This window comes from Drosophila yakuba, chromosome 2L, assembly GCF_016746365.2.
Source record: "Drosophila yakuba strain Tai18E2 chromosome 2L, Prin_Dyak_Tai18E2_2.1, whole genome shotgun sequence".
In the NCBI taxonomy this organism is placed as follows: Eukaryota; Metazoa; Arthropoda; class Insecta; order Diptera; family Drosophilidae; genus Drosophila; species Drosophila yakuba.
The window spans coordinates 25,584,294-26,161,009 of NC_052527.2; the positions used below are offsets into that span (position 1 = coordinate 25,584,294).

The window sequence follows — 576,716 nt, forward strand, 5'->3', positions numbered from 1 at the left end:
CGCGTCACAAGCCAAGGGATAGACACGGTCTCAGAGAAGGTAGCAGCCATAGCAGAACCACCGTCATCGGTCCGCGAGCTGAGACAATACTTTGGAGTCGTATCTTGGTACCAAGCCCTTCGAGATGAATTGCCAGATGGGCGTTAGAACCAGCAATATGTCTTTGAGGTCGCATTTAGGAAAGCCCAGTTGAACGTTGTAGCAGATGCGTCATCGAGGCAGCCACTCCCAGAATCGATATCACCAGAACTAGAGATGATGCGAAGAACGCAGGATACTGAGGCCAAAGCAAAATGCAGCTGGATCACGGAAATGCGAGAGAAGATAAAAGCACATCCTCAAAAGTTCCCAGACTAGGTATGGGAGGGTAGCACCCTTATAGGCAGATTCCGCATAGAGCAGGGAACGAAGATGTAGTGACCTGGAAGTTATACGTTCCGCGGCAGCTGAGGGAAACGGACCAGCGCGAAAACCACAACTTCCCAGCAGCCGGCCATGTCGGCAGTCATGAGAAAATTTTCGGCTTGCAGCCCGATACTACTGGCCAGGAATGCAGAGAGAAGCAAGGCGGCAAAGCGGCGGGAAAGTTGTTGACACAGATTCCGGAAGAGCCCTGGGTGACAGTGGGTGCCGATTTCGTCGGACCATTGCCAAGGTCAAAGCATGGAAACAGTATGTTGTTGGTGGAATTGGTGCCTTTGCAAACAGCCACGGCGGAAACGTTGCAGAAAGCGCTCAAGGAACCCATAGTCGCACGATTTGGAGAACCGAAAGTGGTGATTACGGACAATGCCGTGCAGTTTACCAGCAGGGCTTTCAAGAAGTTTCTTAACGACCTCGGGAAAAAGCAGCATTTTATCGCACCGTACACCCCACAGGAGAATCCGACGGAGGGAGCCAACCGCACAGTAAAGACAATGATAGCGCAGTTTGCCGGACAGAACCAGAGGAATTGGGATGAAAGATGGCCCGAGATCATGCTGGTGAATTCCAGTATTTCAGATTCCACAGGCTACTTACCGGCATTTCTGACACAACGCCGCGAGCCGAGGCTACCGAACGCACTCTATGACAGAGAAACGCTAGGTACAGGAAGGCAACCAGAGTCACCAGAAGGAAACGCTGAAAAGATGAGAGAGGTCTTCGAGATTGTGCTTTTCGTACATCGTATCGGCCGTTTCTTTTGACCTTAGTTACTTCATATGGCCCGAGAAAACTGCTAGCTAGTTTTTTGCCAGTTACGAACTGAGTTCGTTTAATAGCCAACAGATCCTTCTTTATATGTATTCTCGCCCTTGCGTTTGCGATCATAGCCGTCTTTATACTTTTGCTGCACCTGCTGAATATGTGTTTTTACCTCCTTGCGTAATTCAGCTCTCTCGGCGTCGAAGTCTGTCACCAGCTCTTGTTCAAGAGTAGTTAGTATATTGTCAGTAACCTTATACTTCATGTTTACTCCAAACATTACTTGAAATGGCGTGTTCTTTATGGAGCAATGAATATGGGCATTGATCGCTTTCTGCACCTGGCATACATGCTTGTATCACTTTGAAGTGTTATCAATTAATAACTTGCTGATTATTGATAAAATGCATATCTTGACTCGCTCTATCTGACCGTTGCCGCGAGCAACTCCATTTGACTTGGTATATTCTGCAAAGCTGTTTGAGGTAAATGCCACGCCCCTGTCACTGATAATGCGTAGCGGCTGACCAAAAATATTAGACCATTCCTCCAATTTTTTTTACAACTTCATCGGTGCCGGTGCTCTTAGTGGTGAAAAGCCATACGAATTTGGAAAATCCATCTAAGATTGCAAATATATATTTGTAGCCCTTTGACGTTGAACCCATGGGCCCTAAGTGATCGATGTGGAGGGTATGAAGTGGCTCATCTCCCTTTTCAATGCAGTTCAAAAATCCTTCTGGCTTTCCCAACTTCTTGTTAACAATAATGCACTTGACGTTTTTTGCAATGCAAAATGGCCAACACTGTGTGCATCCGCTATAGCTTCATGCTCCATTGTTTTGGGTACGACCAACAAGTCACTGCCGTTCATGGTTTTGTATACAATTCCACCTTTCAGCTTAAAATTTTCATACGGCTGCAATTTTAATGTTTCTGCTATAGCTTTAATGTAGTTATCCTTCCTGGGCAACTTTTAATCTATCTGCAACTTCTGAAGTTATGGCAAAAACATCTTGTGGATATCGGCTGAGACTGTCAACGTGCTTCATCCTTCTGCCGGAGCGATGCTCGACTTCGAAATTAAAGTCCTGCAGAGCAAGTATCCACTGTGCAACTTCTCGTGGCACCTCTCTTTTTTCTTATTGTTTGCGAAAAAGCAGCGCAATCTGTCACCAACTTGAAATGTATGCCTAGCAGGTAGTAGCGTAATTTTAGCATGGAAAGATATGCTGCTTTAACCTCCAGAATGTAGCTGTGGCTCTTTGAATCGCTCTGCGACGTCCTTTTGGTCCAATAAAATACTGGATGCTGCTGCATGTTAAACTCCTGTGTCAATACTGCACCAAATCTATCCTTGGACGCGTCAGTATGTAGCTCAGTTGGCGCCTCTCGACAGTATATGCTTAGAACAGGTTCTGATGTCAATGAATTTTTAAGACTGCTTATAGCGTTTAATTCTTCTGCCTCCATCTTGAAAACCACGTTTTTTTCAACAAGTTAGTTAACGGGCGAGCGACCTGAGCGTAATCTCGAATGAATTTGCAGAAAGATCCGGTCAACCCCAAAAAGGATTGGACGCCTTTTATGTTCTTTGGACATTTGAACCTCTGCACAGCTTGCGTCTTCTCTTGTCCTGGTCGAATTTTGCCCATTTCCACGGTGTGGCCCAGAAAGTCAATTCTGTTCTTAAGAAAGTGGCACTTACTCCATTTGATTTTTAGATTAAACTTGGCTGCTTGATTTAGAACTGCTCTTAACTTTGACATGCATTCCTCGTTTGTGTTTGCGTATATGATAATGTCGTCAATGTACAACTGGAGTACGTCCTGCATAATCAAGCCTTCAAATACGCTACTAACAAAACGATTGAAAACGGCCGGCGAGTTGCAAAAACCATACAGCGCTCGATTGAATTCAAAAAGTCCTTCCTTGGTAATGAACGCTGTAAACTTGCGGCTGGACTCCTCAATTGGTACGTGGAGGAAGCTATTCTCCAGATCCATAACTACGAATACATTTGCGGACTGAAGCTGTTCCAGCACATCATCCATGCGTGGCATTGGGAAGCAGTCCATAAGTACCATACTATTTAATTGACGAAAGTCAACGCAGATTCTGTCCGTGCCATCCTTCTTCTTGACCACGACGACTCGACTGGCAAAGTTCGTTGAAGATTTGCGCACAATGCCATCCTGCAACCAGGCGTCAACTTTTTTTCTGATCTTGGTTGATGACGAAATGGTTTTGTACGCTCCTCTAGCACGACTCGATTACCAGTCTCAACAATATTGTACAAAATTACCTTTTTTGATTCAGCGCATTCCGCCCGCGCTGACGCCTTTGAAAAGATGAATTCTCCGTCACTTAAAGTCACACAGAACTGCAATGCAAAGTCAAAGCCAAGTATTACGTCGTTCTCGATGAGATTCTTTGGTATCATAACAAAGTTTTGTATGGCTTCGATCCCGACAATGTGTACTTTGCCCATAAATGAACCTAGCGGCTGCGTCCTAGCGTTTCCAAGGCCTCGTAGAACGGAATAACACTTCTGACATACGATTGACACATCGGATCCTGTGTCCACAAGGCAGACGACCTCTGTAGCGTTCAGCAAAACTACTTTCAAGCGCTTTGTATCTTTTACGACTTGAACACTTTTTACAGCTTGTGGACAATTTAAAGATATACAACCGCTGCCTGCACATTTAAAACATTTTGTTTCTGCCTTGCAGTCTTTTCTCATGTATTCATTTGAGCGAATAGAGAGAATATTTTTTCCATCGGTTATATTTATTCTGCGACCACTGTATTGCTTTTGCGGTTTTTCGATAACACACTTGCTCTCGTACAACTCATATTTTTCCAACAGTTCGCTGTATGTTTTGCTGCCGTACAATGCAAATTTGAACTCGCTTTTAATATCCAGCCCGTCAACTATATAAGCGATAATAGACTCAATATTGATTTGTCCAAGCGCTGCAATTTTGTTCATTGCTAGCATGTATTCGTGCATGCTTTTGTCGCTCTTATTCTTCCTGTGCGTCAGCTTTGCATGTACATCGGCACTTTTCGACGCGCGCTTAAATTCGCCAATTAGGGCATTTTTAAGTTGCTCATATACAATTTTTGCAAAATTGTGTGCAGTAACTTTCGGCTCTTTCTGGGTAATTTCATCAGCTCGAATCTTAAGAGTAAGCAGCTGAATTATTTGTTGTATACTTTTATTACTCTCTGCTTGAATCTCTTATATTTGGTCTGCACACACTTCTGATAGACGCTGCTCTTCTGCATTTCCATTTTCGTCTTCTCGCTTTGCCGGCGACCGTGTGACAGCACCATATCGCTGTCCCTTTCTCTCCTTCTCACTCATGCTTTCGTATTCGCTGATTGATGCTTCTAGAAATTTCCAACCGACGCCAACCAACTAGCGAAACTCGCCACGCTTCTAGAAATTTCCGACCGACGCCAACCAACTTGCGAAATTTCACAACTTTTTAATTTCAACTTTATATTTGGCACTTTTGACGTAATTCCACAACTGTTCAACTTTCTGCACTTTACAAATGGGTCAACTGTTTATTGTTTTATTGGTTGAGCCCCCAAATGTAGGATATTTATTGTTTAGCACAATTGTTTATCTTAGTAATATTTTGATAATATAATAGTTTGCTTATTATATTTGGTATTTAATAAAAAGATGACTCATGCCAACACTTCTTGATCTCCGGACATACGACGACTACACAACTTTGCCTTACTCCGGACACGACAACTTTCGGCTTGACCATCTTTTTCCTGCACATCTTTCAACTCGCTTTGTTCTTCTTCGACTCACTCTAAGCTTGTCCTTTTTCTTATAACTCCTTTGCGATGATTATCGATCATCGCATATCGATAACTATCGTAACATATATATACATATATATATATTTATTTTTTTTAATATATATATTGAAATTGAATTTTTAATGTTTAATATTGGCAAAAAAAAAAACATTTAAGCGGCGATACTCTCCGCTAAAACAATTGTTGTCAACATTTTTTAACTCCTCACAAGGGGTTGGGGCAGTACTGTGGTACCGCAAGGTACGAAAAATAAGGCTCCAGGGAAGAAAAAGTCAAGAATAAAAAATGATGAAACGTTTTCGTTTATAATCCAACATACCGGCAAAATTGTTGTTTATAGTAAAAGCTTAGGAAATGGGGCGCCCTCTTGCTACAGGGACTGCGGCGTAAACGGGGCGATTGCGCGAAGCGTAGGTAGGAACTGAACAAGCGTTTGGCGGGACAGAGCAAGGGACAGGAAGTTGCGGCTCGCGAGGTGGACACCTTGAGAGCCCAGCACTTGTTCACCCTAAATTAAGAACGGTGACGCTTTCCCAAGCCCACAGTCTTTCTTCTCGCCACCAACCACGTGTGGCCGCGGCAGTACCAGGCGATGGTTCAGTTCCACGACAAGAGAGCGGACACGTCACCGGGTAATCAAATCGCAGTATAAATCTACGCAAAAATAAAGATAAAAAATCGGGAACTGCAAAGTGTTTGAATGTAAATTTAGTGGGACAAACACACGAAATCTTCTGAGCTAACCGCACGTATCTCGTAGCAGGTAGACCAATAAAATCAGTTCGTTACAATATATACATATTTTCTCGTGCCAATTTGGTTTTCTTACAATCAGTATATATATATATATATTTGTAATGTAAACATCCCATTTTGAACCGCGCGCCTTAGTGTAACCAAATTGTATAATGTTACGATATCGATATAAAGTGTTATCGATCTAAATATAATTAAGGTAGATTATAAGAATAAAGAAAGGGGGTCACTTTTGATTTTGGAGAAAAACGACCGACGCGCAAATAAAATAGCGAAAAGAAAAATCAAATAAAATAAAAGCAATCCGACGTTAAATTATTATAAAACAAAACCTGGAGTACTACAAATCAGGTGTGGGGTTCGCCCAAAGTAATATTTCGGCTTGAGAATGAAGTATTCAGTCATTCTTAATCTGACAATGGAGGAGCTTGCAAAATGGCTTTCCGAGAAGCGAGTGCCGTTGACCGGCGAGGAGACCATTCACCAGCTGCGGGGAATGGTAAAGGCTATGGTGGTAGACCATGATAATGCCATAAAAGAAGGCGGAGAGCCGATCGGAGCGGATGGCGTGGCTGATGACGTGGCGGAGAGCGTCGCTGAAAGCGTCGCTATGAGCGTGGCAGAGAGCGTCGCGGGAAGAGAGAGTGAGCAGGAGGAGCGGGTGTCGGACGAGTTGACCGAAATTACGAAGCAGATGACGTTGTATACAGCACGAAAGGATCTCGCGGAGTTGAAAGCGAAGGTTGCCGCCTTGGAAGGCAATTCGCTGGACCGCAAGCCCGTGGTTGAGATCAGAGACCTTGAGGCTAATTTACGAAAATTTTCGGGAGACGACAACATGTCTGTGCACGCATGGATTCGTGACTTCGAGCTGGCTGCAGTTATGTACGGACTGGACAGCTCTCAACGTTGGACACTGGGAAGTCGAATGCTGGAGGCATTATGCTCGAAAAACCGGCTACTTGGAATAAGCTAAGTGAGAGTCTGCGAAAAACTTTTGGATTCCAAATGACGAATCACCAGGTGGCAAAGCAGTTGCAGAGCCGCTCTATTCGTGTGAATGAATCGCTGCTGCAATATTTCATTGCGATGCGTCATATTGCCGAGCAAGGGACCTTTGAGGACGTGGACATCGTAAAATACATCGTAGATGGTCTGCAGGACCATACCGGATGTGCAGCTCCATTATATTACTGTGCTTCCCTCGAAGAGCTGCGTGAGAAGATGATGAGATACCAGATGGTACAGACGGAGAACAGGCGAAGGACACCAGTTACACCATTGAGGCAGGTGACTGTAGCGAAACCTGCACATGCTGGAGGAGATGTCGGGAGCATAAGGTGCTTCAATTGCCGAGCGATGGGGCACTTCAGCAGCCAGTGTAAGAAACCGAAGCGCCCGGAAGGCGCTTGCTTCCGCTGTTTCGAGACTGGGCATCATTATCGACGGTGCCCGAAGCGTTTGCAAGCGGCTGCCCCTTGTAATGACGACATGCTAGACGAGAAGGAAGACGACGACGATTCAACTGGCGGAAATCCTTATATTCAATTAGTATGCATACGATTACTTAGTAAAGAGGGGTGCATTGATATTGATAACATTTTTGCGTTACTAGATACCGGAAGCCCAGTGAGCTTTATCAACAAGGAACTTATTCCGCAAGAATTGAAGGATGATCAGTTGAAAAAAAGTAGTTTTTGCGGCCTGAGCGGTCAAAACGTTTTGACATTTGGAAAAATTAAGATTGTTCTTTTGTTTCAAGAAGAGTATTACACCATTGAAGCCTATGTAATTCCTAATAATATATTACCAACGCCTATATTACTGGGCAGAGATGTACTTAGAAAGTTATCACTTAAGTTAGTCAAACGCAAAAATGTTATTAAAAAGAATCTCAATCAATTATCATTAAACAAAACCAATGCATAATCCTCAAACCCAATCTGTGCATCCCTATTTACTAGTACATATTACCCAAACAATAATATAACCGAAAGTAAAGATAGGAATCCATATGTAAACGCAGTTGCAACTCCGGTGAAGCCTCAGATCTTTCAAGAATGGATGCAACAGTTCGAGAATTGTAGAATATCAAGTGGGGATGACGTAGTTCAAGTAGGCAGTGAGTTTGGTCGCGCCTCATTGCAAGAGTGTCGTGAAATAATACAAAACCAATATATTAATATGTTTTCCAAAAGTTTTAGTGAGCCAAAGTATAGAATGGGCATTCGTCTTACTGATTCTACACCATTTTATTGTGCCCCTAGAAGGTTGTCATATCGTGAGAGAGAAATAGCTTCCGAGACCGTTAATGATCTGTTAGCCAACAGAATTATCCGACCTAGTAATTCGCCGTATGCCTCAGCTGTGGTTTTAGTTAAGAAAAAAGATGGAAACGTAAGGATGTGTATTGATTACCGTGGGTTAAATAAGAAGACCGCTAGAGATAATTTCCCGTTACCCCTTATCGAAGATTGCTTGGAATACCTTGAGGGTAAATCCGTGTTTTCAGTCATAGATCTTAAAAGTGGCTTTCATCACATAGGTGTTGAAGCTGAATCCGTGAAATATACCGCATTCGTAACTCCGGATGGTCAGTTCGAATACTTGAGAATGCCTTTTGGGCTTAAGAATGGTCCTGCCGTTTTCCAAAGATTTATATCCGATGCCCTGAGAGACTTTGTAAAAAACCGTCAGATCGTTGTTTATATGGACGATATTATTTTAGCATCATATTCCGTAGAAGAGCATAAAAGCATATTAGCCAGATTGTTAGACAGGCTCGTTGAGTTTAACCTTGAAATAAATTTGAAAAAAAGTAGTTTTCTGCAGAAACGAATAGATTACCTAGGTTATGATGTTAGTGTTCAAGGAATTTTGCCTAACGATACACATTTAACTGCTATAAAACAATACCCGGAACCGATTAATAGCAAGACCTTGCATTCCTGTTTAGGTTTATTCTCTTATTTTAGAAAGTTTGTTCCAAATTTTTCGCGTGTAGCAAGGCCTTTAACTGACCTACTTAGAAAAGGGGGGCCATTCCCCATGTCGTGTTCCGAAAAGGATGCATTCCTGCAGTTAAGGACAGCGTTATCGAGTCCTCCCGTCCTGTCAATCTTTAATCCTCATTATGAAACCGAATTGCATACGGATGCGAGTTCCCATGGATTTGGGGCTGTTTTATTGCAGCGACAGCCGGATAATAAACTTCACCCTGTTTTCTTTTATTCAAGAAAGGCCACTGCAGCCGAATCTCGTTATCATAGTTTTGAACTTGAGACCTTGGCAATCATATAGGCCCTGCGCCGTTTTCGAATATATCTGGAACATAAACCCTTTTTGATAGTAACCGACTGTAGTTCCTTAGTTCAAACCTTGAGTAAAAAGGCTATAAATCCCCGTATCGACCGTTGGTCCCTTGAGTTGGAAAGTTTTAATTATTCTATAGCCCATAGGCCGGGGTCAAACATGGCCCATGTAGATGCGCTTAGTAGGCAAACAGAGTTGCTAAGAGAGGTGGAGGGAATTTCCGATCCGTGTCCGATTCCGTCAAGAGATATTGAACCTTGTAAACCGTATGGATCTTCTGAACCTAGTGAACCTTGTAAACCTAGTGAACCTTGTAAACCGTGTGAACTTTCTGAACCCCGTGGAACTAAGAGATCTTTTCAACCTACGACATGTGATGTACCTTGTAATCGTAAGAAACGTGTTAAATCCGTTAGATTTGCCCCGTGAAATGGAGTGGGCGGATTTTCTGTCCAAGATAAGTTGACTTCTGACGTCGTTGTTGTTGCTGTGGTGGCTGCTGCTGATAAGTTCCTCCAGAAAAAAGTCACGGGATCGACTTCAATTCGCACTTTATTACAACACTTGTAAATTAAGACTAACTTAAAACTAACATTGGGAGTACCGCGGGACCGCAGAGTGGTGAATGGAGCGAGAGGAGAGAAGGAGAGCGCGAGGAGAGAGGAGAGCGCGAGCAGCGGTGCTTGCGAGCCGTGGAGGAGCTTTACACTGCTTACACTGCCGCTCAATTGTTTGCGCCCTTCTGGCGTGAACATTCTCCCCCCCCTTGCGTATGCAAAGGTATCCCTGGCCGGCTAGACAGCAGGATCGGCCTCTTCATTCCGTGCACGCTCCAGAAACGGTCCATCCGAACACCGTGTTCTGCGCGACGGGCAACCCATCCTCAATCTTTAGGAACCCCGGTTGGATCAGATTGGCATATACATCTGATCCCAACACGAGGGAGATGGTGGCCGGCCGGTGGAAGCGCTCGTCCGCGAGACGAACACCGTCAAACTTGGCCCTTGCGGCGTCGCTCAGAGCTCGGATGGGTGTCCGGATCCTTAGGCTGGGTTCGATCTTCAGGACGACGTTGAGTCGGAAGGTGCTTGTCGGGACCGGAGTGTCACCGAGCAGACCTCGTCGTCTCCCAGCCATGTGATGGGCAGCCGGAACGCAGCCGCCAACGACCGGTCGATGCTGCTCACTGGCATGCATGGGTCGATCATGGCCCCGGTCTTGAAAGTCTTCGAGCCCGTGTCCAGCACGACGACGGCTGTAGGCAGGATGGGGACAGCCTTCTGCTGCCCCGTTGCTACCGACGGAGACGCGACGGAGACCTTCGGACGCGGGCGATTGTTGGCGACTGGGGCTGGTGGCGGAGTGCGGGAAATCCGGACCGGACGAGGTGCAGCGGGATGGCGCTCTCTGCGCGTCGGAGCTGGTAGCGCTGCCGGGGTCGGACCGGGGAGGACCTCGTGCATGTGGAGTAGTGTGTGGTGGTCTCCTCCACACTTCTTGCATCCGTCTTGGCTGCAGCAGTCTCCTCCTGAGTGCTGATGGGCGAGGCAGTTCGAGCAGTACTTATTAATAAGTACTGCCCGAAGGCGCTTTTCAGCGCTCAGTTTGTGGAACCTCTTGCACTTCCGAAGAGGATGGATTCCAGAGCAGACTCGGCAGCGGTAGGATTTAATACCTCGAGTACGTCTGCTCTCCAACGACTGGGTGGCACGAGGACGAGGAACTATTATTGTAGGAAGTGAATAGTAAGTCTGCCAATAAAAGAAATAAAAAGCTTAGTATGAGCCGACTACTATTTGGGCCCCGGAATGGGGGAAGTGCCCTAATCCCTAGGAACGGAGGACTCTTTGTCCTCCATCGGTAGAAGAATAACCTTGTGGATAGGGCGTTTTATGGTGCCGCGAGACGTACGGATCTCAACGACTTGAATGCGGTCGTCGGCTCCTGGAAAGGCAGAAACGATTCTGCCGAGCCGCCATTCGTTCGGTGGTAGATTGTCCTCCTTGACAACTACCATATCGTCGGCTTGGAGGTTCCTGGTCGGAAATTGCCATTTGTTTCGTTTATGGAGTTCTTTAAGATACTCCTCTTTCCACCGTGCACTAAACTGCTGATGTTGTGCCTTGAGGTGTTGCCATCGATTTATTATCGACTTGGCTTCGCCCTTTATCTCGGGTTCCGCCGTGGAAAGCAACGGCCCTCCAATAAGGAAATGGCCTGGTGTGAGGGCCAGCAAATCTGAGGGATCTTCGGACATAGGGGAGAGGGGTCTAGAGTTGAGGCAAGCCTCAATCTTAGCGAGAAGCGTCGCCAGCTCCTCAAATGTGTATTTGCGGGCTGACGTCGATTTAAGGAACAGGGTTTTGAAGCTTTTCACCCCTGCTTCCCACAAACCCCCCATATGTGGAGCCCCTGGTGGGATGAACTTGGTAGCTTGGAGAAAGTCCCTGGAAATCAAAGTTGCCGCCCCCACAAAGGTCTTACCATTATCCGAATGGACCCGCTGAGGACAACCGCGCCTTGCTACGAAACGAGCAAAGGCCGCTAGAAATTTCTCGGTTGTTAGATCGGAAGTGGGTTCCAAATGGATAGCCTTCGTGGAAAAGCACACAAACACACAAACATATCCCTTCGTTATGAGACACGCTCTCCCTGTATAATTTTTTATTTCGAAAGGGCCGGCATAGTCGACCCCCGTGTAGGTGAACGCCCTCGAGAAGGAGACTCTATTTGTCGGGAAATCGCCCATCAGCTGTGTTTGGAGCCTCTTCTTGTAAATCGTGCAAATCTTACACGGATTGACCACAGCCTTCACCAGATTCTTGATTTTAGGAATCCAATACTTCGATCGGATCAGGCGTACGATCAATTGACTACCGCCATGAAGAGTAATCTGGTGGGTAAATTGGACGATGAGGCGCGACAGTCTACAGTCATAGGGGAGAATAATCGGATGACGTTCATCATATTGCAGGGTTTTGGAGGCAGTGAGACGGCCGCACGCCCTTAAAAGGCCGTGTTGGTCAATGAACGGGAACAAATTCACCAAAGGACTTGACACTGGAAGAGGCCTTTTCTCGGTCAAATGCTGAAGCTCTTGGCCATATGCTCTGCGCTGCGCAATGGAGGTCAGAGTTCGTTCTGCCTCCCGGATCTCTTCACTTGTAGGGCGTGAATTGGGCAAGAACGAACCTTTGCGGCAGCGTTTAAGGAAGCGTTGAACATAGACCAGAACTCGCAGGGCCTTGTCCAATTTGGAGAAACGTTCGAGAAAGTCGATGGACGGGGCCTTGACAAAATGCACTTTGACCGCGCGCTGTTCTAGCTCTGTCACTGGAAGAGTGTCGCTTTGTGCTGGCCATAGCTCTCGTGGCCCTTGCAGCCACTCTGGTCCGTTCCACCAGAGATGGTTTTCTGCCAATTAATGTAGGGATACGCCTCGACTGGCTAGATCGGCGGAGTTTTGTTCTAAGCGAACGTGTGCCCAACAGTCGACTGGCGTCGCCTGCGTGATCTTGGCAACTCTGTTGGCCACAAATGTGGTCCAGTTGCTTTCGTTGCTTTCGTAGCCAGGCTAAGACGATTGTGGAATCTGTCCAGCAGCGGATATCTGAACTGGCGGAGGGCATGTGCGGAAGGATTGCTGTCACCATCTCGGTTAACAGCACGGGACCACAGAGCTCTAGCCGAGGAAGGGAGACGGTTTTTACCGGGGCCACTCGTGTTTTGGCTGTAAGCAGGCGAGTCAGGATCTTTTGCCCCATCTCGACGCGGATGTATATAGCCGCTCCATAGGCTCTCTGAGACGCGTCACAGAAACCGTGGTGCTCTATGATTACCTCAGGCTGGTACCAGATCCGTCTCGGAACGCGGATCTGGTTGAGGTCGGAATACTCGTTTAAAAATGATTGCCACCGCTGACTCATTTCAGTGGGAAGCTTATCGTCCCAGCCTAAGTTCTGCAACCAAATCTCCTGCATGAACATTTTTGACCGGATTATGAACGGCGCGAGCCACCCGGCAGGATCGAACAACCTAGCGATTTGGGACAAAACTTCTCGCTTTGTATAGGAGGGTTCCGCAACTATTTCGGGGGTAACGAAATAGAATTCGTCGGACTTTGCCCTCCACCGAATACCGAGCGTCTTGGCCGTGCTTTCGGCATCGATGTCGAGGAACTCGCTATGAAGGAGGTGTTCGGCCGGGACGTCTTTAAGGACGCTTTTGTGGTTCGAGGTCCACTTTCTTAGCGGAAACCCGGAGGCACTTAGGTTCTCGAATCGAACTTTGAGCTTCGTTTACGGAATTCGCCCCTGCCAGAACGTCGTCGACGTACATGTGCTGCTGGATGATGCGGCTGGCATTTGGAAATGGCACTTGGATATCCTCTGCCAGCTGTTGCAAGACTCGAATGGCGAGGAAGGGGGCGCAGTTGACCCCGAAGGTAACTGTTTTTAGTTCAAAGTCTCGGATGTCTCCTTCCTTGTTTCGGAACAGAATTCTTTGAAACGGGGTATGTTTTGGATCGACCCAGATCTGACGATACATTTTCGTAATGTCTGCACTGAAGACGTATTGAAAATAACGCCATTTCAGGACCTGGATCGTTAGATCGGATTGTAGGACTGGACCAGCATGAAGGATATCATTTAAGCTGGTCCCATTTGCCGACGGACTTGAAGCGTTGAATACAACGCGAAGCTTTGTAGTGGTGCTTTCGGGCTTAACTACCGCGTGATGAGGAAGATGATACGAGGGAGAATTGTGAGTCGGCGGAACTTCTTTCATATGACCCAGATCCAGGTACTCCTGGATCACGCTGTCATATTGCTCTTTTAAGGGAAAGTCTCTTTTTAAACGATTTTCGTTTCTAAGAAACTGAGCTAACGCAATGGACCTTGAATATCCTAAATCGGATCCGGTATTCTCGGGGTCCCGGAACCGGAGCGTCACCACGTACCTCCCGCTTGCGTCTTTTGTTGTTGTTTGGAGGAAGTTCCTTTCACAATAGGAGTCCGACTCTTTTACCATCTTTACTGGTAGATCCTCCACCTCCCAGAACTTGCTGAGAAGCGTGTCGAGCGAATCAGGGTCGCCTATTTGGTGCACCTGGGTCGTGAAGGATGCGACCCGTTTCGGCTTACCCTTGGAAATCGGCCCCGTTAGCACCCATAAAAATAAAATAGTTTCTTGGCCCAGGAGCGAGCCGCAAATATTTTGTCGGGTGCCATCCATCATTATGGATGGTAGAATGTCAGCCCCGATCAGTACATCAATTTGAGAGCTCTTAAAAAAGGTAGGATCTGCCCAGCGGAGTGCGGGCAGGTCCTTCAAAGAATTCCGAGGGATCGGATAGGAGGGCAGTTTGCCTGAGAGCTCCGGAAGGACGTACGCTTCAGTGTCTAACTGTAGACCTGGCCTAGTAGGAGAGCGAATCCCGAAGTGACACAGCTTCGAGGATTTCGCGGAGACCGAATGATTTAACCCGGAGACTTGGGTCTGGGTGTTGCGGAATGGCAACTTGATGAGGTTGAACAGGCGTTCTGAAATGAACGTCGCCTCGGATCCCGAGTCGATTAAGGCTCGGTAGTTCGTTTCCAAATGGCACACGTCAATGATCGCTGTGCTCAGTAGGACGGCTGAAGTGCCGGACGCGAAAAAAGTTTGCACCGCTGAGGTGCTTGCCGATGCATTTCTGCTGGAGGGTTTCGGAGGTTGCTTTGTAGGGGGCGAGGTTGAGGAACTCGCATTTTCGGAATTTGGGGGGCTGCGATGCAGCAGCGTATGATGCTTGCCCTTACATGTAAAGCAGCTGTGTGTGCTTGTGCAGTCGCGTAGCTGGTGACCTCTGGCAAAACAATTCAGACATAGCTGCTTCTTTTTTATATAGCCGGAGCGCGAGTCAACAGACATTTGAAGAAAACGCGGGCACAATCTGACCGGATGGTTCTCCTTAGAACATAAGTCACACCCTTTCTGTTTGGTGCTGACCTTTGTCTCGAAGGATTGAAGCCTTTTTGGAACTGCCTGAGTCGTTTTCATATCTTCGATGGCTTCCAATGTCCCATACCTTTCGCTCAGGAAGGCATTCATTTCTTCCCAAGCTGGGATCTCGGATTTGGCAGTTAGCGACTGTTCCCATAAGGACAGGGTCTGCTTGGGCAGTTTGCTCGCGCAAAGGAAAACCAAGTGACAATCCCAGTTTTCTGTGGATACCTGGGAATGCGCTTGTGCACCCCTGAATCGTGGATTGTAGCTCTTTCAGAGCATGACCAGATTCTTGCGAAATTGAACTCAAGTTAAAAAGGAGCTTGAGCTGGCTGTTGACTAAAAGTCGCTTGTTTTGGAACCGATCTCGAAGCGCCTCCCACGCTGAAGCAAAACCATCATTCGTGAGAGGAGATTTCGCCACGATGGCTTTTGCTTCGCCACTTGTTTCCGTTAGGAGATGGAATAGCTTCTCGACCGGAGTCAGCCTGGGGTTGTTTACGTAAATTGCCGTGAATAGGTCCCGGAAAGTGGGCCATCGGAGGTAGTCGCCATCGAAGACTTCCGTGTCGCATGGAGGTAAGCGGCAGCCGGACGAAATTAGCGGCTGAGAGGGTGCTTGCGCGACTTGAGGCGTTGCTCTGTCGATTGTTTCGCCAATCTGTGCTGCACATGACTCGTATACTGAGTAGCAGTAGTCATATTTGGCCTGGAGAATAGACACTGTGTCGAGGGATCCTTCTTGGGCCATTAGGTCAGAGCATGTTTCGTACTCTCTTTCCACTTTGTCCCATAAGGCTCGCACCTGTTGCAGACGGACTTGTAACGTGTGTAGGGACGGAGAGGCTTGATCAGGAGTGTTGATCTTCGCTTCGAAAAGGCTTACGCGATCGCTGACGGCGATGAATTTCTGCAACGCTGCGGTTGCGGGCGTTGGCTGCTCAGAGGATGCCATTTTCTTTGTGGTAGAGCGTGTGACGCGGAGGAAATCAGTCCCGACAGCGAAGGGACTCTCGGATTTTCTCGATAGAGAAGACTCACTAGACGCTCGCGTCACTGGTCGGGAAATGACAATCCTAGGAGTTGTCTTCGAACTGGTCGATGGCAAAACCTTTGCTTTCGGAGTGGGAGTCGCGGTTTTGACCCTGGGACTAACGGACTTGGGTGCTGGCTTACCGCGAGTGGATAGCGGAGATTGCGGGTTGAACTTTTGTTCTTTTCCAGGTGCGGGTGTCTTTTTCTTGTCTCCCTCTAGGGACATGCTCTGCTATGCCCTAGGAGAAGGAAGTCAAGAAGGCCTGCACGCCGCAAAAAATGTGGAACCGAAAAAGAACCAGACACAGAGAGCACCCAAATCTGGATGGACAAAGAATCCCGTCGGAATTCGGGAGAAAGTTGCAATTGGGATCTGGAAACAATAGCTCAAATGTATATAAAAAAAACTATGAATTGCAATTTCTAGAAAGATAGCTAAAAAAAGCTACCAGCTGGAGTCTGGATAATAGCCAATGATTTATAAAAAATCGCTACCGATTGGAAATCCCGAAAAAAATAGCTAATATATAGAAAATAGCTATAAATTGGAATTTATGGAAAAATAGCTAAATAATAGCTACCAGATGCAGTCTGGGTAATAGCCAATAATTTATAAAAAATCGCTACCGACTTGAGATCCCGAAAAAAAGCTAATATATAGAAAATAGCTATAAATTTGAATTTATGGAAAAAAAATAGCTAACAGATGGAGTCTGGGTAATAGCCAATAATTTATAAAAAATCGCTACCGACTTGAAATCCCGAAAAAAATTGCTAATATATAGAAAATAGCTATAAATTCGAAAATTATGGAAAAATAGCTAAATAATAGCTACCGAATAGAGTTCGGATAATAGCTAATAATTTATAAAAATAGCTACCGGATTTAGGACCACAACGAAAAATCGCGACAAACGGATGCGAAACATAAACACCAAAAAAAACCAACAAACACGCCAAAAAGCCAAGTTGGGAGGCTGATAAATTTGGGTGGAACTGATAAATAATTATTTTAATTTAGGAACCAGAAATAGGAGCCAGAAATAGCTTGTAAAAAATTAATTTTTGGCTTAAATAATTATTAAATAATCGGGTCAGTTTTTTCTTAAATTTTGTCGTCGGACTTATTTATTTTATTTTATGTTTCGATTATAGGGTATTCTCTCGTCGCTATGCGCCGGTTTTTGTCAGGGCAATAAAGAACAAAGAGGAGACGAAAGAACTTGCACTTGGCAAGCCTATGTAAGTCGCGACTGTGTGTATGTATGTATGTATTATTTGAAGTTTAAACATATATATGTAATGTAATAACGGAAGAAAAAGTCAGATTTTATTTTATTTTGTATGTCGAGATTTGTGTTTTATTTTGAGCCAAGAGATAAAATTTGTTCTCAGTTCGGATTCGATATTATTTATTATTTTATGGAAATATGTTTTATTTGTGTATTAAACTGGTTAAATATATGGAGTGATTTTTATATATGTATGTAGATGTAAATTTTATTGGAATATGTATATGTATATATTTATATGGATATGTATATTTATATGTGTATGGATATATATGTATGGATATGTATTTATGGGTATGTATAATTTTATGTGTATGTAAAATTTAGCTAAATACGTATATGTATATTTGATTTAATTTATTTGAATTTGTGGTTTGTATTTTATATTGAGGCAAAAAACAGCAGCTTAGCAGCGGACGATAATAGTGAATTTTGGACAGTGTTTTTAAAAAATGTATATATACATATGTATAATATATGCGCTTGGATACCAGCGGATCACCGTGAGACGAAGTAGGGGGCCGGTATTTGCAAAGTGCTTTTTATGCACTTAAAAAAGAAGTAATCACGGTGGCTGGGCGCATGTACTTATATATTTTCACTTGATACGGATGAACGGAAAGAATAACGCCGTTGGAAAAAACGAAAATGGCGACCACGGACGGAATAGGATATAAAGCCGTACTTATCTTGATTTTTTCCGCAAGGAGCGCTGGCAGGATCACGATGTGTCGCGGACTCGAAGGACCATGAAATGGAGTGGGCGGATTTTCTGTCCAAGATAAGTTGACTTCTGACGTCGTTGTTGTTGCTGTGGTGGCTGCTGCTGATAAGTTCCTCCAGAAAAAAGTCACGGGATCGACTTCAATTCGCACTTTATTACAACACTTGTAAATTAAGACTAACTTAAAACTAACATTGGGAGTACCGCGGGACCGCAGAGTGGTGAATATAGCGAGAGGAGAGAAGGAGAGCGCGAGGAGAGAGGAGAGCGCGAGCAGCGGTGCTTGCGAGCCGTGGAGGAGCTTTACACTGCTTACACTGCCGCTCAATTGTTTGCGCCCTTCTGGCGTGAACACCCCGGAAGTTGGAATTATTGGAATTGTAGGTGCGTCCCCTTCTGATATTGATTTACTGTTGCAGACCGAACAGATAGGGGATTCCGAAATACGTCGAGTGCGAGAGAAGTTAGAGATTGGTGAAGTTGAAAATTTTGTGTTGATAGATGGAATAGTGTATAGATCGAAGGATAATGAGAAATTGTGTATGTATGTTCCGAGCCGAATGCAGGAAGATTTAATTAGGAAATTTCATGAAAAATTGGGACATTTTGCGACAGATAAGTGTGTTAATAAAATGAGAGAAAAATATTGGTTTCCCGGTATGAGAAGTAAGGTTGATTTGTTTATAAAGAATTGTCTACCGTGTATTCTACATTCAGTCCCGAAGAGCATTCATAAGAGAACGCTTCATAGTATACCTAAAGTTCCGGTCCCGTTTGATACGATACATATTGACCACCTAGGTCCCCTTCCGTCTATTAACTCGAAGAGAAAGCATTTGTTGGTGATTATCGATGCGTTCACGAAGTTTGTTAAATTATATCCTGTCAACTCCACCAATACTAAGGAGGTAAATTGTTCATTAGAAAAATATTTCGAATACTATAGTCGGCCTCGTAGAATCATTTTCGATAGAGGCACGTGTTTCACTTCCTTTGAGTTTCAAGAGTTCCTCGAGTCCAGAAATATTGACCATATTAAGGTAGCTACGGCGGCCCCTCAGGCAAATGGGCAAGTTGAGCGTGTGAACCGTGTTCTAACACCAATGTTGGGAAAACTATCAGAGCCCCTAAATCAAGCCGATTGGTATAAGCTGCATAACCGTGTTGAATTCGCTATAAACAATCCAGTAGTAGATGAGCTTACCGATTATTTGGAAGAGAAATTTAGTCAAGAGAAACCGCAATGTCTAGATACCGTAAGGGCCGAAGCAAATGAGAATATTCGTCAATCACAGATCCGAAATGAAACCGCATACGGCTTAAAGCATAGGGCACCGGCGTTGTACAAGGTAGATGATTTTGTTGCTATTCGTAATGTTGATGCGAGTGCAGGACATTGTAAGAAGTTAGCACCCAAGTATCGTGGCTCATATAGAGTAAACCGCGTTTTTCCTAATGACCGTTATGAAATAACTGATATAAACAATTGTCAGCTGACGCAACTCTCATATAAGGGGATCCTTGAGGCTGCCAGGCTTAAACATTGGTTGCAAGTGTGTAATAAAACTATAGGATTATGTTTATGATCGAGATCGATCAAATGTCAGGTTGCCCGAATGTAAACATCCCATTTTGAACCGCGCGCCTTAGTGTAACCAAATTGTATAATGTTACGATATCGATATAAAGTGTTATCGATCTAAATAGAATTAAGGTAGATTATAAGAATAAAGAAAGGGGGGTCACTTTTGATTTTGGAGAAAAACGACCGACGCGCAAATGAAATAGCGAAAAGAAAAATCAAATAAAATAAATGCAATCCGACGTTAAATTATTATAAAATAAAACCTGGAGTACTACAGTAATAATGGTAAGGGAACGCTGTGAGGTATAAAAAAAAATATTATTGTTAGCCTCTTCCGGGCAATGGATTAAAACCAAATCGAAAATAGCTTGGTTCTTTATCACAACCGAGCAATTTGCCTACACTTATGATTTAGATTTTTATTTATAAGAGTAAATATATAATTTTGTCGATGCGCTCAATGCACTATCACAAAATGACGATAAATTCATTGTGAGCGGTTTCAATGCTAAAAACTAAAGCACCGCCCACGTGATTGAAAAGTTCTGATTAGACAAAAATATTCTTTAAAAAAATAACAAAACGTTTTTATGAATTATAAAGGTTAAAGAAGCTGGCATGCGGGAAGATATGTCGTCTTTAGATAGACGGAGATATGTCGCGCGGACCTATGTCGTTTTAAAACTGGAATAGTTTGCCCATCTATTACTTTATTTTTGCCCACGTCCAGTTTTTTTTTAAATTTTTTGTTGAACACATGAACGCTAAGATCTCCGGACCTGAGGACAAAAAGAAAGTTGAGACTACGCATACAGACTCCAGGGACATAGACGCAGCTCAAGTTTGTCAATTCATGTTGCCACGCCCACTCTAACGCCCATAAACCGCCCGAAGCTGCCACCCCCACACTTTCGAAAAATGTTTTGATATTTTTTCATTTTTGTATTGGTCTTGTAAATTTCTATCGATTTGCTAAAAAACTTTTTGCCACGCCCACTCAAACGCCCACAAACCGCCTAAAACTGCCACGCCCACACCTTTGAAAAATGTTTTGATAGATTTTCATTTTTGTATTAGTCTTGTAAATTTCTATCGATTCGCCTAAAAACTTTCTGCCACACTCACTCTAACGCCCACAAACCGCCAAAAACTGTCAGTGTCTAAGACTCTCCTTCTCCCTTCCACTAGCTGCGTAACGGGTATCAGATAGTCGGGAAACTCGACTATAGCGTTCTCTCTAGTTTTTAATATATATATTGAAATTTAATTTTTAATGTCTAATATTGGCATAAATAAAAATAACTTTTAAGCGGCGAGTATATTCCTTGCTAATGATATGCAAAGACAAGAGCCCTCAGAGCGATGTTTGTAGTTGTGAATAGCCAACAGTTTTTGTTGACGTGTGCACCGTTGTCCGGTGGTGAATTCGATACTCTCCGCTAAAACAATTGTTGTCAACTTCTTAGAGCTTTTGTATACTAGCCATTAATTTTTGTATTACACAAAGGACTACCCAGCAATATATTAATCAATTAAGATATGGTATTAATTTACGAGGGTCGTTTGATAAGTCCGTGACTTTTTGTATTTGCCGCGCACCTGCTCTAAATACAACACTGCTCCTGTCAGCAGTTATCGATTAACAGCTGACTGTAAAATTTTGAGAAAGCTGCGTTTTTTGGTTTGCGTTTTATAGGCATTGAAAGCAGACGATCTCGTGAATTTTAACGAAAATGGAAAAAAGTGAATTTCGTGTGCTAATTAAGCATTATTTTTTGCGTAAAAAATCCATCACCGAAACCAAGGAAAGACTTGATAAATATTTTGGGGACTCTGCACCATCAATTTCAATGGTTAAGAAATTGTTTACTGAGTTCCGTTGTGGTCGTACCAGTACAAGTGATGCCGAACGTTCAGGTCGCCCAAAAGAGGTCGTCATGCCAGAAATCGTCGACAAAATCCATGGAATGATATTGGATGATCGGAGAATGAAAGTGCGTGAGGTAGCTGAGGCTGTAGGCATCTCAACTGAACGGGTACATCACATTTTACATGAATATTTGGACATGAAAAAGCTTTCCGCGCGATGGGTGCCGCGATTGCTCACACACGACCATAAGCGCAACCGTGTGACCATTTCAAAGGAGTGTTTGGCGATGTTCAACCGCAATCCAAACGAATTTTTGCGCCGTTTCGTTACCGTAGACGAAACATGGATCCACCACACCACACCAGAGACCAAAGAACAATCAAGACAGTGGGTTTCTCCGGGTGAACGTGCACCAAAGAAGGCCAAGGTGGGTCTGTCGGCCAACAAGGTCATGGCCACAGTTTTTTGGGATGCACAAGGTATCATTCACATCGATTACCTTGAAAAGGGTAAAACGATCACCGGCGATTATTATTCAGAGCTTTTGGACAGATTCGATATTGATTTGAAGCAGAAACGACCGCATTTGGCGAAAAAAAAAGTGCTGTTCCATCAGGACAATGCACGGGTGCACACGTGTGTAGTCAGCATGGCAAAATTGCATAAATTGGGCTACGAACTGCTACCCCATCCAGCATATTCTCCAGATTTAGCCCGCTGTGACTATTTTTTGTTTCCAAACATGAAGAAATGGCTCGGCGGTAAGAGATTCGGGTCAAATGAAGAGGTCATCACAGAAACAAACGACTATTTTGAGGGCCTTGAGAAAACCTATTATTTGGAAGGAATAAAAAAATTGGAAAAACGCTGGACTAAATGTATAGAGCTAAAAGGAGATTATGTTGAGAAATAAAACGCTTCTTTGACGAAAAAAATATATTTTATTCAAAAAGTCACGGACTTTCAAACGACCCTCGTAATTATAACAAAATAAGTAGGTAAACACTTTCAAAAGGGGGTCTGACGCGGGAAGTGGAATAGGTCAGAAATTATGACATAACATTTGACGGACAGCCTTGACAAAATGGGATAGTATTGCGCGGCCCGCGATGATCCATCCAAATACGATGAGCTTACGCTGGCAGCCTGGTGCCTGAACATCGAAAGCCTCTCCCTCGGCCCCAGTTCTGATCTAGGACACGGGCACTAATACGCCGACGTAACATCGCCTAGGCACATTAGAGCCATTTCACTCTGCGCAGAAGAGAATGCCCTCCTGTCTCTCTAAACGGAGTCACCGTCTCTAATGTACCCACACCGAAGTACTTAGGGCTGACCCTGGATCGCAAGCTCACTTGGCGACCCACCTCATCGCTAAGCGATGAAGCAATAAGGCTCTTTTTAGACCTTGTACTGGCCCCCTGCACAGGCAGAAATAGCGGGATCCGCGCAGCCTAGAAAGGGACGGCTCAAGCGCAGCTCGGGACAGTCAATTAAACACGCGTAGGTCATTCGTGCAAGCGCATTGTACGGTCGCGAGTTGTGCAGTCAGGACGCGGGCTTGCGGCCGGACAGTCGGAGCAGATATAGAAGGCGTGGTCACAGTTATAAAGCAAAGGGAACGCCGCGAATTGTCAATCCAAGAGGGATAAACGCGCACCCGTCGATACACAGTACGTCAGTAAGAATGCGCCAGGATCTATATCCGGCAGTCAGTAAGAATACGAGAAAGCTACACCCGTGATAAGTGAACGACAAGTGAACAATCAGCGAGAACACGCAGGAGGAAAGCAGACAGTGAGTGTCGATGCGGACACCCAAGGAGGATCACTCCAAGTGAAGGACAAGCGATCACAAAACCTGCCGTTGTCAGAAGGGACAGTAGAGTTATTGGTCGGCAAAAGTGGTTCGGCGAAGAGCGCAAGCTTGGCTCACGGATGATACATCCTGCTCCCATAACATCTTAAGCCCCATTCAAGCCAGAACCGTTGGACCGTTGGCAGAGGCGACGAGTGCCTGGTATACTCAGAAGGGACGGTGGAGTCATTGGTCGGCACAGGTAGTTCGGGGAAGTCCGTTGGCTTGACTCACGGACGATACAACCTGCCCCCATAACATCCAAAGCCCTATTCGAGCCGGCACGGGTACGCTGTCGAGAACGACGCGGGACAACGGAAGAACGGAACTCCGACGGCGAGGACCGTAGGAGTTCATTGTCGAACCGTTAGTGAATAAAGCTCCCTGAGCTAGCCGTTCCAATTCGTAGCGAGCAGAAACTAGAAAAGCAGTTCGATACAACAATGACCCCCGAAAACTTCAGGAATATAAACATTCCTATAATACACTCCCTAGACATTGAAATAGTTTTGCCAGCTAGATCAAAAGTAATTCGGAAGATTCAACTAATGTCTACTGACAATAATGTTCTTATCCCCAACCAAGAATTGCAACCTGGTATTATAAAAGCATGTGCACTTGTAAACACTCAAAACGTGTTGATTTGCATTATAAATACAACTGATAAAGACGCTGTTGTTAACAGCGCAAACATAAAAAGCGAACCATTAGACGATTATGATGTTTACAATGCAAATACAATAACAAGTGGTCAAAGAACTTAAGAAGTATTAAAAGTTCTTAAATTTCTGTCTTTTTTTAAAAAATTATTTAACCTAATTATGCATCTAATACAGCGATATGATTGGTTTCGAATCAGAAACCATATAAGCTAATAATTTTATAAGCAAGAATTGAGATTAAATGACAAAATTCCAGTCTACATAAAAAACTATTAAAATCCAGAAAGTCAAAAAAAAAAAATTCAACGGCAATTTGAAAAGCTTTTAGAAGACGCTATTGTAGAGCAGTCTATATCAGAATATAATAAGACACTTCTCTTGGTACCCAAGAAACCACTTCCTAATTCGGCGGAATAGAGATGGCAATTAGTAGTTGACTATCGTCAAATCAACAAGAAACTATTAGCCTATTCTTGCTCAGTTAGTACGAGCAAAATATTTCTTGTGCGTAGAATGGAATGTACACGAAATATCAAATTATTATCAACTTCGACAGAGGCGTGCTGCTACACGCGATTACCATTTTGATTAAAAATAGGCCTCAACTGATTCCAGAGGCTTAGAGCCTTCGCAAACGTTTCTGTATATGGATATTTTGGTTGAAGTCGGCTGTTCTGAAAAGCATATGCTTAAGAATTTAACCGATGTCTTAAAATGATGTAGACAACGTAGTTTAAAACAAGAGAGAACGCTATAGTCGAGTTCCCCAACTATCTGATACCCGTTACTCAGCTAGTGGGAGTGCGAAGGAGACTCTTTAACACTGACAGTTTTGGCGGTTTGTAGGCGTTAGAGTGGGCGTGGCAAAAAGTTGTTTGGCAAATCGATAGAAATTTACAAGACTACTACTACTAAATGAAAAAATATCTAAATATTTTTCAAAAGTGTGGGCGTTGCAGTTTTGAGCGATTTGTGGGCGTTAGAGTGGGCGCGCCAACATGAATCGACAAACTTGCGCTGCGTCTATGCCCCTGGAGTCTGTATGCTTAATCTCAACTCAGATTTTGTATTTCCTGAGATGTCAGCGTTTATACGGACGGACAGACGGACATGACGAGTAACGGGTATAACTACACCCAGAAAATTGTGCTTTTTTATGAAGGAAGTTTATTATTTAGGTCATAAATGTACTGATAAAGGTGTATTACCAGATGATTCTAAATATGAGGTAATCAAAAATTACCCTCAGGCAGCAAATGCTGGCTAGACAAAGCTAGACGATTTGTTGCATTATGCAACTATTAGAGAAGATTTATAAGAAATTTCTCACCTCACGACACTTATCGTGGCTTCGTAAAAAAATGGTCCATTTGAATGGACAAGAGAATGCAATGACGCATTCGAATATCTAAAAAGGGAATTAATGAAACCAACACTTTTTCAGTACCCGTATTTCAGCAAACAATTTTGCATAGCTACAGATGCTAGTAAATAGACATGTGGAGCGGTACTATCTCACAACCATAACAGCCAACAGTTACCAGCGGCATAGATCCTTTACAAAAAGCGAAAATAATACGTTCACAACAGAAAAAGAGGTAGGAGCTATACATTGGGTAATAAATGATTTCTGACCTTACATATATGGTAGGCATTTCTTAGTACACAGTGACCATAGGCCATTATAATCCGAGTTCCAAATTAACCAGAATGCGTCTAGATCTTGAAGAATATGATTTTACTGTAGAGTACCTCAAGGGAAAAATAACTATATAGCAGATGCTCTTTGCGAATAACCATAGGACAGCTAAATGATATTAATAGACAAGTACTAAAGGTCGAAGCGACAGCTTTATGCTCAAAACTATGTTCTTATCAAAATATACAAATATAAGTGTTTGTTGAAAAGAGGCTAAAGTATTATAGCACTATTTTTAAATGTGTTGGCCAGCATGACATGTACTCCGGCTGTATATTACACCGGCTGTACAACCGCGCCCGTTAATACTATGTCAATGACAGCACTGACATCACTGCCCAATAAGTCACCTAAAGCGAAATAAATATTTCAAGAACATAATTACCTTGTCCATTGAAAACTAAAGGAGTGTCACTCCCCTATTACCGATCCTCACCCATTCTTTCCTTAAAACCAAAAGGTAGGACACTATAACACTCAGTGAGGCGGCCTCTGGTGCTCCACTTCTGCAGCCTTAAATAACACTCGGTTTGCACTTTGGTCTACTGGAACGGATAATATGGAGCAGGACATGTTGAGTACTGACTCTGATATTGAAGATTATGCTACTTAAAATGGTGATAGACAATTCAAAAAATTCAGCAAGCCACGAGAAATATACTTACCTAGTGTAAGCGATCCGAATACCTACTACATTCGCATTTCTAAGTTTGGTGTGTCTAGAATATATATTGTCAATTCTGGCATCATCAACTAAAAGAAAAATAACCATTCATGGTAGTAAGTAGGAATTCATGCTAATGTTCTTAGTATACAGATGAAACAAGCATTTAATGATCATGACTATGAGGTCCTTAACATTTATTGCCCCAAAGAGGCAGACTGGAAAAACATTCAGGTTAACGACGATAATATCGAAACAACTATAAATTTAAAAAACTAGACAAAATGTATTCTTTATTAATTAAAAGCAACGTTACAGAATAAACGAATAAATGTTACGTTTATTCCAGCTGAAGCATAAAGAACAAACATCTCATACGCTGATAAAGCTCTACGTAACAAGAGTCAATCTAGGGCTCAAGCAGGCTGTAGATATACTGATGTCTGACAATAGCCTTGACAATAATTTCATGGCGATAGAAATCTCCAATCGGGCCATCAATTCGAGAATGGACGAACTTTTTAGCTTATACATGAAACTGTAGAGGCCAATAAAGCTTTCAGATAACTAGTTCAGGTTCTTATTACACGTATTCCGAAATGTCCCAACCAACCTTAAAAATCGGATTATGGAACGCTCATGGATTACCTAGGGGCTCTGAAGAGCTTCGATTATTCCCCAGCGATCACGATATAGACGTTATGATTGTCACTGAAACACATATGCGAGCTGGCTAGGGAATCTACCTTCCAGGATATCTCATCCGGCACATAATTCCAGAGATAAGAGTAGAGGTCGTTCTGCAGTCAACATGAAATCTACACTGTGTCACGGTCATCTGCCACCTACATCTAGTAATAACAGGCAGATAGCGAGACTGGACATGCAAACATCGACTGGGGCTTTCACTATAGCTGCTATATATATACTTGCGTTAGGCAACAAATTCATTGCAGGTGGTGACTACAATACCAAGCATGCATTGTAAGGGAAATCAATTCCGCACTAGAGGTAAAATGATACAAGAAGTCATTGCACATGGGCAATATCAAATACTAGCTACGGGTGAGCCTAGTTTTTTTACCCGTTACTCGTAGAGTAATTATACCCGTTACTCGTAGAGTAAAAGGATATACTAGATCGTTGGAAAGTATGTGACAGGCAGAAGGAAGCGTTTCCGACCATATAAAGTATATATGATGCGATATGATATGATCAGGATCAATAGCCGAATCGATATGGCCATGTCCGTCTGTCCGTCCGTCTGTCCGTCCGTCTGTCTTTCTGTACGTCTGTCTGTCCGTCTGTATGAACGCTGAGATCTCAGGAACTACAAAAGCTAGAAAGTTGAGACTAAGCATACAGACTCCAGACCCATAGACGCAGCGCGAGTTTGTTGAGTCATGCTGCCACGCCCACTCTAACGCCCACACACCGCCAAAAGCTGCCACGCCCACACTTTTGAAAAATGTTTTGATATTGATATTGTGATGTTTTGACAAACCACCAAAAACAGTCAGTGTGGAAATTGCTCCTTGCAGTTCCACCAGCTGAGTAACGGGTATCAGATAGTCGGGGAAATTGTAGGACGCTTCTTGCTTGTCTATTTCAGCTTTTACTGCGAGAACGCCGAGGTCCTTGCGGATGTTTTGGTGTTGAATATACCATGGTGAACGGTCTACCTCAAATTACACTTGGTTTGCACTTTGGTCTACTGAAGCGAATAATATGGTGCAAGACTTGTTGAGTACTGACTCTGATATTGAAGATTATGCTACTTAAAATGGTGATAGGCAATCCAAAAAATTCACCAAGTCACGAGCAATATGCTTACCTAGTGTAAGCGATCCGAATACCTACTACACTCGTACTTCTAAGTTTGGTGTGTTTAGAATATATATCGCCAGCTCTGATGCTTTCCTTTTTTGCTGGTCTTTTTCATCTTTTACTGCGAGAATGCCGAGGTCCTTGTGGATGTTTTGGTTTCGAATTTACCATGGTGCCCCAGTGATAGTACGTAGGATCCTGGATTGAGCGCGCTGTATGTGTAGAGTAGGACCTTTTAGTCTAGAAACAAGATCGATCGGGCGTTTATGATCCAGTGGAGGCTGTTGGCTTTCAGTTTTAGGTGTAAATTCTTGCATTCGATATGCCTACGCCATGTTAGGCGTCTGTCGAGGTGGATGCCGAGACACGTTACTTCTTTGACTTGAGGGATATGCTTGCTATTCAGCAGAGCGTAGGGCAAGTTTGCCTGTTAAGAGTAAACGTTATGTGCTTAAACTTTTCTTCGTTTTTTTTAATACGCCAGTCAGATAGCCACTGTTTGACTACCATGAGGCGGTTGGCGAGTTGGGTTTTTGCACCAACTGGACATCTGGAGCGACTAAGGATCGCAGTGTCGTCAGCAAAAATGAATGTTGTTAGTCGGTCACTTTGCGGGACTCCGGAGACAATCCTGTCCAGGGTATAGTGATGGTCCCTCCTCCGCTGTACGGATCTCTTGTACATTTTCACGATTTTTAACAGAGCCAGGAAGATCAGTATAGCAGCGATGAATTCCAGGGTATGCTGCACTCCTTCTATTTCCTGCTTGTGGTCGACAACCTCCACGGTGTTTTTCACATTTGCTGTGTTGTCGGAGGCCTTAGACTCCTTGCCGCCCATCCTGAGAGTTTCGTGGAACTATGGTCTTCCTTCAAAGTGTGTTCCTTGTTAGTCCTGTTATTTCTTTTAAAGGATACTAGTTTCCTTGCTCCTTGACATTTTTTCTTCGTGACTGGAGTTATCCTTGAGTCTTCCCGGCGATTGACTGAAGGATAATTGCCCGGGTATTTGATGTACGGATGATTACCTCTGGGTATTGACTACGGATGTTTTCCCGGGTTCCGACGGACTACGGGTGCTTACCCGGGTACTGACTGTCTTTTCATGGTCTTTTTATACCGGCATAGAGCTTTTTCTGATCTATTGGTCTTCTATGCCAAGTGTTCCCACCTAGGAATCATATTTCTCGCTTTTCCCGATTTTGGGAACTGGTGTTGATTTTCTTTACTTTCTGCAATCTATTGCGGCCGCTGACCGGGTCATCGGAGACTTGTTTATTGTCGACTTGCATTTTCTTTGTCGCAATCCAACTGTGTCAACGGGGTGATGGTACCCCTTCCCCTGCTTTTAGATTCTGGTTTTGAATCTTCAAAGTCTTACGATCTCCCAAAAAGGGTGTACGCAACAGCTTTCAGCTGTTCAGCCAAAAGCCTTGGAAAACCCCAATATATAACAATTAAATGCACAGAAAATAATTTCAAATGTCCTATTGATACCGGTTTCGCAGGTAACATGAAAACATTTTTGACATACCAGTCCAGAATTGCAATATTCTCATTCATACCAGCAATGACCACTCATTATTAATAAAAGTATATGCATACCCCAGCGAAATTTTTATTGCACCCATTCTCTGAAAACTTCGACCTCTTATTAAGAAAAAAAGTTTGGGCAGAGGCAAGAGCAACAATAAGTCACCTTTAAAATGTTAGCATGGCACCTGACACCATGCTCAGACAACCAAGAAATAATTCAGTCATTAGAATCAGATCTTTAAGATTGGACCAGTATCAGGCAAACAGAAATTCAGAATTGTAAAAGACTACCGACAATTAAATTATTACAGTAGGAGAAAGATACCCAATCCCAAGCAAGGACGAAATTTTTGGAAAACTAGGCCGATGCAACTACTTCACAACTATAAACCTAGCAAAGGGTTTCCACCGGATCGAAATGGACCCAGATTCAGTTTCAAAGCAGTCTTTTCCACCGAGCACGGTCATTATGAATACTTACGCATGGCATTCGGATTAAAAAACGCACCTGCCACTTTTTAGCGGTACATGAATAATATTTTGCGACCACTCTTAAATAAGTATCGACATAATTATATTCTCGACATCCCAGGCAGAATACTACCGTAAGTTAATTCAAACTTTGCAAACATCGGTAAACCCATGAGAAAAACCCAAGTGTTAAAAAGAGCACGAGAATTGACATTACCAGCCCAGAATATGACTGGCATTCAAAAAATTAAAATATTTAATATCAGACGACCTAATTCTTATAGTACCCGACTTTTCAAAGAAATTTACATTAACCAAGTAATGTCGGTTTGGGTGCAGTACTCTCAGAAGAGCGACATCCACATAGTTATATTAGCTGAACGCTTAATAAACACGAAAGGAACTACAGCACAATTGAAAAGGAACTTTTAGCAATTGTGTGGGCGACAATGACTTGGAAGATACTTTCAAATATCTAGTGACCATCAGCCACCAAGCTAGTTACCACCGTAAACTATAAATGAATGCAATATTTGTAATCTAGCAAAAACATAACACCGTAACACAGACATGCTCAAAAAAACAACACCCCAACCTGAACATTGCCGCAAAAAATTGATGATCGACATTTACTCATCCGAAGGCAAACATTACATTATGGACATTTATTCGAAATTCGGTTTATATTATTATTTATACGTTGCAGGACTTTCTACTTTTTTCTACTGAGCAACTCCTTTCACGTGCAGTTTCTAACCACATTTTGAATCTACAAATCCCTTTTTAAATGTACATATTGGGAACGTGAATCTAAGGAGTTTCTTTGACGGTTTCAAGGATCTCCCTATTACATTTGTCAGCTGTGTGTTCATTTGTTTGTCAGTTATAGCATTTTGAATAAAGCTATATTTGTTATTGTGAAGAAAATGAATAGAAAAAATTTCGAGTGTTGATAAAATACTAATTTATAAGGGGGGAAAAAATTCCAGTTAATGAAATAATTGATTTTACATACACTGCCCCAGAAAAATCATCATTTAAAAATTGGTATGCTATGTTTAGTCGTATTGAAATGAGCACCGAGGACGGTGAGAGCAGTGGAAAGAGGTTGTTATTAACGAAAAGATATTAACTGAACGTGTACTTCATATGAATTATGAATTTGTGGATTTGAGAAAGCTCTCAAATCGCGGTACCGCGCGACCTTAAACACTTTTGACCATAAACAACGACGACTTGATGATTCGGAGCAGTGTTTAAAGATGTTCAAGCGTAAGATAGATATGTGACAATGGATGAAAGAGCCATGTTTCATTTCACTCCGAAGTCCACTCGACAGTCATCCGAGTGGACTGCACACGATGAACCTGCTCCACAGTGAGCATAAACCCAACAGAAGGCTGGCAATGCTATGGTGTCTGTATTTTGGGATGCGTGTGGAATAATTTTCATTGATCATATTGAAAAAAAAGGTCAAGCGCAAATTTGTTGACCGTAACTCCCACAAACCGACCCAAACTGCCACACCCACACTTTTGAAAGTCAGTGGGTCACGCTCAGTGTTGGTCTAACACCAACAAGCCGCCCAATACTGCCACGCATATACTTTTAAAAAATGTTTTGATATTTGTTTGTTTTTGTATTAGTTTTGTAAATTTCAATCGATTTGGAGAAAAAGGTTTATCCACGCCCACTCTAACGCCCATAAACCGGCCAAAACTGCCCCGCCCACACTTTTGAAAAGTGGTTTGATATTTTTTTACATTTTTCTTAGTCTTGTAAATTTCTTTCGAGTTGCCAAAAATCTTTTTGCCACGCCCACCCTAACGGCCACAAGCCGCCCAAAAAAAAGTTTTGATATTTTTTAATATTTTTGTTATTCTTGAAAATTTTGCTCGATCTGCCTATAATCTTTTTGCCACTGTCAGTGCTGATTTCTCCTTCCCACTTCCACTACCTGAGTAATAGGTATCAGATAATCGACTATAGGGTTCTCATTTGTTAAAATTGTTTTCACTCTTCATTTGCTTCTCTTTCTTGTACTTTCAGATTCACCTCCAGCATTACACAACGAAATAACCATGGTCCGCTCCTTTTTACCTAATTTCTTAATGAGCTTCCCTTAGTAATAAGACATTCACGTGTCCCTATGTACGTAGACAATGAAAAGTTATGTCTGCTGTATAAGGACACTTCTTCCCATCCAGACTTACAATCCGATCTAGACACCTTTCAAATATGGTGCCGTGCTAACGTACTAAACTTAAATGGTTCCAAGTGTAAAGTAATGAACTTTTATGGTGTCAACCCAATAAACGCAACTTACACCAAAAGTTAGTACTCTTAAGTCTTAATGTTCTTCTGGACTAAAAACTTTGAAGGTTTAATGATGGAAGTGGAAACAAGTTTTTTTTTTATCAAATCGATAGGAAAATTACAAGACTAATAAAAATATGAATTAATAGATTGGGCGTGACAACATGGCTCAACAATCTTGCGCTGCGTTTAACATGTCAATCGAAATGTTCCCGGCCTACCATAGTAAAAAATATTTTTTTTGGCAAAATAGTTTTTTTTTATTCAACATAGTTATGCAGGGTAATACACCGAGTATGTAGTACGATTTCTCTTTTGCTTCAAAGTAGACCTTAGTTTCGGTGATCACCTCTTTATTCGATTAAAATTTCTTCCCAGCGAGTATTCTTTTGAGTTCTGAGAAGAGGAAGAATACGCTGACGCGGAAGCAAATCGAAGCCCAATTTTGGCATCGTTCTCACAGACTTTTTATTTGTTATATTATTTTTTTGCATTGTGTTGGTGGAACACCACTATCTTCTTATCTTTTTATTCAAATGCGGCCTTTTCTTGGCGGCTTCGTCCTTCAAACGGTACTAGTACTAGTACTAGTACTAACAGTGTCTTGTCCTTCTTTTTTCAATGTAATCAATGAAAATATTCCACGCGTATCCCGCTCGCTTTGGATGACAGGCGATTGGACTTCGGAGTGAAATGATGGAACCATGTTTCATCCATTTTCACATATCTACAAAAAAACTCGTGCTTATCACTCTTAAACATCTTCAAACACTGCTCCGAGTCATCAACTCGTCATATAATATAATTTTGGTGTTTTCGTCAATAACAACCTCTTTTGAGCGTTCACTGCGTTTCCTTTCCCGGTGCTCATTTCACCACGTCTAAACAAGGATTGGTATCCTTGATGGTTGATTTTCCTAGGGCAGTGTCTGCAAGCTCATTATCAAGCCAAGTTTTTGCATAAACTGTATTTTTCCATTTGAAAAAGCAGTTTTTTATCAACACGCGAAATTTAAGTTTATCCATTTTCTTTACAATAGCAAAAGTAGACTCACTCAAAATGCTATGCCTCACAAACTAATGAACCCACAGCTGACAAATTTCTACACATGCTTTTTAAAGGTTTGGGCGTATCATGAATCTGTATCATCATATCAATCATCATATACCTAAAATCAATTTTCTAGCTTTTATAGTTCCTGAGATCTCGACGTACATATGGACGAATGGACAAACGGACATGGTCAGATCGACTCGGCTAATTTTTTTTTTACGCGCGAGTCCCAGCGGCGCTGCCGTGTATCGTACGGCTCGAATTGCGGGAAGATAGACGCGATATAGAAGACAGAAAAGGACGAGGAAATATATGTATACTAGTAAGATCTAAAAATTTGTTAAATACGTTAATACTGATCGCTTTAAGAACGGCAGAGAGTCAGAATTAGAGATAATAGGATAGAATCTATTATAGTCAGAACATAATACTCTGTAGGGATCATGCAACTCAAAATTAGATCTACATTGATTTAAAATTAAAAGTACGTAATTTCTAGTAAATAATTTTAACGACATACAGAGAAAATGTGATAACCTCGTCAGAATAGCCAGCAGCGTCGGACTCGAGATAAACGTAGCAAAAACTATGCGATTTAACCACTCCAACCAAGGAAACATCATCATACATGGGAACCCAATCGAGTTCGTCAACAGCTTCCCATTCCTTGGCACCATCATATGCAGCAGTGGAGGAGTGGATGATGATGTCTCGAGTCGTCATTGCAAGGCCCGCTCAATATTTGGGAGACTATACCGCATATGGAGAAACAGACAATTAAGCCGACGAACCAAGCTCCGGATCTACAATGCGTGTGTGAAATCCATACTGCAATACGGAAGTGAGACATGGCTCGCAACGAAGAAAATAACACAGAAACTGCAGGCTTTCAGCAACAAATGCCTGAGAATCATATGTGGGGTATTCTGAGAGCTGTGGCACGTTACGAGCGAGCCCCCGATACACACCCAAATAAGGAAAAAGAAATGGATGTGGATTGGGCACGCTCTCAGGAGAAACCCTACTAGCATAGTGAGGATGGCACTGGACTGGAACCCCCAAGGAAGCAGGAGGGTAGGAAGGCCAAGAGCAACATGAAGAGAAACTGCTCAACAAAAACTTGCCCAAATAAACATCACATGGGAAAATGCTAAACAGATAGCACAAAACAGAGAGATAGATGGAAGGCTCTCGTATTAGCCCTAAGTTCCCGTAAGGAATAGCAAGGAATTAAAAAAAAAAAAATCTAGTAAATCTGCTTGGAACAGTGAAGTTCTACGGTTAGCTAAGGAGGGTAAGTAAATTAACATTAGTCTACTTAAATAAGGAGGTAATCTAAGGTTTGCATCTCAATTAAGGCGCCGTAAGGCAAAAAGTAAGAAGTTCTTTTAAGCCGATTCAATGCGGTCTAAGTAAACTTCGTATTGTGGACTTCACACAGGTGATCCATACTCAAGAATCGGACGGACTAGAGAAATAAATAAGGTTTTGGTCATGTAAGGATCATCAAATTCCTTTGACCACCGTTTTATAAAACCAAGCACACCTCTGGCCTTATTGACAATAGACGAAGTATGGTCTGAAAATTTAAGTTTGGGGTACAGAAGAACACCAAGATCATCAACATGTGTTAATTTGTCCAAAGAGCACCCACTTAAAGTGTAAGTCGCGTGCATGAGTTGGCACGACAAAAGGTCATAACATTACACTTAGAGCCATTTAAGTTTAATTATTTATCACGGCACCAGGTTTGAAAGCTATCTAGATCGGATTGTAAGTCCACATGGCGAGAAATGTCCTTATACTGGAGACATAATTTTACATACGCGTACATAAGTACACGCGAATGCTTTATTATTAAGGGAAGGTCGTTAATAAATAAGGTAAAACGGAGCGGACCTAGGTGGCTCCCTTGTAGGACACCGGATGTGACTCGGAGAATACAAGAAAGAGAATTTTTAAAGAGGACCCGTTGCGTCCTGCCATTTAGATTTTTAGAATCCAATTTAGAAGATCAACAGGGAAACCTAAAAAATCAATTTTTTTTTTAATAAAGGTGAATGATTAACAGAGTCGAATGCTTTACTAAAATCCGTATAGAGGACATGTGTTTGAAGATTATTTTTGAAGCCCTTTACTATGAAGGAGGTTAGCTCCAGAAGGTTAGTAGGTGTTGATCTGCGTTTCATGAACCCATGCTGACATGGTGACCTACAAAGGTGCTGCACATGAAAGTCATGCTGTGCTGTAAGCAGAAGAATATTCGACTGTTCTTCTGTGGACCACTTAGTGCCTGGTATATTAAAGTCGCCTAGAACAACTAGTTGGTCCCTATCGGACAGTCTATTCGAAACGGATTGGATAGCGGACAAATGGTTTATATATTCAGGAAATTCAGAAGACGGCGGAATGTAAGAGCTCGTAATATAAACTAATACAAATTAGTTAGCTTACTACACAAGCCTCTTACATTTTGATAACAGATAGGGAGACTAGATTTTAGTTTTTTGAAGATAAAGAAGTAGAAGTAGTAGAGGGGGATGGGGCAGTGATCTGGCCACGTGAGCAGAGAGCTGCAACGAGTCAAACATATTTGTTCATACTCGAGTACTGATTTGGACTCTCAACGATTCTTTCCGTTTGATTCATGTATATGAATCGAACCATTTGCTTTCGATCAGGAACAATCAACACACTTAAAGTATTTACCAATCACCTCATACTTGATTAGCTTTTGCACATTCATTATTGTAGGATACAACCGAAAATGATTCGCACTAATACTTGTATGATTGAAGCGTTTGAAAGAGTTCGGGTAGAACATCATACTAACTGAAATCATTTACTCAAGTCATTGCACAGTCATTGCGTCATTGCATACTTTGGCTAAAATTTTGTAAAAATGGAAAACAATTCACCTGTATCCGATAAAATTAAGTGCGGAACATATACCTTAAGTGCTTAAGGCCTACCCAGTTTGGATCGCCGACGTGTGAAGACGTGTTTTTATCGAGTTCCGCACAAAATCGGTTGTTTTGATTGAAGTGAACGACTAATAAAATAAACTAAATAAGAAAGAGCGCGCCCTTGCTCTCCCGCTCTTTTAGCTCCGACACAAGCCCCGCTACCTCCAACAACAACAGCTGGAGCTATACCGACAGCCCACTCTATTTCGTCGTCCGCTCCATCCGCTCACGCTCTGACTGAGTCAGCGATAGTAAAACCGCAAGCAACAAACGGTACTGCTGCACTACCAGCAAAGCAAAACGAAAACGTAAATAAAAAAGCTGGGACGACCCGGCAGACTGGAATGGACCGCTACATTACAATAAAGCGAAAGCTCAGCCCAGAAAATTCAGATTTGGAAAACAAGCCGAAAAATACAAGCGAAAACTCTACCCAGATCAACAATGTAGCCCCCGCAAATACCAACAGATTTGCTTTGCTGGCAGATACCGCTGAGGACGTGCCGCTGGGATCCGATGATATCGAACCGAAAAAACAAAGCCTCCGCCAATATATATCTGCGAGAAGAGCACATGTGGTTTGGTAAATTCTTTGATTGGCCTTATCGGAAAAGATAGCTTTCATATAATTCCCCTCGTAAGAGGCACTATCAATGAAATCAAACTTCAAACGAAAACCGAGGACAACTACAGAAAAGTCGCAAACTACCTTACCGCACAAAAAATATGCTTCTACACCTACCAGCTTAAAAGCAGCCAGGGCCTGCAAGTAGTACTGAAGGGCATTAAGTCTGATGTTAGAGAAGTGAGCATTTTTCGCCAAAAGCGTGTTCAATATCAAAAACAGAAACAGGCAGGGTGTGGGGGTAATCACACAGCAAACTACAGAGGCTGTCCAATCTACAAAGATCTGAAAAGCCGTCTTCAAAAAAGAATGAACACGGCGCGGGCACACCAAGAAACATATACGCTGACACCATCATATACAAATCCTGAAGTACTTTCTTCGAAAGCAACAAGTTTCGCTCCCTGGTCTACACCCAGCACTAACATGATAACGTTTGCAAACGTTTTAAAATCAGGTATGAGGCCTCCAAACCAAAATACCCAAACCCCACATGAAGTGCATACAAAATTAGACACACAACAAAACTATAACCCAGCTACGTAGCAAGAAACAAAAACTGAAGCTATGATGCAAGACTTACAACAGAGCATGATGGAATTTATGACATTTATGAGGACCACCATACAAGACATGTTGCGTAATCAAAACCTTTTGATATAGATGCTTGTAGCCCAACAATCAAATAAATAATGGCTACCTTACGCATAGCTACGTGGAACGCCAATGGCGTTTAACAGCGCAAAGTTGAGCTACCTCAATTCCTACATGAGAAGCATATCGACGTAATGCTTCTTTCGGAAACTAATCTCACAAGCAAATACAATTTTCAAATAAAAGACTACCATTTCTATGGTACAGATCATCCCGACGGAAAAGCACACGCCATACTCATAAGGAACCGTATGAAGCACCACTTTTACAAAGAAATTGCGGAAAATCATCTTAAGGCCACATCAATCAACATACAGCTGGAGGACAGCTCACCTCACACTAGCGGCCGATTTGTCATCTGATCACTCGCCTGTACTAATCCACCTCCGCCGATACGCAGAAAACGTGAAACCACCATACAGATTGACTTCTCACAAAACAAACTGGCTCAGGTAAAAAAAAATATATAAGTTCACACATTGAGCTAAGCCCAAAACTCAATACTGAATCTGATATAGAAAGCTGCACGTGTGCATTGCAATCCATTCTTACTACAGCCGCTCTTACTGTAAAATCCAAAATCACAAATACTACAATTAATTCAAAAAAGACCAACGCACAAATCGAGCAACTCTTCCACGTAAAACGACGCTTAAGCAGAGAATGCCAATCTTCTAGATCCCCAACTGCAAAACAAAAGCTAAAAGTAGGCACACGAAAACTGGCTTGTGGCCTTTCCACAACGATGGAAAAGGACCACACAGTCCCTCCATCTTACAGACCAATAAGTCTACTCTCATGTATTTCGAAACTATTCGAAAAATGCCTGCTGGTCCGACTTAATCTACATCTGAGAACCCACAACATAATCCCAGCCCATCAATTTGGATTTCGCGAATGCCACGGAACCATTGAACAGGTGAATAACAACGGAAATAAGAACTGCATTCGAAAATCGCGAATACTGTACAGCAGTATTTTTAGACGTATGCCAAGCATTCGACAGAGTCTGGCTCAACGGCCTAAAGTTTAAAATTAAAACAGCCCTACCCGAAAGCACACACAAACTTCTAAAGTCTTACCTCCATGACAGAAAGTTTGCAGCGCGGTGCAACACTGCCACGTCCACTGATCATGTAATTGAGCCTGGAGTCCCCCAAGGCAGCGTTTTTGGGCCAACCTTATACCTCATCTACACAGCCGACATCCCTACAAATAGTTGCTTAACGGTATCCTCATTTGCCGACGATACAGCTATCCTTAGCCGTTCAAGGTCCCCTACCCAAGCTACAGCACAGCTGGGATTGCACCTCACCGACATTGCGAAGTGGCTCTCTGACTGGCGAATAAATATACATATAGACATCATACAGCAAGCACAATCAAAGATTCTGAGAATCGTCACTGGGGCACCGTGGTACGTTCGGAATGAAAACATCCAAAGAGACTTAAATATCCCATCAGTTATCAATGCAATTACGGAACTTAAGGAAAAATACCATAGCAAGCTTTACTCGCACCCCAACCACCTAGCGAGAGGTTTAATCCAGCTCAGCAGCCGTTCCCGTCTCCGGCGAAAAGACCTACCAACCCAGCAAAGAAATTTTTAGGGCCGTTTAATCGTAGAACAGTTGGAAAAATAATACACCTGTTCAAAAAATAATTCTTGTTATAGTTAAGATTTTTTAAACTTATTGTTAGTTCTTAAACAAGAAGATTCAATAAATAAAAGCAAGGTAATAAAAAACAAAAAATAAAAAAAAACAAGAGGGAACGCTACAGTCGAGTTCCCCGACTATCTGATACCCGTTACTCAGCTAGTGTAAGTGCGAAGGACAGTTTTTGGCGGTTTGTGGGCGTTAGAGTGGGCGTGGCAACCAGAATCGACAAACTTGCGCTGCGTCTATGTCCCTGGAGTCTGTATACTTAATCTCAACTTTCTAGCTTTTGTAGTTCCTGAGATCTCGACGTTCATACGGACAGACGGACAGACAGACGGACGGACAGACGGACATGGCCAGATCGACTCGGCTACAGATCCTGATCAAGAATATATATACTTTATATGGTCGGAAACGCTTCCTTCTGCCTGTTACATACTATTCAACGAATCTAGTATACCCTTTTACTCTACGAGTAACGGGTATAAATATACCTTAAGTGGTGTACGCAAAGGTCGAAGTTCCTTATGGAATATATGGAATAAATTGTGCCGGGGCTCATTTATTGTCGCACGTGCTCAATTGTGCTAACTTATACAAAACGGCCAAACCTCAAACTTGCATAGGCATTAGTGTTGCAAGGCCATGAATAAACCGGTTTCGTTGAAACAAATGTCTGTAGATAAAAAACAAGGCAACCAAAATTTGTGCGAATTGGCTCACCGAAGATTGCCGACCGTATTCAGATGTACAAGGTGCTGGCTTTAAAAAAATGCTCAAATTTTGTATAAAACGGGGGTGCAGATTACGGAGAGAATATTGACTTCCAAGACCTTATACTCCATCCAACAACTATATCGAGGAACGTGCAAAAGGACGCAGCGGAGAAAAAAAGAGAGCTTTATGGGGAGATTGAAGAAATTGTACGCAGCGGAGGAGCATCAGCCACAACTGATATGTGGACGGATAATTATGTTCATCGAAACTTTATGGGCGTAACATTTCACTACATGGTCGACAACAAGTTACAAGACATTGTGCTCGGGATGAAATCAATGGTCCAAAAGACCACCAGTCAAAACATCTCTAAAAACTGTACGGTGTTTTTGAGAAATTTGAAGTTGACAATATAGAGCCCATTAAATTTGTGACCGATAGGGGCTCAAATGTAATTAAAGCTCTGCAAAATAACATCAGAATTAACTGCAGTAGCCACTTGTTATCAAATGTCCTCGAAAAATCCTTTTCGGCAACTGAGAGGCTGTCAAACACAATCGAAGCTTACAAAAAAATTATAAAATATTTCAGAAAGGCAAATTGGCAACATCTTCTTGTCACGTTTTTAAAAAACCAGTGCCCAACTCGATGGGCGAAAGTCAACGACTTCTTAGTATAAATATCATTCTTGTTAAATCATTGGTAGACGTTTGCGAGAACGTTGAAATTGTTTTTAAAAAAACTGCAGGTATCCAAGGCACCATCGCTATGTTATGTATTGCCTTCCATAAATACACTAAAATAAAATTTATGCCCAAGTCCGGAGGATATTCCCGCAATAACTATTTTAAAGCGTTTTAGAAATCGTTGAAATCATTTGAGTGGCTTAGTTAAATATTTGGCATAAAGTAGCCTTCTTTTTATACCCTCCAGCGATTAATATGCAAGCAGCTGAGCTGTATGAGATAAAAGAATTTTGTGCATCACTTGTTTTTTCAAAAAAGGCCAAAAATGAGCCAATAAGACCCTTAACTCCAACTACAAGCTCAATTTTAACTTTGACTTAAATAGTCAAAGTTAAAAAAAAAAAAAATCTGATAATTTAGTTTCATCTACCTCAAACGACGCTTTTTCCTTTGCACAATTAATACAAAATTCGGGTTTACCAAAAATAGAAACTCCAGACGAAGAGGTAAACAGATACGCGAAAGAAATTGTGGAAATGTCGAACAGTTTCAATTTGCTGGATTGGTGGACTTTAAATAAACCAAAATTTCCAAATTTGTTTGAGGTGGCCATGAACATTCACTCAGTGCCAGCAAGTAGTGCCGAGGCTGAGAGATGAACCGACTTGCACCTGGTTCAGTCGATAGCCTTATATTTTTTAATTCAATTTATAAAAATTTCCTGCATTAAAATAAATATATGTAAATAAATATATAAATACATTCCTGAAGTTTCTTTCTTATTATGAGAATCGTTTAGTTTGCGCTTCATACCTACAGTTCATACATTTTTACTCGAGTATACCTCAAATGATTTGAATCAAACCAAATCAAAACAAATCAATCAAGACGTTCAATGCAATGGAACGTCGTACGACTTTAGCGAACCACTTTGATTACAACCGAAGTAGCCCATACCGTATAGCCGAGTCTGATTCCCTACTTCGTGCTCAGTTCGCTCTAATTCAAATCAGTTTGACGCTGGGCATACTTATATTGAATGGACAAGTTGGCCGTGCTGATTGGTACCGATTTTATTGGTATACCGATTAAATAACATCATTGATAGTGTTAAATCAACGGGAAGCTTCCATCGGCAAGTGTTATCATCCACGCCAACCACCCTATGGTAGTCGAAAAGTGGCTATCTGACTGGCGTATTAAAAAAAACGAAGAAAAGTGCAATCACATAACGTTTACTCTTAACAAGCAAACTTGGCCTCCGCTTTGCCTAAATAGCAAGCAGATCCCTCAAGTCAAAGAAGTAACGTATCTCGGCAACAACCTCGATAGACGCCTAACATGGCGTAGGCATATCGAATGCAAGAAACTACACCTAAAACTGAAAGCCAACAGCCTCCACTTGATCATAAACGCACATAGTCGATATGTGTCTAGACTACAAGGTCCTCCTCTACACATACAGCGCGCTCAATCCAAGATCCTACGAACTGTTAATGGGGTACCATGGTATATTCGAAACCAAAACATTCACAGGGACCTCGGCATTCTTGCAGTAAAAGATGAAATATATGTACAAGCAAAAAGCGTCCTATAAAAAAACTCTATTCCCATCCTCTATTCCCAAGCCTCTTGATTCGGGTTTCCAACCGAACCCGCCTGCACCCATCCATAATTTGTCAGGGCCATTTCTACTGTTTCAGTCTATATGACTGCAACATGACAACATATGACAACACAGACAATTTTTGGTTGCAAAACCTGTCTTACCCTGAAATACCACAGACACTCACAAAAACCACCTTACGAACTCCCAGAATTACCAACCATCATTAGACATCCTTAGACAACCTCCATATTCGCGCAGGAATTTCTGTTAGTCCTCGGATGGCTCAAGGATGGCCAGGAGTAGTCTCAGATATTTTATTTGATTCAGGTGGGGTTGCTGGAAGAGAATCCGACCCGGGTCCCATAGGAGAAGACGGGAGAATGATACAGTAATTGGGTCTTTAATCGTAAGTAAGCAATGTGTTCACAGTCGCTTTAGAATTTTTCATTCTTTTGTGGGCGTTAGAGTGGGCGAGACAAAAAGTTTTTCTGCTAATCGATAGAAATTACAAAGACTAATAAAAAAATGAAAAAATATCACAAAATGTTTCAAAAGTGTGGGCGTAGCAATTTTGGGCGTTAGAGTGGGCGTGTCTCTGGAAGGAAGCTTAATCTCAATATTTTAGTTTTTATAGTTTCAGAGATCGATGCGTTCATACGGGCAGGGAATGATCCACTTGGCTATTGATCCGGATCAAGAATATATATATTTAAATGGTCAAAAAATTTTCTAAAGCGTAGGCGTGGCAGTTTGGGGCGCTTTGTGAGCGTTAGGGTGGCCCATAATGGGTCAACAAACTTGCGCCTGTGTCTCTGGAGTCTGTATGCTTAATCTCAACTTTCTAGCATTTATAGTTCCTGAGATCCAAACGTTCATACAGACGGACAGATTTTGATCCTGATCAAGAATATATATACATTATATGGTCGGAAACGCTTCCTTCTGCCTGTTACACACTAACGAATCTAGTACCTTTTTACTCTACATGTAACGGGTATAGTAAATCAAAACATGACAAGATTTTATGAAATACGAAAGACAATTCAAAATATCATATCTAGAGTAATTGAAGATGAAGAAGAAGAAGTTTTAAACATTTTTGAATATTCAAAAACATCTTTCTTGAATATAACGAGGATTTAAAAACGAGTTTGTAAACTCATTTGTAACATGAATAGGAATTATTTATCTTAAAATATTAAAGTATGAAGAGTTCGTGTACATAAACGAAGAAAAAAAATTATCAATCAAAACTTAAGCTTGATAAACTAAGACTAAATATATATTTATTTTAGCGCATACCCTCTTCATATAAATAAATATATATGATTAAAAAATAAATTAGCCATCAAATCTTCCTATCTTCAAATCCATTTTTTTTTGTATATTATATAACATTATGGTGGTAAAGGAATTTAAAGCTAATTTAAAGGAATGCCATAGTCGAGTTTCCCGACTATTTGATACCCGTTACTCAGCTAGTGGAAAAAAGTTTTACAGTGACAGTTTTTGGCGGTTTGTAGGCGTGGCAAACAGATTTTTTTGCAAATCAGGCAAAATTTAAAAGACTACAAAAATTGTGAAAAAACACATTTTTCAAAACAAAAATGAACAAATGAAATGTTGCCGTCGTGCTGTAGGTCCGAAGATATTAATTCGGCCCTGCGGCCAGATTTACCTACGCCCTAGATAATGCGCCCGAAACCTACGTAACGCAGATGCACCACTGAATTTATATGTATATTTTCGATATTGTTCATTAAATGTGGAAAATAAAAACGAGAGAGAACGCTATAATCGAGTTTCCCGAGTTACCCGTTACTCAGCTAGTGGAAGTGCGAAGGAGTGTCTTCAACTCTGACAGTTTTTGGCGGTTTTTGGCAGTTTTTGGCAAATTGATAGAAATTTACAAGACTAATACAAAAATGAAAAAATATCAAAACATTTTTCAAAAGTGTGGGCGTGGCAGCTTTGGGCGGTTTGTGGACGTCAGAGGGGGCGTGGCAACATGAATCGATAAACTTGCTCTGTTTCTATGTCTCTGGAGTCTGTATGCTTAATCTCAACTTTCTAGCTTTTGTAGTTCCTGAGATCTCGACGTTCATACGGACGGACAGACGGACGGACATGGCCAGATCGACTCGGTTATTGATCCTGATCAAGAATATATATACTTAAATGGTCGGAAACGCTTCCTTCTGCCTGTTACATACTTTTCAACGAATCTAGTATAGCCTTTTGCTCTACGAGTAACGGGTATAATAATGAATATCGGTTATGGCATTAGAGATTAGGTCACATAAGTAAATTAAAAAAAAAAAATTTGTTTAGTGACAACAATCTTCTTAATAACGTTAATGCAGTTGATGAGATTTGTGAAGCATGTATAAATGGTAAACTAGCCAGATTGCGTCTTGAAAAATATAATAATAAAAAATACATAAATAGAACCCAGTTTGTAGTACATTCTGATGTATGTGGCCCGATAACACCGATTTCGATTGACGACAAAAACTACTACATTGTTTCCGTTGATCAATACACACATTATTGTGTGACATATTAATGAAACATTTTTTTTATTTTTAGTATTTATTTATTAAGTGAAGAATCCGTACATCATAATATTGTATCTTAACATCACAGGGGAGAAATATCCTAGGGGTTACCAAACACTATATACAAATTAGTGAAGTAGGATTAAGGAAACACAAATCGGATGTTTTTACAATGATTAAGGATTTTGTTGCATAAAGTGAGGCGCATTTCAACCTTAAAATTGTTATTTTCTATATAGATAATGGTAGGGAATACCTTTCTAGCGACAAGCGTCAATATTGTATAGAGAAAGGGATAAGTTATCAATTGTAAGATTGTAAGATCATCGCGTTAAGTCAGACGGATCGCGACAAAGAAAATACAAGTTGAAAGTAAACGAGAGAACGCTCAAAGTGAATACGCGAAAGTGAATATCCGGGAAGACTCGAACTGACTACCTGAAAGCCTCGAGAAGCAGTAGTCGGGACTCAATTCCCGAAAATACTTTTTTTTCCCGAGACTATATCTTCGTGATTCAATTGAAGACTGCCTTAAAACGTTTAAGCACTCTATCGACCCCCAGGATAACAGGACGTAGTCTGGAATGATCCAGGACCAATACAAGAAACACTCTTGAAGAAAAACTACAATCCTACAGAATTATCAAAATGGGCTGCTCCACAAATATAAACAGTGTATCGGGCAAAACATTTCGTCAATGAAAACTCACTCGTCTACTACCAAGCATAACATGAAAGCCGGCCAAACAAATAAACAATGAATAAGTGAACCCCTGCATTTCAGCAAAGACAAAAATAAATTGCAGTGACTTTTCCAAACAAAAGCACAATTCAAGTAATCTGAGAATCGGGTAGCAGCCGAAGCGTGCCACCGAAAAACATTCATACATATAAGTTAACACCAAACATTATCAAGAGAATTAAGAGCATATCAGTCGCCAGTGCAAATGCGCTCAAAGTTCATTGCCAGCCTATCACAACTCCAGCGCATGCAAGACATCCGCCACGTGCGCTGGGTCAGCACTTTCAAGCCATGGGACCATTGGCCACGCAATAACAAAGCACAACCGTGAGACCCAGCTTTAGACACCTAACACCTAAAACGACAAGACAAGGCAAACAACAGCGGCAGCGGTGTCCCCACCAACGGCAGCAGAGGTCCCCTAAGCTAATTCATATTTCTCTTAAGTTAGTTCTAGATCGGACTTCAATCAATAAAGTTTGTTTTTTTATATACAAAATTAAAGTATATATATTCTTAATCAGGATAAATAGCCAAGTCGATCTGGCCATGTCCGTCTGTCTGTCCGTCTGTCCGTCCTTCCGTATGATTGTTGAGATTAAGCATACAGACCCCAGAGACATAGACGCAGCGCAAGTTTGTCGATTCATGTTGCCACGCCCACTCCAACGCCCACAAACCGCCCAAACTGCCACACCCACAACTTTTAAAAATGTTTTGAATTTTTTTTATTTTTGTATTAGTGTTATAAATTTCTATCGATTAGCCAAAAACTTTGTGGCACGCCCACTCTAACGCCCACAAACCACCAAAAACTGTCAGTGTGGAAATATCTCCTTTGTACTTCCACTAGCTGAGTAACGGGAATCACATGGTCGGAGAACTCGACTATAGTGCCCTCTCTCTTGTTTTATACGTGACAACCTTAGGTCATCATTATATCAAAAATATACATATATTTACTAATCGTATGAAATTAATATGGGCACGAGAAATATAGAAAAAGCACGAAAAACTTACCCTTCTTTAATACTAAGCGATCAGATCTTGACGCCTTGGATCATAAACTGAACAGTAACGTAATATACACAAAAAAAAAAAAAGAATATACACTAAGTAAAGATCGTGTATCTGCTGCTATTTTGTCTTTGTTGATATCAGCATTGACTTAGTCAACTGCACACTTTCGTAGATGCAAGCTTAAGCGCGTACGCAGCAGTGGTGTTTTTGCGAAATGAGTTTTATGGCAAAACACAGTGTTCCTTAATCGCCTCCAAAACACGCGTAGCCGCCCTTAAGCCTGTTCCCAACCGGAATATATAACAATAACGGAACAATCTTTAGAGAAGCCAACGGCGTTTTAAGAGCGGATGTCGTCCTCTCAGATAGAGAAGAAATATTCAACGTTGAAGTTCCGCTTCAACCCTCCCGGTGTCCCTCACATGTGCGGGGCTTGAAAAAGACTCGTGCGGTCGACTAAATCTATCCTCAGCGAAATTCTTCCCCAAGAGAGACTGCGTGAGGACGTGGAGTACACCTTGAATAGCCGTCCGCTAACTTACGTGCCTCTAGATGACGCAGACGGCAAAGCGCTAACTCCCAACCACTTTCTGATAGGAAGTTCAAGTGGACTCCTAAAACGAGACTCCCACGCTAACCACGTTTTCGCCTGTTCGCTTGCTGTTGGCGATGTGGTCATCATTGTGAATGAGAACTCCAAAAGGAATATGTAGTCCAGGGGCCGCGTCGTCGACGTGCACCGCGGAGCAGATGGCCAGGTTGTGTGCACAGGGGATGGATTAGTGACACGACTGTCGGTAAAGCTGGCAAAGATGGACATATTAGTTAGTAATACACAGATGGAGCATTTATATGTATATTTTCGATATTGTACCGCAAGCTTAAGACCGTAGTAGTGTGGTCCCGCTCTCTCTCACATGTTCACCTTTTTAATACCAAACGCTGAGAAGCAGTAGTTGCAATAGGCAAACGGCGTGGACTTGCGAGCTGACAACAAAAACACAAATGTAAGAATTATATTGTGAACCAATTTAATTAACTAACTAAAAACCAATTAAGATTTCAGTTGACCGTTTGATTGATTTCATAGTTTGATTGATCATTGGAAGATCCATGCGAATACTCGAAATCCGTGTTTATTTTTGGAAGGAAGTCACTCGTATTAGCAGCAAGCCAACACGTCCGTTTCCACAAAAGTGTAAACTCGCCCGCCACAGATTATTGGTGGATATTGCATACTCCCCGCTTAAAATAATTATAGTCAACTCCTTATAATCTTTGTATACTTGCCTTAAATTTTTTTATGACACATGACACTTGCCAGCACTAATACGCCGACGTAACAAAACTCAAGCTTTTTGCATGTATACCTCACGGTAACCTCTTCCCAAGATTCCTGAGTACTTCGCATAGAATCCATTAGCCACGTAGGAAAGAATGCCTTATACGTTATTTGTAAACTTGACCTTTAGACGACGACGACTCTTCTGCTGCCTCTGCTTTTCCTCTTACACCTTGCCAAAGGATAGCTGGCTTCTCGATTGGTGAAGTGTTTATTGTTGGCTAAGAGGGTGTGAGGAGTTAAAACAAGTGTACGAGTCAACAACGTGAGAACGAAGTCAGCAGAGGAGCTACAGCCGTGGTAGTCAACAAGGAGCAAGATCGCTACGTCAAGACGTTCGGGACGAGAAGGTCTCCGAATTGAGACACAGGTAGCTGGGGTCCAGTACGACGAAGCACGCGTAGCCCAGAAGCGCCCAACAGGCGAAGCCAAACCAAGGAGGGCACAGGATAAGCGGCAGGGTGGTGTAGACCCGGAGAACTCTGTAGGAGACCGCGAACTTGAACCAGGCGATCGCCTAGGTGTGTCCGTGCGATCCGAACAGGTGTGATACCGGCGCCACCAGTCCGAACCAGACGTGGGGTTGACGTGTTGCTGTTCCACAGGCGTTTGCCTTGGGGATCACAGCCGTTAGCTGCCGTGAGTCTGCGTAAGACAACAACTCTCAGCCCAAGCGACGAGCGCCCAACAACGAAGGTCCGCCACATTCAGGACGACAGGAGCGGCGAGACAGCGGAACGAGGCCGGTGGACAAACCATCCAGCACCAAGGCCGGATAATCAGAGTCCTTTGTTAGCCCAAGCACAAATAAAGATCCAAGAACAAAACTGCGAGTGTTATTACTGGTAACCGGGTGATCACGTTATTCTATAAATTTGGTGGGACGAACGCACAAACTCTACTGAGCTAGCCGCACGTATTCCGTAGCGAGCAGACAAACAAAGTCAGTTCGTTACATCTGGCGCCCAAATAACGTGTTTATCCCGGCAGTAAACACAAATTAAGCAGTATGGGTAGAAGTTGGATCTACCGTCTTAAGAAGGAAGACTTTGCATATGTCGCGCAGAGGTTGCGCATATCGCTGTCAGGAAGGATAGTAGACATGCGAAAGGCCCTAGCGGAGTACTACGCGGAGACGGAGAACGACCCACAGCTTAAGCAGTCTGGACAGAATTGGAGGCGGCATATCCAGACAGACCAGGTCCAAGCGTAAAGGTGACAAACCCCGAAGGCGAAGACCTCATCGCAAGTCTGAGCATGGAGGAGATGCAGCGGGAAGGTCAGCGGAGGGAGACGAGAAGGGAAAGAAGGCCAAGTACAGAAAGACCCAGGCCCAGCCAGCCGGACTACGCAAAGGTGGCGAAGCAAGTTAGAGAATGGTCGTTTCGTTTTGACGGAGAAGAAAAGCCTCTAGAGTTCCTGGAGCAGGTGGAGTGGTCTGCAAACACGTACGGTTTGGACCTGAACATGATTCCCCGAGCCATGTCGGAATTAATGCAGGGAAAGGCTCTGAAAAGGTACATAGCCAACAACGAGCACTGGAGGACATGGGCGGACTTGGGAGGTGGCACAACACCACCTTATGGAGGCCGCCAGTCACCACCCAGAGACACTCTGGAACGACTCTTGCGGGCAACTCGTGTCAACACCCAACCCATGTGGCCAATCCACAAGAAGCTTGTCGCAAGTGCGGTGGACACGACCATTGGGCAAGAGGCTGCCGACAACAGAGGCTGCTGTTCTGCTGGATATGCGGAAAAATAGGAGTCCGAAGTACAGAATGCTGCCAAAGAGCGGGAAATTGGCAGCGATCTCAGCCGCAGAGAGGTGAGCAGGGGTCGCAGAGTGCCGCCTCTCCAAACTAACTGGAAAATTAATCGAGGAGGAGCAGCAGTTGTCCGCAGCGGTAACGATTGGTGGGGACACTTACAAGGCCACGATCGACACCGGGGCAATAGCAAGCTTCATAAGTGAAGAGCTGGCGGACAAGCTGGCTGCTCGTGGAGCGATTACAAGGATACGACGGCAGGTTAGGTTGGCAGATGGAAGGTGCGGCGAAATCAACGCAGAGCTCGAAATAGAAGTGGAGTTCAGCAACAGGCGACTCGTCATAAGCCTGCTCATATTACCAGGGATAGTGGATGCGTTGGTGCTGGGGTGGAATTTCCTCACGCAAGTCGGGGCCGCGATCAAGTGCGCCGGGCATGAGATCCGAATACCGGCCAGAGGCAGTCGCAACGGGTGGCTCGAGGAAAAGTTGTCGGTCGCAGTAGTCCAAAAGGACGGCGAAGAGGACGACATGAACGAATTCCTGGAAACAGAGCTCGCGGAGTTTCACGCCATGACCGGAACATCGAGTATAGCCGAGCACACGATAACCATGAAGGACGATAAACCAATTAAGCAGAGATACTATCCCAAGAATCCAAAGATTCAAGGGGAGATCAACGCCAAGGTGGACGAACTGCTGGAGAGGGGGATGATAGTGCATTCAAGAAGCCCGTACAGCTCATAGTCATGGTAAAGAAGAAAACGGGAAAATGGAGACTATGCGTGGACTTCAGGCAGATAAACGCGAGATCCATAAAGGATGCCTACCTGATGCCACGGATTAACTACATCCTCGACCAACTAAGGGAGGCGCGCTTCATAAGCAGTCTGGACCTAAAGGATGGGTATTGGCAAATACCGCTGGAAGAGTCAAGCCGGGGCTTCACGGCCTTCAAGGTCTCAGGGAAAGGACATCATCGTGATTGGCCGCACCCTAGAGGAACATTCCGCCGCTTGAAGAAAGCGAACCGGAAGATAAACCCGGAGAAATGCCAGTTCTTCAACCAAGAACTTCTGTACCTAGGGCACCGCGTCACAAGCAAAGCATCGGTCCGAGAGCTGAGGCAATACCTTGGAGTCGCATCGTGGTACCGACGTTTCGTGCCTGACTTCGCGCGCATTGTAAGGCCACTCAACGACCTTCTCCGCATGGGTACCAAGTGGACATGGTCACAGGACCACCAGCAAGCCTTCGAGGAGGTAAAAGCCAGATTGGTTACCGACCCAGTCTTGGCGTGCCTCGACTTCGGAAAAACGTTCATCTTGCAAACGGACGCCAGTGACTGCGGGATTGGAGCAATCCTCACACAGGACACAGAAGAGAGCGAAAGGGTCATTTCATACTCCAGCCGGACCCCTAACGGAGCCGAGAAGAACTACTCGACAACAGAAAAGGAGTGCTTGGCAATTGTGTGGGCCATTCGGAAGCTAAAGCCGTACCTTGAGGGCTACCACGTTAAGGTAGTGACGGATCACATGGCGTTGAAGTGGCTGAACAGCATAGAAAGCCCTTCGGAAATAATTGCCAGATGGGCGTTGGAGCTGCAGTAGTACGACTTCGAGGTAGCATACAGGAAAGGCCAATTGAACGTGTTAGCAGACGCGTTGTCGAGGCAGCCACTGCCAGAGTCGGTCTCAGCAGAGCCCGATATGCTGAGAAGAACGCAGGACAAGGGGGCCGAATCAGAGTGCAGCTGGATCAAGGCAAAGCGAGAGAAGATCAAAGCACAGCCTCAAAAGTTCCCAGACTATGTGTGGGAGGGTAGCACCCCTTACAGGCAGATTCCGCATAGAGCAGAGAACGAAGATGTAGTGACCTGGAAGCTATGTGTTTCGCGGCAGCTGAGAGAAACTGTCTTGCGCGAAAACCACGACTCCCCAGGAGCCGGTCATGTAGGCGGTCGGAAGACGTTTGCGCAGCTTGCAGCCCGGTACTACTGGCCAGGAATGCAGAGAGACGCAAGGGCCTACGTTCGGAAATGCGAGGACTTCGCGAGGTTCAAACCGAATCAGCGGCAGGCGGCGGGAAAAATGTTGACACAAATCCCGGAGGAACCCTGGGCGTCAGTGTGCGCCGATTTCGTTGGACCACTACCAAGATCGAAGCACGGAAACAGTATGTTGTTGGTACTGATCGACAGGTTTTCGAAGTGGACGGAGTTGCAGAAAGCGTTCAGGGAACGCATAGTCTCACGATTTGGAGTACCGAAGGTGGTGATCACGGACAACGGTGTGCAGTTCACGAGCCGGGCTTTTAAGAAGTTCCTCAACGACATGGGGATAAAGTAGCAATTTACGGCACCGTAAACCCCACAGGAGAATCCGACGGAGAGAGCCAACCACACTGTAAAGACAATGATAGCGCAGTTTGCCTGACAGAACCAGAGGAATTGGGATGAAAGATGGCCCGAGATCATGCTGGCGGTGAATTCCAGTATTTCAGATTCCACAGGCTACTCACCGGCATTTCGGAACGCACTCTATGACAGAGAAACGCTAGGTACAGGAAGGCAACCAGAGTCACCAGAAGGAAACGCTGAAAAGATGAGAGAGGTCTTCGAGATTGTGCGGAGGAACCTAGAGAGGGTGTCCCAAGACCAAGCAGGGCATTACAACCTGCGGAGAAGGCAGTGGAAACCGAGGATTGGTGAAATGGTGTGGTCCAAGGAGCACCATCTGTCAAAGGCGGCTGAAGGGTTCGCGGCCAAACTAGCCCCGAAGTTCGATGGGCCGTACCAAATTGTGGATTTCATATCGCCAGTGATATGTAAGATTCGCCACCTGAGGAGTAAAAAGGAACGCTCGGTACACGTCAGCGACCTGAAACAGCAGGGTCAAGAGGAGAAGGAGGACGAGAACGTGGATGCAGATCCCTCGGAAGAAAGCAGGGAAGGCATGCAGGAAGGAAAAGGAAACGACAGCACCTGAGAGCGGACGGGGTTCGGCTGCCGTTCTAGCGTCAGGCCAAGGCGAGAGTCAACGGATGCAGACAGCAAGTCCGGCAACCATCACAGCGTCAGGCTAAGGCGAGAGTCAACGGATGCGGACCAGAGCGTTGCCTCGGGAGCCACCACCAGGGAGGAATAAGGTCACGAACGGCGGAAAGGTTGAGGATGGCAGCACCTGAGAACGGACTAGGCTCGACAACCGTTCTAGCGTCAGGCCAGGGCGAGAGTCAACGGGTGCAGATTGCGAATCTAACAACCGTTCTAGCGTCAGGCCTAGGCGAGAGTCAACGGAAGCGGAACCCGAGCGAACCAGAATCCTGCCACAGCAATCACCGCCAAGGGTAGGGAAGGTCGCCAGTAGTGGGATGTACAATGACGGCAATACCTGAGAGCGGACGAGACCCGGCAACCGTTCCAGCGTCAGGCCAAGGCGAGAGTCAACGGAGGCAGACCACGAGCGAACCGGAATATTGCGCCCATGGACAAACCGAGCGAAGCAGGACATAGGGTAAGGAAGGCGAAAGAACGACCGTTATCCGCGTAAAAATGGAGCTGACTTTCGCAAGAGTAACAGAAACACCACCAAGGAGCGAGGATCCGATCCGGCTCAGAGCAGAGGAGACAATAAAGCGTTCGGTAAGGAGCACGCTTAAAATGTTCCTGAGGAAAGAGGAGAGACGGTAAAACCCAATGGAACGGTACCGTAAAGTCAGGCGGCGAGAGTGGGAAGACACAAGAACGCCGAGGGACATAACGGTGACTGCCAAAGAGAAGGCGCGTAACCGAGGTATAGTGGAGGCGTTTGCAGAGGGGTCGAAACACAAAAAGTTCGACAACCACCATGAACACATGTACAAAGGAGCAGTACTCAATGCTGGCCACTCTGGGTCAGAGTCCCGTTGGGCCCGCTGAGGGGCAAGGGCGGTCGGGGGTAGGCGATTGCCCAACCCGCGGCCCACCCGAACTCCAAGGCGAGGTGCCGAGGACGATAGAGGCGAAGACCCAGAACCAGTGGTCACATCCGACGAGAGTGAGCTGGAGTGGGAGGAGGACCCCGCAGAAGAAAGGAGGACCTGGAGACTCAGAAGAGCCAGGAGCGCGGTAGACGACCGGATCCTTCCGGGGGTCGTGCCGGTCTTTGAGGAGGCGAAGCGGAAGCCCAGAGGCAGCGGGGAGACGTCGGCAGCGATGGCGGTCGCAGTCGTGAAGATGTGGAAGCTGGAGGCTGACCGGCTGGTGGTCAAAGCTCCGCGAGCGGCACGTGTGACGGCCCGCGAGGAGTACGAAGCCGCCAAGGCGGCACGCATCCGCATGCAGCAGCGGGCGGCGATGGCGGCCATGCACGAGCTGCATAATCAAGCCAGAAGAAAAAAGGAGGAGGCCGAGAACAGGTGGCGGCAGGAGCTCCAGAGGGCAGAGGCGGAAGAGCGAGCGGCTTGGAATGTGTTCGCCTCGCAGGAGGTGGAAGCAGGCGAACAAGAAGCGAGTGAGGTGCCCACTACCCCGCGGTACGTCCATTCGGCGAAGGTAATCCGGATGGGGTCCCCAGAGCCACCCCCATAACCCACTCCGACCACAGGGATCCCACGCACGCCCCGGCCACGGCACTGGCCGCATAGCCCCCCGGCTATGGAGCCCGGCTGGGCTCCACCAACACCCAACACCGCGGCATCGGCGGAGCTGGAGAAGGGGCCATGGGTATGGCCATCACCCGTGGGCAACCAGAAGCCCATGCTCCGGAGGCAGGCATCCGCTCCAGCGGTGGGTGTCTCGCCTCCCCGGCCGTCATGGATGCGGATGGCGTCCACGTCAGTATGCGCAGAAGGAGATTAGGAGAGTCGACTTACAGGCGGTTGGAGGTGCCGGAATGGGACCGGTAACAGAGTCTCCGTCCGCAGGGCTGTTTTTCACCTCCATGAAAGGTCCCAGGCCGGGTCAAGCTGCTGCGTTGCCGGGGCCGGTGCGTCGCTGGAAAGGAAATCCCGTAGCGGGGGAAGCCTCCTTTTTGCCTATCCTAGGGTGGTGCAACCTGAAAGGAAAACAAAAAGGTCGGCACGAGCAAACCAGGAAAAGCGAAGGTGGTGGTACTCACGTGTGGGATGAAGAGTGCCAAAGAGAGAATGTCCATCCACATCATCGCGGCTCGCCCGGGGTGGTGAGGGGCTGTAAGAAAGAGAGCAACGCTCCCGGTGAAAGTAAGAGAAATGGGAAAAAAAAGAGAAAACTTACCGCAAAATAATTCCTTGTTGACGAAGCTTGCTTTGTCACAATGTGCTTAGGGAAGGGGGCGCCTCAATCACAAGGCGGTCGATCGGCACTCGATAGTGTTATTCGATAGGCAGAAACAGCGGAAAAAGCAGCACATGACGGGTCACACTATGGAAACACTATGGTCATCGAGTGGCAACGCCGCGCCAACAAAAGTTATCGGAAAAAATCGACCGACGGCTAGTAGTGTGACCAGATGGCTGGAAGACGAAAACGCGGAATGCGGGAAGAAGAGTGGTGGACGAAGCAGCGTCACGGAAATTCGAATGGGCGGCAAATTTGAAAAAAAAAAGGAACGAGGAACGTACTGGAAGGAGATCGGCGCGGTGGAACTCGAGATGGAGCTGGAAACTCCGCACAAATGCGGATGGTGATCGCATGAGGAGGGCCTGCCGCTGCCAGTTACGCAACAAGGCAAAGCGTAGTAACGGCAGTGCGAAGCCCGGAGAAAACGAGTTTGGAGACTCTGGGCTGGACAAAGAGAGTTTGGAGACTCTAGAGGAAGACAGTTTGGAGATTTGGGAAATGGAGAGGGAGAGGGTGGAGACTCCGGACTTACTGAGAAGAGAGTTTGGAGAGTCAGCAGGCTCAAAGGCAAATAACGGGACACATCGAACTGTGGACTTTGGATCCGGAGACTGGAGACCAAAGGGGTGAACCGTTAGAGGAGGCCTATATAAAAGGGCCGAACGCTGGAAGCGGGACAGTCAGTCGAGGAGAACAAGTCTACGAGCTAACAACGGGAGAAATCAGCAGAGGAGCTACAGCCGTGATAGTCGAAAATGAGCAAGATCGCTACGTCAAGACGTTCGGGACGAGAAGGTCTCCGAAGGTCTCCCCGCAAGTAGCTGAGGTCCAGTACAACGAAGCACTAGTAGCCCAAAAGCGCCCAACAGGCGAAGCCAAACCAAGGAGGGCATAGGATAAGCGGCAGGGATTGTGGTGTAGATCCGGAGAACTCTGTAGGAGACCGCGAACTTGAACCAGGCGATCGCCTAAGAGTGTCCGTGCGATCCGAACAGGCGTGATACCGGCGCCACCAGTCCGAACCAGACTTGGGGTTGACGTGCTGCTGTTCCACAGGCGTTTGCCTTGGGGATCACAGCCGTTAGCTGCCGTGAGTCTGCGTAAGACAACAACTCTCAGCCCAAGCGACGAGCGCCCCACAACGAAGGTCCGCAACATTCAGGACGACAGGAGCGGCGAGACAGCGGAACGAGGCCGGTGGACAATCCATCCAGCACCAAGGCCGGATAATCAGATTCTTTTGTAAGTCCAAGCACAAATAAAGATCAAATAAAGACAAATTCAGTTCGTTACAAGGGTAAAATTATAAAACTAAACCAAATTAACAATCGCTTTCACAAAACTTCGCGTTTTTAATGATTAAATTAATTATTATTATCTGACTATAGTAACTCAACATCTAGCCAAGCGCCAACTACACCAGTAGGCTAGAGCTTCTGGCAGAGAACACTGACGACTTGTCATCAGAGGCATCAGAAATTGCAAAATAGAAGCCAAAGTCTCCACAAATTTTTATCCGTGAGAAGAGCGAAATTAAAGTCCACACTAATTCGGAAGACAACTACAGAGAGCCCACGAAGTATCTGAACGACAAAAATCAAAAATTATTACATATACCAGCTTAAAAGCAGCAAAGGTCTACAAGTTGCTTCCGCTTTTTGTGAACAAAGGCCAAACATCGATACATAGAGAAACTATCAACAACAAGCACAAAGCATTCACTGTGAAGAGTTTACCAAACTCTTTGTCCACCGACCGTTACTGTGTCGCCAATTAGAAATTCCAGAGGCGGCTGAGGCGGCTGAGGTGGCTGAGGCGGCAGTGATGCAGACAGGGCCAGTATATTTGCCGCTCATCTACCAACCAACCAAAACCGCGCTACTATCGCATTTACATGAGCAGCATCAATAAACGCCTCCAATCCCCAGCATGAGCCAAATGTGTTTCACCCTAGTGAAATTTTAAAACTTATGATTGAGCACATTAATTCAAAGAAATCCCCCGGCTTTGACCTCATAACTCAAAAAAGAACATTGAACTGCCTTACTGCGCCATTTGCCATATAACCCAGCTATTCAACGCAATAACTAGAGTTAGTTACTTCGCAAATAGATGAATAATATCAATCATCATAATGATTCCTAATCCCGGAAAGGATCCGTCATCTACTTTGTCATACAGACCCATACGCTTACTCTCATGTCTCTTAAAGCTTTTCGAAAAATTCCTGCTGACCCGACACAACCCGTACCTTAGAGCTCACAACATAATACCAGCACATCAATTTGGTTTTCGCGAAAACCATGGAACTATAGAACGGGTTAACCGAATAACAACAGAAATAAGAACCGCATTTGCGAACCGACAATTCTGCACAGCAGTTTTTGTGGATGTATTCAAAACATTCGACAGAGTTTGGCTAGACGGAATTATGCACAACATCAAGCTAAAACTACCTAAATACACGCACAATCAACTCAAGTCATACCTCTACGAAAGGAAATTTGCAGTGAGATGCAATTCTGCTACATCCAATGACCATCAAATTAGAGCAGGGGTCCCCCAACGCAGCGTTCTTGGGTCAACTCTATACCTATTATATAAGGTTGTCAAATATCTCCCTTCCGCCTTTTTGTCTTTTGAATTTCGCGGCTATGTACAAAGCGCTACAGAGCTCGTATCTGGCAATACTATACATAATTTGAAAGGTCTTGACATAACCTACAAAACGACGCTATGCATGATTAGCTGACCTTCCAAAATGCCGCCATTCTTAGCCGTTGCAGATGCCCGATCCAAGCATCAGCGCAACTAGCTCTTAACCTGGTGGACGTTCGTAGAGAGCCACCCTCGAATTGAAAAATAATAGTAAATAAACAAAAAGTAAGCTATAATAACTTTAACAAGAATTTGTTGAGTTCAGAACGTCTGCTCTGCTCGAGTAATTTTATTTGAATGCTCGTAGCATGCTATCATGGGGTGCAGCTAATCCGCACATGGTATACTTAAGACTATGTACTCTTTATTGCGCATACATATACATGTGTATGCAGAAGGCGTACATATGTATGTTACGTATAGCTTGACCACTTGAGCTGCTAGGTGCATGCTCAGCATTCTCACGCCCCGCGATCGGCTTATGTATAAGCGTTAGATCGTATTTCAAGAGCTGGAGTGCTTGTGTAATGGTTGGTGGTCTTTTTGTGTAGTTTATATTTATTATGTATTATGACAATGTGTCACAATGTATTTACTCTACATAATCGAAAAGTAGATACACTACACCTTCCTTTTTAAAGAAATGACGTAATATATGTAGTCATTTTAATTTAATTATACCCGTTACTCGTAGAGTAAAAGGGTATACTAGATTCGTTGAAAAGTATGTAACAGGCAGAAGGAAGCTTTTTCGACCATATAAAGAATATATATTCTTGATAAGGATCGATAGCCAAGTCGATCTGGCCATGTCCGTCTGTCCGTCCGTATGAACGTCGAGATCTCAGGAACTACAAAAGCTAGAAAGTTGAGATTAAGTATACAGACTCCAGGGACATAGACGCAGCGCAAGTTTGTCGATTCATGTTGCCACGCCCACTCTAACGTCCACAAGCCACCCAAAACTGCCACGCCCACACTTTTTTCATTTTTGTATTGGTCTTGTAAATTTCTATCGATATGCCAAAACACGTTCTGCCACGCCCACTATAACGCCTACAAACCGCCAAAAACTGTGTTTAAGACTCTCCTTCTCCCTTCCACTAGCTGAGTAACGGGTATCAGATAGTCGGGGAACTCGACTATAGCGTTCTCTCTTGTTGATCATATATTTGGGTCACCGGCTTGAGTAGCGCTACTCTTAATAGTTTCTTGAAATTGTTTCAACGATTTTTTCGCTCGGTGCCACTTTGAGTTGGCTGATCTCGTGTATACCGGCTTGGGTTTCAAGTCTTTAGAAGAACTGACCTAAGTCTAGAGTTCCATTGTTGTACAGATCGCTAACATCAATTCTTGCTATAACTTTATTTCCACGTTTAAATAAACATTTTGATTTAGTTATTCACAGTCACTACTTTCCGTATTTCGCCAATATTAATGACTTCATATACGTTGGGCTTACAAGCGTTAACACGATCTTCTTCTTGTTGATTTATATTTGTTTTTGCCCAGAAATTTTTCTGTTTACTTTGTTGTCTTGTGACTTTTAGTACGTTTGCTGACATTTCTTTCAGCTCATTTATAGTAATACGTGACAGTGCATCTGTCACAAAATTGTCTTTTCCCTTTAGATACTCTACAGTGAAATCATATTCTTCTAATTCTAACCTCATGCGTGTCAATTTTGAACTTGTATTAACCATCGAAAAAAGGTATGTCAGTGGTCTATGATCTGTTTTTAACGGAAGTGTTTGCCAAAGATACATATATGGTCGAAAATATACTATTATCCAGTGTATCGCTGCTAACTCTTGTTCTGTTGTTGGAGTCCACTATGGTTTTGAGTTGAAACTGCTCCGCATGCTTGCTTATTTGCATCTGTTATTATGCCAAATTCTTTGCTAAATATCGGATATTGTAGCAAGGTTGGATTCATTAACGCTTGCTTTAAATAATCGAATGCGTTCTGGCATTCTTCTGTCCATTCAAACACATTCTTTTTACGTAATCTCGTTATGTGCCGTGAATAGTCGGCGAAGTTTTTTATAAAACGTCGATAGTAATTGCAGAATGCAACAAATCTTCTAGCGCTATCTGCATCTGTGGGAATTGGATACTTTTGAATGACGTTATATTTCTTGTCATCAGGCAAGATTCCTGTGTCAGTGCATTTATGGCCTAAAAAGGTTACTTGATGCATGGAGAACGAACATTTTTCTGGGTGTAATTTCAGGTTATGCTTCCTACATATGTCAAAAACGTTTGTTATGTTTTTAACCATATGTTTTTCGGAGCGACCTATTATGACTAGATCGTCCATGTATAGGAAAGCTTGCGAAGGTTCTAGACCAGAGAATGCTATAGTCATCGTTCTTTGGAATGAATTGGGCGCTATTTTTAGCCGTATGGCAGTCGCGTGAAGCGATATGAGCCATTGCTCGTTGAAAATGACGTTATATTTCTAGAATTTTCATCAAGTTCCATTTTCATGAAAGCCAGACATCAAGTCCAGACATGAGAAATATTTTGCTCTTCCTAATTGATCGAGTATATCGTCTTTCCTAGGGAGCGGGAATTTATCCGACAGTAGTTTTTTATTTATTTGACGATAGTCAATTACTAATCGCCATCTTTATACGCGTTACTTGTAGAGTAAAAGGGTATACTAGATCTGTTGAAAAATATGTAACAGGCAGAAGGAAGCTTTTTCGACCATATAAAGAATATATATTCTTGATAAGGATCGATAGCCAAGTCGATCTGGCCATGTCCGTCTGTCCGTCCGTATGAACGTCGAGATCTCAGGAACTACAAAAGCTAGAAAGTTGAGATTAAGTATACAGACTCTAGGGACATAGACACAGCGCAAGTTTGTCGATTTAGGTTGCCACACCCACTCTAACGCCCACAAACCGCCCAAAACTGCCACATTTTTGAAAAAGGTTTTAATATTTTTTCATTTTTGTATTGGTCTTGTAAATTTCTAACGATTTGCAGAAAAACTTTTTGCCAAGCCCACTCTAACGCCCACAAACCGCCCAAAGCTGCCACGCCCACACTTTTGAAAAATGTTTTGATAGTTTTTTATTTTTGTATTAGTCTTGTAAATTTCTATCTAATTGCCAAAAAACTTTTGGCCACGCCCACTCTAACGCCCACAAACCGCCCAATGCTGCCACGCCCCCACTTTTGAAAAATGGTTTGATATTTTTTATACCCGTTACTCGTAGAGTAAAAGGGTATACTAGATTCGTTGAAAAGTATGTAACAGGCAGAAGGAAGCGTTTCCGACCATATAAAGTATATATATTCTTGATCAGGATTAGTAGCCGAGTCGATCTGGCCATGTCCGTCTGTCCGTCCGTCTGTCTGTCCGTATTAAAGTCGAGATCTCAGGATCTACAAAAGCTAGAAAGTTGAGATTAAGTATACAGACTCCAGGGACATAGACGCAGCGCAAGTTTGTCGATTTAGGTTGCCACACCCACTCTAACGCCCACAAACCGCCCAAAACTGCCACATTTTTGAAAAAGGTTTTAATATTTTTTCATTATTGTATTGGTCTTGTAAATTTCTAACGATTTGCAGAAAAACTTTTTGCCACGCCCACTCTAACGCCCACAAACCGCCCAAAGCTGATACGCCCACACTTTTGAAAAATGTTTTGATATTTTTTCATTTTTATATTGGTCTTGTAAATTTCTATAGATTTGCCAAAAAACGTTTTGCCCCTCCCACTCTAACGCCAACAAACCGCCCAATGCTGCCACGCCCCCACTTTTGAAAAATGGTTTGATATTTTTTATACCCGTTACTCGTAGAGTAAAAGTGTATACTAGATTCGTTAAAAAGTATGTAACAGGCAGAAGGAAGCTTTTTCGACCATATAAAGAATATATATTCTTGATAAGGATCTTTAGAAGAACTGACCTAAGTCTAGAGTTCCATTGTTGTACAGATCGCTAACATCAATTCTTGCTATAACTTTATTTCCACGTTTAAATAAACATTTTGATTTAGTTATTCACAGTCACTACTTTCCGTATTTCGCCAATATTAATGACTTCATATACGTTGGGCTTACAAGCGTTAACACGATCTTCTTCTTGTTGATTTATATTTGTTTTTGCCCAGAAATTTTTCTGTTTACTTTGTTGTCTTGTGACTTTTAGTACGTTTGCTGACATTTCTTTCAGCTCATTTATAGTAATACGTGACAGTGCATCTGTCACAAAATTGTCTTTTCCCTTTAGATACTCTACAGTGAAATCATATTCTTCTAATTCTAACCTCATGCGTGTCAATTTTGAACTTGTATTAACCATCGAAAAAAGGTATGTCAGTGGTCTATGATCTGTTTTTAACGGAAGTGTTTGCCAAAGATACATATATGGTCGAAAATATACTATTATCCAGTGTATCGCTGCTAACTCTTGTTCTGTTGTTGGAGTCCACTATGGTTTTGAGTTGAAACTGCTCCGCATGCTTGCTTATTTGCATCTGTTATTATGCCAAATTCTTTGCTAAATATCGGATATTGTAGCAAGGTTGGATTCATTAACGCTTGCTTTAAATAATCGAATGCGTTCTGGCATTCTTCTGTCCATTCAAACACATTCTTTTTACGTAATCTCGTTATGTGCCGTGAATAGTCGGCGAAGTTTTTTATAAAACGTCGATAGTAATTGCAGAATGCAACAAATCTTCTAGCGCTATCTGCATCTGTGGGAATTGGATACTTTTGAATGACGTTATATTTCTTGTCATCAGGCAAGATTCCTGTGTCAGTGCATTTATGGCCTAAAAAGGTTACTTGATGCATGGAGAACGAACATTTTTCTGGGTGTAATTTCAGGTTATGCTTCCTACATATGTCAAAAACGTTTGTTATGTTTTTAACCATATGTTTTTCGGAGCGACCTATTATGACTAGATCGTCCATGTATAGGAAAGCTTGCGAAGGTTCTAGACCAGAGAATGCTATAGTCATCGTTCTTTGGAATGAATTGGGCGCTATTTTTAGCCGTATGGCAGTCGCGTGAAGCGATATGAGCCATTGCTCGTTGAAAATGACGTTATATTTCTAGAATTTTCATCAAGTTCCATTTTCATGAAAGCCAGACATCAAGTCCAGACATGAGAAATATTTTGCTCTTCCTAATTGATCGAGTATATCGTCTTTCCTAGGGAGCGGGAATTTATCCGACAGTAGTTTTTTATTTATTTGACGATAGTCAATTACTAATCGCCATCTTTATACGCGTTACTTGTAGAGTAAAAGGGTATACTAGATCTGTTGAAAAATATGTAACAGGCAGAAGGAAGCTTTTTCGACCATATAAAGAATATATATTCTTGATAAGGATCGATAGCCAAGTCGATCTGGCCATGTCCGTCTGTCCGTCCGTATGAACGTCGAGATCTCAGGAACTACAAAAGCTAGAAAGTTGAGATTAAGTATACAGACTCTAGGGACATAGACACAGCGCAAGTTTGTCGATTTAGGTTGCCACACCCACTCTAACGCCCACAAACCGCCCAAAACTGCCACATTTTTGAAAAAGGTTTTAATATTTTTTCATTTTTGTATTGGTCTTGTAAATTTCTAACGATTTGCAGAAAAACTTTTTGCCACGCCCACTCTAACGCCCACAAACCGCCCAAAGCTGCCACGCCCACACTTTTGAAAAATGTTTTGATAGTTTTTTATTTTTGTATTAGTCTTGTAAATTTCTATCTAATTGCCAAAAAACTTTTGGCCACGCCCACTCTAACGCCCACAAACCGCCCAATGCTGCCACGCCCCCACTTTTGAAAAATGGTTTGATATTTTTTATACCCGTTACTCGTAGAGTAAAAGGGTATACTAGATTCGTTGAAAAGTATGTAACAGGCAGAAGGAAGCGTTTCCGACCATATAAAGTATATATATTCTTGATCAGGATTAGTAGCCGAGTCGATCTGGCCATGTCCTTCTGTCCGTCCGTCTGTCTGTCCGTATTAAAGTCGAGATCTCAGGATCTACAAAAGCTAGAAAGTTGAGATTAAGTATACAGACTCCAGGGACATAGACGCAGCGCAAGTTTGTCGATTTAGGTTGCCACACCCACTCTAACGCCCACAAACCGCCCAAAACTGCCACATTTTTGAAAAAGGTTTTAATATTTTTTCATTATTGTATTGGTCTTGTAAATTTCTAACGATTTGCAGAAAAACTTTTTGCCACGCCCACTCTAACGCCCACAAACCGCCCAAAGCTGATACGCCCACACTTTTGAAAAATGTTTTGATATTTTTTCATTTTTATATTGGTCTTGTAAATTTCTATAGATTTGCCAAAAAACGTTTTGCCCCTCCCACTCTAACGCCAACAAACCGCCCAATGCTGCCACGCCCCCACTTTTGAAAAATGGTTTGATATTTTTTATACCCGTTACTCGTAGAGTAAAAGTGTATACTAGATTCGTTAAAAAGTATGTAACAGGCAGAAGGAAGCTTTTTCGACCATATAAAGAATATATATTCTTGATAAGGATCTTTAGAAGAACTGACCTAAGTCTAGATTTCCATTGTTGTACAGATCGCTAACATCAATTCTTGCTATAACTTTATTTCCACGTTTAAATAAACATTTTGATTTAGTTATTCACAGTCACTACTTTCCGTATTTCGCCAATATTAATGACTTCATATACGTTGGGCTTACAAGCGTTAACACGATCTTCTTCTTGTTGATTTATATTTGTTTTTGCCCAGAAATTTTTCTGTTTACTTTGTTGTCTTGTGACTTTTAGTACGTTTGCTGACATTTCTTTCAGCTCATTTATAGTAATACGTGACAGTGCATCTGTCACAAAATTGTCTTTTCCCTTTAGATACTCTACAGTGAAATCATATTCTTCTAATTCTAACCTCATGCGTGTCAATTTTGAACTTGTATTAACCATCGAAAAAAGGTATGTCAGTGGTCTATGATCTGTTTTTAACGGAAGTGTTTGCCAAAGATACATATATGGTCGAAAATATACTATTATCCAGTGTATCGCTGCTAACTCTTGTTCTGTTGTTGGAGTCCACTATGGTTTTGAGTTGAAACTGCTCCGCATGCTTGCTTATTTGCATCTGTTATTATGCCAAATTCTTTGCTAAATATCGGATATTGTAGCAAGGTTGGATTCATTAACGCTTGCTTTAAATAATCGAATGCGTTCTGGCATTCTTCTGTCCATTCAAACACATTCTTTTTACGTAATCTCGTTATGTGCCGTGAATAGTCGGCGAAGTTTTTTATAAAACGTCGATAGTAATTGCAGAATGCAACAAATCTTCTAGCGCTATCTGCATCTGTGGGAATTGGATACTTTTGAATGACGTTATATTTCTTGTCATCAGGCAAGATTCCTGTGTCAGTGCATTTATGGCCTAAAAAGGTTACTTGATGCATGGAGAACGAACATTTTTCTGGGTGTAATTTCAGGTTATGCTTCCTACATATGTCAAAAACGTTTGTTATGTTTTTAACCATATGTTTTTCGGAGCGACCTATTATGACTAGATCGTCCATGTATAGGAAAGCTTGCGAAGGTTCTAGACCAGAGAATGCTATAGTCATCGTTCTTTGGAATGAATTGGGCGCTATTTTTAGCCGTATGGCAGTCGCGTGAAGCGATATGAGCCATTGCTCGTTGAAAATGACGTTATATTTCTAGAATTTTCATCAAGTTCCATTTTCATGAAAGCCAGACATCAAGTCCAGACATGAGAAATATTTTGCTCTTCCTAATTGATCGAGTATATCGTCTTTCCTAGGGAGCGGGAATTTATCCGACAGTAGTTTTTTATTTATTTGACGATAGTCAATTACTAATCGCCATCTTTATACGCGTTACTTGTAGAGTAAAAGGGTATACTAGATCTGTTGAAAAATATGTAACAGGCAGAAGGAAGCTTTTTCGACCATATAAAGAATATATATTCTTGATAAGGATCGATAGCCAAGTCGATCTGGCCATGTCCGTCTGTCCGTCCGTATGAACGTCGAGATCTCAGGAACTACAAAAGCTAGAAAGTTGAGATTAAGTATACAGACTCTAGGGACATAGACACAGCGCAAGTTTGTCGATTTAGGTTGCCACACCCACTCTAACGCCCACAAACCGCCCAAAACTGCCACATTTTTGAAAAAGGTTTTAATATTTTTTCATTTTTGTATTGGTCTTGTAAATTTCTAACGATTTGCAGAAAAACTTTTTGCCAAGCCCACTCTAACGCCCACAAACCGCCCAAAGCTGCCACGCCCACACTTTTGAAAAATGTTTTGATAGTTTTTTATTTTTGTATTAGTCTTGTAAATTTCTATCTAATTGCCAAAAAACTTTTGGCCACGCCCACTCTAACGCCCACAAACCGCCCAATGCTGCCACGCCCCCACTTTTGAAAAATGGTTTGATATTTTTTATACCCGTTACTCGTAGAGTAAAAGGGTATACTAGATTCGTTGAAAAGTATGTAACAGGCAGAAGGAAGCGTTTCCGACCATATAAAGTATATATATTCTTGATCAGGATTAGTAGCCGAGTCGATCTGGCCATGTCCGTCTGTCCGTCCGTCTGTCTGTCCGTATTAAAGTCGAGATCTCAGGATCTACAAAAGCTAGAAAGTTGAGATTAAGTATACAGACTCCAGGGACATAGACGCAGCGCAAGTTTGTCGATTTAGGTTGCCACACCCACTCTAACGCCCACAAACCGCCCAAAACTGCCACATTTTTGAAAAAGGTTTTAATATTTTTTCATTATTGTATTGGTCTTGTAAATTTCTAACGATTTGCAGAAAAACTTTTTGCCACGCCCACTCTAACGCCCACAAACCGCCCAAAGCTGATACGCCCACACTTTTGAAAAATGTTTTGATATTTTTTCATTTTTATATTGGTCTTGTAAATTTCTATAGATTTGCCAAAAAACGTTTTGCCCCTCCCACTCTAACGCCAACAAACCGCCCAATGCTGCCACGCCCCCACTTTTGAAAAATGGTTTGATATTTTTTATACCCGTTACTCGTAGAGTAAAAGTGTATACTAGATTCGTTAAAAAGTATGTAACAGGCAGAAGGAAGCTTTTTCGACCATATAAAGAATATATATTCTTGATAAGGATCTTTAGAAGAACTGACCTAAGTCTAGAGTTCCATTGTTGTACAGATCGCTAACATCAATTCTTGCTATAACTTTATTTCCACGTTTAAATAAACATTTTGATTTAGTTATTCACAGTCACTACTTTCCGTATTTCGCCAATATTAATGACTTCATATACGTTGGGCTTACAAGCGTTAACACGATCTTCTTCTTGTTGATTTATATTTGTTTTTGCCCAGAAATTTTTCTGTTTACTTTGTTGTCTTGTGACTTTTAGTACGTTTGCTGACATTTCTTTCAGCTCATTTATAGTAATACGTGACAGTGCATCTGTCACAAAATTGTCTTTTCCCTTTAGATACTCTACAGTGAAATCATATTCTTCTAATTCTAACCTCATGCGTGTCAATTTTGAACTTGTATTAACCATCGAAAAAAGGTATGTCAGTGGTCTATGATCTGTTTTTAACGGAAGTGTTTGCCAAAGATACATATATGGTCGAAAATATACTATTATCCAGTGTATCGCTGCTAACTCTTGTTCTGTTGTTGGAGTCCACTATGGTTTTGAGTTGAAACTGCTCCGCATGCTTGCTTATTTGCATCTGTTATTATGCCAAATTCTTTGCTAAATATCGGATATTGTAGCAAGGTTGGATTCATTAACGCTTGCTTTAAATAATCGAATGCGTTCTGGCATTCTTCTGTCCATTCAAACACATTCTTTTTACGTAATCTCGTTATGTGCCGTGAATAGTCGGCGAAGTTTTTTATAAAACGTCGATAGTAATTGCAGAATGCAACAAATCTTCTAGCGCTATCTGCATCTGTGGGAATTGGATACTTTTGAATGACGTTATATTTCTTGTCATCAGGCAAGATTCCTGTGTCAGTGCATTTATGGCCTAAAAAGGTTACTTGATGCATGGAGAACGAACATTTTTCTGGGTGTAATTTCAGGTTATGCTTCCTACATATGTCAAAAACGTTTGTTATGTTTTTAACCATATGTTTTTCGGAGCGACCTATTATGACTAGATCGTCCATGTATAGGAAAGCTTGCGAAGGTTCTAGACCAGAGAATGCTATAGTCATCGTTCTTTGGAATGAATTGGGCGCTATTTTTAGCCGTATGGCAGTCGCGTGAAGCGATATGAGCCATTGCTCGTTGAAAATGACGTTATATTTCTAGAATTTTCATCAAGTTCCATTTTCATGAAAGCCAGACATCAAGTCCAGACATGAGAAATATTTTGCTCTTCCTAATTGATCGAGTATATCGTCTTTCCTAGGGAGCGGGAATTTATCCGACAGTAGTTTTTTATTTATTTGACGATAGTCAATTACTAATCGCCATCTTTATACGCGTTACTTGTAGAGTAAAAGGGTATACTAGATCTGTTGAAAAATATGTAACAGGCAGAAGGAAGCTTTTTCGACCATATAAAGAATATATATTCTTGATAAGGATCGATAGCCAAGTCGATCTGGCCATGTCCGTCTGTCCGTCCGTATGAACGTCGAGATCTCAGGAACTACAAAAGCTAGAAAGTTGAGATTAAGTATACAGACTCTAGGGACATAGACACAGCGCAAGTTTGTCGATTTAGGTTGCCACACCCACTCTAACGCCCACAAACCGCCCAAAACTGCCACATTTTTGAAAAAGGTTTTAATATTTTTTCATTTTTGTATTGGTCTTGTAAATTTCTAACGATTTGCAGAAAAACTTTTTGCCACGCCCACTCTAACGCCCACAAACCGCCCAAAGCTGCCACGCCCACACTTTTGAAAAATGTTTTGATAGTTTTTTATTTTTGTATTAGTCTTGTAAATTTCTATCTAATTGCCAAAAAACTTTTGGCCACGCCCACTCTAACGCCCACAAACCGCCCAATGCTGCCACGCCCCCACTTTTGAAAAATGGTTTGATATTTTTTATACCCGTTACTCGTAGAGTAAAAGGGTATACTAGATTCGTTGAAAAGTATGTAACAGGCAGAAGGAAGCGTTTCCGACCATATAAAGTATATATATTCTTGATCAGGATTAGTAGCCGAGTCGATCTGGCCATGTCCTTCTGTCCGTCCGTCTGTCTGTCCGTATTAAAGTCGAGATCTCAGGATCTACAAAAGCTAGAAAGTTGAGATTAAGTATACAGACTCCAGGGACATAGACGCAGCGCAAGTTTGTCGATTTAGGTTGCCACACCCACTCTAACGCCCACAAACCGCCCAAAACTGCCACATTTTTGAAAAAGGTTTTAATATTTTTTCATTATTGTATTGGTCTTGTAAATTTCTAACGATTTGCAGAAAAACTTTTTGCCACGCCCACTCTAACGCCCACAAACCGCCCAAAGCTGCCACGCCCACACTTTTGAAAAATGTTTTGATAGTTTTTTATTTTTGTATTAGTCTTGTAAATTTCTATCTAATTGCCAAAAAACTTTTGGCCACGCCCACTCTAACGCCCACAAACCGCCCAATGCTGCCACGCCCCCACTTTTGAAAAATGGTTTGATATTTTTTATACCCGTTACTCGTAGAGTAAAAGGGTATACTAGATTCGTTGAAAAGTATGTAACAGGCAGAAGGAAGCGTTTCCGACCATATAAAGTATATATATTCTTGATCAGGATTAGTAGCCGAGTCGATCTGGCCATGTCCTTCTGTCCGTCCGTCTGTCTGTCCGTATTAAAGTCGAGATCTCAGGATCTACAAAAGCTAGAAAGTTGAGATTAAGTATACAGACTCCAGGGACATAGACGCAGCGCAAGTTTGTCGATTTAGGTTGCCACACCCACTCTAACGCCCACAAACCGCCCAAAACTGCCACATTTTTGAAAAAGGTTTTAATATTTTTTCATTATTGTATTGGTCTTGTAAATTTCTAACGATTTGCAGAAAAACTTTTTGCCACGCCCACTCTAACGCCCACAAACCGCCCAAAGCTGATACGCCCACACTTTTGAAAAATGTTTTGATATTTTTTCATTTTTATATTGGTCTTGTAAATTTCTATAGATTTGCCAAAAAACGTTTTGCCCCTCCCACTCTAACGCCAACAAACCGCCCAATGCTGCCACGCCCCCACTTTTGAAAAATGGTTTGATATTTTTTATACCCGTTACTCGTAGAGTAAAAGTGTATACTAGATTCGTTAAAAAGTATGTAACAGGCAGAAGGAAGCTTTTTCGACCATATAAAGAATATATATTCTTGATAAGGATCTTTAGAAGAACTGACCTAAGTCTAGAGTTCCATTGTTGTACAGATCGCTAACATCAATTCTTGCTATAACTTTATTTCCACGTTTAAATAAACATTTTGATTTAGTTATTCACAGTCACTACTTTCCGTATTTCGCCAATATTAATGACTTCATATACGTTGGGCTTACAAGCGTTAACACGATCTTCTTCTTGTTGATTTATATTTGTTTTTGCCCAGAAATTTTTCTGTTTACTTTGTTGTCTTGTGACTTTTAGTACGTTTGCTGACATTTCTTTCAGCTCATTTATAGTAATACGTGACAGTGCATCTGTCACAAAATTGTCTTTTCCCTTTAGATACTCTACAGTGAAATCATATTCTTCTAATTCTAACCTCATGCGTGTCAATTTTGAACTTGTATTAACCATCGAAAAAAGGTATGTCAGTGGTCTATGATCTGTTTTTAACGGAAGTGTTTGCCAAAGATACATATATGGTCGAAAATATACTATTATCCAGTGTATCGCTGCTAACTCTTGTTCTGTTGTTGGAGTCCACTATGGTTTTGAGTTGAAACTGCTCCGCATGCTTGCTTATTTGCATCTGTTATTATGCCAAATTCTTTGCTAAATATCGGATATTGTAGCAAGGTTGGATTCATTAACGCTTGCTTTAAATAATCGAATGCGTTCTGGCATTCTTCTGTCCATTCAAACACATTCTTTTTACGTAATCTCGTTATGTGCCGTGAATAGTCGGCGAAGTTTTTTATAAAACGTCGATAGTAATTGCAGAATGCAACAAATCTTCTAGCGCTATCTGCATCTGTGGGAATTGGATACTTTTGAATGACGTTATATTTCTTGTCATCAGGCAAGATTCCTGTGTCAGTGCATTTATGGCCTAAAAAGGTTACTTGATGCATGGAGAACGAACATTTTTCTGGGTGTAATTTCAGGTTATGCTTCCTACATATGTCAAAAACGTTTGTTATGTTTTTAACCATATGTTTTTCGGAGCGACCTATTATGACTAGATCGTCCATGTATAGGAAAGCTTGCGAAGGTTCTAGACCAGAGAATGCTATAGTCATCGTTCTTTGGAATGAATTGGGCGCTATTTTTAGCCGTATGGCAGTCGCGTGAAGCGATATGAGCCATTGCTCGTTGAAAATGACGTTATATTTCTAGAATTTTCATCAAGTTCCATTTTCATGAAAGCCAGACATCAAGTCCAGACATGAGAAATATTTTGCTCTTCCTAATTGATCGAGTATATCGTCTTTCCTAGGGAGCGGGAATTTATCCGACAGTAGTTTTTTATTTATTTGACGATAGTCAATTACTAATCGCCATCTTTATACGCGTTACTTGTAGAGTAAAAGGGTATACTAGATCTGTTGAAAAATATGTAACAGGCAGAAGGAAGCTTTTTCGACCATATAAAGAATATATATTCTTGATAAGGATCGATAGCCAAGTCGATCTGGCCATGTCCGTCTGTCCGTCCGTATGAACGTCGAGATCTCAGGAACTACAAAAGCTAGAAAGTTGAGATTAAGTATACAGACTCTAGGGACATAGACACAGCGCAAGTTTGTCGATTTAGGTTGCCACACCCACTCTAACGCCCACAAACCGCCCAAAACTGCCACATTTTTGAAAAAGGTTTTAATATTTTTTCATTTTTGTATTGGTCTTGTAAATTTCTAACGATTTGCAGAAAAACTTTTTGCCACGCCCACTCTAACGCCCACAAACCGCCCAAAGCTGCCACGCCCACACTTTTGAAAAATGTTTTGATAGTTTTTTATTTTTGTATTAGTCTTGTAAATTTCTATCTAATTGCCAAAAAACTTTTGGCCACGCCCACTCTAACGCCCACAAACCGCCCAATGCTGCCACGCCCCCACTTTTGAAAAATGGTTTGATATTTTTTATACCCGTTACTCGTAGAGTAAAAGGGTATACTAGATTCGTTGAAAAGTATGTAACAGGCAGAAGGAAGCGTTTCCGACCATATAAAGTATATATATTCTTGATCAGGATTAGTAGCCGAGTCGATCTGGCCATGTCCTTCTGTCCGTCCGTCTGTCTGTCCGTATTAAAGTCGAGATCTCAGGATCTACAAAAGCTAGAAAGTTGAGATTAAGTATACAGACTCCAGGGACATAGACGCAGCGCAAGTTTGTCGATTTAGGTTGCCACACCCACTCTAACGCCCACAAACCGCCCAAAACTGCCACATTTTTGAAAAAGGTTTTAATATTTTTTCATTATTGTATTGGTCTTGTAAATTTCTAACGATTTGCAGAAAAACTTTTTGCCACGCCCACTCTAACGCCCACAAACCGCCCAAAGCTGATACGCCCACACTTTTGAAAAATGTTTTGATATTTTTTCATTTTTATATTGGTCTTGTAAATTTCTATAGATTTGCCAAAAAACGTTTTGCCCCTCCCACTCTAACGCCAACAAACCGCCCAATGCTGCCACGCCCCCACTTTTGAAAAATGGTTTGATATTTTTTATACCCGTTACTCGTAGAGTAAAAGTGTATACTAGATTCGTTAAAAAGTATGTAACAGGCAGAAGGAAGCTTTTTCGACCATATAAAGAATATATATTCTTGATAAGGATCGATAGCCAAGTCGATCTGGCCATGTCCGTCTGTCCGTCCGTATGAACGTCGAGATCTCAGGAACTACAAAAGCTAGAAAGTTGAGATTAAGTATACAGACTCCAGGGACATAGACGCAGCGCAAGTTTGTCGATTCATGTTGCCACGCCCACTCTAACGTCCACAAGCCACCCAAAACTGCCACGCCCACACTTTTTTCATTTTTGTATTGGTCTTGTAAATTTCTATAGATTTGCCAAAAAACGTTTTGCCCCTCCCTCTCTAACGCCAACAAACCGCCCAATGCTGCCACGCCCCCACTTTTGAAAAATGGTTTGATATTTTTTATACCCGTTACTCGTAGAGTAAAAGGGTATACTGGATTCGTTGAAAAGTATGTAACAGGCAGAAGGAAGCGTTTCCGACCATATAAAGTATATATATTCTTGATCAGGATTAGTAGCCGAGTTGATCTGGCCATGTCCGTCTGTCCGTCCGTCTGTCTGTCCGTATGAACGTCGAGATCTCAGGATCTACAAAAGCTAGAAAGTTGAGATTAAGTATACAGATTCCAGGGACATAGACGCAGCGCAAGTTTGTCGATTTAGGTTGCCACACCCACTCTAACGCCCACAAACCGCCCAAAACTGCCACATTTTTGAAAAAGGTTTTAATATTTTTTCATTTTTGTATTGGTCTTGTAAATTTCTAACGATTTGCAGAAAAACTTTTTGCCACGCCCACTCTAACGCCCACAAACCGCCCAAAGCTGCCACGCCCACACTTTGGAAAAATGTTTTGATATTTTTTTATTTTTGTATTAGTCTTGTAAATTTCTATCTAATTGCCAACTGCTTACTGCCACGCCCACACTTTTAAAAAATTTTCTGAAATTTTTTCATTTTTGTATTAGTCTTGTAATTTTCTATCGATTTACCAAAAAACTTTTTGCCACGCCCCCTCTAACGCCTTCAAACCGCCCAAAGCTGATACGCCCACACTTTTGAAAAATGTTTTGATATTTTTTCATTTTTATATTGGTCTTGTAAATTTCTATCGATATGCCAAAAAACGTTCTGCCACGCCCACTATAACGCCTACAAACCGCCAAAAACTGTGTTTAAGACTCTCCTTCTCCCTTCCACTAGCTGAGTAACGGGTATCAGATAGTCGGGGAACTCGACTATAGCGTTCTCTCTTGTTGATCATATATTTGGGTCACCGGCTTGAGTAGCGCTACTCTTAATAGTTTTAATAATTTATTGCCCTTTCTTTTAAAAGAGTCTATTGAAATTGTTTCAACGATTTTTTCGCTCGGTCCCACTTTGAGTTGGCTGATCTCGTGTATACTGGCTTGGGTTTCAAGTCTTTAGAAGAACTGACCTAAGATTAGAGTTCCATTGTTGTACAGATCGCTAACATCAATTCTTGCTATAACTTTATTTCCACGTTTAAATAAACATTTTGATTTAGTTATTCACAGTCACTACTTTCCGTATTTCGCCAATATTAATGACTTCATATACGTTGGGCTTACAAGCGTTAACACGATCTTCTTCTTGTTGATTTATATTTGTTTTTGCCCAGAAATTTTTCTGTTTACTTTGTTGTCTTGTGATTTTTAGTACGTTTGCTGACATGTCTTTCAGCTCATTTATAGTAATACGTGACAGTGCATCTGTCACAAAATTGTCTTTTCCCTTTAGATACTCTACAGTGAAATCATATTCTTCTAATTCTAACCTCATGCGTGTCAATTTTGAACTTGTATTAACCATCGAAAAAAGGTATGTCAGTGGTCTATGATCTGTTTTTACTAGGAAGTGTTTGCCAAAGATACATATATGGTCGAAAATATACTATTATCCAGTGTATCGCTGCTAACTCTTGTTTTGTTGTTGGAGTCCACTATGTTTTTGAGTTAAAACTGCTCCGCATGCTTGCTTATTTGCATCTGTTATTATGCCAAATTCTTTGCTAAATATCGGATATTGTAGCAAGGTTGGATTCATTAACGCTTGCTTTAAATAATCGAATGCGTTCTGGCATTCTTCTGTGCATTCAAACACATTCTTTTTACATAATCTCGTTATGTGCCGTGAATAGTCGGCGAAGTTTTTTATAAAATGTCGATAGTAATTGCAGAATGCAACAAATCTTCTAGCGCTATCTGCATCTGTGGGAAATGGATACTTTTGAATGACGTTATATTTCTTGTCATCAGGCAAGATTCCTGTGTCAGTGCATTTATGGCCTAAAAAGGTTACTTGATGCATGGAGAACGAAAATTTTTCTGGGTGTAATTTCAGGTTATGCTTCCTACATATGTCAAATACGTTTGTTATGTTTTTAACCATATGTTTTTCGGAGCAACCTCTTATAACTAGATCGTCCATGTATAGGAAAGCTTGCGAATGTTATAGACCAGAGAATGCTATAGTCATCATTTTTTGGAATGAATTGGGCGCTATTTTTAGCCGTATGGCAGTCGCGTGAAGCGATATGAGCCATTGCTCGTTGAAAATGACGTTATATTTCTAGAATTTTCATCAAGTTCCATTTTCATGAAAGCCAGACATCAAGTCCAGACATGAGAAATATTTTGCTCTTCCTAATTGATCGAGTATATCGTCTTTCCTAGGGAGCGGGAATTTATCCGACAGTAGTTTTTTATTTATTTGACGATAGTCAATTACTAATCGCCATCTTTATACGCGTTACTTGTAGAGTAAAAGGGTATACTAGATCTGTTGAAAAATATGTAACAGGCAGAAGGAAGCTTTTTCGACCATATAAAGAATATATATTCTTGATAAGGATCGATAGCCAAGTCGATCTGGCCATGTCCGTCTGTCCGTCCGTATGAACGTCGAGATCTCAGGAACTACAAAAGCTAGAAAGTTGAGATTAAGTATACAGACTCTAGGGACATAGACACAGCGCAAGTTTGTCGATTTAGGTTGCCACACCCACTCTAACGCCCACAAACCGCCCAAAACTGCCACATTTTTGAAAAAAATTTTAATATTTTTTCATTTTTGTATTGGTCTTGTAAATTTCTAACGATTTGCAGAAAAACTTTTTGCCACGCCCACTCTAACGCCCACAAACCGCCCAAAGCTGCCACGCCCACACTTTTGAAAAATGTTTTGATAGTTTTTTATTTTTGTATTAGTCTTGTAAATTTCTATCTAATTGCCAAAAAACTTTTGGCCACGCCCACTCTAACGCCCACAAACCGCCAAAAACTGTCCTTCGCACTAACACTAGCTGAGTAACGGGTATCAGATAGTCGGGGAACTCGACTATAGCGTTCTCTCTTGTTTATTATACCCGTTACTCGTAGAGTAAAAGGGTATACTAGATTCGTTGAAAAGTATGTAACAGGCAGAAGGAAGGGTTTCCGACCATATAAAGTATATATATTCTTGATCAGGACCAATAGCCGAGTCGATATGACCATGTCCGTCTGTCCGTCTGTCTGTCCGTCCGTATGAACGCTGTGATCTCAGGAACTACAAAAGCTACAAAGTTGAGATTAAGCATACAGACTCCAGAGACATAGACGCAGCGCAAGTTTGTCGATTCATGTTGCCACGCCCACAAACCGCCCAAAACTGCCACGCCCACACTTTTGAAAAATGATTTGATATTTTTTCATTTTTGTATTGGTCTTATAAATTTCTATCGATTTGCCAAAAAACTTTTTGCCACGCCCACTCTAACGCCCACAAACCGCCCAAAGCTGCTACGCCCACACTTTTGAAAAATGTTTTGAAATTTTTTCATTTTTGTATTGGTCTTGTAAATTTCTATCGATTTGCTAAAAAACTTTTTGCCACGCCCACTCTAACGCCCACAAACCGCCAAAAACTGTGTTTAAGACTCTCCTTCTCCCTTCCACTAACTGAGTAACGGGTATCAGATAGTCGGGGAACTCGACTAAAGCGTTCTCTCTTGTTTTTGTATTAGTCTTGTAAATTTCTATCCATTTCCAAAAAAAATGTTTGCCACGCCTACTCTAACGCCCACAAACCGCCAAAAACTGTCAGTGTTGAAGACTCTCCTTTGCACTTCCACTAGCTGAGTAACGGGTATCAGATAGTCGGGGAACTCGACTTTAGCGTTCTCTCTTGTTTTTTATTAGAGTCCGGTAGAGCTCTTTTCGGAACAAGTTGCAGCGACTGTTGTATTTTGATACAGATGGTTCTACTATTTTGTCTACAATTAGTTTTTGTACTTGGGACTTTATTGCTTCTATGTGACTGTGGGGGTTTCTGTAGTTTTTTATATAAACCGGTTCATTGTCTTTCAATCTCACTTTTTTTTTATAAAAAATATTTGTTATAATTGATTCGGGGTTAAGTCCGAATATATCACTATATTGTATGCATTATTTTTCAAGTGTGCTTTTGAAAAGTGTCGGAAAATTTTTTTTAGCTTTTGCAATACATTTTCCGTTCTTTTTATGTTATCGGACTTAATGACGTTGTAATTTTCTAATGATTCGTATTCTATTTTGTCTAGTGCAGCATATCTACCCTATAAATATACTAAGTTAATGGGTACAACTTAGCTTCAAAACATTGTGACACTTTGTCATAATAAACATAACGTTCAAGTACCCAAAAGACCACCAACAATTACACAAGTGTTCCAGCGCTCAAGTAATATGATCTAACGCTTATACATAAGCCGATCGCGGAGAATGCTGAACATGCACTTCGCAGCTCAAGTGGTCAGGCCATACATGACATATGCATGCCTTCTGCATAAATATGTATATGTATATGGAACTATATGTATATAGAATAAGTTGAGCGCACAAGAAACATTTGAATAAAGTAACTCTAACTGAGCAGACGCTCTGACTCTAAAACACCGAACCTTCTTTGGAATCCTTTCGAACATTATATGGCGACCGTGACAGGACGTCAGGACTTCAGGACATGAGACTAAGTATCGCCTCCGCCTGACAACAAATGCCTTGACACCTTGCCAACCAAACCACCGATAAAATTTGTGCAAAAATAATAACAACAACACACAACAATTGATGGCAGAGGAGGCACAATTTTTAAACGCGTAACCCACAATACAAAGGGACTCTGCAGCAAAACCCTGGACCACGCCCACTCACAATAGCTGATTACCGGTCAAGGCAGTTTTGGGCGGTTTGTGAGCGTTACAGTGGGCGTGGCAACATGAATCGATAAACTTGCGCTGCGTCTATGTCCATAAAGTCTGTACGCTTAATCTCAACTTTCTAGCTTTTGTAGTTCCTGAGATCTCAGCGTTCATACGGACGGACAGACGGACATGGCCAGATCGACTCGACTATTGATCCTGATCAAGAATATATATACTTTATATGGTCGGAAACGCTTCCTTCTGCCTGTTACATACTTTTCAACGAATCTAGTATACCCTTTTACTCTACGAGTAACGGGTATAAAAACTTAACTGACGTTTTTAATGTATGTAGGAAATATAACCTAAAGGTGCATCCAGAAAAATCTTCATTTTTCATGCACGAAGTGACATTCCTAGGTCCCAAATGCACAGACAAAGGAGTATTGCTAGATGACAAGAAGTATGACGCCATCAAATATTTTCCTGTCCCTCATGATGCGGACAGCGCAAGACGATTTGTAGCATTCTGCAACTATTATCGTCGATTTGTATGGAACTTCGCCGACTATTCACGGCACATAATTAGATTATGTAAAAAGAATGTCCCTTTTGAATGGTCAACCGAATGCCAGAACGCATTCGAATATTTTAAAGAAAATCGTATGCACCCCACATTATTACAATATCCTGATTTTTCATTATAATGGATGCTAGAAATAAAGCTTGTGGAGCAGTTCTAACTCAGAACCGTAACAGGATTCAGCTCCCAATAGCTTATGCATCACGTTCATTTACAAAAGGAGAAAGCAATAAGAGTACAACGGAACAAGAACTAGCGGCAATTCATTGAGCAATTACCCATTTTAGACCATACATTTATAGCAAACATTTCACCATTAAAACGGACGACAGACCTTTACGAACCTATTTTCTATGACTAATCCCAGTTCTAAATTAACTCGCATGCGGTTAGAGCTTGAAGAATACCTAAATGGGAAAGATAATTTTGTAGCAGACGCACTCTCGCGAATAAATATAACAGAACTCAAAGACATGCAACATAAAGTCCTGAAAGTCACTACCAGGAAACAAAGTATACAAGATAAAAACTGTAGAGTAACAAATAAATAAGTATCCAAAATGTATCTAAGCCCAACGTACACGAAGTATTGACCTTGCGAATAACTGAATCTATTTGTTTACTAAAACGAGGAAATAAAGTTATTGCAAGAATTGATGTTGACGATTTATATACCAATGGAATTTTTGATTTAGGTCAGTTCTTCCAAAGGCTTGAAATGCAAGCCGGTATACTAAAAATCAGCCAACTCAAATTGGCACCGAGTGACAAAATCTTTGAAACCATTTCAAATGATAATTTCAAAAATACGGGGTGTTGGGTCATGCAGCCGCCAAAACTGTGCAGTAGACTAATCTCATACTCTTTAATATTGTAAGCCGAAGTAGTCAGTGGTAGCAGTTGCGATGCCCATAGTGCAAACCGCTGTTCTCGCACGCATTTATCTGTACGGCGCTCATTTCTTGTTCTCTTTGTTATCTACCTACGTTAAGCTTGGGCGCTGCATTTTGGCTGTCTGTCCCGCCAATTGTTACTTCTTCGTTTTTCGGCAAAGACTCAACTTGTGCATTCGATATAGCTCTTTGTCGGCCCTAGCTGATTTGCAAAATAAGCAGTACCGGAAAATAAACAAATTTCTTCGGTTTATTATTATTAGCAACAGCTATTGAAAAAGCTCAATAGCTAAACATTGGTGACCCCGACGTGATAGTGTTAATTTGCATGCATTAATTAATGCACTTATCCCGTTTATAAATAAATATAAATACATTAAATCGCAATCGGTTGAACAAGTGAGTGGTGATTTCGGTGATAGTGGCTGTGTTTAAGCGAGCTAGCATTACATATATACATACATACTTTGCTATATATATCGTTACGTGCATTGACTCCGCTTGCATTTTCGGCATTTATTTTGTGCTCATCTTCCCGCTGAACCGAATTAAAAGCGATTTGTTGCTATGCCCGCTGAAAGTGACAAAAACAGGCTGACCTTTTTAAAGCGCAAAGCCAATGCGCTGTTTAACAGGTTGCAGAGGCTACAAACGTCGCTTTCTAATGAGACGCTAAGCGGATACGACGAACCCACTCTTACGGTGAGGCTGGTGCAGATTGATGAACTGCAGAGTGCCTTCAATGTTCTGCATACAGAACTGGAGGAATTAGATTTCGACGAAATTGGCAGTGAAATGAGTGAGAGAGATGAATTCATCGTAGAATTCAAGGCTAGTGTGCGCGCGGAAATAGCCAAACGCATTGTGCATTTTGCGCCGCACTCAACGCTTGCGGAAGGTGTTGTGCCCCACCAGCGTAGTGGTCCTCAAACACAGCCGCGGCCGATGCCGTTGCCGCCTGTGCAGCTGCCAACCTTTGGCGGAGGCTACGCAAACTGGGCGGATTTTTACTCCGTGTTCACGAGCATAATCGACAGCCATCCGGACCTCTCCAACATTGAGAAATTTCAACATCTGCGGTCATGTTTGAGGGATTCAGCGCTGGAAACTATCCGATCATTGGAGATCTCAAACAGCAATTACGAAGCGGCTTTAGAGTTGCTTCAAAAAAGGTTTGATAATCGGCGTCTCGTTTTTCAGGCGCATATCACCGAGATTCTGGCTTTAAAGGTAGTACGGAATGGTTCAGTGGCATCGCTTCGGGAATTGTCGGACAAGTTTAACGCTCACATTCGTGCGTTGAAGGGTTTGGGAACCACTGAGAAAATCGCTGGCTGCATCATAGTGCAAGTGCTGCTGCAAAAATTGGATGCGGCGAGCCAAGCTAATTGGGAGAAGCGCTTGGAGGATCCGGTCTTTGCCAACCTTATTCCGTCGTGGGAATCGATGGCCGCATTCCTGGAGCAGCGATGTAGGACTTTGGAGGCCGTGGATTGCGCCATGGCAACCTATGCGCCAGGCGTTCAGGTGGGCAGAAATCGTTCGACGCTAGTTGCTACCACCCAAAATTCTCTTGGTTGCATGCTTTGCCATAGTGCAGAGCATGCCATATATTATTGCCCGCAATTTAGAGACTTAGCGCCAGTAGATCGTCTGCGCGAGGCAAAGAGACTAGCACTTTGCCTAAATTGCCTAAAGGCAGGTCATCAGCCGCAGCTCGAGCCGCTGCCGCACCTGTGGAATCAGGAATCATACTCTGCTCCATCTAGATGGTCTGCCTTCCTCGCAGCCACATGTTCCGGTGTCTTCGAGCTCCCACACTGAGCTCCCGCTTTCGACTTCTTCTACTCTAATTGCCAAGGATCTCGGTAGTGACCTTGTGCTGCTAGCCACTGTAACCGTTCTAGTGCATAATCGGTCGGGACTGTTCGTTCCCTGCAGGGCCTTGTTAGATTCTAACTCTCAACTGCACTTGGTCACCTCTCGGTTTGCAAATCAACTGCAACTTAAGAGGTCGAGGTCGTCCGGCTCCGTCACTGGAATCGGGGATTCCAATTTCGCGACTGTTGGATTCTCGGTAGGAATTGCGATGCGGTCTGTCACTTCGGATTTCTCAACGAGCATAACAGCAGTTATCGCTCCCAATATCACGGATCGCCAGCCAAGTTTTAATGTGGACTTTGGGGAGTGGAAGATTCCAGAAAACCTGCAGCTCGCCGACCCGGAATTTCATAAAGCCAGCGTGTTGACCTGTTATTAGGAGCTAGCCGGTTAAAGTTAAAGTCAGTTAAAGTTGTTGCCAGGACTGCCACTGCTTCAAAAAACTCGTCTGGGCTGGGTTGTGTCTGGAGGCTGCGCGCGCCCGTGCGGTAGCGCCTTAATAGCGTCACGCGTTCCTTCTTCAGCCAACAAGGAAAACAGCATTGATAAACCAAAGACAAGTCCAAAATAGTGGCACAAATTGTTAGTAGTGACCCTCAAGTCGATATCAGTGATATTGTGGTGAAACTTAACCACTTTCATTTAAAAAAGACTGTGAATTTATTTACACAAAGTGAGCTATCAGCGGCCACGCGATCGCTTGTGCACAAAAATCAGCTGTTGAGCTCAAAGCTCCAACTATCCGAGGGTCCAAGTCTTGACTAGGACCCTGGTGATTTGATGCATACTTCCAGGCGTGCTCTAAAAACGAAAGCTAGAGACAGTATAAAAACAACAAGAAGAAATTGAACTCTGGCAAGAAGGATGATACCTCCCAAGCTAGCTACAATGGCCGATCAAATCGTTTCGGGCTCCTCGCGGACACGCCAGCTAACATGGAATCTGAACTTGAAAGCGTCGAGCAGCCCAGCACTAGCCGCCAAGCTGCTATAGCTGCGCAGGAGAGGGCGGCTACTGGCAAAGCGCAACCAAAGCCACCACCAATTGTGCTTGAAGGTGTCAACAACGTCAACTTGCTGATGCTGGGAATTAAAAGAGTGGCTGACATTAGCAAGGTCGAAGCTAGAGCGTCGCTGGGTGGTGTCATGCGACTTTACGCTGCTGATGCAAGCACGTTTCGAAGTATCGTCAGCTGGCTAGAGGACGAGCAATACGAGTTTCATTGCTACCAGCTGAAGGAGGACAGACCTTCTGGTCTGTCTGGTCACAAGGTACTTGACGTACATTCGCCACTAAAGCGCAGCGAGCCCGGCACTCCCACAACAAAGCCAGTCAATATGTTCTTTATTAATATTGCCGCTGCGGCCAATAACAAGGAGATTCTGGCAGTGAAGACTCTATGCCATATGAGAGTGGTAATAGAGCCACTTCGCAAGCGCACTGCCATCGTGCAATGTCACCGATGCCAGCAGTTTGGTCACATGGCTAAATACTGCCGTAAAGCTCACATATGTGTGAAGTGCGGTGGAGAGCATCCTGCCACGGAGTGTACTCGACCGCGCAGTGAGGAATGCACTTGCTACAACTGTGGTAAACAGCACCCAGCCAACTATTCGGGCTGCACCAAGTACCAGGAGTATCTGCAACGCTCGAGGCCGAAGAGTGGACTTGGAAGCAAAACCGAAGGTACGGGTAGAAGTTTGCCAAGCTACACCACCGGAAGCAGGGCGACTGCCACCCTTCAAGGCGGCGTTTCCTATGCAGACATAGCAAAGCAGCACCAGCAGCACTGTAACGATAGGAGCCGCAGCCGACAAAGGACGACGAGAGATCAACTCCAGCAGCCGACGGACACCAGCAACAACATCGAAGTCATCCTTAAGGCACTGAGTGATAGCATTAACTTCCTTTCGGGCGCTCCAAGAAAAGCAGATGGAGCTTATGATGATGATGCTAAAGCAGCAGCAACAACAGACACAGCAGCAGGGGCAGATTCTTAATCTGCGCAGCAAGCCCCATAATGATGCCGTTGCGCATCCTAGTGTGGAACGCCGATGGCGTATCCACGAAGTTGCCTGAAGTGGAGTGCTTCGTGCAACGTCATGAAATCGATGTGTTACTGCTCAGCGAGACACACTGCAATGGGACAGAGGCGCCCAAGCTATTCGGTTTGGTAGCTTACACTGCCAATAATCCGAGTGCTGGCAACGCCAAAGGCGGGGCAGCAATCTTGATCAAATCTAGCCTTGCCCACTTCCCGCTAACACCAATAACCACTGAGAAGGTGCGGCTCGCGCCGGCGGCTATTGAAACGGCACTTGGTCCTATAAGCTTTGGAGCGGTCTACTGCCCACCGAGATTTGCATGGACTACGGACGAGTTTAAGGATATTTTAGAAGAGTTCCAGACGAAATTCATCGTTGCGGGCGATTGGAACGCGTCCCACTGGCTCTGGGGTGCGGGAAGGAGCAACCAAAGAGGCATTGCACTAGCGAATCTCGTATTTAACTCGGAGGTGAACTCGCTAGCAACAGGAGGACCAACAAGATACCCGTATGGCAGTAGAGGCTCCCCAGGGTACATTGATTTTGCACTGACAAAGGGTGTGCTGGGCATTCATGCTAACATAAGTGCGGTTGTTGAGCTTAGCTCCGACCACCTGCCTCTGGTAATTACGCTGGATGCGGGGGCAATATGCTACCCTAAGATGGAGCGGCTTATCACTAGACGTACAAACCTGGAGGTATTCCAATCGCAACTAGAATCCACATTGCCCCTCAACATTACCTTAAGCTCTGGTCAGGATGTTGATGAAGCTATTGAACTGCTCACCAATAATATCAATTCAGCAGCTCGACTGGCAACTCGCAGCATATCTCGGCAGCCCGCGGTAGATCGAATCCCAATAACCAGGGAGATCCAGCTGCTCATAGCTAAGAAGAGGCGCTTACGCACTAGGTGGATGAGGTCCCGTCACCCGTTGGACAAGACGGAATGGAATCGAGCGCTGAGTAGGCTCCGATGCGCGCTGGTGCGGCACAAATCCGCATGGTTCGACGAAAGGCTTGCCAATACTGGAGTAGAAAGCGAAGCGACGCATTCGCTGTGGAAGGCCACGCGCGCAATCAAAAGGCGTTGCACGAGGAAGGCGCCTTTAGTCGATAGCAACGGGACATGGTGTCGGACCGACTTGGAACAAGCGGAGGAATTCGCTGCGCACCTCGCTGAGCGATTTCAACCATTCAACCTTGCCAGCCTGCAACAGGTTGAAGAAACTCAGGAGCGGTTGAATCAAGCGCTTCAAATGGACCTGCCAATCACGCCGTTCGAACTCTGCGAGGTAGCCGAAGTCATTGTGCGCCAGAGTAACAACAAAGCACCAGGACATGACGTCATCTGCAACGCCACATTGAAGGCCCTGCCCAGTCAAGCGATCCTCTACATAACGTTGGTTTTCAACGCTATTGTGAGGTTGCAATACTTCCCCTATCAGTGGAAGCTCGGGATAATCTCCATGATCCACAAACCTGGCAAGCCGGAAAGGGAGCCCGCCTCCTACCGGCCGATCAGTCTCCTCCCTTCAATTTCGAAGGTGTTTGAGAGAATGATTGCTGTCCGGATTGTAAGGATTATGGAAGCCCAGGGGATTACCCCTGAGCACCAGTTCGGTTTTCGTGCTGGCCACTGTACTGTCGAGCAGCTCCATCGGGTCGTCGAACAAATTCTGACTGCCTACGACAGCAAGGAATATTGCAACAGCCTCTTCTTGGACATTCGAGAAGCGTTTGATCGAGTGTGGCACATTGGACTTCAGCTAAAAATCAAGCAGACGCTGCCTGCTCCATATTATGGGTTGCTAAAATCGTACCTGGAAGGTAGGAGGTTCGCTGTGCGCTTCCATTCAGCAATTTCCACCGAGCACAATGTGGCAGCTGGTGTTCCACAAGGAAGTGTCCTCGGCCCCTGCTCTACTGCCTATATAGCCACGACATGCCGCAGCCGGATGTAAGCCTCTACGGGAATTCAATGTTGGCCACATTTGCCGATGACGTGTGCGTCACCTACAGGTCCCGATGCGAGCACGACGCAGCGGATGGTATACAGGACTTTGCAGATCGATTCTCGGAATGGGCAAGACGTTGGAACATTGGCATAAATAGCAGTAAATCCAAAAACGTCTGCTATACTTTAAAGCGGAGAACGCCACCGCCCGTCTACATCGAGGCAGCCCCTGTACCACAGCCGAATGCAGCCAAATACCTTGGAGTGCTTCTGGATCGCAGACTCACATTTGCCAAGCATGTGACCGACATTAGAACGCGCCTACGTGCTAAGGTGGCGAAGCACTACTGGCTACTTTGTCCGCGCAGTAAATTGTCGCTTTCCAACAAGCTGACAATCTACAAGCAGATTTTAGCTCCAAACTGGAAGTACGGGTGCCAAATCTGGGGCTTGGCATGCGACTGCCAAATCAAAAGGATCCAGGCTATACAAAATAAGGTCGCAAGACTCATCACCGGATGCGAGTGGTTTGTGCGAAACACCACCCTGCACAGAGACCTGAAACTCGCAACGGTATTTGACGAGATAAACCAGCACTCGAGCAGATACCATGACAGGTTGGAGCGCCACAGAAATCGGCTGGCCAGTGCTCTAAATAGATCTCGCCCACTAAGAAGGCTGAATAGAAGACAACCGAGGGATCTCATATCCCGATCTCCTCTGACAAGGGTCAGCAGAAGTTGACACTTATATTAATTCCTATATGTTATCTGTGATTGTTATGTGTAAAATAGAAAAAGCTAACTGTAGTTAGCAGGCGCGCCCAAATGGGCTGAATTAATAGAAGGACACAAAGGGGATCCAAGTTTCCCCGTATGCCTTAATAAATAAAATAAATAAAAAAAAAAAAAAAACTTCTGCAGCGCTTTTGGGAAGTAGAAAATTGTCCCGGCCCAATAGTTCAAGCCACTAAGGAGGAGCTAGATTGCGAGGCCCACTTTGTTAAAAATTACACCCGACTGCCAGCTGGCGATTACTCGGTACGGTTGCCGCTAAAACTCCATTTGGACTCTTTAGGAGATTCCTTTCCTCAGGCTTTCCGGAGATTCTTGTCGCTGGAAAGGAAGCTTACAAAGCACCCTGGCTTGAGGGTTAAATATGCGGCGTTCATGAAGGAATATCGTGATCTGGGACATATGTCGCCTGTCCCTGCCTCCGAGGTCAGCTCGTGCCGATATTTTTTACCACATCACTGCGTCATGAAGGAGGATAGCATTACCACCAAGCTTCGCGTTGTCTTTGACGGATCAGCTGCCACTTCCACTGGTTACTCGCTTAACGATGTGTTAATGGCTGGCCCGGTCATCCAGCCCATGCTATTTCACATCCTAATTCGATTTCGCTCACACCCAGTTGCCGTTACAGGAGACATATGTAAAATGTACCGATGTGTAAGGGTCTCGCAAGAAGATAGCTATTTGCAGTGCATTGTATGGAGGGACTCCCCGATCGATGACCTTCAAGTATACAAACTCGACACAGTTACCTACTTCACCAAACCAGCCTCCTTCTTGTCCGTAAGGGCTATGCAGCAGTTGTCGATCGATGAGCAGGCATCGTTTCCCATTGGATCAGAAATCCTTTGGCGCGATTTTTACGTGGGTGATCTTATCTCCGGCTCAGGCACGGTAAAGGATGCTATCAGCATAATGCAGCAGACGGCTGGCATTCTTGCGAAGGGCAAGCTCAAGCTAAGAATGCTCTAACATTCCGCATGTGCTGGAGGGTGTGCCCGCCGAGGACAAGGAGTCATTCATGAAGTTTGAAGATGGTAGCGATTTCACCAAAACTTTAGGTCTCGCTTGTGATCCCGCCTCCGACCAGCTATTGTTTTCGTTCTCTGCCTTTCAGTCGCCATTGAGACCCTGCAGGCACTGTAAAATCTTTTTGCAGCAGCTCTGCAAAGAAAAGCTGTCCTGGGATGAAAGCATCCCGGAAACTCATGACACGAAATGGCTTGATATATGTCGCAGTTTTGAAATAATAAGTCATGTTAGTTTCCCTCGGTTCGTGTTTAGCGCAGAGTCTGGTCTTGAGGTGCATGGTTTTTGTGATGCAAGCATTGATACCTATGGAGCCTGGGGAACTTGCTGGTAGAAGAGTTGTGTTGTTTCTAGCACTGTATGTAATTGGTACATAAATCAGATATTTTAAGTTATGGGGTCTAACTATAAACCTGTCTCCATTTCGTTTGAAGTCAAGCTGGCTATAGCACTTCTTAATAAAGTCAATGCCTAATATACCATCACATGGTTTTGGAAATTTAAAATTAACAACATGAAAATTGTATGGTATTATGAATTTCCCTGTTGGAATTTCTGTATTGATCATTACGATGGAGTGTTCGACCCCTATGGCCTATGCCTTGAATATTTATCTGTTTATTAACAACGTTCGTGGATTCTATGACATTTTCTTTTAAAAGTTAAATGTCTGCTCCAGTGTCTATTAGGAATGTCAATTTTTTGTTTGTTTTGGCATTTGAAAAATTTGCATATATATTTACATTGAGATTTATCGAACAAACTAGTTTTGTTTACATTGTTGGTTTTCCGAGGAACCTTGTGTAACTCAGACATTGTTGTTATTGTTATTTCTGTTATAATTTCTACCTCGATTGGAATTGTTATTACCGCGGCTACCGCCTCCTCGGTATCCTCGGTTACTGTTTCTGTTCCTGTTGTAATTGTTATAATTTCCATTATTGTTTCTGCCTCTATTTGAGTAACCATTACGGTTGCCTCTATTTTGACGACAGAACAATACTGCGTCGCTCTTCCCAGTTGCGTCGGTACAGCTACCAACGAACTTTGAGATAGCGTCGTTCATATTGTTAAAAGTACCAGCTTGCATTATTAGCTTTACTTTCTTTATGGAACAGTTTGTGGTAATAGCCTTGATAGCATGCTGTGTGCTATATTTATTGGCTAGATCAAGTGCAAGTCCATCATTTATATATGCACTTTCAAGAGCTCAACCAATTTTGTATATTGGTTTGCAGTTTTATTCTTTTGTTGAAGGTTCATCAGCTTTGCTGTTATCACTTTAACTGACTTGTCCTTTACATTTCCTCTAAGACTCGAAATATCCTGTGTTATGGTAGTTTCACTGCTTATCAGATTTCTTGCTGTTCCTTTTAATTTGGTTTTTATAACCGAAACAGCTAGACCCTCGTGTTCTCCTTTGATTGAATTTACTATATTTAGAGCATTTAAAAAACTTGTTAAGTCACTATAAGCTTTGATGCTGTATTTGGAAAATCAATATTGGACTGTGCCATTGTATTTTCTATTTTAAAGTTTTCTGGTTTTTCTTGATAAAAGGTTTCAACTAATTTTAATATAGCTGGAATTGTTATGTTTAATAGGTCTTTATCTTCGATGTCGGTATAATTTTCTTCTTCTTCCGACTCGGTGACCTCTAAATCAATTTCTTCTGGTTCTATTGATTCAGATTGTTCGTCTGCATCAATCGCTAAAGGGGTATTTAGTATTGTTGGAATTGATATTTCCAAACTAAATTTCTTTGTAACTGCTATCAAGTTAAATCGAAATTTGATTAATAGGCTTGATAACTTAGACCAGTGTTCTGAATTAATTGTTTCCCTATGTTCGTATATTAGTCTTCGTGCTTGATTAAAGCAGTCGACTAATGTTGATTATGTTGAATTGTTTCTGCCTGTATAGGCCTATTCGTTGATAAGCATTTATATGTATGACTTTTCGAATTTAATTTTTATTTTTATACCCGTTACTCGTAGAGTAAAAGGGTATACTAGATTCGTTGAAAAGTATGTAACAGGCAGAAGGAATCGTTTCCGAGTATATATATTCTTGATCAGGATTAATAGTCGAGTCGATCTGGCCATGTCCGTCTGTCCGTCCGTCTGTCTGTCCGTCCGTATGAACGCTGAGATCTCAGGAACTACAAAAGCTAGAATGTTGAGATTAAGCATACAGACTCCAGAGTAATAGACGCAGCGCAAGTTTGTCGATTCATGTTGCCACGCCCACTTTAACGCCCACAAACCGCCAAAAACTGTCAGTGTTGAAGAATCTCCTTCGCACTTCTACTAGCTGGGGAACTCGAGTATATAGCGTTCTCTCTTGTTTTAATTGATGTGTATATTTCATGCCATTCCATGCTCTAATGTAATTTACGAACTTTTTTTATTTTCCCCCAGAAAGTATATTCTACTTGCGGAGTGTTGGTCTCTACTCAATGTTTCTTTCTTATGTTCTTAACATTTAAATTTTTTTTAAATATTTGAATTGAAGATTTAACACGGATATTCAACATACTAATTAGACCTTATACAGATCAATTGCGTTACTCAAGTATCTTTTCTTGAGGCACCTATTGTGCCATTTATATAATTTTGTTATCATACTCACACCTAGCAGTACTACTAATATTATAAGGAGTACTGTAATTGTTTAAAGATCAGGCTGTGATATCTGAACTGTATTAATTACATTTGCGGTGGAGTCCGCTACATTGGAATTATGGTCTAGCATAGTAAACGGTTCCATAGTTATGGTTTTTGGGGGCTCTAGTTTTGATATGACATTATTGCTTATGCCCATTCAATTAAACTTATAGAATTTATAAAACTTACTTAAACGTCTGGGTCTATGACGTTTTCAAAATGTCATTCGACGTCTTCGTCAAGGCGAGCTATTTCCTGCAATTCCTCTGCGCTTACCATAAAAGCCAACAGTAGGCGGTAAATCCGACAGATATAAAAATGCGTGAGTAAAAGCGCCCTAAAATGGTGGCGCCAATATCGCTATACTGATATATGTCTATAGGCATATCTAAGTGAATGATATTTGAGATATATATTCAATGGAACGTTAATTTAAATTGGTATTGGTAAAATGCGATATAATATTGTAAATAATGTAAATTATAAATCATGATCGTTATATTGTCATTATCAAAATTGTTTGCAATATATATACTCAGTGCCGGAGACATGTAAATATTTGAGTTGGAATGTGGTTGGCTCACAATTCAATGTTACAAATCAATAGAGAAAAAAAATCTCCAACCACATTTGTTAATAAAAGCCTGTCAGTTTTTTTTTTGTAAGTAGTTTCCAAGCAGCGGTTTCCCGCCTCGGCTTGGGTTTATATCTTAATAGTGAAGCAAATTGGGGCATTTGCATTTAAGCAGCCCGTTTGCGTTTCTTCGCACTTTGGCACTACGGCAGAAATCATTATACGGGGCATTTAGTCTTCTGGCATGGGTGCCTCTCAACCAATGCCCTGTGATCACTCTCATAGCAGTGCTGAGGTTTGCTCTGGTCAATTTTAAAAAATGTTGACGTTCTTTTTTAACTTTTTTTTGGCAATATTTGGCGTGTTAGGCGATAGTATGTCGTGTTTTCCCATATTGTCTGTTTGTTACGGTTTAGGTTTTCCCTAAGTATTAGTTTACAAGTGGCTAAAGGCATACTCATGCCCTCCATCTCTTGTATGAGATCCATCTGTGTCCGGGTACTCATATAAGGCTGATTACGAAGTGTAGTGTCATCTCGTGTAAAGATGATCAGCAATTCGATACTGTTTTCGAGCCAATCGATTTGATAGCTGCTTGGCTGTCACTAAACATTTTTACATGTGAGCTTTCCGGTTTTAGTGATTTTAACTGTTTTAGGGCCTCCCTTATTGCTGCTACTTCAGCTTGGAAGACGCTGCAATGATCGGGGAGTCTGAACGAGATGCGTAGGCCTAGCTGTTCGGAGTAAACTCCTCCTCCTACTCTGTTCCGTAGTTTTGACCCGTCCGTATAGAAGCATATAGCATTCCGGGGGCCAGGTGTTCGTGAGTTCCAATCGTCCCTGGGATGATTGTGTTGAAAGGTGTTTGTATGTACTCCTTTGGAGTGCAGTAGTCTGTCCTGGAGAGACTATTTGAATGTTTTTTAGGATACATGAATGACCCGCTTCTTGTGGGTTCCACTGTTTGGAATCTCTAAGTCTGATTGCCGCTACTGTAGCCTGTTCCATGCTAGCTAGTTCTGGGCAGAGTGCCGCAGCTCTGTGAATTTTTGCTAGTATTTTTATGCTGGATTTCTTTTTCAGAGCCGGCCATCATACCACGTCCCCGTACAGTAGTATTTGTCTGACGATGGCCGTATATATCCAGTTTGCTATATAGGGTGTCATGCCCCATTTGAACCCTATTGCTTTCTTGCACGTGAAGAGTGCGATTGAAGCTTTTTTGTATCTGTCTGTGAGATTCAAGTTCCAGTTTAGTTTCCTGTCAAGTATTACGCCCAGGTACCTTGCGCTGCTACTGAAGGAAAGTCTTTGATTATTGAGGATAGGTGGGACTAAGTCTGGTATATTATACTTCCTAGTGAAGAGAGCCAGCTCGGTCTTTGAGGGGTTAATTCCTAATCCGCTATTTTTGGTTCAGATGGACAAAACACTGAGTTTTTCGCTCATGAGATCGCATAGCGTTTGGGGGTATTTGCCTGTGAAGATGATAGCAACGTCATCCGCATAGGCTATTATCCTTCAAGGGTCTTTCGTAGGAAGGATGACAGACTGATTGGTCTGAAGTCCTTGGGGGTCGTGTGTGATGGTTTCTCAGCTTTGGGGATGAAGACAATACCGGACTCTAGCCACGTTTGTGGTAGGTATCAAAGAAGTTGGGACCTTTTAAAAATGTAAAGAAGCCAGTTTATGGCTATATTTCCCGCATGCTGGATTTGTGCGGGTATGATTTTGTCTGTACCTGCAGATTTGTATGGTTTAAAGCTGTGTATGGCCCAATGGAGGACCTTTGGGTCTATGCACAGTTTAATACTTGCCAGTTTGGCGTTTGAGAGCGTTTTGGCTGTTTCCTGGGAAGTGAGTGTCTAGAAGTATCTTCAGAGATTTCTCACTCGTGCTGGTCCAGGAGCCATCTGCTCTTTTAAGGTAGCCTAGGGTTGTGGCCGACTTGGATAGGATTTTTCTAAGTCTGGCTGCTTCAGTTGTATTTTCAATTTCTGACCAATCAAAAACCACGAGGATCGCTTTCCTGGTGGATTTTTTGTAGTTTGCAAGGGCTCTCTTGTAGGCGTTCCACAGGGCCTCCTCATTTCCTGCCTTGGCCCTGTTAAAAAGGGTTCTGCAGTCTATTCGGAGGGAGGACAGTTCTGCTGACCACCAGGGAGGTTTTCTTTTTCTTTTGGGCTTGCTATTGGGGTAGGCCTTTTTTAGTGCATAGTTGCAGGTTTCTGTGAAAATTAAAACTAGTTCGTTTAGACTAGAGATTGTTTGGGGGTATGGAAGGGGATCCGTTGGAATTTTTTCCCTTAAAATGTTTATGTATTTTTGCCAGTCTGTTTTCCTTGGGTTTGTGAAAACTGCTGGTTTTGAGGGGTTGATTGTGAGGGTCGTTTTTTATATACCTGTGGTCCGAGAAAGAGTGCTTATCTAGCACCCTCCAGTGAGTTACTGTCTCTAATAGTGGTTTAGAGACGAGAGTTAGGTCTATTACCACTGTTCGGTTCTTAATGATAAAGGTAGGGTCATTACCTTTATTACATATGAAGAGATTTGAACTAAAGATAAAGTTAAAAAGAGACTCACCGCGGTCATTTGTGTCTGTACTTTCCCATTGTTTGTGGAGGACGTTAGCAACAAAGCATATTAGTAGGCCTATGTTTTGCTTTTGCTGTCTTCTACCAGTCTCCTTACCAGCGCATCCGGCGGTTCTTGCCTTTCTTAGGCCATGTACGAAGACAGCACTCGGAACGGAGATGGCTGACTCTCTACGGTGGCTGCCGCGTTATCTGCATCGCTGTAATTAGAAAATTAGTAATTAATTAGAAAAATGCTGAGGTGCTTTTTGGCTAAAATGCAGGCCTTTATTTTACCTTCGCTGGGAGCTGTTAGAAGCATATATTCCTTAGTCCCTAATCCTGAAACCTTTCCTTCCACTATCCAAGGTTCCTGGATAAGGACTATGTCGTCTCCATCTTCAGCCAGATGGAGTTGAAGAGCAGCGGAAGCTGCCTTACTGTGGTGGAGGTTTATCTGCAGAAGCCTCACGGACATCTGCTGTGCGCCGCTCCACCATGGTTGTATCGGCTCCCACCTCGTCCGATGTGTCCAGGTCCGTCATTTGACCCATGTTCGCAAGGCTGCGGAGGATTGAGGCATCGGTCGAGTAGCCGACCTTGGTTTCCGATGCCTCGATCTCGGAGGCAATCTCTTCGATCACTCCTCCTTCCTGATCCTCCTTGGCGGAGTCTGATTTGTAGACCTTTATGGTCACTGAGCTAAACCCGAAGTTTAGCTCCCCGTAAGCGGCCTTAATGGAAGCTATGGACTCCTTGTTTAGGATGAGGATGGCCTGGTTTGTTGGCCCCTCCATTTCGTCGACCTTCACCACTCGCCAGTCCGAGGTGGGAAGGTGCGGGTTGCAAGCCTGCAGCATGGTGAGGATCTGGTCCGGCGCCTTGATGGATGCCGGGATCCAGATCCTTGCATGGGGTCGGCAAGGTACATCGGACCAGCTCAGCGCAACAAGTCCGGCGCCCTCATACACCTCCCCAGCTCTTTTACTGCGGCTTTGTACAGCTCCGCAGAGCGTTCATCGTCACAGGCGATCACCTTGACGCCGCCTTGGAACCATCCCGTCTTTGCAGACAGGAGGGGGGCCAGGTTCTTTGGCTAGAATTTTAATAAAAACTTTAACAAGAATTTGTTGAGTTCAGAGCGTCTGCTCTGTTCGAGTAATTTTATTTAAATGCTCGTAGCATGCTGTCATTGGGTGCAGCTAACTCGCACATGGTATTCTTAAGATTATGTACTCTTTATTGCGCATACATATACATGTGTATGCAGAAGGCATAGATCGTATTTCAAGAGCTGGAGTGCTTGTGTAATGGTTGGTGGCCTTTTTATGTAGTTTATATTTATTATTTATTATGACAAAGTGTCACAATATATTTACTCTACATAATCGAAAGGTAGATACACTACAAAGCACGTTACCTTTACTTTAAACAATCAGTATTGCCCGAAATTGACAAATCAGCAGCCCAAGCTTCTACTCCTCAAACTTACAAAAAAATTTAGTCCGTGAATGGCAAACTTACAGATCCCCACAGCTAAACAGAAACTAAGAGATGCCACAAATAAGGTAATCAAAGCCCTAAAGAGGAGCATGCCAAACGTCGATTAATAGAGAAACTAACAACAACAAGCACACAGTATTCACTGTGAAGAACTCGCACAACTTTTGTCCACCGACAGACAGGGCCAGTACATTTGCTGCTCACCTACAAAAAAGTCTTCTTACTAAACCAGGCTACTAACGCACTTAGTCGTATATTACCAAAATCAACAAATTTGTTAGAGACCGAAAAGTCACCGAGCAAACCTCGTAGTCTTACAGCGTTGGTGGTTGGGAGCTAAACGCATATGCCAGTCCGTGTCCAGCACGAGTATAGCGGTCGGCATAATATAGACAGCCTTCTGCTGCGGCCCCGTTGACACCGACGGGGACGTGACCTAGACCTCCAGACGCGGGCGATCGTTGGCGACTGGGGACAGTGACAGCGATGCCACTGTCGGAACGCAACGGAGTTCCTCGTGCATGTGAAGTTTGGTGTGTTGGTTTCCTCCACTTTTCTTGCATCACTCCTTGCTGCGGCAGTCCCCCTCTTGAGTGTTGAGCAGTACTTATTAATAAGGCGCTTTTAAGCGCTCAGTTTGTTGAACGAGGAGCCATTCTAGGAAGTTTTGTCTGTCAAGAAAAGAAGCAAAACGTGCTTAGTACGTGCAGACTACACCTTCTGGACAGGGTGCTTTATTGTGCCGCGAGACGTAGTCATCGCAACGACTCGAATGCGGGCATCGGCGCCAGGGAAGGCCGATGGAAGATTGCCATCCTTTACGACTACCATATCGTCGACTTGGAAATTCGTGGTCGGAAATTGCCATTTATTGCGTTTGTGGAGTTTTATAAGATACTGCACTTTTCATTGTGCACTAAACTGCTCATGTTGAGCGTTGAGCTGTTGCCTTCGATTTAATATCGATTTGGCTTCGTCCTTTATCTTAAAAGCAACGGCCCTCCAATTAGGAAATGGCCTGGTGTGAGGGCCAGCAAATCTGAAGGATCTTCGGACATCGGAGAGAGTGGTTTGGAATTGATGCAAGCCTCGATCTTAGCGATAAGCTTCGCCAGCTCCTCAAACGTGTTCTTGCGGGCGGAAGTAGCTTTATAAAAAGGGGAGCCCCGGGTAGGATAAACCGCCACACGAGTCCCTGATGGATATATGACTCTCGGATTTCTTCCTGGTGTGCCGTAAATTGGGCGGGATCGATCCCAATCCCGACGAGCCCTATCGGCGGGCAGCGCTCAAGGAAACGTCGAACATATGCCATATTTTCTAGAAAGTCGATAGGCCAAATCCACTTTGACCGCGCGCTGCTCTAGCTCTGTCCCTGACCATAGCTCCCGTGACCCTTACAGCCACTCTGGTCCGTGCCACCAGAGATGGTTACCATACATTCATGTTACATTTCATGTAGAGATACGCCCGAACGTGTGCCCAACAGTCGAATAGTGAAACCTGCGTGATCTTGGCAACTCTGTTGGCCACAAACGTGGTCCGTTCCTGTCAGAACGTTGACGTACATTTGCTGATTAATGATGCGGCTGGCTTTTGGAAATGACACTTGGACGTCCTCTGCCAGCTGTTAACCCCTGTTTGCGGGCAGGTCCTTCAAAGAATTCCGTGGAATCGGATAGGAGGGCCGTTTGCCTGCTCGTTCGGAAGGACGTACGCCGCGGTCTCTACTTGTAGACCCGGCTTATTCGGAAAGCGGATCCCAAAATGACACAGCTTCGAGAACTTTGCGGAGACAAAATGATTTAGCCCGGAGACTTGGGTCTGAGTATTACGGAATGGCAACTTAATGATGGTAAATAGGCGTTCGGAAATGAACGTCACCTCGGATCCCGAGTCGATTACAGCTCGTGTTCGGTAGTTCGTCCCCTAATGAAACACGTCAATGATTGCCGAGCTCAGTAGAACGGCTGAAGTGCCGGAAGCGAAATAGGTTTGCACCGTTAAAGTGCTTGCCGATGTATTCCTTTTGGAGGGTCTCGAAGGACTATATTGCTGTGTAGGGGGCGAGAAGGTTGAGGAACTCGCATTTGGGGGGCTGCGATGTAGCAATGTATGGAGCCTCCCCTTATAGTAAAACAACTGCGTGTGCTCGTGCAGTTACCCAGCTGATGGCCTCTCGAGAAACAACTTAGGCAGAGCTGCTTCTTTTTAAAGTAACCGGTACGCGGGTCAACTGACATTTGGAGAAAACGCGGCCACAATCTTACCGGATAGTTCTTCTTGAAGCATGAGTCACACCCTTTCTGAGTATTACTGACCTTTGTCTCGAAAGATACGAGTTTTTTTGAACGGCCTGAGTCGGTTTCGTAACCTTGATGGCCTCCAATGTCCGATACGTTTCGCTCATTTCTTCCCAAGCTGGGATTTCAGATTTGGACGTTAAGAACTGTTCCCATAAGAAGAGGGTCAGCTTTGGCAGTTTGCTCGCACAGAGGAAAACCAACAGACTATCCCAGTTGTCTGGGGACAAGTGAAAATGAGCTAGCGCGGTTAAACACCCCTGATATATCGAACTCAAGTTAAAATGGAGCTTGAGTTGGCGGTTGACTAAAAGTCGTTTGTTTTGGAACCAATCTTGAATCGCTTCCTACGCCAAAGAGAACCCCACATTCGTATGAGGGAATTCGGATACGATGGCTTTCGCCGCGCCGCTTGTTTTTGTGAGAAGATGAAACAGCTTATCTACCGAAGTCAGTCTAAGGTTGTTGGAAAAATGTGGAAGAGAAAAAAAAGATCAAACAACCCGGCTCTGGATGGACTAAGCCCCTCGTGAGAATTCTAGTAAAAATAGGACAATTTGAAACAAATCGCATAAAAAATATTAAATAATAATAATCGGAAAATATATATTTAGGATCCGGATAAAAAAGGTTAAGAATGGTTTGGTTTGGTATGGTTTTTTTTATTTATATTTTTTTGTATTTCAATTGGAGGGTATCGTCTCGTCTCTCTTTGTCAGTGCAGTCTGTATGTGTGTGTGCCGATATGCGTGCACCTGCTGAAAAGCAAAGAGGAGACGAGAACTTGAAGTTAGGCAAGCTTATGTAAATCACGTATGTATATATATGGAATTGCTACTGAGCCCAGAATAGCGCGGAAGCTTGCAAATATATATGTATGTTTGTTGAAATGTGCCGCTGAGCGCAAAAGAGCGCTGGATCGATTATTGGATTTATGTCTTGTGGGACGTTCTGAAAGTGTGTTTCTGTCCAGAGTAGCACCTCTTACTAAACCTGAAGATCCATATCATCCTACTTTCGAGGATATGTAAACATGTACGAAATGTAAAGTCCAGACTTTATACAAAATTTAAAAATACCGGTTCTCATTCTATCTTTTCTAAATATTCAAGTGCTCGGTTAAATTTTACCGTGCTTAATGCTCAGTGTTACAAGAATAATTAAAACATTGTAAGTTCCAGTTCGGGAAAGATCTTTGTAAAAATTGAATGAAAGAAATTACAGAATAATCTTTAAATTGTCGGCTATCTCTAAGCTTTTTGAAAATATCATTGGCAGCACCTTTGTAGGTTAATTATATCACCTTGTCAGCATGTTTTTATGAAACGCAAATCAACAACCACTTACCTTTTGGAGCTACTTTCCTGGTAATACGGGGCTTCAAAAATAATCTTTAACCAGATATCATCTACACTGACTATAGTAAAGTATATGACTCTGTTAATCAATCTCTTCTAGTAAGAAAACTTGATTTATTATGTTTCCCTGTTTAACTTCTTAATTGGATTTTAAGTTATCTGAATGGCAAGACGTAACGGGACCTATTTAAAAATTCTCTTTCTTGGAATTTGATGATCCTTACATGACCAAAACCTCATTTCACTAGTCCTTTCGATTCTTGAGTATTTGTAAGCTTATTCGTGGTGAAGTAGTCCCATTTTATATCTAACTTTCAGTTGCATGACCCCTACAGAGTATTTTGCTCTGACTATAATAGACTTTATCCTATTATCTCTAATCTAGATTCTCTGCCGCTCTTGAAGCAATCAATTCTAAAATAGATCTTACTAATATTTATACATTTCCTAGTTTCTGTACTCTTTGCAATATCGCGTCTATATTCTCGCGAATCCAGCTGTACGAAACCAGTGCCCCTCGGTCGGTTGGGTGTAGCTATGAATATTATATAAATAATTTGACTTAACAAACACAGATCTGCATCGGAAAATTAATTTAAACAAGAGTGAACGCTATAGTCGAGTTCCCCGACTATCTGATACCCGATACTTAGCTAGTGGAAGAGCGAAAGAGAAATTTCAAAATTGACCGTTTTTGGCTGTATGTGGGCGTTAGAGTGGGCGTGGCAAAAAAATGTTCGCAAATCGATAGAAGTGTACAAGACTAATAAAAAAATTAAAAAATATGAAAACATTTTTCAAAAGTGTGGGCGTGGCAGTTCTGGGCGGTTTGGGGGCGTGGGTCAAAAAACTTGCGCTGCGTCTATGTCTCTGGAGCCCGCATGCTTAATCTCCATTTTCGAGCTGTTAAAGTTCCTAAGATCTCGACCTTTTGCCTGTTACATACTTTTCAACGAATCTAGTATACCCTTTTACTCTACGAGTGACGAATATAAATATACATATAGGCTACCATTATATCACACAAAATGTTTCACAAAACGATACAGGTCAACAAATTTAATACAATAAGAGTTTTTTTTTGTGTACTGTGCGGACATTTATTTTATACACTCTTATAATATGAGAACTATTTATAAGTTTTAAAATCTTAATACTAGTTTATTTTGTCAACAGTTTATTTTAAACTGCCCTTCGATAAGACTTACCTAAAAAGTTTCTTCGCTGGGAATGTAGGTCGTCGCGGAGAAGACGGGAGTGACTGCTGAAGTGCGTCAGACTTCTCGCTAGGTGATTGGGGTGCGATGTAAGCTTGACTATGTATTTACTCTTGATTTCGGCTATTGCATTTTTGAATGGGGGATGTTCAAGTCTCGTTGAATGTTTTCGATTCGAACATACCGCGATGCCCCGGTGATGGTTCTGAGGATCTTTGATTGAGCTCGTTGGACTATATCCATATTGCTATTTCAGGTATTTCCCCATAGCTGAACCTTGTGGTCCAGACTTAGCGGGGTGTGTGCGCTCATAAGCCAGTGCAGGTTGTTGGCTTTCAGTTTTAAGTGGGATTTTTTGGCTTTAATGTGCTTGCGCCAAGTGCGACGTCTGTCGAGGTGTACTCCCAGGTATGTTAGCTCTTGTGCTTTCTGTATCACTGTGTTGTTTATCGAAAGTGTTGAGCAATACTGATTGTTTAAAGTAAAGGTAACGTGCTTGGTTTTTGTCCATTTACTTGTATTTTCCAATTCGAGAGTGGCTCTCGAAGAACGTTTACCAGGCTAAGAGCTAGTTGCGCTGATGCTTGGATCGGGCATCTGGAACGGCTAAGAATGGTGGTGTCGTCGGCAAAGGTGGATGTTATCGGACTTTTGCTTTTTGGTAGGTCACCTGTGTATAATAGGTATAGAGTTGCTGGTAGAGGTATAGATGTGCTGGTATTATGTTTTGAGCTCTAAGGTACGGGTTGAGTCTGGTGCGCAGGAACTTTTTGAAAAGCTTTGAGAGACATGAGAGTAAGCTTATGGATCTGTACGTCGAAGTAGTTATCGTATCCTTTCCGGGCTTAGGAATCATTATGATGATTGATATTATCCATCTATCTGGGAAGTAAGTATCTGTTGGCGGAACTCATATTGTCGGTCATTGTTTATAGTTTGTTATTTATTGTTGGCATGTGAAGTAGAAAATAATTGAAGTCTAGTGTAAGTTAGTTTAGGGCGAAGGCGGGAGCATAATAAAGTTCTCTCTCGCTCTTTGCGAATTCGCCCCGCCTTCGCCAACCTCTGTTAAGCTAGGCCTAAGAACACATATGTTAAATAGAGATAAAGTCGAAAAACTGAATTCAACACGAGCACACGCAAATTTTTCTTTGTTTTTTTTTTTTTGAGTGCAATAAATAAATATATTGTTGCCCGCGACGTGCGATTGTGTTTAAACACTAAATATTTCTTAAACATATTCCGTGTCGGTCGCGAAATACCCTGCTTCCGGAATTGCCGCCACCACCGAGGGAACTTTTAAGGAAAGTGGCCGCTAAAATTAGCATTCGGAAACCACAGGTATTTATGCAAAAAATTTAAAGCTAGAGTTATAGACAAATTTAATGTTTATTGTCTAGTGCTGGAATATTGCACCTCGCTTTCAGTTCTTGGCACATATGTACGTATCAATATAGTAGAGCTTGATTGCATGCAAATTATTCAATTTATTGGTTGATAAAATAAATACACATACATATATTGAACCGCTTTTGGACGCAACATTTATTTATTATTTTGTACTGTATTATTGCAATCACTATCGCCCCCTCTTCACCCTCTCGTTCGTTGAAACCTATTTTTTTGGTTTAATAAATTTCTAATTATTGATTCGAAGGTTATTAAATTATATTGTCGGTCTGATTTGAGATAATTTGTTTCGGCCATTTATTTATTTAATTCGGAAATAAAATTTAATTAATTTAATTTAATTAATTTAAATATTTTATTTAAAATGAGCCTAGAAACCAAAAATAAATCTGTTCTGGAACAGCTGAAAAGCAAGCTCCAAAGTCGGGTCAGAACAATTCGCCGATTAAATGAGCGATTAGAAACGGGATCGATTCCGCTATTAGAGGAAGAATTGAAATGACGACTAGAAAACTTAAATGCTTCAATTAGTAAGGCAAATCAATTACAAGAACAGATAGAAGACATAGATTATAGCGATGAATTTGGCGACGAGTTGGAAGAGCTTTGTATAGTGACCAAGGCAAAAATAATGTCCCTGTTGTCTGCATTCAAGGTAGCAAGCGTCAGCGAAGCTCCGGGATCAGCTGCTGTAGCTCCAACTCGTGCACGACTCCCGAATTTGGAATTGCCAAAATTCAGTGAAGATTATTCGGAGTTCAAAAATTTCATCAGCCTTTTCGAAACTTTGGTTCATAAAGACGCCAGCATTCCAGTTATCGAAAAATTTAACTATTTAATTTCATGAAGCTTTAGGAACAGTTAAAGCTTACCAAGTCACCGAGAGCAATTACGAATAGGCACTAGCCAGTTTAAAAAAGGTTTACGATAACGAATGCCTCATCTTTATGAATAATATATCAACATTGTTTAGTCTGCCTAAAATATCGCATCAGTCCGCTTCCTCCTTGAGAAACCTTATCGATACTGTTTCTTCGATTTATGGTTCTCTGTTATCGATAGGAGATGATACAAAAATTTCGAATGCAATGTTGATATATTTGGTATTAAATAGAGTCGACCCAGTGACCAAACAAAAATGGGAGGAACAGCTCGATTATGAGACTTTGCCGCTTTGGGCCGATTTTGAAAAAATGTTAAATCGCCGATATCAGCATTTATCAGCTGAAGAATCGACAAAGCCGAAGCAAGATAAAAGTGTGTCGAGCAAGCCACATAATCGTAGCTCATTCTCGTGTTCCTCGTCCAACAGCAAGCCTCAGCAAACTTGTAGCTATTGCAATGCAGCACATCATTTGCTACAGAATTGTAGCCCGTTTGGGCGTCTCTCTGTAATAGAAAGGTTCGAGTTTGTTAAGTCTGCCTCCTTATGTATCAATTGTCTGCGAAAAGGCCATACTGTTTCGAAATGCAAAGGCAAAAAGTGTCGAGCTTGTGACCGCTCACCCCATATTCTGCTTCATAGATATACAGTGCCTGAGAACAGCTTAGCGTTGCCACCTTCGCCAGAGACCATATCGCCTACTTTTAACCAAGATCAGCCTTCCACGTCACATGTTATGCATGCCACGTCCTTGGACAGGGTGATTTTGGCTACGTCAATCGTAAGCGTCCGTACGAAAAACGGAGAATACGTTTTGGCCAAAGCTCTGCTGGACTCTGGGTCTCAAACGAATTTTATAACAGAAGAACTGGCGAACCGCTTACAGATTCGTAGAGAGGAGTCGTGTATCAACTTACTTGGTATTGGCGAGTCCAATTCTCAAGTCAAGAAAAAGGTACACACAGAGGTGAAGTCGCGAATAAATGGTAGTAAGTTCTCGTTTGATTTCTGGATCTTAAAATCGATCTCCGGTTACCATCCTGAACAGTCGGTGAACATCAGTGATTGGAAGATCCCGAAGAACATACCATTAGCAGACCCATATTTCTACAAGTCACAAAAAATTTTTTATGTTGATAGGAGCAGAATCATTTTTCGAATTGCTTGCTGTTGGTCAAATTAGACAAGGTCCTGACTATCCAACTCTACAAAAGACCCTTCTTGGTTGGGTTGTTTCGGGCAGATACAAGTCTGCAGTCCCGAAACAAGTTGTGAATAGTTTCAGTTGTAGTGAAGAACTTTTAGTATCGATTGACAGTACACTACAGAAATTTTGGTCGCTGGAGAAAATGCTAAATCCAAAGAAAATTCTTTCGCCTGAGCACAAGTTATGTGAAGACCATTATAGGAAGACTACTCAGGTATTGCCATCAGGTCGGTTTGAAGTTAGCCTGCCGTTTAAATGTGATCCAAATGGATTAGGCAACTCCTTCGAGGTTGCAAAACGGCGGTTTTTGTCGCTTGAGCGAAGGTTGTCTCGAGATCCTAACTTGAAGACCATGTACTTGGAATTAATGTAAGAATATCTCGCCTTAGATCATATGTCGCCTACAGACAACAAAATCCCTTCCACTCCACATTATGTCTTTCCCCATCAATGCGTGTTAAGGCAGCTAGGAAATGCTCTCCAAGTGATTTGAAAAAAGGACGGAATTGATCTTCCCTTATTTTAAAGCGGGCAGAACAATATACGGCGGCTGGTTTAAGTTGTTTATTGCCCTTCATCTGTAAATTATGTAATTTCCGGCGGGTCCAGAGATCTTCCTTCTTTAGCTGAGGTTCGTCTTAGACACCGTTTACGAAGATTATGTTGGAGGGCTTGACTTCGCCCCCTTAGTTATTATCACTAGCCTTGTGGCGATAGCGATTTGATTGTAAATAAGAACAATTGTGTTTAACGGCAGTAAGCCGGAGCAAGCTGTGGTTTATTTCGACACAAGATTTGAACTGAGTAGAAGACAATATTGAAAACTAAGTTTACCCTCGAGCAATGCATCGCGCCACCACAAGTCGGCAAGCCGACTCAGCATTTCTTGCAGCGTGAAGCAACACTCCCGACAGGAAGTGTCAGCTTTCCGCTGCCAGGCGTTCTTTGCGCGGAGCGCTGAACCCAATTCTGGCGCGTCAGCATTGTTTATACAAAGCTACTTAGTTGCTACGAAGCAATACATTGTTAATTGTTAACTACTCCCCCCTCAAGTTTATGGCCGTCCTCGGTCATATTGAAAGTGTCGATGGTGCGCTGTATCTCCCTGGAGGCTCGTCTTCTCCTTAATGCCAGATAAAGGGCGAGAGAGCCAATCAAGCCGAAGTTTAGGACCACACCAGCCACGAACCAGAGTTTAGGCGAGCCTTCAGATTCCATATCACCCATAAGGTTTTGGATGGAATGTAGGTTGTCGTTACTCATCCGGTGTAGCAGAGGGATGCTGAGCACAGGGTCGTGGCCAACGATGCTAAGTAGTGGTGAACGCACAATGCCTGGCTGCTTGCTTAGTGTTTTCCGTAGATTTACGAATTCTGAGCCGTTGATGGTTGCCGTTCGCTCGAAGGTTATCAGGTAGGTTCCCTCTATCAGTGTTTCGGGGCTGCCATCAGTGCTAACGTGAGCCGCGGCTTCGTTGATAATCACAACGCCGTCATCTACGGGGTTTACTTCTCGCAAGTGGCTGGGTTGAGTGTGGCATTGAGCAGCGTTTCCAGCATGGAGTGAGCGCACGCAAGTTTCGCGCCGAGACCGCTCGCAGAACGTGTAGTGTGTGGTATCTGTGCATCCGGTGACCGCAAAGGTGTCATGTTCGCATTCGGCCAGAGTGTCCTCGTCGAGGCGCAAGATGGTGTGTTGGTGAGATACAGGGTAGACGGCGACTTTCTTGCAACTGAACTTGACTCTAGGGTAGGCAATTAAAATATGAATGCTATTCTCGGACTGGAGGACTCTGATCTTAGATGCTTCTATTAAGCTGACAATTGGGGTATCCTGTTCTACAAGAGACTTCAAGTCGGCATGATCAAGAATTGTGGGATTTATAATGTTTGATTTGGCCAAAGTAATAGTGAGAATTAAATTTTGAATTTCCGTAGACAGCATCCTATTTCTTGCCAGTAGTGCTTCATATAAGTGCGGAGTGTCAACCAAGTCGCCTTTACGGGCAGTGATCACCTTATTGATGGTGTCAGTTAACTTATTTATCTGTTTCTGGGTTTCGGAGTTTATAGCTATCTGCCTGGAATTAGACTCTACTAGTTGGGCCTCTGTGATCTTAATCTTTAAGAGGTCCGTGGCATCGGGAGTGCCCGCCACCACCTTTAAGGCTGTACCTAAGAAATCTAGACTCCTAGCGATCCTATGGTGGACTTTGAGAACGGACAACAAGGTTCTAAGATGGTCAGTATCGACCTCTAGCAACTTACGCATATGTGAATGGGGAAAGGACTCAGACAGTTTCTGCGTTTCATCTATCATACTAGCGTACTCGGAAAGGTTACTCGAATGTTTCAAGAGGTCACGCTGTTCAAACACCAGCACATCCCCATCTAACACAGGAATGTAGTTGGCATGCGAAAAGTCGGTGATCCGAGCATTCGCTACTACCAAGGACATGAACATCATGAGGGTGAACCTGGAAATTAAAGACAAGGTGATACTACAGTGCTCGGGTTTTCCTTAACATAACTTACTACCTAACTGTAGAGGGGATGCCTACTTGAGGTTGTCCTTGTGGACCACCCTCCCCTTAATAAGAACAGACGTTCCCAGGTCTGCCTGCACTTTTTGCTCGGTGCATAGTGGAGTTAGCTTATTTCCTAACCTCTTGTTGTTTTTTACAAACACGTGTTCTCCCACCTCAAACACGCGGTTTTGCCGGGATGGGTTGCATCTTCCGATGCTGTCTTGCTGAGCCTTTACTAATCTTGCCTTGATTTCTAGGCAGCGCTCGTGGGCCCCTGGGTGAACCACCTCAATTGGTCTCTCACGAGTAACTGAGTGCACGGTTTTGTTATATTCTATCGTTGCCCTCAAGATTAGTTCTACTGTGTCATTCGTTTTTTTGTCCAACTTCAGGCACCTGGCGATTTCTGCCAATGTGCTGTGGAACCGTTCAACTTGGCCATTGGACGAGCTGTGGAGTGGGGGCGCATTTACTATGTCAATGCCGAAGCTGTTCTTGAGCATTGAGGTGACAGTTTCCGAGTTGAATGCGGGCTCATTGTCACAATAGACCGTTTTGATATTGGGGAACAGGTTAATGATCTGCAACAGGGGTGCTGTGATGTCCACTATTGTTCTAGACACCACTGGTTGCACTATTGCAAATTTAGAAAATTTGTCAACACACGTCAGGAATAGCTTCCTGTCGGTTGAGAATATGTCAATATGCACCATCTCACCTGTATAGCTGGGTATGGGCGTTTCCCCAAGCTCTTGCTTTTTCGGGTGCCTGTCATACTTTGCTTGGGTGCAAACCCTACAATTAGCTACTACTTCTTTAGCTAAACTGCCCATTTTAGGAAAGTAATAATCCCGAAGGACTTGTTTAATGTTTTCCTGCGCGGCTCTGTGAGCACGGTTGTGCTCAGCAGTGACGATTTCGATCTGTTCGTTTTTGTCGGTTATGTCTAACACGACATTCTTACAGTGACGAAATTGGGTGGCTGGAAAGTGGGAAATGAGGTCGTGTTGGAAGTTTGCCAGAGTGGGCAAGTCGCAGTGAATAGCGTTCACGACGTCAGGATTTACCACCTCCTTAAGTGTTTTTAATAGCCAACTTTTATCAGTAAAGCTGATCAAGTGGCGAGATTTGCTTCGAAAGAGCACCAGGTTCCGTTTGAGCGGAAAACGTGCTGCCTCCAGAATGATCTGGTTCCTGAAGCAATTTAACGGTTTGTCCGTGGTCTCGACCGTGTAGGTCAGGGAGAGCTCACTGTGAATGGTCGCAGCGTCTGATTGGGGTTCGTTTTGTAAGGCATTCAAATTCTGCCTAGAGAGGGCGTCTGCCACGAAATTTTCTTTGCCAGGTTTGTAGAAAACCTTGGCATTGTGCTGGTCTATGTAAGATTTCCACCTCTTTATCTTGGCATTCGTGTTCCTGTCGGCAACAGCGAAAGTGAGGGGTTGATGGTCGGTAAATATATTAATTTCCCTAGAGCCATACAGGAAGTTCTGCAACTTACCTAGGGCCCATACAATCGCCAGCAATTCCCTTTCGTTTGTGGCGTAGTTCTGCTCGGGCTGTTTAAGGGTACGCGATATCATGGTGATTGGCCTGCCCTCCTGGGATAGGACTGCACCGATACCACTTGCCGAAGCATCTGTAGTAAGGTCAAAAGGCTTTTTAAAGTCGGGGTATTTGAGTATAACATCCTCGGATGCTAGTATGTTTCGCAGCCTTTGGAATGCGTTGCGTTGAGTTTCATTAAACTCAACAGGAATTTTTTTAGACATGTGTTTGCTCACCGAACCATTTTCCCCTTTTAGGATATCTGTGATCGGGCGGGCTATGGCAGCAAAGTCTTTGATGAAGACTCTGTAGTAGCTGGCTAAACCAAGGAAGGACCTAACCTTGTAAACGCTATCTGGTTCAGGGTACTCCTGAATGGCCTTCACCTTCTCCGGATCGGATTTAGTTCCGTCCTTACTGACAATAAAGCCGAGGTATTCTACACTCTCTTTAAAGAATTTAGTTTTCTCCTGGCTTACTCTCATGTTGGCATCGATTAGGCATTTTAACACCGTATCGATGTGGCGGACATGGTCGGCCTCATTTTCTGAGAAAATTATTACGTCATCTACATAGACGTAACATATTTTCCCAATTTGTTCTCTTAGTACATCGTCTAAGGCTCTTTGAAAAATGCTGCTTGCATTCCTCAAGCCGAACGGTAGACGACAAAACTCGTATTTGCCGCCGTTTACCGAGAACGACGTCTTCTCACGGTCATGTTCCGCGAGGTAAATTTGGTGATACCCTGATTTAAGATCAAGGGTAGTGAAGAATTTTGCCTTTCCCAGATTCGCTAGAATCATGGGAATGCTAGGCATAGGGTAACGGTCCGGGATAGTGCGCTCATTGAGCTTCCTGAAGTCTATTACCAACCTCTTGTTCGGGTTACCGAACGCGTCAGTGCCCTTTTTGTCAACAACCCACGTCGGGCTGTTATATGGAGACCTTGATGGCCTGATAATGCCATCTTTTAGCAATTGTTTGACTTCGTTATTCACGAAGTCAGAAACACCCATGAGGTTTGGGTAGGCTCTCGAGTACACCGGTTCGTTGTCTACTGTCCGAATTGTGGCAGTGACAGCGGTGTTGAAAGGAAGAGCTTCGTGTGAAGTAGAGAAGGCCTTTTTCCTTCTCAGAATTGTGTCCTTGAACTCCTTTTTAATGGAGGTAGGCACCACAATGTCATTCACATCCGTGAAGTTCACACTAGGGCAGCTGAAAAAATGAAGTTTTTCACAAATGCCCTGATACTCTAAAGACTCCTCAGCTAGGTTCAACTTGACTCCGGCCTGTGTTAACAGGTCTAAGCCTATAATAGCGTCGAACGAGTTAATGGAATTCAATAGGAAGAATGGAGCGTTGTGCTTGAAGACCTTCATAAAGCACTTTTGTTTGATTTCGGTGGAGCCATGTATAGAGCTCACCGAGAACGGACTGGCGACCGGCCTTACATTTTTTAGCTCCTTTACGGGCTTAATGTAATTTTTTGCCGCGCCGGTGTCAATTAACATCTTTAAAGTCCTCCCAGCCAACCGTCGTTCGATGAACGGCAACCGGGAGCGCCCCCTAAAAAATGCAATGAGTCATCGCTTGGAGCGTACTCATTGTCACTATCAATTTCCTCAACGGCAGCCTTTGCTGCCTTCTCATACTCCTGCTTGGGGTCTTTTGTCTTCGAGTCATTGGTTTTGGGGGTCTCTTGGACAATGTTGTTCAGGCGTTGACGTCTCGGCCCTGTGAAACGGTCCGAAGAATTTCTCCTCTTAGAGGCATTGGACTCATTGGGTTTATTCATATTATATTCAGTGCGCTGCCTGAAATTGGAGCACGAGTCGACCTCCATAGGTTGAGGTGCTTGCGCCTGGTTGTCATTGTTGGTCTGACCATTACCATTACCCTTTTGTCGTCTGACAAAGTGCGGGTTTCTGTCCTGGCCTTGTTCCTCTTTGTTGTCTTTTCCCTGTCTACCCTGGAAGCGGCCCTTGCCGTTACCAGATGTCTGCGCACGTTCCTCTACGGCCTTGGCGTAGGAAGTTGCGAACATGCTCCTTTCAATGCTTGCTTCTGCTTCTCTGGCCAGAGCCAGGGCAGATGGCAAGTCTTTAGGTTGAGCCGGGAAAACCACAGCTCTAAGGGACTTTTTGAGGCCCGAGGTGAAAGCATGGAGGGCATCGGCTCTAACCTCCGCGTTGAGCAAGTCAGCGCCCTCTTGTTCGTGTGTCATCACAATCTTATTGGTGACGAGCGTCAACTTCTTCTCGACTTCGTCATAGTACTGCATCAATGGCAGGTCCCCTTGCCTGACCGTCTCCAATCCCTGCCTCAGTAGGCGTAGGGATGTCTTATCTGAACACGTGCAGTCTAACCTGGCCAAAATGGCATCGAAATTCAGTACAGTGTTGTGAGACACGAGCAAGGCCCCAGCTGCGCCTCTAATTTTGTTTCGTAAGATAACTACAGCTTGGTAATGCGCGCTACTGCCATTATAAGGCTTGAATAGGTCATAAGCGTATACGGCCGCCTGTCTCCAGGCCACATACTCGTCTTGGGTGCCAGAGAACTCTGGCACAGACTTGATTATGTCTAATAGTAAGTCACACCTAACCTCAGGATTCACAGTAACCTTCTCGTACGTGATGATTTGCGGTGCTTCCACCTGCAAACTCTGTACCCGCGCAGCTAAGGTGTTTATTTGTGATTGAAACTGGGTCTGTTGTTGTGCCAATGCCTGTCTGACGGCATTGTCGATAAATGCTTGGATCTGAGCTGGGTCCATGGTGCTGTTTATAGGGGGGCTAACTAACGGCTGATCTACTATCGGGCTTGCTTGTTCCTCCTCCCAACCGTCCTCACTATCGTATTCAACCTTTATGTCTCTATAAGTACCTGCCCAACTCATTGGTTGGTTGACACAACACAAATATGTATTTTCGCCGAGCACAAACGATCGGCTTATTATGTATGACAGGAAAAGGTATGCAATATAATAATCTTTTATTGGGTATGCAACGAAAATTTGTTTCGTCAAAGTATGCAATATTTTTTACTAAAAGAGGGTATGCAATGTATTTTATTAAAATTGGGTATGCAAATAAAAAAATTTTGGTTCCTCTAAAAGGTATGCAACACTTATTTTTTAATAAGGTATGCAACAAAAATTTACTCTGCCGAAAATATGCAATGCTTTGCGATTAAACCCACAACGCACAACTATTACGTGGCCAGATACACAACTTTTTTCACTAGTAAATTTCTTGATTGCTTCAATGAAGTCACTTGTAAAACTTACATGGTCCTCTAACTTAACTACCCTGTTTGTCGCCTGACAAAGTGTGTTAAATTAGATTGGTGGGTTCAGATTGTTGGTTGGGCGCCAATTATGTAATTTCCGGCGGGTCCAGAGATCTTCCTTCTTTAGCTGAGGTTCGTCTTAGACACCGTTTACGAAGATTATGTTGGAGGGCTTGACTTCGCCCCCTTAGTTATTATCACTAGCCTTGTGGCGATAGCGATTTGATTGTAAATAAGAACAATTGTGTTTAACGGCAGTAAGCCGGAGCAAGCTGTGGTTTATTTCGACACAAGATTTGAACTGAGTAGAAGACAATATTGAAAACTAAGTTTACCCTCGAGCAATGCATCGCGCCACCACAAGTCGGCAAGCCGACTCAGCATTTCTTGCAGCGTGAAGCAACACTCCCGACAGGAAGTGTCAGCTTTCCGCTGCCAGGCGTTCTTTGCGCGGAGCGCTGAACCCAATTCTGGCGCGTCAGCATTGTTTATACAAAGCTACTTAGTTGCTACGAAGCAATACATTGTTAATTGTTAACTTGTATGTTTATGGATGTGGCCTGCAGATAATTCTCAGTAAATCCATTGTGATAGTGATGCCTCATGCTGCTCCTTATAAGGATCCCTGTCCCTTTATGGGATTTAACATCGGGTTGATTAGTACCGTATAAAAACTCTTCAGCTCCTTGTAAATTGGGAAGCCTCTGTAGTTTGCTGTGTAATTGCAACCTTTTTTCACTGGGTTTTTTTTCTTGTTTGCTGGGCAGTGTGCAGAGGCGTGGAGGTCTCCTCAAATTACACATACAGTGGCCAGTGTACAGTTGCGTTTAAGCGGCCCTCATACTGTGATTTTACATCGCAGAAGAAACTGTATTTTGTAAATTTTGTAATTTTGTAAATCTTGTATCTATTTAGGTGCTTTTTGTTTCATTTTCGAGCTCAACCTTAGCGAAAAAACCCCTTCCCTCTTCCGGAACCACTTTGGACTCAATGCCCTTCAAAACAACTTGTAGACCCTTGGTGCTTTTAAGCTGGTAGATGTAATAATTTTTGTTTTTGTCGTTCAGATACTTCGTGGGCTCTCTTGTCTTCCGTATTTGTTTGGACTTTAATTTCGTGGATTGTGTCCTTTACTAGTGGAGTTATGTGAAAATTGTTCTTCCCAATAAGGTCAACCAGCTGATTCACTAGGGCGCTTGAGCTCTTCTCACGGATAAAATTTGGTGGAGGCTTTGGCTTCTTTTTTGCAATTTCTGATGCCTCTGATGAAAGGTCGTCAGTGTTCTGTGCCAGAAGCTAGAAGGCTAGAGCCTATTGGTGTAGCTGGCGCTTGGCTTGGCTGTTGAGTTAGTATTGACAGAGAGCGCGCTTTTGTACCGATGTACAAATTAATTTAAACATCAAAAAATATAAAAATATATTATCCACCATAAATGTAATATTATATAAACCAAAACGGTTGTTAAAACTAAAAAATATGTTACACAGCAAAACCAAAACAAATTAATAGGTTTATTGTACTCACAATTTCAATAGTTATAAATCTTTCTCACGCTTCGATTGACGGCTCCCTAGTTGTAAACATTTGCACGGCTTTACCGTCGATAGCAGATATAAACAATTTTCAAACTTTAAAACCTGTGTATCGAGCGGGTTGTTGTCCAGAAATAATTTTAAGCAGACACCGATAGTTTGTTACCGATAGCTAAGCGGTATTATATCGATACAGATAGAGGAGGAAAAAGAGGAGATAGAAAAGGCACGCGTAAATAAGCGCATTTAAAGTTTTGTGAAAGCGATTGTTTATTTAGTTTAGTTTTATAATGTTACCCTCTTAGCCAACAATAAACACTCCATCAATCGAAAAGCCAGCCATCATTTGGCAAGGTGTAAGAGGCAGTAAGAGTGTGAGAGACACGGAAAAGCAGAGGCAGCAGAAGAGTCGTCGGTGTGGGAAGTTTTTAATGGGATAGGTATTCCCAAAAGTTTAGAGGACAAGAGATTACAAATCTCGAATCTCCTTTCCTTCGTGGCTGATGGATTCTATGCAAAGTACTCAGGAATCTTGGGGAGAGGTTACCGTGAGGTATACATGCAAAAAACTTGTGTATTGTTACGTCGGTGTATTAGTGCCCGGTAAGGACTGAGGCCGAGGGAGGAGCATTTGATGTTCAGGCAGCAGGTTGCCAGCGTAAGCTCGTCGATTTTGGGTCGTGGGATCTTAATAAGCCTCTCAGCTCTTCAAAATTAAATATTAGAAGTGCCTGTAAAAATAATTACATTCGCACTGTTCGTCAGTCAGCAGTCCTCACTGCCCCGCAAACTAAGCTGCAGCTTGAACGTAAAGCGATAGGACAATGTTTCTGCCATATTCCCTCCCCTTCCGCATGGCTGATGGATCGTTGCGGGCCGCGCAAGACAGTCCCCTTTTGTCAAGCCTGTCCGTCATCATTTCGTACCTACTCCACTTCTCGCGTCAGCAACCCCTTTGCAAATGTTAACCTACTCACTTTGTTGTAGTTCAATTAATATAATAAATTTTTTGATTAATATATTGTTGGCTAGTGTCATGTGTAATATAAAAATTTAAGGCAAGTATACAAAGATTATTAGAAGTTCACTATAATTATTTTTAGCAGGGTGTATGCAGTATCCACCAATAATCTGTGGCGGTAGAGTTTACATTTTCGTAGGAACGGACGTGCTGGCCTGCGGCCAACGCGAGTGACTCGCTTCCAAAAATAAACACGGATTTCGAGTATTCGCTTAGATCTCTTACATTTAAGCTTGCGGTACAATATCGAAAATATACATATAAATGGAGTGGTGCATCTGCATTACCTCGGTTGAGCGTATTATCTAGGGCGTAGGTAAGTTTGGGCGCAGGGACCGACGGTTCCGACGGACGGCTATTTATGGCAAAAGCAGCTCGCAGTGGTTTCTTACGCAGTCTCTCGGTGAGGACATATTTAGTCGACCGCTCGAGTCTTTTTCAAGCCCCGCACATGTGAGGGGCACCGGGAGGGTTGAAGCTGAACTTCAACGTTGAATATTTCTCCTCTGCCGATTTTCATGGTGATACATCTCGGTACCCGCACTTCCCTTTCCCGGGGCAATAAATCCAGGCAATGCCTCAAGTCTGATGTATCGTCGTCGTTTTGCAGGATTTTGGCCCGCACGATGAACAACCCTTATAGCCCCAGTGGGTCGGACATGACAACGCTCAGCACTCTTCTCTTTTGTTCGTGGCTGTCGAGTTTTCGCATAAGTCAGGAATATCGATTTAGGCATCTACCGGAGCCCGAGCACTTTCTCCTGATTCTTGGGAGCAACAAGGCACCTATCGGACATATCGGCGCCATCCTCCAGCTTGCGCAGCATTTTGGATGATTTTAAGTTCATCGTCAAATTTTAAATCCCCCTCCTGCGTGGATCTTCTTTACAGTAGTGGCGATCGACACCATTTCATACTCAGAATTGGCTGATTCCAGCCAGTCATCGACAAAGGCATTTTTTATACTGTAGCCACAGCATCTGGTGATTGTGTCGATTGTGTATGTTTATACAGTTGGCCCAGGCTGGAGAGCATGAAGCTACGAACGTCATGGCCTGCATCGCATAAATATAAGGTCTACGTATAGCATCTGCCCATATGCACAGAAACATTTGAAAGTTTTGATCCTCAGGTCGCACTCGCACTTGATGAAACATTTCAAGTATATCTTCTGCTATAGCGCCTTTGCGCTCACGGAATCGTAGTAGCGTGCCCAAGAGGGACACTTGAATGTCCAGTCATTTAAGCAAAACATTGTTAAACGATGTACTTCGGCCGCAGCATACCCCAACTACCCTTGTTTTCCCTTTGTCTGGTTTGGTGACTGTAAATATTGGAAGGTACCAGTAGCGAGAGCTGTGTACGATCTCCTTTACTTCCTAATGACTGATAAATTTCTTCAGATTATTCTGCATGCTGTCAATCATGTCTCCAGACAGCGAAGTCGGCTTACCGCCATATGGTATGAGTCGGATAGATCCACTTTGTCGTAGCCACAGACTAAGCCAGTTTGGTGCTCGCGCACCTCAAGCGGGATGCTGATTTTAATGTTGTCCACACCGATAATAATTCTCGCCTTTACATTCTCATAAGTTGGAATCGGAATGGATTGAGGTGACAGCGCGAGTTTATGAGCTCTTCCTCTAAGCTTTGAGTGGGTAAATCCAGATGAGCGACAGTTCATACTCCTTTTTGAACAAGACGTATGGCCGAAATTTTAACGTTCACAAGTTTGGACGCTTGGTCTGTTATGTCCCCGGTACAACGCAAACAAAGATCTTTCTTCAGTCCATCCAGCTCCAGTTCATAAGCAAGTTCTCTTTCTATCAGAGTACAGGCAGCGCCTTCGTCCACCAGTGCAAACGAACTTACGCATCGTGTTCGTCCATATAGTTGTACCGGATGTACCGAAACAACGCCTTTCCCTTCCATGAAAGAGAACTGGCGAAACGACTAATGTTTCCTTATCGTATCGTTTGATAAATAAGCGTGAAGCAGAGCGTGGCGAATTCTCTACAGTCGTCCAATCCGCAACTCTTTCTGGATCTGCAGTTCCGAACTGCGTGTGGCCGCAGGCAGCAATAGCATACATTTCTAGTTCTCACGAAATCCCAATCCAGGAATTCCGTGCATACCGACAGCCTGTGCACTCTTGTGGATGTGATGTCGTGTCGCCTGTGGTGGTGTAGTTTCGGAGTGCCCGAGCACTAGCTCCCTCGGGTTTCTGCGATCGCCTACGTTTGGCGCTTTTCGCGTAACCATAGTGGCACACATGGCGACGCCCAATAGCCAGTTCTCGAACATAGGCAAATTTGCACAGCCTTCTCCTGATAATAGCCGATGTCAACCCCAGTCAAATTTTAAATCGTTTGGCAGCTTCTCGACGAGGTTGTCGCACAGTAATTTTAAACGGCCAATGCTATCCTGATGATTCCATATTGTTGGACCGAACTGCAGGCTGAAGGCTGGAGAAAATAATCTTAGGTCGGCCATTTAGCATTCTTAGGATCCTAATGGCATAAGGAACTGTAGACACGGCCTCCAAAGATGCTCTTTTAAGGCATCTTTGCCAAAGCCGCATCGCTCAGTAGACGTATTAGCCTGAAAGGGTAGGCTGTTGTTTCGAAAGTCTGCGTTTTCTTGAATGGCCTGTGTGGTTTGTGTTCGGGCCAGCTAACCTCCTTTTGATGTGACGTGTTTGAATGAACAGCTCACCGGTGCTTATCTTCCTCATATTTCCTTCGCCACCGTCTGCAGGCGCGATGTTCGCATACGCGTTGAGTGGCGTGCACATCAGCCCAGTTATCCGAACCTCTCCTGGTCGCCGAGCTTCACCTGGACGTATATCGGTTAGCAGATTTACTTTATTTTCCGTTTTATTTTCTTTTGCTTCTCCTGGGCATTTTAGCGATCATGTGCTAGATATAATTGTAACCTGCTATGTTGTGTTGAGCCTTGACCGCAAATAGGTAAGGCTCCTCGTTGTGGCTCAACGCTTAAGTTATGCCGAGTTTTAACCTTGTACCTTTTTACTCCAAATGGCGACATGAACTTCGTTTGGTCGTAGGAAAAATATTTCAGAATATTGGCTCGCGGCTACTGCGAGATACTTCGCACACAAATTAAACATGGATTTCGAGTATTCGCTTGGATCTCCAATGATGAATTTGCACTGGCGACTGATGTGCTCTTAATTCTCTTGATAATGTTTGGTGTTAAATCCTCTCCCTTTAAGCGCGGACGTCCTCGATCGCGATGTAGAGCCTCTTTTGTGTTGTGGTTGGCCTGGAGTCTTCTTTTGGGGCTACGGTTTTCTCGTTGGTTACTTTGAGGATTGCTTGAGAACTTCTCTTTGCGATTATAAAGCGTATTAGCAGTACGACCAATAAAATTAGGAGCGTGGCTAAGATTGTGAAGTTTGCTGTTATAGCGATGTTGTGGTTGCCTTTCATTAATTCCAGTTGCTTTGTGTTGTTTATGTTGACTTCTTTTAGCATCTGCAATGATAATACCTCGTCTACCCTTGTTTTCTCTGCCATCAGTTACAGCAGTGGTGGAGTCGCTTCGGCGGGTGTCATGACTTTTGAGATGTAGATGTCGCCTCCAACTCTTATAGTTGAGTTCTCGAATTGGATGAGAAATGTCCCTTTTAGGTCCATGGTTTCCTTATCTATACCGACAGTTCCCACAAAGTCAGTTAGCACGAGCGTTAATGAAATATTAACTTGGTTTGACAAGTTATAGAACGCCGTTTCGTATTCCTCTACGTCAAGCACATGGATGATTTTAAACGTGCCATTCTGTATTGCGGCAGTACCTGTTTTGATGGGTATCAACTGCGAGAAAGAGTAGTCTTATATAGTTGTGAGACCGAAACGTGTTGGTAAGAAAAATAACCTGAAAAGATATTATGATTATATTCAAGATTATATTCCTCTACGTCAAACACATGGATGATCTTAAACGTGCCATTCTGTATTGCGGCAGTGCCTTTTTTGATGGGTATCAACTGCGAGTAAGAGTAGTCTTATATAGTTGTGAGACCGAAACGTGTTTGTTGGGTCAAAACCCAATTAGAATAATCTTGTATATTTGAATTCCGCGTTTTTTGAATGATGTTAACATAACAGCTGTTGCGCTAGGCTGCCAACTCGTACTAGCGAACGAGTGGCAGATAGGAATTAGAAAAAAGAGAGAATAGAACAAGGACAGATAAAAAATTGAAGTTGAAGATATAGCCACGAGGAGTTTAAGTGAGGAGAAATAATCAAGAATTGTCATTAAAATTTAACTATTAAACTAGCACCATCCGACTTATCATTTATACTCAAGAAAAAGCTCTTGTTTTTACATTTTGGCGACCGTGACAGGACTTGTGCTACGTTTTAGTTAATTGTGGTGATGATTGTGGTTACGTTCGCCCCCATTTTTACTTTGCTCTAAGTCTCGCACGAGCATTTACGACTTTTGCCCTGCCAAACTCTCGTACATTCGCGCACCGCGTTCGCTGCCGATCTACCCAGCGTCCGCATAGGATTTTCGCTAGTGCATTTGCGCACAATTACATGCAACGCAGCTGCCGGCTATACTCAAGGGTCTCCCGCCGCATCATTGGACATCGTTGGACATCCTCCAAGTGTCATCGCCATAGTTGGAGTCGACATCTCGGTCCTCCATCTATACATATTGCCCCCAGAAGCACCCTCATACATAACCTCATTCTGTCGCAACACTCTAGGTTGCACTCTAGGCTTGGCGAGCGAAAATTTTCCACTACATCTCGTCGTCTCGCTCGCTCTCACAGACCTTGTCAAGCAAGGAATTGCCAGATCGAAATTAAATAAAGTAAACAAACATCTGTAAAAATGTCTTCGCTGGAGCAACTTAAAGCTCAACGAACGAGTGCTCGAAAAAACCTTACACGTATGAGCAAATCAGTGGAACCTGGTTTGAATTTATCTCCGTTGGAATTATCTTGCCGTTTGTCGATTTTGGAATCGTATTTTAAACTTGCTTTATCTACCCAGGAAGCCATAGAGCAGATGGAGCCAGCTGAGGCGCAGCGCAATACTCGCTTCGAAATAGAGGAACTGTTTATCCACGCCAAGGTTTGCGTTCAGGAGCAACTTGAACCAGACGCTAACAGCACCGGCATTCATGAATCTACGGTTAATTTTGGGCACACATCTGCAGTTAAGCTCCCGCGCTTATCATTGCCGACATTTGACGGCAAATACTGCGAGTACCAAAACTTTATCTTGTCGTTTGACCAAGTTATTGGCCACCAGCCATCCATGTCTAAGATCGAGAAGTTCAACCAGTTATTAAACTGTCTTCGAGGACCAGCCCTTGAACAGACAACTACACAAAGGCTCTGGACCGCTTAAAGCAGCGCTATGACAACCCGACTCTCGTATTTTTGGATAACATATCGTCACTCTTCGCATTGCCAACTGTCGCCAAGTCAAATGGTCAGCAGTTGCGCAGCCTAATCGATAATGCATCCGCATTATACAACTCGTTGCGTTCGTTGAGCTCCGAGCCACAGATTTGCGAGGCCATGCTCATCTCCATAGTTATGGGCAAAGTGGACCAGGAGACTAAGAGGAAGTGGAATGAGTCGCTGGACTACACTACGTTGCCTTCGTGGGACAAATGGGTTGGAGTCGTTGAACGTCATTGTCAATATTTGGAATCGGATAAGAAGCCTCCTGCTGAAGCCCCTATGAGTCAACCAGGAGGCCATAGGTCGCGCTCGCAGAGGAATCAGGCAAGTCTGTCCTTCAATTGCACCACACAAACTTGTAACATCTGTTCACAGATAGACCACAAGACCTTTAGATGCCCAGAACTAATCAATCTCGCCCTAGATAATCGCCTCAATGCAGTAAAGCGCCACAAGCTATGCATTAATTGCCTTGGCAGGGGTCATCTTGTAGCCAACTGCCCGTCGACGCGGAGGTGCCACTCATGTGCACTACCGCATCACTCGCTGCTTCATCGGCCATCGCCAGGATCGGCCGCAGCTCCCTTGCCACTCCCTCAAGCGGAGCCTGTACAAGTTTCGGATGCGCAGTCGCGCATACTCACACGGAGTCTCGTTCCGACAGTGTCATTCTGGCCACGGCACTGATTCTGGTCAAGGATGCATCTGGAAGCTACAAAATAGGAAGAGCGCTTTTGGATTCATGTTCTCAGGTGAATTTCATATCCGAGGAGTTTGCCAAAAGACTTCGACTGCCACGGAGCAAGCTCAACCTCGAGATTCGTAGCATTGGTGAAACACAAACGCGAATTAAACACCACGCAACCACCAATATCAAGTCGAGGCACAATTGATTCGAGTTGCTCCTTGATTTTTGCGTAACATCCCACATCGCCTATCATCCAGAATCGGAAATTGACATTTCTGCGTGGAACTTTCCGCAGCACTCATCTCTTGCTGACGAGAGCTTCAACAAGTCTCGTCGGATCGATCTGCTTTTGGGGACGGAAACCTTCTTCGATATATTGGCAGTCGGCCAAATTAAATTAGGAAAGGATCTGCCCGTACTACAAAAAACACTACTTGGATGGATAGTGTCTGGTCGATGTCGAGCTCATCCTAGAACACTCCATCAGTACTCATCTATCGCATTAACAGAAATTGACCAAAAAATGGAACGGCTATGGCGCATCGATCATGTGGAGCCTCCTGAGATCACACTTACGCCAGAGCAGCGAAACTGTGAGGAGTTCTACACCAAAACGGTACGACGTAATTCAGATGGTCGATTGGAAGTACGATTTCCATTTAAAGATGAACATACCGTTCTCGGAGCCTCATTCGACATTGCCAAAAGGAGATTCCTCTCCCTCGAACGCAGCCTATGCAAAAGGCCTGAGGTAGGGGCCAAATATGTTGAATTTATGCAGGAGTTTCAAAATCTGGGACACATGAGTCCCGTGAGCCATCCACAGTTAAACACTCCGCATTATTATATTCCGCACCACTTCGTGCTCAAGCCTAATAGCACATCAACAAAGCTCAGAGTGGTTTTCGACGCATCTTGCAAGACGACGTCCCAGAAATCGCTCAACGACATTCTGATGGTCGGGCCGACTATTCAGCCAGAAATTTATACACTACTCCTGCGTTTTCCTATGCCATCACTGCTGATGTGGTCAAGATGTTCCGCCAAGTCAACATGTTTGCCGAGGATCGCAGATTCCAATACATTCTTTGGAGAGCGTCGCCATCGCAACCATTGAGCTCCTTCGAATTGAATACTGTAACTTATGGCACAGCGGCTGCACCGTATCTAGCCATACGCAGTTTGTCATATCTAGCCGACAAATTCATGGACAAATTGGAGATTGGAGCTAAAGCCATCAAATCGTCTTTCTATGTGGATGACTTCCTAGGTGGAGCGGATACGGTAGAGGAGCTACATCAAATCAAAAGGGAAGTTACAGCGATTCTACAGGATGGCCAATTAGAACTCGCAAAATGGCATTCAAATCACTGCAAGTTTGTCGATGACGCTACAGTCAAGCATTTGCAGTTGGACGACGAAATGCTAACCAGCACACTTGGCCTAAAATGGGACCAAGTACGGGACACATTCCTGTTCTCGTTCTCGCCAAGATTCGATTCGGACCACGTCACCAAACGCTCCATTTTGTCCATAGCCTCTTCGCTGTTTGATCCGTTGGGATTAGTTACTCCCATCATCATAGTGGCAAAAATTATCCTCCAGGAGCTGTGGCTCCTAAAACTACATTGGGACGAGTCAGTACCCCAAGGCATTCATACAGCTTGGATGTCCCCGCTTGCATCGCTTTCGTCGTTGGAGTCTGTAGCAATACCAAGATATTGCCTCCAATCAGCGATACATACTTTTCAAATACACGGCTTTTGTGACGCCTCCATTCGAGCGTATGGATGCTGCATCTACGCTCGCACAATCGGATCAGATGGGCTGACCAAGGTACAGCTAATCACATCGAAGTCCAGAGTTGCTCCCACCAAGAAGCTATCTCTGCCGAAATTAGAACTGTGTGGAGCACATTTGTTAGCACAGCTCTACAAAAAAATCGTTAGAATCTTCGCTGACAGAAAGACGACTTCGTTCTTATGGTGCGATTCTCAAATTGTTCTACATTGGAATCGCCAACACTCGGCCACCTTATCAACCTTTGTCGGCAATCGAATTGCCGAAATTCAAGAACTCACGTCAGATTGCCACTGGAGACATGTACCTACTCACTGCAACCCGGCTGATATCTTGTCCAGGGGCTGCACTATCACCGAGTTGGAACAATCGATATGGTTCGAGGGACCTGAGTTCCTAGGCCAAGATCATCAACATTGGCCAAAGGACAGTCGAGACAACAGTGACATTAATATGGAAACTGTCCAACTGGAGAAGAGAAAATCAGCCTTTGCCGTACACACGACTAGTAATCAACTGCTTGAAGGAATCTACAAGATCAGTTCGCATCATCGCTGCCTTCTAGTTATCGCTTGGATGTACAGATTTACTCAGCGCTGCCGTAAACTAACGCCATTCCAATCACCTTCGCCGACGCCAGCAGAACTGATGCGGGCGCTACATTGCATCGTCTGGAATATTCAAACTATTCACTTCGCTCAAGAGATGTCCTCGGTCCTGAAGGGCCATCCGATTCGCACAAACCTTAAAAATTTTAGTCTCATCCTCCAGGTTACAGATGGCTTCCAAATGCTAAAGGTCGGAGGGCGCCTGGAGCTAGCAGACTACCCAGAAACCCAAAAGCATCCTGTGCTGCTCCCAGCTAAGGATCCATTTGTGTCACAGTTCGCTCGCCATCTTCATCTACAGAACTATCACGCCGGGCCACGGACGCCCGTCGCTTTAATTAGAAAACAGTTCTGGATAGTGAATGCAAGGGACTTGGCGCGACAAGTCGTTCGCTCATGTATACATTGTCGCCGCTATCGACCAACTCTCGAAAGGCAGCTAATGGGCCAACTGCCTAAAGAGCGGATCACACCCTCTAAACCATTTTCAAGATGCGGAATAGACTTTTGCGGACCAATCAACGTCTATTTGCGCATCCGGGGTAAGCCGCCTACCAAGGCCTACCTAGCCGTCTTCGTTTGCTTTGCCACGAAGGCGATACATGTCGAAGTGGTATCGGATCTCACGACGGATAGCTTCATTGCATCACTAAAGCGTTTTATTGCCCGACGCGGACATCCCTCGGACATATTCTGTGACAACGGTACAAATTTCGCAGGAGCTAAGAACAAGCTCGAATCGTTGAAGCAGTTTCTGTTTAAAGACGAAACAACAAAAACAATCCACTATTCCTGTCGCTCAGAGTTCATTAACTTCCACTTTATTCCACCCAGGGCTCCACACTTCGGGGGCATATGGGAAGCTGCAGTAAAAAGTGTCAAGGGACTACTCAATCGCACTCTTCGAGACACCAGGTTAACCTTCGAGGAGTTAGCCACTGCAGCTGCTGACGTCGAGGCGATCCTGAACTCTCGCCCGTTAACGCCGCTCTCATCAGACCCAAACGACCTGGCCGCTCTCACGCCTGGCCACTTCTTAGTGGATGACGCACTCCGAGCACTACCGGAACTTCCACCAATCGACGACAACCTGGACAAGTTGGATCGATGGAAAAGGGTCAGCGCACTCAAACATCACATCTGGAGTCGCTGGAGCCACGAGTACATCAACGAGCTCCAAGTTCGCACAACCTGGACGAAGACTTCACCAAATTTGGCTGTCAACGACATGGTCATCGTTCACGAGGATAATCTCCCCCCACAACGGTGGCTTCTTGGGCGCATAGTCAGCACGATTGCAGGAGCGGACAACATCGTGCGTGTAGCCGACGTACGCACTGCCAAGGGAATCATCGGCCGCCCTATACGGAAACTCACCTTATTACCTGTCTCTTGAAAGTCAATCGCATACTTTCAAGGGGGCCGGTATGTTGGGTCAAAACCCAATTAGAATAATCTTGTATATTTGAATTCCGCGTTTTTTGAATGATGTTAACATAACAGCTATTGCGCTAGGCTGCCAACTCGTACTAGCGAACGAGTGGCAGATAGGAATTAGAAAAAAGAGAGAATAGAACAAGGACAGATAAAAAATTGAAGTTGAAGATATAGCCAGGAGGAGTTTAAGTGAGGAGAAATAATCAAGAATTGTCATTAAAATTTAACTATTAAACTAGCACCATCCGACTTATCATTTATACTCAAAAAAAAACTCTTGTTTTTACAGTGTTGGTAAGGAAAATAACCTGAAAGGATATTATGTTTTTATATTTTTTTGTGGACCACCCTCCCTGAACGAGTTTAAATAGTTGTTTTCATATCTTCTGCAACTAACTCCTTTCTGTACTTTGGTGATAATTTGGAACCTAGCCTTTTATCGATCCTAACATAGACTACGTCACCTTTATCATACTGTTTTATGGGGGATTTCTTTTGATTGTGATAAGGAATACTTCCTTCTCGTTTATTTTTTAAACTTTGAGTGAAATCTTTACGTACAGAGTCTAGTATTTGGGGCTCTGTGATTTGGCGATGACCGAAAAATATGTCTATTGGATTTGTTTTCGTGGTTGAATGAACGGATGCAATGTACTCCTGAACAGCTTTAAAGATTATTTCTTCGAATGTAGCTGTGCCAGAGTCTCTGCTTAAGCATCTCATAATTTCTGTCAAAGTTGAGTGGAATCTCTCAACGTGACCATTACTGGTAGAAGAATAAGATGGTGTCGTGTAGACAGTTGCTTGTAGCTGATCTTGCAGCAAAAATTTTATGGTGGCGGAGTTTAGTGCTTTCTCGATGTCCATAACGACCAACTTAGGCATGCAGAAGGCTATCATTATTTCCCTTAGCGGATGTTTCAAGTCTTTTGAAGCTTTTGATTAAAGTAGTTTAACTTGAGCGTATTTCGAAAATTTATCTATTGCTGTAGGTACAAGTTTTTTTTGTGTGGTATAAATGTCTATGTGGATGATCTGGCCTGGATGAGTTGGTATCGGAGTTGAATGTATTTCCCTGTTATTAGGATGTCTGTCATACTTGGATAATTTGAAAGTTTTGCAAGGCTTCGGACTCTTCATCTGATGTTAGCAGTAATAGCTGATTCTTGATAACGTTAATCGGTACGCTTTCCATTGGTATCAGGGTATGTGAAGAGCTTTGATCACTGTGAATTGTGGCTGTTGTAGAATTCACCTGCGTGTCGACTGGGATTCTAGAAAAAAGCGTCTCCTACTACATTGGAGGTACCTGGCCTGTATCGATGCTCATGATTATATTCATCCAAGTAACTTCTCCAGCGTTTTAGATTTGCGTTATTATTTCTCGCGCAAGGGTCAGGGGCTAACGATCGGTGTAGATAACCGCCTTGGCAGTACCGTATAGATACATTAGTAAAATCTTGAGAGCCCATACAATAGCTAGCAATTCTTTCTCATTTGCAGCGTAGTTTTCTTCGGTCTTCGTTAGAGTACGAGAGTTAAACGTGATAGGGCGAGAATCTTGTTCAAGGACTACACCAATAGCGAAATTTGATGCATCGGTGTGTAGTTGAAACTCTTGAGTAAAGTTGGCATAAGATAGAACAACATACTAGAAAGCTAAAGCTCGTCTTATTTTGCTAAATGCATCTATTTCCTCTTTGTCCAATTCTATTCTAGTTCTGTTGGAGATGTATTTGGATGTGCGACCGTTTTCGCCTCTAAGTAGAATTGTGAGTGGTTTGGCAAGCTTCGCTAATGAATCTTCTATAATAATTGGCTAACCCCAAGAATGATCGTAATTCCCTTAAAGTTTTGAAGGCCGGAAAGTTTTTGATTGCCTTTACCTTTTCGGCGTTCGTCTTGATACCGTGCCTAGAAATCGTGAACCCTAAGAAATCGACTTCTTCTCTGAAAAACTCACACTTATCTATTTGAACTTTCATGTTGGCTTCATTTAACGTTTCGAATACTCGGACTGACTGAAAACTATGATATCGTCGATATACACGTGGCATATTTTCCTTACGTGGTTTCGTAAGATATCATCCAACGCTCTCTGGAATATTGGTGGCGAGTTCTTAAGATTTCCACCGTTTATTGCGAATGCCGTCTTCTCTATATCTTTTGGTTTTAAAGGAATTTGGTGAAATCCGCTTTTTAGATCTAGAACTGAGAAATATTTGTTGTCGCCCAATTTCTCCGATCTCTAGCATAGGGTAACTATCCGAAATGGTGATTGACTTATGTTTGCGATTGTCAATCCGCTACTTCCTTTCTCCAGAGGCATCGGCTTTCTTAGGGACAATCCATACGGGAGCGTTGTATGGTGACCGTGAATGTCTTATTATGCCATCTAGTAGAAATTGCTTCATTTGTTTCTCAACCTCTGGTCTTAATGAAGCGGTATACGGATAATGTTTGCTATACACCGGCAGATCCGATGAAGTTCTTATCTCTCCTTCCACTCGGATGGTGTACTTTTGTTTCTCTATGTATCGACGTTTGGCATGCTCCTCTTCTTGATTTAGGGCTTTGGTTAGCTTATTTGTGGCACATTTCAGTCTCTGTTTATCTGATGGTGATCCGGGTTTATTAGTACCGTAAAAAACTTTTCAGCTCCTTGTAAACTGGGAAGCTTCTGTAGTTTGCTGTGTGATTGCCACCTTTTCTCACTGGGTTTGTTCTTGTTTGCTGGGCAGTGTGCAGAGGCGTGGAGATCTCATACACAGTGCGCAGTGTACAGTGTGTGATTTCGGATCCCTCCGAACTTGTTTTACGTGGCGTGTTCCACATTGAAGGGATTACAACCACGACATCCAAAGATGCATTAGTCTGTATACGTTAGACAAACATCTCGGTCTAGAAGCTATAGCTATGTACATAGCAACCACCCCGGTGGCAATTCGAGTGCTTGCTTGCCGGGCAAGCACTCCCCCTTGCTGAGGAGCGAGATCTACCTAAAATCTCTACTGATCTAAGAGTCACAGCACCCGAGTTTTGCGTAAACCATCGCCGTAACTCAAACGTCGAGCACGAAGGCTCTACCCGCGAGCGGTATCAACCACAGCCACCACGATACTCCCACTAGGGGGCCTACCTCAATGAGCAACCTTGGAGAGCTGATCAACCCGTGGTACCGAAATTAGAGGCTCGGTCGGCCTCACTCCTTTGGCTCCGACAAGCACGGGCAGAGCGACCTATAGCCGTATTAGTCGCCTCCTACGACAAGCAACAGCGGACTGTGGTAGTATAGTGTACAATAAGATCGGGTATGGCCATATTATTGACAGTTCGTACATTTAACAGGAGTCTTGCGCTAAGCGACTCACATACTGTAATTTTACGCCGCAGAAGAAACTGTAGATTGTTTTTTTCAGTTTCGAACGCAACCTTAAGTAGTGGGTGCGGCTTTTTATCTTTGTTGAGAAAAAGCGGAAAAATCCCTTTTCCTGTAGCGCCTCCGTAATTTCTTCCTCAATGCCCTTTAAAGCAACTTGTATACCTTTGCTGCTTTAAAGATGGTATATGTAATAATTTTTGTTTTTTGTCGTTCAGATACTTCGTGGGCTCTCTGTAGTTGTCTTCCGAATTAGTGTGGACTTTAATTTCGCTCCTCTCACGGATAAAAATTTGTGGAAATTGTGGAACAAGGCATCCTTTCCTACGTGGCTGATGGATTCTATGCGAAGTACTCAGGAATCTAGTAGAGACTAGTGGTGAGGTTAGCGTGAGGTATACATGCTAAAAGCTTGAGTGTTGTTACGTAGGCGTATTAGTGCCCGTGCCTTGGGTAAGGACAGAGGGAGGGGCATGTTCAGGCATTTTGCTTAAAGAGTAAGCTCGTCGAGTTTGGGTCATGGAATCTTGATTAACCCCTCAACTCTCCAACAAAACGTCATAACGAGAATAAATATTAGACGTGCCGGTAAAAATAATTACATTCGAATTGTTCGTCAGTCAGCAGTCTTCACTGCCCCGCAAGCTAAGCTGCAGCTTGATCGTAGGCATAATCACACTATGTATTATGAATCGTGCACGCCACCTACGGACGGTAGGTTGTATCTTTCAAAGATTTTTATTTTCCTAACGCATGGCATTATAAAAAAAAAACATACACGCACACATACACCGATAGGAGTGGCTAAGTGGCGGTGGCTGAATTGGCCGCCACTGCCGACACAGCCACAAGCCACAAGGACCTAATTGACCTATGAGGCCCAATGGCCTTTAAAAACGCAACTGGCTTATTCGGTCACCTATCCTCAGCCCGGGATGCGCATCGGAACCACAGAAGGACCAGGAGTACGGGAATACCCATACCCCCAAGAAAGCACTAGGCGAGACCATCCCAAACAGCCAAAGGAGCACGTCGCCAAAGAAATGTAAGGCAACTATTAAACCATCTTGCCTCGATAATCTATTGGAGTTGGGAAGGATCCCGGGCGAGGTCTTGAATGTTGTCAACGGTCGCAACCGCGTGCCCAAAATGCTCGCACACTGTGGAGAGCACTGCCGATAAGAAGAAGCAAGCCCCGAGGGTGTGGAAAAAGGAGCGCGCAACGCAAACAGACCTAGCCGGCACAAGCGTTCTCCAGTAGAAACCCGGAAAGCGTCTGTTGCCACTGTTGAGCAAGCCCCCGCAACCTGCGGCTAAAAAGCTGCCATTAAGGGCACCACAGGGAAAGCAAGAGACTGCGCCAAGCACGACTGACGCTCCAGCACCAGCGAGGACCGAGTGGCGCACGGTCACAAGGAAAAAGAAAGCCAGCCCGGGCAAAGCTCGCACACGGCCGAAAGCCGTGATCATCCAAGCACAAGGGAAAACTTACGGCGAGATCCTCGTCATGGTCACCAGAAGGAATGACAGCGAGCTTTCAGATTTGGGAAGCTGCGTTAGCAAAGTTAGGTGTACCTCAAACGGTAACCTTTTAATGGAGGTGGCCAAGGGTAGTGCAATGAGCGCTGACACAATAAGGGGGAGAGTATTGCCCAGGTGCTTGGTAGCACTGCCGAGGTCCGCGCTATGAGTGAGGATTTCAAGGTGTCGGTCTTCGGAATACATGGTCTTGACGCGATGGCTAAGGCGCAGCAGCTTTTCGCGGCTATCGTTACTCACTTGGGCTATCGCTACTCACCGCTACTCATTTAGCTTGCCCGTCCCCGAAGGGAAGGTAGTCGCAAAGCACAGCCATATTAAAATTGACTAGTCTCTGTGCCAGATCCGCGAGATGAGTGGCCCGCCACATTGCAAGTAGATGCAAGAGCCCTATAGACAGAAGTGGTACCTGTGTTAGGTACTCGCCAGAAACCGTCTCAATGTCTCTGATTCGACTTAGCTTGAATCATTGCAGGATGGTGCAGGAGCTGCTCACTCTTACCGTTCGCGATGTAAAGACGAAGGTCTTTATGCCAAGGCAGCCATATGGGTATCCGGGGAGGTGGCTTTAATGCATGGGCACTGGAGTAGGGCTCACCACATACAACTCTTAGAGGCAAATCAATCCTCGAAATATTCGCTACGCTGGACGTAGCCCTCCTAAACGGGGGCAACCAGCAGGGTCAATAATCGACCTCACGATCGTTAGCATTCCACTCTAACGCTTCTCCCATTGAAGCATCAAGGAGGTGTAGACAGGCAGTTACCACAGAGCGATCTAGGTCGAAATCGGCATAAGAGCACTCAACAGCAGGGTAGTCCATGCTCCAACTTGAGGCTTCCCGTCAGGACACCATGAGCCTAGAGGAGTTCGCCGCCGCTCTCCACGACCTGAAACGAAAACGAAAGTGGAAGCGAGGGTTGAGGAAGGCTGTGAACAAAGCATGCAGACGAGTAAAACGTATCGAAGACACCACCTCCGTCTTCTGGTGGAGCGACAATATTGCCGCGCAGAGCAGCATCAGCTTAGAGACTCGTCCAAAGAGCTCGTGACACCTCAGGACTGAAAGCATGCCACGAGGTGTATAAGGTCGCAAATAGGGCATTCAAGAAAGCGGCTAGAGCCAGCAAGCGCGAAGCGTTTTTGTAACTCTGTGACGCAGCGGAAAGCGACCCGTGGGGCGGTGCCTACAGGATGGTTGTTAAGCGCATCCATGTCGGCACCCAAACTCCATCACTCATTTAGCTTGCCCGTCCCCGAAGGGAAGGTAGTCGCAAAGCACAGCCATATTAAAATTGACTAGTCTCTGTGCCAGATCCGCGAGATGAGTGGCCCGCCACATTGCAAGTAGATGCAAGAGCCCTATAGACAGAAGTGGTACCTGTGTTAGGTACTCGCCAGAAACCGTCTCAATGTCTCTGATTCGACTTAGCTTGAATCATTGCAGGATGGTGCAGGAGCTGCTCACTCTTACCGTTCGCGATGTAAAGACGAAGGTCTTTATGCCAAGGCAGCCATATGGGTATCCGGGGAGGTGGCTTTAATGCATGGGCACTGGAGTAGGGCTCACCACATACAACTCTTAGAGGCAAATCAATCCTCGAAATATTCGCTACGCTGGACGTAGCCCTCCTAAACGGGGGCAACCAGCAGGGTCAATAATCGACCTCACGATCGTTAGCATTCCACTCTAACGCTTCTCCCATTGAAGCATCAAGGAGGTGTAGACAGGCAGTTACCACAGAGCGATCTAGGTCGAAATCGGCATAAGAGCACTCAACAGCAGGGTAGTCCATGCTCCAACTTGAGGCTTCCCGTCAGGACTCCATGAGCCTAGAGGAGTTCGCCGCCGCTCTCCACGACCTGAAACGAAAACGAAAGTGGAAGCGAGGGTTGAGGAAGGCTGTGAACAAAGCATGCAGACGAGTAAAACGTATCGAAGACACCACCTCCGTCTTCTGGTGGAGCGACAATATTGCCGCGCAGAGCAGCATCAGCTTAGAGACTCGTCCAAAGAGCTCGTGACACCTCAGGACTGAAAGCATGCCACGAGGTGTATAAGGTCGCAAATAGGGCATTCAAGAAAGCGGCTAGAGCCAGCAAGCGCGAAGCGTTTTTGTAACTCTGTGACGCAGCGGAAAGCGACCCGTGGGGCGGTGCCTACAGGATGGTTGCTAAGCGCATCCATGTCGGCACCCAAACTCCATCACTCATTTAGCTTGCCCGTCCCCGAAGGGAAGGTAGTCGCAAAGCACAGCCATATTAAAATTGACTAGTCTCTGTGCCAGAACCGCGAGATGAGTGGCCCTCCACATTGCAAGTAGATGCAAGAGCCCTATAGACAGAAGTGGTACCTGTGTTAGGTACTCGCCAGAAACCGTCTCAATGTCTCTGATTCGACTTAGCTTGAACCGACTGCACTGGAATATTTCGGCATCATCCTGACCCCAGGCAGATTCGGTCATGCGGAGACGGATTACGGCCGGTCACGGAACCGGAACAGGGCAACCAAGCAGCTATTGTCCATTCACCCTAAGGAAACCGCCGAGGGAACGTTCCCCGACAGATAGAAGGCCAGGACCCCGGGAGAACCATCTTCGTACATACCCATCTGCCTGCTGGACACGATCGGCAAGGCCTTCGAGATGTTGATTGCGGCAGGGCTCGACGAAGCGATAACGGCTGCAGGGGGCCTTTCCCCAAACCAGTACGGATACCGGAAAGGATTGTCGACGGTGGCACGATCTCCGCGGTCACCAACACGGCAGCCAGAGCCATTGCAGGCTCCGAGTGGAAAGGTGGTAAGAAGTACTGCCTGGTGGTGACGCTCAACATCCGAAACGTGTTTAACACGGCTGACTCGGCTAGAATGATGGACCGCTTGGGACCGCTGCATTCAAGTTGGGGGTACCACAGCCTTTCGTTCCGAGAGCACCTTGAGTACGCCCACAAAAGGGCTAGCGCTATACTAGGTCTCTGTCGAGAATGTTTCCAAACACGAGAAGCCCAAAGTTACTGACCAAAGTTTCTTCATCCCAGCTGCTCTACGCAGCTCCAGTGTGCGGCGTCCAAGCGACCTGTGCCCTTCGCACAACATCGGGCGATGCCGCTATGGTCATCTAAGGTATAGTAGTAGTAAACTCAAAAATTTTCGCGTTGAGCCAGCGACGTGCCAACAGTGACGGACTGCACTTCCGTCGCTAGTCCACGGACTGCCAGCCGGCTCCGATCTCCAGGCCTTGGAATAGGTCAGGGTGAAAATTTTCGAAGCTTTCCCTTCTGTTTTTCTTATTTGTCCCCTTTCTTTCTATGCAACACGAGATGCGTTGTCACGCCAGCTGATCTCGCAGTCAGATTCGCAACCAGTGGTAAACCAAACGGCTTAAGTTACCGGTCTGGTAACGCGGCACAGCCTCAGCCGTCTCCGACCACAGGTGGCAAATGCCTTCGCTACCCGTCAGAAGCTATTTGCTACGAGGTTCGACAAAAGATCTTGTCGCTGGTCGTAGCATCCGTTTGACCCATAGTGGGCGACCACGTGGTTTGGCAGAAGAATGCTTTCGAGTGAAGAATGTCTGTTATAAACAGCACTACTGGGTTGGAAATCCACCCGTGGTAAATTCCACGGCAGGGGCATGCGTTCTGGCTGCCCCAAATCACGTTTTGAAGCTACCTGGCGAGGTGGTGACAAGATTGGCCGCCTCGACAGTGATCGCAACAAGCAAAATCGAAAGTGAATTGGACAACGCGGGAGCTTTCCAAAGTAGCAGGAAAATCTTGATTTTGTCAATCCTACCAATGACTCCTGAGGCACCACAGATTGACGGGTAAAACCTTGCTGAGACGGGAGATGGACAGGACACGCCGAAGCGAGCAAGGACCCCAAACAGCCCCTCCGGCTCGAGCCGCAAAACACCTCCAAAAAGGACGAAGGCTGATAGGTAGGACCTTTGTGCCGATACGCTATCGGAAATTGGACTGGACCATCTCATAATCCTGACCAACGTCAAGTAGGTGACATATACACGTGCAGATGGAAGCGATGTTCGGTAACCTTGGAGTCTTCCAAGGCTTAGTACACGGGCCACTGCTGTTTATTGCCATGTACGATGGGGTGCTACGGTTGCCCCTACCAGGAAGTCCAGGGTGATTGGCTTCGCGAACGATATTCCCGTAGTATTTATCGCAAAAACCGTTCGAGAAGCTGAGAGCCTAGCTAACACGCCTAGCTTGCACCATAGTGGAGTGGCTCTCATCGGTCGGCCTGAACATTGCACACCACAAAACAGGGGTTGTGCTATACTAGCCGCTAACCAGTAGAGTCAGCTGCCATCGAAGTCGGAGAAACCACGGTCATGTCGGCACAAGCTGTCGTTCAAAGAACATCTGGCGGAAGCGAACAGGAAGGCGGCAAGCGTCGCTAGGACGCTAGAGCGCATAATGCTCAACTGCAGGGGTCCAAGGCAGGAACTTAGACTACTCCTTCAGTCTGACTGCACAGCCCCGATATGGGCTGAAGCTTCAGATATTTTATTGTTAGCCTCTTCCAGGTAATGCAATTTATTAATAGAATTAAATGTTTAATATCGAGTTTAATGTTAGTTGCGAGTATCCGCCTTGCGCCTGAGCGAAGCTTGTAGTCGTGAATAGGCAACAATTTTTGTTAACGTGTGCTCTGTCCGGTGGTGAATTCGATACTCTTCGCTTCTCTTCTTAGAGGTCTTGTATACTAGCCTTTAATTTTTATATTACATCTAGCCAGCAATAAAATATGCTATTAATTTAACTACAACAGAATATGTAGGTAAACATTTGTAAAAGGGGTGCTGACGCGGGAAGTGAAGTCATCAGAAATGATGACATAACGTTTGACGGGGATCGTATATATGAAGGAGAGGAAATGTGGCCTCGACCCTAGTTCTTATCTAGGACACAAGGACTAATACGCCGACGAAACATCACCTAGGCCCATTAGACCCGGAGTACCACAAGGCTGCGTCCGTGTAACCATCCTCTATACCATAATTTGTTATTTTTTTATCTAAACAATATTGAACATTGAAAGTTTAATGTCTTTTTATACCGGCTTAGAGATTTTATGATCTTTCGGTCTTCTATGTCAAGTGTTCCCACCTAGGAGTCATATTTCTAAATTTTCCCTATTTTGGGAGTCAATACCCCCTCGGTGAACTGTGCCCGTAACTGGAGTAGGTTCTTTTTCTGCGACCTATTGCCGCCGCTGAACTCGTTATCGGACACTCGTTTATTGTCGACTTGCATTTTCTTTGTTCCCCTTAGTCTTGTGTGTTTCTTTATTTTTGTTGAAAGCAGCGAAGGTACCGCTTCCAAAGTTCAGTTGTATCTGATCTGAACATTCTTCCTTAGGTTCTAAGTAAGGCCAAGTCTCATTGCTGCGCTGTCCACAGTTGGACAGCGGAGAGGGAATATTACTTAGGTATTACTCTGTTAAGAGAGGGAATGTTATGTGCGCTCACAAGTGATCAGCATTAATGCTGATCCTGCATTTATGACGTTTGTGCAGAAATGGGTGATCAAATATCACATGCACTTGAAGTGGAATATTTCCATAAACATTGCAACAAAGTGTTACAGTGTGTATATGTACTATTGGCTAGTGCAGTGGGTATTCTATATGTGCGCATCCTACACCTCCCTTCTTTTGAAAAACAACATAATATTATAGATTGGTTTTATAAGGTTTTACTTAAAAGGTTAATTTTTTGTATTTTTTTATTTATGTATTTTTCCTATATATATTAAATTTCAAATAGTAATAAAAAAAAATTTTTTTTCCAGTTTGGAGCTTTTTATTTGTTGTATCTTTTCTGTACCGAAAACTAACAACAAGTTAACAAATCTTAAGTATAACTACTAATTACTAGTACATTTCTTGAACTGTATTATAAAAGCGGCCCTAAAAAAAAAATTACTTCTGGGTTGGCAAGTCGTTTCGACTTAGGCGTGATCGGCTGCTTAGCCTTGTTAGACTCCTCGCGAGCTGGTTAGGATTGTTAAGGTACTTTTCCTTTTTTTCGTCTTTTACAGGTGGCACTTTTAGTTCTTTGTGAATGCTGGCGTTTCGAACATACCAAGGTGCCCCGGTGATAGTTCTCAATATCTTCGTCTGAGCTCTCTAAACGATATCGATGTTGTTGTTGCTGGCATTTCCTCATAGCTGGCAGCCGTAAGTCCAGATTGGTTTTAACACTGAGCTGTAGAGCAGCACCTTGAAGTCCAAACTGAGTGGTGAGCGGGAGTTGATAAGCCAATGAAGGCTGTTGGCCTTCAGTTTTAAGTGAGTTCTCTTGGCTTCGATGTGTCGGCGCCAAGTTAGTCTTCTATACTCCAAGATACGTCACTTCGTTTGCCGTTGGAAGTGCGACGTTGTTCGGCGTGAGCGGTGGACAATCTTGCCTGGGTAAAAGTTGGGTAAAAGTTACTTGCTTGAATTTTTGTTCGTTTACCTTTATACGCCAGTCGGATAGCCACTTTTCCACGTCGACCAGGTAGACGGCTAACTGAGATGATGCTTTGATTGGGCATCTGGAGCGGCTGAGAATAGCTGTGTCATCCGCAAATGTTGAAACTGTTAGGTTGCTGCTTGTAGGGATGTCTGCTGTAAATAGGACGTATAGTGTTGGGCCTAGTACGCTGCCTTGTGGGACACCGGCTTCAATACTGTGTTCGTCGGATAACGCAGTGTTGCACCTCACTACAAACTTCCTGTTGTAGAGGTACGATTTTAGCAGTTTATGAGTGTTGTTTGGAAGCGTTGTTTTGATTTTGTACATCAGACCGTCCAGCCAAACTCTGTCAAATGCCTGCAGTAGGCGAAAAGTTTCGATAAGCAGGATAGAAGGCTTATGGGTCTGTACGACGATGGAACAGGGTGATCTTTTCACGGCTTTGGTATCATTATTATTGTTGACTTTTTCCATCTTACTGGAAAGTAGCCAAGTTTGTTGATGGCGTTGAAGAGCTGGGTAATGCTGTGGGTGAGCCAAGAGTTGGGTGAGCTTTCCACAGTGAGTTTTTTGTACTGGATGTTGATAATTTTTCAATATAAGTGCGTTGGGCAAGCTCTTCTTCTTGCTTTGAAGCTTTTGTAAGTTTGCGTGTGGAGTCTTTTAACTTTTGTTTTGCCGACGGTGATCTGGAGGACTGCCATTCTCGCCGTAGGCGCCGTTTTTCGAGAACAAGTTGTTCGATTTGCAGGTTGGTGTTTTTGTGATTTGTAATTTTGCTTACTGCTTGCGGCGTTGAGCAGCGAGCTGCAGCAACGATGATTGACTCCAGTGAGTTAACAAAACTATCAATGTCAGCTTCAGCTTCAAGAGGTGGGTTAAGCTCAATGTGTGAGCTTATGTATTTTTTGTATTTGAGCCAGTTGGTTTTTACTGAAGTCAACTTGTAAGAGAGGTTTGCTGGTTCTGGGTGTCGGAGCAGATTTATTAGTAGGGGCGATTGGTCAGATGATAGGTCTGAGAGGCACTCGGCGCTTATCAAATTACGGGGAATGTTTTTGGTGACTGCGAAATCAATTAGATCATGTAGTTTTTTGGGGTCAGTAGGCCAATATGTAGGTGTGCCAGGAGAAACGTGGTCGAGCTTGTTGTTTGCTTTTATAATGGCGTTGTAGAGCTGTTTTCCTTTTGGATTCACGAGTCGAAACCCCCAGTGTGTGTGCTTGGCATTATAGTCCCCAGCTGCTATAAAATGTTCTCCAAGTGAGTTGAAGAATTCCATAAATTGGTCTTCAGATAAAGTGAAACGATGTGGGCAGTAAACAGCGGCTAAAGTAAGCTGGTTACCATAATCCAAATGAATTTTTATTGATGTTGCTTGTAGATAGTTTTCGGCAGTCTCAATATGACAATGGTGGTAAGACGGCTTCTTATCAAAATCCCGGTCCCGCCGTGGACCTTACCATCAGGGTAATTGGTTCCGTAGAAAATATATCCTCTTATGTTGAAGTTATATTTGTTTTTGAGTTGGGTTTCCGAAAGTAGCATTACGTCGATGTGCTTTTCGAGTTGGAATTAAGCTAGCTCAAGTTTGTGCTGTGAAACGCCATTGGCGTTCCACGAAGAGATTCTTAGCGAGGCCATGAAGATGATTATTTTGATTGTTGTGATACAAGCAGTTGTATCAACATGTTTTGATTGCGCATTAGATCTTGCATGGTTGTCCGCATAAGCGCCATAAACTCCGCCATGCTCTGGTAAATATAAAGGTAAATATCATTGCTTCGAAATTGTTTTGTTGTTGTTCCATTAGCTTTTTGTCTTGTACCGAATTGAAGTCCACATATTTGGCTTGTGAACATGGCGCATTGGAGGCTGGGGGCTCTAGACCTGATCTTAGAGCGCTTGCATATGACGCGTTTTTGGTAACGAGCAGGCAGCCTTGTAGTTGGCTGTGTGGTTGCCTCCACAGTTGCCACACTTTTTTCGGCTTGTGTCTTCTTTGGGTGCACTGCAGCTGGCTTTGTCGTGGAGTTCGCCACAGGCTATGCACACTGGGCGCAGCTTACAGTAAGACTTTGTATGGCCTTATTTTTGGCAGTTCATACATTGTACCAGATTGTTACGTTTGTGAGGTTCTTCTACAGTGATTATACGAAATAGTAAAAATTTAAGTTTGTAGATTGGATGGACATCGTTTCTTTTCGGCATCTTTGCTTCAGGTGCAAGTTCCACCTTGAAGAGTGGTTGCGGCTGTCTATTTTTGTTTAGGATGTTGAAGACTGATTTTGCGGTAAGTCCTTTATCCTGTACCGCCAGCTTTATTTCGTCTGGTGTTACATCAGGCTCTATGCCCTTTAGTACGACTTGCAGACCCTTGCAGCTTTTTAGCTGGTATGTGTAATAGCTTTTTTCTCCATCGTCCAAATACTTTGTTAAGGCTCTAAAGTGTTGTTCAGACTTGGTCCGAACTGTAGTTTCATGAATGGTGCCCCTAACTAAGGGAATTATGTGGAAATTTGCGTCACCTATGAGCTTTATTACATTGTTTACAATATTGGTGGTGGCTTTGGTTTTTTTTTTGTCGCTTCCATCAGCTTCAACGGGCAGGTCTTCAATAGTGTCTGCCAAAATGTCGAACCTGTTGGCATAGTTCGGTACTTCGCCTAAAGTTGTGTTGGCGTTGGCGCGTGAGTATTTTGGTTTGTTTACATTTTTTTTGGGGGCTTAGCTTTCGTTTTATTTGGATGTAGCGATCCATTCCAGTCTGTATGGCCGGCTTTGCGTTTTCGTTTGTTGCAGTTTGTTTTGCTGTCTGCGCAGCTTTCGTTGTGATTGTATGTGTTGAGCGGGCAGTCGGCATCGGTGTTGTTTTAGTTATTAAGGTTGTCGCAACAATTGAAGAGTTTGTGCTTGCTGTTACAGCTAAGTTCTGTTCTCTTTGCTTGGTGTAAGCAGATTTTGTTGGTAAGGGAGACAAAGAGCAAGATTGTTCTTTGACGTTCGCTGTAAGCAGGTGTTCGTTTGGCGGGTTGGGAGTTGCCGATCGCGGGCGGTCGGACTGCGTCGGCCCGATAGATAGAAGCGACGGCGACGGGCAAGAGCGTTCACTGTCGCGTGATAAGAGAGAATGATCCGCTGTCGGGTTGGGGGTGATTGACCGCTCGCGGTTCGATACCGCAAAAACGACGGAAAAGTAAGCGTTGTTGCGTTGCAAAGAGAGCCGTCGCTCATCTTGCTGACGTTGACGCTGCGCGCGAGCTTCGTTTTCACTCATTGTTTTTGGTTAGTTTATTTATATTTGTAATTAGTTAGTTGATGATTAATAACTTATAGATTTGTTAGAAAATCTATATGTGCAGGCATTGCACTGGGCGTCTTTTCGCTTATGGTTTTATGCTTGGTTCACTTCACTGTTTCGACTTTTGGAATTGTTTAACTGTAGCACTGTTAACACGTCCGCACTAAACGAAATGAAGTGGGAACTTATATAATTAAATGTAAAGAAGTATTTTTGTTTTAGCATGGCCATACTTATTACAATTATGAAATAAACAGTTTTACCCTATCCTTATGTACTGTTTGTTTTTTGTTTTTATTATTCGTTATTATAATGTTATTTCTATCTCCTATTTCCGTTACTTTAGAGGGACCAGTTTATTTATATTCCAACTTATGACCAGTTTCATTTCTTAATAAGAATTTATCACCTATTGATATATATATGTTGTTTATTTTCTGATCATATAATATTTTATCTTCTGCTATCATTATTTTGGCCCTTTTATATGCTACTTCGAATCTATATTTACTTTTCTTAGCATAGTCATCAATATTATTTATGTTCTCTATATTATCTATACTATTAAATTGTTTTGGTAAATTATTTGTTTTACCAAATACTAACTCATATGGGCAGTAAACGAAATATTGAAGCCATACGTCCCAATCAGTTTTATTAACCGATATATATGAGCGTATGTATTCATTGAAAGTTCTATGACGACGTTCTATTGTTCCAACTGTCTGGTGGCGGTGTGCCGTAGATGTTATATTTTTAATTTCTAGGTATTTGTATAAATCATTTATAATTGAATTTTTATATTCCGTTCCCATATCAGTAATATCTTCATTGGACCTTACTTCAGAATAAATGATTCAAAAATTGCTTTAGCGACAGTGTTCGCGGTCTTATTTGGAACCTGTATGGCAACTAAATATTTAGTTAGGTCACATATTAGAGTGACTGCATATTCATTTTGGTAGTGGACCAATAGTGTCTACTATAACCCTGTCGAAAGCATTTATTGGCGTATCAGTTATTATCAATGGAGTCGTATTGTGCTTGGTTATTTTATTTTTTTGGCATTTTCGACATTTTCGTATGAACTCAGTAATATCTCGAGTCATATCATTCCAAAAATAATATCTTTAGACCTTGGCCAAGGTTTTTGCAATGCCGATATGAACTTCTTGTATAGGATCGTCATGGAATTTAGACAGTATAGCGTCTTTCTCTTCTTGTTTTTCTATAAGGGTCACCGGGTTGAGTAGCGCTACTCTTAATGTATTCAATTGCCCATTTGTTTGAAATTATCTATTGAAACATGTTCAAAGATATTTTCCAACGGTGCCATTTTGAGTTGGCTGATTTTGTTTATACCGGCTTGCATTACAAGCCTTTGGGAAAATTGACCTAAGTCTAGGATTCCATTGGTATATAAATCGTTAACATCGTGTCTTGCATAAATTTTTTTACAAGCAAGGTCACCACGTACTTTGTCATTGTTTATGACTTCATATAAGTTGGGCTTATAAGCTTTCTCTATAGATTGCGTAGGCAATTCTATATCTTTGTTATCTAACAAGTAATAATGGGCTATTATATTCAGATACTAATGGTTCGACAATCCCGTCGGGGATCAATTTTCCAACATGTTTCTGTATTTCGTTCACCTGACTGTGTGAGCTTCTATAATTTTTTATATATACTGGTTCATCATCTTATAATCTCAGTTTTTGTTTATAAAAATTATTTATGCTTGTTGGTTCAGATTCCAATCCGATTCATATGCCAAATTATTTGTACTGTCTACTTGATCTTTATTGGTTGTATTGAGTAGTCTTATAAAAGCGTTTTTAGATGTTGTTGTGGTACTTGCTATGTAAATACCATGTCTTCTCAATTTCTGTCTTCTTTTGAATTTATATCTATGCTTCCAATAACTTGGGATCTTTCTGGCAGAAGTATTGAGTTGTTGCCAGAACTGTATGTTATTGGAACATAAATTGGAAATTTTAAGTTATAAGATCTGATTATAAGCCAATCTTCAGATAGCTTTAAGTCTAATTGACAGTTGTATTTTTTAATAAAATCCATTTCTAATATGCCATCGCAAGGAATTGCGAATTGTAAATCCACGATATGAAAATCGTGTTGGATTATGTACTTAGTGGTCTGTATCTTAATAGAAGTTAACCCCTTGGATTTGGTTACCTCTTGAATCAAATAATTGTCTTCTATGTTATAAAAGACATCAAAATTTTCTATAACTATTGAAATGTCTCCACCTGTGTCTACTAAAAAGACAAGTTCTTTTCCTGTAACCGCATGGTTTAATGATACAAATATGTTTTGACTGAGATTAATGGTGTGAACCCTATCATTATACCCGTTACTCGTAGAGTAAAAGGGTATACTAGATTCGTTGAAAAGTATGTAACAGGCAGAAGGATGCGTTTCCGACCAGGATCAATAGCCGAGTCGATTTGGCCATGCCCGTCTGTCCGTCCGTCTGTCCGTATGAACGTCGAGATCGCAGGAACTACAAAAGCTAGAAAGTTGAAACTAAGCATACAGACTCCAGGGACATAGCCACAGCGCAAGTTTGTCGAATCACGCTGCCACGCCCACTCTAACGCCCACAAACCGCTCAAATCTGCCACGCCCACACTTTTGAAAAATGTTGTAATATTTTTATACCCGTTACTCGTAGAGTAAAAGGGTATACTAGATTCGTTGAAAAGTATGTAACAGGCAGAAGGAAGTGTTTCCGACCATATAAAGTATATATATTCTTGATCAGGATCAATAGCCGAGTCGATCTGGCCATGTCCGTCTGTCTGTCTGTCTGTCCGTATGAACGTCGAGATCTCAGGAACTACAAAAGCTAGAAAGTTGAGATTAGGCATACAGACTCCAGGGACATAGGCGCAGCGCAAGTTTGTCGAATCCTGCTGCCACGCCCACTCTAACGCCCACAAACCGCCCAAAACTGCCACGCCCACAATTTTGAAAAATGTTTTAATATTTTTTCATTTTTTATACCCGTTACTCGTAGAGTAAAAGGGTATACTAGATTCGTTGAAAAGTATGTAACAGGCAGAAGGAAGTGTTTCCGACCATATAAAGTATATATATTCTTGATCAGGATCAATAGCCGAGTCGATCTGGCCATGTCCGTCTGTCCGTCTGTCTGTCTGTCTGTCCGTATGAACGTCGAGATCTCAGGAACTACAAAAGCTAGAAAGTTGAGATTAGGCATACAGACTCCAGGGACATAGACGCAGCGCAAGTTTGTCGAATCCTGCTGCCACGCCCACTCTAACGCCCACAAACCGCCCAAAACTGCCACGCCCACACTTTTGAAAAATGTTTTGATATTTTTTCATTTTTTATACCCGTTGCTCGTAGAGTAAAAGGGTATACTAGATTCGTTGAAAAGTATGTAACAGGCAGAAGGAAGTGTTTCCGACCATATAAAGTATATATATTCTTGATCAGGATCAATAGCCGAGTCGATCTGGCCATGTCCGTCTGTCCGTCTGTCTGTCTGTCTGTCCGTATGAACGTCGAGATCTCAGGAACTACAAAAGCTAGAAAGTTGAGATTAGGCATACAGACTCCAGGGACATAGGCGCAGCGCAAGTTTGTCGAATCCTGCTGCCACGCCCACTCTAACGCCCACAAACCGCCCAAAACTGCCACGCCCACAATTTTGAAAAATGTTTTAATATTTTTTCATTTTTTATACCCGTTACTCGTAGAGTAAAAGGGTATACTAGATTCGTTGAAAAGTATGTAACAGGCAGAAGGAAGTGTTTCCGACCATATAAAGTATATATATTCTTGATCAGGATCAATAGCCGAGTCGATCTGGCCATGTCCGTCTGTCCGTCTGTCTGTCTGTCTGTCCGTATGAACGTCGAGATCTCAGGAACTACAAAAGCTAGAAAGTTGAGATTAGGCATACAGACTCCAGGGACATAGACGCAGCGCAAGTTTGTCGAATCATGCTGCCACGCCCACTCTAACGCCCACAAACCGCCCAAAACTGCCACGCCCACACTTCCGTCTGTCCGTCTGTCTGTCTGTCTGTCCGTATGAACGTCGAGATCTCAGGAACTACAAAAGCTAGAAAGTTGAGATTAGGCATACAGACTCCAGGGACATAGGCGCAGCGCAAGTTTGTCGAATCATGTTGCCACGCCCACTCTAACGCCCACAAACCGCCCAAAACTGCCACGCCCACAATTTTGAAAAATGTTTTAATATTTTTTCATTTTTGTAGTAGTCTTGTAAATTTCTATCTATTTGTTAAAAAACTTTTGGCCACGCCCACTCTAACGCCCAAAAACCGCCAATAACTGTCCTTCGCACTTACACTAGCTGAGTAACGGGTATCAGATAGTCGGGGAACTCGACTATAGCGTTCTCTCTTGTTTTTGTATTGGTGTTGTAAATTTGTATCGATTTGTCAAAAAACTTTTTGCCACGCCCACTCTAACGCCCACAAACTTCCTAAAGCTGCCACGCCCACACTTTTGAAAAATGTTTTGATATTTTTTTGTTTTTGTATTAGTCTTGTAAATTTCTATCGATTTGCCAAAAAACTTTTTGCCACGCCCACACTAACGCCCATAAACCGCCAAAAACTGTCAGTGTCGAAGACCTCCTTCGCACTTCCACTAGCTGAGTAACGGGTATCAGATAGTCGGGGAACTCGACTATAGCGTTCTCTCTTGTTTTCTATTGTTGAGTACTTAAAGGGATATGCAGGTTTTCCGATATATTATGGGCTGATATTATTTGGGTTATTATAGTTTTGGACTCGATTCGAGTTGCCACGGCCTCTTGAGTTTCCTCTATATTGGCCTCGTCCATTATTGTATTGGGTATTGTTATTATAATTATTGTTATTGAAATTATTGTTGCGACCGCGAAAATTACCTCTATAATTTCCGCGTCCGCGGTTTTGTAGATTCATCAGTTTTGCTGATAATACTTTTACAGTTTCTCCTTTGACATTGCTTTTTAATTTGGAAATGACATCAGTTATTGTTGTTTCATCTTCGATTAAATTTCTGGCAACACCTTATAGCCTTGTTTTTATTATAGAAACTGCTAATTGTTCGTGTTCGCCTGCTATTAATTCCAATATTTGTAATGCATCAATAAAACTTTGTAAGTTTTCAGCTTTACCATCAAAATCTGGTATAAGCTTAGATGCTGTATTAATAAAATCGATATTGGTTTGTGCCATTGTGATATTATTGCCTGGTTTGTTCTCGGCTATGCTTGAAGAAGTATCAGAATCTGTAGAATTATCCAGATCTGACATCAAAACAGCTGGGATAGTAAGATTATTTAAATCCTGCTCTTCTATTTTAAGGTTTGTATCAAGCTCTTCTGAATCTATTTGATAATAATTATAATGTAAGAAACTTACAGGCGGAAAACCAACAAACCCCCTTGAGCAACAGTTGGCTGTATAAAATAAGCATTTTAGAATTAAGAATATAAGTACCAATTCATTGGTATTTCTGTTAATAGATAAAGGTGCAGAAATTTCCCTGCTGTAATGCAGAAACAATAATTTAAATTCACTGAATACAACTTGTATATCAGACATAGGGCAAGGAACAATTCATTTGGATATTAGTGTTGCAATTTCATATCGTATTTGATAATTTTCCTATACCAGGGGATCGTATAATTAGCTTGGATTTCATAAAGAAATAAAATTGTATTTTAGAATTCTACGACCAAGAAGATTGCTTCACTACGAAGCCCGAAAATTTCAGGAATATCAACAATAATACATCCAAGACATCCCTAGTTTTGCCAGCTAGATCAGAAGTAATTCGAAGGATTCAACTAATATGTACTGACACACATGTTCTTATCCCCAATCAGGAATTGCAACCTGGCAATCTAATAGCAAGTGCACTTGTAAACACTCAAAACGTTTTGATTTGCATTATAAATACAACTGTCAAAGACGCTATCGTTAACAGCGCAAACATAAAAAGCGAATCATTAGATGATTATGAGGTTTACAATGCAGATACCGAACATAGTGCACAAAGAACTTTAAAAGTATTAAAACTTTTAAAATTCCCAATGTTATTTTTAAACGATGTAACAAAACTACGCACCGAATATAGCGATATTTTTGGTCTTGAAATAGAAACCATATCAGCTAATAACTTTTATAAGCAAAAATTTAGATTAAATAACAAAACTACAGTCTACATTAAAAACTATAGAATGCCAGAAAGTCAAAAGACAAAAATTTAAAGACAAGATGACAAATTGATAAGAGACGGCAAGATTGTACCCAAGAAATCACTGCCTAACTCGGCGGAAAAGATATTGTGATAAGTAGTTGACCATCGTCAAATCAATAAGAAACTGTTAGCAGACAAGTTCCCACTTCAAAGAATAGAATATAGTGACATATTCATTTCTTCATACGACATATTCACTCTTCATATAAAAAAGCTAAGCCGATCTTTTGGAAAGCTTCACTCTCCAAAAGCCTCATAAATAACATTCCCCCAAGATACGAACCGCTTAACGGTAACGAGCTTAATGATCTGTTAAGCTTGACATATAAAGCTAAGTAGAACCTAAAAGGCTTATGTTAATCCTCTGTAAAAGGTTTGCTGGGCCGAAAGAATACATTTGTAAATTAGTTCTTAACTGACCTCTGGTGAAACTTATTCAAATAAAGATCATAAAAAGGAAAATATATTTTTTTTTATTAAATCTATCACCAAAAAAGTTTATTGGCGCAGTCGGTAGGATACTAAAAAAAGTCCTAGTAAACTCGTTATCCTTTGACAATCTAGTGAAAATAGGAAACTTGTACGACCAAGTAACCTTTTCTGATTGTACCCGCGAATTGGCCGCATCAAAATGATTTCGGTTCGTTTAAAGTGACTAAAATCGGTATCCGCACAAGAACCTGTGCGATCGGAGTTAATTTAAAGACCTAATTTTGTGGACCGCTTCGTGAAGTGAGACCTCCACTAAGGTGTAATACAATTAAAAGGCGCACAGTGCAGTTCACTAAGACATAAGTCTCGACATAATGTAGCAGTCAGTGAACAAAAACAGTAGCCCACTAAAATCAAAAGTGCGACCGCTACTATTGTATAAAACAATAAAAAGTTAAAACAGTGCAGTTCACTTAAGGCATAAGTCTCGACATACTGCAGCAGTCTGTGAGCAAGAACAGAAACTAACTTATAAATAAAACTAAAATGGAATTACCAGCGGAAAATATGACTCAATTACTTCGGCAAATACGCCAAGTACCAAAATTTTCTGGAGACCCATCGAATCTCAGCTCGTTCATCAGACTTATCGAATACCTGTTGAACTTATACCCTTCAAACGACGCTCGACAGAAGGCGGTTATATTTGGAGCCATCGAACTTCAAATTGTCGGAGATGCAGAAAAGGTTACCCAATTTGGAATGCACAACGAATGGACAACTTTTAGAGACGCCCTAATCACGGAATTCAAGACTCAGACGCCCCTGGAGGATCTACTAGGAAGACTGTATCGCACTCCTTTTAAGGGTAACTTACGTCTATTCTGTGAACAATTAGAAGATAAGTCCAGTGTAATTATAAATAAGTTAGCATTAGAGAATGACCGAAATAATATGGTGGTTTATACACAAGCAATGGCAACCACAATAAAAAATACAATTCAACACTCACTCCCCGATAGGTTGTTCATAACCTTAGCGAGGTAAGACATTTCAACCGTTCAAAAACTAAGGCAAACCGCCCAACAAGAAGGTCTATACGAAGACCCAATTTCAAAAACATATGATAGTCAGCCAAAACTTAACTCCAATCCACCTAAACCCTATAAACATACAAACATTAACCAAATCAAAAACACTCACCCCAACCAACGATTCATTCGCCCCTTTATTCCATTAAATCCCACACAGACCCAAAACACTAACGTAAACAATCAAACCCCTTTTATACAAATTCCTCCGACCAGACAACAGCAACTTAATCAGTACAGAAATTTATACAACGGATTCAGAACAGACTTACTTCAGGACCGTTAAAACGACACCCGAAACTACTATCAGCCCCCCCAACAACCAAGAGTGCCAAATAAGCGTTTTAGAGAAAGTAGCGAACCATCGCGTATGCAGACAAATGAAAATTTTCACCAGCACGAATTAGATTACGATAACGAAACTGAACACTACATTAATAACGACAAACAGTTCCACGAAGATCAATTACAGAATACTCAGACAGAATTGTTTACAGATCAGCAATATCAACAAGCTGAAAATTTTCCAATACCGGCCTGGGATCCCACCAATACATAGAGATCATGTTTAATAACCACAGATATAGATGCATAGTTGATACTGGCTCTTCGATAAACTTGATGAGCTCAAACTTTTTCAATCTTCAAGTTAAAGATAAGCAAATAACTGTCCGAAGTATGACAGGCTATTCTAAATTAAATAAATATGTAGACCTTCCAGCCAACGGTCTTATTCAACAAACGCAAAAATTCTATATTCATTCATTTTCACCTTATTATGATATTCTGTTAGGAAGAAAAATACTAATGGAGAATAACGGTTTAATAGACTACTCTCGGAAAGAAACAATAATTAACGAAAGAACATTCATTCACAAAGAATTAGATCCATGTGATGAGAACTCTTCGGAAAACTTTAATGCACTCTTACAAGAAAAAAACTTTACATCAGAAATAAACTATGCCATGGACAACAACATAGACTTAGAACACACTTACAGACTAGAACATTTAAATAGTGAGGAAAAATACAGACTTACAAATTTATTAAAAGAGTTTAATAACATTTAATATTCCAAAAATGAAAACCTTACATTCACAAGTATAATACGTCACGATATAAAAACATCTCATGAAAACCCAGTTTACAAAAGACCATACTCGTACCCGTTTTCCTACGAAGCAGAAGTAAATAAGCAAATTGAGGAAATGTTAAAACAAGGCATTATATGCGAAAGCGACTCCCCTTATTGCAGTCCATTATGGATTGTCCCCAAAAAGATGGATGCCTCTGGCAAACCGAAATTCAGGTTGGTCGTGGACTATCGAAATCTAAATGAAATACCAATAAATGATAAATTTCCGATTCCTAACATGGACTAAATACTAGGCAAATTAGGAAAATGCCAGTATTTTACTACAATTGACTTAGCAAAAGGCTTTCATCAAATCGAAATGGACCCTAAGTCTATACCAAAAACGGCGTTTTCGACCAAACACGGTCACTATGAGTACACTCGCATGCCGTTTGGCTTAAAAAATGCTCCTGCAACCTTCCAACGGTGCATGAATTACGTCCTAAAAGACCTCATAAATAAGCATTGCCTTGCTTATTTAGATGATGTGATCATCTATTCAACATCTCTGAACGAACACCTAGACTCACTGAGGAAGGTTTTTGAGAAACTTAAAGAAGCCAATCTTAAACTCCAATTGGACAAATGCGAATTTTTAAAAAAGCAAAAAAAATTTCTTAGGTCATATTATAAGTCCAGAAGGCATACGACCTAATAAAGAGAAAGTTAAGGCAATCGAAAAATTTCCTCTCCCAAAGACACCAAAAGAAATCAAATCTTTCTTAGGCTTATGCGGATACTACCGTAAGTTCATTCCAGACTTTGCAAAGATTGCAAAACCTCTGACAATATTTCTAAAAAAAGGAGCTAAAATAGACACAAGAAACGAAGAATACAATAAATCATTTGAAAAATTGAAAACACTCATAATGAACGACCCAATTTTAATTTGCCCTGATTTCACAAAAACATTTCAAGTCACTACTGACGCTAGCTATTTCGCCATAGGAGCCGTGTTATCACAAGACAATAAGCCAGTAAGCTTTGCAAGTAGAACATTAAATGATCACCTTGCAAAGACAGAACATAGACCAACAAAACTAGTTTTCGAAATAACTCCAGAGACCAATAACACACGCGAAATTTATGTTATTGACTTTTATGCTATTGACAACGAACAGTATTTATCTTGTTTAGACGTTTATTCAAAATTTGCTTCACTTATTAGTAGAGATTGGTTAGAGGCAAAACGAGCCCTTACTAGAATTTTTAACGACATGGGAAAACCACAGAAAATTAAAGCAGACAAGGACTCCGCGTTTATAAGCACTTCTTTAAAAACTTGGCTAAACAACGAAGACATACAAATAGATATTACCACAAGTAAAACAGGAATAGCAGACATAGCACGCCTTCATAAAACCATAAATGAAAAAATCAGAATTATCAATACTGAAAACAATAGAGAAAATAAAGAAACACGAATGGAAACAATTTTATACATATACAACCACAAGACTAAACATAACACAACCAGACAGATACTGGCTAACATCCTTCTTTACGCAGACACACCTACTTATGATACCCAGATGATTAAAGAAATGAAAATCAAAAATCTTAACAAAAAACGACAGGATTTCGAAATCGACACAAAATTTAGACAAGCACCCTTAACACGCGCAAAATCAAAGAATCTCTTTAGAAAAACAGGCAGAATAGAACAATTAGACGAAAAACATTATAACGAAAATAATAGAGGTCAAAACGTTATTCATTATAAAAGCAAATTTAAAAAGAAAAAGAAAGTTAATGACAGCAAATACTTGCAGCAAACCGACACCTCCCAATCATCGGACTCATAATCACCATAATAACTTGTATTGCGACACAGACTACAGCAGGAACAATCGAAATCAACCCAATAGAAACAATCAAGGATTTATCTTGTTTGAATCTGGAACAATACAAATCCCCATCACCTTTATGCATCACTGTCTCACCATAAATATTACAGAAGTTGAAGAAACATTTAATAGTATAATTAAACAATGTCAAGAATTTAAAAATGTCACACAAATTAAATATTTAACCGAGAAAATGGAAAGAGAAATAAATGGCATACGCATCTCAAAACGAAACAAACGAGGACTGGCTAACTTTGTAGGTTCCACATTAAGATATCTTTTTGGCACACTAGACGAAGACGACAGACAACATATTGAACAAGAAATTTCGACTCTATCACAAGACACAGTACAGGTCAGCACTCTAAACCACGTTATTGACAGTCTCAATAATGGCATAGAAATAATTAACAACCAGTCCAATTCTTTGAAAAAGGAACAAAAATTGAATCTATTAATATTTAATATTGAACATTTTACCGAATATATCGAAGACATTGAAATGGGTTCACAACTAACACGACTAAGAATATTTAATCCTAAACTACTAAAACATGAAAATATTGGCAACATTAATTACAAAAAAATCTGATAAACATAAAAACGCTTGGTATAACGTACCTACTAATGAAATATTCCTAATGTCCCACATTCCTATGAATTCAATTGAACGACCAACTTTCATCATTGCACCTTACCCCGACAATAATGGCCAAATTATTAAGGAAAATATTGAAGGCAAATTCTACTCACATAACAACTGTGTTCTAAATACACTAACAAAGAATATTGTCAAAGACCATTGCATAGCTAACATAATAAAACACGAAACACCAACTTGTACTTTTCAAAAATATCGTAAACAATCCTATATTTAATACATTAAACCAAATATACTTATAACCTGGAATATGACCAGAGAAAAACTTTATCACAATTGTAACGGTCAAGAGATTTATATTAAAAATAATAAAATTATAAAAATATCCAACTGCACAGCAGAATTAAAACAAATTACAATATCTAATAGTATTCAACAATACACAAATGTAATATTTACTGAACACAATGTAACAAAAATCGAACCAATGTCACACATAGAAATTAAAGAAATGATTTCGTTAAACAATAAGAGTAACACAATTTACAGAAACATACTCATAATCTTCATATCTGTTTTAGTTTTAATTTACATATTTTACTTTTATATGAAATGTATAACAGCGACACACAAAATTATTATATCTTACCTAAAACCACGTAAAACCACTAACAAAAATATCGAAAAAGAAACAGAGACAAAAACAGAAATAGCTGAAATTGCAAATCCAGTACCACACTTATATCCAGAAATAATCGCTTGAGGACAAGCTAATATCTAAAAGGTGGGGGGGGAGTGACATATTCATTTCTTCATACGACATATTCACTCTTCATATAAAAAAGCTAAGCCGATCTTTTGGAAAGCTTCACTCTCCAAAAGCCACATAAATAACATTCCCCCAAGATACGAACCGCTTAACGGTAACGAGCTTAATGATCTGTTAAGCTTGACATATAAAGCTAAGTAGAACTTAAAAGGCTTATGTTAATCCTCTGTAAAAGGTTTGCTCGGCCGAAAGAATACATTTGTAAATTAGTTCTTAACTGACCTCTGGTGAAACTTATTCAAATAAAGATCATAAAAAGGAAAATATATTTTTTTTCATTAAATCTATCACCAAAAAAGTTTATTATATATTCCTAATCAATTAGGTCGAGCAAAATATATCTCGTGCCTAGGCCTGATGTCAGGATTTCAACAAATCAAATTAGAAGAAAGGTCAAGAAATATGACATCATTCTCAACTGCAACAGGAGCATATCGGCTTAGAGTTTGAAAATTCTATTTCCCTCCATTTTGTCCCCAAATCAAAAATGACTCTGCAAACCCAAAAAGTAAATTAACCAAATAAAGCCTTAAAGAAGCCTTAGAGTTATGTAAGCAAAAAATAAATTTTAAAAATTAACAAATGTGCTTAAAGCGTTCGCGGCAATCAAGGCCCACTCAATTTTGATCCAAATACTATTTGTCTAAGTCGGCTTCGCGCTTTGAAATTATAGCCGAATATAAAACATTGTAAAAATACGATGAGAAGCCCTTCAAATTTAACTACTGCTTAATTTTTGTCTTATTTACTAAATAATCTTAATTACAATCGAACGTTTTATATATAATACTTTTAACCCACCTTTATAATCACTCATATTTATCACTTTTTATATTAATACCAACTGTTTATATTAAATTAAGCATGTCCCCAGATATATCGTCTCCTTTTAGCTTTTAAATAAATTTTGTATAATGTTTTAGAAAAACAGTAATTTTTGACTCGGCATGACCTTAACCCCTTGAGACCCCTGAACTGAACACCGAAGGGGCCGTTCAATCTAAGAATGTAAATATGGTAATAGGACGGCCATGGTTGGGAGGGCGAAAAGTATCTCAATTCCATCTGAGATAAGTAGGTGTTCGTGATGATATAGTGCAACATTTTCCTTTTCTTGTCAATGTCTATCCTTTTCCGTGTATTTAGACTTAGACTGGTGTTATCCCGTGCCCCTATTTTTTGGCTTGTCCCTTCACGCAAAATATGAACTTCATAATGAGGCAAATCCAAGAGAAGTAGAAAGACCACCATAGTCGACGAGCCCAGCCAGAGAAAATTTTTGCGTGTGCACTTCTCTTGAGTTTAACATCCAGCCAAATTATTCAATAAATGTTCGTTACACTGTAAGCAATGCAGCTTAAATGTGAAAAACTCACAGTAGGATGTCCATTGAGTACAGAGAGGAAATGTCCGACGTTAGCCTCCGGTTCAGTTACAAATTTTAATCAACCTGCACCAGATGTACAATTTTTACGATATGAGACGCGAGTACAACACCCTTCACAAGATATAACCACTGCAAGACATTTTAAACCATATAATACACGTTTGAAGGAATATAAAGAGCGCAAAGCAATTTTCCAAGATAATTCCATAGTAATTCCTAAAAGTCGATTCTCGGTCAGGATGCAAACCTTTTGGAATAATAGGCAGCGCTTAAAATGTTTTAAATTATCGGCCGTTATTCAAAGAGAACAAGATATTCGACCCTTTACACAGATAGAAATATATGGAGATTCTACCAAGCCTTATTGGACAGCGGCGCTAATAAAAGCATCATAGGTGCACGATTAGCCGAGCGGTTAATTTGTGAAAAAGTAAAGTTAAACACCATGTAAGGTGAAGCTCTCACAACGGGCGGCCAACGACAAACTGTTTCAGGTTTCGGATTCCTATTGCCTACAACAAGAGTTGCCAGGATTTTGAGTTTCTTGTTATACCTGCTATTAAAAAGAGTATTTTGTGGAATAGACTTTTGGAAATCTTTTAGAGTTGCTATCTCGACGAAGTTCTCGATTAGTGAAATTAATGAAAGAACTTAATTGTCATCTGCTCTAATTTCACTATCGTCAAATTACATTCAGATATATCGTATTTTCCCGACTCTGACCATTATGGTTTAGGTGAAACTTCTTTAGTCGAACATACAATTGACACAGCCACTTCTAGGTCTATTGAGCAAAGGTTTTATCCGCTGTCACCGGCTAAAAAAAAATTATTGTGCGAGGAGGTAGACCGAATGTTCAAATTAGCATAATTGAAGAAGCATGCCTCTCCTTGGAAAAATTAGATTTTGCAAATTCGTTTAAAGAGCCCGGGACTCGAGCAAAAACAGCCTTTACGATTCACAATCGACCCCATTATCAGTTTACGTTTAATGGATCTAGTCAAGGTGGGACTAACCGTAAATGTCAGCAAAAGTCAATTTTGTTTGCGCAAGGTAGAGTACCTTGGTTATATCCCAGTAATAATAATCCCAGTTAGGTAATTAAGGTTTTTAGGAATCACTAGTTGGTACCAGCGTTTTATATCTCAATATTCCTCAGTGTTGCGTGAAAAATCGTCCGAATGGAATGAATCTGCTCAATCTGCTTTCGAACAGATCAAACGCATGCTCTGTACATTACCACTGCTTATCCATCCCGATCCATTTATAGAACAGTGCGATGCATCCGATGCAAGGTCGTTTCAAAGATTATATGTTGATTTTATAGGACCTTTTCCTCGTACAAAACAAGGAAATCGGCCTTTTCATTATTCTTGACCAATTCTCAAAATTTACATTTCTTAAAGCAAAAAAGTAATTTACGCCACAAGTAGTAATTTCATGCCTAAAGGATAAACTGTTCCCATGCTTTGGAGTGTCGAAATAATTGTTATTAATAATGGAACTCAGTATTAATTCCTCATTACGAAATTGTGTCATCATCAGTCTTTTGGAATGTCTCCATATCTCATAATATTTGGGCAGCCTATGATAACTCATGGTCACGATTGAAATCTGTTATGCAAATTGCAATTGTTAAACGCAAACGTGGAAAGGTGCAACCAAAGCGACTCTCAGACTATCAGGTCCAATATAGGTAAAGATAGGTAAGATTTGCGATCGCGTCCACGTTCCTTTGAGATAGGACAGGAGGTAATAAAAAGAAACTTTGTACTAAGCAAATCGGAAGCAAACTTCAATGTGCAATCAGCACATGTAGGAATAAAAGTTTGAATAAAAAATAAAATAGGTCAAAATATGTGTTTGGGAGAGGTTTTAAAGGGAAAAGAGCTAGAAAATATCCTCTTAAAGGACCTCTGGTAAAAATTCTGCACCCTTTGATTTTCTTTTAGCTCTTATTTTAGCGCCACATGCGGTGTATATTTGAAAGCAGCGGTCAAATAAAAACTTTCGCGACCTAGTACGACTGACCGGTGACCAAACCGAAACTCTCGAAAGACCATAATATAACCACCTCGACCGAAATCATATAACTTCTCGGGATTTGACCACATGGCTGAGCTTTCGGAATTTGACGACGGCGGTTTCAAGAACTCGGTGCATATAAAATGCGTAACAGAAAAGCTAGGCTGAGTTGACGGCCACCTCACGAACTTTTTTTCGAACTGCCACGAATGCGCTGCTGCCTCATCCAATACCAGCACCAATTCCTAGAATTCCCTAAGGGATCCCTAGGGAGTCTCTAGGAATCCTTGAAAAATCCCGGAGAATTTTCCATACAAAACGGTGAGGAACTTCCATACAACAGGCGTTCGTGCCGAGGAAGTCGAAGTTCCCGAGGAATTCCTGGGGAATATCAAAAAATAAGCAAGTTCTTTTCCCGAGAAATTCCCGAGGAATTACCTGAATACATGAGGTATTCCTGGGGAATTCCTGGGGAATATCGAAAAATAAGGAATCCCTATAGTATTCCTCGGGAAATCTTCGGGAAAATCCATAAAAATCTCCCAAAACACGTAAAAAATTGATTTAAATGTTATCAAATTATTAAAATATTTAAATAATATACATGCAAAATTACAAAAATACATACCAATCATACCGGAAAAAAATTTTGGAATGATTTGAAACACTTTTTCCCGTTAAGGCCGTCTATATTGTGGGCGCACAAGAGCGTTTCTGTCAAAACTCCCTCGATTGCCTTCGGAAAATGGTTGCTCTTTAATATATCTGTTATTGCTTCCATCTGAAAGAGAAAAATATAAACACAGAATGAATTTCACGATCACTTAGACTAAAAATACTTTACTTATGTATCATTCTTTTTACCCTGAGCTTATGTTCAGCTCTAAAGCTATGAGGTCCTCTTCCGATGCGACTGGGAACGCCAATTCCACAGCCACATGCTTCGCCTTTCCCCAAAAAAAAACTCCAACAAGGTCGTCATTCCTGCAACGTTGATCGTTGGTCGTTGATGGTTGGTGGTTGACCGGTTTCCATCACAAGATCTTCGTATATTAAATAGAAATGATACTGATATAAAAATGAAAACAGTATAATTTTATTCGGTTCACTTTCCCTCAAGGGAGAAAGGGAGCTTTGGTTGTGGACTCTTCAGAAATTAAAAAAAAAAAACCTATAAAAAATGATATTGTATTTTATCTGTTTTTCTTGTTATATTTCAATTAAATACGTTTTTTTCCGTGTATTTAGACTTAGACTGGTGTTATCCCGTGCCCCTATTTTTTGGCTTGTCCCTTCACGCAAAATATGAACTTCATAATGAGGCAAATCCAAGAGAAGTAGAAAGACCACCATAGTCGACGAGCCCAGCCAGAGAAAATTTTTGCGTGTGCACTTCTCTTGAGTTTAACATCCAGCCAAATTATTCAATAAATGTTCGTTACACTGTAAGCAATGCAGCTTAAATGTGAAAAACTCACAGTAGGATGTCCATTGAGTACAGAGAGGAAATGTCCGACGTTAGCCTCCGGTTCAGTTACAAATTTTAATCAACCTGCACCAGATGTACAATTTTTACGATATGAGACGCGAGTACAACACCCTTCACAAGATATAACCACTGCAAGACATTTTAAACCATATAATACACGTTTGAAGGAATATAAAGAGCGCAAAGCAATTTTCCAAGATAATTCCATAGTAATTCCTAAAAGTCGATTCTCGGTCAGGATGCAAACCTTTTGGAATAATAGGCAGCGCTTAAAATGTTTTAAATTATCGGCCGTTATTCAAAGAGAACAAGATATTCGACCCTTTACACAGATAGAAATATATGGAGATTCTACCAAGCCTTATTGGACAGCGGCGCTAATAAAAGCATCATAGGTGCACGATTAGCCGAGCGGTTAATTTGTGAAAAAGTAAAGTTAAACACCATGTAAGGTGAAGCTCTCACAACGGGCGGCCAACGACAAACTGTTTCAGGTTTCGGATTCCTATTGCCTACAACAAGAGTTGCCAGGATTTTGAGTTTCTTGTTATACCTGCTATTAAAAAGAGTATTTTGTGGAATAGACTTTTGGAAATCTTTTAGAGTTGCTATCTCGACGAAGTTCTCGATTAGTGAAATTAATGAAAGAACTTAATTGTCATCTGCTCTAATTTCACTATCGTCAAATTACATTCAGATATATCGTATTTTCCCGACTCTGACCATTATGGTTTAGGTGAAACTTCTTTAGTCGAACATACAATTGACACAGCCACTTCTAGGTCTATTGAGCAAAGGTTTTATCCGCTGTCACCGGCTAAAAAAAAATTATTGTGCGAGGAGGTAGACCGAATGTTCAAATTAGCATAATTGAAGAAGCATGCCTCTCCTTGGAAAAATTAGATTTTGCAAATTCGTTTAAAGAGCCCGGGACTCGAGCAAAAACAGCCTTTACGATTCACAATCGACCCCATTATCAGTTTACGTTTAATGGATCTAGTCAAGGTGGGACTAACCGTAAATGTCAGCAAAAGTCAATTTTGTTTGCGCAAGGTAGAGTACCTTGGTTATATCCCAGTAATAATAATCCCAGTTAGGTAATTAAGGTTTTTAGGAATCACTAGTTGGTACCAGCGTTTTATATCTCAATATTCCTCAGTGTTGCGTGAAAAATCGTCCGAATGGAATGAATCTGCTCAATCTGCTTTCGAACAGATCAAACGCATGCTCTGTACATTACCACTGCTTATCCATCCCGATCCATTTATAGAACAGTGCGATGCATCCGATGCAAGGTCGTTTCAAAGATTATATGTTGATTTTATAGGACCTTTTCCTCGTACAAAACAAGGAAATCGGCCTTTTCATTATTCTTGACCAATTCTCAAAATTTACATTTCTTAAAGCAAAAAAGTAATTTACGCCACAAGTAGTAATTTCATGCCTAAAGGATAAACTGTTCCCATGCTTTGGAGTGTCGAAATAATTGTTATTAATAATGGAACTCAGTATTAATTCCTCATTACGAAATTGTGTCATCATCAGTCTTTTGGAATGTCTCCATATCTCATAATATTTGGGCAGCCTATGATAACTCATGGTCACGATTGAAATCTGTTATGCAAATTGCAATTGTTAAACGCAAACGTGGAAAGGTGCAACCAAAGCGACTCTCAGACTATCAGGTCCAATATAGGTAAAGATAGGTAAGATTTGCGATCGCGTCCACGTTCCTTTGAGATAGGACAGGAGGTAATAAAAAGAAACTTTGTACTAAGCAAATCGGAAGCAAACTTCAATGTGCAATCAGCACATGTAGGAATAAAAGTTTGAATAAAAAATAAAATAGGTCAAAATATGTGTTTGGTAGAGGTTTTAAAGGGAAAAGAGCTAGAAAATATCCTCTTAAAGGACCTCTGGTAAAAATTCTGCACCCTTTGATTTTCTTTTAGCTCTTATTTTAGCGCCACATGCGGTGTATATTTGCATATAAAATGCGTAACAGAAAAGCTAGGCTGAGTTGACGGCCACCTCACGAACTTTTTTTCGAACTGCCACGAATGCGCTGCTGCCTCATCCAATACCAGCACCAATTCCTAGAATTCCCTAAGGGATCCCTAGGGAGTCTCTAGGAATCCTTGAAAAATCCCGGAGAATTTTCCATACAAAACGGTGAGGAACTTCCATACAACAGGCGTTCGTGCCGAGGAAGTCGAAGTTCCCGAGGAATTCCTGGGGAATATCAAAAAATAAGCAAGTTCTTTTCCCGAGAAATTCCCGAGGAATTACCTGAATACATGAGGTATTCCTGGGGAATTCCTGGGGAATATCGAAAAATAAGGAATCCCTATAGTATTCCTCGGGAAATCTTCGGGAAAATCCATAAAAATCTCCCAAAACACGTAAAAAATTGATTTAAATGTTATCAAATTATTAAAATATTTAAATAATATACATGCAAAATTACAAAAATACATACCAATCATACCGGAAAAAAATTTTGGAATGATTTGAAACACTTTTTCCCGTTAAGGCCGTCTATATTGTGGGCGCACAAGAGCATTTCTGTCAAAACTCCCTCGATTGCCTTCGGAAAATGGTTGCTCTTTAATATATCTGTTATTGCTTCCATCTGAAAGAGAAAAATATAAACACAGAATGAATTTCACGATCACTTAGACTAAAAATACTTTACTTATGTATCGTTCTTTTTACCCTGAGCTTATGTTCAGCTCTAAAGCTATGAGGTCCTCTTCCGATGCGACTGGGAACGCCAATTCCACAGCCACATGCTTCGCCTTTCCCCAAAAAAAAACTCCAACAAGGTCGTCATTCCTGCAACGTTGATCGTTGGTCGTTGATGGTTGGTGGTTGACCGGTTTCCATCACAAGATCTTCGTATATTAAATAGAAATGATACTGATATAAAAATGAAAACAGTATAATTTTATTCGGTTCACTTTCCCTCAAGGGAGAAAGGGAGCTTTGGTTGTGGACTCTTCAGAAATTAAAAAAAAAAAAACCTATAAAAAATGATATTGTATTTTATCTGTTTTTCTTGTTATATTTCAATTAAATACGTTTTTTTCCGTGTATTTAGACTTAGACTGGTGTTATCCCGTGCCCCTATTTTTTGGCTTGTCCCTTCACGCAAAATATGAACTTCATAATGAGGCAAATCCAAGAGAAGTAGAAAGACCACCATAGTCGACGAGCCCAGCCAGAGAAAATTTTTGCGTGTGCACTTCTCTTGAGTTTAACATCCAGCCAAATTATTCAATAAATGTTCGTTACACTGTAAGCAATGCAGCTTAAATGTGAAAAACTCACAGTAGGATGTCCATTGAGTACAGAGAGGAAATGTCCGACGTTAGCCTCCGGTTCAGTTACAAATTTTAATCAACCTGCACCAGATGTACAATTTTTACGATATGAGACGCGAGTACAACACCCTTCACAAGATATAACCACTGCAAGACATTTTAAACCATATAATACACGTTTGAAGGAATATAAAGAGCGCAAAGCAATTTTCCAAGATAATTCCATAGTAATTCCTAAAAGTCGATTCTCGGTCAGGATGCAAACCTTTTGGAATAATAGGCAGCGCTTAAAATGTTTTAAATTATCGGCCGTTATTCAAAGAGAACAAGATATTCGACCCTTTACACAGATAGAAATATATGGAGATTCTACCAAGCCTTATTGGACAGCGGCGCTAATAAAAGCATCATAGGTGCACGATTAGCCGAGCGGTTAATTTGTGAAAAAGTAAAGTTAAACACCATGTAAGGTGAAGCTCTCACAACGGGCGGCCAACGACAAACTGTTTCAGGTTTCGGATTCCTATTGCCTACAACAAGAGTTGCCAGGATTTTGAGTTTCTTGTTATACCTGCTATTAAAAAGAGTATTTTGTGGAATAGACTTTTGGAAATCTTTTAGAGTTGCTATCTCGACGAAGTTCTCGATTAGTGAAATTAATGAAAGAACTTAATTGTCATCTGCTCTAATTTCACTATCGTCAAATTACATTCAGATATATCGTATTTTCCCGACTCTGACCATTATGGTTTAGGTGAAACTTCTTTAGTCGAACATACAATTGACACAGCCACTTCTAGGTCTATTGAGCAAAGGTTTTATTCGCTGTCACCGGCTAAAAAAAAATTATTGTGCGAGGAGGTAGACCGAATGTTCAAATTAGCATAATTGAAGAAGCATGCCTCTCCTTGGAAAAATTAGATTTTGCAAATTCGTTTAAAGAGCCCGGGACTCGAGCAAAAACAGCCTTTACGATTCACAATCGACCCCATTATCAGTTTACGTTTAATGGATCTAGTCAAGGTGGGACTAACCGTAAATGTCAGCAAAAGTCAATTTTGTTTGCGCAAGGTAGAGTACCTTGGTTATATCCCAGTAATAATAATCCCAGTTAGGTAATTAAGGTTTTTAGGAATCACTAGTTGGTACCAGCGTTTTATATCTCAATATTCCTCAGTGTTGCGTGAAAAATCGTCCGAATGGAATGAATCTGCTCAATCTGCTTTCGAACAGATCAAACGCATGCTCTGTACATTACCACTGCTTATCCATCCCGATCCATTTATAGAACAGTGCGATGCATCCGATGCAAGGTCGTTTCAAAGATTATATGTTGATTTTATAGGACCTTTTCCTCGTACAAAACAAGGAAATCGGCCTTTTCATTATTCTTGACCAATTCTCAAAATTTACATTTCTTAAAGCAAAAAAGTAATTTACGCCACAAGTAGTAATTTCATGCCTAAAGGATAAACTGTTCCCATGCTTTGGAGTGCCGAAATAATTGTTATTAATAATGGAACTCAGTATTAATTCCTCATTACGAAATTGTGTCATCATCAGTCTTTTGGAATGTCTCCATATCTCATAATATTTGGGCAGCCTATGATAACTCATGGTCACGATTGAAATCTGTTATGCAAATTGCAATTGTTAAACGCAAACGTGGAAAGGTGCAACCAAAGCGACTCTCAGACTATCAGGTCCAATATAGGTAAAGATAGGTAAGATTTGCGATCGCGTCCACGTTCCTTTGAGATAGGACAGGAGGTAATAAAAAGAAACTTTGTACTAAGCAAATCGGAAGCAAACTTCAATGTGCAATCAGCACATGTAGGAATAAAAGTTTGAATAAAAAATAAAATAGGTCAAAATATGTGTTTGGTAGAGGTTTTAAAGGGAAAAGAGCTAGAAAATATCCTCTTAAAGGACCTCTGGTAAAAATTCTGCACCCTTTGATTTTCTTTTAGCTCTTATTTTAGCGCCACATGCGGTGTATATTTGCATATAAAATGCGTAACAGAAAAGCTAGGCTGAGTTGACGGCCACCTCACGAACTTTTTTTCGAACTGCCACGAATGCGCTGCTGCCTCATCCAATACCAGCACCAATTCCTAGAATTCCCTAAGGGATCCCTAGGGAGTCTCTAGGAATCCTTGAAAAATCCCGGAGAATTTTCCATACAAAACGGTGAGGAACTTCCATACAACAGGCGTTCGTGCCGAGGAAGTCGAAGTTCCCGAGGAATTCCTGGGGAATATCAAAAAATAAGCAAGTTCTTTTCCCGAGAAATTCCCGAGGAATTACCTGAATACATGAGGTATTCCTGGGGAATTCCTGGGGAATATCGAAAAATAAGGAATCCCTATAGTATTCCTCGGGAAATCTTCGGGAAAATCCATAAAAATCTCCCAAAACACGTAAAAAATTGATTTAAATGTTATCAAATTATTAAAATATTTAAATAATATACATGCAAAATTACAAAAATACATACCAATCATACCGGAAAAAAATTTTGGAATGATTTGAAACACTTTTTCCCGTTAAGGCCGTCTATATTGTGGGCGCACAAGAGCATTTCTGTCAAAACTCCCTCGATTGCCTTCGGAAAATGGTTGCTCTTTAATATATCTGTTATTGCTTCCATCTGAAAGAGAAAAATATAAACACAGAATGAATTTCACGATCACTTAGACTAAAAATACTTTACTTATGTATCGTTCTTTTTACCCTGAGCTTATGTTCAGCTCTAAAGCTATGAGGTCCTCTTCCGATGCGACTGGGAACGCCAATTCCACAGCCACATGCTTCGCCTTTCCCCAAAAAAAAACTCCAACAAGGTCGTCATTCCTGCAACGTTGATCGTTGGTCGTTGATGGTTGGTGGTTGACCGGTTTCCATCACAAGATCTTCGTATATTAAATAGAAATGATACTGATATAAAAATGAAAACAGTATAATTTTATTCGGTTCACTTTCCCTCAAGGGAGAAAGGGAGCTTTGGTTGTGGACTCTTCAGAAATTAAAAAAAAAAAACCTATAAAAAATGATATTGTATTTTATCTGTTTTTCTTGTTATATTTCAATTAAATACGTTTTTTTCCGTGTATTTAGACTTAGACTGGTGTTATCCCGTGCCCCTATTTTTTGGCTTGTCCCTTCACGCAAAATATGAACTTCATAATGAGGCAAATCCAAGAGAAGTAGAAAGACCACCATAGTCGACGAGCCCAGCCAGAGAAAATTTTTGCGTGTGCACTTCTCTTGAGTTTAACATCCAGCCAAATTATTCAATAAATGTTCGTTACACTGTAAGCAATGCAGCTTAAATGTGAAAAACTCACAGTAGGATGTCCATTGAGTACAGAGAGGAAATGTCCGACGTTAGCCTCCGGTTCAGTTACAAATTTTAATCAACCTGCACCAGATGTACAATTTTTACGATATGAGACGCGAGTACAACACCCTTCACAAGATATAACCACTGCAAGACATTTTAAACCATATAATACACGTTTGAAGGAATATAAAGAGCGCAAAGCAATTTTCCAAGATAATTCCATAGTAATTCCTAAAAGTCGATTCTCGGTCAGGATGCAAACCTTTTGGAATAATAGGCAGCGCTTAAAATGTTTTAAATTATCGGCCGTTATTCAAAGAGAACAAGATATTCGACCCTTTACACAGATAGAAATATATGGAGATTCTACCAAGCCTTATTGGACAGCGGCGCTAATAAAAGCATCATAGGTGCACGATTAGCCGAGCGGTTAATTTGTGAAAAAGTAAAGTTAAACACCATGTAAGGTGAAGCTCTCACAACGGGCGGCCAACGACAAACTGTTTCAGGTTTCGGATTCCTATTGCCTACAACAAGAGTTGCCAGGATTTTGAGTTTCTTGTTATACCTGCTATTAAAAAGAGTATTTTGTGGAATAGACTTTTGGAAATCTTTTAGAGTTGCTATCTCGACGAAGTTCTCGATTAGTGAAATTAATGAAAGAACTTAATTGTCATCTGCTCTAATTTCACTATCGTCAAATTACATTCAGATATATCGTATTTTCCCGACTCTGACCATTATGGTTTAGGTGAAACTTCTTTAGTCGAACATACAATTGACACAGCCACTTCTAGGTCTATTGAGCAAAGGTTTTATTCGCTGTCACCGGCTAAAAAAAAATTATTGTGCGAGGAGGTAGACCGAATGTTCAAATTAGCATAATTGAAGAAGCATGCCTCTCCTTGGAAAAATTAGATTTTGCAAATTCGTTTAAAGAGCCCGGGACTCGAGCAAAAACAGCCTTTACGATTCACAATCGACCCCATTATCAGTTTACGTTTAATGGATCTAGTCAAGGTGGGACTAACCGTAAATGTCAGCAAAAGTCAATTTTGTTTGCGCAAGGTAGAGTACCTTGGTTATATCCCAGTAATAATAATCCCAGTTAGGTAATTAAGGTTTTTAGGAATCACTAGTTGGTACCAGCGTTTTATATCTCAATATTCCTCAGTGTTGCGTGAAAAATCGTCCGAATGGAATGAATCTGCTCAATCTGCTTTCGAACAGATCAAACGCATGCTCTGTACATTACCACTGCTTATCCATCCCGATCCATTTATAGAACAGTGCGATGCATCCGATGCAAGGTCGTTTCAAAGATTATATGTTGATTTTATAGGACCTTTTCCTCGTACAAAACAAGGAAATCGGCCTTTTCATTATTCTTGACCAATTCTCAAAATTTACATTTCTTAAAGCAAAAAAGTAATTTACGCCACAAGTAGTAATTTCATGCCTAAAGGATAAACTGTTCCCATGCTTTGGAGTGCCGAAATAATTGTTATTAATAATGGAACTCAGTATTAATTCCTCATTACGAAATTGTGTCATCATCAGTCTTTTGGAATGTCTCCATATCTCATAATATTTGGGCAGCCTATGATAACTCATGGTCACGATTGAAATCTGTTATGCAAATTGCAATTGTTAAACGCAAACGTGGAAAGGTGCAACCAAAGCGACTCTCAGACTATCAGGTCCAATATAGGTAAAGATAGGTAAGATTTGCGATCGCGTCCACGTTCCTTTGAGATAGGACAGGAGGTAATAAAAAGAAACTTTGTACTAAGCAAATCGGAAGCAAACTTCAATGTGCAATCAGCACATGTAGGAATAAAAGTTTGAATAAAAAATAAAATAGGTCAAAATATGTGTTTGGTAGAGGTTTTAAAGGGAAAAGAGCTAGAAAATATCCTCTTAAAGGACCTCTGGTAAAAATTCTGCACCCTTTGATTTTCTTTTAGCTCTTATTTTAGCGCCACATGCGGTGTATATTTGAAAGCAGCGGTCAAATAAAAACTTTCGCGACCTAGTACGACTGACCGGTGACCAAACCGAAACTCTCGAAAGACCATAATATAACCACCTCGACCGAAATCATATAACTTCTCGGGATTTGACCACATGGCTGAGCTTTCGGAATTTGACGACGGCGGTTTCAAGAACTCGGTGCATATAAAATGCGTAACAGAAAAGCTAGGCTGAGTTGACGGCCACCTCACGAACTTTTTTTCGAACTGCCACGAATGCGCTGCTGCCTCATCCAATACCAGCACCAATTCCTAGAATTCCCTAAGGGATCCCTAGGGAGTCTCTAGGAATCCTTGAAAAATCCCGGAGAATTTTCCATACAAAACGGTGAGGAACTTCCATACAACAGGCGTTCGTGCCGAGGAAGTCGAAGTTCCCGAGGAATTCCTGGGGAATATCAAAAATAAGCAAGTTCTTTTCCCGAGAAATTCCCGAGGAATTACCTGAATACATGAGGTATTCCTGGGGAATTCCTGGGGAATATCGAAAAATAAGGAATCCCTATAGTATTCCTCGGGAAATCTTCGGGAAAATCCATAAAAATCTCCCAAAACACGTAAAAAATTGATTTAAATGTTATCAAATTATTAAAATATTTAAATAATATACATGCAAAATTACAAAAATACATACCAATCATACCGGAAAAAAATTTTGGAATGATTTGAAACACTTTTTCCCGTTAAGGCCGTCTATATTGTGGGCGCACAAGAGCGTTTCTGTCAAAACTCCCTCGATTGCCTTCGGAAAATGGTTGCGCTTTAATATATCTGTTATTGCTTCCATCTGAAAGAGAAAAATATAAACACAGAATGAATTTCACGATCACTTAGACTAAAAATACTTTACTTATGTATCGTTCTTTTTACCCTGAGCTTATGTTCAGCTCTAAAGCTATGAGGTCCTCTTCCGATGCGACTGGGAACGCCAATTCCACAGCCACATGCTTCGCCTTTCCCCAAAAAAAAACTCCAACAAGGTCGTCATTCCTGCAACGTTGATCGTTGGTCGTTGATGGTTGGTGGTTGACCGGTTTCCATCACAAGATCTTCGTATATTAAATAGAAATGATACTGATATAAAAATGAAAACAGTATAATTTTATTCGGTTCACTTTCCCTCAAGGGAGAAAGGGAGCTTTGGTTGTGGACTCTTCAGAAATTAAAAAAAAAAAACCTATAAAAAATGATATTGTATTTTATCTGTTTTTCTTGTTATATTTCAATTAAATACGTTTTTTTCCGGTCATCGAACCGAGGCAGGTGAATCTTTTTAGGGTACCTAAAACGCCGTCGTTTAAGGTATGCCCGATTCATATTGAAAAATACGCCTACGGACTAAACACCTCCAAATAAAAATTTAAATATAATTAGCAAAAGGAAAAAAGTAGACCCTACGAAAAATGTATAAATGGAACTAGAACTACTTCGCGCTTATATGGCATCGCTACAGCTTTCCTAACCATATTAGTAAACTTAAATATTTCTCAATCGAGTGCCATATTCCTATTTGCAAATAACCAAAGCTAAAGAGGTTACAGGCGCATTGTAAAAGCTACGAATTTTTAAAATACAATTAAATGCAAATGCAAAAGGAAAAGGGTGACGGAAAACGAAACCGATAATTCTGACAAGCGCGTGCCAGGATATTTCCGACCAAAATGATACCGTGTAATTAGAATTACATAGTCAAACAATTAAACACGGACGCTCTGAACTACATACTTCGGAAAAAAAAGTAACAAATATGAACTGCGGACATAGGCAGCGGCAGAGCCACGACAGAATTTGGCTTGACTTCGGTGTTCTAAACTTTGCTAAAAAAGCCTGTGAGATTTGTTTTTGTTTTTTCAACTCTCGCGAGGAAAATTACGGGCGAGGAATTTTGGTACTGAAGGGTACATCCACTCGGAAAATGTATGCACTAAAGTCCAACTATATCGACAATCTCTTCGACATCGCCGGTAGAATGTAGTTCGCATCAACTTTATCACCGCTTTTTTACAATCTATTGAGGGAAATACACCAAATTATCTCTGCATAAGTAACTTTTAAAGCAGGCATATGTAGTTCACTAGCTGTTATATCCTTTAATCTTATTCCCAAAGTGTACAGCATCCCGTCATCTGCAGGCCTGTCGACAACGGAGGAAAGAAGCTGATTTGTAAGTACGGCGTAGCCGAAAGATATGTTTTAATAGTTGATATGATTTATAGTGTTTACTTACTATTCTTGAACAAACCTAACCAAGATAATAAAAGTTGTTAACCAAAAATTATATTCGTTGAACAAAGTTCTAAGAGCGTTGATATTTTGGAATATTTACAATTTAATCGAACTATATCCATATCCATATGAATTATTGGAAACTAATCAAACTTAATAGCGATATGACTGGTTGAAAGGTATGTAACAGGCAGGAAGCGTTTCCGACCATATAAAGTATATATATTCTTATTCAGGATCAATAGCCGAGTCGATCTTGCCATGTCCAACTGTCCGTCTGTCCGTCAGTCCGTTTCTCTGTCCGTCCGAATGAACGTCGAGATCACAGGAACTATAACAGCTAGAAAGTTGAAATTGAGAATGCAGACTCCAGAGAAATAGACGCAGCGCAAGTTGGTTGACTCATGTTGCCACGCCCTCTAACGCCCACAAACTGCTTAAAACTGCACCGCCCACACTTTTGAAAAATGTTTGGAAATTTTCTCACATTTTTGTTAGTTTTGTAAGTATCTCTCGTGTTGCCAAAAAACTTTTTGCCACGCCAACAAACAGCCAAAAACTAGTAAAAGTCTTTCTTTCGCACTTCCAAAAGCTGAGTAACTATAGTGTTCTATCTTGTTAAAATATAGTTTAATTTGTAAAATTAAGCAATAGATTAAGAAAAAAGGAGAAACTCCATTTAATTTTCGCCATGCGCATATAAAAACATAAAGTCTAAATTTTATGGAAATGAATATCTACCGGTTTTGTATAGGAATAAAGAATTTAAATGAATATATTAATATGATAAACTAGGGGCACTTAGGTTACTCACCGTCAACCTTGATATGGGTAGGATCATATAAATTTCCTTATTCAGCAGGTAGGGTGGGCTAAAGAAAAGGAAGAACCATCACACCTTTGTTCTTCTGTTTAGTAAATGAAAATGCATCTTAAGAAAACATGCCACCTGTTTAAGCTGTCCGTATATACCTTACTGTCTACGAGATTTATTCATGCAACGCATATGAGGATGCAGCCCCAACGGCCGGAACCGTTCAATAGACAGAGGAGCTGCCGAATCATCACGAGCAAGTACGTTACAGACTTACAATCCGATCTAGACAGCATGGTACAGCTGTCACGGGTGAATAAAATATTAAGGTATTCCGTTGGGACCAACTGATGTACGTTCGAGGTAATGCAGCACGCGCTGCTTTTGGCACTGCTCAGGATCGGAACGATGGGTGGGTTTCTTAAAGTGAATCACCCGAATTGCTGGCGTCGCATGCAATAATTTTATTGTAATTCGCGCGAGTTACCGCCTCAGCATTCACCCTCAGCGGTTCTCAGAGGTCTAGAGAGCACTTCGCTGCGACCCACTCGAACGTTGGGACATAGGTCCAACAAGCACTTGAAATGCTGAGTCTTTGTATCGGTTAGCACCTAAGACGCTGAATCGATACAAACATCGAGTACCCAGAACCTGTTGTACAGAGGTTTTTTCTGTTGTTAAGTTTGAGAAAAGAAATATAAAGATTCATTCAGATTTTCAACCTCAACTCCAGCGGAGTTCTTTAATACTCCACTCTCAAACCTATGTGGGAGTTAACTCGCGCTATAGGGTATTCGGAAATAAGCGTCCTCAAATCAAAAATAAACAAAACAAATGAAAATACTGGGACGATCGACAGAGGAAACTTTCTAAAACAATGAGATTTAAATTGACTTGAATTGTTACCATTGTTGTTCTTACCTTGACGATTTATTCCGTACAAAACAAATAAATTATTTTAAAAGGTACATAAGTTCAAACTCGCTTTTTAATACGCTATCATATTTTTATTGGGCATGACTCAATGGCATTTTATATTTTCCTCATAATAATAATTCTTTATCATAATTTGCTATTTAATTTGACCAATTTTAGGGTCCTAGGTCCTAACCCAAATCCTATTTATACCCAGACTTTTGAAAAATACGTTGAGATTTTTTATTTTTTTGTTAGTCTTGTAATTTTCTATCGATTTGCCAAAAATCTTTTTGCCACGCCCGCTCTAACGCCCAAAAACCGCCAAGAACTGTCAGTGTCTAAGACTCTCCTTCGCACTTCCATTAGCTGAGTAACGGGTATCAGATAGTCGGGGAACTCGACTATAGCGTTTTCTCTTGTTTAATCTGAATACGTTAGATTCTCTTTACTCGTCGTCTCGGCGAAGTTAGAGAATGTTACTAGAAGGACTCTGCTATGTAAGGGGTAATTAGAGTGTTTTCCTTAGATTTAGAAGACTTGGGACACTCATAGGTAGTCTTGGACTCTTCTGAATTAGATGGTTTGGAGAACTCGTTAGTAACCTTTGATAATCTGGTTTTAAGTGGGGTTTCCGTCTAATTTTCCGGAGGGTTTTCTCCTTCTTCAGGGTTAGATGACCTGGGGCACTCATTGCACATTGGTTCCTCTTGTAAGAAGACGCGGGCAATAAATCTTCCAGTGAAGTTAGAAACCTTAAATTTGGCCTCAGGGAGACAATAGTGCTTCTGAAAGCACGGTGTAAAAATTGTTAGGATTGTTACAAAAAAAACCTTTTCCAAGCACCGATAAGTAGGCAATAATTTTTTTAGCAAATAAAACCAGGTTAATTCGTATATATTTTTGACAAATGGGCAGGCAGACAAATATGTATACTTTATGGAGTCTTATTCTTCTCAATTTTTCTTGTATGGAAAAAACTAATGAAAAATATAAAAATGCACATTAATAATAAATTTAATACTTTATTATTAATTTTACAATGTCTCCTCTAGCAAACTTTGAACAGATTCAAGCAAAGTTAACTTATCACTTTTCTCAAGGTCCCTCTGTCCGGTTATAAGCGGATCGGAGCGTAGAAGGAGTGCCTTCAAAATGTCGGTGTTTGTTGTTGGAGCTTGCTCGGAAAGCTCTCCAAAGATATAATTGTATGCTCCATAATTGCAGATCCATGATTTAACACATTATGAACTGTATCCGGCAAATAGTACCATGAATATTTTTATATCAGTTGCTTGGCAGTTTCTAAAGCGTATTCATTCCATTTATTGGCATTAATTTTGTAGCCCGATGCAATAGTTTAAAGTATAGTGGTACAACGATGGATCAAGTTTTCATCTATTCCTGTAATATCAGATGCCAATTTTGAATTAGAAAAGATTTTTCTAGCGACATTCCCGTCGTTTGATGATCCTCTGGAATCATCCAGCCCCATCTCTGGGCTTGTCAACTATTAATCCCATTATTTCACGAAATTCTTTTTGCATTTTTTGCTTTCTTTCCATTATTTCCAATTTTTTTTTCCTGATCTCTAACCTGCTACATCTTGACGGTGGACTTGTTAGAAATATGTAAAAAGTATTCAATGAACCGTATTTTAGCATGAAGGGGAGAAAGACCAAACTCTAAATGTTCTTTGTTTAAACATTTGTCCAAATCGTTCACTTCTTTTAAGGGGAGGATTACTCAGTTAAGGCATTGCATACCTTTCCATCCACCATAGTCAGTTGTAAACTATGTTCAACGTTTATCTTTCTATTATGAACAAAAATCACTAACCGCTTTAGAAGGTTTATTTTCTCTTTAAAATATTTCTCCTCATTGACAGATTTTGAAATTAGTTCAAGTGGTACGTAGGACGTCACAAAAATGCTTTTGTCATCTAAATCATTATTAGAAAATTTTTGTTTGTATTCACTATGGCCTGTACTACCATCCCCATTTTCCAATTAACACCAAATTTTCAATAGAATCGTTTTTGACTGTTTCCACAACATTAGCATGTAGCTCTAAAATACTCGACGCTGTATTATCTAACAAACTTTGTAATTCGACTTCAGCGTGAGATTCATCTTCAGATATGTTTTCAGGGTATCTCTTTTTCCTTAAATTTTTTATATGTTTATAGCATGGAAAAAAATCAAAAGATATTTTGCTCTTCACAAAGTTTCTAATAGGCCAATATTGGTTCTTAGACATAGCGGTCACCATTAATAGTGAAATTACCTCATCGGGATCTGCTGGCAGATACATTTTTCATTTAACAGTCATTGCGTAACGAAGAAATAGCAGACTCATCTAATTCGGCCAGATGAGCTAACCACCGTCGCTTTGTTCTCGCCGAGGATTCCTCAAAATCAAGTTTTTGACGTACACGATGTGGGTTTTGTACCCTTTGCTGATATTTTTTAGAGATGCTTTTTACTGGAATTGATTTGTTTTGATTCAGCCAATCAGACTTATATTTGAGTACTGACGATTTTTTTCGATCATAGCGTGTCCAATAAACAGTAATTTGTTTAAAAATGTTATCCATACATTGTATATGTTCGATCAATTCAACTATGTAGCCTTTAGTCTTAATTTCATATCGTACAGCAGTGATAATTTCTTGTCTTTTTATACCCGTTACTCGTAGAGTAAAAGGGTATACTAGATTCGTTGAAAAGTATGTAACATGCAGAAGGAGGTGTTTCCGACCATATAAAGTATATATATTCTTTATCAGGATCAATAGCCAATTCGATCTGGCCATGTACGTCTGTCCCTTCGTATGAACGTCGAGATCTCAGGAACTACAAAAGCTAGAAAGTTGAGATTAAGCATACAGACTCCAGAGACATATAAGCAGCGCAAGTTTATCGATTCATGTTGGCACGCCCACTCTAACGCTCTTGTAAATTTCTATCGAAGTGCCAAAAAACTTTTTGCCATGCCCACTCTAACGCCCACAAACCGTCCAAAGCTGACACGCCCACACTTTTAAAAGATGTTTTGATATTTTTTCTTTTTTATATTAGTCTTGTAAATTTCTATCGAAGTGCCAAAAAACTTTTTGCCATGCCCACTCTAACGCCCACAAACCGTCCAAAGCTGACACGCCCACACTTTTAAAAGATGTTTTGATATTTTTTCATTTTTATATTAGGCTTGTAAATTTCTATCGAAGTGCCAAAAAACTTTTTGCCACGCCCACTCTAACGCCCACAAACCGCCCAAAGCTAACAGGATCAATAGCCGAGTCTGGTCATGTCCGTCTGTTCGTCCGTCTGTCCTGTGCTATTCAGGCAGAGAGGACTCTGCCTATTTGTCTGTTTGACTCTTTGTCTGTTAAGAGTAATCGTTATTTTTTATTTTTGTGCGTTTATTTTAATACGCCTGTCAGATAGTCACTTTTCGACTACCATGAGGTGGCTGGCGAGTTGGGTTGTTGCACCGACAGGGCATCTGGAGCGGCTAGGGATCGCAGTGTCGTCAGCAAAGGTGGATGTTAGTCGATCACTCGTGGGAATATCCGCTGTGTGGGGACCTATAGAGTTGGCCCAAGTGCGCTGCCTTGTGGACTCCAGCTTCGATAGGGTAGTTGTCGGATATGGTTGTATTGCACCTCACTGCAAAGGCTCTGTTGTAGAGGAAAGATTCATGGAGTTTATGAGTGTACCCCGGCAAGTGTGTTTTTAATTTTATGCATAAGTCCTTCAAGCCAGACGGAACTTATTGGTCTGTATGATGATGGAATCGTGTGATCCTTTCCGGCCTTAGGAATCATTATAATGATTGATTTTTTCTATGTATTTACTTGGGTGGTAGCCGAGTTTTATGATTCCGTTGAAGAGTTTACAGATAACCTCGCCGCCTGGACCTTGTTTTGGTTTTAGTTCCCTAATGACTATTGTGATCTCATTCGGCTAAAATGAAGTTGGCGTAGGTTCCAAACCGGAGTGGATTTGGGGAAGAACATGTGCATTTCCTGAGGGGTTCGGCTGAAAGACGAGATGTAAGGCAAATGTTTCGGCTCTGTCTTGGTCGCTGCAAGCCCAGCGAGCCTCGTTATTCCTGAGGAATTCGCATCTAGCCTGACCACCGTTCAGTAGCTTGGGGATGCAGCCGTTTTCATCCATATTTAGTATACTTTTTTCCGGACAAACAGTTGTGTTGCCTATGGAAAGGCAGTCGTCAACCATGCCATAGGTTTCCTCGGAGTTACCGGCGACCTTGTCATCTTCTAGGGTTGTATGAAGGAGAAGAAGAAGAAGCGACCTTAGGCTTGGCCAGAATGTAGTTAACACTACTGTTGGGTCACGCAGCCGTCAAAACTGTGCAGTAGACTAATCTCATACTCTTTAATATTGTAAGCCGAAGTAGTCAGTGGTAGCAGTTGCGATGCCCATAGTGCAAACCGCTGTTCTCGCACGCATTCATCTGTGTGGCGCTCATTCCTTGTTCTCTTTGTTATCTATCTACGTTAAGCTTGGGCGCTGCATTTCGGCTGTGTGTCCCGGCAATTGTCTTCTTCGTTTTTCGGCAAAGACTCAACTTGTGCATTCGATATAGCACAATTCGCAAAATAAGCAGTATCGGAAAATAAACAAACTTTCTTCGATTTATTATTATCAGCAACAGCTATTGAAAAAGCTCAATAGCTAAGCATTGGTGACCCCGACGTGATAGTGTTAATTTGCATGCATTAATTAATGCACTTATCCCGTTAATATAAATAATACTAAATTAATATAAATACAAGTGACAAGTGGACAAGTGAGTGGGGATTTCGGTGATAGTGGCTGTGTATAAGCGAGCTAGCATTACATATATTACATTGCTACATATATCGTTACGAGCATTGACTCCGCTTGCATTTTCGGCATTTATTTTGTGCTCATCTTCGCGCTGAACCGAATTAAAAGCGATTTGTTGCTATGCCCGCTGAAAGTGACAAAAACAGGGTGACCTTTTTAAAGCGCAAAGCCAATGCGCCGTTCAACAGGTTGCAGAGGCTACAAACGTCGCTGTCTAATGAGACGCTAAGCGGATACGACGAACCCACTCTTACGGTGAGGCTGGAGCAGATTGATGAGCTGCAAAGTGCCTTCAATGTTCTGCATAAGAACTTGAGGAATTGGATTTCGACGAAATTGGCAGTGAAATGAGCGAGAGTTTCAATGAATTCATCGTTGAATTCAAGGCTAGTGTGCGCGCGGAAATAGCCAAACGCAATGTGCATTTCGCGCCGCACTCAACGCTTGCGGAAGGTGTTGTGCCCCACCAGTGTAGTGGTCCTCAAACGCAGCCGCGGCCGAGGCCGATGCCGTAGCCGCCTGTGCAGCTGCCAACCTTTGGCGGAGGCTACGCATACTGGGCGGATTTTTACTTCGTGTTCACGAGAATAACCGACAGCCATCCTCTCCAACATTGAGAAATTTCAACATCTGCGGTCATGTTTGAGGGATTCAGCACTGGAAACTATCCGATCATTGGAGATCTCAAACAGCAATTACGAAGCGGCTTTAGAGTTGCTTCAAAAAAGGTTTGATAATCGGCGTCTCGTTTTTCAGGCGCACATCACCGAGATTCTGGGTTTAAAGGTAGTACGGAATGGTTCAGTGGCATCGCTTCGGGAATTGTCGGACAAGTTTAACGCTCACATTCGTGCGTTAAAGGGCTTGGGCACCACTGAGCAAATCGCTGGCTGCATCATAGTGAAAGTGCTGCTGCAAAAGCTGGATGCGGCGAGCCAAGCTAAGTGGGAGGAGCGCTTGGAGGATCCGGTCTTTGCCAACCTTATTCCGTCGTGGGAATCGATGGCTGCATTCCTGGAGCAGCGATGTAGGACTTTGGAGGCCGTGGATTGCGCCATGGCAACCTATGCGCCAGGCGTTCAGGTGGGCAGAAATCGTTCGACGCTAGTTGCTACCACCCAAAATTCTCTTGGTTGCATGCTTTGCCATAGTGCAGAGCATGCCATATATTATTGCCCGCAATTTAGAGACTTAGCGCCAGTAGATCGTCTGCGCGAGGCAAAGAGGCTAGCACTTTGCCTAAACTGCCTAAAGGCAGCTCATCAGCTACGGCAATGCAGCTCGAGCCGCTGCCGCACCTGTGGAATCAGGCATCATACTCTGCTCCATCTAGATGGTCCGCCTTCCTCGCAGTCACATGTTCCGGTGTCTTCAAGCTCCCACACTGAGCTCCCGCTTTCGACTTCTTCTACTCTAATTGACCAGGATCTCGGTAGTGACCTTGTGCTCCTAGCCACTGCAACCGTTCTAGTGCAGAATCGGTCGGGACTGTTCGTTCCCTGCAGGGCCTTGTTAGATACTGGCTCTCAACTGCACTTGGTCACCTCTCGGTTCGCAAATCAACTGCAACTTAAGAGGTCGAGGTCGTCCGGCTCCGTCACTGGAATCGGGGATTCCAATTTCGCGACTGATCGCGATTCTCGGTAGGAATTGCGATGCGGTCTGTCACTTCGGATTTCTCAACGAGCATAACAGCAGTTATCGCTCCCAATATCACGGATCGCCAGCTAAGTTTTAAAGTTGACATTGGGGACTGGAAGATTCCAGAAAACCTGCAGCTCGCCGACCCGGAATTTCATAAAGCTCAGCGTGTTGACCTGTTAATAGGAGCTAGCCTGTTTTATGAGCTGCTGTGCGTAGGTCAGATAAAGTTGTTGCCAGGACTGCCTCTGCTTCAAAAAACTCGTCTGGGCTGGGTTGTGTCTGGAGGCTGCGCGCGCCCTTGCGGTAGCGCTATAATAGCTTCTCGCGTTCCTTCTTCAGCCAGCGAGGAAAGCAGCATTGATGTTGAACTAATATCACTTTTGCAGCGCTTTTGGGAGGTAGAAAATTGTCCCGCCCCAATAGTTCAACCCACTAAGGAGGAGCTAGATGTAGGGGTCAGTATAGAAAACCAAAACAAAACAAGAGAGAACGCTATAGTCGAGTTCCCCGACCATCTGATACCCGTTACTCAGCTAGTGGAAGGGAGAAGGAGGGTCTTAAACACAGTTTTTGGCGGTTTGTAGGCGTAAAAGTGGGAGTGGCAGAAAGTTTTTTGGCAAATCGATAGAAATTTACAACACCAATTCAAAACTGAAAAAATATCAAAACATTTTTCAAAAGTGTGGGCGTAGCAGATTTGGGCGGTTTGTGGGCGTTAGAGTGGGCGTGTCAAAAAGTTTTTTAGCAAATCGATAGAAATTTACAGGACCATTACAAAAATGAAAAAATATCAAAACATTTTTCAAAAGTGTGGGCGTAGCAGCTTTGGGCGGTTTGTGGGCGTTAGAGTGGGCGTGGCAAAAAGTTTTTTGGCAAATCGATAGAAATTTACAAGGCCAATACAAAAATGAAAAAATATCAAAACATTTTTCAAAAGTGTGGGCGTGGTAGTTTTGGGCGGTTTGTGGGCGTGGCAACGTGAATCGACAAACTTGCGCTGCGTCTATGTCTCTGGAGTCTGTATGCTTAGTCTCAACTTTCTAGCTTTTGTAGTTCCTGAGATCACAGCGTTCATACGGACGGACAGACAGACGGACAGACGGACGGACGGTCAGTCGGACAGACGGACAGACGGACATGGTCATATCGACTCGGCTATTGATCCTGATCAAGAATATATATACTTTATATGGTCGGAATCAATTCCTTCTGCCTGTTACATACTTTTCAACGAATCTAGTATACCCTTTTACTCTACGAGTAACGGGTATAATAAATTGTACCGCAGCAGAAAATACAAATTGCCCTTAAATTCGTTCAGGCCCAGTGTAAAAGTTAGAGTAGTAATTCCAATCGGTAATGCAGATCTAGTCACACCGCTTCGATACTCCCAGTTGTCTAACTATCTCGCTCTCGCACACATTCGCAAGGCACACAGGCAGAATAGAGTAGAGGCAGAGCCTGGAAAAGTCCCGTTTTTATCGGTTCGCGCAAATTTCAGTGCACGTCGACTGTACAATGCGTAGATCAGCTCGTTCAGTTGGTTTTGCAATCTCGAAGTATTTAAACGTACGAAAGGTCATCATCTAGTGTAAAGAAGTAAAGCCACGTGGAATTCTTTAACCACGAGGGTGTTACATAAACCCCAGTTTGTGAGCAAAACCAGATATTGAAGTTTGTCTAAAGATGTGTTTAGACATGATAAGTAGACAAACTATAAATATGTTCTATTTATGGGCTGCAATAAACATGGCACGGGACAACATAAGTGGCATCTACAGATAAGTACGATTGCAGTGGTCTATTGTCGAAGTGTCAAGAGATATGATCACACGGGAGGTGATTAGCGCGGTCATAGGCCACAAATATAGATTTAAGATAAATCTCATCTGCATTGACCAACGCAGACTGCAGCGTCTTACAAGCGCTGCATAATATAATTAGATGATAAGAACCTATGTAAGAATGAATAAAAGGCGATGCCCTCGCAGTAGCGAGTCAGTTAGATTCAAACACCCGAATTGAACTCATTAAGTGTACGCATTAGTTTATAGTGTGAACATTTTGGTCCTTTGAGAAATTCTGCTGTTTTCCCCCACCAGTGGTAAGAAACACAGAAGAAAAAACCAGCGCTTCAAAGTAAAAAGAGCAAGGTCCTTCGAAAAATTCTGTTGTTTTCCCCCACCAGTGGTAAGAAACACAGAATAAAAGACCACGCCTTAAAGTATAAGGTGAAAGATTGTGTTTTTGCACAGCTAGGTCAACTGGGCGACCAATCAAAAAATCCTCAAACGGATCACGCCAAAGAATACAAGCAGAAAGCACAAGTCACAGTAATTGTTTTCCCAAGATGTTATCGGAAAGATCTGTGAAATTGATGCAAGACCAAGAAGTGCTGCAGAACAAAATACTGCAAGCCATCAAGGACAAGGCATCTATACCAGCAATAGAAGCATTGGTAGTTGGCGATTATCAATATTTTAATGATAAAATATTTATTAAAACTATGGATGCTGTCAAGGCCTACAAGGAGTCGCAATTAAAGGTAGAAACATTTGAAGAGATAAATATACCAAGTGGATCAAAATTATCTGATTCCGCATCAGCTCGGAGCTCCAGTCCAGTTGATAATCTGGTTCAACTGGTGGACAGAAGAGCGGACAGGGTGAGGCACCAGATAAGCCTAATATACGAAACCCTGGATAGTTCAAGTGAGATTGAACTAGTCAAGCAGCTGGCAATGATGAAAAGTCATTGGTCCAACGTGGCGGACACACTGAAACTGCTTGAAAACAAGTATGACAGAACTGCCTTTGATCAAGATGAGGCAGACATTCTGCAATCTGATGTTGCCGCACTAGAAATGGTACTTCAGAGGAAGTTGGAACAGTTCAAAAGTTCCAACTACGACGTGCCAGAACTCCCAAAAGTGGACCTTCCTACGTTCAATGGAAATGCGAAGGAATGGCCAACATTTTACGAGCTGTTCTCTGAACTAATAGACAGCAGGAAGGATCTCAGCAACACAAGGAAGCTGGGATATTTAAGAGCCTGCTTAAAAGGAGAAGCTCAAATGGTGGTTAGCCAATTGATAACAGGATCAGCGGCTAGCTATGCAGCAGCGTGGGAGCTTATCTGCAAACGCTATGAGAATAGCAGAAAAATATTTTCCCAACACTTCAACAAATTAATGGAACTGGAGTGCTTGCTGCCCCATGATGAGAAAAATTTAGGGAAGTTTTTGGATACTGCGACCGAGAGCATATTCATCATGGAGCAAAAAGGAAAAATAGGAAGCTCTGCTGACGTAATTTTAGCTAAAATTCTGCTGCGGAAATTTTCGCCAGAAGCCTTGCAGCTGTATGAACAGCATGTAAAAAAGGCAAGAGCTGTACAGTCCTTACAAGATGTACTAGAGTTTATTGAGCAACAATACAACTCAGTAAATGCCATTACCAAAAATACGGCTCAGCTTGCTACAAGAAAAGTGCAAGGATGAGCCAAGCAGAATTGACATGGTGATAGGTGTGGATCTATTTCCCCTGATTATGATGGAGAAAATAAAAACCGTAAATGGAATCTTGGGACAAAAAACCAAATTTGGATGGATTGTGTCCGGAAATATAACTCGAGCAGCAAAGCACAAAATTATAAGTGCCACTACCACAATAAATCTAAAGGACCTGGATCGCTTTTGGGAATTGGAAGATGAAGCCGATGAAACGATTACAGACAATGCAGAATGCGAAAGAAAATTCCAAAAAACAACAACCATCAACGAGGATGGCAGATTTGTGGTTTCAATTCCATTCCACCAAGGCAAAGCTGGGGGACTCTCGCAAACAGGCAATGGCAAGGCTTATGCAAATGGAAAAGAAGTTTCAAAGAAACCCAAAGAACTGGGCTGCATACAACGAATTCATAAAAGAATACCTTAAGATGGGACATATGGAATCTGTAAAGACAACGGGTCAAGGTAAATACTATTTACCCCATCAAGCAATCATCAGGCCTGGAAGCTTAACTACGAAGCTACGAGTAGTTTTTGACGCATCCGCAAAGACGATAAATGGACTAAGCCTAAATGACGATGTTATAGCTGGTCCTAAGATTCAAAAGGATATATTCGATATTCTAATTAAATGGCGCAAGTGGCAATATGTTATGGTAGCTGACATTAAAAAAATATATAGCCAAATAAAGGTTGCTGAAAAAGATCAAGAATACCAATATATCCTATGGAGAGATGATCCAAAATTGCCGATCAGTGAGTTTAAGTTAACAACCGTAACTTATGGCACCTCGGCAGTACCTTTTTTAGCAGTCCGATGTCTACGAGAGCTGGCAGATCGCTTTTGCCAAGAGGATAGCGTCTTAGCAGAGACAATTAGAGACGACTTTTATATAGATGACCTCATAACTGGTGGAGACACAGTCAACGAGTGCTATGAACTTCAAAGGAAATTGAGACAAGTGATGGAGAAGGCCGGCATGCATCTGCGAAAATGGGTTGCAAATGACGTACGTATTTTAGCCGACATTCAGGACGACGGTGCTGCGGAGAAAATCTGCATTGAGGAGAATGAATCGATCAAAACCTTAGGACTTCAATGGGATCCGAAGAAGGATACATTTACGTTTTCGGCAGAAAACCCAATGCTAACACGCATAACAAAGCGGTTAGTGTTATAACAGTTGTCCAGAATTTTCGACCCACTGGGATGGTTGGCACCTGTAACGATTCAAGGCAAATGTTTCATTCAGGAACTGTGGAAGTTACCGATGACTTGGGACGTTGAATTGGAATCCAACTTAGCAAACTGGTGGATGGAATATGCTAAAGGTCTAACAGATTTAGAAGAAATTAGCATTTCACGCTGGACTGGATGCTCAAAAGTAGGCGGCAGAGTTACTTTGTTAGCAGCAAAAAGCAAAGTAAATCCTATAAAAAACAGGAAAACAATTCCAAAGTTGGAATTATGTGCTGCGCATTTACTAGCAAAGTTATTAGCGAAAGTGCAGGCTATATGGAGCAACAAGATTACATCGGAAGAAAATCCAGCAGACGTGGCTTCAAGAGGGATATCACCGCAAGCTCTTAAAATCTGTGAAATTTGGTGGAGAGGGCCGATTTGGCTATCTATAGATGCACAACACTGGCCCACTCAAAAGGAACCGGAAATTGTTGTGGTATCCACATTGATAAAATCCGAATATCTGCAAAACCATCTTTTATCGAAGTATTCATCGATCGACAAACTTCTTAGAGTAATGGCGTATATATTACTCTTCATAACAAAGATGAGAGGAAATTCGCAACAGCCGTCACATCTTACGGTGGAGGAATTAAAGCTAGCGAAGATAGCTGTGGTAAAGATACAACAACAGCTAGATTTTGGACACGAAGTCAGACTACTCAAAAACAAAAGACCTTTAGACCCAAAGAGTAAGTTGCAGGCGCTAAATCCGTTTTTGGATAGTGATGACGTACTTCGAGTTGGTGGACGACGCAATGATACCGTATAATGTAAAACATCCAATTATACTGGATAAGTCACATTTGACTTGGTTAATTGTAAAGGATTCTCATAAAGAAACTCTGCATGGCGGAATTAACATTATGAGAACTTATATTCAGAGGGAGTTCTGGATATTTGGCATACAAAATTCCTTAAAGAAATATTTAAGGGAATATATTGTATGCATACGATACAAGCAAGAGATGTCCAGTCAACTTATGGGAAAATTACCAGTTTATCAACTAACGGCTGATTACTCGTTTCAAAATACTGGAATCGACTACGCCGGACCGTTTCAGATTCGCTGCTCAAAGGGAAGAGGTAAAAAAACGTATACAGGATACATTTGTGTATTTGTTTGTATGGCAACAAAAGCGATACATCTGGAAGCTGTTAGCGACCTTTCGTCAGACAAATTCCTCGAGGCTCTTCGATGGTTCTTTGCAAGACGAGGCAAGAGTTAGAACATATACTCAGATAATGTAACAAACTTCGTAGGAGCTTCAAGAGTATTGGACAAAGAATTTGTAGCTGCCATTAAAAACAACAATGAGTTAGCACCTACACTAGAAAAAGAAGGCATCAAGTGGCACTTTATTCCCCCGGGAAGCCCCCACATGGGAGGTTTATGGGAAGCCGGTGTAAAATCAGTGAAGCATCACCTTAAACGAGTTATTGGTGAAAACAGCTTTACATATGAAGAATTTGCATCGCTGCTATGTGAAATCGAAACAGTGCTAAACTCGCGCCCATTAGTCACTGTAAGGAGCGAAAACGATGGTGAGGAAATATTAACGCCGGGTCATTTTCTGGTGGGAAGACCTCTAATTGGAGCTCCTGAAGATTTTGACGAAAGTAAGACAATCAGCTCTTTGGATAGATGGAAGCTTATTCAACGCATCAGATGTGATTTTTGGAAGAAATGGAAAGAGGAGTATCTGGTGTCATTGCAACAGCGAACCAAATGGTGCCAAGTAAAGCCAAATCTAAAAAAGAGGGACAGTTGGTTCTTATAAAACATGAGACTACTCACCCTGCAAGATGGCCAATGGGAAGAATCATTAGTACGACTAAAGGACAAGATGATAAAGTCCGGGTAGTCACGATTAAAACAAGCGATGGGGAAGTAAAAAGATCGCTAAACAAGAACTGTCAACTTCCTGTTAGCGAAGCAAAATCAGCTGGAGCTGCAACGCCATCTATAACGGAGTCAATTCAGCTAGGCAAGGACAAGAAGCTTAGGCAGCGAGTTCCAAAAGGCAAAAGGAATGGCACTGGAAGCATAGCTACTGTGCTATGCTGTTTATTGATGTTGCAAGTTACAACTGCGACAAAAAATTCGGAAGAAATTCACAAAGAACTTGGGAAAATTTGCGACATCGACGCAAAAGCTGCAGTTATGGTAAACAAAATTGGTAAAATTAAAGTCGCTACATCCAGTTGGCAATTATTGTTTTATTATAACATGCAAGCCTATTTTGATGTCATAAAACAATCAGAGGACTTCCTGGAAAAATCCCGCCTGGTTTGCAAAAAAATGGGAGACTTCAAGGATTACTGCGATTTCTTCGGCACGACAATACGGACAAAAATTGACTACATAAAAGAAAAAGACAAAGTACTACGGCACCGTACCAACCGAAAGAAAAGGTTTATACTGTTCTTTGATATCGGAAATGCAAATAGAATACAGGAAAATATGCAAACGATCATAAAAAACGAAAAACATCTAATGGAATATGCTGACAATCACACCTCGGTCATCAATGCCACGGAAGAATTAGTAAGAGCAACTACGATAGAAGCAAACCGGAATTTGGGAAAACTGACCTAACAAGTCAATATTATTGCAGAAACGATGAAGGAGCACTTTATGGTATATAAGGAGTCAAATAAATTCCTTATGTTATCAAATCAAGTGCGAAACTGGATTGAAGAGGCAGAAAGCCTACAAGCAACAGCGATCTCAATAGTAACGGATATTAGTGAAGGAAGCGCCTAACAAAATGGTGGAGGAGCTCGAAAAAGTTAAGCAAAAATTAGGACGAAAACAAATGCTACCGGGTGGAAATTCATTATACAATTACCACTGATCTATAAACTGATGAAGGCACAAGCTATGTTGAAGGATAATGTCCTATTCATTGAAGCAAAATTGCGGATATACAACAATCAGGAAACGGATCTCTTTGAAGTAATCCCAATACCACTGTGGACAAACGGAACAAAGCTTATTCCGAAATTGAATTCTAAATATTTTGCGATCAATACAGACATAAGCGCATATCACCTAATGTCTGAAATGGAAATTAACCAATGCAGACAAGAGGATTCGACAACATGGCTTTGCGAAAATAATTGGGCGTGGAAAAACGCGGATGATAACTCTTGCGAATTATCTCCATTGAAACCAAGCAAGGCACACTCATGCGAAATGATGGAATTCCAAGGCAATTCGTTTAACAAAGAGATAAGTGGATCCAACCGTTGACTGTTTCGGAATACAACAGCTAATATAAGATGCAACGAACAGCATCAAGTTATAAGACTGCCCAATCAAGGCATTATACAACTACCTGCAGGATGCACAGCAATATTAGGGGATACAACAATAATTACTCCTCAAAAAGTAATTTCGACAGCGTCTGAAATGTCTATCTTCCCCAGTTTACGAATTATAGATGACAAGGAGACACGGAACATGGTCCCGCTGAAGCACTTGAATGTCAACAACACTAATGAACTACAAAGTCTTCAAATGGGCATCCAGACTCTGAAAAATAACAAAGTACACATTGATGACTAGATTTTACACACGGCAAGCGGACACTCGGCTCTAGCGTTGACAACGATTATCATAATTATAATGGTCATTTATATCCGGAGGCAACGCATAAATGAGAGACAACTACTGGCCGTACATTTCCCCCCCATCTTGGATCAGCGACTCGTGCCTTCCCAAGTCGATTACATGTGCCAGTTTGAAATGGCCGTTGACACGCCAGACGGTGCCCTCCTGCAGTGGGACGAGCGGGGCCTCATATTTAGCTTAGAGCTAAGGAATTAAGTATGTGAGTGTTAGGAAAAGTTGTGCTTTGTTTTGTAAGAGTGCGTGAATTATTGGTGTGATCTGGTGCTATATCAATTTCTTAAGTCTGACTTATGAAAGATCTTGCCTGTCTTGGTTTTAATTGTCACATTTCTGTCTTCGGCAATCTTCTCAGCTTTAAAACGTGGCTTCTCCTTTGTTTTAATCTGTTTATTGGCAACAAATATTTTGTCGCCCTCGTTATATGCTCAGACCTTGTTTTATTATGGGGCGCGTTTGCGAGCTCTTGTCAGTATTCAATTAGACCCCTGACGTCGTCGAGAACCTTAGTTCTGAAGTTAGTTATACCCTGATAGTTGATTCTGGCCGTGCGATTAAAAATCAGGTCAGCGGGCTTATTATTAGTCACTGAGTGGATAGAATTGTTGTATCTATCCACCGCAATAGCAACCAATTAATTTAATTTGAAGCCGCGAAGTGAAATTTGAAGTGCGAACACCCTGCACTTCAAACAGCTGTAAATCTCAAGGAAGGTAAAATGAAACCTCTCGATTTGGCCATTGACTTCACTTTTCTGGATCGGTGTGTTGTACAGACCGATACCCAACGTACGCAGGTAATTCAAAACCGTCGGGCACCGTCGAGACCAGAGACTCTTGGAACGGTAAAGTAGTGAAGCACTTCAACTAGCTTTTCCCGTAGATGGATCGAGGATTTCGATACGAGAGGGAAGAGCTTGGCAAACTTGGTGAATTTGTCTATGCAGCTCAAGTAAATCTTCTTTTCCAAAGTGAAAATATCGATGTAAAGAATTTCGCTCGGGTATCTTGGGATAGGTGTCGGTTGGAGAAATGATTTATTGGGGTGCCTCTCGTACTTGAAGATCTTACAACACTCGCACAACGAGATTTGCTTGTGGACGGTACTAGTCATCTGGGGGAAATAGTATTTCTCCAAAAGCTGCAAGCGCACCTCTTTGGCACCCCTATGAGCTCTGCGATGTATCAAAGTAATGGTTCATCGGAACTATACGGGGCAAGGAACTATACTAGTCATCTGGGGGAAATAGTATTTCTCCAAAAGCTGCAAGCGCACCTCTTTGGCACCCCTATGAGCTCTGCGATGTATCAAAGTATTGGTTCATCGGAACTATACGGGGCAAGGCGTCGGCAACGACGTTAGATCTACCGGGCTTGTAGATGAGTACACAATTGTAGTCCTCTATTCTCGCCTTCCAACGTTTCAGTTTGGCAATAAAATTCCTACTCCCCAGCGCAAACGTCAAAGGTTAATGGTCTGTATAAACCTTAACAGATGCAGCGCCATACAAAAAGGACCTGAGGTTGCCTAGTGCCCAGACTATAGCAAGCATCTCCTTTTCTAAAGTGGAATAATTTTCCTCAGTTTTAGACAGAGTGCGTGAGATATAAGCTATGGAGCAATCTTTTCCCTCAATGTCTTGTGACAATACAGCTAACAGAGCATAGTTAGATGCATCTGTGGTCAAATGGAATGGCTTGCCGAAGTCTGGGAAGGCGAGCACTTCTGAAGAGGATAAAATGGTTTAAAGGTCATCGAAAGCCTGCAAGGCCGTGACATCAAGCGCGACCGGCACCTTCTAAGATTGGTTCGCCTTAACGCGAGCGTATTCTCCGCGGGTCAAACTAGTCAGAGGTTTGGCGATTTTTGCCTAGTCGCGATTAAACTTTCTATAGTAGGATGTCATGCCAAGGAAGCTTTTCAGTTCCTTGACATTCCAAGGGGGTTTCATTTTTGATATAGCTTCGACCTTCTTATCGTCCGCTCCGATACCGTCATGACTGGCGATATATCCGAGGAACTCAGCCTGGGTGGACAAGAATTGAGTATTAGTCAGATTCACATGAAGCCGGCCTTTTTTAAGACTTAAAAAGACTAGATTTTCCAAGTGGCTATCATAATCGTTACTAAAGACGATAATGTCGTCAATATATACGTAACAAATTTTGCCGATGTGTATTGATTGAATGCAGAAGGGGATAGGGAGGACAGTCGATCCGGCGGCAATTCTAGTGCTGATAAGGGACGCTGGTATGGGACGCTGGAGAGGCCTCGGTCATAAAATTGGGACCCTCAGCTCCTATTTCAGACCCGTCCCTCTCTTCCATACCCTCCTGGTGAGGCATCCCAACGTTCTCAGCACCGAGCTGATCGTACCAGGGGTCAGTTGGAAAGGCCCCGCTATGCTCGACAGGGATTGTAATCGAAGGGTGAGGTATGGGCTCCATATGGTAGAGCTTTATTGCCCTTTGGAACGGATTCTGATATTCGGACTATGTTCGTTTTATCTTAATGGCTGGTCTCGGGCCCTGGATGCGATTATTAAGTTGTGAGCCTCCATATCCCGAACCCAATGAAGGTCTACCATATTCCTGTCCATATCCTGAACCTTATGAAGGTCTAACATTTCCCTGGTAGGAAGAAGTAAAGCGAGGGCCACTAGCTGGCCGGTAAAACCGGTTATTCGGTGCAAAATTCGCCGGTGGAGGAGACTGGGCGAACGAGCCACCCGTCGGACCAACCGCCTGTAGCTCCTTACAGATGAAGTAGGCTTTTTTTAAGTCTTTTGGCCTATGCATGACCAATAGTCTGGAGGCGTCGTTACCGACTTCTCGAATGAAGACGTCAAGGGCCTTGTCCTTGGCCATCGAGTGTCCCATGGCTTTTAATCCGTTGAGGATAAGGGAGAAGTGTTTATTCACCTCCAAATGGTACTCTTGCAAAGTTTTGCTCCCTTCGCTCAACTGGCCAAGCTGATACTCTATCGTTCACACATCGCGTTTATCTGCGTAGTGCAACGCCAGTAACTATTGGGTTACGTTATCTGATTCCAAAATGCTAATCCTATTATTGATTTTTTTAGCCCCCTTCGCACTTCCACTAGATGAGTTACGGGTATTTCTTTTGTTTTAATTTTTTTATGGTTACTCTAGATAACGCGTCGGCAACATAATTTTCTTTGATACCGTAAAAATATATTCCTCTAATTCGAGTCGGTGGATCAGTTTTAACTGTGAAGTGTTCACGATATATACAGGGTGCGGCAGCATAACTTCCTCTTTTATAATGCGTTCCATTCAGTTAGTTGATGTCATAGCGGAGCGCTTGTGGTACCGTTAAAGAGGGGCTACTGTTAAGTTTTGTCCCGATACAGATGTTCGGTTATTACTACACAACGTGCATTTCAGAATCGCTTTAATTTAGCCCTGTTGGCTCCCGGGCCAGGTCGCAAATCATTTTTAACACGGGCTACTGCAATTTACTACATTCAGGAAAACTGCAAGAGCGACAAAACGAAGAACTGGAGTCCCTCGACCCGCTAGATCACCTGAGAACATTGAAGCAGTGAGAGCGTCAATATTGCGATCTCCACGGCGTTCTGCGTGCAAACACGCATCTGCCCTTGGACTATGCGATCGTTTTGTGAGAATAATTCTTCATGATCTTCAATTTCAACCCCGACACCAACCCTCGATAATTGATTAAAAGGCCTTTGAATTCAACAAAGGTCACTGTGTGACGGACTGGTATGTAAACATGCTACAGAACTTTTTTTTCCACGGCTAAAAGAGTTGGATTTGGGGGACACTTGGTTCCAACCAGACGGTGGAACATCACACACTTCAAGAGCATCGATGGCTGTTTGGAACACTTTCCAAAGCGCCTTATCTCAATTAGTGGCGATTTGGAATGGCCGGCTTGCTCTCCCGATCTGTCCCCTTCTGATTTTTTCTATAAGGGTTTTGAAATCCCGTGTTTATGTGAACCGCCCAAGGACCCTAAAAACCAACATCCAAGACGAAATTGCCAACATTATACGTACTATGCTAACAAGAGTCACGAAGGAAGAAATAGGTTTACGCAATGTATGGAGAATGGGGGAACTCACCTATCAGATTTCATCTTTAAAAAAATATAATAAATAAATATTTTCCGATGCCTACAATAGTTTTCATTGAGTTGTGAAAAAATGGAAATTATGCTGCCGCACCCTGCATAAGGTCTGAAAAGGGGGTATAGCCCAGTGAATTGCTGCCAATTCCTGCTCAGTCGTACTTTTATTACTTCACTGAGAGTAGGTTGCCATTATGGTTTTGAGTCAAAACTTTTTTTTCCGACGAGTAACGGGTAAAAAAAAATGATTTTTGACAGTCTTCTGTCCATACAAAAGGAACATTCTTTTTACATAATCTTGTTACGTGCCCTCGGCAAAATTCTTGACAAATCTCTTGTAGTAGTTGCAAGTTGCAACCAAACGCCTTGCTCTGTCCGCATCTTGTGGAACTGGGTAATTCTCTATGACATTGACATTTCTGGGGAAGTAGTATTAGATTATATTTTCTACATCTGTTAAAAACGACTGTTAAGTTCTTTATCATGTGTTTTTCGGAACAACTTATAACAATTAGATCGTCCATATTAAGGAATGCTTGAGAGGGCTCCAGTCCAGAAAATGCGATAGTCATAATTCTTTAATATTTATCTCTACCCAGATGATCCAAAACGTCTTCAATTCTGTGGAGTGGAACTTTATCGTATAATAACTTTTTATTTATTTGTAGATAGTCAATTACTAATCGCCACTTCTTTTGTTCCGAACCCGTAAGGTATTTTTTCGGTACTAACAAAAGTGGACTATTATATTCTGAAACTTATGGCTCGGATATTAAATGTATTATTTATTAATTTTTGACTTGTGACTGAACTTCGTCTACTTGACTATGAAGATTTCTATAATTTTATACTCGTAGAGTTAATGGGTATACTATATTCGTATGATTAGATTAAGTATGTAACAGGTAGAAGGAAGCGATTCCGAGCATATAATGCATATATATTGGTATCAATATATTTATAACCATTACTTGTAGAGTAAAAGGGTATACTAGATTCGTTGAAAAGTATGTAATAGGCAGAAGGAAGCATTTCCGACCATATAAAGTATATATATTCTTGATCATGATCAATAGCCGAGTCGATCTGGCGATGTCCGTCTGTCTGTCCGTCCGTATGAACGTCCAGATCTCAGGAACTATAAAAGCTAGAAAGGTGAAATTCAGCATGCAGACTTCAGTGACATAACTTGCAGCGCAAGTTAGTCGATTTATTTTGCCACGCCCACAAACCGCCCAAAACTGCCACGCGCACAAACCGCCAAAATCTGTCAGTGTTGAAATTTCTTCTTTGCACTTTTACTAGCTAATAAAGGGTTTTGTAGTAACCCGTGATTGTCACCACAGAATATAAGAATATGGTTGCGTTTTATACATTTATTCTTTGCCCCCAATCGATCACTTCGGCGTGCTAATCATAACTAACTCCATGAGAGCGAGCACTAGAGATGAGCGTGTGAATTAGAGATGAGCGTCTGGGTTGCTTGATGTTGCAGGCTCCCACATCCCTCCCTTGGTAATGAGCTTCAGCTTTAATCCCTCTCTGGAAATGGGTGTCGTCTCAGTCGTTCCTGCGTCCGCTATAGGTTGTTCCGGAGGCCTGATAATAAAAGGATGCTCAGAGTCGCAAGTTCCGTTGCAGTGGTTGTAATTTGTGCTTCTGGAACCTTTTTTACATGACTTTCATTTCTCATTAAACTCTTTCCACTCCCAGATATTCGTATGATATCGCCTACTCTCTCTTCTACAAGGTATTCGGTGGTATCAAAGTTTGGTGTGAGTTTATGTGGAAATACAACATTTTTTAGAAATACTTTATCTCCTGCTTTAACACTAATTTCCTTAGCTCCTCTCCTTTTGTCAGCATATGCTTTTCCCTTCTGCTTGTTTACTAAGTCCTGATCATTCTCTTCTGAGTCATTGTATTCCCCAATTATATCTTGCACACACAGGATCTTATCTCGAATTACTCGGTTGAACATTAATTCAGTTGGAGCTGACCCCGTGGTTCCATGAGGGGTTACGTTGTACATCATTACAAAAGATTGAATTTCTTCCCTAAAGTTATTCTTATTCGTGTATGCTATCTTTAACCTTTTCACTAGCGACCTGTTCATATATTCCACTTCTCCATTGGCTTGAGGCCAATATGGTGGAGTTGGTACCTGTTCGATTCCGCATTGATTACAATATGTCTTTAAATCTGAACTAATATATTGTGTCCCATTATCTGTCTTTAGTTTCTTAGGGTAGCCTAGTCTACTAAAAATTTCTTTCATAGCCTCAATTACAGAGAAGGATGAAATTGATTTGAGTATTTCAAACTCCGTTTATCTGGAATAGTAGTCAATTAACACCAGAATGTAGTCATTGTTCGGTAACGGTCCCAAAAGGTTAGTAGCTACAAAGATCCATGACCTTCTGGGAATGTCGTTCTTTTTATGGGCGTGGGATTTGAAGCCTGCGATACGATTGTGCAGTCTATGCAGGATTTTACGAATTTCTCGGCGTCCTGGTCTATTTGTGGCCGGCGTTTTTGCGTTTTTGACCACATATAGAATGCTGCCTTTCATGTCATAGCAATATCCTGGTCTCAGCTCGCAAAGCCGTGATAGAGTATACGCAATATTCTCCTTTCCAGTCCTATATTTGACTGTGAATTTAAATGCTTGTAGACAGAGAAGCCATCGTTCAGTTCTTGCTGGTGGTTTTGAAGTCGGTTTAAAAATTGTTTCCAACGGCTTATGATCCGTTATAAGCTCGAATTCCAAACCAGCTAGGTAGTAGTAAAATTTCTCAACCGCCCATACTAATGCTAGGCTTTCCTTCTCGGTTTAAGAATAACGTTTTTCTACATCGGTAAGGCTGCGACTAGCGAAAGATATAATTTTCGGATTATTTTCACCGGGCTGGCATCAGCGACTAGCTGCGTTGTCTGTTTGGGGTCGAAGTAGTGCAAGTTAGGGATCTGTGTCAGACTTAATTTAAGCTTCTTGAACGCATTCTGTTCATCAACGCCCCATATGACGATTTCACATCGTTTTTTAACAGTCGTCTTAAGGGATCTGTTTTGTCTGCCAACTCCGATATAAATTTTTCCACGTAGGTTACCATCCCCAGAAAATTTCGAGTCTCTTCTTTGTTCTTAGGAGCGCGAAATGATGTGATGATTTTTATCTTTCCCGGATCAGCCTCAATGCTTTGACTTGATAAAATGTGTCCCAGGAAACTTATCCTAGAAGCCCTAAAAATGCCTTTGGTTTCATTCAATACAGCATTGTTCTCCTTGAGAATGCGACAGACTCTTGTTACGGCTTCATCGTGCTCTTCCTCAGTCTTACCAAAAACTATGATGTCGTCTATGTACTTCAGGACATTTGTGGCTAGTGCCAAAAGTTGCTTAAGTCTCTTTTGAAATATCTCTGGCGCCGAATTGACTCCAAACATAAGCCGTTTATAGCGGAATAATCCTATTGGGGTTATAAAAGTTGTTATTTTCCGGCTTTGTTCATCCAACTCAAGTTGATGGTATGCGTCTTTTGGGTCCAACCTAGAGAAGTACTTTGCATTCCGGAGTTTGGTCATGAATGCCTCAAACGTAGGGAGTGGATAATTCTCTCTGAGAATTGTTTTGTTTGCTAAACGCATATCCAGACATAATCTGATATCACCGTTTCCCTTGAACACTATAACCATTGGGAAAAATCCAGGAGCTGGGTCCATTTACTGGTTCAATAATGTCTTGTTTGAGTGACTCCTGAATTTTTTCACGCACTTTGTCTTCCAGGGCAATCGGGATCCTCCGCATAGGCTGCTGTACTGGCTTTACATTATAGTCAATTGACAATTTACTTCCACTTTGGGAAGGCAGAGATTTCCTGAATGTGTCGAACCTCAAGTCCGAGCCGCAAGACTTTTAGTCCAATGGCCGTTTCTCGGCCCAATAGTGACTGCTTTCCTTTTTCGATCACAAAAAAGGTGGTAATCTTTTCCGCGTTTCCACTTACTGATATTGGTGACTCAAATACGCAAATTACATTAAGGAGTTGGTCCAAAGCGTAACCCTTGAACTCGTTCTTTGAGTTGGGCCGAACATTGAAGACTATGGCGTTGATCCTTTGTAGAGATAGCCAGTCTGCTTGACAGATGAGGTTGTACCTATCCCCAGAGTCTATAATAAGAGATAGATATGCTCCACCGATTCGGCATCTAATCCATTCTTCCTCGCCTTCACTATCGATTTTAAAATAATTCTCCGTTTTCGTCTTTTTGTTGCGGCCGCTTTCATCTCAAACATTCCGAACTGAGCTGGTGTGTACCATTTCTCCTTGTGTTCTAGATCGTGAATGCCAGTGTGGTCTCTTTAAGTTTGTCCTGCATTTAGACCCAAAATGACCAAGACGGCCACACCGATTTCATTTGGCTTGTCGGGCTGGACAGGTGGAGCTGTCTGCTTTATGTCCAACTCGTCCACATCTTCCGTATTCGTTATTTTGATTTCCCGGTTTTCTTGTTGAAATCTTATTTATTACTTTTAATATAGGCTTAGTCATTGAAACTGATTGCTTTTTTATTTCTTCGTCGATTTGGCAAGCTTCGATAATCTCGTCCAGGGAATGCACCTTTTCTAAAAGCTTCCTTTTTAAATCCACCGTTGCCCATGAGTCGATTATCTTGTCTTTTAGACAGAGCTCGTCTATTTCCGTTTTTATTGATCCAAATGCACATTTTTGGATCTGTTGCCCAAGCCGTAGTACGAATTTTTCGAAACTCTCGTCTTCAGACGGGGTTAAATTTCTGAACAAATGCCTCTCGAACGATGAGTTCTGCTTGGGGGAGAAATATGTTGTCAACTTATCCACTAATATTTGAAACACATCATTAGGCTCGTCTTGGTTGAATTCTGCTAAAGCATCAGGTAGTGAAAATGCCACTGATTGTAGTTGAGTTCCACCAAGGCGTAATAGCTTGGTCCTCTTCTGCTTGAAGTTTGTGATATCCTCTGATTCTGCATACATTTGGAACGCTCTCAACCACTTTTCCCATTCGCTACGAAGCAGTGATTTGTCGATGCTTTCACACAGGAATGGTTTTATTAGTATTTCAGTCATGATCCGTAATAAATTAATATTTACTATATTTACATGTATCGCTGTGAGATTTTTATACCCGTTACTCGTAGAGAAGAGGGTATACTAGATTCGTTGAAAAGTATGTAACAGGCAGAAGGAAGCGTTTTCGACCATATAAAGTATATATATTCTTGATCATGATCAATAGCCGAGTCGATATGACCATGTCCGTCTGTCCGTCTACTAGATTCGTTGAAAAGTATGTAACAGGCAGAAGGAATTGTTTCCGACCATATAAAGTATATATATTCTTGATCATGATCAATAGCCGAGTCGATATGACCATGTCCGTCTGTCCGTCTGTCCGTCCGTCCGTCCGTCCGTCCGTCCGTCCGTCCGTCCGTCCGTCCGTCCGTCCGTCTGTCCGTCTGTCCGTCTGTCCGTCTGTCCGTCTGTCCGTCTGTCTGTCCGTCCGTATGAACGCTGTGATCTCAGGAACTACACAAGCTAGAAAGTTGAGATTAAGCATACAGACTCCAGAGATATAGCAGCCGCGCAAGTTTGTCGATTCATGTTGCCACGCCCACTCTAACGCCCACAAACCGCCCAAAACTGCCACGCCCACACTTTTGAAAAATGTTTAAATATTTTTTAATTTTTGTATTGGTCTTCTAAATTTCTATCGATTTGCCAAAAAACTTTTTGCCACGCCCACTCTAACGCCCACAAACCGCCCAAAGCTGCCACGTCCACACTTTTGAAAAATGTTTTGATATTTTTTCATTTTTATATTGGTCTTTTAAATTTGCCAAAAAACTTTTTGCCACGCCTTTTGAAAAATGTTTTGTTATATTTTTTCATTTTTGTATTAGTCTTGTAAATTTCTATCGATTTGCAAAAAAACTTTTTGCCACGCCCACCCTAACGCCCAAAAATTGCCAAAAACTGTCAGTGTTTAAGACTCTCCCTCGCACTTCCACCAGCTGAGTAAATGGTATTAGATAGTCGGGGATCTCGACTATAGCGTTCCCTCTTGTTTTTTTATATGTTACAGCCCGACCCTGGTGTTTGACAAGACTAACTTTCAAACTATTATTATATGTCAGGCACACATATGCGTATATGTTGAGATAAATACATATTTCGATAATTACGATACTCCTTTTGCATACTTTTGCTTTACTGCCTCTGACTTGTGTCAGCTCTTACTATGCGGCTAACAGCCTCTGATATTTTTAATATTCGGCTAGCAGCCCCTGACTTTTGTCAGCTTTTAATATGCGGCTACACCCTCTGGTATTTTTTTTCAGCTAATTACTTGTGTTGGAGCAGTAGTTTAAGTTTAAAGTATAAGAGATCTTAGAACTATTATGAAATTCCTATGTTATGTTATTTTATGTTATGATCGACCAATTATGTTATCATTCTCATGAAACCTCTACTATGTTAATAAGCCCACTCGTAAAACTGAAGTCGAAGCTGTTGGCTGCGCCAGCGTTTTTTTTCTTTCGGTGGAAATTTCCCAGTTAGGCTGTTAGCCGCCAGTCTTACTTTTGTAAATCAATTTTCTTCGGGAAAACTCTCCCAATTTTTCATGGCGCCCGAAAAGGGACTACGGTTAACATTTATTTAATTTTTGCGTGCAAAAAAACGAACAAAATAGTGCATTTTTCGTCGTCTCGGAACTTGTTCTGTTTTTTCTCTATTGTTGTCGAAATAACCTAGCTGGTGGAATTCGGCGAATGATTTTGGATTTGGCAGACATTTTGGACATTTGGAGTAGTGGATAAGGAAAGTCATTAAAAATTATGCCAAATAATAACGAGGTATATTTAGTGCCAAAAATTAATAATAATAAGCACTCCACTTTTTGTGTGCGCTAATAATTCTTGGCATATGTGATAAATTGGAAAACCAATTTAAATCCCAAAAAAATCACCACCCCATAATAAAAATATATAAAAGTAAACTGCCTTTGACAAAACTTATGGTGTTAGTTTCTGTGAAAATTTGAGGAAATTTATGTGCGTTAAATACATACGGTCAAACTGCAAAAGTTCAGTAAACCTACATACATACATGTACATAACGCCAGTTGGCCGCCAATTTCGTTTCCCTTTTGTGCAGTTGCAGAACAGTTATTTGTCTGCTATATACACGGTGTCAGTGGCCAACCATATATACCTCGCACATTGGTTTTTTGTCAGCAGTACATACTGAGGCAGTGGCTCTCAAACCCTACATAGTGGAAAGTTCCTGCAAAACTCGGCAGTGAATTTAAGCCCTGCTCACATTTGTATGTACATCTATGCATTTGCGGTAACATTAATTCGATTTATAGTGAGATATTTGGCCTTAGAAAATTGTATTACATTTTTTGAATTTTTCGGCGGTGTTTGTGGGCATATTTAACCCGAATGGGATCCACTTAAATATTTCGGACAGTTTATGTGTCATAAAATTAACATTTTGCGCATTTTCGGCTTTACCCATCAACGCATACAAACTACACATTTTGTGCATTTCGGTGGTTCTTCGGCACAGTTAACCCTCATATAACCCAATCAAATTTATCGTTGAATTTGAATTTGGAAATCAAGTTTTTATATTTGGGCATCGATTCAAAATTGGTTTCGTCCTTATTTAAGTGTGTGATTTAACCCTTGTTTCGGAAATTTACTAGTATTTGGATTATTTTTATTTATTCCAATTCATTTAAAAAATGGAAAAAGAAAAGGAAGTATCGGCAAAGCTTAATTCTAAATTAATAGTGGCTATGCAAAAACACGATAGGGTTATGAATGATATTGGACGTATGAAAACTGTATTTTCATTTCGTTCGATGGTTTTCAACTGGAATACCGAATGCAACTTCTCGAAACATATTGTGAAAAATTAATGGATATTCAGTCAGACATTGATGTGCTAAACCCAGGAAATGATTTAAGAGCGTCTGTCGAGGATATGTGCATCATCACAAAGGCTTTATATCGGTCCGCAATGAGTCGAGTCGAGGCTCCAAAACTTAGTCACGGGGATAACAGTGGGTTTCGTCATTCGTCCTATTTACTAAAAATGAATTTGCCCAAATTCAGTGGAAAACATTCCGACTTTAAAAATTTTATGTCTTTTCGAGAGCATAATGACCCGAGCATAATGACCCGTCTCTAACAAATATCGAAAAATTCAACAATTTGTTATCTAATAGACGATGCATTAGGAACTGTCAAGGCGTTTTAAATTTCGGATTTAAATTATGAGGAGGCATTGGCTAGTCTGAAAAACGTTTACGACAATAAATGCTTGATTTTTTTGACACAATTTCTCAATTGTTTGACCTCCCTCAAGTATCGAAACCATCTGCATCAGGCTTGTGGTCCCTTATTGACGAAATATCGGCCCTTTATTCGTCATTACAGTCGTTGGGTAGTGAAAAGGATATAAATAACGCAATTTTTATTCACATTGCAATGTCCAAGGTAGATCACACTACGAAATCCCGATTTGAAGAACAGCTTGATTATAACACGCTACCGACATGGTCCGATTGTGCGATTCAATTGAATCGAAGATATCAACATCTAGCTGCTGAGGAGTCAACCAAAAGTAAAGGGAAGCCTAGCCAAGCTTCCAATAAGGGATATTCCAAATCCTCCTTCTCATGCACACAGACAGACCGCAGACCGGATTCAAAGTGTCGATATTGCTCAGCCACAAATCGTTTAGGCAGTTGTCAACCTTTCATGGCTTTATCGGTGATTCAGCGGTTCGATTTTACAAAACACAATCGGTTGTGCATAAATTGTTTAAATCCAGGTCATCCAGTGAAGAAGTGCAAAGCAACAAAGTGTCGTGTTTGCTCTAAGCCTCACAACACACTTCTACACAGATACGGGGTGGAGCAGCAACCATTTTCGTCGGGATCAGTTCCTCAAGTGCATGTCCAGGCACCTGCAGTAACAGTTGATCTTAATAATCAAGCCCATTCTTGTCATGTTGCTAGTACTGACCAAGTTATTCTTGCTACTGCTGTCGTTAAAGTACGGGATAGATTTGGACAGTTTCAATTAGCACGAGCGCTGTTAGATTCGGGATCTCAAATCAATTTTATGGCAGAGGACTTAGCACAGCGTTTGCGGTTACACAGGCAAGAATCATATCTAAATATCACTACTGTAGGGAAAAACGACTCGGTAGTAAGGCACAAAGTCCAGACTTCAATTCATTCTCGCGTCAATGCTCATAATTTCGCTACCAATTTTTGGGTGTTAAGATCAATTTCATCTTATCAACCCGATCACGAAGTCAATTGTGCCCAATGGAAAATTCCGGCAAACATTGAACTGGCAGACCCTCGTTTTCTCAAGCCCGCAAAAGTGGACTTATTGATTGGCGCAGAGTCCTTTTTCGATCTTTTGAGCGTAGGCCAAATAAAATTGGGTTCTGAACATCCTTTACTTCAGAAAACTTTACTAGGATGGATTGTTTCAGGAAAGTTCACTCAACGCGCATCGAAGAACGCTCAGGTATGCAGCGTCTTTGGCAATAAAAATGTAAGTTCTCTCGACTCTCTTGTGGAACGATTTTGGGAATTGGAACACGTTCCTGAGAGATCGAAGGCTGTTTATACAGCTGAACAACTTGCTTGCGAGCAGCATTTTGAGCAAACCGTACATAGGCTTTCGTCTGGTCGTTTTGAGGTGAAGTTGCCATTTAAGAAAGATCCGAGTGTCTCAGGCTTATCCTTCGAATCGACAAAGCGCAGATTTCTTGCATTGGAACGCAAGCTTGCAAATAATCGCGAGTTACATGACATGTATCAGGAGTTTATGAGAGAGTATCTTAACCTTGGGCACATGTCACTGCTTCCAACACCTCCTCCAGAGAAACACTATTACATTCCACATCAATGTGTCCTGAGACCTGATAGTAGCACCACAAAGATGCGAGTTGTTTTTGACGCTTCAAGTAAAACGTCAACCTCGATCTCATTAAATGAGACTCTAATAGTAGGTGCAACTATTCAGAGGGAGCTTTACGCCATTCTGGCAAGATTTCGTTTGCACAAATATGCCTTGACGGCGGATATCTCAAAGATGTATAGGCAAGTTAACACTGCAAACGAAGATTTCCAACTTATCGTGTGGAGGGAAAAATCAACACAAGCTCTCCAAACCTATCGCCTCAACACTGTCACTTATGGGACAGCCTCTGCTCCGTTTCTGGCCATCCGCTGCCTCTTTGAGCTTTCAAAAATTTACGCTGAGTCACATCCTTTTGCATCAGAGGTGATTTCAAGCGACTTCTATTACGACGATATGCTCACCGGAGCGAACAGTATTGAAGAGCTGGAGGTAATTCGCAAAGAAGTGACGAAGGTTTTGGAGTTAGGGGGTTTTCATCTTGCCAAATGGGCAACAAATCACCCAAGTTTGATGAACAACCAGGGATCAGAAAAATCTCTTTTATTTAACACTTCTGAATCCGTTAAAACGCTTGGGATGAGATGGAACCCTCAAAATGATGCGTTATATTATTGCTTGGAGGATTCGTTTCAGTCCTTATCACCAACTAAACGCAACATTTTGTCCGTCACAGCTCGTTTGTTTGACCCTTTGGGATTATTATGTCCATTGATTACACGAGCAAAAATCTTGCTTCAGGAACTGTGGCGACTGAAATTAGATGGCGACGAATCGTTTCCCATGAACTTGCATACCAGTTGGAACGAATTTAAGCAGAATTTACTAGCAATTGACAAGATCTCTATTCCTCGATATATCTGTCTGTCTGGCTATGACACTGTTTAAATCCACGGATTTGCTGATGCATCGAGCCACGCCTACGGCTGTTGCATTTATATTCGTACCGTGGCTGGGACAAATAGGTTATCAAGACTTCTAACCGCAAAGTCTAGAGTGTCCCCACTAAAAACAAAGTCAATTCCAAGGGTCGAGCTGTGTGCAGCGCATCTGCTGGCCAAATTATGGTCTCAAGTATCTCCTTTGCTTAACAAATTGGAGCTTGAAAGCATTAACTTCTGGTCGGATTCACAAGTCACATTATACTGGTTAAAGAGGGATGCATCAACTCTAGCAACATTTGTCGCAAATAGAGTCTCTGAAATTCAAGAACTCACAGAGAATGTAGTTTGGCGTCATGTGCCCACGGAAGAAAATCCGGCTGATTTAGTCTTACGTGGAACAGACTTAGAAGGTTTGAGGTGTACTCTATGGGAAAATGGACCGGAGTTCTTACTCCGAAATCCAAGCGAGTGGCCTCGGTCCCATCAGATTGAAGGTTCAACGGAGTTACAGTTTTCTGAGAACAAAAACTGGGGCAGTATGTTCCGTCACAAAAAACCAACCGAATGTCTTTATTGAGCTTGTTGGAAGATGTTCATCATTTAGTAAACTCTTACGGATCATGGCCTACGTAAATCGATTCATTCAAAGGAAGAAGCGTCAACGCGAGGTCGTCATTTCGGCTAACGAACTGAAGTTGTCGTTTCTTAGGATGGTCCAAATACTTCAAAAGGCGGAGTTCAGTTCAGAATACGTCAAGTTGGAGAAGTCTGAATGTTTAAGCCCACATCTACAACGTTTAAATCCCTTTATACATACCAGCGATTTAAAAGGTGTGACGTTCAACTTAGTCCGAGTTGGGGGGAGATTGCTAAATGCACCAATTCCGTATGATGCCAAGTTTCCACTATTACTGTCCTCAAAGTGAAGCGTGTAACGTAGTGCGCCACTGTTCTCAATACGAGAAGGAATTATAACTCCTTGCGTTAGGCAGGCTTTCGAGGATCTGAGCTGCGGGGCACGCTTTAGATTCCGGCTCTAGCTCTTCGGCTTTGGGGGTGGTGGTCTTGCTCACCCAGATCTCGGACACGGACTACACATCACTATTAATAAAGACAAGAATTGAGCGTGCTTGCGACAAAAAATTAGGAGCTAGAACTAAGCCGGAAGAAAAATAAATAAATAAATTCTAGAAAATGAAAGTTAGAAGAAAGGACGAAAGATAGAGGAAAAGACAGAGAGAAAACTATCATTTGCGAGGACACGGATGTTGTTGTGCTCGCTTGAGGCCCACCCAACCTATGATCATCTTCCGCAGGAGCATGGCTCCGATGATCCCTTGCAACCTTACGACCGTGGAGTCATCAGTAGAGTCGGTAAAGGAAATGTTTAGTTGCTCATGATTTCGTTAAACATTAAATTTAATAAACATAAAGTAATTAAGACTAACATCGTATATAGGTAGTTTGATTATAAGCTTAGATAGTTATAAGAATATTTATTTATCGCATGATTTAATAATATGTAGTAAAAATGTGGGGATTTAGATATAAATGTTAATGGTGATAAGAATTAAATTAATAAGGAATAGTTTCGATTATCTAATTTAATTCATTGGTAGACAACTTCTGGTTTAACGCCATTGTGAAATTTCTTTTAATCAAATTCAATTAAACTTCATTTTAATTCACGACAAATTAAAAAAAAATATTTAATTTATTACAGCGATAGCCAAATTCCGGTTGTTGCGGCATTTAATTCGTTTCTTAACTTCTTTTATATAATTGCCATTTAATAAATTTCTCCTAAGTTTGGGTTAGCACTTAAAAACAAAGTTATATAAACTCACGCATCTTATCCATCGGCGAAAGATCGATCTCCCTCGAAGGTGTGCTGAAAATTGTATGGCTTTGGCAGGCCACTTTGGGGTTTTAAGGCATTAGTTTAAACAAAAGAGTTAAAAAGGCATTCTTCTACACAATTCGTTTCACTTCGCAACAAGAGAAATTTTCTTAGATTTTAACTAACTTTACTTAAATTATAAAAATAAATGTATTCTACTTTTACAGAGGGTTTTCATCAACTATTCATGGCTTCCATTACCAGAATCAAATTCACAAAAAAAACATTTCATATGAGTGTCGTAAAAGTTAGGTAACTCGATACAGGTTATGACCAATTTGTGGCAAAAATTGCAAGACATTTTAATTCGGCAGAACTGGGTTAAAACCCATTTAATGATTTGGATTTAATACACAAGAAAATTTATAGTCGGACATCGGATGCTTGGATCTACACAACCACTTGGGGTTAGATCCACTTTCTGAATCTTTTTAGGTTAAACCCACATGGGTGCTGGGGTCAACTGGGGTCAAAATTATCGGGTCACTTTCGGCACTGCCAATTTCCATTAACTGTTCCATAATACGCCAAAGCTGGCCACTGTAGGCTATTGCGCATGCGCGCTGTTGGCCAATTAAACTGCACTTGAGGTTATTCGCCGATCATTCTCCTACTGCTTCTGCTGCTGCTCTCCTAGTAGTCCATCCTGCCCCTCCCAGGGTGCTCCTCGGGACAGGACGCAAACTCGGCTTGCTGGGCTAGATCCGCTGGTTGAGCCCCGATGAAATATAAGGGTTTTCCAGACCGCCCTATAGCACTGGCTGTCAGTCCGCCGCCTGGTTGCCTCCGTGGACACTCTTTCCGTGACCTGGGCAACAAAAGGTTATGCATCTGTATGCAAATGAAAACGTCTTTACCTACTTGAGTTTGGTTAAGCTTTCGCCGAATAAATTTTTCCGCCACCAGATTTTCGCAATCTGCGTGGACACTGGCACTATGTGATTATTATATATCTTATCGGCCACTGCAACGATTTGCACTCTACCGGATCTCAAAAGGAATAGAATTTAGCACGGAAACGGATGGAGTCGCTTAGCACTTTTTTCACTGCCACAGCATAAAAATTTCCTAATCAGACTAATGCTTTCCAGATCTTCCCTGGCGCATCTATGAGCTATCTGGTATTTGTGTCCAAAACTCTGTTCTGGCAGAAATGCAGCTAGCTAATTAAAAATGTATGTGCATTAAAGCTCAGCTTAAACTACTTAAAGCTTTTACTGAAATGCATCGACGTTATTCCCGTCGCGTAAAGCCAGGCTCAGAGTGTCACATAATTTAGTGCATACTTCTAGGCAGAAAATGTTTATATCTTTTATGGTTTATCTAAAATTTATTTAGCGGCTCTTCAGTCGACACTACAAAAGCCCCCCGGTAACATCTGGCTAGGGTATATGTTCGATTGGTACCCTAGACGGATGACACGACTGAAGGCACGTCATTGCCGAATATCTTTCGCATGGTATGTACCTATTAGTCTTCCCTGTAAATCCTCTAGCACGTAGTAGGCGCTTCCTAGCCTTCTGCGAACCCTTGCTTTCACAAAAGAAGGACCAAATTTAGGGTTGTATCCTGATTGGAAAAAGCTTTGCTTAAAATTTCTTCGGAATACTTCTTGCCCTTCCGTATAAGAAACAACTCGAGACCGAAGATTGTACTTCTTTTCATTCTCGGAGTGTTTTTCAATCATCGTCTTACATGCTTTCTCCCGTACTATATCAAACTAGTCTGACCGATTGAACTTCAAAGATCGATCATCAAATAGGTTGAGCTTCCTCAACAAAGAGTACGTAGAAGCAGAGGTAACCATGTGTTGCCCGAAAACCATATAATAAGGAGAAGTTCCTAGGCTTGAATGTACGGACGATCTCAACGCACAACTAATCTTGTTTAAGTATTCGTCCCAGTCTTTTTGATCGGGTCTCACATATGCTCTAATTGCAGCAATAACTGATCGGTTCACGCGCTCGGAGGCATTCGCCTGTGCCGAATGTACAGCAGTAAATGTATGAGTAATACCATACTGCTGCATTAACTTTTGAAAAGCGTGTGAGCGGAATTGAGATCCATTATCTGACACTATCGTTTCGGGAGTGCCAAACGACATAAATAATTCTCCTTCAAGATATTTTATGACAACACCTGAATCTATCTTCTTTACTGGTTTAAGAAAGACATATTTGGAGAAATGGTCAAGGACGATAAAAACTCCAATGTTCCCACTTCTAGACCTTGGATAAGGCCCAAGAAAGTCTATAAATAAGCGTTGGAAAAACCTTTGACTCTCATCGCTTTTCCTAACGGTGGTCGCAAAACGTAATTAGGTGCTTTTGTGGTTTTGCACACCTCACACGCATTTATATAGGCCTTAACGTCTGCTACAAGTCCAGGCCAGAAATAATAACGTCTAACTCTCTCAATGGTCTTGTGTATCCCACCATGAGCAGACAACGAATTATCATGAGCACGAGACAGTATTTCTGAGACCAATTCCTTAGGTACCCATAGCTTCCAGGCATATTCATCGTGCACCTGCTCTCCTGTCAAATGCTCAGCCTTCCGATAAATGTAACCGCTATCGGTCCTAAGATCAGGAAAATTCTTCTGATTTGCGCTCACTTTCTGCAATAACTCGGTGTATTCTGCTGATTTAAAGTTGTCAGAATTTAGATCCACGAGAAGTCCCTCCCGCAGGTCAATTGCAGCTACCGCGTCTTCGTTCACCCGAGACAAGGAGTCGGGAACTACGTTCATCGAACCTTTGCGGTGCTCAATCGCGAAATCATATCTTTGCAAGGCCAAAGCCCATCGAGCTATGCGCGAATTAAGGTCATGGTTAGACATCAACCATTTTAGTGACGCATGATCAGTTATGATCTTGAACCTATGTCCTTCCACGTACGCCCTAAAACTTTTAAGAGCCACGATCGCGGCGAGACATTCTTGCTCTGACTGTATAATTTTGTTGCGCCTTATTTAACTTTTTTGAAATGAAGGCAATAGGACGCTCATCTCCTTCTTCCGAAACCTGGACTAACACGGCTCCAACTCCGGTCTTGCTCGCATCGCAATGTATTGCGAATGGTTTCGAAAAATCAGGACTACATAAAACAGGAGCCTCGCTAAGACATTGCTTTAGCTTCTCAAAAGATTCTACTGCTGCTTCAGTCAAACTGAATCTTCTTTTCGTGGTCATCAGATCAGTTAAAGGAGCAGCAAGAGACGCAAAATTAGGAACGAACTTGCGATACCAGCCACATAAACCCATGAAACTTCGCAGACTGTGCAACGTTTTAGGCAAAGGAAAATTCCTAATTGCGGCTACTTTTTCTGGATCGGTACGGATTCCTCCATCTCCGATTATATGACCTAGGTAACGCACTCTCACCATGCAGAAGTGACTTTTGCCAATATTGATCGTCAAACCTGCACGTCTTATCTGTAGCGCAACCTCTCTTAGCACTTCGAGGTGCCTCTCAAAACTTGATGAAACCACCAGCAGATCATCTAGGTAAATAAAAACCTGAAACGAGACATCGTACTTATGGCATTGCATAGCCCGAACGGCATAACTTTAAACTGATAGAGGGGTCTACCAGGAACGGTGAACGCCGTCTTGTCACGCGAAGTTTTTTCCAAAGGCACTTGCCAATAAGCGTCCTTTAGATCAAGGCTAGTTATGTACTCGGCCTTCGGCAACCTACTCAAAATGCCACTAATTTGAGGCAAAGGATATGCATCCTTTTCGGTGAAGCTATTCACCTTACGACTGTCTAGACAAATTCTAACCTTTCCAGGTTTCGTTACCTTAACGATTGGAGATGACCAAGAACTGTCAGACTCTTCTATCACTCCTAGTTGTAGCATCCTGTCAATCTCGGAATACATTTCCTTTTCTACGGCTGGTGAAACAGGGAAATGGCGTTGTTTTATTGGCTTTGCCATACCTACATCAATAGAGTGCGAAATAAGGTTGGTCTTACTAAGACCATCTTGACTAAATGACGGAAAACAATTGATCACATTCGTTAGCCTCGCCTTATCCATCTCGGATAGCTTTTGTTGGTCAACTTTTACTTTGAAATCAACTTCATTTGAATCTAGCTCAGATATGATAAGTCTTCTGGGAAGTAAATCGTAAAGCTTCCAAAAATCCTTAAATATAGATCTTGTTTAAGCGACGGTACGATGTAAATTTTTAAAACCTTCTTCTGGTCGCCGTATTCTACCTCTGTTTGAATATCTCCTCGTATCTGCTGTGATCGTCTGCCGTTGTAGCACTACTATTAATGGCCTTATAGTTTCCTGCAGCTTCTACTTCACGGGCTAAGTTACCTCCTACACAACTTGCCGATGCGCCAAAGTCTAACAGACCGTAAACCGTACGATTAAACAACCGAATTGGCAAAAACGGACGAGGATCTTTTGGTCCTTCAGGATAAAATAAAATTCTACAGTTCTTGACATTTTGCCAGAATGCTTAAATTTGTCTAGAATTTCGAGCCTTTCGTTTCCCAACATTTTTTAAATAATTCTCTTCATGTTTAATTTTCTTTAGTGTTTGGATTTTGCTATGTAGCAAAGAACTAGCAGGTAGTTGTTGTTCGTCAGGGATTGGAGGTTGTGCAACATTTGCTGCATCTCTTACTCTTGGGTCATTGTGGATTGGCTCCGGGAGGCAATCGAAGTCTTCTGTTTGAATTGCGACTTCGACATGCCGGCTTTGGAACACGCTTTTATGAACACTTATTACAACTTGGCTTGTAAGTGTTTGCAGCTCCGCAACCGTAACAGAATATTCTTCTCTCCGATACGCAATCCTGATATCGGTGTCCTTCCTTGCGGCAATTCCAGCATAATAAGGAGAACGCTTCGACATCAGCCTCATTTTCAGGTTCTGATTCTAACTGCGTATCCTCCTGACTAAATTCAGCCACTTCACGTTTAAACGGAGTGCTTCGCACGTAGCCGCTAACCCGCTTAACATCGGCCAAGAAGGTTTCGTGCCTGCGACAAATCTGTCTAAGATCTGAAACCGTCTTAATATCAATGTTTAAGATCTCATGTCTTATTTCTGGACGCAAATTGTTTCTGAGAACTCGAATTAATTTACTCGTAGTCCAAGGATGCTCCAGCTGATCGACGAAACCTGATATTGTATCATAAAAACTATCAAAAGATTCGTTTTGCTTTTGTTTAGAATTCTTCGATATCGCAATCGTCTCTGCTATCGCGGAACTGGAGACGCAAAGCTGCACAGAAAGAATTCCACTGAATATCGCCGTGCGCTTTATGATAACGCCAATAAAACTCATTGGCTTTTCCTTCAAAAAGTACGCTGGCGTGTTTGCAAAGCAGATCGACATTATTGTCTAACGTCTCTCATGTTAGAGTATTTACTCTATAAATAAAATTATCAACATACACTCCTTTTCCAGAAAATTTTATTTTCCAACCGTTGAGGATATGTACAACCTTATCTGGTCGGTTTACCAAATCGGACGTAGTGCTTCTCTGTGAAGCGGGAGAGCCCGGAGCCGAGAGGACTTGCCTTGAATTGCTACCGGTTTCATTTCTTGTTTCGACCCTATCTCCATTGCTAAGCGATCGACGTGAAGAATGTTCCCTCTGAGAATTGTCATTACCACCACTGGTGCTTGCTAACGCCTTGGTTATAGTTTCGGTTATGGAATTCTGAATTAAATCAGTCATCTTCTCCGAAAGCGTAGCTAATAATCTTTGTTCCATAGCTAGTAATATCATAGCATTATCTGTTAAACTATTCGAATTGCTGGCCCCAATGTTATTAGCTTGCGTACTTTGTCCCGAGGTCGAAGCTATATTACCTGAGACTTGCTGACCAACTGCATCCACGGGCTGTCGTTTTCTCGACCCACTTCGAGTTTGTCTCTCAGTTACTTCTTTAGGCTTTGGGATCTCTGGTCTACTAGCTACTTTACACACAGGACATTGTGCGCTCTTCTTCCAATAAGCTTCTATACACCGCTTATGAAACTCGTGTTGACAACTGGCTATAAAAACCTCAGCAGGATTTATATCTGCTGTACATAACGGACAAACAACCTTTGGGCTTGAGTCAGCCCCTCTTTCAGGAGATCGGTCTAACCCCATCATTCCCACAAGATATAAAAATCTGGTTTGGGTGCGAAAAAAAATAAAAATATTCACGTTCCGACAACGGTTAACCGTAATCGAAATTGTTCTTTTAGAAATTGATGCTTTGTTTGTAATTAAAGACAGAAAAGGTTTCGATAATTCAACCAAAAAATTCGAAAAGTAAAATGTGATAAAGTAATCAAAAATATGTATATATTTACCGAACTCAATACTAGATGTCGCACGTATCGCAAGGTATCGTTTTCTTAATGATAATTAATATTCTCAGAAATTGAAAGATTGGAAAGTAATAGGCTTTTGCTAAGGTTTGACCTATTCAAGGAGTGAAGATACATTTCCGGATTTCGAATTCGGTCAGCGATTGGTTTAAAAACAGAAACGCATGTATTCCAGAATACCATCAAAAAAAATATAAAACTTCTAGAAAATAAAGAATAAAGGAATGTTTTCATTAACTCTCTCTGGCTATGGCACGACTCGGAAGAAATTGCCAGTATTTCCCGTAGAGTTGAGTTTTTGAGTAGACTTAGTTCAATGACTTAGTGACATAATCTGGGACAGAAGATGAGCCTTCAATGACCACCTCTGTTTTCCTCATTTTAAATAGTCACCTTGTACACCTCACCTACATCTTAGGAAGAATCTTTAGTTTCTTTGTAAGACTGGACAGTTGGGAATACTGATATTCTCCTCAAATGTTTTCCAAGATTTATTCAGATAAAAGATAAAAGAAAGAAAGACTTCGTTTATCTGGGATTCCTAATAAAAAATATTTTTTTTTTAGGCACTACTCGATTTAAGTCTGGACAGCTATGAATACTAAATTCACTTAACTGTAATCCGAGAATTCTTGATAACTGAAGTTAAAGAAAATAAATTTATTTATTCGCGAGTCTTAATAAAAAAAATTATTTTCTACTAAGGCTCCACACGTTTGGGCGCCACTTTTCTTATTAATAATAATGAATTATAACTGTAGCGTGTAACGTAGTGCGCCACTGTTCTCAATACGAGAAGGAATTATAACTCCTTGCGTTAGGCAGGCTTTCGAGCATCTGAGCTGCGGGGCACGCTTTAGATTCCGGCTCTAGCTCTTCGGCTTTGGGGGTGGTGGTCTTGCTCACCCAGATCTCGGACACGGACTACACATCACTATTAATAAAGACAAGAATTGAGCGTGCTTGCGACAAAAAATTAGGAGCTAGAACTAAGCCGGAAGAAAAATAAATAAATAAATTCTAGAAAATGAAAGTTAGAAGAAAGGACGAAAGATAGAGGAAAAGACAGAGAGAAAACTATCATTTGCGAGGACACGGATGTTGTTGTGCTCGCTTGAGGCCCACCCAACCTATGATCATCTTCCGCAGGAGCATGGCTCCGATGATCCCTTGCAACCTTACGACCGTGGAGTCATCAGTAGAGTCGGTAAAGGAAATGTTTAGTTGCTCATGATTTCGTTAAACATTAAATTTAATAAACATAAAGTAATTAAGACTAACATCGTATATAGGTAGTTTGATTATAAGCTTAGATAGTTATAAGAATATTTATTTATCGCATGATTTAATAATATGTAGTAAAAATGTGGGGATTTAGATATAAATGTTAATGGTGATAAGAATTAAATTAATAAGGAATAGTTTCGATTATCTAATTTAATTCATTGGTAGACAACTTCTGGTTTAACGCCATTGTGAAATTTCTTTTAATCAAATTCAATTAAACTTCATTTTAATTCACGACAAATTAAAAAAAAATATTTAATTTATTACAGCGATAGCCAAATTCCGGTTGTTGCGGCATTTAATTCGTTTCTTAACTTCTTTTATATAATTGCCATTTAATAAATTTCTCCTAAGTTTGGGTTAGCACTTAAAAACAAAGTTATATAAACTCACGCATCTTATCCATCGGCGAAAGATCGATCTCCCTCGAAGGTGTGCTGAAAATTGTATGGCTTTGGCAGGCCACTTTGGGGTTTTAAGGCATTAGTTTAAACAAAAGAGTTAAAAAGGCATTCTTCTACACAATTCGTTTCACTTCGCAACAAGAGAAATTTTCTTAGATTTTAACTAACTTTACTTAAATTATAAAAATAAATGTATTCTACTTTTACAGAGGGTTTTCATCAACTATTCATGGCTTCCATTACCAGAATCAAATTCACAAAAAAAACATTTCATATGAGTGTCGTAAAAGTTAGGTAACTCGATACAGGTTATGACCAATTTGTGGCAAAAATTGCAAGACATTTTAATTCGGCAGAACTGGGTTAAAACCCATTTAATGATTTGGATTTAATACACAAGAAAATTTATAGTCGGACATCGGATGCTTGGATCTACACAACCACTTGGGGTTAGATCCACTTTCTGAATCTTTTTAGGTTAAACCCACATGGGTGCTGGGGTCAACTGGGGTCAAAATTATCGGGTCACTTTCGGCACTGCCAATTTCCATTAACTGTTCCATAATACGCCAAAGCTGGCCACTGTAGGCTATTGCGCATGCGCGCTGTTGGCCAATTAAACTGCACTTGAGGTTATTCGCCGATCATTCTCCTACTGCTTCTGCTGCTGCTCTCCTAGTAGTCCATCCTGCCCCTCCCAGGGTGCTCCTCGGGACAGGACGCAAACTCGGCTTGCTGGGCTAGATCCGCTGGTTGAGCCCCGATGAAATATAAGGGTTTTCCAGACCGCCCTATGGCACTGGCTGTCAGTCCGCCGCCTGGTTGCCTCCGTGGACACTCTTTCCGTGACCTGGGCAACAAAAGGTTATGCATCTGTATGCAAATGAAAACGTCTTTACCTACTTGAGTTTGGTTAAGCTTTCGCCGAATAAATTTTTCCGCCACCAGATTTTAGCAATCTGCGTGGACACTGGCACTATGTGATTATTATATATCTTATCGGCCACTGCAACGATTTGCACTCTACCGGATCTCAAAAGGAATAGAATTTAGCACGGAAACGGATGGAGTCGCTTAGCACTTTTTTCACTGCCACAGCATAAAAATTTCCTAATCAGGCTAAAGCTTTCCAGATCTTCCCTGGCGCATCTATGAGCTATCTGGTATTTGTGTCCAAAACTCTGTTCTGGCAGAAATGCAGCTAGCTAATTAAAAATGTATGTGCATTAAAGCTCAGCTTAAACTACGTAAAGCTTTTACTGAAATGCATCGACGTTATTCCCGTCGCGTAAGGCCAGGCTCAGAGTGTCACATAATTTAGTGCATACTTCTAGGCAGAAAATGTTTATATCTTTTATGGTTTATCTAAAATTTATTTAGCGGCTCTTCAGTCGACACTACAAAAGTCAGAATTTGTTTCGCTATTTCTTCGCAACCTGCATCGGACTCATTACCATGCTGGTGTCAAGGTGATGGTTTCACTTTTAAGGCAACAGATATGGCTGATCAATGCGCGAGAAGCATGTACGAAAATTGTCCGTAGCTGCGTTAACTGTTTCCGGTATAAACCAGTGCTGATGAGCCAGATAATGGGCAATTTGTCAGCCGATAGGGTCCGAATGGAGCGCCCCTTTCTAGTTTGCGGAGTAGATTTTTGTGGTCCATTTTATGTGTACTTAAAGGTCCGCGGTAGACCTCCTATCAAAACTTTTGTGGCCGTTTTTGTGTGCTTTTCGTCAAAGGCTGTTCACCTTGAACTTGTTGTCGACCTATCCACTGACAGCTTCTTATCCTTCTTTAAAAGGTTCGTCGGGAGGAGAGGGCTGCCGGAGAAAGTGTACAGCGACAACGAAGCAGCCGTCAAGTCCGCCAAAACACGGTTGCTGCGAGGAGTCGGCAACGCCAAGCTCACAACGGACGAGTTGAGCACCCACCTGGTCGAGGTAGAGGCGCTGCTCGATTCACGTCCAATCGCGTCGCCGGGCAACGATCCCAACGATGGAGAGGCCCTAACACCAGGACACCTACTAATCGGGCAGCCTCTGATCACGCTGCCGCAAGAATCCGGCACAGGAGGAGTTTTCAGCAAGGCCAGTTGCGCGTATTTGAAGCGGTGGCGAATGCTGTCCGCTCTCAAGCAGCAGTTTTGGGACAGCTGGTCCAAGGACTACATCGCCAGCCTGCAGCAGCGCAACAAATGGAGCGTCGGATGTCGCGATCTGGAGGTCGGTTGCCTAGTGGTCGTTCACGAGGACAACGTGCCCCCGCAGCGGTGGCTAACAGGCCGCGTGGTGGCAACAACAGCAGGCGAGGACGATAGAGTGCATGTGGCGAAAGTTCGGACGTCAGGAGGCGTCATCAAGCGCGCCATCCACAAGCTGGCATTGCTGCCAGTGCATACTGCTCCTGTTGAGGAGATCAAAGAGCCGGAGGCCTTCAACGGGGCCGGAATGTTGGAGCAGTAATTTATGTTAAAAAGAAATACTTGTAATTTGTAAACTTAGATATGAAATGTAAACATAGCAGAACAGCTTACATGAGAGCTTAATTGTAGTTGTGCTCACTGGATTACTCTTATACTGAAAAGCTTTATGCGCAGAGAAAAATTTGGTATGGCCCGTGTGATTAGTCGTTTCGTGAGCATAACCGTGAACCTTATACAGTCTTAAAATTGAAGTCGAAGCCGCTAGCTGCGCCCGCGCAAATAAACGTATTAAAATCGAACCTTTCGTCTCTTTTTGCCAGCCGCCAGTCCAAATTTCGTAATACATTTTTCTTCGGGAAAACTCTTCCGATTTTTCAACGAACTAAAAGAGAGATAAAAACAACAACATTATTACAAATCCATAGGGGCGGGACCACGATCGTTTTATGGTCCAGTTTCGAGTTAACCGCTAAAGAGGCCGCTATGTTGCTGTTCTTTGTTCTCCCTCAATCTTCCGTCCCTTACGCACTCACTGCTTGCCGACGGCATAACAGCCAAGGTTTTAATTCCACCGTTCTGGCTTCGCAATTATTTAGTTTGAGAATAGGTGAATTTTTGCGATAACTATTTTTTGAATTAGTCATTAATTATTTTCGAATTACGAGACAAGATCAACCCTTCGTGGACCTTTGGTTTTCTGACCGAACAGAATATAAGAAAGCTCCACGTCCGAGCAACGAAATATTAATATTTGTTTTCACATATTCATGTCCGACGACATCGAGATCTCGGATCTTCTTGGCAAATCGGACGCTAGTGGAAATGGCTAGTGAAATGGCGGGGCTAGTAGTTTTTGGGCAGAAGCTGTCAACACTTCGGTTTATCGGCGTAACCGATCTCCTAACAGCGCGGTTAAGAGTATGACCCCTATGGAAGGGTGGACAGGTAAGAAGCCTTGTGTGAAACATCTAAAAGTATTTGGATCTCTTGCAGTTGCTCTGGACAAAGGTCCGAGGAAGGGCAGCAAGTTTCAACCCAAGGGCAAAGAGTATATTATGGTTGGGTACTCTGTGGCAGCCAAAGGTTATCGGCTGTATGACCCAGCAGCTCGACAACTGGTTGAGAAACGAGATGTTTTGTTTGATGAACATCATGCTGTGGCATCCAAAGATGATGTGTTGATCAACCTGGAGGAACTCGAAGAGCCCTGCCAGCGAGATGGGGCCAAAGACGATGAAACCGTATCTGACATATCCGACGATACTGGCAGCTCGGATGAGAGCATAGATCAGTATGAGAGTGCTGACGATATGGAGGAGCAGGTTGAAGAAGAGGCACACAGAGGTCCTGGTCCCCCAAGATTGTCCGGACTGGAAAACCTGGACGTCCAAAGAAACAATATAACGTCTTGGGCGCTCTTGTTTCGGAAAATGTTCCGATCCCTTTGACTTGCAAAGAGGCGGTGGAAAGTTCGCATGCATGGAATGGTGCGAAGCTATGGCTAAGAAATATGATTCCCTGGATGCCAATAAAACTTGGCAGATTACTGATTTTCCGAAGAATCAGAGAGCAATTTGTTGCAAATGGGGTTTCACGTGAAACGAGATATGGATGGGAAAATAGAACGTTTCAAAGCTTGTCTGGTAGCAAAGGGATGTTCCCAGCAGTTTGGCGTTGATTACCTGGAATCTTTTTCGCCGGTATGCCGACTGGAGAGAGTGCGTATGATGATAGCACTGGCGGCGGAGCTTAAGCTATATCTTCATCAGATGGATGTATGCACGGCGTTTTTCAACAGTGATCTAAGAGAGACGGTTTACATGAAGCAGCCGGAGGGATATATTGACGAGAAGAATACTGACAAGGTATTGGTGCTGTAGTATTCCAAACGTGGTGAATTGATAGGGCAGACATTTAAGTTTATAACTCTTTATTTATTCTGAGAGTTTTAGTTGGGCAGAAAAAGGTTCTGCCCGTTCGGTGGTTTACAAGGCTCTGAATATTCGATCTTAAGTATATTTCGGCTAAGCTTAAGCAGCGTGGCTGCGCTGCCGGATACGCCAGCAGCGGAGCGGCTCTCTCTTATGTATATCTTATATATCTATGCTTATCGCGAGAGTGAGTTATGCACATATGTATTGTGCATTTGGTCAGCGTGGGAATGCTGACCATGCACCTATACTTTGTAGCCTTCCAGTGGACGATCATGTTACATCCGTCTTGAGGCTTATTGACATAAACATAGCAACAAAGTGTTGTCATGTGTTTGTATACTTATTGTTCTTAATATTACGTATGCGCACCTTTTGAAAAATAACGTAACCTAGTGTAGTTATTTTATTTAATGAATGCATATTATGTATATATTATTATATTTTTTTTTATTTTATTTTTATTTTATTGAACAATACTATTACAAAAGTGAATTTTGTAATAAGAAATAAAAATTTTGTATAAATGATCAAGAAAAATATAAGTGTAACGTCAGTTATGAATGGAATTTCTTTAATCGATCTTTATGAACTATTTGTTTCTTGTTTTTATTTGTAAGTAAAGTAATATTATTATTTTCTCTTATGCTTTCTATCTTATAGGGCCCTGTGTATTTAAAATCTAATTTATGGCCTACCTCATTTTTTAATAAAACTTTATCTCCTACTTCTAACTCTAAATTTTTTGTTTTTAAGTCGTAATTTCCCTTACTTTTCAATTTATGTGCTTCAAGCAGTTTCCTTGCTCGAGCATATGCTACTTCTAATCTATATTTACTTTCTTTAGCGTAATCATCTATATTATATATTGGTTCTATGCTATGTAACTTATTAAAATGCTTTGGTAAATTACTTGTTTTACCGAAAACTAATTCGTATGGACAATAATTATGTACCATAGATGGGGTTGTGTTGAAGCAGTATACAAAATACTGAAGCCATACATCCCAATCGGTTTTGTCCGCCGATATATAGGATCGTATATACTCGTTCAAAGTTCTATGACTTCGTTCGATCACTGTCTGGTGGTGATGAGCTGTTGATGTTATATTTTTGATTTTTAAATATTTACATAGGTCAGTAATTACTGAATTCTTATATTCTGTTCCCATGTCCGTTATGAACGTCTTCATCGGACCGTACTTCAGAATAAAGGATTCGAATATAGCTTTAGCGACTGTTTTTGCGCTTTTATCTGCTATTGGAATGGCAACTAAATACTTGGTTAAATCACATATGAGGGTGACTGCGTACTCGTTACCATTTTCCGACCTGGGTAGTGGACCGATTGTGTCCACGACAACTCTATCGAAAGCATGTTCTGGTGTTTCTGTTATAGTCATTGGGGTCTTTGTATGCTTTGTTATTTTTGATTTTTGGCATTTTTGACACTTTTTTACGTACTCTGTTATGTATTTACTCATATTTTTCCAGTAAAAACGTCTTTTGACCTTGGCCAAGGTTTTTATAATGCCTGTATGACCTCCTTGTACTGGATCATCATGTAGTGTAGACAATATAGCTTCTTTTTCTTTTTCATTATTTATTGTGGTCACCGGGATAAGTAGCGCTACTTTTAATTTCTTTAATATTTTGTTGCCCATATTTTTAAATTCATCTATTGAAACGTGTTCAAAGATTTTTTTCCACGGTGCCATTTTGAGTTGGCTGATATCGTATATACCGGTTTGCGATTCAAGCCTTTGGAAAAATTGATCTAGATCAAGAACTCCATTAGTATAAAGATCACCAACATCATATCTTGCAATGATTTTTTTTCCATGTTTAAATAAACATATCGAATCATTCAATTGCAATGTCAGTACTTTTCGTACCTCGTCATTTGTTATGACTGCGTATACGTTGGGCTCTGAAGCTTTTTCTTTGGATTGCTCATGCAAATCCACTTGTTCTTTTCCTGCGCAGGATTTTTGTCTACTTTGAAATCTTGTAGTGACTTTTAATATATTTCCAGTAATTTCTCTTAGCTCTTTGATGGTTATTCTTGATAGCGCATCAGCTACATGATTATCTTTGCCCCTTAAATACTCTACCGTAAAATTATATTCCTCTAAGTCAAGCCTTATTCTTGTTAATTTAGAACTGGGGTTGACCAATGAGAATAAATATGTCAATGGTCTATGATCTGTTTTCACAGTGAAGTGTCTTCCGTAGATGTATGGTCTAAAATATACTATTGCCCAATGAATTGCTATTAACTCTTGTTCTGTTGTACTCTTATTGCTCTCACCTTTGGTAAGACTTCTTGATGCATAAGCAACTGGGAGTTGGTGGCCATTGTGGTTTTGAGTTAACACTGCGCCACATGCTTGCTTGCTTGCATCTGTTATTATGCAAAATTCTTTGCTGAAGTCTGGGTACTGCAAGAGCGTTGGGTTTATTAGCTGCGATTTTAAATGTATGAATGCATTTTGGCATTCATCTGTCCACTCGAATGGAACATTCTTTTTACATAATCTTGTTATGTGCCGCGTATAGTCGGCGAAATTTTTGATGAAACGTCTGTAGTAATTGCAGAATGCAACAAAACGTCTAGCGCTGTCCGCATCATGTGGAACTGGGTAGTTCTGAATGACATCATATTTTTTGTCATCCGGCAAAATTCCTTTGTCTGTGCATTTATGTCCCAAAAATGTGACTTCATGCATGAAAAATGAACATTTTTCAGGATGTAATTTTAGGTTGTATTCCCTGCATTTATCAAAAACTTCAGTGAGGTTTTTAACCATATGCTTTTCGGAACAACCGATGACTATTAAGTCATCCATATAGAGGAATGCCTGAGACGGTTCTATTCCGGAGAATGCTAAAGTCATCATTCTTTGGAATGAATTAGGCGCTATTTTTAGACCAAATGGCAATCGCGTGAAACGATATGACCCATTGTTGGTTGAGAAAGATGTTATATCTCTTGAGCCTTCAGCCAGCTCGATCTGATGAAAACCTGACATCAAATCAAGGCAAGAAAAATATTTTGCTCGACCTAGTTGGTTCAAAATATCATCTATTCTCGGTAGTGGAAATTTGTCAGCTAAAAGTTTCTTATTAATCTGGCGATAGTCTATTACTAATCTCCATTTCTTTTTATCTGAACCTGGGCTTGACTTTTTAGGTACCAACAGCAAAGGGCTATTGTACTCTGAAATTGATGGTTCAACTATTTTATCTTTTATTAGTTTTTGTACCTGGGCTTGTATTTCATCTACTTGAATATGAGGATTTCTATAATTTTTTGTGTATACGGGCTCATCATCCTTCAATCTCAACTGTTGTTTATAAAAATTATTAACTGTTATTGGTTCTGATTCTAATGCAAATATATCTGTATATTTGCTGCATAAGGTTTCTAATTGTGATTTAAACAATTTTGGGAAATTTTTCTTCAACTGAGACAAGACAGTTTTATTTCTGTTTTCGCCACTTGCCTGAACTACATTGTAGTTCGAAAGTGGCTCATATTTTAAAGTATCTATATTGACCAATTGACCAGAATCTGTTGTGTTCAAAATTCGGACAAATGTATTACTAGATGCTGTAATTGTATTTGCAACATAAATACCAGTTTGTATTTCCTGGTTCGGAATAAAAATGTTATCATCTTTTAACGATACCATTAATCTTCGGACAACTTGGGATCTTGCTGGTAATAGTGTTGTATTATTACCAGAGCTGTATGTAATGGGAACATAAATGGGAAACTTCAAATTGTTGGGTCTAAGTATAAACCAATCTTCTTCTGGTTTGAAATCAATTTGGCAATTATATTTTTTTATGAAATCTATTCCTATTATTCCATCACAAGGTATGGGAAAATTTTTATCTACTAAATGAAAATCATGTGGAATAATGTATTTACCTGTCTGTATCTCAATAAAAGTTTGTCCTTGAGACTGAACTGTCTGTTGGCTTATGCCTTGAATATTTATTTTGTTAGTTACTTGAATATTAGAAAATTTGTCAGAATTCTCTTTGAGAATAGAGATATCTGCACCTGTATCAAGAAGGAAAACTAGTTTTACACCAGTTTCGACATGACTAAATGTTGTAAATATATTGAGACTGTAATTGATGGCGTATACCCTACGATCTTCTCCTACTGGGTACTTAAGGGCTGTTGCGAGTTTCCCTGATCCTGGGTTACTCGTACATTGGCATTATTGCCGTTATAGTTATTTTGGTTGTTGTTGTTACGGCCTCTGTTTACATTATTGCGGCCTCTATTATTGCCATTATAACCGGCACTATTTCCATTATTGCGGTTTTGATAACCATTATTCTGGTAACGATTATTTTGGTAACCGTTATTATAATTGCCTCTATAGCCATTGTTATTGAAGCCTCTACCTCGGTTGGGACCTCTATTGGCATTGCCGTATCCTCTGTTAGATCTGTTACCTCTAAAGTACATCACTTTATTGATGTCACCGGTAACTCTTGCACTCGTTCTTATATATGCGCTTATCGCCGCGTCCATAGTGGTGCAAGTACCTGCTTCTAATACTGTTTTGACACTTTGGTGCTCAGCGCGATTTATCATGGTGTCAATTGCCTCTTTAGTACTTAGGCTAGTGGCATGTTCCAGAGGTATAGCCTCATCGATAAATGACGCTTCTAACAGCTTTCTCAATCTATCAACTTCAGTGGTAAATTGCGTTGCAGTTTTACCTCTTTGCTGAACTGTTAATAGCTTTGCTTTGATATTGCCGGATGTTTCACCGACAACTACCTTCTGCAATTTGTTTATAATTGCTGGAATCGTAGTTTCATTTTCGACTGAGTTCAAAATTGTGCCAACTATTTTTGACTTAATGACCTCAACTGCAATCTCTTCATATGGTCCTTTACCTAAATCTACCAATTTGATTGCCTTAATGAATCGTTGTAAATGGATCTTTTGTCCATCAAATTCGGGCACTGCGCACGCGACATCCTTAATGTAAGACCTAATGACTGCTGCTTGCTCAGCCATGGTTAAGGTATTTTCTAAGTCAGGTGCGTTATTGGTAGTATTTTCTTCCTTCAGCATTAACGTTGCTGGTATAGTCAGATCGTGAAGATCTTCTTCTTTAATGTCTTTCCCGACTACAGTCGGATATTCTTCGTCTGTGTCGGCGTTTTCTTCATTAACATCTATTGCTAATGGAGTGTTTAGTATAGATGGAATTTCTATCTGGAGGCTGAATTTATTATACCCGTCACTCGTAGAGTAAAAGGGTATACTAGATTCGTTGAAAAGTATGTAACAGGCAGAAGGAAGCGTTTCCAACCATATAAAGTATATATATTCTTGATCAGGATCAATAGCCGAGTCGATTTGGCCATGTCCGTCTGTCCGTCCGTCTGTCTGTCCGTCTGTCCGTCTGTCTGTCTGTCCGTCCGTATGAACGCTGTGATCTCAGGAACTACAAAAGCTAGAAAGTTGAGATTAAGCATACAGACTCCAGAGACATAGACGCAGCGCAAGTTTGTCGATTCATGTTGCCACGCCCACTCTAACGCCCACAAACCGCCCAAAACTGCCACGCCCACACTTTTGAAAAATGTTTTGAAATTTTTTCATTTTTGTATTAGTCTTGTAATTTTCTATCGATTTACTAAAAAACTTTTTGCCACGCCCACTCTAACGCCCTCAAACCGCCCAAAGCTGCTACGCCCACACTTTTAAAAAATGTTTTGAAATTTTTTTATTTTTGTATTAGTCTTGTAAATTTCTATCGATTTGCCAAAAAACTTTCTGCCACGCCCACTATAACGCCTACAAACCGCCAAAAACTGTGTTTAAGACTCTCCTTCTCCCTTCCACTAGCTGAGTAACGGGTATCAGATAGTCGGGGAACTCGACTATAGCGTTCTCTCTTGTTTGTTATTAGTATTAATTTTTCCCTTAATGCCACCAGTAGTTCCGAAACTCTAGTACACTGTTTATTGTCTAAATTCTTCCTATTCTGTTGTATAAGTTCTCTTACCTCATTATAACTGTTTACTAATGTCTGAGCATTCTTATTTATTGTTGCAGCTTGTATTGATTTGTTTTGCGTTAACCATTTTTAAGATTTTCTGAACTTTGATTTTGATTCCTCTATTTGATCAACAAGCTGCTTCCAGTCCATGCTGTGGTACTGGCCAATTTGATATAAACTTTACCTTTAGTGTGTCGTATTTGAACTACACTCATGGTCTGCTATTGATATATATTTCTCTTATTGTAATCAGACAACAATAGTATTACGTTTTATTTTTTTTTTTTTTTACTTTTATATCTCATTCATAACTGAGTTCCACGCATTAGTGAATCTTTCTTAAATATTATCTAAACCGTTAGCAGTGCTACGGTATTGTTTTTTGAGACACTTATTATGCAGCTTGTATATTTTTATTAATGCATGGGTAACCATAATCATAGCAATTACAATTAGCAATATGGTTATCCAGAACAAGTCTGCATTTTGGACTTCCACTTTATTTATTACATTTGCTGTAGAGTCAACAGTTTTCGAGTCTATTAAACCCATTTTGGGTATACTAATTTCCAAATTTTCTAAAAACTGTTCTGTATTTTGGTATATTTCTGTTTTACTTATTGTATTTGTCTCTATGGACATTTTATGTTTACAATTTTACCTGCCTGTTTCTAGCTATGGCTTCACGGGCCATATTGGGTTAATGGGGCACAATAGTATATGCTCCATTTTACAATTTGTTTTACAAAATGGTTTTTTTTTTTTTTGGTTTTTTTTTTATATTTATATATATATGTATATGTATATAACTAAAATATTAAAAAAAATTTTCCACGTTATTGATTTTCCTGTGTCAGCTGGTCGTCGCCGGGGGTGGCACGCTGACACTCCCTCGCTGCTGTCTATATATGTGTCGATGATGACGAGGGCTGCATACACGTCCCCAGGCAGTGAGGACTCCAGACTCCTGTGCAGTTCCGTGGGCAGGTCTTCTTAGGCTTCGTTAGAGCCGGTGCTGGTGCTGGACATGCTGTTGGTTTGGGAACTTCATTAACGATTTTTATATTTTTTATGTTATCTGAGTGAGTTTTCTCGAGTTGGGTTTTCTTTAATTCTTGCTGGTAGTTTAGCAAGTGGTCTAGCTCTGCATGTAGCTTTAGAGCTTTCGGCCAAGGCGGTGGGGTTTGTTGACCGTATATGAGCCACCCTACGTGGGCTATACGTTTATTCAACTTTGTCTTCAACCCGCCGCGGTGCTTTCCCATATCTCGATTTAACTCTACTCACTCAGATTTTTTTTTTGTTGTTGTGGTTCCATCCGTTTTTGTCCAATTTGTCCTTCACCAGCTAGTCCAACGTGTGCTTCACTAATTAGTCCAACGTTGGACGACTGTCACGGTCGCCATGTAGTATTCCAAACGTGGTGAATTGATAGGGCAGACATTTAAGTTTATAACTCTTTATTTATTCTGAGAGTTTTAGTTGGGCAGAAAAAGGTTCTGCCCGTTCGGTGGTTTACAAGGCTCTGAATATTCGATCTTAAGTATATTTCGGCTAAGCTTAAGCAGCGTGGCTGCGCTGCCGGATACGCCAGCAGCGGAGCAGGTTTCTCTTATGTATATCTTATATATCTATGCTTATCGCGAGAGTGAGTTATGCACATATGTATTGTGCATTTGGTCAGCGTGGGAATGCTGACCATGCACTTATACTTTGTAGCCTTCCAGTGGACGATCATGTTACATCCGTCTTGAGGCTTATTGACATAAACATAGCAACAAAGTGTTGTCATGTGTTTGTATACTTATTGTTCTTAATATTACGTATGCGCACACTACAGTGCTGAGGAAAGCAATATTACTGACTTAAAGCAGCTTAAAGCAGTCAGGAAGGGCCTGGAATGAAAAGCTAAATAGCGTTTTGGTGGATATGTGGATTTATTTCCTGCAACAACGAGCCATGTTTATACAAACAGAGCGGACAAGGTAACCTCTCACTAATACTTGTATATGTTGACAATATACTTATAGCTTGCCAATCGCACGAGAATTTGTTGGAAATTAAAAACAGCATTTCACAATCGTTTGAGTGCGTTAACAAGGGTCCGTTAAGCCATTTCCTGAGAATAGAAATCAAGCGAGAAGGCGATCTTGGAGCCATTGCTTTCGGACATTCGCAATATATCAAGGATTTATTGCGAACCCATGGAAGCGAATCATCCAAGTCGGCAAAAACTTCCCCTGGGTGCAGGTTTCCAGATAGATTGCATCAGCGACAAATGCAAAAAGGTGGATCCCACGGTCTATCAATCTGTGGTGGGAGAGCTTTTGTGGCTAGCTTTGACAACAAGACCGGACATACTGCATACTGCATACACTAAACGGAACCAAAATCCGCATGCTGAGCACATGGCTGGCATAAAGCACATCCTAAGGTATCTCTCGTCCACGGTTGACATGAAATTACATTATCAGCAATGTGGTCAATCGTTCTGTGGGCTTGACAGGAAGTCTACCACTGGCTACATCTACTTGTGTGCCGGTGGTCCAATTTCTTGGCGCATAGAAAAGCAGCGAAGCGTGGCGTTAAGTAGTACCGAGGTGGAGTACATGGCACTTTCGGCGGCTTTTAAGGAGGCTATAATTTTGGAAATTGGCTGCAGAGACGACAACACCCCGATCGTCGTGTATGGCGATAATCTGAGCGTGCAAGCGTTAACCAATAATCCTTTTAACCATTCCAGAACGAAGCATATTGATATACGTTATCATTTTGTTAGAGATGTCGTAAAGGAATGAACGTTTTGTTAAAATATAAATGTACAACCGACATGATAGCAGATATTTTGACCAAAAACCTTCCGAAGACCCAACCAAATTGTTTACAGAAATGCTAAATTTGTATTAAATATAATTTGTAAATATGCATGCATTGACGAAGAGTGTAGAAATGCACGCTTGTATTCGTTACCGATCATAGCCTATAGATTTGTCCCTCTTTAACGAATCAGGAATAAGAAAATATGTATAACCATTTTGTCACTTCTTTCATTCCTTACTCAGTCGCAAATAAAATTCCGCAGCAAACACACGGTGTTTTACTTAGCTCTCTTAGGATTGTGCCGTTTAATACTATCTCTAATTTATTTCGTTCAATATATCACTAACAATATGTAAGGCATAAAAGCCTGTTTATTAATATAGTTTGAATTGTAGTAGTAGCTATAGACATAACTAATTGACGACTTGATGACGATTGACCCTCCGACACACTAACTTCTATGCTCGGACTTGATCCCTCGAAGACTTCTTTCACTACTCCACAACTTGAGTCTCTTTTTTTTTTACAATCCTAATTTGCTGATCCTCGTACGCCTTGCACTCGCTAGCTTTTTCTTGACGCTTTTTCTTCTTCTTCCTTTGTTCTCGTGACGTTACTCGTATACTATCGCCTAGCAGGCACGTTGATAACTATCGATACCCAACACTACTTTACATTCGGCCATCCTGATTTTCTGAGTCTGAACCAGACGACGCAGCATCTTTGTTTTCTACTACATATTTCCAAAGTTTCATGTTATCAACGCTGGCAGAAGTGAGAGCTGGCGCCTTCTTTACATCGTAGCCCCAATTTCGCTTAACCTTGGTTACTGTGTATGGACCGACAAACGAACTGGCCAATTTTTTCCCAGCCACAAATTGTGTTCGCTTAATAGCAACCAGGTTCTTCTTCTTCTTTGTAGAGCCTTTCCATGATTGGGTTCTTGTCGTAGTTCCTCTTGTAAGTTTTTTGGGCTTCTTGAATTTGTCTTCGTTTCCATTCTCATCTGGTTTCTTTCGACAGCACACTATCGCTAACTTTGTTGTGCATTTGTACTCTAAATAGTAATTGAAACGGCGTCTTCTTTGTAGAGCTGTGAAACTTGCGCTACAAACTTGAACCACTTGGATGGGTCTTCAGCGGACAATTTAGCTATCATTACTACTATCGCTACATCCAGCGAATAGCGACTCAGACTGTCGACGTGTTTTATTTTATCTCCTTCACGGTGCTCAACATGCAATGTGAAATCTTCAAGATACAGAATCCATTCAGCTACTTCTTTGGGTACAACCTTCTTCTTCACTGTCTGAGAAAACGCTGCGCAATCGGTGACCAGCTTAATCCTGACACCCAGTAGATAACGGCGGAACTTCTTGACAGATTAATACGCAGCTTTAACCTCTAGAATATAACTGTGGCGCTTTGAATCTGCTGGTGAAGTTTTCTTTCTCCAGCCACACCCATTCATAGAAGCATCAGTATGTAGTTATGTTATGTAGTATGTGTTATACAACTGCAGGTTCACTCGACAGTATATCCTTGCGCTCCTGGTTCCTGATTCATTGCGCTTATTTGTTCGGCCTCAAATATAAACTCGGTGTCATTCTTTAACAAGTTTGTTAGCGGTCAGGATATTACTGCATACCCTCATACAAATTTTCGAAAAAAAATCCTGTCAATCCTAAGAACAATTGGACATCTTTAATGTTCTTGGGTCGGGCAAACTTCTGAACAGCCTGTGCTTTTTCCTTTCCTGGCCAGATTTTTCCGTCCTGAACTGTGTGACTCAAAAAGCTGACCTTCTTTTCCAAGAAAGAAAATTTTTTCCACTTAATGCGCAATCCATATTTAGCTGCCTCCTCCAGGACTTTATTTAACTTGACTATGCACTCCTTGTTTGTTTCAGCGAATATGATTATACTGTCGACGTAAATATGCATCACATCTTTTTGTATTAAGTTGACAAAACGGTTAAACACGGCAGGGGAGTTGCAAAATCCAAACAGTGATTTGCAGAACTCAAATAAACCCTCCTTAGTGATAAAAGCAGTGTAGCGACGACTAGACTCTTCGGCTGAATTATCGGCTTAAACTGTATAGAAACGCTGAACCTCCTCAACTGAGTACCTAGCTTGGTTTCTAAACTTTTGAACCGAAGCCAGGCAATAGGAATCACCTTGAGATTCGAATCCTGAAGTAGACAAGAGACGAATAGAGTACTGACAATTCCCAAGTCGTGTGCACTTTTGATTGAATAGTTGCTCGCATCGCAAGTCTTCCGCCAACAAGGATGGCTTTGACGGGGTTAAGTCTTCAATATCCCAAAATCGCTTCACTAATGCGGTAAGTGTTTCGACATCAGAATAATCAGCAGGATCCTCCTAGATGCGATGATTATGGTTGCGATGGCTGAGAGCTCAAGCTTGCGTCACATGACGGAGTTAAAAATGAGGTGAAAGGTGCGGAAGGGTCATGATTTTTTTTTTTTTTTGTAAATGCTTTGCTTTTATTTATTGAATCTTCTCATTTACGAGACTAACAATAAGTGTATCAAATCTTATACTATAACCTAACTAGGAGTCATGTAGACTGAGACAGTGGCCCTGACAAGTTATGACTGGGTTGGAAGGTCTGTACGTTGCAAGCGGGTTCGGCTGGAGAGCCGAGTCAAGACCCTTGCTAGAGGATTTGGGTGGGCAGATAATTTTTCATTGTACGACGCTTTTTGCTTGTCTATTTCATCTTTTACTGCGAGAATGCCGAGGTCCCTGTGGATGTTTTGGTTACGAATATACCATGGTGCCCCAGTGATAGTTCGCAGGATCTTTGATTGGGCTCGCTGAATGATGTCTATGTTGGTTCTGCTCGCGTTCCCCCACAGCTGGGAGCCATATGTCCAGATTGGCTTAAGAGTGGAGTTGTAGAGCAGGACCTTGTAGTCCAGGCACAAGGGCGATCGTGAGTTTATAATCCAGTGGAGGCTGCTGGCTTTCAGTTTTAGGTGCAGTTTCTTGCATTTGATATGTCTATGCCATGTTAGACGTCTGTCGAGGTGGATGCCGAGATACGTTACTTCATTAAATTGGGGGATCTGCGTGCTATTCATACAGAGCGGAGGGCAAGTTTGTCTGTTAAGGGTAAACGTTATGTGTTTACACTTTTGTTCGTTTATTTTAATACGCCAGTCAGATAGCCACTTCTCGACTACCACGAGATGGTTGGCGAGTTGGGTTGTTGCACGGACTGGGCATCTGGAGCGGCTAAGGATCGCAGTGTCGTCGGCGAAGGTGGATGTTGTTAGTCGGTCACTCGTGGGAATATCTGCTGTGTAAAGGACGAATAGAGTTGGCCCAAGTGCGCTACCTTGAGGGACCCCAGCTTCGATAGTGTAGCTATCCGAAATTGTTGTATTACATCTTACTGCGAAGGCTCTATTGTAGAGGTAGGATTCAAGGAGTTTATGGGTGTACCCGGGCAAGTGTGTTTTGATTTTATGCATGAGACCTTTCAGCCAGACACGGTCGAATGCTTGAGATACGTCGAGAAATATCGCGCTGCAATATTCCCTATGTTCGAAGGCTGTGCGAATTTCTGATGTTATTCTGTTTACTTGCTCTATAGTTCCGTGTTTTTCTCTGAAGCCAAATTGATGGGCTGGAATAATGTTGTGGGCCCCCATGTAGGGTATTATGCGCGTTAGAAGGCATTTTTAGAATAATTTGGACAGGCATGATAGTAAACTTATTGGTCTGTAAGACGACGGAATCGTGTGATCTTTTCCGGGCTTCGGTATCATTATAATAATTGATTTTTTCCATTTCCTTGGATAGTAGCCGAGACTTATGATTCCATTGAAGAGTTTACAGATGACCTTAATAGCACAGTACGGAAGTTCCATTATCATTTTTGTAGTTATTAGGTCACCGCCTGGAGCCTTTTTTGGTTTTAGCTCCCTGATGACTTTTGTGATCTCGTTCGGCTGAAATGTAGTTGGCGTGGATTCAGTTTCGAGGTGGATTTGCGGAGGAACATAATCCTTTGCTGCAGGGTTCGGCTGGAATACGCCTCTGAGATGTAAGGCAAATGATTCGGCTCTATCTTTGTCGCTGCGGGCCCAGCACCCTGAAGAATTCCTTATAGGGGTGACGGTTTGAATTGGAGAGCTTAGATTTGGGTGAGCCCTCCACAAGGGATGCTTTGTGCTAGTTGGCGAGAGTTTTCCAATATATTTAAGTTGTTCATTTTCAGCTTCTTGCTTCAGGGCCCGGCTTAGATTGCGGGTGGCTTCAGTAAGACGTTGCTTTGAACATGGCGATCTGCTGGTTTGCCACGCTCGTCGCAGACGCCTCTTTTCCAGAACCAGCTGTTCAATTTGCCGGTTGGTTTTGAACTTCTTAAATTCCCCATCCTTCCGTTTTGGGGTTTAGATCCTAGCTGCTGTGACGAGTACCTCTTCCAGTGCGGCGGTGGAGCAGTCGATGTCCGCTTCGATGTTTAGTTGGGGAGTTAGCTCAATGTGGGAACTCACATACTTTCTGTATTTCATCCAGTTAGTGTTGTGCGACGTCAGCATGTGGGGGTGGTCCGCAATTTCTGGGCTTTGAAGAAGGCTTATCAACAAAGGGGAGTGGTCAGATGAGAGATCCGGTAGTGCTATGGCGCTTATTAAATTGCGTGGGATGTTTTTTGTCACCGCGAAATCAATTAGATCTGGGATCTTGATTCATGTGCAATAACGAAACGCTGAAGTTACTTTCGGTCTCGACAATGTTATTATTATTAGCTCATTATGTCCAGCGCTGTCTGGTCGCGCTGACACCTTGGTTAAAGTGAACCGCTCCTCGTCCAATGTGACACGAAACTTGGATGCCAAGACAAAACCAGGGCGTCATCTTCAATATTCTTATCCGGAACAAAAACAAATTTTTGTTCCACCTCCGCTTCATCGACGCACTCGGCTCTCGTAAATGTACCTAGCGGCATTGTTTTTACATTTCCATTAATCATTTTTCCAGTTTCACCTCGGTCAGTTTCTTAAAAGCTAAGTAACGATTGACACATCCGCTCCAGTGTCCACCAGACAATTTATTTAAACTCCGCTTACGTTTATCGGTTTATGTCGTTTTGAAGACTGAACCACTTGCACAAATCTGGATACTTGTGGACACTCTCTTGCAATATGTCCCACGCCTTCACATTTAAAGCATTTTGTATCTGTCTTGCAATCGTTTCTCAAGTTCTCATCTGATCCGCAATTAAAGCAACGAGTATTCCGATGGCTGGCATTGTATGAGCTTTTTTTGCCCCCACTGTACGTCTTGGCTTGATTGGACATGCACTTGCGTTGGTATATTTCGAATTTCTCTTTTAGCGCGTGAAATTATTTGCAGCTGTTAAATTTTAATTTACTTGGTATATCTAACTCGTCCACAGTGTATCCAATAAAGGACTCTTCGTCGATCGATCCCTGTGCTGCTGTTTTTCATAATCAAAATATACTGGTGGAAGCCCTTATCTTTCTTCTTCTTTCGCTCTGCTAGTTTGGCATGTAAGTCAGCACTTCTGTACGCTTATATTCTCTAGTTAATACGTTTTTTAACTGCTCAAACGTATTTAAAACTTTCCTTTAAAATTATAGAACCGCTTCTCCACAGGAATAGCCTCTCCGTCATAGTCCGGAACCACATTCGCAAACTTTTCAGCTAAAATTGTTGTTTTATTCCGCTCTTTGTCAGTGGCTTCTTTAACTTTTCGTAACACTTTCAGCCTTAGTAATTGAATTATTTGTTGAAGACTTTGTAGTTTGTATTTCCACTTTACTTCTTTTCTGTAGATTCTCTCCTTTTCCAACTTCCCTTTCGTAGCGCGTTTGCAATCGCTCATTCTTCTTCACTCATGCTCATGTACTCGCTCTCTTCTGACGACGTACTAACGCTTTGAGTTTCACCACGAATCGCAATAGCTTATTTTTCCAACTAATTTGACCGGATCGGGCCTCAGATGTAAGGCTTCAGGCCGGGTCGAGCCCCCAAATGTAAGGCATTAAAGCATTTATTAATATAGTTAGAATTGTAGTAGTAGCTATACACTTAACTACTTGACGACTTGATGACGATTGACCCTCCGACACACCAACTTCTATGCACGGACTTGATCCCTCGACGACTTCTTTCACTATCTTATTTTTTTATTTTTTACTTTGCTTTTATTTATTGAATCTTCCCGTATAAGAACTAACAATAAGTTTAAAAATCTGAACTATAAAAGTTCTTGTTTATGTGAGGGGCCACTGTATGGCCTTTGCGCCAGAGCTTTCGCTCTCTTCCGCGCTCGCCCCTCGTACGCACTTACGCTCTCGCTCTTATTCGAGCTCTCGCTATCCAAGCGCACCCGATCACCCAAACCCGCTTTAGCGATGTAAAGCGGGTAACAGCGCCGCTCTAGTTTTAAGCTACAATTAGTGTTATGTATGCACCCGAATAAAACGCACTTATGCCCACGACGCCCCCCTTGCTGTTCTTCTTCTTTGGTGGTCCCCTTTTCGATCTATTCGTTTGCGCCGTAGGAATTTGTCCCTATTTCGACAGTCAGCTCAACACATCTTGGAGGACGAGCCCCCCACAGACATTGGTCCTTCAAAGCAGGATATTCTTCTGCCAGCAGTTCCCGGCTATTTGTTTCGCCAAGATAAGTACGAGTCTTCTTAAATTTTCTCACTGCCAGTCTTCAGCAGAGCTCCGAACATTCAATTTCGGTCGCACTGTTGTAAGACTATTTTCCGTGTCAATTCCACATCCGTGAATTTTCCGGCACAACGGCAGGTGAGAAACATAGTTTTCCTCATCGTTTGACATTTTCCTTTTCATGCTGTCTTGACTTTGTTCATACATACATATATCATACATATCCACTTATGTTCATATACATCATACATAGTTACATCCATAGTCAACCCATACATCCCGTATGTACAAACATATGCACACAATTATATGTCAACGCAATTCTAACTCCGCGAATTTGCAAAGTAAAAAGTGAAATTGTGATATTTTTTTTTCTCATCTTGGTGTGTGCCATTTTTTCACAACATAATTTTTCAGTCCTTTTACAGACATTAAATACAGTCCACTTCGCGATGCTTTAAGCATCTAGCTTCAAGGCGAACGGTCGTGTTTTTTTCTGCGCTCCGAATTTATTTTTGTTTTGCCAAATCCAGCGCTGGAATTTAACAAATTCTTTAATAATTCAATTTCGTAATCCGTACTAGTTAAAGTTTCGTTCGCTTCGCGAGTGAATCTTTTGTGATAAGTGCATCATTTTAATAAATTAATTCAATTTGTTCTCTTTCTGTCTTTGCGTTTTGTTTACTCTTTCTTTCGTGCGTTGTCCGTAGTGCTGTTTGGTGTTGTTTTTGTACATAACTGCACGGTGCACCCGCTCTCTCGCTCTCCCACACAAAATCCTAAAGTGCAGACTGCGCCCTTGCGGTAGATTTTCTGATTTTGTCTTTTGGTACAGTGATCAAAACCCAATTAAACATGGAAACCAATTTTGTCTGCTTCCATAACAAATGCCGTCAGGTAATAAAGCCTGAGCAGTCAAAAATGACCTGTTGGCTATGTGATAGAATGGTGCACACTAAGTGCGCTGGTTTTAATGGCCGAACAAGTGATGACCTAGATAAAGGCCCTAATCTAAAATACTGTTGTGATACTTGCCTAGGAGTTGCGAATGAAATGCAACTCTTTATGCGCCAAACTATAGGTGGCTTGAAAGGACTGATCAGTTTTGGCGTGGCTAGAGATAGTTTTCGTCGAGCTGATGATCTTCTTTCTGCGCTTGATTCACAATTTAATAGCCTCAAACTATTAGAAGAATCTCCAAAGCGCAAGAAAGCCGCTGGTGGTAGGCTGCTTAAGGGGAATGCCCCGCAACCTTCGGCAAGTGATCAACAGGACTCCACAGCTGATCAGTTGACGAACGCAGTAAACCTTCAAATGTTGCTTAGATCGGCAGCTAAAAAAGATTTGGCGCAATCCGATCAATCGGCTGTGGAGGGAGTCCAGCCTGGGATTGCTACAGATTCCGTTTTGTCCGCACTGGTTTCTCAACCGGTGATTCCACCCGTCCCGAATTGTTTACCACCACAAAGAAATATTGAGGCCGGACTACCGGCTCAAGTTGGCACTTCAGAAATACAACCTGCAGTGCCAAAACCCCTCTCGGTGGTTCCACTAAAGAGGCTTTCCCCTGATCATACATCATCTGATGTACTGTCTTATATACAAGACAAAACAAAAGCCGACAACATAAAAGTGGAAAAATTTAACTTTTCTTATGCTAGGGACATCTCATCTTTTATGGTAACTGTCCCAAATGAGCTATTCTCAACCATATGTTCTGGTGATTTTTGGCCGGAAAGTATGATTGTGAAAGAGTTTGAAGCTAATATTAAAAATAGAAAAAAGGGCCCGTGGGAATTAAACTTCCCACAAGTGGCCAGATCACTGCCCCATCCTCGTCTACTACTTTTACTTCTTTATCTTCAAAAAACTAAAATCTAGTCTCACTATCTGTTATCAAAATGTAAGTGGCTTGTGTAGTAAGCTAACTAATATGTATTCTAATAGTCTTTCCTTTGCATCCCATATTATTGTGTTTACAAAGACTTGGTTAAAACCGGAGACACTTAATTCCGAAGTTTTCCCAGGTATGTAAACAGTATACAGGCATGATGGGCCCTCCAGGCGGGGACGGAGAGTCCTAATTGCTGTTAGGTCTACCCTCACGTCAGAGGAGGTATTTTTTGATGAGTTCCGTAACTTAGAATTCTTATGCGTAAAGCTGTCATTTTCTGATAGCTATGTTTATATTACTTGCTCGTACAATCCGCCGTCTTCTGAATTTCCTGAATATATTAACCATTTGTACGCTATACAATCCGTTTCAAACAGACTGTCCGATAGGGACCAACTAGTTGTTCTAGGTGACTTTAATATACCAGGCACTAAGTGGTCCACAGAAGAACAGTCGAATATTCTCCTGCCTATAGCACAGCATGACTTTATTGACGGCTTGCTTGACATATCGTTGTCGCAAGTTAATTATATTCGAAATTCTCTTGGTCGTTTATTGGATCTATGTTTTGTTACAAGTCCTGAAAGTGTGTTTCTGACTAGAGTAGCACCTCTCAACCAGAAGATCCATACCATCCATCTTTCGAGGTGACAATCGACACAGGTACCGTAGTAAAAGAGAGGCCAGATAAGTCAACCAACCGAATTCATTGTTTTCGTAAGGCAAACTTTCGGAGGCTAAATCTTTTTATATCTGGCTTTAATTGGTCCGATCTATATTCTTGCAACATAATGGCCGATGCCATAGATATTTTTTATACTGCAATTAAATCATTTTTCAACTCTTGTGTTCCGATGTACTATCCGTCTACCTCTTAAACCTCCTTGGTTTAATAAAGAGTTGACACATCTAAGAAATGTTAAGTCCAGACCTTATATAAAATTTAAAAATACCGGTTCTCAATCTATATTTTCTAAATATGTAAGTGCTCGCTTAAATTTTACCGTGCTTAACGCTCAGTGTTATAAGAATTATTTAAACCGTTGTAAATTCCAGTTCGCACAGGATCCCAAACAATTTTATAATATCGTTTACACTAAGCGCAAAACAACCAGTTACCCTTCCTCGCTATTTTTTGAAAATACTCCGGTAACATCGGATCAGGCAATAGCCGATCTATTTGCCAAGTTTTTTCAAACCATATATTCTACGTTACCTCATTCCGAACGGCCTTACTCTTACGCGGTATGAAAGTCAAATTTAATATTCTGTCCCACATTAAACGAAAGCTCACTGCTTTATGATCTTCAGCGAGTTAAGCCAGTCTATTCGCCAGGTCCCGACGGAATTCCTGGCTGCGTGCTTAGATTCTGTGCGGAAGCCTTGCGCAAGCCTCTACTAAAACTGTTTAACTTATCTCTGGAATCTACACAGTTCCCCCAAATATGGAAGGAGTCCTTTGTGATCACTCTCCATAAAAAAGGTAGCAAATCGGATGCAAGCAATTAAAGAGGAATCTCCAAATTGTCTCCTATCCCTAAGCTTTTTGAAAACGTTATCACTTCTCATTTGCAGCACCTTTGTAGGTCAATTATATCACCATGTCAGCATAGGTTCATGAAACGCAGATCAACCAATTCTAACCTTTTGGAGCTAATCTCCTTCGTAGTAAAGGGCTTCAAAAATAATCTTCAAACATATGTCATTTATACGGATTTTAGTAAAGCATTCGACTCCGTTAATCATTCACTTTTAATAAAAAAACTTGATTTATTAGGTTTCCCTGTTGATCTCCTAAATTGGATTCTAAGTTATCTGAATGGCAGGACGCAACGGGTCCTCTTTAAAAATTCTCTTTCTTGTATTCTCCGAGTCACATCCGGCGTCCCACAAGGGAGCCACCTAGGTCCGCTCCTTTTTACCTTATTTATTAACGACCTTCCCTTAATAATAAATCATTCGCGTGTACTAATGTACGCTGATGATGTAAAATTATGCTTGCAATATAAGGACATTTCTCGCCATTACAATCCGATCAAGATTGCTTTCAAACCTGGTGCCGTGATAACGTATTAAACTTAAATGGCTCTAAGTGTAAAGTTATGACCTTTTATCGTGCCAACTCAATGCACGCAACTTACACTTGAAGTGGGTGCTTTTTGGACAGAATAACACATGTTGATGATCTTGGTGTTCTTCTGGACCCTAAACTTAAATTTTCAGACTATATTTCGTCTATTGTCAATAAGGCCAGGGGTGTGCTTGGTTTTATAAAACGGTGGTCAAAGGAATTTGATGATCCTTACATGACCAAAACCTTATTTATTTCTCTAGTCCGTCCGATCCTCGAGTATAGATCACCTGTTTGGAGTCCCCAATATGAAGTTTACTCGGACCGCATCGAATCGGTTCAAAAGAACTTCTTACTTTTTGCCTTACGGCGCCTTAATTGGGATGCAAACCTTAAATTACCTCCTTTGTCAAGTAGATTAATGTTCATTTACCCTCCTAAGCTAACATGAGTTGCATGATCTCTACAGAGTATTATGTTCTGACTATAATATATTGTATCCTATTATCTCTAATTCTGACTCTCTGCCGTTTTTAAAGCGATCAATACTAACGTACTTAACGAATTCTTAGATCTTACTTCAATATACATATATTTCCTCGTCCCTTACTGTCTTCTGTATCGCGTCTATTCTCCCGCGATTCGAGCCGTACGATACACGGCAGCGCCCCTCGGTCGGTTGGGCGGGAGGTGCGGCCATGGGACTCGCGCGTTCAAAAAAAAAAAAAAAAAAAAAAATTACTGTGCCCATACATTTGCATGCATGCCCTTTTTTCCAGGAACTACTTTTCTGCTAATAAATTATTAATTTACGAATTTAAATATTTAAAAAATTTAATATTAAAAAAATTACAAAAAAATATAATAAATTATTAAATAACGAAATAATATAAATACGAACTAAAAGCGAGACAAAAACAGCAACATTATTAGAAATCCATAAGGGCGGAACCGCGATTGTTCTTTTGTCCTGTTTCGAGTTAACCGCTACAGAGGCCGCGATGTTGTTGTTGTTTGTTTCTCCCTCTATCTTCCGTCCCTTACGCACTCACTGCTTGCCGACAGCATAACAGCCAAGGTTTTAATTCCACCGATCCGGCTTCGCTATTATTTAGTTTGAGAATAAGTGAATTTATGCGATTACTATTTTAACAACAGAATATAAGAAAGCTCAACGTCCGAGCAACAAAATATTAATATTTGTTTTTACATATTCATGTCCGACGACATCGAGATCTCGGATCTTCTTGCCTACACGCCCGTTTCCAATTCTGTTGTCCATTCCGCAAAGGGCACCATCCGCCCGCGCAACTTTCGCCAGTTTCGGATCCGCTCCGGAGCCTAAATGTGCGTCGCGGCTTCGTGTGCCACACAGGCCGTGTCATCGCCGGCGAGTATATTTTCTTGCCCGTTGGTTTGTTGGAGTCAAGTAATTTGCGGGCAAGCGTTTTCTAAACCCTTATCTTTTTGCATTTTCCGCCGTTCTTTAATAACGCAATTGTTTCTACCGGCTTCAGCTTCCGCGTGCTATTTGGCAGTTCACGTAGCTCGTCTCTTCTTTCGGCGACGACAAGCTTGTCGCCCCAAGAGCATTAGTGTGACCGTCTGGCCGCTTCTTCCAAGGCACCCGTTGCTCAAGTCAGGTGACAAGCCCTGAGCAGCAGAACTCTATTCTGGGAATGCCCACGGGAGGCGACAAGAAGCCGCAGCAGATCCCATCGATCCGCTTGGACAGGTCCCAATTCGCATCTCCGCGGCCGGCTCCGTTAAAGCCAAAGGCTTCCATTCAACTGGCAAAAAGTGACGAGTTCGTCAATACTTCCCCCGGTCCCTCATCAAGGTGGTCGCTAAAATGGCCCAAAGTTCAGTAGATGTCGCCTTAAAAAGGTTCATTGCCACGACGGACCGAGTTAACTTATTCGAAGCTAACCTCCACACTCCAGGCGCCTCGGAACCTGAGAGATTTTCGCGGCAAATTCGCCGATTCCATCTGGACGAAATAAAGGCCTTTTAGGAAAATGTGAAGACGGGCTATGATAGCTGCTCCGATCTCCTTTCTGGGTACGCTGAGGATCCCGACACCTTCACAGTGCTGGAATCCAAATACAGCTTCTGTTTTCTTTCTATTCGAGGTGTGTTGCCAATCTTCAAGAGATAATAAAAAAGGCGACAGTCCAGTCCACTCAGGCTTCCGTCAGTGTTCCCACACCTTCGACGACAGGGTGTTGTCTACCGCCAGTGGACACCAAAGTTTTCGCTGGTGATTATCTTCGGTAGCCCACATTCCGCGAGACGCGGTATATATCCAGAGTCCCCGTCTCACACCGGTGGAAAGGTTGTTTCACCTGCTTGCCTAGACGAGTGGCGATGCACACGTGATTGTGTCAAAAGCACCGGTGACGAATGAAGGACTTAGTTCAGCGTGGCTAGGGCTTACGAATCGCTACGAAAATAGATGCTTGCTGGTTAACAGCCACTTGAAGATTTTACACAGCCTCCCAACTGTCCACCTAGATTCCGGGACCGCCTTAAGAGACTTACAGAGACTTACACCCTTGAATACGAGGCTTGGGATCGCCTCTTGGTGTTTATGGTGTCCGCAAAACCTCCTAAAACCTAAACACTATTATTGTGGGAGCAATCAATCCACAACAAGGCCGAAATTCCAACTTGGGATGAGATGGATGCGTTCCTGACTAAGCGCCATCGTACTCTGGAGGCCGTCGACGACGTCCGGCCTAGCGTTTCGGGACAATTTCCGCCGAGATCGGCAACTGCAAGCGCCCCACCGCGCAGGCTCAACTCATACGAGACCAGAGTGGCTTCCGACCCCAAGGGGTGTGATCTCTGTTGCAGGGAGAACCACCCTATTCGCTTATGTCCACGGTTCCTCGAAATGGATGTGAATGATCGTTCCGACTACATCAAGAGAAGGCAGCTCTGCCTGAACTGTTTAGCACGAGAAGGCACGGCCGCCTCAGAGAATTCCTCAGATGTGCAAGTATGCTTCGCTTCCGGTTCAAAAGCCATTCTACTGGGCACTGCCCTCATTCACGTGTGCCATCTGGGGGGCAGCTTCCAAGCGCGAGCTCTGATTGACCCTGGGTCCGAAGCAGACTTAATCAGACTCTCTTTCAAGACTATCCAGGCCAAAGTATCCGGCCTAAACCAGAACGTGACCGGTCACGTCACTAAGGTGTGTAATTTTTCGATTCGATCGCCTTCCAAACCTCGGATACAGTTAGAGACCGCAGCCTATGTTCTTCCGCACCTGGCCGGAAATCTGCCCTCGTATCCAATTCCACAAGATCTTTTTAAGGATCTTTCGGACATCTCCCTTGCGGACATTTGTGGATCCCTTTCTGGCCAGGAAACCATTTTTGGTTGGGTGTTGACAGGCCCAGTCCATTTAGCAGACCCCCGGAGGGTATCCGCCTGCGACCAGCACCAGAATGACGCTGTGATCCCAGAACACCTTGGCTTAGGTCACATAGCCTATCCACTCCAATGTTCCTCGTTACTGTGTCGTTGTGTAGTTAATCCAATTTGTAGTTTTACCAGTACTGATGTCCGCTTCTTTCTCCGTCCAATTCCTCCAGTCATATCAAGCACGATGTTTCCACGTCCGCGCAGCGCCACCGCATTGGAAAGCAGATGTACTCGAGGTACTAACTCCTACCGTTGCGGAGTCTGCAGTAGGATCCACCCGTTACGGAAATGCCACCGATTTCTGCGCTTGAGTGCCGAGAAGAGGCTACGGGATGTCCTCGCCAATCGGTACTGACCCCGCTGTCTGGCCCACGAACACTCCAACGGAACCTGTCGGCGAGGGGACTGCCGCAAAACTTGCGGGCAGGATCATCACACGCTACTGCACCTCTTCGAGCGCCAGTCGCGTCAGGAGGCGCGCCGGCCGCAGCCCGCGGAACTCGTCGTCCACTCCACGGCCTCCAGCCGCTCCTCGGCCGCTCTCCAGCCGCTCGTCGGCAATCGCTTGGCGCTTTCCGTTGCGCCTAGGCAGTTTTCCGCCGCCCGTCCGAGTAGCCCTCCGAGTGCATCCCACGTTCGCATTCGCACTCCAATCCGGGAGCTGAGCGAGACAGTGCCCACTTCCTGCAAATTTGCTTGGCCGACGAGCGTTTCTACCTACCCGCTACCATCTCCGTGGTCCTATGAGCGGGCCTGTATCCGCGAATGATGCAGCCAGGCTTCCTGAAGATCCAGGACGGACTGCCGGTGGCCCAGAGCACCGTTTTCGGATAGGTCGTTTCCGGAGCCTGCCACCAGCCATAGCAATGACCATGTTGCAACCCGGGTGATTGCAAGGGGGGGCGGAATATTAATGTGAGAGGCCACTGTACGGCCTTTGCGCACAGAGCTTTCGCTCTCGTCCGTGCTCGCCCCTCTTACGCACTTACGCTCTCGCTCTCATCCGAGCTCGCGCTCTCCAAGCGCACCCGATCACCCAAACCCGCTTTAGCGATGTAAAGCGGGTAAGAGTCCCGCTCTAGTTTTAAGCTACAATTAGTCTTATGTATGCACCCAAATAAAGCGCATTTATGCCCACGACACCCCCGCTTGCTGTTCTTTTTCTACGATGGTCCCCTTTTCGATCTATTCCTTTGCGCCGTGGGAATTTTTCTCAATTTCGACAGTCAGCTCAACACATCTTAGTGGACGATACAGACAGTTCTAAACAGTTGTATTATTTTTCCAACTGTTCTTTGATTAGACGGCCCTACGAATTTCTTTGATGGGTTGGTAGTTTCTTTCGCCGGAGACGGGAACTGCTGCTGAGCTGGGCTAGACCTCTCGCTAGGTGGTTGGGGTACGAGTAACGCTTGCTATAGTATTTTTCCTGAAGTTCCGTAATTGCATTGATAACTGGTGGGATATTTAAGTCACTTTGGATGTTTTCGTTCCAAACGTACCACGGTGCCCCAGTGATGGTTCTCAGAATCTTTGATTGTGCTCGCTGTATGATGTCTATATTGCTGTTGCTGGCATTGCCCCATAACTGTGAGCCATAATTCAAAATAGGTTTCAATACAGAATTCTAGAATAAGACCATGTGATCTAGGCTGAGTGGAGAACCAGAGTTGATGAGCCAGTGTAAGATGTTGGCTTTGAGTTTAAGTTGAGTTTTTTTGGCTTCAATGTGCCTGCGCCATGTAAGTCTTCTGTCAAGGTGGACTCCTAGGGGTAGGGCTGTTTTAACTTTAAACATTAGGCCGTCAAGCCAGACTCTGTCGAATGCTTGGGATACGTCTAAAAATACTGCCGTACAGTATTCGTGATTTTCAAATGAAGTTTTTATACGATTCACCTGTTCAATGGTTTCGTGGCTTTCCCGAAATCCAAATTTATGGGATGGGATAATGTTGTGGGTTCTAAGATGTATATTAAGTCAGATCATTCGAATCGGCATTTTACGAATAGTTTCGAAATACTCTTGACTCTATTTTTGTACAATCCCAATTTGCTCATCTTCGTACGCCTTGCACTCGCTAGTTTTTTTTTTGACGCTTGTCCTCTTCTTCCTTTGTTCTCGTGATGTTACTTTGTATACTATCGCCTAGCAGGCACGCTGATAACTGACGATACCCAACTTTACTTTACATAAATATATGTTAAATTTTTTTTATATCGTTTAATCATACATACATATAATTTCAAATTTTATTTTTATTATTTTATCATTGTTCACACTATAAACTAATGCGTACACTTAATGAGTTCAATTCGGGTGTTTGAATCTAACTGACTCGCTACTGCGAGGGCATCGCCTTTTATTCATTCTTATATAGGTTCTTATCATCTAATTATATAATGCAGCGCTTGTAAGACGCTGCAGTCTGCGTTGGTCAATGCAGATGAGATTTATCTTAAATCTATGTTTGTGGCCTATGACCGTGCTAATCACCTCCCGCGTGATCATATCTCTTGACACTTCGACAATAGACCACTGCAATCGTACTTATCTGTAGTTGCCACTTATGTTGTCCCGTGCCATGTTTATTGCAGCCCATATGTACGGCCAGTAGTCGTCTCTCATTTATGCGTTGCCTCCGGATATAAATGACCATTATAATTATGATAATCGTTGTCAACGCTAGAGCCGAGTGTCCGCTTGCCGTGTGGAAAATCTAGTCATCAATGTGTACTTTGTTATTTTTCAGAGTCTGGATGCGCATTTGAAGACTTTGTAGTTCATTAGTGTTGTTGACATTCAAGTGCTTCAGCGGGACCACGTTCCGTGTCTCCTTGTCATCTATAATTCGTAAACTGGGGAAGATAGACATTTCAGACGCTGTCGAAATTACTTTTTGAGGAGTAATTATTGTTGTATCCCCTAATATTGCTGTGCATCCTGCAGGTAGTTGTATAATGCCTTGATTGGGCAGTCTTATAACTTGATGCTGTTCGTTGCATCTTATATTAGCTGTTGTATTCCGAAACAGTCTAAATAGCCAACGTTTGGATCCACTTATCTCTTTGTTGAACGAATTGCCTTGGAATTCCATCATTTCGCATGAGTGTGCCTTGCTTGGTTTCAATGGAGATAATTCGCAAGAGTGATCATCCGCGTTTTTCCATGCCCAATTATTTTTGCAAAGCCATGTTGTCGAATCCTCTTGTCTGCATTGGTTAATTTCCATTTCAGACATTAGGTGATATGCGTTTATGTCGGTATTGAACGCAAAATATTTAGAATTCAATTTCGGAATAAGCTTTGTTCCGTTTGTCCACAGTGGTATTGGGATTACTTCAAAGAGATCCGTTTCCTGATTGTTGTATATCGGCAATTTTGCTTCAATGAATAGGACATTATCCTTCAACATAGCTTGTGCCTTCATCAGTTTATAGATCAGTGGTAATTGTATAACTGAATTTCCACCCGGTAGCATTTGTTTTCGTCCTAATTTTTGCTTAACTTTTTCGAGCTCCTCCAGCATTTTGTTAGGCGCAATTAGTGTAGGATGAATTCTTCCTTCACTAATGTCCGTTACCATTGAGATCGCTGTAGCTTGTAGGCTTTCTGCCTCTTCAATCCAGTTTCGCACTTAATTTGATAACATAAGGAATTTAATTGACTCCTTATATACCATAAAGTGCTCCTTCATCGTTTCTGCAATAATATTGACTTGTTGGGTCAGTTTTCCCAAATTCCGGTTTGCTTCTATCGTAGTTGCTCTTACTAATTCTTCCGTGGCATTGATGACCGAGGTGTGATTTAACATATTCCATTAGATGTTTTTCGTTTTTTATGATCGTTTGCATATTTTCCTGTATTCTATTTGCATTTCCGATATCAAAGAACAGTATAAACCTTTTCTTTCGGTTGGTACGGTGCCGTAGTACTTTGTCTTTTTCTTTTATGTAGTCAATTTTTGTCCGTATTGTCGTGCCGAAGAAATCGCAGTAGTCCTTGAAGTCTCCCATTTTTTTGCAAACCAGGCGGGATTTTTCCAGGAAGTCCTCTGATTGTTTTATGACATCAAAATAGGCTTGCATGTTATAATAAAACAATAATTGCCAACTGGATGTAGCGACTTTAATTTTACCAATTTTGTTTACCATAACTGCAGCTTTTGCGTCGCAAATTTTCCCAAGTTCTTTGTGAATTTCTTCCGAATTTTTTGTCGCAGTTGTAGCTTGCAACATCAATAAACAGCATAGCACAGTAGCTATGCTTCCAGTGCCATTCCTTTTGCCTTTTGGAACTCGCTGCCTAGGCTTCTTGTCCTTGCCTAGCTGAATTGACTCCGTTATAGATGGCGTTGCAGCTCCAGCTGATTTTGCTTCGCTAACAGGAAGTTGACAGATCTTGTTTAGCGATCTTTTTACTTCCCCATCGCTTGTTTTAATCGTGACTACCCGGACTTTATCATCTTGTCCTTTAGTCGTACTAATGATTCTTCCCATTGGCCATCTTGCAGGGTGAGTAGTCTCATGTTTTATAAGAACCAACTGTCCCTCTTTTTTAGATTTGGCTTTACTTGGCACCATTTGGTTCGCTGTTGCAATGACACCAGATACTCCTCTTTCCATTTCTTCCAAAAATCACATCTGATGCGTTGAATAAGCTTCCATCTATCCAAAGAGCTGATTGTCTTACTTTCGTCAAAATCTTCAGGAGCTCCAATTAGAGGTCTTCCCACCAGAAAATGACCCGGCGTTAATATTTCCTCACCATCGTTTTCGCTCCTTACAGTGACTAATGGGCGCGAGTTTAGCACTGTTTCGATTTCACATAGCAGCGATGCAAATTCTTCATATGTAAAGCTGTTTTCACCAATAACTCGTTTATGGTGATGCTTCACTGATTTTACACCGGCTTCTCATAAACCTCCCATGTGGGGGCTTCCCGGGGGAATAAAGTGCCACTTGATGCCTTCTTTTTCTAGTGTAGGTGCTAACTCATTGTTGTTTTTAATGGCAGCTACAAATTCTTTGTCCAATACTCTTGAAGCTCCTACGAAGTTTGCTACATTATCTGAGTATATGTTCTAACTCTTGCCTCGTCTTGCAAAGAACCGTATGTATCGCTTTTGTTGCCATACAAACAAATACACAAATGTATCCTGTATACGTTTTTTTACCTCTTCCCTTTGAGCAGCGAATCTGGAACGGTCCGGCGTAGTCGATTCCAGTATTTTGAAACGAGTAATCAGCCGTTACTCGATAAACTGGTAATTTTCCCATAAGTTGACTGGACATCTCTTGCTTGTATCGTATGCATACAATACATTCCCTTAAATATTTCTTTAAGGAATTTTGTATGCCAAATATCCAAAACTCCCTCTGAATATAAGTTCTCATAATGTTAATTCCGCCATGCAGAGTTTCTTTATGAGAATCCTTTACAATTAACCAAGTCAAATGTGACTTATCCAGTATAATTGGATGTTTTACATTATACGGTATCATTGCGTCGTCCACCAACTCGAAGTACGCCATCACTATCCAAAAACGGATTTAGCGCCTGCAACTTACTCTTTGGGTCTAAAGGTCTTTTGTTTTTGAGTAGTCTGACTTCGTGTCCAAAATCTAGCTGTTGTTGTATCTTTACCTTTAATTCCTCCACCGTAAGATGTGACGGCTGTTGCGAATTTCCTCTCATCTTTGTTATGAAGAGTAATATATACGCCATTACTCTAAGAAGTTTGTCGATCGATGAATACTTCGATAAAAGATGGTTTTGCAGATATTCGGATTTTATCAATGTGGATACCACAACAATTTCCGATTCCTTTTGAGTGGGCCAGTGTTGTGCATCTATAGATAGCCAAATCGGCCCTCTCCATCAAATTTCACAGATTTTAAGAGCTTGCGGTGATATCCCTCTTGAAGCCACGTCTGCTGGATTTTCTTCCGATTTAACGTAATTCCATTTAACATTGGGAATTAGTTTATTGATATTTTCCACTCTAGTTCTGACGAACTTATCTTTGCTGCGCTTGTTCTGTATCCAAGCAATAGTAATTTGCGAATCACTCCATGCATGCGTTGTAATCTTGTTGCTCCATATAGCCTGCACTTTCGCTAATAACTTTGCTAGTAAATGCGCAGCACATAATTCCAACTTTGGAATTGTTTTCCTGTTTTTTATAGGATTTACTTTGCTTTTTTCTGCTAACAAAGTAACTCTGCCGCCTACTTTTGAGCATCCAGTCCAGCGTGAAATGCTAATTTCTTCTAAATCTGATAGACCTTTAGCATATTCCATCCACCAGTTTGCTAAGTTGGATTCCAATTCAACGTCCCAAGTCATCGGTAACTTCCACAGTTCCTGAATGAAACATTTGCCTTGAATCATTACAGGTGCCAACCATCCCAGTGGGTCGAAAATTCTGGACAACTGTTATAACACTAACCGCTTTGTTATGCGTGTCAGCATTGGGTTTTCTGCCGAAAACGTAAATGTATCCTTCTTCGGATCCCATTGAAGTCCTAAGGTTTTGATCGATTCATTCTCCTCAATGCAGATTTTCTCCGCAGCACCGTCGTCCTGAATGTCGGCTAAAATACGTACGTCATTTGCAACCCATTTTCGCAGATGCATGCCGGCCTTCTCCATCACTTGTCACAATTTCCTTTGAAGTTCATAGCACTCGTTGACTGTGTCTCCACCAGTTATGAGGTCAACTATATAAAAGTCGTCTCTAATTGTCTCTGCTAAGACGCAATCCTCTTGGCAAAAGCGATCTGCCAGCTCTCGTAGACATCGGACTGCTAAAAAAGGTACTGCCGAGGTGCCATAAGTTACGGTTGTTAACTTAAACTCACTGATCGGCAATTTTGGATCATCTCTCCATAGGATATATTGGTATTCTTGATCTTTCTCAGCAACCTTTATTTGGCTATACATTTTTTTAATGTCAGCTACCATAACATATTGCCACTTGCGCCATTTAATTAGAATATCGAATATATCCTTTTGAATCTTAGGACCAGCTATAACATCGTCATTTAGGCTTAGTCCATTTATCGTCTTTGCGGATGCGTCAAAAACTACTCGTAGCTTCGTAGTTAAGCTTCCAGGCCTGATGATTGCTTGATGGGGTAAATAGTATTTACCTTGACCCGTTGTCTTTACAGATTCCATATGTCCCATCTTAAGGTATTCTTTTATGAATTCGTTGTATGCAGCCCAGTTCTTTGGGTTTCTTTGAAACTTCTTTTCCATTTGCATAAGCCTTGCCATTGCCTGTTTGCGAGAGTCCCCCAGCTTTGCCTTGGTGGAATGGAATTGAAACCACAAATCTGCCATCCTCGTTGATGGTTGTTGTTTTTTGGAATTTTCTTTCGCATTCTGCATTGTCTGTAATCGTTTCATCGGCTTCATCTTCCAATTCCCAAAAGCGATCCAGGTCCTTTTTATTTATTCTTGTAGTGGCACTTATATTTTTTTGCTTTGCTGCTCGAGTTATATTTCCGGACACAATCCATCCAAATTTGGTTTTTTGTCCCAAGATTCCATTTACGGTTTTTATTTTCTCCATCATAATCAGGGGAAATAGATCCACACCTATCACCATGTCAATTCTGCTTGGCTCATCCTTGCACTTTTCTTGTAGCAAGCTGAGCCGTATTTTTGGTAATGGCATTTACTAAGTTGTATTGTTGCTCAATGAACTCTAGTACATCTTGTAAGGACTGTACAGCTCTTGCCTTATTTACATGCTGTTCATACAGCTGCAAGGCTTCTGGCGAAAATTTCCGCAGCAGAATTTCAGCTAAAATTACGTCAGCAGAGCTTCCTATTTTTCCTTTTTGCTCCATGATGAATATGCTCTCGGTCGCAGTATCCAAAAACTTCCCTAAATTTTTCTCATCATGGGGCAGCAAGCACTCCAGTTCCATTAATTTGTTGAAGTGTTGGGAGAATATTTTTCTGCTATTCTCATAGCGTTTGCAGATAAGCTCCCACGCTGCTGCATAGCTAGCCGCTGATCCTGTTATCAATTGGCTAACCACCATTTGAGCTTCTCCTTTTAAGCAGGCTCTTAAATATCCCAGCTTCCTTGTGTTGCTGAGATCCTTCCTGCTGTCTATTAGTTCAGAGAACAGCTCGTAAAATGTTGGCCATTCCTTCGCATTTCCATTGAACGTTGGAAGGTCCACTTTTGGGAGTTCTGGCACGTCGTAGTTGGAACTTTTGAACTGTTCCAACTTCCTCTGAAGTACCATTTCTAGTGCGGCAACATCAGATTGCAGAATGTCTGCCTCATCTTGATCAAAGGCAGTTCTGTCATACTTGTTTTCAAGCAGTTTCAGTGTGTCCGTCACGTTGGACCAATGACTTTTCATCATTGCCAGCTGCTTGACTAGTTCAATCTCACTTGAACTATCCAGGGTTTCGTATATTAGGCTTATCTGGTGCCTCACCCTGTCCGCTCTTCTGTCCACCAGTTGAACCAGATTATCAACTGGACTGGAGCTCCGAGCTGATGCGGAATCAGATAATTTTGATCCACTTGGTATATTTATCTCTTCAAGTGTTTCTACCTTTAATTGCGACCTTGACAGGCCTTGACAGCATCCATAGTTTTAATAAATATTTTATCATTAAAATATTGATGATCGCCAATCCCAATTTTAACAGCGCATTGTTGTTAGTAGTAAATTGGTCTACCAATGCTTCTATTGCTGGTATAGATGCCTTGTCCTTAATGGCTTGCAGTATTTTGTTCTGCAGCACTCCTTGGGGGTGTATCAATTTCACAGATCTTTCCGACAACATCTTGGTAAACAATCACTGTGACTTGTGCTTTCTGCTTGTATTCTTTGGCGTGATCCGTTGGAGGATTTTTTGATTGGTCGCCCAGTTGACCTAGCTGTGCCTCGACTCACAGCTGATTGATCAGCCAAGGAAAAGCAAGAACACAATGTTTCACCTTATAGTCCTAGTACTTTAAGGCGTGGTCTTTTATTCTGTGTTTCTTACCACTGGTGGTGGAAACAACAGAATCACTCGAATAACCTTGCTCTTTTTACTTTGAAGTGCTGGTTTCTTCTTCTGTGTTTCTTACCACTGGTGGGGGAAAACAACAGAATTTTTCGAAGGACCATGCTCTTTTTACTTTGAAGCGCTTGTTTTTTCTTCTGTGTTTCTTACCACTTGTGGGGGAAAACAGCAGAATTTCTCGAAGGACCAAAATGTTCACACTATAAACTTATGCGTACACTTAATGAGTTCAATTGGGGTGTTTGAATCTAACTGACTCGCTACTGCGAGGCATCGCCTTTTATTCATTCTTACATACGTTCTTATCATCTAATTATATAATGCAGCGCTTGTAAGACGCTGCAGTCTGCGTTGGTCAATGCAGATGAGATTTATCTTAAATCTATGTTTGTGGCCTATGACCGTGCTAATCACCTCCCGCGTGATCATATCTCTTGACACTTCGACAATAGACCACTGCAATCGTACTTATCTGTAGTTGCCACTTATGTTGTCCCGTGCCATGTTTATTGCATCCCATAAATACAACATATTTATAGTTTGTCTATTTATCATGTCTAAACACATCTTTAGACAATCATTCTACCATAGTTTTAAGTGCATTTATTCGTTTTGATTATCTTTCCTCCTTTTTATACCCGTTACTCGTATAGTAAAAGGGTGTATACTAGATTCGTTGAAAAGTATGTAACAGGCAGAAGGAAGCGTTTCCGACCATATAAAGTAAATATATTCCTGATCAGGATCAATAACCGAGTCGATGTCCGTCCGTCTGTCTGTCCGTCTGGGCGATAATGATACTTGCAATATTGGTTAGAGAGAATGGTCTTAAGAATTGTTTGTGTTTTGTTTTGTAAGTGTGTGTGAATTTTTGGTGTGTTTAAATTTTACTAAACGTGTTTTTGAAGTGTATTATCAAATTCGTGTAGGGGAAGCGTGTGAAACGCACACAAATGATCTGATGGCATTTCAGTTTCGTAAGTCTGACTTATGGAAGATCTTGCCTGCCTTGTCACAATTCTATCTTCGGCAATCTCCTCAGCTTTTAAACGTTGCTTCTTTTTTGGTCTTATTTGCTTTTTGGCAACGAACTTTTTTCGCTTTCGTTATATGAGATAGACTCAGACCTTGTTTTATTACGGGCCGCGTTTGCGAGCTCTTGTCGGTATTCAATAACGTCCTCGAGAACCTTAGTTTTGAAGTTAGTTAGACCCTGGTAGTTGATTCTGGTCGAGCCGTTGAAAAACAGTTCCGCTGGCTTATTATTAGTCACTAAGTGGATTAAATTGTTGTATCCATCCACCGCAATGACAACCAATTCATTTTATTTGAAGCCAGGGTGTTCGCACTTCAAAAACCGGTAAATCTCGAAAAGGTAGAATGAATCCTCTCGATTTGGCCATTGACTTCACTTTTCTGGGTCGGAATGTTGTACAGACCGATACCCAACGTACGCAAGTAATTCGAAACCTTCAGGCACAGAAGGCATCTTTCATTGTCAGAGACTAGTACCCTTGAAACGTTAAAGTAATGAAGTACTTCAACTAGTTTTTCCCGTAGATGAATCGAGGATTTCGATTCGAGAGGGCAGAGCTTGGCAAATTTGGTGAATTTATCTATACAGCTCAAGTAATTATTCTTCTCCAAAGTGAAAATATCGATGTGAAGAATTTCACACAGGTACCTTGGGATAGGTGTCGGTTAGAGAAATGGGTTATTGGGGTGCCTCTCTTACTTGAAGAGCTTACAACACTTGCATCTGGGGGAAATATTTGGACATCTCCAAAAGCACCTTTTTGGCACCCCTATGAACTTTTCGATGCTCTCGTTCAACAACTTCGCAGATCTCTTTGGGGTCCGACAAATCTATCACCAGCCCCTGCGTTATTCGAATTTGGAACGCGGCAAAATTCTGTAAGCAATGGCGTTGGAATGATGACAGGTAAGTTTTCGAGATTTTAACAGCGTTGACCACCGATGTTTTCAGGTATTTTCCCAGGGTAAGGACTAACACGGACAAAACACGAATACCGACGGGAATAAGATCAAAGCCCCTGTTGCTTGCACAAGTATTCCAAACGGGGTCAAAAACTAGTAGTAGCCGATGCAGTGTCCGTGGACCGCCACCAATCAAAGATTCATCGGAACTATACGGGACAAGGCGTCAGCAACGACGTTAGATTTACCGGGCTTGTAGAGGAGTACACACATATTGAACCTGAGGCTGTCCAGTGCCCAGACTAAAGCAAGAATCTCCTTTTCTATAGTGGAGTAGTTTCCCTCAGTTTTGGACAGAGTGCGTGAGATATAAGCTATGGGGCGATCTTTTCCCTCAATGTCTTGGCACAATACAGCTCCCAAAGCATAGTTAGACGCAATCTGCCGAAATCTGGGAAAGTGAGCACTTCTGAAGTAAAATTGTTTTAAGGCCATCGAAAGCCTGCAATGCCGCGTCCTCAGGCTCAACCTTTTTAGATTGGTTCGCCTTAACGCGAGTGGATTGTCCGCGGGTCAAAATGGTGAGAGGTTTGGCGATTTTTGCTTAATCGCGAATAAACTTCCAATAGTAGGATATCATGCCAAGGAAGCTTTTCAGTTTCTTGACATTCCTAGGAGGTTTCATTTTGGATATAGATTCAACATTCTTTTTTTTCCCTCTCATACCGTCATGATTTACGATATAACCGAGGAACTCGACCTGGCTCGACAAGAATTGAGTCTTGGTAAGATTCACTTGAAGTCGGTCCTTTATAAGGCATTTAAAAACTAGGCAAATGTTTTTCCACTGGCTATCATAATCGTTAGTAAAGACGATAATGTCTTCAATGTTTACGTACGTGTTCCCGAAGAACATCATCGATCATTCGTTGGAAGATAGCCGGGGTGTGTTTTAAATCGAAGGGAAGGCGGAGGAACTTATACTTCCCGTTTAGGGTGGAGAATGCCGCTTTCACGGTGTTGCATGGTTATACCCGTTACTCGTAGAGTAAAAGGGTATACTGAAATCGTTGAAAAGTATGTAACACACAGAAGGAAACGTTGTAAATTTGTATCGATTTGCCAAAACTCTTTCTGCCACGCCCACTCTAAGGCCTACAAACCGCCAAAAACTGTCAGTGTTTAAGACTCTCCTTCTCCCTTCCACTAGCTGAGTAATGGGTATCAGATAGTCGGGAAACTCGACTATAGCGTTCTTTCTTGTTTCATTTGCATATGGTGGAACCCCAAAGTAAGGTCAAGTGTTGTGAAGTATCTGGCTCCACCAACGCTAGCCAGTGTGGAATTTATGTCCGGGATCGGATAAGTGTCAGAAATTGTGACCGCAATTAAGCATTTGAAATCAATGACCAACCGCCATTGCTTTCGGTTTCCGGTTTCGCCTTTTTCGGCACTACCACACCGGAGAGTTATACGGAGTTTTGGACGGACGTATGATACCCTCATTCAGGAGCTGTGTATGGGTACCTTTTTGTGTAAATTGGGTCTGAAGTGTTCGTGCGGATTCCGGACTTTACACTAGTGTCGACGGCCTCGCCCGGCGACAAGGGATCGAAAAGGTGCGAGTACTCGTCGATTAAGGCCTTTAAGGTTTGTTTTACTTCATCTGAATGCGTTAAATCTAGTAAAGCATTGACGTTAAGAGACCTTTTAGGAAGAAGGGGGATCCCTATCCCAGGGGATATAACCAAACAGTTGTTCTTCCTGTCTACTAAGGCTTTCAAATCTTTGAGCGTGTCGTCCCCTACGATACCATCGAAAGTTTCCAGTTCCTTGTTTTTCGAAAAACTTCCTGACTACGCGGTGTGTTTTTCTGTTAAATCCCGAAACCGATTGAACGCAAAAGGGGATAGGGAACACAGTCGATCCGGTATCAATTCTGGGGCTGATGAAATTTTTGTTTGCTCCGGTATCGATCAAGAATTGAAATTTAGCCCCATCTTTTCCATCATATTCTAGGTATGGGACGCTGGAGAAGCCTCGGTCATAAAATTTGGACTCTCAGCTCCCATTTCAGGGCCGTCCTTCCCTTTAATGGCATCCTGGTGAGGCATGCCAACGTTCTCAGCACCAAGCCGATCGTAATATGGGTCAGTTGAAAGGAGCTCGCCATGTTCGACAGGGATTGTAGTCGAAGGGTCAGGAATGGGCTCCATGTGGTAGAGCTTTGTAATTCTGATGCGGATTCTGATACTTGAACGATGTTGTTTTTGTGCCAGAACCCTCGTTCTGAATGGACCTGTATTCTGAATGGTGGGACTGGCCCTACCGGTTCGACTCCATTTTAAAGGCCCTGGAAGCGATTATTAGTTTGCGAGCCTCCATATGCAGAACCTAATGAAGGTCAAACATTTCCCTGTCCAAATCCCGAGCCTAATGAAGGTCTACCATTTCCCTGTCCAAATCCCGAACCTAATGAAGGTCTACCATTTTCCTCTCCATATCCCGAACTTAATGAAGGTCTACCATATTCCTGATAGGAAGAAGTAAAGCGAGGGCCGGTAAAACCGCGTATTCGGTGAAAAATTCGTCGGTGGAGGAGACTGGGCGAACGTACCTCCTCTCGGAGCAACCGCCTGTAGAAAGAAAAGACTTTTGGCCTACGCATGACCAATAGTCAGGAGGCGTCGTTACCGACTCCTCGAATGAAGACGTCAAGGTCCTTGTCCTTAGAATGCTCAGACAGGGCTCTGACTACTTCCATCGGGTGACCCATGGCTTTTAATCCGTTGAGGATAAGAAAGAAGTGTTTATTCACCTCCAAATGGTACTCTTGCAAAGTTTTGCTCCCTTGGCTCAATTGGCCAAGCTGATCCTCTATCGTTCACACATTGCGATTTTTCTGCGTAGTGCAACATCAGAACTCTTTTAATTTCCGGCCAGTCGTCGTCTAGAACCCCGTAAGAGTCGAGAGCTTCTTCGGCTTCGCCTCTGATATTTTGCCTGATGTGGCAGACTATGGCACGAAACAAAGTTTTTCCTTTAATAATCTCATAGACATTCAAGATCAGGCTGACCCTCGAACTATTGGGTTACGTTATCTGATTCCAAAGTGCTAATCCTATTATAAATTTGTTTCATATTTACTTTAAGCCCGGTCATTTGAGCAAGGAGTGCATTAAGTGTCTCCTTAATTTCTTCCATTTTTTAATATATATGCAATGGACAAACAAAAACAAAGGGAGTATATCGAATCGGATAGGAATATAGACAGATAACCAAGATTTTTTAAGATTAAATTCTTTGTGTCGTTTCTTTCTTAGTATCTGTAAGAAGAAAAATAATTTCTTTTAGTTCAATTGCAGGCAATGGTTTTTTGTAGCTTTTCTGCTTGTTATTCCTTCGATTTTAATTAATTCATTATTTTACGACAGTGACGGACGAGTTTTGTGTTGAGTTGAATAAAGCACTGGGTACGGTGGTCCGAATTTTTCCTTTTTGGCCTTAGCCTATTATGGTACGATTGCCACACAATCCACTGGGCAGATTTTTCGGGTACCTCCGCACCGCTCAGCCTATCCAGCAGATTGCCACACGCCTTAATCGCAATTAACAGTTTATTTTGTTATTGACGAAATTAGTATTCGAATACTACGTCGTCGAGTTAAGGTTCATAACTTATATTATTACTATTTGATCACAATTCCGCCCACTCTAACGAATGGTAACGTAAATGCTTATATAAATGCGTTGATAATTAACAATATAACAAGAGAAATTGCTTAAGCTTATAAGCTATTCGTAGTGAAAATGCAAAGGAGAAATTTCAACACTGTGGGCGTGCCAAAACCTTATTCTGCAAATCGATAAAAATTTAAAAAACTAATACAAAAATAAAAAAATATCAAAACATTATATAAATGTGTCGGCGTGGCAGTTAGTGGGCGGGGCAAAATGAATCGACAAACTTGCGCTGCGTCTATGGCACTGAAGACTGCAGCATGCTGAATCTCAAAATGGTGAGAGGTTTGGCGATTTTTGCTTAATCGCGAATAAACTTCCTATAGTAGGATATCATGCCAAGGAAGCTTTTCAGTTTCTTGACATTCCTAGGAGGTTTCATTTTGGATATAGATTCAACATTCTTTTTTTTCCCTCTCATACCGTCATGATTTACGATATAACCGAGGAACTCGACCTGGCTCGACAAGAATTGAGTCTTGGTAAGATTCACTTGAAGTCGGTCCTTTATAAGGCATTTAAAAACTAGGCAAATGTTTTTCCACTGGCTATCATAATCGTTAGTAAAGACGATAATGTCTTCAATGTTTACGTACGTGTTCCCGAAGAACATCATCGATCATTCGTTGGAAGATAGCCGGGGTGTGTTTTAAATCGAAGGGAAGGCGGAGGAACTTATACTTCCCGTTTAGGGTGGAGAATGCTGCTTTCACGGTGTTGCATGGTTATACCCGTTACTCGTAGAGTAAAAGGGTATACTAAAATCGTTGAAAAGTATGTAACAGACAGAAGGAAACGTTGTAAATTTGTATCGATTTGCCAAAACTCTTTCTGCCACGCCCACTCTAAGGCCTACAAACCGCCAAAAACTGTCAGTGTTTAAGACTCTCCTTCTCCCTTCCACTAGCTGAGTAATGGGTATCAGATAGTCGGGAAACTCGACTATAGCGTTCTTTCTTGTTTCATTTGCATATGGTGGAACCCCAAAGTAAGGTCAAGTGTTGTGAAGTATCTGGCTCCACCAAAGCTAGCCAGTGTGGAATTTATGTCCGGGATCGGATAAGTGTCAGAAATTGTGACCGCAATTAAGCATTTGAAATCAATGACCAACCGCCATTGCTTTCGGTTTCCGGTTTCGCCTTTTTCGGCACTACCACACCGGAGAGTTATACGGAGTTTTGGACGGACGTATGATACCCTCATTCAGGAGCTGTGTATGGGTACCTTTTTGTGTAAATTGGGTCTGAAGTGTTCGTGCGGATTCCGGACTTTACACTAGTGTCGACGGCCTCGCTCGGCGACAAGGGATCGAAAAGGTGCGAGTACTCGTCGATTAAGGCCTTTAAGGTTTGTTTTACTTCATCTGAATGCGTTAAATCTAGTAAAGCATTGACGTTAAGAGACCTTTTAGGAAGAAGGGGGATCCCTATCCCAGGGGATATAACCAAACAGTTGTTCTTCCTGTCTACTAAGGCTTTCAAATCTTTGAGCGTGTCGTCCCCTACGATACCATCGAAGGTTTCCAGTTCATTACTTTTCGAAAAACTTCCCGACTACGCGGTGTGTTTTTCTGTTATTCCCGAAGCCGATTGAACGCAAAAGGGGATAGGGAACACAGTCGATCCGGTATCAATTCTGGGGCTGATGAAATTTTTGTTTGCTCCGGTATCGATCAAGAATTGAAATTTATCCCCATCTTTTCCATCATATTCTAGGTATGGGACGCTGGAGAAGCCTCGGTCATAAAATTTGGACTCTCAGCTCCCATTTCAGGGCCGTCCTTCCCTTTAATGGCATCCTGGTGAGGCATGCCAACGTTCTCAGCACCAAGCCGATCGTAATATGGGTCAGTTGAAAGGAGCTCGCCATGTTCGACAGGGATTGTAGTCGAAGGGTCAGGAATGGGCACCATGTGGTAGAGCTTTGTAATTCTGATGCGGATTCTGATACTTGAACGATGTTGTTTTTGTGCCAGAACCCTCGTTCTGAATGGACCTGTATTCTGAATGGTGGGACTGGCCCTACCGGTTCGACTCCATTTTAAAGGCCCTGGAAGCGATTATTAGTTTGCGAGCCTCCATATGCAGAACCTAATGAAGGTCAAACATTTCCCTGTCCAAATCCCGAGCCTAATGAAGGTCTACCATTTCCCTGTCCAAATCCCGAACCTAATGAAGGTCTACCATTTTCCTCTCCATATCCCGAACTTAATGAAGGTCTACCATATTCCTGATAGGAAGAAGTAAAGCGAGGGCCGGTAAAACCGCGTATTCGGTGAAAAATTCGTCGGTGGAGGAGACTGGGCGAACGTACCTCCTCTCGGAGCAACCGCCTGTAGAAAGAAAAGACTTTTGGCCTACGCATGACCAATAGTCAGGAGGCGTCGTTACCGACTCCTCGAATGAAGACGTCAAGGTCCTTGTCCCTAGAATGCTCAGACAGGGCTCTGACTACTTCCATCGGGTGACCCATGGCTTTTAATCCGTTGAGGATAAGAAAGAAGTGTTTATTCACCTCCAAATGGTACTCTTGCAAAGTTTTGCTCCCTTGGCTCAATTGGCCAAGCTGATCCTCTATCGTTCACACATTGCGATTTTTCTGCGTAGTGCAACATCAGAACTCTTTTAATTTCCGGCCAGTCGTCGTCTAGAACCCCGTAAGAGTCGAGAGCTTCTTCGGCTTCGCCTCTGATATTTTGCCTGATGTGGCAGACTATGGCACGAAACAAAGTTTTTCCTTTAATAATCTCATAGACATTCAAGATCAGGCTGACCCTCGAACTATTGGGTTACGTTATCTGATTCCAAAGTGCTAATCCTATTATAAATTTGTTTCATATTTTCTTTAAGCCCGGTCATTTGAGCAAGGAGTGCATTAAGTGTCTCCTTAATTTCCTCCATTTTTTAATATATATGCAATGGACAAACAAAAACAACGGGAGTATATCGAATCGGATAGGAATATAGACAGATAACCAAGATTTTTTAAGATTAAATTCTTTGTGTCGTTTCTTTCTTAGTATCTGTAAGAAGAAAAATAATTTCTTTTAGTTCAATTGCAGGCAATGGTTTTTTGTAGCTTTTCTGCTTGTTATTCCTTCGATTTTAATTAATTCATTATTTTACGACAGGACGAGTTTTGTGTTGAGTTGAATAAAGCACTGGGTACGGTGGTCCGAATTTTTCCTTTTTGGCCTTAGCCTATTAGGGTACGATTGCCACACAATCCACTGGGCAGATTTTTCGGGTACCTCCGCACCGCTCAGCCTATCCAGCAGATTGCCACACGCCTTAATCGCAATTAACAGTTTATTTTGTTATTGACGAAATTAGTATTCGAATACTACGTCGTCGAGTTAAGGTTCATAACTTATATTATTACTATTTGATCACAATTCCGCCCACTCTAACGAATGGTAACGTAAATGCTTATATAAATGCGTTGATAATTAACAATATAACAAGAGAAATTGCTTAAGCTTATAAGCTATTCGTAGTGAAAATGAAAAGGAGAAATTTCAACACTGTGGGCGTGCCAAAACCTTATTCTGCAAATCGATAAAAATTTAAAAAACTAATACAAAAATAAAAAAATATCAAAACATTATATAAATGTGTCGGCGTGGCAGTTAGTGGGCGGGGCAAAATGAATCGACAAACTTGCGCTGCGTCTATGGCACTGAAGACTGCAGCATGCTGAATCTCAACTTTTTAGCATTTATAGTTTCTGAGATCTGGACGTTCATACGGACGGGTAGATAGAAGGACGGACGGACGGACATACGGAAGGACAGGCAGACCGGCGAACAGACGGGCATCGCCAAATCGACTCGACTATTGATGCTTTTGATGGTGATCAAGAATATACACACAGTATATACAGGTCGGAAACGCTTCCATCTGCCTTTGCATTCTTTTCAACGAATCTAGAATACCCATTTACTCTACGAGTAACGGGTATAAAAATTCCTAGTAGCAGAATGGTAATTCGATTTCTTCTTTTACTTTATTAATGACATTAGCAGTGGAATCGACTGTCTTAGTGCCTATTATTCCCATTTTGGGAATAATTTCTTTTTTTCTATTATCCCTCATTATCTGTTCTTCTATGAATTTCTTTTTGTTTTACATAATCCTGCCTTCATATTTGTAAACTTTACATGTCTACAAGATTAAAATATTATCAATAATACAATGTTTTGTTTACAGATTTTCATTATATTATAGATATTTAAAAAACATGTCCTGTCCAGGCATGCTGTCCTTTTGGTCCAGACGTTGCAGTAGTGAGCTCGTAGTTAGCAGCCTGCTATTGTTGTAGACTTCTCCAATCGTTGACGTAGTGTGCAGACTGCACACCACGGTATTGTTGTTTATGCTTCTGGTGATCCTGCGCCTTGAGTTGTGCTGCTGGCATCTATGCCTTTAGGGTGGCACTGTCGGTTCCTTTGGGGCATCTTAAAACGATAGACGGTTCCGGTGTTGAATGATGCACAGGTCTGTTGTACGGTGCAACTCTTGCTCGTGTTTGAACAGTGTGGGCTCCATGGTCCGTGGCAGTCAGGTCGACACTGCTGGCTGTATTTTGGTAGAATGGTTCTGGGTGGTGGATTGACTTTTTTATATTGGTTTTGGGCTATGATTTCATTTCTGAGTGAGTTAGACACGGTTCCAACGCTTTTGATAAATACTTCCGCAAGAAGTTGAGCTCCAATTGCAAATTTTGGAAAGTTGACCATGCAGGTGATGGCGTTCGAGTATATAGTATATATAGCCATTTTGGGTGGGATATTCTCGATTTTATTGTATTTTGTCGCCAATATATACATCCACGCTGCATCATTATGTTGTCTGCCTTATCGTTTGCAGTTTTGCCTTCAATTGAACCGTATGTGCATCTTTGAACTCTGTCCTTGGAACCACTCACAAGTCGGTGCATATTATAGTTGGTACTGTCTTATGGTACCTCCACAACCATTCTGCTGAAACTAGCTTCGGTGTTTAGATCAACGGATTGATTTAGGGAACTAGCTCTCTTCTGTTTTTTCGCTTGTCCGACTCTGTAGAGACATTCTTCGGAAGCCTGCCTCAATAGCCCTTGAAATATGTTGTCTTTGCCTGTCAGACATGTCGGTTATTGCTTCCGACTGCTAACGTGCAGCGGAACTCACAGCATCTTTGTAGCCAAAACTAGTTTATCTATATTTGGTTTATTATGGTATTTGCTTCTAACTGTAAACCAGATGGTTTTCCTGCCAGTCTATTGTATACCGGTTATGTTAATTCAATAAGACCTTTACTGACGCGACACAACTTGCGGTTTATGGTATTTAAACACGCCAGCTGAAACGAATTATCACAATTTTTGTTTGCAGCTGTGCTGTATACTCAATGGGGATAGTACAAATATAGCAATGTACAATGTACTAATCGTATTCAATAGCTAAATTAATAAACAGGTACAAGGGTATAACAGAAAATCCTCCATTTCGATTTTACCATTTATAATATAAATAGCCTTAGTCTTTTTAATTGGTCGATACGCGATTAATTAAAATCATTTGCTTATCTAAACTCTCAGAGACTAGTGTTTAGCTATTGAGCTTTTTCAATAGCTGTTGCGAGAAATAAGTATCCGAAGAACGTTTTTGTACAGTTTATTTTGTTAATTCAACTGGCAGCTAGGGCCAACCAAGATCTATAACGAATGCACAATTAAGTCTTTTCCGAAAAACGAAGAAGTGACACTGGCGGGACAGACAGCCGAATGCTGCGCCCAAGCTTAATGTAGGTAGATAACAAGAGACGAAGGAATGAGTGTCGTACAGATAAATTCATGCGAGAATAGTGGTTTGTATTATGGGCATCGCAACTGCTACTACTGACTACTTCGGCTGACAATATAACGAGTATAAGATTAGTCTACTGCACAGTTTTGGCGGCTGCATGACCCAACATCATCCCCCCGTTGGAAGCTTGGTTTTCAACAGAGTCCTCAAGGGGAAGCAGACACAGCTTGTTCACTGCCCGTCTTATTACTCCAGACTCCTCAATTCTGCAACTCGAGCGACGCCGCCTCTGCCAGGAACCAATTGCATGACTCTCGCCAAAGGCCATATCATTGGGGGGTAGATTCTCGTCCTTAACAAGAATGACTTTGTCCAAGGCTTTGCTACTCCAGGCTTTGGGATGCGCCAGTTGGAGCGCTGCTGGAGCAACGTCAAGTATTCTTCCTTCCATCGCGACCAAAAGATTTGCTGAGGAAAGGAGATGCACTGCCAAGAGTCAAGCCGATTATACTTAAGGCCCGTTACATCTGGCTCGTCAAACGACGAAGGCGGACCACCATTGAGAAAATGCGCCGAAGTGATGACGTGCAGATCGGCAGGGTTCTCTGAAATGGGAACCACAGTGGGGTGAAAATGATGCTTGGCCGTTTTCACGGCCGCTTCTCAAAGTCCACCGAAATGGGGCGACCGTGGAGGGATGAACCGCCAGTCAATCGTCTCCGAAAGGCAAAAATTCTGAACGGAGCCTTGATGGTCGTTACTGAAAAATAACCTTCGAAGTTCCAGAAGTTCATTCTTGGCGCCAACAAAATTGGTGGCGTTCTGCGACCAAATTTGCTTCGGCTTCCGGCGGGTGCATATGAACCCCTTGAGTCCGCACAGAAACGCAACTGTCGAGAGATCCTTGATCAGCTCCAGGTGCACTACCTTGGTTGCGAAGCAGATAAATACGCAGACGTAGCATTTAACCGCAGGCTTGTTGCGAGTATCCGACTTGTGTCGAAGGGTCCACAGAAGTCTATACCAGCAACCTCCGCCCCTTGGGAAGGTCCGCCATTATGTGCTCTATCAGTCGCGGCTTAATCCGAAAACATCTGATGCATCTTTTCACGGCCTTGGTAACCGTCTCCTCCCCCCAATAGGCCATTCTTGGGATTGAATTGCTCCCAGAAGAGCTCGAGGTCCGGCATGAAGATTGTTTTCATGGTAATGCTGCTCCAACTATCTAGCAATTACATCCATGTACAGCAACTTTACGTGTTCATCGTTCATCAGTAACTTCGACGAAGTTCAAGAACTGGTTTCTCAGGACAAACAGCTGGTGGCTAATCTCTTTCAGGCTCCATAAGATAGGTGGGTCCATGCGCCCAGAGTGACGACTCGCAATCTATCTCCTCCTTCGTAGCTTGAACTATTGGGCCGGGACAATTTTCTACCTCCCAAGAGCGCTGCACAAGCGAATCAAGTCCAACATCAATGCTGTTTTTCTCGCTGTCTAGAGAAGGAACGCGTGACGCTCACGGGCGCGCGCATCCTTCAGACACAGCCCAGCCCAAACGAGTTTTATGAAGCAGTGGCAGTCCTGGCAACAACCTTATCTGACCTACGCACAGCAGCTCATAAAACAGGCTAGCTCCTATTAACAGGTCAACACGCTGAGCTATATGAAATTCCGGGTCGGCGAGCTGCACGTTTTCTGGAATCTCCCAGTCCCCAATGTTCACATTAAAGCTTGGCTGGCGATCCGTGATATTGGGAACGATAACTGCTGTTATGCTCGTTGAAAAATTCGAAGTGACAGACCGCATCGCAATTTCTACCGAGAATTCATCAGTCGCGAAATTGGAATTCCCGTTTCCAGTGACGGATCCAGACGACATCAACCTACTAAGTTGCAGTTGATTTGCAGTTGATAATAAGTTGTTTAAGTTGATAAGTCTTTTCCGAAAAACGAAGAAGTGACACTGGCGGGACAGACAGCCGAATGCTGCGCCCAAGCTTAATGTAGGTAGATAACAAGAGACGAAGGAATGAGCGCCGTACAGATAAATTCATGCGAAAATAGCGGTTTTCACTATAGGCTTCGCAACTGCTACTACTGATTACTTCGGCTTACGATATAACGAGTATAAGATTAGTCTACTGCACAGTGGTGCATGAGCCAACAACTAGGCTTGAATATGTATACTTATCCAGAACCATGGCTTCAAAATCTATTAAAAGATACTGGACACATCAATTTGCAATAGCTTTTTCCCCTTTCAATCACAAGAGAAAATATAAAAACTATTTGAGAAAAGAGTGTTCGTGAGGGACTAGTGGTATTGAGATTACACAAAAATAATTAGCCCTTAGATTGCCAAAGTTGTGACCTGTTGTTGTTTTTTTCCCCTTGTCTTTAGAATAAATTTCAGCGCTTATATATCTTAGCGCTTAACTCTTTTCTGAAGATAGAACTAAAATAAATTCTGTTATTTTTTTGTTGATCCAATGAGAGATATTGATGTGGTTGGGTTGCGAGCTGAGCGCCAAGTAGATTGAGTTTACGGTTAAGGGTTATGAACGCTGTTTCCGAAGGCCATACGAGTATTATTGTGGCATCGGAAAAAGAGATATCATCCCTGATATCAAAGGCGAGCCCCTACTAACTTTAAGATATAAACAAGACTATTGGTTAATAAATTTTAAGAATTTCTACTTTTTGAATTCCTTTTATTATTCCTTAAGATTCCGTATGATGTTTTTTACACTTTTAATTTGAGATGGTCCTAACTTTGATAGTAAGCAATACATAGTATATAGTAGTATAAAACATTTTTAAGTCTGAGGACCAACCGTAATTAACTAACTATGAGTTGAGCCATGTATCTCACAGTGACTAGCGCTTCTACAAAACCCACCGAATAAGATCACGCTTAGGAGAAAAATTAATAAATACAAGGCGGGATCCACGCTGGGAGCTATAATTTCTTGACCCTGGACGAATGATACCTCACGGCTTCTAAAAGTTTTCAGTTCTCCGATGCTGTTTCTCATGTTCACTGCCCTCTTATTTCGTGACCATATCAAAACTATCATCTCTGGAAGCGAAGTGAACGGTTTACAGGCATACCGAGGTTGCGTAGGAGAATATACCATGAACCATTGGTAACCATGTGTTATCAGAAGGTCAACCTATAGGGCGAAGTGTTAACGGCCGTATGGAACCTAGATCGCAGCGAACAGCAAATCTGGCTCAAATGCTCATCCCCGTTTGTCTCATTGGGATGTATATACGACATAATTTCAGCGATCACAGCCTTTTTTACTCTTTCCAACGGATTTCCTTAAGGTACACAAATGGCCGTATAAGAGTGACGTATGTTATATTTTTTTAAAGACGACTTAAAGCATGGGATTTTACTTCAGGAATACCAAAACAGTGTGGTAAATCTTTTTCAACGTATTTTAAAATTCCACCAGCAGTAAACTTTTTGATAGGCTTTACAAAGGAAAATGTAGTAAAGTGTCCAGCACTGCAAAAACAACTATATGGCCAGACCGAAAACGCGGGTATGAACCAAGGACGTCGACATAAAGATTTTTTGAAAAATTTCACCTGTTTTTCTAAGATTCGGCTTAAGACTATAATTGGGGGGTTGTGAGCATTTGCATATCTCAAATTCAGCAGCCTTAACGTCTGCAACTAGATTGGGCCAGAAGAAGTATTTACGTACTCGTCCTAGGTTCTTATTTATATCACAGTGATAAGCAAAGGAATGTTCATGCGATATTTGTAGTACCATGGGAACCAATTCTTTTGGTATCCAAATCTTCTGATATTGAAGGGCGGATAATTTCAATTAGTACGGCCTGTGATCTTCGTCACTGATGTTGTTATCCCAAAAAAGGCAGGATGTAGACAGCCATCTGCTGCGGCCCCGTGGTTGTGGAGTAGGGTGTGGTGGTTGCCTCCACACTTCTTGCATCACTCCTGGCTGCGGCAGTCTCCTCCTGAGTGTTAATGGGCGGGGCAGTTCAAGCAGTACTTTTTAATAGGGCTCAGTTTGTGGAACCTCTTGCACTTCCGAACAGGATGGATTCCCGGGCAGACTCGGCAGCGGTAGGATTGACTAACTCGAGTTTGTCTGCGCTCCAAGGTCAGGGTGGCACGAGGACGAGGAGCAATTCTAGGAAGTTTTGTCTGTCAAGAAAAGAAGCAAAATGGGGTTTAGTATGTGCAGACTACACCTTGGACCTCAGAATGGGGGAAGACCACTAATCCCTAGGACTCTTTGTCCTCCGAAGGTAGGGGAATGACCTTCGGGCATCGGCTCCAGGGAAGGCCGATGGAAGATTGTCAACCTTGACGGCTACCGTCGACCATTTCCTGGAAATTGCCATTTATTGCGTTTGTGGAGCTTTTTAAGATACTCCTCTTTCCACCGTGTACTAAACTGTGATGTTGAGCCTTAAGATGTTGCCATCGATTTAATATCGACTTGGCTTCGCAATTTATCTCAGGCTTATCCGTGGAGAGCAGCAATCCTCCAATAAGGAAATGGCCTGGAGTGATGGCCAGCAAATCTGAAGGGTCTTAGGACATCGGGGAGAGGGGTCTGGAATTAATGCAAGCCTCGATATTAGCAAGAAGCGTCGCCAGCTCCTCAAAAGTGTACTTGCGGGCGGAAGTAGCTTTATAAAAAAGGGTTTTGAAGCTTTTCACTCCCGGGTGGGATGCACAGCAGTAGCTGGAATATACGGGAACGACGGTTTTTTAACAAGGTGCATAGCCTTATGACTGCTTGTGCGCACAGGTACACCCCCTTCCAAGATTGCTTGTGCGCGAGGAAGTGTAATTGTAATTTTGAGAGTTTTTATGAAAAGTCGTATTTTTAATTTCAGAATCGTGAAAAGCATACCATTGGAAAGGGCTTGAAAAATCCTTTCCAATGACACCCAACTTCTTTTTTTAGAACCGCCGCACCCGTATATTCCCACTACTACCCGAAAACAGGCCAAAACCCCCGATTCGGTATATGCTATGGGGATCCCTCTCTAAAAAAAAAAAAAAGAAGTTGGGTGTCATTGGAAAGGATTTTTTAAAAATACGACTTTTCATAAAAACTCTCAAAATTACAATTGCACTTCCTCGCGCACAAGCAATCTTGGAAGGGGGTGCGCACAAGCAATCTTGGAAGGGGGTGTACCTGCGCGCACAAGCAGTCATAAGGATGATCGCAAGGGTGGGGGTGAGATTTCTGTTCAAGGCTATGCACCTTGTTAAAAAACCGTCGTTCCCGTATATTCCAGCTACTTTCAGCTAAAAGCTATGGAGCCGTTGAGAAGAAAATCTAAACAATCTGAAGTCATAGCGACTTTCAGCTAAAGGCTACCCACGTTTTAAATGTATGCCTTGCAAAATGTTACTTATAAAGTAACAATGACTAGTAGTCACCAATAATTTCATGATCCCTGACTGCGGTCATCCGAAATAATTCCCTACAGAGATATGTATTTCAAATTATCTGTGATCTGTCTCCATTTTCATTATGCTAGGAGACCCCATAAAATCAAATATTTATGACTCTTTGAACCTATTATCTAGAAAGTCAAGCGGCTATTTACCTGCATCCAAACCCATAGCTCGCCTCCTTTTCTGACTTCCCCATTGCAGTCTGTGCAGTTTGCAGTCTGTGAAGGCTCCTTAAATCGAGAACCAATCAGGTGGATTCTAAGAGTAGACACCACTGTAGATGTCAAACTCTCTAATCCTCGTGTATTAAAATGGATCCCCTTAAATTGCTCAAGATCAGTTCTTATAATACCTCAGCACTGCATACCAATGGATCTTACTGTAGAGTTTGTTGACTCAGTAAATGGAATAAATGTTCCATTAACTCTCGAAGGAAGGTTATGTGGAGGCTATCGACACAGAGGATTTGATAGATCGCTTCTTAAGAGGAGTATTTGACCCTTCTATGTCATCTACCCCCACTACACAAATTGGAAGTGAATTTGCGTCTCTTGAGTGGAGCGATTTTCCTTTTGGAGCGGCAACGCAGGACGTTTTAAATGACCTTATACGAGGCAATGGAGACGATCAAGAAATGCAATGTGCTCAGCATTTCGATATGGATATACTGCACACAGATCCTATAATCTATGAGTTTCCTGATGATGATCATATCTTTGATCAGTTCATCGAGCCAAGTCAACCCAACATTTATTTACGAATAATAAAGGATGAAGATGACCATTCATTACTAGACGTTTTATTTGATCTAGGTTTTTAATTTGTCTATATTATACAGAAATTTATTAAATAAAACTATTTTACAAAATTAAATTCTCAAACTTGTTTTATCTTTATTTGATAATTTTCCATTGATTTACGCATACTCTTTAATTCTGCATCGTGCATCAGCAAGAGATGAACATTGTAATTATATCGCAACCAGAATTTTCGTTCATTGGGACAGAAAAAGCAACAATAATAAGAAGATTTTGATTTTTGATAGCTGAAGTTATGCACTTTTAAGGTATGTTTTTTTAAACCGCTGCGTGAAGCAAACGATTTTGTTTCCGAACACAACTCACAATACAACTTTGTCATTCTGAGAGTAAAAATTGAATCTGAGTTTTCGAGAAAAGTGCTGTCTTATATTAGGTTTGTAGTAACCTTTTATTTCATATGAAGTTATATATTTATACAAAATGAGATAGATATACTCAAGTATATAAATATATTCTACATAGGCTTAACTGAGTTTATGTATATAAAGAGCATAACAGATATATTGGTATCTCTTTCACGTAGTATTTTGTTCTTGTAATATATATATAAATGTAGTGCTGAACAGTATAAAAGTCTCGTAATTGTAAGTAAATGCATTAGTATAATACGAATAGTTACAAGAGCATAACGAATCAAATCTCACGTTGGTCAGAAATGGTATGCATATAGGACATTAATAAATAAATCCTGTTTAAATTTTATTGAATTTCTAGGATTTCCTAGAGAATCTGAATGAATCGAAGCCTGTGATTGGTTATACAAAAACTGAAGATCTATGTATTGGATTTGAGTATAAGATCACTGGTTGTAAGCTGAAAAAGACACCTTATGGAACTAAGGTAGCTCTTTATTTAGCAGACAAGGACGAAAAAGATGTTTGGATTTTTCTACGTAAGAGTTATGTAAACAAATTCTGTACTAAGACACCTTTTAGGAAATTAAATGAGAATGGTATTACCCATATGGTATATAAGGGAAAGGATGTTAATAGATATAGTTCTGCACGAATTGAATTTTTATCAGTAAATAAATAAGTAAATGAAATTTTCCAATATAAAGGTTTGAGTTTTCTAAATCCAACATCAGTCTTTAAAAAACCTTAAAAGAACTTTAACGAAAATGGACTCCAAACAAATTGAGCTCTTCTTGATGCAGTTCGAAGACATGATATTTGAGGAGCACGTAACGCAGCTTATATATTTTAAGAGCACTCTGGAGGACTTAGAGGATAAAGAACTGATCCATTCTAAATATGGATTCCACTACAAGCTTTGTCCCTGGAGTGATGATGACGCTTCGGAAGGACCCGATACGTGCCAGTGTCATAGGCTTCCAATTTTAAGAGACGAGGCCTTCAATATTATGTTAAAATATTATAAGCTAAACAAACGACAAATAAATAAACTACATTGATTTTCTTAAATATCTTGCATTTTATTTTTAAAATTAGACTTCAACATTTTAAGTATTAATTTATCGTTATATAAAAAGTCATTTCTCTTAAAATTTGCTAATAAATATTTTAGCGTTTTCTTTTTACATTTAAAAAGACCATACATTATGCAATAATGACCACACGTATTAGAAAAATATCCTTGTAGTTGTTGCTTGTTATAGCAATATTTATTTGCGTTAGATTTTAAAAATGTCACGAATTCCTTGTTTTGTGGAAATTGTCCATAGGAATCAAAAAATTCTGCTGATTTGCGACTTTCGAAATAGAATGCAATCCAATGAGTTCCTGGTTGATCTGATGTGTCGGTGCTTGCAATAAATAAAGCCGGATACTTTGAAATAGTTTTTGGAAGCTGGTCTGAAGGGAAAACTCCTTTAAAAATTGATTTTGTGTATATATGTTTTGTAAGCAAATTGTGAATTTGTAAAGTATTCATTTTAAAAAAGGGTTCGAATATTTCTATGCTTATCAATATCAATCATGGAATCGTATTCACAATATACCAGACAAGTAACGGCTTCACTAAGAGGTTCTGAAAATCTTCCTTCGATTCTTATTGTGCCTTGCGACATCAAATTTGAACATATGGTGGTATTTGACTGATCAGCAGTTAAATCAAAGGCTAATATAAAACTGTTCGTATCAAACATTTTCTTGGTAATTTGAAGACCACGATCATAATGTTTTATTCCGCTTGATCTGAATAGCATTTTATAGCCTCTTGAGCTTTGAACCTTTTCAGAGTTCGAGTAGTCAAATTCCAGAGCTTGCGAAGGAACTTGAACTCCATTCACCATTAGATTAAAGCGTTGCATTTTAAAATGTTCAAAATTAAATGGATCTAGTCCTCTGTTGCCTGAGTATGAACGGATCATACAAAAAGCTAGAAAATTTGGTAATTGTCCAATTACAGCATTGTCTATTGATAGCGTATTGTTTCCTGGGTAAATTGTAAACGATTTTACTTCTACTTTACTGAATGGGTAAAGAGCATTTTTTGTTTGTAAAACATGATGATGAGCCAATAAAATGCTTGGGTTCACAGTTACATGATTCATGAAAAGTTGTGCTTCTAATATCTTTAAATTTGATTCGCTATCCTTTTCCATTAAATAAAATGCAGTTTTTTCAATATTAAAATTAATTCTTAAGTCAACATTATTGACAAGAAGTTTTGTTTGATTAAATATATCACCATGAATTTTTCCAAATAGTTCTACCTTATTACTATTTTGAAATATATTTTTCAGAGTTTCATTAGAGCTCGGATAAACGTATTTTCCTGATGTTAATCGTCCGAAATTTGGAAAATAACCTTGCGAGGCCAAGTGGCTTTCCGAGGCGTCACTCCCATAGTTTAAAACTGTTTGCAGATATGCTCTATAATGATAATTATTATCACTCTGCGAAACTAATATGTTATTTAAATATACTGATGAACTTCTAAATATTGAATGTAAGATATTGTTTACTACACCGACAGTTATCATTTTTTTTCAATTGCACCACAAGTCGTAAATAAACACTTGATAGATCTCGATATGTTTCACCATTCCCTAAACAAACAAATTCGATTGAAGAGGCACCATCCAAGGATGCAATTGGATTATAAGAAACCTCTTCGGTTCGTAGAATTGAACTTTGCGTAGGGTGTGGTGCAAACAAATCCAATTCGCCTTTCATACATTCTATATGGTTACTCATTTTGTGTTAGAAAAAATATCCGTAATATTTAATTTCCTTGATGATTTTTTTTTTTATGAGACGGTTGGGTATGTTTACGTTGTCGTTTAGATGTTAAATGATTTCGGTTTTTTCTACCACCTCGCTTTTTATTTCTTTTTCCACTACCATTTTGAAACCGTGTCATTTTATTTATTGCTTTATTTGATAGGTTTTGTAAAGCAATTTTACTCTGTTCTTGAATAATATTTCTTTCTTTCTACCAAATTCATTAATTACAGCTTTTCCAGTCTCTGCAGCTTGATTTTTTTCAGCATTTAAACCCGAAATGAAAAGTGGTTTTATGTAATTAAAAAGTCCACTAAAACAGTTTCCGATTCCTCGACCTTGTTGAATAATTCGCGGGGTTACATATAGGGTTTCTATATTGGACAAACCTGCTCCACACTGATTTACATAATAATCCTGATAAGATTTCACCATGATGACTATTAGTGTTCTAAGTAAGCATTATTTGGGTATGTATTATTTATAGATTTGACCTTCTCCTTTTTCTAAAGTGAAGAGTAACAAAAATCGGCACTGCTGAAGTCTCGAAAGGTACTTTATATCCACTTGAATCAGTAATTAATATTGAGATTTTATTTGGAGACCATATATCCAAAGGATAATATTCAATATTTTTAAAATGAATATTTTTTTCTTTTCCGTTATAATGCATTACACGAAGACATCGGGGTCTCATACTACCAACAGACCTGGGTTTAATTATGTCAGTGTATATAAAAATCAATCCACATTCAGATATTTTCGATTCGACAGCGACGTTTTTATATCTAAATGTTTCAGCATTTACTAAACTCACAAACTCTGCTTCTTCAGATAAATTTGTTTCTTTTGCAGTTGTTTTGCTAATATAATTATTCAGATACATATCTGTAATGCCTACTTCCCAGTCATCATTCATGTCTTCGGAGATATTTACAATGTTTGTAAATGCACACTTTACATTATCAGGAAATACATTCAATGAGTCATTACTGAGCAATGTAATAAAGAAATCATTTACATAATTCATTTTTATTTTTAAATTTCTGCTATTGGTAAGATATCCAATTAAGTTTGTTTTTCCCTATTTGCACTAAATTTTTTCTAGTTGATCTTCGCAATTTTTCACGACCTGTTATATAATTTAAATTTTGATATGGTAATGTTTCCGTTGCTTTAATTTTATTTAACTTTTCTCTTAACCTGCGTTGTTTTTCAGTAAGCTTTACTCTTACTACTGCTGGTTTTTTTATATCATCTTTATTACCTGAAAACGAAGTGTTGCTTATCTTTCGTTTATTGATAATTTTATTTGGAATTTCATCATCACTTTCTGGAGGTAATAACTTAGCAGTTTCTTTTGATTTAAAATCTTCTTCATCAGTTTTTTGAGGTAAATCCGAAAGCTCCGACATGTTCGGTGAAAACTTTGAATTTAATTTTGAAGTGTTAGGATATCAATCGATTCTATTGTTTGAGATTCAGCTGTTCTCGTTGAATTTAAGTATGATTTTTGTTCATTTGAAGTATTCCATGATTTACTACGTTTTTTATTTTGATAGAAACTTAGTTCTTGACGAATCCTAATCCATTTATCAAAATCACTTATTTTGTTATTATTTAGAATTGGTAAAAATTTTGTAATTATTAATTCATTCCCTCGATCATTATTAAGTAATTTTTGTAAGGTATTCGGGTTCATTTAAATTACTTCATTTAAATTATGCTTATTTTTGATCATTTTTTAAAATTTTTCCAAAAATTCCTGAAAGCAACGAACTAATTAGAATTGGTAAAAAACCACCTTTTTGAATTAGGACTTTTCTCTTAGAGTTTAATGTACGCATTGGACATGAAATATATTTCAATGCATTTTTATACTTTTTTAAAGCACTTAGATGCGCTTTATTGACTTTATGATTTCCTCGTAATGTATTTAAAACTATTTCTACTATTGTTTTTACCAGCTCATTATCACCATTGCTTATAATTGCCTTCCGTAGTTTGTTGTTGGCCCTTTTGAGAACATACAATATATGTTTGTTCGCTTTCAAGCGATTTAGGCTCTTTTTGTAAACCATATTCGTCAGAATAGCACACTGTATATTCCGAATTAAAAATGTCTGATCTAAATCTCAAGAGATCGTTTATTCCCTGGGTAAGATCAATAAGTATATACCCGTGTGGTTGTTCTGTTACTTCTTTATAAATATATTCTAAATAACTCCATGGGGTTTTCCGGATAAATTTGTCTTGCCAGGCATTGAAATTGCAGTTTGTCACGGGGATTTTTAAATGCAATTATATATTTAGTGTTAAGTGAAATATCTCTGGTATGCGATGATTTTTGAAATATATTTTGAGTAACAACAATAACAGATAAATTTCGGTGGTGGGAACCTTTAGTAAAGAGTTCACATACATTTTTGTTAAAGGCTCCCATCATCAAATCGTCCAATATCAAGAGAATAGGCTCATTAGTTGCATTTTCGATGGTTTCAGGAACTCCTTTAAAGAATTCAATGTTATTAAAATTTGGCTTAGCAGTCTCCTCCCCATAACACCAAATAATTCGATCAATTGAAACATTAAAAAGATCATTCTTCTTGTTTATCAGATTTCTTAGAAATGCTATTTTTCCCGATCCTGAAGGTCCGCAAATTAACATTGTGTAAGGATGTATAAATTGTCGAAACATTTTAAATGTATATTCACTGATTTATTTTATACAAGATAAACTATAAAATGTATATTTTTCCGTTATTTATTGTATATTTGTTATGAAATGAGAATGCTTTTTTATGATTTTCCTGGTCGCGTTTCTTGGCGCAGTTCTTCTCGAAATGCGTATCAGATCCGCAATAATTACAATATATAAGTCGAGAGTATCCTTTTTTCTCAGGATTATTACCAAACAACTTTTTAACGGAATCCATAGTAGACGATCTAAATGGTTTACAAATTATTTTTTATTTAAGTTTAGACATATGTGTCACCATTACTGTATATTTCATAATTCGAGTTTTCTAAGAATACAAATAACATAAACAAATTATTTAATGAACAGCGAAGTGGAAGTTTTTTCTTATGTATTCTACAATTGGTAAAAAAATTGGGTAGCTGAGTTAAACTTTTTCCAATATCTATATCAATTATGTTGGCTGTTAAGTACTTGCTTAAAAAGATTTTCTTAATTTCACCACGAACGATAACTTTACGGTATTTGTTTAGCGGTGAAAGTATTTCTTCAAGACATGTATACGGAATATCTCCAGCTGACCAATCCAATCCGTTTATTTTCTGATGATTAAGATGTTGTTGCTTAAGAGTTTCATTATCCAATTCCTTAATGTTAAATGGTGGTTTAAAATGAAAGTAATTAGGTATGACAGTTCCGGCCGGCTAACTCTTTTACAAAAACTTGTTTGTTGTTTCCAAGTAAATATTGAAAGTCTACTATTATGCTTGAATTTCGATCTACAGTGTTCATGATGATTGGTTGAGACTTTTTAATCAACTGAGGGTGAGTTTGGAAGGGCTTCCTCCTTTATATACCGCCAAGATCACAATATACTTTTAGTTTGAATAAAGCACTCTAAGCCAATGGATACGTGCATAACTAAAAGAATGAAATCTTCTCGAAAGACCCAGGATCATGAAGTCATTTTTGGTTTCGAATATTATGTTGGTCATAACTTAAAGTTGAAATGTGGTCTGTCAACTTCTCGTAATTTTTCGGCCATGATTTGGATGCAACAAAGTAAAAACAATTACGTTGGATTTGATAAAGACGAATGGATGCAACTGCTCACATATAAGGAATATATACAGCTGAAACTTGACCAGTATGACTTCCTGATGCCAGATACTATTATTGATCATCCTTGCATGTCCTCAATAAAGTGTAATTTTAGATTTAGGAAATCAGATAAGCAGTACGTTTTAGTAATTAATCAATATGGTAACAAAATTGAGTTCGATTGTGAGTCCTGGAGATCTTTATTAAGATTGGGTATCTTTTTTACCACATTACGACAACAAGTTATTTATCTTTATCACAAACATATAATTCCTAAGTGTGCATCCTTACAAAAGTTAGATATTCAACTGTCTGATTTGGAGGGTTCCTATGATAAAGATGTACAAATAGATTTAACTCGATTATGTTTTGAAATTTCTAAAAAGATGCGTGTTGAAATAAAACGGGATGTACTAGTATATAAGCAATCACTATTATCTAATCAAGCAACGTCTTATAATAAAAAGTAACTCAAAGAAATCAAATCCTGATCATGAGCAAACAACAAGTTGTTAATGAAATTCATAAGCCTGCTCGGAAAAAATTTTAAACGCCGAAAATTCGTTCAAAAAGGAATAAATTATACATGGCAAATTGATTTGGTTGAAATGATTCCATTTAGTAAAGAAAATAAGGGATATAAATATTTACTAACCGTTATTGACACGTTTTCAAAGTATGCGTTCGCCGAGCGGTTAAGACAAAGTCTGCCCCAGATGTAGTACAGGCAATGGAAACTGTTTTTAGAACTAGTAAATGTAGACCTAAGAACATTCAGTCAGATCAAGGAAAAGAGTTTTTTAATTCCGCTTTTAGGGAATTAATGACAAAATTTCATATAAATCATTACCACTTATACACTACTACTACTACTTACTACTTATACACACCTAAAGGCTTCTATATGTGAACGCTTCAATCGAACTCTAAAAAATCGTATGTGGAAAATGTTCAGTATCTTCAGATCAGATGTTCATTTCTTGTAGATCAATACAATAATTCTTATCATCGAACTATTAAAATGAAGCCTGTGGATGTGGGTGTCAAAAATGAAGAGTTCATTTTAAAATCAGTATATAATATACCAAAAATATTCCCAAAACATAAATTTTCAGTAGGGGATTTCGTTAGAATAAGTAAATACAAGGGAGTATTTATGAAGGGATATGAACCTAATTGTACTACAGAAGTTTTTTAAAGTTTTAAAAGTTAAGTCAACAAGGCCTGTAACGTATGAAATAGAAGATTATATGAGTAACCCTATTCAATGTTCGTTTTATGAAGAGGAACTTCAGAAAGTAAAAGATAAAAATGCGTTTCTAATAGAGAAAATAATTAAAAGAAAAAAGAACCAGGTGCTTGTAAAGTGGAGCGGTTTCGACTCCAGCCACAGCTCATGGATATCTTTAAATGATATGCTTAAGTAATGAAACACAATAAAATAATTTCAAATTCATTTTGGTTTTTGTTTATTTACATTTCTGTATTGTTTTGTAATTTACAAGGGTATACAATAATTTTTAGTTATTGAGTAAAGTTACTGCTAATTATATTATCTATATTATAATGACCGTGGGCTAAAGTGTTACAATTATCTGGTAAAATATATCTCTTATCATCCTTATAGTTAAGACTAATTTTATTTACAATTTCGGTATAAAGAATGTGAGACCTACTACGAATTACTCTCTGTGAGCCATAAAATGTCTTTTTATACTTAATACATTCAATATAATCTACATGATTCAGCCTCTTAATAACAGATTTTTTTACGCCTTTAATTTTTTGTATACATTCGGGGTCATTTCCTTCTCCATCAACTAAACAAGAGTATGCCTTAGCCTTAAGTCCCGCAAAAGAGGTCATAACCTTACCGGCATGTTCATCTTTCATTTTTCCTGGTTCTTTATTATTAGCCTGTATTATATTAAATTGGTTTTCTTGCTTATAGTTAGAAGTATCAAAGCGTTGTGGGTTGTCTTTTAAAGTTTGATAAAAATCTTCTTCTGAAGATAGTATAAATGAATCTGTATCCATATATATTATTTTCGTAGATGGACTTTTAATTAAAAGGAAGTCATAATAAAATTCATACATTAGCCATTTTGAGAGTTCTAAAACCGTTACTACTATATATATGGGTTTATCATACATAATTTTGGACGGTGTTTACTTAATTGCTGCTAAGTCTGAACCAAATATTTCTACGCTATGAAAATCATTTCTAGCTATGCGCTGTCTAAAACCTGGAGAATTTTGTTTCGATTGATAATGTTTAACTAAAGCTACTTGACGACGCTTTGCTACATTCTCCATTGTTTTTCCGTAAACAGCATTATTCATTAGCTTAAAAAATTTTTTTTCAAAATCATTTTCAGCCAATTTTCTCTGCTGTGTGTTTAGGTCGATATAAGGCTTCAGCCAGCATGATTGCGTAAAGGACAAAACTCGGTGTACCTTTCTTACAATAAGACCATGCTCTAAACAATGTTGAAGCTGTTTTAAGTGAATTATGTATTCACTTTTATTAGTTAAATCAGCTATAAGCTTTCTTTGCTTGCCCCGGGTGGAATTTTATTTTCAGGACAGAATGGTAAATAATTATGTAAATCATGCTTATCGGCAGGATACTCCAGATCAACTTCTAGCATATACCCTATACTACCATCACATGCTATATTTTTATAGTCGAATGAATCCACTTCTTCTTTATCCAAAAACTGAAACCCTGATAGTGGAAAGGGTTGACTCATAGCCCACCCATATAAATTATTGGCATCAATATAACTTAAAAAATTGTTTGGTTTTTTTGATTCGAAGTTTTTTAAGTATTTATTATTTGCTATAGAAATGCGCTGAGTGCATTGAGTCAACCCTCCCCGAATTGCTCTTTTTAAAAAATTGTACATATCACCATCACTTATTAGTTCTAAACTTACATTAGTGAACTTAAACATAGCATCCCATGATATTGATGGCGCAGTAACATAATTAATGGGATCTAACTTATAAATTTTTTTGCAAATTTTCCTAAAATTTTCAAACACATCTGCTAAAATTAAAACATCGCTTTCTAAATATAGTTTTAAATAGTCTTTAATAGTTCGACAGTTAAATGTCTCCCAGACTTTCTGTGCGAAATTAAAGTTATCTATACTACAATTTTCTTCACTTAGAGAATTATAAAAACTATCAATGCTTGGAAGTTGGGTATCATTAAACTTTTCAAAACTATCTAAGTAGTCATAGGACAACACCCCCTTCCTCCTCATTTGCTTAAATTTTTCTCCCTGAAATTTCGTACTTAGAATTTTAAAATCTTTATCTTCCATATAGCTTGATAGTTTATCTAAACTTGAATTTAAAAATCGGACTGAATCTATGTATCTTATTTTGTATCTGCTTGTAGCATTGATTTTTATAGTTTGCGTAAGTGCTATATAGAGCTCTTTATTGCAAGGTATGGGACTTAAGTCCCCCTCTAATTCAGTAATAAATAAATGAATATCATAGGAAAGAAAGGGTCACTTAATCTAAACTTAGGCTTACAATTTCTATGGATAGGACCTACGTATTCTCCAGATCAAAGAATTTGTCCAGGTCGCTCGCATTTATTTCTTTCTCGCAGGCGCAACAATTTCCCTTTTGAAGCTGTTCATCGAAAGTGTCATCCCTCGGTTTCTTGGAGTTAACCCAATATTGGTAATACAGGCTTAAAGTTTTTTCTTTAAGAGTTTTACAAAATGTTTGTATGCAATCAACGCCTATAAAATTATAAAATTTAAATATGTTAGTTAAATATAATTTTATAAAAATGTGGTTCTATTTACCTTCGTAGGTCCACAGTTCGTTAAGATTAGGATAATCTTTATGGGCAACATAAAAAGATACGGCACATGCCGTATGCTTTTGTACTTGCGTGGTTGACGAGGAAGCAGAAGAATTCAAGCATGTTTTGTAATTTTCAAGAACAGCCTCAATGTCTGCATAAATTACCACTGGAGGAGATAATTTTTTGTGATATCCTTTAAACGATGTTGTCGTATTAGGATCCGGATAAAATGAGGACACTTTTCCGCATTCCAGTTTGTTGTGAGTAGTGCTTTTCACGTGATAACACTGAAGACAGTTCTCACAAAAATATCCTCCCGATTTTCCTTTAGAAAATTGTGAAGAGCATAATGTATAAAGATTTGTTATATACGCATAATGCATAATGTTTTGGGTAATATTATCGATTCCCAATATATTAATGTGGTTCCGTTTTCTTTCTTTTGTTTTAATCGTGGGACCAACAATTTTTTCACCTGCTTCATCAATTTCATAAATATTTATGCTTAAGGTGACATTGTTTTTCTCAAAATGTCGAACTCCTATTTTTTCGATTGGAAATTTAATTCCCGAAAAATCTAAAGCCATTCCGCCATACACAATAGTTTCATCATTAATATTAATGTTATAGCTTTGAGGCTTTGTCATCCTTTCTCTAGAATATTTCCTTTGCTGGGGGGTTGTAAAAGTCCTATTTTCATGGTTTTGATTAGCTATAAATGTAGAAAATAGAGGCCCTGTATATGCCCTGTATGTATACAATGCACGCTTGTATTACCGATCATAGATTTATCCCGCTCTAACGAATTAGGAATAAGAAAATATGTATAATCATTTTGTCATTTCTTTCGTTCATCATTCAGTCGCAAATAAAATTCCGCAGCGAACACACGGTGTTTCTCTCATTGAATTCTGTCGCTCAATAGGTTATGGGCCCAGGCATTGGTGAATTTAATAAAGTTTTGGTTAAGCGGTGTGTGACTCACGATCAAGAACAATGAGTGCTCTTTATCAAATTGAAAAGTTAGAGGAGAAAAACTATGACACGTGGAAAATACAGATGCGATCTGTATTGGTGCATTCCGGGTTATGGAGTGTGACGTCAGGAGAGTTAACAGCAACGAACATTCCAGAGGGAGACAGCTTTATGGCTTTGGACAATAAGGCGTTAGCAACAATAACACTGAGTGTAAAGACATCTCAGTTGGCCTACATCAAGAATTGCTCGACTGCTGTGGAGGCATGGAACAAATTGAGGGACGTACATCAGCCAAGCGGGCCTGTACGAAAGGTACAGTTGTACAAGAAGCTGCTTAACAAACGAATGGAGCAGGGGCAGAGCACGTCGACATACATAAGCGAGTTTGTGGAAATTCTGGATGGTCTAGCTGGAGTTGCAATAGAGCTAAACGATGAGTTACGAACTATCGTTTTGCTGTCAAGCCTTCCTGAACAATTCGAACATTTCGTGGTGGCCATGGAAACACGAGATCAGTTGCCTACTTTCGAGATTCTGACTATAAAGTTGAAGGAAGAGAGCGAACGAAAAGGAATAGCAGAAGAGCGAATTGACAATACTAAGGCATTCGCTGCAACACAGAGGCAAAATTGGCAGACAAAGACGTATGGCCAGAAGAAACGAAAAAATATCGTTTGCTATAGGTGCGGTGAGCAAGGGCACATTAAGTCCCAGTGTCGGAGTGCGAGCGAAGGAGATAGCAATCGCACGGTGCCAAAAAATTTGGTGAATCGACAAAGCAGTCTGCTGCATGCTTGTGACGTCAACAACTTACAGAACTGGATGTGGTGCTTAGATAGCGGTGCAACAAGCCATATGTGTTGTGCACGGGAGCTTTTCATAAAGTTTGAGAAGCACACAGAGCAGATCGGACTGGCCGATGCTGGTTTTCTTCAAGCAGAAGGTATAGGCGACGTCAAGATTCAGACAGGCCTGTGCATGTTGACTCTCAAGAATGTTCTCTACGTCCCGAAGATGACAGGAAACTTCATGTCCGTGAGCAGTGCTGTGCAGAACAGATGCAAGGTGACATTTGACCTAGAGAAGGCCATGGTGGTGCAAGATGGAGAATGCATCGTAAAAGCCAAAAAGATTGGCAATTTGTATTTGTTTGAAGGTGGTCGAAGCGGGTGTTTCGCCATGTCAGCAGTTGATGGGATTTTATTGCACAAGAGATACGGACACATTAATTTCTCCAGCATGAAAGAACTTATTTCCAATGGGATGGTGCGCGGCATAGAAAATATTGGTTTGCCAGAAAATATTAACTGCAAAACTTGTATGGTTAGCAAGATCCATGTTCAACCATTCCCAAGAACAACGTGTAATCGGGCGAAGGAGCTTTTGGAGCTGATACACGCGGATGTGTGCGGACCCTTCCCAACACTTTCTCTGGGAGGTTCAAAGTATTTTCTTACTTTCATTGACGACAAATCCAGGAGGATTTTTGTTTATTTTCTGCGTGGGAAGAACGAGGTGCTGTCAAAGTTCATGGAGTTCAAGAATCTGGTGGAACGGCAGACAGGCAAACAGCTGAAATGCCTGCGGAGTGACAACGGCGGAGAGTTTGTCAATAAGCAGTTTGATGAATACCTCAGGAAGTATGGGATTGCCAGGCAGCTAACAATACCGCATACGCCGCAGCAAAATGGCGTGGCGGAAAGGGCAAATCGGACGCTGGTGGAAATGTCAAGATGTCTTCTGGTCCAGGCGGGGCTAGGAGATAGTTTTTGGGCAGAAGCTGTCAACACTTCGGTTTATCTGCGTAACCGATCTCCGACCAGCGCGGTAAAGAGTATGACTCCTATGGAAGCGTGGACTGGTAAGAAGCCTTGCGTGAAACATCTAAAAGTATTTGGATCTCTTGCAGTTGCTCTGGACAAAGGTCCGAGGAACGGCAGCAAGTTTCAACCCAAAGGCAAGGAGTATATAATGGTTGGGTACTCTGTGGCAGCCAAAGGTTATCGGCTGTATGACCCAGCAGCTCGACAACTGGTCGAGAAACGGGATGTTTTGTTTGATGAACATCATGCTGCGGCATCCAAAGATGATGTTGTGCTGATCAACCTGGAGGAACTTGACGAGCCCTGCCAGCGAGATGGGGCCGAAGGCGATGAAACCGTATCTGACATATCCGTCGATACTGGCAGCGCGGATGAGAGCATAGATCAGTATGAGAGTGCTGACGATAATGAAGAGCAGGTCCTAGAAGAGGCACGCAGAGGTCCTGGTCGCCCCAAGATTGTCCGAACTGGAAAACCTGGACGTCCGAAGAAACAATATAACATCTTGGGCGCTCTTGTTTCGGAAAATGTTCCGATCCCTTTGACCTGCAGAGAGGCGGTGGAAAGTTCGCATGCCATGGAATGGCGCGAAGCTATGGCTAAGGAATATGATTCCCTGGTTGCCAATCAAACTTGGCAGATTACTGATTTACCGAAGAATCAGAGAGCAATTGGTTGCAAATGGGTTTTCAACGTGAAACGAGATAAGGATGGGCAAATAGAACGTTTCAAAGCTCGTCTGGTAGCAAAGGGATGCTCCCAGCAGTTTGGCGTAAATTACCTTGAAACTTTTTCGCCGGTATGCCGACTGGAGAGTGTGCGTCTAATGATAGCACTGGCGGCGGAGCTTAAGCTATATCTTCATCAGATGGATGTATGCACGGCGTATCTCAACAGCGATCTAAGAGAGACGGTTTACATGAAGCAGCCGGAGGGATATATTGACGAGAAGAATCCTGACAAGGTATTGGTGCTGAGGAAAGCAATATACGGCTTAAAGCAGTCAGGAAGGGCCTGGAACGAAAAGCTAAATAGCGTTTTGGTGGATATGGGATTTATCTCCTGCAACAACGAGCCATGTTTATACAAACAGAGCGGACAAGGTAACCTTTCACTAATTCTTGTATATGTTGACGATATACTTATAGCTTGCCAATCGCACGAGGATTTGCTGGAAATTAAAAACAGCATTTCACAATCGTTTGAGTGCGTTGACAAGGGTCCGTTGAGCCATTTCCTGGGAATGGAAATTGAGCGAGAAGGCGACCTTGGAGCCATTACTTTGGGACATTCGCAATATATAAAGGATTTATTGCGAACCCATGGAAGCGAATTATGCAAGTCAGCGAAAACTCCCCTGGATGCAGGTTTCCAGATAGATTGCACCAGCGACAAGTGCAAAAAGGTAGATCCCACGGTCTATCAATCTGTGGTGGGAGAGCTTATGTGGCTAGCTCTGACAACAAGACCGGACATACTGCATTCAGTGTCCAAGTTGGCTCAACGAAACCAAAATCCGCATGCTGAGCACATGGCTGGCATAAAGCACATCCTAAGGTATCTCTCATCCACAGTTGACGTGAAATTACATTATCAGCAATGTGGTCAATCGTTCTGTGGATACGTGGATGCGGATTTGGCAGGAGATAGGCTTGACAGGAAGTCTTACACTGGCTACATCTACTTGTTGGCCGGTGGTCCAATTTCTTGGCGTTCAGAAAAGCAGCGAAGCGTGGCGTTAAGCAGTACCGAGGCGGAGTACATGGCACTGTCAGCGGCTTTTAAGGAGGCGATAGTCATGCGAAGGCTAATTTTGGAAATTGGCTGCGGAGACGACAACACCCCGATCGTTGTGTATGGCGATAATCTGAGCGCGCAGGCGTTAACCAAGAATCCTGTTAACCATTCCAGAACGAAGCATATTGACATACGTTATCATTTTGTTAGAGATGTCGTAAAGGAAGGGAAAGTTTTGTTAAAATATAAATGTACAACCGAAATGATAGCAGATATTTTGACCAAAAACCTTCCGAAGACCAAACACGAATTGTTTACAGAAATGCTAAATTTGTATTAAATATAATTTGTAAACATGCATGCATTGAGGAAGGGTGTAGAAAATAGAGGCCCTGTATATGCCCTGTATGGATACAATGCACGCTTGTATTACCGATCATAGATTTATCCCGCTCTAACGAATTAGGAATAAGAAAATATGTATAATGTCATTTGTCATTTCTTTCGTTCATCATTCAGTCGCAAATAAAATTCCGCAGCGAACACACGGTGTTTCTCTCATTGAATTCTGTCGCTCAATAATAAATGCTAGTATACACCACTTGAAACAAAATACGTCGGCATTCTGCACGTTTATTAGCGCATTTTGGGCTCTTATTTTTTGAGGAGCTTTAATGTATCCGCTGGCAGGAATGTTTTCCAGTTTTATTATAGTAGTTTCAAAATAGTTAAAATTTTTAATAGCCCAGCCTGAGTCTTTTTCTTGAAATTCGCTGTTTAATGTAAGTAAGCAATCTATGGCCGAATTTAGCTCATCAATAATATCTTCATTTATGTATACAGATTTGTAGGCAGTTTTAAAGTGCTTCATTGTTTCCACTGTAACTCCTTCATCTGTTTGCTTTATATATGAACCATATACACTTAGGTTAAATTTAATGGTTCTGTTGTCTATCATACAATGCTTTATAACTTCAACTATATCTTTTTGACACTGCTGATAAAACTCTTTTAAATCAATCATATTATTAAATGGACTACCAATTCGATATGATTTTACTGGAAATGTCGTCTCTGATGTAAGCAATATGATATTCGCATTGTTCTTAACTTCTCTGGCCGACGCATTTTTATGTATATCGGTCAAAATATGTTGACGTTCTCTGGATGCCGAGTACTTTTCACCGCAAGTAGGACATAAGAGTTCCCTTCTTAAGTCAATATGTTTTCTTTTTGGGGGGTTAGATATTTCCTTATCCTCTTCCATCCTCATTCGTTTTATAGACTTAGCTGATGTCATAGGGCGGTCTTCTTCATCCAGTTTTCCTCTACCCATTAAAATGCTAAATGCATTTTGGGGTCCTTCACAGCGTTGGTAGTGATCATCAAATTCACAATTTTTTACTAGATTAGAGCATAAGTCACATTTAATGTTAGAGTTTAACATTAAAGCCTCGCAGTCTTTACTGGGTTCTGAGCACTTCGCGTAACGAGAGACAAACTCACTAATTTCGATGCATTGGTTGCACAAATCACAAGCCACTGATGATTCCATTTTGAATTTTTTATAAATATATTTTATTTATATATTTTAATTCGTTTTAAAAATTATTCACAGTAACTGGTTTGAGTCCACACAAACAATTAAAACGGTTAGACGTGATATCCCGAGCAAGTTCGACCGAAATTATATTATAAGAATGCAGTGCTGAGGTATTATAAGAACTGATCCTGAGCAATTTAAGGGGATCCATTTTTATACACGAGGATTAGAGAGTTTGACATCTACAGGGGGTGTCTACTCTTAGAATCCACCTGATTGGTTCTCGATTTAAGGAGCCTTCACAGACTGCAGACTGCACAGACTGCAATGGGAAAGTCAGAAAAGAAGGGCGAGCTATGGGTTTGGATGCAGGTTAATAGCCGCTTGACTTTCTCGATAATAGGTTCAAAGAGTCATAAATATTTGATTTTATGGGGTCTCCTAGCATAATGAAAATGGAGACAGATCACAGATAATTTGAAATACATATCTCTGTAGGGAATTATTTCGGATGACCGCAGTCAGGGATCATGAAATTATTGGTGACTACTAGTCATTGTTACTTTATAAGTAACATTTTGCAAGGCATACATTTAAAACGTGGGTAGCCTTTAGCTGAAAGTCGCTATGACTTCAGATTGTTTAGATTTTCTTCTCAACAGCTCCATAGCTTTTAGCTGAAAGTAGCTGGAATATACGGTAACGACGGTTTTTTAACAAGGTGCATAGCCTTGAACAGAAATCTCACCCCCACCCTTGCGATCATCCTTATGACTGCTTGTGCGCGCAGGTACACCCCCTTCCAAGATTGCTTGTGCGCACCCCCTTCCAAGATTGCTTGTGCGCGAAGAAGTGCAATTGTAATTTTGAGAGTTTTTATGAAAAGTCGTATTTTTAATTTCAGAATCGTGAAAAGCATACCATTGGAAAGGGCTCCAATGACACCCAACTTCTTTTTTTTTTTTTTTAGAGAGGGATCCCCATAGCATATACCGAATCGGGGGTTTTGGCCTGTTTTCGGGTAGTAGTGGGAATATACGGGTGGGAATGTCCAATGGTATGCTTTTCACGATTCTGAAATTAAAAATACGACTTTTCATAAAAACTCTCAAAATTACAATTGCACTTCTTCGCGCACAAGCAATCTTGGAAGGGGGTGCGCACAAGCAATCTTGGAAGGGGGTGTACCTGCGCGTACAAGCAGTCATAAGGATGATCGCAAGGGTGGGGGTGAGATTTCTGTTCAAGGCTATGCACCTTGTTAAAAAACCGTCGTTCCCGTATATTCCAGCTACTCACAGCTACACAAGTCCCTGATGGCTATGTGCATCCGTCACAGACTCATTGAAGGCTTGTAGGAAGTCCCTGGAAAGTAAAGTTGATGCCCCCACAAAGGTCTTGTCATTATCCGAATAGCCCGCTGAGGACAACCGCCTTCGCTATGAAACGTAAGATCGGAGGAGGGTTCCAAATGGATCGCCTCGGTGAAAAAACTTATGGAAGATCTTGCCTGCCTTGTCACAATTCTATCTTCGGCAATCTCCTCAGTTTTTAAACGTTGCTTCTTTTTTGGTTTTATCTGCTTATTGGCAACAAACTTTTTTCGCTTTCGTTATATGAGATAGACTCAGACCTTGTTTTATTACGGGCCGCGTTTGCGAGCTCTTGTCGGTATTCAATAACGTCCTCGAGAACCTTAGTTTTGAAGTTAGTTATGCCCTGGTAGTTGATTCTGGTCGAGCCGTTGAAAAACAGTTCCGCTGGTTTATTATTAGTCATTAAGTGGATTAAATTGTTGTATCCATCCACCGCAATGACAACCAATTCATTTAATTTGAAGCCAGGGTGTTCGCACTTCAAAAACCGGTAAATCTCGAAAAGGTAGAATGAATCCTCTCGATTTGGCCATTGACTTCACTTTTCTGGGTCGGAATGTTGTACAGACCGATACCCAACGTACGCAAGTAATTCGAAACCTTCAGGCACAGAAGGCATCTTTTATTGTCAGAGACTAGTACCTTGAAACGTTAAAGTAATGAAGTACTTAAACTAGATTTTCCCGTAGATGAATCGAGGATTTCGATTCGAGAGGGCAGAGCTTGGCAAATTTGGTGAGTTTATCTATACAGCTCAAGTAATTATTCTTCTCCAAAGTAAAAATATCGATGTGAAGAATTTCACACAGGTACTTTGGGATAGGTGTCGGTTGGAGAAATGGGTTATTGGGGTGCCTCTCTTACTTGAAGAGCTTACAACACTCCCACGACGAGAGTTGACTGCTAGCCATCTGGGGGAAATATTTGGACATCTCCAAAAGCTGCAGGCGCACCTTTTGGCACCCCTATGAAGTTTTCGATGCTCTCGTTCAGCAACTTCGCAGATCTTTTCGGAGTCCGACAAATCTATCACCAGCCCCTGCGTTATTCGAATTTGGAACGCGGCAAAATTCTGTAAGCAATGGCGTTGGAATGATGACAGGTAAGTTTTCGAGATTTTAACAGCGCTGACCACCGATGTTTTCAGGTATTTTCCCAGGGTAAGGACTAACACGGACAAAACACGAATACCGACGGGAATAAGATCAAAGCCCCTGTTGCTTGCACAAGTATTCCAAACGGGGTCAAAAACTAGTAGTAGTCGATGCAGTGTCCGTGGACCGCCACCAATCAAAGATTCATCGGAACTATACGGGACAAGGCGTCAGCAACGATGTTAGATTTACCGGGCTTGTAGAGGAGTACACACATATTGAACCTGAGGCTGTCCAGTGCCCAGACTAAAGCAAGAATCTCCTTTTCTATAGTGGAATAGTTTCCCTCAGTTTTGGACAGAGTGCGTGAGATATAAGCTATGGGGCGATCTTTTCCCTCAATGTCTTGGCACAATACAGCTCCCAAAGCATAGTTAGACGCAATCTGCCGAAATCTGGGAAAGTGAGCACTTCTGAAGTAAAATTGTTTTAAGGCCATCGAAAGCCTGCAATGCCGCGTCCTCAGGCTCAACCGGGACCTTTTTAGATTGGTTCGTCTTAACGCGAGTGGATTCTCCGCGGGTCAAAATGGTGAAAGGTTTGGCGATTTTTGCTTAATCGCGAATAAACTTCCTATAGTAGGATATCATGCCAAGGAAGCTTTTCAGTTTCTTGACATTCCTAGGAGGTTTCATTTTGGATATAGATTCAACATTCTTTTTTTTCCCTCTCATACCGTCATGATTTACGATATAACCGAGGAACTCGACCTGGCTCGACAAGAATTGAGTCTTGGTAAGATTCACTTGAAGTCGGTCCTTTATAAGGCATTTAAAAACTAGGCAAATTTTTTTCCACTGGCTATCATAATCGTTAGTAAAGACGATATTGTCTTCAATGTATACGTAATAAATTTTGCCGATGTGTTCCCCAAGAACATCATCGATCATTCGTTGGAAGATAGCCGGGGTGTGTTTTAAATCGAAGGGAAGGCGGAGGAACTTATACTTCCCGTTTAGGGTGGAGAATGCCGTTTTCACGGTGTTGGATGGTTATACCCGTTACTCGTAGAGTAAAAGGGTATACTAAAATCGTTGAAAAGTATATAACAGACAGAAGGAAACGTTTCAGATAAAGTATATATATTCTGGATCAAGATCAATAGCCGAGTCGATATGACCATGTCCGTCTGTCCGTCTGTCTGTCCGTCTGTATGAACGCTGAGATCTCAGGAACTACAAAAGCTACAAAGTGGAGATTAAGAATACAGACTTCAGTGACATAGACGCAGCGCAAGTTTGTCGTTTCATGTTGCCACGCCCACTCTAACGCCCAAAAACCGCCCAAAGCTGCTACGCCCACACTTTTGAAAAATGTTTTAATACAAACTACAAACTTCCAAAAACTGTCAGTGTTTAAGACTCTCCTTCTCCATTCCACTAGCTGAGTAATGGGTATCAGATAGTCGGGAAACTCGACTATAGCGTTCTTTCTTGTTTTATTTGCATTTGGTGGAACCCCAAAGTAAGGTCAAGTGTTGTGAAGTATCTGGCTCCACCAAAGCTAGCCAGTGTGGAATTTATGTCCGGGATCGGATAAGTGTCAGAAATTGTGACCGCAATTAAGCATTTGAAATCAATGACCAACCGCCATTGCTTTCGGTTTCCGGTTTCGCCTTTTTCGGCACTACCACACCGGAGAGTTATACGGAGTTTTGGACGGACGTATGATACCCTCATTCAGGAGCTGTGTATGGGTACCTTTTTGTGTAAATTGGGTCTGAAGTGTTCGTGCGGATTCCGGACTTTACACTAGTGTCGACGGCCTCGCCCGTCGACAAGGGATCGAAAAGGTGCGAGTACTCGTCGATTAAGGCCTTTAAGGTTTGTTTTACTTCATCTGAATGCGTTAAATCTAGTAAAGCATTGACGTTAAGAGACCTTTTAGGAAGAAGGGGGATCCCTATCCCAGGGGATATAACCAAACAGTTGTTCTTCCTGTCTACTAAGGCTTTCAAATCTTTGAGCGTGTCGTCCCCTACGATACCATCGAAGGTTTCCAGTTCATTATTTTTCGAAAAACTTCCCGACTACGCGGTGTGTTTTTCTGTTATTCCCGAAGCCGATTGAACGCAAAAGGGGATAGGGAACACAGTCGATCCGTTATCAATTCTGGGGCTGATGAAATTTTTGTTTGCCCCGGTATCGATCAAGAATTGCAATTTAGCCCCATCTTTTCCATCATATTCTAGGTATGGGACGCTGGAGAAGCCTCGGTCATAAAATTCGGACTCTCAGCTCCCATTTCAGGGCCGTCCCTCCCTTTAATGGCATCCTGGTGAGGCATGCCAACGTTCTCAGCACCAAGCCGATCGTAATATGGGTCAGTTGAAAGGAGCTCGCCATGTTCGACAGGGATTGTAGTCGAAGGGTCAGGAATGGGCACCATGTGGTAGAGCTTTGTAATTCTAATGCGGATTCTGATACTTGAACGATGTTGTTTTTGTGCCAGAACCCTCGCTCTGAATGGACCTGTATTCTGAATGGTGGGACTGGCCCTACCGGTTCGACTCCATTTTAAAGGCCCTGGAAGCGATTATTAGATTGCGAGCCTCCATATGCAGAACCTAATAAAGGTCAAACATTTCCCTGTCCAAATCCCGAACCTAAGGAAGGTCTACCATTTCCCTGTCCAAATCCCGAACCTAATGAAGGTCTACCATTTCCCTCTCCATATCCCGAACTTAATGAAGGTCTACCATAATCCGTTGAGGATAAGAAAGAAGTGTTTATTCACCTCCAAATGGTACTTGCAAAGTTTTGCTCAACTGACCAAGCTGAACTCTGAACTCAGAACTCTTTTAATTTCCGGCCAGTCCCCCGTAAGAGTCGAGAGCTTCTTCGGCTTCGCCTCTTATTTTTTGCCTGATGTGGCAGACTATGGCACGAAACAAAGGTTTTCCTTTAATAATCTCATAGACATTCAAGATCAGGCTGACCCTCGAACTATTGGGTTACGTTATCTGATTCCAAAGTGCTAATCCTATTATAAATTTGTTTCATATTTTCTTTAAGCCCGGTCATTTGAGCAAGGAGTGCATTAAGTGTCTCCTTAATTTCCTCCATTTTTTAATATATATGCAATGGACAAACAAAAACAACGGGAATATATCAAATCGGATAGGAATATAGACAGATAACGAAGATTTTTTTAGATTAAATTCTTTGTGTCGTCTCATTCTTAGTATCTGTTAGAAGAAAAATAATTTCTTTTAGTTCAATTGCAGGCAATGGTTTTTTGTAGCTTTTCTGCATGTTATTCCTTCGATTTTAATTAATTCATTTTACGACAGTGACGGACGAGTTTTGTGTTGAGTTGAACATAGCACTGGGCACGGTGTTCCGAATTTTTCCTTTTTGGCCTTAGCCTATTAGGGTACGATTGCCACACAATCCACTGGGCAGATTTTTCGGGTACCTCCGCTGGAGAGCGGGCGAAATGACATAGCTTCGAGGACTTCTCGGAGACTACATGATTTAGCCCGGAGACTTGGGTCTGGGAACTGAACGTCGCCTCGGATCCAGTCAATTAAGGCTCGTGTGCTGTAGTTCGTCCCCAAATGACACACGTCAATGATTGCCGTGCTCAGTAGAACGGCTGAAGTGCCGGAAGCGAAATAGGTTTGCACCGCTAAAGTGCTTGCCGATGCATTTCTGCTAAAGGGTCTCGAAGGACGGGATTTCTGTATAGGGGGCAACCAGGTTGGGGAACTCGCATTTGGGGGGCTGCGATGCAGAATCGTAAGATGCCTTCCCTACAGGTAAAGCAACTGTGTGTGCTCGTGCAGTCACGTAACTGATTGCCTCTCGCTAATCAATTTAGGCAGAGCTTCTTCTTTTTGATGTAACCGGAACGCGCATCAACTGACATTTGAAGAAAGCGTGGGCATAATATTACCGGATGGTTCTCCTTGAAGCATTACTTTCTGAGTATTACTGACTTTTGTCTCGAAGGATTGGAGTTTTTTTTTAAACGGCCTGAGTTGGTTTTATGTCCTCGATGGCCTCCAATGTCCGATACCTTTCGCTTATTTCATCCCAAGCTGGGCTTTCGGAATTGGACGTTAAGGACTTATGGGAAACATAAGGAGAGGGTCAGCTTTGGCAGGTTGCGTGCACAGAGGAAAACCAATAGACAATACCAGTGGATACGTGAGATTGAGCTAGCGCGGTTAAACACCCGTGAATCGTGGACTGCAGCTCCTTAAGAGCATGTCCAGATTCTTGGGATATTGAACTCAAGTTGAAAATGAGCTGGAGTTGGCTGTTGACTAAAAGTCGTTGACTAAAAGTCGCCGAAGTGAACCCCACATTCGTATGAGGGGATTTGAATATGATGGCTTTTGCCTCGCCGCTTGTTTTCGTGAGGAGATGAAACAGCTTCTCGGCCGGTGTCAGCCTGGGCTTGTTAATTTAAGCTGCCGTGAATAGGTACCGGAAAGTGGGCCATTGGAGGTAGTCGCCATCGAAGCCCTCCGTATCGCAAGGAGCAAGCGACAACCGGTGCTTGTGCGACTTGAGGCGTTGCTATGTCAACAGTTTCGCCAATTTGCGCTGCGCATGACTCGTAATCTGAGTAGCAGTAGTGAGATTAGGCAATGAGGTCCGACGATGTTTCGTACTCTCTTTCCACTTTGTCTTATAGGGCTCGCACTTGCAACGTATGTAGGGACGGAGAAGATTGATCAGGAGTGTTGATCTTGGCTTCGAAGAGGCTTATGCGATCGCTGACGACAATGAATTTGTGAAACGCTGCGCCTGCGGCCGATAGCTGTTCTGAGAATTCCATCTTTTTGCTGCTAGATCTAGTTAACCTTAGGAATTCCGTCTCAACTGCAGAGGGATTTTCGGGTTAATTTGCTAGTGAAGACCCTCTCGACGCTTTCGCCAATGGTCGTTGTAGGGGGGCGATCGTCCTCCAAAATAAGGGGCAGGCTGTTGGCAAATATATGAATTCGCACGGCGCAGAGCAAAGTCAGAAAAAACACCACCCAGGGGTCCGTCCTGGATCTTCAGGAAGCCTGGCTGCATCACTCGCGGGTATAGGTCCGCTCCCAGGACCTATCTCCCACGGAGATAGTAGCGGGTAGATAGAAACGCTCGTCGGCCAAGGTATTCTCCCGGAAGTGGGCCCGCACTGTCTCGCTCAGCTCCCGGACTGGAGTGCGAATGCGCACGTGGGGCTCGACCTTGAAAACCAGATCGGACTGGACGCTGCTGGCACGTTTGAAGCTTACGGTGGCCGAGGAAATCGGCTCATCCCCAACTCTAGTAGTTGGCAGTCTGAACGCTGCTGACGCGTCGATGCAGCTCGTAGGCGTGCACGGATCGATGAGTGCCTGAGGACCTGAGTCCCGGTATTAATCCGCACCATAGCAGTCGGTAGCAGGTTGGCGCTGTGTCGCTGCAACAGGGAGCGAAGGCCACGGTCGGCGAGCTACTTGGACGGGCGGCGGATAACTGCCTAGGCGCAACGGACGCATCCTGATGAGAGGCCGAGGAACGCCGTGGTGTAGCGGACGAGGGCCGAGGAGTGGCTGAAAGGCGTCAGGAAGCGCCGGGCGATTGCCGACGAGCGGCTGAAGAACGCCGTGGAGTGGCGGACGAGGGGCGAAGAACGTCTGAAGAGTTCCGCGGACTGCGGTAACCGCTTCTCGGCACTCAAGCGAAGAAATCGGCGTCATTCCCATAACGGATGGATCCCACTGCAGACTCGTTGGTACCGCGAGTACATCTGTTCTCCAGTGCGGGGACGCTGGGCGGCGTGGAGACATCGTGCTGAAATATTACTGGAGGAATATGAAGGAGAGTGAAGCGGAAATCAGTACTGGATTGGACTAACTTCAAATACGCACATAGACGAGGAACATTGGAGTGGTTACTGGTTATTGAGGGCAGCCGGCTGCTTCCATCGGAAAAAGGACGACCTTTGCCATGGGACATTTGATGAGCCCCCACGCAGTGCAGATGACGACCACACGGACTCGGCCGTCGGATAATGGAAACACCCCGTCAATTCGGCCTAATCGCCACTCATTGGACGGAAGGTTGTCTTCCTTGACAACCACCATATCTGCGACACAGTGATCTCTAGTAGGGACTCGCCACTTGTTTCGCTTATGGAGTTCATTAAGGTAAGCCTTCAGGAGTTGCCAGCGGCTTACGATGAAACTCTCTGGTTCAACCGTTGCGAGCAGGGGCCCTCCAACAAGAAAGTGTCCAGGCGTAAGTACCAACAGATCCGGGGGTCTTCGGACATTGGCGCGAGCGGACGCGAATTCAAGCACGCTTCGATCCTAGCTAAAAACGTGGACAGCTCTTAGAATGTGTATTTACGCGTGGCCGTAGACTTCTAGAACACAGTCTTTAAACTCTTGACGCCGGCCTCCAGTGGTGGGGGCCCCCGGAGGAATGAATTCCCAAAGCAGCTGCTGGTGACTATAGGCATCCGTCACAGCCCTTTTGCGTGCTTGGAGAAAATCGTGGGAGAGTTGGGCCGCCGCACCCACAAATGTCTTTTTAACTTGACGGGGGCATCCTCTTCGGGATTATAATGATTTATATTGTATGAATACATATATTGTATATAGTACGGCTCTTGCTTGTTTTCGGTTACAGCCTCGGCTGGAGAGGGAATCGGAGTTTCGTGCACTATGCGGCGCTCTGCGCTCAGCTCGACGGTATTGGGGTCGGGGTTTTCCTATCCCTATAATCTCCGTTGCCCACCATTCATATAAAATGATAAGTGCACTTGACGGAATCTACTCTAATCCAAATAAGAGAAATAAAAAAAATTAATTTAGCGAATTCCCCAAAACGGAATAAACGATAGCAGAGAATGAGGGGACCGCGTTGTATTGGGAAGTGATCGAGGTGGTAGTGATCACTCCTTCCTCTATACCCTCCCTACCTTTGGAAATGTGTGGAACCTGGTGTACATTTCCCCTAGATTAAATCAATTCACCGCATTAATCTTGATATTTCATTGGCATTATGTAATAGGACAGATTATTATTTATTTACAAAATCATATTATAAGTTTCAAATTAATATAGCTCACAAAACTAAAAATATTCATATTCATCTTATTACGTTCCCTGGGCAGAATTTTTAGACTTTTGTATATACATGGTTTGTTTTTATTTATTATGTTATCGTTTTAGGTTTTACTTTAAGTGCAACAAAAAATTTTAAGTATCGATCATCTTATTCTTCCTAAGAAATTCCAACTTTTACTCTAGAAATTTTACCTTTACCGTACTATTTATATTTTTAAACCTAAATTTAATTATGTATTTATTACCTCATGGTTGTCGCCGAGAAGCTCGTTGGGCCCAATGAACTGTTACATGGCTGTGTAAATTAGGGGTTTATACAGTGTGGATATGTGTGTATGTAGAAAATGAAAAGATAATATTTAAGTAGAACTACTAAGTAAGGGTAATTGTCACCATTGCTAGAGTAGAGGTAAATTAATATTTATATATCTATATGTAATCATTCATAATTTATAAGCTAATCTTCTATATTTCTATTCCATTATTGTTCGACTATTTTTCTTTCATTCTTGTTCAATGATTCTTTTTCAATTGCTTTTAATCTTCATTATCAATTAGTTTTTTCAATTTCCTTCATTCATTATTTTGCTTCAATTTTAGTTTCTTTTCAATTCGTACTCCAAATATTCTTGTCCGCTAAAACTAATTTCAATATGCACATATATATATGTATATACCATATGTTACTCTACATTTCTAAGGCATGTCTAGAATTAAGTTAAATCTAATATTTAGCAAAAATATTCTGAATTAAGGTTTATTGTTTTCTTATACGCCCGTAGGCAGCAGCAACATCACTGGTTCGTTTCGTTTCAATATTTTCCCTTTATTTCTTGGCTCCTTGGTCGGAGTGCATGAGGCACCTTATATCAGCGATAAATTCGTGCTCACGGCGAATTTTCTCTACTTTTCTGTCATCTACTCTACTATATCTGATTCCTCCACGTGTTCTGGCTTCCTTGTACTTGTCTCTTTCGTCTCTAATTCGCAGATCAAGCCTTTGCGGTCTATGTAGGTATGTGTATGCATATATATGTAGCGAATGCACTAATACCAGCGCACCCGCGCCACTATGTACATATGTATATTCTGTCTCACAGAATTTTTTTGCGAGCCAATTAACCCACGTATACCGAAAAGTGGTCTTGGCTGAGGGTTTACACATGATAATAATTTATGTATTTCTGATAGGATATGGATAGCGTTGGTGGAAAAGCACACAAATACCAACACATAGTCTTTTGTAATCAGGCTCCTCCGAAGTAGTTTTTGATGTTGAAGGTTCCGGCATAGTCCATACCGGTATAGGTGAAGGGACGCGAGAAAGACGCCCATTCCTTGGGTAACCTTTCCAAGAGATGAGTCTACAACTTATTTTTGTGAATGACGCTTATCTTGCACGAATTGATAACGGACTTTACCAAATTCCTCACCCTCGGAATCCCAAATTTGGAACGGAGCAGACGGATCATCAATTGATTACCGCTGTGCGACGTTATGCAATGAGTAAAAAGGACAAGGAGTCGAGACAAATGGCAGCTCTACGGAAGAATTGCCGGATGCAGTTCGGAAGCCTATTCTTCGGAAGAATAGCGTTGCCTATCTCGGATAACAGAAAGGCTCCGCACAACTCTAGCCGCGGGAGCGACAACATCTGGAGGCGCCATACGCCTTTTGCGAGGCGTCTCAGATCTCTTGCAGAATTCTTGAGGGAGGACATCGTCCGTCTGAGCTTTGCTCAGACAATGAAAGGGCCAGCCGGCTGGATAGAGCAACTTGGCAATTTGGGAAAGGACTTGACGTTTCGAGAACGACGACCACGACGACCGCACGCCGAGAGTTTTGGCGGTGCTCTCTGCGTCAATTTCGAGAGAATCAGCCGAGAAACATAGTCAGTCTGGATGTCTGCCAAAAACTCCTTTCTATTGGACGTCCACTTCCTAAATGGGAACCCCGCGGAACCCAGGCCCCTGGAGCTCTCGGATGGCTGCTTGTGGCTCCGTTTTTGAGTCTGCTCTAGCGAGCATGTCGTCGACGCACATGAAATGTCGGATAATCTGACTCGCCTGTGGATACCTCGACTCCTCGTCTTCGGCGAGCTGTTGTATGATCCGTATCGCCAGGAATGGAGCACAATTGATCCCAAAGGTGACCGCCTTTAGTTCGTAGTCGCGGATTTCCCCAACGGTATTTCGAAACAGAATGCGCTGGAGAGGAGAATGCTTGTGGTCTACCCAAATCTGCCGGTACATCTTCTCCATGTCGGCATTAAGGACGAACTCAAAGTATCGCCACTTTAGGATTTGAATAGTTAGGTCGGACTGTAAGACCGGGCCCGCGTAAAGTATGTCATTCAGACTGGTCCCGTTTGCGGAAGGGCTAGAAGCATTATAAACTACCCGTACTTTAGTGGTTGTACTTTCGGGCTTGAGAACGGCATGATGTGGAAGATAATACGTGGCGGAACTGCTCGTCGTAGAAACCTCGGCCATGTGACCTAAGTCAAGGTATTCTTGGATCACAGCGTCATACTGGGCTTTAAGTAAGGGATTCCTTTTAGCCGGTGCTCGTTTCGGAGGAACTGAGCTAGAGCAAAGGATCGTGATGATGCTAGCTCGGAACCATTGTGCCACGATGGTCGGTTCTGGAGGTTTTTACCAAATTGTGTTTGCAAAACGAAATAGACTCGGAGACGGTCTGTGTGGGCACTTTCTCCACCTCCCAGAACTTGGGGAGGAGCTGGTCCAGCGAGTCCTCGAGGGTGTAGGTAACTCGCGTGGAGAAGGGGACACCCTCCGGGTCTGCTAAATGGACTGGGCCTGTCAACACCCAACCAAAAATGGTTTCCTGCTCCTATTAGGACATCAATCTGGGAGCCCTCAAAGAACTTGGGGGGATGTCCGAAAGATCCTTAAGAAGATCTTGTGGAATTGGATACGAGGGCAGATTTCCGGCCAGGTGCGGAAGAACATAGGCTGCGGTCTCTAACTGTATCCCAGGTCTGAAAGGCGATCGAATCGAAAAATTACACACTTTAGTAACGTGACGTTCTGGTTTAGGCCGGACTATTGGGCCTGGAAAGTCTTGAAAGGGAGTCTGATTAAGTCAAACAGCCGTTTTGTAATGAAGCTTCGGATCCAGGGTCAATCAGAGCTCGCGCTTGGAAGCTGCCCCCCAGATGGCACACGTGAATGAGGGCAGTGCCCAGTAGAACGGCTTTTGAACCGGAAGCGAAGCATACTTGCACATCTGAGGAATTCTCTGAGGCGCCTTTTGGAATAGGTGCGGGCCGAGTCCTGGCTGTTGCAGTCGAACTTGGAGAGGTTGCAAATGGAATACCGCGGTGCAGGAGGGTGTGATACCTGCTGTGGCATGTGAAGCAGCTGTCGGCAATAGTGCAATCACGCTGCTGGTGCCCTCGTGCTGAACAGTTCAGGCAGAGCTGCCTTCTTCACATCCATTTCGAGGAACCGTGGACATAAGCGAATAGGGTGGTTCTCCCTGCAGCAGAGATCACACCCCTTGGGGGCGGAAGCCACCCTGGTCTCGTATGAGTTGAGCCTGCGCGGTGGGGCGCTTGCAGTTGCCGATCCCGGCGGAAATTGTCCCGAAACGCTAGGCCGGACGTCGTCGACGGCCTCCAGAGTACGATGGCGCTTAGTCAGGAACGCATCTCATCCCAAGTTGGAATTTCGGCCTTGTTGTTTATTGATTGCTCCCACAAGAATAGTGTTTAGGTTTTAGGAAGTTTTGCGGACACCATAAACACCAAGGGGCAATCCCAAGCCTCGTATTCAAGGGTGTCAAACAGCTTTGAATTGTGCTCTGTAAGTCTCTTAAGGCGATCCCGGACTCTAGGTGGACAGTTGGGAGGCTGTTTAAAATCTTCAAGTGGCTGTTAACCAGCAAGCATCTATTTTCGTGGTGATTCGTAAGCTCTAGCCACGCTAAACTAAGCCCTTCATTCGTCACTGGTGCTTTTGACACAATCACGTGTGCATCGCCACTCGTCTTGGCAAGCAGGTAAAACAACCTTTGCACCGGTGTGAGACGGGGATTCTGGATATATACCGCGGTGAAAAGGTCTCGGAATGTGGGCCACCAAAGATAATCACCAGGGAAAGCTTCGGTGTCCACTGGCGGTAGACGACATCCTGTCGTCGAAGGTGTGGGAACACTGACGGAAGCCTGAGTGGACTGGACTGCCGCCTTTTCTATTATCTCTTGAAGATTGGCAACACACCAAGAAATAGGCGGAATATCAGAAGCTGTATTTGGATTCCAGCACTGTGAAGGTGTCGTACACAGAAAGGAGATCGGAGCAGCTAGCCCTTTTTCACATTTTCCCATAGGGCTTTATTTTTTCCAGAAGGATTCGGCACGTTTGCCGCGAAAATCTCTCAGGTTCCGAGGCGCCCGGAGTGTGGAGGTTAGCTTCGAATAAGCTAACTCGGTCCGTCGGGTCAATGAACCCTTTTAGGGCGACATCTACCGAACTTTGCGCCATTTTAGCGATCGAGTCAACCATGATGAGGGACCGGGGGAGGTATTGACGAATTCGTCACTTTTTGCCCGTTGAATGGTAGCCTTTGGCTTTAACGAAGCCGGCCGCGGAGATGCGGATCGGGACCTGTCCAAGTGGATCGAAGGGATCGTATGCGGCTTCTTGTCTCATCAAATCAAAAAAAAAATGATTTAGAAAACGCTTGCCCGCAAATAACTTGACTCCAACAATCCAACGGGCAAGAAAATATACTCGCCGGCGGCGAACGACGATGACACGGCCTGTGTGGCACACGAAGCCGCGGCGCACATTTAGGCTCCGGAGCGGATCCGAAACTGGCGAAAGTTGCGCGGGCGGATGGTGTCCTATGCGGAATGGACAACAGATTTGGGAACGAACATTAGGCAAGACGATCCGAGATCTTGATGTCGTGGGATTTAAATATGTGAATAGAAATATTAATATTTCGTTGCTCGGACGTTGAGCTTTCTTATGTTTTGTTGGGTCAGAAAACAAAATTAGGTCCACGAAAGGTTGATCTTGTTCCGTAAATAATTAATTAATAATTCACTTATTCTCGCACTTACTAATTGCAAAGTCGGAACGGTGGAATTAAAACCTTGGCTGTTATGCTGTCGGCAAGCAGTGTATGCGTAAGGGACGCCAGAGAGAGAACAAACAGCAACAGTACCGCGGTGAAGCGTCGATAACTGGACTGTATTTGAACGTATTGAATGTCTGTAAAAGGACAGAAAAAGTAAAAGGGCGAAAAAACTGGCACACATCAAAATAAGAAAAAAAAAAATAGCGCAGCCGCGACGAACTGTCCGTCGAACAAGAAAATTCCCGAACACAGTGCACACCAGTTGGCCGATATTAATTATGCCTTCTTCCTCACCACACAATTTCACTTTTCACTTTGCGAATTCGCGGAGGTAAAATATAATTGTGTACCTATGTATGTGGAAGTACGGAATGAATGCACATATTTAAATACGACCGTTTGCACGCTGATATAAAAAAAAGAACGGCAGCGCGCATAGAATCGAAGCGGAGACGGATTGAAAAGAAAAATGTCGATCGATGAGGTGAACTGAACTGAATTTCACAACTGCCTTCACGGATGTGGAACTGACACGGAAAATAGTCTTACAGCAGTGGGACCGAAGTTGAATGTTCGGAGCTCTTCTGAAGACCGGCAGTGAGAAAATTGAAGAAGGCTCGTACTAATCTTGGCCGAGCAAATGGCCGGGAACTGCTGGCAGAAGGGAAGAATATCCTTATCTGGCTTGAAGGTCCAATGTTTTGTAGGGGGACGATCGTCCTCCAAAATAAGCCACAGGCTGTTGGTAAATAGATTAGTTTCAACGGCCCAGAGCAAAGTCCAAAAAACACCACCCAGAGGTCGAAGAAGAAGAACGAAGAAGTGGGAGAGTTTGGATAAGAGTTCTGCTTTATTCGGCTGCATACATGAGACTAAAAGTTCAAGCTTAAGCTAGAGCCGCGCACCTACCCGCTTTACTTCGCTAAGGCGGGCTCGGGAGATCGACGGCGGCCGACCGCGAAGCATGGAGCGCGCGAGCTCGGGAGAGATCGAAAGCGTAAGTGCGGAAAAGAGAGGCGATCGCGGACGAGAGCGAAAGCGCTGTGCGCAGAGGCGATACAGTGGCCCCTCACATAAGCAATCGGGAAAAGACAATTTCTGGAGTTGTCTTTGAACAGCTTGATGGAAAGTTACTTCCTTTCGGAGTGGATATTGCGGCTCTCCCTTTTGGATTAGCGGGCTTGGGTGCTGGTAAAAGGTTATACTAGATTCGTTGAAAAGTATGTAACTGGCAGAAGGAAGCGTTTCCGACCATATAAAGTATATATATTCCTGATCAGGATCAATAGCCGAATCGATATGGCCATGTCCGTCTGTCCGTATGAACGTCAAGATCTCAGGAACTACAAAAACTAGAAAGTTGAGACATAGACGCAGCGCAAGTTAGTCGATTCACGCCCACTCTAACGCCCACAAGCCGTCCACAACTGTCACGCGCACACTTTTAAAAATTGTTTTGAAATTTTCTCATTTTTCTATTAGTTTTGAAAATTTCTATTGATTTACCAAAAAAATTATTGCCACGCCCACTCTAACGCCCACAAACCGCCCAAAGCTGCCATGCCCAAACTTTTGAGGAACGTTATGATATTTTTTATTTTTGTATTAGTTTAATAAATTTCTATCGATTTGCCAAAAACCTTTTTGCCACGCCCATTCTAAAGCCCAAAGCTGCCATGTCCACACATTTGAAAAATGTTTTGATATTTTTTCATATTTGTATTAGTCTTGTAAATTTCTATCAATTTGCATAAAAACTTTGTGTCACGCCCACACTAAAGCCCACAAAACGCAAAAACTGTCAATGTTGAGTAACAGGTATCATATAGTCGGGCAACTCGACTATAGCGTTCTCCCTTGTTTTTGTCTCCTTCTATCGGCATACTCAGTTATGAAAGGAGGAAAAAAGAGGGCAAGGAGGACTGCACGGCGCAAAAAAGTGGAAGAGAAAAAGAAAGACCAAAGAACCCGGCCCTGGATTGGCAAAAGACCCGTCTATTAAGACCTCATTAAGAGCATAATTATTTGAATTCAAATTTAGGAACACTGGAAAACTCATGAAATACTACTGCGAAACACAAATAAAACAAAACAAACACGCCAAATTTCCTAGCTAGAAAAGCTGATAACTCCGAAGGGAAATATTAAATAATAATCGGAAATTATGTAGGTTGGTTGGATGGATTTTATCTTCAGAAACCGGAAAAAAAATGTATCACCAATTCGGGGAGAAAACCGCCAAATATTAAAAAAAGCCAAATAATAGCTTAAACAACTTTTATAAATTTGGCGTTAACTAATAAATTATTATTTGGATAAGTTTTTACATTATTTTGTTTTCGGGATTGTATGTACCTATGTAAATCACGTACGTATCAGAGGTCTGCACGAGTGTACTCAAAATTTTCGGTTATTTGAGTACTCACAAGCCTAACTCGCAATTCGGCGTGCCGAAATGGTTTCAAATGTGAAACCATTGCGCATTGGTTAGCGTTGTTTTCGTTGTATGCGGAATGAGTGAAATTCAATCCAAAGCGAAATGGATAGAATAAGTGAATGCAGAGTAAATGTTTAGAGTACTTGGATAAAATTTTGGCAATTTCGTGGCTTGCATAGGCAATGATGAGAATGAAGAGCAGAGAACGTAAGTTCTTAGTAAATTGCGTACATACATATGTACAAAATAATATATGTATATATGTAGATGGAAAATAAAATCGTACTTATCTTAATTTTATCCGAAAATGGCACCGGTGGATCAGGATAGATCCGGTGCGAAGGAACATGAAATGAAGGGGGCGGATAATTTCCATTAGTACCTGTGATCGTCGTCCCTTCGGTGCTGGTGTTGTTGTCGAATTAATTATAACTTTAAATCTAACATAAAAGTGCCGCAGAGAGTTGAAGAAGAAAAGAGAGCGAGAAACTGCGATACAAAAGACCGTCCATACGTCTGGAAGCAAAGACTGATTCTGTTGAACTTTTAATTTTAATTCCTCATAAACCTTGCTTTTAAAGTGGTCTGATTGAAGGTCAATAAACCAATCTAAATAGGTTAAATTTTAAAACTAAGCCTCTGAAGCTTGTGAGCCAGACATGAGCCATTTCAATGACGCATGGTCGGTGACTACAGTGAATTTATGGCCTTCCACGTGCGCTCGAAATTTCTATATAGACATAATTGCCGCCAGACATTCATTTTTCGTGACGGAGTAATATCTTTGGCATTGAGTCAACTTTCGAGTCACAAAGGAAATTGGCACTTCGTCTCCTATAGTACTTCAGTTCTTGTGACTGGCGTCACAGTATTTTTTTTTTTTCGCGTGAGTCCCACGGCCACACTTTCCGATTAACAGACCGAGGGGTGCCGTGTATCGTACTGATCGAATCGTGGGAAGATAGACGCGATATAGAAGACAGTAAAGTATGAGGAAAAATATAAATATATAATTAAATAATCGCAATACTCATATGTAAAAAAAATATAATTTTATTTTACTGAATGATTACAATATTTATAGTTGAGAAGAACACCGACCGATTATAATTAGGCCTCAAACTGAACTCTGATAATTACTCTGATTTGATTGACGTTCAAGCCTCGGTTTCGAGTTTTTCTGATATGGACTTTAGACTTTAAGGTTCTGATCAAATGAAGAGAGAGAGCTTTGGAGTTGCAGACTTTAATTGTCTTTACATTTCTCTTGGATTCAAATGCATTCGCTCTTGGATACAAGTGCTCTTAGATTCATATAATTTTGTTTCTTGAAATCTAATACTTCTGTTTTTCAGGATTGCGAGTCCGAGCTTTGAACGTGGGAACGTGACGATGATGCCAGGGCTTAAGCAAGGAAAGTTTAAATTAGGCAACATATGTTTAGTCTACCAGTGAGTGACTTATCTGGTATCTGGTATCTATTGGGTACATCCAGAGTAATGTAGGGTGTGTTTGGGTGTACATGTTGTATGCGTATTATTGTGTAGGCACGTGCTTCAGTCTTAGGGCTTATGGATATGTCACCCCCCAAATCATTGAATTTGGCCTGTCCTCAGGTCGTTAAATTTGGATATATCAAAATATTGTTTTCTGGTTGAATATTTTCCTTGACATTAGTTTCAAGGTTCGGATGTTCTTCTTTTTGTTTGCAATATTTACAATAATTCTCTTAGGTATATTTTTAAACTTATATGCTAAATACAGAGCCAAACTAATTATCATGATGACAAAAGTTGTAATGCATATCAATTGTAAAAAGCTGTAGTGTTTTACATGGAATTTTATCATTTATCTTGTTTGTAAGTGATTTAATGGTTCCAGACGTGTAACATTGTTGGTGATATAAATCGTTTGCGTAAAATCTGCTTGATTATTAGAAAAAAGAATTCATGTATTGCATGGTACAGTTTTTAATTTTAATGATGTTGTTTCCTGATATTAATATTTTATTGTTTATACAATCTTGGTTGACAACTGTTTCAGGAATATTCCACGTTAAACATATTTATATTTATAATTTATATTTATATAATTTATTTGGAAATATCTATGGGCTTTAATGTATTTGCACTGAGTTTCCTCTTGTTTAATAAGTCCAACAATACATTAGTCGAATATTAATTTGTCTGCATCTTTATGAAATACTTGGTTATTTAATATATAAAATTTATCGAGTATTTGCTCGGTTTAAATATTGTTATATTCATCTGGGTACGGAACTATTTGAAATATCGGAACTTTAGTGACCTTGCTAGGAACGTGGGATATAATTAAAATTTCGTTCGTGTCTGTCTTGAGCCAAGTTGATGTTTTTATTTTAAGTATTTTCTCCGAATTTACGTGTTTTAGTAATTTTGAATTAAAGATTCCTAATGTGGTTGATTGCATACCTAACTCGATATCTGCTGTAGGGTGAATATCAATATCGCAATTTGTTGGTTCTGTTATTATACCCGTTACTCGTAGAGTAAAAGGGTATGCTAGATTCGTTGAAAAGTATGTAACAGGCAGAAGGAAGAGTTTCAAACCATATAAAGTATATAGGATCAATAGCCAAGTCGAAAAATGTTTTAATATTTTTTAATTTTGTATTGTAAATTTCTATCGATTTGACAAACGCCCACAAACCGCCAAAAACTGTCAGTGTTAAAGACTCTCCTTCGCGCTTTCACTGAGTAACGGGTATCAGATATTCGGGGAACTCGACTATAGCGTTCTATCTTGTTTTCCACCTTGAGCCTATTAATTATGTCTTCATCGCTGTTGATTACGTCGATAACCATGTTTAGATCATGTGTTTTCACGGAGTCTTCTGACATCGTCCCTGTCGTCTTCATCTAATGTACCAAATAAGTATTTATATGCCTTCCCTACTACGTTCAACAGACCTCTTTTGCTTCGGTTAAAAATTCTTAATCCATTTATTTCCAGTTTTAGTTTATCGACTAAATATTGTATCTGAGGTACATTGGGATAGTCGTTTGCTTTAGTTACTAGATTTTCGAACATAAGCATTGTCTTTGTTATGTTTATACTCAAATAATGGCATTCGTAGCTGTTTAGAATTTCCATCGTTCCGGTTTGGAATATAAGATATCCAATCTTCGCACTTATTGGGTTTACTTCGATATTACTGCATTTGACCATGGTGAGAAGTGGTGACATGCAACTAAGAATTATTAGAAATTTGTTACGTACTTTGCGCTTCTCTGGCTGGTCTGGAATTATCGTATTTGCTCTTTTTAATCTTTTTTTGTTTCTTAAATTTTGATTTATAATGAACTATAATCCTTCCTGTCTTTTAAAATGGATTGGGGATTCTACTCTTTATGAGTGGAGCCTGTATATATTTTATATCAACTTTAAAATCATGCCTATTCTTATTGAGATATTCGATCTTATCGCTTTTGTTTTGTTGTACATTAAAGTCTGGGCTGCCTGTATATATAAAAATGTCTGCCGGAGATCGTTTGGTACTATTATGTTTAGTTTTATGATTATAGACGTATAAGATTGTTTCCAACCTTGTAAACCTATCTTCGATATTTTGTTCACTACCGATGATTCTCAGCTTTTCAATTACGGTTTTGTGAAATCGTTCTATATCAGATACATCATTTTTGCTGGTTGTTACAGAAATTTGTACACCTTCGGATCTTAACCAGTTTTGCAAAGCTATGCACATAAAAGCTGAATCTTTGTCCGCTTTAATTTCCTCTGGCTTTCCCATATCATTGAATATTTTAGTAATGGCTCTAATCTCTACTTTTTACTTCAACTAGTGAGGCAAATTTTTAATAAATATCAATACAAGATAGGAAGATCTGGTTACCCGTGAGATAAAAATCTATCACGTATTTTTCCCTTGTATTAAATATTTCTGGTGTTGATTCAAATGTCAATTTTGTGTCTCACTGTTCTGTTTTTGGCAGATTACAGATTTTACATTCATAGATAATATTTTGAATTAGCTTTTGACTATCCGGGTAATCGTATTTTTCTTTAAACCAATTAATGGTTTTCTCTATACCTGGATGTAAGAGTTCCTTATGTTTCTTTAGGATTAAATCCCTAAATTCCGCATAAGTTAGTATGTTAATTAGCTTCGTGGTACATCTTAATAGTTTCGTGAAATTATTAGCTTATGATTTCGGTAAATGCCCTCTGGAAGATTAGAAAATCCTTATTATTAGGGAAGTAAATTGCGCTTTTCTTAGTGCACATTCATTAATGAGGGTTTTTGGCGAGTTCAAGTGTCATTTCTATATAGATTATTTTAATATTTAGTATTTGAAAGAAGTGGCTGTTTGCGACTTCGCCAACCATGACTTCTTCTATCTTTGTGCGGGAAAGAGCATCTGCGACATAGCTTTCTTTGCCTGGAAGATATTTTATTTTATAATTTAATCATGAAGTTTTATTTTCCACCTTTGTAATTTCATGTTCGGCTCTTTCATATTATTGAACCATACCAATCACTCCTTATTTTAAAATAGCCCAGACTCTATAGCTAACAATTCTTTTTCAATAGTAGCATAGTTGATTTCGTGTTCGTTCAGCGTTCTGCTGGCATAACAAACGGGCTTTTGGGTTCTGTGATAGCACTGCACCAATAGCTACATTACTCGCGTCAGTTGTTAGAGAAAAGGGCTTTGAAAAATCTGGGTAGATTAATATCGGATCTATAGTTATCAAAGCCTGAAGTCTTTTAGGTCCTGACCTAACCTGATTAGATGTAAATAGAACCCACATAATCCCAAAAATGATTTTATCTGTTTAATGTCTTATGTAACGGAAAATTTGTGATTGCGTTAGTTTTGTTTGGGTTTGGTTTAATGCCATTTGTTGTGACAATATGTCCCAGGAGTTCAGCTTTTTTTTTTTCATGAATTCACATTTGTCTAGCTGCAACTTCAAGTTGGCGTCTCTCAGTTTCTCAAAGACTTTCTTTAGAGATAAAATATGTTCCTCCAATGAAGTGGAGTAAACAATAATATCGTCCAAATAGACTAAACAATCTTTGTAGATCAAATCTTCCAAAAGATTATTCATACATCTCTGAAAAGTAGCTGCAGCATTTTTTAGCCCAAAAGGCATACGTGTATATTCGTAATGTCCATGCTTAGTTGAAAAAGCAGTTTTTACAATAAAGTTTTCGTCCATCTGGATTTGGTGAAAATCCTTAGCTAGATCAATGGTGGTGAAATATTGGTATCTGCCCAATTTATCCAATATCTCATCCATTCGAGGAATGGGGAATTTGTCATTAAGAATTATCTTGTTGAGATTCCTGTAATCAACTACCAACCTAAATGTCTGTTTCCCAGAGGCGTCTGCCTTCTTGGGGACCACCCAAATAGGAGAACAATAAGGGGTCTTTGATTTGCGAACGATCCCTTGTTCTATCATTTCTTTGATTTGCTTGTTGACTTCTTGGTCAACACTTTGGGTTTAATAGTACTTGTGAAGGTCAAATTTTCGCCTGCCTTGTACTGAATGTATCTATAATTATATAGAACTTTCTTTAACCATTCAATTTCCTCTACATTTAGATGCTTGAGTCTATACTCGTTACATTCGCGTAACTCATTGTTGATCGCGAAGTTTACTATATCGGACATAGGATCGAGATGTGTTATATCATTGTCCACTGTGTGACTAACAACTTTTGAAGTGAGGCATTTTGGTAATACGGTCTTCTTCTTCTGTGGTTGATGCTTTGGTTTAAGGCACTTAAGTGCGGTCTTAACCTTTTGCATCTTTGGATTGATTTCCTCCACTGGAGCTGAACCATCCTTTTGCTGAACCATCCATAAAAAACTTAAAGGTTCTTGAACCTAGAGTTACCGTCTCGTTATCATAATCTATCATAGCTTTCGTATCCTCTAGATATTTTTGACCTAACAGGAAGTCATAATTGTCGGAAAATTTGTGGATATAGAATTTTTGAACAGACGGACATACTAAAATAGGCTTCATTATTATGCTTTTCTTTAATATTATTGCCCCTTAATAGTATTATTTCTTCTTTTTTTCTTCTAAATTTTTAAAATTTTCCCTTAGAACATTGATTGATGAGCCCGTGTAAATTTTGTTATGATAACCTATTCGCACATGGGGACTGGTACGTCCTCCTGTGTCACTTGAGTGTCCGAGGCAGCTTGATGAAAATTTACATCCATTCTTCTTTGACCAATTTGACTCTCGCGTTGCCTTTTTACCGGCACCTTACCGTTCGTATTATTTGAGATTGAAGGTTGAAAATTAAGGAAATTGTTAAGAGGATTGTTTTGTTGGCCTTGTGTTAACTCCCCTCTAAACGTGCAATATTTTCCCCTTTGACTAACCTGTATGGGACAAATGGAATACTGACTTAGATTTGTCGTAGGTTGATTCGAGTTTTGAGGTTGCGTTATATTATTCTGATTCGTTAACAGTTTTTTTAACATTTCAGAGTAATTTGATTTATCGACAGGGTCGCTTTCTAATCCTAGCTTGTCAAACATATTCCAATATTGTGATTCGAGCTTCTCGATGAACTTACAGATGCTTCCGGGGTATGATGTATCCTCCAGTTGTCTTATAAGTTGTATGTAAGGCCTGTGATCCTTGAATGCCATCGCCAGGACCGTCTTTGTATCCAGCCATGTATTTACTCTTTCTTGGATCACGACCTCCAATGCTGCATTCACTAGTAAGCGTTTTACTGCTCCGTATATAACATGTGCTTGCCTGGCATCTTGGGTAGTGTATAAGATAAGTAGCTGCTCGACCTGGCTAACAAACCCAAATAGCTTTCCAGGTGTGCCATCGTAGTAGTTCAGTTCTTTAATCTGATTCAATAATTGATTTAGGTGGGTTTTTGAAAGTTGCGGAACTGCCATGGTGTATTTGTATAAGTTTTTGGATACACGGAGTTTATTTGGTTTGGTTTTAAATTACGGAATTAAAAATTTTAATTAATTTTGTTTCCGACCGCACGGGATTTTCTTTTAAATTGTTTTGCAGATGTTACTGACCACACGGGATTTTTCTAGAACACTACTTTCACGTAGATTCTTTTGCGGATCTTAAAATAATTTTAGAATCACTGTTTTAAGTCGCCGATTCTGGATAGCTAGTTGTATGGCGTATCCTTGATGGATCAGTACCGTACTAAAAGGACTCTTTATTTAACAGATCCTACCGGCTGCGCCAATTAAATAATCGCAATACTCATAAGTAAAAAAAATATAATTTTATTTTACTGAATGATTACAATATTTACAATAGTTGCAGACTTTAATTGACTTTACATTTTTCTTGGATTCAAATGCATTTGCTCTTGGATACAAGTGCTCTTAGAATCTTATAAATAGATTCTTGGCAAATAGATCGGCTGTTGCCTGATCCGTTGTTACCGTATTATTTTCAAAAAAAGCAGGAAAGGGTAAAAAGTTGTTTTGCGCTTGGTGTTAACGAACTTATATAAATGTTTGGGATACTAAGCGAACTTGAACTTACATCGGCTTTAATAATATTTATAACACTGAGCATTAAGCACAGTAAAATTTAATCGAGCTCTTACATATTTACCATAGAAACAAGAGAGAACGCTATAGTCGAGTTTCCCGCGGTTTGTGGGCGTGGCAAAAAGTTTTTTCTTCAGATCCGTGTTTACATTACTAACAAAAATATATCAAAACATTTTATAAAATTGTGGGCGTAACAGCTTTGTGCGATTTGTGGGCGTTAGAGTGGGCGTGGCAAAAAATATTTTTGGCAAATCGATAGAAATTTAAAAGACCAATACAAAAATGAAAAAATATCAAAGCATTTCTCAAAAGTGTGGGCGTGGCAGTTTTGGGCGGTTTGTGGGCGTTAGAGTGGGCATCATGAATCAATAAACATGCGGTGCATCTATGTCTCTGGAGTCTGTATGTTAATCCCGACTTTTTAGCTTTTGTAGTTCCCCAGATTTCAGACGGACATATGACGTTCATAAGGACAGACGGACATGGCCAGATCGACTCGGCTATTGATCCTGAACAAGAATATATATACATACTTTATATGGTCGAAAACGCTTCCTTTTGCCTGTTACATACTTTTCAACGAATCTAGTATACCCTTTTACTATACAAGAAACGGTTATAAATATAGACTGAGAACCGGAATTTTTAAATTTTGTAAAATGTTTGGACTTAACATTTCTTGGATGTGTCAACTCTTTATTAAACCAAGTAGGTTTATTAGAGATGGACGGGTAGTACATCAAGAGTTAAAAAATGATTTAATTGCAGTATGAAAAATATTTATGGCATCGGCCATTATGTTGCAAGAAAAAAGATCGGACCAATTAAAGCCATATATTAAATTATTTTGCATCAGAAAGCCTTAACAGAGCTATCAGAAAATGACAGCTTTACGCATATGAATTCTTCGTTACGGAACTCGTCAAAAAGTACCTCCTCTGACGTGAGGGTAGACCTAACAGCAATTAAAACTCCACCTCCCCACCTGGAGGGACGATCATGCCTGTATATTGTGTACATACCTGGGAAAACTTCAGAGTTACGTATCTCCGGTTTTAAGTCTCTGTAACACAATAATATGCAAAGGAAAGGCTACCTAAATACAATTTAGTTAGCTTACTACACAAGCCTAATACATTTTGATACCAGATAGTGAGACTAGATTTTAGTTTTTTGAAGAGGATTAAGTAGAAGAGGTGGATGGGGCATAGATCTGGCCACATGTGGGAATTTTAATTACCACGGGCCCTTTTTTCCTAATTTTAGTCTTAGCTTCAAACACTTTCATTACCACACTATCCGGCCAAAAATCACCAGAACATATGGTCGAAAGAAGCTCATTAAAGACAGTTATCTTAAAAGATGAAATGTCCCTAGCGTAAAAAAAGTTAATTTGTTCTACTTTTATGTTGTTGGCTTTTATGTTTCTTGTATATAAGACTATACATCAGATAATGTTTGATCAGGGGAAAGCCGAGAAACCAAAATTTGTTTCCTTAGTGGAACCACTGAGAGGGGTTTTGGCACTTCAGGTTGTATTTCTGAAGGGCCAACTTGTGCCGATAGTCCGGACACAATATTCCTTTGTGGTGGTGAACAGGACAGGTGGAATCACCGGTTGAGAAAGCAGTGTGGACAAAGCGGAAACTGTAGCAATCCCAGGCTGGGCACCCTCCACAAAGGATTGATCGGATTTCTCTGAATCTTTTTTAGCTGCCGATCTTAGCAACATTTGAGGATTTGTTGGGATCATCACTGTTGATCACTTGCCGGAGGTTGCGGGGCATTCCCCTTAGGCAACCTACCACCAGCGGCTTTTAATGCGCTTTGATGATTTTATTAATTTATTAAATTTATTAAATTGTGAATCTAGCGCGGAAATGAGATCATCACCTCGACGAAAACTGTCACTAGCCACTTCAAAACCGCTGATCAGTCCTTTCAAGCCACCTTTAGTGTGACGAACTTGATCGCGGTAAGACTTGTTGAGACGTGTTAGGCATACGAATGTTACCATGTACACTAAACTCCATAATTTCGTTTGCGTTTTGAGCGTTTTCGATAGGAGAGGAGATACCGCTCGGATGAAAAGATCTTTCTTGATGTTCGCGCATTGATTTCTCTAATTCGCCAAATTTTTTCTGCATTGATTGGTTTTTTGCACTCGCGTACTCGTTGGCACTGTTATGGGCTTTTAGTCTCTTCAATAAGTCTTCACGATTTCCCGACGTTGAGAGTCCTGCTTCTCTGCATTTATGTTGTAGGTCTTTCTTGCTGAAGTAATACTTCTTTGGAGGCATGTTCGTTGCTTCGTTTCTTTGCTTTTTTATACGGTCATTTTTCGCACGATTTCACTTTATTCCCACTTCTGAGAATGTCACATACACACCAAGAAATTTGGTTCGCGATGCATATGTGTGTAAGCTTTCAAGCAAGATGCTGTGAGGAGTTGAAACTCCGCACAAATGCGGATGGTGATCGCATGAGGAGGGCCTGCCTTGCCAGTTACGCAACAAGGCAAAGCGTAGTAACGGCAGTGCGAAGCCCGGAGAAAGAGAGTTTGGAGGCTCTGGGATGGAGAAAGAGAGTTTGGAGACTCTAGAGGAAGAGAGTTTGGAGACTCGGGAAATGGAGAGAGAGAGGGTGGAGACTTTGGACTTACTGAGAAGAGAGTTTGGAGAGTCAGCAGGCTCAAAGGCAAATAACGGGACACATCGAACTTTGGACCGAGCCAACGGTAAAATCGTGGACTTTGGATCCGGAGAATGGAGACCAAAGGGGTGAACTGTTAGAGGAGGCCTATATAAACAGGCTGAAAACTGGAAGCGGGACAGTCAGTCGAGGAGAACAAGTGTACGAGTTAACAACGTGAGAATGAAGTCAGCAGAGGAGCTGCAGCCGTGGTAGTCAACAAGGAGCAAAATCGCTACGTCAAGACGTTCGAGACGAGAAGGTCTCCGAATTGAGACGCAGGTAGCTGAGGTCCGATACGACGAAGCCCGAGTAGCCCAGAAGCGCCCAACAGGCGAAGCCAAACCAAGAAGGGCACAGGATAAGCGGCAGGGATTGTGGTGTAGACCCGGAGAACTATGTAGGAGACCCCGAACTTGAACCAGGCGATCGCCTAGGTGTGTCCGTGCGATCCAAACAGGCGTGATACCGGCGCCACCAGTCCGAACCAGACGTGGGGTTGACGTGTTGCTGTTCCACAGGCGTTTGCCTTGGGGATCACAGCCGTTAGGTGCAGTGAGTCTGCGTAAGACAACAACTCTCAGCCCAAGCGACGAGCGCCCAACAACGAAGGTCCGCCACATTCAGAACGACAAGAGCGGCGAGACAGCGGAACGAGGCCGGTGGACAAACCATCCAGCACCAAGGCCGGATAATCAGATTCCTTTGTAAGTCCAAGCACAAATAAAGATCCAAGAGCGAAACTGCGAGTGTTATTACTGGTAACCGAGTGATCACGTTATTCTATAAATTTGGTGGGACGAACGCACAAACTCTACTGAGCTAGCCGCACGTATTCCGTAGCGAGCAGATAAACAAAATCAGTTCGTTACAATGCATATGTGTGTAAGCTTTCAGTTTTATCAGGAATTAAGCGAGTGGGTAGCGCGACTAATTATGTGAAAGAATCAAAACGCTATGGTATTAGGTATAATTTAATTAATTAATCAAATAAGGGATGATACACGGAGTAAGGTAAGAATAAGTTTTAATAGATGTTAACGTTTTTGCCGCTCGTTGCAATCACGTCCGCTTCTATCGTTGGTTCCCTCTCTACTCTCTGGCATTTCCTTTTTATATTTTACAACACCGGATGTGTTCATCGAGTTCCCCGACTATCTGATACCCGTTACTCAGTTAGTGGAAATGCGAAGAAGAGCCTTCAACACTGACATTTTATGGCGGCTTGTGGGCGTTAGAGTAGGCGTGGCAAAAAGTTTTTTGGCAAATCGATAAAAATTTACAAGACTAATACAAAAATGAAAATATATGAACCCAATTTTCAAAAGTGTAGGCGTGCCAGCTTTGGGCGAATTGTGTGCGTTAGAATGGGCGTGGCAATACTTTTTTTTGGTAAATCAATAGAAATTTACAAAGCTAATACAAAAATGAGAAAATTTCAAAACATTTTTTAAAAGGCGTTAGAGTGGGCGTGGCAACATGAATCAATAAACTTGCCCTGCTTCTATGTCTCTGGAGTCTGTATGCTTAATGCCAACTTTCTAGCTTTTGTAGTTCCAGAGATCTCGACGTTCATACGGACGGACAGACGGACATGGGCAGATCGACTCGGCTATTGATCCTGAACAAGAATATATATACATACTTTATATGGTCGAAAACGCTTCCTTTTGCCTGTTACATACTTTTCAACGAATCTAGTATACCCTTTTACTATACAAGAAACGGTTATAAATATAGACTGAGAACCGGAATTTTTAAATTTTGTAAAATGTTTGGACTTAACATTTCTTGGATGTGTCAACTCTTTATTAAACCAAGTAGGTTTATTAGAGATGGACGGGTAGTACATCAAGAGTTAAAAAATGATTTAATTGCAGTATGAAAAATATTTATGGCATCGGCCATTATGTTGCAAGAAAAAAGATCGGACCAATTAAAGCCATATATTAAATTATTTTGCATCAGAAAGCCTTAACAGAGCTATCAGAAAATGACAGCTTTACGCATATGAATTCTTCGTTACGGAACTCGTCAAAAAGTACCTCCTCTGACGTGAGGGTAGACCTAACAGCAATTAAAACTCCACCTCCCCACCTGGAGGGACGATCATGCCTGTATATTGTGTACATACCTGGGAAAACTTCAGAGTTACGTATCTCCGGTTTTAAGTCTCTGTAAACACAATAATATGCAAAGGAAAGGCTACCTAAATACAATTTAGTTAGCTTACTACACAAGCCTAATACATTTTGATACCAGATTGTGAGACTAGATTTTAGTTTTTTGAAGAGGATTAAGTAGAAGAGGTGGATGGGGCATAGATCTGGCCACATGTGGGAATTTTAATTACCACGGGCCCTTTTTTCCTAATTTTAGTCTTAGCTTCAAACACTTTCATTACCACACTATCCGGCCAAAAATCACCAGAACATATGGTCGAAAGAAGCTCATTAAAGACAGTTATCTTAAAAGATGAAATGTCCCTAGCGTAAAAAAAGTTAATTTGTTCTACTTTTATGTTGTTGGCTTTTATGTTTCTTGTATATAAGACTATACATCAGATAATGTTTGATCAGGGGAAAGCCGAGAAACCAAAATTTGTTTCCTTAGTGGAACCACTGAGAGGGGTTTTGGCACTTCAGGTTGTATTTCTGAAGGGCCAACTTGTGCCGATAGTCCGGACACAATATTCCTTTGTGGTGGTGAACAGGACAGGTGGAATCACCGGTTGAGAAAGCAGTGTGGACAAAGCGGAAACTGTAGCAATCCCAGGCTGGGCACCCTCCACAAAGGATTGATCGGATTTCTCTGAATCTTTTTTAGCTGCCGATCTTAGCAACATTTGAGGATTTGTTGGGATCATCACTGTTGATCACTTGCCGGAGGTTGCGGGGCATTCCCCTTAGGCAACCTACCACCAGCGGCTTTTAATGCGCTTTGATGATTTTATTAATTTATTAAATTTATTAAATTGTGAATCTAGCGCGGAAATGAGATCATCACCTCGACGAAAACTGTCACTAGCCACTTCAAAACCGCTGATCAGTCCTTTCAAGCCACCTTTAGTGTGACGAACTTGATCGCGGTAAGACTTGTTGAGACGTGTTAGGCATACGAATGTTACCATGTACACTAAACTCCATAATTTCGTTTGCGTTTTGAGCGTTTTCGATAGGAGAGGAGATACCGCTCGGATGAAAAGATCTTTCTTGATGTTCGCGCATTGATTTCTCTAATTCGCCAAATTTTTTCTGCATTGATTGGTTTTTTGCACTCGCGTACTCGTTGGCACTGTTATGGGCTTTTAGTCTCTTCAATAAGTCTTCACGATTTCCCGACGTTGAGAGTCCTGCTTCTCTGCATTTATGTTGTAGGTCTTTCTTGCTAAAGTAATACTTCTTTGGAGGCATGTTCGTTGCTTCGTTTCTTTGCTTTTTTATACGGTCATTTTTCGCACGATTTCACTTTATTCCCACTTCTGAGAATGTCACATACACACTAAGAAATTTGGTTCGCGATGCATATGTGTGTAAGCTTTCAAGCAAGATGCTGTGAGGAGTTGAAACTCCGCACAAATGCGGATGGTGATCGCATGAGGAGGGCCTGCCTTGCCAGTTACGCAACAAGGCAAAGCGTAGTAACGGCAGTGCGAAGCCCGGAGAAAGAGAGTTTGGAGGCTCTGGGATGGAGAAAGAGAGCTTGGAGACTCTAGAGGAAGAGAGTTTGGAGACTCGGGAAATGGAGAGAGAGAGGGTGGAGACTTTGGACTTACTGAGAAGAGAGTTTGGAGAGTCAGCAGGCTCAAAGGCAAATAACGGGACACATCGAACTTTGGACCGAGCCAACGGTAAAATCGTGGACTTTGGATCCGGAGAATGGAGACCAAAGGGGTGAACTGTTAGAGGAGGCCTATATAAACAGGCTGAAAACTGGAAGCGGGACAGTCAGTCGAGGAGAACAAGTGTACGAGTTAACAACGTGAGAATGAAGTCAGCAGAGGAGCTGCAGCCGTGGTAGTCAACAAGGAGCAAAATCGCTACGTCAAGACGTTCGAGACGAGAAGGTCTCCGAATTGAGACGCAGGTAGCTGAGGTCCGATACGACGAAGCCCGAGTAGCCCAGAAGCGCCCAACAGGCGAAGCCAAACCAAGAAGGGCACAGGATAAGCGGCAGGGATTGTGGTGTAGACCCGGAGAACTATGTAGGAGACCCCGAACTTGAACCAGGCGATCGCCTAGGTGTGTCCGTGCGATCCAAACAGGCGTGATACCGGCGCCACCAGTCCGAACCTGACGTGGGGTTGACGTGTTGCTGTTCCACAGGCGTTTGCCTTGGGGATCACAGCCGTTAGGTGCAGTGAGTCTGCGTAAGACAACAACTCTCAGCCCAAGCGACGAGCGCCGAACAACGAAGGTCCGCCACATTCAGAACGACAAGAGCGGCGAGACAGCGGAACGAGGCCGGTGGACAAACCATCCAGCACCAAGGCCGGATAATCAGATTCCTTTGTAAGTCCAAGCACAAATAAAGATCCAAGAGCGAAACTGCGAGTGTTATTACTGGTAACCGGGTGATCACGTTATTCTATAAATTTGGTGGGACGAACGCACAAACTCTACTGAGCTAGCCGCACGTATTCCGTAGCGAGCAGATAAACAAAATCAGTTCGTTACAATGCATATGTGTGTAAGCTTTCAGTTTTATCAGGAATTAAGCGAGTGGGTAGCGCGACTAATTATGTGAAAGAATCAAAACGCTATGGTATTAGGTATACTTTAATTAATTAATCAAATAAGGGATGATACACGGAGTAAGGTAAGAATAAGTTTTAATAGATGTTAACGTTTTTGCCGCTCGTTGCAATCACGTCCGCTTCTATCGTTGGTTCCCTCTCTACTCTCTGGCATTTCCTTTTTATATTTTACAACACCGGATGTGTTCATCGAGTTCCCCGACTATCTGATACCCGTTACTCAGTTAGTGGAAATGCGAAGAAGAGCCTTCAACACTGACATTTTATGGCGGCTTGTGGGCGTTAGAGTAGGCGTGGCAAAAAGTTTTTTGGCAAATCGATAAAAATTTACAAGACTAATACAAAAATGAAAATATATCAACCCAATTTTCAAAAGTGTGGGCGTGCCAGCTTTGGGCGAATTGTGTGCGTTAGAATGGGCGTGGCAATACTTTTTTTTGGAAAATCAATAGAAATTTACAAAGCTAATACAAAAATGAGAAAATTTCAAAACATTTTTTAAAAGGCGTTAGAGTGGGCGTGGCAACATGAATCAATAAACTTGCCCTGCTTCTATGTCTCTGGAGTCTGTATGCTTAATGTCAACTTTCTAGCTTTTGTAGTTCCAGAGATCTCGACGTTCATACGGACGGACAGACGGACATGGGCAGATCGACTCGGCTATTGATCCTGATCAATAGTATATATACTTTATATGGTGGGCGTTAGAGTGGGCGTAGCAAAAAGTTTTTTGGCAAATTGATAGAAATTTACAAGATTAATACAAAAATGAAAAAATATTAAAACATTTTTCAAAAGTGTGGGCGTGGCAGTTTTGGGCGGTTCGTGGGCGTTAGAGTGGGCGTGGTAACATGAATCAATAAACTTGCCCTGCGTCTATGTCTCTAGTGTCACATGCACACCAATAAATTTGGTTCGCGATGCATATGTGTGTAAGCTTTCAGTTTTGTCAGGAATTAAGTGAGTGGGTACCGCGACTAATTATGTGAAAGAATCGAAATGCTATGGTATTAGGTATACTATAATTAATTAATCAAATAAGAGATGATACACGGAGTAAGGTAAGAATAAGTTTTAATCGATGTTAACGTTTCTATCGTTGGTTCTCTCTCGACTCTCTCATGGCATTCCCTTTTTATATTTTGCAACACCGAATGTGCACATATGGAACTTATAAGAATGCCACCAGGTTGAGTTTTAATTGGAGTGTGACAGCTCGGCCAATCCTGCATTCGGATCGTCCTCGATTCTGTCATCTTCGTCATCAGATACAGAACACAGAACTGTATTTACGTCCTGTGATCTGTATTCCGGGGATATCTCCGACGACGTAGCGACCTTTTTTGTCAGGACCTTGACATCTTGATTGGGTCCTCGGTATCGTGGTTCTAGCTTGCGTGATTCCCGTGACTCCCGTTGCGGCCGGCTCATTTTCAATGACTACGAGGTTAGCTATGGAATAAAAAGAAGGGTTAGAATGTTTGGAGTCGAGTCGATTTGGCTCGTTTGCATGCGATGTTAGCGACGGCTTGCGTTCGGTTGTCGATAACAGAGTCCTTCTTCTTTTGCACAACGTCAACAGCAAGTTAAAAACGAGATTAATCGGACTAGGTCCCGACGTATCATTTTTTTGTGAATTGACATTATTATGTTGTGAATTGACATAGATTATGTAAAGTTAGGTCTCAATCCTTCGGGTTCTCACTCATAGTCCGTACATAATTAAGGATTGTTTGATTCGTACGCTCTACTTGTCCATTTGCTCTAGGTGTTCGTACGGCGTTTTTGATGTGCTGAATCTGGTTGTTCTTACAATAATCTTCAAACTGCTTTGAAGTAAACGCTGTCCACGGTCGGATATAATAACGCTAGGCAAACCGAAATAACTTGATACTCACTAAGTATGTTTAGTACAGGTGCGGCTTTTGTACTTTTTACTGCTTTTACGAATATTAACTTGCTGAACGGATCAGATATAGCCAGAATATGGGTATTTCCTCGTTTGCTGCGAATGAAGGGGGGCAGATGGTCTACGTGAAGTTTTCGAAATGGTACTGGTTTTCCACCTTTCGACTTGTAGTAGCAGCATTCAATGCATGATGATATGTTGTTCCTTTTCATATTTTCGCATTTTTGGGAACCAGAATCTTTGTTCAATCCGTGCAATGGTTTTGTCCAATCCAAAATGCCCTACATCATCGTGACTTGTCCATACTATACACCACCTAACTGCCCTTTGAACAACGAAAGCCTTTCCATTTTCCACTTTGCGATACAGACGGTGATTTTCAATGACGTAATCAGCTTGAAGTTGCTTTGACTGATCCTTATGTCGTTGACCCTTTAAGACGGCGATAATCTCAGCAAGCATTTGGTTTTGTAGTTGCATTGTCAAATGCCAGTCGTCAATGTCAGTTATTATAGTGCGTACTATTTCATCTAGAGGTATCTGATAACTTATATCCCGAGCACGACTCAAGGCGTCAACGTGAGCTATCATCTCGGTGAATGAATTCACAATCGTAGTCTAAGATATTGATCCACCAACGTGCTACCTGAGGTATTAATTCTTTATTCACCTTAACTTTGGCAATATCAGAACAACCAGTAATAAGACGAAATGGTTTACCTAAGATATACACACGGAATCTTTGAAGCGTCTCTACTACGGCCAATGTCTCGAGTTAGTAGCTGTAGTACTAACTTTCAGCTGCTGTACAATGTCGGCTAAAATAATAAACAGGTCGCCAATACTTTTGATCATGTTACTGTATCAGCAATCCTGCCAGACCCACAGCACAAGCGTCGGTGTGGACCTCGTGATTCGCTGAAAAATCATATAAAACCAGTCCTGGTACAGAGCACAATTTTCAATGAGTTCATGGAAAGCTTCTAGTTGAACATTCGTCCAATTAAATGTTTCTTGTTCAGTTTTCCGTAAAAGAAGGGTTAGGGGCCTAGAGATTAAGGAGTAGTTTTTCACAAACAGTGAGACCTAAAAATCGTCTGACCTCTTTGACATTTGCCGGAACTTTAAAATTTCAAATAGCGCTAATTTTATTGTCGCCCGGGGTAATTCCGTTTTTATTTACGATGTGTCCATGGAACGTTATCTCCGATTGAAGAAACTTGCATTTGTCATAGCAGAGTGTTAATCCACTCTCCTTAAGGATTTTGAGAAACTTTTCGAGCCATTGAATACCTTCATTAAATGTTATACTAGGAAATGGAAACGATGCTCTGCGTCGCTTTAGTTGGCATTGACGATTTCCAAGGCATATGGCGAGTTTGAGGGACGAATAATATCGCATTCAAGCAGTTCGGAGATTATATTGGCGAACGGGGTACGATATGGCTTTGTATAACATGGAATATTTGACGTTAAATTGATTTCCCTTTTTGGTTACCGAGTTCGCTTGTTTTATCCGCAAAGCAAGACGAGTTTTCCGATATGACGCGTTTTATGATTTAATTATTAACCGATGAACTAACTGCCTTGTGAAGTTTCAATTTTTTTTTTATATTTTCGACAATACATTCTTTTTCCTGAATTATGAGTTTGCGCTGAGGTTCAGGACATTTCGAGGAATAATGTCCAAACTTTTGACAGTTATAGCACTTTACTGCAATTTTGTCGTTGGCAACACGTTTTGGAAACTCTTGTATATTTTGTTTTTGAGCGTTGGGATCACGTTTGCTAGACATATTAAAGTGATTATGCTTTATTTCGTTATGCGCTGAATAGGCAAGAATATCTCTTAACAGGTCGTTAAAAGAAATATAATTATTAGATATCTTCCTTTTAAAATCGGAATCATTAATCTCGTTGATGATGTGTGTTGATATTGCTGAATCGGTTAACTCACCTTTTTTTTACCAATAGCTTGCGGTAATTCACTGAGATCTCGACGAAGACTTCTTCAGTTGAGTCTACCCAATACCGAGCAAATATTAGCCTTCGATCATCCCAACGATATGCGTTTCGAAGGGAGTCAACGCGTCTAATGAATTGTTGCGCGTCTGAGGACTTGATGGATGATGGGTTGAATTCCGGAAGAAGAGATACCATTTCACTTATATTTTTGTACGAACTATTAATGTTTTGAGATACCGTTGGGCCGCGGTTGTATATGTTGTTTGGCAGAATCGGGGTATATGGATTTTCTAAATATATTTGACGATGTTGCGATTGTGTATTGTATTGATTTAAGTCATAGTGTGGCCGTAAATATGTGCCGAAAGGTGCCGTTGTTGCGTTACAGTGTCCCAAATGAGCGTGAGGAATTAATTTTTGGCTGTGACGAATAAGTTTGCGAATTAACGTGGTTTTGCGATGTCGTTGAGAAATGAACGTGATCGAATGTTGCGGAAAGACAGCGACATTATCGTGTTGCTGTGACGTGATAACATTAACGTGCTGCCAAGACTTAGCAACGATATTATACTGTTGCTGAGACGTAGCAACACTATCGTGTTGCTGTGACGTAATTATAATATCTTGTTGCTGAGACGTAGTAACATTAGCGTGTGACGAACTCGATCGCGATAAGACTTGTTGAGACGTGTTAGGCATACGAATGTTACCATGTACACTAAACTCCATAATTTCGTTTGCGTTTTGAGCGTTTGCGATAGGAGAGGAGATACCGCTCGGATGAAAAGATCTCTCTTGAAGTTCGCGCAATGATTTCTCTAATTCGCTAATTTTTTTCTGCATTGATTGGTTTTTTGCACTCGCGTACTCGTTGGCACTGCTATGGGCATTTAGCCTCTTCAATAAGTCTTCACGATTTCTCGACGTTGAGAGTCCTGCTTCTCTGCATTTATGTTGCAGGTCTTTCTTGCTGACGTAATTCTTCTTTGGAGGCATGTTCGTTGCTTCGATTCTTTGCTTTTTTTATACGGTCATTTTTCGCACGATTTCACTTATTGCGCGCTATCTTATCCCACTTCTGAGAATGTCACATACACACCAAGAAATTTGGTTCGCGATGCCTATGTGTGTAAGCTTTCAGTTTTGTCAGGAATTAAGCAAGTGGGTAGCGCGACTAATTATGTGAAAGAATCAAAACGCTAAGGTATTAGGTATACTTTAATTAATTAATCAAATAAGGAATGATACACGGAGTAAGGTAAGAATAAGTTTTAATCGATGTTAACGTTTTTGCCGCTCGTTGTAATCACGTCCGCTTCTATCGATGGTTCTTTCTCGACTCTCTAGCATCCCCTTTTTATATTTTGCAACACCAGATGTGTTCATCGAGTTCCCCGACTATCTGATACGCGTTACTCAGTTAGTGGAAGTGCGAAGGAGAGCCTTCAGCACTGACAGTTTTTGGCGGCTTGCGTACGTTATAGTGGGCGTGGCAGAAAGTGTTTTGGCAAATCGATATAAATTTACAAGACTAATACAAAAATAAAAAATATTAAAACATTTTTCAAAAGTGTGGGCGTAGCAGCTTTGGGCGGTTTGTGGGCGTTAGAGTGGGCGTGGCAACATGAAACGACAAACTTGCGCTGCGTCTATGTCCCTGGAGTCTGTATACTTAATCTCCACTTTGTAGCTTTGGTAGTTCCTGAGATCTCACCGTGCATACGGACGGACAGACAGACATGTCCAGATCGACTCGGGTATTAATCCTGATCAACAATATATATTTTATATGGTCGGAAACGCTGCCTTCTGCCTGTTACATACTTTTCAACTTACATGAATTCGGCGAATAAAGTTTCCTTTATGGATTGTATTTTGTATTTTAATACTTCTTAATAATATAATGTTTTTTATATTTTGCAGATTATTATTGTTCTACAATCATGTTGAAGTCACACCTATTGACAATCCAGGCCCATTTGTATACAGAACTAATATTAATGACGATTTTCACTCTCCTAATGAAAAGCGCAATTTCATTACCTTCAGATCAATTTTATGATTCTAAAAGAATCGGAAACATTGCTGGTTTGTTTACCTAACAATTTAATATTTTATACTATCGGGGTTCACAGCTGCTTAAGATCATAAACATATTCTTAAAACTTTGTAAAAAAATTTGTTATACGGCACCTCAGCTGTTCCTTATTATCGGCTCTTATTGTAAATGAGCATCTAGGCTTGAATCTCTCCCATCCTCTTTTGAACTCACGTGGTAAATTATATGACCACGAACTGAGTTTTACATAAAAACAGCAATGTACAAATCACACAAGTTTTGTTAAATATTGATATTTGATTAAATCGTTGTTGTTTTTAAGTGCAGCCCACGCGCGCAAGAAACATTTCAGCATTCAGAAAAGATTTAAATGCAGTGTAAATTAAATGTAATTCCCGTTTGACCATGCATGATGTAAATATATATAAGTTACTCAGATGACTTTAATTTACAATAATGAAATATTTATTCTCGTGGACCTTATTTATTAAGAACCATCCTTAAGTCTTTAACTCAAACACAAGTGTAGGGAAATCCTTTGTCAGAAGTAGTGCCTTGGCCTAACATGACTTTCGCTGGATTGTCTTGGTTAGGCTTCAAGAAGAGTTTCAGGCTCTGATCAGTTCGGTAAACAGACAGGTGGCCTACAAAATCAACTACATTGGCATTAATCGGGGAAGATAAATTAAACGAAGTCATTTTGTGATAATGTATGCTAAGCAGAAGTCTCATAGTTCGAATTTTCACAATGCCCAGTACCGCACTCCTGATTAACAAAAGAGTTGAGCCTAAAAGATCCAAATAAAAACCAAAAAAATTATTTTTGTCGTAGTTCAAACTATTTGTGATAATGTATGCTAAGCAGAAGTCTCATAGTTCGAATTTTCACAATGCCCAGTACCGCACTCCTGATAAACAAGGAAGTGGAGCCTAAAAGATCCAAATAAAAACCAAAAAAAATTATTTTTGTCGTAGTTCAAACCAAGAGCTATATCCATCGTGATCTAAGCCAAACGCACTTTAAACATGACCAGAATGACCGCAGACACAGAATCTTAAAAAGCTGATTCTTCAGAAAGTGTAATAGGGCAAATATGTCAAAGGGTTGAAAACATCGAACAGAAGTATGAAACCGTGGCCGTAGTCGCGATCAAAGAAGACAGCAATGAATGCGATTCCTATAACCTCCTTATTATACCCGTTACTCGTAGAGTAAAAGGGTATACTAGATTCGTTGAAAAGTAAGTAACAGGCAGAAAGAAGCGTTTCCGACCATATAAAGTATATATATTCTTGATCAGGACCAATAGCCGAGTCGATATGACCATGTCCGTCTTTCCGTCTGTCTGTCCGTCCCACTCTAGCGCCTACAAACCGCCCAAAGCTGCTACGCCCACACTTTTAAAAAATGTTTTGATATTTTTTAATTTTTGTATTGGTCTTGTAAATTTCTATCGATTTGCCAAAAAACTTTTTGCCACGCACACTATAACGCCTACAAACCGCCAAAAACTGTGTTTAAGACTCTCCTTCTCCCTTCCACTAGTTGAGTAACGGGTATCAGATAGTCGGGGAACTCGACTATAGCGTTCTCTCTTGTTTTTTTTTAACACGTTACCGTTCATCAAACGACGACAGTAGCGCATTAGATACAAATGCTATACTTTTTTTTTTTTTTTTTTTTTTAAATCTTCATATTTATTGAATCCTCCCGTTTTACTTAAGAGACTATCAATAAGTTTTCAAATCTTATTCTAAGCTAGCTAATTATCATTTTATGAGATGATTTGTGCTATGTGGCCTAACAAATTTAACGCTGGGCTGGTTGATCGTTGCGGTGCAGTCGACTTTGGCTGCATACTCGAAGAAGTTTTCTTGCAAGGGGATTTGGATGTGAGCCTAGTTTTTCCTTGTATTTTACTTTTCTCTCTGTTATTGTCTCAATGACAAGTTTTATTTCTAGGTCTTTGTGTATATTCTCGTTCCGAAGATACCATGGAGCTCCAGTTATGATTCTCAGAATCCTAGACTGTGCTCGCTGTATGATGTCGATGTTGCTTCTCGATGCATTGCCCCATAGCTCGGAGCCATAGGTCCATATGGGTTTAAGAACGGAGTTATACAAAAGGACTTTGTACTCCATGCTTAGGGGAGACCGAACGTTTATAAGCCAGTGTAGATCCTTTGCTTTTAGTCTCAGGTGCGTCGTCTTGGCCTCTATGTGTTTCCGCCAGGTGAGCCGCTTGTCCAGATGAATACCTAAGTATGTTACGTCATCGGCTTGTGGGATGCGCGTGTGGTGCATAACCAAGGGCGGGCAGCTTTGTTTGTTAAGGGTAAACGTAACTTGTTTGCATTTTTGTTCGTTTACTCGTATGCACCAATTTGCAAGCCAATTCTCTACACATGTTAAATAGCGTGCTAGTTGCATCGTAGCTTTTACTGGGCATCTCGATCGACTCAGTATTGCAGTGTCATCAGCGAATGTGGATATTGTTAACTGGTAGTCTGTTGGGATGTCCGCCGTGTATAGGGTGTATAGAATTGGACCTAATACACTTCCTTGGGGCACCCCAGCTTCTATAGTACAATCGTTTGAAGTGCTTGAACTACATCTAACCGCGAACACTCTTTTGAATAAGTAAGACTTTAGAAGCTTATGTAAGTTTTGAGGCAGCTGTTTGGTTATTTTAAACATAAGGTTATCCAACCATACTCTATCGAATGCTTGTGAAACGTCTAAGAATAAAGCTGTACAATATTCCCGATGCTCAAAAGCAGTGCGAATTTCCGTTGTGATGCGGTTAATCTGCTCAATAGTTCCATGTTTTTCCCGAAAACCAAATTGGTGCGATGGGAGTGTGTCCTGTGTTTTAAGGTGGGGACTGATTCGTAGCAGCAGTACTTTTTCAAATAACTTGGAGAGACAAGTAAGTAGGCTTATTGGCCTGTATGATGATAACTGTGTTTTGTCTTTCCCAGGCTTAGGGATCATAACTATAACTGATTTCTTCCACTTTTGAGGAAAGTATCCAATTTTGGTAATAGCGTTGAAGAGTAGGCAGATTTGTAGAACTGCACAGATTGGAAGCTCGATGATCATTTTCGGTGTTATTAAATCGAAGCCAGGCGATTTTCCAGTCTTCAGTTGCTCTCTAATGACTTTCGTTATTTCGCTTGGCCGGAATTCTATGGGATCTTGTGGTGCTAAGTCAGATGCAGTTAAGGGTGGGAGAGTAAATGAGTTAGTGGCTGGATTTGGTTGGAATTCCTTTTTGAGATGATCAGCGAAGACTCTTGCTCTGTCCATGTCACTACGAGACCAGTTTCCGGTAGAGTTACGGAGGGGTACGACAGTTTCTGCTGGTGCCTACAGATTCCTGTGGGCTTTCCACAAAGAGTTTTTTGTGCTGGTGGGCGTCAGATTCTCGATGTAACGCAGCTGTGCGTCCGCTTCTTTTTTCTTAAGCGCTTTAGTAAGTTGAACTTTTTACTGCGTCCGTGGGTATCTTGTGGAGTTGACGGTTTTGCTGCTGCAACTAGTGTTGATTCTAGGCTACCAGCAAACTGATCGACGCCTTGCTCGGTTTTCAATGAGCTAGAGAAGTCGGTATGTGAACAAACATATTTTTTGTACCTCTCCCAGTTGGTCCTGTTGCTTGTGAGTCTATACGGCCGCTCGATGTGTTGCAGTTGGTACAAAAGATTAAAGATCACCGGGCAGTGATCAGATGAAAGTTCTGAAAGTGCCTCAGCTGTAATCATTGATTGGGATATCCTTTTGGTGATGGCAAAGTCAATCAAGTCTGGAAGCTTTTTAGGTTCTGCTGGCCAGTATGTAGGCGTACCCGGAGAAACATAATTAAGCTTGTTTTGCGGTTTAATAATTGCGTTGTATAGCTGTTTTCCTTTAGGGGTCGCTATTCGAGATCCCCAGTACATGTGCTTGGCATTCCAATCACCAGCTGCAACCTTTCAACCAACCTTTCACCGAGCGAGTAGAAGAGTGTTGTGAATTTGTCCTCTGATATTGTGAAGCGGGGTGGGCAATAGACAGCAGCCAGAGTGAGAGCACCGTTATAGCATTGGAGGCTTATAGAGGTAGATTGTAGGCAGTCTTCTTGCCAATTACTAACAAAGTGGTGTTTGATTCGCGATCGTATTAGTATGCCAGTGCCTCCATGGGCCTTGCCATCCGGGTGATTCGTAAAGTAAAATTTGTATCCTGGTATTTGAAAATTGTACTTTTCAGTAAGGTGAGTCTCTGAGGGTAGCATAACATCAATGTTTCTGTTGGCTAAGAACTGAGCAAGTTCTAGCTTGTGCCGCGAAACGCCATTAGCGTTCCAGGTTGCTATTATTAGGGGAGTCATTATACTGTTTTAGAAGAAACGAGCATTTGAATAAGGATGTTTTGGTTCCTCATAAGCTCTTGCATAGTTGTTTGCATGAAGGCCATGAAGCCTTTCATGCTTTGCTGCATCGAAAGCATAATCGCTTCAACGCCAATTGGCTGCTGTTGCATGTTATCGTGAGTGTTTGTTTGATGAATGGGGGTGTCCGCTGCTGGTGTTTGGATCCCTGATTTTAGTGCACTTGCAAAGGAAATATTTGGCGCTGTTCGGTAGCTGGTAGACAAAGGGATGTTAGTTGTACTCGGTTCCATTGCTTTCTGAATTGTTGGTGTGGTACGATCACGAACTGAAGTCACTCGTTTGTTTAGGCGACTCTTAAGTTCCTTGTAAACAATGCATCCTCGCCAGTTGGCTGTGTGGTTTTCGCCACAGTTGCTGCATAATTTAATTGAGCTGTCGTCCTTGTTCTTAGGACAGTTTGCGGTACTGTGATCATCGCTGCAAACGAGGCAGATAGATTTTAGGGTGCAGTACGCTTTGGTGTGGCCATATTCTTGGCAGTTAGTGCACTGCACAGGCTGCTTGCGCTAGTGTGGCTCTTCGACGGTTATTCTCCGGTGCAGTAGAAACTGTAGTTTATAAATAGGATGTACTTCATTTTTGCTGATTCTTTGGCTCGATGGCTCCAGTTCGACTTTGAAGAGTGGCTGCGGCTCTTTCTTCCTGTTAAGAATGTTGATCACCGTTTTTGCCTTAAAGTTTTTCTCCTTTAGTGCCTCGATAATTTCGGATGGGGTCACTGATGATTCAATTCCTTTAATGACAATCTGCAATCCTTTGGCACTTTTAAGCTGGTAGGTATAGTAACTCTTTCCAGCTTCATCCAGGTACTTGGTCACTGATCGATGGCTAGACTCATCCGGAGTCTGCACTTTCGTTTCATGTATGTTTCCTTTGGTAAGAGGTATAACGTGGTACTTGTTTTCTCCGATGATCGTAGCTAGTTTGTTAACCAGTGCACTTGAGGTTTTCTCTCGTATAAATATTGGTGGCGGCCTAATCTTCTTCTGCTCCTGTTCTTTGATTGGATTCACTTCGCAGTCATCCAGTAGTGCGAACCTATTTGAAGTTGAGTTGTCAACATTGGTGCGATTTATTTTCGGCTGATTGCCAGCCTGTTTGTGTTGTGGGCTTAGCTTTCGCTTTATTTGAATGTAGCGATCCAGCCCTGTTTGACACAGTTTTGTGTTTTGTTTTGGTTCTTGTCCGCTTTTGTTTTCTAGAGTCGGAGAGAGTGCACTTGCTTTAGTTGTTGTTGATTCAGCAGAAATGTACACAGCTCTCGGTACTGAGCATAGTGTTGTTGTTGTTGTTGTTGCTATAGGTGCAGTTGCAGTAGATATCGAAGTTACTGTGCTGGTAGCTACAGAGCTTGACACCGTTTGCAATTAGGAGAGCGCGAGAGAGACGCTCTCAATGCGTTCGGGTTCACATCGTGCAGTCATAAGCATTGGTGAGCAAGACAGCGTTCGTTTGCTTTCTGCAGGTGCTAGGTCATTGGCCCGATGGATTGTTTGGCACTCGCGGGCGTCAGACACGACGGTGAATTATGCATTGTTTCGTTGGAGAGAGAGCCGGCACTCGTCTTGCTCTTTTTGCCGCTGAGCGCGCAAATCGCGTTGGCTCATTTTAAAACTGTCGATTTGTTTGTTGTCATTTAAATAAGCTTTTGTTTTAATGTAATGTTTCCACACACAACAAATATTATAGATTGGCAATTTAACATTGCTAATAGCGTCTTTTCGCTGATATTTGTAATTTATTTTGTTTTATTTATTCACTTCACTTAAGTAAATTGATTTTATACAGAGCTCGATGAAAATACGTCTTACCCCGACGCGAGTCTACAGTAGTGAATGCTGTACTTAATTCAAATTTTTGATGACAACGGACCGTTGCGTGGGATTTCGCATTCGACAGGTAATAGTTCAAAAGGGTTGAGTCCAAAAAATAATTCATATTGGTTCAGTATTCTAGAAGTTACACGTGTTCAAAGTTGAACCTTTTTTGGTTTGCAAAAATAGCTGGTATTTTTTGTAGAAAATTCTGGCTTTGCAGTCGATTTTTAGGTAAAATATGTAACCGACCGGCTTGGTTATGGTCTCTATGGTAAAACAAAGTATTTTAGAAGTTACACGTGTTCAAAGTTGAACCTTTTTTGGTTTGCAAAAAAAGCTGGTATTTTTTGTAGAAAATTCTGACTTTGCGGTCTTTTGGTTATGGTCTCTATGGTAAAACAATGGTTTGAACTATGGTTTGAACTTTGGTTTCGTGGATCATTTAATAAGCGAAACAAGAGCGCAACCATTTTGTTGATGATATGTTGTTGATATTATACCCGTTACTCGTAGAGTAAAAGATTCGTTGAAAAGTATGTAACAGGCAGAAGGAAGCGTTTCCGACCATATAAAGTATATATATTCTTGATCAGGATCAATAGCCGAGTCGATCTGGCCATGTCCGTCTGTCCGTCCGTCTGTCCGTCCGTCTGTCTGTCCGTATGAACGTCGAGATCTCAGGAACTACAAAAGCTAGAGGGTTGAGATTAAGCATACAGACTCCAGAGACATAGACGCAGCGCAAGTTTGTCGATTCATGTTGCCCAGCCCACTCTAACGCCCACAAACCGCCGAAAACTGCCACGCCGACACTTTAAAAAAATGTTTTGATATTTTTTCATTTTTGTATTGGTCTTGTAAATTTCTACCGATTTGCCAAAAAACTTTTTGCCACGCGCACTCTAACGCCCACAAACCGCCCAATGCTGCTACGCCCACACTTTTGAAAAAAGTTTTGATATTTTTTCATTTTTGTATTGGTCTTGTAAATTTCTATCGATTTGCCAAAAACTTTTTGCCACGCCCACTCTAACGCCCACAAATTGCCAAAAACTGTCAGTGTTTAAGACTCTCCTTCGCACTTCCACCAGCTGAGTAACGGGTATCAGATAGTCGGGGAATTCGACTATAGCGTTCTCTCTTGTTTATTATGTGCTAGTTACCTGGAGTTTAACATATTGTATATTCTTATCAGAAAATTTTATTAATTTATGGAAAAGGAAGAGCCCCGATCTCTTGTTTCACTTCCTCAGAATGGATTTAAGATTTACTTCATATTAATTGTTACTGTGTTGTTCTCCAAGATCTCTTTGGTCCTGAACCGTGGCGTTTCGTTAGTTTTAATCTGTTTGTAGGCAGCGCGTTCCTGTCTTTCTTTATTCAAATTTTGATTCGTTAGGATGTGTCTGCGGTCTAAGAACCGTCTAACGACTTCCATTGTTTGTTATCTTAAGCCAACCAAACCTTTTCAGTTTACCCTGCTAGATCCGTAGAAGAAAATATCCGCTGGCTTCTTGTTAATCACTAATAAACAGAGTTATTGTATCTGTCCACTGCAATTTGGTCACTGTTGGGCAAAAAAAGTACACAAAAGCGAAAAGCTTTTCAAATTTAGTAAATTTGTTCATGCACCTCTTATCCAACCTGAAAATATCAATGTTATGTATTTCACAATAATATGTTGAGACAGGTGTAGGGGCTGTCGTAGTTATGGAGCTTGCAACATTCGCAAGACAGTTGGTCGACTATTATACTGGTCATCCTCGGGAAGCAAAACATCTCAAGGAGTTGAAAACGTACTTCTTCAGGACCTCTATTGGCCGATGTTCCTTTTCATATGCGTATCAGATTTGCTCGGCATCGGTAAAGTCTACAAACAACCTCTTCGTTATTCAAATTTTAGACAACCTGAAATTCTCAAAACAAAGTAAATATAATTTCTGTGGCGCCTAAGCAAATCATGGCAGCGTGGTCCGATTAAAATCTATGTGCAGGGTGGTGTTATTCCAAGATTCTTCACTGCGTCCGGTTGAGGTATTGGGGCCTCCCAATATTTCATGCCTGGCAGAAAATTCCGAAAATCTTGTTGTGTTGTCCTGGATGACGTCAGCAGCTTAAAGCTAACTTCGAGAACTGTAGGGGACATACACGTCATCGGCATATGTAGCCAGCATGAAGTATGCTATTAGCTTCAAGTATGCTGTTGTACGGCCGCAGCATATCATAGCTATATAATTTGTAGAGCAGAGAGCCGAGGACACTTGCTTGAGGGACTCACGCACCGACAACATGATCCGTGGAAAGGGTCGAGTGATATCTAACTGGGAAGCGCCTTCCTTCAAGATATGAGTCTGTTTCATTTTGAGCAAGATGCCAGTGTGTCACTCTCGATCAAACGCTTCGTGGTTTTCCAGAAAGAGGGCGTTGCAATATTATCTATTATGGAGGCAGTCAGTATTTGATGTTCAATAGAGCTACATAGAGCTGCGCAACAGTACAGTGGCCAGCACGGATCACAAACTGGTCGCCACTGGTCTTTTGGTATTCCATAACATCCGGGCAGCAAAGAGAGAAGGCTTATCGGCCTATTGGAATCGGGTTCCCTTTTCGGTTTTACAGGTCTGTGGACCCCGAGCTTCCACTAAAAACCAACTTACACCAACGTTATGAAGAGCATCGCACGACTTGACTGTGCCTTTATAGTCGCATTGCAAATGACATTGTGGCCTGGTGCTTGGATGCTGTTCTGGGGTGCTATGACATCAGCTTTCTTTATGGGCTCAAACGGCGTGATTGGCATGTCCATCTGAACCGCTTGGGTCAAGATCCTGAGTCTCTTCAAACTCCTGTAGACTGGCCAGTTTGAGTGCCTGTAAATTGCGCAGCGAATACAACCGCTTGCCTCAGGTCGGTCCGGCACCATACTTTGTTTCTATCTGTAAGTGACCCATCGTGGCGTAATGCCATTTGATAGCGCTCAAGTTACCGTCTCAGCATTTACCTTCGGCGGTACCCCACCGAGCCCCCTCGGCAATCAGACATTTAGATGGCACGTTTACCCTTAGTGACTCCCGCCGAAACCCCCTCAACCGTCGCATTCGCTCCAATTCCACTTTTCAGCTAACTCAGCTCATTAGAATAATCGAGATCAAAAGAGACATTGTGAAGAAGAAAGAATTTATAAAACTTTACTTATCATTTTACCCTGAATGCGAACAGACGTCTTTTAATTTTTAGAAAAAAAAACTCCATCACAACCTAAAACGTATGCTTGGTAACTTGCGGAGTCGGCAGTCCTTCGACCTAAGGACGGATTTCCATTCAGCAGGATTCGTGGTGTACGGAGATGAGGACAATTATACTAGTAATAGTAAGACGCTGACCTCTCCCGGTGCACTGTAAAGCAGAGGGCGGCCGTTTAGCTTATAAATTAATAGCCCCCCCAATTTTTCGAAAAGTTACTCATTGTTATTAATAACATAACTCTTTTTTTTACCCACGGACACTCGAACAAGGTATGACCTACCTAAAGGGCCAAATCTAAAATACTGTTGTGATACTTGCCTAGGAATGACTTGAAAGGACTAATTAGCAGTATTGGCGTGGCTAGAGATAGTTTTTGCTCGAGCTGATGATCTTCTTTCCGCGGTAGACTCACAATTTAATAGCCTTAAGCTATTAGCACAAGAATGCCGCTGGTTGCCTAAGGAGAATGTGCCCAACCGGCAGGACTGGACCTCCTCAACAGGACTCCTCAGCTGATCAGTTGACGATCGCAGCAAACCCTCAAATGTTGCTAAGATCGGCAGCTAAAAAAGATTCAGAGAAATCCGATCAATCCGATATGGAGGGTGCCAAGCCTGGGATTGCTACGGTTTCCGTTTTGTCCGGACTGGTTTCTCAACCGGTGATTCCACCTGTCCCGAATAGTTTACCACAACAAAGGAATATTAAGTCCGGACTACCGGCACAAGTTGGCACTTAAGAAATACAACCTGCCAAAACCCCCTCTTGGCGGTTCCACTAAGGAAACAAATTTTCGTTACCCGGCTTTCCCCTGATCAAACATTATCTGATGTACAGTCTTATATACAGGACAAAATAAAAGCCAGCATAAAAGTGGAAAAATTTAACTTATTTTACGCTAGGGACATTTCATCCTTTAAGATAACTGTCACTAATGAGCTATTTCCGACCATATGTTCTGGTGGTGAAAGAGTTTGAAGCTATGATTAAAACAAGAGAGAACGCTATACTCGAGTTTCCCGACTATCTGATACCCGTTACTCAGCTAGTGGAAGTGCGAAGGAGAGTCTTCAGCACTGACAGTTTTTGGCGGTTTGTGGGCGTTAGAGTAGGCGTGGAAAATAGTTTTTTGGCAAACCGATAGAAATTTACAAGACCAATTCAAAAATGGAAAAATATTAAATTATTTTTCAAAAGTGTAGGCGTGGCAGTTTTGGGCGGTTTGTGGGCTTTAGAGTGTGCGTGGCAAAAAGTTTTTTTAGGAAATCGATAGAAATTTACAAGACAAATAAAAAAATGAAAAAATATCAAAACTTTTTTCAAAAATGTGGGCGCGGCAGTTTTAGGCGGTTTGTGGGCGTTAAAGTGGGCGTAGCAACATGAATCGACAAACTTGCGCTGCGTCTATGTCCCTGGAGTCTGTATGCTCAACTTTGTCTCTTTGTAGTTTCTGAAATCTCAGCGTTCATACGGACGGACAGACAGACAGACAGACAGAAGGACGGACAGACGGACATGGCTAGATCGACTCGGCTGTTGATCCTGATCAAGAATATATATACTTTATATGGTCGGAAACGCTTCCTTCTGTCTGTTACATACTTTTCAACGAATCTAGTATACCCTTTTACTCTACGAGTAACGGGTATAACAACGCTAAGAAACTAAGACCTCAATAACTTTTTACAGGCAGAACTCATAATTTTCTAAACAACAGGACATTCAATAATTTTATTATTTGCAGAAAATCAGTGAGTTTCATGCCGAGTTTTATCATAAGATAAAAGAAAGGGTATACCAACGGTAAATCAAGAGAAAAGAAACAGGTTATGTTGAGAGACTAGATCCAAATTCGGTGCAGTTAAGAAACACGATATTCAGGAAAGAAAATAGAAGGGACAAGCTTACTCCTACGTTTTCAAAACACGAGTTGATGAAAGCATTCATAACCGATGAATAACGATAATTACAGGTCATCACCGACCAGGGCCGAAGAGAACAAGTTTGAAGTCCTGCCGTTGCAAGAATACGAACGAGTCGCACTTATTGAACTAGGCGCAGCTAGAATTATCCAGACACATACAAGAAACAATAGAACACTTGGAACATACCCTTAAAGACGTAATAGAAGACGTAATAAATAATAATAAATAATAATAAAGACGTTATAGAGGCCAATGGCCTAGTTAGTTTGGTAAGATACCGATTATATAGACAAAGTTTGAAAGGATAGAAGGTTAGAATATATCCTAGGATATCTGTATCATAGTGATAAAGAACTTAACAATATTAGTAATGAAAAAAACGGAGAAAGCATTGATAGAAGAGGATAGAAGGATTGGAATATTTTGACAGAATTTCCGTAACTTTAGACATGCCTGGGCTAAATTTAAATGTAGCCGAAAGCCTACTATTGGCCACAAAAGGGGTTATTTCGAGATATATGTAAGTTAACTAAGTTAACCGGACGACGGCAATGACCGATCATCCGATGACCAGCACCGGCCAAATTGCTGACACAGCGTCTGCATATTGGCAGAGGCCGCTATGAAGCTCTCTTTTGTTAGCTTTTAAGTTCAGTTTCATTTTGTCTACAGAACAAAGAGCAACTGCTCATTAATGTCACTCCGGCGAAAAGCCGTCATACTTGTTATTAATTGGTTAGTGAGCCTCAAGGGCCACTAATAACGGAGTTAGTTTCTCCCAACCTATTATCAATAGGACAGAGCGACGGCGCACAGCCGCCTCACCCCTGGTTAACAGCTACATCGGCCACCCGGCCAGCCCACCAGTGACCGCAGCGAGGGACACTCCCCGGCGAATCAGTTGGCCAGACGCGGCCAATTTCATCATTAACTACATTGACCACCCGGCCATCACTTTAGTGACTGCAGCGAGGGATTATTTCTGTAGCACATCATACTTATTTAATTTGTATATTAGACAAGCATCATAATTTCCTTAAGTTACCGATTTTTAAAAAAATATGTATGCATTACATAAACTTAAATCGCTGCCAATGAATAAACTACAATTTGTAATAAGATCTAATTATGTAGCGATTAATAAGGAAGAAATGGTTATTTATAAGAACAATAAACACTAATCATAAAAAAATAAAAAATTTATACATATGTAAGAATGACACCAATTGTATATCAGATCCATAAAGAATGTCTTAGAAAAATTCCGAAAGAATGCAGAATGTAAAACTAGAGATGCAGGACTTGTCACGCAAATATTTGAACCGGAAGCTGGATACATTGCAATTTTTAGTGGAGAAAACGTGAAAGTGCAAACGGACTGGGGACACAAGAAGATGCTGAGTGGGTCGACGTTGATCGTTTGCAACTCATGCAGAACAATGGTGAACAACGGGCGGTGGATAAACTGGACACAGCGAAGGTGAAACTAGAAATACCCATGATTGGATCTATTAGAAAAATGGGATGGGATGCGAGTAACGAGTCTTGCCACTGACTTGACTCAATGCCCAGTGTAAATTGCAGTGTTAGGGTCCAGTGCAATCTCAAGGTGTTACCGTTTCATGTTAGAGTATGTTATTGCTGCCGCATCCAGAGTAATAAATGCGGTAGAAGGTCGAAGCCAGAATACCATTCGCAAATACCCTTTTCAAACACCCAGCGCAAAGTCAAAATATCCTGGTAAACCTCTTCTGCTGTACGGATACCTGTTTGGGCCACATGTAGCGCCTTCTTCCCTCTCCCCAGAGCTATTCCAGTAACACACAACTATAAATTAGGAACGCTGCTCTTTCAGAATAGGCTCGTTTTGTCAGTAGACCATGTAAATCTCGGGGGACAATAAATTGCTGTAAGGGGCTGCTGAAGCCAGTTGCACCTTGTCAGTGGATATTGTGGCTGCCGAAAAGTGGACAATGGCAGATTTGCCTCCTTCCGTTTGCAGTGTAAGTCGCAGGACATATATATCTTGTTGCCGCACAAAGCATTCTAGTTTGGGCAGAAAACCCCATAATTATTCCGCTACGCATCGTACCGTAGCGGAATAATTATGGGGTTTTCTGCGCTTAGATCGCAATAAGCAGATTAAGAATCTGGCCCTGTTGCTATGTCTGTTCTGGCTGCTTTTTCATCATCTTCGTCATTATTCCGTCTGCTTCTCTTGGGAAAATGGCTTCAATGTTGTTGCCGGCTGCGAGTCCTATTGCTGTAGTTTTGCTGTTGTTGGCATTGTTGATGTGCCTGTTGCTCGTACTGTCTTGCAATATCTGCATAGTAAAGTCTGCCTTAAAATGGGGTTAGTGGTCTGTCTCCACTGGCGTCCAGTGACAAATTACGCTTTTTGGGCTCGGAGCTTAGTAGGTAGGGCTGGTGCTTGGTGCAGCCTGTGTAATTGGCAGGATGATGTTCACCACAGTTGTAACAGGTGCACAGGGGGCTCTTTAGTCTTTGGCCGTGTGGCCAAGCTGCTGACATCGATTCCATTCTATGACAATGAAGATCATACGGCACAGGGGCTTCAAATCAACGATCTGCTTATTATTGGCCTGACTACTCTAAGCTGATAGTAGTGGAATTAATAATGCTCATCCTCAAGCCAGCTGACAATGCAGTGCGCTTCAATGTAGCTAAAGCAACTTGGCGACTGGGGCTAGGCTGGGTGTCGTTTTTATGCTCTGCTTGATTGTTTGAAAGCGCTGAACGGTAACATTAGCCGCAGCCTCATCTTCACGGTTTATCGTACTGGGTTTATTACCTCAGCGCCTCGCCAAGGGACGATTTTCTCGATTACTTCATAGCATGGCACTTGCAAGCAACGTACCCGCTGGGCAGCAGCCCAATTTGGCAATCTTAACTGGCTGTGTTGAATGAAAATGTTTTGCCTTTACGTCGATAATACAAATAGTGACTGGAGGGCCACTATTCAAAGTATGTGACACTATTGTAAGCTAGCGAATGCGGGAGAATTTCCAATTTTCGGTTTTTCATGCGTGCTGCTGTCAACGTAAGCTGATAATATGCCTCTAGGATTTAACCACATTGATTTCTACCGGTTTTAGAAATTTTTGCAAGGCGGTCTATATAGCGTCTGTCAATTAGAATTAAGCGGCGAACGCACCCGGGATGCGGGTAAACGCATGAGTACCTTGTTTGATCCTAGTCGAACGCTACTTAGTTTCTATAGACGTTAATTGCAGTTTTGACATTGGGTATTAGTGCGATGCGTCGTTTAACGAACCAAGACAGTTGATTTGTAAGGGCATCCGTGACAAGAAGTTTCCCAGGGTTGTATGTTAATATACAACTGTGTATTCTTGCGTAAGAAAGGTGATTTCTTGGAGTTTGTGGATGCTACCGACGATTCATACAAAACTTCGCCGATCTCACATTTCTAATTATAGATTAAGCTTCTTTCCAAAAAGTTAAAGTTTGCTTGGCCTCCAAAAGCTCAAGTAGAGATGGAAAATTTGGCGTTGCTTTGTTTATTGAAGCTTCTCATTATGAGACTAACTAATATGATATGAGTTTGTATGGCCGTAATAATCAACGTTGGGTTGGCATATCATTACGACGAAGTCGGGTTCGGCTAGATACCCGTGTTAAGTCTCTCGCAAGCCTGTTCGGATGGGCACGTAGTTTGTTGCAATATTTTCCCATTTGTTTGGCTATTAAATATCTGACCGGAGGTATGAATAAGCCCCTCTGTAAGTTATCACTTCGAACGTACCACGGTGCGCCTGTGATGGTTCTCAGGATTTTTGATTGGGCTCGTTGGATGATTTCTACGCTGCTGCTACTGGCGTTTCCCCATAGCTGGAAGATATAGGTCCAGGTCGGTTTTAGGACGGAGTTGTAGAGTAAGACCTTATATTCTAGTCTTAGGGGAGAGCGTCTTTAAAAGCTTATGGGTGCATTCAGGGAGTGTAGACTTAATTTGATGCATTAGGCCATCGAACCCGACTCTGTTAAATGCTTGGGCCACGTCGAGAAAAATGCCAGTGCAGTACTCTCTCCTTTCGAATGCAGTTCGAATTTTGTTAAAAGTTCGCAGATAGGGTATAACAAAGGTCAGCATACATTTTTCGAAGAGTTTTGACATACATGGGAGTAAACTTATAGGTCTGTATGATGATGGAACTGTATGATCCTTTCCCGGTTTCGGTATCATAATGATGATCGACTTTTTCCATAACAAAGGAAATACCAATTCTATTTATGGCATTGAAGAGCTGGGAAATAGTTTGGACGGAACAAAATGGAAGTTCGATGATCATCTTAGGTGTTATTAGATCGCTGCCGGGGCTCTTTTAAGGTTTTAATTCCTTAATGATTTTAGCAATTTCAGTTGGTCGAAATTCTATTGGATCCTGTGTCGTTTGGCTTACAAAGATATGCTTTTGTAATACGAAATTATTCGTTGCTGGGTTTGGTTGAAACACGTTTTGAAGGTGCTCCGCGAAAGTAGGAGCTCTATGTTTATCGCTGTGGATCCATTCACCTGCAGAATTTCTTATTGGCACAACAGTTTCTACCGGGGGGCTTAGAGATGGGTGTGCTCTCCATAATGAGTATTTTGTGCTAAAAGATGATAATTGCTCTATGTAGCGGCGTTGTGCGCATTCCTGCTCGTTAATTAGCTCCTTTCTTAATTTACGAGTTGCGAGCCTTTGTTTTGCAAATGGCGATCTATAAGATTGCCATTCTCGTCGTAGGCGACTCTTTTCCAAGACAAGCTGCTCAATTTGAACATTTGTCTTACGTTGCATATACTATACAGTTTGTTTTTCTGCGGTTGAGGCATGGGCTGCTGCAAAAAGGACAGACTCCAAATGTTTAGTGGTGCTTTCTATGTCAGCCTTATTGATCATTCTTGGGTTCAGTTCAATGTGCAAACTTACGAACTTCTTGTATTTTAGCTAGTTAGTTCTATTGAATGTCAATCGACATGGTGAATTTTTCAGATCCGGACATTGAAGATAATTAAGGAGCACCGGAGAGTGATCAGAAGATAGGTCTGGGAGGGACTTGGCGTTTATATGATTATATGAGATTCTGAAAATGCTAATATGGTACATATTTAATGTTTTAAAAACAAAAAATAAAATAAAATTTAAAGAAAAAAATTTGTTTTTTTTTATTTTGTATTTCCTCCATTTTTTATATATTTTAACCTTTTTTTTACAAATAATTAAAAATAATCATTCAATTTTACTTAATTTAATATTTTTGAAGAATATCTAATCATTATACAATCATTTAAAATCATTACAAAGTCAGGGATTGAAAAACAAGCCGCCAATACAGGAAAAAATGTATGCCCGCCATATAATTTCGTACTGCGCAGCAACTGCGCACTTACCATGAGTTGAAAGTATCTTTTCCCTGGGAAATTCGGGGTGGGACGTGGGGGGACCCGATCTCTTTTGATTCTGATAAGGAACATATTCAAGAACAACACCTCATACTCCAAGCCCAGGCGATGGTATGGAATCGATTTATATACTCCATCAAAGTTGAAAAATATGTGAAAATTAGTACTTCGGCAAAACAGGTATTCCTGCACTTGCAGAGAATATTATACATTTATTCTACCTTTGTTTTACCATAGAGACCATAACCAAGCCGGTCGGTTACATATTTTATCTAAAAATTGACCGCAAAGTCAGAATTTTCCACAAAAAATACCAGCTTTTTTTGCAAACCAAAAGAGGTTCAACTTTGAACACGTGTAACTTCTAAAATACTGAACCGATATAAATTATTTTTTGGACTCACCCCTTTTGAACTATTACCTGTCGAATGCAACGATCCGTTGTCTTCAAAATTTGAATTTAATATCGCAAAAGTATCTAATGCGCCACTGTGCGCCGTTGGCATTCTATAGGGTTATACGTAAGGGAGCCATTGATTATTTTGACTGCTGCGATACCAGCATCTGTATCAATGGTTGTTCTCATAAATGTCACAAATTCGGTCAAGCTTTGTTGGAAGTTAAAGATCATTGTTTCAATATTGCCTTGTGGCTGTCCTGTTGGCTGATCAGCATTTACCTTTGTTTGTTCAGCGAGTGGGAATGGAGTTGTAGGATTTGTAGATGCAAGACCTGATTTAAGCGCACTTGCAAATGTTACGTTCCTGTTGGTCAGACTGTTTAAGTGGACATTAGGTGTATGTTTTGAGGGTATAATTGTGCTCAGCGTGCTTTGCCCACGCATCATAGTCACTTTTTGGTGTAGCCGATTTTTTAGATCCTTATATACAGGGCAACCTCTGTAGTTTGCAGTTACTACACTTTTTAAGGGGTCAGCTTCGTTTAATGGCCAGTTAACAGAGCTGTGAAGCTCACCACAAGCTACACATGCAGTGCAAGGGTACAATAAGTTTTTGTATGACCATATTCTTGGCAATTTGCACACTGTACGGGTATTTTATGCAGCTCATAAATGGGGTGAGTCTCGTTTATCTTCAATGCCCAAGAGTCTGGTTCATGTTCGACCTTGAAAAGAGGTTGTTGCTTTTTATCATAGTTAAACATGTTGATAACTGATTTCGGCTTAAAACCTTGTTCTATTAGGCCTCCTGAAATTTCCTCAGGATTTATTTTAGGCTCAAGGCATCGAGGGCGCTGGAACTATTTTCTCTGATGTAGATTGGAGGCGGATTAGGTGTCTTCTTATTGTTTTTGTCGGAATTTGGCAGATCGTCTAAATCATTGGAAAATCGGTTATCATTTGCGGGCTTAGTTTTCGCTTTATTTGTATGTATCGATCTATACCAGTCTGTATGGTCGAGGAACTTTGTTTTGCTGAGGGTGCAGCACACAGTGAATTTGTTTTTGGTGCTTGCTCAGCAGAACTTGCAGTCATCGTTGATCGGGCGTGTACCGGTGGAGTTGTTGTTTTTGTCACAGCAGGTGTAACAGAGCCAGTTGATAAGCAAAGATATTTGCTCTTGCTAGAGGGACCGTTGACCCTTAAAAGGTTGATGGAGAGCAAGACCGCGCTCTATCGTTTGTTGTTGTTAAGTCCTGGTTTTTGATTGGGTTGGGGGTGGTTGACCGTACGACTACGCGTTGTTTCGTTGCAAAGAGAGGCAACGTTGGTCTTGCTCAAGTTGAAAAGCTCGATGAAAATGCTGGACATTTTTTTGACCTCTTCGCTGGTTTTTTAAAACCCGAACTTTTAGAATAAGTTTTATCTTCACACGCCAGTCGAAAAAGCTAAGTTGATCACAACGTAATTAGAGCGTCACCGAACGAGAATGTTTAGTCTTAGTATTAGCCATTGAAAAGCTTTGCTGATGCTTAGAATTGCAATAATTTGAAGTAGCCACTGACCATTCTAACTTATGGCTCATGAGGCAACAGAATGTAACTGAAAGAGTTACTAGGTGGATTTTTAAATTGCAATCGTTTAAATTTATCTCCTTGCATCGAAAACGGAGACGCCTTATAAATTCTATCTGAAAACGAAATAAATGTATTAGACATGGCCCCTATGGTAGACCTTAGATCTGAAGCTTTTTAAGAGGACACATATACTGCATTAAAAGCTAACTGTTGGTTTCCGAATTAAGACCAAGAGTGCTTTGACAGGCACTATAGTCATAGAATTTATAGTGTTATATCCTCCCATGCCGGAATGCAAAAGACCATAGAAAATCTACGCCGCAATCTATTATGGCCCGGCTAGCAAAAGATTTTAGAGATTACATTTGTAGTGTCTAACGTAGTGCGCCACTGTCCTCAATACAAGATGGAATTATAACTCCTCGCGTTAGGCAGGCTTTCGAGGATCTGAGCTGCGGGGCACGCTTTAGATTCCGGCTCTAGCTCTTCGGCTTTGGGGGTGGTGGTCTTGCTCACCCAGATCTCGGACACGGACTACACATCACTATTAATAAAGACAAGAATTGAGCGTCCTTGCGACAAAAAATAGGAGCTAGAACTAAACCGGAAGAAAAATAAATAAATAAATTCTAGAAAATGAAAGTTAGAAGAAAGGACGAAGATAGAGGAAAAGACAGCGAGAAAACTATCATTTGCGAGGACACGGATGTTGTTGTGCTCGCTTGAGGCCCACCCAACCTATGATTATCTTCCGCAGGAGCATGGCTCCGATGATCCCTTGCAACCTGGAGTCATCAGTAGAGTCGGTAAAGGAAATGATTAGTTGCTCATGATTTCGTTTAACATTAAATTTAATAAACATAAAGTAATTAATACTAACATCGTATATAGGTAGTTTGATTATAAGCTTAGATAGTTATAAGAATATTTATGTATCGCATGATTTAATAATATGTAGTAAAAATGTGGGGATTTAGATATAAATGTTAATTGTAATAAGAATTAAATTAATAAGAAATAGTTTCGATTATCTAATTTAATTCATTGGTAGACAACTTCTCATTTAACTCCATTGTGAAATTTCTTTTAATTAAATTCAATTAAACTTCATTTTAATTCTCGACAAATTTAAAAAAAAATATTAAATTTATTACAGCGATAGCCAAATTTCGGTTGTTGCGGCATTTAATTCGTTTCTTAACTTCTTTTATATCATTGCCATTTAATAAATTTCTCTCAAGTTTGGGTTAGCACTTGAAAACAAAGTTATATAAACTCACGCATCTTATCCATCGGCGAAAAATCGATCTCCCTCGAAGGTGTGCTGAAAATTGTATGGCTTTGGCAGGCCACCTTGGGGTTTTAAGGCATTAGTTTAAACAAAAGAGTTAAAAAGGCATTCTTCTACACAATTCGTTTCACTTCGCAACAAGAGAAATTTTCTTAGATTTTAACTAACTTTACTTAAATTATAAAAATAAATGTATTCTACTTTTACAGAGGGTTTTCATCAACTATTCATGGCTTTCATTACCAGAATCAAATTCACAAAAAAAACATTACATATGAGTGTCGTAAAAGTTAGGTAACTCGATACAGGTTATGACCAATTTGTGGCAAAAATTGCAAGACATTTTAATTCGGCAGAACTGGGTTAAAACCCATTTAATGATTTGGATTTAATACACAAGAAAATTTATAGTCGGACATCGGATGCTCGGATCTACACTACCACTTGGGGTTAGATCCACTTTCTGAATCTTTTTAGGTTAAACCCACATGGGTGCTGTGGTCAACTGGGGTCAAAATTATCGGGTCACTTTCGGCACTGCCAATTTCCATTAACTGTTCCATAATACGCCAAAGCTGGCCCCTGTAGGCTATTGCGCATGCGCGCTGTTGGCCAATTAAACTGCACTTGAGGTTATTTGCCGATCATTCTCCTACTGCTTCTGCTGCTGCTTTGGGCAACAAAAGGTTATGCATCTGTATACAAATGAAAACGGCTTTACTCACTTGAATTTGGTTAAGCTTTTGCCGAATAAATTTTTCCGCCACCAGATTTTCACAATCCGCGTGGACACTGGCACTATGTGATTATTATATATCTTATCGCAGTACAACTTCAACCTCCGAAGAGATAAGTCGTGCCACTATAGTTTAAAGCCTCGCTTCGCGCAAGCCCTAAACTCTTATCAGCAAAACTTTGCACAAACAAATATAAACCACAAAGATAAACAAAAAACACAACAACAAAAACACCAAAACCTATAACTCGGGCTGAAGCCCTTATCTAACAATCATGACAGACCCACCAGACATTCATAATTTCACCGCAAAATCTTACCAATCCCAATTAGGAAACCCAAAATTTATTGTCATTAAAAGGAAAGATTACAACTCGTTTGAAAGAATATCACCTTTCATCATTAAAAAATCTGTGGACTTTGCCTGTGGAGGAGAAGTTGAGGTATGCAAACGTACAAGAGACGGCAGCCTATTAATAAAAACTAAAAATGAACTACAAGCCAGAAAACTCCTTAAACTTACAACAATCGCAGATGTGGAAGTAACAGCAACTGAACATAAAACATTAAACTTCTCCAAGGGAGTTATCTATTGCAACGACCTTAGATATATCGACGAAGACACAATTCTACAAGAGTTAAAACCACAAAAAGTAACTGAAGTTAAAAAAATAATGAAACGACAAAACCCCAACTCTAACTCCGATAGCAACAACACCACCTTAATTGAAACCGGCCTGATCATTATAACATTTGAATCACACAAACTCCCTGAAATATTACGAATCGGCTACGAAACAGTCCGAGTACGAGACTATATTCCACTTCCACTCCGATGCAAAAAATGCCTTCGCTTCGGCCACCCAGCACCAATATGCAAAAGCCTAGAAACCTGCACCAATTGCTCAGAAGTAAAACACACAAACGACGGAGAAACATGCACAAACGAAAAAAACTGCTTAAACTGCAGAAACAACCCAGAAATCAACCATCAACACAGCCCACTTGATCGCAAATGCCCCACTTTTATAAAAAACCAGGAATTAACAGCCATTAAAACCACACAAAAAGTAGACCATAAAACTGCTCAACGTATTTATTTTGAACGACACGGCTTCCAATTGCGAAACTCCTATGCCAAAACACTCACAAACGGCACAACACAGATGAAAACAAACACTCAAGCACCTAATATCGACACAAATACACACACAATCCAATCGCAAAATTCGTACATCACACCCACATCAACAGCACATACCACTTCATCGAAGACAACAACAACTGGACCAGCCAAAACAACTCCTCTGTCAAACCAACCGCTTCAACACCACCACCATCATTGCTACGACAAACCAGAAGACATGGATACTTACCACCCCACTGACCACCCCACATCTACGCCATACTCATCACAACACACAGAGGACCTAAAAATAAAAATTTTCTCAAAAGATAAGTCTAATAACCTATCTACTAACCTCAAAGCATCCAAAATAAAGGCCAAAACTTTAAACAAAAAGAAACACACTAACAACAGCGATAGCGAATCCATATAGAATCTTAAGCCCTACACAGAGCTTAAACTAAACCGTCAACACCACCCTTAAACTAAGTTATAAGCTTTTATCTCCTCCCAAATGTCCCTTACTGTAATCCAATGGAACTTAAAAGGATATGTAAACAACTACAGCCAACTCCTTATTCTCATTAAGAAATACTCCCCACACATAATTTCCCTCCAAGAAACCCACATACAACACATTAATATTATTCCAACTCCAATAAACTATAAGCTATTAACCAATATAGCCACCAATAGATTTGGGGGCGTAGCACTACTAGTTCATAAGTCAATCCAATACACTATCCTCAATATCACAAGCGATCCAGAAGCAATAGCCATAAACATACAATCTAAAATAAAACTAAACATATTTTCCACATACATCTCCCCTACCAAAAACATTTCTGACCAGACACTCCTAAACACATTTAACATCCAGCAAACACCATCTCTAATTACGGGAGATTTCAATGGATGGCACCCGTCTTGGGGCTCCCCAACAACAAATACACGAGGGAAAATAACTCAAAGATTCATCGACAATACACACCTTATTCTACTAAACGACAAATCTCCCACACACTTTTCAACACACAATACTTACTCACATATCGACCTCACACTCTGCTCTCCAATCCTAGCCCCTCACGCAAACTGGAAAATTCTAAACGATCTTCATGGCAGCGACCATTTTCCTATCATCACGACCTTATTCCCAACGACTAATACACAGAAATTCAACAGACCCTTTTTTAAACTAAAAGAAGCCAACTGAGACCAGTACAGCGCACATACACAACAAATAAACGAGAAATACCCTACCTCCCAAAACGTAAACAAAGAAGCCGCCCAAATCAATAGAATTATTTTATATAGCGCAAACCTCTCAATCCCACAAACCTCACCAAACGCACATCCCTACAGGGTTCCATGGTGGAACAAGCACCTCGACCAACTGCGAAAGCAAAAGCAACTTGCTTGGAAAAAATTAAACCGTACAATCACCCTAGAAAACATTATTGACTATAGACGTAAAAACGCAAAATTTAGGCACGAATTAAAAAAAAGAAAAAAAGAAGCTTCCAGTTCTTTTACCTCAACCATCAATCCCACTACCCCCTCATCCAAAATATGGACCAATATAAGACGTTTCTGCGGACTTAACCCAATAAAACAAATTCATGCCATATCCAGCCCAGAAAACAACGAAACGACACTAGCTAGCAACGAAATTGCTAACATATTCGCACAACACTTTTCTGAACTCTCCGGCGACTGGAACTTTTCAGAGGAGTTCCGAAACAATAAATACAGAAACAACCTACAGAACTATACCCCCTCTCCAATAGCCCAAACCATTGAAAAAAACATAACATATCTCGAACTCATCTCAGCGCTACAAACATTAAAAGGATCAGCTCCAGGACTCAATAGAATTTCATATCAAATGATAAAAAATAGCTCCCCCACAACAAAACACAGAATAACAAAACTATTTAATGAAATATTTAATAGCCACATACCTCAAACCTACAAAACAAGCCTAATCATCCCAATCCTCAAGCCTAACACCGACAAAACTAAAACTACGTCTTACCGACCCATTTCTCTCAACTGCTGTATAGCAAAAACACTAGATAAAATAATAGCTAAAAGACTCTGGTGGTTGGTGACAAATAGCAACCTACTTAACGAAAACCAATTTGGATTTAAAAAAGGCAAATCGACTTCGGACTGTCTACTCTATGTAGACTATCTCATAACGAAGTCAAAAATGCACACCTCCCTCGTCACTCTTGATTTTTCAAGAGCCTTCGATCGAGTAGGTGTGCACTCCATAATCCACCAGCTGCAGGAATGGAAAACAGGCCCAAAAATTATAAACTACATAAAAAACTTTATGATTAACAGAAAAATAATTGTCCGTGTCGGTCCGCATACATCAAGCCCACTACCCCTATCCAATGGAATCCCCCAAGGTTCACCCATATCCGTAATACTCTTTCTCATAGCTTTTAATAAATTATCTAATATCATATCCCTATACAAAGAAATAAAATTTAACGCATACGCCGACGACTTCTTCCTTATAATAAATTTCAAAAAAAACACAAACATCAGCCTAGACAACCTCTTAAATGATATAGGGAATTGGGGCTCCTACTCAGGGGCATCGCTATCCCTATCAAAATGCCAACACCTCCACATATGTAAAAAACATCACTGTACTTGCAAGGTAAGCTGCAACAACATCCAAATTCCTACCGTTACTTCCCTAAAAATTCTAGGTATAACTATAAACAACAAATATAAATGGAACACACACATATATTCACTCTTACCCAAACTCTACAATAAGCTAAACATAATAAAATGTCTATCCAGTCCCAAATTCAATTGCAACACGTATACACTACTTAATGTAGCAAAAGCAACGGTCATCGCCAAATTAGAATATGGCCTGTTTCTATACGGCCACGCTCCCAAAAGCATTCTAAACAAATTAAAAACACCATTTAACTCCGCAATCCGCCTAGCCCTCGGAGCGTATCGCTCTACCCCAATAAATAATTTACTATACGAATCAAATGTTCCCTCTTTAGAAATGAAACGAGACCTTCAAATAGCCAAGCTATCCCAAAACCTAATCTTTTCGAAAAACACGCCAATTCACAAATTTGTTAAGCACAAAAAATCTAAAAAGAAAACACTATCAATAATAGACCACACAATCAAACTCAGCCTAGAACTTAACCTACCCTACAAACCAATAAAACTCCATAAATACAAGCCATCATGGGACCTCCCCAACCTAATAGACACGTCACTCAGAGGCCACAAGAAACAAGAAACATCCCCAGAATCATACAGAAAATTATTCGAACACACAAAAAATAAACTAAAGCCACATAGTTTCATATTCACCGACGGTTCAAAAATTAACTGCATTATATCATTCGCCATAACAACTGACACAAACATCTTGAAACAGGGCATACTGCCTCCATACTCATCCGTCCTCACCTCCGAAACAATTGCCATACTAGAAGCAATAGAACTAATTAAAACCCGAAGAGGTAAATTTGTTATCTGTTCCGACTCCCTATCAGCAATAGACTCAATCAAAAACCCGAATAACAACAGCTTTTACCCAAACCGAATCAGATCCCTAATAACACAACATGCCCCTAAAATTAAAATAATGTGGATTCCTGGCCATTCAGGAATAATAGGAAATGAACTTGCCGATCAAGCTGCAAAATCAGCAAGCAATATGCCACTAATTGTCACCCCAAACATAAACAACACAGATATAAAAAGACATCTTAAAGCTGAACTTGCGACAAAACAAAAAGAAAATATTATAAACTGCAATCAATGGTACCAATCACTTAACATAAATAACACACACACCTGCGATTACCTTAAACAAACTCGCCAAAATTGGACCAGACTCGACCAAATAAAAATAATACGACTTCGACTAGGACACACAAACATAACCCACCAACACTACCTAAATCCAAATCCTATAACAGTTTGCCCTTTTTGCCAAGGAGATCTTTCAATAAGCCACATAATGAACTCATGTCCATCCCTTATACAAACCAAGCAAGCCATATTTAGCAACACTAACCCCCTAGACCTTCTTAGCAAGCCCAACCCAGAAAACATACAAAAAATCATACGTTTCCTAAAAAAAACAGAATTATACCACCAAATTTAAAACAAAAAAAAACAAATGTACAACAACAAACACAGTAATCATTTAACCAACTAGCCATTAATTAGATTTAAAAATAAATTAATAAATAAAAATTGTAAACCAACATAGCCATAGGCCCTGCAGCCAGTGCTATATTACTTAAGTTAGTTTAGTTTTGTAAACTGCTCTATCTATTATAATAATAATAATAATAATATATATCTTATCGGCTACTGCAACGATTTGCACTCTACCGGATCTCAAAAGATTCCGTTAGCACGGAAACGGATGGAGTCGCCTAGCACTTTTTCTCTGCCACAGCATACAAAATTTCCTAATCAGACTAATGCTTTCCAGATCTTCCCTGGCGCATCCATGAGCTATCTGGTATTTGTGTCCAAAACTCTGTTCTGGCAGAAATGCAGCTAGCTAATTAAAAATGTATGTGCATTAAAGCTCAGCTTAAACTACGTAAAGCTTTTACTGAAATGCATCGACGTTATTCCCGTCGCGTAAAGCCAGGCTCAGAGTGTCACATAATTTAGTTCATACTTCTAGGCAGAAAATGTTTATATCTTTTATGGTTTATCTAAAATTTATTTAGCGGCTCTTCAGTCGCCACTACAGAATGCCCACGGGAGGCGACAAGAAGCCGCTGTCCTCATTAACGTGTGCCATCTGGGGTGCAACTTCCAAGCGCGAGCCCTGATTGACCCTGGGTCCGAAGCAACCTTCATTACAGAACGACTGTTCAACTTAATCATACTTCCTTTTAAGGCTATCCAGGCCCAAGTGTCTAAACCTAAACCAAACCGTGACCGGTCAACTCACTAAGGAGTGTAATTTTTCGATTCAATCGCCTCAAAAAAAAGTCTACACATTCGTGGAAGCGGACGTCTTTCGATAGCGCTGCGCGAAAATCTCGTGTTAACGTGGTTGTGCTGAACAGTGTTAGCGGCAAATCTGCAAAAACAAACGGTGGACTTGTGCCATAGTTCTGCTCGTAACCTAGGCGTGCTGAATGACCGCGTGTTGCAGGTGGTTAGCAAAATATATAAGTTTGCAATTCTTGCAGCTGATAAAACAGCTGACAGCGCTGCCAACTTATCTCGGTGGGCGATCATGAGCGAGTGGCGTTGCCACATCAACCGTAAGACCAGTGCTGAGGTGCGAACGTTGGGCGCGTAATTTCAAAATTAAATTCAAAATTTGATTTAATTTAATTTAAACAAATAAGTGCCACGCATTACAAGCTCGAAAAAATGAGCAGCGATCAAAAGAATGAGCGTAGAAGCTCCGTCAACCCAAGAAATGCTTGCTACTCCTATTTCTCAACTAGAGATATAGATCAAAATCAGAAGTCGACAAAGAGCAACTCGACTCTACTGACCGTCGACAGCTAGAGAGCCAGCTCTTGCTCACCCTCTCTGCTCACCCCAACTCCCGCATCATGGAGTTACCAATGCCAAACCCCATCACCGCCGGCTTCGCTGAATGAAGCTCCAACAACAAGCAGTGCTAAAATTTCTGCAGTAAACTCACCACCAATAATTAAACCAACTACCAATACTGCGAGTTCGGTCCCAAAGGCCGCACAACAAAATAAAATGGCAACAAAAACAGTTAGCCACGATAAGCAACAAGCGGGCCCAGCTATACAGACCGGTATGGACCGCTACATCCAGATTAAGCGCAAGCTTAATCCACCCAACACGGTTGGCAATAAACCAAAGATCAATCGAACCAACAAAAGCACCGATCAAACGAGGAGCTCCAATGAAAACCGATTCTCCATCTTAGCAGAGGCGGACAACAACCAACCAGAGTTGGGGCAGGAGACTCAAAGGTAACCTAAGCCCCCACCTATTTACATAAGGGAAAAAAGTTCAAGCGCCCTGGTCAACAAAATTGTTGCGCTGGTCGGGGACGAGAATTTCCATGTTGTTCCGCTTATTAAAGGGAACATACACGAAACAAAGGTTCAAACGAAGTCCGAAGAACACTTCCGAGCTGTGTCTAAGTACCTGGAAGACACAAAAAAGAACTTTTACACCTATCAACTAAAAAGCAGCAAGGGACTGCAAGTTGTGCTAAAAGGTATAGAACCTGACGTCACCCCCTCCGAAATTCAGGAAGCCCTTAAGGCCAGGGGCTTCTGTGCCAAAAATGTTAGCAATATTGTTAACAGAAACAAAAAACCGCAACCACTTTTCAAGGTAGAGCTCGAACCAGATAGCAAAGCCTTAAAGAAAAACGAAGTGCACCCGATCTACAAGCTGCAGCTCTTACTGCATCGAAGAATCACCGTGGAAGAACCCCACAAACGCAACGGCCCTGTTCAATGCACAAACTGCCAAGAGTATGGACACACCAAGACATACTGCACACTTCGGACGGTCTGCGTAGTCTGCGGAGACTTCCACAACTCCGTAAACTGCCCCGCAAACAAAGAAGACCCCCAAATGAAAAAATGTGGCAACTGTGGAGGAAACCATACGGCAAACTACAGAGGCTGTGCGGTCTACAAGGAGCTGAAGAGTCGCATGCGACGAGCGACAGCTACGCACCAACAACATTTAGCCAAGGCAGCCAGATCATCTTTTGGGCAGCTAGATACAACCAAGGGAATCTCCTACGCCGAAGCACTAAGAACAGGCATGGAAAATCCGCCCCAGCCTCACTCAGAAAATGTTCAGCAGGTTCCAGTGCAGCCGCAAAGCAAATTGGAATCTATGATGTTCACCATGCAACAAAGTATGATGGAACTTATGTCATTCATGAAAACAACCATGCAAACCCTTGTTCAGAACCAGAACATGGTAATTCAGTTGCTTGTAGCACAACAGTCCAAATAATAAATGACTAACCTACGTATATCCATGTGGAATGCCAACGGTATTTCACGGCATAAACTTGAAATAACTCAATTCCTAAACGTAAATCACATCGACGCCATGCTGCTGGTTGAAACGCACCTCACAGGGAGATATAACTTCTATATAAGAGGCTATACCTTTTACCGCACAGATCATCCGGATGGCAAGGCCCACGGCGGAACGGGCATCTTAATCAGAGAACGCATCAAACACCACTTTCATCAAAGGTTTGCAACAAATTACCTGCAAGCCACGTCCATAAAAGTGATCTCAGGAAACGGCAACCTTTGCATTGCCGCTGTCTACTGCCCACCTCGATTTAACATCTCTGAAGGTCAATTCATGGACTTCTACAACACTCTGGGGGATCGCTTCATAGCCGCAGGAGATCTAATTGATTTTGCGGTGACAAAAAACATCCCACGCAATTTAATAAGCGCCATAGCACTACCGGATCTCTCATCTGACCACTCCCCTCTGTTGATAAGCCTTCTTCAAAGCCCAGAAATTGCGGACCACCCCCACATGCTGACGTCGCACAACACTAACTGGATGAAGTACAGAAAGTATGTGAGTTCCCACATTGAGCTAACTCCCCAACTAAACATCGAAGCGGACATCGACTGCTCCACCGCCGCACTGGAAGAGGTACTCGTCACAGCAGCTAGGATCTAAACCCCAAAACGGAAGGATGGGGAATTTAAGAAGTTCAAAACCAACCGGCAAATTGAACAGCTGGTTCTGGAAAAGAGGCGTCTGCGACGAGCGTGGCAAACCAGCAGATCGCCATGTTCAAAGCAACGTCTTACTGAAGCCACCCGCAATCTAAACCGGGCCCTGAAGCAAGAAGCTGAAAATGAACAACTTAAATATATTGGAAAACTCTCGCCAACTAGCACAAAGCATCCCTTGTGGAGGGCTCACCCAAATCTAAGCTCTCCAATTCAAACCGTCACCCCTATAAGGAATTCTTCAGGGTGCTGGGCCCGCAGCGACAAAGATAGAGCCGAATCATTTGCCTTACATCTCAGAGGCGTATTCCAGCCGAACCCTGCAGCAAAGGATTATGTTCCTCCGCAAATCCACCTCGAAACTGAATCCACGCCAACTACATTTCAGCCGAACGAGATCAAAAAAGTCATCAGGGAGCTAAAACCAAAAAAGGCTCCAGGCGGTGACCTAATAACTTCAAAAATGATAATGGAACTTCCGTACTGTGCTATTGAGGTCATCTGTAAACTCTTCAATGGAATCATAAGTCTCGGCTAATATCCAAGGAAATGGAAAAAATCAATTATTATAATGATACCGAAGCCCGGAAAAGATCACACGATTCCGTCATCTTACAGACCAATAAGTTTACTATCATGCCTGTCCAAATTATTCGAAAAATGCCTTCTAACGCGCATAATACCATACATGGGGGCCCACAACATTATTCCAGCCCATCAATTTGGCTTCAGAGAATAACACGGAACTATAGAGCAAGTAAACAGAATAACATCAGAAATTCGCACAGCCTTCGAACATAGGGAATATTGCAGCGCGATATTTCTCGACGTATCTCAAGCATTCGACCGTGTCTGGCTCAAAGGTCTCATGCATAAAATCAAAACACACTTGCCCGGGTACACCCATAAACTCCTTGAATCCTACCTCTACAATAGAGCCTTCGCAGTAAGATGTAATACAACAATTTCGGATAGCTACACTATCGAAGCTGGGGTCCCTCAAGGTAGCGCACTTGGGCCAACTCTATTCGTCCTTTACACAGCAGATATTCCCACGAGTGACCGACTAACAACATCCACCTTCGCCGACGACACTGCGATCCTTAGCCGCTCCAGATGCCCAGTCCGTGCAACAACCCAACTCGCCAAACATCTCGTGGTAGTCGAGAAGTGGCTATCTGACTGGCGTATTAAAATAAACGAACAAAAGTGTAAACACATAACGTTTACCCTTAACAGACAAACTTGCCCTCCGCTCTGTATGAATAGCACGCAGATCCCCCAAGTTAATGAAGTAACGTATCTCGGCATCCACCTCGACAGACGTCTAACATGGCATAGACATATCAAATGCAAGAAACTGCACCTAAAACTGAAAGCCAGCAGCCTCCACTGGATTATAAACTCACGATCGCCCTTGTGCCTGGACTACAAGGTCCTGCTCTACAACTCCACTCTTAAGCCAATCTGGACGTATGGCTCCCAGCTGTGGGGGAACGCGAGCAGAACCAACATAGACATCATTCAGCGAGCCCAATCAAAGATCCTGCGAACTATCACTGGGGCACCATGGTATATTCGTAACCAAAACATCCACAGGGACCTCGGCATTCTCGCAGTAAAAGATGAAATAGACAAGCAAAAAGCGTCGTACAATGAAAAACTATCTGCCCACCCAAATCCTCTAGCAATGGTCTTGACTCGGCTCTCCAGCCGAACCCGCTTGCAACGTACAGACCTTCCAACCCAGTCATAACTTGTCAGGGCCACTGTCTCAGTCTACATGACTCCTAGTTAGGTTATAGTATAAGATTTGATGCACTTATTGTTAGTCTCGTAAATGAGAAGATTCAATAAATAAAAGCAAAGCATTTAAAAAAAAAAAAAAAATCGCCTTCCAGACCGGTTACAGTTAGAGACCGCAGCCTATGTTCTTCCGCACCTGGCCGAAAATCTGCCCTTGTATCCAATCCCACAAGATCTTCTTAAAGATCTTCCGGACGTCCCCCTTGCGGACCCCGAGTTCTTTGAGAGCTCCCAGATTGATGTCCTAATAGGAGCAGTCATTCTTCCGTCTATTCTCCTAGGCAACTGCAAATTAAACATTTGTGAATCCCTTTCCGCCCAGGAAACCAATTTTGGTTGGGTGCTGACAGGCCTGTCGACAGACCCCCGAAGGGTGTCCGCCTTCTCCAAGCGAGTTACCTGAGCCCTCAAGGACTTGCTGGACCAGCTTCTCACCAAATTCTGGAGGTGGAGGAATTGTCCACACAGACCGTCTCCGGGTCCCCAGAAGGGACCCCGAGCACAAGGGTTTTGAGCTAGCATCATCACGATCCTTTGCTCTAGCTCAGTTCCTCCGCAACGAGCAGCGGCTAAAAGGAATCCCTTACTCAAAGCCCAGTATGACGCTGTGATCCAAGAATACCTTGACTTAGGTCACATGACCGAGGTTTCTACGACGAGCAGTTCAGCCAGCAGTTCAACTGTGCTCCATTCCTGGGGATACGGATCCTACAACAGCTCGCCGAAGACGAGAAGTCGAGGTATCCACAGGCGAGTCAGATTTCCGACATTTCATGTGCGTCGCCGACATGCTCGCTGGGGCAGACTCAAAAACGAAGGCACAAGCAGCCATCCGAGAGCGGATGGTTCAGCGGGGTTCTCGCACGAATTTATCTGTACGGCGCTCATTCTTTCTTCTCAATTACGGCACCAGACCAGCCTCCGTAAGGGCTATGCAGCAGTTATCAATCGATGAGCAGGCAACGTTTCCCATTGGATCAGAAATCCTTCGGCGCGATTTTTACGTGGATGATCTTATCTCCGGCTCCGGCACGGTAAAGCATAATGCAGCAGACGGCTGGCATTCTTGCGAATTGCAAGCTCAAGCTAAGGAAATTGTCCTCTAACATTCCTCTTTTGCTGGAGGGTGTGCCCGCCGAGGACAAGGAGTCGTTCCTGAAGTTTGAAGACGGTAGCGATTTCACCAAAACTTTAGGTCTCGCTTGGGATCCCGCCTCCGACCAGCTATTGTTTTCGTTCTCTGCCTTTCAGTCGCCATTGAGACCCTGCAGGCACTGTAAAATCTTTTTGCAGCAGCTCTGCAAGGAAAAGCTGTCCTGGAATGAAAGCCTCCCTGAAGCTCATAACACGAAATGGCTAGATATATGTCGCAGTTTTGAAATAATAAGTCATGTTAGTTTCCCTCGGTTCGTGTTTAGCGCAAAGTCTGGTCTTGAGGTGCATGGTTTTTGTGATGCAAGCATTGATGCCTATGGAGCCTGCGTTTATGTGGTTTCTAAAGGGGAACAAAGTTTTAGCCATTTGCTTTGTTCGAAGTCGCGCATAGCTCCGTTGAAGACCATAACAGTACCAAAGCTGGAGCTTTGTGGTGCGGATCTTCTGGCTAAAATCATGAGGGAAATAGTTGTCTTGAAAATATTTAATGGACGCTACTATTGTTGGTGCGACTCGACGGTGGCACTTTCCTGGATCCGAGATGAGCCCGCCATGTTCAACATATTTGTGGCATATAGGGTTGCTGCCATTCAGGAGCTGACAGATGCCACGGCTTGGCGTTATGTTCCAACAGCGTTAAATCCGGCTGACATCTTATCCAGAGGATCCCTCCCGTCTGAGCCTAGCGAGTTGTCACTCTGGGCTAATGTACCCACCTATCTTACGGAGCCTGAAAGAGATTGGCCAACAGCTGTTTATCGTGACAAATCGGTGCTTGAGCTTCGTCGAAGTGTGTTCATCGCAAAGTCGCCGTACGTAGATGTAATTGCTAGCTCCAAATTTGCAAATTATTACCCCTCACTGCAACGAGTGTTTGCATACATTTAAAAATTTTGTAGTGGAATTCGTCATCCTGGGCTCACCGTCGCACACATTCAAGAGGGTACTCAGATGATGCTGCGGTTGGTGCAGCGCGCGCATTTATGGGAGGACATGCAGTCCCTAAAAACGCTGGGAAGAGTTTCCTCGCGTAGTCCCATATCCTCGCTTTCGCCTCTCCTGGATCAATTTGGACTTCTTAGAGTAGTCGGTCGCCTCCGGAATTCGTCATTGGACTTTGATGGCCGCCACCCAAAAATCCTACCAAGGTCCCATCTGGTGACTCTGGCGATTATTTCCCATTATCATGAAACCAATCTTCATGCTGGACTTCGAGCTCTTCTGGGTGCAATTCGATCCCAATATTGGCCTATTGGGGGGAGGAAGACGGTTACCAAGGTCGTGAACAGATACGGACCTTCCCAAGGAGCGCTTGGAAGGATCTCACGCTTTTAAGGTTGCTGGTATAGACTTCTGTGGACCCTTCTTTCATAAGTCGGATACTCGCAACAAGCCCGCGGTTAAATGCTACGTCTGCGTATTTATATGCTTTGCAACCAAGGCAGTGCACCTGGAGCTGATCAAGGATCTCTCGACAGTTGCGTTTCTGTGCGGACTCAAGAGGCTCATATGCACCCGGCGGAAACCGAAGCAAATTTGGTCAGACAATGCCACCAATTTTGTCGGCGCCAAGAATGAACTTCTGGAACTTCGAAGGTTATTTCTCAGCAGCGAGCATAAAGGCTCCGTTCAAAATTTTTGCCTTTCGGAGACGATAGACTGGCGGTTCATCCCTCCACGGTCGCCCCATTTCGGTGGACTTTGGGAAGCGGCGGTGAAAACGGCTAAGCATCATTTCTACCGCGCGGTGGGTACGGCGGTTCTGACCTTCGACGAGCTGAGGACGCTGGTGTGCCACATCTCGGCAGTTATTAACTCCAGACCTTTAGTTCCCATTTCAGAGAACCCTGCCGATCTGGACGTTCTCACTCCGTCGCATTTTCTCAATGGTGGTCCGCCATCGTCGTTTGACGAGCCAGATAAACCGGGCCTAAACTATAATCGGCTTGACTCTTGGCAGCGCATCTCCTTTCTTCATCGTGATGGAAGGAAGAATACTTGACGTTGCTCCAGCAGCGCTCCAAGTGGCGCACCGCAAAGCCTGGCGTAGCCGTGGACAGCGTCGTTCTTGTTAAGGACGAGAATCTACCCCCAATGGATGTTGGGTCATGCAGCCGCCAAAACTGTGCAGTAGACTAATTTTATACTCTTAATATTGTAAGCCGATGTAGTCAGTAGTAGCAGTTGCGATGCCCATAGTGTTATCTTTGTTATCTACCTACTTTAAGCTTGGGCGCAGCATTCGGCTGTCTGTCCCGCCAATTGTCACTTCTTTGTTTTTCGGCAAAGACTCAACTTGTGAATTCGATATAGCTATTGGTCGGCCCTAGCTGCCAGTATAATAAACAAAGTAAACAGTATCGGAAAATATTCGGCTATTTATTATTTGCAACAGCTATTAAAAAAGCTCAATAGCTAAACAGTTTTCGTTTTCGAAGCGTCAAGTTCTTTCCCGTATTGCCAAGTTATTTGATCCAGCCGGCTGGCTAGCCCTCTTCAATGACAGAGCAAAGATGTTTATGCAGGACAACTGGCTCCAGGATCTAGGCTGGTACGATGTCCTCCCTCAAGAATTCTGCAAGAGATGGATTGACTTCCGGGAAAATTACTCGGCGCTCGATCAGATCCGCATTCCCCGCTAGTTCGCATTCCGACCACATTTGAAGGTAGAACATCATGGGTTCTGTGACGCCTCGCAAAAAGCGTATGGTGCCGCCATTTATGTCCAAATTGAGGTCGGGTCCACGGTAGCGGTGAACTTGCGAACGTCAAAGACACGGGTGGCCCCAGTTAAGACAGTGTCGCTCCCGCGGGTAGAGTTGTGCGGAGCCGTTCTATTGTCCGAAATGGCCAACGCCATTCTTCCGAAGATGTCCGGGCCTGCGTCCGCCCTTGTTAGACGGATTCAACTATTGTTCTCTCCTGGTTGCACATGCCGGCGTGTCATTGGACAACATTCGTGGCTAATCGGGTCACAAGGATCACTTAGTTCGAGAAATGGGCACATGTCCGGGTGATCTCGCTAGCCGGGGGGTAGGGCTTCAAGACCTCGCGGACAGTCGGCTGTGGTGGCATGGTCCTGCCTGGTTGCATGGGCCGCGTTGCGAGTGGCCCTCTCAAGGTAATGACTCCCCGAGGCGGAACTTGAGAAGCAAGCAGTTAAGGTCCATGTAGCCAAGGCCCCCCCCGGAAGATATTCTTGAGCGTTTTTCCACCCTCAACAAAGCGTTGCGAATCCTTGTTTACGTTCTTCTTTTTTCCAGCGCGCGCGAAAGATCAAAGCTTTGTTTGAGAACCAATTGACGTCTACTAAGATTGCGTCGGCCTGTTTAATACTTGAACCTGTTTCTTGATTCTCAAGGGCTCATGAGAGCTTGCGGCCCAGTTTGCGGCCTCCAATATGACGAACGGCATCTGGTTATCCTTTCGTACAGCTGTCATCTGTCTCGACTTATCGCCCATTTTAATCGTCGCATAACGCTGCACGACGGTAATACGTCTGCTCCGTTCCAAATTTTGGATTCCGAAGGTGAGGAATTTGGTCAAGTCCGTTATCTATTCGTGCAAGGTATGCATCATTCACAAAAAGAAGTGGCAAACTCAACTCATGAAAAACGGGCGTCCTTCTCGCGTCCCTTCACTCATACCGGTATGACGGACCTATCGACAATTCATTCGAGGAATTCATTCCTCCGGGGACCCCCCCATGGAAGGCTTGTGGGAGACCGGCGTCAAGAGTTTCAAGACTCTGTTCTGCCATTTCGTCTGCGATGGAAGAGTACCTTACAAAAATCCATAAGCGAAACAACTGGCGAGTCCCTACTAGATACCTCTTTAGTGCCGAGAAGCACAGCTAAGGGCTGTCCTCGCCATTCGGTACTGCCCCCGCTGTCTGGCCCACGAGCACTCCGATGGAGCGTGTCGGGGACAGCTGCAAAACGTGCGGTCAGGATCACCACACGCTGCTGCACCTCTTCGAGTGCCAGCCGCGTCAGGAGGCGCGCCGGCCGCAGAGCCACAGCCCGCGGAACTCGTCAGCTACTCCACGGCGGCCCCCAGCCGCTACTCGGTTTTCGTCTGCTGCTCCACGGTGTTCTTCAACCGCTCGTCCGCAATCGCACGGCACTTCCCGACGTCTTTCAGCCGCTCCTCGGCCCTCGTCCGCCACACCACGTCGTTCCTTGGCCTCTCATGAGTCCGTTGCGCCTAGGCAACCGAATTACGAGAAGAGGTTTAGAGGCCTGTCAGGTCTACTAATTAGTGAGTTTTAGAGGCCGGCTAGGTCTAATAATTATTAGAAGAGTTTTAGATGCCGATCAGGTCTACTACAAATTAAACACGCGGGCTGGTGAATCGAGCCGGAGAATAAGACGTAACACGCAAAGACTACTATGATTAGTTAGTTACCACGCCGTTTACCCGTCTCCTATGGCTTTGCTGAACTCCTTACCGTTGATTCTTGGCTGTTGGTCCGTTTCTGCTAGCTCCTCCTAGTGGTCTTGTCGCCGATCGCTGGCCGAACTGAATGCTCTCCGGAGGGCTGTGGTGCGCCTTATATAGCGAGTGTGCCCGCATATCCCAACCGAATTTGGCCGCACTAGTGTGGCCGATCTATTTCGGGCCAGTGTGACCCGTCACTATCCTAGGCGCGCGCGCGCATTGGGTTAGAATTTAAATGCGGGTTATGTGTGTGTTTCTTTTTCCTCCTTTTCTTTCTTCTTTATTCAATATATCATTTATTTCCGTATGTCTTTATTCATTATTTCATTTATTTCCGTTTGTCTTTATTTATGATTTCATTAATTTCCTTATGACTTATACTATACATGTTTTTTCCCATGTTTCTATGACTTCTTATTTTCCACTTATACTATGTGGGCGTTCGGCGCATCAAATGCTAAGTTCAGTTTTTTTTCAATCACAGTCCACCTGCAAAGCATAATATACAATTCTTTAAAAACGGCAACAAAAATAAAAAGTTACTGTGACACAGTAATTTGCAATGTGCAATTTAAAATTTTTTTTTTTTGTGGTGTGCTAATCTCAAATAATAATTAGTGTTTAGTGTGTTCAACATAAACATATTTGTATCGGTCACTTAATACCCTGATCCTGGTTCCTGATTATTGCTGCCACCAACGAGGAACCTTCACCGTAAAGGAAAGTGGCTTATAAAAATACCCAAAAGAATCCAGAGGTATTTGAGCCAAAAATTAAAAGCTGAAGTTGGAGAACAATTTAATGTTTAATGTCTTGTGCTGAAATTTTGCACCTCGCCATCTGTTCTTGGCACATACGTATCAATATAGCAGAGCTAGATATCACGCAAATTATTCAATTTACACATTTATTTAAAATACACACAAATACCCCTATCTCTATCGATAATGTATTAATAGCTGGAAAGTATATCCAGGCTTGCGCTCTAATACTTACAGCCTTGTATACGAGCATCTGCAGCGGTGAACTTTTCGTTTTCGCTTTCTGTTGTGCACCAGTGTTTACGGTTGTTAGGCCCTTTTCGTTTAGCCAGATTAGATTAGCGGAAAGCCAAGTGACGCGCTACCCTGTGTTCGTCCGGTATATACTTTTTAGCGTAATTTTGCACCCACTAATAATATTGAAACTGCGTAACTTGATTTTCAAGTTAAATAATTTTTTGTCGTTATTTTCATCCTAAAAAATGTAATATACTTTTCGAACATTAAAATAATTAATAAAATTAATAATAATTAATAATTTATTATTATTTGTTGGTTTAATGTTTATAATTATTGATTCGAAGACTATTAATTTATTTGTTGTCGGTCTGAGTTGAGAAAACTTAGTTTCGGTCATTATAATTTATAATACCCGTTACTCGTAAAGTTAAAGGCTATACTAGATTCGTTGAAAAGAATGTAACACGTAGGCGTTGCCAACCATATAAAGTATATATATTCTTGATCAGGATCAATAAATGATTTTATATCGTTCTCTCTTGTTTTTAAATTAAAAATGTAAATAATTAGTTAAAAATGAGCCAAGAAACGAAACAAAAATTTGTTCTGGAAGAACTGAAAATCAAGCGCCAAAGTCGGGTCAGAACCATTCGCGATTAAACGAGCGAGCTATTTCGATTTTAGAGGAAGAATTAAAATGTCGCCTCAAAAAATTAAATGCTTCCATTAACAAGGCAAATCAATTAGATGAACAGATTGAAAAATTAGATTGTGGCGATGATTTAGGCGACGAGTTAGAAGAACTTTGTATAGGGACCAAGGCAAGAATAATGTCTTCGCTATCTGCCTTGAAGACTGCAAGCGTCAGCGAAACTTTGGGGGTTCAGGGGCTGTAGTCCCAACTCGTTCGCGACTTCCTAATTTGGCATTGCCAAAATGTAGGGAAGATTATTCGCAGTTGTAAAACTTTAGAAAAAATTAAAGCTTACCAAGTCACCGAGACCAATTACGAAAAGACACTGGCCAGTTTAAAAAAGGCTTACGATAACGAATGTGATTTATTTGGGATTGAATAGAGTCGACCCAGTGACCAAACAAAAATGAAAGGAACAGCTCGATTATTGTCCAATTTCGAAAAAATTTTAAATCAGTATTTTGCTAATAAATCGACAATCCGAAGCAAGACAAGATATTGTCAAGCAAGCCACATAATCGTAGCTCATGTTCTTGTTCCTTCTCCTCCTCAGTAAACTTGTAGCTATTGCAATGCAGACGATCATTTACTACAAAACTGTAGCCAGTTTAGGCGTAAGTTAAGTCCGCTGTTAAGGCTGTTGTTAAAGTCCGATCCAAATGGGTTGAGCAACTCCTTCGAGGTTGCAAAACGGAAGAGGTTTTTTTGCTATTCTGTGTTTAAAGGTTGAGTGAATCTGCAAGATTTTCATTCACTAGAGATGCCTACGTAATTGGATCCGATTTTGAAGTCAATGACACATGGGACCTATCTCGGATCCAGAGTCAACTTAGGCTTTAGGAATATCCTGGTTGCCTAGCGGCAGCTTCGATTCCTCGGTTCGTGCATACCGACCCGATGCCACGTTTACAGTTACATGCTTTTGGCGACGCATCCATGAGAGCATATGTTTATATTCGTAGCAAAACTGCTGAAGGTCATAAATTAGTATTGTTGACCTCAAAGTCAAAAGTAGCGACGCTCAAGACCAAAACGCTCCCAAGTTATGTGCCGCTCACCTTCTCGCAGATCTCTGTCATAGAATCAAAAAGTCCATATCAAAAGAATTGGTTGGATTCTGAAGTTTCTCTTCTCTGGATTCGATCTCAATTAAATGCAAAGACAAGAGTATAGTTTTCTAAGAAACTCTGTCACCGACTGAATATAAAGAAGCTATTGAAATAGTTCAAAAGCATGAGTATATATTAAAATTGTAAAGGTTTTTAAAGGCTCCAAGGTTGGCCTAATGCTTCAACGATTGAACCCATTCACTCATGAGGACAAGGGTACTTGGTGCAACTTTTCGTTGTTGCGAGTTGGGCGGCGACTAGCTAACGCTCCTATGTCATACGATGCCAAGTTTTCCTTGCTGATGACAAAACGCTCCCAATTTTTGCAAAGCTGCGTCCGGCTTCTGCACCATTCAAACATTCATGTCGGCTCTCGAGCACTTCAGAGCATCGTATTTGGATCGTAAACGCTCAGGAACTTTGCAGTCAGACAGTTCGATCATGTATGCGGTATTTTAAATGCATGCCCATTTGATGACACAAATTATGGGAAATCTACCCTTGGATAGATTCCGGGCTCTCCGGCCATTTTCGATATGTGGCGTGAATTTTGTGGCCCTGTCTACGACATTGAAAATTCGAGGAAGGTTTCCGTACAAGTCCTTTTTGCCTTATCTGTTTGTTTTGCAGCCAAGGGGGTTCAATTACACATTGTCACAGATCTTAGTAATGATTCTTTTTTTTTGGCTTTCCAAAAGTTTATTGGTCGACGAGCATGTCCGCAGACGGTAAACTGCGACAACGCGACCAACTTCGTCGGAGCGAGTCGCCACTTCCAGGCTCTGCGTAATTCCAGAATTGCATAAAAAAGCGAATGCGAATTTGCGTTCACACCCCCTCGAGCTCCGCACATGGGCGGATTCCGACTATATAAAGTAAATTAATTCTTGATCAGGATCAATAGCCGAGTCGATCTGGCCATGTCCGCCTGTTCATATGAACACGAGATCTCAAGAACTATAAAAGCTAGAAAGTTGAGATTAAGCATACAGACTCTAGAGACATAGAGACACAGCGCAAGTTTGTTGCCCCATGCTGACACGCCCAATCTAACGCCCACAAACCGCCCAAAACTGCCACGCCCACACTTTTGAAAAATGTTGTGATATTTTTTGACATTTTTGTTAATCCTGTAAATATATATATCGACTTACCAAAAAACTATTCTCCACGCCGACTCAACGCCCAGAAACCGCCAAAAATTGTCAGTGCTGAAAATTTCACTTCCACTAACTGAGTAACTGGTATCGACACTGGTAGTCGGGGAACTCGACTTTAGCGTTCTCTCCTGTTTTTATTTTGTATGGAGAACAAAATTTGAAGTCTAGTGTAAGTTAGTTGAGGGCGAAGATGGGAGGATAATTTGCCCCGCCTTCGCCAACCTTATTTAGGCTAGACTCTAAGTATGATCATGTGGAAATATATGTTATGTCGAACTTTGAAACCGTCAAGCGAACACGTATTTTCTTCGTCGCCGCCGAATAAATTAATTATTTCCCACCAAGTTTATCGGTATTTTAATTTTTTTTTTTTTTTAATTCTTTCTTATTCATCTCCGGAAATTAAGGCTTCTACGAGAGCCTTCCATCTAACTCTGTTTTGTGCTGTCTGTTTAGCATTTTCCCGTGTGATGTTTATTTGGGGAATTTCTTGTTGAGCGGTTCTTCTCCATGTTGCTCTTGGCCTTCCTACCCTACTGCTTCCTTGAGGGTTCCAGTCCAGTGCCATCCTTACAATGCTACTTGAGTTTCTCCTGAGAGCGTGCCCTATCCACATCCATTTCTTCTTCCTTATTTGGGTGTGTATCGGGGGCTCGCTCGTAACGCGCTCTGTGTTGGCTATTCTGTTTGGCCAGAATATCCCACATATGATTCTCAGGCATTTGTTGCTGAAAACCTGAAGTTTCTCCGTTATTTTCTTTGTTGCGAGCCATGTCTCACTTCCATATTTCCGTATTCGGTATTTTAATAAGCTAACTAAAAGTTTCACAAATGTTTTTATACACATGTGTTTTATATTATTTATAAAATATTTTTAAAAAATTTAATTGTGTATTTTACAATTATTGCTCGGGATCTTTTAAAATGACTGACCTGCATTTATCGCTACAAAATATCTACTCGAAGTTAATTCATTACACAAAAAATTATTTTTGGTCAAAGTAAATTGTAGAATTTCCAAAAATTATAAAGAGCATTCTTGCTGCTGTATTTCTTCTTTTCAATGCATGGCTGGTGTTTAATAGAATCGAACTCTATTGGCAACATATAATATCATCATAATCTGATTCGCAATTTGACTCTTGTTAAAATTTAAAAATGTGTAAAGATATTGGTTTGGCAATTATTATATTAAATTCGTTAACTGACGAATTTTTGCAGTTACCACCTTTTGCTCGAACGCACGCAAATATATTTTCAAGGAGATCCTGGTTAAATCTACAAGTTAAAAGAAAAAAATGTTTTCTGTGATTCTTAAATTTATCATTGACGAGTCCAAATATAGCTTTAAAAGTTTGGATCAAGCCATTTAGACAATATATGTATATTATTCCCGTGATATTTAATTCCTGCATTCCTTCAGTTTATTCCCAAAAGGATTAGTCAATTGCAGGTCGCATTTTATGGGGTTTTGGTCAGTTAATACAGTAGAATCCGGTTACAGCGACTTTCAAGGGACCGATAATTTTATGAAAAAAAATATTTTTTTTTTGTTTATTTTATGGTTGCCGTGTTCGTAATATGTTTTAACATAAATCAATTTTTTAATCAAACAACAAAATTTAATAAATTTAATTAAATAACATGGTTTTTCAAAAGAAAAAAGCAGAAAAAACTAGAAATATAACAGGTCTTCTCATGGAATATAGGCATGATGTCTGCACAGGCACGCTGGAAACATTTTTGTGACGTCGGTCACTGGTAGTTGCATTCTAACATAGTCGTTTGATGCTTAAATTTGTTGGCATTTTTTTAATCTATTTTTTGTTTAGAACGTCGCAATATCCGGTTGAACTATGAAAAATCTCGTCGGTATAAGCGGGTTTTCGCTAAAAGCGGAGTTCCTTTCATATAACTTTGTATGGGGACCAACCAAGCCATCGAGTTTCCATCGCAATAACCGGACTGACGCTATAAGCGGGGTCATTATAACCGGATTCTTCTGTATTCTGCTATTCAGGCAACCAAAGTAATCGTTAACTTTTTCGACAAATGCAGCAGTGGACGCTTTAACTTCGGGACTAATTCGATTAAACTGCTTGTTTTGCTTACAAGTTTTAAGTGCCGTTGCAACAGTGACTAAGTCTCTGAGTTCCCAAACATACCATCATAAGCTCAAATCTCGTTGAATTAACGTGACTCCTTGTTAACTTAGTCATTATCGTTACTGATCCCTGATCTAATTCGTAAACCTCTCGGATGTCAACTAGTCCGCCAGGAGTTTCAAAATTTGCTTTCAGAAATTATTTCTTATAGACGAAAACATGCGGAATTCTCTTGGTTGCACTAGACACAAGTGTATTTCAGTCTGCAATACCTTTTGGTATGTCCGAAACCCTGGCACTGGTAGCACTACACCAGGTCATCAAACTTCCTAGGCACTTCTTTAGTGACCACAGCATAAAACAGTCTGGTTATCTGAAACACCCTTTTGTTTTTGGCGACTGTTTCCAGCAGTCTTTTGTACTTTAGTTTTATCCATTTTCTCTTTGCTGCTTTTTATGGGCGGCTGATCAAATCGATTTAAGGTGCTGACTTCTGGGTGCTCGTTCTTGTTTTTGACCTCATGGGATCTTCTTAGACGTTAACTTCAGGAAAATTAAACTACCGACAACCTCACCCTTTAGGTAAGGGTGATAAGGTAAGGTTTTTCTTTGGTGACTTCAAGTAATGGTTTTCTATTGTTACGTTCTTGATCATAAACTACACCCCCTTTTAAAGATTTTTAAGCAATTGCCTTTTATATTTGTTTCGGCCTCCAAATAGTTTAATATAAATTTCCATTTCTTTAAAAAACACCGAAATAACAAATACTAATATACGAAATAACTATCAACTGTTGCATTGTTAATTATGTTTTAGCGAGTTGCCAATATTTTTTAATTTACCGTTAAATTTATTTTATCAATTTGATAAAGCATGTTTCATTCGGACTTAGATTCCAGCGTTACTACCTTTCGTTTTAGATTTGAGTTTTCTTTCCTCAGCATTAACTCGAAATTGTATTTCATCAGACATTTTTTTAAAAGACAAATATTTTTTTGAAACATCTTGGCATGATCGTGACATAAAAACAATGATGTAGTGCTCGCCACAAAATCTAAAGAAAATTGACCCTTTTCCGTCCATTTCTTTTAACATTTTTGGATCCTTTCTTTCTAAAGAATTTCAAAGCAGGGAAATCGCGCTCAACATGCTTTTAAGAAAATCAAATTAATATAAAAAAAAGTAATTCAACTGATCTTATTTTCATTTTAAATACTGAAAATTAGTCATTTACATACTAGTAATTCGACCTAATAAATTTACTATATATTAAAAACATATACAAAGTAAATTATTATAACTGCTGTAATGTAAAACAAAAATTTTCTGGAACCAGCTCTAAAGCCAGCACAAAAAAACCGTATGGCGTTACGCATCATGTTATTTTAATATCTTTGGTTATTATTCCTACGTATGATATTTGGATAATTTGAACCATTGTCCTTCCCAGAGCTATTTGGACACCCCGATCTATCTATATCGGTGCGCAGTGGAAAAGCTACCTGAATCCCGCACCCTAGTGTGACGCAGAATGCGCACATTCAGATATAATAATCATAAATATAGATGTAAGTGAAAATAATAAACAGATATAAAAACATAAAAAATTTGAATTTAAACAAGACGCGCGCACGGCCCTGTACGGCAATGGAGGGTCACACTGACCAATAAGTGGATCGGGCACACTAATGTGGCCAAAATTAGTCGAGATATGGGGACACACAACGCCTCACCAAACCGCTATATAAAGCGGACCACAGCCCTCCGAAGCTCTTTCAGTTAATCCGACGATCGGCAAAAGTTAAACTAGCTGAACTAGCGGAAATGACCATTAGCTAAGGACCAGAGGTATGGACTCAAGAGTCGGGTAAGCCAGCGTTAACTAAATATCGTAGCCTTTGCTTAGTACCGTTTATTCTCCGGTTCGGTTTACCGACTAATTAATTATTGGTAGACCTAAATTCTTCTCTCCTCACTTTGGTAGACCTGAACGGCCAAACTATTCTCACCTTGGTAGACCTGAAAAGCCTCTCAAACCATTCTCACCTTGGTAGACCTGAAAGGCCTCACAAACCATTCTCATCTTGGTAGACCTGATGGACTCTCAAACCATCGTCACTTGGGTAGACCTGATGGACTCTCAAACCATCGTCACTTGGGTTGACCTGAACGGCCTCTCAAACCATTCTCACCTGTGTAGATCTAAGAGGCCTATCACCCTCTACCAGCTAACTGGTTGACCTCAACGGCCTCTCCAATTTGCCACAGTAAGCCCAGAAGGGCTCACCTGTTGGGCTAACACCTCGGGACTTGGTCCGAATCCACGCGCGCATCTGCCGGCGAATCGCATATCGACCGGGTCGGCAGGTCGACCACGACGCGCAACGGCATAGAGATCCACAACGAAGACATCCGCTAACTTGAAGACTATTGTAAACCTATGAACTACCCACTAATGAAGACCCGATAACCAATTACTTTATAATTTCATCCTCTCTTGCAACATGGATCACTATTTCATCGCTGGAAGGCCTTTCAACACTGGAACTGTACACATGTGAGTCCCTAAAGCCAAGTGTAAAGAAATGAAATTCCGTATTGCCGTAGCTTAGTCTACATAAACTCTCTACAAATCGATGTGCAGGAGAGCTACCTGGCAAGAGCAAAGAAGGAATGCACGAGGAGTCAAGGCCAGCCAGGTCAAACGGGAAATATTGGACCTTGGACGCCGGCAAAGCGGAGAGACCGTGACCTAACGGTACCGCGCTGGACCTTTGACTTAAGACGGCGAAGGGCGTAGAGGTCGAACGGTAACAATGTAGACTTTGGAACCTGAGTGTGACGTCGCTAAAGGGGGAAAATTCGGGATCATCCCGGCAAATGACGTGCAGCTCGTGGCTAGTCAGTTAAACACACGTAGGTCACGCAGTGAATAGTCAATCAATAGGTGGTAAACGTGCACCCGTCGAGAAATTACCGCAGGACGCAGAAGAATATCAGTCAGTAAGTCTCGAGGCGGAAATATAAAAATAAAATTCAAGTAACCAATGATAAAGTACTAGACCAAATAGTGTGTCGCAAAGAAATTTTTCATGCCAATATAGCGACCTCATATGGCCTAACATTAGCTTATTATTACAAATAATTAAAATTATTAAGAAATTAAATTATTAGAATTTTCTCCCGAATCACCAGTTCTTGGGTACCGCGAGCGTCGGCTTCTCATTCCCAGTCAACCATTAAACAATCAATGTTATAACAAAAACAAAAACCATATATAAAGTCGCCATATTGTTAAATAGAGTCTTCTTCTTTCAATAGTCTTCTTTTTATACTAGATTCGTTGAAAAGTATGTAACAGGCAGAAGGAAGTTTTCCGACCATATAAAGTATATATATTCTTGATCAGGATCAATAGTCGAGTCGATCTGGCCATGTCCGTCTGTCCGTCCGTGTGTCCATCCGTATGAACGTCGAGATCTCAGGAAATATAAAAGCTAGAAAGTTGAGATTAAGCATATAGACTCCAGAGACATAGAAGCAGCGCAAGTTTATCGATTCGTGTTGCCACGCCCACTCTAACGCCCACAAACCGCCCAAAACTGCCACGCCCACACTTTTGAAAAATGTTTTGATGTAATTTTTCGATGTAACTTTATTAAAACGCTGATTCGGTTAGTCAGTTTGATGAAGATGATTTACCCAGTAAAGCGATAAGAATCCTTAAACCGAGGATTAGCTGCTCATCTCAAGTCGCAATTTCTGGCTTCAACCTCTGCCAAGACTAAATCCATTGACACCACTAACATTGCGGATCTTTCTTTTCGATCTAGGAAGCCTCGGATGCAAAATCTGAAAATTGGAGACCATACGCTCGCTAGAACCCTCAAAAGCCAAATTAAAAACAAGAGAAAACGCTATAGTCGAGTTCCCCGACTATCTGATACCCGTTACTCAGCTAGTGGAAGAGAGAAGGAGAGTCTTGAACGCAGTTTTTGGCGGTTTGTAGGCGTTATAGTGGGCATGGCAGAAAGTTTTTTGGCAAATCGATAGAAATTTACAAGAGCGATATAAAAATGACAAAATATCAAAACATTTTTCAAAAGTGTGGGCGTAGCAGCTTTGGGCGGTTTGAGGGCGTTACAGTGGGCGTGGCAGAAAGTTTTTTGGTAAATCGATAGAAAATTACAAGACTAATACAAAAATGAAAAACTTTCAAAACATTTTTCAAAAGTTCGGGCGTGGCAGTTTTGGGCGGTTTGTGGGCGTTAGAGTGGGCGTGGCAACATGAATCGACAAACTTGCGCTGCTTTTATGTCCCTGGAGTCTGTATGCTTAATCTCAACTTTCTAGCTTTTGTAGTTCCTGAGATCTCGACGTTCATACGGACGGACAGACGGACGGACAGACGGACAGACGGACGGACAGACGGACGGACAGACGGACATGGCCAAATCGACTCGGCTATAGATCCTGATCAAGAATATATATACTTTATATGGTCGGAAACGCTTCCTTCTGCCTGTTACATACTTTTCAACGAATCTAGTATACCCTTTTACTCTACGAGTAACGGGTATAACAAGAGAGAACGCTATAGTCGAGTTCCCCGACTATCTGATACCCGTTACTCAGCTAGTGTAAGTGCGAAGGACAGTTTTTGGCGGTTTGTGGGCGTTAAAGTGGGCGTGGCCAAAAGTTTTTTGGCGAATAGATAGAAATTTACAAGACTAATACAAAAATGAAAAAATATCAAAACATTTTTCCAAAATGTGGGCGTGGCAGCTTTGTTTTTTTGCAAATCGATAGAAATTTTCAAGACCAATACAAAAATGAAAAAATATTAAAACATTTTTCAAAAGTGTGGGCGTGGCAGTTTTGGGCGGTTTGTGGGCGTTAGAAAGGGCGTGGCAAAAATTTTTTTTGCAAATCGATAGAAATTTACAAGAACAATACAAAAACAAGAGAGAACGCTATAGTCGAGTTCCCCGACTATCTGATACCCGTTACTCAGCTAGTGTAAGTGCGAAGGACAGTTTTGGGCGGTTTGTGGGCGTTAGAGTGGGCGTGGCAAAAAGTTTTTTTGCAAATCGATAGAAATTTACATGACCAATACAAAAATGAAAAAATATCAAAACATTTTTCAAAAGTGTGGGCGTGGCAGCTTTGGGCGGTTTGTGGGCGTTAGAGTGGGCGTGGCAAAAAGTTTTTTTGCAAATCCATAGAAATTTTCAAGACCAATACAAAAATGAAGAAATATTAAAACATTTTTCAAAAGTGTGGGCGTGACAGTTTTGGGCGGTTTGTGGGCGTTAGAGTGGGCGTGGCAAAAAGTTTTTTTGCAAATCGATAGAAATTTACATGACCAATACAAAAATGAAAAAATATCAAAACATTTTTCAAAAGTGTGGGCGTGGCAGCTTTGGGCGGTTTGTGGGCGTTAGAGTGGGCGTGGCAAAAAGTTTTTTTGCAAATCGATAGAAATTTTCAAGACCAATACAAAAATGAAGAAATATTAAAACATTTTTCAAAAGTGTGGGCGTCGCAGTTTTGGGCGGTTTGTGGGCGTTAGAGTGGGCGTGGCAGCATGATTCGACAAACTTGCGCTGCGTCTATGTCCCTGGAGTCTGTATACTTAATCTCAACTTTCTAGCTTTTGTAGTTCCTGAGATCTCGACGTTCATACGGACAGACAGACGGACAGACGGACGGACAGACGGACGGACAGACGGACATGGCCAAATCGACTCGGCTATAGATCCTGATCAAGAATATATATACTTTATATGGTCGGAAACGCTTCCTTCTGCCTGTTACATACTTTTCAACGAATCTAGTATACCCTTTTACTCTACGAGTAACGGGTATAACAAGAGAGAACGCTATAGTCGAGTTCCCCGACTATCTGATACCCGTTACTCAGCTAGTGTAAGTGCGAAGGACAGTTTTTGGCGGTTTGTGGGCGTTAGAGTGGGCGTGGCCAAAAGTTTTTTGGCGAATAGATAGAAATTTACAAGACTAATACAAAAATGAAAAAATATCAAAACATTTTTCCAAAATGTGGGCGTGGCAGCTTTGTTTTTTTGCAAATCGATAGAAATTTTCAAGACCAATACAAAAATGAAAAAATATTAAAACATTTTTCAAAAGTGTGGGCGTGGCAGTTTTGGGCGGTTTGTGGGCGTTAGAAAGGGCGTGGCAAAAAGTTTTTTTGCAAATCGATAGAAATTTACAAGAACAATACAAAAACAAGAGAGAACGCTATAGTCGAGTTCCCCGACTATCTGATACCCGTTACTCAGCTAGTGTAAGTGCGAAGGACAGTTTTTGGCGGTTTGTGGGCGTTAGAGTGGGCGTGGCCAAAAGTTTTTTGGCAAATAGATAGAAATTTACAAGACTAATACAAAAATGAAAAAATATCAAAACATTTTTCAAAAGTGTGGGCGTGGCAGCTTTGGGCGGTTTGTGGGCGTTAGAGTGGGCGTGGCAAAAAGTTTTTTTGCAAATCGATAGAAATTTTCAAGACCAATACAAAAATGAAGAAATATTAAAACAGAAATATTAAAACACTTTTTTCAAAAGTGTGGGCGTGACAGTTTTGGGCGGTTTGTGGGCGTTAGAGTGGGCGTGGCAAAAAGTTTTTTTGCAAATCGATAGAAATTTACATGACCAATACAAAAATGAAAAAATATCAAAACATTTTTCAAAAGTGTGGGCGTGGCAGTTTTGGGCGGTTTGTGAGCGTTAGAGTGGGCGTGGCAAAAAGTTTTTTTGCAAATCGATAGAAATTTTCAAGACCAATACAAAAATGAAGAAATATTAAAACATTTTTCAAAAGTGTGGGCGTCGCAGTTTTGGGCGGTTTGTGGGCGTGGCAGCATGATTCGACAAACTTGCGCTGCGTCTATGTCCCTGGAGTCTGTATACTTAATCTCAACTTTCTAGCTTTTGTAGTTCCTGAGATCTCGACGTTCATACGGACAGACAGACGGACAGACGGACGGACAGACGGACGGACAGACGGACATGGCCAAATCGACTCGGCTATAGATCCTGATCAAGAATATATATACTTTATATGGTCGGAAACGCTTCCTTCTGCCTGTTACATACTTTTCAACGAATCTAGTATACCCTTTTACTCTACGAGTAACGGGTATAACAAGAGAGAACGCTATAGTCGAGTTCCCCGACTATCTGATACCCGTTACTCAGCTAGTGTAAGTGCGAAGGACAGTTTTTGGCGGTTTGTGGGCGTTAGAGTGGGCGTGGCCAAAAGTTTTTTGGCGAATAGATAGAAATTTACAAGACTAATACAAAAATGAAAAAATATCAAAACATTTTTCCAAAATGTGGGCGTGGCAGCTTTGTTTTTTTGCAAATCGATAGAAATTTTCAAGACCAATACAAAAATGAAAAAATATTAAAACATTTTTATACCCGTTACTCGTAGAGTAAAAGGGTATACTAGATTCGTTGAAAAGTATGTAACAGGCAGAAGGAAGCGTTTCCGACCATATAAAGTATATATATTCTTGATCAGGATCAGTAGCCGAGTCGATCTGGCCATGTCCGTCTGTCCGTCCGTCTGTCCGTCTGTCCGTCTGTCCGTCTGTCCGTATGAACGTCGAGATCTCAGGAAGTACAAAGGCTAGAAAGTTGAGATTATGTATACAGACTCCAGGGACATAGACGCAGCGCAAGTTTGTCGATTCAGGTTGCCACGCCCACTCTTACGCCCACAAACCGCCCAAAACTGCCACGCCCACATTTTTGAAAAATGTTTTAATATTTTTTCATTTTTGTATTGGTCTTGTAAATTTTTATCGATTTGCAAAAAAACTTTTTGCCACGCCCACTCTAACGCCCACAAACCGCCCAAAGCTGCCACGCCCACACTTTTGAAAAATGTTTTGATATTTTTTCATATTTGTATTAGTCTTGTAAATTTCTATCTATTTGCCAAAAAACTTTTGGCCACGCCCACTCTAACGCCCACAAACCGCCAAAAACTGTCCTTCGCACTTACACTAGCTGAGTAACGGGTATCAGATAGTCGGGGAACTCGACTATAGCGTTCTCTCTTGTTCAAAAGTGTGGGCGTGGCAGTTTTGGGCGGTTTGTGGGCGTTAGAAAGGGCGTGGCAAAAAGTTTTTTTGCAAATCGATAGAAATTTACAAGAACAATACAAAAACAAGAGAGAACGCTATAGTCGAGTTCCCCGACTATCTGATACCCGTTACTCAGCTAGTGTAAGTGCGAAGGACAGTTTTTGGCGGTTTGTGGGCGTTAGAGTGGGCGTGGCCAAAAGTTTTTTGGCAAATAGATAGAAATTTACAAGACTAATACAAAAATGAAAAAATATCAAAACATTTTTCAAAAGTGTGGGCGTGGCAGCTTTGGGCGGTTTGTGGGCGTTAGAGTGGGCGTGGCAAAAAGTTTTTTTGCAAATCGATAGAAATTTTCAAGACCAATACAAAAATGATAAAATATCAAAACATTTTTCAAAAGTGTGGGCGTGACAGTTTTGGGCGGTTTGTGGGCGTTAGAGTGGGCGTGGCAAAAAGTTTTTTTGCAAATCGATAGAAATTTACATGACCAATACAAAAATGAAAAAATATCAAAACATTTTTCAAAAGTGTGGGCGTGGCAGTTTTGGGCGGTTTGTGAGCGTTAGAGTGGGCGTGGCAAAAAGTTTTTTTGCAAATCGATAGAAATTTTCAAGACCAATACAAAAATGAAGAAATATTAAAACATTTTTCAAAAGTGTGGGCGTCGCAGTTTTGGGCGGTTTGTGGGCGTGGCAGCATGATTCGACAAACTTGCGCTGCGTCTATGTCCCTGGAGTCTGTATACTTAATCTCAACTTTCTAGCTTTTGTAGTTCCTGAGATCTCGACGTTCATACGGACAGACAGACGGACAGACGGACGGACAGACGGACGGACAGACGGACATGGCCAAATCGACTCGGCTATTGATCCTGATCAAGAATATATATACTTTATATGGTCGGAAACGCTTCCTTCTGCCTGTTACATACTTTTCAACGAATCTAGTATACCCTTTTACTCTACGAGTAACGGGTATAATGAAAAAATATTAAAACATTTTTCAAAAGTGTGGGCGTCGCAGTTTTGGGCGGTTTGTGGGCGTTAGAGTGGGCGTGGCAGCATGATTTGACAAACTTGCGCTGCGTCTATGTCCCTGGAGTCTGTATGCCTAATCTCAACTTTCTAGCTTTTGTAGTTCCTGAGATCTCGACGTTCATACAGACAGACAGACGGACAGACGGACGGACAGACGGACATGGCCAAATCGACTTGGCTATTGATCCTGATCAAGAATATATATACTTTATATGGTCGGAAACGCTTCCTTCTGCCTGTTACATACTTTTCAACGAATCTAGTATACCCTTTTACCAAAGACATTAGAATAGCAAGATGCGTAACGCCATACGATTTTTTTGCACACGATTTTTTCGTGGTGGCTTTTCAAGTGGCTCCAGGCTCTCTCGAAATTTTGTTCAAAGGCCAGAGAGCGGAGAGCTCTAGAGCCAACAGCTCTCTTGTACGCATACAGCGACAGCTGACCACTGTATTGGTGCACACGTATGCACATGCATTGTAAAAATAACAAAATATGCCCTTCATTTTAGAAAATCTTAGACTTTAAATCTATATTATTTTTTATAAATTGCCACCACTTAAAAACTCTAGTTTTGCATTGCCTTAACATAACAATTATTTAAATTCAACATAGAAATAATAATAGCACAAGCTATGTACCTAATAATGCATAATAATTTTCAAATATGATTTTATATTAGAATAGTTTTCATTAGAGTATTCGCGTGCGACGTGTGAAAAATATAAGACGTCAAAGACTCTTCGGTGCTTATGTCCGCACTTCGTGCATCAATGAAATAAATTTTGCAATAAAGAGTTTCCATATTTTTATTTATTTTATAATTAATATTTTAGTTTATGAATTATTTTTATGAAATATTTTAAATGTAATTTCTATTTTTTTTGAAAATTCTTTGTTTTAAATTACAGTAGTTTTAATAATTTACCTTATATACATTTTAATTATTTACTATAGTTATTTAGTCAAATGACTAGTATAAAAATTACCAATTTTCAGTATTTAAAATGCAAATAAGATTCACTTAAATTTTATTTTATTTTGATATTTTTAAAAAAGCGCGCAATTATGGGTGGTAAGAAATGCTCTACGAGTAACGGGTATAAAAAACTTCTTTCAAACCAAAACATTAATCAAATTTGTTTCTTAGATCAAAATTGATTTCGGCCCTAAAATCGTCTTCTAGCATAAGCACGCACACATGCACACGATCTCCTTTATTGTTTTTACTCATACAAGCAAGACAGTTCTATTTTTAGATTTTACCGCTTACGATTTTAGGCGAGCGAAAAGAGAGCAATTTTGGTCGTCACCAAAAAAGTGGCTGCATAGTGCAAAACCAATGTATGGGCGTTACGCATCTTATTATTCTAATGTCTTTGCTTTTACTCTACGAGTAACGGGTATAAAAAGGCAATGAATTTACTGATTAATTGATTTGAAAATAAAGTTTTACACTTTTAAGCACACGTTCAATGCAATATTTGGTTTAATTCAATTTGAGCCACTAAGCATCAGATTTTGGATGGACTTCATTCACACCGTTACTCGAAAACTGATCAGGGGACGCGGAAAATGGGAGGGGAATTATCAATTAATAAGCTGTCTACCTGGAATACTATGCAGTCATTTTTGTAGAAGAGGTGCAGGATGATGGCAAACTTGGATCAAGCCTCGGTAACTCAAACTCACAAATATATCCAAAAATAAAATTATTGCTTTTGGTACTAACTCAATTCAATCGTTATGTTTATTTTGTGATGTCAGTGATTATTATTCACGAAAGTGCTATAGATTTTTAAATTTTAGTCCAAATTTTAGATATAAAGAAGCGAAGCAGTATCACGTACAATCATCCCCATTTCAACATCTGATCCTTATTTCAATCGATGACAACGATTTGACCTTTTAATTGGCGCTTGTCTGTATTTCGAAATAATTTTTCTGGGACAAATTCATTTGGACTGGACGTAGCTAACTATTCAAAACACAAACTTGGTTGGATAGTATCTGGAGGGATATAGAGTATACCAAGTAATATATCGGTTTCAGCATGATGGCCGCCAGCAGGATCCTGCTGATTATTCTGATCTCGAAACACTTACCGCATTAGTAAAGCGATTTTGGGATATTGAAGATTTAACTCCGTTCGTCCAATTAAAGAGGCTAATGTTATTTGTATTTTAATCAATATTAATGGTAAACTTGAATTAAAGAATTTTTTTATTATTATCTTTTTTAGTTTGAATAAATTTAATAATTTAGCTGTTGAAAACGATGAGATTCCAATAACTATTGAAACTAGCTTGATTTTCTGTGATTATAGTTTTCCTTCCTATATTTTACATTCTTGGTATATTGAACGTAGTATATTATGTCTGCTCGCTACGAGATACGTGCGGCTAGCTTAGAAGATTTCGTGTGTTTGTCCCACCAAATCACTCGGTTACCACTTACAACACTTTGTAGTTCTCGATTCCTTGATCTTTATTCTTGCCTAGACTTATACTGTAATTTGATCGGCCCTTGACGTGTTCGCACTCCCTTCGTGGAACTGGACCCTCGCCTGGTACAGCCGCGGCCGCACGGCTGTGGGCTTAGGGAAGCGTCACCGTTCCCAGACAAGACGCCCAGTGAAAGTCGAACGTTTCACCCTAACCCTTTCCCTCTTCTCCTTGTCCTCTGGTCCCTCGACCACAGTATCACCTCGTACATGGCCGCTATGGCCGCCCTCTGCTGTATGCGAATGCGCGACGCCACCTGTTCCTGCTGCGGAGCTCCTATCGCCACCAGTCGGTCGGCCTCCGAGACTTGACGGTGACATTCGCCATGGCTCCCGACGTCTCCCCGCTTCCTCTGGGGTTCCGCCTCGCCATTTCGCAGGCTGGAGCGATCCGCGGAAGAATCCGGTTGGCCGCCACGTTTCTGGCCCTCCCGAGCCGGCAGCTCCTCCTCTCCTTGCCCAGGTCTTCTTCCCTCTTCAGATCACTGTCCCCGGAGGTGACCAACGGCTCTCCTTGTTTCCTCCTGTTGGATCCGCATCCTCGTTCTCGCCCTTATCCTCCACCTGATCCTGTTACTTAAGGTCGCTTATGTGTACCCTGCGTTCCGCTTCTGCAACGTTTCCGCGGTGGCTGTTCGCAAAGGCACCAGCTCCGTCCATTTAGAAAACCTGTCTTACGACTGCCCACATGGCCGGCTGCTGGGGAGTCGTGGTTTTCTCGCAGGACGGTTTCCCTCAGTTGTCGCGAAACGCATAGCTTCCAGGTCACGAGGTCGCCAGGTCTGCGTTCCCTGCTCTATGCGGAATCTGCCTGTAAAGGGTGTTACCTTTCCATACGTAGTCTGGGAACTTTTGAGGATGCGCTTTTTTTTTCTATCGCATTTCCGTGGCTCAGCTGAACTCTGCTTTGGCCGCTGTATCCTGCGTTCTTCGCAGTATCTCTGGTTTTGTTACCACCGATTCTGGCAGTGGCTGAAAGTCATATTGCTGTAGCTCTAACGCCCATCTGGCCATCCTTCCCGAAGGGCTTTCTATGTTGTTCACCACTTCTCTGCCATATGCCATAAAATTGGCATTTTGCTGGATTTATTCTTAGGTTTCCGTTCTTCAAGCGGCTGAACACATCCCTAAGGATTCTTTTGTGTTCCTCTAGAGTGCGGCCAATCAATATAATATCATCTTGATACTCAAAGGCATGTGGCAACATTTCCGGTCCAATCACCTTATCCAGTGCCCGTTGAAATGTGGACGACGCGGAACGTAATCAAAACGGCATGACCCTCCATTGGAACAGCCCCTTCCCTGGGACCGTGAAGCCCCGGCTTGATTCTTCTAAAGGATTCTTTGGGTAGTATCTTTTCTTAATAGCATTATCGGTCATAGAGTGAAATTCCGCGAGCTCTGTTTCCAGGAATGTATCCATATTCTCCTCTTCGCCGTTCCTTTGGACTACTGCAACCGACAACTTCTCCTCGAGCCACCCATTGTGTCTGCCTCTGGCCGGTATCCGGAATCCGTGACCGGCGTACGTGATCTCGGCCCCGACTTGCGTGAGGTATTTTTGGTATTATCAGTTGGCTTAAGGAACTCAACTCATATCTCGAGCTTTGCGTTGATTTCGCCGCACCTTTCAACCTAACCTGGCGTCGTATTCCGCCAGCTCTTCGCTTATGAAGCTTTCTGTCGCCCCGGTGTCGATCGTGGCCTTGTACGTGTCCCCACCGATCGCTACCGCTGCGGACAACTGCTGCTTCTCTTCGATTAACTTTCCAGTTAGTTTGGAAAGCCGGCCCCGCCTCTCTGCGGCTGGAATCCCATTCCGAACTCCGGACTACTATGCTTCCCAACATGGGTTGGGTTCTGACCCGAGTTTCCCCAAGTATCGTTCGATTGTGTCTCTGGCTGGTGATTGGCGGCCTGCATAGGGTTGTGGTTTTTCGTCTGGACTGGACCGGGGTAGATTGCGCCCACTGTTCCTGGGCTAGGCCTGGGTCTTTCTGGACTTAACCTTCTATCCCTGCTCGTCTTTCTATGTTGACCTTCCTGCTCCATTTCCTCCATGCTCAGGCTTGCTATGAGGTCTTCACCATCGGAGTTCGTCAGCTTTATTCTTGGGTTTGGCCTGTCTGAATATACTGCCTCCAATTCTGTCCAGATTTCTGCGAGCTTTGGATTATTTTCCGTCTCTGCGTCGTAGCTCTCCCGTCGTGGACCTGGACCCTTGCCTGGTACTGCCGCGGGATGCGTCACAGTTCCCAGAATAGGGTGAACAGGTGCTGGGCTCCCAAGGCGTACACCTCGCTAGCCGTAACCTCCTGTCCCTTGCTCTGTCCCGGCCGGTCCTGTCAGACGCCTGTTCAGTTCCTGAACACGATCCGCGCAATCGTGCGGACTACGACGCTGGGTGCCCGTCACTTGGGCTATGGATTGTCGTCGTACGCGGACTCACGGTTGCTAACGGCTGCGATCCCCAAAGCAAACGCCTGCTTAAACAACAACACGCCAACCCCATGTCTGCTCTGACTGGTGGCGATCCTGTTCCTTGCTGACTATCACGGCTGTAGCTCCCTACTGACTTTGTTCATTTACGTTGTTTACTCGTATACTCGTTCTCCTTGACTGTCTAACTTCCAGCGTTCGGCCTGCTTATATAGGCCTCCTTCAATGGTTTATCCCTCTTATCTCCAGTCTCCGGATTCACAGTCCACGATTTTACCGTTGGCCAGGTCCAAAGTTCAACTTGTACCGTTATTCACCTTCAAACCTTCTGTCTCTCCAAACTCTCTTTTTACAGGTTCATAGTCTCCACACTCTCTTTCTCCAGTTTCAGAGTCTCCAAACTCTCTTTTCCCATGCTCGGAGTCTCCAAACTTTCTTTCTTCAGTTTGAGAGTCTCAAAACTCCCATGTTCAGAGTCTCCAAACCCTCTTTCTCCTCGGTTTCGCACTACAGTTACTACGCGTTGACTTCTTGCGTAACTGGCAACGGCAGGCCTTGTTCATGCGACCATCTGCATTTGAGCGGAGATTTAACTCCTCACAGAGCATATTACATAATTGTAAGTACATATGGGCACCGCCATACATATTTACATTCGATTGCCAGTTATATTCGCTGTTGCTACGCAGGCAATTTGCCGGTAAGAACAACAACTATAAAATGGTTTAGGGTTCTGTTGCATCTCATCGACGCTTGTTACCTTTTTCCCAAGTAAATTGGACTTCTACCAAGCCAAAGCCCTATCTATTAAACCGACAAAAAAAACTCGATGTAATTTTATTAAAACGCGGATTCGGTTAATCAGTTTGATGAAGGTGGTTTACCCAGTAAAGCGATTAGAATGAATCAATTCGTTAAACTTGGTGTTTGAATCGCCGCAGGCATCGTTGAAGTGACCATCGGATTGCATTTTCCGCAGTTTTAATGGATGTTTGGGGGAAACTAAACCCAGGATTAGCTGCTCATCTCAAGTCGCAATTTCTGGCTTCAACCTCTGCCAAGACCAAATCCATTGACACCACTAACATTGCGGATCTTTCTTTTCGATCTAGGAAGCCTCGGTTGCAAAATCTGAAAATTGGAGACCATACGCTCGCTAGAACCCTCAAAAGCCAAATTAAAAAAAAGGCAATGAATTTACTGATTAACTAATTTGAAAATAAAGTTTTACACTTTTATGCACATGTTCAGTGCAATATTTGGTTTAATTCAATTCGAACCCTGGCCACCATGCACCAAATTTTGGATGGACTTCTGATTCACATCGTATCTCGAAAACTGATCAGAGGGCGCCGAAAAATGGGAGGGGAATTATCAATCAATAAGCTATCTACCTAGGATACTATGGAGTCATTTTTGGAGAAGAGGATGATGGCAAACTTGGATCAAGCCTTGATAACTCAAACACCAAGCCAGCAGCAGGGAACAAAGTTGCACAAATATATCAAAAAAAAACTTATTGTTCTGCTACTAACTCAAATCAACCGTTATGTTTATTTTGTGATGTTAGTGATTAGTATTTGCCAAAGTGCTCTTAATTATACCCGTTACTCGTAGAGTAAAAGGGTATACTAGATTCGTTGAAAAGTATGTAACAGGCAGAAGGAAGCGTTTCCGACCATATAAAGTATATATATTCTTGATCAGGATCAATAGTCGAGTCGATCTGGCCATGTCCGTCTGTCCGTCCGTCTGTCTGTCCGTCTGTCTGTCTGTCCGTCCGTATGAACGCTGAGATCTCAGGAACTACAAAAGCTAGAAAGTTTAGATTAATCATACAGACTCCAGAGACATAGACGCACCGCAAGTTTGTCGATTCATGTTGCCACGCCCACTCTAACGCCCACAAACCGCCCAAAACTGCCACGCCCACACTTTTGAAAAAGGTTTTGATATTTTTTCATTTTTGTATTGGTCTTACAAATTTCTATCGATTTGCCAAAAAACGTTTTGCCACGAACACTCTAACGCCCACAAACCGCCCGAAGCTGCCACGCCCACACTTTTGAAAAATGTTTAGATATTTTTTCATTTTTGTATTAGTCTTGTAAATTTTTATCGATTTGCCAAACCGCCAAAAAACTGTCAGTGTTGAAGACTCTCCATCGCACTTCCACTAGCTGAGTAACGGGTATCAGATAGTCGGGGAACTCGACTATAGCGGTCTCTCTTGTTTTTAAATTTGTGTCAGAATTTTCGATATTGAGAAGCAGAGAAGTTGCAACTTTGCTTTAACTGTTTGCGCAAAGCGCATACTTTGCAGCGATGCATGTCGACTCACTGCAGATATTGTCGAATAAATGTCGATGAAGCACCACTCATTATTGCATATGAATCATAGCCCATCCGTACTATACATCTCATTTTTAACGCCGTCATGTGACCCAAGCGTGAGCTCTCATTCATCGCAACCATCGCTATAGCAACCTGATCATCAGTTAGCCAGTCCTCCATTAAACACATCAAATATTATACCGATCGATTAAATGTTTCTTCCAACTGCTATTATTTATGTAAGAAATAGAATTTCTGCCATTATGCCTTGCCGAGCAATTTAAGATACAGCCTCTCAGCTAAGCTTCTAACTTAGCTCTTCTCGCTTAGCTGGTCAAATGAATCTCCAGACTTTATAAAAAAATGTTCTCAGTCTACGCTTTCTAAATATTTAAGTGCTCTGCTACGTTTTACCATGCTTAATGCTCAGTGTTACAAGAACTGTTTAAACCGTTTTAAGTCCAGTTCGCGTAGGATCCAAATCGGTTTTATAATTTCGTTAACACTAAGCGCAAAACTATTTTTTACCCTTCCTCGCGATTTTTCTTGAAAATACTGCGGTAACATCGGATAAGGAAATAGCCAATCTATTTGCAAGAGTTTTTCAAACGGCATATTCCACGTTACCTCATTCCGCAGTATTAAAGTCAAATTTAATATTTTGTCCCACAAACGAAAGCTCACTGCTTAACGATCTTCAGCGTGTTAAGCCTGTCTATTCGCCAGGTCCCAACGGCTGTATGCTTAAATTCTGTACGGAAGCCTTCTGCACGCCTCTACAGAAATTGCTTATATAATCTCTTAATCTTCCCAGTTCGCCCATATATGGAAAGAGTCCTTTGTAATTCTTCTCAATAAAAATGGTTACAGCTTTGTAGGTTATTTATTTCACCATGTCAGCATGGTTTTATGATACGGAGATCAACAAACACTAACCGTTTGGAGCTAACTTCCCTGGTAATACAGGGCCTCAAAAACAATCTCCAAACAGGTGTCATCTACGCTGACTTTAGTAAAGAATTTGAATCTGCTAATCATTTTCTTCTAGTAAGAAAACTTTAATTAGTGGATTTCCCTAGTGATCTTCTAAATTGGATTTTAAGTTATCTGACTCAGCGGGTCCTTTTTAAAAATTCCCTTTCTTGTACTCTTCGAGTCACATCCGGCGATCTTCTGTCGTGTCAAGCCAAGACACGCGACATATACTCTAGTTTATGCATTTTGGACAGAATATATAGTCAATTAGACCAGGGGTGTGCTTGGTCTTATAAAAAGGTGGTTAAAGAAATTTGATGATTCTTACATGATTACCACCTTATTCATTTCACTAGTCCGTCCGATTCTTGAGTATGGATCACCTGTTTGCCGCATAGACCGCATAGAATCGGATCAAAAGAACTTCTTACTTTTTTCCTTACGGCGCCTAATTTGGGATGGTAACCTTATATTACATCCTAATAGCTGGCCAGTCCTAAAAACGATCTTATCGCGATTAATCTTGTCGGTTTCGCCTGTTCCTGAATGGCTGCTGCCTTTTCAGGATCAGTTGTGGCTCCGTTTTAAGGCACTATTAAGCCGAGGGAGTCTCATCTCTCGTAAGTCGGTCATATTGGCCTGGTTTAGTCTTTTCCGAAAAGTTGATGACATCGTCCACAAACACTTAGCACGATCTCCCGATCTGTTCTTTTAAAACGTCGTAAATTGCCCATTGAAAGATACTACCCGCGTTTATAAGTCCAAAGGGCAAACGGCAAAAATCATTTTTTTTATTCATTGACTGAAAAGGAGCCTTTTCGCGATCTTCCTCGCCGAGGTGACTTTATCCGAACTTTAGATCTAGGTTTGTAAAATCATCGGCATCATTATACCCATTACTCGTAAAGTAAAAAGTTGTATTAGATTCGTTGAAAAGTATGTAACAGGCAAAAGGAAGCGTTTCCGACTATATAAAGTATATATATTCTTGATTAGGATCAATAAGAGACGACTCTGTCGGTCCGCCCGTCAAGATCTTAGGAACTATAAAAGCTAGAGGGCTAAGATTAAGCATGCAGACTAGAAAGACATAGAGTGGGCGTGGTAACATGGGTCAACTAACTAGACGCAGCACAAACCACCCAAAACTGCCACGCACACACTGAATTTTTATTTATTTTTTTTATTAGTAGTGTAAATTTTCATCGATCTGCAGATAAACTTTTTGCCATGCCCACAAACCGCACAAAATCGCCACGCCCACACTTTTGAAAAATGTCCGGATATTTTTTCACATATGGTGGATGCGATAAAACCTCCCATCCGAGCTCCCGTAGCTTCTGACGAGTCATCAACGAAGTGTGTGGTCTGGCGTTGTCCTGGTGGAACACTACACCCTTCCTGTTGGCCAATTCTGGACGCTTCTGGTCGATCGCCTGCTTCAAGCGGTCCAGTTGTTCGCAGTAGATGGTAGAATTAAGCGTCTGGCCATATGGGAGCAGCTCATAGTGGATGATTCCGTTCCAATCCCACCAAACACACAGCAAAACCTTCCTGGCCGTCAATCCCGGCTTGGCCACTGTTTGGGACGATTCACCGGCCTTCGACCACGACCGTTTTCGCTTGATATTGTCGTATGTGATCCATTTTTCGTCGCCAGTCACCATCCGCTTCAAGAATGGGTCGAGTTCGTTCCGTTTCAGCAGCATATCGCAGGCGTTGATTCGGTCCAGAAGGTTTTTTTGCGTCAAATCATGCGGCACCCAAACATCAAGCTTTTTTTTGTATCCAGCCTTCTGCAGATGGTTTAAAATGGTTTGGTGACTAACTCCCATCTCCTGGGCGATGTCACGAGATGCCACATGCCGGTCTAACTCGATGTATTCCATGATTTGATCGGTATTTGTCGTCACAGGTCTTCCGCCGGCTGGCTTATCCATGGTGTCGTTTTCACCGGCTCTGAATCGTCGAAACCATTCCTCCGCGGTTTGAAGTGATAGAGTACCATCCCCCAAAACACCATTAATCTCACGGAACGTTTCTCTAGCGGATTTGCCTTTAACGAAGGAAAACTTTAAAATAGCGCGAATTTCGGCGTTAGTGAACTCCATGTTTACACGTCTATAACTGTTGAACGCAAATATCCAAACTAATCATGCATAGCGTCGTTTTGTAGGTTATGTCAAGACCTTTCAAATTATGTATAGTATTGCCAGATACGAGCTCTGGAGCGCTTTGTACATAGCCGCGAAATTCAAAAGACAAGAAGGCGGAAGGGAGATATTTGACAACCTTATATTATTTAGTCTTGTATATTTCCCTCGATTTGCCAAAAATCTTTTTGCCTTTGCCCCGCCGACTTTAACGCCCACAAACCGCAAAAAACTGTTAGTGTGAAATTTCACATTCGCACCTAACTAGCTGAGTTACGGGTATCAGATAGTCAGGGAACTCGACTATAGGTTTTTCCCTTTTTTTATACCAGGCAAGGGGTACTTATCTAGAATGGTTTTCTCGATAAGAATCCTGAAATCGATTGCTAAACAATTTTTTCTACCCCCTGTCTCATCTAAACTTTTTTTTATCGACAACTCATGTTGGCTTGTTGTATGGCGTCCTCGATGGAGTAATTATTTTTGCCTTAGGCAGTCCTTGAATTTATTTTTCAACAATCTTTGCATCGCCAATTGGGTGTGGTTACGTTTTAGAGTCCACTGGGTTGTTATCATCAGGGCGAGTAGTTCCCACAATATTTGTGTTATACGGCAAGTTTTGTGAGGCGTCGGGGAAGACCTTAGATCTTTTTTTCATTTTGATGAACTCCTTCTTTATCGATCCAGGCACGACCATGTCCTTTATGTTGACGTCGTCGCAGCCCAGAAACTGGAGGTGGTCTGATATAGGCCCATACGAAATTGTTTTTGCTTGCATATTACGGGTTGTAGTGTGCGTAGTTCGAAAGGTTTCAAACAACCAGTCTTTTAATAGCGGGTGGTAATTACTACTAAAGAGGACCTTGTACTTCCTTCGCTAGGGATGCGCACTCTTGCTATGCTCGGGTCTAGCTCACCGTAGGTCGGTGTTCTTTTAGCTTAGAATAGTACGAAACGCTACTACATTTAATAAGCGAGACTTATTCAAAAACATTATTTAAAAGCGGTTGACATAAGTATTCGACAAACCATTAAATCTATTTATTCACAAATTATTATTGTTCGTTTATCTTCAATTATAATTCCATTTATTTAAATTTAGTTCCATTAAATTTCTGTTGCATTAAATTCACGCTTGCAAACTAACAATCTTAACCTAACGTTAAATTATTCTAGTCAATTTATTTATAGTTAGTAAGTAAAGTAAAGTATATAAAATAAGTAGATATAAGTAATTGAATATTAAATTAGCAAATATAGTTATATAATCTTCAGACAAATGCAGACCTTATTTTAATTTTGACGATCGAATTGCATTTTATAGAATTTGAATATAGGTATTTCATAATTATGTATTTATCGTTGTTCTTTAATATTACTCACGACCTTAAATATCCACTCCATGATACGCGTAAAGTACTCACGACCTTAAATATCCACTCCATGATACGCGTAAAGTTGGGCCCAAGTTCACGTTGACATTGTCGAGCTGTAGGTCAAATTTTAAAGGTCCTAATTTAAATTCCTATTTAAATGTGAAAAAATCCGTCAATCTGCGAGTATTTAATTCATTAATAATTTCAATACAAAAGAAATTCAATAATCAAAGCAAAACAACGAAATGGAACTGCAGTACTGCAGCGATAAGACCTTAGGAGGCCGCTGGCGGCTACGCTTGCGCTGCGATAAGACGGAATCATTACCCGCTGGTCATATGAGGTGATCCTCACTTATTACGTTAATGATGTTCAAATATAATTAAATTCGATCTGCCCCGTCTAAAACTCTGAACAGCTTAATATTTCGGATGAGCTCTAGCCTTCCTTAGCCAGTCAGCATTCGCATGTGGCAGATGTCGGAACTTTTTGGCTGGAGGTTATGTCGGCCTCTTGACCTCTTCTTGGAACTACTGCGGTCAAAAGACTAGCTGATGCGGGGGTCGGCAAGACGGGGGGGAAAAGTCGGCGGTAGAGCAAATAAATGCGCTTATCGAGGCCTTGGCCTTCGTCCTTCTTGGGGTCAAATTCCTAGGAAAACTGGGTTAGAACTCGAGCTCACTATTTCGCACTTCTTTACCTTTCTTCTTTTTTCTTCTTTTCTTCTTTCACAAAAATCGCACACGGAAATTTATTGAAATATTACACTCTTTTTTTAATAGGCTTGAATATATATAATTATATATATCTCCAGGTGGAAGTGGAGTTTAATTGGGCAACGTCAAAAATGTGAGCGTTCGACAAGAGGTTTTATCTAATAATGAATTGAGCTCTGGGAAGCTGCATGCCGGTGGCCGCGCTGTGCAATTGTACGATCATTTCTGTCCTGTGATTGGTCTAAGACATTTCTCTCACTTTTTGTGTTATATAAAAGCTACTATAAATTTGAGCGAGGGTGTCTTGAAAGTTATGGCAGGGTAAAGCTTTAGCTGGTTACTACACCCACAGATAAGGGTAACGAGACTATTTCAAGGAAGCCTTATCTGAAGAAACTCTTTGTTTTCTACCTTGTATATCCTTCAAATGGAATACTCCAAATTTCTTTCCTTTCTAATCCTCTAATTCATAGTAGTACGAGCTGCGTTTCTTATAAACTATAGCTGGAATAATTAACTAATAATTAACCAATTAACTACTGATTTTCTTTACGGCATTACTTTCTTCATGAGCTCGGTTTAGGTTTAGTTTAGCTTGCCGTCTCTGTAGTTGTAGAGCCTCCGGTTTAGATAACCGATTTAGGAGCGGTGAACTTCTTAAGAGGTAACAAAAAGTGAAAACGAGTGTTATGGTCAACGACAATGAGCAAACCTATGTGACCTTTTTTCGTGCGAGAGTATGGACCTAAGAGGTCTATGTATACTTTTTGGAATGGCCTGTCTGAGGTTAACGGTTTTCCCATTGGCGGTTTAAGAACCGTGATTGGACTTTTACATTACATTGGACATTACACAATTAGATATGTAGTTGCGTATTTGCGTAACCATGCAAGGCCAACACAAATATCTTTTTAGTTATTTTCTTTTTTTTTCAGCAGTTTTACTTATACCACAATGAGATGAACTTGGTGCATCATGAGCCTGTAACCATATATCGGGTACTAAAGCTAAAGGTACCCATAGTTTCTTGCTTTATATCGCCCGATACAAAAATAGTTATTTCTTAAATATATTCATCCCTGATTTGTAGATCGGGAAATCTTGACTGACTGTTAGATAAGTCCAAGTATTGCGTGAATTTGAAATGTGGAGAATCTGGGTCCGTTTTGACAAAATTCATCTTAAATCTGGTGTTATAAGAATTGGCGAGGCAGTAAGACATGATTTCAAGTTTTCAAAAGCTATTCATTCCATTCAAGCGTATTCTTCTTTTTCAGTAGTTCCGTCAAGGGAACACTAATAGCGGCAAAGTTTTTTACAAACCGTCGGTACCATCCCTCTAGCCCTAGAAATCTTCGCAACTGCTTAATTGCTTAAGGGGGGGGTAGGGTTTTGATGGTTCAAAAAAAGTGTTTTTTTTTAATTGCATATTATGAAAGTATAGTAACTCAAGATTGTTGTCTGTAAATAGGAAGTCAATCGGAGCAAAACTCACAAAGATATAGCTTTGGAAGTAGGCGGGTCTCGAACGACTACCTCAGGTAATCCCTCAGCGGGGAAGACACCAACAAAAACTTTAAACACGTTTTTCTCAAATCGATGTTTTTTGAGTCGGTGCACTCTGTATCTCAAAATCTATTCAACCGATCGTTCTCAAATTTTTTACAGTATTTCCTTACATAATTTATGAGGTAACCCTGTCGAGATTTTTTCGTTTTTGATTTTAATTTTTTTTATTATTAACAACAATAGTCATGAACTTTGGCCAAAAATCGGTATTTTCACTTTCAAGTTTTGTAAAAAGTTCAAAAATTATAAAAAAATGGAAAAACTCGACAGGGATACCTAGAGGGACATAAAAATTGATGGAAAAACTTTGGGTATTTCATATCAGATTATCCAGTGCTGATGTATGACGTGCACCGCAAAATGTATTTTTTCTGAGGCGCCTGCGAAGAATTGCTGCCATTCGGTCAATTTTCAATATTTTTCAACCAATATTTCACAGAATATAAGTCAATTACTACTCTTTAATGTACAATAATCAGAAATAAATTTACTTTTACCGTACGCCCAAAAAAAATCTGTAAAAACCTGTTTTTTTCTCCCTTTAAAACCCTACCCCCCCCCCCCCCCCCCCCCCCCCCCCCCCCTCCTGAGATGAGGAATTACTTGATCCATAAGACGACAAAGAGTTTGGGCGCGTTACAGAGACCAAAGGGCATCATTTTGTACTGTATTGTAAGCGCAATGTATTGCTTAGAATTTCGTCGATCGGTATCTGCCAGTATGCATGCTTCATGTCGATACCACTTATAAATTTAGCTGGTGGTAAACGGCTTAAGATGCCGTCTATATGAGGTAGGGGATATGCGTCCCGATGAGTAACCTTGATTACCTCTCTAGAATCATGACATAGAAGGGTCTTGTCTCCTTTCCTTACTAACACGCAGTTACTGCCCCAAGCGCTAGTTGACTCTTCGATAACATCTAAGGCTAGAATGTTATCCACTTCAGCGAACATAAGCTTTTTAATGGCAGGTGAAACTGGCCAATGCCGCTGTTTAACCGTACTCGCATTTCCTATATCAATGCTATGTGTGGACAAGGTAGTACGACCTAAACCTTCGGAAGCAAAGGATGGAAATGTTTTAGTAACTGTCTCCAGTCGAACTCTTTCTTTTTCGTTCAGCTCATGATATTTTGGAGACTCTTTATTATCATCCAAAGTACCGATGTCTAACTCAGCAATGGTCGAATTGCTCGAAATTTTATTTAGTAATCCAAACTTTTGCCAAAAATTAATACCTAAATATAGATCCTGTTTAAGATCCGGTTTTATAAATAATTCAAGGTTGTCTGTCGTATCTCCATACTTAATGGACGTAGTAAGTTTTGACACTACTTTGCCCTTTGTTCCGCTCGCAGCACGAATTTCGCAAGATTTTTTTTACGTTGTTGTGATTAAGGAAGTTCTGAGCAGCTAATCCGCCTAGACAACTTATTGTTGCTCCAGAATATAACAAAGCCTTTTAAATTTGAACCTCTATAGTGATATCCGTATAGAGTCTGAGCTAAGTACTATAGCGGAAATAATTTTCTGTCGGTCACGAATAATGAATATCAGGCTGACCTAAAGATAGAATCTCATGAAATTCACTCGTTTTAGTGGTTGGATTTGACTTCGCAACTTTAGAGTCTACGGATGTATTTTGTTGCTCAGAGAAACATCCTTATGTCGGCTTCTGGATTACAGTTTGGACAAGTCGGTTTGTAATTTTTCTTTAAATCCGCAACCGTAACAAAATATAATTATTTTAGCTATACAATCATCGAATCTGTGGCTTTGTTTGTCACAATTCCAACCGGTTGTGATATTTCGATTAAACCTGTTTCCTCTTTGAAAAATCGAAAGAGTTTTCCCGAAGAAAAATTTATTACGAAATTTGGACTGGCGGCTACCAAAAAGAGACGAAAGGTTCGATTTTAATACATTTATTTGCGCGCGCGCAGCTAGCGGCTTCGACTTCAATTTTAAGACTGTATAAGGTTCACGATTATGCTCACGAAACGACTAATCACACGGGCCATACCAAATTTTTCTCTGACCATAAAGCTTCTCAGTAGAAGAGTAATCCAGTGAGCACAACTACAATTAAGCTCTCATGTAAGCTGTTCTGCTATGTTTACATTTCATATCTAAGTTTACAAATTACAAGTATTTCTTTTTAACATAAATTACTGCTCCAACACTCTTCTTCGGTAGTTAACTCTGCCACGCAGGGGCGATAGGGTTTTGGCTTAAACATTCTGAGATTGTTATAAAACTGTTCATGACTGCGCATTTTTTAGTCTATCAATCAACCGTTCCATGGTTTCCTGGGAATCTTCAAATGCTTCATTTTCTCCTTGCTTTCGTTTTTTGGTTCCCTCCCAAATATCATAATCTGTCTCAATATCTACGAATCTCTTACTAAATTCGCCACAAAATGTGTTCCAATCGAAATTCGGATTGTTTCGATAAAACTTCCAATACCAATTGCTTGGTTTTCCGTCAAACAGAAGGTACAAATGGTCACATAGACGTCTATAATCATTACCTAGATTATCCTGTAAATGAATTCCATCGAACTTTAATCCCCATTTTTTAATAATTCCTGATACTTTTCCGGGCTACCATATGAACTTGCACTGTTCCTGCTTACGCCCCTTTCTTCTACAATATTGTCTGAATTCTGAGAATACCGATTTTGATCGGAATCGTTCCTGCTCAGATCTGTATTTGATTGGATATTGTCAGGTATGAAATTTGTATGTGTGGGCTGAGGTAATTGCAAGTTGTCCAAATGATTCCTAATAGATGTCTTTATAGTCTTCCCTAAATAAGAGGTAAGGTTATCCATAAGTTGAGTCTGTTGTTGGCTAAAAGAAACTGTATAAAGTTCATCAACTCTTGAGTACTAAGGGCCATACTGGAAGTCGTTGGAGGTTCTAATAAGATCCTATTCAAATTCCTTCTGTAAGTATTTCTTGTAGACACCCTTTGTCTAGGAGGTGTACCCCGGATCCTGCCTGATCTGGTATTTCTCCTTAATGGGTAAATATCATTATTATCCTGACATTCGCTTACGCCGGATTGCAGCGGTTGCAGCATCTAAGTCAGTAAGGTGTTATTAGGGTACTTTTAAGTGATTTATAATGCACTTTTTATGAAATGTTTGTCTATGTACGATGTTGTTGCTGACAAAACTGTTGGTGTTAAGATTTTTTTACATATGGCACAGCTATTTTCAATGCCTTGTGAAACTCCAACTGCATTACTATGCTTGGCTGCCATCTTACTGTTATTTAGATATGTTGTTATTGTCTTTTTCTTGGTTTGTCTTTCTTTATGTCGATCACTTCTATCAGAATTTTAGTTGTATCTCTATTTGTTAGTGGACTGTAACTGGTCTATTGCCTCATGCTGTTGTTTTTTTGAAAATCGTAAATGTAAGGGTAATGTAAAAATTAAATTGTAAATAAAGTTGAGTAAAGAAACATATGGAGATGAGCTTCCGTGGATTCGAAACAGTTGCCTTTGGTCGATCAATTCCCTTTCAAATTAAATCGCATTTTTCTAAATTTTACCATCTCTTCCAAATCGGTGCTCTCAATCCAATATGTTAATTTATTGAAATTAGTTATATAGTATTTTAACTGTGGATGGATTAGTCTTGAGCTTAGTGTGCTATAACAAGTTTTATTGACGCGACTGACCAAACGATTAGACCCGACTTGAGACAAAATTTAAACGACCTCGATAAAGTGCCTGATGTAGTTAGGTGCTTACGAAAATTTTCTGGTAACCGAACCGAATTTAATTCATGAAGAAAGTCAGTGGAGAGAGTATCCTAGAATCCGTTCTAGGCAAATTAATTATATGACTAGGCCCAGGCTCGAAATGGTAAAAGGCCACCTGCACCATACCAAGCAATAGGCGATAAAAGACCAAGACACTTTAACATCCAGACATATGACAACGAACAAATTGTCATGACCGAAAAGGACTACGCTCAAATCCTGGAACAAGAAAGCGCAGTAGGAGAACTCGATGAGACCCTACAAGAATACATAGATAGGGAAGACGTATTAGTATCAGACTAAACGGAAAAAGAACCTACAAATTTCCATTTTTTTAGAATTACCCGCTCTTCCTTGCCATACTTCGAAGCAAATTTAGGGGGCGGGAGGACATTAAAAATTTTAGTTGACACGGGATCAAATAAAAACAAGAGAGAACGCTATAGTCGAGTTCCCCTACTATCTGATACCCGTTACTCAGCTGGTGGAAGTGCAAAGGAGAAATTTCCGTACTGACAGTTTTTGGCGGTTTGTGGGCGTGGAAAATTTTTTTTTGACAAATCGATAAAAATCAACAAGACTAATACAAAAATGAAGACATATCAAAATATTTTTCAAAAGTGTGGGCGTGGCAACTTTGGGCGGTTTGTGGGCGTTAGAGTGGGTGTGGCAAAAAGTTTTTTGGCAAATCGATAGAAATTTACAAGACCAATACAAAAATGAAAAAATATCAAAGCATACTATACTCTACGAGTAACCGGTATAACAATTCGAAGCAATCTCAGTAGGAGGTAGCATTTAAATAATCCACCATATAATAGCTAGTTTGTTTAACATTTCCGACGTTCCCATTACATTTTTCTTACTTTCCACACTGAAAACTTTTGATGCTATTCTAGAAAACGATAGCCTGAAAGAATTGCAAACTACTATTTACACCAATATGAATCGAATGATGATTAAAAACCGTGTTAAATTACATATTAAGGAAATAAACTCGATACAGTGAACAGTGAACCCGTACGGACCATATGACTCCACCTCAAATCAAAGGACTAAATAAGCTAATACCCACAACTCCTTTCCAGACCAAACGAAAAGCTTACATTCGTAACTAATGTCAAAGCGAATATACGGACAAAATCGGACGAACCCGTTTATTTAAAATTTTACCAATACCCTATGTCTCTCAAGAAGGAGGTAGACAGACAAGTAAAGGAACTTCTCAATGATGGCGTCATTCGACCCTCAAAGTCACCCTACAATTCATACAGTGTAGATTGTCCCCAAAAAAACTGATGCATCGGGAGAAAAAATATATAATATGGTTATAGACTACCGCAAATTGAATAGAGTATCTATTGCGGATAAATATTCCATACCTAAAATCAATGAGGTACTCTTGCAACTCGGAAACAATAAACTGTTTTCCGTACTCGATCTCAAAAGTGGTTTCCACCAAATACCGCTGAGAGTGTGCGATATCGAGAAGACAGCATTTTCTGTCAATAATCGCAAATACGAGTTTACACGACCCTTTGGGCTCAAAAATGCTCCGTCTATTTTTCAACGTGCTCTGGACGATGTTCTCAGAGACCAGATAGGAAAGATATCTTAAATCTATATAGACGATATTGTGGTTTTCAGCAAAGATGAGAAAACACATTCACAAAATTTGGAGACAATTTTTAAAACACTGAATGATGCTAACATGAAATGTCAGCGGGGCAAGTGCGAGTTTTTCAAATCCAGGGTGGAATTCCTCAGATTTATAATCTCTTATAAACGGATTGAAGCCAATCCAGCTAAAGTCACAGCAATTGCCGAGTTTCCAAACCCAAAAACTTTAATGGAATTAAGATCTTTCCTTGGTTTATCGGGATATTACAGGCGGTTCATAAGGGAATACGCTAGACTTGGTAAGCCCCTGTCTTCTCTTTTAAGAGGGGAAGATGTTAAGACAATAGAACTTGATGATCTTGATTGATCTCTAAAGAGGTCATACTTAGTTATCCTGACTTTAAGAAGGTATTTTAATTGACAACCGATGCCTCGAACTACTCCTTTTTGTCCAGGACATTGACAAGAGCGGAAGAAAACTATGTAGCCAACGAGAAAGAGATGATGGCCATGGTAGATGGTAGTAGATGGATGGTAGAGCCAAGGTCAAGATCTATACCGACCACCAACCCTTGACCCATTCCTTGAGTAATTGAAATGGTAATGCAAGAATCAAAAGGTGGAAGGCGACATTGGAAGAATACGACTACGAGTTAGAATATAAGCCTGGAAAAGCGAACGTAGTAGCAGACGCTCTGTCACGAGCCCAACCTAACCAGATAATTCAGTAACTTCAACCCAGCATAGTGCCGAGAGTTCAACTCACGATTTAATTCCTAGCATGGAAGTTCCCATAATCGTATTTAAACACCAAATATTTCTTTTTACTTCGAAATCCGACCACTACAAGTTTAGTATTCCCTTCCCTACTTTCCATAGGCACGAGATTCACAGGGAACAATACCACAAAGACGAATTAATAAAACTCCTCAAGACATACCTCAACCCATCTGTCATTAATGGCATACAAACCTCAGAACCACTTATGGGTAAAATTCAAGAAATATACCCAGTCCACTTTAAGAGATATAGAATTCGTTTCACACAATCACAGGTAACAGATTTGGCAAACGAGGCCGACCAAGTTAAGGAAATCTTTAAAGTTCATAATAAAGCTCATAGGAATTTTCATTAATTTTTTCAAAAATGAATAGGAAAATAGACGCGATAGTTGGGCAATGCAGAATTTGCAAAGGGGAAAAATACGACGGGCATCGCCTTAACCCGGAATTAAAACAGACACCGCTTCCGAATTACCTAGGTCATATCATCTATATCGACATCTACTCTACCGAGAAGATGCTAGTGTTGACTGCAATCGATAAATTTTCCAAATTAGCTCAAGCACGAATAATTAAGTCTTAAGCGGTGGAAAACATTCGACTCCCATTGAGAGACCTTGTCTTGTATTTTGGCGTTTCCAAGTACGTTGTGATGAACAACTCAATTCAGCCTCAATCACTTTTATGCTCAAAGATCAGCTTAACAATGAAGTTCTCCGAGTACCACCCTATAAGAGTACTGCCAATGGACAAATCGAGAGATTATATTAAGGTGAGCCAGTCCCGAAGACTTCGATAAAACCAGAATGGACAATATAATCAGATTAAAAACAAAACAAGAGAGAACGCTATAGTCGAGTTCCCCGACTATCTGATACCCGTTACTCAGCTAGTGGGAGTGCGAAGGAGAGTCTTAAACACTGACAGTTTTTGGCGGTTTGAGGGCGTTAGAGTGGGCGTGGCAAATAGTTTTTGGGCAAACAAATTTATTACGATTTTAATACGTTTATTTGCGCGCGCGCAGCTAGCGGCTTCGACTTCAATTTTAAGACTGTATAAGGTTCACGGTTATGCTCCCGAAACGACTAATCACACGGGCCATACCAAATTTTTCTCTGACCATAAAGCTTCTCAGTAGAAGAGTAATCCAGTGAGCACAACTACAATTAAGCTCTCATGTAAGCTGTTCTGCTATGTTTACATTTCATATCTAAGTTTACAAATTACAAGTATTTCTTTTTAACATAAATTACTGCTCCAACACTCTTCTTCGGTAGTTAACTCTGCCACGCAGGCGCGATAGGGTTTTGGCTTAAACATTCTGAGATTGTTATAAAACTGTTCATGACTGCGCATTTTTTAGTCTATCAATCAACCGTTCCATGGTTTCCTGGGAATCTTCAAATGCTTCATTTTCTCCTTGCTTTCGTTTTTGGACTCCCTCCCAAATATCATAATCTGTCTCAATATCTACGAATCTCTTACTAAATTCGCCACAAAATGTGTTCCAATCGAAATTCGGATTGTTTCGATAAAACTTCCAATACCAATCGCTTGGTTTTCCGTCAAACAGAAGGTACAAATGGTCACATAGACGTCTATAATCATTACCTAGATTATCCTTATTGAAATACTAAAAATATTATGTATGTTAATTTGGCAACAACCATATATTGAAATTTGGTAACACTGATATGAATCTATTCTTTTTGTTTTTCTGAGAACTTCCTTCTTCTTGTGTTAACTTCCGAACGACTCACAACGCTGTCACGCTTATGTCAAATAAAACAATTATTAAACTTTAACTAAATCGCCTCGCGTTTTACTCCTCCATTTCCAATAGGTTATGGGCCCAGGAGTAGTAAAGACTTTAATAATTGTGTGTGATCAAGTGGAAAATAATTATTTGCTGTAATTAGCTTGTACATGTTTTATAAACATGAGCGGACAAGGGCTCTGTGCGATCGACAAATTGGACGGCGAAAATTACACAGTATGGTCGGTGCAAATGAAGAGTGTATTGGTGCACTCAGGTTTGTGGTCGTTAGTGTGCGGAAGACGCGTGAAGCAAGAAAGTGATACAGCTGAGCAAGGAGCCCAATTCGACGAACTAGACGAAAAAGCATTAGCAACAATATTGCTGTGCGTGAAGGCTTCAGAAATTAATTTGATTAAAAACTGTGCTAGTTCTAAAGAAGCTTGGGACAAGCTTGCAGCTGTGTACAAGCCTCGTGGACCCGCCAGAAAAATTACCTTGTTCAGGAAATTACTCCGGTTTAGTTTGTCGGAAAGTGCGTGCGTGCAAAATTACATAAACGAATTTGTGGATATCGTCGAAAAACTGAAAGAAATTGATATGGACATTTCTGAAGATATTCTTACTATTTTGATGCTGTCGGGACTCGGTAAGAAATTCGAAAATTTCGTGGTAGCGATCGAAACGCGTGAACAGTTACCGACTCTCTCTGATTGAAAAGTGAAAATTATAGAAGAGGGAGAGAGACAAAGAGTGAGTTCGGACGAAACGGAACTTTGTGTGCAGCAAGCATTTGTGTCGTGTCCCAGTGGAAAGGGAGACAAGAAAAATAGATCGGCGCAAAGGAACAGTGATGCAAAAAAGAATAAAAAATGCTTTCGATGTGGTCGCGAGGGTCACTTTATTGCGCAGTGCAAAGTGAAAGACAAAAATGACGAAATAGAAACATCTGCAAAAGAGAAGTCGTTTACTATGCTTGCAAATGTAAATAAAAATGACGTTTTAACGAAAACGATGTGGTGCTTGGACAGTGGAGCAACTGCTCACATGTGTTGTGAAAGGTCGTGGTTCGCGGACATTAAAGAGCATAAAGAGAAAATATTACTTGCAGGAGAAAACTATATATTTTCGGATGGCGTCGGTACGGTGGTCGTTAAAACAAAGAATGGTTCCGTTAATTTGAAAAATGTGCTTTACGTAAAAAACTTGCAAAGTAATTTCATATCGGTAGCGAAAGCCGTTGACAAAGGGTATAAAGTGATTTTTCACAAGCATAGTGCGTATATAAAGAACGGTCAAAATGAAGAAGTGTTACAGGCAAGAAAAGCTGGAAATCTTTTTGTTGTTGATACTCCGAACAATCGGTGCATGTACTTGTGTGCAAATGATGAGTTGTGGAAGTGGCATTATCGTTATGGTCATTTGAACATGGCGAGCCTTAAAAGGATGGCAAGTAACAATATGGTCAATGGTTTAAAGTCGATCAAAAATGTTGTGGACATAGACCGAATTACATGTGAAACCTGTGCTAAAGGTAAAATCTGTGTGAAACCATTCCCAAAAATGGCAGAAAATCGTGCGGACAAAGTGCTAGGGCTAGTGCATTCGGAAATTTGCGGGCCAATGAACAAAGTATCTGCCGGTGGAGCAAGATATTTCGTAACATTTATTGATGACTACTCGCGCTATATGTTCGTATATTTTTTGAAAACCCGTGATGAATTGCTTCCCACGTTTAAAGACTTTGTCGCGTTTGCAGAAAAACAGACCGGTGAAAAACTTAAAGCAATTCGCAGCGATAACGGTCGCGAATATATAAGCCACGAGTTTCAGAAGTTCCTATCTGAAAACGGTATTAAGCGGCAATTGACAGTACCGTACACTCCGCAGCAAAACGGGGTTGCTGAGCGCGCTAACCGAACACTTGTGGAAATGGCAAGGAGCATGCTTATACATTCAGGAGTGAATGAGTTCCTGTGGGGAGAAGCAGTTAGGACTGCAGCATATCTACGCAACAGATCGGAGACAAGGTCGTTGAAGAGTCAAACACCATTCGAACTGTGGTCAGGTAAAAAGCCTTCGATATCGCATTTAAAAATCTTTGGATGCAAAGCGATTGCATTAAATAAGAAACATGCAGGTAAGTTCAAGCCAAAAGGCATTGAATGCATGATGATAGGGTATTCAACAACAGCGAAGGCCTACAGATTAATGCGCATTGGATCGAACCAGGTAATCGAAAGTAGAGACGTCGTTTTTCTAGAGGAAACTATTGGGTATCCGAAGAATGGAAACAGCGAGAACGAGACGGCACTTATTGACGAAATTGGAGTTGATTGTTCGCAGATTTTGGCAGTGGACAACAACAAAGAAGGTGCAGAGGTGCTCGAGGAAGAGCAAATTGACAACGATGTTAGTGAAGCTGATAGTTCTGATGTTTACGAGAGTGCAAAGAGCGATGATAGCGAAGAACGGGAAATTCGTGGTCCTGGTCGTCCTAAGAAGATAAAAACTGGAAAACCCGGGCGCCCACGAAAACAATACAACGTGTTGAACATGATGAAGGTTCAAGATGTCAAGGTACCTATTACGTTTGCTGAAGCGACACAGTCTGAAATGAGTGAAGAGTGGGTAGCATCAATTCAGAAGGAGATTGGCGCCCTCGAAGCTAATCAGACATGGGAGCTACAGGACTTACCAGAAGGTAAAAAAGCCATCGGTAGTAAGTGGGTTTTTGGCATCAAAGGAGATAAGGATGGCAATGTGATGCGATTTAAATCGAGGTTGGTGGCTAAAGGATGTGCACAACAATATGGTATCGACTTTTTTGAAACGTTTTCACCGGTTGTCAGATATTCGTCGGTAAGACTTATTATATCTCTGGCTGTTGAGCATAACTTATTTCTACATCAGATGGATGTATCGACAGCTTACTTAAATAGCGAATTGAGCGAAGAAGTCTATATGAAGCAACCCGATGGATTTGATGATAAGCATCATGGAAAAGTTTTGAGACTAAAGAAGTCACTTTACGGGCTAAAACAGAGCGGTAGAGAGTGGAACGCCAAGCTCAATAAAGTCTTGCAAAAACTGCACTTTGTTCCCTGCGCCAGCGAGCCGTGTGTGTACACACGCAATGAGAAGGACAATATTAATATAATTGCAGTGCATGTCGACGATCTTCTTATTGCAAGCTCATGTAAAAATGATTTGATTGGTATAAAAGAGTCAATTGGCAATGAGTTTAAAGTAGTAGATAGCGGTCAGCTTAATCATTTCTTGGGCATCGAAGTTGAGCGAGAAGGTGAAACTGGATCCATATCCATAGGTCACAAGACATATATCGAGAGTATGCTACACACCTGGGGTATGTTAGACTGCAAATCGGTAGCAACGCCTTTGGAGGCAAATTTCCAAGTTAAGTGTACTGATCCTAACTGCAAGCCTGTTAACGAAAAGGACTACCAATCACTTATAGGATCACTAATGTATTTGGCAATTACAACCAGGCCAGATATAATGCATTCAGTTGCAAAATTGGCTCAAAGAAATGTGAACCCACATAAGGAGCACGAAGTCGCTGCCAAGCGTATACTAAGGTATTTGAAGGGCATCTCAAACTTAAAGCTACATTATCAATCAACAGGTAAACCGATTCACGGCTACGTCGACGCAGATTGGGCAAATGACACATCGGATCGTAAATCCTACAGTGGATATGTCTTCATAAACGCAGCTGGTCCAATATCCTGGGAGTCCAAGAAGCAAAGTCTGGTGGCATTATCCAGCACGGAGGCCGAATATGTTGCATTGTCCATTGCAGCAAGAGAAGCAGTATTTATAAAAAAGTTTCTGAAGGAAATGGGTTTTTTGATAGATCACTCAATTTTAATTTTTTGCGATAATCAGAGTGCTTTATGTTTAGCTAAGAATCCAGTATTACATAATAGAAGTAAGCATATCGACATAAAGTACCACTATGTTAGGGAACTTTATTCCAAAAAGGAAATTGATGTAAAATATATATGTACAAATGACATGTTATCAGATATATTAACAAAAAACCTACAGAAAAACAAGCATTTAAAATGTATAACTGAAATGAATTGTTTCTGAATATGTTGTTGAGAAGGAGTATTGAAATACTAAAAATATTATGTATGTTAATTTGGCAACAACCATATACTGAAATTTGGTAACACTGATATGAATCTATTCTTTTTGTTTTTCTGAGAACTTCCTTCTTCTTGTGTTAACTTCCGAACGACTCACAACGGTATCACGCTTATGTCAAATAAAACAATTATTAAACTTTAACTATTTTGATTGGATATTGTCAGGTATGAAATTTGTATGTGTGGGCTGAGGTAATTGCAAGTTGTCCAAATGATTCCTAATATATGTCTTTATAGTCTTCCCTAAATAAGAGGTAAGGTTATCCATAAGTTGAGTCTGTTGTTGGCTAAAAGAAACTGTATAAAGTTCATCAACTCTTGAGTACTAAGGGCCATACTGGAAGTCGTTGGAGGTTCTAATAAGATCCTATTCAAATTCCTTCTGTAAGTATTTCTTGTAGACACCCTTTGTCTAGAAGGTGTACCTCGGATCCTGCCTGATCTGGTATTTCTCCTTAATGGGTAAATATCATTATTATCCTGACATTCGCTTACGCCGGATTGCAGCGGTTGCAGCATCTAAATCAGTAAGGTGTTATTAGGGTACTTCTTTAGTGATTTATAATGCACTTTTTATGAAATGTTTGTCTATGTACGATGTTGTTGCTGACAAAACTGTTGGTGTTAAGATTTCTTTACATATGGCACAGCTATTTTCAATGCCTTGTGAAACTCCAACTGCATTACTATGCTTGGCTGCCATCTTACTGTTATTTAGATATGTTGTTATTGTCTTTTTCTTGGTTTGTCTTTCTTTATGTCGATCACTTCTATCAGAATTTTAGTTGTATCTCTATTTGTTAGTGGATTGTAACTGGTCTATTGCCTCATGCTGTTGTTTTTTTGAAAATCGTAAATGTAAGGGTAATGTAAAAATTAAATTGTAAATAAAGTTGAGTAAAGAAACATATGGAGATGAGCTTCCGTGGATTCGAAACAGTTGCCTTTGGTCGATCAATTCCCTTTCAAATTTAATCGCATTTTTCTAAATTTTACTATCTCTTCCAAATCGGTGCTCTCAATCCAATATGTTAATTTATTGAAATTAGTTATATAGTATTTTAACTGTGGATGGATTAGTCTTGAGCTTAGTGTGCTATAACAAGTTTTATTGACGCGACTGACCAAACGATTAGACCCGACTTGAGACAAAATTTAAACGACCTCGATAAAGTGCCTGATGTAGTTAGGTGCTTACGAAAATTTTCTGGTAACCGAACCGAATTTAATTCATGAAGAAAGTCAGTGGAGAGAGTATCCTAGTATCCGTTCTAGGCAAATTAATTATATGACTAGGCCCAGGCTCGAAATGGTAAAAGGCCACCTGCACCATACCAAGCAAGAGGCGATAAAAGACCAAGACACTTTAACATCCAGACATATGACAACGAACAAATTGTCATGACCGAAAAGGACTACGCTCAAATCCTGGAACAAGAAAGCGCAGTAGGAGAATTCGATGAGACCCTACAAGAATACATAGATAGGGAAGACGTATTAGTATCAGACTAAACGGAAAAAGAGCCTACAAATTTCCATTTTTTTAGAATTACCCGCTCTTCCTTGCCATACTTCGAAGCAAATTTAGGGGGCGGGAAGACATTAAAAATTTTAGTTGACACGGGATCAAATAAAAACAAGAGAGAACGCTATAGTCGAGTTCCCCGACTATCTGATACCCGTTACTCAGCTGGTGGAAGTGCAAAGGAGAAATTTCCATACTGACAGTTTTTGGCGGTTTGTGGGCGTGGAAAATTTTTTTTTTGACAAATCGATAAAAATCAACAAGACTAATACAAAAATGAAGACATATCAAAATATTTTTCAAAAGTGTGGGCGTGGCAACTTTGGGCGGTTTGTGGGCGTTAGAGTGGGTGTGGCAAAAAGTTTTTAGACAAATCGATAGAAATTTACAAGACCAATACAAAAATGAAAAAAATATCAAAGCATACTATACTCTACGAGTAACGGGTATAACAATTCGAAGCAATCTCAGTAGGAGGTAGCATTTAAATAATCCACCATATAATAGCTAGTTTGTTTAACATTTCCGACGTTCCCATTACATTTTTCTGACTTTCCACACTGAAAACTTTTGATGCTATTCTAGAAAACGATAGCCTGAAAGAATTGCAAACTACTATTTACACCAATATGAATCGAATGATGATTAAAAACCGTGTTAAATTACATATTAAGGAAATAAACTCGAGACAGTGAACAGTGAACCCGTACGGACCATATGACTCCACCACAAATCAAAGAACTAAATAAGCTAATACCCACAACTCCTTTCCAGACCAAACCAAAAGCTTACATTCGTAACTAACGTCAAAGCGAATATACGGACAAAATCGGACGAACCCGTTTATTTAAAATTTTACCAATACCCTATGTCTCTCAAGAAGGAGGTAGACAGACAAGTAAAGGAACTTCTCAATGATGGCGTCATTCGACCCTCAAAGTCACCCTACAATTCATACAGTGTAGATTGTCCCCAAAAAAACTGATGCATCGGGAGAAAAAATATATAATATGGTTATAGACTACGCCAAATTGAATAGAGTAACTATTGCGGATAAATATTCCATACCTAAAATCAATGAGGTACTCTTGTAACTCGGAAACAATAAACTGTTTTCCGTACTCGATCTCAAAAGTGGTTTCCACCAAATACCGCTGAGAGTGTGCGATATCGAGAAGACAGCATTTTCTGTCAATAATCGCAAATACGAGTTTACACGACCCTTTGGGCTCAAAAATGCTCCGTCTATTTTTCAACGTGCTCTGGACGATGTTCTCAGAGACCAGATAGGAAAGATATCTTAAATCTATATAGACGATATTGTGGTTTTCAGCAAAGATGAGAAAACACATTCACAAAATTTGGAGACAATTTTTAAAACACTGAATGATGCTAACATGAAATGTCAGCGGGGCAAGTGCGAGTTTTTCAAATCCAGGGTGGAATTCCTCAGATTTATAATCTCTTATAAACGGATTGAAGCCAATCCAGCTAAAGTCACAGCAATTGCCGAGTTTCCAAACCCAAAAACTTTAAAGGAATTAAGATCTTTCCTTGGGTTATCGGGATATTACAGGCGGTTCATAAGGGAATACGCTAGACTTGGTAAGCCCCTGTCTTCTCTTTTAAGAGGGGAAGATGTTAAGACAATAGAACTTGATGAAGAAGCTTTGCAAGCTTTCAGAAAACTAAAAAGTGCTTTGATCTCTAAAGAGGTCATACTTAGTTATCCTGACTTTAAGAAGGTATTTTAATTGACAACCGATGCCTCGAACTACTCCTTCTTGTCCAGGACATTGACAAGAGCGGAAGAAAACTATGCAGCCAACGAGAAAGAGATGATGGCCATGGTAGATGGTAGTAGATGGATGGTAGAGCCAAGGTCAAGATCTATACCGACCACCAACCCTTGACCCATTCCTTGAGTAATTGGAATAGTAATGCAAGAATCAAAAGGTGGAAGGCGACATTGGAAGAATACGACTACGAGTTAGAATATAAGCCTGGAAAAGCGAACGTAGTAGCAGACGCTCTGTCACGAGCCCCACCTAACCAGATAATTCAGTAACTTCAACCCAGCATAGTGCCGAGAGTTCAACTCACGATTTAATTCCTAGCATGGAAGTCCCCATAATCGTATTTAAACACCAAATATTTCTTTTTACTTCGAAATCCGACCACTACAAGTTTAGTATTCCCTTCCCTACTTTCCATAGGCACGAGATTCACAGGGAACAATACCACAAAGACGAATTAATAAAACTCCTCAAGACATACCTCAACCCATCTGTCATTAATGGCATACAAACCTCAGAACCACTTATGGGTAAAATTCAAGAAATATACCCAGTCCACTTTAAGAGATATAGAATTCGTTTCACACAGTTGACCAAGTTGAGGAAATCTTTAAAGTTCATAATAAAGCTCATAGGAATTTTCATTAAATTTTTCAAAAATGAAAAGGAAAATAGACGCGATAGTTGGGCAATGCAGAATTTGCAAAGAGGAAAAATACGACAGGCTTCGCCTTAACCCGGAATTAAAACAGACACCGCTTCCGAATTACCCAGGTCATATCATCTATATCGACATCTACTCTACCGAGAAGATGCTAGTGTTGACTGCAATCGATACATTTTCCAAATTAGCTCAAGCACGAATAATTAAGTCTTAAGCGGTGGAAAACATTCGACTCCCATTGAGAGACCTTGTCTTGTATTTTGGCGTTCCCAAGTACGTTGTGATGAACAACTCAATTCAGCCTCAATCACTTTTATGCTCAAAGATCAGCTTAACAATGAAGTTATCCGAGTACCACCCTATAAGAGTACTGCCAATGGACACATCGAGAGATTATATTAAGGTGAGCCAGTCCCGAAGACTTCGATAAAACCAGAATGGACAATATAATCAGATTAAAAACAAAACAAGAGAGAACGCTATAGTCGAGTTCCCCGACTATCTGATACCCGTTACTCAGCTAGTGGGAGAGCGAAGGAGAGTCTTAAACACTGACAGTTTTTGGCGGTTTGAGGGCGTTAGAGTGGACGTGGCAAAAAGTTTTTTGTCAAAAAAATGTATTACGATTTTAATACGTTTATTTGCGCGCGCGCAGCTAGCGGCTTCGACTTCAATTTTAAGACTGTATAAGGTTCATGGTTATGCTCACGAAACGACTAATCACACGGGCCATACCAAATTTTTCTCTGACCATAAAGCTTCTCAGTAGAAGAGTAATCCAGTGAGCACAACTACAATTAAGCTCTCATGTAAGCTGTTCTGCTATGTTTACATTTCATATCTAAGTTTACAAATTACAAGTATTTCTTTTTAACATAAATTACTGCTCCAACACTCTTCTTCGGTAGTTAACTCTGCCACGCAGGCGCGATAGGGTTTTGGCTTAAACATTCTGAGATTGTTATAAAACTGTTCATGACTGCGCATTTTTTAGTCTATCAATCAACCGTTCCATGGTTTCCTGGGAATCTTCAAATGCTTCATTTTCTTCTTGCTTTCGTTTTTGGACTCCCTCCCAAATATCATAATCTGTCTCAATATCTACGAATCTCTTACTAAATTCGCCACAAAATGTGTTCCAATCGAAATTCGGATTGTTTCGATAAAACTTCCAATACCAATCGCTTGGTTTTCCGTCAAACAGAAGGTACAAATGGTCACATAGACGTCTATAATCATTACCTAGATTATCCTGTAAATGAATTCCATCGAACTTTAATCCCCATTTTTTAATAATTCCTGATACTTTTCCGGGCTACCATATGAACTTGCACTGTTCCTGCTTACGCCTCTTTCTTCTACAATATTGTCGGAATTCTGAGAATACCGATTTTGATCGGAATCGTTCCTGCTCAGATCTGTATTTGATTGGATATTGTCAGGTATGAAATTTGTATGTGTGGGCTGAGGTAATTGCAAGTTGTCCAAATGATTCCTAATAGATGTCTTTATAGTCTTCCCTAAATAAGAGGTAAGGTTATCCATAAGTTGAGTCTGTTGTTGGCTAAAAGAAACTGTATAAAGTTCATCAACTCTTGAGTACTAAGGGCCATACTGGAAGTCGTTGGAGGTTCTAATAAGATCCTATTCAAATTCCTTCTGTAAGTATTTCTTGTAGACACCCTTTGTCTAGGAGGTGTACCTCGGATCCTGCCTGATCTGGTATTTCTCCTTAATGGGTAAATATCATTATTATCCTGACATTCGCTTACGCCGGATTGCAGCGGTTGCAGCATCTAAGTCAGTAAGGTGTTATTAGGGTACTTTTAAGTGATTTATAATGCACTTTTTATGAAATGTTTGTCTATGTACGATGTTGTTGCTGACAAAACTGTTGGTGCTAAGATTTTTTTACATATGGCACAGCTATTTTCAATGCCTTGTGAAACTCCAACTGCATTACTATGCTTGGCTGCCATCTTACTGTTATTTAGATATGTTGTTATTGTCTTTTTCTTGGTTTGTCTTTCTTTATGTCGATCACTTCTATCAGAATTTTAGTTGTATCTCTATTTGTTAGTGGATTGTAACTGGTCTATTGCCTCATGCTGTTGTTTTTTTGAAAATCGTAAATGTAAGGGTAATGTAAAAATTAAATTGTAAATAAAGTTGAGTAAAGAAACATATGGAGATGAGCTTCCGTGGATTCGAAACAGTTGCCTTTGGTCGATCAATTCCCTTTCAAATTTAATCGCATTTTTCTAAATTTTACTATCTCTTCCAAATCGGTGCTCTCAATCCAATATGTTAATTTATTGAAATTAGTTATATAGTATTTTAACTGTGGATGGATTAGTCTTGAGCTTAGTGTGCTATAACAAGTTTTATTGACGCGACTGACCAAACGATTAGACCGGACTTGAGACAAAATTTAAACGACCTCGATAAAGTGCCTGATGTAGTTAGGTGCTTACGAAAATTTTCTGGTAACCGAACCGAATTTAATTCATGAAGAAAGTCAGTGGAGAGAGTATCCTAGTATCCGTTCTAGGCAAATTAATTATATGACTAGGCCCAGGCTCGAAATGGTAAAAGGCCACCTGCACCATACCAAGCAAGAGGCGATAAAAGACCAAGACACTTTAACATCCAGACATATGACAACGAACAAATTGTCATGACCGAAAAGGACTACGCTCAAATCCTGGAACAAGAAAGCGCAGTAGGAGAATTCGATGAGACCCTACAAGAATACATAGATAGGGAAGACGTATTAGTATCAGACTAAACGAAAAAAAAAGAGCCTACAAATTTCCATTTTTTAGAATCACCCGCTCTTCCTTGCCATACTTCGAAGCAAATTTAGGGGGCGGGAAGACATTAAAAATTTTAGTTGACACGGGATCAAATAAAAACAAGAGAGAACGCTATAGTCGAGTTCCCCGACTATCTGATACCCGATACTCAGCTGGTGGAAGTGCAAAGGAGAAATTTCCATACTGACAGTTTTTGGCGGTTTGTGGGCGTGGAAAATTTTTTTTTGACAAATCGATAAAAATCAACAAGACTAATAAAAAATGAAGACATATCAAAATATTTTTCAAAAGTGTGGGCGTGGCAACTCTGGGCGGTTTGTGGGCGTTAGAGTGGGTGTGGCAAAAAGTTTTTAGACAAATTGATAAAAATTTACAAGACCAAAACAAAAATGAAAAAAATATCAGAGCATACTATACTCTACGAGTAACGGGTGTAACAATTCGAAGCAATCTCAGTAGGAGGTAGCATTTAAATAATCCACCATATAATAGCTAGTTTGTTTAACATTTCCGACGTTCCCATTACATTTTTCTTACTTTCCACACTGAAAACTTTTGATGCTATTCTAGAAAACGATAGCCTGAAAGAATTGCAAACTACTATTTACACCAATATGAATCGAATGATGATTAAAAACCGTGTTAAATTACATATTAAGGAAATAAACTCGAGACAGTGAACAGTGAACCCGTACGGACCATATGACTCCACCTCAAATCAAAGAACTAAATAAGCTAATACCCACAACTCCTTTCCAGACCAAACGAAAAGCTTACATTCGTAACTAACGTCAAAGCGAATATACGGACAAAATCGGACGAACCCGTTTATTTAAAATTTTACCAATACCCTATGTCTCTCAAGAAGGAGGTAGACAGACAAGTAAAGGAACTTCTCAATGATGGCGTCATTCGACCCTCAAAGTCACCCTACAATTCATACAGTGTAGATTGTCCCCAAAAAAACTGATGCATCGGGAGAAAAAATATATAATATGGTTATAGACTACCGCAAATTGAATAGAGTAACTATTGCGGATAAATATTCCATACCTAAAATCAATGAGGTACTCTTGTAACTCGGAAACAATAAACTGTTTTCCGTACTCGATCTCAAAAGTGGTTTCCACCAAATACCGCTGAGAGTGTGCGATATCGAGAAGACAGCATTTTCTGTCAATAATCGCAAATACGAGTTTACACGACCCTTTGGGCTCAAAAATGCTCCGTCTATTTTTCAACGTGCTCTGGACGATGTTCTCAGAGACCAGATAGGAAAGATATCTTAAATCTATATAGACGATATTGTGGTTTTCAGCAAAGATGAAAAAACACATTCACAAAATTTGGAGACAATTTTTAAAACACTGAATGATGCTAACATGAAATGTCAGCGGGGCAAGTGCGAGTTTTTCAAATCCAGGGTGGAATTCCTCAGATTTATAATCTCTTATAAACGGATTGAAGCCAATCCAGCTAAAGTCACAGCAATTGCCGAGTTTCCAAACCCAAAAACTTTAAAGGAATTAAGATCTTTCCTTGGGTTATCGGGATATTACAGGCGGTTCATAAGGGAATACGCTAGACTTGCTAAGCCCCTGTCTTCTCTTTTAAGAGGGGAAGATGTTAAGACAATAGAACTTGATGAAGAAGCTTTGCAAGCTTTCAGAAAACTAAAAAGTGCTTTGATCTCTAAAGAGGTCATACTTAGTTATCCTGACTTTAAGAAGGTATTTTAATTGACAACCGATGCCTCGAACTACTCCTTCTTGTCCAGGACATTGACAAGAGCGGAAGAAAACTATGCAGCCAACGAGAAAGAGATGATGGCCATGGTAGATGGTAGTAGATGGATGGTAGAGCCAAGGTCAAGATCTATACCGACCACCAACCCTTGACCCATTCCTTGAGTAATTGGAATAGTAATGCAAGAATCAAAAGGTGGAAGGCGACATTGGAAGAATACGACTACGAGTTAGAATATAAGCCTGGAAAAGCGAACGTAGTAGCAGACGCTCTGTCACGAGCCCCACCTAACCAGATAATTCAGTAACTTCAACCCAGCATAGTGCCGAGAGTTCAACTCACGATTTAATTCCTAGCATGGAAGTCCCCATAATCGTATTTAAACACCAAATATTTCTTTTTACTTCGAAATCCGACCACTACAAGTTTAGTATTCCCTTCCCTACTTTCCATAGGCACGAGATTCACAGGGAACAATACCACAAAGACGAATTAATAAAACTCCTCAAGACATACCTCAACCCATCTGTCATTAATGGCATACAAACCTCAGAACCACTTATGGGTAAAATTCAAGAAATATACCCAGTCCACTTTAAGAGATATAGAATTCGTTTCACACAGTTGACCAAGTTGAGGAAAAATTTAAAGTTCATAATAAAGCTCATAGGAATTTTCATTAAATTTTTCAAAAATGAAAAGGAAAATAGACGCGATAGTTGGGCAATGCAGTATTTGCAAAGAGGAAAAATACGACAGGCATCGCCTTAACACGGAATTAAAACAGACACCGCTTCCGAATTACCCAGGTCATATCATCCATATCGACATCTACTCTACCGAGAAGATGCTAGTGTTGACTGCAATCGATACATTTTCCAAATTAGCTCAAGCACGAATAATTAAGTCTTAAGCGGTGGAAAACATTCGACTCCCATTGAGAGACCTTGTCTTGTATTTTGGCGTTCCCAAGTACGTTGTGATGAACAACTCAATTCAGCCTCAATCACTTTTATGCTCAAAGATCAGCTTAACAATGAAGTTATCCGAGTACCACCCTATAAGAGTACTGCCAATGGACAAATCGAGAGATTCTATTAAGGTGAGCCAGTCCCGAAGACTTCGATAAAACCAGAATGGACAATATAATCAGATTAAAAACAAAACAACAGAGAACGCTATAGTCGAGTTCCCCGACTATCTGATACCCGTTACTCAGCTAGTGGGAGTACGAAGGAGAGTCTTAAACACTGACAGTTTTTGGCGGTTTGAGGGCGTTAGAGTGGACGTGGCAAAAAGTTTTTTGGCAAAAAGATAGATATTCACGAGACTAATACAAAAATTAAGACATATCAGACGTTTGTGGGCGTTAGAGTGGGTGTGGCAAAAAATTTTTGGGAAAACCGATAGAAATTTACAAGACCAAACACCCATACCAAGTTACGCCGGCGAAATGTTGCGCATTGACATCTCCTCAACCGATAGGAAGCAATTCTTAACATGCGTTGACAAGATCTCGAAGTTTGCAGTAGTGCAACCAGTGGTGTCCAAGACGATAGTGGATATCACAGGGCGCTTGAATAGAATCAGAATAATATAGTGCGCCAATGAGGCCTTCAATTCTGAAACTATCACCACTTTACTGAAAAACAGCTATCACATAGACATGGCAAATCGGTACAAATTTACAAGATAAAAAAAAAACTTGAAAAAATATCAAAACATTTCAAATGTGGCAGTTTTGTCCGGCCCCGCTACATAGCTCGTCAAACGGTCAAATGGAACGGTTCCACAGCACCTTGATAGAAATCGCCAGATGTCTTAGAGAATATAACAAGACCTTACACTCGGTCACTTAGGAGAAACCGGTCGAGATCCTCCACACGGGTTTCGATGATCGACATTAAGGACAGGTTGATAAAGGCCCAGCAAAACAAAATCGAAAGATGTAACCCAGCTAGGCGAAACCGTGTTTTTGAGGTAGGAGAAGAGGTATTTGTCAAAATCAACAAAAATTGCAGGCAGACCTGGGTACGTCTGTTCTTATTAAGGGGAGGGTGGTCCATAAGGACAACCTCAAATAGATCCCCCCCATTTCTAATTTGCTAGTAAGCCATATTTTTTAATAGTAAGCCAGATTTAGGTTAAAACACCGAGGTCTCACTCTACGTTTGGATTGCAGGTTCGCCCTCAAAACGCTCATCACCCTAGTAGTGGAAAATGCACGGAATACCGACTTTTCTCACGCCAACTACATCCCAAACGTAGATAGAGATGTGCTGGTGTCTGAACAACGTGACTGCTTGAGGCATTCGAGCAATCTTTCCGAATTTATTAATATGGTAGATGAGACAGAAAAATTGTCCAAGTCTTTTCCGACGTTGATACAGATCATCTGAAAACCTTGTTGTCCGTTTTAAAAATGCAATACAGAATTGCGAGAAGTTTAGATTTCTTGGGGACAGCTATTAAGGTAGTTGTGGGATCTCCTGATGCCTCAGATTTCTTGAAAATCAGGATGACAGATGCTCAGCTAGTGGACTCAAATTCCAGGCAGATTAATATAAGCTCAGAGCGAGGCACTGCTAGCAAAATATAAAATGCTCACAACATAAATTCAAAATTTAATTCTCACTGTAACATTGGCAACATAACAAACCGCACGATCCTTGATCATGCCGATCTGAAATCACTTTTTGAACAAGACATCTCAATAGTTAGTTTATTAGAAGCCGCTAAAATTAGGGTTCTCCAGTCCGGTGACATTATCCATAGACTATTGCCCATCCTAGAGTCAAAGTCAGATGTAAGAAAGTCCTCGTGTACATGGTATCACACCAACAAGTAATCCACTCTTACAGCTTCCACGCCCACAGTTTTAAAATAACAACTTTTTGTCACGCTCACTATAACGTCCACAAACCGCCAAAACTGCCACGTTTGAAATGTTTTGATATTTTTTCAGGTTTTTTTTAATCATGTAAGTTTCTACCGATTTGCCAAACAACTTTTTGCCCCACCCGCTCTTACACACGCAAGCCGTCCAAAACTGTCAGGTCCACAGTTTGGAACATTTTTTTAGTTGTTTCACATTTCATTTTCATGCCTTGTACGATCTTCCAGTAACGTGTATCTTATATTCCGGTAACTTGAATATAGCGTTCTCTCTTGGTTTATTTTTGATTTTATAATTTGTACAGCTATATTTTAATGAGGTCCCTTCGGGAACCTACCAATGTAATTGCCAATATAAACCTTTGTAGATTAATCTTTTGTCCATCAAATTTTAGCAACGCGCTAAAAACATCTTTAATGTACGGCCTGTCAGCTGAATTGTCTGTCATTGTTGCGTTGTTTTTTTAGTTATTATTGTCAATGGTGTGTTGAGAATAGTACGTGATGAAACATTTTTTCTATGTTTTCCCCGTACGCTTTTTGGATTTGTGCGTATTTTTATAAAAATTGTTTATAATTAAGTACATTGACTCTAATCTAGTAGCCTTTTTGCTGATGTGTCAATACTCTAGCTTGGTTAATGAATTAATCCAATATTGGTTATTATACCCGTTACTCGTAGAGTAAAAGGGTATATTGGATTAGTCCATTTTTCAACGTGCTCTGGACGATGTTCTTATAGACCACATAGGAAAGATATGTTATATATATGTATATAGACGATATTGTGGTTTTGAGCATAGATGAGAAAACACATTCACAAAACGTGGAGACAATTTTTAAAGCACTTAATGATGCTAACATAAAATGTCAGCGGGGCACGTGCGCTGGCAGCGCAGTTGCGCGCATTAGGTTAAGATATATGTTCACACATGAGCACGAATATATTTAAAGACTTACAGTTTTGGGCTCCGTTCATATCTTATGTAAATGAATCGAGAGCGATAATTTATATTTAGGATTTTGGTATCTAAGGCGACATGGGTGCAGTGCTCAAAAACATGTAATCTAAGTGCACGCTACATGAGTCAGTCACTTGAGATCGTTCCCCGCCTCCTAAAATAGTCCCTTAGTGGGAGACCACAGATAAGGTCCCCGCCGCTCAAGATAGGCAGATGTGCCCGAGCGTGGGACCTCGATAAGGCGGGGACTATTTACTTAGGCCTCTGCGTAGGCCAATTACTTTAAGATCCGATTCTCATGTCACCTATTTAAACCGAAGATATTTCCAAATAAAATTAGTTTCTTACAAAAACTCAACGAGTAAAGTCTTCTCATTTGGGATTTTACATTTGGTCAATCGAGCCTTAAATCAACTCTGCAGTTTCCCCCTATATGGTAAGGGACTCAAAGAAAGGCCAGCTCTTTTAAGCATTGCTAAGTTAATCTTGCAGCTAAAGGTAGCAAAAATAATAAACTCTTGTTTCCCCCTACATGGTAAGGAACAGAGTATAAATATAAAAATCAAAAAGATACAAAAGAATCTTTTATGTTTTAAATAAAACAAGCACCGTATAGTCTATAGCTAAAGGTTGCTTTGTGTACCATTATAAATTGTGGTAAGGCGTGCTTGAGGCCATACATCAGCAATTGTGAAATTAAAGAGCAAAAGAGCATAAATTAAATAAAAAGTGCCTGAAAACAGTGCCTTGTAAATGCTCTAACAGTATTAAATCAGCTCATAAATAGAGTGTATATGCCAAAAGAGCATAAATGCCGAAATAAATGGCTAAAAAACAAAAAATCTGACTGGACTGCAAAAATAATAAAACGTGCCAAAAACAAAAAATTATCTTTAAACATCGACGTCAACGGAGTTTTAAAGAAGAGAAGGAAGTCAAATTCAAAGGAGCCTCTACCAGCAGCAGAAGCAGCAACAACAGCAGCAGCAGAAGCAGCAACAGCAGTAGAAACAGCAGCAACAACAACAGCAGCAGCAACAACGACGACATCAGCTAAGTCAAAACAAGAATTTTCTGTTTATACAAACACACATATATATATAAATACATATACAATACATACACACGTACTACATATATTAAGAACTTACAATCAAATCAAGCCCATCTATAGAAAAAAAAAAATTTTCAAATTGATGTCAGAAAAGACTATTCAATTCCTTAAGAAGCAGTTCAAAATTATTTTGGAAATTAGAAAGTTGGAAGTAAAACCAACATTAACAGATGTAGAAATTCGAAATTTAAATGAGCTTCAAAAATGTTTCATTGCTAATCATAGCAATTTGTTGAAGATCGGCGTTATCGATCATGAATATTTTAACACGAAGCAGTATGATTTAATAATGATGGTGTTAGAAAAAATTAAAAATAAAAATGAAAAAATTAAGGGCGAGTCGGGAGAAAACACTATCCCTAAATCAAACACTGTCCCCAAATCAAACACTGTCCCTAAATCAAACACTGTCCCTAAATCAACCAACTAAACCTAAATCGACTCAGTGGCACAATAAATAAAGCTGAAATGTCGACGGTTGTTAAGGCGGAGGAGTTACCAACCCTGCCTAAAATACAGATACCCACTTTCTTTGGTGATTCAAAAGAATGGGATCTTTTTAATGATTTCTTTACAGAGCTCATACATGTGAGAGACGATCTCAGTCCTTCTCTCAAATTTAATTATCTAAAGTCAGCATTAAAAGGAGAAGCCAGAAATGTGGTTACTCATTTGCTGCTCGGCTCTGGCGAAAATTATGAAGCCACTTGGGAGTTTTTGACCAAGCGCTATGAGAATAAAAGAAACATATTCTCAGATCATATGAATAGGCTTATGAATATGCCAAATTTAAATTTGGAATCCAATAAGCAAATAAAGACATTTATTGACACGATTCAGTCAATTTATATCATAAAATTAAAGGCATAATTACCAGAAGATGTGGATGCAATTTTCGCTCACATAATTCTTCGGAAATTCAATAAAGAATCACTCAATTTATATGAAAGCCATGTTAAAAAGACAAAAGAAATACAGGCACTGATGTCATGGACTTTTTAGAGCAAAGGCTCAATTCTATATCATCATTTTCACAGGAAGTAAAACCTGTAAAGAAAATGATTAATAATAACAAGAATAAAAATTATAGTGACAATTGTGCATATTGCAAACTACCAGGGCATTATTTAATTCAATGCCATAAATTTAAAATAATGAATCCAGCAGAACGGTCTGACTGGGTAAGAAAAAATGGAATTTGCCTAAGATGTCTGAGGCATCCGTTTGGTAAAAAATGCATAAGCGAGCAGCTTTGTTCGACTTGTCGTAAACCTCACCACACGTTACTTCACTTTGCAGGTCATAATCCAGAAAAAGTGAATACGTGTAGAACAACAGGTCCAGCCTTGTTGGCCACGGCCTTGATTCAAGTAAAGTCGAGGTATGGAGGCTTTGAACAATTAAGAGCATTGATTGATAGTGGCTCTCAAAGCACAATCATTTCGGAAGAGTCTGCACAGATTCTAAAATTGAAAAAATTTCGGTCTCATACTGAAATAAGTATCTTCCACAGGAACGTGCAAATCCAAGCACAAAGCGGTTATTTCGATAAGAAATTCTCCGAAAAATTTAGAAATTGAAGCACTTATTCTCTTAAAGCTTATGAAGGCACTTCCAGTCAACACAATTAATGTTGATCAGAAAAAATGGAAGAACTTTAAATTAGCCGACCCCGATTTTAATAAACCGGGTCGTATTGATCTGATCATTGGAGCAGACGTATATACTCACATTCTGGAGTATATAAATAGATGGTCTACTTGGGCAAAAAACTGATTTCGGGGAGATAGTTTCTGGATGTAAAAAATCCAAAGGAAAAGAAACCATTGTAGCCACAACAATAGAAATAAAAGATTTAGATCGCTACTTGGAAGTGGAAGAAGAAGAAAAAGATGATATCGAGTCTGAAATCTGTGAAAATAAATTTATCAAAACGACAAAAAAAGATTCAGATGGGCGATACATTGTGTCAATTCCATTCAAGGAGGATGTCACCTTAGGAGATTCAAAGAAACAAGGGATAGCTCGTTAGCTACTTAAGGTTGACTACACTAAATTCATGAATGAATACATGGATTTAGGACACATGATTGAAGTGAGTGAAGAAGGGCAAACAATTTTATTAAAGGATGAGAATTGTCATCCTGCAAGATGGCCTTTAGGAAAGGTGGAAAAGGTCCATAAGGGGAATGATGATAAGGTCCGGGTGGCTAAAGTAAAGATGCAGACCCATTACTAAAATTTGTCCCTTGGAAGGAATAAAGACTGTTGACAAAAATGAGGCTGACCAGGAGCCAAAAAGGCGAACTAGAGAGACATCGGGAATGTCCAAGATCGGATTCGTCATGGCAATGTTGTTGTTTGTGTTAAGCTGTCAAGTTTCTAGCGCATTGAATATAGCACCAAGATAGATATTCAATAGACAAAATAAATAAAACCTCAGCAATATATCTAGACCCGCTAGGAGATGTTGAGATTGTAAGTACTTCTTGGAATTTGGTTATATATTATAAAATGGATCCATATTTTAAAATGATAACAAAGGGTAATGCGCTTATACGAAGTATGAGGAAAGTTTGCGAAAGACTTCATAGCTTTGAAGAGCAATGTAGTCTAGTTTTAGATAATATGCAAAGTCAGTTATCGGAACTCGAAGAAAACAATAAATTGTTTATGATGCAGTCTAGATCTAGAAGCAAGCGTGCTCCTTTCGAATTTATGGGTTCCTTGTATCATATTTTATTTGGTATAATGGATGAAGATGATAGAGAGCAATTAGAAGAAAATATGAAGAATTTGTTAGATAACCAGAACAACCTTGATAAACTAATTCAAAAACAAACATTTGTGGTTGATTCAACTTCTAATCTATTAAAGAGAACAACAGAAGATGTTAACTCAAATTTTAGAAGTATGCAATTAAGAATTGAGAACATGACAGAAGTTCTTAAAGAAAATGATTATGTTATGTTAATTATTATATTAAGGAATCAATAAAATTCTTTATGGTTACGAAACAGCTACACTCATTTGATTGAAGAAGGCGAAATAATTCAAGCCGGTATTATAAGCCTGTTGATTGATATTAATCACGGTAGGCTAAATACAAATATTCTCAGGCCAAATCAGCTTAAAAAAGAAATTGCCAAAACTCAGCAGAGTCTTTCGGAAAACCTAGTAGTTCCAGGAAAACGGTCAGGTACGGAACTTAAGGAGGTGTATACACTGTTAACAGCCAGGGGTTTATTCATCGACTATAAATTGATAATTAGTGCAAAAGTGCCTCTGTTTAGTAGGCATCCATCCAAATTGTTCAGGCTTATTCCGGTGCCAATTCGAAATGAAGATCGGGTAATAATGGTGCATACAACGTCCGAATATTTAATTTATAATTTTGAGATAGATTCCTATCACATATTGACTGAAGCCACCTTAAATCAATGTCAGAAATGGCAACTAAATAAGAGAATATGCAAAGGAAGTTGGCCCTGGAATTCTGCCAATGATAATGCATGTGAGATTCATCTAAAGCCAAATAAAGCGGCGAACTGCATCTATAAAACAGTAGCCGACTCTAAAAGTTACTGGGTAGAGTTAGAAAAGAAAAGTAGTTGGTTGTTTAAGGTTCCTGTGAATTCAAAAGTCCGTCTGCAATGTACTGACTAAAAAATTGAATTGTTTGATTTGACTCAGCAAGGAGTTTTAAGCATTGCGCCATATTGTACGGCAAGAACCGACAATAAAATTCTAGTTGCCCACCTTAACATTTAGTCCGAAAGTGAAGAATTATTATCAACACCTTATATAGGAGAAGTTAGCGAAGTGCCGAAGATTATTTGGGATCCGCTGAAACTATCAATATTAAATCATACTGAGGAATTTGAACGATTGAATAATGAAATTAAATTTATGAAAGAGAATCATCAAAAATTGAAAGATTTAGATTTCCATTATATTTCCGGACATGATGGATTAATTATTGCTTTAATAATAATGGTAGTATTAATAATATATTTCATACGGAAATGTGCTGTGCAACAAAGAATGCAAGCAATAACCTTTGCAGGTCCGTTGCCAGTACTATAAATATCAATAGGAAATAATAAACAAGAGAGAACGCTATAGTCGAGTTCCCCGACTATCTGATAGCCGTTACTCAGCTAGCTAGAGAAGGAGAGTCTTAAACACAGTTTTTGGCGGTTTGTAGGCGTTATAGTGGGCGTGGCAGAAAGTTTTTTGGCAAATCGATAGAATTTTACAAGACTAATAAAAAAACGAAAACATATCAAAACATTTTTCAAAAGTGTGGGCGTGGCAGCTTTGGGCGGTTTGTGGGCGTTAGAGTGGGCGTGGCAAAAAGTTTTTTTGCAAATCGATAGAAATTTTCAAGACCAATACAAAAGTGAAAAAATTTCAAAACATTTTTCAAAAGTGTGGGCGTAGCAGCTTTGGGCGGTTTGTGGGCGTTAGAGTGGGCGTTTATTAGAAGCAGCTAAAATTAGGGTTCTCCAGTCCGGTGACATTATCCATAGACTATTGCCTATCCTAGAGTCAAAGTCAGATGTAAGAAAGTCCTCGTGTACATGGTATCACACCAACAAGTAATCCACTCTTACAGCTTCCACGCCCACAGTTTTAAAATAACAAATTTTTGTCACGCTCACTATAACGTCCACAAACCGCCAAAACTGCCACGTTTGAAATGTTTTGATATTTTTTCAGGTTTTTTTTAATCATGTAAGTTTCTAACAACTTTTTGCCCCACCCGCTCTTACACACGCAAGCCGTCCAAAACTGTCAGGTCCACAGTTTGGAACATTTTTTTAGTTGTTTCACATTTCATTTTTCCCCCTTTTCTATCAATATGCCTTGTACGATCTTCCAGTAACGTGTATCTTATATTCGGGTAACTTGAATATAGCGTTCTCTCTTGGTTTATTTTTGATTTTATAATTTGTACAGCTATATTTTTATGAGGTCCCTTCGGGAACCTACCAATGTAATTGCCAATATAAACCTTTGTAGATTAATCTTTTGTCCATCAAATTTTAGCAATGCGCTAAAAACATCTTTAATGTACGGCCTTATGGCAGCTGAATTGTCTGTCATTGTTGTGTTTTTTTTTATAGTTATTATTGTCAATGGTGTTTGAGAATAGTACGTGATGAAACATTTTTTCTATGTTTTCCCCGTACGCTTTTTGGATTTGTGCGTATTTTTATAAAAATTGTTTATAATTAAGTACATTGACTCTAATCTAGTAGCCTTTTTGCTGATGTGTCAATACTCTAGCTTGGATAATGAATTAATCCAATATTGGTTATTATACCCGTTACTCGTAGAGTAAAAGGGTATATTGGATTAGTCTATTTTTCAACGTGCTCTGGACGATGTTCTTATAGACCACATAGGAAAGATATGTTATATATATATAGACGATATTATGGTTTTGAGAAAAGATGAGAAAACACATTCACAAAACGTGGAGACAATTTTTAAAACACTTAATGATGCTAACATAAAATGTCAGCGGGGCAAGTGCGCTGGCAGCGCAGTTGCGCGGCATTAGGTTAAGATATATGAAAACCTTTAAATGTAAATCAGACCAAGAATGACGGCTGAATAAGGCAGACGATTTTCAACTTACTTTTTATAATAAAGAACAGTTTATTAGACTCAAAACCAAATGAATAATAATTATCTAAACAAGGCGACCGTGGGTAAGTTGGATTATACATCTAAATGTGCAGTACGAAACCTTTAAGAAACCACGGAAGATATCCTGGATCCCAGAGTGTAATTGAACCGCCAGGAATTCAGATGCCTGTGACCCTTCACAGGCCCCCCATCAGCAATTCGGATGCCTGTGCTAATGCACTGGCCCCCATCAGGCATCAGACAAACGATATGGAGTGGCAACAGGTTGTAAAAGAAATAAGATCTAACTTTCGCACAAACGAACGGTTCAACAGAGCACAATAAATAAGCACGTAACAATTCTGATCGAATGCGTCCATAAAGCACGACAGATTGTTTTTGACAATAGAAAATAGTTGACCCATAAACATTGGTCACAAGTATCTAAAGTCTATCGTATGTTACGACTAAACTTACTAACATGGTTTAAATTTAACCAAGTATCTATTTAATCCCAAGTATCCTAAAAACCCCCTCTACTATAGAATCATCTGAGGGCGATGAAGTAGAGGATCTCGACTTGGAAATCGAATTCGAGACAAAATTAGAAGAATCGGATATTTTGAATGTATTCTTGCTGTCATAGAATTGGCTGAGGAATGTGAGTCTTACATGAAACTCTTGGCTCCGAACATGCTAAAAGATTCAGCACAAAGAAGGCTATAGCTGTCATGACCAGTAACTGCGATCAAGTCAGTGAACAAAGCTGTTAGTAAATATATCAACTGCAGTACCGAACTGACGGGTAGTGCACAACTACCGAAGTAGAGGAAATCCTCGAGGTGGCCAAAACAGCGGCAAGGGCAATTACGGCCAAGGCAGAGGCCAATATAATAATGGGTACAATAACTATAATTATAATCAGAACAATAGGTACAATCAGTACAATGGTCAGTACCAAAACCAAAGACAAAACAATCAAGGCCAAAACCAGAATCGTCGCAGAGGCAAGTATCGGAGTGACCAAAACAGAAATAATAATGTCCGAGCTGCTCAAAACAACTCGGAAAACTCCAATTAACCCTTAGATGCTCAGAACTGAGCAGTACACGCGTTCATGTCAGACACAAGCTCAACAAAAACTTTTGCGTTTTTTTAGATACAGGAGCGGACATTTCGCTTCTTAGAAAAATTCAGACACTTTTGAAAACATTGACGAAGACAATCTCATTCATATACAAGGCATAGAGGGAGGCGTTAAAGGCATAAAGGCCTAGCCTTTATAGAATTACAAACTGGAGGATATATAATTCGGCATTTTCATTTGGTTGACTCCAAGTTTGTATTACAATGTGATGGAATTGTAGGTTTCGATTTTATTAAAAAATTCAATTGCAAGCTTGATTACAAACATGAGAAAGATGTATTTGTAATGAGGCCAAATAATTTAAATTTCCCAGAAAAGTTGTCCTTAAATTGCTCTTATTACCTCAGAAAATCATATATTAATTCCGAATCAGGAAATCCAACCTGGTATTTTCATTGCGAAAACAGTAGCAACATCCAACATGTTGACCGAGTTTTAAACACAACGAATCAAGATAAAGTTGTAAGTTAACACACGCAGTTCTCACGGAGTAAAGAGAACTAACGGGAGAGCGGTGAATAAATATCATTAACTTAACCAAAGACTTATAATTGTCGCCAAACAAAGAAATCGGACTCACGCGGATACGGAATTTGCAAAGTAAAAGTGCAATACCCGAAGTAAAAACAAGAGAGAACGCTATAGTCGAGTTCCCCGACTATCTGATACCCGTTACTCAGCTAGTGTAAGTGCGAAGGACAGTTTTTGGCGGTTTGTGGGCGTTAGAGTGGGCGTGGCCAAAAGTTTTTTGGCAAATAGATAGAAATTTACAAGACTAATACAAAAATGAAAAAATATCAAAACATTTTTCAAAAGTGTGGGCGTGGCAGCTTTTGGCGGTTTGTGGGCGCTAGAGTGGGCGTGGCAAAAAGTTTTTTTGCAAATCGATAGAAATTTAGAAGACTAATGCAAAAATGGAAAAATATTAAAACATTTTTCAAAAATGTGGGCGTGGCAGTTTTGGGCGGTTTGTGGGCGTTAGAGTGGGCGTAGCAACCTGAATCGACAAACTTGCGCTGCGTCTATGTCTTGGGAGTCTGTATGCTTAATCTCAACTTTCTAGCTTTTGTAGTTCCTGAGATCTCGACGTTCATACGGACGGACAGACGGACAGACGGACGGACAGACGGACATGGCCAGATCGACTCGGCTACTGATCAAGAATATATATACTTTATATGGTCGGAAACGCTTCCTTCTGCCTGTTACATACTTTTCAACGAATCTAGTATACCCTTTTACTCTACGAGTAACGGGTATAAAAATTAAAATCACCAATAAAGCGGGAAAATGGAAACCAAACCCAACCACAAAAGTCCCATCTTTTAACAAGTGGAAAAGTCTAATTAACTACATAAATAAGCAGCAAAAACTAAAAAATAAAAATTCAAGATAACAAGATTCCCCTTTAAGAATCTGAGAAGGAAAACTAGAATGTCTACCCCCAGCAACAACAGCGGCGGCGACGCTAGCGGGAGTATTGGTGGCGAAAGAAAGCCGTCGTCAAAACACACCTCGACAATAAAATGAATATATTAACATGTGAGTAGGCTTTTTGTTCAAAGGTTCGCCAATAAATAAAATATATCACAGGAATACATTTTATTAGTGTAAAACAAGAGAGAAAGCTATAGTCGAGTTCCCCGACTATCTGATCCCCGTTACTCAGCTAGTGGAAGTACGAAGGAGAGTCTTCAACACTGACAGTTTTCGGCGGTTTTGGGCGTTAGAGTGGGCGTGGCACAAAGTATTTTGGTTTTTTTGCAAATCGATAGAAATTTACAAGACTAATACGAAAATGAAAAAATATCAAAACATTTTTCAAAAGTGTGGGGGTGGCAGTTTTGGGCGGTTTGTGGGCGTTAGAGTGGGCGTGGCTTAATCTCAACTTTCTAGCTTTTGTAGTTCCTGAGATCTCAGCGTTCATACGGACGGACAGACAGACGGACATGGCCAGATCGACTCGGATCCTGATCAAGAATATATAAGTTAACGACTTGCTCTCGCCCGGAGCCAATGACCCGTTCTGGCTAAAGTAAACAACCTGCCTTAGCCGAGCCCCGCAGACGCCCCTCACCCTTGCGATTAACATGATCGCAACCGCAGCACAACCAACGGAAGCGGCAACGGGAGCGCAGTGCCAGCGATCATATGCTGCGTAAGCGTTTCCCGCCGGCACATCGACGGCGAGTTCGTGCAACGTAAACGTTCTCACGCAGAAATGCAATGCGAGCGCTCTTGAGAAAGCGCTCCGACGACCGGCATAGCGCGTGTGCAGCGTAAGCACCTTTACGCCCGCACCGGCGGTTACCCAGGTGGGTTGGCCGCTCGATGGGGGCAATTATGACTGCCAGTAAGGAGGCTGGCGTTAACTGGCGCCCGAGCAGTCGGCAAGCCCGGCTTTACCAGTGTATGTGTGTGCAGTGTTCTAACAAAACAAAAGGAAACAAAAAAATTAAAATGAAAAACGAAACATAAAAAAGATTAAAGATCCGGGAGTGCAAAATAAATTAATAAAACAACTACCCGCTGCGGTGGAGATGCGCGACAACATGCGAAAAACATCTTCCACGGGCGCATTCAAGTTGTAGTGATTCCGCGTAATAAAAAACGAGTACGCACTGCGGCGGTATAGCTTTTCGCTGATTCGCGAGTGTTAAAATGTCGTGGTTAAACACCATTATAAAACAATAAATGAAAACCGCGGCGGCAATTTATTTGCGAGCGGCCCCATTTCATAACAAACACTTGATATTCAAGTATAAAGTGGTGAGTGGCAGTCTACTGGAAAGGCTAAGAGGCGCGCAGTGCGTCCGAAAGAGTTGCCCAGTGGTCTGTAAGGCAACCGTACCTTAGTAGGCTGTGTGGCAAAAAGGATATCTACGGACCTTCGCGCCCGGTACCCCAATAAGTATACGGGAATCCAATCAATAATTCTAAACAAATAGCACCTCTATCACGGCACACTGCACTGTAAAGTTAACTATACTAAACGATATAACGATAACATCGTCAAACATAAGAAAGACTTTTTAAGAAGAAATTATAAAGAATATGCAATTTATGCGACCTTACTAATAAATTTTCCTTTCATCAATTCAAACGTAAGAGTACAAGTTCGAAGAACAAACAAGGAAATCATGTTCAACGGTGAGTGAAAAACTTTGCCAACAGATTTAATAAAAACGAAATAGAAACTCGAGTATTGAGAAGCTCATTTAGACTCTTAAAATAAAAAAAAACCCTTCGCTACTTCCCTGTTTCCAAACATTGGTGACAACTTTACCACCGTTTAAATAAAAGTCCCGCGCTAGTTCTTACTTATCCGGGTTTCAGGTCCTTTTTACCTTTTGTATCACCTCCCTACGAACCTATAGAATGGAAGAAATTAAAGAAACTCTCGCCAAATTCAACGATACGTTGAACAATTTGATCACCGCGGTTAACTCAGTTACGGAAGACAATAAGAAGTTAAGCGCTAGGTTAGTTACCCTAGAGGGGGATTTCGAGAACAGGAATCCTGTTGGTACTCAGGCGGTACCATTAACTAGGGCCCGCAACGAGTACGAATTGAGGGAAACTTCAACCTTACCCGATTGCGTCAAAGAGTTACAAATATTTGCCTTGAATTACAAAATGTTGTTCCAGGGGCCGGCACCGGTCCCTCACAGGGGAATAACAGATTTGCACAACATTCGCAACACTATCAGCCTAGATTCCCCGGCACCTATCAGGGCTACAATAGACCTCCAATAGACAGTCCCTACGTTCAATCGAGTCAGCATGGACCCAGAGGTACTCAGTCTTCACCAAGATGGTCACGACAACCCGCCGCCATAAAGATGGAGTCTAACCGATCGGGCCAATCGCATCAATCTGGATACAGTACCCCTCGCAATGATTCCATCGGCCATAAAAGATCATCAACTGGGTACGCTAACCCCTTCCAAAAAGCACAGCGACTTTATCATATAGAGGCAACGCCAACTCTATTCGCTGAAACAGAAGGAAGAAACGGCCAATACGTTCCTCCATCTTCCTATTTTGAGCAAGGTCTTAATCACGAGGGAACCGGGCATCAACCAAATGAATTAGACAACGGGAACTCAAATGTAGAGTCGGAAGACGTTACCCGAGGGGGCTCGAATTTTATGACGAACGCCTCCCCAGCGTCCCATACCTAGAGTATGGAACCAAGGATGGGGCTAAGTTACACTTCCTTATAGACACCGGCGCGAATAAGAACTTCATCAGTCCCAAAAATTCCGCCGGGAGTACCCCCATTCCTACCCCCTTCCATGTCCAATCCGCTGCTGGTAATGTGAAAATCACAACTCACCTAGTAGGCAATTTCTTTGAACCAATTGGCAATAACACCCCAACTACCTTTTTTGTTCTCCCCGGCTTGCATTCCTTTGACGGAATTATCGTGATAGATTTTAAACGTCTGAATTCAGTGACAATATCAGACACTTATCCTATTCAGGATATAAATTCCACTTTAGCCAGCTTGGGTGAAGCTAAATACTTTACTACACTTGACTTAACGTCAGGATTTCACCAGATTCATATGAAAGAATCTGATACGCCGAAAACTGCGTTTTCCTCTTTAAACGGGAAATACGAATTCCTGCGCCTTCCTTTTGGGCTGAAGAATGCCCCTTCTATTTTTCAACGCATGATTGACGATGTGTTAAGGGAACACATTGGTAAGATTTGCTATGTCTATATAGACGACATCATCGACTTTAGCAAAGATTACGACAGTCACTGGGCGAACTTGCGTCTAGTCTTTAACAGTCTTAGGGAGGCAAAACTCCAGGTTAACCTCGAAAAAACCAAATTCTTATCCACTCAAGTCGAATTTCTTGGTTACTTGGTTACTTCAGAAGGTATTAAGGCCGATCAGAAAAAAGTAGACGCAATAATGAAAATGAATCCCCCTACTAATGTCAAGGAATTAAAAAGTTTCCTTGGCATGACTTCCTATTACCGAAAATTTATACGAGATTACGCAAAGGTCGCGAAACCGCTCACTAATATTACGCGCGGGGAGTTCGCCAAGGTTAAGTCTAATCAATCAAAGAGGGTCCCAATCGAATTAAACGAAGAGGCTTTACAGGCCTTCTCCGATTTGAAAGCCATTCTTTCTTCTTCGGAAGTTTTAGCGTTTCCTAACTTCAGCAAACCTTTTCATCTAACGACAGATGCCTCCAATTACGCAATTGGTGCCGTTCTGTCACAGGAGGAAGAAGGGAGAGATAGACCAATAGCTTTTATTTCACGATCGCTAAATAAAACTGAAGAATGTTATGCCACCTATGAAAAAGAGATGCTCGCAATAGTGTGGGCCCTAGACAATCTTCGTTCTTACGTGTACGGCGCTGGTTGCATCAGGACTTACACCGACCATCAACCCCTTACATTTGCGTTAGGCAACCGGAACTTCAATGCGAAATTAAAACGCTGGAAGTCCCGGATTGAGGAATACAATTGCACAATGGCTTAAAAACCAGGGAAATCAAATCTGGTCGCAGACGCGCTTTCACGTATCCCCACACAAATTAATCACTTAGAGTCCGACTCTGCAACAGTACACAGCGCTCTTCATGACGCTTCACACCTGGTACAACACGTCCAGAACCTTATCAACGTTTACAGAAATCAGCTGATCTTCGATGAAAACGCGACCGAATACGGTTGTGACCAACCACATGCTGGTTATGTCCGCCACACAATCCCTATTAACTCTCAGACGAGAATTAAACTCAATACTCTCTTGAAGGAATGCCTGAAGCCACTAATTATCAATGGGGTCAAAATTCCCGACGACCTCTTGCAGGATTTCCAGACCTGTTGCTCCACTAACTTTAATGGTTATAAAATTTGTGTAACACAAGGGGCCCAGCGGAGGTAAGAATTCAACTCCTGGAAAATTTTACTTCCCACGAATGGCCAGTACCATACGTGCTCAAGTGTCTGCTTGCGAATGTTGCAAAACATTCAAATACGACCGCCACCCTAACAAACCAGATCTGCAACCAACGCCCGTCCCGAACTATCCATGCGAAATACTGCACATTGATGTATTCGCCCTAGAGAAAAAAATTTATTTGAGCTGTATCGATAAATCTACTAAATTTGCTAAACTTTTCCCGCTGGAATCCAAATCGGCTATCCATCTGCGAGAAAGGTTGATGGAAGCCATTCATTATTTCACTGCGCCTAGGGTTATAGTCTCTAAAAATGAAAAAGGTCTTCTCTGTCCTACTGTTTTGAATTACCTTAGAGCCCTGCAGATCGAACTCTACTATACGCCAACACAGAAGAGCGAGGTGAACGGCCAGGTGGAGAGATTCCACTCCACATTTCTAGAAATCTATCGATGCCTGAATATCCCACCTTTAAAAGCACAGAATTGGTACCCATCACAGTAGATCGGTACAACAATTCCGTGCACTCGGTAACAAATAGGAAACCGGTGGATATTTTCTTCGATCGTACTTCCCGAATTAATTATCAGGGTTTGTCAGATTTCAAACGACAGACCAGGGAGGATATAAGGGGCCTTATTGAACATAAACAAGCCTTGGTCATTAGCGGCCGTAATAAGAAAAGGCATCGACCCCTTGAGTATAAGGAAGGTGAGAAAGTCTTCATCAAGAACAAACAGATTAAGACAAAGGAAAAGCCGAAGTTCAAGGCCGACGTGGTCCAGGAGGATAGGACGGTGACACTTAGGATGAAATCCGGAAAGATTTTCCACAAGTCAGATGTTAGGAAGTAGCGAGGAGAAGCCTTCAATCTTCTTCCTTCTATCTCACTATTCCTAATAAAAAGAATGAAAATTGGCAAAGATTTTTCACCCACTTAAGACCATAAAAAACTACGAAAAACAAAAAAAAAAAAAAAAAAAAAAAAAAAAACTAATCACTTAAATAATAATAAACAAGAAAAAATATTACAAAACAAAACACAAAGACACGAAATTCTACAAAAAGGAACAAAGAAACACACACCACACAAAATGCTTTAATAAAAAAACACAACACCAAATAACATGATTACGAAACACAAAAAACACTTAGAATATCGTTACAGACATTAGGATATAAGCAAACGAAACACACTTCTTGTAACAGCATAATACCACTTAAGTAACCTTTCTTTTCCTTCCCTTATGATATAAGCCTTTTGCTAGCTCATGTCGTTTGTACCTTCCACATAATTAAGTACGACTCCCCAGTAGTCCCTTTACAACAGGGGACAATTTGGCGAATAAACGGTGCCTTTAAACTGGCACACATTATCGACCTGGTCAGAATGCAGCAGCTTCTCGGTGAACTAGACGATGAGGCGGCCGGAATGACGGATGGAATGGCCGCTCTAGAAACACAATACTTAAAAGATGCGTCAGAGGGAATGCATCGACTATCGAGGGTACGCACAACACGGGCTATAGAATGGCTAGGATCCGCCTGGAAATGGGTCGCCGGGTCTCCAGACGCGACAGACTGGAACACTATATTGAAAGCCCAAAACGAGGTTGTGACTAATACGGATCAGCACATTCGAATCAACTCGAAGCTCTTCGACTCAGCGCATGAATCAGCGCTGCTGATCAATAAGGTGGTCCAAAGAGTCAACGCGATCGACGGAGACTTGCAGGCCACAGCATTAACCCTGCACAGAGCCATTATACTGGCTAATCAAGTCGGCGAAATTATCAAGGCGTGTCAGTTTGCTAAAACGGGGACGGTCAACTCGAACCTCCTGGACCATGAGGAGGTGGAGACAATCCTGAACGAAGTCAGTAACCTCCCTTATCAGAACGCGATAGAGGCCATCGAGTTCTCTCGTCCGTCGGTAGTGACGAATGGTACAATGATATTGTACATTCTGGCGTTCCCGAAAGTTACGACAGAATCATACAAGTTCATGCACTCGACCATCTCCGAGGGAAGGCAGGTGGTACTGGAACATAACAAGTTAGCCGCGAGTCCCGATGAGACGTATGCAGTACTTGGGGATTGCCTATCTATCGGCAATACGACCGTTTGCCAAGAAAAGGACCTCCTCAAACTAAGAGAAAACGACTGCATCCCTCGATTACTGAAGGGCGGACACGCCGCCTGTACATACTTGAGAAACGACCAAGAGGTGGTTAATCTTATCGACGATGGAACACTTCTATTGACCAATTTCAATGGCTCAGTAATCTTCGAGTCAAAGGAACATCAACTCGTCGGTTCTTTTGTGGTACAATACTCGGATGAAACAGTTACGGTCGGTAATCGGACCTACACGAGCTATACCTCCAACCATCTAATGGCAATGCCGGCGGTCCTAACCCGAGTGACAGCCACCAATTACCAACTGTCACTGGAATACGTACACGAAGCGAGTAACCAGAACCTTCGAAGGTTGTCTCTGATGACGGGCAAGCTGGTTTACTCCTCAATCTCGGAAGGAATTATGGCACTGCTCATCCTCTCACTTATATACTTCTTATGTAGGAAGTTAACTTCGACCAAAGGAATCCCGAAGATCGAGAACGCGTCAATGGGCCTGGAGGCTCTCCCCACCCCCGGGACGCCTAAGGCTCTCTGATCTGTGGGACACAGATCCTGTGATGGGGAGGAGTTAACGACTTGCTCTCGCCCGGAGCCAATGACCCGTTCTGGCTAAAGTAAACAACCTGCCTTAGCCGAGCCCCGCAGACGCCCCTCACCCTATGCTGCGTAAGCGTTTCCCGCCGGCACATCGACGGCGAGTTCGTGCAACGTAAACGTTCTCACGCAGAAATGCAATGCGAGCGCTCTTGCGAAAGCGCTCCGACGACCGGCATAGCGCGTGTGCAGCGTAAGCACCTTTACGCCAGCACCGGCGGTTACCTAGGTGGGTTGGCCGCTCGATGGGGGCAGACCCGATTTGGCAACGACAGCGAGCAGAAGTGGAACTCCAAGATTTCTATCTTATCCTCAATAAACCAGATTGTAATAATTGACGAAAGAACTTGTGTTGTGTTTGGGAAGGGATAACGGCCTAGGATCCCCTGCATCTTGGATACGAGCTTGTTTCCTACATAATCAAGGACGGGAATAATATGGAACTTTACTACAGGTAAAAGTATATAGTCAATTATGACTGCCAGTAAGGAGGCTGGCGTTAACTTATATACTTTATATGGTCGGAAACGCTTCCTTCCCTGTTCCATACTTTTCAACCAATCTAGTATACCCTTTTACTCTACGAGTAACGGGTATAAATATTCAACAAATTTGTGAGTATACAATTTAATAAATACAATAAATTCTCATGCGCTAGAAAATGCAAAATAAAAAATAAATACAGCAAATAAATGACATCCAGCAAGTTGTGGAGTTGAATTTTTAATTCATTTGATATTTAACTCTCGCTAGGAAATACAACAGAATCAGAAAATATAAATATTCTACAAATATCCTACAAATATAAAAAACTGTATCATGTATAGGGATACTGGGAACATCTCCTCAGACGAAGAAGTCCTAGAACTTTTACACGGAAAAGTGCCAATAAGAAATCGAATTGAGATATCGTCAACTAGTAGGGCAGCAGAAATGCAGGCGAAACAAATTGCTTCAAAGGCAGGAAGAACTATTCGAAGCATAATTAGCCACAATTATGGGGGAGTTAAGTTTACTTAAAGATAAAAACCCGAAAATCCAGACATTCCAGGAAATCGAATCGAAATCTTACAAACAAAACTATAATGACACACGACGCAGCCGCAGCGGCCGTCCTTAATGAGCAACACAGGGTACACGCGGTACACGCGTTCCGGTACACGCGTTCATAACTGGCTTAAAAAAATCATAAAAAATTGCCGTTTTTCCGGTACAACTGCCGGACTTGCCATCAGCATTGGCGTTAGCCCAAGAAGCTGAGTCAAGTAACGACAGAAGTATTTTCGCGGGCACGTTCGCCCGACATAACGAAAAAAGAGCCTATAGGCTTAACAACCATCGACAGGCAGGTTGGAAAAGTTCGCAGTCATACGGCGAACCGAACCAAAATTCGGGGACGATTAAAAAAAACCCACATTTTGCCAGAACTCAAAAGGGAGAAAACAATCAAAGTGATTTCTTTAAACAAAAGCAACAGAAACGACTTTGAACTACAAGACCTGCTCAATGGCTAAATACAAACGTCATCCATCCAAACAAGCGGTAGCAGAAACACCGATACCTTCCTATGTGGATGAAATCCTCCACATCGACATCTTTTCAACAGATGGAACCCTTTTTTTTTACGTGCATTCAAAAATTTTCGAAATTTCGCATCGAGAGCTATTGAGGACGTAAAATGTCCCCAATATGTTATTAATTTTCTTTCCAAAAATAAAAACCATTTACTGCGATAACGAAAGATCCTCAAATTCCGAAACCATTAAAACAATGATACTAAATCATTTTAATATTACCATTTCCAACGCCCCGCCTCTACACAGCACCTCAAACGGTCAGGAAGAAAGGTTTCAAGTACCCTGGCAGAAATAGCCAGATGCTTAAAGCTGGAATCCGACCTAAATGACACAACCGAATTGATTCTGTTGGCAACCAATAAGTACAACAATTCAATTCACACGGTTACCAATGAAAAACCGATAGAAATTGTCCACTCGAAGTCTGCGGAATTTGAAGGGAAAATCATCAATAAAATTAAGCAGGCCCAGAAAAAGACCCTTGACCAAGTAATTAAAGATAGATAAAAAGGGGTTCTTAAAAACCAAAAGAGGAAAAGCTATCCCCACTATGTTCGGAAGAAACCTTATAGGCAGACCTGGGTACCACGGTCCTAATAAAGGGGAGGGTGGTCCACAAGGACAATCTACGATAAACATATTTGCAAGATTCCTGACCCCGTTTCCAATCTTTTTTATATCATTTTAGGTCACGGTATTCCATTTTAATCCTTTTACTAACGACTGTTAGGACAGACGCGACAATTCGACTTAATGACGAACACAGACTACATCCCAATAGACAAATGAAATCGTCATCTAGAAATCGTACGGATACTTGCAACACTCGACAAACATGACAACGTACGAGGACGCCGACCAGACAGAGACAATGACAAGGACATTTACAGACGACCACCGGACACAAGTAATTATGACGGACTTGACACACATTCGCCAATTATTATCCACTTTAAGGTTCCACCATAGGGCTGCTAGAAATTTAAATTTGACCGGGACGGCACTGAAGGTCATCGCCGTCGGGGGTACCGTACGATTGGGAAAAAAATAAAATTCAATCAAGACCAGTTAATAACAAAGCACACTTAGTAGAGATCATTTAGCTAAAAATAGAATTGGTATTACAGATTTGGAGAATATCCTAAACATTGTAAGTCCATTGTAACAACCCGCATCAATGAAACCAATTTCACTTCAGTAGAACTTTATATGCTTGTCACTTATTTTCGAACACAATAACACGCGTCCGTATCTGCCGGTGATCAAGTTCATACTACTCATCATCGGCTTTCCTGAGAGAGCAATGGTCTCTCTCACTGCTTGGCTGGCCGCTCTCTCGCACGGGTTCCCACATCCCTTCTTTGTTTACCAGCTTGAGCTTCAACCCAGGTCCAGATGATGTGCCAATTTGAGGTGAGGTGTCAGCCATAAGGTGTTGAGGTGGAACCTCTACTTCCGTGCCTGTTGGCGGTAAGTCCAGAAGGTCGATACTTTTCCTGGCGTCTGGAATCTTTTTAAGATGGCTAGCATCTCTGATGATTGTCTTTCCCCCACCTGAAATCTTAACAATGTTACCCTTACGCTCTAAAACTTCATATGTGGTTGTGTCATAGTTGGGTGTTAACTTGTTTGGAAAAACAACATTCTTCATTAACACCTGATCTCCAACTTCAATATCTACCTCTTTCACCCCTCTTCTTTTTTCTGCATTTACTTTTCTCTTATGTTTTTGCATACAATCATTATCTTTTTCTCTTGAATCGTGGACTTCGCCCAAGATGTCTTGGATGTTAGGAATTTTGTATCGAATTATACGATTGAACATAAGTTCTGAAGGAGAGGTCCCTGTTGTGCTATGTGGGGTGACATTATGCATTAGCATGAAATCCTGAATCTTTTGTTGAAAATTTTCCTTATTCAGATGTGCAATTTTTAGTCTCTTTAATAATGATCGATTCATATTCTTGACCTCGCCGTTCGCTTGAGGCCAATATGGAGGGGTCCTTATAAGTGTAATGCCATTCGTGTTGCTGTACTGTTCGAAAACCAAACTAATATATTGTCTTCCGTTATCCGTCCTTAGATACTTTGGGAAACCCAGTCGGTAAAATATTTCTTTCATGGCCCCCATGTACCTGGAAAAAGTCGATAAACACGAGAACGTATTTTCCGTTGGGAAGTGGACCTAGTAGATCACTAGCTATGGAACTCTATGGGCTCGTCGGAAAAGCTGTTTTTTGCATCGGAGCTGGACGTTGTGGTTGAGAAACAAGCATGCAATCTTTGCATGTTTTTACAAAGTTTTCAGCATCTCGATCGATATGCGGCCACCACAACTTAACTCTCAGTCGTCGCTTCATGGCCGACTCGCCAGGGTGTCCTTCATGAGCCAATTCTAGAACTCTTTTTCGCAGTCCTTTCGGAATAATTAACCGTGTGCCTCTCAACAAAATTTTCCCGAGCATTGAAAGCTCAAAACGAAATGGGTAGAAACTGTTTGATGTACCAGTATCCCACACGTTAGAATCCAAACAAGTCATCGCGTCCACGATTTCCTCATCGGCTGCGCTCTCTTGTGCGATTTCCGAAATAGTTAATGATGTTGGGACTGTGTATTCGACAACCCGAAATAGCTTAAATTCGGTTTGGCGCCAGCTAGAATTTGTTGATGGAAAATCGCATAGTCGGGACAGGGCATTTGAAATATTTTCCTTACCCGCTCTATAGATGACTTTGAATTTAAAGGCTTGTAAGCATAAAAGCCATCGCTCAATTCGAACCGGAGTTTTTGAAGTTGGCTTGAAGATGGTCTCTAACGGCTTGTGATCAGTGACCAATTCGAATTCCAGTACAGCTAAATAAAAATAGAACTTTTCGACTGCCCAAACAAGTGGTAAGATTTCTTTTTCGGTCTGCGAGTACCGTTTTTCTACATCCGATAGGCTGCGACTTGCAAACGAAATGATCTTTGGTTCACCGGCTGTGTCGAATTGCAATAGTACTGCTCCTAGAGAAACTGGACTTGCATCTGCTATAAGGCGTGTCTTATTTTTCGGGTCGAAGTATGATAATCCTGGAATTTTCGCCAAATGGTGCTTTAGGTCTTCAAAAGCTTTTGTTTAACAAGTCCCAAAAAACTGCGTGTTTCCTCTTTGGGATGTCTGAATGAAAGGATCGTTGTCACCTTCTCCGGGTCTACTTCGATGTCTTTTTCCGATAGTATGTGTACCACAAATTTAACTTGTTGTGTTTTCCAAATACATTTTTCCTCATTCAAAAATACGTTATTTACTTTTAGAATATCTCTGATCTTCTGAACGGCGTCGTCGTGATCTTTTTCATTTGTTCCAAAAATAATGATGTCGTCAATATAAATCATAACGTTTTTGCATGGTGCTAACAGCTCCTCCAGTCTTCTTTGAAAAATTTCAGGGGCAGAATTAACTCCAAACATTAATCTTTCGTAACAAACCCAGGGGTGTAATGAAAGTGGTTATGTATCGGCTGGATTCGTCTAGCGCCAATTGATGATATGCGCTTTTTAGGTCTAAGCGGGTGAAGTATTATGCGCCCCTTAGTTTCGTCATAAACGATTCAAATACAGGCAGCGGATAATTATACCCGTTACTCGTAGAGTAAAAGGGTATACTAGATTCGTTGAAAAGTATGTAACAGGCAGAAGGAAGCGTTTCCGACCATATAAAGTATATATATTCTTGATCAGGATCAATAGCCAAGTCGATTTGGCCATGTCCGTCTGTCCGTTCGTCTGTCCGTTCGTCTGTCCGTCTGTCTGTCCGTATGAACGTCGAGATCTCAGGAACTACAAAAGCTAGAAAGTTGAGATTTGGCATACAGACTCCAGGGACATAGACGCAGAGCAAGTTTGTCGAATCATGCTGCCACGCCCACTCTAACGCCCACAAACCGCCCAAAACTACGACGCCCACACTTTTGAAAAATGTTTTAATATTTTTTCATTTTTGTATTGGTCTTGTAAATTTCTATCGATTTGCAAAAAAACTTTTGGCCACGCCCACTCTAACGCCCACAAACCGCCCAAAACTGCCACGCCCACACTTTTAAAAAATGTTTTAATATTTTTTTATTTTTGTATTGGTCTTGAAAATTTCTATCGATTTGCAAAAAAAACTTTTTGCCACGCCCACTCTAACGCCCACAAACCTCCCAAAGCTGCCACGCCCACACTTTTGAAAAATGTTTTGATATTTTTTCATTTTTGTATTAGTCTTGTAAATTTCTATCGAATCGCCAAAAAGCTTTTGGCCACGCCCACTCTAACGCCCACAAACCGCCAAAAACTGTCCTTCGCACTTACACTAGCTGAGTAACGGGTATCAGATAGTCGGGGAACTCGACTATAGCGTTCTCTCTTGTTTTCCCTTAAGATTGCCTTATTGGCAAGCCTCATGTCTATCCATATCCTTAAGTCGCCATTTTCTTTAAACGCTATGACCATGGGTGATATCCAGGGAGAATGCCCTATTACTGGTTCGATTATATCAAGGGCAACAGCCAGTCCATTCCAGTTTAGCAATTACTTTATCCTCAAGTGGAATTGGTATTCTTCTAATTGGTTGCTGAATCGGTTTAATATTTGTATCAATTGATAATTTTACCGGCGGCCCCTTCCATTTTGGGAACGGAGTTACTGAATCGATTTTCTTAACTTCCAGTCCGAGGTTCCAGTGTCGTGTTTTTCCCCAGCAGTGATTGTGTTCCGTTTTTTATTACAAAAAACGAAGCCATCACCTCAGGGTTTAAGCCAATTGATATAGGGGCTTCAAACACACAAATTACATGAAGCAATTCGTGTGAAGCATATCTTCTAAATTTATTATTTGAATTTTGTCGAACGTTGAATAAAACTGCCTTTCCTGTCTGGAGATATGACCAGTCTTTTGGGCTTATCAGATTGAATTTGGAGCCCGAGTCAATTATTTGGGAAACTTCGCGCCCACCAATTCGACATTTAATAAATTCATCCTCCTCATCACTCTGAATTTTAAAACAACTTTCTCCAGATTTCAAATCGCGTTCTCCCTCTACCCGACGTACCTTGGTGCGTTGATGTTTAAAGATTTCATTATGCCCTTGAGGTCTCTCGCGTTTTAAGTTTGTTCTGCATTTAATGGCGAAATGACCAATTCGTGTGCACTTGTTGCACTTTTGATTTTTGGCTGGGCACATAGAACTGTAACTGTCGTGGCCTTTCCGGCCACATCTACTGCATTCGATGGATTTATTAATGTTCATGATCCCTGTTGAGGTTTTTCTTATACTCTCGGCTTCTAGGTTTTTACTTGTCCCCAATTCTGGGTTTGATCGCATCATTTCCGATTGTTTATTAATTTCCTCATCGACTTGACAGGCATCTATTATATGAGACAAATTGTATTCTTTTCCCAACAATTTCTTTTTAAGATCTACTCCGGCCCAGCTGTCAATTATTTTGTCCTTTAAACAAATCTCCTCGACTTCTGCTTTAGTAGCCCCAAAATTACACTTCGGAATTTGGTGGCGTAGCCTTAATACAAATTTAGCAAAAGTCTCTCCTTCCGATGGACAGAGATTCCTAAACAGATGCCTTTCAAAACTGGAGTTCTGCTTTGGCAAGAAGTATGCATTTAATTTTTCAACAAGGACCTTGTATATATCTATATTATTATCTGTGGCATTTTCTAACACCGCATCGGGTAATGTGAACGCTACCGTCTGAAGTTGTGGTCCTCCTAGATAAAGTAGTTTACTTCTTTTCCGAATAGGTGTGTCAATTTCTTCAGCTATGAGATAAATATCGAAGGCTCTTAGCCACTTCTCCCACTCGATACGTAAAAGAGACTTGTCAATAGTCTCGCAGAGAAATGGCTTGATTACATTTTCAGTCATTGTTATCAGTGTACCTGAAATTAAATACAATATCGTTATTATTCGCAAACTGCCTCTGACTTAGTCAGATCGTGATTTTAGATTCAGTCATAAATATTTGTATATGTTATACATATTATATATATATATACATTCGCCACATACTCATAGTACTGGCCCTGACTTACAGTCAGATTTTTTTTCCAATCGCCATATACTAGTAGTACTGGCCCTGACTTTATAGTCAGCTTTATTTTATTCTTTTTTTTTCAAATCACCACATACTCTCAGTTTGGGCCCCGACTCGAAGTCAGCTTGATTTTTTTCTTTCTCTCTTTTGTTTTTTTAGCTGTGTTTGCGTGTGTGCGTTGAATATCTTCTTATGCCTCTTACGCTCTTTTACGTACATTATGTGTGCCAACACATGTATCTTTCACGTGTGTTCTTTTTACACTCTCTATTATTTCCTCTTTCCTTTTTAAACATTTCCACTCATTCGACGCTCTCACGAGCTCGCTCATCGGTGCCGCTGTTGCTCATACTCAAAAAAAAAACAATAACGGCACCAGTGAACGTGATGGAAAGACGGATAACATGTAAATAACGGCACACAACGAAATTTCTTCTTGAGGTATGTAAGTACATATGTGTGCATAAATATTTTAACATACTACTTTTTCATTTCTTCTTTTTGTTTTTTATTTATTTTTTTTTTTAATCCCATCCTCGTCGCCACTGTAACAACCCGCATCAATGAAACCAATTTCACTTCAGTAGAACTTTATATGTAACTGCTTGTTTATTCACTTATTTTCGAACACAATAACACGCGTCCGTATCTGCCAGTGATCAAGTTCATACTACTCATCATCGGCTTTCCTGAGAGAGCAATGGTCTCTCTCACTGCTTGGCTGGCCGCTCTCTCGCACGGGTTCCCACATCCATTAATTTTAGACGAAACCGTTTTTGGCGAATTTAGAGACAAACAGCCTATAGACATTAGTCTAATAGAGCTACTAGAAGTATCTAGCATAAGCGTATTCCAAAATTCAGAAATTTTGCATTTTTTAATAAAATTTCCAAACCCTAAGATTAAAATTACAATATTTCCGGTCCAGCACAACAACAAGATCCTAAACTTCAAGGACGGAAATCTGGGGGCGGAATGCAGAGCCCGGAATGTCAACATCGGGTACTGCAAGACGACGGTCGCCGCCACTTTCTGCAAAGAACTGCAGAATGGCACTTGCGCTCAGCAGATAATCTCCGGGGCCTTGGCACACGGTTCTACACTTCCGGGCCATTCGGTGACCATTGTGGATCACGGCACTCTTACCGCACGGAGCACTCGCGGAGCGAGTGATCAGGCCTGATGCAGAAGTGCTGACCTGGCCTTCTTCCCAAGAAAGCCTTACCAGGCTTGAAGCGCAAAAAATGGCGATTAGTAATTGACTACCACCATATAAATAAAAAGTTGCTTTCTGATAAGTTCCCTCTTCCTAGAATGGATGATATTCTAGACCAACTGGGTAAAGCTAAATATATCTCATGTCTGGACTTAGTGTCAGGAGTTCATCAAATCGAACTTGATAAAAATTCAAGAAATTTAACGTCTTTTTCAACGGACATTGGTTCGTATCGCTTCATGCGATTACCTTTCGGCCTAAAAATAGCGCATAATTCTTTCCAGAGAATGTTGACAGCCCTCACAAGCATTCTTGTACATGAATGATATAATAGTAATTGGTGGTTATGAAGATCATATATTTAACAATTTAACAGATGTTTTCAAACTTAGCAGAACATAACAGAAAACTACATCCACAAAAGTGCTCTTTCTTTATGCATGAAGTGACATTTCTCGGTCATAGATGTACAGATATATGAATTCTTCCTGATGACAAAATAGGTAATGTTATTGAAAATTATACAGTCCCCCATGACGCGGATTGCTATATAATAGCAATTATTATAGACGATTTATAAAAAATTTCGCGACTAATCACGGCACAAAACGGATTATGTAAAAAGAAAGTTCCTTTTGAATGGACAAGTGAATGCGAAAAAGTATTCCAGTACCTTAAAGAATCCAGACTTCAGCAAAGAATTTTGCATAGTTACTGATGAAAACAGATCACAGGTCAATCCAAGCTCAAAGTCGACAAGAACGCGACTAGAACTGGAAGAATACGATTTTACAGCCGAATATCTAAGGAGTAAAGATAATTTCGTAGCAGACGCAATAACAATACAAAAACAAGAGAGAACGCTATAGTCGAGTTCCCCGACTATCTGATACCCGTTACTCAGCTAGTGTAAGTGCGAAGGACAGTTTTTGGCGGTTTGTGGGCGTTAGAGTGGGCGTGGCCAAAAGTTTTTTGGCAAATAGATAGAAATTTACAAGACTAATACAAAAATGAAAAAATATCGAAACATTTTTCAAAAGTGTGGGCGTGGCAGCTTTGGGCGGTTTGTGGGCGTTAGAGTGGGCGTGGCAAAAAGTTTTTTTGCAAACCGATAGAAATTTTCAAGACCAATACAAAAATGAAAAAATATCAAAACATTTTTTAAAAGTGTGGGCGTGGCAGCTTTGGGCGGTTTGTGGGCGTTAGAGTGGGCGTGGCAAAAAGTTTTTTTGCAAATCGATAGAAATTTTTAAGACCAATACAAAAATGAAGAAATATTAAAACATTTTTCAAAAGTGTGGGCGTCGCAGTTTTGGGCGGTTTGTGGGCGTTAGAGTGGGCGTGGCAGCATGCTTCGACAAACTTGCGCTGCGTCTATGTCCCTGGAGTCTGTATACTTAATCTCAACTTTCTAGCTTTTGTAGTTCCTGAGATCTCGACGTTCATACGGACAGACAGACGGACAGACGGACAGACGGACGGACGGACGGACGGACAGACGGACAGACGGACAGACGGACGGACAGACGGACAGTAACGGGTATACAAATGTAGTCATGAATTGAAATTGATAAATGGTTGGCTATCCCATGTCAGCATGGTGATATATGAAATGTTTTATGAAACGCAGATGAACAACCACTAACCTTTTGGAACTAACTTCAAACAGATCTCATCTACACTGACTTTAGTAAAGTATATGACTCTGTTAATCATTCTCTTCTAGTAAGGAAACTTGATTTATTAGGTTTCCCTGTTGACCTTTTATAATTGGATTTTAAGTTATCTGAATGGCAGGACGCTACGGGTTCCATTTAAAAATTCGTTCTTGTATTTTCCGAGACACATCCGGTGTCCCACAAGGGAGCCCCTTGGTCCGCTCTTTTACCTTATTTATTAACGACCTTCCCTTAGTAATAAAGCATTCGCGAGTATTTATGTACGCAGCCGATGTGAAGTCATTCTTGTCATTTGGACTTACATTCCTATTTTAATAGCTTTCATACCGTGATAACGTACTAGTCTTAAATGGCTCGAAGTGTTATGTTATGACCATCTGTCTTGTCAACGCAAATGGGTACTCTTTGGACAGAATACCACATGTTGATGATCTCTGTGTTCTTTTGGGCCTTAAACTAAAAGTTTCAGACCATATTTCGTCTATAGTCTATAAGGCCAGGGGCGTGCTTGATTTTATAAAAAGGGTAGTTAAAGGAATTTGATGGTCATGTAAGCATGACCAAAGCCTTATTTCTATAACTTTGACTTTTTGTAGACTTCTAAATATTTTCTCGTCATTGTTATCGTCCATGTTTCCATTTATTGTCTTAATTACTGTTCCTAAGCCATTTATTATGCCCCTCTTTTCCCTATATTGAGGTGTTAATTTCGAAGTATTCGTTAAGTTTTTGTAAGTAGTCGTGATCATTGTTAAAGGTTATTTCTTTGTTAAAAATGTGTGTACGCCCGGTGAATAATTCGAGTAGAGTAAAATTAGTACTTGAATGTATAGCGTTATTTTAAGTGAGGATCGTGTCGAATAGATACTCAGTGTGTTTCGCAATCGAGTTATTGTTGTTTACAAGTGTCGAATATGATTCTGTAGATTTCTGTTAGCGTAGGTTCCTTGTATTCGAATATTAATGATTTCCAGTATAAGAATAAAGACTTCTCTCTTTAGCTGCTCAAATATAAATGTTCTATATTTGTGATGGTTTAACATGAAGCCTAACATTCGAGTGCTGTTCGCTACAAAACCCCTTACGCTAGTCTGCCGATGTTCCATGGTCCGGGTTGAACGTTCTAATACTGTGTTACTGTCCGGGTTGGTTTCGGGGGAGGTGATGACCTGGTGAAGTTAGCACCGATAACTCGCGCACATCCCTCGCATCCTTTGTTACTAAGGCTTGTCACAGTAAGTGGTTAAGCATACGGCAATCATTTAAAGGAATAAAACAGAACCCAGCCAACCAGCTAACCGTGTCTTCAAAATCGTTGGATCGGTTGGATTACAGCTTCTTAGCTCCTCCTCCTCCCCCGTAGCAGCGGTTATTCGGCGGCTATTGCCCCGATCAATTCCCTCCCTCTCGTAGAAGCAGATATTCGGCGGCTACTGCCCCGACCAGTTGCCTCCCCTCCCCCGTCGCAGCGGTTATTCGGCGGCTACTGCCTAGACCGATCAGAAAAAAGCATCAGAAAGTAGGCAAGAAAAGCACCAAAGAGCAGCGAGGACACAACAGGGGACAACACAGAGGCCAGCGCATCAGAACAGACCAGTCACCCGTGGTGCTGGTGCGGAAGAAAAACGGGCATGTGCATAGATTATCGGCTGCTCAACGCCGGGTCTATCCCCGACGCATACCCTATCCCAGGATAAACCACATCCTGAAAAGACTGAGGAACGCAAAGTTCATCTCGACCCTAGATCTCCTCAACGGTTACTGGAAGATCCCAATGGTCTTGGACAGCCGTGAATGAACCGCCTTCACGGTGCATGGACGGGACTCTTCCAATGGCGTGTTATGCCATTCGGCCAAAACCCCCACCACTTTCCAACGAGCTCTGGACAGCGACACCGATATGGAGCTGCACGCGTTCGCAAGCCTGGAAGGACACAAGGAAAGCCTACAACGGGTCTTCGAACGTCCGAAGCAAGCCAATCTCCGTATCAACGAGGAAAAGTGCTCGTTTTTCCAGAGACGTCTCGCCTACCTGGGACACGTCATCAGCGAGGAGAGCATTCACACCGATTAGCCGCGGTACGCAATCTGGACCCCCTGACCAACTTGAGGGAGCTCCGCCGTTGCTTCGGAATGGCTTCATGGTACCGAAGACTTGTACAAAATTTCGCATCAATCGTTAGACCGATGACATCCTACGGAAGAACCACCCATGGAACTAGGAAGAGGACCAGCGGACCGCGTTCGAGCTTCTGAAGAAACTTCTAACCGATGCTCCCATGCTGGCTTGTCCCGATTTCTCGCCAAAATGGCACTCCAGACCGATGCAACCCGCCAACCTTTGGAGGCATTACACCGGATTAGCCTGGAGGAGTCCCGCTGCAAATTGATACAACGGAAAATGCAAGAGGTGAAGGACGACCCACAGAAGTTCGCCGACTAAATCGTCGAGAACGGGGAACTCTATCGTCCCCTGGGACTTCGACCAGAGGATCAGGACTATGGACCCTGGAAACTATGTGTGCCATCGGACTATCGAGAAAGAGACCTCCAAGAATGCCACGACGCCCCCGACCGCCAGAAACTTAGGAATACGAAAGACCATACTCCACATCGCGCAGCGATATTATTGGCCGGCCATGTTCCGAGACGTAGGCATATACGTACGCAAGTGCCTTCTGTACCAGAAATTCAAAGTAGAACAACGCAAACAGACCGGAAAGATGCTGACTCGCCAAGTCGAGGAACCTTTTGCCGTACTTTATGCGGACTTTGTTGGAACGCTGCCGCGGTCCAAACAGGAAAACGCCATGCTAATACTTTTCTTCGATTCCTTCTCCAAATGGGTAGAACTAGTCCCACTTCAAAGAGCCACTGCCGCCACGTTAATTGAAGCGTTTCGGGAACGCATACTAGCCCACTTCGGGGACCCGAGAATGTTTGTGTGCGACAACAGAACCCACCAGTAAGGCGTTCCGCGCGTTCCTGAAAGACACCGGAGTTGACCTCCAATACACTGCACCGTATTGCCCACGAGAGAACCCAACCGAACGAGCAAACAGAACAATAAACACCATGATACCCCAGCTTGTCGGAGAGAACTCTTGGGACGCCCTCTTACCCGAGATTTCGTTGGCGATAAATTCCAGCATTTCGGAGTCACACGGGTTACATCCTACAAGACCGGGAGCCCCGCCTGCCTGGATGCTGGTACGACCATGTCACCCCCGGCAGCGGCATTGGCCACTAACCCCCAACAACGTGCCGAGCAACTACGGGACATCCACCGAATAGTCCAAATAAACACGCAACGAGCCAGCCAAGAGCAAGGCTGAGAATACAACTTCCGGCGTAGGGAATGAAGATTCATACTTGGCTCCGGCCAAGTATATACACCGGCCCGAGAACTTTGTTACAGTAGAGTGAAAACGCTCGACCGGTGAATTACTTGTTGATTGTTGGAAAGTAGTGGTATGGAGGGTTATATTATATTGTAAAAGGAATGGGTGGAATATGGTACCTGAGAACTCGGCACCTTGGTCATAAATTATAGAATTATAGAATTATAGAATATTATGTAGATATCTATGTGAATAATGTTTAAAGGTTTTGCGGGAGTTTCGGTAACTACGAAAGGGGTTTCTGTGGATGTCTGTCGTATTTGAGTAGTAAGCAAGTGTCGCAATTGTTGATGACTTGTGTACCTAGTTTCTTTAAGTTTTGGAAGTATATATGTCGTTTTAAATGTTTATAGTCTTATCTATGCCCCTATGATTTGATTTGTTATGATATTCTGATATAGTTTGTGTTCGTACATTTTGGTCTACAATTTTTTTTAGAAAATTGTACAACGACAAATTTTGTATGTATTGTTATCGGAGAAATAGGTATGAAAAGCCTGTTCGACTAGGATGAAATGTCGTCTAGTACAAGAATTGCGAGGGTTTTTTTGCTTGTAATACTTCTTACAATATATGTGTAACATTGGTCGTATTGTAATTGGTTTTTGTGATTGTGGTACGAATTTTATTGTGAAATGGCGTAATGCTTTGATTTGATTCTGTTATAGCATGTTTTAAGATGACTTTTATTTAAAAAAAATTAGGGGTTGATTAGAGGTGGGAACGCCATTTCGATGTTCGTTGACATAGAGATTTGGCTCTATACGACCTAGTGCGTCTACAACTACGTTTTGTGATTCTTTTTGATCTTATATAGTCGTAAGAAGCTAGTATTGTTTTCCAACAAAGTGATTTGGGATTTAAAATTGTTTAACCAGATGAAGGGTTTGTGGTCAGTTATTATCTTGAATTTTCGGCCGAAAAGGTGTGGCCTGAACTGACCAGCTGGCCAGACGATGGCTAACCTTTTTTTCCTGTAGTGGAATATCTAACCTCAACGTCTGATAAAGTTCTACCTGCAAAAGATATTGGTTTATCATGGTTTTCTGGTCCTTGTGACGGGATGGCACCAATGTCGTAATTACTGGCATCGTGAATGTCTTATTGAAATCTGGGAATTGTAGTATTGGTTCATTACAAAGTAAGGTTTTGCTAAGATTTAAACCATCTTTAAATTCGGAATCAATAATTACGGACTTGTTGCCTTTTAATTGTTTCGTTATAGGTTTAGTGATTTTTGCGAAATCCCTAATGAACTTCCTATAGTAGCCTGGAAGGATTTAATCTCTTTAGCATTTTTTCGGCTTGGGAATTCTATAATGGCTTGGATTATGATAGGGTTGGGTTTTACACCATCTTGAGTAACAATATGACCAAGAAAATACAAATCTTTATGTCGAAAATTACATTTTGATGGTTGTATTTTCAGATTGCCATTTTGTAATTTTGAAAAATTTCTTTTATGTCTATTATGTGTTGTTGAAGAGATAGAGAGAAAATTATAATATCGTCCAAATAGACTAAACAATTTTTTCCAATACAGTCTTGTAGAACATTCTCCATTACTCGTTGGAATGTGGCCTCCATCTTTATGTGGTGGAAACCGCTGGCCAAATTTATGGCTGTCAAGTATTTTGTTTTTCCTGTACTATCCAGTATGTCGTTTATGTTTGGGATTGGGTATCTGTCTGGTGTTGTTTTATCGTTTAGTTTTCTAAAGTCTGGTCTCCATTTCGTTTGTCCAGTTGCGTCGGATTTTTTTTTGGGAACACCCTGTATGGGGCGTTTTAAGGTAAATGGCTATTTTTTATAATTTTCTGGTCTAACATCTTGAGAATTTGTTTGCAAACTTCTTCTTTATGTGTATATGGGTATATGTATGATTTGGTGTGAATAGGTATGTTATCTGTTGTAGGTATACTATGTTTAACTACATTGGCAAACGTGAGGGGTTCGGAACAAGTTGTAAAACAAGTTTGAAAAGTTTTTACAAGCTTTTATTAAACTACTTTTTTTCTCGTCGTTTAAATTATCGACGAGAATATCAAAGTTCTGTGTTTCGTGTGTCCGGGTTCACTGTGTGAAGCTCTCATACAATAGATCTTGTTGAATTCGTATAGCTTGAATTTAATTGCGTAGGTCAGATTTATTTACTAATTCGAATAAGCTTTGGTTTTTTTAGCAGTATACCTCATACAAATAATTATATGTGCATCATATTTCGTTTAAATAAAAGGAATATAACATTTGTTATAATTATTTTGATTTTGAACGTTTATTGTTATTACAACTTAAGATATAAAAAAAAAAATTAACAATTTCAAATTTTACTTAGACCTAAAAGACTAAATTTAAGTTTATCTGCTTAGTAAATGTTCATTTTATGTTCATTTATTTTTCTCTCTTAATTTAAAATAATAGAATAAGTAAAAAAAAGATATTATTATTTAGATTTTTTTGCTCTCAATTTTAGGCAAGCGAAAAGAGAGCAATTTTGGTCTTTATATTATCAAAAACTAAATTAAGCCGTTTGGCATAGAAATAACTAAAGATTGTAGTGTTGCTATGTCAATATTAGTCCATTTTCCGTCTATGGGTGATTTGAGGTGACGTATTTAAAAACACAAGTAGAAAGAATCTCCCACAGTTTCTCAATAGAAATATTTATCTCTAAATACCTTTTTGGTGACCTGTGCCGTGTCCATTAAAGCGTTATCCTGTTGATAGCTCCAGTCGTCGTTATAAATGTTGCTAGCAACATCAATCAGTTTGTCGTCAAAAAGATCTACATACATGCTGGCATTCATTCTAGTGGATATGTAACATATTGGGGTCTTGCAATTGTAGCAGAATGCTGCCATCACGGTGCCACCTCCAAGTCCTCGCTTGTATAAGGACCCTCGTTCCTGGCGCGAGTCTCCCCAATATTTTTTGCAATTGTCTGGGCCATCTAAATCAAATCTAAATCTAAACAAGAGAGAACGCTATAGTCGAGTTCCCCGACTATCTGATACCCGTTACTCAGCTGGTGGAAGTGCAAAGGAGAGTCTTAAACACTGACAGTTTTTGGCAATTTGTGGGCGTGGCAAAAAGTTTTTTTGCAAATCGATAGAAATTTACAAGACTAATACAAAAATGAAAAAATATCAAAACATTTTTCAAAAGTGTGGGCGTGGCAGCTTTGGGCGGTTTGTGGGCGTTAGAGGGGGCGTGGCAAAAAGTTTTTTTGGCAAATCGATAGAAATTTAGAAGACCAATACAAAAATTAAAAAATATTTAAACATTTTTCAAAAGTGTGGGCGAGACAGTTTTGGGCGGTTTGTGGGCGTTAGAGTGGGCGTGGCAACATGAATCGACAAACTTGCGCTGCTTGTATGTCTCTGGAGTCTGTATGCTTAATCTCAACTTTCTAGCTTTTATAGTTCCTGAGATCTCGAAGTTCATACGGACAGACAGACGGACGGACAGATCGACTCGGCTATTGATCTTGATCAAGAATATATATACTTTATATGGTCGGAAACGCTTCCTTTTGCCTGTTACATACTTTTCTACGAATCTAGTATACCCTTTTACTCTGCGAGTAACGGGTATAAAAATAATATAAATTTGAAGTCTAAGAACTTCTAAAATGAAGGCCATATTTTGTCATTTTTACAATGCATGTGCATACGTTTGCTCCAATACAGAGGTCAGCTGTCGCTGTATGCGTACAAGAGAGCTTCTGGCTCTACAGCTCTTCGCTCTTTGGCATTTGAACAAAATTTCGAGAGAGCTTGGAGCCAGCTCTAGAGCCAGCACAAAAAATCGTATGGCGTTACGCATCTTGTTATTCTAATGTCTTTGTGAGTACCGAGTGCACTCACGCTTTTTTAAACTAACGGTACAACGAAAGGGACAAGAATGCAAGCATTTTTGTTAATTAGCTACAACAACAGGTGCCGAAATCATTCTGCATTCATCAAAATATAAAAAATTAACTGTAAACACAAAAAAATTTCCAAAACAAAAATGCACCGATAATTACTTGTATGAGGTACAATCCTCTAGTTACGTGTAGGTTATTAGCACTGGAAATGTGGTTGCACCGGAAATCTCCACTTTTGATTTGTAATGGTAAACGATGTAAGTTTTCGAACTACGCGGTAAGTTGTAATCTTCCGTAGAAGGGTTATTACGTGTAAGTCTTGGTATTAAAGCATGGGGGGTTTCTAATAGGTTTTCAACTAAGATTATTTTAGCTTTAACTGCTATGAGGAAATCCATTCCCATGAGTCCATTAAAGCATGGGTGGAATTTAAAGGAGTAATTCTATGGTGCTTGTTGTATTGAATTCTTTGAAAATTGGGACTCGAACTGATTCTTTAATAACAAATGTGTTTAGTACTGTATGTGTTTCTTTTTGTTTTGTCAGTACAATTTATTGTATATTGGAAGTGAATTTGGGATCTATGTAAGAACAAGTGGAATTCAGAAGTTCAAGTGTTATTTAGAACATTTTTTACAGTTTTGTACGACAGAGATGAACCGTAGACTCGTCTATTTAGGTATCCGACTGGGGCATCGAAGCTGGGTTTTGAAAATTTGCTTCGTTGTCAATGTTACAGTATTAATTCTAGTGTTATTGCCAGTTTGGTTATTGTTGTTATTTTTATTGTTAGCCTTGTGTTGTCCAGTGTTATTATTGTAGCTCTTATACTATCCGTTATTGTTGTTGTTGTTTTGATTATTGATGTTATTCCTATTCTGTCCGTTATTGTTTTTGTTGGGTTGTCTAAATGGGTTATTGTTGTTCCTTTGTACGTTATTGTCATGTTCTATGCGGCTTTGTGACCCGTCACGAATTCATATGCTTGTTCTATGGTATCTTGGTTTTTTTGCACGTATGATTGAGCGTAATGGATCTTTTAAAGCAATAAAAAAAGTTAAGGCCGATGTGCAGGCACCATGATGCCAGCGTATGCTCGTCGATTTTGGGTCGTGGGATCTTGGTAAGCCCCTCACCTCTCCAACATAACGAGAATAAATATTGGTAGTGCCTGTAAAAGTTTTTGTGGTTAAAGTAATAACATAATTTTATTGATTAATAAGTTGTTGACTTGTGCCATGTAAAAGCATGGTTTTTTATTCACGAATGCAAACGTCGCTCTGAGGGCTCTTGTCTTTGCTTAACAAAAACAAGGTGGATACTCGCCGCTGAAAAGTTATTTTTATGTAAACAAAATTGAACACTGAAAATTTAATGTCTATTAATGAAATATATTGCCTGGACGAGGATAACATTAAAATATTTTCTTTTATACCTGACACCCTTTGGTTATCATTATTACAAAAATAATTCAAACTAATCGTATGAAAATTGAATTGGCACGAAAATATATGAATATATATTAAATATATATAAAAAAAAACAGTGTTCCTTTAAACTTACCCGTCTTTAATCCGGAGCAATGAGATCTCGACGCGTTGGATCCTGGGTTTTGCTACTGATAGGATTATATATACATATACATTCGTGCACTAATAATTTGTAAACTAAACATTAATACACAAACAAAAAAGAATATACAAGTAAAGGATGTCTATCGAGACATACTTACGAATTCAGACCGAGAGTTTAATAAAGAAAATAACACGGTTGGTTTGTGATATATTATTTTATTAACCCTGCTTTGATAACCCTCGAGACGTATCAATGTTTTCCATTATTTTAATTCCAATAGAGACAGAACTAGAGCGTTTGGATTATCACATAGTTGGATAATGGATTTCGAAATTGAAATGGGCCTTAGCAAAGCTATCGCAATAGCGTACTCAGAACTGAACTGAACTATGGGGACATGTTTACTTTTATATCGGCAGATTTCTCCGTTCGTTGACGTGTGAAGACGTGTTTTTAATCGAGCTCCGTATCGGTTAATCTGAGTGAATGGTTATTAATATAAAACAAATAAATAAATCAAAAGGGAAAGAGACGCTCTGTGCGATGCACCATCGCTCGAATACATATTCTGTGTTTAAAACAAACAAGTAGTTTTTTTTTTTTTTTTACATCTTCAAACAAAAGACCAAAAACAAAAAAAGAAAGCAAATAAAAAGAACAACTATGAGTCAGAACGACGTTCGCTCTCAGCGTCAACGCGAGCAAGACGACCTCTCATTGCAACGAAACAACGCGTACTTCTCATACGTCTCCGCGACTTCTGCAGACAGCGAGCGGTCAATCACCCCTAACCCGACGAATTTACTTTTGCCAACAACTCAAGAAAGAGCGCGTTTTTGCTCTCCCTCATTACTAACTTCGTCACAAATCCCGCAAGCACCAAACACTTGCGAAATTTATTTACGCTTGCCTACGGTGACTAGTACTGTGACAACAACAACCACTGCAACTGCAATCACAACAACAACTGGAACGGTATCATCGGCTCGCTCAATTTCGTCGACGCAAGTACTTGCTCGCCCTGAGCGCTGGATCAAAACAAAAACGCAACTTAACGGTTCCGCTGTGCTAGCAGAAAACCAAAACATAAACAAGAACGCCGGGTCGACCATACAGACTGGAATGGATCGCTACATAACAATTAAAAGAAAACTCAGCCCTGAAAATAATAAAAATCAACAATCCGAAAATAAGGCAAAAATTACACTAGACGATGTCACGCCAGCAAACACCAACAGATTTGAGCTTCTGGCAAATTCTACTGATGAAAGTGTACAAACGGCAAAGCCATCTAAAGAGGAACCTAAGAAGGTTAAGCCTCCTCCAATATACATTCGCGAAAAAAGCTCAAGTGCCTTAGTGAACAAAATAGCGACATTAATAGGTGAAAACTCGTTCTACATAATCCCCCTAAGAAAAGGGAACATTAATGAAACAAAAGTTCAAACTCACACCGAGCCATCGTATCCTAACCAAATTCCTGGACGATGCAGGAAAAAACTTTTATACATACCAACTAAAAAGCGCAAGGGGCGTACAGGTTGTTCTCAAAGGGATTAAGCAACTGTTTCGACCACTGAAATCATAGAAGCGCTCAAGGAAAATAACAAAAATAAGGAACCACAACCAATGTTCAAAATCGAGTTGGAGCCAGAGAGCCAGGTACTAAAAAAAAACAAGAGAGAACGCTATAGTCGAGTTCCCCGTCTATCTGATACCCGTTACTCAGCTAGTGTAAGTGCGAAGAACAGTTTTTGGCGGTTTGTGGGCGTTAGAGTGGGCGTGGCCAAAAGTTTTTTGGCAAATAGATAGAAATTTACAAGACTAATACAAAAATGAAAAAATATCAAAACATTTTTCAAAAGTGTGGGCGTGGCAGCTTTGGGCGGTTTGTGGGCGTGGCAAAAAGTTTTTTTGCAAATTGATAGAAATTTACAAGACCAATACAAAAATGAAAAAATATTAAAACATTTTTTAAAAATGTGGGCGTGGCAGTTTTGGGCGGTTTGTGGGCGTTAGAGTGGGCGTGGCAGCATAATTCGGCAAACTTGCGCTGCGTCTATGTCCCTGGAGTCTGTATGCTTAGTCTCAACTTTCTAGCTTTTGTAGTTCCTGAGATCTCGACGTTCATACGGACAGACAGACGGACAGACGGACGGACAGACGGACGGACAGACGGACAGACGGACGGTCAGACGGACATGGCCAAATCGACTCGGCTATTGATCCTGATCAAGAATATATATACTTTATATGGTCGGAAACGCTTTCTTCTGCCTGTTACATACTTTTCAACGAATCTAGTATACCCTTTTACTCTACGAGTAACGGGTATAATGAAGTTCACCCAATCTACAAGTTACAGCTCCTATTGCATCGGCGTATCACAGTAGAAGAGCCACACAAGCGCAACCGCCCAGTGCAGTGCACTAACTGCCAAGAATATGGCCACACTAAGGCTTACTGTACACTGAACTCTATCTGCGTAGTCTGTAGTGAAGCCCACAGCACAGCGAACTGTCATAAGAACAAGGAAGACAGCTCTGTTAAAATGTGCAGCAACTGCGGTGGAAGTCACACAGCGAATTGGCGTGGCTGTGTAGTATATAAGGAACTAAAGAACCGTCTTAACAAACAAGGAGAATCAACACGAGCTCAGGCCACACACATCAGTCACACTCCGCCACAATCGGGCCCCTCTTACACGGCACCCCTTCCTACACATTGTACCAATTCTAGCGTTTCCTTCGCTACTGCCTTAAGATCGGGAATTAAAAGCGTGAATCCAATAGCACAAAAGTCAACTACTACGCGGGAAGAACAGGAAATAACTACTTCGAACGATCAAACGCAGCATATATCAACTGGCATTGAAACGATGATGTTCTCACTCCAGTAAACCCTAAAAGAATTTATGACATTCATGCAAACCACAATGCAAGAGCTTATGCGAAACCAAAGTATGCTGATACAGCTTCTCGTGTCATTAAAATCAACATAATGTCTCCACTTCAAATATCTATGTGGAATGCGAATGGCGTTTCACGGCATAAACTCGAACTTGCCCAGTTCCTATCCGAAAAAAATATTGACGTCATGCTCCTCTCCGAGACACGTCACTCCGGGTAGGCCTACATACTGGCCAGCAGATCCAAATAAGCTCCCGGATCTCATTGACTTCGCAATAATAAGAAAGATCCCTAGAAATAATATTACGGCTGAGTCACTTGCAGAACTATCATCAGATCACTCACCAGTTTTACTTGCTCTCAGGCATCGACCACATACAACTGAGCACACCTACAGGCTGACAGGCAACAGGACCAACTGGGCAAGGTACACGAAATATGTTTGTAGATATATAGATGCTATAACTAATTGTTATTGGATTTATTGGTGGCTGGATTTTAATTGCTACAGGTAGGACAAATGAGTTGCTAGCAGTATTTGGTTGGAATACGCCTTGAAGGTGATCGGCGAATGCACTTGCTCTATCTTGTTCGCTGCGTATCCAGCTTCCTGAGGGGCCTCGCAGTGGAACGACTGTTTCTGCTGGTGGCTGAATATTTTTGTGAGCTTTCCACAAAGGGTTCTTCTTGCTGGTGGGCGATAGTTGTTCGATATATAGATGCTCGGCGTTTGCTTCCTCAAGCTTAAGTGCCCTGGTTAGTCTACGTGTTGCTATGTTAAGCTGTTCCTTAGCCTTTGGGGATCTGTGATTCTGCCATTCTCTTCTTAGTCTTCGTTTTTCAAGTACTAGCTGTTCGATTTCGCGAGTTGTCTTGGTATGATTTGTCATTTTGTGTGTGTCTGGAGGGGTAGAGGCCTTGGCTGCAGCAACAAGATGTTCCTCCATCGATTCGGTCAGGCCCTATAGCATCTATAATAAAAGATCTTGAGCCCAAAAAATCACCTGGAAACGACTTGGTGACACCAAAAATGATCATAGAACTTCCCCCGTGTGCGGATCTGACCTTATGCAATCTCTTTAACGCTATTACGAAACTTGGATACTATCCCCAAAGGTGGAAAAAGGCGGTCATAGTGATGATTCCCAAACCAGGCAAAGACAAAACGCAACCCTCATCCAACAGACCAATCAGTCTCCTATCGTGTCTCTCGAAACTGTTTGAAAAGGCATTCTTAAAACACCTAGCTCCCTACTTAAGAATGCGAAACACAATACCATCCCATCAATTTGGTTTTCGCAAAAATCATGGAACGATCGAACAGGTCAATCGCATCACAAACGAAATTCGTACTGCTTTTGAGCACCGGGAATACTGCTCAGCAATATTCTTAGATGTCGCACAAGCATTTGACCGAGTCTGGCTGGAAGGACTAATGTACAAGATAACAAAACTCGTTCCCCAGAATACCCACAAAGTGTTCGAATCTTATCTCTTTAAAAGAGTGTTCTCAATCAGGTGTAACAGTTCGACTTCACACGACTTCATACGACAATGCTGGAGTTCCCCAAGGAAGTGTGCTGGGCCCCGTTCTTTTCACTTTATATTCAGCAGACATGCCTACAAACTATCAGCTCACAACCTCTACGTTTGCGGACGATACCGCAATACTCAGCCGATCCATATGCCAATCAAAGGCAACAGAAAAACTTGACTGTCATCTTAAAACAGTGGAGAGATGGTTTGCGGACTGGCGCATTAAGATAAACGAGACCAAAAGCAGACATGTAACATTCACACTGAATAGACAAACCTGCCCACCATGTACCCTAAACAATACACTCATCCCACAATCAGACGTAGTAACATATCACGGGGTTCACCTAGATAGACGCCTCACCTGGCGGCGACATATAGAATCTAAAAGGACTCATATGAAGCTTAAAGCAGGCAATCTCCACTGGCATATTAATTGCAACTCTCCGCTTAGTCTGGAATACAAAGTACTTCTCTACAATACCGTGCTGAAACCCATTTGGACATACGGCTGTGAATTAAGGGCAAAAGCGTCCAAAACAAACATTGAAATTATACAGCGAGCTCAGTCAGCGATTCTGCGAACTATCACTGGGGCACCATGGTACCTACGCAGCGAAAGCATCCATAGAGACCTCAACATAAACCTCGTCAACGAGGAAATCCAGATGAGAAAGAGTAAACATCAAGCAAAGCTCGCCGCACACTAAAATCCTCTCGCGAAGTCGCTTACGCGTGTATGTAGTCACAGCAGACTAAAGCGCAAAGATTCTCCAGCCCAGCCTAGGGCCGTCTCTAACTAATACAACTATTTAATATTGTACTTAAACTAATTTATATAATAAGATTTGAATAATTATTGTTAGTCTCATAATAAGAGAAGATCCAATAAATAACGCAATAATTTCAAAAAAAAAAAAAAAAAAAAATATTGGCAGATTGGGATAGCTTAAGTGTGAAGTTTAAGAGAATTGAGTTATAAATTAAGAGGGAAGCTCTCGAAAAATAGGAGAGAGACGCTCCAGAAAAATAGGAGTAATTGGAGAATCCTGAGACCATTGCGTGGGCGGAAGTTTTTGTTACTTCAGTTGGCCTCGCCAAGTGGTCAAATGTTTACGAATTGGTATTTCAGTTGGCCTCGCCAAGTGATCGAAAGTTTAGGGGACGACGTTGGCTCGCCACAGAGTCTAGACTTTGGAATATGATGCTGTGTGTAAATAATAGCTAAGCTTAATCGAAGGGCTCTCGATCTTTGATTACATTTGGTTCTTAGACATTAATGTGTGCGTGTGAATTGTTACAATAGTGGGTGTGGTTTTGTACTTAGACATTAATGTGAGTGTGTGAGTTGGGGAGTTGTGGGTGTAGAATGGACATGTTACTATATATGTATGTTTGTATGAATGTTTTTCGGTGGCACGCTTCAGCTGCTACCCGATTCTCACATTACTTGAATTGTGCACTTGTTTGGAAAAGTCACTGCTGTTATTTTTTGTCCTTGCTGATATCCATTTAAAAACAAGAGAGAACGCTATAGTCGAGTTCCCCGACTATCTGATACCCGTTACTCAGCTAGTGGAAGTGCGAAGGAGAGTCTTCAACACTGACAGTTTTTGGCGGTTTGTGGGCGTTTGAGTGGGCGTGGCAAAACGTTTTTTGGCAAATCGATAAAAAATTTACAAAACTTATAAAAAAATGAAAAAATATCTAAACAATTCTTAAAAGTGTGGGCGTGGCAGCTTCGGGCGGTTTGTGGGCGTTAGAGTGGGCGTGGCAAAACGTTTTTTGGCAAATCGATAGAAATTTACAAGACCAATACAAAAATGAAAAAATATCAAAACATTTTTCAAAAGTGTGGGCGTGGCAGTTTTGGGCGGTTTGTGGGCGTTAGAGTGGGCGTGGCAACACGAATCGACAAACTTGCGCTGCGTCTATGTCTCTGGAGTCTGTATGCCTAATCTAAACTTTCTAGCTTTTGTAGTTCCGGAGATCTCAGCGTTCATACGGCCGGACAGACAGACAGACGGACATGGACAGATCGACTCGACTATTGATCCTGATCAAGAATATATATACTTTATATGGTCGGAAACGCTTCCTTCTTTAGACTTTAGACTCCTTGTCCCCCATCTTGAGACTTCTGTAGGATTGTAGATATTCTTCAAGCGTGTTCCCTATATTTGTCCTGGGTACTTCCAGACTACGTCCTGTAATCCTGGGGCTCGATAGTGTCTTCGCTCCTCTCGGCACATCTCCTTTGACCGAAGTTATTACCGTTTTAAGACAGTCTTCACAAGGATAATAACTCGGAAAAAAAAAACATTCTCGGGAATTCAGTCCCGACTACTTCTTCTCAAGTATTAGCATTCGGGAAGTCAGTTCGATTCTTCCCGCATATTCACTTTCGGGTATTCACTTCAAGTCTTCCTGGTTATAGACTAATGAGTATCTACTTCAAGTCTTCCCTGTTACAATTAACGGGTATTCACCCGGGTATTGACTAGAGCACGAGTGCACTCAAAATTTTCGGTTATTTGAGTACTCACAAGCCTTTCTCGCCATTCGGCGTGCCGAAACGGTTTCAAATGAGTGAATTGCGCATTGGTTTGCGTTGTTTTCGTTCAATGCGAAATGAGTGAAATTCAAACTAAAGCGGAATGGATAGAATGAGTGAATGCAGAGTAAAGTTTAGAGTACTCCGATAAAATTTTGGGAATTTCGTCGTTAAGGGCTTGCATAGGCAATGATTAGAATGCAGAGCTTGAACGAAAGCATAAGTACTTAGTAATTTTTTTTTGAAAGGCTTGTAATATTAAGAATTAACAATTAAGTGTGAAGATGGAGGTAAGGAGTTTAAATGCTAAGTTTAATTAAATTTTCCATTTCTTACATGCTTTATGGGAAGAGTAAAAAAAAAATTATGTTTATCAACTTCTTGGTTGATTTGTAAAAACGCAAAATCAAATGTTTAAATGTATTCTTTTGTTTAATTTTATTATTATTGTAGTGTGCGCATACGTAATATTAAGAACAATAAGTATACAAACACATGGCAACACTTTGTTGCTATGTTTATGTCAATAAGCCTCAAGACGGATGTAACATGATCGTCCACTGGTAGGCTACAAAGTATAAGTGCATGGTCAGCATTCCCACGCTGACCAAATGCACAATACATATGTGCATAACTCACTCTCGCGATAAGCATAGATATATAAGATATACATAAGAGAGAGCCGCTCCGCTGCTGGCGTATCCGGCAGCGCAGCCACGCTGCTTAAGCTTAGCCGAAATATACTTAAGATCGAATATTCAGAGCCTTGTAAACCACCGAACGGGCAGAACCTTTTTCTGCCCAACTAAAACTCTCAGAATAAATAAAGAGTTATAAACTTAAATGTCTGCCCTATCAATTCACCACGTTTGGAATACTACATGGCGACCGTGACAGTCGTCCAACGTTGGACTAATTAGTGAAGCACACGTTGGACTAGCTGGTGAAGGACAAATTGGACAAAAACGGATAGAACCGCAACAACAAAAAAAAAATCTGAGTGAGTAGAGTTAAATCGAGATATGGGAAAGCACCGCGGCGGGTTGAAGACAAAGTTGAATAAACGTATAGCCCACGTAAGGTGGCTCATATACGGTCAACAAACCCCACCGCCTTGGCCGAAAGCTCTAAAGCTACATGCAGAGCTAGACCACTTGCTAAACTACCAGCAAGAATTAAAGAAAACCCAACTCGAGAAAACTCACTCAGATAACATAAAAAATATAAAAATCGTTAATGAAGTTCCCAAACCAACAGCATGTCCAGCACCAGCACCGGCTCTAACGAAGCCTAAGAAGACCTGCCCACGGAACTGCACAGGAGTCTGGAGTCCTCACTGCCTGGGGACGTGTATGCAGCCCTCGTCATCATCGACACATATATAGACAGCAGCGAGGGAGTGTCAGCGTGCCACCCCCGGCGACGACCAGCTGACACAGGAAAATCAATAACGTGGACAATTTTTTTTTAATATTTTAGTTATATACATATATATATATAAATACAAAAAAAAAAACCATTTTGTAAAACAAATTGTAAAATGGAGCATATACTATTGTGCCCCATTAACCCAATATGGCCCGTGAAGCCATAGCTAGAAACAGGCAGGTAAAATTGTAAACATAAAATGTCCATAGAGACAAATACAATAAGTAAAACAGAAATATACCAAAATACTGAACAGTTTTTAGAAAATTTGGAAATTAGTATACCCAAAATGGGTTTAATAGACTCGAAAACTGTTGACTCCACAGCAAATGTAATAAATAAAGTGGAAGTCCAAAATGCAGACTTGTTCTGGATAACCATATTGCTAATTGTAATTGCTATGATTATGGTTACCCATGCATTAATAAAAATATACAAGCTGCATAATAAGTGTCTCAAAAAACAATACCGTAGCACTGCTAACGGTTTAGATAATATTTAAGAAAGATTCACTAATGCGTGGAACTCAGTTATGAATGAGATATAAAAGTAAAAAAAAAAATAAAACGTAATACTATTGTTGTCTGATTACAAAAAGAGAAATATATATCAATAGCAGACCATGAGTGTAGTTCAAATACGACACACTAAAGGTAAAGTTTATATCAAATTGGCCAGTACCACAGCATGGACTAGAAGCAGCTTGTTGATCAAATAGAGGAATCAAAATCAAATTTCAGAAAATCTTATAAATGCTTAACGCAAAACAGATCAATACAAGCTGCAACAATAAATAAGAATGCTCAGACATTAGTAAACAGTTATAATGAGGTAAGAGAACTTATACAACAGAATAGGAAGAATTTAGACAATAAACAGTGTACTAGAGTTTCGGAACTACTGGTGGCATTAAGGGAAAAATTAATACTAATAAAAAATAAATTCAGCCTCCAGATAGAAATTCCATCTATACTAAACACTCCATTAGCAATAGATGTTAATGAAGAAAACGCTGACACAGACGAAGAATATCCGACTGTAGTCGGGAAAGACATTAAAGAAGAAGATCTTCACGATCTGACTATACCAGCAACGTTAATGCTGAAGGAAGAAAATACTACCAATAACGCACCTGACTTAGAAAATACCTTAACCATGGCTGAGCAAGCAGCAGCCATTAGGTCTTACATTAAGGATGTCGCGTGCGCAGTGCCCGAATTTGATGGACAAAAGATCCATTTACAACGATTCATTAAGGCAATCAAATTGGTAGATTTAGGTAAAGGACCATATGAAGAGATTGCAGTTGAGGTCATTAAGTCAAAAATAGTTGGCACAATTTTGAACTCAGTCGAAAATGAAACTACGATTCCAGCAATTATAAACAAATTGCAGAAGGTAGTTGTCGGTGAAACATCCGGCAATATCAAAGCAAAGCTATTAACAGTTCAGCAAAGAGGTAAAACTGCAACGCAATTTACCACTGAAGTTGATAGATTGAGAAAGCTGTTAGAAGCGTCATTTATCGATGAGGGTATACCTCTGGAACATGCCACTAGCCTAAGTACTAAAGAGGCAATTGACACCATGATAAATCGCGCTGAGCACGAAAGTGTCAAAACAGTATTAGAAGCAGGGACTTGCACCACTATGGACGCGGCGATAAGCGCATATATAAGAACGAGTGCAAGAGTTACCGGTGACATCAATAAAGTGATGTACTTTAGAGGTAACAGATCTAACAGAGGATACGGCAATGCCAATAGAGGTCCCAACCGAGGTAGAGGCTTCAATAACAATGGCTATAGAGGCAATTATAATAACGGTTACCAAAATAATCGTTACCAGAATAATGGTTATCAAAACCGCAATAATGGAAATAGTGCCGGTTATAATGGCAATAATAGAGGCCGCAATAATGTAAACAGAGGCCGTAACAACAACAACCAAAATAACTATAACGGCAATAATGCCAATGTACGAGTAACCCAGGATCAGGGAAACTCGCAACAGCCCTTAAGTACCCAGTAGGAGAAGATCGTAGGGTATACGCCATCAATTACAGTCTCAATATATTTACAACATTTAGTCATGTCGAAACTGGTGTAAAACTAGTTTTCCTTCTTGATACAGGTGCAGATATCTCTATTCTCAAAGAGAATTCTGACAAATTTTCTAATATTCAAGTAACTAACAAAATAAATATTCAAGGCATAAGCCAACAGACAGTTCAGTCTCAAGGACAAACTTTTATTGAAATACAGACAGGTAAATACATTATTCCACATGATTTTCATTTAGTAGATTAAAATTTTCCCATACCTTGTGATGGAATAATAGGAATAGATTTCATAAAAAAATATAATTGCCAAATTGATTTCAAACCAGAAGAAGATTGGTTTATACTTAGACCCAACAATTTGAAGTTTCCCATTTATGTTCCCATTACATACAGCTCTGGTAATAATACAACACTATTACCAGCAAGATCCCAAGTTGTCCGAAGATTAATGGTATCGTTAAAAGATGATATCATTTTTATTCCGAACCAGGAAATACAAACTGGTATTTATGTTGCAAATACAATTACAGCATCTAGTAATACATTTGTCCGAATTTTGAACACAGCAGATTCTGATCAATTGGTCAATATAGATACTTTAAAATATGAGCCACTTTCGAACTACAATGTAGTTCAGGCAAGTGGCGAAAACAGAAATAAAACTGTCTTGTCTCAGTTGAAGAAAAATTTCCCAAAATTGTTTAAATCACAATTAGAAACCTTATGCAGCAAATATACAGATATATTTGCATTAGAATCAGAACCAATAACAGTTAATAATTTTTATAAACAACAGTTGAGATTGAAGGATGATGAGCCCGTATACACAAAAAATTATAGAAATCCTCATAGTCAAGTAGATGAAATACAAGCCCAGGTACAAAAACTAATAAAAGATAAAATAGTTGAACCATCAATTTCAGAGTACAATAGCCCTTTGCTGTTGGTACCTAAAAAGTCAAGCCCAGGTTCAGATAAAAAGAAATGGAGATTAGTAATAGACTATGTCCAGATTAATAAGAAACTTTTAGCTGACAAATTTCCACTACCGAGAATAGATGATATTTTGGACCAACTAGGTCGAGCAAAATATTTTTCTTGCCTTGATTTGATGTCAGGTTTTCATCAGATCGAGCTGGCTGAAGGCTCAAGAGATATAACATCTTTCTCAACCAACAATGGCTCATATCGTTTCACGCGATTGCCATTTGGTCTAGAAATAGCGCCTAATTCATTCCAAAGAATGATGACTTTAGCATTCTCCGGAATAGAACCGTCTCAGGCATTCCTCTATATGGATGACTTAATAGTCATCGGTTGTTCCGAAAAGCATATGGTTAAAAACCTCACTGAAGTTTTTGATAAATGCAGGGAATACAACCTAAAATTACATCCTGAAAAATGTTCATTTTTCATGCATGAAGTCACATTTTTGGGACATAAATGCACAGACAAAGGAATTTTGCCGGATGACAAAAAATATGATGTCATTCAGAACTACCCAGTTCCACATGATGCGGACAGCGCTAGACGTTTTGTTGCATTCTGCAATTACTACAGACGTTTCATCAAAAATTTCGCCGACTATACGCGGCACATAACAAGATTATGTAAAAAGAATGTTCCATTCGAGTGGACAGATGAATGCCAAAATGCATTCATACATTTAAAATCGCAGCTAATAAACCCAACGCTCTTGCAGTACCCAGACTTCAGCAAAGAATTTTGCATAATAACAGATGCAAGCAAGCAAGCATGTGGCGCAGTGTTAACTCAAAACCACAATGGCCACCAACTCCCAGTTGCTTATGCATCAAGAAGTCTTACCAAAGGTGAGAGCAATAAGAGTACAACAGAACAAGAGTTAATAGCAATTCATTGGGCAATAGTATATTTTAGACCATACATCTACGGAAGACACTTCACTGTGAAAACAGATCATAGACCATTGACATATTTATTCTCAATGGTCAACCCCAGTTCTAAATTAACAAGAATAAGGCTCGACTTAGAGGAATATAATTTTACGGTAGAGTATTTAAGGGGCAAAGATAATCATGTAGCTGATGCGCTATCAAGAATAACCATCAAAGAGCTAAGAGAAATTACTGGAAATATATTAAAAGTCACTACAAGATTTCAAAGTAGACAAAAATCCTGCGCAGGAAAAGAACAAGTGGATTTGCATGAGCAATCCAAAGAAAAAGCTTCAGAGCCCAACGTATACGCAGTCATAACAAATGACGAGGTACGAAAAGTAGTGACATTGCAATTGAATGATTCGATATGTTTATTTAAACATGGAAAAAAAATCATTGCAAGATATGATGTTGGTGATCTTTATACTAATGGAGTTCTTGATCTAGATCAATTTTTCCAAAGGCTTGAATCGCAAGCCGGTATATACGATATCAGCCAACTCAAAATGGCACCGTGGAAAAAAATCTTTGAACACGTTTCAATAGATGAATTTAAAAATATGGGCAACAAAATATTAAAGAAATTAAAAGTAGCGCTACTTATCCCGGTGACCACAATAAATAATGAAAAAGAAAAAGAAGCTATATTGTCTACACTACATGATGATCCAGTACAAGGAGGTCATACAGGCATTATAAAAACCTTGGCCAAGGTCAAAAGACGTTTTTACTGGAAAAATATGAGTAAATACATAACAGAGTACGTAAAAAAGTGTCAAAAATGCCAAAAATCAAAAATAACAAAGCATACAAAGACCCCAATGACTATAACAGAAACACCAGAACATGCTTTCGATAGAGTTGTCGTGGACACAATCGGTCCACTACCCAGGTCGGAAAATGGTAACGAGTACGCAGTCACCCTCATATGTGATTTAACCATGTATTTAGTTGCCATTCCAATAGCAGATAAAAGCGCAAAAAAAGTCGCTAAAGCTATATTCGAATCCTTTATTCTGAAGTACGGTCCGATGAAGACGTTCATAACGGACATGGGAACAGAGTATAAGAATTCAGTAATTACTGACCTATGTAAATATTTAAAAATCAAAAGTATAACATCAACAGCTCATCACCACCAGACAGTTGGAGTGATCGAACGAAGTCATAGAACTTTGAACGAGTATATACGATCCTATATATCGGCGGACAAAACCGATTGGGATGTATGGCTTCAGTATTTTGTATACTGCTTCAACACAACCCCATCTATGGTACATAATTATTGTCCATACGAATTAGTTTTCGGTAAAACAAGTAATTTACCAAAGCATTTTAATAAGTTACATAGCATAGAACCAATATATAATATAGATGATTACGCTAAAGAAAGTAAATATAGATTAGAAGTAGCATATGCTCGAGCAAGGAAACTGCTTGAAGCACATAAATTGAAAAGTAAGGGAAATTACGACTTAAAAACAAAAAATTTAGAGTTAGAAGTAGGAGATAAAGTTTTATTAAAAAATGAGGTAGGCCATAAATTAGATTTTAAATACACAGGGCCCTATAGAAAGCATAGGAGAAAATAATAATATTACTTTACTTACAAATAAAAACAAGAAACAAATAGTTCATAAAGATCGATTAAAGAAATTCCATTCATAACTGACGTTACACTTATATTTTTCTTGATCATTTATACAAAATTTTTATTTCTTATTACAAAATTCACTTTTGTAATAGTATTGTTCAAGCTAAACAAAAAAATAAAATAAAAAAAAATAAAAAATTTAAAAATATATATATAATATGCATTCATTAAATAAAATAACTACACTAGGTTACGTTATTTTTCAAAAGGAGGGAGATGTAGTGTGCGCATACGTAATATTAAGAACAATAAGTATACAAACACATGGCAACACTTTGTTGCTATGTTTATGTCAATAAGCCTCAAGACGGATGTAACATGATCGTCCACTGGAAGGCTACAAAGTATAAGTGCATGGTCAGCATTCCCACGCTGACCAAATGCACAATACATATGTGCATAACTCACTCTCGCGATAAGCATAGATATATAAGATATACATAAGAGAGAGCCGCTCCGCTGCTGGCGTATCCGGCAGCGCAGCCACGCTGCTTAAGCTTAGCCGAAATATACTTAAGATCGAATATTCAGAGCCTTGTAAACCACCGAAGGGGCAGAACCTTTTTCTGCCCAACTAAAACTCTCAGAATAAATAAAGAGTTATAAACTTAAATGTCTGCCCTATCAATTCACCACGTTTGGAATACTACATTATACCCAATACTCGTAGAGTAAAAGGGTATACTAAATTCGTTGAAAAGTATGTAACAGTCAGAAGAAAAGTATATAAAGTATATATTCTTTAACAGAATAAATAGCCGATTTGATCAGGCCATGTCCGTCTGTGTTGACGTCTTATGTTGACATAAGGGTTTCTAGATTCCTAGAAAAGTAGGTAAAAGCCAGTAAGAAGCGTTTTCTTGATCGGGATCAATAGCCGAGTCGATCTGGTTATCTGTCTATCCGTATAAACGTCGAGATCTCAGGAAGTATAGAGGCTAGAGCGTTGAGATTAAGCATACAGACTTCAAAAACAAAAACGCAGCGCAAGCTTGTCGATTTATGTTGCCACGCCCACTCTAACGCCCACAAACCGCACAAAGCTAACACGTACACACTTTTGGAAAATGTTTTGAAATTTTTTTTATTTTATTTTTAATTTTTCTTGATGGATGATTGTACCATCACGACAGAGTCTGGCACATATCTAATTCTGTGGATGTACTCCTGTTAAGTTCCGAAATTCTTAGGCACAAATCTACATTTCCTAATATTAATACTTGCAAATTCAAAAATTCGGGATTCCATTAAAAGCTTAGAAAGAATCGAGTACAGTACTAAGAATAGCTTACGGTCGAGGTTATTAAAAGCGGTACTAATCTACTTGTTAGAGAGATTAAACGCGTGCTGTTCGTTAAGGAGCACAAGGTCCTAACTTCGAAGCTGCAGCTTTCGCCAAAAAGTATAGTTATCCCTTTAACCCCATTTGTAGATGCATGAGGTGTAATGCGCGTCGGTAAACTTATTCTTAGTTCTCACAATTTCTAGTAGAACCCACTAAATTCAGATAATTAGCTAGCGAGTTCTGCTCGGAAATTTGATGAGTTATTTTTAATTGGGGACACTTATTAATATTTTTTTTAAATATGAAAGCCATAAACCGTTTTTTCAAAATCATATATATATAGTGTTATTTCTATTTCTGTGTTTGTTCTATTTCTTTCTAGGAATTCAAAAACGTCCAGCCTTCTTTGTTGGGAGTCGCTATGGACGATCCGGAAGTACAACATATGATGAAAGTTTAAAATCCAGACGAATTTTTATTGTTCCGCGAAACGAACATTTCTTTCTTGGCTCCCGGTATGGAAAACGAGGCGGAAAATACTTACCGCCTTACGAGGGGAATAAACATGCTGATAGTCAGGAAAGGATTTGGAAACAATGGGAAAGAACGAACACTATACTTAAGCTATATAATCATACATATTCTGATGCGAAATACTTAACTAGTATGTAAAAGTAATACCAATGTCGAAACCCCGAAGAATTGGTTGATCAATATTTTGAGTTTGTCATGACATAAGACTCTGACATAAATGTCGCATACTAATGCCTTCTGTTTAAAAGAGGATTTTGCATTTAAGAATAATAATAATATATAATACGCCATAAGCGTTGCATCACAACGAAGGAAAACTGCTAAGAAATTAAAGGGCTTACTTTTGTCGTTATGGCGTGGTTGAAAATATGTAAAGTGTAACAAGTTCTTAAAAAGGAAATAAAAATCTATTTATTTTATATTAAAAATAAAATATCATTAAATACAAAATGATGAATTTTGATTCTATAGAAGAGAAATAGCTTAAATGAACTTTGGAAGCTGTCAGAGTTCCCGATACAGAATGTGCTACAGAACGCTATAGTCGAGTTCTCCAACTACTCAGCTAGTGGAAGGTTTTTTCGAAAGTGTGTTCGTGGCAGCTTTGGGCGGTTTGTGGGCGTTAGAGTGGGCGTGGCAAAACGTTTTTTGGTAAATCGATACAAATTTACAAGACTAATTAAAATATGAAAAAATATCACTACATTTTTTAAAAGTGTGAGCGTGACAGTTTTGGGCGGTTTGAGGGCGTTACCACGCCCACTCTAACGCCCACAAACCGCCTAAAGCTGCCATGCCCACACTTTTGAAAAATGTAGTGATATTTTTTCATATTTTAATTAGTCTTGTAAATTTCTATCGATTTGACAAAAAACTTTTTGCCACGCACACTCTCACGCCCACAAACCGCCAAAAACTGTCACTCTCTCTCCTTCGCACTTTCACTAGCTGAGTAACGGGTTTCAGATAGTCGGGGAACTCGACTATAACGTTCTCTCTTGTTTAAAAGTGTGGGCGTGACAGTTTTGGGCAGTTTTTGAGCGTAAGAGTGGGCGTGACCACATGGATCAAAAAACTGTCACTAAAAACTGTATGCTTAATCTCTATAGCTTTTTTAGTTTATGGGATCTTGACGTTCATATGGACAGATTGTAACGGTGCCCGAAGCGTTTTCACCCATATACATATATTTGGCGTGAAAGTATGCACTTTAATTATATATATAAATAGGGCGTTGCCAATTATTGCATTTTGTCTGCAGCTGCATCGAAGCAACCGATAGTGAGCAGATGTAACAGAGTCGCAATCCAAAGCTCAGCCAAAGTCCACACCGTTACTGTTCGACCTCTGTGCCCTTGGCCGGTTTGCGTCCAAGGTCCAGTATTTACAGTTTGACCTGACCGCCTTTAACTCCTTTTGCATTCCAGCCGTCTTCGCTTCTCCTGCACCCGGATTTGTGGGGAGTTTTAAGACTCCTCATAATGGATACATCGATTCAATAGCCTAGACGGATTAAGCATAGACAATTTTATTAACTGAGTCCAAGTGTTAGCTCACCCAACTCTAGAAGGAAACTTTACGATGTTTTGTATTAACGCCAGCATTTTGTTTTAGAAAAGGCTTACGAATTTTACTGGATTTAAATGTGCGAAGCTCTTCTCAAGCAGTTCGAGACACTCTTAATTTTTATTAAGTTGGCGAAAGGCGAGGGAGTGTCCAGAGGAGTACCCCTTCAGAACTCTGCCATTGGAAGCAGAGGAATCATCGGACTACGTGTTCCAGAAGCACCCTCTACGGCCAGCGGAGCATCGAGGAAACTTAATCTCAAGGAGTAGCCAGAAGAATAAGAATTCCGATTTGGAAAATGCTGGCTTTTCGGCTCCATACAGTTTTACCTCGATAATAGAGACGAACATTTATTGAAAGCGAGCCACACATAAGATTTATAAACGGTCACGAGTTCCCTAATTTTGGCGAGTGCCAAGCAGCCAATGCTTGTTTACATTAATTACACTGAAAGAATAATTTTGAAATTAATTAATTTAAGTTAAAACCTAATTATTAGTAACTATTATTAAAATGAAATGGACTGGAATAGAACCCAAGAAAAATTCGTAAATTAAAAAAAATTTTGCCAAACACTTTAATTTAAATAAAAGTCGCTACACAACGCCTATATTTGCCAATGAAACGCTCCAAATAAATTGATAACCGTTACAGTACTCTTTATTTAACATGCACAATCCAATTAATTATTACTTTTTATCTTTTACTTTATATTTTGATTATTATTGTGAATCTAATCCAACCTTTTTTTTTGTACACGTGCAGAGGTCAACGATAGTAGGAAGACAATTTTATTATTCTCTTAGACTAAAATTGTTATTATTAAAATGTATGTAAAGTAGAGTTGGCTATCGATAGCTATCAACGTGCCCACTAAGGGATAGCATTACGATAGTTTTTAAGGAAGTAACTTCACTAGCGTCGAGAAAATATAGCGAGTGCAAGGCATACGAAGAGCAGAAAATTACCATAAGATCGTAAAAAGTTAGAGTCCAGTTGTCAAGTTGAAAGTAGTCGTCGAGGGATCAAGTCCGAGCATATAAGTTGGTGTGTCGGAGGGTCAAGTCGTCGAGTCGTTGAGTCTTCAAGTTGCAGCCATCGCCAGCAGAGCCGAGGAGGCGCCATCTCAGTTAATTGTCATCCCGCAAGCTTTTGTTACACATCCAGCATAATTCTATTAATAAACTGGCTTTAATGCCTTACATTTGGGGGCTCGTCCCGGTCTAAAGCCTTACATTTGAGGCCCGATCCGGTCAAATCAGTTGGATACATAAGCTATTTGCAATCCGTGGTGAAATTCAAAGCGTCAGTACGTCATCAGAAGAGAGCGTGTACTTAAGCATGAGCGACGACGAGCGAGAGCAAGAGAGAACGCATGCTTTAACACGATCGCAAACGCGCAACGGAAGGGAAGTTGGAAAAGGAGAAAATCAAAAGAAAAACAGAAGTGAACTGGAAATACAAACTCAGGAAGAGATGAATAACGAGAGTCTTCAACAAATAATTCAGCTTCTAACGCTGAAAATTCAAGCAGACGAAGCCACTGACAGGGAGCGGAATAGAACCACAATTTCAGCTGAAAATTTTGCGAATGTGGTTCCGGACTATGACGGAGAGACTATTCCTGTGGAGAAGTGGTTCAATAACTTTGAGCAAAATGCCGAGGCATATGGCCTGAGCGAACAACAGAAATACGTACAAGCACGTGGAAAGATTTCAAAGTTGGCAAAACTGTTCTTGGATTCGGAAGTTGTTAATACGTTTGAGCAGCTGAAAAACGTATTAATAGGAGAGTTTAGGCGTAAAATGAGAAGTGCCGATTTACATGCCCAACTGGGAGATCGAAAGAAAAAGAAAGATGAGAGCTTCCAAGAGTATATTTTGATAATGAAAAATATAGCAGCACAAGGAACGATTGATGAAGAGTCTCTTATTGGATACATTGTGGACGGGTTAGATATACCAAGTGAATTCAAATTTAACCTGTACAGCTGTAAAGAATTTCACGAACTGAAAGAGAAATTCGAGATATATCAACGCAAGTGCATGTCCAATCAAGCCAAGTCGTACAGTGGTGGCAAGAAAAACATATCCAGTGCCAGTCACCGAAATACTCGTTGCTTTAATTGCGGGTCAGCGGAGCACCTAAGGAAGGATTGCAAGATGGATACCAAGTGCTTTAAATGTGAAGGCGTAGGACATATTGCAAGAGAATGTCCACAAATATCCAGATCTGTGCAGGTGGTTCAGTCTTCAAAACGACATAAGGCGATTAACGTGAACGGAATTGAAATAAATTGTCTGGTGGACACTGGAGCGGATGTGTCAATCGTTTGCAACTCAGTTTATAGGAAACTGACCGACGTGAAATTGGAAAAATGTTTCACTGTACTGCGAGGCCTAGGAAATGTTAAAACCATGCCGCTGGGTACATTTACGGGAGCTGTGAGCGTCGATGGAGCTGAGGTGGAACAAAAATTTTTTGTGGTTCCGGATAAAAATATTGAAGATGACGCACTGCTTGGTTTTGACTTCGCTTCTAAGTTCCGGGTCACGTTGGACGAAGAGGGATTCACTTTCACCAAGGTGTCAGCGCGACCAGACAGCGCTGGACATAATGAGCTAAGTATTTACAATATTGTCGAGACCGAGAATAACATATGCGTTTCCGAACAGTTCAAGCCGATAATTCAGCCGTTGGTCGACAGTTACAAGCCAGCTGAATCTCCTATCGAGTGCCCTGTTCAGATGAAGATCGTACCGGACGAACAAATAAAACCATTTCGTCACCAACCAAGCCGATATTCAGCTGTGGAAGCGACCGCCGTTAGAGATCAAGTGGACGATTGGCTTAAGAATGAAGTAGTACGGAAGTCATCGTCAAATTTCGCAAGTCGAGTTGTCATTGTGAAGAAGAAGGACGGAACAAACCGAATTTGTATTGATTTTCGTCAGCTGAACCGGATGGTACTCAGAGACAGTTTCCCTGTACCCTTAATTGATGAAGTGCTAGAAAAGCTGCAATCTGCGAAAGTATTCACTGTCATGGATCTCGAGAACAGCTTCTTACATGTACCGATCGAGGAGTCTAGTCGTCGCTACACTGCGTTTATCACCAAAGACGGTTTATTTGAGTTCTGTAAAGCACCGTTTGGATTTTGCAACTCACCTGCCGTGTTTAACCGTTTTGTCAATGCCATTTTTCAAAACCTGATACAAGAAGATGTCATGCAGATCTACGTCGACGATATAATCATATTCGCTCAAACAAATGAGGAGTGCATAGTCAAGCTAAAGAAAGTCCTGGAGGAGGCAGCTAAATATGGATTGCGCATTAAGTGGAAAAAGTGTTCCTTCTTGGAAAAGAGGATCAGCTTTTTGGGTCACACAGTGGAGGACGGCAAAATATGGCCAGGAAAGGAAAAAACACAGGCTGTTCAGAAGTTTGCTCGACCCAAAAACATTAAAGATGTCCAATCGTTCTTAGGATTGACAGGATTCTTCCGGAAATTTGTACGAGGGTATGCAGTAATAGCCCGACCGCTAACAAACTTGTTAAAGAAGGACACCGAGTTTATATTCGAAGCCGAGCAAATGAGCGCAATGAACCAGCTGAAGGATATACTGTCGAATGAACCTGTCCTGCAGTTGTATAACAGAGAAGCACCAACCGAACTACATACTGATGCTTCTATGAATGGATTTGGTGGCATATTAATGCAGAGATTCGGAGGCGAACTTCATCCAGTTGCATATTGGAGCAAGAAAACTTCAGCAGCAGATTCAAAGCGCCACAGTTATATTTTAGAAGTTAAAGCTGCGTATCTGTCGGTCAAGAAGTTTCGCCATTACTTACTGGGAGTCGAGTTCAAGTTGCTCACCGATTGCTCAGCGTTTTCTCAGACGGTGAAGAAGAAGGATGTACCCAGGGAAGTAGCTGAATGGATTCTGTATCTTGAAGATTTCACATTCCAAGTTGAGCATCGTGCTGGAGATAAAATGAAACACGTCGACAGTCTGAGTCGCTATCCGATGGATGTTTTTGTAGTAGCGTCGGAGATCTCAGTTCAAATAAAGGCAGCTCAGCAGAAAGATAACTATATCTCAGCAGTTCTCGAAGTTCTCAAGTCGCAGCCCTACAAGGACTTCCAATTAAAGGGAGGATTACTTTTCAAAGTAGTGGATGGTAATGAGGTCATAGTCGTCCCTAAATCAATGGAGAACGAAATAATAAAGGAAGCACATGATATTGGGCATTTTGCCCTGCAGAAAACTATGCATTCCTTGCAGCAACATTTTTGGATCCCGCATATGGAGAAAAAAGTAGGCCAAATCATCAACAACTGCGTGAAATGTATTCTGATAAACAAGAAGGTTGGAAAGAAAGAAGGTCAGCTGTTCTGTATTGACAAGGGAGATAAGCCACTACATACTCTTCATGTTGATCATCTCGGACCGATGGATGCGACTTCTAAGCAGTATAGGTTTATCTTTGCAGCCGTGGATGCATTCACCAAGTTTGTGTGGTTATTCCCAACCAAAAGCACTGGAAGCGACGAGGTCGTGAAGAAGTTGCAGGAATGGTCAGCTGTCTTTGGCCACCCACTTCGTCTCATAAGCGATAGAGGAGTCGCGTTTACGTCAAATCAATTCCAAGAGCATATGACCACAAATGGAATTGAGCATGTGTGGACTACAACAGGAGTTGCCAGAGGAAACGGACAAATTGAACGTGTAAACAGATGCATTATCTCAATGATAGCTAAATTGTCTGCTGAAGATCCATCCAAGTGGTATAAGTTTGTAGCGCAAGTTCAAGGAGCTATAAATTCGCATGTCCACTGCTCCACAAAGAAGACCCCGTTCCAGTTACTATTTGGGGTACAAATGCACAACAAAGTGAGCGATAATGTGTTGTCGTTGCTGGAGGAAGAAATAGCCAATGATTTCGATCAAGAAAGAAACCAGATGAGAATGGAGGCCCGAAGACAAATTCAAGAAGCCCAAAAAACGTACAAGAGGAACTACGACAAGAACCGAGTCATGGAAAGGCTCTACAAAGAAGGTGACCTGGTTGCTATTAAGCGAACTCAATTTGTGGCTGGTAAAAAATTGGCCAGTTCGTTCATCGGTCCATACACAGTAACCAAGGTGAAGCGAAATGGGCGTTACGATGTTAAGAAGGCAGCATTCGGTGAAGGACCAGCTCTTACTTCTACCAGTGTTGATAACATGAAGCTTTGGAAATATGTAGCGGATAACGAAGATGCTGCGTCGTCTGGGTCAGACTCAGATTATCAGGATGGCCGAATGTAAAGTAGAGTTGGCTATCGATAGCTATCAACGTGCCCACTAAGGGATAGCATTACGATAGTTTTTAAGGAAGTAACTTCACTAGCGTCGAGAAAATATAGCGAGTGCAAGGCATACGAAGAGCAGAAAATTACCATAAGATCGTAAAAAGTTAGAGTCCAGTTGTCAAGTTGAAAGTAGTCGTCGAGGGATCAAGTCCGAGCATATAAGTTGGTGTGTCGGAGGGTCAAGTCGTCGAGTCGTTGAGTCTTCAAGTTGCAGCCATCGCCAGCAGAGCCGAGGAGGCGCCATCTCAGTTAATTGTCATCCCGCAAGCTTTTGTTACACATCCAGCATAATTCTATTAATAAACTGGCTTTAATGCCTTACATGTATACTATCGAAATCATAGAGTAATTATTTTGTTTGAACTCGGCAGGTGATTCAGCAGTCGTAAGGGGTATTAACTTCACCCGAGTGAGACTCGAAGATGGTGATCATAGGTTGGGCAGGTCTCCGATGGTGTACTAATACCTACGTCTCATTACCGAATTTCCCTCTTATTTTCTTTTTCTAACTAAATTCTAACTAACTTTCTAACTAAATAATAAACCAATGCCAGATAAGATTGAGCAAGACCAGATAGAGCCGGACCCTATAGCGTGTCCCGCAAAGCCAGATCTGGGTCAAAACAGTGCTTTACAAACGTTGCACGTTACAATATCGAATCCGCTATTGAATATATATATATAAGTTAACAACGAACTCCCAGGTTAGCATCAGCAGGCCTATTTGTATTCCTCCTATTAATATTAATCATTTTATTACCCACAATTTATTAATATTAAGCATTTAATATTATAATTAATACTCCACTCATGTATGGTCCACCCCAAATTGGCCCGAGAGCTGAGCCAACATATTGCGCCCTTATGGGCCGTGGCTTTGTCCCATTGGCTAGCAGCGATCGTATGACTTCTGCAAAATGTGCATGGTCAACGGTCTGTCACGGGCATCCGGTCATGCATGAGCTTTTGTTAGTTCTTAAGTTCAGTTCTGATTTTATATTCAATTAATAAAGAGCACAAGCTCATATAACGAAACTCCGGCACTTAGCCGTTAAACCTTTTTATTACAAAATATACCCGCTGAGTCTCTAGGCCAGCGGTATTGAAGGACAGTCTCCTTCCAACGTAATCATCCTATTTCATCATAGAAACAAGACGGCCAACCGGCCCCCACTGGACAACCAGCAACAGCCAACCGGCTACCTATACTGGGAGACAACGGCGAGGGATATATTATTGCCAACCTCCCACTCCACTTAATAACTGACGCCCAACTACTCTTCGAACCTACCCTGAAGATCATAAAATGTAAAAGACTGTGCGACTAAGATAGCACCAGGTCATGATACTGTAAAAAACGAATAAATAAAGTCTGCCTGTGAGTTCTGCATACCTCGCCAGTAAAAATTCCGTACAGTGTAAAATCCCGATATATATATTTCATTGCATTTTTGTGTGGCGATTATGCCCCGCACCTTTCCCCTGGAGTATTCTGTGAATTTACTTAATTTGCATGTGTCTAATTTTAAATAAAGAAACGTAGAAATTTTGTGCCTAGTGTATCTGTGTGTTTGCTAAGCCTGTGCTTCGCTCCAACCATTTCCCAACTGGAATTTTTCTTGGGATGTATAACTCAGCGTTTTTATTGTGATGTTTTCTCGAATTTTCTGTGACTCCACTCTCTGTGCAGCAACTCCAGCAAACGATTGCTAAGTTCTACACATATAAATTCTGCGGGTTTATTATTATAATTTCTCTCAAATTTGTTATACTTCGTCCACTGTGTTGTGACTCCTCTAAAATATTGTACATCGTCGCCAGACCCTGACTTAGCTACAAGTGTTGGCCAACTAAAAGCGGTGCGCGAAACGCAAATTTTACCTTTATTCGCCACCCATATTACTGCCAATTAATTCACTCAGCTTCATTTGCGGCCGATGAATTGGGAATATAGGGAAGTGAAGCAAGAAGTAGACAGTGACGATAGTGAAGAAACCAGACTCATCAGAAATGAATGCAGAAATGGTTCAAGCGCTCATAACAAATGCCGTCAACGCCGCGCTAACCGCACAGGAGCAGCGCTGGCGGGCAGAAATTGAATCAGTTAGAAACCAGGTCAGCTCGTTAACTGTGCAGGCACCCCAAGTAGAAGTTTATGAAAGGGTAACGCCGGACCCCAGCATAAAGTGTGATGTCAAGTTAGATATTGTGAAATCGCTCCCAAACTTTAGCGGCAGCCACGATGAATACGTGTCTTGGAGGCAGGCCGAATCAGATGCGTTCGAGGTATTCAAGAGATACAAGGGCAGCGAGGCCCACTATGAAGCAGTGGTAATTATTAAAAACAAAATTTGTGGTAACGCGCGAGCGCTCCTCACGTCACATAATACTGTGCTAAATTTCGATGCAATTCTGGCTAGGCTGGACTGCACATACGCGGACAAAACGTCCCTACGAGAATTACGTCAAAATCTCGAGATGGTTCAACAACGTGATGCCGATCTTATGGCATACTATGACGAAGTCGAGAGGAAACTCACGCTCGTCACGAACAAAATAGTTATGTCGCATAGTGCGGACAAGGCAACTATCTTAAATAAGAAGGTTAGGGACGATGCCCTACACGCTGTGCTGAAAAGACCGCTCAAAGCACTAGTGCTACCGGCACAACCAAAAGACCTTACGACTGCGTTAGCGCTTGCGCGGGATGCTGAAAATAGCATTGAAAGAAGTGCATTCGCGGCGTCATACGCGAAGGCCATCGAAGACAAGGCTCTTGTGCACGATGGCAACAGGCGTACTAATAAATTTCAGGGAAAGCAATGGAAAGGAGAGGATAAAAATCCACACTTCATTCCTAAGCAATTCCAAAGCAAGCCCCAAGAGGACAGCCCCTGGCAGAAGCGCGGGGACCCCGAAATTGTAGACCATAACAAAGTACAGCCTATGGAGATCGACCCTTCGACAGCCAAATTTAAGCAGGAAACAAATTGGGGAAAGCCTCATAATAATAGCAACAACAAAAGACGGAATTCATCTCAGCGTTATTCGGGACAAAGACGCCAGCGTGTTAATAATATAACTCAATCCCACGAGCAGGAAGAGTCAGGGTATTTCGTCACAGCTGAAGCGGAAGTCGCCAGCATTGAAGAAGGTAACGACTCCGACGAACTTAAAGATCTGCTACATTTTTTAGGGAACGCTCCCGACTGCCGTTCATCAAACGACAGTTGGCTGGTAGAACACTAAAAATACTTATCGACACGGGGGCGGCAAAGAATTGCCTTAAGCCCGTAAAGGAGCTAAGAAATGTAATGCCGGTCGAGACCCCCTTTACTGTGAGCTCTATTCACGGCTGCAGTGACGTCAAGAACAAGTGAATAATGCGCATTTTTGGGTTAGACGCCCTATTTTTCCTGTTGGACACACTGAGCACGTTCGATGCTATAATAAGCTTCGACTCGCTAACGCGAGCAGGAGTGGCATTGACCTTAGGCGACATCGTAATAAAATACGCAAACGTCACTAAAAACTCAAATTCTTTGACTGTGAAAACGTTAATTTCACTTAAATTGATGACATAGTGGTACCAAATTCGGTGAAAGCCGAATTTAAAAATGTTATTCTGAAAAGAATAAAGGTGTTTTCGACCTCTAACGAGGCGCTAATTTTCAACACCTCGGTCACCGCCACTATTCGAACTAAGAGTGACGAACCCGTTTACCAGATTATACCCCTACCCCATGGGGGCAGCAGACTTTGTTAACAACGAGATCAAGGAGCTGCTGAGCAATGGCATAATAAGGCCTTCCAGATCCCCATACAACAGCCCTGTTTGGGTAGTTGACAAAAAAGAAACTGACGATAACGGCATCAAAAATAAGCACTTGGTAATCGACTTTAGGAAACTAAATGAACAAACAATTGCCGACCGCTACCCTATGCCAAGCATTCCCATGATTTTAGCGAACTTGGGAAAAGCCAGACTAAGGCCCTAGACTTAAGGTCAGGGTATCACCAGATATACTTGGCCGAGAAGGACCAGGAAAAAACCTCTTTCTCAGTTAACGGAGAGAAATACGAGTTTTAAAAAACGCAGGTAGCATATTCCAAAGAGCCATCGATGATGTGCTGAGGGAAGAAATAGGCAAATACGTCTATGTCGATGACGTCATTATATTTTCAGAAAACGAAACCGAACATGTTAAGCACATCGATATAGTGCTTAAGCAACTGCTCGAGGTCAACATGAAGGTGGCACGAGAAAAGACTAAATTCTTTAAAGAAAGCGTAGAATTCTTAGGCTTCATAGTCACTAGGGGGGAACGAAACAGACCCTGAAAAAGTTAGGGCAATACAAGAGTTCCCCGAACCCAAAAATCAGTTTTGCCTTAGGTCTTTCCTCGGCCTGGCGAGCTATTACAGAAGCTTTGTGAAGAATTTTGCCTCCATTGCCAGGCCTCTCACTAATATTCTCAAAGGGGAAAATGGTACAGTGAGTTAAAACATGTCGAAAAAAGTTCCTGTTACATTTGATGAAACCCAGCGCAATGCGTTTGATTATCTGCGTAACATCCTAGCATCAGAAGATGTCATTTTGACGTACCCCGATTTCAAATTACCATTTGACCTAACCACCGACGCTTCAGGCAGTGGTATAGGCGCGGTATTGTCCCAGAACAAGAGGCCAATCACCATGATCTCTCGTACGCTGAAAGACTGCGAACTGAACTACTCCACCAACGAAAGAGAATTGTTGGCGATAGTCTGGGCAATAGGCAAACTTCAAAATTACCTATACGGTACCAAAGAGGTAAGGATCTTTACAGATCACCAGCCCCTCACATACGCGGTATCCGAGAAAAACACCAACGCTAAGATTAAGCGATGGAAAGCATTTATTGATGACAACAACGGGAAAGTATTTTACACACCGGGAAAACAATGCCTGGTAGCGGACGCGCTATCTCGACAACCCCTGAACAACTTAGAGGCTGAAGCCCAGTCCGATGCAGCCACGGTGCATAGTGAGCTTTCCCTTTCGTACACTACAGAAACCACAGACAAACCTCTGAACTGCTTCAGAAACCAAATCATTTTGGAAGAAGCAAACCAACCGCTTAGGCGAGACTTCATAATCTTCGGAAATAGAACTCGCCATATCATTAACTTTAATGACAAAGACTCGCTTGTAGAATCCGTTAAAGAAATTGTCAACGCCAATGTCGTGAACGCGATTCACTGTAATTTCCCTACCCTGGCGCGTATTTAACATGCCTTGAGGCAGGAGTTTCCTGCGACAAAGTTTTGGCATTGTAAAGCCTTCGTCAGTGATATTACCAACGTCAATGAACAGCTTGAGATCACTAACACCGAGCACAATCGCGCCCATCGGGCTGCACAAGAGAACGCTAAACAAATCCTCCGGGATTATTACTTCCCGAATATGTCTAAACTAGCTAGCGAAGTGGTCGCAAATTGCAAAGTCTGCAATAAAGCCAAATACGACCGCCATCCTAAGAAACAGGAATTAGAAAATACCCTCATATACCTTCATACGTTGGAGAAATGTTGCATATCGACATATTTTCCACTGACAGAAAAATCTTCTTAACCTGTATTGACAAATTGTCCAAATTCGCCATCGTACAACCCTTAGCTTATAGGGCAATCATCGATGTACGAGCCCCTATTCTCCAATTGGTAAACTTCTACCCAAATATCAAAACCATATACTGCGACAACGAAGCCTCTTTAAACTCTGAGACAATCACGTCGTTGCTTAAAAACCAATACAGCATCGATGTTGTCAATGTGCCACCGCTACACAGTAGCTCCAATGGCCAAATTGAAAGGTTTCACAGTACACTGGCAGAAATCGCCAGATGCCTCAAAATTGATTAAAAAAAAAATAGAGGATACTGTGGAATTGATCTCACGGGCTATGATAGAATACAAAAGGTCGCTACATTCGGTCACAAAGTTTAGACCAGTGGAGGTTATCTACGCTGGCAATGACGAGATCATGTTGGCAATCAAAGATAGAATTGACAAGGCACAACAAGCTAACCTGGACAGAATTAACCCTTCTAGACAAAACCGAATCTTTGAAGTTGGTGAAAAAGTACACCTACGTAACAACAAAAGGTTAGGTAACAAATTGACTCCGCTTTATTCAGAAGAGCGTGTGGAAGCAGATCTGGGAACATCTGTTCTCATTAGGGGGAGGGTGGTCCATAAGGACAATATCAAATAGGCATTTCATCTGCCACATTCACCCTTATATTAAACACTCACCATTTGCTATATCCATCATACTTCTAACCACCGCAAGCGCGCGAGTCACCGACTTCTCGCATGCAAAATACATCCCGGTGTTAGACGGGAATGTATTAGTATGGGAACAGTATAGCCTGATTAGGCACTCGACAAATCTGTCTGAGTTTTCTAGCATAATTGACTCTACAGTCAGAATGCTTGAACTGTTCCCACAGTACCACATGAGGAAACTTCTGGAAGTCGACATCAACCATGCCCAAAACAAGCTGGATGAAATTACCGTGCACCGTAGAATGGCCAGGAGCCTGGATTTCCTGGGCTCGGCACTAAAGGTCGTGGCGGGCACGCCCGACGCAGAGGACCTCTTTAGAATCAAAACTAACGAAGCAGCCCTAATAGAGGCAAACAATAGGCAGGTAGTAATAAACACTGAAACGCAAAAACATATTAACCGACTCACAGACACAGTAAACAGAATCCTCAAAGAGAAAAGGGACGGGTTGGTTGACGCCGGCCACCTTTTCGAGACCCTCTTAGCCAGAAATAGAATACTAATTTCAGAAATACCAAATTGCATGCTCACGATCACACTTGCAAAAAACAATATGATAAATCCAGTTATTTTTAATCACAATGACCTTAAATCTATCTTCGACGAACAGCTCACAGAGGTCCCCATAGTTAGTCTTATGGATGTATCTAAGATTAAGATGTTTTAATCTAATATTTTTATCCACGTAATTGTTCAATATCCTAAAGTTAAGTTTATTTGTAAAAAAGTCCTGCTCTTTCCTGTTGCTCACTACCATACCATGTTACAAATTGAAGAAAACGTCTTGGCGGAATGTGATGACAGAGTCCTAGCAGTTTCAGATTGCGCGTCTACCAACTTGGCCACGTTCTGCAAAAAGGCGGTTCACGACACCTGCGCCAGGCAGTTACATGCCGGCGGTGTGGCTACATGCCGGACGCAGCCCAGCAATCTAGAGCCCCTTACAATCGTGGACGTTGGAGTAATAATCGTCAACGAGAAATTTACGAGGATTACTATCGATGACGGGCCTACAACAACCGTAATAGGGACCCACCTTATTACCTTCGAACGGAAGGCAGGCATCAACGGCTCAGTGTATTTGAACCTCAATTACGCTGTGGATAAGAGCCCTGGAATCGCGGCCTCCCCATTAATCAACATCACCGGACATGATCAAATACTGAGTCTGCCGCTACTACAGCGGATGAACGAGCACAACCTGCGGCTGATGCAGGAGCTCAGAGAGGACGTGTCCGCGGAAGGTGCACCAAAAATCTGGTTCGTCGCGGGAGTCGCCGTTAGCTTCACGTTATGCGGCTTGGTCCTGCCGGGAGGCATCCCAGTTGCAAAAATCCATTGACGAATTGGCTGTCACCGAGGACGGCGTCTAATTTAAGGGGGGAGTAGTTAACAACGAACTCCCAGGTTAGCATCAGCAGGCCTATTTTTATTCCTCCTATTAATATTAATCATTTTATTACCCATAATTTATTAATATTAAGCATTTAATATTATAATTATTACTCCACTCATGTATGGTCCACCCCAAATTGGGTCCACCCTAATTGGCCCGAGAGCTGAGCCAACATATTGCGCCCTTATGGGCCGTGGCTTTGTCCCATGGTCAGCGGTCTGCCACGGGCACCCGGTCATGCATGAGCTTTTGTTAGTTCTTAAGTTCAGTTCTGATTTAATATTCAATTAATAAAGAGCACAAGCTCATATAACGAAACTCCGGCACTTAGCCGTTAAACCTTTTTATTACAAAATATACCGGCTGAGTCAACCGGCCCCCCACTGGACAACCAGCAACAGCCAACCGGCTACCTACACTGGGAGACAACGGCGAGGGATATATTTTTGCCAACCTCCCACTCCACTTAATAACTTTTATATATATTTTAAATGGTCGAAACTCTACGTTGCTGTACGAGTAACAGGTAGCTAAATACACAAAGTAAATATTGTCTTTCTATATATATATTTATTTCTGGTAGTATGTATGTTTCACTGCGGCACGCTCCAGCCGCTATCTGATTCTCCAATTACAATACCAAGTACACCAACACTATAGCGATAAAACAAGAGAGAACGCTAAAGTCGAGTTCCCCGACTATCTAATACCCGTTACTCAGCTAGTGGAAGTGCGAAGGAGAGTCTTTAACACATACAGTTTTTGGCGGTTTGTGGGCGTTAAAGTGGGCGTGGCAAAAAGTTTTTTGGTAAATCGATAGAAATTTACAAGGCCAATACAAAAATAAAAAATATCAAAACATTTTAGAGAGCGTTAGAGTGGGCGTGGCAGAAAGTTTTTGGGCAAATCGATAGAAATTTACCAATACAAAATGACCAATACAAAAATGAAAAAATATCAAAGAATTTTTCAAAAATGTGGGCGTGGCAGCTTTGGGCGGTTTGTGGGCGTTAGAGTAGATAGAAATTCACAAGTTCAATACAAAAATGTAAAAATATCAAAACATTTTTTAAAAGTGTGGGCGTGGCAGCTTTGGGAGGTTTGTGGGCGTTAAAGTGGGCGTGGCAACATGAATCGACAAACTTTTGCTGCGTCTATGTGACTGGAGTCAGTATGCTTAATTTCAACTTTCTAGCTTTTGTAGTTCAGACGAACAGACGGACATGGCCAGATCGACTCGGCTATTGATTCCGATTAAGAATATATATACTTTATATGGTCGGAAACGCTTCCTTCTGCCTATTACATACTTTTCAACGCATGTAGTATAGCCTTTTACTGTACGAGTAACGGGTATAATTAAGGTTTTGCTGCACGCCTAAGTTCTCGTCGTTGTGTTCTATAACTTTCACGGTATTGATCACACTGGCGGTGTTGTCGGAGACTTTGGACTCCTTGCCGCTTGGAATTTCCTGTCTACGGGTTGGAAAAGCTGGTCTTCCTTTACGAGGGGTCTTTTTGCATTCACCTTATCCACAGTCCAGAATTCGTGAATCTTAAAATCTTCTGTTTGTCTTGGACACGAAATCTGTGGTCCACCGTTCGACGCGAAATCTCTATCTTCTACTTTGCACACGAAATCTATATCTCCTGTATTCCTAGTGTGCTGAGGTGTTTAATGTTTTGGGCCTGGCAGTTTGTGGGCGTTACAGCTGGGCATGACAGCATGGGTCAACGAACGCCCGCAAACAGCCTAATACTGCCACGCCTGCACTATTTAACTTTTTTTAAATGGTTCACATTTTATTATTTTTGTACCCCAATTTTTATATTTACCAAAATACCGCACACGGGTGCTCGCTAGGATTGGGCACGCCTGTTTAAACAGTTAACAGGTGTAGCGTGTAACGGTTGGAGAAGTGCTTTGGCTCCGGAGGAATCTGTGGTTGCGGTGCTCGCCCTAGAATCCAGCTATCGCTCGTCGGCTTTTGGGGTGGTGGTCTTGCGTACACAGATCCTCCTACACATTAATTATATAAAGACAAGAGAATAGCGAGCTAGCGACAAGAGAGAATAAATTGAACAAACCGGAAGAATGAGAATAAATAAATTCGAGAAGGAAGCTAAAGAGTAAGAAAGTCTGAGAGTCGCATTTAGCCCGCCCAACCTATAATCACTTTCCCTGGAGGCATATCTCCGGTGACCCCTTTGATACCCTACGATCACGGGTACATCAGCTGAGCTCTATTGTATATGTTTTAGGTATTCATTGTTATAATAATTTTTCCCATCAGTAGTAGAAGGTAGTATAGTTTAAGAACATATCTTAGTATACTATACTGTATATAAAAATATGGTATATGAATGCTTTAATATAATCACTAATTCTTATTTGCATGGAAATATTTATAAAAGTTGTGAATATATGATAGTAACTAATAAAGCCTTGAGCTAACTATAGTTAAGGTTTAATGACATACAGCAACTATATTATATTTAACTACAAGTAATAGTTTTTTAGAGAATATTTCAAAGTTGGATTTCATTTGTAGTTGTAATTGTTTTCAAGAAAACAAACAAAAAACTACTCTTTTATTCCTAATCGTGAAGAATTTTTAATCGGCTTATTGCGATTGATCTTAAATAATATCGAATAGTATTAACGCTTTTTAAGTTTCCAAAGATTTCATTTTGATTCGTTAGGCATTTGTAAGAGATCATAACGGTGTTTATATAACTTACTCAGGATAGTTCCAATGATGAAGATCGATCTCCGACGTGGCTTGCTAAAAATTTAATATACAGACTCTTGGCCCGTTTCGACATGATAACTTCTCGAAATCCTTTGGGGCTCACCCTTACTAGCTTCTTAGCCTTAACAAATTCATTACCGATTTAGAAAGCTTTTAAAAAACAATTATTTTACAATTTTACACAAAAATAAACTTTTACGCATTAGTTCTTCATTAATTTTGCCCATAGGCGCTGCATTTCGCTTATATAAATTATTTATATCTTTAGGTATCTAATACACATCGTTCTCCACTAAAGATCTCCACCTTGGAGCATTGGCACTTGTGTTTTCCTTAATCTGGGAGGTTAAACTTGATCACTAAAAAAATTTGAACTGAGGTAAGGTTAAACTCGATCGGCTATGGCATAGCACAAAAATATGAAAGGGAGGTTAGTGCTGACATGGCTCGCAGACCAAGACATCGGTTATCTCAGCAATAAAAAAAATCAAGACAAGAAATCACTATATCATGCTGGGGTGCTGAGACGCGTTCTATCCGCCGAGGATGCGCTGCTGGACCGCATTTCCTCAAATTTGTAGCAACGCATCCGTGCTAAGCTTCCCTATGGGCTGGAGAGCACCTCATAGGAGTTCACCCTAAGGGGTGCTCCTCTCTAGAAGTTCAGCCGATGTTTTAGGTTATTCCTCGAACTTCACTCTTCTTGAGCCTTTTTAACTCCTTAAGAGTCTATTCGTGGGGCACAATCTGTGAAATCGAACTACTTAATGGACACGACGCATGGGCAGCAACTCTGGCATACCTGTGCCCCGAAATCCACAACCTGGAAGTTTCCTATTGGGATTCTCCACTGATGAGGATAATTTATTGCTGTGCAAAATTTGCACCAGCAACGGCGACAATTAGTCCCGTCTGGTTTACGGCAGCACCGGCCTAAACACAAGTCTTGCGATCAATAAAGAATCAATTGTGGCACTATGTATCCACTAGATATAGACCGATGCTTACACGTGAATCAATATTTCACACTTTATATCGGCTATACACGACTACACGACTTTATACACGACTATATCGGGTGTTGGCTTGGTGAAAAGCCGGTCATACGTGGCAGTTGTCAACGCTGTCGATATTCGTATCATACAGCAAGCTTACCATCGGCATCGCTATAATCACACAGGTTGATCTGGCAACGCCAAAATCCGAACGATCTAATCCGGTATATACCAAATCTAGACTTATGCTGAGTTTGGTATTTACACAACACAAAACCATAACATTGAGTTTTGCAGTCGCTACAGGCGGCGCTATACAGGACTCGCCGGGCCAACGCCAGGGTCTGGTTTCGATTATTGGTGTAGCGAGGCGTCTGAACCTAGCCGTGCTTTATCTTAATAGAATTCAGCTACCTGTGTTTTAATTCGGTGACTTGCTTCGTCCCGAACGAATCGACGTAACGATCTAGCTCCTTGTTGACTTTCACGGCAGTAGCTTTCTTGCTCCCAAATCCAGCTTAGTAGCATTGCTTCCTTTAAATCGGCACACAGACACTCTATGTTCTTCTGTTGCCCTGCTCTACATAGTGTCTTTCTCCAGACTCTGTTTCTCCAAACTCTCTTTCACAATTATAATTTTTGATAAGCAAAACAGCGCAGCCAAGAATTTATTACAAAAATTTATGCAAAAGTACTGTTTGAGGCAGCAGCTTCATCAGCAAATGCTGCTGATATGGAGGCAGTTCTATTTTTATACCCGTTGCTCGTAGAGTAAAAGGGTATACTAGAATCGTTGAAAAGTATGTAACCGTCAGAAGGAAGCGTTTCCGACCATATAAAGTATATATACTTTATTACTTAATCAGGATCAATAGCCGAGTCGATTTGGCCATGTCCGTCTGTCGGTCTGTCTGTCCGTCTGACAGTCTGTCCGTATGAACGTCAAGATCTCAGGAACTATAAAAGCTATAACTAGATTAAGCATTCAGACTCTGTTGCGTACACCCTTTTCGTGAGATCGTAAGTCTTTGAAGATTATAACGAACTGATTTCTTTGTTTCTGATCGCTACGAATTGCAACGGCTAGCTCAGAGAGCAGCGGGCTTGGCCGGCGCTTAGGATGTTATGGAGCAGGGTGTATCGTCCGTAAGATCAGCTAGAGCTTCTCCCCGAACCACCTTTGCGACCACTGACTCCACCGTCCCTTTTTGACCACCCAAGGTCCTGGTGTTTGCTTGTCTTTCGCTGGTCCTTCCTTGCGGATATCGTCTTTAGCTGCTCGCTTCGACGCACTTGTACTTTCACTTGTTCGCGTCACTGTGTAGCTCTCCACGCACTGTTCCGGATCGGCTGTCTGCCCGTGTGGCACTCCGCGTGTCTAAAGATGTGTTTAGACATGATAAGTAGACAAACTATAAATATGTTCTATTTATGGGCTGCAATAAACATGGCATGGGACAACATAAGTGGCAACTACAGATAAGTACGATTGCAGGGGTCTATTGCCGAAGTGTTAAGAGGTATGATCACGCGGGAGGTGATTAGCGCGGTCATAGGTCACAAATATAGATTTAAGATAAACCTCAGATGCATTGACCAACGCAGACTGCAGCGTCTTACAAGCGCTGCATTATATAATTAGATGATAAGAACCTATGTAAGAATGAATAAAAGGCGATGCCCTCGCAGTAGCGAGTCAGTTAGATTCAAACACCCGAATTTAACTCATTAAGTGTACGCATTAGTTTATAGTGTGTACATTTTGGTCCTTCGAGAAATTCTGTTGTTTTCCCCCACCAGTGGTAAGAAACACAGAAGAAAAAACCAGCGCCTTAAAAAGAGCAAGGTTATTCGAGTGATTCTGTTGTTTCCCCCACCAGTGGTAAGAAACACAGAATAAAAGACCACGCCTTAAAGTACTAGGACTATAAGGTGAAACATTGCGTCCTTGCTTTTCTTTGGCTGATCAATCAGCTGTGAGTCGAGGCACAGCTAGGTCAACTGGGCGACCAATCAAAAAATCCTCCAACGGATCACGCCAAAGAATACAAGCAGAAAGTACAAGTCACAGTGATTGTTTTCCCAACATGTTGTCGGAAAGATCTGTGAAATTGATGCAAGACCAAGGAGTGCTGCAGAACAAAATACTGCAAGCCATCAAGGACAAGGCATCTATACCAGCAATAGAAGCATTGGTAGACCAATTTACTACTAACAACAATGCGCTGGTAAAATTGGGAGTTGGCGATCATCAATATTTTAATGACAAAATATTTATTAAAACTATGGATGCTGTCAAGGCCTACAAGGAGTCGCAATTAAAGGTAGAAACACTTGAAGAGGTAAATATGCCAAGTGGATCAAAATTATTTGATTCCGCATCAGCTCGGAGCTCCAGTCCAGTTGATAATCTGGTTCAACTGGTGGACAGAAGAGCGGACAGGGTGAGGCAACAGATAAGCCTAATATACGAAACCCAGGATAGTTCAAGTGAGATTGAACTAGTCAAGCAGCTGGCAATGATGAAAAGTCATTGGTCCAACGTGACGGACACACTGAAACTGCTTGAAAACAAGTATGACGGAACTGCCTTTGATCAAGATGAGGTAGACATTCTGCAATCTGATGTTGCCGCACTAGAGATGGTACTTCAGAGGAAGTTGGAACAGTTCAAAAGTTCCAACTACGACGTGCCAGAACTCCCAAAAGTGGACCTTCCAACGTTCAATGGAAATGCGAAGGAATGGCCAACATTTTACGAGCTGTTCTCTGAACTAATAGACAGCATGAAGGATCTCAGCAACACAAGGAAGCTGGGATATTTAAGAGCCTGCTTAAAAGGAGAAGCTCAAATGGTGGTTAGCCATTTGATAACGGGATCAGCGGCTAGCTATGCAGCAGCGTGGGAGCTTATCTGCAAACGCTATGAGAATAGCAGAAAAATATTCTCCCAACACTTCAACAAATTAATGGAACTGGAGTGCTTGCTGCCCCACGATGAGAAAAATTTAGGGAAGTTTTTGGATACTGCGACCGAGAGCATATTCATCATAAAGCAAAAAGGAAAAATAGGAAGCTCTGCTGACGTAATTTTAGCTGAAATTCTGCTGCGGAAATTTTCGCCAGAAGCCTTGCAGCTGTATGAACAGCATGTAAAAAAGGCAAGAGCTATACAGTCCTTACAAGATGTACTAGAGTTTATTGAGCAACAATACAACTCAGTAAATGCCATTACCAAAAATACCGCTCAGCTTGCTACAAGAAAAGTGCAAGTTAGATCGTGTGCCTTTTGCTCTAAGGATGGCCACGATATGATAAAGTGTCTCAAATTCAGAGCACAATCAATCGAAAAAAGAAAAGAATTCGTTCAAAAGAACAGCATGTGCTTTAGATGCTTTGGAAAGCATAATGCTATCGATTGCAGAAAGGAAATTACATGCAATCGATGCTCCAAAAGACACAACAGCCTTCTTCATGAAGAGACAAAACGCAGTATCAACAGCAATAGCCTTAAGCAAGGGCAAGACACACTATTGGCTACAGCTGTTGTTTTAGTGAAAAACAAAGCTGGAGGTTACAACGAGTTGAGGGCGCTTATTGACGGTGGATCCCAGAAGACGCTGATTTCAGAGGAAGCAGCACAAATATTAAGGATTCCCAGAGTAAGAAGTACTATAGAGGTCGAAGGTATCTCCCAGACTACTCAATTATCAAAAAATAGTGTCCACCTGACGATCAAACCAAAAATTCCAAGCAGCTTCAAAGCATCAACGGAAGCATTGGTTTTACCAACACTCCATAGAGCCCTTCCCAGCAAAAAGTTTGATATTGATATCAACAAAGAGTGGAAGGGCTACAGGCTAGCAGATCCACGATTCAACGAGCCAAGCAGAATTGACATGGTGATAGGTGTGGATCTATTTCCCCTGATTATGATGGAAAAAATAAAAACCGTGAATGGAATCTTGGGACAAAAAACAAAATTTGGATGGATTGTGTCTGGAAATATAACTCGAGCAGCAAAGCACAAAATTATAAGTGCCACTACCACAATAAATCTAAAGGACCTGGATCGCTTTTGGGAATTGGAAGATGAAGCCGATGAGACGATTACAGACAATGCAGAATGCGAAAGAAAATTCCAAGAAACAACTGTCATCAACGAGGAAGGCAGATTTGTGGTGTCAATTCCATTCCGCCAAGTGGCAAAGCTGGGGGACTCTCGCAAACAGGCAATGGCAAGGCTCATGCAAATGGAAAAGAAGGTTCAAAGAAACCCAAAGAACTGGGCTGCATACAACGAATTCATGAAAGAATACCTTAAGATGGGACATATGGAATCTGTAAAGACAACGGGTCAAGGTAAATACTATTTACCCCATCAAGCAGTCATCAGGCCTGGAAGCTTAACTACGAAGCTACGAGTAGTTTTTGACGCATCCGCAAAAACGACAAATGGACTAAGCCTAAATGACGTTATTATAGCTGGTCCTAAGATTCAAAAGGATATATTCGATATTCTAATTAAATGGCGCAAGTGGCAATATGTTATGGTAGCTGACATTGAAAAAATGTATCGCCAAATAAAGGTTGCTGAGAAAGACCAAGAATACCAATATATCCTATGGAGAGATGATCCAAAACTACTGATCAGTGAGTTTAAGTTAACAACCGTAACGTATGGCACCTCGGCAGCACCTTTCTTAGCAGTCCGATGTCTACGAGAGCTGGCAGATCGGTTTTGCCAAGAGGATAGCGTCTTAGCAGAAACAATAAGAGACGACTTTTATATGGATGTCCTCATAACTGGTGGAGACACAGTCAACGAGTGCTATGAACGTCAAAGGAAATTGAGACAAGTGATGGAGAAGGCCGGCATGCATCTGCGAAAATGGGTTGCAAATGACGAACGTATTTTAGCCGACATTCAGGACGACGGAGCTACGGAGAAAATCTGCATTGAGGAGAATGAATCAATCAAAACCTTAGGACTTCAATGGGATCCGAAGAAGGATACATTTACGTTTTCGGCAGAAAACCCAATGCTAACACGCATAACAAAGCGGTTAGTGTTATCACAGTTGTCCAGAATTTTCGACATAAGTTCGAGATAAGTTCGTCAGAACTAGAGTGGAAGATATCAGTAAACTAATTCCCAATGTCAAATGGAATTACGTTAAATCGGAAGAAAATCCAGCAGACGTGGCTTCAAGAGGGATATCACCGCAAGCTCTTAAAATCTGTGAAATTTGGTGGAGAGGGCCTAATTGGCTATCTATAGATGCACAACACTGGCCCACTCAAAAGGAATCAGAAATGGTTGTGGTATCCACATTGATAAAATCCGAATATCTGCAAAACCATCTTTTATCAAAGTATTCATCGATCGACAAACTTCTTAGAGTAATGGCGTATGTATTACGCTTCATAGCAAAGCTGAGAGGAAAATCGCAACAGCCGTCACATCTTACGGTGGAGGAATTAAAGCTAGCGAAGATTGCTGTGGTAAAGATACAACAACAGCTAGATTTTGGACACGAAGTCAGACTACTCAAAAACAAAAGACCTTTAGAACCAAAGAGTAAGTTGCAGGCGCTAAATCCGTTTTTGGATAGTGATGGCGTACTTCGAGTTGGTGGACGACTACAAAACGCAATGATACCGTATAATGTAAAACATCCAATTATACTGGATAAGTCACATTTGACTTGGTTAATTGTAAAGGATTCCCACAAAGAAACTCTGCATGGCGGAATTAACATTATGAGAACTTATATTCAGAGGGAGTTCTGGATATTTGGCATACAAAATTCCTTAAAGAAATATTTAAGGGAATGTATTGTATGCATACGATACAAGCAAGAGATGTCCAGTCAACTGATGGGAAATCTACCAGTTTATCGAGTAACGGCTGATTACTCGTTTCAAAATACTGGAATAGACTACGCCGGACCGTTCCAGATTCGCTGCTCAAAGGGAAGAGGTCAAAAAACGTATAAAGGATACATTTGTGTATTTGTTTGTATGGCAACAAAAGCAATACATTTGGAAGCTGTTAGCGACCTTTCGTCAGACAAATTCCTGGAGGCTCTTCGACGGTTCTTTGCACGACGAGGCAAGAGTGAGAACATATACTCAGATAATGGAACAAACTTCGTAGGAGCTTCAAGAATATTGGACAAAGAATTTGTAGCTGCCATTAAAAACAATAATGAGTTAGCACCTACACTAGAAAAAGAAGGCATCAAGTGGCACTTTATCCCCCCGGGAAGCCCCCACATGGGAGGTTTATGGGAAGCCGGTGTAAAATCAGTGAAGTATCACCTTAAACGAGTTATTGGTGAAAACAGCTTTACATATGAAGAATTTGGATCACTGCTATGTCAAATCGAAGCAGTACTAAACTCGCGCCCATTAGTCACTGTAAGGAGCGAAAACGATGGTGAGGACATATTAACGCCGGGTCATTTTCTGGTGGGAAGACCTCTAATTGGAGCTCCTGAACATTTTGACGAAAGTAAGAGAATCAGCACTTTGGATAGATGGAAGCTTATTCAACGCATCAGAGGTGATTTTTGGAAGAAATGGAAAGAGTAGTATCTGGTGTCATTGCAGCAGCGATCCAAATGGCGCCAGGTAAAGCCAAATCTGAAGACGGGACAGTTGGTTCTTATAAAACATGAGAACACTCACCCTGCAAGATGGCCAATGGGAAGAATCATTAGTACGACTAAAGGACAAGATGATAAAGTCCGGGTAGTCACGGTTAAAACAAGCGATGGGGAAGTAAAAAGATCGCTAAACAAGATCTGTCAACTTCCTGTTAGCGAAGCAAAACCAGCTGGAGCTGCAACGCCATCTAGAACGGAGTCAATGCAGCTACGCAAGGACAAGAAGCAGCGATTTCCAAAAGGCAAAAGGAATGGCACTGGAACCATAGCTACTGTGCTATGCTGTTTATTGATGTTGCAAGCTACAACTGCGACAAAAAATTCGGAAGAAATTCACAAAGAACTTGGGAAAATTTGCGACATCGACGCAAAAGCTGCAGTTATGGTAAACAAAATTGGTAAAATTGAAGTCGCTACATCCAGTTGGCAATTACTGTTTTATTATGACATGCAAGCCTATTTTGATGTCATAAAACAATCAGAGGACTTCCTGGAAAAATCCCGCCTGGTTTGCGAAAAAATGGGAGACTTCAAGGACTACTGCGATTTCTTCGGCACGACAATAAGGACAAAAATTGACAACATAAAAGAAAAAGACAAAATACTACGGTACCGTTCCAACCGAAAGAAAAGGTTTATACTGTTCTTTGATATCGGAAATGCAAATAGAATACAGGAAAATATGCAAACGATCATAAAAAACGAAAAACATCTAATGGAATATGTTGACAATCAGACCTCGGTCATCAATGCCACGGAAGAATTAGTAAGAACAACTACGATAGAAGCAAACCGGAATTTGGGAAAACTAACCCAACAAGTCAATATTATTGCAGAAACCATGAAGGAGCACTTTATGGTATATAAGGAGTCAATTAAATTCCTTATGTTATCAAATCAAGTGCGAAACTGGATTGAAGAGGCAGAAAGCCTACAAGCAACAGCGATCTCAATGGGAACGGACATTAGTGAAGGAAGAATTCATCCTACACTAATTGCGCCTAACAAAATGCTGGAGGAGCTCGAAAAAGTTAAGCAAAAATTAGGACGAAAACAAATGCTACCGGGTGGAAATTCAGTTATACAATTACCACTGATCTATAAACTGATGAAGGCACAAGCTATGTTGAAGGATAATGTCCTATTCATTGAAGCAAAATTGCCGATATACAACAATCAGGAAGCGGATCTCTTTGAAGTAATCCCAATACCACTGTGGACAAACGGAACAAAGCTTATTCCGAAATTGAATTCTAAATATTTTGCGTTCAATACCGACATAAACGCATATCACCTAATGTCTGAAATGGAAATTAACCAATGCAGACAAGAGGATTCGACAACATGGCTTTGCGAAAATAATTGGGCATGGAAAAACGCGGATGATCACTCTTGCGAAATATCTCCATTGAAACCAAGCAAGGCACACTCATGCGAAATGATGGAATTCCAAGGCAATTCGTTCATCAAAGAGATAAGTGGATCCAACCGTTGGCTATTTAGACTGTTTCGGAATACAACAGCTAATATAAGATGCAACGAACAGCATCAAGTTATAAGACTGCCCAATCAAGGCATTATACTACTACCTGCAGGATGCACAGCAATATTAGGGGATACAACAATAATTACTCCTCAAAAAGTAATTTCGACAGCGTCTGAAATGTCTATCTTTCCCAGTTTACGAATTATAGATGACAAGGAGACATGGAACGTGGTCCCGCTGAAGCACTTGATTGTCAACAACACTAATGAACTACAAAATCTTCAAATGCGCATCAATACTCTGAAAAATAACAAAGTACACATTGATGACTTGATTTTTCACACGGCAAGCGGACACTCGGCTCTAGCGTTGACAGCGATTATCATAATTATAATGGTCATTTATATCCGGAGGCAACGCATAAATGTGAGACAACTACTGGCCGTAAACTTTTCCCCCCCGGAGAATGTCTATAGATGTGTTTAGACATGATAAGTAGACAAACTATAAATATGTTCTATTTATGGGCTGCAATAAACATGGCATGGGACAACATAAGTGGCAACTACAGATAAGTACGATTGCAGGGGTCTATTGCCGAAGTGTTAAGAGGTATGATCACGCGGGAGGTGATTAGCGCGGTCATAGGTCACAAATATAGATTTAAGATAAACCTCAGCTGTATTGACCAACGCAGACTGCAGCGTCTTACAAGCGCTGCATTATATAATTAGATGATAAGAACCTATGTAAGAATGAATAAAAGGCGATGCCCTCGCAGTAGCGAGTCAGTTAGATTCAAACACCCGAATTGAACTCATTAAGTGTACGCATTAGTTTATAGTGTGTACACCGCGTATTCTCTGATTAAATTCCGTGTACTCCGCGTATTTTTCCCGATCGACTGTGTGGCTGTAGGGCTCTCCGCACACTTCTCATTGACTGTCCCGAGCTGCTCCTGCGCTGTCTCTTTTATAGCCCGCGGGAATCCCGTTATTTCCCTTTTTGCGCAGGACTCACTCAGGTACAAGGTCCAACACACATCCCGTTAGTTCACGGTGCGTTCTTTTTTGTGCTTGTCCCGACCTTTGTGCCCTTGGCCGGTTCGAGTCCAAGGTCCAACGCGGTACCGTTAGTTCACGGTCTCTCCGCTTTGCCGGGGTCCAAGGTCCATTGTTTACCGTTTGACCTGACCGACCTTGACTCTTCTCGCATTCCGGCCGTCTTCGCTGTTGCTATGCCGATCTCCTGCACCCGGATATGTTGGGAGTTTTAAGACTCCTCACATCTCCCCCCTTCTTCGGAAGTTTTGAAAAGGATGTTGCTTCCGTGTTCTCCTCTCGTCGACCCCGCGGCCTTCGTTCTCAGCCTGGCAGTCGCAGCCTATTAGACCCCGTCGTTCAGCGTCTTGACTTGGCGTCTTGAACATCCTTGCGACTTTTTGATTGCAGCCTTTACGTCTCAGCCTATTTGACTCTGTCTTTCAGCATCCCGACGTGGCATTTTGATCCTCGAACTGTGTCGTTTCTTCCTCCTCTCGTCTACCTGCGCCTTCTTGATCTCAGCCCGGCAGCCTCAGCCTAGTAGACCCTGTCGTTCGACAACTCGGCTCGGCATCTCGATCCTCGCGTCCTTCTCCAGCTTCCTGCGTCTGTTGCCGTCTGCTTATGGTCACCCGCTCGGTATTTAAACTTCCCGCCTTCTCTTCGTTTTTCATCTCTGGCAACTCCACCAATACTCACCACGATCGAGTTATCAATGTTGGCGACCGGCGTTGCCACTTCCTATTCTCATCGATGTTGTCCCGTAGCCGATTGCGCGATCGAGCTATCGATCTTGGCGACCGGCGTTGTCACTTCATGTCGATATTTCGATGTCGTGGCGATTGCTGTCAATAGTGTGACAGCGTGTTGAAAATAAATATAAAATCCAGTATATTTTATCGTTCCCTATCGATCTCACTATCGGTCGACCGCTATTATCGTAGCGCCCCCATCCCGATTTTCTCTTCGCACGTGGATTTCGGTGTTGCAGCTCAATGGAGGTAAGTTTGCGGCTTTTTGCGTATTAACCGCCATATTTACTTATCCTCTCTTTCCTTTCTAGCTTCACCCACCTGATGACATGCCTCTTGATGCTCCGGGGTTGCTGCTCCTGGACCCAACCGCCATGGAGGCCAGCTTTCCCTCTTCGTTTCCGCGCCTACGGCAGCCTCGCGTCGACTTGCCGGCCCGCGTGCCTGGCCCCGCGTCCGTTTGCTGGCCCGCGTGCCTGGCCCCGCGTCCGTCTGCTGGCCCGCGTGCCTGGCCTCGCGTCCGTCTGCCGGCCCGCGAGCCTGGCCGGATGTCTTCGCACCCTTTTTTTTCAAGTGAGCTATGTGCCCATCGCCCTCCCCTGACCCACTGAAATCGCTGATTCCTTCGTTCATAACCTTTATTGGGGTGCGTAAACCCTTACCTCCCCGCCGCGACGCACCTTCAGGCGGAACCGCTGGCCGTCCAGCACGAACAGTTTGGCCCAGCGGTCCATATGCCGTCTGCCCGCCTGGGTCTCGGCCTCCTCGACCATCAGGGGTGGCCACTCCGTGCGCTCGAGCTCCCTCCACGGCTTCTCATTTAGCGACTCCTGCCTGCGGAGGCAGGGTGGTGGTGGCGGCGCGGGCCACACCCATGGATCCTTCTCCGGGTTCTCCGCCGGGCTTCCGTCCTTCGTCTGGACGCGTACTCTCAGGTCGCGCGCTTGATTCTCTACCGGCCTCCAACCGACCGCGCCCACCTCCACGCGGGCCTCCGGCATGTCCTCCGCTGGTGCGGGCCACGTCCAAGTCACAGCCACCGGCTGGGGCTGCGATGTCGGTGCGCGTGGTGGTGGTGGTGGATTCGGCTGCGTCGGCGGTGCTGGCGGCGGTGTCGGTGAGCGTGGCGGTGGTGGTAGCTGTGTCGGCGGCGACGTAGGCGTCAACGGCGGCTGTGGCTGCGGCACCGGCGACCATGGCTGCTGCAACCCTTGGTGTTGCGGCTCCGGCTTCGGCGGCTGCGGCGTCGGTGGTGGCGGTGGCTGCAACGACGACGGTGGCGTCGGCGGCAACGGTGGCTGCAGCAGTGGCGATTGCGGCAGAGACTGTGGTGGGTGGGGTGCCCACGTAGCGTTCCGCGCATCCGCAAACTCGCGCTACTCTTCCAGATCCCCCGACGGCATCGCGTCTCCCAGGCGGATCCGCCCGTGGCCCTGCGTTTCCCGCCGCACGCTGCGGTATGCCATCATGGCCCTCGCACTCCGACCTCTTTCGTCTATTTGTCTATTCAGTGTTAATGTTACATGCCTGCTTTTGGTCTCGTTTATCCTAATGCGCCAGTCCGCAAACCACCTTTCCACTGTTTTAAGATGACAGTCAAGTTTTTCTGTTGCCTTTGCTGGGCATTTGGATCGGCTGAGTATTGCGGTATCGTCAGCAAACGTTGAGGTTGTGAGCTGATAGTTTGTAGGCATGTCTGCTGTGAATAGGGTGTAAAGAACGGGGCCCAGCATACTACCTTGGGGGACTTCAGCATTGAAAACGCGGTCGTGTAGAGTCGAACTGTTACACCTGATTGAGAACCCCTTTTTTAGAAGAGATAAGATTAGAACACTTTGTGGGTATTCTGGGGAAGCAGTTTTGTTATCTTGTACATTAGTCCTTCCAGTCAGACTCGGTCTAATGCTTGTACGACATCTAAGAATATAGCTGAGCAGTATTCCCGGTGCTCAAAAGCAGTACGAATTTCGTTTGTGATGCGACCTGTTCGATCGTTCCATGATTTTTGCGAAAACCAAATGGATGGAATAGTATTGTGTTTCGCATTCCTAATTAGGGAGCTAGGCGTTTTAAAAATGCCTTTTTAAGCAGTTTCGAGAGACACCATAGGGGACTGATTGGTCTGTAGGATGAGGGTTGCGTTTTGCCTTTACCTGGCTGGGAATCAATACTATGATTGCCTTTTCCACCTTTGCGGATAGTATCCAATTTTCGTAATAGCGTTAAAGAATTTGCATTAGGTCAGATCCGCACACGGTGGAAGTTCTATGATCATTTTTGGTGTCACCAAGTCGTGTCCAGGTGATTTTTTGGGCTTAAGATCTTTTATGATAGATGCTATCTCACTTTGGCTAAATGTTATTGGATTTTTTATGGCAAGATTTTAGTTACTGCAGGTAGGAGAAATGAGTTGCTAGCAGAATTAGTTGGAATACGTTCTAAGGGTGATCGGCGAATGCATTTGCTCTATCTTCTTCTCTGTCTATCCAGTTTGCAGAGTGCCTTGTAGTGGAACGACTGTTTATGATGGTGTCTGAATATTTTTGTGTGCTTCCCACAAAGGGTTATTCTTGCTGGTAGGTGATAGTTGTTTAATGTATAGATGCTGGGCATATGCTTCCTCAAGCTTAGGTGCCCTGGTTAGTTTTCGTGTTGCTATTTTTAGCTGTTCCTTAGCCTTTGGGGATCTGTGATTCTGCCATTCTCTTCTTAGTCTTCGTTTTTTAAGTACTAGCTGTTCGATTTCGCGAGTTGTCTAATAATAATTTTTCTTGTCTAGTAATATGATTTCTTGGGATCTTTCTTTATGAGATCCGGGTGCATATTTGGATCTGCTGGCCAGTATGTAGGCCTACCCGGAGTCACATAATCGAGCTTATTTCGTGGCTTAATGAGCGCCTTGTAAAGTTGTTTGCCCTTGGGGTTATAAGGCGTGATGCGTGTGCTAGGCATTGTAGTCACCGGCCGCTTTAAATCAGAAACTACAAAACAAAAGCGAGGTGGGCAGTAGACTGCGGCCTGAGTGACGGGGCCGTTGCTAGATTGCATGCTTATGTGAGTAGATTGCAGGTAGTCCATTTCAGTTCTATTATGAAGGTGGTGTTTGAGGCGACCTCTTATAAATACCTCTTGCCAGTGCCGCCATGGGCTTTACCGTGCGGATGGTTCGTGGCGTAGAATAGGTATCCTATGGAAGTCTTGCTTGTCTATTAGATGTGTCTCTGAGTGGAGCATTACGCCCATAATTTTTTTTCGGATAAGAACTGACAAAGTTCGTGCATATCCCGTGAAACGCCATTCGCGTTTCTCATAGATATTTGAAGTGGAAACATTATGTTAACTTTAATGACACGAGAAGCTGTATCAGCATATTTTGGTTTTGCATTGTGGTTTGCATGAATGTTGATGCTGTTGATATATGCTGCGTTTGTTCGTTCGAGAAGTTATTTCCTGTTCTTCCCGCGTAGTGGTAGACTTTTGTGTTATTGGATTCTCAGATTGAATTGCCGATTTTTAGGCACTAGCGAAGGAAACGCTAGGATTGGTACAATGTGTAGGAAGGGGTGCCGTGTAAGAGGGGACCCATTGTGCGAAGTGTAATTGATGTGTGTGGCCTGAGCTCGTGTTGATCCTCCATGTTTGTTATGACGGTTCTTTAGTTTCTTATATACTACACACTCACGCCATTTTGCTGTGTGACTTCCACCGCAGTTGCTGCACACTTTTACAGAGCTATCTTCCTTGATCTTCTGACAGTTTGCTAAGCTATGGGCCTCACTACAGACTACGCAAATAGATTTCACTGTACAGTAAGTCATAGTGTGGCCATATTCTTGGCAGTTAGTACACTGCACTCGGCGATTGCGCGTTGTGGCTCTTCTATTCATTCTATTCATTTTTTTGTAGTATCTGGCTCTCTGACTCCAACTCCGTTTTTGCATTAAAGTTCTTTCCTTGAGCACTTCTACGATTTCAGTGGTCGAAACAGTTGCCTCAATTCCTTTGAGAAAAATCTGTAGGCCCCTTGCGCTTTTTAGCTGATATGTATAAAAGTTTTTTTGCATCGTATGGGAATTTTGTTATGCTAGCCTCGGTTTGAGTTTGAACTTTTGTTTCATGTATGTTTTCCATTCTTAGGAGGATTACGTAAAATGAGTTTTCTCCTATTAATGTGGCTATTTTGTTCACTAATGCACTTAAGCTATTTTTGCGAATGTATCTTGGACGAGGCTTAGCCTTCTTAGGTTCCTCTTTAGATGACTTTGCCGTTTTAACACTTTCATCAGTAGAATTTGCCAGAAGCTCAAATCTGTTGGTGTTTGCTGGCGTTTTATTAGTAAAATTGTCGCGTGTAATTGTTAACTTATTTTCTGTTTGTTGATTTTCATAGCACAGCAGAACCGTTAAGTTGTGTTTTTGTTTTGATCACTGGCTAAGGGCGAGCAACGGCTTGCGTCGACGAAATTGAGCGAGCCGACGATACCGTTCCGGTTGTTGTTGTGAAAGCAGTTGCAGTGGTTGTTGTTGTCACAGTACTAGTCACCGTAGGTAAGCGTAGAGAAATTTCGCAAGTGATTGGAGCTTGCGAGTTTTGTTACGAAGCTAGTAAGGAGGGAGAGCAAGAACACGCTCTTTCTTGAGTTGTTGGCACAGGTAAATTCATCGGGTTAGGGTTGATGTCTGCAGAAGTCGCGTTGTTTCGATGCAATGACAGCCAGCGATTATCTTGCTCGCGTTGATTCTGAGCGCGAGTGTCGTTCTGACTCATATTGATTCTTGTTTAATGATTCTTTTGTTTTTAGTCTTTTGCTTGAATATGTTTATTTGTTTTATATTAATAACCATTTACTTCACTTAATTCAACCGATACGTTCAAATTTGAATTTTAACGATTCGCGCCAAACGGACAAGTGTTGTCTGGCATCGCAAATCGGTTTGTTTGATCGGTTGGCAGTACTATCAGCTGGGCCGCACCGCGATCTTTGCAATCGTCTGGCAGCGCTATCAGCTGTTTAGTCAGCAGGGCCTCCCGCCAAAATTGTTTTTTAGTATTGATACATTTAATTTCCCTGTCTACGTACAAAAACAACAGATCCACAAATCAATGAAAACACTTCTAAATCCCATTGAGAGAAAAATTGCTAAAGTAAATGATAAAACCAAATATGTCCCCATAGCATATGATATCTTTACAAAAAACACTCTTACTTTTCGTGGACCATACCCAAAAACCCCCAAATCGACAACATACCGCATACTCAGCAGCCAACCCAATGAAAAATTCGCGCTCTCCAAAACACTTAAAGTTAAATAACCAAAATAACAGTAATGTTTTTAAAAGTATTGCAATGTGCTGTACATATTCTTCGCACACTCTTTATTTTGTAGCTATTGTGTTGGTGTTTCTAGCGATTCTTAAACTGGATAAGGCATACAAGATATATAATATGTTGGACCACGTATGGATGCACGTATATAAATATGCACTGGCGAATACAAAAAGTATCCAAATGGATTATAATTCCAATTCGGTTGTCCAACAAAAATAGCGAAAGTGGAATTATAAAAGCAAAGAATGTAAAAATATTAAGAAAATATTAAGAAATGGCGTATGGGCCAGAAAGATCTGTCGGGAGGATTAGCCCGATGGAGCCTCAAACTACAAGCCTTCGATTTTACAATCGAAGACCGCCGAGGGTCCAGCATGACGCCATCTACAACAACCGAGCGTGGACGCTCTGAGTGCCCGCGAAGTGTGTAAGTTCAGCAAAACAACGAACAAAAACACACGCCAACCCATAGGAGAGCAGCGTGTGATGGAACGGGCAGACCAGAGACTTTTTACAGACTTCATGGGACAGGAAACTCCATAATTTTTGTATGCCTGGACCATTTTTTAAAATTCGTATGGCTGCACTCTATGAAACAGGCAATAGCCACCGAAGTGGTCAAATTCCTCTAGGTAAACATTTTTCATCAGTTCGGTGTGCCAGAATACATACACTCCGACAACGGAAAACAATTTGTTTCCCAACATTTGCTGACCTAGTGGACCGCTGCGGCATTCAACATATAAGAACCGGGTTGTATTCCCCACAGGCCAATGCCGATTAGTGCTACTAATTCTGCGGGGTACAATCGCAACTAATCAAAAAAATTGGGATTTGAATGTACTCTTCGCAGGGTTTCTTATCAGTCGGCGTTTCGACATGCGTTCATAAACTTGTCTATGTCTGGCGTCTGCAAGCTGATTCTAAACTTTCTAGCATTTATAGTTCATGTGATCTCGAAGATAATACGAACAGGCGGACGACGGACGGACGGACGGACGGACGGATATGGCCAGGTCGACTCGGCTATTGATCTTGATCAAAAAATATATGATGTGAGGAGTTGAAACTCCGCACAAATGCGGATGGTGATCGCATTAGGAGAGCCTGCCGTTGCCAGTTACGCAACAAGGCAAAGCGTAGTAACGGCAGCCCGTAGAAAGAGAGTTTGGAGACTGTGGGCTGGAGAAAGAGAGTTTGAAGACTCTAGAGGAATAGAGTTTGGAAACTCGGGAAGTGGAGAGTAAGACGGTGGAGACTCCGGAATTACTGAAAAGAGAGTTTGGAGAGTCAGCAGGCTCAAAGGCCAATAACGGGACAAATCGAACTTTGGACCGGGCCAACGGTAAAATCGTGGACTTTGGATCCAGAGACTGGAAACCAAAGGGATGAACCGTTAGAGGAGGCCTATATAAACAGGCCGAACGCTGAAAGCGGGACAGACAGTCGAGGAGAACAAGTGTACGACTCAACAACGTTAGAACGAAGTCAGCAGAGGAGCTACAGCCGTGGTAGTCAACAAGGAGCAAGATCGCTACGTCAAGACGTTCGGGACGAGCAGGTCTCCGAATTGAGAGGCAGGTAGCTGAGGTCCAGTACGACGAAGCACGAGTAGCCCAGAAGCGCCTTACATGCGAAGCCAAACCAAGGAGGGCACAGGATAAGCGGCAGAGAACTTTGTAGGAGACTACGAACTTGAACCAGGCGATCGCCTAGGTGTGTCCGTGCGATCCAAACAGGCGTGATACCGGCGCCACCAGTCCGAACCATACGTGGGGTTGACGTGTTGCTGTTCCACAGGCGTTTGCCTTGGGGATCACAGCCGTTAGCTGCCGTGAGTCTGCGTAAGACAACAACTCTCAGCCCAAGCGACGAGCGCCCAACAACGAAGGCCCGCCACACTCGAGACGACAGGAGCGGCGAGACAGCGGAACGATGCCGGTGGACAATCCATCCAGCACAAAGGCCGGATAATCAGATTTTCTTTGTAAGTCCAAGCACAAATAAAGATCCAAGAACGAAACTGCGAGTGTTATTACTGGTAACCGGGTGATCACGTTATTCTATAAATTTCATGGGACGAACGCACAAACTCTACTGAGCTTGCCGCACGTGTTCCGTAGCGAGGAGACAAACAAAATCAGTTCGTTACAATACCTTATATGGTCGGAAAGGCATACTTTTCAACGAATATAATATACCCTTTTACTCCCACACTTAAGCCTACAAGCCGGCAAAAACGGTCAGTGTGGAAATTTTTAAACTATTAGTAAATACATTTATGTGTCGGAGCATTGGTAGCATTATTTGAATTTAGTATACCAACATGAATATTGTATGTGACAACATTGTAATAAAGAAGGATAGAGAAAACAGAACAACCGTTATAGCTGTCTTGTGTTTTTTATATCACCGAGAGTCAGTGAGAGGACTAATTGTAAATTCTCTCACTGAGTGTGACCCGTGCCCCGTGTTTGGTGTGTTGCCTCTTCCTTTGGTTCGTCCTGTGTACATCACCTGAAGAAGTGTGTGAGCGAGACTAAAATGGCTATTTTCTGTGTGTTCGAAAGCGGAGGATGGCAACTGTGACATGAGCAAGCTGCGCAATAGATTTTGGGGACCAGCGAGCGTGCATAAAAAGAGAGAGGTCAGTCTTGGTAGAATACTGATAGTACACAGACGATATTAATTGTGAAACAACGACAAAAGGAAGGATGGCACCAACAAAGGTAGCCCCGGCTCGAGGTGCTAAGAATACTGAAGCAACTGACGCTTTTACATCAGAAGTGGGATTCGATCCTCCTAACTCTGAGTTGCGCCAAATTTCTGAGCAACAATAGAAATTTTATGGAGTTGCTCCGAACAATGCAGCCTAGCGCGGTGTTTTTACCAAAATACAATCCCGAAGCTGCTGGCACCGATCCATGTGCTTCGAGTATTACGGCCAACATGATTTGTACTGATAACCCACTTGAGGGTAGTGCACTTGTGATTGGTCTGAGCAAAGCTTTGGAGGGCAGTGCATCGCAATGGCTTTCACAGATCTGTTTTCCTGGCATGACTTGGGTTGAATTCAAGCAACTATTTACGCAAAGATTTTTCGGCGTAGAAACAGCTGCAGCAACACTTCTCAAGCTGCTAGAAAGACGCCCAGGGATTGAAGAGTGCATCTCGTCGTATGCAAGCAGACTCGTCACTTCGCTAATGACGAAAATGAGAAACATGAAGCGCGAGGAATTGTTGGTGTCAGTTTTACTTGCTTGTGTGCACCACAAACATCAAGTGGCGTAGCGAATTGCAACAACAGTTGCAGGTATACGAAATCGGGCAGCGTCAAGAGACTTCGAGGGCAGACACTCATTTGGTGCCAGAAAGAAAGAAGCAGAAATTTTCAAACATCATTTGCCATTATTATGGAAAGTCAGGGAAAAAAATCGCAGACTGCCGCCAGAAGTAAAATCGGGAATCACCATCATCGGGAAGCGGGCATGCGGAAGGCTTTGGTATGAAGCCAAAAGAGCAAAAATCGAACGTTATATGCTATAAGTGTGGACAGGCTGGGCACATTTCTACTGGATGCCCTTCGATTGGACAAAGCTCTGGAAAGAGATTTAACATATGTTCGGTAATATAACCAAAAGGTGTGCCCGTTCATTTTGGGGAGTCCGTTGAATTTTGCTTTGATTCCAGAGCCGATTGTTAACTCATTAAGGAAAGCGCTGGTGGAAAATTCTCTGGAAAAAGACTTTATAATGTAGTAATGCTTAAGGGTACTGGAAACGATTCTGTATGTAGCTGTAGCGAACTACGAGTATAACTTTTCCGAGCAGATGGAAAATTGCAGTTGGGCGATCAAGCACGCGCTAGTTCCGGCTACTAATTCTCGGTAGAGTAAAGGGGGGAATATTTGACATCGCGACTACTTGCTCGTCTCGTATCACACTCTTATTTATTTCGCGTGCTTTGGAATTGATCTCCACAAGAAACACTAAAGGACTATCGGACGACAGTACTAAGGACAAACAAGGACATAGCACACTCGTACGACAGCAGCTGTTAAGCTGTCGACGCCCACCCTACCTTGACCACCACTAACCATTTGACATAACCGGTGATCCCTACAAGTATGCTACATTTTTCACGACATACACCTTCCGACGCCGCCTGGCACCCCTAGAGAGATAAACTCGGATTTAAACATTATAAAATTTTATTTTTAACATGAAATAAACTTAAAAACTGACAATGTTTTAATTGGAACAGGTTTAGACAACATATCCTAAATGATTACCCTAACTTACAAATTTTAAACATCTAGATTTAAATTGTTAAAAGAAATTTTGGACTTTGGCGTTCATGTAGATATTATCGCAACAGATATGTATGTAAAAATGTAAAGTTTTTTGTTTGCTTAAAAAAAGGAATATTTACGTTCGGCAGGGCATTAAGAATAGGGAAAGTAGGGTATATGGGATGTGTATTTTATTTTATTTTTATTTTTTCTTGTTTTTATTCTTTTAAGATTTTAGAAAAGCGAATATTGGGGCAAGGGTAAATTTTAAACATGAGCAATTTTTATTTCCATTTTTAATTTCTTTTTTTTTTTTAATTTTCTATTGGTAAACAATGGACTTGAAAACAAGTAGCGCCGCAGTAGCTAATTATTTGATTTTTCTTCCGGCAGCTGCTTTCTCATTTGAATAAAAACATTTATATTACTCACTCTGGATTTCACACGATGAAGCGCTTCAAGTGGTTGCCTGTGAAAGAGAAATCAGCTTACAGCGCCTTTTAATCCTAAGAGAGCTATTTATTTTTGATCTGCTCTTTTGAGCCGCTCTCATTTTGCGGTACTCTTTCTTCTCTTTTTACTTCACTCTTGTGCTCACGCCAGTTTAGGCGGGCTTTTGCTTATGTGGGAAGAGGAAGGAAAATTGGAACAAGGGAGAAGGAAAGAAAAGAAAGGAATTGCCCCAAATGAATACTATTTCTCTTACAAAATAACTTAAATTAATTTCCTAACATAAGGCGGAATTTATTTTTCCGATCGGAATGACTGGTTGCCGATCTGCTTTACAAGCAGTCGGTCAGGTGTGAAGCGGTAAAGCGTATAAAGTAGAATATGTTTAGATGTAGATAATGTAAATGTAGTGAATTCAATTAAATCGTGTTTTTGCGCTTAATGGTGGCGCTGCTGACTGATGCAATCCAGAAATAGACCTCCTGGTCGGCAATTTATGCTTCCCTCACTGGTCTCACTGGCCTCAATGGTGATTTTTTTTTTAAATATAATATTCTTCTAGGTGCCACCTATAATTTGATGCCCTTAACAAAAAAATTCTAAACCACAACACACGCACAAAACTTACCCTCTAGGGGTTGGCACTAAAGTTAACGAAATATAAATTTTCCGATTCACTGGGTTTTCTTCTCGATCGAAATTTGTGAGTTTTGGTTGAATTGTCAATTTCTCTTTTTTTGTAATTTTGAGAGACACTATATTTTATTTTTGGATAGCTCGGACGCACTTTCTTGCTCGCTGGTTTAAACTCAATTAATGCCCAGTGGCTACCGCTTCGGGTCGGGACCCCGAGTCTGAACTCCAAAAATGCAGTTGGAGAAATGTTCTTCATGACAGCCTAATTAACATTTTTCCCGACCTTAAGAACGACCAAATTAAGTGCCTACTTTTAGGCCGAGATCAACGACAAGCTACCTTACATAGCTCTACGCAAATTTTGACCAATGTTACCATTAACTATTTTACCTTGGAAATGTAATTTCATGTCATTATGGACAAGTACTTGAAACACGATATCATTATAGGCAGGGAGATTTTAAGTTCAGTTTTTCGGGGTGACGATTGAGTCAGAAAGATTCGGCATTTATAATGTAAAACTGATTAATGTTGTAACTGAACCCAATACATATGAAGATTGTATTAACGAAAATGTAGAGTTGAATTAAGCTGGCAAGGGCCGTTTAATAAACGTTTTGAAAACATACATGAAACCCTTTATCTCAGGAGATCCAAAGACACAAGTTAACACAGGTCAGTTAGAAATTCGTTTAATAGATCTAAATAAAACGGCTTAGTGTGGATGAGAAGCAAACTGTTAGTGCAAAGACTAACGAATTGTTGGCGGCAAATATTATAAGACCGAGCTGTTCCCCATTTGCGGGTCCAATTTTATTGGTAAAACAGAAAAACGGAACTGATCGCTTATGCGTCGACTATAGAGACCTAAATGATCCTCTTATCTCGGATAAAATTGCAAGGTTGCGTGGAGGAAAGTATTTTTCTTGTCTGGACATGGCCAGCGAATTCTACCAAATACCTATTCACCCAGATTCATTAGTGCGTACGGCACTTGCTACACCGGAAGGGCAGTTCGAGTTTGTGGCAATGACGTTTGGTTTAAAGAATGCTCCGTCAGTGTTTCAGCGGCCAATAATAAAAGCGTTGGGGCCACTTTCGTATTCGTATGCTGTGGTTTACATAGAAGATGTATCGGTCGTGGCCAAAACTAAAATGGAGGCAATTTCAAGATTACAGACAGTCATAGAAACTCTCATTAAAGCTGGCTTGTCATTTAATTTCGAAAAATTTACATTTTAAAATTAAAAATTGAGTATCTCGGTTACTAAGTAGAGGCATGTGAGCTAAGACCTAATCCTCGAAAGTTGCAGCCATTAGTTAAATTGCCACCTCCGCAAACGGTCACACAGCTAAGACAGTTTATTGGATTAGCATCATACTTTCAAGCATCATACATACCATCATCGATATAGATGATGGTTGTATTTAAAATCTTTGAATTCGATATTGTGTATAGGGAGGGAAAACTCATGGCGCATGTGGAATTTTTCTCAATAAACCCGATAACGAAAAAGTTACAGTTTGCTGCCAAAGCTCCTAAAATGCGTGTAGATTTAACTGAATTTAGTGACACCTGACTTATAGCTGAACAGCAGCGAGATCTCGAAATAACATCTTTAATCTCTAAACTACAAAACAATGAATTGAACGAGAGTCTTGGTAGTACGAATAAGTTGTGAGCTGGTTTGTTGTATCGTAAAATTCAGAGGAATGGTAGAACCCGTTGGTTACCTGTAGTTCAAAGGTCTTATAGGTGGGCTGTCATTCATCACATTAACGAGGCTATAATGCACCTTGGCTGGGAAAAGACGCTTGACAAAGTTTCTAGCTGTTATTGGTTCGTAGGAATGACGCAATACGTACAAAAGTTCGTTGAGAATGGCGTCACGTGCAAACTATCGAAACCAATATCTGAGAAAATTCAAAATTCCAATTCCTAAAGTCAAAATACCCTTTCATACGGTAGATATAGACATCACGGGTAAACTAAGTGGCAAGAACGACCAAAAACTGTATATCATAGTCCTTATAGATGCGTTTACAAAATAATTTAATTTTAGTTTAATTACACCATACTCTGAAGATAGACGCAGCCAATTGTATAGTATCAGTGAAGGCATTTATTTCCTTGTTTGGTGTTCCATCCCGTATCATAGCAGATCAGGGACGATGCTTTGCGGGATCTGAGTTTAGGGAGTTTTGCTCTGTGCATAATATCGAGTTGCATTTCATTGCCACAGGAGCTAGTCGAGCGAATGGACAGGTCGAGCGTGTAATGAGTACCCTTAAAAGTTTACTAACGGCGGTGGAGACAGGTCAACGTTCGTGGCAACATTCATTAAAAGAGGTTCAGTTAGCACTAAATTGCACAATCAATCGGGTCAATAGGTTTAGTCCGTTACAGCTGTTAATTAGAAAAGACGTAAGATCATAAGGGATGCTATCAAATATTGTTGAAGGAAATTATGTTCTACAGAATCTAAGAGCACAAGCAAAAGTTAATGTAGAAAGTAATGCTAATTATGATAAGGAAAGAAGCGATAAAAGTAAGGCAAACGTTGTAAAGCACAAAGTGGGTGATCATGTTCTGCTCAAGTGCGAAGAAAGAAATCAGGCCAAACTAGATCCCAAATGTAAAGGCCCGTTTGTTATAACCGAGTTACTTAAAAAAGACCGATATTGTTTGAAGTCATCAACAAGCAAGCGAACTTACAAGTATCCTCATGAGTGTTTGAGGGCGTTACCGGTCGAGACAGTTTCTGCGGAGATGGATGAGGATATGATAAGTGGTGGCGTTGAAGCAGACGCATTGAGGGTACAAGTGGCGTTAAAACATACGCAAGAGACAGTGGCACAGAGGGTACTGGCGTTGAAACAGAAGCATAAAGGTGTAACTTCATGATCCAAAAGGCTCCTTCTTGACTTTGTGCGCAATCTGGACATTCATCTGTATGATTTGAATATCAAGTTAGTTGTAAAAATTATGTTTTAAAATTGATTTTAAGAAAGAGGAAGAAATACTTGAGCAGGGCATATCAACATGAATTGCTAAATTTATACACGAGGACGTGTAAAAATCAGAATTGGCCGTGTCGGAGCATTGGTAGCATTATTTGAATTTAGTATAGCATTGTATTGTATGTGACAACATTGTAATAATGAAGGATAAAGAAAACAGAACAACCGTTATTGCTGTCTTGTGTTGTTCATATCACTGAGAGTCGGTGAGATGACTAATTGTAAATTCTCTCACTAAGTGTGACCCGTGCCACATGTTTGGTGTGTTGCCTCTTCCTTTGGTTCGTCCTGTGTACATCACCTGAAGAAGTGTGTGAGCGAGACTGGACTGGCTATTTTCTGTGTGTTCGAAAGCGGAGGATGGCAAGTGTGACATGAGCAAGCTGCGTAATAGATTTTGGGGACGAGCGAGCGTGCATAAAAGAGAGAGGTCAGTATTGGTAGAATACTGATAGTACACAGACGATATTAATTGTGAAACAACGACAAAAGGAAGCATGGCACCAACAAAGGGAGCCCCGGCTCGAGGTGCTAAGAATACTGAAGCAACTGACGTTTCGACATCAGAAGTGGGATTCGACCCTCCTAACTCTGAGTTGTGCCAAATTTCGGAGCAACAAAATAGAAATTTTATGGAGTTGCTGCGAACAATGCAGCCTAGCGCAGCGCCTCGTGAGCCAAAGACGGTGTTTTTACCAAAATACAAACCCGAAGCTGCTAGCGCCGATCCATGTGCTTGGAGTATTACGGCCAACATGATTTGTACTGAAAACCCACTTGAGGGTAGTGCACTTGTGATTGGTCTCAGCAAAGCTTTGGAAAGAAGTGCATCGTAATGGCTTTCACAGATCTGTTTTCCAGGCATGACTTGGGTTGAATACAAGCAACTATTTACGCAAAGGTTTTTCGGCGTACAAACAGCTGCAGCCACACTTCTCAAGCTGCTAGAAAGACGCCCAGGGATTAAAAAGAGCATGTCGTCGTATGCAAGCCGACTCGTCACTTCGCTAATGACGAAAATGAGAAATATGAAGCGCGAGGAATTGTCGGTGTCAGTTGTTCTTGCTTGTGTGCACCACAAACATTAAGTCCCGTAGCGAATTGCAGCAACAGTTGTAGGTATACGAAATCGGGAAGAGTCAAGAGACTTCGAGGGCAGACACAACTTTGGGGCCAGAAAGGATGTTGGGTCATGCAGCCGCCAAAACTGTGCAGTAGACTAATCTCATACTCTTAATATTGTAAGCCGAAGTAGTCAGTGGTAGCAGTTGCGATGCCCATAGTGCAAACCGCTGTTCTCGCACGCATTTATCTGTACGGCGCTCATTCCTTGTTCTCTTTGTTATCTACCTACGTTAAGCGTGGGCGCTGCATATTGGCTGTCTGTCCCGCCAATTGTCACTTCTTCGTTTTTCGGCAAAGACTCAACTTCTGCATTTGATATCGCCCTTTGTCGGCCCTAGCTGCCGTAAACAATTCGCAAAATAAACAGTATCGGAAAATAAACAAACTTTCTTCGGCTACTTATTATTCGCAACAGCTATTGAAAAAGCTCAATAGCTAAACAAGGAAGAAGCACAAATTTTCAAACATCATTTGCCATTATTGTGGAAAGTCAGGCCAAAAAATCGCAGACTGCCGCCAGAAGAGAAATCGGGAATCACCATCATCGGGAAGCGGGCATGCGGCAGGCTTTGGTATGAAGCCAAAAGAGCAAAAGTCGAACGTAATATGCTTAAAGTGTGGACAGGCTGGACACATTTCTACTGGATGCCCTTCGATTGGACAAAGCACTGAAAAGAGATTTAACATATGTTCGGTCATGGAACCAAAAGGGGTGCTCGTTCATTTTGGTGAGTCCTTTGATTTTTACTTTGATTCCGGAGCCGATTGTTAACTCATTAAGGAAAGCGCTGCTGAAAAATTCTCTGGAAAAAGATTTTATAATGTAGTAATGCTTAAGGGTATTGGAAACGATTCTGTATGTAACTCTACGCAAATTTTGACCAATGTTACCATTAACGATTTTACCTTGGAAATGTAATTTCATGTCATTATGGACAAGTACTTGAAACACGATATCATGATAGGCAGGGAGATTTTAAGTCAAGGTTTCGCAGTGACGATTGAGTCAGACAGATTCGGCATTTATAATGTAAAACTGATTAATGTTGTAACTGACCCCAAAACATATGAAGATTGTATTAACGAAAATGTAGAGTTGAATTAAGCTGGCAAGGGCCGTTTAATAAACGTTTTGAAAACATACATGAAACCCTTTATCTCAGGAATTCCAAAGACACAAGTTAACACAGGTCAGTTAGAAATTCGTTTAATAGATCTAAATAAAACGGCTTAGTGTAGATGAGAAGCAAACTGTTCGTGCAAAGACTAACGAATTGTTGGCGGCAAATATTATAAGACCGAGCTGTTCCCCATTTGCGGGTCCAATTTTATTGGTAAAACAGAAAAACGGAACTGATCGCTTATGCGTCGACTATAGAGAGCTAAATGATCCTCTTATCTCGGATAAAATTGCAAGGTTGCGTGGGGGAAAGTATTTTTCTTGTCTGGACATGGCCAGCGAATTCTACCAAATACCTATTCACCCAGATTCATTAGTGCGTACGGCATTTGCTACACCGGAAGGGCAGTTCGAGTTTGTGGCAATGACGTTTGGTTTAAAGAATGCTCCGTCAGTGTTTCAGCGGCCAATAATAAAAGCGTTGGGGCCACTTTGTTATTCGTATGCTGTGGTTTACATAGAAGATGTATCGGTCGTGGCCAAAACTAAAGTGGAGGCAATTTCAAGATTACAGACAGTCATAGAAACTCTCATTAAAGCTGGCTTGTCATGTATTTTCGAAAAATTTACATTTTAAAATCAAAAATAGAGTATCTCGGTTACTAAGTAAAGGCAGGTGAGCTAAGACCTAATCCTCGAAAGTTGCAGCCATTAGTTAAATTGCCACCTCCGCAAACGGTCACACAGCTAAGACAGTTTATTGGATTAGCATCATACTTTCAAGCATCATACATACCATCATCGATATAGATGATGGTTGTATTTAAAATCTTTTGAATTCGATATTGTGTATAGGGAGGGAAAACTCATGGCGCATGTGGAATTTTTCTCAATAAACCCGATAACGAAAAAGTTACAGTTTGCTGCCAAAGCTCCTAAAATGCGTGTAGATTTAACTGAATTTAGTGACACCTGGCTTATAGCTGAACAGCAGCGAGATCTCGAAATAACATCTTTAATCTCGAAACTAAAAAACAATGAATTGAACGAGAGTCTTGGTAGTACGAATAAGTGGAGTGGCATTAGTTAAATTGCCGCCTCCGCAAACGGTCACACAGCTAAGACAGTTTATTGGATTAGCATCATACTTTTAAGCATCATACATACCATCATCGATATAGATGATGGTTGTATTTAAAATCTTTTGAATTCGATATTGTGTATAGGGAGGGAAAACTCATGGCGCATGTGGAATTTTTCTCAATAAACCCGATAACGAAAAAGTTACAGTTTGCTGCCAAAGCTCCTAAAATGCGTGTAGATTTAACTGAATTTAGTGACACCTGACTTATAGCTGAACAGCAGCGAGATCTCGAAATAACATCTTTAATCTCTAAACTACAAAACAATGAATTGAACGAGAGTCTTGGTAGTACGAATAAGTTGAGAGCTGGTTTGTTGTATAGTAAAATTCAGAGGAATGGTAGAACCCGTTGGTTACCTGTAGTTCAAAGGTCTTATAGGTGGGCTGTCATTTATCACATTAACGAGGCTATAATGCACCTTGGTTGGGAAAAGACGCTTGACAAAGTTTCTAGCTGTTACTGGTTCGTAGGAATGACGCAATACGTACAAAAGTTCGTTGAGAATGGCGTCACGTGCAAACGATCGAAACCAATATCTGAGAAAATTCAAAATTCCAATTCCTAAAGTCAAAATACCCTTTCATACGGTAGATATAGACATCACGGGTAAACTAAGTGGCAAGAACGACCAAAAAGTGTATATCATAGTCCTTATAGATGCGTTTACAAAATACGTTTAATTACACCATACTCTGAAGATAGACGCATCCAATTGTATAGTATCAGTGAAGGCAGTTATTTCCTTGTTTGGTGTTTTATCCCGTATCATAGCAGATCAGGGACGATGCTTTGCGGGATCTGAGTTTAGGGAGTTTTGCTCTCTACATTATATCGAGTTGCATTTCATTGCCACAGGAGCTAGTCGAGCGAATGGACAGGTCGAGCGTGTAATGAGTACCCTTAAAAGTTTACTAACGGCGGTGGAGACAGGTCAACGTTCGTGGCAACATTCATTAAAAGAGGTTCAGTTAGCAATAAATTGCACAATCAATCGGGTCACTAAGTTGTCGTAAGATCATAAGGGATGCTATCAAATATTGTTGAAGAAAAATATGATCTACAAATTTAAAGGCCCGTTTGTTATAACCGAGTTACTTGAAGGAGACCGATATTGTTTGAAGTCATCAACAAGCAAGCGAACTTACAAGTATTCTCATGAGTGGTTGAGGGGGTTACCGGCCGAGACAGTTTCTGCGGAGATGGATGAGGATATGATGAGTGGTGGCGTTGAAGCAGACGCAAATGGTGGCGTTGAAACAGACGCAAATGGTGGCGTTGAAACAGACGCGATTGGTACCAGTGAGGGTACAGGGTGAGCAAGCCGTCAATAAAGTCATGCTGTGCTATAGGCAGGAGAATATTCGACTGTTCTTCTGTGGACCACTTATTGCCTGGTTTATTAAAGTCACCTAGAACAACTAGTTGGTCCCTATCGGACAGTCTGTTTGAAACGGTTTGGATAGCGGACAAATGGTTAATATATTCAGGAAATTCAGAAGACGGCGGAAGGTTCGAGCACGTAATATAAACATAGCTATCAGAAAATGACAGCTTTACGCATAAGAATTCTAAGTTACGGAACTATTCAAAAAGTACCTCCTCTGACGTGAGGGTAGACCTAACAGCAATTAGGACTCCCCCTCCCCGCCTGGAGGGACGATCATGCCTGTATACTGTGTACATACCTGGGAAAACTTCGGAGTTAAGTATCTCCGGTTTTAACCAAGTCTCTGTAAACACAATAATATGGGATGCAAAGGAAAGGCTATTAGAATATAAATTAGTTAGCTTACTACACAAACCTCTTACATTTTGATAACAGATAGTGAGACTAGATTTTAGTTTTTTGAAGATAAAGAAGTAGAAGTACTAGAGGAGGATAAGGCAGTGATCTGGCCACTTGTGGGAAGTTTAATTCCTACGGGCCCTTTTTTTCTATTTTTAATCTTAGCTTCAAACTCTTTCACAATCATAATTTCCGGCCAAAAATCACCAGAACATATGGTTGAGAATAGATCATTTGGGACAGTTACCATAAAAGATGAGATGTCCCTAGCATAAGAAAAGTTAAATTTTTCCACTTTTATGTTGTCGGCTTTTGTTTTGTCTTGTATATAAGACAGTACATTAGATGATGTTTGATCAGGGGAAAGCCGAGAAACAAAAATTTGTTTCTTTAGTGGAACCACCTAGAGAGGTTTTGGGACTGCAGGTTGTATTTCTGAAGTGCCAACTTGAGCCGGTAGTCCGGATTCAATATTTCTTTGTGGTGGTAAACTATTCGGGACGGGTGGAATCACCGGTTGAGAAACCAGTGCGGACAAAACGGAATCTGTAGCAATCCCAGGCTGGACTCCCTCCACAACCGATTGATCTTTTTTAGCTGCCGATCTAAGCAACATTTGAGGGTTTGCTGCGATCGTCAACTGATCAGCTGTGGAGTCCTGTTGATCACTTGCGGGGCATTCCCCTTAGGCAGCCTACCACCAGCGGCTTTCTTGCGCTTTGGAGATTCTTCTAATAGTTTGAGGCTATTAAATTGTGAATCAAGCGCAGAAAGAAGATCATCAGCTCGACGAAAACTATCTCTAGCCACGCCAAAACTGATCAGTCCTTTCAAGCCACCTTTAGTTTGGCGCATAAAGAGTTGCATTTCATTCGCAACTCCTAGGCAAGTATCACAACAGTATTTTAGATTAGGGCCTTTATCTAGGTCATCACTTGTTCGGCCATTAAAACCAGCGCACTTAGTGTGCACCATTCTATCACATAGCCAACAGGTCATTTTTGACTGCTCAGGCTTTATTACCTGACGGCATTTGTTATGGAAGCAGACAAAATTGGTTTCCATGTTTAATTGGGTTTTGATCACTGTACCAAAAGACAAAATCAGAAAATGTACCGCAAGGGCGCAGTCTGCACTTTAGGATTTTGTGTGGGAGAGCGAGAGAGCGGGTGCACCGTGCAGTTATGTACAAAAACAACACCAAACAGCACTACGGACAACGCACGAAAGAAAGAGTAAACAAAACGCAAAGACAGAAAGAGAACAAATTGAATTAATTTATTAAAATGATGCACTTATCACAAAAGATTCACTCGCGAAGCGAACGAAACTTTAACTAGTACGGATTACGAAATTGAATTATTAAAGAATTTGTTAAATTCCAGCGCTGGATTTGGCAAAACAAAAATAAATTCGGAGCGCAGAAAAAAACACGACCGTTCGCTTTGAAGCTAGAAGCAGCCTTGAATTGCTAAATTTATACACGAGGACGTGTAAAAGTCAAGATTGGCCGTGTCGGAGCATTGGTAGCATTATTTGAATTTAGTATAGCATTGTATTGTATGTGACAACATTATAATAAAGAAGGATAAAGAAAACAGAACAACCGTTATTGCTGTCTTGTGTTGTTCATATCACTGAGAGTCGGTGAGATGACTAATTGTAAATTCTCTCACTAAGTGTGACCCGTGCCACATGTTTGGTGTGTTGCCTCTTCCTTTGGTTCGTCCTGTGTACATCACCTGAAGAAGTGTGTGAGCGAGACTGGACTGGCTATTTTCTGTGTGTTCGAAAGCGGAGGATGGCAAGTGTGACATGAGCAAGCTGCGTAATAGATTTTGGGGACGAGCGAGCGTGCATAAAAAGAGAGAGGTCAGTATTGGTAGAATACTGATAGTACACAGACGATATTAATTGTGAAACAACGACAAAAGGAAGCATGGCACCAACAAAGGGAGCCCCGGCTCGAGGTGCTAAGAATACTGAAGCAACTGACGTTTCGACATCAGAAGTGGGATTCGACCCTCCTAACTCTGAGTTGTGCCAAATTTCGGAGCAACAAAATAGAAATTTTATGGAGTTGCTGCGAACAATGCAGCCTAGCGCAGCGCCTCGTGAGCCAAAGACGGTGTTTTTACCAAAATACAATCCCGAAGCTGCTGGCGCCGATCCATGTGCTTGGAGTATTACGGCCAACATGATTTGTACTGAAAACCCACTTGAGGGTAGTGCATTTGTGATTGGTACCAGCAAAGCTTTGGAGGGAAGTGCATCGCAATGGCTTTCACAGATCTGTTTTCCTGGCATGACTTGGGTTGAATACAAGCAACTATTTACGCAAAGATTTTTCGGCGTACAAACAGCTGCAGCAACACTTCTCAAGCTGCTAGAAAGACGCCCAGGGATTAAAGAGTGCATGTCGTCGTATGCAAGCCGACTCGTCACTTCGCTAATGTCGAAAATGAGAAATATGAAGAGCGAGTATGCGGCAGGCATTGGTATGAAGCCAAAAGAGCAAAAGTCGAACGTAATATGCTTAAAGTGTGGACAGGCTGGACACATTTCTACTGGATGCCCTTCGATTGGACAAAGCACTGAAAAGAGATTTAACATATGTTCGGTCATGGAACCAAAAGGGGTGCTCGTTCATTTTGGTGAGTCCGTTGATTTTTGCTTTGATTCCGGAGCCGATTGTTAACTCATTAAGGAAAGCGCTACTGGAAAATTCTCTGGAAAAATACTTTATAATGTAGTAATGCTTAAGGGTATTGGAAACGATTCTGTATGTAGCTCCACGCAAATTTTTACCAATGTTACCATTAACGATTTTACCTTGAAATGTAATTTCATGTCATTATGACATTATTTCATGTCAAATACATCTCTACTCCCGCATAGAGCGGACGTGGTCTCGAGCGAGCTCAGGGAAAACAATTTAAAATAGTGGATGAAATAGTGAAAACTTAAAGAATAAAACTTAAAGAATATTGGACTGGAGCAGTCCAAACAGTGCGAAAAGACGCTAACAATTAAAAAAACAAAGAAAAATATAATCATAACTTGTGTTATGATTAATAAAAGTGCTTATTTAATTTAAACAAATAAGTTCCACGCATAACAAGCTCGAAAAAATGAACAGCGATCAAAAGAATGAGCGTAGAAGCTCCGTCAACCCAAGAAATGCTTGCTACTCTTATTTCTCAACTAGCGATATAGATCAAAATCAGAAGTCGACAATGAGCAACTCGACTCTACTGACCGTCGACAGCAAGAGAGCCAGCTCTTGCTCACCCTCTCTGCTCACCCCAACTCCCGCATCATGGAGTTACCAATGCCAAACCCCACCACCGCCGGCTTCGCTGAATGAAGCTCCCACAACAAGCAGTGCTAAAATTTCTGCAGTCGCAGCAAAATCACCACCAATAATTAAACCAACTACCAATATTGCGAGTTCGGTCCCAACGGCCGCACAAAAAAATAAAATGGCAACAAAAACAGTTAGCTTCGATAAGCAACAAGCGGTCTCGGCTATACAGACCGGTATGGACCGCTACATCCAGATTAAGCGCAAGCTTAGTCCACTCAACACGGTTGGTAATAAACCAAAGATCAACCGAACCAACAAAAGCACCGACCAAACGAGGAGCTCCAATGAAAACCGTTTCTCCATCTTAGCAGAGGCGGACAACAACCAACCAGAGTCGGGGCAGGAGACCCAAAGGAAACCTAAGCGCCGACCTATTTACATAAGGGAAAAAAGTTCAAGCGCCCTGGTCAACAAAATTGTTTCGCTGGTCGGGGACGAGAATTTCCATGTTGTTCCGCTTATTAAAGAGAACATACACGAAACAAAGGTTCAATCGAAGTCCAAAGAACACTTCCGAGCTGTGTCTAGGTACCTGGAAGACACAAAAAAGAACTTTTACACCTATCAACTAAAAAGCAGCAAGGGACTGCAAGTTGTGCTAAAAGGTATAGAACCTGACGTCACCCCCTCTGAAATTCAAGAAGCCCTTAAGGCCAGGGGCTTCTGTGCCAAATATGTTAGCAATATTGTTAACAGAAACAAAAAACCGCAACCACTTTTCAGGGAAGTGTGAGAAAGTGTTTTCTAATACGGACGTGTTTTTTATACGCTGCGCAAAATTTCGATTATTTTGGTGTCACCGTGGCCAGAACAATTGGTTTTCGTGCAGTGTTCCATAGCGGTAGTGCGCGGGTGTTCGCCGCACTATCGAATCGACATAAAGGAGCGCGTAAACAATAAAACAGAAGGAGGACTGACACTGCAATTTTGCAATTTTTTGTTGTAGGTCAGCTGTTAAATCAGCTGTTGGTGCTGCCAACCTATCGCAGTTGGCGATCTAGTCCCAACGGCGTTGCCAGACAAACGGCGCTACCAGACCAGCATTGGAGATCGGTTAGGGCGCGCAACCAGCTAAATTCAAATTCGAATTCAAATTCGAATCTGCTTTTAGAGCGGTCGCTTTCGGAAAAGGGAGTCGGCACAAAGGTCGCGGACAGACCGAAAATCAACCTCTCACCCTTGCGGTGCCTAAGTAGAGGCTCTAGTGTCAGAGAAGAGGCGGAATAACCTCCTAGGGGAAATCTGTGGCCTACGTGGGAACTCTCTTTTCAAAAATGCTGATCCGCGTGTTGGGACAGACCGAGAAGCATCCTCTCACCCTTCTTGTGCCACGTTTGTGCAATGGATAGTCCAGCGGGGAAGCTCCAGGGAAGCTCCTGGGAAGCTCCCAGCGGGGAGCTCCAGCTCCAGCCTTCTTCAAAGCCCAGAAATTGCGGACTACCCCTACAGGCTGACGTCGCACAACACTAACTGGATGAAATACAGAAAGTATGTGAGTTCCCACATTGAGCTAACTCCCCAACTAAATATCAAAGCGGACATCAACTGCTCCACCGCCGCACTGGAAGAGGTACTCGTCAAAACAGCTAGGATCTCAACCCCTAAACGGAAGGATGGGGAATTTAAGAAGTTCAAAACCAACCGGCAAATTGAACAGCTGGTTCTGGAAAAGAGGCGTCTGAGACGAGCGTGGCAAACCAGCAGATCACCATGCTCAAACGTCTTACTGAAGCCACCCGCAATCTAAGCCGGGCCCTGAAGCAAGAAGCTGAAAATGAACAACTTAAATATATTGGAAAACTCTCGCCAACTAGTACAAAGCATCCCTTGTGGAGGGCTCACCCAAATCTAAGCTCTCCAATTCACATCGTCACCCCTATAAGGAATTCTTCAGGGTGCTGGGCCAGCAGCGACAAAGATAGAACCGAATCATTTGCCTTACATCTCAGAGGCGTCTTCCAGCCGAACCCCGCAGCTAATGACTATGTTCCTCCGCAAATCCACCTCGAAACTGAATCCACGCCAACTACATTGCAGCCGAACGAGATCACAAAAGTCATCAGGGAGCTAAAACCAAAAAAGGCTCCAGGCGGTGATCTAATAACTACAAAAATGATAATGGAACTTCCGTACTGTGCTATTAAGGTCATCTGTAAACTCTTCAATGGAATCATAAGTCTCGGCTAATATCCAAGGAAATGGAAAAAATCAATTATTATAATGATACCGAAGCCCGGAAAAGATAACACGATTCCGTCATCTTACAGGCCAATAACATTGGACATGCCTGTCCAAATTATTCGAAAAATGCCTTCTAACGCGCATAATACCATATATGCGAGCCCACAACATTATCCCAGCCCATCAATTTGGCTTCAGAGAAAAACACGGAACTATAGAGCAAGTAAACAGAATAACATCAGAAATTCGCACAGTCTTCGAGCATAGGGAATATTGCAGCGCGATATTCCTCGACGTATCTCAAGCATTCGACCGCGTCTGGCTCAAAGGTCTCATGCATAAAATTAAAACACACTTGCCTGGGTACACTCATAAACTCCTTGAATCCTACCTCTACAATAGAGCCTTCGCAATAAGATGTAACACAACAATTTCCGACAGCTACACTATCGAAGCTGGGGTCCCACAAGGTAGCGCACTTGGGCCAACTTTATTCGTCCTTTACACAGCAGATATTCCCACGAGTGACCGACTTACAACATCCACCTTCGCCGACGACACTGCGATCCTTAGCCGCTCCAGATGCCCAGTCCGTGCAACAACACAACTCGCCAACCACCTCGTGGTAGTCGAGAAGTGGCTATCTGACTGGCGTATTAAAATAAACGAACAAAAGTGTAAACACATAACAGACAAACTTGCCCTCCGCTCTGTATGAATAGCACGCAGATCCCCCAAGTTAATGAAGTAACGTATCTCGGCATCCACCTCGACAGACGTCTAACATGGCGTAGACATATCAAATGCAAGAAACTGCACCTAAAACTGAAAGCCAGCAGCCTCCACTGGATTATAAACTCACGATCGCCCTTGTGTCTGGAATACAAGGTCCTGCTCTACAACTCCACTCTTAAGCCAATCTGGACGTATGGCTCCCAGCTGTGGGGGAACGCGAGCAGAACCAACATAGACATCATACAGCGAGCCCAATCAAAGATCCTGCGAACTATCATTGGGGCACCATGGAATATTCGTAACCAAAACATCCACAGGGACCTCGGCATTCTCGCAGTAAAAAATGAAATAGACAAGCAAAAAGCGTCCTACAATGAAAAACTCTCTGTCCACCCAAATCCTCTAGCAAGGGTCTTGACTCGGGTCTCCAGCCGAACCCGCCTGCAACGTACAGACCTTCCAACCCAGCCATAACTTGTCAGGGCCACTGTCTTAGTCTACATGAATCCTAGTTAGGTTATAGTATAAGATTTAATACACTTATTGTTAGTCTCGTAAATGAGAAGATTCAATAAATAAAAGCAAAGCATTTCAAAAAAAAAAAAAAAAAAAATTATGGACAAGTACTTGAAACACGATATCATTATAGGCAGGGAGATTTTAAATTCAGTTTTTCGGGGTGACGATTGAGTCAGACAGATTCGGCATTTATAATGTAAAACTGATTAATGTTGTAACTGAACCCAATACATATGAAGATTGTATTAACGAAAATGTAGAGTTGAATTAAGCTGGCAAGGGCCGTTTAATAAACGTTTTGAAAACATACATGAAACCCTTTATCTCAGGAAATCCAAAGACACAAGTTAACTCAGGTCAGTTAGAAATTCGTTAAATAGATCTAAATAAAACGGTCCAAAGGCGACCATATAGGATTCGTGTAGATGAGAAGCAAACTGTTCGTGCAAAGATTGACGAATTGTTGGCGGCAAATATTATAAGACCGAGCTGTTTCCCATTTGCGAGTCCAATTTATTTGATAAAAAGAAAAACGAAACTGATCGCTTATGCGTCGACTATAGAGAGCTAAATGATCCTCTTATCTCGGATAAAATTGCAAGGTTGCGTGGAGGAAAGTATTTTTCTTGTCTGGACATGGCTAGCGGATTCTACCACATGCCTATTCACCCAGATTCATTAGTGCGTACGGCATTTGTTACACCGGAAGGGCAGTTCGAGTTTGTGGCAATGCCGTTTGGTTTGAAGAATGCTCCGTCAGTGTTTCAGCGGGCAATAGTAAAAGCGTTGGGGCCACTTTCGTATTCGTATGCTGCGGTTTACATAGAAGACGTATTGGTCGTGGCCAAAACTAAAATGGATTTTAAAATCAAAAATTGAGTATCTCGGTTACGAAGTAGAGGCAGGTGAGCTTAGACCTAATCCTCGAAAGTTGCAGGCATTAGTTAAATTGCCACCTCCGCAAACGGTCACGGAGCTAAGACAGTTTATTGGATTAGCATCATACTTTCGACAATTCGTACTAAAATTCTCTGAAACGTTAAAGCCTCTATTTTGTCTTACTTTTAAGGACAATAATAGTTTTGATTGGAAGGAAAATCATGAAGCAGTGAGAAAGGAGATAATCTTTGCATTGACCCGTAGCCCGGTATCAACAATTTTCGATTCACAATATCCGGTTGAGCTTCATACAGATGCTAGCTCTGTGGGTTATGGTGCGATACTTATGCACAAGATAAACGATAAAAACCATGTTATTGCGTACTACAGTAAATGTACAACCCCAGCAGAGGTTATGTATAATTCATATCTTTTGGAAACCCTGGCAGTATTGAAATATTATCAACATTTTTTGAAGGGTATCAAGTTTACAGTATATACCGCCTGTAACTCTTTAAAGGCAAGTCAACAAAACATTGAATTAGATGACAAGGTATATCGATGATGGTTGTATTTAAAATCTTTTGAATTCGATATTGTGTATAGGAAGGAAAAACGCATGGCGCATGTGGAATTTCAAGAAACCCGATAACGAACAAGTTACAGTTTGCTGCCAAAGCTCCTAAAATGCGTGTAGATTTAACTGAATTGAGTGACACCCGGCTTATAGCTGAACAGCAGCGAGATCTCGAAATAACATCTTTATTCTCTTAACTACAAAATGAATTGAACGAGAGTCTTGGTAGTACGAATAAGTTGAGTGCTGGTTTGTTGTATCGTAAAATTCAGAGGAATGGCAGAACCCGTTGGTTACCTGTAGTTCAAAGGTCTTATAGGTGGGCTGTCATTCATCACATTCACGAGGCTATAATGCACCTTGGTTGGGAAAAGACGCTTGACAAAGTTTATAGCTGTTACTGGTTCGTAGGAATGACGCAATGCGTACAAAAGTTTGTTGAGAATTGCATCACGTGCAAACTATCGAAACCACAATCTGGGAAAATTCAACAAGAAATGCATCCGATTCCTAAAGTCGAAATACCCTTTCATACCCTTTCATTCCCCTTGTCATAGACATCACGGGTAAACTAAGTGGCAAGAACGACCAAAAAGAGTATATCATAGTCCTTATAGATGCGTTTACAAAATACGTTTAATTACACCATATTCTGAAGATAGACGCATCCAATTGTATAGTATCAGTGAAGGCAGTTATTTCCTTGTTTGGTGTTCTATCCCGTATCATAGCAGATCAGGGACGATGCTTTGCGGGATCTGAGTTTAGGGAGTTTTGCTCTGTGCATAATATCGAGTTGCATTTCATTGCCACAGGAGCTAGTCGAGCGAATGGACAGAATTTTACTAACGGCGGTGGAGACAGGTCAACGTTCGTGGCAACATTCATTAAAAGAGGTTCAGTTAGCAATAAATTGCACAATCAATCGGGTCACTAAGTTTAGTCCGTTACAGCTTTTAATTGGAAAAGACGTAAGATCATAAGGAATGCTATCAAATATTGTTGAAGTAAAATATGATCTACAAAATCTAAGAGCACAAGCAAAAGTTAATGTAGAAAGTAATGCTAATTATGATAAGGAAAGAAGCGATAAAAGTAAGGCAAACGTTGTAAAGCAAACTAGATCCCAAATTTAAAGGCCCGTTTGTTATAACCGAGTTACTTGAAGGAGACCGATATTGTTTGAAGTCATCAACAAGCAAGCGAACTTACAAGTATCCTCATGAGTGGTTGAGGGGGTTACCGGTCGATACAGTTTCTGCGGCGATAGATTAGGATATGATGATTGGTGGCGTTGAAACAGACGCAGTTGGTACCAGTGAGGGTAAAAATTATGTTTTAAAACTGATTTTAAGAAAGAGGAAGAAATTCTTGGGCAGGGCATATCAACATGAATTGCTAAATTCATACACGAGGACGTGTAAAAGTCAGGATTGGCCGTGTCGGAGCATTGGTAGATTTATTTGAATTTAGTATAGCATTTTATTGTATGTGACAACATTGTAATAAAGAAGGATAAAGAAAACAGAACAACCTTTATTGCTGTCTTGTGTTGTTTATATAACCGAGAGTCGGTAAGAGGACTAATTTTAAATTCTCTCACTGAGTGTGAAACGTGCCACGTGTTTGGTGTGTTGCCTCCTCCGTTGGTTCGTCCTGTGTACATCACCTGAAGAAGTGTGTGAGCGAGACTGGACTGGCTCTTTGCTGTGTGTGCGAAAGCGCAGGATGGCAAGTGTGACATGAGCAAGCTGCGCAATAGATTTTGGGGACGAGAGATGTCAGTCTTGGTAGAATACTGCAAGTACACAGACGATATTAATTGTGAAACGACGAAAAGTGGAACGATGGCACCAACAAAGGGAACGGGGCTCGCTGCTCGGAGTTCTAAGAATACTGAAGCAACTAACGATTTGACGTATGTATATTTTTGTAATAATGGAAACCGAAGGGTATCAGGTATAAAAGATCTTTTATTGTTCGCCTCTTCCAGGCAATACATTTCATTGATAGATGACAATTTCTCATTGCTGGTGACCACCAACCTTTTAGATGGCAGCAGACCTTAAAGGAAACCATTGCTATGTTACAAATATGGAGGGCTTAAATAAACAAATACCAATTTAAAATCGACTATAGGGAAGGAAAATTCAGTTGCAGATGCATTATCAAAAATTAAAATGAAAGAAAATCATCATAGTGAAGTTACTCAACAAAAGTGTGGGCGTGGCAGCTTTGGGCGGTTTGTGGGCGTTAAAGTGGGCGTGGCAACATGAATCGACAATCTTGCGCTGCGTCTATGTCTCTGGAGTCAGTATGCTTAATCTTAACTTTCTAGCTTTTGTAGTTCCTGAGATCTCGACGTTCATACGGACGGACAGACAGACGGACAGGCGGACGGACAGACGGACGGCCAGATCGACTCGGCTATTGATCCTGATCAAGAATATATATAGTTTATTTGGTCGGAAACGCTTCCTTCTGTCTGTTACATATTTTCAACAAATCTAGTATACCCTTTTACTCTACGAGTAACGGGTATAAAAACTTAAAAAATATCAAAACATTTGTCAAAGGTGTGGGCGTGGCTGTTTTGTGTTTTACTCAACGAGTAACAAGTGTATACACATACACTCACTCGCATAGCTTAGCGTACACCCCTTAATAATTTTAAAATTAAACTTTGAAAAGCAATAGTTCGGCCATTTATGCATACATTTATTCCATTTTTTTTTTAACTTAACTTTAATTTATTGTTTATAATATGAAATTTTTTTAGAATTTTTGAATAATATATATTTTAATTTTAAACTTAATACTTTAAAGGGGTCGTCAAGGGGTCTATATAGACATTTTAAAAAACAATCTGATGCAAAGTGCTGCAAAATTGGGGCTGGAAAATGAATATTGGTTCCAGCAAGATAACGACCCAAAGCACACAGCATTGAATACAGAGCTTTGACTAGCATATAATGTCAAAAATCAGCTGCGAACACCTCCCCAGAGTCCTGATCTCAATCCTATTGACCATTTGTGGGATCTGCTCAAGCAAAAAATTCGCAAACGAACAATAACATCAAAAAAAATGCTCAAGGATGTTATTTTGGTGGAATGAGGCACATAACTGCGGAGGAGACAAAAAACTTGTTCTTTCCATGCCATAAAAAGGGTCCACTTTTCAATATAATATATTTACATATACTCTGTACGCAGACTTTTGTGACTTTTATTTTAGTATTAAGTTTAAAATTAAAAATAAAATGTAATATACCATATTATTCAATAATTCTAAAAAAAATGTCATATTATAAACAATAAATAAAAGTTAAGTTTAAAAAAAATGGAATAATTATATGCATAAATGGCTGCACTTTTGCTGTTCAAAGTTTAATTTTAAAACAAGAGAGAACGCTATAGTCGAGTTCCCCGACTATCTGATACCCGTTACTCAGCTAGTGGAAGGGAGAAGGAGAGTCTTAAACACAGTTTTTGGCGGTTTGTAGGCATTATAGTGGGCGTGGCAGAAAGTTTTTTGGCGAATAGATAGAAATTTACAAGACTAATACAAAAATAAAAAAATATCAAAACATTTTTCAAAAGTGTGGGCGTGGCAGCTTTGGGCGGTTTGTAGGCGTTAGAGTGGGCGTGGCAAAAAGTTTTTTGACAAATCGATAGAAATTTACAAGGCCAATACAAAAATGAAAAAATATCAAAACATTTTTCAAAAGTGTGGGCGTGACAGTTTTGGGCGGTTTGTGGGCGTAAGAGTGGGCGTGGCAACATGAATCGACAAACTTGCGCTGCGTCTATGTCCCTGGAGTCCTAATTTCAACTTTCTAGCTTTTGTAGTTCCTGAGATCTCGACGTTCATACGGACAGACGGACAGACGGACAGACAGACGGACGGACAGACGGACATGGCCAGATCGACTCGGCTACTGATCCTGATCAAGAATATATATACTTTATATGGTCGGAAACCCTTCCTTATGTATGTTACATACTTTTCAACGAATCTAGTATACCCTTTTACTCTACGAGTAACGGGTATAATTATTTAGGGGTGTACGCAAAGATATGCGAGTGAGTGTATATGTATACTCGTTACTTGTTGAGTAAAACACAAAACGCCCACACCTTTGACAAATGTTTTGATATTTTTTAAGTTTTTATACCCGTTACTCGTTACTGTCAGTGTTGAAGACTCTCCTTCGCACTTTCACTAGCTGAGTAACGGGTATCATATAGACGGGGAACTCGACTATAGCGTTCTCTCTTGTTTTATTTTATTTTGTAAATATCTTGAAAAGTATGTAACAAGTAGAGGAACCGTTTGCGACCATATGAAGTATATATATTCTTGATCAGGATCTATAAAACCTAGAAGGTTGAGATTAAGCATACAGATTATAGGGACATAGATGCAGCGCAAATTGGTTGACCTACTATTACGTCGACAAACCGCCCAAAAGTGCCACGCTTACACTTTGGAAACACTCAATTGGGAAGTGCTTCCGCATGCGGCTTACTCACCAGACCTGGCCCCATCCGATTACCACCTATTCGCTTCGATGGGACACGCACTTGCTGAGCAGCGCTTCGATTCTTACGAAAGTGTGAAAAAATGGCTCGATGGATGGTTCGCCGCAAAAGACGATGAGTTCTACTGGCGTGGAATCCACAAATTGCCCGAGAGATGGGAAAAATGTGTAGCTAGCGACGGCAAATACTTTGAATAAATGATTTTTTCTTTTTCCACAAAATTTAACGTGTTTTTTAATTTAAAAAAAACGACATTTCATACTTGTACACCTGGTATATTTCATTTTATTTTTAATTTTAAACTTAATACTAAAATAAAAGTCACAAAAGTCTGCGTACAGAGTATATGTAAATATATTATATTGAAAAGTGGACCCTTTTTATGGCATGGAAAGAACAAGTTTTTTGTCTCCTCCGCAGTTATGTGCCTCATTCCACCAAAATAACATCCTTGAGCATTTTTTTTGATGTTATTGTTCGTTTGCGAATTTTTTGCTTGAGCAGATCCCACAAATGGTCAATAGGATTGAGATCAGGACTCTGGGGAGGTGTTCGCAGCTGATTTTTGACATTATATGCTAGTCAAAGCTCTGTATTCAATGCTGTGTGCTTTGGGTCGTTATCTTGCTGGAACCAATATTCATTTTCCAGCCCCAATTTTGCAGCACTTTGCATCAGATTGTTTTTTAAAATGTCTATATAGACCCCTTGACGACCCCTTTAAAGTATTAAGTTTAAAATTAAAATATATATTATTCAAAAATTCTAAAAAAATTTCATATTATAAACAATAAATTAAAGTTAAGTTAAAAAAAAAATGGAATAAATGTATGCATAAATGGCCGAACTATTGCTTTTCAAAGTTTAATTTTAAAATTATTAAGGGGTGTACGCTAAGCTATGCGAGTGAGTGTATGTGTATACACTTGTTACTCGTTGAGTAAAACACAAAACAGCCACGCCCACACCTTTGACAAATGTTTTGATATTTTTTAAGTTTTTATACCCGTTACTCGTAGAGTAAAAGGGTATACTAGATTCGTTGAAAATATGTAACAGACAGAAGGAAGCGTTTCCGACCAAATAAACTATATATATTCTTGATCAGGATCAATAGCCGAGTCGATCTGGCCGTCCGTCTGTCCGTCCGCCTGTCCGTCTGTCTGTCCGTCCGTATGAACGTCGAGATCTAAGGAACTACAAAAGCTAGAAAGTTGAGATTAAGCATACAGACTTCAGAGACATAGGAGCAGCGCAAGTTTGTAGATTCATGTTGCCACGCCCACTCTAACGCCCACAAACCGCACAAACCACTCCCACACTTTTGAAAAATGTTTTGATATTTTTTCATTTTTTTATTGGTCTTGTAAATTTCTATTGATTTGCCAAAAAACTTTTTGCCACGCCCACTCTAACGCCCACAAACCGACAAAAACTGTCAGTGTTGAAGACTCTCGTTCGCACTTCCACTAGCTGAGTAACGGGTATCAGATAATCGGGGAACTCGACTATAGAGTTCTTTCTTTGTCTTTTACACTAATAAGACATTTAGCTGGTAGATTTAGATTGCTGTAGTCATTACTTAACTGCATAGCGATTAGGATTGGCAAGACAAACAATAATATGGAAATAAATATATATACTAAGTGTTGGAATTTACGAAAGATTGCGCTAGCCAACTACACATACAAAAGTAAATACTCTCCTGGAAGCTACCGACATAGAGCATCTTTAGCAGTATATAGTCATGTATACCCACATACCCTCACTTATTAGAATAAGATCTTTATGTTATGAATACACATGACGCTAAACTTTTAGTCGTAGGCTAAGCTAAGCTTTACTTTAGAAGATAAGAAGACCTAGAGCAGTGCACACGTATCAATAAATCTCTTTAGTTAAGACGAAGCCATCGTTTTTATTAAACCCTTTTCACTCGACAAAGAAGTCGATGGAGGTGTTTTACTGAGGAATTCAACGTTTATTCTACAGACGACAAAGAAGTCGTTCCCAAAGCATCGATCGACTCGCTTGGGACACAAAGGTCTCGGCGATCAACGTTTGCATCTAGCTGGACAAAGAAGTCTCTGCTCGGGAGGCCCCCTTTCGACCTTCCACATAACTATATGACATTTCGTTTATAGCAATTGTGGTGCAGTATCAAACATGTAGAATTTTTTATGGGAAGTGTTACTTCATTATTTAAACGTTGCTCGATCAAGACCCGTGCCAAACACTTCTGGAGTTGTTCACATAACTTGAAGTCGACTTTTCGACGGTCAGAAAATGCAGCAAAGCCATAAGGATGATGTGGAGATGTCCATCCAGAAATTAATAACTGTTGATGTCGTTATGTTGCTGTTGCTAGGGGAGAACGCGTAGTAGCGTCTTCTGTCGATGATTGAATTTTAGAGACTGAATTTAAAAGAAAACATAAAAGCCCATAAACATTAAATCGCCCACTGTCATTGTGCAGCGCTGCCGTCGCCGGTTAACTAATTAACTACTCCCGAATTGAGGCAGTCCTCGGACGACCCTTGTTGAGCTCTTACTTCCCTCAGCTGGATCGTAGATATTCTGGCCCTTGTGGCTCGTTGGTAGGCTAGGCCGATGCAAATTTAAGCTCAAAAATTGGCCCCGCAATAAGCGCTGCCTAGCTCTTTCGATAATTGCCGATGTCCTCCCGGAACTTTTTGATGTACTCCAGATTACGTTCACTTAAACGGTGAAGGTATGGGAAGATCTCGTGTTTCATGGTGATATTCAGGGCGGGCGAGTTGGCCACTCCTGGGGTCCTCTTCTGAACTACGTTATGATTTATGAAAATGGTGTCGTTAACCATGACGCGATGTACGAAGGCACCCACTTCCTTTTAAGTGAACGATGGTACCGATGTCCACACGCACAAGTGCTGGTCTGCCATTTATGACGATGATTTCTTCGTCGACGTAAGTGATGGGATGCAGGTCGCCATGTTGCGTGTCTCAGTGTTCTGTTCCACCTGCGTCAACAGGTTGAGCGCAAAAACCTTTTCTAGACAGTTGGCAAAATGAGGCTCCCGGTGCTACGGAGCATTTCTTAACCGTGCGGATCTCCCTTATTTTCTGCCAATATATAATCTACTAACCTCAGCATCGAATCATGGTGGACCACAGGAAGAGTGGTAACCTTATTACAAGCTATCTTCTTTGGGGAATTGGATATTAGAATGTATAATTTTAGGGGACAGTAAAACGTTTACGGATGCGACGGTCAAAATATCTTTGGTAGGAGTGTCTGTTGACTCCTTGATCCAAACATTCCAACATAGCAAGCATACGATTTGGCAATTTCATAATAATATTTCTAGTATGAGTCGACAACTCGAACAAGTGTCCCGTGTCACTTATGCCTTTGGCATCTAGCAAGCACCAAGGTGCTTTAAAAGCGTTTTACTTGTCCATTGGAGACACAGTGGAGTGACAGCGTATTCAAGATGCTGATGCCAAAGTGGTTTTTTAGCATGACCGTAGTCATATGAGAGTTAAACTACGGTTCATCGTCGCAATAGATGGCTTTGACATTAGGGAAAACATTCATAGGCTGATTTCAAATCTATGTTTTTATAAGAAATCGGCTTCCTCACAGCCAATGTCGAAAATTTATCAGGAAGTTATTTTTATCCGTGGAAAATAAAAACCCATATGAAATATTACCTCTACATGGGTCGGGATTGCCTGGGAATCTTTGAGCTACTTCGCCTTGAAAAAATGCCAGCGTGTGAAGATCACAGTGAAAGGTATTAACCTCAGGAGGAATAAATGTGTTGGCAAGTTCCTCGAGCATAGATTGTGTTTAGCTAATAAGAATTTTTATTATTTTTTGCAAAAGAAAGACGATTTTTATGTTAGCGAATTCAAACGATTTTATTCTTCTGCATGGGGTTCGAAAAGGAGAGTGAGTATATTACAGAGCGAACACCATAACGCAACGGTCCATACGACAACTACATACGCGATGTTCGGAGTACTACTGATACTGGTACTCGCCGTGTCCTGTTTCCCCAAGAAGACAACTCTTTTCGAGCCGCTATATCGGCTAACACTTAAAACCCTGAGTCGTTGTATCGATTAGCACTTGAGATGCTGAATCGATACAAACATCGGGGCCACCCAAAACTTCTTGACACAAAGAATTGCATCTGCTCCAATTCCAGTTTTCGGCCAGATCAGCATATAAGTATAAGCACAATGTAATAAGCCAATTTGTAAAGAACTATAAAAGAAATATAAAGATCAATCAGAAGATCCAAGTCAACTCCAACGGACGTATAATTTTTCACACTTTCGAACCTATGGGGAGTTAACTCGTGCATGTTTCGTACCCGGATGACGAAAGATGAAAGAAATATAAAGATCATTCAGAGCTCCAAGTCAACTCCAACGGAGCTTCACGTATGAGTTGAGTGTTCTTAAATTTAACACTGTAACTTATGGAACCAGCCAGCTGCCTTCTTGGCTATATGAGCCATGCATCAGCTCTTATATGATGAGGAAAAATCATTTCCAGTTGGAACAAAAATGGTTCGTAGAGATTTCTATGTGAATGATTTAATCTTTGGCGGGGACAGCAGCCCTGGAAGGAGGGTCTGACTGCAACAAGGAGTAGTTCGGACATCGCCAAAGCATTGGGATTAGACAGGGATCCAGCCTTAGATCAGCTTCTATTTAATTTTTCTCAAATACCGTCTAGTCATCAACCAACCAAGCGGATTGCATTTTCAACAACAAATTCTATGATCCTCTTGGTCTAATAACCCTAATTGTCACAAAATATAAGAGTATCTATCTAAGACTCGTCTATTGTATTGGCGTGGATTCGGCAACCCTTAAGGGAGTTCAACGTATTTGTATTACACAGAATTGCTGAAATTCAGTAGATGACGAATAACATGACTTGGCATCACGTTCCGACGAACTTAAGCCTGGCAGACGTCGTGTAGCGAGGATGTACATCGAGATAATTGATAGAGCATTCCCTTTGAACTAACGGGCCATTCTGTGACGATCTGTCAAGGATGGCCAGGAGTCGTCTCAGATATTTATATAATTCAGGTGGGGTTGCTGGAAGAGAATCCGACCCGGGACCCAAAGGGGAAGGCGAGAGAATGATACAATAATTGGGTCTTTATTCGTGAAGTGTGCACAGTCGCTTCAGATGGGCTGCAGTCCTGGTGGTCAGATCGGCGGCTTGTTGGCTCGGGCGCGTCTGGTTTCGTCCATGGAGGGGCTGTACAGCTCTGCGATGGATACGAGTGGGGTCGGGCTCCCGAGATGGGCGCTTACTCGGTCGTCGGGTCGCGTTGCCGTTTCCGCACTGCCTGTGAACGAAAGATAGTTGGAAAAGACCGCTCCGGTCTGCCAGTTAACAGTTTAGAGGCCGGTTGGGTCTGCCAACGGTGAGAACAGTTTTGAGACCGATAAGGTCTGCTAATAGTAAGAATGGTTCAGAGGCCGATTAGGTCTGCTATTTACGAGAACTGTTCAGAGGCCGATTAGGTCTGCTTTGAGAGAAGATTTGTAGAGGCCGGTTAGGTCTGCTAAGTATGAGAAGAGTTGTAGAGGCCGATTAGGTCTGCTAAGTATGAGACGAGTTGTAGAGGCCGATTAGGTCTGCTAAGTATGAGAAGAGTTGTAGAAGCCGATTGGGTCTGCTAAGTATGAGAAGAGGCCGATGAGGTCTGCTAAGGATAGGAACAGTTTAGAGGCCGATGAGGTCTGCTAAGGATAGGAACAGTTTGGAGGCCGATTATGTCTGCTAAGAATGAGGAGTTTAGAGGCCGATGCAGTCTGCTAAGGATGAGGAGTTAAGAGGCCGATGAGTCTGCTAAGGATGAGAAGAGTTTAGAGGCCGCTAAGGTGTGCTAATGGTACACGCGGGTCGGTGAACCGAGCCGGAGAATGAGACGTAATATGCAAAGACTACTATGGTTAGTTAGTTACCACCTCCTTGCCCGCCTCCTGTGGCTCTGTCGATTCCTTGCCGCTGATCCTGCTCCTGGTAGCTCCTCTTCCTGGAGGTCTTGTTGCCGATCGCCGGCCGAACTGAATGCCTTCTAGAGGGCTGGAGTGCGCCTTATATAGCGGTTTGGCAGCGGATACTGTGTGCCCGCATATTCCAACCGATTTAATGCTGTATTAGTGTGGCCGACCTATGTCGGACCAGTGTGACCCTTCGCGCGTGATCTTGGCGCGCGCGCGCAGTTCGAATGCGGGTTGTGCGTTTTACTTCATTAATTGATTCCATGTTTATATGTTTTAAGTAAATATGTTTACTTCATGTTTTCGTTCAAATATAAAATAGGTTCTAACTAAATGAGTTTACTTCATGTTTCTTCTCTTATGCTACTATGTACTTCATGTTTTTTCTCTTATTCTTCATGTTTTTTTCTCTCATTGTACTATGTGCGCGTTTCGGCGCGTCACAATTCCTTTCGCAAAGCTCGTCGTCCGTGTTACATGCAGTAAAGAATTTGTCAGAGTGCCATTCTGCGGCTCTAATTGGAACCGTTTGCATTGACAATTCATCGAACTTAAGATTCCTTAACTCTTTTTTCGATTCAGTGGAGAAGATAAACTCAGGAACTGTTTTATTCTGAGGAGCATCCAGCAGGTTTACATGACGAAAGAGTATGGATTTCTTAGCCAGGGCAAGCCGTTTTTACAGAAAAGCAAGCTGGTTTCGCTTAGGCCTATACTCGGTTCCGATGGGTTTCTTTGAGACGGTGGAAGGTTTCAAAACGCAAACTTGCACTACGGTACGAGGCATCCGATACTTTTACCAAAAGATCATCACGTCACTCATTGTTTATTATGATGAGAAATATTTTCCTGCACGACCGCAGGCGTTGCCTGTCACATTACGGCAAAAGTTCTGGACGATTGGAGGCCGCAAGTTCGATGCAAATGCTATCAATAAATGCGTAAATTAAGCCTGTGACTTGGGAGCACGTAATAAGAAGCCTGCTAGTAAATCAAGTGCAACCTAAACCAGCATTTCAAAATACAGGACTATTGTGGGTCATTTTATCATAAGGCAGAGACCAGAAACAAGGCAACTTGCTTAGCTGATGGGATCGATTGGAAGTTCATCCCTCCACGGGCCCCGCACTTCGGTGGATTACGGGAGGCTTCTGTTGAATTTCACTTCAACAGAGTCTTTGGTGATTCCATCTTAGACATCGAAGAATTAGGAACTTTTGCGTATGAGATTTCCGATATTTCTAACTAGGCGTTTAGTTTATCCTTTTCAGATTATGAATATCCGATACCCGTTACTCAGCTATTGGAAGTTTTTGGAGGTTTGTGGGCGTGGCAAATAGTTTTTTGGCAGATCGATACAAATTTACAAATCTAACAAAAATATTAAAAAATTGCATAACATTTTTTAAAAGTGTGGGCGTAGCAGTTTTGGGCGGTTTTCGGGATTTAGAGAAGGCGTGGCAACTTGCGCTGCGTCTTTGTGTCTGGAGTCTGCATGCTGAATCTCAATTTTCCAGCTTTTATAGTCCCTGAGATCTCAACGTTCATACGGATATGGCAATGGTTTCTTCTGCCTGTTACATACTTTTCAACGAATCTCGTAATCCTTTTACTCTACGAGTAAGGGGTATAAGAAACTCATCTAGTGGATGCGCGAACGAGAAATTTCAACATTTTCTAGTGGAAGTGCAAACGAAAATTTTTTAAATTTATACCCGTTACTCGTAGAGTAAAAGGGTATACTAGATTCGTTGAAAAGTATGTAACAGGGAGAAGGAAGCGTTTCCGACCATATAAAGTATATATATTCTTGATCAGGATCAGTAGCCGAGTCGATCTGGCCATGTCCGTCTGTCCGTCCGTCTGTCTGTCCGTCTGTCCGTCTGTCCGTATGAACGTCGAGATCTCAGGAACTACAAAAGCTAGAAAGTTGAAATTAGGACTCCAGGGACATAGACGCAGCGCAAGTTTGTCGATTCAGGTTGCCACGCCCACTCTAACGCCCACAAACCGCCCAAAACTGCCACGCACACATTTTTGAAAAATGTTTTGATATTTTTTCATTATACCCGTTACTCGTAGAGTAAAAGGGTATACTAGATTCGTTGAAAAGTATGTAACAGGCAGAAGGAAGCGTTTCCGACCATATAAAGTATATATATTCTTGATCAGGATCAATAGCCGAGTCGATTTGGCCATGTCCGTCCGTCTGTCTGTCTGTCTGTCCGTCTGTCCGTATGAACGTCGAGATCTTAGGAACTACAAAAGCTAGAAAGTTGAAATTAGGACTCCAGGGACATAGACGCAGCGCAAGTTTGTCGATTCAGGTTGCCACGCCCACTCTAACGCCCACAAACCGCCCAAAACTGCCACGCCCACATTTTTGAAAAATGTTTTAATATTTTTTCATTTTTGTATTGGTCTTGTAAATTTCTATCGATTTGCAAAAAAACTTTTTGCCACGCCCACTCTAACGCCCACAAACCGCCCAAAGCTGCCACGCCCACACTTTTGAAAAATGTTTTAATATTTTTTCATTTTTGTATTGGTTTTGAAAATTTCTATCGATTTGCAAAAAAACGTTTTGCCACGCCCACTCTAACGCCCACAAACCGCCCAAAGCTGCCACGCCCACACTTTTGAAAAATGTTTTGATATTTTTTCATTTTTGTATTAGTCTTGTAAATTTCTATCTATTCGCCAAAAAACTTTTGGCCACGCCCACTCTAACGCCCACAAACCGCCAAAAACTGTCCTTCACACTTACACTAGCTGAGTAACGGGTATCAGATAGTCAGGGAACTCGACTATAGCGTTCTCTCTTGTTTTTATTGGAACTGCGAACAAGAAATTTCAACATTTTCCAGAATATTGGAAAAAATTTGGGGAAATTAAACAAAAATGTTAATTTGTTTATAAGTGTGGGCGTTACAGTTTTGGGCGGTTTTCGGGCTTTAGATAGGGTGTGACATCTTGCGCTGCGCCTGTTTTTTGTGTGAGTCTTCTGTAGAGTAAATTAAAAATTAAAAAATACGACTTTTCATAAAAACTCTCAAAATTACAATTGCACTTCTTCGCGCACAAGCAATCTTGGAAGGGGGTGCGCACAAGCAATCTTGGAAGGGGGTGTACCTGCGCGCACAAGCAGTCATAAGGATGATCGCAAGGGTGGGGGTGAGATTTCTGTTCAAGGCTATGCACCTTACTGTGTCCTCAATTTTCTGGGAAGGTAACTGGTGGTTGGATTATTAGTTGAGAAATGTTTAGAAACATCAAACAAACTGGTTATAGGGTCGTGAATACGTATATATAAAAAATCATATAATCATAAAACCGTTAAAAAACCGTCGTTCCCGTATATTCCAGCTACTTTCAGCTAAAAGCTATGGAGCCGTTGAGAAGAAAATCTAAACAATCTGAAGTCATAGCGACTTTCAGCTTAAGGCTACCCACGTTTTAAATGTATGCCTTGCAAAATGTTACTTATAAAGTAACAATGACTAGTAGTCACCAATAATTTCATGATCCCTGACTGCGGTTATCCGAAATAATTCCCTACAGAGATATGTATTTCAAATTATCTGTGATCTGTCTCCATTTTCATTATGCTAGGAGACCCCATAAAATCAAATATTTATGACTCTTTGAACCTATTATCGAGAAAGTCAAGCGGCTATTTACCTGCATCCAAACCCATAGCTCGCCCTCCTTTTCTGACATCCCCATTGCAGTCTGTGCAGTCTGCAGTCTGTGAAGGCTCCTTAAATCGAGAACCAATCAGGTGGATTCTAAGAGTAGACACCCCCTGTAGATGTCAAACTCTCTAATACTCGTGTATAAAAATGGATCCCCTTAAATTGCTCAGGATCAGTTCTTATAATACCTCAGCACTGCATTCTTATAATATAATTTCGGTCGAACTTGCTCGGGAAATCACGTCTAACCGTTTTAATTGTTTGTGTGGACTCAAACCATTTACTGTAAATAATTTTTAAAACGAATTAAAATATATAAATAATATATATTTATAAAAAATTCAAAATGGAATCATCAGTGGCTTGTGATTTGTGCAACCAATGCATCGAAATTAGTGAGTTTGTCTCTCATTACGCGAAGTGCTCAGAACCCAGTAAAGCCTGCGAGGCTTTAATGTTAAACTCTAACATTAGATGTGACTTATGCTCTAATCTAGTAAAAAATTGTGAATTTGATGATCACTACCAACGCTGTGAAGGACCCCGAAATGCATTTAGCATTTTAATGGGTAGAAGAAAACTGGATGAAGAAGACCGCACTATGACATCAGCTAAGTCTATAAAACGAATGAGGATGGAAGAGGATAAGGAAATATCTAGCCCCCCAAAAAGAAAACATATTGACTTAAGAAGGGAACTCTTATGTCCTACTTGCGGTGAAAAGTACTCGGCATCCAGAGAACGTCAACATATTTTGAACGATATACATAAAAATGCGTCGGCCAGAGAAGTTAAGAACAATGCGAATATCATATTGCTTACATCAGAGACGACATTTCCAGTAAAATCATATCGAATTGGTAGTCCATTTAATAATATGATTGATTTAAAAGAGTTTTATCAGCAGTGTCAAAAAGATATAGTTGAAGTTATAAAGCATTGTATGATAGACTACAGAACCATTAAATTTAACCTAAGTGTATATGGTTCATATATAAAGCAAACAGATGAAGGAGTTACAGTGGAAACAATGAAGCACTTTAAAACTGCCTACAAATCTGTATACATAAATGAAGATATTATTGATGAGCTAAATTCGGCCATAGATTGCTGATTACATTAAGCAGCGAATTTCAAGAAAAAGACTCAGGCTGGGCTATTAAAAATTTTAACTATTTCGAAACTACTATAATAAAACTGGAAAACATTCCTGCCAGCGGATACATTAAAGCTCCTCAAAAAATAAGAGCCCGAAATGCGCTAATAAACGTGCAGAATGCCGACGTATTTTGTTTCAAGTGGTGTATACTAGCATTTATAGCTAATCAAAACCATGAAAATAGGACTTTTACAACCCCCCAGCAAAGGAAATATTCTAGAGAAAGGATGACAAAGCCTCAAAGCTATAACATTAATATTAATGATGAAACTATTGTGTATGGCGGAATGACTTTAGATTTTTCGGGAATTAAATTTCCAATCGAAAAAATAAGAGTTCGACATTTTGAGAAAAACAATGTCAACTTTAGCATAAATATTTATGAAATTGATGAAGCAGGTGAAAAAATTGTTGGTCCCACGATTAAAACAAAAGAAAGAAAACGGAACCACCATAATATATTGGGAATCGATAATATTACCCAAAACATTATGCATTATGCTTGAATTCTTCTGCTTCCTCGTCAACCACGCAAGTACAAAAGCATACGGCATGTGCCGTATCTTTTTATGTTGCCCATAAAGATTATCCTAATCTTAACGAACTGTGGACCTACGAAGGTAAATAGAACCACATTTTTATAAAATTATATTTAACTAACATATTTAAATTTTATAATTTTATAGGCGTTGATTGCATACAAACATTTTGTAAAACTCTTAAAGAAAACACTTTAAGCCTGTATTACAAATATTGGGTTAACTCCAAGAAACCGAGGGATGACACTTTCGATGAACAGCTTCAAAAGGGAAATTGTTGCGCCTGCGAGAAAGAAATAAATGCGAGCGACCTGGACAAATTCTTTGATCAATTTTCTGGAGAATACGTAGGTCCTATCCATAGAAATTGTAAGCTTAAGTTTAGATTAAGTGACCCTTTCTTTCCTATGATATTCATTTATTTATTACTGAATTAGAGGGGGACTTATGTCCCATACCTTGCAATAAAGAGCTCTATATAGCACTTACGCAAACTATAAAAATCAATGCTACAAGCAGATACAAAATAAGATACATAGATTCAGTCCGATTTTTAAATTCAAGTTTAGATAAACTATCAAGCTATATGGAAGATAAAGATTTTAAAATTCTAAGTACGAAATTTCAGGGAGAAAAATTTAAGCAAATGAGGAGGAAGGGGTTGTTTCCCTATGACTACTTAGATAGTTTTGAAAAGTTTAATGATACCCAACTTCCAAGCATTGATAGTTTTTATAATTCTCTAAGTGAAGAAAATTGTAGTATAGATAACTTTAATTTCGCACAGAAAGTCTGGGAGACATTTAACTGTCGAACTATTAAAGACTATTTAAAACTATATTTAGAAAGCGATGTTTTAATTTTAGCAGATGTGTTTGAAAATTTTAGAAAAATTTGCAAAAAAATTTATAAGTTAGATCCCATTAATTATGTTACTGCGCCATCAATATCATGGGATGCTTTGCTTAAGTTCACTAATGTAAGTTTAGAACTAATAAGTGATGGTGATATGTACAATTTTTTAAAAAGAGCAATTCGGGGAGGGTTGACTCAATGCACTCAGCGCATTTCTATAGCAAATAATAAATACTTAAAAAACTTCGATCCAAAAAAACCGAACAATTTTTTAAGTTATATTGATGCCAATAATTTATATGGGTGGGCTATGAGTCAACCCTTGCCACTATCAAGGTTTCAGTTTTTGGATAAGGAAGATGTTGATTCATTCGACTATAAAAATATAGCATGTGATGGTAGTATAGGGTATATGCTAGAAGTTGATCTGGAGTATCCTGCCGATAAGCATGATTTACATAATTATTTACCATTCTGTCCTGAAAATAAAATTCCACCCGGGGGCAAGCAAAGAAAGCTTATAGCTGATTTAACTAATAAAAGTGAATACATAATTCACTTAAAACAGCTTCAACTTTGTTTAGAGCATGGTCTTATTGTAAGAAAGGTACACCGAGTTTTGTCCTTTACGCAATCATGCTGGCTGAAGCCTTATATCGACCTAAACACACAGCAGAGAAAATTGGCTGAAAATGATTTTGAAAAAAATTTTTTTAAGCTAATGAATAATGCTGTTTACGGAAAAACAATGGAGAATGTAGCAAAGCGTCGTCAAGTAGCTTTAGTTAAACATTATCAATAGAAACAAAATTCTCCAGGTTTTAGACAGCGCATAGCTAGAAATGATTTTCATAGCGTAGAAATATTTGGTTCAGACTTAGCAGCAATTGAGTCAACACCGTCCAAAATTATGTATGATAAACCCATATATATAGGAGTAACGGTTTTAGAACTCTCAAAATGGCTAATGTATGACTTTTATTATGACTTCCTTTTAATTAAAAGTCCATCTACGAAAATAATATATATGGATACAGATTCATTTATACTATCTTCAGAAGAAGATTTTTATCAAACTATAAAAGACAACCCACAACGCTTTGATACTTCTAACTATAAGCAAGAAAACCAATTTAATATAATACAGGCTAATAATAAAGAACCAGGAAAAATGAAAGATGAACATGCCGGTAAGGTTATGACCTCTTTTGCGGGACTTAAGGCTAAGGCATACTCTTGTTTAGTTGATGGAGAAGGAAATGACCCCGAATGTATAAAAAAAATTAAAGGCGTAAAAAAATCTGTTATTAAGAGGCTGAATCATGTAGATTATAATCAATGTATTAAGTATAAAAAGACTTTTTATGGCTCACAGAGAGTAATTCGTAGTAGGTCTCACATTCTTTATACCAAAATTGTAAATAAAATTAGTCTTAACTATAAGGATGATAAGAGATATATTTCACCAGATAATTGTAACACTTTAGCCCACGGTCATTATAATATAGATAATATAATTAGCAGTAACTTTACTAATACTCAATAACAAAAAATTATTGTATACCCTTGTAAATTACAAAACAATACAGAAATGTAAATAAACAAAAACCAAATTGAATTTGAAATTATTTTATTGTGTTTGATTACTTAAGCATATCATTTAAAGATATCCATGAGTTGTGGCTGGAGTCGAAACCGCTCCACTTTACAAGCACCTGGTTCTTTTTTCTTTTAATTATTTTCTCTATTAGAAACGCATTTTTATCTTTTACTTTCTGAAGTTCCTCTTCATAAAATGAACCTTGAATAGGGTTACTCATATAATCTTCTATTTCATACGTTACAGGCCTTGTTGACTTAACTTTTAAAACTTTAAAAACTTCTGTAGTCCAATTAGGTTCATATCCCTTCATAAATACTCCCTTGTATTTACTTATTCTAACGAAATCCCCTACTGAAAATTTATGTTTTGGGAATATTTTTGGTATATTATATACTGATTTTAAAATGAACTCTTCATTTTTGACACCCACATCCACAGGCTTCATTTTAATAGTTCGATGATAAGAATCATTGTATTGATCTACAAGAAATTTGATTTTATGAATCCATTTGTTGGGTCAAAACCCAATTAGAATAATCTTGTATATTTGAATTCCGCGTTTTTTGAATGATGTTAACATAACAGCTGTTGCGCTAGGCTGCCAACTCGTACTAGCGAACGAGTGGCAGATAAGAATTGGAAAAAAGAGAGAATAGAACAAGGACAGATAAAAAATTGAAGTTGAAGATATAGCCACGAGGAGTTTAAGTGAGGAGAAATAATCAAGAATTGTCATTAAAATTTAACTATTAAACTAGCACCATCCGACTTATCATTTATACTCAAGAAAAAGCTCTTGTTTCTACATTTTGGCGACCGTGACAGGACTTGTGCTACGTTTTAGTTAATTGTGGTGATGATTGTGGTTACGTTCGCCCCCATTTTTACTTTGCTCTAAGTCTCGCACGCGCATTTACGACTTTTGCCCTGACAAACTCTCGTACATTCGCGCATCGCGTTCGCTGCCGGTCTACCCAGCGTCCGCATAGGATTTTCGCTAGTGCATTTGCCCACAACTACATGCGGCGCAGGTGCCGGCTATACTCAAGGGTCTCCCGCCGCATCATTGGACATCGTTGGACATCCTCCAAGTGTCATCGCCATAGTTGGAGTCGACATCTCGGTCCTCCATCTATACATATTGCCCCCAGGAGCACCCCCATACATAACCTCATTCTGTCGCAACACTCTAGGTTGCACTCTAGGCTTGGCGAGCGAAAATTTTCCACTACATCTCGTCGTCTCGCTCGCTCTCACAGACCTTGTCAAGCAAAGAATATCCAGATCGAAATTAAATAAAGTAAACAAACATCTGCAAAAATGTCTTCGCTGGAGCAACTTAAAGCTCAACGAACGAGTGCTCGAAAAAACCTTACACGTATGAGCAAATCAGTGGAACCTGGTTTGAATTTATCTCCGTTGGAATTATCTTGCCGTTTGTCGATTTTGGAATCGTATTTTAAACTTGCTTTATCTACCCAGGAAGCCATAGAGCAGATGGAGCCAGCTGAGGCGCAGCGCAATACTCGCTTCGAAATAGAGGAACTGTTTATCCACGCCAAGGTTTGCGTTCAGGAGCAACTTGGACCAGACGCTAACAGCACCGGCATTCATGAATCTACGGTTAATTTTGGGCACACATCTGCAGTTAAGCTCCCGCGCTTATCATTGCCGACATTTGACGGCAAATACTGCGAGTACCAAAACTTTATCTTGTCGTTTAACCAAGTTATTGGCCACCAGCCATCCATGTCTAAGATCGAGAAGTTCAACCAGTTGTTAAACTGTCTTCGAGGACCAGCCCTTGAAACGGTTCGAGCTTTCCAGGTGACCGCAGACAACTACACAAAGGCTCTGGACCGCTTAAAGCAGCGCTATGACAACCCGACTCTCGTATTTTTGGATAACATATCGTCACTCTTCGCATTGCCAACTGTCGCCAAGTCAAATGGTCAGCAGTTGCGCAGCCTAATCGATAATGCATCCGCATTATACAACTCGTTGCGTTCGTTGAGCACCGAGCCACAGATTTGCGAGGCCATGCTCATCTCCATAGTTATGGGCAAAGTGGACCAGAAGACTAAGAGGAAGTGGAATGAGTCGCTGGACTACACTACGTTGCCTTCGTGGGACAAATGCGTTGGAGTCGTTGAACGTCATTGTCAATATTTGGAATCGGATAAGAAGCCTCCTGCTGAAGCCCCTATGAGTCAACCAGGTGGCCATAGGTCGCGCTCGCAGAGGAATCAGGCAAGTCTGTCCTTCAATTGCACCACACAAACTTGTAACATCTGTTCACAGACAGACCACAAGACCTTTAGATGCCCAGAACTAATCAATCTCGCCTTAGATAATCGCCTTAATGCAGTAAAGCGCCACAAGCTATGCATTAATTGCCTTGGCAGGGGTCATCTTGTAGCCAACTGCCCGTCGACGCGGAGGTGCCACTCATGTGCACTACCGCATCACTCGCTGCTTCATCGGCCATCGCCAGGATCGGCCGCAGCTCCCTTGCTACTCCCTCAAGCGGAGCCTGTACAAGTTTCGGACGCAGTCGCGCATACTCACACGGAGTCTCGTTCCGACTGTGTCATTCTGGCCACGGCACTGATTCTGGTCAAGGATGCAGCTGGAAGCTACAAAATAGGAAGAGCGCTTCTGGATTCATGTTCTCAGGTGAATTTCATATCCGAGGAGTTTGCTCAAAGACTTCGACTGCCACGGAGCAAGCTCAACCTCGAGATTCGTAGCATTGGTGAGACACAAACGCGAATTAAACACCATGCAACCACCAATATCAAGTCGAGGCACAATGGATTCGAGTTGCTCCTTGATTTTTGCGTGACATCCCACATTGCCTATCATCCAGAATCGGAAATTGACATTTCTGCGTGGAACTTTCCGCAGCACTCATCTCTTGCTGACGAGAGCTTTAACAAGTCTCGTCGGATCGATCTGCTTTTGGGGACGGAAACCTTCTTCGATATATTGGCAGTCGGCCAAGTTAAATTAGGAAAGGATCTGCCCGTACTTCAAAAAACACTACTTGGATGGATAGTGTCTGGTCGATGTCGAGCTCATCCCAGAACACTCCATCAGTACTCATCTATCGCATTAACAGAAATTGACCAAAAAATGGAACGGCTATGGCGCATCGATCATGTGGAGCCTCCTGAGATCACACTTACGCCAGAGCAGCGAAACTGTGAGGAGTTCTACACCAAAACGGTACGACGTAATTCAGATGGTCGATTGGAAGTACGACTTCCATTTAAAGATGAACCTACCGTTCTCGGAGCCTCATTCGACATTGCCAAAAGGAGATTCCTCTCCCTCGAACGCAGCCTATGCAAAAGGCCTGAGATAGGGGCCAAATATGTTGAATTTATGCAGGAGTTTCAAAATCTGGGACACATGAGTCCCGTGAGCCATCCACAGTTAAACACTCCGCATTATTATATTCCGCACCACTGCGTGCTCAAGCCTAATAGCACATCAACAAAGCTCAGAGTGGTTTTCGACGCATCCTGCAAGACGACGTCCCAGAAATCGCTCAACGACATTCTGATGGTCGGGCCGACCATTCAGCCAGATCTTTATACACTACTCCTGCGTTTTCGGATACATCGCTATGCCATCACTGCTGATGTGGTCAAGATGTTCCGCCAAGTCAACATGTTTGCCGAGGATCGCAGATTCCAATACATTCTTTGGAGAGCGTCGCCATCGCAACCATTGAGCACCTTCGAATTGAATACTGTAACTTATGGCACAGCGGCTGCACCGTATCTAGCCATACGCAGTTTGTCATATCTAGCCGACAAATTCATGGACAAATTGGAGATTGGAGCTAAAGCCATCAAATCGTCTTTCTATGTGGATGACTTCCTAGGTGGAGCGGATACGGTAGAGGAGCTACATCAAATCAAAAGGGAAGTTACAGCGATTCTACAGGATGGCCAATTGGAACTCGCAAAATGGCATTCAAATCACTGCAAGTTTGTCGATGACGCTACAGTCAAACATTTGCAGTTGGACGACGAAATGCTAACCAGCACGCTTGGCCTAAAATGGGACCAAGTACGGGACACATTCATGTTCTCGTTCTCGCCAAGATTCGATTCGGACCACGTCACCAAGCGCTCGATTTTGTCCATAGCCCCTTCGCTGTTTGATCCGTTGGGATTAGTTACTCCCATTATCATAGTGGCAAAAATTATCCTCCAGGAGCTGTGGCTCCTAAAACTACATTGGGACGAGTCAGTACCCCAAGGCATTCATACAGCTTGGATGTCCCTGCTTGCATCGCTTTCGTCGTTGGAGTCTGTAGCAATACCACGATATTGCCTCCAATCAGCGATACATACCTTTCAAATACACGGCTTTTGTGACGCCTCCATTCGAGCGTATGGATGCTGCATCTACGCTCGCACAATCGGATCAGATGGGCTGACCAAGGTACAGCTAATCACATCGAAGTCCAGAGTTGCTCCCACCAAGAAGCTATCTCTGCCGAAATTAGAACTGTGTGGAGCACATTTGTTAGCACAGCTCTACAAAAAAATCATTAGAATCTTCGCTGACAGAAAGCCGACTTTGTTCTTATGGTGCGATTCTCAAATTGTTCTACATTGGAATCGCCAACACTCGGCCACCTTATCAACCTTTGTCGGCAATCGAATTGCCGAAATTCAAGAACTCACGTCAGATTGACACTGGAGACATGTTCCTACTCACTGCAACCCGGCTGATATCTTGTCCAGGGGCTGCACTATCACCGAGTTGGAACAATCGATATGTTCGAGGGACCTGAGTTCCTAGGCCAAGATCATCAACATCGGCCAAAGGACAGTCGAGACCACAGTGATATTGATATGGAAACTGTCCAACTGGAGAAGAGAAAATCAGCCTTTGCGGTACACACGACTAGTAATCAACTGCTTGAAGGAACCTACAAGATCAGTTCGCATTATCGCTGCCTACTAGTTATCGCTTGGATGTACAGATTTACTCAGCGCTGCCGTAAACTAACGCCATTCCAATCACCTTCGCCGACGCCAGCAGAACTGATGCGGGCGCTACATTGCATCGTCTGGAATATTCAAACTATTCACTTCGCTCAAGAGATGTCCTCGGTCCTGAAGGGCCATCCGATTCGCACTAACCTTAAAAATCTTAGTCTCTTCCTCCAGGTTACAGATGGCTTCCAAATTCTAAAGGTCGGAGGGCGCCTGGAGCTAGCAGACTACCCAAAAACCCAAAAGCATCCTGTGCTGCTCCCAGCTAAGGATCCATTTGTGTCACAGTTCGCTCGCCATCTTCATCTACAGAACTATCACGCCGGGCCACGGACGCTCGTCGCTTTAATTAGAAAACAGTTCTGGATAGTGAATGCAAGGGACTTGGCGCGACAAGTCGTTCGCTCATGTATACATTGTCGCCGCTATCGACCAACTCTCGAAAGGCAGCTAATGGGCCAACTGCCTAAAGAGCGGATCACACCATCTAGACCATTTTCAAGATGCGGAATAGACTTTTGCGGACCAATCAACGTCTATTTGCGCATCCGGGGTAAGCCGCCTACCAAGGCCTACCTAGCCGTCTTCGTTTGCTTTGCCACGAAGGCGATACATGTCGAAGTGGTATCGGATCTCACGACGGATAGCTTCATTGCATCACTAAAGCGTTTTATTGCCCGACGCGGACTTCCCTCGGACATATTCTGTGACAACGCTACAAATTTCGCAGGAGCTAACAACAAGCTCGAATCGTTGAAGCAGTTTCTGTTTAAAGACGAAACAACAAGAACAATCCACTATTTCTGTCGCTCAGAGTTTATTAACTTCCACTTTATTCCACCCAGGGCTCCACACTTCGGGGGCATATGGGAAGCTGCAGTAAAAAGTGTCAAGGGACTACTCAATCGCACTCTTCGAGACACAAGGTTAACCTTCGAGGAGTTAGCCACTGCAGCTGCTGACGTCGAGGCGATACTGAACTCTCGCCCGTTAACGCCGCTCTCATCAGACCCGAACGACCTGGCCGCTCTCACGCCTGGCCACTTCTTAGTGGGTGACGCACTCCGAGCACTACCGGAACTTCCACCAATCGACGACAACCTGGACAAGTTGGATCGATGGAAAAGGGTCAGCGCACTCAAACATCACATCTGGAGTCGCTGGAGCCACGAGTACATCAACGAGCTCCAAGTTCGCACAACCTGGACGAAGACTTCACCAAATTTGGCTGTCAACGACATGGTAATCGTTCACGAGGATAATCTTCCTCCACAACGGTGGCTTCTTGGGCGCATAGTCAGCACGATTGCAGGAGCGGACAACATCGTGCGTGTAGCCGACGTACGCACTGCCAAGGGAATCATCCGCCGCCCTATACGGAAACTCGCCTTATTACCTGTCTCTTGAAAGTCAATCGCATACTTTCAAGGGGGCCGGTATGTTGGGTCAAAACCCAATTAGAATAATCTTGTATATTTGAATTCCGCGTTTTTTGAATGATGTTAACATAACAGCTGTTGCGCTAGGCTGCCAACTCGTACTAGCGAACGAGTGGCAGATAAGAATTGGAAAAAAGAGAGAATAGAACAAGGACAGATAAAAAATTGAAGTTGAAGATATAGCCACGAGGAGTTTAAGTGAGGAGAAATAATCAAGAATTGTCATTAAAATTTAACTATTAAACTAGCACCATCCGACTTATCATTTATACTCAAGAAAAAGCTCTTGTTTCTACACCATTTATAGTCACCTTTCATACTGAACATTTTCCACATACGATTTTTTAAAGTTCGATTGAAGCGTTCACATTTAGAAGCCTTTAGGTGTGTATAAGTATGGTAATGATTTATATGAAATTCTGTCATTAATTCCCTAAAAGCGGAATTAAAAAACTCTTTTCCTTGATCTGACTGAATGTTCTTAGGTCTACATTTACTAGTTCTAAAAACAGTTTCCATTGCCTGTACTACATCTGGGGCAGACTTTGTCTTAACCGCTTCGGCAAACGCATACTTTGAAAACGTGTCAATAACGGTTAGTAAATATTTATATCCCTTATTTTCTTTACTAAATGGAATCATTTCAACCAAATCAATTTGCCATGTATAATTTATTCCTTTTTGAACGAATTTTCGATGTTTAAAATTTTTCCGAGCAGGCTTATGAATTTCATTAACAACTTGTTGTTTGCTCATGATCAGGATTTGATTTCTTTGAGTTAATTTTTATTAGACGTTGCTTGATTAGATAATAGTGATTGCTTATATACTAGTACATCCCGTTTTATTTCAACACGCATCTTTTTAGAAATTTCAAAACATAATCGAGTTAAATCTATTTGTACATCTTTATCAGAGGAACCCTCCAAATCAGACAGTTGAATATCTAACTTTTGTAAGGATGCACACTTAGGAATTATATGTTTGTGATAAAGATAAATAACTTGTTGTCGTTATATGGAATTCCAGCACAAAAATGTGGTAAAAAAGATACCCAATCTTAATAAAGATCTCCAGGACTCACAATCGAACTCAATTTTGTTACCATATTGATTAATTACTAAAACGTACTGCTTATCTGATTTCCTAAATCTAAAATTACTCTTTATTGAGGACATGCAAGGATGATCAATAATAGTATCTGGCATCAGGAAGTCATACTGGTCAAGTTTCAGCTGTATATATTCCTTATATGTGAGCAGTTGCATCCATTCGTCTTTATCAAATCCAACGTAATTGTTTTTACTTTGTGGCATCCAAATCATGGCCGAAAAATTACGAGAAGTTGACAGACCACATTTCAACTTTAAGGTATGACCAACATAATATTCGAAACCAAAAATGACTTCATGATCCTGGGTCTTTCGAGAAGATTTCATTCTTTTAGTTATGCACGTATCCATTGGCTTAGAGTGCTTTATTCAAACTAAAAGTATATTCTGATCTTGGCGGTATATAAAGGAGGAAGCCCTTCCAAACTCACCCTCAGTTGATTAAAAAGTCTCAACCAATCATCATGAACACTTTAGATCGAAATTCAAGCAGTATAGTAGACTTTCAATATTTACTTGGAAACAACAAACAAGTTTTTGTAAAAGAGTTAGCGTTTATGCCGGCCGGAACTGTCATACCTAATTACTTTCATTTTAAACCACCATTTAACATTAAAGAATTGGATAATGAAACTCTTAAGCAACAACATCTTAATCATCAGAAAATAAACGGATTGGACTGGTCAGCTGGAGATATTCCGTATACATGTCTTGAAGAAATACTTTCACCGCTAAACAAATACCGTACAGTTATCGTTCGTGGTGAAATTAAGAAAATCTTTTTAAGCAAGTACTTAACAGCCAACATAATTGATATAGATATTGGAAAAAGTTTAACTCAGCTACCCAATTATTTTACCAATTGTAGAATACATAAGAAAAAACTTCCACTTCGCTGTTCATTAAATAATTTGTTTAAGTTATTTGTATTCTTAGAAAACTCGAATTATGAAATATACAGTAATCGTGACACATATGTCTAAACTTAAATAAAAAATAATTTGTAAACCATTTAGATCGTCTACTATGGATTCCGTTAAAAAGTTGTTTGGTAATAATCCTGAGAAAAAAGGATACTCTCGACTTATATATTGTAATTATTGCGGATCTGATACGCATTTCGAGAAGAACTGCGCCAAGAAACGCGACCAGGAAAATCATAAAAAAGCATAGTATATATACAATAAATAACGGAAAAATATACATTTTATAGTTTATCTTGTATAAAATAAATCAGTGAATATACATTTAAAATGTTTCGACAATTTATACATCCTTACACAATGTTAATTTGCGGACCTTCAGGATCGGGAAAAACAACATTTCTAGAAAATCTGATAAACAAGAAGAATGATCTTTTTAATGTTTCAATTGATCGAATTATTTGGTGTTATGGGGAGGAGACTTCTAAGCCAAATTTTAATAACATTGAATACTTTAAAGGAGTTCCTGAAACTATCGAAAATGAAACTAATGAGCCTATTCTCTTGATATTGGACGATTTGATGATGGGAGCCTTTAACAAAAATGTTTGTGAACTCTTTACTAAAGGTTCCCACCACCGAAATTTATCTGTTATTGTTGTTACTCAAAATATATTTCACAAATCATCGCATACCAGAGATATCTCACTTAACACTAAATATATAATTGCATTTAAAAATCCCCGTGACAAACTGCAATTTCAATGCCTGGCAAGACAAATTTATCCGGAAAACCCCATTGAGTTATTTAGAATATATAAAGAAGTAACAGAACAACCACACGGGTATTTACTTATTGAACTTACCCAGGGAATAAACGATCTCTTGAGATTTAGATCAGACATTTTTAATTCGGAATATACAGTGTGCTATTCTGACGAATATGGTTTACAAAAAGAGCCTAAATCGCTTGAAAGCGAACAAACATATATTGTATGTTCTCAAAAGGGCCAACAACAAACTACGGAAGGCAATTATAAGCAATGGTGATAATGAGCTGGTAAAAACAATAGTAGAAATAGTTTTAAATACATTACGAGGAAATCATAAAGTCAATAAACCGCATCTAAGTGCTTTAAAAAAGTATAAAAATGCATTGCAATATATTTCATGTCCAAAGCGTACATTAAACTCTAAGAGAAAAGTCCTAATTCAAAAAGGTGGTTTTTTACCAATTCTAATTAGTTCTTTGTTTTCAGGAATTTTTGAAAAAATTTTAAAAAATGATCAAAAATAAGCATAATTTAAATAAAGTAATTTTAATGAACCCGAATACCTTACAAAAATTACTTAATAATGATCGAGGGAATGAATTAATAATTACAAAATTTTTACCAATTCTAAATAATAACAAAATAAGTGATTTTGATAAATGGATTAGGATTCGTCAAGAACTAAGTTTCTATCAAAATAAAAAACGTAGTAAATCATGGAATACTTCAAATGAACAAAAATCATACTTAAATTCAACGAGAACAGCTGAATCTCAAACAATAGAATCGATTGATATCCTAACACTTCAAAATTAAATTCAAAGTTTTCACCGAACATGTCGGAGCTTTCGGATTTACCTCAAAAAACTGATGAAGAAGATTTTAAATCAAAAGAAACTGCTAAGTTATTACCTCCAGAAAGTGATGATAAAATTCCAAATAAAATTATCAATAAACGAAAGATAAGCAACACTTCGTTTTCAGGTGATAAAGATGATATAAAAAAACAAGCAGTAGTAAGAGTAAAGCTTACTGAAAAACAACGCAGGTTAAGAAAAAAGTTAAATAAAATTAAAGCAACGGAAACATTACCATATCAAAATTTAAATTATATAACAGGTCGTGAAAAATTGCGAAGATCAACTGGAAAAAATTTAGTGCAAATAGGGAAAAACAAACTTAATTGGATATCTTACCAATAGCTGAAATTTAAATATAAAAATGAATTATGTAAATGATTTCTTTATTACATTGCTCAGTAATAACTCATTGAATGTATTTCCTGATAATGTAAAGTGTGCATTTACAAACATTGTAAATATCTCCGAAGACATGAATGATGACTGGGAAGTAGGCATTACACATATGTATCTGAATAATTATATTAGCAAAACAACTGCAAAAGAAACAAATTTATCTGAAGAAGCAGAGTTTGTGAGTTTAGTAAATGCTGAAACATTTAGATATAAAAACGTCGCTGTCGAATCGAAAATATCTGAATGTGGATTGATTTTTATTTACACTGACATAATTAAACCCATGTCTGTTGGTAGTATGAGACCCCGATGTCTTCGTGTAATGCATTATAACGGAAAAGAAAAAAATATTCATTTTAAAAATATTGAATATTATCCTTTGGATATATGGTCTCCAAATGAAATCTCAATATTAATTACTGATTCAAGTGGATATAAAGTACCTTTCGAGACTTCAGCAGTGCCGATTTTTGTTACTCTTCACTTTAGAAAAAGGAGAAGGTCAAATCTATAAATAATACATACCCAAATAATGCTTACTTAGAACACTAATAGTCATCGTGGTGAAATCTTATCAGGATTATTATGTAAATCAGTGTGGAGCAGGTTTGTCCAATATAGAAACCCTATATGTAACCCCGCGAATTATTCAACAAGGTCGAGGAATCGGAAACTTTTTTAGTGGACTTTTTAATTACATAAAACCACTTTTCATTTCGGGTTTAAATGCTATAAAAAATCAAGCTGCAGAGACTGGAAGAGCTGTAATTAATGAATTTGGTAGAAAGCCATTAAGAAATATTATTCAAGAACAGAGTAAAATTGCTTTACGCAACCTATCAAATAAAGCAATAAATAAAATGACACGGTTTCAAAATGGCAGTGGAAAAAGAAATAAAAAGCGAGGTGGTAGAAAAAACCGAAATCATTAAACATCTAAACGACAACGTAAACATACCCAACCGTCTCATAAAAAAAAAATATCATCAAGGAAATTAAATATTACGGATATTTTTTCTAACACAAAATGAGTAACCATATAGAATGTATGAAAGGCGAATTGGATTTGTTTGCACCACACCCTACGCAAAGTTCAATTCTACGAACCGAAGAGGTTTCTTATAATCCAATTTCATCCTTGGATGGTGCCTCTTCAATCGAATTTGTTTGTTTAGGGAATGGTGAAACATATCGAGATCTATCAAGTGTTTATATACGACTTGTGGTGCAATTGAAAAAAAATGATAACAGCGTCATTGAAGGAAATGCTGTCGGTGTAGTAAACAATATCTTACATTCAATATTTAGAAGTTCATCAGTATATTTAAATAACATATTAGTTTCGCAGAGTGATAATAATTATCATTATAGAGCATATCTGCAAACAGTTTTAAACTATGGGAGTGACGCCTCGGAAAGCCACTTGGCCTCGCAAGGTTATTTTCCAAATTTCGGACGATTAACATCAGGAAAATACGTTTATCCGAGCTCTAATGAAACTCTGAAAAATATATTTCAAAATAGTAATAAGGTAGAACTATTTGGAAAAATTCATGGTGATATATTTAATCAAACAAAACTTCTTGTCAATAATGTTGACTTAAGAATTAATTTTAATATTGAAAAAACTGCATTTTATTTAATGGAAAAGGATAGCGAATCAAATTTAAAGATATTAGAAGCACAACTTTTCATGAATCATGTAACTGTGAACCCAAGCATTTTATTGGCTCATCATCATGTTTTGCAAACAAAAAATGCTTTTTACCCATTCAGTAAAGTAGAAGTAAAATCGTTTACAATTTACCCAGGAAACAATACGCTATCAATAGACAATGCTGTAATTGGACAATTACCAAATTTTCTAGCTTTTTGTATGATTAAAAACCGTTCATACTCAGGCAACAGAGGACTAGATCCATTTAATTTTGAACATTTTAAAATGCAACGCTTTAATCTAATGGTGAATGGAGTTCAAGTTCCTTCGCAAGCTCTGGAATTTGACTACTCGAACTCTGAAAACGTTCAAAGCTCAAGAGGCTATAATATGCTATTCAGATCAAGAGGAATAAAACATTATGATCGTGGTCTTCAAATTACCAAGGAAATGTTTGATACGAACAGTTTTATATTATCCTTTGATCTAACTGCTGATCAGGCAAATACCACCATATGTTCAAATTTGATGTCGCAAGGCACAATAAGAATCGAAGGAAGATTTTCAGAACCTCTTAGTGAAGCCGTTACTTGTCTGGTATATTGTGAATACGATTCCATGATTGATATTGATAAGCATAGAAATATTCGAAAATGAATACTTTACAAATTCACAATTTGCTTACAAAACATATATACACAAAATCAATTTTTAAAGGAGTTTTCCCTTCAGACCAGCTTCCAAAAACTATTTCAAAGTATCCGGCTTTAATTATTGCAAACACCGACACATCAGATCAACCAGGAACTCATTGGATTGCATTCTATTTCGAAAGTCGCAAATCAGCAGAATTTTTTGATTCCTATGGACAATTTCCCCAAAACAAGGAATTCGTGACATTTTTAAAATCTAACGCAAATAAATATTGCTATAACAAGCAACAACTACAAGGATATTTTTCTAATACGTGTGGTCATTATTGCATAATGTATGGTATTTTTAAATGTAAAAAGAAAACGCTAAAATATTTATTATCAAATTTTAAGAGAAATGACTTTTCATATAACGATAAATTAATACTTTAAATGTTGAAGTCTAATTTTAAAAATAAAATGCAAGATATTTAAGAAAATCAATGTAGTTTATTTATTTGTCGTTTGTTTAGCTTATAATATTTTAACATAATATTGAAGGCCTCGTCTCTTAAAATTGGAAGCCTATGACACTGGCACGTATCGGGTCCTTCCGAAGCGTCATCATCACTCCAGGGACAAAGCTTGTAGTGGAATCCATATTTAGAATGGATCAGTTCTTTATCCTCTAAGTCCTCCAGAGTGCTCTTCAAATATAAAAGCTGCGTTACGTGCTCCTCAAATATCATGTCTTCGAACTGCATCAAGAAGAGCTCAATTTGTTTGGAGTCCATTATCGTTATGGTTCTTTTAAGGTTTTTAAATACTGATGTTGGATTTAGAAAACTCAAACCTTTATATTGGAAAATTTCATGTACTTATTTATTTACTGATAAAAATTCAATTCGTGCAGAACTATATCTATTCATCCTTCCCCTTATATACCATATGGGTAATACCATTCTCATTTAATTTCCTAAAAGGTGTCTTAGTACAGAATTTGTTTACATAACTCTTAGGTAGAAAAATCCAAACATCTTTTTCGTCCTTGTCTGCTAAATAAAGAGATACCTTAGTTCCATAAGGTGTCTTTTTCAGCTTACAACCAGTGATCTTATACTCAAATCCAATACATAGATCTTCAGTTTTTGTATAACCAATCACAGGCTTCGATTCATTCAGAGTCTCTAGAAAATCCTAGAAATTCAATAAAATTTAAACAGGATTTATTTATTAATGTCCTATATGCATACCATTTCTGACCAACGTGAGATTTGATTCGTTATGCTCTTGTAACTATTCGTATTATACTAATGCATTTACTTACAATTACGAGACTTTTATACTGTTCAACACTACATATATATATATATATATATTACAAGAACAAAATACTACGTGAAAGAGATACCAATATATCTGTTATGCTCTTTATATACATAAACTCAGTTAAGCCTATGTAGAATATTTTTATATACTTGAGTATATCTATCTCATTTTGTATAAATATATAACTTCATATGAAATAAAAGGTTACTACAAACCTAATATAAGACAGCACTTTTCTCGAAAACTCAGATTCAATTTTTATTCTCAGAATGACAAAGTTGTATTGTGAGTTGTGTTCGGAAACAAAATCGTTTGCTTCACGCAGCGGTTAAAAAAAACATACCTTAAAAGTGCATAACTTCAGCTATCAAAAATCAAAATCTTCTTATTATTGTTGCTTTTTCTGTCCCAATGAACGAAAATTCTGGTTGCGATATAATTACAATGTTCATCTCTTGCTGATGCACGATGCAGAATTAAAGAGTATGCGTAAATCAATGGAAAGTTATCAAATAAGGATAAGACAAGTTTAAGAATTTAATTTTGTAAAACAGTTTTATTTAATAAATTTCTGTATAATATAGACAAATTAAAAACCTAGATCAAATAAAACGTCTAGTAATGAATGGTCATCTTCATCCTTCATTATTCGTAAATAAATGTTGGGTTGACTTGGCTCGATGAACTGATCAAAAATATGATCATCATCAGGAAACTCATAGATTATAGGATCTGTGTGCAGTATATCCATATCGAAATGCTGTGCACATTGCATTTCTTGATCGTCTCCATTGCCTCGTATAAGGTCATTTAAAACGTCCTGCGTTGCCGCTCCAAAAGGAAAATCGGTCTACTCAAGAGACGCAAATTCACTTCCAATTTGTGTAGTGGGGGTAGATGACATAGAAGGGGCAAATACTCCTCTTAAAAAGCGATCTATCGAATCCTCTGTGTCGATAGCCTCCACATAACCTTCCTTCGAGCCTTCAATTATTTCGACATCAGAGTCTTGAGTTAATGGAACATTTATTCCATTTACTGAGTCAACAAACTCTACAGTAAGATCCATTGGTATTTCAGTGCTGAGGTATTATAAGAACTGATCCTGAGCAATTTAAGGGGATCCATTTTTATACACGAGTATTAGAGAGTTTGACATCTACAGGGGGTGTCTACTCTTAGAATCCACCTGATTGGTTCTCGATTTAAGGAGCCTTCACAGACTGCAGACTGCACAGACTGCAATGGGGAAGTCAGAAAAGGAGGGCGAGCTATGGGTTTGGATGCAGGTAAATAGCCGCTTGACTTTCTCGATAATAGGTTCAAAGAGTCATAAATATTTGATTTTATGGGGTCTCCTAGCATAATGAAAATGGAGACAGATCACAGATAATTTGAAATACATATCTCTGTAGGGAATTATTTCGGATAACCGCAGTCAGGGATCATGAAATTATTGGTGACTACTAGTCATTGTTACTTTATAAGTAACATTTTGCAAGGCATACATTTAAAACGTGGGTAGCCTTAAGCTGAAAGTCGCTATGACTTCAGATTGTTTAGATTTTCTTCTCAACGGCTCCATAGCGTTTAGCTGAAAGTAGCTGGAATATACGGGAACGACGGTTTTTTAACGGTTTTATGATTATATGATTTTGTATATATACGTATACACGACCCTATAACCAGTTTGTTTGATATTTCTAAATATTTCTCAACTAATAATCCAACCACCAGTTACCTTCCCAGAAAATTGAGGACACAGTAAGGTGCATAGCCTTGAACAGAAATCTCACCCCCACCCTTGCGATCATCCTTATGACTGCTTGTGCGCGCAGGTACACCCCCTTCCAAGATTGCTTGTGCGCACCCCCCTTCCAAGATTGCTTGTGCGCGAAGAAGTGCAATTGTAATTTTGAGAGTTTTTATGGAAAGTCGTATTTTTAATTTCAGAATCGTGAAAAGCATACCATTGGAAAGGGCTTGAAAAATCCTTTCCAATGACACCCAATTTTTTTTTTTTTTTTTAGAGAGAGATCCCCATAGCATATACCGAATCGGCGGTTTTGGCCTGTTTTCGGGTAGTAGTGGGAATATACGGGAGCGAGCGTCTTCACAGCAGTCTCCCCGTTTGGCGCTGAGGAACACAAATGTAAAGTTATCTCTCAAACCTACTTAAAATTATAAGCAACTCTTCTATACATAAATATCTACTCGACGAAGTAAAATCAATACGTAAAATTACACTCAACCCCAAAAGGGATCTCCTCTAGCTCATTTTTCCTATTACACCGTTTACACACAAACCTTCTAACAGGATTTTCCTGAAACCTAATAAGTGTTCTAACAAGAATGTTCCAATAAGAATTGCATTTATCCAACTAAATGCGTCTTGACTAATCACAGGTTAAGGGGGTGCGCACAAGCAATCTTGGAAGGGGGTGTACCTGCGCGCACAAGCAGTCATAAGGATGATCGCAAGGGTGGGGGTGAGATTTCTGTTCAAGGCTATGCACCTTACTGTGTCCTCAATTTTCTGGGAAGGTAACTGGTGGTTGGATTATTAGTTGAGAAATATTTAGAAATATCAAACAAACTGGTTATAGGGTCGTGTATACGTATATATAAAAAATCATATAATCATAAAACCGTTAAAAAACCGTCGTTCCCGTATATTCCAGCTACTCATATGGAATTTTACCATTACCACTTTAAATTAATGTTCCATTAAATATATATCTCAAATATTATTCACTTAGATATGCTTATAGACATATATCAGTATAGCAATATTGGCGCCACCAATTTAGGGAGTTTTTACTCACGCATTTTTATATCTGTCAGATTTACTTCCTACTGTTGGCTTACCATAAACGCAGAACAATTGCAGGAAATAGCTCGCCTCGACGAACACGTCGAATGGCATTTTGAAAACATCATAAACCCAGACGATTAAGTAAATTTTATAAGTTTAATTGAATGGGCATAAGCAATAATGCATAGGCAATAATAATAAAAACTACCGCCCCCAAAAACCATAACTACGGAACCGTCTACTTTGCTAGACCATAATTCCAATGTAGCGGACTCCACCGTAAATGTAATTAATACAGTTCAGATATCACAGCCTGAACTTAAAACAATTACAATACTCCTCATAATAGTAGTAGTACTGCTAGGTGTCAGTATGATAACAAAATTATATAAATTGCAAAAGAGGTGCCTCAAGAAAAGATACTTTAACGCATTAGATCTGGATAAGGTCTAATTAGTATGTTCAGTATCCCAATTAAATCTTTAATTCAAATATTAAAAAAAAGACAAGAGAGAACGCTATAGTCGAGTTCCCCGACTATCTGATACCCGTTACTCAGCTAGTGGAAGTGCGAAGGAGACATTTCGACACTGACAGTTTTTGGCGATTTGTGGGCGTTAGAGTGGGCGTGGCAAAAAGTTTTTTGGCAAACTGATAGAAATTTATAAGACTAATACAAAAATGAAAAAATATTAAAACATTTTTCAAAAGTGTGGGCGTGGCAGCTTTGGGCGGTTTGTGGGCGTAAGAGTGGGCGTGGCAGAAAGTTTTAAGGCAAATCGATAGAAACTTACAAGACCGACCAATACAAAAATGAAAAAATATCAAAACATTTTCAAAAGTGTGGGCGTGGCAGCTTTGGGCGGTTTGTGGGCGTGGCAAAAAGTTTGTTTGCAAATCCATAGAAATTTACAAGACCAATACAAAAATGAAATAATATCAAAACATTTTTTAAAAGTGTGGGCGTGGCAGTTTTGGGCGGTTTGTGGGCGTTTGAGTGGGCGTGGCAACATGAATTGAATTGAATGAATTCTATGTCTCTGGAGTTTGTATGCTTAATGTCAACTTTCTAGCTTTTGTTCCTAAGATCTCGACCTTCATACGGCCGGACAGACGGACGGACAGACGGACATGACCAGATCGACTCGGCTCCTGATCAAGAATATATATACTTTATATGGTCGGAAGCGCTTCCTTCTGCCTGTTACATACTTTTCAACGAATTTAGTATACCCTTTTACTCTACGAGTAACGGGTATAAAAATTAAACATTAAAAACATAACAAAGAAACATTGAGTAGGCCCCCACACTTCGCAAGTAGAATATACTTTCTGGGGGAAAATAGTAAAAGTTCGTAAATTTCATTAGAGCATGGAATGGCATGAAATATACACATCAATTAAAAATATAAAAATTAAAAAGTCATATAAATGCTTATCAATGAATAGGCCTATACAGGCCTGATTTAATGAAGCACGAATTCTAATATACGAACATAGGGAAACAATTAATTCAGAACACTGGTCTAAGTTATCAAGACTATTAATCAAAGATCGGTTAAACTTGATAGCAGTTAAAAGGAAATTTAGTTTGGATATATCAATTCCAACAATACTAAATACCCCTTTAAAGATTAATGCAGACGAACAATCTGAATCAATAGAACCAGAAGAAAAATATACCGACATCGAAGATAATGACCTATTAAACCTAACAATTCCAGCTATATTAAAATTAGTTGAAACCCCTTATCAAGAAAAAGCAGAAAACTTTAAAATAGAAAATACAATGGCACAGTCCAATACTGATTTTCTAAGCATCAAAGCTTATACCTGACTTAAAGCTGAAAACTAAACAAATATTTTAGATGCTCTAAATATAGTAAATTCAATCAAAGGAGAACATGAGTCTCTAGCTGTTTCTGTTATAAAAACCAAATTAAAAGGAACAGCAAGAAATCTGATAAACAGTGAAACTACCATAACACAGGTAATTTCGAGTCTTAGAGAAAATGTACAGGGCGAGTCAGTTAAAGTGATAACAGCAAAGCTGATGAACCTTCAACAAAAGAATAAATGTGTCATCCAATATACAAAAAAGGTCGAGCATATGACAAAAGTTATTGAAAGTGCATATATAAATGATGGACTTTCACTTGATCTAGCACACAGCATGCTATTACGGCTATGACCACAAACTGTTCCATAGAGAAAGTAAAGCTTATAATGCAAGCAGGTACTTTCAACAATATGAACGACGCTATCTCAAAGTTCGTTGGTAGCTGTACCGACGCAACTGGGAAGAGCAACGCAGTATTGTTCTATCATCAAAATAGAGGCATCCGTAATGGTAACTCAAATAGAGGCAGAAACAATAATGGAAATTATAACAATTACAACAGGAACAGAAACAGTAACCGAGAAGGCGGTAACCGCGGTAATAACAATTCCAATCGAGGTAGAAATTATAACAACAGAAATAACAATAACAACAATGTACGAGTTACACAAGGTTCCTCGGAGAACCAACAAGCACCTTTAAATACACAAAACTAGTTTGTTCGATGAATCTCAATCTAAAATATATGCAAATTTTTCAAATGCAAATAACAAACAAAAAATTGACATTCCAAATAGACACTGGAGCAGACATATTACTTTTAAAAGAAAATGTCATAGAATCCACGAACGACGAACAGTCCATCGGACTGATCAATACAGAAATTCAAACAGGGAAATTCATAATACCACACAATTTTCATGTTGTTAATTTTAAATTTCCAATACCATGTGATGGTATATTAGGCATTGACTTTATTAAGAAGTACAATTGCCAGCTTGACTTCAAACCAAATGAAGACTCGTTTATAATTAGACCCCATAACTTAAAATATCCTATTTATGTACCAATTACGTACAATGCAGGAAATAACACAACTCTTCTACCAGCAAGATCCGAAGTAGTCCGCAGAATTTTACTATGTCCGTCCGATATTGATATATTAATACCTAACCAAAAAATTCAACCTTGTATTTTTATAGCAAATATGGTAGCAAAAGCTAACATGGCTATTGTCCGATTGTTAAATACAACATCAAATAACCAAATGGTGAACCTAGACAAAATAGAATTCGAATCATTAAAAAATTACAACCTCATTAAGTCCGTTCCCAGAAGGAACGGAAAATGTATTGCAAAAGCTAAAAAAAAAATTTTAGCCACTTGAAAAATTATGCATACATTATAGTGATATATTCAGACTTGAAACCGAAACAATTACAACAAATAATTTTTATAAAAAAAAATTTAGATTGAAAGACAATGAACCGGTTTATATAAATAACTACAGAAACCATCACAGTCACATAGAAGAAATAAAGTCCCAAGTACAAAAACTAATTGTAGACAAAATAGAAGAACCATCTGTATCAGAATACAACAGTCCGCTTTTATTTGTTCTGAAAAAAGCTCTACCGGACTCAAATAAAAAAAGATGACGATTAGTAATTGACTATCGTCAAATAAATAAACAACTACTGTCCGATAAATTCCCGCTCCCTAGGATAGACGATATACTCGATCAATTCGGAACACCAGAGCAATGCCACCGGCTTGTAGAGCAAATATTGGAGGCCTTCGAAAGGAAGCAATACTGCTGCGCCGTCATGCTGGATGTCAAACAGGCCTTCGACAAAGTCTGGCACCCTGGTCTCCACTACAAGATCAAGTCGCACCTTCCCGGATCCCACTTCGCCTTCCTCAAATCCTTCACCGAGGGTAGAGAGTTCCAAGTTCGCTGCGGAACAGCGACCAGCACGCCTAGGCCGATAAGAGCCGGAGTACCCCAAGGCAGCGTTCTTGGACCAATACTGTACACACTCTACACAGCAGACCTTCCTATCACACCCTCCCGAAGCCTAACAGTGGCCACATACGCCGATGACACCGCCTTCCTAGCCTCCGCCTCAGACCCCCAAGAAGCATCAGCCATCATTCAAAGCCAGCTGGATGCCCTCGACCCATGGTTGAAGCGATGGAACATTGCCGTGAACGCAGACAAATCCACCCAAACTACTTTCTCCCTGCGCAGAGGAGACTTCCCCCCAGTCACGCTCAACGGGGAAACTATTCCATCTTCAAGCACCCCGAAATACCTCGGATTGACGCTAGACCGGAGGCTCACTTGGCGCCCCCACCTAATCGCCAAACGACACCAGGCCGACCTGCGCCTCAAGCAACTCCATTGGCTCATCGGGAAAAGGTCCAAACTTAGGGAGAACCTAAAACTCCTCCTGTACAAGGCCATCCTGAAGCCAATTTGGACTTATGGGATTCAGTTGTGGGGCACTGCAAGCGTCTCTAACCGAATCCGCATACAACGCTTTCAAAACAAGTGCCTAAGGCTAATCTCTGACGCTCACCCATACCACGAGAACTCGACAATCCATAAGGAGCTAGGAATACCGTGGGTAGCAGAGGAAATCTCCCGATTCAGTGCGAGATACGCCAAGCGTCTAGACAACCACCCAAACCATCTGGCTATCAACCTCCTGGACAATAGTGAAACCACCAGGCGCCTCCAGAGGAAACACCCGCTTGATCTCCCCCACTTATAACCCACTACAATGAACCCCCGACCTATCTACAACTTTGTAATCCCTTAAGTTAATGCCCCCCCCCACCCAAACATTTAATTATTGTCCACATGGACAGATTTTAAATTAATAAATGTACGATACAAAAAAAAAAAAAAAAAAAAAAAAAAAAAAAAAAAATTAGGAAGAGCAAAAAATTTCTCATGTCTGGACTTATGATGAAATGGCTTTCATCAAAGAGAACTTGATGAAAATTCTAGATCGTAATTTTCAATGAGCAATGGCTCATATTGCTTCGCGCGACTGTCATACGGCTTAAAAATAGTTCCCAATTCATTCCAAAAAAATGATCACTATAGCATTCTCTGGTCTAGAACCTTCGCAAGCTTTCCTATACATGGACGATCTAGTTGTAATTGGTTGCTCCGAAAAACATATGGTAAAACATTTAAACGTTTTAGACATATGTAGGAAGCATAACCTGAAATTACACCCAAAAATTGTTCGTTCTTCATGCATGAAGTAACCTTTTTAGGCCATAAATGCACTGCCTGATGACAAGAAATATGACGTCATCCAAAAGTATCCAAGATGCAGATAGCGCTAGAAGATTTGTTGCATTCTGCAATTACTATCGAAGTTCTATAAAAAACTTCGCCGACTATTCACGGCGCATAACGAAATTATGTAGAAAGAATGTTACTTTTAAATGGACAGAAGAATGCCAGAACGCATTCGATTATTTAAAGCAAACGTTAATGAATCCAACCTTGCTACAATATCCGGACTTTAGCAAAGAATTTTGCATAATAACAGATGCAAGTAAGCAAGCATGCGGAGCAGTTTTAACTCAAAACCATAGTGGACTCCAATTTCAAGTTGCATATGCATCTAGATCATTCACAAAGGGTAAGAGTAATAAGAGCACAACAGAACAAGAGTAAGCAGCGATACACTGGGTAATAGTACATTTTCGACCATATATCTATGGCAAACACTTCCTAGTAAAAACAGATCATAGACCACTCCCATACCTTTTTTCGATGGTTAATCCAAGTTCAAAATTGACACTCATGAGGTTAGAATTAGAAGAATATGATTTCACTGTAGAGTATCTAAAGGGAAAAGACAATTTTGTGGCAGATGCACTGTCACGTATTACTATACATGAGCTGAAACACATGTCAGCAAACGTACTAAAAGTCATTACAAGACAACAAAGTAAACAGAAAAATTTCTGCGCAGAAAAAAATATAAATCAACAAGAAGAAACTCTTGTTAACGCTTCTAGGCCCAACGTATATGAAGTCATTAATAATGACGAAATACGGAAAGTAGTGACTCTGCGAATAACTAAATCAAAATGTTTATTTAAACGTGGATATAAAGTTATAGCAAGAATTGATGTTAGCGATCTGTACAACAATGGAACTCTAGACTTAGGTCAGTTCTTCCAAAGACTTGAAACCCAAGCCGGTATACACGAGATCAGCCAACTCAAAGTGGCACCGAGCCAATAGACTCTTTTAAAAGAATGGGCAATAAATTATTAAAACTATTAAGAGTAGCGCAACTCAAGCCGGTGACCCAAATTTATGATCAAAAAGATCAAGATTTTTACATACCATGACGATCCAATTCAAAGAGGTCATAAAGGCATAACAAAAACACTTGCGAAAATGAAAAGACATTAATATTGGAAAAATATGACACGTCATATCAAAGAGTGCATTAATAAAAGTCAAAAATGCCTGACGTCTAAAACAACGATACATACAAAAACACCCCTTACACTAACAGAGACACACACTTACGCTTTCGACAGAGTTATAGTAGACACTATTAGTCCACTACCTATATCGGAAAATGGTAATGAATATGCAGTCACTCTAATCTGTGACTTAACAAAATATTTAGTTGCCATACCAATTCCCAATAAAAATGCAAATACAATCCCAAAAGCTATATTTGAATCTTTCATTCTAAAGTACGTTCCAATGAAGACGTTGATTACGGACATGGGAACAGAATATAAGAATAGCATTATAGTCGACTTATGCCAAAAGTTAAAAATAGACAACATAACGTCTACAGCTCACCACCGCCAGACATTAGGTACCGTTGAAAGAAGTCATAGAACCTTCAACGAATACATACGCTCATACCATCCAACTTTCGAGGTGACAATTGACACAGGTACCGTAATAAAAGAGAGGCCAGAAAAGTCAACCAAACGAATTCATTGTTTTCGTAAGGCAAACTTTCAGAGGTTAAATCTTTTTATATCTGGCTTTAATTGGTCCGATCTATATTCTTGCAACATAATGGCCGATGCCATAGATATTTTTTATACTGCAATTAAATCATTTTTCAACTCTTGTGTTCCGATGTAGTATCCGTCTACTTCTAACAAACCACCTTGGTTTAATAAAGAGTTGACACACCTAAGAAATGTTAAGTCCAGACTTTATATAAAATTTAAAAATACCGGTTCTCAATCTATATTTTCTAAATATGTAAGTGCTCGGTTAAATTTTACCGTGCTTAATGCTCAGTGTTATAAGAATTATTTAAACCGTTGTAAGTTCCAGTTCGCACAGGATCCCAAACAGTTTTATAATTTCGTTAACACTAAGCGTAAAACAACTAGTTACCCTTCCTCGCTATTTTTTGAAAATACTTCGGTAACATCGGCTCAGGCAATAGCCGATCTATTTGCCAAGTTTTTTCAAACCATATATTCTACGTTACCTCATTCCGAACGGCCTTACTCTTACGCGGTATGAAAGTCAAATTTAATATTCTGTCCCACTTTAAACGAAAGCTCACTGCTTTATGATCTTCAGCGAGTTAAGCCAGTCTATTCGCCAGGTCCCGACGGAATTCCTGGCTGTGTGCTTAGATTCTGTGAGGAAGCCTTGTGCAAACCTCTACTAAAACTGTTTAACTTATCTCTAGAATCTACACAGTTTCCCCAAATATGGAAGGAGTCCTTTGTGATCCCTCTCCATAAAAAAGGTAGCAAATCGGATGCAAGCAATTACAGAGGAATCTCCAAATTGTCTGCTATCCCTAAGCTTTTTGAAAACGTTATCACTCCTCATTTGCAGCACCTTTGTAGGTCAATTATTTCACCATGTCAGCATGGTTTCATGAAACGCAGATCAACAACTACTAACCTTCTGGAGCTAACCTCCTTCGTAGTACAGGGTTTCAAAAATAATCTTCAAACAGATGTCATTTATACGGATTTTAGTAAAGCATTCGACTCTGTTAATCATTCACTTTTAATAAAAAAACTTGATTTATTAGGTTTCCCTGTTGATCTCCTAAATTGGATTCTAAGTTATCTGAATGGCAGGACGCAACGGGTCCTCTTTAAAAATTCTCTTTCTTGTATTCTCCGAGTCAAATCCGGCGTCCCACAAGGGAGCCACGTAGGTCCGCTCCTTTTCACCTTATTTATTAACGACCTTCCCTTAATAATAAATCATTCGCGTGTACTAATGTACGCTGATGATGTAAAATTATGCTTGCAATATAAGGACATTTCTCGCCATTTGGACTTACAATCCGATCTAGATTGCTTTCAAACATGGTGCCGTGATAACGTATTAAACTTAAATGGCTCTAAGTGTAAAGTTATGACCTTTTGTCGTGCCAACTCAATGCACGCAACTTACACTTTAAGTGGGTGCTCTTTGGACAGAATAACACATGTTAATGATCTTGGTGTTCTTCTGGACCCTAAACTTAAATTTTCAGACCATATTTCGTCTATTGTCAATAAGGCCAGGGGTGTGCTTGGTTTTATAAAACGGTGGTCAAAGGAATTTGATGATCCTTACATGACCAAAACCTTATTTATTTCTCTAGTCCGTCCGATCCTCGAGTATGGATCACCTGTTTGGAGTCCACAATATGAAGTTTACTCGGACCGCATTGAATCGGTTCAAAAGAACTTCTTACTTTTTGCTTTAAGGCGCCTTAATTGGGATGCAAACCGTAGATTACCTCCTTATTCGAGTAGATTAATGTTAATTAACTTACCCTCCTTAGCTAACCGTAGAGCGATGCTTGGAACAGTCTTTATTTTTAACCTTATTCGTGGTGAAGTGGATAGTCCCGACTTGGTTAGTCGGCTAAACTTCACTGTTCCAAGCAGATTTACTAGAAATTACGTACCTTTAATTTTAAATCAGTGTAGATCTAACTATGAGTTGCATGATCCCTACAGATTATTATGTTCTGACTATAATAGATTCTATCCTATTATCTCTAATTCTGACTCTCTGCCGTTTTTAAAGCGATCAATACTAACATACTTAACGAATTCTTAGATATTACTACTAGCATACATATATTTCCTCGTCCTTTACTGTCTTCTATATCGCGTCTATCTTCCCGCGATTCGAGCCGTACGATACACGGCAGCGCCCCTCGGTCGGTTGGGCGGGAGGTGTGGCCGTATGACTCGCGCGAAAAAAAAAAAAAAAAATATATATATATATATATATCAGTAGATAAAACTGACTGGGATATATGGTTACAATATTTTGTTATCCGTACATCCGTAACGTATAATTACTGTCCATACGAACTCGTATTTGGTAAGACTAGTAACTTAGCAAAACAACTTAGTAACATAGATAATATAGACCCTATATAGAAAACGCGTACAAAAGGCCACGCATATTATTAGAAAGCAATAAAATAAAACAAAAACACAATTATGATAAGAAAGTAAGCGATTTTAAACTAAATGTAACGTTTTAATAAAAAACGAAATAGGTCATAAACTGGAACCAAAGTATCTAGGACCATTTGAAGTAATTAAAATAGAAGAGATAACGTTTTAATAAAAAACGAAATAGGTCATAAACTGGAACCAAAGTATCTAGGACCATTTGAAGTAATTACAATAGAAGAGAATAAAAACATAGTGAGTAAAAATAAAAAGAACCATGAACAGAAAGTACATAAGGATATAATATATAATCAATGAAACATTCTAACAAAAAAAAATATTTCGAGACAAAACTTTTTCTAATAATTAACATAGATAAGAAATAGTATATTAACAAAAACAAAACAAAAGACTACATATATTACGTCATTTCTTTAAGAAGAGATTATGTAGAGGATATACATTGTGACACTTTGTCATAATAAATAATAAATATAAACTACACAAAAAGGTCACCAACCATTACACAAGCACTCCAGCTCTTGAAATACGATCTAACGCTTATACATAAACCGATCGCGGAGCGTGAGAATGCTGAGCATGCACTTAGCAGCTCAAGTGGTCAAGCCATGCGTAACATACATATGTATGCCTTCTGCATACACAATAAAGAGTACATAGTCTTAAGTATACCATGTGCGGGTTAGCTGCACCCAATGTCAGCATGCTACGGGCATTCAAATAAAAATACTGGAACAGAGCAGACGTTCTGAACCCAAAAAATTCTTGTTAAAGAATTTATACTTCAAACCAGTCTTAAAAACCAAATTAAGTAGATATATTCGACAGCAATGACAATTATTAAGGTGGATCAACACAATTCTTCGACGGTGATAAAGCTCAATTGAAGAATAAACAAGAGAGAACGCTATAGCCGAGTTCCCCGACTATCTGATACCCGTTACTCAGCTACTGGAAGTGCGAAGAGTCTTCAACACTGACAGTTTTTGGCGGTATGTGGGCGTTAGAGTGGGCGTTGCAAAAAGTTTTTTGGCAAATCGATAGAAATTTACAAGACCAATACAAAAAATGAAAAAATATCAAAACAAAACAAATACAAAAAAATACAACAATCAAAAATATCAACATGAATCTACAAACTTCCGCTGCTCCTATGTCTCTGAAGTCTGTATGCTTACTCTCAACTTTCTAGCTTTTGTAGTTCCTTAGATCTTAACGTTCATACGGACGGACAGACAGACGGAAAGACGGACAGACGGACGGACAGACGGACACATGGTATACTTAAGACTATGTACTCTTTATTGCGCATACATATACACGTGTATGCAGAAGGCATGCATACATATGTATTATACGCATGGCTTGACCACTTGAGCTGCAAAATGCATGCTCAGCATTCTCACGCTCCGCGATCGGCTTATGTATAAGCGTTAGATCGTATTTCAAGAGCTGGAGTGCATGTGTATTGGTTGGTTGCCTTTTTGTGTAGTTTATATTTATTATTTATTATGACAAAGTGACACAATGTATTTACTCACAGGAAGGGGTGCAACTACCTCGTTGAGTCAGAGTGAATTCAACAAAGAAATTCATTTTGACTATAAAACGAGTATCAAATAACCAGTAGCGATCACCATTGTTCACATGGAAATTCTACTACAATAATTGGCATAGTTCATCAGTAAGGCATTAACTCCCAAAATAGTGAAATGGTGAAATACTCGTATAACTTCTAGTTGGGAACACTTGTGTCCAAAGGAAAATTTCACATCCGCCGTAAGTCTGTGACATGCGAGTAAATGCAGAACTAATAGTGCATTGACAAAGTTAGAGTCAGAAGTTATAATTAGGAGTTAAGTTCAGTTTGAGACATACAATTAAGTAGTTTAGTGTTATTAATTAGGCGCAGCGCCCTATCTAAAGCCGAAAACCGCCCAAAACTGTAAAGCCCACACTTTTAAAAAATGTTATGCTGTCTTTTCATTCTTTGTTAGTTTTGTAAATTAGTATCGATATGCCAAAAAACTATTTGCCACGATCACAAACCGCCAAAAACTGTCAGTGTCGAAATGTCTCCTTCGCACTTCCAGTAGCTGAGTAACGGGTATCGGATATTCAGGGAACTCGACGTTCCCTCTTGTGTTTTTTTTTTGTACGCACGAGTCCCACGTCCACACCTACCGCCCAACCGACCGAGGGGCGCTGCCGTGTATCGTACGGCTCGAATCGCGGGAAGATGGACGCGATATAGAAGACAGTAAAGAACGAGGAAATATATGTATACTACTAAGATCTAAGAATTTGTTAAATACGTTAGTATAGATCGCTTTAAGAACGGCAGAGAGTCAGAATTAGAGATAATAGGATAGAATCTATTATAGTCAGAACATAATACTCTGTAGGGATGATGCAACTTATAATTAGATCTACATCGATTTAAATTTAACGGTACGTAATTTCTAGTAAATCTGCTTGGATCACTGAAGTTTAGCCGACTAACCAAGTCGGGACTAACAACTTCACCACGAATAAGATTAAAATTAACTGTTCCAAGCATCGTTCTATGGTTAGCTAAGGAGGGTAAGTTAATTAACATGAGTCTACTTGAATAAAGAGGTAATCTAAGGTTTGCATCCCAATTAAGGCGCCGTAAGGCAAAAAGTAAGAAGTTCTTTTGAACCGATTCAATTCGGTCCGAGTAAACTTCATATTGTGGACTCCAAACAGGTGATCCATACTCGAGGATCGGACAGACTAGAGATGTAAATAAGGTTTTATTCATGTAATGATCATCAAATTCCTTTGACCACAGTTTTATAAAACCAAGCACACCCCTGGCCATATCGACAATAGACGAAATATAGTCTGAAAATTTAAGTTTAGGGTCCAGAAGAACACCAAGATCATTATCATGTGTTATTCTGTCCAAAGAGCACCCACTTAGAGTGCAAGTCGCGTGCATTAATTTGACACGACTAAAGGTTATAACTTTACACTTAGAGCCATTTAAGTTTAATACAATATTACGGCACCAGGTTTGAAAGCTATCTAGATCAGATTGTAACTCCAAATGGCGAGAAATGTTCTTATACTGAAGACATAATTTAAAATCATCCGCGCACATAAGTACACGCGAATGCTATATTATTAAGGGAAGGTCGTTAATAAATAAGGTAAAAAGGAGCGGACCTAGGTGGCTCCCTTGTGGGACACCGGATGTGACTCGGAGAATACAAGAAAGAGAATTTTTAAAGAGGAACCGTTGCATCCTGCTATTCAAATAACTTAAAATCCAATTTAGGAGATCAACAGGGAAACCTAATAAATATAGTTTTTTTAATAAAAGTGATGGATTAACAGAGTCGAATTATTTACTAAAATCCTTATAGATGACACCTGATTGAAGATTATATTTAAAGCCCTGAACTACGAAGAAGGTAAGCTCCAGAAGGTTAGTAGTTGTTGATCTGCGTTTTATAAACCCATGCTGACATGGTGATATAATAGACCTACAAAGGTGCTGCAAATGAGGAGTGATAAAGTTTTCAAAAAGCTTAGGGATAACAGACAATTTGGAGATTCCTCTGTAATTGCTTGCATCCGACTTGCTACCTTTTTTATGGAGAGGAAACGCAAAGGACTCCTTCCATATATGGGGAAACTGTGAAGATTCCAGAGATAAGTTGAACAATTTGATACGTCTTGATACGCAAATGCATGTGGCGACATTTCCGGTCCAATCACCTGATCCAGGGCCCGTTGAAATGTGGCCGACGCGGAGTTTAACCCAAATGGCATCACTCTCCATTGGAACAGCTTTTTCCCTGGGACCGTGAAAGCCGTTTCAAGCGCGCCTCCCTTAGTTGGTCGAGGATGTAGTCTATCCGTGGCCTTGGGTAGGCATCCTTTATGGATTTCGCGTTTATCTGCCTGAAGTCCACGCATAGTCTCCATTTTCCCGTTTTCTTCTTCGCCATGACTATAGGTGAGCTGTACGGGCTCCTTGAATGCTCTATCATCCCCATTTCCAGAAGTTCGTCCACTTTCGCGCTGATCTCCCCTTGAATCTTTGCATTTTTGGGGTAGTATCTCTGCTTAATTGGCTTATCATCCTTCATGGTTATTGTGTGCTCGGCTATACTCGATGTTCCGGTCATGGAGTGAAACTCCGCGAGCTCTGTTTCCAGGAATTTGTTCATGTCGTCCTCTTCGTCGTCCTTTTGGACTACTGCGAACGACAACTTCTCCTCGAGCCACCCGTTGTGTCTGCCTCTGGTCCGTATTCGGATTTCATGACCGGCGCACTTGATGTCGGCCCCTTCTTGCGTGAGAAAATTCCACCCCAGCACCAACGCATCCACTATCCCTGGTAAAATTAGCAGGCTCATGACGAGTAGCCTGTTGCCGAACTCCACTCCTATTTCGGGCTTTGCGTTGATTTCGCCGCACCTTCCATCTGCCAACCTTACCTGCCGTCGTCTCCTTGTAATCGCTCCACGGGCAGCCAGCTTGTCCGCCAGCTCTTCACTTATGAAGCTTGCTGTTGCCCCGGTGTCGATCGTGGCCTTGTACGTGTCCCCACTGATCATTACCGCTGCGGACAACGGCTGCTCCTCCTCGATTAAATTTCCATTTAGTTTGGAGAGGCGGCACCCTGCGTCCCCTGCTTGCCTCTCTGCGGCTGAAATCGCTGCACATTTCCCGCTCTCTGGCAGCATTCCGTACTTCTGACTCCTCTTTTTCCGCACATCCAGCAGAACAGCAGCCTCTTGCCCAATGGTCGGGTCCACCGCACCTGCGACAAGCTTCTGGCGGATTGGCAACATGGGTTAGGTGTTGACCCGAGTTGCCCGCAAGAGTCGTTCCAGTGTGTCTCTGGGTGGTGATTGGTGGCCTCCATACGGTTGTGTTTTGACGCCTAGACTGACCCGGGTTATATTGCGCCCACTGTTCCTGGGACTGCGTGCCTAGCTCTCCTGAGTCCTCACACCTTCTACACGTGACGTGTGTTGCGGCAGGGGCTTTGTTCCAGTTCCCGTTCCCGTTCCCTGTGCATTCCCTCGTACTCGTCTGCCGGGATCATGAGAGGCTCTAGGTCGTCCGCGTGGTAGGATCTCAACGCTATTCGAAAGTCTGGCGTGCAGTTCTCCTTGATCAGTTCCGGCGTTTCCTTTTTCCCATACCCAAGGGGTCTTATAAGGGTCTGCATCTCGACCATGTAGTCCTTGAATGCCTCCCTAAACCCTTGCTTCCTTTGTCTCGCCTTGTCCGCGAGCTTCGTGAAGTATCCCCTGGGCAGGAAATACGTCTGGAAACTATCTATAAACTCGGCCCAAGTCCTCCAGTGCTTGTTGTTTGCTATGTACCACTTCAGAGCCTTTCCCTGCGTAGTCCGGCTGGCTGGGCCTGGGTCTTTCTGTACTTGGCCTCCTTTCCCTGCTCGTCTCCCTCCGTTGACCTTCCCGCTGCATCACCCCCATGCTCAGAATTGCGATGAAGTCTTCGCCCTCGGGGCTTGTCAGCTTTACACTTGGACCTGGTCTGTCTGGATATACCGCCTCCAATTCTGTCCAGACTGCGGCGAGCTGTGGGTCTTTTTCCGTCTCTGCGTAGTACTCCGCTAGGGCCTTTCGCATGTCCTTTGTCCTTCCGGACAGCGATATGTGCAACCTCTGTGCGACATATGCGAAATCTTCCTTTTTTAAGACGGCAGATTCAACTTCTACTTGCCAGAGCAACAAATCTGAAGACAAATTGCAATTGCTGTTTTTTTTTGGGAAATCCCCAGCTAGGCTGCTAGATTGGAGTCGTATTTATATAGTTTTTTATTTGGGAAAACTCTCCCAGATTTTTCATGGCGCCCGAACAGTTACTACGGCTTTAGAATTTGTTCGTGGAAACTCGCGTCGGTGTGCGAATATAACCTAGCTGGGGGATTTCAGAGCAGAGTCGTCTGAATAAGGAATGTTTGGAAAAACATGTCAAATAATTCAGTGCACAAAATTAAATTAAAGTGCAGTCCACTACTAGTGTGTGTATGTAAAAAGTTTCGCATAAATTATTTTAATAAATTTTTGGCATTTCGTAAATTGGAATTTAAATAACTCCTATACCAATTAAAGCATATAAAAGTAAACTGCCTTTGACAAAACCGTCGTTTGTGGAAATTTCTGTGGAAAAATAAACATTTATCGTATTTTTGTTATACTTTCGTCAATCATTGTGTCAAACATTTAATGTTGTAATTTGTTTCAATAAATTAAATAATAATTTTTAAAATACGTGACCCAAAGGAAGCCAATTTTAAGGAAGGGAAGACAAACAAAAAATTAATATCGGCAATGCAGTCTGTTTATTATTTCTGTTTAGCTATTGAGCTTTTTCAATAGCTGTTGCGAATAATAAGTAGCCGAAGAAAGTTTGTTTCTTTTCCGATACTGTTTATTTTGCGAATTGTTTACGGCAGCTAGGGCCGACAAAGAGCGATATCAAATGCACAAGTTAAGTCTTTGCCGAAAAACGAAGAAGTGACAATTGGCGGGACAGCCAGCCGAAATGCAGCGCCCGAGCTTAATGTAGGTAGATAACAAAGAGGGAGTAGATAACAAAGAGAGAGAGAGAGAGTGCGATGCACTATGGGTATCGCAACAGCTATTAATGACTATTTTGGCTTACAATGTTAAAAGTATAAAATAAGTCTACTGCACAGTTTTTGCGGCTGCATGACCCAACATCCTCCCCCCGTTGGAAGCTTGGTTTCCAATAGAGTCCTCAAGGGGAAACAGACACAGCTTGTTCACTGCCCGTCTTATTACTCCAGACGCGGTCCTCAATTCTGCAACTCGAGCGACGCCGTCTCTGCCAGGAATCAACTGCATGACTCTGGCCAAAGGCCACCTCATTGGGGGTAAATTCTCGTCCTTAATAAGAACGACGTTGTCGATGGCTACGCCAGGCTTTGGGGCGCGCCATTTGCTGTAGAAAGGAGATGCGCTACCAAGAGTCAAGCCTATTATAGCTTAGGCCCGTTATATTTGGCTCGTCAAACGACGAAGGCGGACCACCATTGAGAAAATGCGCCGGAGTGAGGACTTCCAGATCGGCAGGGTTCTCTGAAATGGGAACTAAAGGTCTGGAGTTAATAACTGCAGAGATGTGGCACACCTCAGCTCGTCGAAGGTCAGAACCGCCGTACCCACAGCGCGGTAGAAATGATGGCGAAATGGGGCGACCGTGGAGGGTTTCACCGCCAGTCAATCGTCTCCGAAAGGCAAAAATTCTGAACGGAGCCTTGATGGTCGCTGCTGAAAAATAAACTTCGAAGTTCCAGAAGTTCATTTTTGGCGCCGACAAAGTTGGTGGAGTTGTCTGACCAAATTTCCTTCGGCTTCCGCCGGGTGCATATGAACCTCTTGAGTCCGCACAGAAACGCAACTGTCGAGAGATCCTTGATCAGCTCCAGGTGCACTGCCTTGGTTGCAAAACATATAAATACGCAGACGTAGCATTTAACCGCGGGCTTGTTGCGAGTATCCGACTAGTGAAAGAAGGGTCCACAGAAGTCTATACCAGCAATCTCAAAAACGTGAGATCCTTCCAAGCGCTCCTTGGGAAGGTCCGCCATTATCATTATCTATCAGCCGCGGCTTAATCCGAAAACATCTGATGCATCTGTTCACGGCCTTGGTAACCGTCTTCCTCCCCCCAATAGGCCAATATTGGGATCGAATTGCACCTAGAAGAGCTCGAGGTTCGGCATGAAGATTGCTTTCATGGTAATGCGAAATAATTGCCAGAGTCACCGGATGGGACCTTGGAAGGATTTTCGGGTGGCGGCCATCAAAGTCCAATGACGAATTCCGGAGGCGACCGCCTACTCTAAGAAGTCCAAATTGATCCAGGAACAGCGAAAGCGAGGATATGGGACTAGACGAGGAAACTCTTCCCAGCGCTTTTAGGGACTGCATGTCCTCCCATAATTGCGCGCGCTGAACCAACCGCAGCATCATCTGAGTACCCTCTTGAATGTGTGCGACAGTGAGCCCAGGATGAAGAATTCCATTACAAAATTTGTATATGTATACACTCGTTGCAGTGAGGGGTAAGAATTTGCAAATTTGGAGCTAGCAATTACATCCACGTACGGCGACTTTACGATGAACACACTTCGACGAAGCTCAAGCACCGGTTTGTCAGGACAAACAGCTTTTGGCCAATCTCTTTCAGGCTCCGTAAGATAGGCGGGTCCATGAGCCCAGAGTGGCGACTTGCTAAACTCAGACGGGAGGGATCCTCTGGATAAGATGTCAGCCGGACTTAACGCTGTTGGAACATAACGGCAAGCCGTGGCATCTGTCAGCTCCTGAATGGCAGCAACCCTATTTGCCACAAATACGTTGAACCTGGCGTGCTCATCTCGGATCCAGGAAAGTGCCACCGTCGAGTCGCACCAACAATAGTAGCGTCCTTTAAATACTTTTAAGCCAACTATTTCCCTCATGATTTAAGCCAGAAGATCCGCACCACAGAGCTCCAGCTTTGATACTGTTATGGTCTTCAACGGAGCTATGCGCGACTTCGAACAAAGAAAATGACTAAAACTTTGATTCCCTTTAGAAACCACATAAACGCAGGCTCCATAGGCATCAATGCTTGCATCACAAAAACCATGCACCTCAAGACCAGATGTTACGTCGGTGTATTCGTGCCTGTGTCCTGTGAAAGGACTGAGGCCGAGGGAGGGGCATCCGATGTTCAGGCACCAGGATGCCGGCGTAAGCTCGTCGATTTTGGGTCGTGGGATCTTGGTAAGCCCCACACCTTCCTAACATAACAAGAATAAATATTAGTATTGCCTGAAAAAGTTCGTACCGTTCGTTAGTCAACAGTCCTCACTGCCCCACAAGCTGTAGCTTGAGCGTAAAACGATCGGGCAATGTTTCGGCCACGTTCCCTCCCCCTTCATGCTTCCGCATGCCTGATGGATCGTCGCGGGCCGCGCAATACGATCCCCTTCTGTCAAGGTTGTCCGTCAAACGTTATGTCATCGTTTTTGACCTACTCCACTTCGCGCGTCAGCACCCCTTCTGGAAATGTTTACCTACTCATTTTGTTGTAGTTACAATAATAGCATAATTTTATTGAGTAATATATTGTTGGCTAGTGCCATGTAATACAAACAAGAATTAAAAAGCTAGCATACAACATTTATGATAAGTTGGCTATAACTGTTGTTAGCGGGGAGTGTCGAATTCATCACCAACAAAAATTGTTGGCTATTCACGGCTACAAACGTCGCTCCTATGCAAAAACAAGGCAGATACTCGTCGCTGAAAAGTAATTTTTATTAATTTAAAACAATATGGAACACAAAATATTTAACTCCTATTAATGAAATAAATTGCCTGGAAGAGGCTGATAATAAAATATTTTTCTTTAAACCTGACACAAATATATTTATATGTAGTAATGGTGTAAAACTAAAATGAACACGGGAATATATGTATATATATGAATATAAAAAAACTTGGGGACAGGGTTCCGTCAAACTTACCCCACTTTAATCCGGAGCGATGAGATCTCGACGCGTTGGATCCTGGGTGTTGCTATATACATATATAGTGATGGAGTTATACATACATATACTTTCGTGCACCAATTAATTGTAACCGAACAATAATAAGATATACACAAACACAAAAATAAAAAAAAATACACCAAGTGGAGTATGCATTTGGAGTATGGGTTTCTGTTCTTTTGTAGCACGCTTTGGCTGCTATTCGGCTCTCAGGTTACTTGGAGCGAGCACTTGCTGTTGTTTGGTTTTTGCTGATGTTCACATTAACGGCCTGCACGAGTTCACTTGACCTTTTAATTATTTTGCAGTTTGTAATTTTAATTAAGCACTTTGCGGGACTCCGGAGACAATTCAGTCCAGGACATGGTGATGGTCCCTCCTCCGCTGCACGGAACTTTTGTACATTTTTACGATCTTTAACAGAGCCAGGAAGATCAGTATAGCAGCGATGAATTCCAGGGTATGTTGTACTCTTTCTATTTCCTGTTTGTGGTCACATTTGCTGTGTTGTCGGAGGCCTTAGACTCCTTGCCGCCCATCCTGAGAATTTCGTGGAACTATGGTCTTTCTTTAAAGTGTGTTCCTTGTTAGATGCTAGTGTCCTTGCTCCTTGACGTTTTTCTTTGGGACTGGAGTTATCCCTGAGTCTTCTCCTCGATGGACAAAAGGATGATTGCCCGGGTATCTGACGTACGGATTTTTTCCCGGGGTACCGACGGACGACGGGTGTTTACCCGGGTACTGACTCTCTATCTGCCTGCCCTTTCATCGGTGAGCCATGGTCTTTTTATACCGGCACAGAGCTTTTTTCTGATCTATTGGTCTTCTATGCCAAGTGTTCTTACCTAGGAATCATATATCTCACTTTCCCCTATTTTGGGTAGTCAATACCCCCTTCGGTGAAGTGTGCCCGGAACTGGTGTTGATTTTCTTTACTTTCTGCAATTATTGCGGCCGCTGACCGGGTCATCGGAGACTCGTTTACTGTCGACTTGCATTTTCTTTGTCGCAATCCAACTGAATCAACGGGGTGATGGTACCCCTTCCCCTGCTTTTAGATTCCGGCTTTGAATCTTTAAAGTCTTACGATCTTCCAAAAAGGGTGTACGCAACAGTCTCGAAGTAATCGATGCGGTTATTTTCTTGTATTTTGTTTGTTTCCGTTTTTTTTTTCTTTTTCTTTATTGGTATGTGGTTCTCATTATGCGCCCATTATAAGCCAACGTGTGGCTTCGACCCACCACACTCTGTTGACTACGCTAGCCGGGCTATTAGGAATAAAGGTTTTTTTTTCTTTATATATATATATATATATATATATTTTTTTTTTTTGTTATTGTTTTTTTTTTATTCGACATAAGGTTCGGTTCTCCTTTCGTGTAGGGTTAAGAGGTACTCCTCCCGGCAAACCAAACCCATGGTGGGGTTGCTCCTGTCTAGACTTCGCATGTCCTGCCTGAGCTTGTTGCTCAGGCGCCAGTCCTTCTCCTGATGAAAGGCGAGGTACAGGCGAAGTCATAGGACGGCGGGCATTCCTTGTTCGGCTACGGGTCCCGGACACCTCCAACTCCAATAGTTGGATATGCAGATCCTGGAGCTGGACCTATCCTTCAAGGACGCTGTCCTGATATCCTCCCACGCACTCTTGCGTGTTGCCCAATTGGGAGAGGATTTGCCGTAGCTGTGTCCTGACTAGCTGGGACTGCTCGGACCTGAATCTGGATCCACAGGGCTTCCGATGCTACGTTGTTCATGTTGATAGTTGGTTTCTTATGCCATGTTCCGTGCTTCGCCCGATACAAAGGGAGTTTCTGAACACGGTTGCAAATTCTTAGGAAACATACAGATCTTTTGCATGAAACACCCCGACGCTCTTGCCATGAGCGTTACCCAGCTCATATAATGCTTTGCCCTTACGCTGTAGAATAACGCAGCGCACCCGATTTGGACCGAGCTTGGCATTATACCCTTCTGCCTTGTTAATCTGCCGGTAGTTTTTCCGATAAACAACTTGTCGAACGGAAAATTCTACAAGCTGACTGCTGGTGTTATATGACTTTTCAGTCCTTTCATAGGCTTTGTCGAGCCCCTGGGTAACTTTTTGACGGATAAGTTCCATCTTATCCGGTAGGCTTATTTCGGGGTCGGAGCATTGTATGCCTCCTAACCTCCTTAGAACCGGGTAAGCGAAACCATGAGTGATCATTCGGACTCCGAACATGGTATCAAAAGGCTCCATCCCGATCGACTCATGATAGCCACAGCGTAGGGTACACTCAATTCGGCTGAGTTGCAAATCCCAAGTTTTTTGGTCAGTAGTAATGGCAGCCCGTAGAATTTGTAACACGGATCGGTTTACTCTTTCGGCGGCGTTGGCTTGGGGGGAATACAATCCGGTTCTTATATGACTAATGCCGTAACGATCCATGAGGTCAGTAAATGTTTGCGAAACAAACTGTTTTCCGTTGTCGGAGTGAATGAACTCGGGCACACCGAACTGATGAAAAATATTCACCTCGAGGAATTTGACCACTTCGGTGGCTACTGCCTGTTTCATAGGGTGTAGCCATATGAATTTTGAAAAATGATCAAGGCATACAAAAATACAGAGTTTCTGGCTTTAGTTCGGGGGTATGGTCCCATGAAATCTATAAAAAGCCTCTGGCCTGCCCATTCCGTTACACGCTGTTCTCCCATGGGTGGGCGTTTGCTTTTCTTGGTTGTCTTGCTGACCTTACACACTTCGCAAGCCTTCACTAGTTTTTGAACATCCACCGACATTCCAGGCCAGTAGTAAAACTGTCGCAGTTTGGATAAGGATTTGTGTAAACCCCCGTGTCCTGCTGTCATGGCATGATGTGCTCTCCAAGTTAGCTCTGATCGTAACTCGGCGGGCACCCAGAGCTTCCAGGCTCGGTCGTTCTTGATGGTGTCATTTTGGCAAAAACCCATTCGTTTGTAGACATACCCTTCGAAAATCTGAATGTCTGGGCATTTATCAGCGTTGGATTCGGCAGCCTCTATTAGTGCCGGATATTCTGGGGCTTGGAAGAAAGGGGATTTTAGGTCGATGTGTAGGTCTGGCGTGGTGACCTGAACTTTTTGTATTGCATCCATATGAACCCTCGATAGTGCATCTGGGACCCCGTTCAGAGACCCCCGACGATGTTCGATAGTGAAGTCGAAGGCCTGTAGTTTGAGGCTCCATCTTGCTAGCCTCCCCGATAGGTCTTTTTGGCCCATCAGCCATTTCAAGCTGGCATGGTCCGTTAATACTTTAAAAGGCATTCCCTCCACATAAGCTCGAAATTTTGTGATGCTGAGGATCGCAGCGTAGCATTCCAGCTCAGTAATGCTGTAATTCCTCTGTGCCTTGTTTAGTTTTATGGACATGTATGCGATTGGGTGTTCGCCGCCTTCGTCATCATTCTGAAACAGTACTTATCCTACGCCAGTGTTAGAGGCGTCACATTGAATAACGAATGGTTTCTTGAAATCAGGAGTGACAAGTACAGGTGCTGCTGCCATGTCGGTTTTCAGCGACTCAAAGGCCTGGATGGCCGCTTCGGATAGCTCGAATTTCTTGACGCGATCTTTCTTAAAGCAGTCATGAAGCGGGGAGGCAGTCTGAGCGTAATTCTAAATGAATCTCCGGTACCACCCTGTCATGCCGAGAAACCTACGCATTTGCTTAGCGGAACTTGGCCTAGGGAACACTTGTATTGCTTGTATCTTGGCATCATCTGTACGGATGTATCCTCCTCCTACAACGTATCCTAGGTATCTGGCCTGACTATAACAGAACTTACTCTTGTCCACATTGATGGTAAGTTTAGCCCGTTGTAAGCAATCACTCACCCGGCCTAACATTACTAGGTGTTCTTCAAAGGTCGGGGAGCAGACCAATAAGTCGTCGAGGTAAACAAACACCTGCTCACGTAGTGCTGCTGGGACAACCTTATCCATTAGGCGGCACATTCGTTGTGCCGCGTTACAGAGGCCGAATGGCATAACGGTGAATTGATATAGTGGCCTGGCGGGAACTGTAAAAGCCGTCTTCTCTCTACTTTTGGGTTGCGATCACTTGCTGCAGTTGTAGGCTTTGACTTCCGGTGAGCTGGTGTGGGGTATATGCCGTCGCAGGCGTATCAGTGTCCACTAGATCCGAACCTTCATTTGACTCGCCTTTCGCTTGTGTTTCTAGTGTTGCTAGCTCAGGCCCTTTTTTTTCCAGAAATGTTAGGCCGAACTTTTCCCAAAAATCAATTCCGAAATAAAACCGCTGAGTTAGACCAGGCACGATTAGGAACTCCAAGTTTTTGGTTTCGCCTTCCCATTCCACCCCCCGCTGGCCGTGCGCACACTCTCTTTCTTGAATTTCGTTACCGGCTGTGATCTGTTTCATATGAACTTTTCTGCGCCTTTTCCGATACAATTTGCACTAGCTCCGGTATCCAGCAGCGCCAGTATTTCTTCTCCATCAACTCCCTCGAGCAAAGAATCGGTTGTCATGTGGCACGCTTACCACTGTGTCCACAATCCCCAGGGTGCGGTGTTGGTGTTCTGCTTTTTTCTCAGCGCTGTTAATAATGCGCTCCCGTGCTGCCGCATACTCCTGCTCTCGTTGTTTTGGAGTCTTATGGGATGGGTACGTTTGCCTGGATTGAATGGCATTTACGGGTTTGACGAGTTCTTGGTCCGCCTGGTTTCCCCGGTTTGGCCTGGCGGACTTTGCGGAAAACCCGTTCTCCTAGCGTTTCGGCCTGGCTTCTGACAAAAGCGGCAGGTGACCTCGTGGAATCGAGGTTGTCTTCCCGTCTGCGTTGGAATTCTTCCACAAGGTCACCATCGGGAATACGTCCTTGCCTCTCTGAGCGTTGGATCTCATTTACAGGTTTACCTCGCATCGGTTTCCCATGGTTTCTTAACCATCGATCCACTCTAAGCCCCTCCTTTTTAAGCTGTGCCAGTGATCTTATTGGGGACGTCAACAGTAACCCACCCATTTGGGAGTTCAAGTTATCCTTCAAAAGTTCTACAAATTCCCCCTCGGCGATCTTGTGTTTCAACTTAAAGTGTAAGTTGTGCATGTCGGCGACATAATCGCTGAAAAACTCGTTATACCCTTGTTTTCTCTCCATTAATTCTTTGATCTTCATTAGGTCACTTCCGGTTGTGGAAAAAGCGCTTTTCATTTCCCTGGTGAGCGAATAGTAATCATGAGTTGCCAATACCACTTGCTGGCTGCGCCGATCAGCAGACTATGAAATTCTCTGAATTATCCGACTTGCTGTCGGCTTATGTTATATAATTCCTGTAGTCTTTCCACACGGAATAAAAAACTTTCAACGGTCATACCGCGGCTTGTTCCGTCAAATGTCAAGTTCCATTTATCCAGCCGAACACCCTTTTGTGCTGGTGTTTGAAACATTAGACTATGATCTAACTCGGGGTGCAGTTGGTGGCTGGTCTCTGGTATCTGGTGTTGGGGTATCTTGATGTCTTAAAAAGCTATCTGTGGGGATTCTAGGTAGTCCAGGTGGTGGGGCCATTCTTGGTTGTTCGGAAAGGGTTTAGGTGGCTTGTAACTCAGCCACTTTCTTCTTTAAAGCGTTTACTTGAGCGATCATTTCCAATTCCGCATCTCTACTCTGCTTCACCAACTCCATTAGTTCTCGTTCCCGCTTATCGGCCATCTCCGAACGGTCTTCGGAACTTGCATGGTACCGTGGCAACATGCTATATCGTCCTCTAGGCGGTCCTAGCGGTAAATCTATTCCTCCGGCTGATTCATCCATCGTGCTTTCAATCTGTTCGGACAAGTTTCCTATCTCTTCCGGCTGGTTCTCGAAGTTTTGTAGACTCTCTTGATCTAGTGCCTCATACAGTCGGGGGGTGTCTCCCGCACTCGCACTTCGTGGTGCCCGACCCTCTTCTTGTGTTCGCGATCGGGTTACTCTCCCGGTGGCGGGTTGAAACAACACTTTCTTTTTGCCCCCCCTCATTTTTGGATTGCTCTATTTGATACTTGCTTTTTTTGTTTTTTTTTTTTGTGTTCTGCTTGGTATGCAGCTAAATATATTACACGATCTACCGTGAAGTTTCTGACTACAACTATTAAAATAAGATAGGTAAGCTGGGGTGCTGCTACGCCATTAATAAGTTTCTCCTCAGTCAAAAAAACCGTCCGGTATTTAAGCCCCAAAAAAACAAAAAAAATAACTGCCCGGAGATGTTGGTCGATGGCCTTACATGGTTACACCCGGCCAACATGCCTCCGTCTTCCACTGCTTAGGGAACTTTTACTATGTTTCGTACGTGAACTGGCCCGCCTTTTCCTGGGGAGCTTTTACTATGGTTCTGTACGTGTACAGAAAATCGTCCCCCGCCCAAGATTAGTCATGGAAAGCCGCAAAGAGTCGAGCCACACAAACAACCAGGCTCCGTAGCCTAGTACGTGGGCAGCGTCGATTTTACGTTTTCCAGTCAGTACCTGTCAGTTCTTCTTCAAACCGATTTTTCTAATGACAAAACAAAGGACTTATGATTTTAAAAGGATAATAAACGAAAGTCATCTTAAAGTCATACCTCTATTCTGAACCATTTACTCGTGATTTCGGTTGCAGAAGTTGGGGACTTTAATTTATGCTAAATAGTAAAAAAGTTAGTAAGCGCTCACTGATTCTACTTAAGTCCAATATTCTATACATAGTCAAATGAATTAGGTCATTAAATGATGGAATTTATGCCTACTTTTCGTTGAGACCAATGACACTATTACTTAACAAATATGACAAATCCTTACGTTGGGCGCCAATTCTGTTACGTCGGCGTATTCGTGCCTGTGTCCTGTGAAAGGACTCATATAAAGTGATGGAGTTATACATACATATACTTTCGTGCACCACTTAATTGTAACCGAACAATAATAAGATATACACAAAACAAAATTTAAAAAAAATACACCAAGTGGAGTATGCATATATATAAACGTATGAATGAGTTGGGTTTCTGATTTTTTGTAGCACGCTTTGGCTGCTATTCGGCTCTCAGGTTACTTGGAGCGAGCACTTGCTGTTGTTTGGTTTTTGCTGATGTTCACATTAACGGCCTGCACCAGTTCACTTGACCTTTATATTGTTTTGCAGTTTGTATTTTTAATTAAGCACTTTGCGGGACTCCGGAGACAATTCTGTCCAGGACATGGTGATGGTCGCTCCTCCGCTCAGAGCCAGGAAGATCAGTATAGCAGCGATCAATTCCAGGGTATGTTGTACTCTTTCTATTTCCTGTTTGTGGTCACATTTGATGTGTTGTCGGAGGCCTTAGACTCCTTGCCGCCCATCCTGAGAATTTCGTGGAACTATGGTCTTTCTTCAAAGTGTGTTCCTTGTTAGTCCTGTTATTTCCTTTAAAGGATGCTAGTGTCCTTGCTCCTTGACGTTTTTCTTTGGGACTGGAGTTATCCCTGAGTCTTCTCCTCGATGGACAAAAGGATGATTGCCCGGGTATCTGACGTACGGAATTTTTCCCGGGGTACCGACGGACGACGGGTGTTTACCCGGGTACTGACTCTCTATCTGCCTGCCCTTTCATCGGTGAGCCATGATTTTTTTATACCGGCACAGCGCTTTTTTCTGATCTATTGGTCTTCTATGCCAAGTGTTCCCACCTAGGAATCATATTTCTCACTTTCCCCTATTTTGGGTAGTCAATACCCCCTTCGGTGAAGTGTGCCCGGAACTGGTGTTGATTTTCTTTACTTTCTGCAATCTATTGCGGCCGCTGACCGGGTCATCGGAGACTCGTTTACTGTCGACTTGCATTTTCTTTGTCGCAATCCAATTGAGTCAACGGGGTGATGGTACCCCTTCTCCTGCTTTTAGATTCCGGCTTTGAATCTTTAAAGTATTACGATCTTCCAAAAAGGGTGTACGCAAC

General features: G+C 41.2%; 5 protein-coding genes and 1 long non-coding RNA gene across 6 annotated transcripts; 5 read left to right on the forward strand and 1 right to left on the reverse strand.

The window, feature by feature from the left end:
- The first annotated feature begins 116,806 nt into the window (after nucleotides 1-116,806).
- On the forward strand, nucleotides 116,807-122,834 carry LOC122319474. The gene is made up of 6 exons (XM_043206801.1): nucleotides 116,807-116,911; nucleotides 117,924-118,064; nucleotides 118,286-118,644; nucleotides 118,836-119,173; nucleotides 119,288-119,841; nucleotides 119,910-122,834. Exons 1-6 carry the CDS (start codon nucleotides 116,807-116,809, stop codon nucleotides 122,832-122,834), a joined length of 4,422 nt encoding a protein of 1,473 aa, XP_043062736.1.
- A 30,950-nt stretch (nucleotides 122,835-153,784) lies between these two features.
- LOC120320694 lies at nucleotides 153,785-164,533 on the reverse strand. Its single transcript, XR_005560217.1, has 8 exons — nucleotides 164,256-164,533; nucleotides 164,020-164,172; nucleotides 160,743-160,921; nucleotides 160,507-160,659; nucleotides 157,402-157,580; nucleotides 157,166-157,318; nucleotides 154,062-154,240; nucleotides 153,785-153,978 (listed from the first exon to the last, which is right to left on the reverse strand). It is a non-coding gene; the product is annotated as an uncharacterized LOC120320694 (long non-coding RNA).
- A 33,122-nt stretch (nucleotides 164,534-197,655) lies between these two features.
- Nucleotides 197,656-209,889, forward strand: LOC120320646. The gene is made up of 2 exons (XM_039370919.2): nucleotides 197,656-198,143; nucleotides 208,571-209,889. The coding sequence occupies exons 1-2, from the start codon at nucleotides 197,656-197,658 to the stop codon at nucleotides 209,628-209,630; spliced, it is 1,548 nt and encodes a 515-aa protein (XP_039226853.1). The 3' UTR covers nucleotides 209,631-209,889.
- Nucleotides 209,890-219,766: 9,877 nt separating this feature from the next.
- Nucleotides 219,767-220,360, forward strand: LOC122319475 (secreted RxLR effector protein 161-like). The gene has a single exon (XM_043206802.1). The coding sequence runs from the start codon at nucleotides 219,767-219,769 to the stop codon at nucleotides 220,358-220,360; it is 594 nt and encodes a 197-aa protein (XP_043062737.1).
- Nucleotides 220,361-225,805: 5,445 nt separating this feature from the next.
- Nucleotides 225,806-459,419, forward strand: LOC26534586 (RYamide neuropeptides). The gene is given in 4 exon segments (XM_039371839.1): nucleotides 225,806-225,933; nucleotides 316,099-316,263; nucleotides 458,858-459,018; nucleotides 459,020-459,419. Coding segments are annotated over 3 exon segments (423 nt in total). The 5' UTR covers nucleotides 225,806-225,933; nucleotides 316,099-316,118; the 3' UTR covers nucleotides 459,137-459,419.
- Nucleotides 459,420-488,557: 29,138 nt separating this feature from the next.
- Nucleotides 488,558-554,508, forward strand: LOC122319476. The gene is made up of 5 exons (XM_043206803.1): nucleotides 488,558-488,692; nucleotides 488,751-488,819; nucleotides 534,420-537,395; nucleotides 537,701-539,232; nucleotides 553,455-554,508. Exons 1-5 carry the CDS (start codon nucleotides 488,558-488,560, stop codon nucleotides 554,506-554,508), a joined length of 5,766 nt encoding a protein of 1,921 aa, XP_043062738.1.
- The last annotated feature ends 22,208 nt before the right edge of the window (nucleotides 554,509-576,716 follow it).

Coding starts and splice junctions, on each gene's coding strand:
- LOC122319474 (XM_043206801.1), top strand. CDS start 116,807: ATGATTATATTCAAGATTATATTCCTCTACGTCAAACACATGGATGAT. Junction 116,912..117,923: donor TTGATGGGTATCAACTGCGA/GTAAGAGTAGTC, acceptor TTATCTACCCAG/GAAGCCATAGAGCAGATGGA. Junction 118,065..118,285: donor CCGGCATTCATGAATCTACG/GTTAATTTTGGG, acceptor GACCGCTTAAAG/CAGCGCTATGACAACCCGAC.
- LOC120320646 (XM_039370919.2), top strand. CDS start 197,656: ATGGACCGGAGTTCTTACTCCGAAATCCAAGCGAGTGGCCTCGGTCCC. Junction 198,144..208,570: donor CCACTATTACTGTCCTCAAA/GTGAAGCGTGTA, acceptor GACACTACAAAA/GTCAGAATTTGTTTCGCTAT.
- LOC122319475 (XM_043206802.1), top strand. CDS start 219,767: ATGGAAGCGAATCATCCAAGTCGGCAAAAACTTCCCCTGGGTGCAGGT.
- LOC122319476 (XM_043206803.1), top strand. CDS start 488,558: ATGGCTGCTGCAACCCTTGGTGTTGCGGCTCCGGCTTCGGCGGCTGCG. Junction 488,693..488,750: donor CGATTGCGGCAGAGACTGTG/GTGGGTGGGGTG, acceptor CTACTCTTCCAG/ATCCCCCGACGGCATCGCGT. Junction 488,820..534,419: donor GTTTCCCGCCGCACGCTGCG/GTATGCCATCAT, acceptor TTATCTACCCAG/GAAGCCATAGAGCAGATGGA.